Source organism: Coregonus clupeaformis, chromosome 9 (assembly GCF_020615455.1).
Source record: "Coregonus clupeaformis isolate EN_2021a chromosome 9, ASM2061545v1, whole genome shotgun sequence".
NCBI classification, from domain to species: Eukaryota; Metazoa; Chordata; class Actinopteri; order Salmoniformes; family Salmonidae; genus Coregonus; species Coregonus clupeaformis.
In genome coordinates this window covers 9,648,149-10,189,685 of record NC_059200.1, presented here as the reverse complement: position 1 = coordinate 10,189,685, position 541,537 = coordinate 9,648,149, and the positions used below count along the sequence as shown (strand labels likewise).

Sequence of the window (541,537 nt, the reverse complement as noted above, 5' to 3'; positions counted from 1 at the left end):
TTCCAGGTGAGTAGGCGCCCCACTTACCCAGAGCTCTCTGTTGTGCACCTAACCATACCTGTTTGCTTCCCACAGGTTGCACCTCGTTCCCAGCATAAGGCGCTAGTAGATTCAGGCGCAGCTGGGAATTTTATAGATCGGAGATTTTGTGCAGAGTTAGGGATTCCCCTCCTTCCTGTCAACAATCCTTTCCCTGTACATGCTCTAGATAGCCGTCCGTTGGGATCGGGGTTGATTAGGGAGGTCACAGCTCCACTTAGGATGGGGACGCAGGAGGGTCATGAGGAGACTATACAGCTATATCTTATTGACTCTCCTGTGTATCCGGTGGTGCTGGGGCTTCCCTGGTTGATTATCCATAATCCCTCTATTTCGTGGCAACAGAGGGCTCTTAAGGAGTGGTCTGCCCAGTGTGTAGGGCGATGTCTGGGCGTTTCCATAGGGGCGACCTCGGTGGAGAGTCCAAACCAAGTGCCCGCATTGCACATTCCCCCCGAGTATGAGGATTTAGCACTTGTGTTTAGTAAGGCGAGGGCGACGCAGTTGCCACCACATAGACAGGGGGATTGTGCGATAGACCTCCAGGTAGGAGCTGCGCTTCCGCGGAGCCATGTGTATCCTTTGTCTCAAGAGGAGAAGAGAGCTATGGAGACTTACATAGCCGAGTCTCTGAGACAGGGATACATACGGCCCTCCACTTCCCCTGCGTCCTCGAGTTTCTTTTTTGTGAAGAAAAAGGATGGAGGTTTGCGCCCGTGTATTGATTACCGCAGTCTCAATCAGATTACTGTGAAATACAGTTATCCACTCCCTCTGATTGCGACTATGACGGAGTCTTTACACGGGGCGCGGTTCTTCACAAAATTGGACCTCAGGAGCGCATACAACTTGGTGCGTATTAGGGAGGGAGACGAATGGAAGACAGCATTTAGTACCACCTCGGGTCATTACGAGTATCTCGTCATGCCATACGGGTTAATCAATCCTTCGTAGATGAGATCTTCCGGGATATGCAGGGGCAAGGAGTGGTCGTGTACATTGACGACATTCTGGTGTATTCTTCTACCCGAGCCGAGCATGTAGCCCTGGTGCGCCGAGTGTTGAGGAGATTGTTGGAGCATGACCTATATGTCAAGGCAGAGAAATGTCTGTTTTTCCAGGAGTCTGTCTCCTTTTTGGGTTATCAGTTGTCTGCGTCAGGGGTAAAGATGGAGGTTGACCGTGTGTCGGCCGTGCGTAATTGGCAAACTCCAACCACTGTTAAAGAGGTGCAGCGGTTCTTGGGCTTTGCGAATTACTACAGGAGGTTTATCCGGGGTTTTGGACAGGTGGCAGCTCCCATAACGTCTCTTCTAAAGGGAGGTCCGGTGCGCCTGCAGTGGTCTGCTGAGGCTGATAGGGGTTTTGGGAGACTGAAGGACCTGTTTACCTCGGCGCCGGTGCTGGCTCATCCGGATCCCGCGCTACCATTCCAGGTCGAGGTAGACGCGTCTGAAGCCGGTATAGGGGCCGTGCTCTCGCAACGGTCTGGCACGCCCCTGAAACTCCGCCCCTGTGCCTTTTACTCTAAAAAGCTCAGTCCGGCGGAGCGAAATTATGACGTGGGGGACAGGGAGCTGCTAGCCGTGGTCCAGGCCCTAAAGGTGTGGAGGCATTGGCTTGAGGGGGCTCAACACCCTTTCCTCATTTTGACTGACCACCGAAACCTGGAGTACATCCGGGCAGCTAGGAGACTGAACCCTCGCCAGGCTAGGTGGAACATGTTTCTGGCCCGGTTCGTTTTTAAGATCACGTACATCCCTGGGTCCCAGAACGGTAAGGCAGATGCCCTGTCCCGGCGGTATGACACGGAGGAGAGGTCCGTTGAGCCCACGCCCATACTCCCGCCGTCTTGCCTGGTGGCACCGGTGGTGTGGGAGGTCGATTCCGAAATCGAGCGGGCTTTGCGTACCGATCCTAGCCCTCCACAGTGTCCTGTGGGTCGGACGTACGTTCCGCTCGAGGTTCGGGATCGACTTATATATTGGGCTCACACGTCACCCTCCTCTGGACATCCAGGGATTGGCCGGACGGTGCACTGCCTTAGCACTAAGTACTGGTGGCCAACGTTAGCCAGGGATGTGAGGGTTTATGTTTCCTCCTGCTCGGTGTGTGCCCAGTGTAAGGCACCCAGACACCTGCCCCGGGGTAAGTTACAACCCCTGCCCGTTCCACAACGACCCTGGTCTCACCTCTCGGTGGATTTCGTTACTGACCTTCCCCCCTCCCAGGGAAATACCACCATCCTGGTCGTTGTGGATCGGTTCTCGAAGGCCTGTCGTCTCCTTCCCATGCCGGGTCTCCCCACTGCCCTACAGACCGCTGAGGCCCTATTCACTCACGTCTTCCGGCATTACGGGGTACCCGAGGATATAGTGTCTGATCGAGGCCCCCAGTTTACCTCTCGAGTCTGGAGAGCGTTCATGGAGCGCTTGGGGGTCTCAGTGAGCCTTACCTCGGGCTACCACCCGGAGAGCAATGGGCAGGTTGAACGGGTAAACCAGGATGTGGGTAGGTTTCTGAGGTCGTATTGCCAGGGCCGGCCGGAGGAGTGGGCGAGGTATGTTCCCTGGGCCGAGATGGCCCAGAACTCCCTTCGCCACTCCTCCACCAGACTCACTCCTTTCCAATATGTACTAGGGTACCAGCCGGTTCTGGCACCTTGGCATCAGAGCCAGATCGAGGCTCCTGCGGTGGATGAGTGGGTGCGGCGCTCGGAGGAGACATGGAACGCTGCTCACGTACATCTGCAGCGGGCCATCCGTCGACACAAGGCGAGCGCCGATCTCCACCGCAGTGAGGGACCGGTGTACGCACCGGGAGATCGAGTCTGGCTCTCGACCAGAAACCTGCCCCTCCGCCTGCCCTGCCGGAAGCTGGGTCGGCGGTTTGTGGGGCCTTTTAAAGTCCTGAGGAGGTTGAACGAGGTGTGTTACAGATTACAACTTCCTATTGATTATAAGAATATTAACCCCTCATTCCATGTGTCTCTCCTCAGGCCGGTGGTAGCTGGTCCACTCCAGGACTGTGAGATAGCAGAGACTCCTCCGCCCCCGCTGGACATCGAGGGGGCACCGGCGTACACAGTTCGGTCCATCCTGGATTCGAGATGCCGGATGGGGGGTCTCCAATATCTCGTGGAGTGGGAGGGGTACGGTCCGGAGGAGCGGTGCTGGGTGCCGAGGAGAGATATCTTAGACCCGTCTCTTCTGACTGAGTTCCATCGTGGTCATCCCACGCGCCCCTGCTCCGCGTCCTCCTGGTCGTCCCCGAGGCCGGGGGTCGGCGCACGGCTGGAGCCGCGCGTCAAGGGGGGGTACTGTCACGGTTTCTGCCGAGGCTGCTCCTTCTCCTTGTTCGGGCAGGCTTCGCGGTCGTCGTCCCCGGAGTACTAGCTGCCACCGTTCGTTGTTTCTGTGTTCGTTTGGTTTGGTCTGTTTTGGTACACCTGTTTCTCATTTTGTCTTGATTATGTGTCCTTTAAGTTCTCGTTGTTTCTGTCGTGTGGTTGTGTGTAGTTGTTCCATGTCAGCAGGTGTTGCCAGTCAGTTTGTGCTCTATTTTTATAGAGAGTCCGCACTGTTGTGCGTTTGTTGTATTTTTACGCTGAGTGCGTTATTTTCCTTGTGCCTCCGGCTCTGTTTGTAGCCGTTCATTCTGTGGACTTTATTAAAGTATTTTGGACTTGCATCTGCATCCTGCATTTGATTCCACACCACACCTACGCCCGTCTCTGACACATGCAAGTAAAAATATACATAATTGACATTACACTGATGGTGTAGCTGAAGTTCCAATAGCCTACTAACGATGCAATTTCCACTACAGACTCCCTGGTTCGATTCCAGGCTGGATCACAACCGGCCGTGATTGGGAGTCCCATAGGGCGGTGCACAATTGGCCCAGTGTCGTCCGGGTTTGGCCGGTGTAGGCCGTCATTGTAAATAAGACCCGTCATTCATGGCAGGTGGGGCTGAGCCCTAAATCTTTAGCCAAAAAGAATTATATATATTTTTTAATTGCCTGTTTTGCATGTTATTTTGGCATCAATACGTGTCACATATCAGTTTGCAAACAATGTAAAAAAAATAGATATATATAATTGAGGTAATAAAGCCGCATACAAACATGGTCTCTTTTTTGTTTTCTTGAGTAAGGCAGCTCCAAAATGCAGGTGTTTCAACCTAGCTCAGTGCTTTCTGTGGTGGTGGGGCCAGCCAGCAGAAAATACGGAGCGTTGCGCCGTGATTGGCTCAGTGTTCTGTCAGTCATGGGGACACTATGTCACTGCCAAGTCTAAGGGTAGAGCTAGAAAATTCAAGCCCCTTGGGTGCTGCCATAGAGTTACATTAGAAGTGCCCATCCAAGAAGTCTCAAGGTCATTGGCCACAGATAAAATGACGTCAAATCACATATCGACAGTAGCTTTGATTGGACTGATCATGTCAACATCATACTTTCAAAATCTTAGCAAGAAGTCATCATCATGAATTAAGTCAACAATCTACTGGCAAATCCTTTTTAATCCTTGTCATATGAAGAGAAATAATGAAGAGAAATTATAGATAAAACGTATCGGTGCTCATCGACCATTGGACATAAACATTACACAACAAGTTGGAAATTGCAAATTCAACAATGAGTGGTTTGGAAGGAATCAGTGGCCAACTGCAAGTATTGCAAAGCAATCATTAGCCTGCTATTCAGTGGAGTGGCTGTGTGGTCCCAAGTCTAAGATTAAGGGTCTCTTTTCCTAGTTTAGAATTATAAACATTCAACATTGGCCATGCTGTCAATGAAGCATGATTTGTGCCGCGCTCAAAACAACTGTTAACTCGTAACTGCAAAATTGGACTTTAGTGAGTTCAAGACAACTGGGAACTCGGGAAAAACAAGCTACAACCAGGAAAATACGTTTTGAACTTTCATCCAACTCGGAATTGTAAATTCGGAACTCGTGTCTCTTTCTAGAGCTACGACCTGAAGGTCACTGACGTCATCATGATTCAACCTTTTTTTTTCAGAGTTCCCAGTTGTCTTGAAAGCACCATAAATCCAGAGAATGCCAGACTTTGATGACAAAGTTTGATGACAAAATTTGCCCACGAAGGACCGCCGCGCCACCTTCCTGTTCAAATGAGCACAGCACAACAAGGTGAGTCCAAAAATGTATTGTATGCTGCTGCATAAATGATGTAATATGCCAGGGAGATATGTATACTGTAGCTAAGAAAGTAATACTACGTGTATGTTGTGTAGTAAGCTGTTAGTAGCCCATGTGCCTCACCCTAATAATTTGGTATATTTTCAGCTCTTAATTTCAAATCAAATCAAATCAATGTACCAAGTCAATGTGCGGGGCACCGGTTAGTCAAGGTAATTGAGGTAATAGATACATGTAGGTAGAGTTATTAAAGTGACTATGCATGGATAATAACCAGAGAGTAGCAGCGGGGGGGGCAATGGAGTCTTTGACTATTTTTAGGGCCTTCCTCTGACACTGCCTGGTATAGAGGTCCTGGATGGCAGGAAGCTTGGCCCCAGTGATGTACTGGGCTGTACGCACTACCCTCTGTAGTGCCTTGCGGTCGGAGGCCGAGCAGTTGCCATACCAGGCAGTGATGCAACCAGTCAGAATGCTCTCGATGGTGCAGCTGTAGAACCTTTTGAGGATCTGAGGACCCATGCCAAATCTTTTCAGTCTCCTTAGGGGGAATAGGTTTTGTCGTGCCCTCTTCACGACTGTCTTGGTGTGCTTGGACCATGATAGTTTGTTGGTGATGTGGACACCAAGGAACTTGAAGCTCTCAACCTGCTCCACTACAGCCCCGTCGACGAGAATGGGGGCGTGCTCGGTCCTCTTCTTTTTCCTGTAGTCCACAATCATCTCCTTTGTCTTGATCACGTTGAGGGAGAGATTGTTGTCCTGGCACAACATGGCCAGGTCTCTGACATCCTCCCTATAGGCTGTCTCGTCATTGTCGGTGATCAGGCCTACCACTGTTGTGTCATCGGCAAACTTAATTATGGTGTTGGAGTCGTGCCTGGCCATGCAGTCATGAGTGAACAGGGAGTACAGGAGGGGACTGAGCACGCACCCCTGAGGGGCCCCCGTGTTGAGGATCAGCGTGGCAGATGTGTTGTTACCTACCCTTACCACCTGTAGTCCAGGATCCAGTTGCAGAGGGAGGTGTTTAGTCCCAGGGTCCTTAGCTTAGTGATGAGCTTTGAGGGCACTATGGTGTTGAACGCTGAGCTGTAGACAATGAATAGCATTCTCACTTAGGTGTTCGTTTTGTCCAGGTGTGAACGAGCAGTGTGGAGCACAATAGAGATTGCATCATCTGTGTATCTGTTGGGGCGGTATGCAAATTGGAGTGGGTCTAGGGTTTCTGGGATAATGGTGTTGATGTGAGCCATGACCAGCCTTTCAAAGAACTTCATGGCTACAGACGTGAGTACTATGGGTCAGTAGTCATTTAGGCAGGTTACCTTAGTGTTCTTGGGCACAGGGACTATGGTGGTCTGCTTGAAACATGTTGGCATTACAGACTCAGACAGGGAGAGGTTGAAAATGTCAGTGAAGACACTTGCCAGTTGGTCAGCGCATGCTCGGAGTACATGTCCTGGTAATCCGTCTGGCCCTGAGTTCTTGTGAATGTAGACCTATTCTAAGGTCTTACTCACATCGGCTACGGAGAGCGTGATCACACAGTCGTCCGCAACAGCTGATGCTCTCATGCATGTTTCAGTGTTACTTGCCTCGAAGCGAGCATATAAGTTATTTAGCTCGTCTGGTAGGCTCGTGTCACTGGGCAGCTTGCGGCTGTGCTTCCCTTTGTAGTCTGTATTAGTTCTGGGCATCTGCTACATCTGACCACTTTGTTATTGACCGAGTCACTGGTGCTTCCTGCTTTAGTTTTTGCTTGTACAGTGAGGGGGAAAAGTATTTGATCCCCTGCTGATTCTGTACGTTTGCCCACTGACAAATAAATGATCAGTCTATAATTTTAATGGTAGGTTTATTTGAACAGTGAGAGACAGAATACCAACAACAAAATCCAGAAAAACGCATGTAAAAAATGTTATAAATTGATTAGCATTTTAATGAGGGAAATAAGTATTTTACCCCCTCTCAATCAGAAAGATTTCTGGCTCCCAGGTGTCTTTTATACAGATAACGAGCTGAGATTAGGAGCACACTCTTAATGGGAGTGCTCCTAATCTCAGCTTGTTACCTGTATAAAAGACACCTGTCCACAGAAGCAATCAATCAATCAGATTCCAAACGCTCCACCATGGCCAAGACCAAAGAGCTCTCCAAGGATGTCAGGGACAAGATTGTAGACCTACACAAGGCTGGAATGGGCTACAAGACCATCGCCAAGCAGCTTGGTGAGAAGGTGACAACAGTTGGTGCGATTATTCGCAAATGGAAGAAACACAAAATAACTGTCAATCTCCCTTGGCCTGGGGCTCCATGCAAGATCTTACCTCGTGGAGGAATCAGCCCAGAACTACACGGGAGGATCTTGTCAATGATCTCAAGGCAGCTGGGTCCATAGTCACCAAGAAAACAATTGGTAACACACTACGCCGTGAAGGACTGAAATCCTGCAGCGCCCGCAAGGTCCCCCTGCTCAAGAAAGCACATACAGTGGGGATAAAAAGTATTTAGTCAGCCACCAATTGTGCAAGTTCTCCCACTTAAAAAGATGAGAGAGGCCTGTAATTTTCATCATAGGTACACGTCAACTATGACAGACAAAATGAGAAAAAAAATCCAGAAAATCACATTGTAGGATTTTTAATGAATTTATTTGCAAATTATGGTGGAAAATAAGTATTTGGTCAATAACAAAAGTTTCTCAATACTTTGTTATATACCCTTTGCTGGCAATGACACAGGTCAAACATTTTCTGTAAGTCTTCACAAGGTTTTCACACACTGTTGCTGGTATTTTGGCCCATTCATCCATGCAGATCTCCTCTAGAGCAGTGATGTTTTGGGGCTGTCGCTGGGCAACACGGACTTTCAACTCCCTCCAAAGATTTTTTATGGGGTTGAGATCTGGAGACTGGCTAGGCCACTCCAGGACCTTGAAATGCTTCTTACGAAGCCACTCCTTCGTTGCCCGGGCGGTGTGTTTGGGATCATTGTCATGCTGAAAGACCCAGCCACGTTTCATCTTCAATGCCCTTGCTGATGGAAGGAGGTTTTCACTCAAAATCTCACGATACATGGCCCCATTCATTCTTTCCTTTACATGGATCAGTCGTCCTGGTCCCTTTGCAGAAAAACCGCCCCAAAGAATGATGTTTCCACCCCCATGCTTCACAGTAGGTATGGTGTTCTTTGGATGCAACTCAGCATTCTTTGTCCTCCAAACACGACGAGTTGAGTTTTTACCAAAAAGTTATATTTTGGTTTCATCTGACCATATGACATTCTCCCAATCCTCTTCTGGATCATCCAAATGCACTCTAGCAAACTTCAGACGGGCCTGGACATGTACTGGCTTAAGCAGGGGGACATGTCTGCACTGCAGGATTTGAGTCCCTGGCGGCGTAGTGTGTTACTGATGGTAGGCTTTGTTACTTTGGTCCCAGCTCTCTGCAGGTCATTCACTAGGTCCCCCCGTGTGGTTCTGGGATTTTTGCTCACCGTTCTTGTGATCATTTTGACCCCACGGGGTGAGATCTTGCGTGGAGCCCCAGATCGAGGGATATTATCAGTGGTCTTGTATGTCTTCCATTTCCTAATAATTGCTCCCACAGTTGATTTCTTCAAACCAAGCTGCTTACCTATTGCAGATGCAGTCTTCCCAGCCTGGTGCAGGTCTACAATTGTGTTTCCGGTGTCCTTTGACAGCTCTTTGGTCTTGGCCAAAGTGGAGTTTGGAGTGTGACTGTTTGAGGTTGTGGACAGGTGTCTTTTATACTGATAACAAGTTCAAACAGGTGCCATTAATACAGGTAATGAGTGGAGGACAGAGGAGCCTCTTAAAGAAGAAGTTACAGGTCTGTGAGAGCCAGAAATCTTGCTTGTTTGTAGGTGACCAAATACTTATTTTCCACCATAATTTGCAAATAATTCATTAAAAATCCTACAATGTGATTTTCTGGATATTTTTTTCTCAATTTGTCTGTCATAGTTGACGTGTACCTATGGTGAAAATTTAAGGCCTCTCTCATCTTTTTAAGTGGGAGAACTTGCACAATTGGTGGCTGACTAAATACTTTTTTCCCCCACTGTATACAGGGCCGTCTGACGTTTGCCAATGAACATCTGAATGATTCAGAGGAGAACTGGGTGAAAGTGTTGTGGTCAGATGAGACCAAAATTGAGCTCTTTGGCATCAACTCAACTCGCTGTGTTTGGAGGAGGAGGAATGCTGCCTATGAACCCAAGAACACCATCCCCACGGTCAAACATGGAGGTGAAAACATTATGCTTTGGGGGAGTTGCCAAACGTCAGCCTCGAAACCGTAATGACTTGGAGAAGGTCTGCAAAGAGGAGTGGAACAAAATCCCTCCTGAGATGTGTGCAAACCTGGTGGCCAACTACAAGAAACATCTGACCTCTGTGATTGCCAACAAGGGTTTTGCCACCAAGTACTAAATCATGTTTTGCAGAGGGGTCAAATACTTATTTCCCTCATTAAAATGCAAATCAATTTATAACATTTTTGACATGCGTTTTTCTGGATTTTGTTGTTGTTATTCTGTCTCTCACTGTTCAAATAAACCTACCATTAAAATTATAGACTGATCATGTCTTTGTCAGTGGGCAAACATACAAAATCAGCAGGGGATCAAATACTATTTTCCCTCACTGTAAGTAGGAATCAGGAGGATAGAATTATGGTCAGATTTGGATGAGCGTTTTCCTGTTTGCTTATGGCCGTATACAGCTCATTGAGTGCGGTCTTAGTGCCAGCATCGGTGTGTGGTGGTAAATAGACAGCTACGAAGAATATAGATGAAAACTCTCTCGGTAGATAGTGTGGTCTACAGCTTATCATGAGATACTCTACCTCAGGCGAACAAAACCTCGAGACTTCCTTAGATATCGTACACCAGCTGTTGTTTACAAATATACATAGACCGCCACCCCTTGTCTTACCAGAGGCTGCTGTTCTATCCTGCCGATACAGTGTATGACCCGCCAACTGTATGTTATTCATGTCGTCGTTCAGCCACGACTTGGTGAAACATAAGATATTTCAGTTTTTAATGTCCCGTTGGTAGGATATATGTCCTTGTAGTTCGTCTACTTTATTATCAAGCGATTGTACGTTAGCCAATAGTACCGATGGCAAAGGCAGATTAGCCACTCGTTGCCGGCTCCTTACCAGGCACCCCGATCTCCTTCCACGATATCTCTGTCTCTTTCTACTGCGAATGACAGGGATGAGGGCCCTGTCGGGTGTCTGGAGCAAATCCCTATCGTCCGACTCATTAAAGAAAAATTATTAATCCAGTTCAAGGTGTGTAATCGCAGTTCTGATGTCCAGAAGCTCTTTTCGGTCATAAGAGACCGTAGCAGCAACATTATGTACAAAATAAGTTACAAACAATGTGACAAAACAAACAAAATAGCACGGTTGGTTAAGAGCCCATAAAACGGCAGCCATCCCCTCCGGCGGCTACTGTTCTGACTTGGTGGTGCACATGTAGCCTATAACCTGTTTTTGAGAAACGTAATCATCTAATATTGTAAGAGCTTTCATTGTCTGCTTTATTTATCCTATGGTTCTGACTTGATGTACAGGGAGAACACTGTAAGAACGGCTCATGTTCTGAATTCTGTCTCTGTACATTTCAAAAGTGCTGAACAAATAGTTATATTGACTACGTCCGTCCTAGCTCGCTCCTTAATGTCTTAATCGAAATTACGGATTGCCTCTTATCCGCTTGTCGTCCCCTTATGCCATAGTTTGTATATCTCAATTGTCAGTAGAAACCTCATTTGTTTAAACAAGTCAGCCATATAAGCTATGTTTTTTAAAAAGCCAGCAAATGAGGCTGAATTAACTGTTTTGCTGCCAGACAAGGCTCCGCTGATAGCCAGGTGTAGCAGTAGTAAGGTTTTGGGACTGCTGTTGGGACAGCTTTATGTAGGCCCTAACAGTTTGTGGGCACCGTTAGTCACCGTTATAGTGCAATTCATGTATAGTTTAGTGTTGTGTTGTGTAGTGGCTTTGCTGGCATGCATCCCACGTTTGTTTTTTTTGCCCCACCAAGATTTACATGCTAAAATCGCTGACTGCAAATGTACAATATGCAGGGATACTGGAGTATTTGAGGTAGATACTATGTAACTAGGAAATGAAAGATAAATTGTCCATCAACTTATTGAATGAATGTCTTGTAGGCTAAATGATCCTAGCTTGAGAATCCTGAGGCCAAGAAGATGGCGCCCTACTGGATGACCACTGTTTTGCAAGCTCCGACCCAACTTTTCTATTTTGTGATTATTTACTCTTTTTTTTTTCACGAAATGCATCTGCTATTATTTCTTACAACTGACAAGCTTCTTTATTTCTCGTGTTTTTTTCTTCTTCTAGTATTACATTGTTTTTTGATTATTGCATTGTTGGGTTTTGAGTTTGCAAGAAAGGCATTTGACTGTACTTGTGCATGTGACATTAAAACTTGAAACGTATTATTATTGTATTTTTTTATATAGACGAGAACTAAATTGAAAGACACACATCGCCCTCACTACAACTACCAGAATTCAATGCGCACATGAACAAGAGGCTCGAGATTTAGCTAGTTGCACTGGTTACGCGATTGAACAAAGTTAATCGGATTTATTGTGTATATTGTCGTGGCGTGTAGCCGCCCAACAACAAGGTTGGTTAATTGATATATCTCCCCATCGCCTAAATTTATTGGAAATGTGGTTTGAAAATGGCGAACGTTTCACTCATCATCCAATTATTGTCTTCTAGGCTAGCTAGTTAGCTAACGTAGCTTATCAACTCTGCTGCCTCTGTGTGTATATTTTCCAACAATGGTTGTTACTGTAGCAAGAAAGTAAAATTGTATTTATTGGAAGCAGCTAGCTAGATTAATACAATCACCTCCCTTTCTGAATATTAGCTTGGTAGATGATAACTTGCAGGTAGTTTACGTCCTTCAGCTTTGCAGGCCACACACAAGCTAACGTTAGGCATTAGCTACACATAGCTAGCTTGCTAGCTAAGCTTTGTTGTGGTCCTAACCGGACGACTGTTTGGGTGACAAACGTCACGCTTCTCTGTTTTCTCGCGTAGTGTGTAGCATAGCTTAATTTAGGCCTACATAGCTAATGATTTTGCTTCCAAAACAGGTTGTGATGATAGCTATGCCAAGTTAAAACAGTTTTGGCATGTCCTGTTGTTTATTTATCTGTGCCTACTGTTGCACCTAGATAATGGATAACTTGCTTTACACTTTTTATACAGATAGCATGACACTGCTGTTGTGAAAGGTTTGCCAGATAGATAATTAACTATAAGCGTGTTATTTCCTCTAATGTAAAGAAAGCCAACATGCTTGATGTAGGCCCACCAGTGTATAAAACATAATCTAATCCTTCTATGCTTAATCCTTTATTTGTCCTACATTTCAGAAAAAATGGCAGCAAATGGTTTTGGAGGATGGCTTGGCAGCAGTCTTCTTTGCACCTGATGGTGATGACTGTCATGCTCTCTGTTAATTTCACCTTCCTATAGATTGTGTTGCCATGGAGCCCTGCGGAGGAAATGAGCCAGCAAGTTATACAAAGCATTTGTATGCTGGCTGTGAGCAGACGGCCATAGGTGGCCAGGATTCACAGACTGAGGTAAAGCCTCCATCTGACACATTTGATGCTGGATCCCCAGAGCCTCCGCCATCAGGGAAACTTAAGAGGACTGCCTTAAGATTCTTTGGAGGACGTAAAAGCATTTGTGTTTTGCCCAACTTCTTTGGAGGGAGGAACAAAAATCAGAACAAGTGTTCCTCTAAAAAGGTAGTAAGCAAGAGTAAAACTCATGATGGACTTAGCAAGGCAGGCTGGGAGGACAGTCCGGGTAGTGGATATGTTCCAGCAGGAGATTTTGAGTACCACAGCCAGACTCCTAGCACTTGTTGTAGTGAATCTGGCCACTCTACTGGTGATCATAAATCCTTCTCCCTCCCCCGGCAGAAAAAGGGTTTGAGGGGACTTTTTAACAGCATCAGGCGTCATAGAAAGAATAGAAATTGTGATTTAGAAAAAAATGAAATGGTTGCAATGTCTCATGTCTGCAACAAAGAGGTGCCTATTGCCCAGACGAACATTGACCAAAATGACACTGAGTGCCTGAGCAGTTTTTCTGAATCCAATGTGCCTGTTTCTGCAAATGTCGACGATTGTTTGACTATTGCTCCTGAATGTATTAATGTTGATGTCATAGTGTCTGGGAACGACATGGTGAAACAAGAGAGTGTGGATTCTCTGGTAGGGGAACTGATGAAAGGCGAGGACATGGTAGCAAAGAATGATAACCCAAATAAACACGAAGAGACACTCCATGAAACTACTGAACCTGCTTCTCTCCTGAACACAAACATAGAGTCTACAGTGAACGTCCAGCTGCCAACTGGCTCATCTCAGATGAGCTTGATTTTTGGTGATGTTGCGTCTCTGAAGAGTTTTGACTCACTCACTGGCTGTGGTGACATAATAGCTGATCAAGATGACGACAGTATTGCAGAGAGCACAGTCTCTGGTGAAAGGAGTCGAAATGCAGGCAAACGGAGTTCCTGTTATGTTACCTACCAGGGTGGAGGAGAAGAAATGGCCACCCCTGATGAGGTGGCCGGAGACTATCTCCACGACCTCTGGGAAAATGATGCTGCAGAGGACGTTTGCTATACAGACAGCCAGGAACAAGATTTTTTAGAGCACAGTGAAAGTCCTAGGATGACACCTGAAGAGCCATCTAGCTCCTATAATATGGACATCAGCAGCAACAGCAATGGTGATCTTGAAGTTACAGAGACCACCCTTACATCTGCGGATGTCATGACCCCTCAGAGCGACCATCAAGAGTCAGTTCCTAACAGCGATGAGGGTTACTATGACTCTACCACCCCAGGACAAGATGAAGACGGACGTGACAAAGTTGACAAGATCAGGACGGATAGACTACCAAGGGACAGTTACAGTGGCGATGCTCTGTATGAGCTTTTTGAGCCTGATGACATTCTTATCAGTCCACCTCTTGAAAAATCTAAGCTGCCCGTTCCTGATCCACTTGAGTTTTTAGAAATACCAGCTCAGTGTAGTGATGTAAATGCTATGTTCACTCCTGAAACAGGTCTAATGGAAGAGGACAGGCTAACTTTGATCCAGCAGGACCTTCTCTGTGCGGAGCTGCAAGGCATGTGTAAACCTTCCAAACATCAGGCTCTGTTCACCAAAGGGAGGATCCACCAAGATAATAGCTTTCAGGAAAGCATTTCTAAAGTGAACGCAAAAACTCAAGCCTCTATGAAAGAGGACCAGGTCAACCCAGAGGCTTTGAATAAAAAAGAAAACATCATGCCACATGGATCGCATGCCTTAGAGCAGAGATGTTTCAAAGCCTGTAATGGTGGGAATAGTGAGAAAATGTCAGATGCAGCTTTTAGCTCCCTTGCCTCAAAAACATGTCAATCACAAGAAATGTACCCTGAGCAAAACAAGCCACAGTCACCCCACTTAAGAGGAAATCATGATATTTCTAAAGAAAAAAAGAATGACTTGGAGGATGACCAGACAATTTGCTTCTCCCAAGCCCTAGTGGACTTTACAAAACAGTCACAATTTTATAGTAATTCAACTGAAAGTAAGGGAGGCTCTGAGTCAGGCTCTCCCTTTGCCCAAAACATGCAAGCCCTCCCTGCCATTGTCACATTTGATGTCGTGGACATGGATAACGAGGGGGAATATGACCAGCAGATGGATATGGTAATGGAGGAGGAAGACATCACGTCGCCTTACGAAGTGTTTGAAGAAAGCTACCTGCAAAAGGATGCGTTTGCTGAATGTGACTTACAAATGTTTGACCTCTATGAACAGAGTGTCCTCAGTAATACTTGGGGAATCGCCAGCCTGCCACGTCACCTTAGCCTTACACGAGTCAATCAGTCGAGTCCACTGGCTCCTCTGCCAAGTCCTCTGGCCTTAAATAGGAGGAGTAGATCCCTGGACACAGAGAACTTGGAGTTAGAGATGACTGACATGTATTTAGGGAGTGGGGCAGCACTAGCGTCTTGCCCTAGAACTGAAAGAGACTCAAAGAGGGCGTCCTCACTTCACCGCAAAAAGAACGGACACATTTCCACTTCAGAGAACCGGGACAATAGAAACATGTTGCAGTCATGGCAACCAAAGACTGAGGGGACTGTAACCCACCCAGGAGCAGATGGGAAAATAACAGAGCAGATGCACAGTCTCTATCAAACCCAAGACGGACGCATTGTATCATTCAGTCAGCCTGTCAGTCGAATCCCAAACTGTAAACCTCAACAGATCTCAGCTAGCAAAATGACTGACAGAGTATCCTGTAATTCTATACCTGAGAATACAGGACCGTTGCATAGGCCATCTCATCTTCCTTTGCAGTCAGAATCCTGTCGGCATCAGGCCCCTGGTCGCCCTCATGCCCGCTATGGGAGATCAGATAAGGCATCAGATGGTGGGGGTGAGGCCCTTTTTTACACATCGACCGTTGGCTCTCATCCTTACAATCAACACAGTAAGATGAGGCCAGTGGGGATCACCCATGGAATGCCTCATCTTTACTCTGAGTCTGGGAGTCCTGTAAGCCCAGTGGACTATGAGCAGCAGCCAGACTTCACCAGCAAAGGAAGAAAAGCAGTGGAAATGATGCGCCCTGTTGGATGTAGCAAACACACATCTGGAGCAAATCCCTAAAAATGGGATGAAACCTCTTCTACAGTTAGCATATAGGCCTGTATCCCACGTTTTCATACTATGTGCCACCAAAGACACACCATCTAGTACGTTTACATCACCGAAAATTTAATGATTGTCTGTTACCGTTATCACACATTGCAAATATGCTGTTTTGATTGATAAGCTATTGTATTTCAATGTGATGTACAAGCCTTAGAATTTGTGTTGCAATGGATAAGGAAGCCTGTGCTGTTCTATCATGCTGCGTTATCTTGTGAACAGTCATCACAATACAGACTCTCCCATGCAATCTTTCATGTTCAGGCCTGAGTATACCTTGCATTTGCTCAGCCCAGCATTAGGCTACACAAATCACATTTATTACACATTGGTAGCTAAACTACATGGTCTTTTCACTCTGTCAAAAGTTGTATGTAGCCTTTAGTATTTTTTAATGACTTTCTTTACAGAAAGCTGTTTACTGCAGTCTCTGTGCTAGTACACTATTATGATGGTATTAGATTGTAATTGTGATGCATTTATAAGATGCAGCCTCAACATGCAGTTTTGGATAGCAGGTCAATTAACCTTTTTTAGATATCAAATGTAGGGGGAACTGCATCGATAATGTCTTACATTTTTGTAAAACTGATTTTGTTGGTAGGCTATAAACTGTATGTTACAATGTGTTTTGCATTTAGAATTTATTTCATCTTGCATCAGTTAACAGAAAGAGAATGGTTAGGCTATATGTTACTTTTATTTTTGGTTGACAGAATCTGATATCTGAAAATAATGCTTTGTTCTTTAGATTTGTATTCTGTAGTACCTCTGTAAGTATTCTAAAAAGTGATGTTGAATTTGTATTCACAACCGATCCATCTGCTGAGAACTGGTATAGATAGATTTTACTCAGATAATCGTAACTCAACTGTCTGCTGGCAAAGTCTGTGAAATTGTAAATGACGTTCGTCATCATGCTGGTTGGCATTTTGGGATATTGCCCCAGTCACCATTTTGTCTAGTGCTATGAAGAGTAAAATGCTGCCTTGCACTTAAATCATTGATACATTTGTTTTGTTTGTAGATAAAAAGACAAAAAACAAGGGGATGGTTGGTATATTTTTTTTATTGCCGATTTTAGAAGATTCTTTAATGTTCCATATTTCTGTGATTATCATACTATTGTCCGACCTTTTCAATATATTATACTCATTGACCAACTCTCTGCATTTGTTTCTACATCTCAGCACTTTCTTTTCTACACCACATTGTCTGTTTCGTCTGTAAGACCTGTCCTGACTACAGTTAGTTTTATTTATTTGCTGAGCACATGGCTACATGTTTAACTTTGTATTTTGAGCATTAATACATCTTATCATAATTCTTGTCTTTAAAGTGGCAATCTGCAGTTCCAACAATAACAAAGTGGCAACCCCGCCACTGATCTGGTAAACAGCTGAGGGATGAGGCAGAAGAAATGTAACCACTTTCAAACTCATGGACAGACCTAATATGTATATAAGGACTGGCCATCCATGATATCAAAATTATAGTTTTAACCATGTTTTTAGGCTATACAGTGTTCGTTTACTTTTAGCTACATTAATTACAAACAAAGGAGTAAAACATTTTATTTTGGGTTCTGATTTGGTATGGCAGTTGAAGTAAGCTCATGGGGCATCTTTAAGTTTTATTCTTCAAGAATATAAATTAATTTAAAGTCTACAAATGTATGTAACTGCTGCAGATTGCCCCTTGTTAAGTTTGATTTTCTCTACATTATTGTTATTTGTCAGCTGTTACAACGGAATTTGTTGTGGTAAGCCATCTGTGACAATTTCATGCCCAAAGATTAGTTTCCCCATGTTGACAAAACAATTATGGGAGTTTTAGTCTGTGTTTTTGCTCTCTCTGGCTTTGACAGAGGGCACATCTGTAATCGTATCAGTTCACTTTTTGAACTATAAGGAATAGGCTATATACCTATGTATCAGTCACAATTTCTTGATTTGTCACGTACACTCCAAAGCAGCTGGTATGAATGAAAGCAAATATGGTCAAGTTGCTATGCCTACATGTAGCATATACAGTGGGGTCTGAAATTATTGACACCCTTGATAAAGTTGAGCAAAAATTACTATAAAAGAAATAATTCAAATACTGTGTTATATTGTATGTTAACATTGGGAAAATATGTGATTTTATACTAATACAATCGCTCAGAGAAAGAGATTTTGTTTAACAAGGTAGGGGTCAAATTATTGATACCCCTGTTTTTAATACCTTTCAATACCTCACCGGCACTGAGCCTTTTTGTCAAATGTTTTATGAGTTGGAGAACACATTGGGAGGGATCTTAGACCACCATACAGAATACTTCCAAATCCTTGATATATATTGTCTGCGCCTATGGACTGCCCTCTTCAATTCAAACCACAGGTTTTCAATGGCTTTCAAGTCCGGAGACAGTGACGGCCATTGCAAAATGTTGATTTTGGGGCCAACAAACATTTTTTTTTTTTTTTTTATGTGTTCTTGGGGTTATTGTCTAGTTGGAAGATCTACGTGCGGCCAAGTTTCAGCCTCCTGGCAGAAGCAACCAGGTTTTGGGCTAAAATATCCAGGTACTGGGTAAAGTTTGATGCTGTGTTGACCTTAACAAGTGCCCCAGGACCAGTGGAAGCAAAATAGTCCCGTAACATCAAAGATCCACCACCATATTTGACAGTAGGTATGTTTTTTCTTTCTGCTCATGCATTCTCATTTCGACGCCAACCCCACCACTGGTGTACATTTACATTTTAGTCATTTAGCAGACGCTCTTATCCAGAGCGACTTACGGTTAGTGAGTGCATACATTTTCATACTGGCCCCCCGTGGGAAACGAACCCACAACCCTGGCTTTGCAAGCACCATGCTCTACCAACTGAGCTACAGGGGACATGGCCAAAGAGCTCTATTTTCATATCATCCAACAAATGTAAGTGCCTGGAGTTTGCTAAATGGCATTGGCACTTGGATTGGAATTGATGCTTTGGTCAGATTACATGAAAATATAGCTCTTTGGCCACGCACACAAGTGATGGGTTTGGCGTCAGTGAGAATGTAGGCCTACATATCTGTAGAACAAGAGACACTACCCTCTGCTGGACAAAAAACGTTACAACAGCAAATGAGACCTCAACAATCCAGGAGTATACAATCCTGGACCTATTGATGGCGCTAACAGCCAATAGCTGATGTTTGGGTTGGAGCTGGCCAATGCTGAAATAGAAGAACATTGAGGTCGGTTTGAAGTTTAATCTGTTGTGAGCAAGCCTCCAAATTCCTCCCCATTTGCTGTACAACCATAGACTCTAGGCTACCCACTGAGCACACCACATCATTTCAACATGGACATTTTTTTTAAATATTTGGTTGAGATGTTGATCAGTGAGATTTCAACCTTTATTCATCCACTCAAAAAGACAGCCAGAAGTTTTTTGAATTCCCAATGTTATCACTATGCTCGCAACCAAATTCCAATGGGAAAACAATGTCTCATTTTTGGCTCAATTATCTAAATGTGTTATCACTGCACTTTCAACCATTTAAAAGCACAACAAAGTTCAAATGGGAATTCAATGTCAGATATTTTGTATTTATTATACAACAACTTAATGTGTTATCACAGTGCTTCATCTAATAGCACAACCCAATGACCTGGATTGCAGTTGAGATTACATTAAAGTACAAAGTGCAAGTGATCAATGGTTTTGAGATTCTGTACAGATTATTATAGCAGTTGTGAAGATCTCTACAAACCTGCGACCTTTGCATGCTGTCTTGAACATGCACGCTTTCTATGATTACATAAGAAGACGTAGTTACAATAACCTTAAAATGTGGCCATGGATGTATTACTCATTTTAAGGTTGAATGAATACTGTTACATTAGTTTGTAAGATAGCCTTAACTTTATTGCAAAAGTGATATTGAATTTTGTTTGGTTGTCGATGCAACCAAATATCAACATTTGAAGGAGCAAAGTTAAAGAAATAGGATTAAATCAAATAATGTTTATTTAACGTTTGATTTGATCTAGTCCTATTCTTTAACTTAGATTTTTGGTTGAGATGGAGATGGGAATCCAACATATCATTATTAATTTGTAGACAGTGGCACGAATGGAACTATCCAAGAAGAAGATATACATCTTCAAATGTTGATATTTGGTTGTGTTGACAACTAAACACAATTCGATATCCAGTTTGTCTATGTTGGATTCACGTCTCCATCTTAACCAAAGATCAAAGTTAAAGAATACGACTAAATAAAATGCACTTTAAATACAGTTTGACTTGATTTAGTCCTATTGTTTAACTTTTATTTTTGTTTGAGATGGAGATGTGAATCCAACATATTAATTATTAACTTGAAGATTAAATGTGAAATCAAATCAAAGAAAATGTTATTTGTCACATGCGCCGAATACAACAGGTGTAGACCTTACAGTGAAATGCTTACTTACAAGCCCTTAACCAACAATGCAGTTTTAAGAAAAATAAGTGATGAGTAAAAAAAATAATAATAATGAAAGAGCAGCAGTAAAATAACAGTAGCGAGGCTATATACAGGGGGTACCGGTACAGAGTCAATGTGCGGGGGCGCAGGTTAGTCGAGGTAATTCAAGTAATATGTACATGTAGGTAGAGTTAAAGTGACTATACATAGATAATAAACAGAGAGTAGCAGCAGCGTAAAAGAGGGAGCGGGGGAACAATGCAAATAGTCCGAGTAGCCATTTGATTAGCTGTTCAGGAGTCTTATCGCTTGGGGGTAGAAGCTGTTAAGAAGCCTTTCAGACCTAGACTTGGCGCTCCGGTACCGCTTGCCGTGTGGTAGCAGAGAGAACAGTCTATGACTTGGGTGGCTGGAGTCTTTGACAATTTTTAGGGCCTTCCTCTGACACAGCCTGGTATAGAGGTCCTGGATGGCAGGAAGCTTGGCCCCAGTGATGTATTGGGCCGTATGCACTACCCTCTGTAATCAACCAAAGCTTGAAACCCTAGGCCTATATGTATTGTCTATTTTTAGTTGAACCCTAGGTTGAATTGGAACAATACAGTAGCTGTTGATGACTTCGCAAATGTTATATATGGGCCTAAATAGTATCATTGATGATTTGACAAAGTATGGTTACATTTTATTTTATTTGCTCTCTTAAACCTAGTTAACCTACCCTTTGGAATTACTTCAATAGCAACAATTAATCTATTTAGTTATTAAGAGATCTCTCAATGAATATTCTCAAGATAGTAGTTAGTGACAAAAACCAAAGCTAAGCAGGGCTGGGCATGGATAAAACCCTGGATGGGAGGCTGAATGGATAGCTGTAGATGGATCTACTTTCCAGTAGGCAGTGCTGACTATAGTTTTTTTTTCTGATGGTGGCTATAACGTTGAAGATCTGACGTTGTCTCGAAGGTACAAATTCCGTGGTTGTCATTTTCAAATCCAATGTATTTTCCACATAGATTCCACGTCACAATACATTGACAAATTATGTTGAAACAGCGATTCAACCAGTCTGTGCCCAGTAGGTTTTGTGTTAACTGGATTTGCAGTGAGAGGGAGCAGATTGAGTACCATGGCATAATAGTTTGAAGCCTACTTCACAAATAATATGTAAGAGTCAGTGTGGTAGTGTTGACAAAACACCTGGAACTACAAGATAAAGGATAAAATGTGTCGCCACTGGAAAAATACTTGGAAATGCATCAAATGAAATGTCACACCCTGACCAGAATTCAGTAGGCTACACCATAAAGCTTGAGTATGATTACAATACAGTTATTAATCTTTGCGTATTTACACTACCAGTCAAAAGTTTGGACACACCTACTCATTCAAGGGTTTTTCTTTATTTGTACTATTTTTTACATTGTAGAATAATAGTGAAGACATCAAACTATGAAGTAACACATATGGAATCATGTAGTAACCAAAAAAGTGTTAAACAAATCAAAATATATTTTATATTTGAGATTCTTCAAATACCCACCCTTTGCCTTGATGACAGCTTTGCACACTCTTGGCATTCTCTCAACCAGCTTCATGAGGTAGTCACCTGGAATGCATTTAAATTAACAGGTGTGCCTTCTTAAAAGTTAATTTGTGGAATTGATTTCCTTCTTAATGTGTTTGAGCCAATCAGTTGTGTTGTGACAAGGTAGTGGGGGTATACAGAAGATAGCCCTATTTGGTAAAATACCAAGTCTATATCATGGCAAGAACAGCTCAAATAAGCAAAGAGAAATTACAGTCCATCATTACTTTAAGACATGAAGGTCAGTCAATATGGAACATTTCAAGAACTTTTAAAGTTTCTTCAAGTGCAGTCGCAAAAACCATCAAGCGCTATAATGAAACTGGCTCTCATGTGGACCGCCACAGGAATGGAAGACCCAGAGCTACCTCTGCTGCAGAGGACAAGTTCATTAGACTTAACAGCCTCAGAAATTGGAGCCCAAACAAATGCTTCACAGAGTTCAAGTCACAGACACATCTCAACATCAACTGTTCAGAGGGGACTGTGAATCAGGCCTTCGTGGTCGAATTACTACAAAGAAACCACTACTAAAGGACACCAGTAAGAAGAAGAGACCTGCTTGGCCCAAGAAACACGACCAATGGACATTAGACTAGTGTAAATTTGTCCTTTGATCTGGAGTCCAAATTTGAGATTTTTGGTTCCAACCGTTGTGTCTTAGTGAAACGCGGTGTGGGTGAACAGATGATCTCCGCATGTGTAGTTCCCACCGTAAAGCATGGAGGAGGAGGTGTTATGGTGTGGGGGTGCTTTGCTGGTGACACTGTCTGTGAATTATTTCGAATTCAAGGCACACTTAACCAGCATGGCTACCACAGCATTCTGCAGCGATACGCCATCCCATCTGGTTTGGGTTTAGTGGGACTATCATTTGTTTTTCAACAGGACAATGACCCAACACACCTCCAGGCTGTGTAAGGGCTATTTGACCAAGAAGGAGAGTGATGGAGTGCTGCATCAGATGACCTGGCCTCCACAATCCCCCGACCTCAACCCAATTGAGATAGTTCGGGATGAGTCGGACGGCAGAGTGAAGGAAAAGCAGCCAACAAGTGCTCAGCATATGTGGGAACTCCTTCAAGACTGGAAAAGCATTCCAGGTGAAGCTGGTTGAGATAATGCCAAGAGTGTGCAAAGCTGTCATAAAGGCAAAGGGTGGCTATTTGAAGAATCTCAAATATAAAATATATTTTGATTTGTTTAACACTTTTCTGGTTACTACATGATTCCATATGTGTTATTTCATAGTTTTGATGTCTTCACTATTATTCTACAATGTAGAAAATAGTCAAAATAAAGAAAAAACCTTGAATGAGTAGGTGTGTCCAAACTTTTGACTGGTACTGTATGTGCGACTGTCTTTTGTGTCCAAACCATGAGAGAATTGCTATTTTCCTGAGTTATGTAATTCCTTGTGCTCCCTGAACTGTAAACACATTGAGATGATGGGAAATGCTACTCTTAAGGTTGCCTGGCTGTCATCCAAGACCTTTTGCGGCCAACTACTGTGCTCAACCACGCTGTCTCCAGAGGAGTTGCGACACAGGAAACTGGAATTATTATTGTTTTTGCTCCTGATTTAGATAAGTGTGTATAGGCCTATGTGGATATATAGAGAGAAACTGAAAGCTCTATGTGATGTTAATTTAATAGAACACATTTGAACATTAACAATTGAACAAAATAAAAATGTGAACTGGACTGTGACACTATTTGAGGTATACGTGGGCCAAGGCTGGGTCACTGCAGCGTAGTGCATCCACTACAAAAGCTGTAGTAGAAGTATGTAGATTTCCCACTGCAGTGGTTTAGCCCCATTCTAATGCTGCAGTATCCCTGGTTTTAGATTTCACTGGATTTCTACAGTACCCCTCCGCCCCACCCCCTACCCCCACCTCCTCTTTCCGTTGCACAGTATCTTGTGAAAGCTTATTCTTAAAGCATATTCTATCATCATGGGAGAGTAAAAATAGCAAGTTCTCACTAATGATGTTTGTTTCCTTTTTTTAACAGTGACATTTTTTAAAAACTTCTGTGCTGTCATTGTCACTGAGCCTCAGTGAAGTGAATGTATCTGGTTCCAGATAATGAGCTTATCTCATTTGAAAGGTACAGGCACATTGTCATCTGAGGGCAGCGGAGACTCCTCTGATTCTAATATAAAACGTTTCCTATCCTCAGATGAGTCGCAAAGACAGACAGCAGCCTAGCATTGAGGTCAAAACAACATGATGTGTTCCCCTTGCTTTCAAATAGCTGCCAACAAAGAGCTGTTGACTGCCAGTGTCAGAGAGGTCTTGTCTGTGGACTTAACTTTGTTTGTGTGGACTAAATACTTGTATATCTGAGCTTCTAAAAGCCATACCATGTCACCCCTTTCCTCATCTCTCCACACAAGCTCACAGTTATTGTTGGCTTCAGATTCAAAGCCATTGTGCTGGTCTTTGAGGCAGTGAGGGTTACCAGTCCTCTCTACCTGCTGGCAATGATAAGACCACACAACCGGCCAGGCTCTGTTACCTCTGGTCTCCTGGAATCTCCCCCATGAGGACTCAGTGTATGGTCCACCTGGTTCTGTTATGACCCCTCAGAATCAACTGTACATGTGTTGGAACAGCAGAGCTGCTGCTTATCCTCATCCACTTGTGCTATTAGCCTAAAGCATGTTTTCTCTTCATCCTGTGTTGTGTTGCTTTAATTTTTCTTATTTACTTTATTGAATTATTGTTCAATTCAATTATTCTTCTTGATCCTTATTAGACTTCTGTGAGTTTCCCCCCTGAAGTTTGTGTTGGTAGAAGTCTTGAGACACCCAAGGCTGATAGTGCAACTATGCACTTCTCTCATCATGCTTGTGAGAGAGAGCTACAGGAGTGACAGCGATGGGGCCAGTGAACAATCGAGCTCAGAGTGCATGGGGATTTGGATTGACAGGTGCACAGGAGCCAAGAGGAGAGACTAGTCTCTACTGAGATACATTACAAAGTAGTTATCATACTGTTAAGACCTCTCTTACTTAATGATTTGTGTTTTTTTTTACTATTATCAATGATTACAGTAGCCTAGGCCTATAATGAAATTAAGACATTTTAATTGCAAACTGGCACAGGCCAATAGAACCACCATATAGTGTCTATGATCCTCATGTTAATATTTCTGGTCCGTGATTGTAACTATATTTTGATGAGCAAGCATCACGAGGTTAGGACACCCAGTTTAAAGCTAGGAACCATAAATGATGAGCCCCCAATGAGTGCCTGTGGTATGTAACTCTATGCACGAAGCACCGCCCAGGTTTTTGCTCCCCACTACGCAGGGAGAGTTGCAGCAGTAGCATTCTACAGTGGCTACGTTACCATCACAATTTTTAGTGCATGCAAAGACCCCCTACCTGCTAATGCAAAACGGCATTCAAGTCGGCAAATCGGGAAACTAGCAGACGACGGGTGTCAGAGTGGAAGGGGAACTAACGGTGCAGACTCTGATGATGATGAGGATGATGATGGTGAGGATGATGATTCTGTAAGAGAGTTATAAGCATGAATACAATATTATGTGAAAGAGGAGGTAGCTAGAGATAATACCTGAAATGTTTCCTTGCGTTATGAACAGTCACAAAATGTTGGTGTACAACAATATGCTACTTAACCGATTTAATTTTGCAGAGCTCATGCTCTGCATTATGACCTTGGATATGAAAGTGAACATTTGCATGGTCGTAATCATCGTTATGTGATGCTTATGTTTGTGTGGTTGGTGGTTGCTGATACACTCAGTGCGCGTTTGGATAATCACAGCCCGCACTCAAGTACGCACGGCGTGCAGTTGAGGCGAGGAAGTGGGAGCGAATGCGTGTTCTTATGGAGGGACACACTGGGCTTCAACATGGCCTCATCACGATATGAATGGCGCTGGTATTTTCTATATTACCATATCTTGTTTGTGGTTTACATTTTCTTTAACATGTCGGCCATCAGTGGCATATGGCAGTCGCGGGCGCCAGATAGATTGTTAGGAACGGTTCCTTGCTTCGGGGTTCTCGTGGTAAATTAATTTTATTGGCATGTTGTGTGGGAGAGGCAATGTTTTTCAGTAAAAGCCTGTTCTGTTGATTACTTGGCGTTGGGGATATGGTGGTCGTTTGAAATAAATGTGGCCTTTTCACAGAATCTTCTTGATCTGGTAGGATTGAAAGGATGCAACTCTACCTGCGCTAGAATGATATAATTAAATAGAATAACGGTATTCTTCAGGCTGTAGATTGCATTTTGTAGGCTACTGACCATGTCATTTGTGTCTCAGCGCTAACGTTAGTGGGCGCAATGCAAAAAAACAGCATTATCTAGCCTACTGTAAACGAGCTATACAGTAGCCTAATAATATAATGTATTATCGAATGTAGAGTTATTTTGTTTTTAAATATTGACCTATGTTGTAATGGTTTAACATTGATATTAAAGTAGTTTTTTATGTATATACTTCCATGCTTCCACTGTAGGCCTATCTCACTGTAGGCCCCGTGGTGCCACATAATGTTGTATTTTATGACGTAGCCTATAGGATATCTCGAAACATTGCTTTTAGTGTATGCGAATTGGTAGGCCTAAATAGTATGACGAATGGTTATATGGATATAATATTTTTATGTAGACCTAATATAATGCAGTTTGCGTTTTCATAGTGACAATTCTACAGATGCTATGAATGTAACAGCATGTTTTTGTTTTTTGTGTGTGTGTGTTTGCAACTTAATGCATAGACCTACTGTTTCCCTGTTGTATTGAATGCTTCAGTGCTGTTCATATCACATGGTCCCAGTTAAATAAATGGTGATGCATTGAGTCTCACAGGAGATAAAATAGCTGTATTGCAAAGGGGAATGCTCTGCTCTAGTGTAATAACAGTATTACTGTCAGTAGGCCTATGCAGACATTATTTAAAAAAGACAGGGTTATTCATTAGTTGTATTATGAGGAAGCCAAATACAGGTTGTCATATCAAAACAGGGGTGTGCATATTTAATGCAGGCAGGGGTGCATTCACATGGAGATGCATGTGGAGCTAAAAATACCCCTTTCTGTTCTTGAGCATGTGAGTTATAGTGGAGAGTGAGCTCTCTTGCCACATTTATCAGGGGACATGTTGACTTGTTAATTAGTATATTACTGTGAGGGATTACTATCTGTTTTCATCCTGTTGTATCTCTCATCGTTTGAGCTATCACCTTTTTTCGTTTCACTCATGATGTTATTAGGATATCAGGTGGAGCTCAGGCAGGGCACCTGTGGTCTATTGCATAAATCTTTGTTTAAATAAATGTTAATTATGTTAATACATAAAGTCAGTTGGCCCTCTGTAACCTGGAATAGGTAATGACATTAAAGTGTGAATGGAGGGTAGGTCAATTAGAATTTTTCTCTACGTAATATATTGGAGAAACGCTGTTGAGTAAAACATCAATTATGCCAAAGTTTGTTATTTTCTTTTGGATTATGAGAAAAACAGTCACTCCAAGCAGAGCAACTACAGCTATGTTTTAGGGATTTATCGGCCAGTCGATAGTGCAGCTCAGCTGTGTAATCTGGGTCACGGCACCAATGTAGCATCTACCAGTCTGCACCCTGTTTCAGTATGGTGCTCCTGCTCCCTACAGCCTGCATCACACTCCAGCCAACTACACAAAGCACTAGCCAACTACACAAAGCTCTAGCCAACTACACAATGCTCTCTAGAGCAATAGGCTAGCAATAGTTTATGTTCATATTCAGGTTTTTACACTTTAATGTTGAGACAAGAAGATATTTGGTTGACTGACTCCTTTTGGGCTTATTTAACTGCTTTTTGTAGTAGTGTGACTGACCCATATACTACTGATCATCTTATGTAACATTGATATTTTACACAGGGGAGAAGTGTCTTATGTACAGTAACTCTGTCTTAGACAGAATAAGGCCAATTACAGATTTTGCCCACAAATCCAGGGCCATTTTATGAGAGGGAGGGGCTAGACAAAAAGTGGCACAGGTGTAATGAAATATTTAAGTCCCTGTGGGTGATGCAATTAATAGGGTTGTCAAACTGTGAACTTGTTTTGTTTGACCTGGCTTTTACAATGGCAATACAGATGGGGAAATATAAACGCAATCATTCCTCTTCAAGATACTTTTTTGGAACAGTTTTAGATTTCCCCACTTTAATGCCTAAACCCAGATTGAGATTGATAATATGTAGAAGGAGGTATTCCCTGAGGGTGGACAGACATAGGCATGTGTCTGTTAGGGTATCATCCTTGAGTCATCTCTACCCACTACTGGATGTTATACTTAATCATAATTTAGAGACCAGTGTCTATCTGTGGTATGAGGTCTTTGGGGGATCGACATTTGGGTGTCTTTTAGTTAGTGTTGGAATGGATAGGGATGGGGACAGTTGGTTGTGTTTGTCTGGACATACAGTATATGGGTGGATTTAATATTGGAGAAGATTAGAGCAAATCTGAACAAATGGGAAAGATCAAGTCATCCACCATTGCCTATCACTTTGGCATTGATTATAACGCCTCATGTGTTAGGTTAATTTCACTGAATCAAAGATGTTTAACTCTTTATAATGCTGGTCATTTGTCAAATAAAAGTGAATAGGTAGATAAATTGGTTAGAAACTCAGATATTGTCACCAAGACTTCATAGTGCCCTCCTGCCCTTGTAAAAGTAATAATGAGCCCTTACCCTCATCTCTCCCCTCACCCCTCATCCCCATTTCCCCTCTCCTCTCTTCTCTCTCACTTCCCTTCCCTTCTCTCCCCTACCCCAACCCCTCTCTCTCCTCACCCCTCACCCCTCACCCCTCACCCCTCACCCCTCACCCCTCTCCCCTCTCCCCTCTCCCACAGTTGATCAGTGGGGGATCCATCGTCAGCGCTGAGGCAGTATGGGATCATGTCACCATGGCCGACAGGGAGTTGGCATTTAAGGCAGGGGATGTCATCAAGGTCCTCGATGCATCAAATAAGGACTGGTGGTGGGGACAGATTGATGATGAAGAAGGATGGTTCCCAGCCAGCTTTGTGAGGGTGAGTGGAGCCATCAACGATTTTCTCATTCCCTGCTGCACCGTGTCTTGCCCCTCAACAAGTACACTAGGGTTTACCACCTATTCTCAATGCTGCGATGGATTATCCTTTGCCATTGCGTTATCATTGATAATTATCATTGATTGACTGCCCTGTTTTGAGGGCAGATATTTTAGGCTTGGATGATGATGATGATATTTTGATATTGATCAAAATATGATTATGCCATGCTAATCTCACAGGAACTAAAAATATTTACTAGTCTCCAATTTAAATACTGTGAAAAGAAGAAGACTTCAGAAAAGTGAGGAGTTAATACTTTGCTGGGTTATCACTACTAGCCTTCTCCATCTGCCAACTGTAAAAATGAGTCTGAACGAGGTATGTCATGTTTTTCTCTCCAAAGGTTGAACCCCATCCACCACAACCTCAAACAAAACAGGTTTTCTATATCAACCCTATAGCAGCTCCAAGGTTCCAAAACACAACTACCAAGGTGCGTTTAATAGTTTCAGCAAGTATTTCAAAGCAGCTGTTTTAACTAGCATCTCACTGCACATTGGACCACCCCATATCTAACATCCTGTCGCTTTATACTACTGCTTCCATTTGCAGACATCACCATGCTTCGAGTGTCAAGCTTGTAATAGCATTACGGTCAAACTATGGTATCTCAAACAACACTCTCTTTCTCACTCTCACTCCCTCTCACTTACTCTCTTTTTCTCAGTATCTGCTCTCTCACTCAACTGAAAAGCGAGCACTGAGGCACTGATTCATCTCAGATCTGAATGATGAAACATGTATGACCAACCTTTTAGCAGAGTACAGAGCATATCAAACAGGTGGATAAAACGAACAAGGCTTGATGAGTGACTCAAATAAAAGCTATTTAATGGTTATTTTATGTAACCGGATTTGTTGTCATGTTGGAAGTTATTTTCAGGAACATACATTTTCTAAAATCTTAAGAGCATTTCTGGATTATTGCACCTATCCTATGAATTGACCATACAGCTTTTGTCCACTGGTCCAAGGAAACAGAGAGAGTGGGCTCTAAATAGACACCCGTGGACAATGTACTCAGACTGCAATATACCGTGTACACATAATACCATCAAGCACTGAGACCTGATGTCTGGAAAATATGACTTACAGCACAGGTCATATGTGACTTCTGCATGGCCACATGCATATTTAAAATCAATCTCAGAAGGGTCCCATGACTCTATGTCCAGGATGTTATGGTGGGGTCTAGTGTTTCTAACATAGATTGGCACATGTCAGAGGTGCTTTATACCCATCTTCTCTATGTGCAGTCTCTCAAAGTGTGGTTCGTTACCCAAGTAGTGATGAAGGACAAAGGGTTAGGCCTAAAACAGCACAACCAATATCTGACTTAAACAGTAGCTGTTCTCATAGGTTTAATGACCACAACTACTTCATATTTGCAAACAAACAGTCAGATACAGTGGGGTCCGAAATTATTGATACCCTTGATAAAGATGAGCAATAATGACTATGAAATAAATAATTAAAATACTGAGCTAAAAATTATATTATTTTATACTAATGCAATTGCTCAGAGAAATAGATATTGTTTAAGAAGTAGTATTGTTTTTTCTCAAAAAGGTAGGGGTAATAATTATTGACACACCGTAAAGATTCTTATAAATAAAGTAGTCAAAAGTTTAGTATTTGGTCCCATATTCCTAGCACGCAATGACTTCATTAAGCCTCCACTCTTCTGGGAAGGCTTTCCACTAGATGTTGGAACATTGCTGCGGGGACTTGCTTCCATTCAGCCACAAGAGCATTAGTGAGGTCGGGCACTGATGTTGGGCGATTAGGCCTGGCTCGCAGTCGGCGTTCCAATTCATCCCAAAGGTGTTCGATGGGGTTGAGGTCAGGGCTCGGTGCAGGCCAGTCAAGTTCTTCCACACCGATCTCGACAAACCATTTCTGTATGGACCTCGCTTTGTGCACAGGGGCATTGTCATGCCTAAACAGGAAAGGGCCTTCCCCAAACTGTTGCCACAAAGTTGGAAGCACCACTCCAGCCGACGCTTGGCATTGCACATGGTGATCTTAGGCTTGTGTGCGGCTGCTTGGCCATGGAAACCCATTTCATTAAGCTCCCGACTAACAGTTATTGTGCTGACGTTGCTTCCAGAGGCAGTTTGGAACTCGGTAGTGAGTGTTGCAACTAAGGACAGACGATTTTTACGCGCTACTCTCTTCAGCACTTGGTGGTCCTGTTCTGTGAGCTTGTGTGGCCTACCACTTCGCGGCTGAGACATTGTTGCTCCTAGATGTTTCCACTTCACAATAACAGCACTTACAGTTGACCGTGGGCAGCTCTAGCAGCGCAGAAATTTGACGAACTGACTTTTTGGAAAGGTGACATTCTATGACGGTGCCACGTTGAAAGTCACTGAGCTCATTAGTAAGGCCATTTTTATTTTATTTTTTATTTATTATTTAACATTCTACTGCCAATGTTTGTCTATGGAGATTGCATGGCTGTGTGCTCGATTTTATACACCTGTCAGCAACAGGTGTGGCTGAAATAGCCTAATCCACTAATTTAAAGGGGTTTCCACGTACTTTTGTATATATAGTGTACCTCCAAGACATGCTAACTTCTCACCATTACCAATAACAGGGGAGGTTACAATGTCTTGGGGGTATGATCTTTCTCTGAGCAATTGTATTAGTATAAAATAATATAATTTCCCAATTTTTTTGAACATACAATATAGCTCAGTATTTGAGTTATTTATTTTATACAGTCATTATTGCTCATCTTTATCAAGGGTGTCAATAATTTCGGACCCCACTATCTGTCGTTACGATTGAGCAAAACTCTGGAGTAAATGCTTCAGCCTCATCTTTTTTTTATTTGACTGAATCTACCAACTGATCTCATCATCTCATCTTACTCAGTGATTACTAGAGTTTATCTGTTTGATTTTCTTTATGTGACAAGAAATTATAAGCTAATTCTATGGGAAAATAGTACCTATATATCCTAGAGGGAAATGTGCCCATTAACAATACAGTTGCATCATGGCTGGCTTTGTAATGTTTATTTTTCCTGAAAAACATAATGATTGTGTAGATGTGTATTAGGAGTCAGCTACCTACCCCGTGTCCTCTGGCAAGGTTGCTAAAATTAGTTCCCTTTGAGGATTACACAAAGTGACAGTTCATTCCTTGAGATGCCTTCAAGCAACCGATGCACTAATGCACACAACTCCTGCAACTCCCTCAACTAGGAGGTATCAGATTTTAATAAAACAATGAATACTGCATAGATGGACATCCTATTCATTGTTTCATGGTTTTATCCCTTTTGTAATACAATGTTATTTCTTGACCGTGTGTATGAGCCTTCCAATTATAATGTGGGGAGGTCAAAATAATGAAAAACTATCAACCAAATCTATTCATTTTAAAATGTTGATTACTTCTCCTTTCCATTATCATTCACCTGATGATAAGACAAGACGTGAACAAAAGACGTATGATGGGGGTCCCAGGGTCGCCGTTTTTTTAAAGCTAAATCAATGTCTCGCAAGATCACTGAATGATTAATTAGTATTCTACATAGGCCTAACATACCAAATATAATAGCATAGTATAACGTCACAATTAGACCAAAAATACCACTTAATTTCTTATGTAGACTACACTTGCATGTTTTATATGCATTATGATAATCATCCACTTCGTCACATATGTGTTATTTGAATCGAGCATCAAGGACCAGCAGTGAACAGTTTTTTCCTTAACAAAAAAGCTTGACACAAGGGGGCCTCAAACCCACTGTTACTGTATCCTGCAGATTCACAGTTCACTGGTAAATGCTACCTGGCAGCGATAATAATGGAGGTACATGGCACCTATTTGACAAGACCATTTTTAAAAATGATGTATGATACACTTAAATGTTGTATAGACCTCCTTTTTCCCGTAAAAGCACATGGATATGTGTGAAAAACGTGGGATTTTGTCATATATGCGAAAAATCTGCATCATGCAATATTTGCACACTACAATTGTGACAGACTAAGTGGAACAAAAGTAAACCTTGAATTTGGAGGTTTAAAATATCCCTCTGGTGGCCAGGGTTGACCTATTTAAAGAAATGCCATTGGTTGGTGGATATAAAGTATAAGATCTTTGATAGGCTGATGCGGAATTTGTTACAGGAAATAATCACCAGCCAGCTGGTCAGGTTAGCATAGGGCTAAATGTGGCAGGTTATCTTATGGGAACTGCTATACATTTAGCGTTGTATCAAGTGCAACTATGTAGATTATTTTAATTGGCTAATGCACATTTTGAGACTGAGAAAGGTTTATGCTTGTGTGGACCCATATTGTTCATTAGATTAAGTTATAACATGTTATATCCCTATCAATTTGCAGTGTTGGGGAAGCTACTCGGAAAATATAGTTTACCAAGCTACCAATTAAACACAAAAGCTCTGTTTCAAGTGAGAATTTGGCAGGTCTGATGCTAAAAAATAAAGGAAATTATTGTCTACTTCACCCTTTCTTTTTTTGCAGAAAAAAATGTGTGTAGTTCCCGTAGTTTTCTACACCGCGACATGGCAAAAAAGTAATGAAGTACTGAAAAGACTACCAATATTTGAATTGAGCAACTACCACTAAGCTACTGCAAAATGTAGTTAAATTACTAGTTGAACTACATGTAGTTCACTACTCCCCAACACTGGAAACAGCCACTGTTGAAACACAGGGATTGTGCAGTGCAGTCTATCAACTGTCCCATTTATCAGGAGCAAAGCGCTGTTTTAAATTCCCTGTGTCACTGCCTTACATATTGTGAGCGCTCATGCTTAAAGCTCTATTGTGCAGTCACAGTGATGTACTCAGCCTAACCTGCAATTTCATGCTTGTTTCTTTTTCTAGTTTCGATACATACTGTTGCTTAAGTTCAACCTATTCAATAGTGATGGGAGAAAAAATCGATACAGTTACATATCGCAATATTATTTTTGATAATATATCATATCGTATCGTTTTGACAATATTACAATATAATTTTTGCGCTAGTTGGCTGTACCTGCACCAAAACTTTCCTTCATAGCTTGTTCTCCATCTTCTTTTAAAATATGGAGCCAATTTGTTTTCAGCACTTTTATTTCCATAACTGATCAAAACCCGTTCTCATGGCTCTCTTTTGTCCCTCTGCAGCAGACCTATGGTGAGCAATATGTTTGGAACATCGAATCGCAGTAAAATCCCAGTATCAAATCTCAATACATATAGAATCGTGAGAATTGCAATACATATCGTATCAGCACTTAAGTATCGTGATAATATCGTATCGTGAGGTTCCTGGCAATTCCCAACCCTACTATTCAATGTAAAGGCTTTTTCCCACTGCAATGTGTTCGTTAGAATTCAAGATAAATGACTATCTTTTTTGGACAGGTACCTCTTTTACAGGTGCATCAGAGGAATGAAGGCCTGATATGGATATTTCTATACTTTTTTAACAGGTTTTGTGTCAAATCTAATTATGATACACATTGTTCAATTTAAACTGAAGGAGTGGCATTGAAAATGAATTTGAATAGAGAGAAAAAAGTCCCATGGCTTTGGAATTAGTATGGTGTTGTTTTTTGTATTTTAATAATATTTTAGATCACATACAACCCGAACCCTGATTGTTGATGCTACTGTTTATTTGTCCAGGCTGACATGTTGTGTTCTGCTGTCCTCAGCTGTGGGTGAACCAGGAGGAGAGCACGGCGGTAGAGACAGTTGAGGGGGCTAGCCCCAGCCCCAGTGAGGTCCAGAACGGCCATGCGGAGGCCAGCCCCAGCAGCAGCGACTGTCTCTGCCTGGGCCAGCCCATCCAGAATAGAGACCAGATGAGGGCCAACGTAATCAACGAGATCATGAGCACAGAGCGTCACTACATCAAACACCTGAAGGACATATGTGAGGTAGGCTTGGTTGGCTAGAGGAGATCTTCCAGAGACTGAAGGGCATATGTGAAGCAGAGGTTATAGACCATGGATGGGCAACTTTGATTGGGGTGGGGGCCACAAAAAATCTGAACATATCATGAGGGGCCGCAGTGGCTCACGGGTCTGCGTATCCATATAACCTGGTGGCAGGTAGCCTAGTGGTTAGAGCGTTGGGCCAGTAACTGAAAAGTCGCTCGCTGGTTAGAATACCTGAGCCGACAAGGTGAAAAAGCTGTCGATGTTCCCTTGATTAAGGCACGTAACCCTAATTTGCTCCAGGGGTGCCGTACTACTATATCTGACCCTGTAAAACCACACACTTCACTGCACCTCTCCGGTATATGTGACAATAAAACATCTTACATGCAGTCAGAGCCGGCCCTAGCCTTTTGGGGGCCCTAAGTTACATTTTGTTGGGGGCAAAACATTTTAGGCGTTTTGTTAGTTTTGGTCTTCTGCAAGGTTTTTTTCGGCTGTTTGTGCACATTAAATTTTTTACTGAGACAAGCCGAAGTTCGGTATCCAAAGTTTACGCCCCTTCATCGGTGATTGGTCAACAGTAGGGATTCTTCAATGAAGTGTTTGTTGTCATTCAATGAGAGACGACTCGTTTTCATGCACATTTTTTAACTTGAGAAATACTGCACCAAACATTTTAGTTAGATGTAAAAAGTCCTCCTCGGCAAAAACTTCAAAATTAATTACAGATTTCTTGAGTTATCTTAGATTAATTCAGACTATTTTGAGGAAATGTATACTGGCTATGGCGTCTCAAGAGGGACAAACAGTACTATTGCTGTTTTTTTCTTGTTTTTCAAGAGGTCTTTTAAGGGAGTATGCGAGGCACGGACGTTCAGTTCGCCTAGCCGAGTTCTGCTAGGAGCAAACCGAACCTAGTATGCAGACACCTTCATGTACTATGCTTTTTCTCACGCTTACTATACCACAGGACAATATAGTCTACCAGTCAACTGTCTATCCTGCCGTCTATCCATAGTGACAATAGTGGTAGTTGGATCGTTTGTGCAGATCTGCAATAGGTTAACTAGCAATCATACCACACATAAAATCATTTAAATCTGCACCAATTTTCAATATAAATCCACAAGATAGAGGAATAGCTGATAGGCAGTGGGGAGGCCAGGTGCGTCACTAGGCATTAAAGAACAGTGAAGACACGCAGCTTAAAAAGCTCCCCTATTGATCTTGTTTAGGGACAATAAAATGATCCTACCTAGACTATCCTACAACACCACAATCCAATAAAGAAATTGCATTATTGTTTTCAAGTGAGTACAATTGAGTACAATTCTACTCTAGGCTGTAAACTGCAGTGAAAATGTAATTTGAATAATGGCGTAAAGTCCCTGTTTCATTCCATTTGGATCAGCTGTGGGTCTACTCTCGACAGATTATAGAAAGACACAGTAGCATACCAGTCTGGCTGTATTTTTACTTCCAATACTGATACGTTGTCTGTTGCCAGTCATCATTCTCCCAAGTCATCCTATATATGCTCCCAGCAGGCCCAGTTATTCAGGAAAGCTTAACAGGGTTCTGCCTCCTTTCCGATCCGAGCGGTTATGACTCGACCTATAATATAACGCTACAATCTATCCTAAATATTTGTCATTTAACTTTTAAAATGCATTACCTTTTATGTGTGGCATAAACACAACTAGTCACAATGCTTTAATCTGATAAGGCTACTTCAAAAGTCTCCTGTAGGCTGCCTGCCCATGTTCATCCACTCCACTCTAATATAATTCCAGCATCCAAACTGTGCAGCAGCCATTCGATTAATGGAAAGAGACATCTGTTACAAAACACCAAAAAGTTTAATTACAATTGAGATTGTCAAACCAAGCCTTCGATGCTGAGTAGGGAGGGATGTATTTTCAAGATTGACATACTCTACTTCAGTGGTCTCCAACCTTTTCTATTATGAGAGCTTTTAAAAAAGGAAACATGTCGCGAGCTACAATTTTATTTCTAGCTTTCAAATAGGAACATTCTTCTCTTCTCTCCCCTGCAACTCTTCCCCAGGTCCTTAGTGTACAAGAGAAAATAATGCACTATGTTTTCTGTTAATATACCTGGTAAAATAATAGTTAATAAACAACTCTAAAGGGGGCCATATAAAATCTGAGATTTTTTCCCCCAAATGCTGTTTTATATTTTCACAAATTCTGTTTTCTCAGTTTTATTGTTCCTGGTTTTTGATTTTTTGATGTATTTATTTTTCACTCTCAAAACTACAATTGTTCATAGATTAACAACGAAATTGGATGTTCTGAGTCCATGTCAATGCTTACATCACATCAGAAGACCATTTATTTTAGGTCTGTAAGGAAACTAGCAAATAGATTGTTGAGTATAATTCCCCTTTAATTGTGCATCTGGCCCTTTAATTGCGCATATCCTGAGCCAGGAATGTGCCGTCTAATGTGCAGGTCTAGTGATGGTTCTGTGCTGCTGCTGGGCATTTCATGGCAAAGTTTGCAAATAACAAATATTAGGTACAGTTGAAGTCGGAAGTTTACATACACCTTAGCCAAAGAAATGTAAACTCAGTTTTACACAATTCCTGACATTTAATCCTAGTAAAAATTCCCTGTCTTAGGTCAGTTAGGATCACCACTTTATTTTAAGAATGTGAAATGTCAGAATAATAGTAGAGAGATGGATTTATTTAAGCTTTTATTTCTTTCATCACATTCCCAGTGGGTCAGAAGTTTAAATACACTCAATTAGTATTTGGTAGCATTGCCTATAAATTATTTAACTTGGGTCAAACGTTTTGGGTAGCCTTCCACAAGCTTCCCACAATAAGTTGGGTGAATTTTGGCCCATTCCTCCAGACAGAGCTGTTGTAACGGAGTCAGGTTTGTAGGCCTCCTTGCTCACACACGCTTTTTCAGTTCTGCCCACACATTTTCTATAGGATTGAGGTCAGGGCTTTGTGATGGCCACTCCAATACCTTGACTTTGTTGTCCTTAAGCCATTTTGCCACAACTTTGGAAGTATGCTTGGGGTCATTGTCCATTTGGAAGACCCATTTGCGACCAAGCTTTAACTTCCTGACTAATGTCTTGAGATGTTGCTTCAATCTATCAACATAATTTTCCTTCCTCATGATGCCATTTATTTTGTGAAGTGCACCAGTCCCTCTTGCAGCAAAGCACCCCCACAGCATGATGCTGCCACCCCCATGCTTCACGGTTGGGATGGTGTTCTTCAGCTTGCAAGCAACCCCCTTTTTCCTCCAAACATAACGATGGTCATTATGGCCAAACAGTTCTATTTTTGTTTCATCAGACCAGAGGACATTTCTCCAAAAAGTACGATCTTTGTCCCCATGTGCAGTTGTAAACCGTAGTCTGGCTTTTTTATGGCGGTTTTGGAGCAGTGGCTTCTTCCTTTCTGAGCGGCCTTTCAGGTTATGTCGATATAGGACTCGTTTTACTGTGGATATAGATACTTTTGTATGCTGTTGTTCTGGGATTGATTTGCACTTTTCGCACCAAAGTACGTTCATCTCTAGGAGACAGAAGTCTCCTTCCTGAGCGGTATGATGGCTGCGTGGTCCCATGGTGTTTATAGTTGCGTACTATTGTTTGTACAGATGAACGTGGTACCTTCAGGCGTTTGGAAATTGCTCCCAAGGATGAACCAGACTAGAGGTCTACAATTTTTTTCTGAGGTCTTGGCTGATTTCCTTTGATTTTCCCATGATGTCAAGCAAAGAGGCACTGAGTTTGAAGGTAGGCCTTGAAATACATCCACAGGTACACCTCCAATTGACTCAAATGATGTCAAGCAGCCTATCAGAAGCTTCTAAAGCCATGACATAATTTCCTGGAATTTTCCAAGCTGTTTAAAGGCACAGTCAACTTAGTGTTTGTAAACTTCTGACCCACTGGAATTGTGATACAGTGAATTATATGTGAAATAATCTGTCTAAACAATTGTTGGAAAAATTACTTGTGTCATGCACAAAGTAGATGTCCTAACCGACTTGCCAAAACTATAGTTTGTTAACAAGACATTTGTGGAGTGGTTGAAAAACGAGTTTTAATGAAGGTTTTGGTGAAAGTATTTCTGTCAAACCACAAGAAGGTTATCACATCAACTGGCTACACACGGAGTGATACACATAAGAGCACCCCACACAGACAGACTGGCAATATTGCTGGAAATTCATTGGCAGATATTGTGTTAGGTTTTGCTTTTTAATTAAGCCATTAGTAGCTAACCAGTGGTGGGATAATGGCAATGTTGTGTTGATAAGATAGTAGCTGGGAGCTTGTAGTGTCTGATACTTGTGAGATTTGTTTATGACAGTTTGCGGTGGAATACGTGAAAATTGCATGTACTTTCAGAATTGTTTGGCGAGCTACTCATAGGTTGCCTGCGAGCTACTGGTAGTTTGTGATCGACTTGTTGGAGACCCCTGCTCTACTTGATTGTGGTGTTGAACGCTAACCATGATGATAAGCGTTCCAAGTCGGAAGTCGGTATGCAGTTATGCGTTGCTTATTGGTTATTGTGGTGCATTGGCACAGAAACCTGTTGGTGGAAAATCTGTTGCATGTATTTTATATAATTATAAATATTATCAAATGTTAAATGGATTTCCGCCTAGTTGATCATTGTCTGCAGCCGGCTCTGATCGTAGTGTAACGAGACAGGCAGGGAGTACATTCTTTTTGTACATTTTTCCATGGTGGTCTGCGAACCCTCAACCTTCTGGCCCGTTAGAGCTGTGTGGCATTGACTGTGCCACAAAACAATGCTAAAGTCATTTATAAACATGAAGGTTGAAAAAGTGTATTTGTATTTATCTAAGTACCCAATAAACTGTATATCTAATATTTCCACAGTGCTATAACAGCTCTTGTGCACTACAGTGATTAGATTATGCAGTACAGTGCTTTCCACGGACTAGGAACAAAATGTGTCTAAAGGCAAACTTCAGTCAATGATGTTCTAAAGAGTAGTGACATGCTACAGTGTTTTAGTGAGAGATTAGAAGCGATGGCTGACCCGTAAATGCTGGTTGTGGGCTCAGAAATAGCATCCCTCCCATCCCACTGCACTCTTCCCCAGCATATATAGAAACAAGCACTCCATCTCTTCACGCACAACCTGTCTCCGTCAAACAACACACCCAGGAGAGTACACGAAAAAGTACTCAAGAAACTGTTACCCAATCTATGACATTTTTCATCAGTTTTCCCTCTGTTCCCACAGAAATATTACATAATCACAATGTGCTTCGGAACCCCCAAAATGACGCAGAGCTCAGTTGGTAGAGCATGGCGCTTGCAACGCCAGGGTTGTGGGTTCGATTCCCACGGGGGACCAGTATGAAAAAATGTATGCACTCACTAACTGTAAGTTGCTCTGGAGAAGAGCGTCTGCTAAAGGACTAAAATGTAAAAAAAATGTGTAAGCAACATCAAATGGCAAATCGTAATGTCTAGGTGACTAGGAATGGGTATTGAAGCGTGATGGGTCACTTAAGTGTGAAACTATATGATTTTTCAGGAATGACTTGAAATGTTATTGGAGAAATGAGCTCCCACAGAGGGGATGAGTTACATAACTGAGACTCTTGCTTATAGAGCTGTAGCCATCTTTCCTGCCTTTATTTCTCCCTAGGTCTAATCTGGGAAAAATGTGGTTAGAAAAATAAATTCGATGGGAAAGTAACAGTGAATAAATTATGATTATGATGCAGTTATTGGCACTGATGCCTTTTTGAAGCTCAGACAAAACTGTTTGAATGCCCTGTGTCATGTAAAAATATTTCCAGCGTTAAATAGTTCACAGTCGTTCTGATTGTGTTCTGATTGTGACGTCATGCTGTAAAATTTCTCCCAGTGTGAAAATGTTCCCAGTTCAATAATTGCACGCGCATATCTTTATGTGGATGGTTGAGCTCGTGCGGATGTTTCTCTCACATCCTCCTTCGACCTCGAAAAACTGTTCTGTGGGCACGCGCATTTGCTTCACACATCTGCCAATCAATGGTGGCCAGGAGTATTGACACTGACCAATCAGAAGCTTGTTGAGGCGTGAGGTCAGCATATATACACCCGGACTCACGCGTCAAAGTGCAGAGGGTTGATGTGAGGAGAGATATGTTGCAAAGATTTGGGAGCTATGTAGGATGCGAGAGAAACATCCGACGAGCACAGCCATCCATATAAAGAGACGCACATGCAATTATTAAACTGGGAATATTTTCACGTGAGACATTTTCGAACATGACGTCACAATCACAACACAATCAGAACGATTGGGAAGTATTTCAGGCCGGGAAGATTTTTACATGACACCCTGCAGTAAAAAAAAACACATCCGAGATGCAATGCAACATCAATGAAATACTATCCTTTGAAATGCATAATATTGGAACATAACTTTTTTTTTCTTTGTTGCCTCAGGGTTACTTCCGGCAATGTAAAAAAAGAAGAGACATGTTCAACGATGACCAGTTGAGGGTCATATTTGGGAACATTGAAGATATCTACAGGTTTCAAATGGGCTTTGTCAGAGACCTGGAGAAGCAGTACAATACAGAAGAACCTCATCTCAGTGAAATAGGTCCCTGCTTCCTAGAGCATGTAAGCATTTTTGTATCTCTCAGGATTTCAAGTGTTTTTTAAATGTAATCCCTCAATAGATTTGAGCAAACCTTGTGTATCATACGTACATGTCCATTGGATTCTCATCCTTTGTCATACATCTGAGAACCTTGATGATGGGGCATTTCAGAGTTCCCTTTGGTTATTAATTTCAATGGTAACTTAAGGCAGTAATGCACGCTCACTATTTTGTGAACTCCAAAAAAAGAAAAACATTCACAGCTTGTTTCAGCATTTCAGACATACTGTGTACACGTTTATCTGTTGCAGCAAGATGGCTTTTGGATCTACTCAGAGTACTGCAACAACCACGTGGATGCCTGCATGGAGCTCTCTCGGCTGATGAAGGATGGCCGCTATCAGCACTTCTTCGAAGCGTGTCGCCTGGTGCAGCAGATGATTGACATCGCCATTGATGGCTTCCTGCTCACGCCCGTCCAGAAGATCTGCAAGTACCCTCTGCAGCTGGCAGAGCTGCTCAAGTACACTGTCCAGGAGCACAGGTACCTGTCCCTCAGTCTCAATTTCACATCAAAGATTTACATTCATCTCTGTGTCATGATGAAGCATGTTTCTACTGATAAAGATCCTGCTGGAATGAATGGTCTTTTTTGTTCAGTGTAATTGGCCAGTATGAGACATGAGGGTCTTTCATTAATATGTGAGGATCCTAGACATGGATGCTAAACTAAAAGTATTGTTGCTTTGTGCAGTGACGCTATGATAGAGATGTGGCACAGTATGCATGCCTGACTATCTACAGTACTATTGTTGACCTATTCCTCCTTCTTAGTCACCTCCACTATAACATTGTGTCTCCTCCCCTCCTCTCGTAGTGACTACCGTTACGTCGCTGCAGCACTGGCTGTCATGCGGAACGTCACTCAGCAAATTAACGAGCGGAAGCGTCGCCTGGAAAACATTGACAAGATAGCACAGTGGCAGGCGTCTGTGCTGGACTGGGAGGTAGGACTGAGACAGGGTGACAGGACTGAGGAACTAACAAGTACTATGGGACAAACATACAACAATCTGTTTTACTTCAATGTTTTTCTCTGTCAACTCACTCCTTTGCTACTAGTTTGTTTTGGTCAGAGTTTGAAACATAATGTATTTTACAACGGAAATAGTTTGATAAGCTGTCACGTAGAGCTTCTATGAAGGTTTAGAGGCAAGAAGTTGTTGTTTCTTCTAAAGGAAAATGTATCAATCGCTCCTTTTGGAGTACCTACTCTTTTGAAAACATAGATTGTCAAATGCAGTGCATTTTGAAGCACTCCGTTTCATCAGGATGAAGTTAATCAGGAGTGAGAAAAGGAAGTGAAAGGATCTGTGTTGCTTGACTAGAGCCTGTATTTGATGTGAGCGTGAGAGAGCTAGCGATATCAGGCCACTCTGACCTAGTTGAAGAGAGTTTTTCCAGAGTTGCACAATCACTGAGGTACTGTAATTATATCAAGTAATTTTTTTTTCAAACCCACCAGAGTTCTACTTTGTCACCATCTATGTATTTGATTCTTCTGTCATTATCTAATGAGTCAATGTAACATGAGAGGAAGCCTGTTTTACCAGTCAGTATCTTATCAGTCAATTTTCTAATGTCATAAGCATAAAAGGATTCTGTTTTGTTGACTATGTATCACAGACTGTTATTGATCCTGTTTAAAGATCTGACCTTCTTGTATTTCTCTGTGCAGGGGGATGATATTCTAGACAGGAGTACAGAGCTGGTGTACACTGGGGAGATGTCATGGATCTACCAGCCATATGGGCGGAGTCAGACCAGGGTCTTCTTCCTGTTCGACCATCAGATGGTTCTGTGTAAAAAGGTAAGGTGGCCACATCTGGGTAACAAATGCTATTGAATTGATCGGAACCAGTCTTGGCACATCCATCTGTACATATTGCCAATGTAACCACTCTCTTTTGTAGACAGAGTTGGCATGAATTTGTTTAGAATGTGATCAACTGGTCAATTTGTTTGTGAATAAAACATGGCAGCAAAATCAGTATGTGTGTTTGTACATTTAGTTACACTCCCAGGTTCAAGGCAAGTGAAGGTCGCTGCTTGAAAAAGAGAGGTATGTCACCAGCTTAATGTGCCTAAGGGGTAATGATTTATTGTGCAAAACAGAAAGTCACAGGGTTGTATGAGAAAATGCTTAGCCTCAGACAGAGCTTTAGGACATTATGACTACAGTTTGTATAGTAGTTTATATGACAATAATTCCTCTTTACTCCCCAATTCCGACAAGATATTTGAGTCATATACACAAAACTTAAACTGTTAAAATAAGAAGCATCTCAAGTAAAAAATAATTTAAGAAGTTCTGAAATGCATCCAATAGCTCAAAATGTGTTGAGAGATTCTCAAATGTCATGTTAAGAAATTCTCAATTAATGTTTAGCTCTTAAACCCTCAATCAATCCCATTAATTGGCCTATTAGTACGAGTCTTTGTAAAAGCTTAGTCATTCAAATGTGATGGTAGCTCTCAGAAACTTCACAGTGAGGGAAATTCTGCAACCTATATCAGTGTGATATATTGTCACCATGCAATTTGCAGTTTGAAATTAAAATGGTCAGGAACACATCTTTAATTCAGCTCTTGAAATGGAATGGATCCTGTGGTACTTGATGTAACAGAACTGGATGGAGATTCATCCCTGCTTGTCTGTGAGGTCTTATCTTTGATCTCCATCCCCTCAGCACTGTGATTGATTCCTGCTCCTGAGGTGGATGACAACAGTGTTGTAACATAAGGCCATCCAAAGGGGAGCTGACAGGCTTACAGGACAGTACACAGGGCTGTTGTGTCTCTCAGAGTTTACCGCTACCACTGGCAGCTGGGACAAGTGTGACGCAAGCTCTCCGAGGGGACAGGAATACATAGTACGCAGCAGAAACATCACTAATGGGGATGGGACACCTGGAATCTGGAGCAGCTGTTTACAGCAAAGTGCATTATTCATCAGGGTGATTGTCTGGAACCCTGTCTATCACAGGGAAATTGATAGGCTGCAATTAGTAAAAATTCACTTATTTCTTCCTGGCTGCCAGGAATTCAAGCCTTTTCATTTCCTGTCTGTCTGTCACCTGGGTTTCGCAGTACCTCGCTAGTGTTCAAAGCACTGGCGTAGATAATTAGAATCCACTCTACTTTATTTTTCCTTTCCCTTCCGCTCCTCCCTCCCTTCCTTTTCCCTCAGGACTTGATAAGACGAGACATCCTGTACTACAAGGGCCGCATGGATATGGACAGGTACAATGTAGTTGATGCCGTCGATGGGCGGGATGATGACTTCAACGTGAGTGTGAAGAACGCGTTCAAGCTGAGTAATAAGGAATCCGACGAGATCCACATCTTCCTGGCCAAGAAGCTGGAGGAGAAACTTCGCTGGCTAAAAGCTTTCCACGAGGAACGCAAGATGGTGCAAGAGGATGAAAAAATAGGTGTGAATGTGAAAGAAATGTTAATTTGTACAACATAAATGAAAATGATGAATGAAAATAACAATTATTTATATTTTTCAGGGTTTGAGATATCAGAGTATCAGAAGCGACAAGCGGCAATGACGGTGCGAAGAATGACCAAACAAAAAGGTAAATGCACACTTTACCAAGTTAGTTAACTAACAGCTTCTGTTTTTAGTCCATATATAGTGCATCTCTCTCCTCCTTAATATCTCTCTCCTCCCATGTGTAGGCCATAGGTCTGTGCCCCCCGGATACCCCCCTCCTATGGACCCCATGAATCCAGGACAGTACTTGGTAGGAGACGGCATGGAACAATCAGAATTTGAATTCCCTGAACCTGAAAGGTGCAAGTCTCCCTTCTGGCAGAGCTTCAGCAGGTTAACCCCCTTTAGGAAATAGAGAAGAGATATTTTAGAAAGACCACCTTATTTTTTTGAGAAGCACCATTGTATTTCAATTGTGACTCTTTTTAGGGAAAGCTGAACACAATAGTATTTGGACCCAAGAGTATTTGGATTGTCAAACATTTAGCTTGTGAGCATCTCAATGATGACTGTACTGTTATAATCACTTTACCTGTATGACTGCAATGACAACTACCAACACAACTACCACAGCGAATGACCACACCTTTGGAACCTGAGAGAAACCAAAACACCTTCCTATCTCAAGATCTGTGAGAATATTTTTGTGACTTCTACTAATCCTTGGACAATGGAAAATGGAACCGTGAGTTTCAAGGAAGAACTAACAGAACATTTGTGTCCACATTTAACAATGAGGAAGCACTAGTCATACATTGATCTTTATGCCAAATCTGGTTGTGTCCTACAGTTCACTGTGACCTTAATGGGCATTTTATGAGTTTCTCTCTTTTTTTAAATTCTTTTTTTTTTGTTAATGTAAAATGCTGGCCAAATTCATCAGTCTTGTATTGTTTTTGTGAGTATTTATTTCAATTTTATTTTTGTTAATTTATAATGCATGATCAAGTCCATTGTAGGTATTCATTGTGCAATTATATTCTTACGGGTCAAAGGAAAAAGAGAATCAGCATCATCAACTTCAGTGTGACTCATTCAAATACATCTTATATTGTTGACAGGGTATATATGTTGTATATATTTTTATTACATGTAGGTACTTAAGTCTGATAGGAATATCATCTTGTGGTGTTCTCTTAAATAGTAATTCACACTGATTTTACATAACCAGGATGGTAGTTTGAGACCTGATATTACAGTATATTCAGCTAACATACAGTACATTGTATAGTGCTTTCTTTACCACCGGGCACCTCACAGTCATTGTAGAATAATATGTGGTTATAGTTGCACTTACCTAAGATCCACCTGTGATTTCGTCAGGTAGAAGAGTCTGCTAGAATGCCTTTCAACCGCCCAAGTCATTTAACAAGGATTGTGATCGCATAACCTTCGGACATAAAAAGGCCTACCATAAAACTATTTGACGATAGTTCCATAAATGACCATGGTTAAACCCCTATCCATTGGCTATATTTTCATGTGATATTCATTCTTGATAGTGAAAGCTTTATTGGTTAGGACCAAAAAATTATACCACTTTGTTTAAGGTAGCCAAACTACAGTAAAAACATCTTGGTAGTCTTTTTCTTGTGGTGGCTTTCATAGTGCCAGCACAATGTTATGACATGACTGATTTTACGCCTGTCATTGCAGGTTAAAGCCTTCACTTGGTCTGCCATCAGGCTTAGATGAAGCAGATGAGGAACGTTTCAGGGGGATTCCAGTGTGTTTTTTTTTAGGCATTATGATGGCTACTTCAACAACAAAGTTTTACAAGAATTTCACATGAAAAATGCAAAGGAAATGCTGGTGGTCAAGCTTGTTATCTATATTTGTATTCAAAGGGTAAAAACAATTTTTAAAAGGATATTTATTTATATGCCAAAAAAATTAACTAGGATTTAATACATTGCATTAGATACAGTATAAAAGCGCAATATGAAAGTGTGCAGTAATATTGAAAGAAAAAACACTTTAAATATTAAGGCATTTTCTCTTGATTAACTGATATGGAACATTCATTAATTTATTTTAAAAAGTGCATTATAATGAAAACAAATGCTTAAATGTCTGAATTGATAAGTTGTTTTATTTCATTTTTGGTTTTATTGATAATTATGGATGATTTATCATTAATTCTGTGACTATGGCTTGGAATAAATCAAAATGCGTCAACATGATTGTTTCCTTCTTAATAACTTAAGTTGTGCAGTACCCTGTTAGGTATAAACAGATGTGCATTAACATAAACTGTAATGCGATGGATAAACACCAAGATTATCTAAATTAATTTCTCAGAATGCCAAGTGTTTATATTGACTTTTTCTCCCAAGAATCACCATCTCTCCTTATATTTCCCTCTTAACGTACCAAAAGACAGTTTAATGAAGCACACCAACCTGTAAGCGAAACCATGCATAAGATCTACTATTAAAGAATGACCATTAATGTGTAAAGAAATCAATTTATTGTTTATTGCAGATATGTATGTTGAAGGACTATATGAAGACTTTAAACGAGTCAAATTATGTTTGAAACTGAGAAATTCAAGGATAAGCTACAGTATAATTGCACTATGGCCCCCAACTGGCTAGTTAGGGAAGTGGTAGACCTGGTAGCCTGCTGGTTGTGTGTAACAACCTTTCAGTTGTTTACACTAATCAATGATGTAGTATAGCCTACTACTGTAGCTGTGAATGACTTAATAAAGACAACTAATGTATTTCAGGTAATAGTGATTTATTAAAGCATGAAAACATTCTTAGATGTGCATCTGCATACATTACACGGACACGTTAAAGCATACATTTAAACAGTAAAACTCACAACCTGAAGATGGTACCGCTTATGCTAAAATCATGGGTTCAATGGGTTCATCTGTAGAAACATCTAGTTAAGACTGTATGGCTTTTCCAACATTTGTGAGCAGACCGTTCATTGTAAGGTAGTTAGTTACCCTCACCAAGTTTAGGATAGGCACACTGAGTGATTTGTGCTTTCTGCTGTAGATTGACCTATCGAGATGGTGTGGATATTGTGGTTTGAGTCATCGGTACCATCTAGCTTTGTTTATACCTGGCGCTAACATGCGTCCTTTGTCCTGATCTTGTCCACATTCTGATTGTGCCCACATTTTCTGTCTCATATCCATCCACTGTGTCTGCCTTGTGACCAGATTTCCTGGTCCCTCCCTGTATGCACATTTTCTGACAGGCATTCTTTCAAAATATTATTTATTTTAAGACATGTTGATGACAGCAGCATACCACCCTGCATCCCAATGCTGGCTTGCCTTTGAAGCTAAGAAGGCGGGATAATGATGATTTAAATGGTTTCACTGTCCAGATCCTTCTACACTTGTAAGATATCCAGACACAATGGGTCCCTGAATACTTCCAGAGGTGGTCAAGAAGATCTGATCTCAATCAGATCACAATGCGTCTTTTAATAATTTACACCTGTCTGAAAATGAGGGCACAATCAGAATGTGGACAAGGTCAGGACAAAGGATGTATGTTAGAAGCAGATATAAACAGGTCTTCTGTTAAACAGTAATAACACAGTACTGTTAGGCCTACACAGTATCAGGTCTGAGATGTTCATCCTGTTGATACTGTATGAGTTCTCTGAATGATAGATACCACTCCATTCACTCTCTATGTGCATGACTACAGATTGCATGGCTCTATTCCTGCTGGCTGCCAATCCAAGGCATCAGAACTTTAAAAACAACAACAAATACAATGCGCTGGGCAGAAGCATTAATGCATATCTTTGTCTTTAGGATTCCAGGGCTAACACTTAGACACGTGTTCATTTGGTTTAAGATGATCTCAAACTCAGACCATTGTTCATATAAAAACATAATCCCTGAATTCCTGTGAATTAAGAATCCATACAATCTGTTTCAGCGAAAGAATGAGCAATGAGCAATGTCCTTTTCATTGCATAACATTTTATACAAAAACAGCATTGTGACCCAGTGCATGGTAAGGTGACATTCACAGTGTAACTTTGATGTGATATTTTTATAGTGAATTTTGATGCCCCCAAACTACAAACCAGTAATTTAAACCTTCTTTGACAACACGTCTACTTTCTTCTCTCATAGATGTTTATATCTGATGCATTTCAAAGTGCTTTTATTTTGTACATGAAAGAACCTGATGTTGCATTTGCTCCGCTTGTTTTGTGAAATGGAAAGTATTTGTGTTTTATCCCATCTTACTTTTTCTCCATCTGATTTACACTTTAGACTGCCGGACATCCTTCCACTCCATCTTAGTGTTCTGCAGGGCCTGAGTCTTTTTCTCATCCACCTGCACATAGTCCACCCTGTGTTCATCAGCAAGGAAGGGCTTCTGGAAGACATCACAGCAGAGTTGGTGTACAGTAAACTAAGGTAAGGACATTATTCAATCAAAACCTGTATCCAGACTAGAATTACCAGTCTTACATAGACAACCCTTCCCACCTTTCCATAAAGTGAAAAACAAATGTAAATGGATGCTGTTTTGTCAGTTATTCAGTGGCTATAATAAATGTCATTTGTCCTCTCTATGGTGCAGCCTGTATTCCATCCATTAGTATTCCTTTCGCTAAGTCTTTTTTCTGTGAATGACTTGTCCCCAAAACAATGAGTCACTGATTCATTACCATGGAAATGGACACAACTACACCTTGCAAGTGCTATTTGAGCCAATTCCACAATGTACTGTATTGTTTACATCTGGGCTATTGAATCCAGATGGAAGGTGGAGCAATAAAACCAAACCAATGAGATGATACATGCAGTATGTGTACAGTGCATTCTGAAAATATTGGCTAATTCCACATTTTGTTACGTTACAGCCTTATTCTAAAATTGATTAAATTGTTGTTTTTTTCTTCTCATCAATCTACACACAATACCCCCATAATGACAAAGCAAAAACAGGTTTTTATAATTTTTTGCAAAAAAACAAAAAACACAACTGAAATATAATATTTACATAAGTATTCAGACTATTTACTCAGCACTTGATTACAGCCTCGGGTCTTCTTGGGTATGACGCTACAAGCTTGGCACACCTGTATTTGGGGAGTTTCTCCCTTTCTTCTCTGCACATCCTCTCAAGCTCTGTCAGGTTGGATGGTGAGCGTCACAGCACAGCTATTTTCAGGTCTCTCCGGAGATGTTAGATCGGGTTCAAGTCTGGGCTCTGGCTGGGCCACTCAAGGACATTCAGAGACTTGTCCCGAAGCCACTCCTGCGTTGTCCTGGCTGTGTGCTTAGGGTCGTTGTCCTGTTGGAAGGTGAACCTTCACCCCAGTCTGAGGTCCTGAGCACTCTGGAGCAGGTTTTCATCAAGGATCTCTCTGTACTTTGCTTAATCTTTCCCTCGAACCTGACTAGTCTCCCAGTCCCTGCCACTGAAAAAGAATCCCCTTAGGCCAAAGAGTTCAATCTTGGTTTCATCAGACCAGGGAATCTTGTTTCTCATGGTCTGAGAGTCTTTACGTGCCTTTTGGCAAACTCCAAGCGGGCTGTCATGTGCCTTTTACTGAGGAGTGGCTTCCGTCTGGCCACTCTACCATAAAGGCCTGATTGGTGGAGTGCTGCAGAGATGGTTGTCCTTCTGGAAGGTTCTCCCATCTCCACAGAGGAACTTTGGAGCTCTGTTAGAGTGACCATCGGGTTCTTGGTCACCTCCCTGACCAAGGCCCTTCTCCCCCGATTGCTCAGTTTGGCCGGGCGGCCAGCTCTAGGAAGAGTCTTGGTGGTTCCAAACTTCTTCCATTTAAGAATGATGGAGGCCACTGTGTTCTTGGGGACCTTCAATGCTGCAGAAATGTTTCGGTACCCTTCCCCAGATCTGTGCCTCGACAAAATCCTGTCTCGGAGCTCTACGGACAATCCCTTCAACCTCATGGCTTGGTTTTTGCTCTGACATGCACTGTCAACTGTGGAATGTTATATAGACAGGTGTGTGCCTTTCCAAATCATGTCCAATCAATTGAATTTACCACAGGTGGACTCCAATCAAGTTGTAGAAACATCTCAAGGATGTTCAATGGAAACAGGATGCACCTGAGCTCAATTTCGAGTCTAATAGCAAAGGGTCTGAATACTTATGTAAATAAGGTATTTCTGTTTTTTATCTTTAATACATTTGCAAAAATGTCTAAAAACCTGTTTTCGCTTTGTCATTATGGGGTATTGTGTGTAGATTGATGAGGAACATTTTTTATTTGATCTATTTTCGAATAAGGCTGTAATGTAACAAAATGTGGAAAAAGTCAAGGGGTCTGAATACTTTCCGAATGCACTGTATGGTGTTCACTGTTTTAAGGTCTGACCAGTACATGTGGTTTTAAGTACTATTGAAATGAAAACCTATTCTGCACCACTGCTCAGATGGTGACACAGACCAATATTTTGGCTTGATTTCTAACATAAGAGTCAATGCAAAAGTGGCACTTCAAGAAAATGTCACATACAGAATACAATAATTTGGTGGGTGCTTATTTGTCCTATTTCACATGTATTAATATTCATGTGTGACCCTGGAGCAATTAGGGTTAAGTGCCTTGCTCAAGGACACATCAACCACGTTTTTACCTTGTCAGCTCGGGATTCGAACTAGCAACCTTTCGGTTACCTGCTCAACACTCTAACCACTAGGCTACCTGCCACCCTATGCATTCTATATATGGAGTCCCTAAAGGACCTGTTTCCTAGATACAGGCGCATTGCACATTCAATTGCAGATTAAACGCTAAGAGTGAGCATAGCAACAAATGTCAGATTCTTCCCCTAGATTGGTTATAGTAGCAATAATTAAAATGTATGACACCAATCTGTTAACTGTCATGTGTATCAATTAAGCAGGCAGAGACAAAGTGATATTACTGTAGATTAATAAATTCTTGATATGCCCACACACACTAGAATGAACAGAGGGAATTGCAGTGGATGATGACGGTAAATGTAGGTCCTTTAAAGCTGCCAGTGGCAGCTCAAAGTGAAAGACAGGCACTTCTAATGCTGTTAAATGGTTGAATTGATTCAGTGAGAGGACCATAATGAGAGAACCACAATGGAAACAAGTATTTTGACTTTTTTGTGTATATAATCCTAAACAATTTTGGTATATGTATCTGTTGCCTGGTGTAACATTCTTATGTTTTTTAAATTGTCAAATCAAATCAAATCAATGTCTTGCTTTGGAAACAAAACCCATTCCTACCATTTGACCTCTGTCTATTCAATCAAGCTTACCTTTTGCACAGGAGAGGGGGATGCAGAATTGAAATCCAGTGAAAGGTAGTCGAGGTTTGATCTCCTAAGCCACGGCTGGGAGGCTCCCTCGTTTGTAGAGAAGAGCTGTTGCCTTGACTCCTGAAATTAAAGGAATCTCAGTTACAATGAGTCTCACCTCACATTCATCCATATTTTTGATCTCTGAATATGTTATGTCATATGGTTCACCAATACTGAACATTTTCCATTTTGTATTGCTAGTTTCAGGTGAATATCAATTGTAATATTTTAATCCTTTCTTGGTACCCCAAACATGAATAAATAATCATGATGCTCAAAGCTTTATTCCCCTGCTTTAGGCAGTTTGGAACTCAGAGTTTAGACACAACAGCTGAATTATTCATGGTAGGGGAGGGAAGCAGTCTACCTATGAAGTGACTTGGGTACTTTATTTCTCGCTGAAGATTGCGGAAATGAAAGTGTATGTATAAATATTTGTGATGTCAATATAGAAGGTAACTTTACTATTGGAATGCTGGCTTCTTGGTCTCCTTTAAATCCCAGTTTTCCTTGCAGTGAATTGCTGGGAACAACACAAACAAACACACAAATAAATCCAGCTTTTTTTTCATTTTAGAATTTGGACAGAAAGAGAGCTGAGAGTTCAGGATGAAGAGAGTTATATTTCTGACTCACCCTGGCTCTGTCATGGTTCTGATCAAAGGCATATGAGTCGGACATTCTCTGATAGTGGACAGGCCCCTCAGGTCCAGTGGTGGAGGCCGTGCTGCGAACCAGAGAAACAACATGGTGAGGTGAGGCAAATTCTCTATCGGACAATAATGATCAGCTGTACTTTTCCCCCAACAAAGGACATTTGTGTTGAAACAGCAATATTTCAAAAAGAGTCATGCTGCAAATGTTGACTCAGGAAATACTGTCCCGAAAGGACACTTTCACAGGGAGTCACAAGATTCAATAGAATGTGAAAACCTTATTCATTTTGCTTTTCAGCAAAATACATGCTTATGAAAGCATTTTTTATGCTTCCTCTACTTAGTACCCACTGCTAGAATGAGGATTAAATACATTATGTAGCCCTTTTAGACATGTTTTTTTACTTCCTTTTTGCTCATTACCTCTCCTGCGTGGTTTGAGATCCCTGTTGATTGGAGGTGGTTCTTGATCCTCATGTAGATCTGCAGTGGAAAGGGGGGTGGGAGTGAGAGGGGCCTCTGTTTTGCCATTAGCCTTGAGGAAGCTGATTGGAGTGGGGCTCATAGGGACGTAGCCGTCCGATACATCTTCACCAACAAAGACAGGCGGAGAGGCCATGGACACGTATGAGTCCTCATGGCAGTATGGACTTTGTGTGTCAATGACATGTGGCTACAAGACAAGAAGACCAGACCAACTTAGTAATTTGAAGTACACCAGTGCCTAGAATGTTGTAATAAGTCACTTGTAAATCCTATATTGTTGTTTGACATTCAAGAAGGAAAGAATGACAGTTAAGAATTATTCCCTGCTATGAACTATTCAACAACATTATGTGCAAAACATTCAGTTCCCCTCCGTTGTAAGTACATGTTTTCTCACCAAATTGAGACTGAGCCTTTTGTTCCTGCTCCTCAATGCATTCCCCTCAATGTCTCCTAGATAAGACAGAAATATCACTAATGAAGGTGGTTGTCATGTTATATAACAGAAACAATGACACCAGGCATACTGTGTGGTTGGAAACATGTTAGGTCAGAATCAATACATGTGCTGACTATATTTATTACATATACCTCATTGATGAGCATACAGTATATGGAGCCAGGTATGAAGGGCTTAGATCAGGAATCATCAACTAGATTCAGCCGCGGCCTATTTTTTATTGAGTGGATGGTCGGGGGGCCGGAACAGTATGTGGACACCCCCTCAAATGAGTAGATTCGGCTATTTCAGCCACACCCTTTGCTGACAGGTATATAAAATCAAGCAAATAGCCATGCAATCTCCATAGACAAACATTGGCAGTAGAATGGCCCATACTGAAGAGCTCAGTGACTTTCAACGTGGCACCGTCATAGGATGCCACCTTTCCAACAAGTCAGTTCGTCACATTTCTGCCCTGCTAGTGCTGCCCCGGTCAACTGTAAGTGCTGTTATTGTGGAAATGTCTAGGAGCAACAACGGTTCAGCCCGCGAAGTGGTAGGCCACACAATCTCACAGAACGGGACCGCCGAGTGCTGAAGCGCATAGCGCATAAAAATCGTCTGTCCGCGGATGCAACACTCACAACCAAGTTCCAAACTGCCTCTGGAAGCAACGTCAGCACAATAATTGTTCGTCGGGAGCATTATGAAATGGGTTTCCATGGCCGAGCAGCCGCACACAAGCCTAAGATCACAATGCGCAATGCCAAGCATCGGCTGGAGTGGTGTAAAGCTCACCGCCATTGGACTCTGGAGCAGTGGAAACGAGTTCTCTAGAGCGATGAATCACGCTTCACCATCTGGCAGTCAGACGGACAAATCTGGGTTTGGTGGATGCCAGGAGAACGCTACCTGCCCCAATGCATAGTGCCAACTGTAAAGTTTGGTGGAGGAGGAATAATGGTCTGGGGCTGTTTTTCATGGTTAGGGCTAGGCCCCTTAGTTCCAGTGAAGGGAAATCTTAACGGTATAGCATACAATGACATTCTAGACGATTCTATGCTTCCAACTTTGTGGCAACAGTTTGGGGAAGGCCCTTTCCTGTTTCACCATGACAATGAACCCGTGCACAAAGCGAAGTCCATATAGAAAAGGTTGGTTGAGATCGGTGTGGAAGAACTTGACTGGCCTGCACAGAGCCCTGACCTCAACCCCATCGAACACCTTTGGGATGAATTGGAACGCCGACTGCGAGCCAGGCCTAATCACCCAACATCAAGCCCCCGCAGCAATGTTCCAACATATAGTGGAAAGCCTTCTCAGAAGAGTGGAGGCTGTTATAGCAACAAAGGGGGGACCAACTCCATATTAATGCCCATGATTTTGGAATGAGATGTTCGACGAGCCAAAGTCCACATACTTTTGGCCATGTAGTGTAATTAGAAATTTGGAGACTACAAATTGACCGCAAGAAGCCCGAACAGATATCATATTTGACTAAAAGATAATCATTTCAAACCTTGCTCAGATTTTTATACAATCACATATATATCTCTATTATGTGTGGGAATACTTTGGATCAGATTTCCAAAATTAAAATCACTTGGAGCTGATTTCCTTGTGTTTTTAGAGTCTGATGTCCAACAATATATATATATTTTTTAATTGTCAGAAAACTTGGGGGTCGAAATAAAATCACAGTTGGGGAACCCTGGCCTAGACTGAAGGACTCTGCTGGTTATATACTGTACCTCTTCTGAAGTGGTCTGGCAGGCCTGACAATGAGATCCTCCGGGGGATGAGTGCAGGTTGGCCTGTGAGCCGCTGCCTAATTCCTGCCAGAGGCCCGTGGGAGCCGTCATCACTGAGGTGCTCTAAGAGGTGGACAGGCTTGGGGGGCAGAGGAGGGGGAGTTAGTCCATCACTAGTTGCCTCCAATATGGCAGAAGAGTATGGCTTGTCAAACTGGAAGACATTTGGTGTACGATGGAGAGTTCGAGGAGAGGAAGAGGTTGACGTGGGGCCACATGGTGCGCTGAAGGGGGTGTCATGCGTCCTTATGTGGGGGAAGGGGGACGGAGATGATCCAGTGTGGGGGAAGGGGAACGGAGATGGTCCAGTGTGGGGGAAGGGGGACGGAGATGGTCCAGTGTGGGGGAAGGGGGACAGAGATGGTCCAGTGTGGGGGAAGGGGGACGGAGATGGTGCAGTGTGGGGGAAAGGGGACGGAGATGGTCCAGTGTGGGGGAAGGGGGACAGAGATGGTCCAGTGTGGGGGAAGGGGGACAGAGATGGTCCAGTGTGGGGGAAAGGGGACGGAGATGGTCCAGTGTGGGGGAAGGGGGACGGAGATGGTGCAGTGTGGGCAAAGGGAGACAGAGAAGGATCAGTGCCGAGGGGTGAAGAGAAGACATCTTCAGTAGTAGCGTCTGATGAATTTTGTTCCAGAGATCTCTCAGAGTTTGAAAAGCTGTCGCATCTATAAAAGAAAGTCAAAGAAAAATACAGTGTTTATCGTTTATCATCATTTAACCTAAACATCACAATATGTTATGACAATCCAATGAGGTGCAAAAGTTGGTATGATGTATCAATTGGGGGAGGGACCGTCTTCAGGAAGCAGAGCGACGTGAGGGCATGGTGTGAGCGAAGGGTAAGATACATTTAATTATTTTGTATGTTTAAATAGAGATAACTTGACAACCCTCTAAAGAAGCATATTTGATAGGTTTTTAACATATTTTGTTGCCTCAGGGCAACATTGAGCAGTTAGGCTACTTATCAGGGCAATATCATACTCAATGGAAGACATGTAATTTGATTAAAATGATGGCCTTGGTCAATGTTTTTTCCAACATATCCACTGACATTCACAGGCAATGGACACAGGGAAACTCTAGGGCACAAGGAGCCTAATTGAGCAGTTAGGATCATACCCTCTGATAGTGAGGACAGTGAGCTTGAGGACAGTGAGGAAGAATGGACCCCAGAATCAGGTTTGAGAGGCAATGAAATACTAGTTTATGCCCAACTTGTATTTTCTTATGAAAATAGTCTTGTTTCTACTGTATTTCACTTAATAAATGTTCTGAAAATATCAGATTTTCCTTGGTGTTTTAGTACCCTTATGGCATAGAGTTGCCCTGAGGCAAAACAAATATCTGGGTGTGGGGGTTAAAAGTAATTTTTTGTTGTTGAAATTATTGATACATTACCAGAAAGCCTACATCTTCAAAAAATACGATGTATTATTTTTTGTTTGCTGCAATATGTAACTTTTTGGGTGACCTGACCAAATTCACATAGAAATGTGAGTTATAGATATGTCATTCTCATTGAAAGCAAGTCTAAGAAGTGGTAGATCTGTTCTATGTGCACTATTTCTATGCTTTCTGTTCTTAAATTTCGTTTTTGCGTCTTGTACTTTCGGTTTTGTACACCAGCTTCAAACAGCTGAAAATGAAATATTTTTGGTTATTGAAAATATATTTTACAGCGGTTTAGATGGTACAATGATTCTTTACACTCTACTTGCTTGTTTTGTCACATAAACTGAAAGTAGGCTAACTATTATAATTTTATTATTAACCTTTTTTCCAATGAAAAAACTAAATGTGTGTAGTAGAGGGTTAAACAACGTGTGGTGTTGATATTGTGTCCAGCTTGATGTTTGAGAGGCTACATACCTAGAGATGCTGAACCTCCCTGTCTCACACTGTGAGAGGACGAGGTAGTCCAGTGGATGGTTGGGTTCCATCTGGCTAGGCATCTCCACTCTGCTGTTGCCATTGGCCATAAAGTCATGGTTGGAAATGAATGACATATTTCGGGAGAGCACTGGTGAAGGCTGCTGGGGGGTTGGGGTGTGAGAGAAACCTTCCTCTGATTCTGAGAGACAGAGAGATGTGGAGAGAGCGAGGGAGAATAGTGAGAATAGAGAGAAGAAATCCATCGTTTCTACATTAGTTCTGGGCTGGCTCAGGATAATGTTACACAGACATTGGGCGAGAGTCAGACAGGAATCCTGATCTCTCTTGATAAATGTGATCTCTGAAACGTAGTTGTCAGTACTCTCCAGCAGGTGGCAGTGGAATGAATTTGTACAGTGCTTTTAATGCTTTGCCCTTGTCCATGTCCCCCTTACTGTAAACGAAGCCCACACCATGTAACTATTCAGACTGAGTAACCCCTTTGCTAATAAAAAGTCCACTATGGTACAGTATAACCACAACACATGTGTATGTATAAACATGTTATACACTGAGTATACCAAACATTAGGAACACCTTCCTAATATTGAGTTGCACCCCTGCACCTGGTCAATGCCTGAGAAGGTGTTCTTAATGTTTTGTATACTCAGTCCATGTTGTGTAAATATGTGACATGTGTAGAGTAACCATTATTTGACCAGCACCATAAAACATAAGAATGAGAAAAGAAAGACCATGCAGTGTAAATATGGAAAAAGTAAGTATTTCTTTACTTTTCCAAACCATATACAGTACATACTGTAGTTTGTGACTGTGTGCTGTGCATTCATGTGTTTGAATTTTCTATTGACAATATTTGAGGCGAGGTGCTGACTAGTAGAACATAGCTATAACTATTAGTTTTCTGTTAAAATGGTTTAGTTGAGCGGTGAGAACATGCAGACAGGAGCCTGAGATCTATATACGAGGAAACATCAATGTTCTCATCATTCACACATTGCTTAACTAATAGATTGCCGTTACTTCATTACTGGCAATCATCTCTGTTGGGCTTTCAGTAACTGAGGTAATTATACACTGAACAAAAATATAAATGCAACATATAAAGTGTTGGTCCCATTTTTCATGAGCTGAAATATAATATCCTAGAAATTTTCCATATGTACAAAAAGTTTTTTTCTCTAAAATGTTGTGCACAAATTTGTTTACATTCCTGTTAGTGAGCATTTCTCCTTTGCCAAGATAATCCATCCACCTGACAGGTGTGGCATATCAAGAAGCTGATTTAACATTATGATCATTACACAGGTGCACCTTGTGGGGTAATGGTATTGGCAGGCATAAACTACAGACAATAAACACTATTGCATTTTATTGATGGGAATTTTAATAAACAGAGCTACCGTGATGAGATCCTGAGGCCCATTGTCGTGCCATTCATCCGCCGCCATCACCTCATGTTTCAGCATGATAATGCACGGCCCCATGTTGCAAGGATCTGTACACAATTTCTGGAAGCTGAAAATGTCCCAGTTCTTCCATGGCCTGCATACTCACCAGACATGTCACCCATTGAGCATGTTTGGGATGCTCTGGATCGACGTGTAAGACAGCGTGTTCCCGTTCAACAACTTTGCACAGCCATTGAAGAGGAGTGGCACAACATGCCATAGAACACAATCAACAGCCTGATCAACTCTATGTGAAGGAGATGTGTCGCGCTGCATGAGGCAAATGGTGGTCACACCAGATACTGACTGGCTTGCTGATCCACGCCCCTACTTTTCTTTTAAGGTATCTGTGACCAAGAGATGCATACCTGTATTCCCAGTCATGTGAAATCCATAGATTAGGGCCCAATGAATTTATTTACAGTGGGGAAAAAAAGTATTTAGTCAGCCACCAATTGTGCAAGTTCTCCCACTTAAAAAGATGAGAGAGGCCTGTAATTTTCATCATAGGTACACGTCAACTATGACAGACAAAATGAGGAAAAAAAATCAAGAAAATCACATTGTAGGATTTCTAATGAATTTATTTGCAAATTATGGTGGAAAATAAGTATTTGGTCAATAACAAAAGTTTCTCAATACTTTGTTATATACCCTTTGTTGGCAATGACACAGGTCAAACGTTTTCTGTAAGTCTTCACAAGGTTTTCACACACTGTTGCTGGTATTTTGGCCCATTCCTCCATGCAGATCTCCTCTAGAGCAGTAGAGCAGTGATGTTTTGGGGCTGTCGCTGGGCAACACGGACTTTCAACTCCCTCCAAAGATTTTCTATGGGGTTGAGATCTGGAGACTGGCTAGGCCACTCCAGGACCTTGAAATGCTTCTTACGAAGCCACTCCTTCGTTGCCCGGGCGGTGTGTTTGGGATCATTGTCATGCTGAAAGACCCAGCCACATTTCATCTTCAATACCCTTGCTGATGGAAGGAGGTTTTCACTCAAAATCTCACGATACATGGCTCCATTCATTCTTTCCTTTACACGGATCAGTCGTCCTGGTCCCTTTGCAGAAAAACAGTGTCACACCCTGGCTCTGGGACTCATTATGTTGAGCCAGGGTGTGTTCATTCTATGTGTTCTGTTTCTATGTTTGACTGAGTGACTCCCAATCAGAGGCAACGAGTGTCAGCCGTTTGCTGGTTGTCTCTGATTGGGAGCCATATTTAACTGTCTGTGTTTCACTTTGGGTTTGTGGGTTTTTGTTCCGTGTTCGGTCAGTGTCACCGTGGACTTCACGAGTCGTGTTTTGTTTAGAAACTTTAACTAATTAAAGTCATGTTTGTTTCTCACGCTGCGCCTTGGTCTACTCATTACTACGACGATCGTGACAGAAAAACCCACCATACCAAGACCAAGCAGCGTGTCCAGGAGCAGGCAGCCTGGACGTGGGAGCAGATCTTGGACGGGCAGGGGTCCTGGACCTGGGAGGAAATCCTGGCCGGGATGGATCGCCCGGCCATGGAGTGAGACGGTGGAGGCGCGCCCGTAGAGAGGAGCTACGGCGTGATCAGGGTCGTCGTCGGACGGTCGTGAGGCAACCCCAGAAAATTTTTAGGGGGGGCACACGGCATGGACGACGGGGCTGACGGAGGAGAAAAGGGGGCGGATCCAGAAGGCCACCAGGCCAGGGGTACACCGCCCTGTACGTCCTGTGCGGATGCCTCACACAGAGTGTGTGAGGGTAGGCATTCAGCCAGGACGGGTGGTGGCCGCTATTCACTCCAGGCCTCCTATCCGTCTCCACAGCCCGGTTCGGCCTGTCCCTGCTCCACGCACCAAGCCTACGGTGTGCGTCGACAGCCCAGCCCGGCCTGTCCCTGCCACCCGCACCAAGCCTACGGTGTGCGTCGACAGCCCAGCCCGGCCTGTCCCTGCTCCACGCACCAAGCCTACGGTGTGCGTCGACAGCCCAGCCCGGCCTGTCCCTGCTCCACGCACCAAGCCTACGGTGTGCGTCGACACCCCAGCCCGGCCTGTCCCTGCTCCACGCACCAAGCCTACGGTGTGCGTCGACAGCCCAGCCCGGCCTGTCCCTGCTCCACGCACCAAGCCTACGGTGTGCGTCGACAGCCCAGCCCGGCCTGTCCCTGCTCCACGCACCAAGCCTACGGTGTGCGTCGACAGCCCAGCCCGGCCTGTCCCTGCTCCACGCACCAAGCCTACGGTGTGCGTCGACAGCCCAGCCCGGCCTGTCCCTGCTCCACGCACTAAACCTACGGTGCGCGTCGCCAGCCCGACCCGGCCTGTTCCTGCCACCCGCACCAAGTCTACGGTGCGCGTCGCCAGCCCGACCCGGCCTGTTCCTGCCACCCGCACCAAGTCTACGGTGCGCGTCGCCAGCCCGACCCGGCCTGTTCCTGCCACTCGCACCAAACCTACGGTGCGCGTCGCCAGCCCGGTCCGGCCTGTTCCTGCCACTCGCACTAAGCCAGGGGGTGCGAGAAGTCAGCCTGGTAAGGCCCGTTCCTCCTCCACGCACCAAGCCAGGGGTGCAAGTCGACAGACTGGACCAGGGGGCACTATGGGGGGTGTATTGGAGGGTGGTGGTCAAGGCCGGAGCCAGAACCGCCGCCGAGGAGGTATGCCCGCCCAGCCCTCCCCTGTTTTGTTTAGTTGAGGCGCGGTCGCAGTCCGCGCCTTTAGGGGTACTGTCACACCCTGGCTCTGGGACTCATTATGTTGAGCCAGGGTGTGTTCATTCTATGTGTTCTGTTTCTATGTTTGACTGAGTGACTCCCAATCAGAGGCAACGAGTGTCAGCTGTTTGCTGGTTGTCTCTGATTGGGAGCCATATTTAACTGTCTGTGTTTCACTTTGGGTTTGTGGGTTTTTGTTCCGTGTTCGGTCAGTGTCACCGTGGACTTCACGAGTCGTGTTTTGTTTAGAAACTTTAACTAATTAAAGTCATGTTTGTTTCTCACGCTGCGCCTTGGTCTACTCATTACTACGACGATCGTGACAAACAGCCCCAAAGCATGATGTTTCCACCCCCATGCTTCACAGTAGGTATGGTGTTCTTTGGATGCAACTCAGCATTCTTTGTCCTCCAAACATGACGAGTTGAGTTTTTACCAAAAAGTTATATTTTGGTTTAATCTGACCATATGACATTCTCCCAATCCTCTTCTGGGTCATCCAAATGCACTCTAGCAAACTTCAGACGGGCCTGGACATGTACTGGCTTAAGCAGGGGGACACATCTGGCACTGCAGGATTTGAGTCCCTGGCGGCGTAGTGTGTTACTGATGGTAGGCTTTGTTACTTTGGTCCCAGCTCTCTGCAGGTCATTCACTAGATCCCCCCGTGTGGTTCTGGGATTTTTGCTCACCGTTCTTGTGATAATTTTGACCCCACGGGGTGAGATCTTGCGTGGAGCCCCAGATCGAGGGAGATTATCAGTGGTCTTGTATGTCTTCCATTTCCTAATAATTGCTCCCACAGTTGATTTCTTCAAACCAAGCTGCTTACCTATTGCAGATTCAGTCTTCCCAGCCTGGTGCAGGTCTACAATTTAGTTTCTGGTGTCCTTTGACAGCTCTTTGGTCTTGGCCATAGTGGAGTTTGGAGTGTGACTGTTTGAGGTTGTGGACAGGTGTCTTTTATACTGATAACAAGTTCAAACAGGTGCCATTAATACAGGTAACGAGTGGAGGACAGAGGAGCCTCTTAAAGAAGAAGTTACAGGTCTGTGAGAGCCAGAAATCTTGCTTGTTTGTAGGTGACCAAATACTTATTTTCCACCATAATTTGCAAATAAATTCATTAAAAATCCTACAATGTGATTTTCTGGAATTTTTAGTTGACGTGTACCTATGATGAAAATTACAGGCCTCTCTCATCCTTTTAAGTGTGAGAACTGGTGGCTGACTAAATACACTGTAAATCGACTGATTTCCTTATATGAACTGTAACTCAGTAAAATCTTTGAAATTGTTTCATGTTGCGTTTATATTTTTGTTCAGTATAGTTATAAAGACCAAAGTATGAGTGTGAGTATCACCATGTGGTAGAATATAACGGTTTGGTCTATCATAGCTTTGTGTATTCATATTTCTGGAGACAATGAGATACACTGTAACTGCTATTTTAAAATTATTTTCATCTTTGAATACTGAATGCTGTAAGTACTTTATAGTATCTATAAGAGGCATATTGTAACATCATGGCAGAGCCTAAATCTGTTATTTTTTCAGCACATGAAACTGCAGAAAATAATACAATTGTGGCAGTATCTGCTGTGTTTTTTTACACAATGGAAGTTTTTTTTGTGTGTGTACTGAATAGTAAACTAGTTCAGGATTTCATTGACTGAATGTCTGACATTGTGTTATCATTCCCAGTAATGTGTAAGCCTGGGGTTTGCCACTGTTCCTCTGGGCTATAATCTCTTCTCTTTGTCTGGAGATCATGTAGTTGGCCCTATCTGCTCCACACAGAACAATGTTTAACTAAATGTTCCAACTGACAGCTCTTATCCACAGCTCTCCCCCTGGTTTGGAGTTAATAGGACATGAAGGCAAGAGAGCTTGGTGTCTAACTGTTCAAGCATCACCCTAGCTGAACTTGCATGCTTGTGGAGAGTTGTAATATCTATGGCACTATGAGTTTCACAGAGAAAGATAGCTTGTAACTGAATTGGGTAAAATAAATCACATTTTACTGCAGCACTGTCCACTGCTTTACTTTATGTTTGTAATCAGAAGCTCTCTGCAAAATGCTTCTGATTTGATTATTGCTACAACATTGAGGTAGATGTGTGCATGCGTGCGTGTGTGTGTGTGTGTGTGTGTGTGTGTGTGTGTGCATACGTGTGTGTCTATCATTTAGTGTGCACTTTTCTGATTGTACGTCAGGGCCCTTTTGCGAAACAGGTATCTAACCTCAACCTAATACTCTTAAAATAGTTACCATCAATAAATCATATATTACAATATGTCCTTGAGGGACATCAGTACATTTCTTGAGCCCAGGGACTTTAACAGCCAAGAACTTTAGAGTCAGCATCATACTTGGCCTGGAGCATTAATGAGAATAAACACTAATTCAAACTTCTCCTTTAAATGCAATGAAAAACTGCACATGACAAATTAATATTGTCCACTCATTGATTTACCAGTCATGTCTCAAGACATTTTTACGATGCTCATGACAATTTCTAACACAGAGAAATCATCAGACTCACCTAAATGGTTTGTTATCTCAGTCTTGAATATAGACAACCTTCCCTAAACATGCCTACTCTACACACACACATGCACACACATACTTACTGTATGTCACAGGACGAAATCCTCCAACAAGAGTTGAATACCAAACAGTGTTTCTCTATATTCTTTGTAGAAATTGAACACATTAATGTGATTTTGTAACTAATTATAATAATTCATTTAATTTGTAAAGCGCATTTCTGACACCCAAGGCGTTTAAACTGTGACCGTATTGAACTGTGTCAGCTCCTTACCTGTCCCATCATCAAGAGGTCCAAAGTGACAGATCTCCCTGATCTGACTGACCCAACTGTTCATCTCTTCCTCAGTCTTGGCCACCAGGTAGAAAATGCGAGACGACGTCTTGACAACAAAGATGTGCTGGTTCTGGAACTCCCTCTTGACCAGGCGTTGCTCCATCTGCATCTGAACCTCACACTCTCTCAGGTCGATGGTGCGGATGGGCTTCTTTGAGGTCGTGTTTCGGTAGTACTCCAACACATCTGCGTTCCCACTCATACGTCCTCTTCGAAGAACAAACCATCGCCTCCTCCATGCCTAGGATACAGGGAGCCAGACAGATCAACATACTGTACTGTTGCATGTATTAATAGACTTAAGTAATAAGGCCCGAGGGTGTGTGGTATATTTTATTTAACCAGGCAAGTCAGTTAAGAACAAATTCTTATTTACAATGACGGCCTACACCGGCCAAACCCGGACGACGCTGGGCCAATTGTGCGCCGCTCTATGGGACTCCCAATCACGGCCGGTTGTGATACAGCCTGGAATCAAACCAGGGGGTCTGTAGTGACGCCTCAAGCACTGAGATGCAGTGCCTTAGACCGCTGTGCCACTCGGGAGCGCTATATGGCCAATATAACACGGCTAAGGGCTGTTTTATGCACGACGCAACACGGAGTGCCTGGACACAGCCCTTAGCCATGGTATATTGGCCATACAGTGGCTTATGAAAGTATTCACCCCCCTTGGCATTTTTCCTATATTTGTATCATTTGATTTACACAACATGCCTACCACTTTGAAGATGCAAAATATTTTTTATTGTGAAACAAACAGAAGTAAGAAAAAAAAACAGAAAACTTGAGCGTAAATCAATACTTTGTAGAGCCACCTTTTGCAGCAATTACAGCTGCAAGTCTCTTGGGGTATGTCTCTATAAGCTTGGCACATCTAGTCATCGACCCCCCGTGTAGCTCAGTTGGTAGAGCATGGCACTTGCAACGCAAGGGTTGTGGGTTCGATTCCCACGGGGGGCCAGTATGAAAATGTATGCACTCACTGAACTGTAAGTCGCTCTGGATAAGAGCGTCTGTTAAATCACTAAAATGTAAAAATGTAGCCACTGGGATTTTTGCCCATTCTTCAAGGCAAAACTGCTCCAGCTCCTTCAAGTTGGATGGGTTCCGCTGGGGTACAGCAATCTTTAAGTCATACCACAGATTCTCAATTGGATTGCGGTCTGGGCTTTGACTAGGCCATTCCAAGACATTTAAATGTTTTTCCCTTAAACCACTCAAGTGTTGCTTTAGCAGTATGCTTAGGGTCATTGTCCTGCTGGAAGGTGAACCTCCGTCCCAGTCTAAAATCTCTGGAAGACTGAAACAGGTTTCCCTCAAGAATGTCCCTGTATTTAGCGCCATCCATCATTCCTTCAATTCTGACCAGTTTCCCAGTCCCTGCTGATGAAAAACATCCCCACAGCATGATACTGCCACCACCATGCTTCACTGGATGGTGTTCTCGGGGTGATGAGAGGTGTTGGGTTTGCGCCAGACATAGCGTTTTCCTTGATGGCCAAAAAGCTCAATTTTAGTCTCATCTGACCAGAGTACCTTCTCTTTTGGTGAACACCAAACGTGTTTGCTTATTTTTTTCTTTAAGCAATGGCTTTTTTCTGGCCACTCTTCCGTAAAGGCCAGCTCTGTGGAGTGTATGGCTTAAAGTGGTCCTATGGACAGATACACCAATCTCCTCTGTGGAGCTTTGCAGCTCCTTCAGGGTTATCTTTGGTGTCTTTGTTGCCTCTCTGATTAATGCCCTCCTTGCCTGGTCTGTGAGTTTTGGTGGGCGGCCCGCTCTTGGCAGGTTTGTTGTGGTGCCATATTCTTTCCATTTTTTAATAATGGATTTAATAGTGCTCCGTTGGATGTTCAAAGTTTCGGATATTTTTTTATAACCCAATCCTGATCTGTACTTCTCCATAACTTTGTCCCTGACCTGTTTGGAGAGCTCCTTGGTCTTGCTTGGTGGTGCCCCTTGCTTAGTGGTGTTGCAGACTCTGGGGCCTTTCAGAACAGGTGTATATATACAGAGATCATGTGACAGATCATGCGACACTTAGGTGGACTTTATTTAACTAATTATGTGACTTCTGAAGGTAATTGGTTGCACCAGATCTTATTTAGGGGCTTCATAGCAAAGGGTGTGAATACATATGCACGCACCACTTTTCCGTTGTTTATTTTGTATAATTTTTTGAAACAAGTTATTTTTTTCATTTCACCTCACCAATTTGGACTATTTTGTGTTTGTCCATTACATGAAATCCAAATAAAAATCAATTTAAATTACAGGTTGTAATGCAACAAAATAGGAAAAAAACGCCAACGGGGGTGAATACTTTTGCAAGGCACTGTACAGTAGAATAGTTTAGAATACAGTATATACAGATGAGATGAGTAATGCAAGATATGTAAACGTTATTAAAGTGGCCAGTGATTTCTTTGTCAGTGGGCAAACGTACAAAATCAGCAGGGGATCAAATACTTTTTTCCCTCACTGTACATATATGGACGAGCGATGTCAGAGTGGCATGGACTAAGATACAGTAGAATAGTAGAGAATACAGTACATACATATGAGATGAGTAATGCAAGATATGTAAACATTATTAAAAGTTGCTAGTGTTCCATTTCTTAAAGTGGCCAGTGATTTCTAGTCTATGTCTATAGGCAGCAGCCTCTAATGTGCTAGTGAAGGCTATTTAACAGTCTGATGGCCTTGAGATAGAAGCAGTTTTTCAGTCTCTCAGTCCCAGCTTTGATGCACCTGTACTGACCTCGCCTTCTGGATGATAGCGGGGTGAAGAGGCAGTGGCTCGGGTGGTTGTTGTCCTTGATGATCTTTTTGGCCTTCCTGTGACATCGGGTGCTGTAGGTGTCCTGGAGGGCTGGTATGCCCCTGGTGATGCGTTGGGCAGACCGCACCACCCTCTGGAGAGCCCTGCAGTTGCGGGCGGTGCAGTTGTCGTACCAGGCGGTGATATAGCGCGACAGGATGCTCGCAATTGTGCATCTGTAGAGATATTTATTCCTGTCTGTGTGATGAACTGAGAACCCAACTGGCTGGACCGACTCGGACAGTATATCCCGAGAGAGCCATGTTTCCATGAAACAGAGTATGTTACAATCCCTGATGTCTCTCTGGAAAGAAACCCTCACCCTGAGCTCGTCAACTTTATTATCCAGAGACTGAACATTAGCGAGTAATATACTCGGAAGCAGTGGGTGGTTTGCATGCCTCCTAAATCGGACTAGAAGAGCGCTCCGAGTACCTCTCCTCGGCCGGCGTTGTTTTGGGTCGGCCTCTGGAATCAGTTCAATTGCCCTGGGGGGTGCGAACAAAGGATCCGCTTCGGGAAAGTCGTATTCCTGGTCGTAATGCTGGTAGTGCTGGTGAGTTACCGCCGCTCTGATATCCAATAGTTCATACCGGCTGTATGTAATAACAAAACAAAAATTCTGGGCTAATAACGTAAGAAATAATACATAAAAAACAAAATACTGCAAAGTTTCCTAAGAGCTAGAAGCAAGGCGCCATTATCAGTGAACAATCTGAGCATGGTAGCTCAATACAGATTTTTTTTTACTATTTTTATGTCCCCTGACCGTGACTAAAGATGATTTGTACAAAGCACTGTCTTATATCCTCATGTAGTCTCCAGCATTGTGACCTGTGTCAATCAGTTTGTCACACACAATTAATCGTGGAACATACAAGGAAAATGTATGACTGCTCTTCTGAACATGTTCAGTGGCAAGTTTAGCTACAAAACCTTAATTTACCTCAACTATTGACAACACCCTTTTTCTTGCTTTTGGTACTGGAACTGACAACAATATTACCCAGAAGTGCTGAGAAGAGTAAGTTAATTCTATGTCAAAAAGAATGTCTGACACGAACAAAAACCTATTTGTATTGCAGTGGGTCACTAACTTATTGGGGACTTATTGGGGAAGATTAAAAAGGCAACCTCTTTTTCTGCTGATATGGGTTTTTCATGCCAGTATGGATACTGATTGGTATAGGAGGGGTTTTGTTTTCTGTAATGCTATGGGAATTTGATGCTTAGCTGGCACTCTTCATTTTGATACTGAATAAGTAGGCCTAAATGAAGTATTGTTAATGTTTTGGTCTTGATCGTGATGACCTCATGGTCACTCACATGGGCTATGAGTCATAGGTCCATCTATATTCTAACTGTCAAATATTCATGACTGACCTCAATACTATGTCTGTTTCAAACTTCACCCATGTATTATTTAAAGCCATTTCCAATTCCACCTTTTTAGCAGGAGTTGTACATTTTTGTACCGTTGCCTCATAAATTCAGCATTCAGGTGATTCATATGCATTATTCAATTAGTCAGAAGTCTTTTGGCATGGAACACTAGATGACCTAAAATGAAACAGCAGTTTTTGAGCTTTGAGAGTACATTTGGTGAAACAACCTACCATAAAGAATACGTGATTTGTTTTGAAGAGGCAGAGGTATTAGCAATTTTTCCTATCTCAGTTGACAAAGTAAATGTGTGCTATAACCCACCAGCCACCAATTCGGGAATACATTATATCTCTTTGTGATGATCTTTCTAGAGAGTTATGAACATGCTCAGACTGTTTGTTTGTTTGTTTGTTTAAAACCAAAACTCTGGCTTGGTGTGCCTATACTATTCAAATCAACCATAAACAGTGGACGAGTTGCAAATCCTAATTTGCATCACACAGTGCTAGTAGAGAGCAGAGAGACAGAAAGCAGGGAAGCTCATGTCCCTCATCAGTGGTACATTTTCAGAGTGTCAAATCACATTTAAAATGCATAATGTGAGAATAATTAACCCGCTAACGGGAAATATACTCACGCTCTAGAAACCTCTATAGAATCATGCATGAAAACACTTCCTTGTTGTGGGTGATAACTACCTTATTGAGCGTGAGCTCAACTCTGCTGTAAAATAAACTAGGCCTATTCTATTGAGAATGATGTTTCAATTTCTAAATCATAATATTTTTGTTTGGATCATGTTCCCCCATGATATTCTGTATAACACTATTATTATGTTATATAGAAAATGTGAACATATTACTATTTTACCTTACATTATTTTTTTTACCCTTGTTTACAACAGCATGGGCCACTAGCAATGGTAGCTGTGACCTCTGTGTTGGATAATTTAAACTGTCTGTGACTTACACTCTGATTATCTGAGTCTGATCATCAATGTTTCTAAGAGCTACCTGCTCTGGGCCGTCACTTGGTGTGTGTAAGGAGTCCAACGTATGCCCACACACTTTGCTGTTGAGTTTGGCTAGTCTGGTCCTTGCAATGGAAAACCATGTCCTTCCTGTTTGTCTGTGTCCTCCACAAAGCCCTTGAACTATTTCCCACCAAATTGTGTCTCTTAAGTGACTCTCCCTCCAGTGAATTATCACTGCCCCCCTTTCTCTGTGCTAGTTTTCAGAAAAGCCCTCCTCCTCTCTCCTCTGTAGAGAGGAAGTGCAAACAGCCATCATAAAGCCTGGTCATTTCATACTGCTAGGCAGTGACAGTACTTCCCATGTTTTGCAATACCTCCCCAATTTTCACAGAATGAGAGACCAACAGTCACAATACACATCCCAGAATGGGTAGCCTCCCCCTTTCCTCCATACACAACAACACTCTCACATGACCCCTACAGAAACACTGCAGATTGCCATGCAAGGCACTTGTCTCAGTTCACTTCTGGTCAAACACGCTAATCCAGACATGTTAGCATTAGAGTATACTGCACTTGAATTATTAATAAGAGGCAACCCCATTTGCAAATTATGAAATTCTAAACAAAGTTCAAAATTGTAAACATAATGGTTTATAAGCAGTTTCTATGTTTCAAATACATTTGCATTTGCTGAAGGGCATCAACATTTTATTTTCAGCATGACCAGCATGTCATACAGTATGTAATTAATGGTCACTACTATAAAAATGAGGAGGAAAACACAGGTGAGGTTGCATGAAAACACTGTTTACAAAAAGGCATGTAATGGTCATGTTCTACATGCCTCTGCAAGCTTCATTTCGGAAAATAAACCAACAGTATCTTGTGAACTAACGGCATTGCAGTGCAGTTGTGTTGATGGCTGAGAATCCCACACATACACACTGCTCTGCAGCAGGAACTGGTACTACTACTGCTTGGGTAAAATGCATCAGAATAGCACAGAAGCCAGCCACCCGCCCAGCCTGTTCCCCTACTCACATATCTCTTTAGTTTCTTCTCAGGGGGAGATTTGATGAGCCAGCCGGTGCAGACCACATCCCCTGCACTCATCTTGACTGCAGAGGGAATCCGGCGTGTTTTCTAGATATAATTGTCTTCAAGCACTGCTGGCTGCTGCTGCTGCTGTGAAACTGAGAGCAGCACCAGGCGAATCCTGTGTTCTTGTATACAGCCTACAGCCTTAGCAAAAAGAGGAAGTCAAGCCATTGATCACACTGACAGACAAGGGTAAGAGGGAGAGAGAGAAAGAGAGAGAGAGAGAGAGAGAGAGAGAGAGAGAGAGAGAGAGAGAGAGAGAGAGAGAGAGAGAGAGAGAGAGAGAGGGGGGGGGGAAGAGAGAGGAAAAGAAAGAGAGAGGAAGGGAGAGAGGGGGTGGTGTGTGTATGCTTGAGTCTGTAGATGTGTGTGGGTCTGACAGAGTGAGTGAGTGAGTGAGAGAGAGATAGGGAGAGAGAGAGAGCAAGAGAGAGCAAGAGAGAGCAAGAGAGAGCAAGAGAGAGAGAGAGAGAGAGAGAGAGAGAGAGAGAGAGAGAGAGAGAGAGAGAGAGAGAGAGAGAGAGAGAGAGAGAGAGAGAGAGAGAGAGAGGAACATGTATGTGAACTTGTATATGTGTGTGCATCATTAAAACCCAGTGTACTTGTAGGTCCAGCACATGAGCAAGATATTTTCTAAACAGAGCAGCACGCATGTGGATGATCTGTAGATGAAATGTGTCTGGCTGAAAAGTGCTGTGGAGGGAGCCAGCTGTCACATAAAACCATCCCAATGTTCTCTGTCTTAGTCAGAATAACGGTATGCACCAAAAGAACATCCTTGGTCGTAGAACAATAACCAAATCAATAAGAGGTTACCATTTACTTATGTTATTTTGTTTGTGCAAGTTAAATACACTAATAGAGAAAACAAATAACACACTTTGGGGATGCATTTAAATTCTACAAAAACCTTTGAAACCTAAAACGCCTTGTACAATAGGCTAGTTGTAGGGGGAAATGAAGAAACTAGAGCATAACTGTATTGATTAAGGTTAATTTAGTGAAGCGATATCTTGCTATAATTTAGAAAAAAATAAATAAAAGGCTCTGTTGGTCTAAGGCCACGTGATTTAGGGCTCAAGAAGATTGTTTTGAAAATATATCAATTAAATGGTCTAGCTTGCCTACTTCAGAACACAAGGCTGGTGAACGAGACGGTTATAAATGCTTGTCCCTGATCGCCATCTTGTGGTAGATATCCAGCAGACCTCATTTCAACAAATGAAATACACAATAACAACCCAAGAAAGAAAAGCAGGTCCTTTTACTTCATTGTTTATGTTTTTGTTACCATAGGATAGCTTATGTTATATAAAAAAAAGATGTATAGTTTAAAATGATGTTAAAAAAGTAATGTTGTTCTCATGGATTGTTATTCCCTGAGAACTAGATAGGCCTATGTCATATAAATAAAGTGCTATGCATGTGACAATGTCATGGGAGGCATTTGCTCCATTGTTTTCGTTGATGCCCAGTCTTTGAAGATATAAATATATTAAAGACAAAAACAAAATGTATTATTATAATATGATGTGTAATAATACACATTTTCTGTATGTAAGGGATAATCAACAAGAGGCTATGCGTTCTATGGAAAATAATGTCGAACGATGTGGAAGGTGTGTACCACAACCAGCTAGTTGCATTATTTTCCAGAGAATGCATAGAGAGAGACACGATTTGATTATCCCTTTTATACAATGGCTATAATGTAACACATTTGCCTCTAGAAATGTGTTCAACATCCACTGAAGTAGCTTGAAAGTTAACTAGACATCGACAGTAGTTGCCTTGGTAACCAAACAAACAGACTCGCCAGTTTAGCTAACCAAACCATCAGTCTTATGAAAATTCAATTCAACAGTGCCAATAATGTTTTCAATTCAACTTTTGCTTTAAATGGCAGCTCAAACATATAACATGTAATACTGAACTATAACCATTGAATTCTACCATGCAAATATATATTGTGTTATTTAAGCAATAAGGCCAGAGGGGGTGTGGTATATGGCCAATATACCATGGCTAAGGGCTGTATATCAAGGCACTCTGGGTTGCGTCTGCATAAGAACAGCCCTTAGCCGTGATATATTGGCCATATACCCCCTCATGCCATTTATTGCTTAAATAAAATAGGCCTACCCATATTATTTCGAACGTTCTAGTGGCATAAATGGTGTTATCGCGGTATTTCATTGCTATATACTCGCGAGATATTATGAAGGGGGCGTATGCTCACAATGTACAGTCTATCTAATAACGTAGCAAGCCTGTTTGCCATGTATAACTTACACAGTCTGGTCTAAAATAACTCATGATAAAAACCGCGTCCACAGAATGTCAGATGAAGAGATTCCTTCCACTTCCAGAGAGCCTGTACCCGAAGAAGAAGAGGTGAGCATTTAAAAGCAGACATCTTCTTTTCAGAAATATGAGATACACTGTACTGTTAGGAAGCTAGAAGTTTGCAGTTTTGTTCAATTGGGGGGCATGGCGGGAAGGAGGCTTGCACATCTGCATAGCTCTCTTACAGATGTTAGCTAGCTACCAGGTCAGACGCTAGCCTGGCCAGCAAACATAACAATGGTTTTCGTCGTGCAATTCATAGACATTTAGCCAATATTCCCGTAGACTTCTAAATGCTGCCAATTTGTAGCCAGCATGACAAGCTTCGGAGTCCCAGACTGAGCCACTGACTGTACAGTAGCTGTAGCCCAGGCAGCGCAACAGACGCAGCCTCCAACAAATCAGCTGTCTCTTTCAACACTGGCTGTTGTGCTTTGGGAATCGTCAAGTTGGCTATAGCTAGCTACAGTAGCTATGTAATATGTTTTATGAAGAGCAGGCTAACATTAGAGATGAAGCTAAATGCTTGAACTTCAGAAGGCATAACTTTTTGCACATTTTGTAATACATTTTGAGCACTCAATATGTGAACTTGCACAAAATTGATTATTAAATTGATTGCACAAGCGTCACATGAAGCCAACTTGCAACCAAAACCATAATCTATATTGATTAAATATGTAGAATAATGTTGCATTAATTCAGAGGAAATTATATACAATACACAACAAATTCCCGTAATAGGATCACTGAAATAGCCAAATGAAATTGTTTTAAATTGCACATTACATTGATTAAATGTTACCGAATCAAATGCCAAATAAATATGTACAGTACGTTGAGAATGTCATAAAGTGGTCTACTGTGTTTCAGCTGAAGCCACCTCTGAAGGCTGTGCCCAAGGCTGAGGGAGAGTTGGATCCAGAGTATGAGGAGAAAAGGGTGAGACGAATTGCTTTCTCACAAACACTCTCTATAAATATATAAATAGGATTCATTTGAGATTTTAAGATGCATTTGCAAGAAAAATATGACAATAGGGATTATCACCTCACACAGACTAGTCACATCGTTGGTTGAATTCTGTGCCAGATATTTTATATATTTATTTTTCTCCAACTTTTGCAATGGGCTCCCCACTGTGGTAAATGTGGGGAATTGCAGTGTGTAGTGAGACTGCAGTGTATAGGGAAAGTGAATGGCAAAATAACAGTTTAGCATAACATTGATCTCATATCCTTACTAGTAAAACATAATAATAATATAATATGCCATTTAGCAGACGCTTTTATCCAAAGCGACTTACAGTCATGCGTGCATACATTTTTTGTGTATGGGTGGTCCCGGGGATCGAACATAACCTGTTGGTTTAACTTAGTATTTTTCCCCTGTCTTTTTATCATAGAAAACAGATAGAGCGAACCGGTTTGAGTTTCTGCTCAAGCAAACAGAACTCTTTGCCCACTTCATCCAGCCTGCGTCTCAGAAGACTCCTACTTCACCCCTGAAAGTGAAACCTGGACGACCTCGCGTTAAACAGGACGAGAAACAAAATCTCCTCTCTGTTGGAGAGTATGTGACTGCTGACTTGTTTTAAGGGTCCTGACTTTATTTTTATATTTTCGAAACGACAGGTCTATGTTATTTTAAATAAACAAGTTATATTGGTCAATAAACCATTTTACATTTACATTTAAGTCATTTAGCAGATTGGTGCATGAATAATAAACAATACAATCTGTTTACCATTGTATCAATATTTACTATTGAAGATATCATTATTTTTACAAACTATTTGTCTGCCACCTGTGTTTTTACAGTAACCGCCACCGACGCACGGAACAAGAAGAAGATGAGGAGTTGTTATCTGAGAGCCGGAAGGCAGCTAACGTCTTGGTTCGCTTTGAAGAGTCCCCATCCTGTATGATGTTTTCATATAGCTTTTAAATGCTCTTTTTAATGCTCAGCGCTCCGTGTAAATGAACGGTAGAAGGTGTTGTATTCGATCAGGTGTATACCTTTAATCCTAATTAGCTCCCATTTGAGAACAGCTGACGATGGATACGAGTATCATTTAGTTTTTTTTCATTAACCTTTTACCACAGTGGGCTAAATCAGGGTCACACAGAGTGATTCTTGGTAGTCTTAAACAAATCTACTTTGAAACAAAAATATATACAGTGAGGGAAAAAAGTATTTGATCCCCTGCTGATTTTGTACGTTTGCCCACTGACAAAGAAATGATCAGTCTATAATTTTAATGGTAGGTTTATTTGAACAGTGAGAGACAGAATAACAACAAAAATCCAGAATAACGCATGTTAAAAAATGTTATACATTTATTTGCATTTTAATGAGGGAAATAAGTATTTGACCCCTCTGCAAAACATTACTTAGTACTTGGTGGCAAAACCCTTGTTGGCAATCACAGAGGTCAGACGTTTCTTGTAGTTGGCCACCAGGTTTGCATACATCTCAGGAGGGATTTTGTCCCACTCCTCTTTGCAGATCTTCTCCAAGTCATTAAGGTTTCGAGGCTGACGTTTGGCAACTCGAACCTTCAGCTCCCTCCACAGATTTTCTATGGGATTAAGGTCTGAGACTGGCTAGGCCACTCCAGGACCTTAATGTGCTTCTTCTTGAGCCACTCCTTTGTTGCCTTGGCCGTGTGTTTTGGGTCATTGTCATACTGGAATACCCATCCACGACCCATTTTCAATGCCCTGGCTGAGGGAAGGGGGTTCTCACCCAAGATTTGACGGTACATGGCCCCGTCCATCGTCCCTTTGATGCGGTGAAGTTGTCCTGTCCCCTTAGCAGAAAAACACCCCCAAAGCATAATGTTTCCACCTCCATGTTTGATGGTGGGGATGGTGTTCTTGGGGGTCATAGGCAGCATTCCTCCTCCTCCAAACACGGCGAGTTGAGTTGATGCCAAAGAGCTCCATTTTGGTCTCATCTGACCACAACACTTTCACCCAGTTCTCCTCTGAATCATTCAGATGTTCATTGGCCAACTTCAGACGGGCATGTATATGTGCTTTCTTGAGCAGGGGGACCTTGCGGGCGCTGCAGGATTTCAGTCCTTCACAGCGTAGTGTGTTACCAATTGTTTTCTTGGTGACTATGGTCCCAGCTGCCTTGAGATCATTGACAAGATCCTCCCGTGTAGTTCTGGGCTGATTCCTCACCGTTCTCATGATCATTGCAACTCCACGAGGTGAGATCTTGCATGGAGCCCCAGGCCGAGGGAATTGACAGTTATTTTGTGTTTCTTCCATTTGTGAATAATCGCACCATCTGTTGTCACCTTCTCACCAAGCTGCTTGGTGATGGTCTTGTAGCCCATTCCAGCCTTGTGTAGGTCTACAATCTTGTCCCTGACATCCTTGGAGAGCTCTTTGGTCTTGGCCATGGTGGAGAGTTTGGAATCTGATTGATTGATTGCTTCTGTGGACAGGTGTCTTTTATACAGGTAACAAGCTGAGATTAGGAGCACTCCCTTTAAGAGTGTGCTCCTAATCTCAGCTTGTTACCTGTATAAAATACACCTGGGAGCCAGAAACCTTCCTGACTGAGAGGGGGTCAAATACTTATTTCCCTCATTAAAATGCAAATCAATTTATAACATTTTTGACATGCGTTTTTCTGGATTTTTGTTGTTGTTATTCTGTCTGTCACTGTTCAAATAAACCTACCATTACAATTATAGACTGATCATTTCTTTGTCAGTGGGCAAACGTACAAAATCAGCAGGGGATCAAATACTTTTTTCCCTCACTGTACCTCACACACATGGATGGTTATGAGCTTAAAAAATAGAAGACACCTGAACCATGTCAGATATAGAGTTGAAATGTATCCCAATATTACACTTTATATACATCACAGAAGACTGAAATATAACAAAACAGTTTGACATAGAAACACCGGATCTTCATTGTAGTTTTAGAGGGGTGCTTTTGGTCATTGACTACAGGAAAGGGCTACTGACATAACCTATTTGATTTTCCAGATGTGAAAAATGGAGAGCTGAGAGATTACCAAGTCAGAGGTCTCAACTGGATGATCTCCCTTTATGAAAATGGCATTAATGGAATCCTGGCTGATGAAATGGTAACGACTGTACCATAAACATGCAATTAACAATAGTTTATGTTTACTTGCCTACATTAAGTGCCAGAGCCTTATATTGAGATAAATATGTATATTATATCTATATCCAAATTTAAGTCTCTGGTAAGTGCCACTGGTTGTGAGTCAAGCTGTGTATGACAGGTTGTTTATTTAAGCAATAAGGCCCGAGGAGGTGTGGTATATGGCCAATATACCACAACTAATATGAGACGCAACGTGAAGTGCCTGGATATAGCCCTTAGCCGTGGTATATTGGCCATATATCACAAACCCAAAGGTGCCTTATTGCTATTATAAACTGGTTACCAACGTAATTAGAATAGTAAAAATAACTGTTTTGTCATACCCGTGGTATACGGTTTGATATACCACGGCTGTCAGCCAATCAGCATTCAGGGCTCGAACCACCCAGTTTATAATTGTGTATTGACAACAGGGCTTGGGGAAGACCCTCCAAACCATTGCGTTGCTGGGATACCTGAAGCACTACAGGAACATTCCAGGCCCCCACATGGTTCTGGTTCCCAAATCAACGCTACACAACTGGATGAATGAGTTCAAACGCTGGGTACCAACCCTTAAGGCAGTCTGTCTCATCGGGGACAGGGATGCAAGAGTATGTCCTGTTTTTTCTCTTGATTGACACTGATTGAAAATGTGCCCTCTTATAAAGCATTATCAGGTGGGTAGGTAACCAAGACCACAGATGATTCCTTTGACAAATGTTCTCCTTATTGGCCAGGCGGCGTTCATCCGTGATGTCATGATGCCAGGGGAATGGGATGTTTGTGTCACATCCTATGAGATGGTCATCAGAGAGAAATCGGTCTTCAAGAAGTTCAACTGGAGATACCTTGTCATCGACGAAGCTCACAGGATCAAAAATGAGAAGTCCAAGGTATGAACACGAATGAAAATAATTGAGGGTTGAACCAAGTTTTTCTTTCTACTTTTCAGTAAAAATGTATTTTTTATGATATTTATGTAATCTTAACATATGTCCGGTGTTGTCAGCTCTCAGAGATTGTCCGTGAGTTCAAAACCACCAACCGTCTCCTCCTGACTGGGACGCCTCTGCAGAACAACCTCCATGAGCTGTGGTCACTCCTCAACTTCCTGCTACCTGATGTCTTCAACTCTGCCAACGTGAGTGCTGCCTCTGTCTGTTCTCTCCATTTATTTCTCTAGTAGTGATATTCCTCTCCTTTAGATGAATGTGACTGGAATACTAAATCGAGGAAGAAAATAAAATCATATCGCTCCAGGCAAAATGAACTGCATTATTTTGTTGTTTTGTATCAAAAGACCCTCCAGCAGTAACTTAATGTTTTTTGTTGTTCCATTTTACACCACCTAGTTTCAATGAGCATCAGTCAATCACTGAAGTCCTCAGCCCCACCTGACTTGCTTCTTGTCTTTCCATGATGTGTCAGAGAGGGAAAGGTAGCCCCGAGCACAGGCCTCCCCCTCAGGCACTACTCTGTTCTGTTGTCAGTTCCTCCCAGTTTGTCTGGGATCCCTCGAACCCACAGGCTGTAGCTTATCATTTGTATCCTGTCCTTTCTCTAACACATTCCCCTCTGCAAATGAAGCCAAAGCAGAATCATCTTTACTCTCTTTTTTTTCTGCAAAATAAACTTTTGCACTTTCATGGAAAATCTTTACTCGTTGAAAACAAAAGGAACATGTTCTTATATTCTCAGGACTTTGATTCTTGGTTTGACACCAACAACTGTCTGGGGGACCAGAAGCTGGTGGAGCGTCTGCATGCGGTAAGCTGTGTTTCACATTTCCATTACGCTCAGAGAGTTCACTGCAGAATTCCCCTTATCTATTATTCTGTTGAGTTAATACATGGATAAAAAATATATATATTTAGTTAGAAAAGCATTTGCCTTGGTAATGTGCTGTTTGTTCTAGAGCCCGACTGATATATCAGTTCACTGATATTATCATCCGATATTGGCCTTTTAAACGCGACCCATGGGGCGGCGCACAATTGGCCCAGCGTCGACCAGGGTAGGGGAGGGAATGGCCGGCAGGGATGTAGCTCAGTTGGAAGAGCATGGCGTTTGCAACGCCAGGGTTGTGGGTTCGATTCCCATGGGGGGCCAGTATGAAAAATAAAACAATAATGTATGCACTCACTAACTGTAAGTCGCTCTGGATAAGAGCATCTGCTAAATGACTTAAATGTAAATGTAAATATCACTATCTGCTGATAATTCCACAGATAACCGATATTCAATAAATAGGATGAAAAAAGGGAATCACATGCTTATCTGAACACTTGTGGCCATTCTCATGATGTCATTATTGTCACTATGTAAGAAATCAACATTTGAAGCATATTTATTGGACAATTGGTCTTTTGGATGGCAATTTATGAGAAATCAGTGTGGGAAAATTTCCCCGCTGTAAAACAGTATATCGGCAGATATATCGGTATCGGTAAGTTTTTCCCCCAAAAAAATCGGAATCGGTATCGGACCCAATTAAACATATCTGCCAGGCTCTAGTTTCTTCAGGTGCTGAGGCCTTTCCTTCTTGTGTAATGTGCTGTTTGTTCAGGTGCTGAGGCCTTTCCTTCTTGTGTAACGTGCTGTTTGTTCAGGTGCTGAGGCCTTTCCTTCTGCGTCGGATAAAAGCTGAAGTGGAGAAAAACCTGCCTCCCAAAAAAGAGGTGAAGATTTACCTTGGACTGAGTAAGATGCAGCGAGAGTGGTATGTTTTTGGTTCAAATACTTTGTCCTTCCTTGTGTTGCCCATAGCTTGTGTTGGTTCAACATTTCTACCAATGAAATTCTTAACAAAATCATTTAAAATGAAACAATGTTTCATTGTTCTATTTTTGTTAGGTACACACGGATTCTGATGAAAGACATTGACATCCTCAATTCTTCTGGAAAAACGGACAAGATGCGTCTGTTGAATATCTTGATGCAGCTGCGGAAGTGCTGCAACCACCCATACCTGTTTGATGGGGCCGAGCCCGGGCCCCCCTACACCACCGACACTCACCTGGTCACCAACAGTGGCAAGATGGTGGCCCTGGACAAACTGCTGCCCAAAGTCCAGGAGCAAGGTGCTACACCCATCATTCAATGATTTTACTGTAGTTTATCCCATCAAAAAAGAAGGGGTGAAAAAAAATAAAAAAAATACATTCTACATGTATATTTGATGTGTTTATCTCAAAGAGCTTTGATCTGTGGTTGTTACTGTACATGTGCAGTTGTAATAGACTATGCAATAGGTTGTCTATACAAACTCTTGATAGATGGAAGTACATAATGGTCCTTTAAAAGGCAAGGACAACCTCAGAGGATGCAGGCTCAAACGGTTGCTTACTGTTGAAGGATATCAGGATTCACATGTAGAATTTATCATTTTCTTGTGAAGCTTTCTTGATGAGAAAAGTTCATTTGACTCTCAAATCAGCCATGCTCATTTAGAATTACATTAATCAAACCTTCCTCCCATGCAAGAAACCCTATGAATAATTGTCTCTCTTTGGAGATTGCATTTGAGCTATGTGACCTGATAGTGTATGTAGGCTGTTCTGCTCTTTAATGGAATGACTGTATTTTGTCTCATTGGTTGCTAGGGTCTAGAGTCCTCATCTTCAGCCAGATGACCAGGGTCCTTGACATCCTTGAGGACTACTGCATGTGGAGAGGTTATGAGTACTGCCGTCTAGATGGAAACACTCCACACGAAGCCAGACAGGTACAGGGCATGACTTCAGCTGATGAGGTCTCTTTGACCACAACACAGGCTCCCATGGAAACCATAAGGAGCTATAGTGGAACAGTTCAATCACAGTTCAATCAAACCAACCATGGTCTTTAGTTTAAGCCACTACTTTGTCTACTGTGCTCGTACTGAGCCTGCTTGTAAAATGTAGAAATGTTTGCTCTAATGTGTAAAGTGTCTTTACTTCAACTACATAAAAACTACTGATATTTTAGACATTATCTAACTAATGCTTTATGGCACAGGTGTCAAACTCGTTCCACGGAGGGCAGAGTGTCTGCAGTTATTCGCTCCTCCCTTGTTCTTGATTGATGAAATAAGGTCACTAATTAGTAAGGAACTCCCCTCACCTGGTTGTCTAGGACTTTTGAAAGGAAAAAAACAAAACCTGCAGACACTAGGCCCCCCATGGAATGAGTTTGACACCCCTGCTTTATGGCCATGTTTCTAGGAAGCCATAGAGGCTTACAATGCTGAAAACAGCAGCAAGTTCATTTTCATGTTGAGCACCAGAGCTGGAGGTCTGGGCATTAACCTGGCAACTGCAGATGTTGTCATCCTGTATGACTCTGACTGGAACCCTCAAGTGGACCTGCAAGCAATGGTGAGAAACATTTCATTTGTGGATTCCTTGGAAACTTACTTCTATATATTAAGACTTTGGAAAAGTAATTATTGGTCATTTAGTGTGAAATTCTGTCATGCATACAAAAATACTTGTAATGTTAATTTATAACACTGGCTTGTATCTTGTCTTGTACTTATAAAAAGTGTATTTCTTGTTTCAAAGAAATAGATACCTCATCAACTGAGCCAATCGGTGTGTTTGTTTTTGCCTCTCTAGGACAGGGCTCATAGAATTGGTCAGAAGAAACCTGTGCGAGTGTTCCGCCTCATCACTGATAATACAGTCGAAGAGAGGATTGTAGAGAGAGCTGAGATGAAGTTGAGGCTAGACTCCATAGTTATACAACAAGGTATTCAGCATGGTTTTGATTCCAACTTCATGGTTTGTCATTACATAGCCTTCAAATCCCTTAAATGTGGCCGTATCTTTGTTATTTGGACTCGTAGCAAACAGAAAATCAGACTTGAATTTGTTCTGTGGCCCCTATCACTAAAGTGTTGTTAAGCAATGGTCTTTGGGACAGGTAAGACAGACAGACCTTGGTTAGGCTTGGGACAAAATGAAACCACATGCATGTATGTATACAGATCACACAAGGTTGGTGGCATCTTAACTGGAGAGGACAGGCTTGTGGTAATGGCTGAAGCGGAATGAGTGAAATGGTATCAAATACATCAAACACATGGTTTCCATGGTTTCCATGTGTTTGATTCCATGTGTTTGATTCCATTCCAGCCATTATTATGAACCGTCCTCCCCTCAGCAGCCTGCTGTGATACAGATACTAGTATCAGTTTACAGAAGGATCTAGACCCTGAGACATGAATGTAAGAGGCTGCTGCAGGGTACATTCAGTCCCACACCCCAACTACTTCTCACATCTTTCAACTTTCCAGGGAGGCTGATGGAGCAGTCCAACAAACTAGGGAAAGATGAGATGCTGCAGATGATCAGGCATGGGGCCACTCACGTCTTCGCCTCCAAAGACAATGAGCTCACGGACGAAGACATCAACACTATCTTAGAGAGGGGGGCAAAGAAGGTGAGTGAGGGATCAGCACATAGTGTTTGGTTGACAGACTGGCTCTGTGCTGTGCTGACCTGCCCTTTTGACCTGTCCTAGACGGCTGAGATGAACGAGCGCATGGAGTCTCTGGGAGAGAGCTCGCTCAGGAACTTCTCTGTGGACACCGGAGGAGCAGAGACCAGCCTCTACAACTTTGAAGGGGAGGACTACAGAGAGAAGCAAAAGGTATCAAATTACTACATGCTTTGTCATGACTCATGACCTGTTAATAGCATCAAAGAGAAGCTTGAGATAATACAGTGCTTTGATTAGCTAGTTCCCTTGTGCCTCAGGTTGATTTTCATCTCAATTATTGAACTTTGTGAATACTGTGTGATAGAGGTAGGGATGACGTGCAGAGTATGCTATTCATAGATGCTTATGACATAAACTTTATGAAACCACAGTAACCATGAAATGAGGCATGGCCTTGTTTTGTAGCTGAGTATGATGGAATGGATCGAGCCTCCTAAAAGAGAGAGGAAAGCCAACTATGCGGTGGATGCCTACTTCAGAGAAGCCCTGCGTGTCAGTGAACCTCGAGCCCCCAAGGTAACGCCCACTCACAGATTAAGCACACAGAAACTTCAGGGGCTGCCCCCATGTTCATGGGTGAGTTGCTAGTCTGTAGCCAATCATTTGTCTTATTTCCCCCTTCTTCCAAATTATGATGGCCAGTCAAGTCAGGAAGACAGAATTGATGTCCATGGAAGTGGTGCACATGTTAATCTTGCTCACCAGAACATGATTGATAATGATGAATGTATTTCAGGCCCCACGTCCCCCCAAACAGCCCAACATCCAGGACTTCCAGTTCTTTCCCCCTCGCCTGTTTGAGCTGCTGGAGATGGAGATCCTTTACTACAGGAAGACTATAGGCTACAAGGTAAGACAGCTGTAGTTAAGTTCATTGTCTGATGGATAAAGAAAGTGTGCCCATGTTGACTTATGTACAGTAGCTTTTAACATGGCCATTTATAGTAATGTATTTTGGTTTCCTGCACATGGTATTGTGACTGGAATGTCACATCTTGCTGGTTCTATTTTACTGAAACAATTTACAAAGTTGAATATTTAAAAACAACATTTTGAAATCTATTGGCTTGGGCTTTCACAGAACCAACATGTTACTCATGGGAGTGGTGGATAGAGTCCATAGAAGTGTGTCTCAACTCTGACATTTGTGAGCAGCATCCCAAGTGCTTAGCTGTGCCGAGGCACTCGCTGCCAAGGCAGACTGCTGAACTGAGACAGATTGGAGCTTGTGCTCCTCTATGGTGCCAGAACCACAGAACACACACACATACATTCCCCCTATGCCACCTGATCCCAGGGTACATCTGCTCAGTTAGTCTGCTTCCCCAACAGGCCTGTCTATCGCTTCACCCAGCCTTAGCGGTCTCTCGCCTAGCCTCGTAGCGAGAGACGGAGCTGTTCAGTGTTATGTCTCATCGGAGCTGTCTCTAATAGGAGCTGTGTCTGTTCTCTCTCCTGTGCTGCTGCAGGTCCCCAGGAGCCCTGACATTCCCAACTCTGCCCAGGTGCAGAAGGAGGAGCAGAGGAAGATTGACGAGGCGGGGCCCCTCAGTCCTGGGGAGACTGAGGAGAAGGAGAAACTACTCACACAGGTACTGCAGGGCGCTAGGCGAGACACAACTTTCTAGATTCCTGCGTTCATTATTTTAGTAAGATCCCTATTTGTTTGTCACAAAAAGTGCCACATTATTGGACATTCTAAAGCTTGTATCTAACAAGTGCTGTGTTTGTGGTGAATATTGTTTCGCAGGGGTTCACAAGTTGGAACAAGCGAGATTTCAATCAGTTCATTAAAGCCAATGAGAAATATGGCCGTGATGACATCGACAACATCGCTCGGGAAGTCGAGGGGAAAAACCCAGAGGAAGTCATTGAATATTCTGGTAAGATACCGGTCCTCATCATAATTATTCCATTATAATTGTGTTTCCTATAGACCCATTCTTGTATCTGTTTCAAATAACCATGGTTATTACGGCTTATAACTTTTTCTATGCTCCACACTAGCTCTTTCAAACATGTTCTTGATTTATTTTCAAGCCATTTTCTGGGAGCGGTGCAATGAACTCCAGGATATTGAAAAAATCATGGCCCAGATCGAGCGTGGCGAGGCCCGTATCCAAAGGAGGATCAGCATTAAGAAGGCGCTGGATGCTAAGGTGAACTACTGTACTTCATTCATTTCTATTGGGCACAAAATCATCTGAAACACAACCAAAACAAACAGCAAATGCATCCAAAATGTGTAGAAACACAAGCTTGAAGTAGTCATTGCGTGCTATGAATATGGGAACAAATACTGAACTTTTTACTACTTTAATACACATGTAAGTGAATTTGTCCCAATACTTTTACTCCCCTAAAATGGGGGGACTATGTACAAACAGTGCTGTAATTTCTAAACGTTTTACCCGATATGGATGGAAATACCCTCAAATTAAAGCTGACAGTCTGCACTTTAACCTCATAGTCATTGTTTGATTTCAAATCCAACCCTATAGAGCCAAAATAAGTAAAAATGCTTCACTGTCCCAATAATTATGGAGGGCACTGTATTTTCCATGGTAGATACTCTGGAAATTACATATTTGAATTTGCTACTAGCAACCTTTATTTGAGAATGCTCCAAGATTACTTTTTTTTTTTTCAAATTTAAATGGAAATGTTGTTTTGATCGTTTCAGATTGCGAGATACAAGGCCCCATTCCACCAGTTGAGGATTCAGTATGGCACCAACAAAGGGAAGAACTACACGGAGGAGGAGGACAGGTTCCTGATCTGTATGCTCCACAAGATGGGCTTTGACAAGGAGAATGTTTATGAGGAACTGCGACAGTGTGTCCGGAATGCCCCCCAGTTCAGATTCGACTGGTTCATCAAGTCCCGAACTGCCATGGTACAGTATGTCCTAAACAGTTTGACTATCTATGTTACAGCTGTTGGAAGGCTTGGGTGAGCAAACATTGGGACACTTAAAGTATTTGATATGACACCTGGGCTGCCATTGGGATAGTTAATGAACCCAGTTACAGTGTCTTAAGCCCTGTTTATACATGGTGCTAACATGCACCCTTTGTCCTGTTGTTGTCCACATTCTGATTGTGCCACATTTTTTAGACAGGTGTAGACGATTAAAAGGCACATTAAGATTAGGGCTGTGGCGGTCACAAAATGTTGTCAGCCGGTGATTGTCAATCAAATAACTGTCGGTCTCACGGTAATTGACCGTTAATTAACATAAACACATTTAGCATCTCCTGGCTTCCACACATAGCCTACAAGCCTATAGTCTCCCGAGTGCATTGCAGTGCTAGCTGTGCCACTAGAGATCCTGGTTCGAATCCAGGCTCTGTCGTAGCCGGCCGTGACCGGGAGACCCATGGGGCGGCGCACAATTGGCCCAGGGTGGGGTAGGGAATGGCCGGCAGGGATGTAGCTCAGTTGGTAGAGCATGGGTTGTGGGTTTGATTCCCACGGGGGGCCAGTATGAAAAAACAAACAACAAAAAAATAACATGTAAGTCGCTCTGGATAAGAGCGTCTGCTAAATGACAAATGTAACAAGTCTAATACAAAATAAATGTAATATAGCCTACACCTTCACAATAAATCCATTATTTATTTTAGACAGGTCTAAAGAAGCATGATTTGAAGAAAATGTAGTCTATTTCAGAAGAACAGAATAGCATACTCTGTTGTCCTTATGTTAGGTCCTGATCTGGCTATGCCAAATGGCTGTGGGCTACACTAGTTCATTTAGCAGACAAAATTTGCTTAGAATTCAGTGGCATTATTTTATATTATTTTATAGTATGAAGAATACAATTGAACAAAGCTGAATAAAATAGAAAGGATATTTTCTCCAAACGATTTGAGGGAGTGCGCACATGCGGCTATTCTGTGTTGAGCGGTTAACAAAGAAATAGGTACTCCTATATGCTTAATTTAGAGTTATTAATGTAACTTTAGTTGTTCTACAAACGTTGGGCTATATGTTTAGATTTTTTATACATTGTAAGGCTGCATGATGCGACTAATGATGATTTGAAAAAAGTTGCTTGAAAGGCATGAGCTCTGCTTTGTTTTTTGCGCAGGCTCTACACACTTCATCACTCTCTCATTCACAATTTGGCAAGCACTTGATAATGCCTCGAATTTCACGCCGGCATCCTCTTTGTGTGGACGTAATGCACCCTAAAAAAATCAATGCCTTTTGCGGCCAGTGGCCGTTGTGCCCCTTGGCCTGGAGTGCTGCGTGCTCCGAAGCACCTCTCACTCACATGGCACTCCATCACGTGATCGGGTCTTTCTCAAAGGGTACAAGTGAAGACAGACACATCGGGGGTGCAATGGCGCGCGTCCTTATCCAATTCCAAGGTGCATATTGAAGATATTGGAAGAACTGTCCACATTTACTTTTCATCAGCCAACAAGATGAGTAAGCCTAACGAACAGCAAAAGCACTAGCCTATGTCAATCTTCTATCCCCTATAGTACAAAAGTCGACCTATTCTGTGCGAGAAATAAATATTCCAAACATAGTCTGGGACAGTTGTGGGATGCGATAGATCCCAAATTAATATAACCACTAGCATCAAAAAACTTTTTTGCGCAATGTGGCTGACACAACAGATCAGAACGTTTAGCTTAAAATGTTGATAAACTATTAGGCTATTTCTTCACATTATAAGCGCAGCAATGTGCACGTGGCAGTAGGCTATAAGCGCGAGTGTTCCGTTAGCGGAAAAACACCATTATCAAAAGTGACCGCAAATGCAATTATGCATGTAATGCTTTTATTATAAAAGTGCATTTTTAAGGTGAAAATTATCTTCCCCCAAACTTGAAACTCGCACACTACTTATGTATGCCAGTTAGGCTCTACACCTCTTGTAAAGTGGATTAATGTGCTTAATGTGGTCCTCTGTAGCTCAACTGGTAGAGCACGGCGCTTGTAACGCCAAGGTAGTGGGTTCGATCCCCGGGACCACCCATACACAAAAAAATATGTATGCACGCATGACTGTAAGTCGCTTTGGATAAAAGCGTCTGCTAAATGGCATATTATTATTATTATTATTAATTTTAAGAAGTTATTTGGCCGCTTTAGTTGTGATACAAACCTTATCAAAACATATTAGCCTATGGGCTAGGCTACATGAGGTGTGCGACTATGGTTAGAAAAAGTCACACAAAAAAGGCATTGTTTCTTATGCTGAGCATCATTCACAAGTGATAATATATAATTCACAAGTTATAGGCTAATATTGTCACCCATCAGACTATTCTTGATTTAATCTTGTCTTTACATATAAGAAATAATATGTGTGAAACTTAAATAGCGAATGGAGGACCCTTTTCCCGTGGTTCATTTTCATGCCAGCCAGGTAGGCTATACTCCTGTTGTAAAGATAAGCAATGTGCTTAATATTAGGAAAGTTTAGAAATAAATATAGTAGGCCTAGCCTATAGAAAGCTGATGGGATCCTCCTCTTTTTAGTAGAGGCCATCACTCTGTTTTCTCACGCAATTGCATAGCCTATAGAAATGTTGCGCATCATGAGCTCATGGACTCTCATGAAGTGTTTGATTAGATTTTTGATTACATTTGCATTGATGTCAGAGTGATTAGAGGGATAATGGAGTGCTGAGTACCAGGCAGTTAGCAAGTTTGATAGGCTACTAATGACCATCAACAGCATCAGAGCTTGTAGAAGCCTAATTACCGTGACTAAACGGTCACATGGAATTTGACTGCCTTCATGACTGGCCGGTGTGGCGGTAATACGGTCACCACAAAAGCCCTAATTGTGATCTTCCTGACCACCTCCGGAGGTAGTCAGGCACGCATTGTGTCTGGATATCAATCAAGTATAAACAGATCTGGCTGGTCAAACCATTTAAATCATCATTATACCAGCTTCTAAACTCATTTGACAAGTAGCACCATTGACTTATGGCATCAGTAAAAAATAAATAAAACATAAATTCATATTATTTCAAAATAGTATGTCAAATTATTTGCATACAAGGAGGCTCTAGCTAATCTGGTCACAATGCGGCTACAGTGGACGGATAAGAGGCGACAAACCTTGATCAGATAGTGATTGGATCATATTGATCAGACCATGAAACGTACATGTTAGCGCAAGGTGTAAACGAGGCTTTGGTGTCCTACTCCTTCCCATCATAAAAACTGGTTTTATTACTTTTATTATAGACTTTGCAGTGAGTTCAGAGACAATCTTGTTTGGTTTCTTCTCACATTATTTATATTAGGTATGGCTGAATATAGAATTGTATTTGTTTCAATGTGTCCCTCTTTTACAAGTTGAGATGAATGGGAATTCATGGGAAGAAAGACGATTGTTCAGGTTCATACATCACCTGCATACATAGACACTTCCCTGCAAACAATAATGAGTCGTTAGGACGTCCCCAGGACATCACGAAATGGTCGCCTGAAGTCATCAGGACGTTGTGTCATGGTCCCCTGGAGGTTTTGTCTAGTTCCTGGTTTGTCCCGGTGACGTCCCCAAAGAGGTTTTTAGGACTTTCATGGGCTGTTGGGTCATGGTCCCACGAATGCCCCCTGAACGTTCTTGGGACGTTGTGTCATGGTCACCTGGAGGTTTTTGTGTAGTTCCCGGTTTGTCCCGGGGACGTCACCTGATGGTCGCAAATAAACATTCTCCCCCCAAAAAAAGTTATACCCAGGGCACACGCACCCCAGTTACTGTTGCCAAGCCCATCAAGGCCCTGATTGGTGAACCACTGATCCAGTCACAGCTCTTTGTCTTTTAGCAGTGCTAGGGACACCCACACAGTGGTTTTAACATAGTGTTTTCAATGTACATATTTTACATACATGATTACATTGTGTATGTTCATTCATACAGTAATTATTATTTAACATGTCCTCACGTGGAATTTGAACTCACAACCTCTTGGTTCACGGCATTCCGCTCTTCCTGCTACGCCACCATGTCTGTATCAATGACTGGTTTTACCTGTAGGCCTTTTCCTACACTTTAACTTCAAAGTAAGTCTCAGCTCTGTTAAAAATACACTGAAGAAAACTATTATTCTTATCATAGTGATTCAGAAGTAACATTAAAACAATAATATGCCCCACCAACATCAGACAACTATACTGAAAACCCAAACTGAAATTGCTGAAATAAGTAAATGAAATCAATGAGCGAATAGTCAGGTTAACTGATAACTAAAATAGCAGTGCAGATAGCACTGTTTTGCTAAGTGCAGAGATGTGTTATAGGTAATGAATGTGTATGGGACTTCTGAAATTCTACAGACTTTGCGGCGCAGCAGAGCGAGCGATCAGCATACTCCAAATCCGGAGGTTGTGAGATCAAATCCCAGGTGTGGTCATATTGAAAAGTTAGTAGTGATCATGTCAAATGTAATCATATTGTAGTTGATTTAAGATTTTTACACTATTTTAGCTGAACAGCGTCCCACTTACCTTAAAACCCCCATACCATTTAATGGCTTTACTTAAAATGGTTTGGGACACCTGGGACCATCACGTGACAAAAACCTGCAGGGGCCAGGACACAACGTCCCACAAATGTTCAGGGATCCTTAAGGGGACCATGACACAACGTCCCAAGAACATCCTAAAAATGTCCCCAGGTCAAACCGGGAACTATAAAAAGGTCCCCCAGAGAACGGTCCCTTGGGACCATCACGTAACGTTCTTAGAACATTCTCGGAACGTAAGTGGGATAACGTCACGCCAAAACCCTTAAGGGACCTAATGGGAACATCGCCAAATGTCCTCAGGACGTCCAATGTTTGCTGGGTTACCTCTCTGGGGTTATTTATCATTACTTTGTGTTTTTGACAAAGTGGTATGTTACATGAACTGTTTTGGTTATTAAAATGTCAATATTATGAACAAAAGCTGTAATAACCACACAAGAGGAGAATAATGAATAAATATAAAAATGGTTTGCTTCAAACAGACTGGCTAACAGAGAGGAACAGCAGACATCCATTGTACTATCGTTTTGTTTTCTCTACAAACAGCTTCCTTTTCTTCCCCCAGGAACTTCAGCGACGCTGTAACACTCTCATCTCCCTCATCGAAAAAGAAAATATGGAGATTGAGGAAAAGGAACGTGCTGAAAAGAAGAAAAGGACCACAAAAAGCCAGATGGTAATTGATTTTACCATTTCAAAGCAATTGTATACAGATTTTACGATTTTAAGGTACAAAATGGGTTTAACCAAAAACACACAACCAATGGTTTTGTTTTTGGGGTAAACATTTTGTGGGAAGAAAAAGGCATATTGGCTAACCATCTTGAGGATTCCGAACCATGTTACCATGAAACATTTATCAATACTCATGTGTTAGAATATTAATATATCAGTGTTTACGTACATTGTAACATTTACATGTAGACATGTCATTGATTTGATTCTCATGTCATTTGTATTCTAAGGCGCACAAAAGGAAGGCAGATGCGTCATCAGAAGCAACAGGACGCAAAGAGAAGAAAGCCAGAGCCTGAAGACGTCATTGAACTAATGTAGCTTCCACCAGGCCCAATCCTAACTTGAAAGATAAATAATTTGATAATTAGATTTATGACACAGATCTCAAGTTAGGATTCGGCCCATCATGAACAAACAGCATTAATCACCCACAAAATACAAACACAACATTCAATAACTGTAGTATTTTTTGTGGAAGTGAGTAGTTTCTAATTTTTAAGACATTTTGTATTACTCTTTTTGCAAGTGTTTGATGCACTTTTGAACTCAAAATGCTATATATGTATGTACGGATTTGTTTTGATTGTTGTCTCATGTCTTGTGTAATTGGCATGGTGGTGAAATAACAATTTTTCATATTTTTGCGTATGGCTGTTTTTGAAGCTATGTGTATGCACCTTACATAACCTATTGCTTTGCACATATCCTAAGCTCTTTTTTTACTGATTTTAATTGAATCTATCCTTTTAAGCTGTGTTGGTATTTGAACAAAAAGTGGTTGTTGTATTTCGCTTTTCTTGTTGTATTTTCTTATGTATGAGTTCAGTGTTATTAAACAAAATCCAACCTTAGTTATATAGTAGTTTACATTTTTTGGAAGTAATAATTTGATATGTCTCACAAAATCCTCCTACATTATATTAAAATCACTAAACTAATGTAAAGGAAGCTGTGAACCCAACAGTAGCATATAGTATTACAAAAGGACCATGAGTATTAGGCACTACCTAGTACCAAAACTGTATGTTGTATTTGGCACTGACTGTGATAGCATGTGGGACCCACATTTTTGTAGGCATAAAATGTGTTTGGTTCCCCTTTTAACAAATTCTACAGCAATAATAATCTTCACTGAGCAATGAGGTTGAATTTAAACTGCTCATGTGTTTTTGAGAGTGAACTCTTCGTGTCTCCATGGCCCAATTGTTAATAAGGATGAAGTTACACTGTATGTCCACATGGGGGCATTTTAACGCTGTCCTAGAATAAAAGGTGGCATTGAAGCAGGGGACTAGTCTGAGAATAAGCTATATTCATCGTGTCATATAAATAACCTGTTAAGAAACCCAATATATTGCAAACCACCCTGCAGTAATGTTGATCAACTCGTTTTTTATTTATTTATTATTGTTTTCAAAAGAACACGCATACCGTTAATCCAATTTAAATAGAATTGCTGCTTCAGAGAGTGTGTAAGCTCTGAGACTGTGTTAACATGATCTGATGGAGACTGCGATATTAGCCCCTGCAATTTAACTAACAAACTCACAAACAACTGTAGGAAAACTGAACGTGAATCTCTGTAGCTTGCAGATCTGTAAGGTGTCTTCTGCCAGAGCTTCAAAAAGTATGTTGTGGAGCTACGTGTAGTCTAGTTATAATTAACACATTAACTGTGATGATCACTCAGGTGTGATAAATGTTAATAATGTTACTTCCTTCCTAATGCATGAATTATCTAATTATCAGTTAACAGTGATGTTCTCATTTGTCGTTTCAAATATTCTTTTTTTTTATCCTGCACCAATTAGGAGCTTTAGTTTGTGTCACTTAGTTGTTATACACAATTTAAATTGTGACTGGTGACAACAGTAAGCCTATTTTAGCAGACTAAACGACATACAATGCATTAATGCTGAATACGAATATTGTAGTTGCATGTATTATGTTTGGGTGCATTGTCAATCAATAAAATATTATACTGTGGGCTACTGCATCATCTGAAAGAAAGACAACCATTGTGTGATACACTGGCAATGTGTCAAAAGTAGCTTCTTTGTGCTGATGCATCTGATTCACTTACTTAAAGAGTGAGAGTCATTCTATTGTCCTCCTAGAGAATAGCCCAAGGTGAACTGTTGTCTTATAAATGCTTGTTGAGAAGAGGGGAGCCATGATGCATGACAGCCCTCATAAAACTCTGTCCCAAATCGTAGAGCCAGTCTATCTATAATTAAGAAATAATAAGGCCCTCTGAGATCAATTGATTAGAGGAAATAAAGGAGGCAAAACTGTATAAGAAAGGAAAGCAAAAACAACCTCTCGATTTCCCGGCTCTTTGACTGTGTTTCCCAGGTGAGACTGGGCTGATGAAACACAACCCAGGACAGGTTACAAAGGTGATGTTTTGTCCCTGTAGATTGGTACTCGGAGATCATTCTCAGTCACAAAGATAATTTGTGTGTTGACATTAAGACAATTATATTATTGAATTGACTTCTCCAAAGATAGTCTTCATCTGCATTTTTCACAATAGGTGTATCAAAGTGTGAACATTCATCTGAAACTACACATTTCATACCAATTTAGCACTATTCAATAGAAAAATAGATTGTGTGAAATGGCCAAATTTGAATTAGAGTTGCCTTGTGGTAGTTTTGGAACGATTTACATTATAGGTGAAGAGATAACGTCTTTCATTTTACCTGGACCGATTGTCAATATTCATACAAAATAGACAGATATATATTTATTGATTGTTTGATCCACAACACTGATGTGAAAAATGTATATGTTTGTAGAAAATGCTTAACACAATTTTCTCCGTTTATTTATATGTTGGCCAGTCAAAATGGCATCAGCTCTGTGAGGAGCTGTGAGGAGGACACAATGTTGCCCCTCAGACTCTATTTGGCCAACTAAACACCCTGTGAACAGTACATGATAATAGCTTCTGTTCTCGCTGTTGGGTCCAGTAATAGAGGGGCCCAAAATTACTTGGCATGTCTCCAAGTCATTTTCCATCACCTGACGGCTGCCAGTCAGGTAATGAGAGATGACACCCTTTACAGCGCTAACTGCTGTCTGGTGAGAGAGCAATGTTCTACATATGGAAAGATTACTTTATTCTGTTTTACAACCCAATTAGCAATGCTAATGTTAGGTGTTTCATGAATTGTTTTCTCTTCCAGTGTTTTCTGCAGAACCTGTTCAGGACTAGAGTGACCTACTTGGACCAAATCACCTCACCAATCACTAAATGAACAACAGGATGGAAATCATCACCATTCCCACCCAGTTTTGATGAATATTGTTTATATTTGTAATTATGCACCTCATTAGGTTGCTCTAAGAAGAGCTTTATGCTGTCCACGCTATCGGTATGACCTCTAATATCACTTCAGCATATCGTTTTGATGCATGATAGGTGCCAAATCCCTGGGTAGTGGTTGACAGATTTACAGATTTACATTCACACATGACCCTATCACAATGCCCCAAGGCGACAGGCTATTTATTCCTTGTAGGGAAAAGGAAACCATTGTGCCCAGCTCTGTGTAGGCCTACTCTATCCAAGGTGCTGGTTGTGGAAAGAACACTAGGATGTATGGCATGTGCAGTGCTAACAAGGGTTGCAAAATTCCAGGAACGTTCAATAAATAGCCTGGTTTTCCAGAAATCCTGGTTGGAGGATTACGGATTTCCTGCTTATTCCTTCCTGATTCCGGGAACCTTCCAACTGGGATTTCGGAAAAAACTGAATTTATTGAAAGTTCCCGAAATTTTGCAACCCTAGTGCTAAGATAATCACTTGATTTCCAAGTAGTTAAATATGTTTTTTAACCGTATGTTGTTTCTATGTATATCACTTTGCCTATCATATCATTCATATAATTGCCACAGACGACATCAGCATGACAGCCAGCCAGCTGAGCGACAATGAAATAGAGAGTCTCTTTAAAGCCTGTAATTAATTCAGTTTACCATTCCTCCTACTCTTAACACTTGACACCCAGTCCTAATATCCTGTGGCCTTCTCTGCTGCTAGCTTGTCTCCCAGTGCCTTGCCACTATGCCTTAGTATAACTGTTAGTTCTGCTGTCAGAACTGCCTGCTGCTGCCTTTCTATTGTATTGTTCAGCCAATGCCAAGTACTTTTTCATCATCTCCATCTGCTTTCCCACCTACCCATGCGCTATTCTTCCAAACCCTCCTGCATCTTGTGATTCATTTCTTCCCCCGAATTGAAATACCACATACACCCCGTGGTACAGCCATACTATATTTTATCTAGCACAGCAAGTCTAACAGTACACCTGTTGACCAGCTCCCAAAGACCTTCAATAAGCCCCCCGCTGTTCTACTGTGTCCAAGCACATCTGGCCACCGCTGCTGATTGGAAATCGATCTGGCTTTATGAGAGCTGTGGATGTTTCACCTCTCATACGCTGTTAAAAAGTTTGACATGCTCTGCTGGACCTCCAGTTTTTAGATGGGCACAGCGACATGGTAAACAACTGGGTCACCTATCACTTTATTTAAAAGAGAGAGCCCTGCATCCAATCTCACAGCAGATGTGTTCTAAGCTGAGGAAAGGGACTACTGTATTAAAGAGTGGCAGCGGAGCTCTGATTTTCTCCAACACCTGTAGAGGTGCTTGAATTAACCTCTGTATTCAGTCACACAGTGATTCCACTTCCCGGGGCAGGACATGGCCTAGATTACTCATTACAATCTAAATTACTCCCAGTCCAAGAGCCAGAATGGCATTCCCACTTTTTCTGCCTGTTAAATGAGCTGGAAATCCAATCTCACAATGTATTTTTGAGGTGGGAGGAAGAATGTATCATAACTCACTGTTCATTTCCTCAGATTTATTCTACAAAGAGACCGACAGAGACAGTGTCAGACAGAAATGAAATGTATATCAAAATACGGTAGAAAGAAAATTCTCTTTGATTTTCAGTTTTATGTAGATATACAAACCCATGGGCAGTAATTTCCAGTCTATTATGAATAATGTTTTTCAAGTGAAATGTACTTTTCTTACTTTTATCTCTACTTTTACAATAACAGAATAATTAAAACATAAGTTAACATATTGAGGTTTCTAAATACCTAATGTAGAATATTCAATTTAAGATCTTTCCTATTCCTAACTTCCAATTGATTGTGGACATGCAGTATAGTAGCCCAGATCCTGTATATATCCCAAAATGGCTGGCAGGTTGACTTCACCATGTAACATGTAGGCTACTGCTCACACAGAGCAAATCTGCTGTGACCATCAATGGGTGAGGTCATAGGGGACAGAACAGATAAATCCATTGCAGAATCCATTTAGCTGAAAACTGAAGAGACCTGCCTGGTCACTGGCCACAGATCGATCAAGACCTAAGTGGACACTGGTGACTTTGAAACAGTATTTGCGCTGTTTGCTTGTAATTATCAGTATTTTGAAGTACAGGATTCAAAATGTTTATTTATGGGCTCTAAAGTGGTTTGTCTCAGAGTAAGACATACTGGGTGAGTGTGCAACTTTCCTCCTCTCTAAATTAAAGTGGTTGATCTGCCCATGTCCCAAAAAACCCTGGGGAGGTATAGTCATTCTTTTGTAGTCCCACTTTAATATCATGCAAATTCCCAGAAATGGATTCCAATTTGATATTCATGTGAAAATGCTTTCTATAGAATTTTATTTTCAACTCCTATAATGTTGCTATAATGTAGCCTAATACAAGGTTTATAATAATGTTTAATCAAAATGTCACTTTGGATTTTAGTTTTCCGATTCTCGGCAGATCAGACCCACATCATTGTCTAGCTGTCTTGGTTCTAACAGAAACGTCTAGACTAGTTCTTGAAATTGTTCAGTGGTCCTATTCTTTTAGATTAAAAATAAATATAAATCTTGTTTTTTTCTCAATTGTATTTTCTTTCATCTATTTGGACACACCATTCATATTTTGTTTTAAATGTGACATCCACAATAATCATTGTCATATAAATCAAGATCTCTATGTGGGCTGGTTTCTCTCTGTCAGTCTAGTGTATGCCGCATTGGATTTGACAGCAGTAAGTATTCTGGCATGCACTGCTGCAAATTTGTTTCTTAGCAACAGGCCTCCAAATAATACTGTACAAGAGTGATTTGTGATGGCTAGTGTCAGGCAAAGTGATTGAAATAATATTTGCTTAGGGATAATAATGACTATATTTTCTTATACAAAAACACTAGAATGTTATTTCACTAAAACAATCTCACCGTTTCAACTAAAAAAGATGAGTTACACGTCTGACTTAAAATTGTAAGTATCAACTAACGTTACATGTAGCCCTTTCCTGCAGTCAATTACCAAAAGCATCCTCTTTGGCTTAATGGGTGGAATGTTATTAATATTTTTCATAATTTCATAACTAATAAATAATTATGTTTTTACGCAGAAAATCCGGTGTTTCTATGTCAAACGGTTTTGGTATATTTCAGTCTTCTGTGATGTACAGTGGGGAAAAATAGTATTTAGTCAGCCACCAATTGTGCAAGTTCTCCCACTTAAAAAGATGAGAGAGGCCTGAAATTTTCATCATATGTACACGTCAACTATGACAGACAAAATGAGATTTTTTTTCTCCAGAAAATCACATTGTAGGATTTTTAATGAATTTATTTGCTAATTATGGTGGAAAATAAGTATTTGGTCAATAACAAAAGTTTCTCAATACTTTGTTATATACCCTTTGTTGGCAATGACACAGGTCAAACGTTTTCTGTAAGTCTTCACAAGGTTTTCACACACTGTTGCTGGTATTTTGGCCCATTCCTCCATGCAGATCTCCTCTAGAGCAGTGATGATTTGGGGCTGTCGCTGGGCAACACAGACTTTCAACTCCCTCCAAACATTTTCTATGGGGTTGAGATCTGGAGACTGGCTAGGCCACTCCAGGACCTTGAAATGCTTCTTACGAAGCCACTCCTTCGTTGCCCGGGCGGTGTGTTTGGGATCATTGTCATGCTGAAAGACCCAGCCACGTTTCATCTTCAATGCCCTTGCTGATGGAAGGAGGTTTTCACTCAGAATCTCACGATACATGGCCCCATTCATACTTTCCTTTACACGGATCAGTCGTCCTGGTCCCTTTGCAGAAAAACAGCCCCAAAGCATGATGTTTCCACCCCCATGCTTCACAGTAGGTATGGTGTTCTTTGGATGCAACTCAGCATTCTTTGTCCTCCAAACACGACGAGTTGAGTTTTTACCAAAAAGTTATATTTTGGTTTCATCTGACCATATGACATTCTCCCAATCCTCTTCTGGATCATCCAAATGCACTCTAGCAAACTTCAGACGGGTCTGGACGTACTGGCTTAAGCAGGGGGACACGTCTGGCACTGCAGGATTTGAGTCCCTGGCGGCGTAGTGTGTTACTGATGGTAGGCTTTGTTACTTTGGTCCCAGCTCTCTGCAGGTCATTCACTAGGTCCCCCCGTGTGGTTCTGGGATTTTTGCTCACCGTTCTTGTGATCATTTTGACCCCACGGGGTGAGATCTTGCGTGGAGCCCCAGATCGAGGGAGATTATCAGTGATCTTGTATGTCTTCCATTTCCTAATAATTGCTCCCACAGTTGATTTCTTCAAACCAAGCTGCTTACCTATTGCAGATTCAGTCTTCCCAGCCTGGTGCAGGTCTACAATTTTGTTTCTGGTGTCCTTTGACAGCTCTTTGGTCTTGGCCATAGTGGAGTTTGGAGTGTGACTGTTTGAGGTTGTGGACAGGTGTCATTTATACTGATAACAAGTTCAAACAGGTGCCATTAATACAGGTAACGAGTGGAGGACAGAGGAGCCTCTTAAAGAAGAAGTTACAGGTCTGTGAGAGCCAGAAATCTTGCTTGTTTGTAGGTGACCAAATACTTATTTTCCACCATAATTTGCAAATAAATTCATTAAAAATCCCACAATGTGATTTTCTGGAAAAAAAAATCTCAATTTGTCTGTCATAGTTGACGTGTACCTATGATGAAAATTACAGGCCTCTCTCATCTTTTTAAGTGGGAGAACTTGCACAATTGGTGGCTGACTAAATACTTTTTCCCCCCCACTGTATATAAAGTGTAATATTGGGATGCAAACTCAAAATGTAACACATTTCAACTCTATATCTGACATAGTACAGGTGTCTTCTTTTTTTCAAGCCCATACCCATGTGTGTGAGGTGTATACTTTTGTTTCAAAGTAGATTTGTTTAAGACTACCATCAATCACTCTGTGTGACCCTGATTTAGCCCACTGCAGTAAAAGGTTAAATCACAGGGGTATCAGAAGAAAGTGAAGGACAGTAGCTAGTTGGGATACATTACTTTTGAGCAGTGGAAATCTACAGTGCATTTGGAAAGTATTCAGACCCCCTTGACTTTTTCCACATTTTGTTACATTACAGCCTTATTCTAAAATGGATTAAAAATAATAATAATCATCATGAACCTACACACAATACCCCATAATGACAAAGCAAAAATAATGTTTCTAGAAATTTTAGCAAATGTATTACAAATAAAAAACAGAAATACTTTATTTACATAAGTATTCAGACCCTTTGCTATGAGACTCGAAATTTTGCTCAGGTGCATCCTTGAGATGTTTCTACAACTTGATTGGACATGATTTGGAAAGGCACACACCTGTCTATATAAGATCCCACAGTTGACAGTGCATGTCAGAGCAAAAACCAAGCCATGGGGTTGAAGGAAATGTCCGTAGAGCTCCGAGACACAGTGGCCTCCATCATTCTTAAATGGAAGAAGTTTGGAACCACCAAGACTCTTCCTAGAGCTGGCCGCCCGGCCAAACTGAGCAATCGGGGGAGAAGGGCCTTGGTCAGAGAGGTGACCAAGAACCCGATGGTCACTCTGACAGAGCTCCAGAGTTCCTCTGTGGAGATGGGAGAACCTTCCAGAAGGACAACCATCTCTGCAGCACTCCACCAATCAGGCCTTTATGGTAGAGTGGCCAGACGGAAGCCACTCAGTAAAAGGCACATGACAGCCCGCTTGGAGTTTGCCAAAAGGCACCTAAAGGACTCTCAGACCATGAGAAACAAGACAATTTCTTGTTATTTTCTTGTTACTTTTTGAAACTTGAGTTTATTTAGTAAATATTTTCTTAACTCTATTTTCTTAAAACTGCATTGTTGGGTAAGGGCTTGTAAGCATTTCACGGTAAGTTCTACACCTGTTGTATTTGGCGCATGTGACAAATACAATTTGATTTGATTTGATTTGAGGAAACCAAGATTGAACTCTTTAGCCTGAATGCCAAGCGTCACGTCTGGAGGAAACCTGGCACCATACCTACGGTGAAGCATGGTGGTGGCAGCATCATGCTGTGGGATGTTTTTCAGTGGCAGGGACTGGGAGACTAGTCAGGATTGAGGGAAAGATGAACGGAGCAAAGTACAGAGAGATCCTTGATGAGAACCTGCTCTAGAGCGCTCAGGACCTCAGACTGGGGCAATGGTTTACGTTCCAACAGGACAACAACCCTAAGCACACAGCCAAGACAATGCAAGAGTAGCTTCAGGACAAGTCTCTGAATGTCCTTGAGTGGCCCAGCCAGAGCCCGGACTTGAACCCGATCAAACATCTCTGGGGAGACCTGAAAATAGCTGTGCAGCGACGCTCCCCATCCAACCTGACAGAGCTTGAGAGGATGTACAGAGAAGAATGGGAGAAACTCCCCAAATACAGGTGTGCCAAGCTTGTAGCGTCATACCCAAGAAGACTCGAGGCTGTAATCACTGCCAAAGGTGCTTCAACAAAGTACTGAGTAAAGGGTCTGAATACTTATGTAAATAGTTATTTCAGGTTTTTATTTTTAATAAGCGTGCAAAACAATTTTTTTACCTGTTTTTGCTTTGTCATTATGGGGTATTGTGTGTAGATTGATGAGGGAAAAAACAAATGTAATCAATTTAAGAATAAGGCTGTAACGTTACAAAATGTGGAAAACGTCAAGGGGTCTGAATACTTTCCGAATGCACTGTATATGTCTAGACCCTTTTTTCCTTCAGATTATTGCAAAATTCAAATCGCCGTGGAGAGGAAGTGCTGTGTCTCATTCTATTAGATCACCACACTGGTATCTCTGTAGCATACAGGCTGGTCTGGCCTGAAGTACAGTCAAACTGAACATTTGTGAAGAAAAGATCCCAGCTCAACTACTCCAGAACCATTAGTGAGATGTAACTACTGCAAGCAGGAAATACAAGGTATTAAAGCTAGAATCCTTAGTTGCTACATCCATTTTTGGACTTATAAATTAATTATATACACTGAGTGTACAGAACATTAGGAACACCTGCTCTTTCCATGACATAGACTGACCAGGTGAATGCAGGTGAAAACTATGATCCCCCATTGATGTCACTTGTTAAATCCACTTCAATCAGTGTAGATGAAAGGGAGGAGACAGGTTAAATAATTATTTTTAAGTCTTGAGGCAATTGAGACTGTGTATGTGGATGTGGATTGTGTATGTGTGCCATTCATAGGGTGAATGGGCAAGACAAAATATGTAAGTGCCTTTGAACGGGGTATGGTAGTAGGTGCCAGGCGCACCGGTTTGAGTGTGTCAAGAACTGCAACGCTGCTGGGTTTTTCCACGCTTAACAGTTTCCCGTGTGTATCAAGAATGTTCCACCACCCAAAGGACATTCAGCCAACTTGACACAACTGTGGGAAGCATTGGAGTCAACATGGGCCAGCATCCCTGTGGAACGCTTTTGACACCCTGTGGAGTCTATGCCCAGACGAATTGAGGCTTTTCTGAGGGCAAAAGGGGGTGCAACTCAATAGTAGGAAGGTGTTCCTAATGTTTTGTCCACTCAGTGTACAAGAAGAATATAATTTATGTCTCATGAGCTTAGTTCAACTATCATATCTCATCAGAACCCAAATGATATGCTTGTTTTACTCCAATGTTTGTAAATAATGTAAATATAAACAAACACTGTATAGCCTCAAAACATGGTTAACACTATAATTTTGATATCATGGATGGTCAATCCATGCATCCATAGTTCTGTCTATGAATTTGAGAGTGGTTACATTTCTTCAGGCTCATCCCTCAGCTTTTTACCAAAACAGAGGTGGGGTGATGCTTTGTTACTGTTTCAATTAAGGACTCTAGCTTTAAGAAATATGAAGGCAGTGTCCTTTCAGGCTCATGGGTACTACCCAAAGTAGCACTTTGTCTGCCTCATGGGAGCTTTATGTCTTCTCTGGGTCAATATTTGTCATGGTAGACCTTCAAAATGATACAATGGAATTCATTTAACTATTTATGTCCATCCAGGGATGGGAATACTTTGACGCCTTCTAGGCTTCTATGTACAGACTGGAAGCAGCCCAAACCAACCACACTTGAGGAGAAATTATTGACATGGTCTGGTAATAAAAGGATGGCCTGTTGTAAATATCAACAGCAATACTTCAGACATGATAAACGGTGGCCATTGAGGTCTCACGGCAATAGATCATGCTACAATGCACAGTGCTTATTTGGGGAGAAACTCGGTAGTAAGAAGGTCCATATTTTCTCCACTGACAATGGTCCTCTACCAAGGCACAATCAGTCACGACAGACACCCTTTAATGCTGTTAAGGGCACTTTCTTTAAAGCATACTTTATTTTAAGCCATATTTTGCATGAGATTTTTAAGGGAACTCTCAATGAAAGACGACCATGCCCCAATCCGTACTGAGGATTCCCTATCTGTGGGGTTATGAAATCTATCTATTTTTGCAAAGTTGTGTATATACAGTATGTAATGTATAGATATACTGCATATGGGAAACCATACAACAATTTATATTAATGCAATAGCTTTAATAATTCATGCTGGAAACCTGTTTCAGAGAATGATACAAATTGTACAAGTAAATTCTATGTATTTCTTTGTGCAAAAGTGTCACTGTCAAAGTCACCCTGGGGTGAATAGTGTTGAGTGAACATTGATGTAACATGGGAGATGAAATTCATGTATTCTTTTTATTTTGGGGCTATTGTACTTCATCTACTATCTGACACGGTATTGTGTATCACCATGATACAGTATATGATCTTGGGAGGTTACTTTGGGAGATATTGTTTTTATTTTACCCCAATCATGGTGAGCAGCAGGAATGGTAACACTTCATGTGGGTAAATAAAACAATTGAAGGCATATTGCTGTCACTGTGTACTTTTTACTTCATCCTCAGAGCTTCATGCCCCATAAAATATGAAATATGTCCCTGTCAACTTTTATATGCAAATTAAACCCTGATTCCTTACATTTTCCACATGTAGACAGGGTTGGTGGCTGTAGATACTAATTGGCAGTAACCTGGCTTGGGGTGTGTTTAAAGATCTTTCTTCAGCTCTCTCTCCCAAAAGTGAAGGCCTTTGAATTTGTCTTTATTAGGATTCTGCCCAGATGATGGATTCAGGGTGTCAGGTCTCTACCTGCCAGTCGAAAATGAATGTCTTTAGGATTGATTTGCTAACTTCCCTTTTTTCTCAGCGTATGAACTTGACAGAGGGTCAGCGAAGACCCTGGCAGAAGAGAGAATTATCCGTCCATACAAGATGGAAATGGAGATACAAATCTTTAGAGAGCCATGGAGACTTTCAGTGTGTCCCTAACTCTGCTTTTCAGCATTGCGTGGTTGTTGATTTGTGGTTGGCTGACTATGAGCTAGTACATAGAACTGACATGGACAGTAGATTCTAACCATCTATTGTGGACACACAATTATAAAAAAGATTACATAGAATACTTTTTTTTTTGTTTCCTTACACGTAATAATGAAGGTAAGATGTGATTTTAATGAAGTTAAGATGGGATTTTAATGAAGTTAAGATGGGATTTTAATGAAGTTAAGATGGGATTTTAATTCCGTCCTCAGAAAAATTGTGCCGGTATACAAGGTTAAAGGTTGACTATATTATACAAATATGGATATCACCATATGCAAGAACACTATTATTGCATTTGAAAGATAATTATTAGGCTATGTTGCCAGTTTGAGCCCAAATGACAACAAATATGGCACAATCTTTTTTCTATTCATTTGTTGAAGACTTCATCAGGATAGTGATGCTGAGAATCATTGAGACGCTTAAACCCCTTACCTGAATTCAAAAGTGAATTTCTGAATAAATATGAGATCATTTCAACTGTCTAGCACCTCAACAAGAAGATCTGACATCTCTCAAATGAGCTTCAGACTTCTCAGGCTTTGCCTTTAAAGGAACAGCTCATCAAGGTTACCTTTATGTATACTTTACAAGGCATCAGGAAAGTAAATCTCTTTCATCCCTTGTGAACATAGGTTAGAAATCAACTACAAAGAGATCCACACTTTGAATTAAAAAAAACATATGAAAGGTAAAGGCCTGGAGTTGAAAGGAAATTGGACTTGTTTTCAAGTGTCATATGTTTTTAAGAAATTAAACAAGAATTTCTGCAAGAATGTGACTAAAGCATGCAATACAGTTATATTTAATTCCCCACACATACATTCTTCTTCCTGTTCAGTCTCCTACCTCCCCGTAGTTTGTGTAGCTAAAGTAAAGGGTATAATAATATGGTTAATAAAGTTGAAGCAGGGAGGAGTCACTGACTAAGCTTCTAGGAAATAAGATGCATACATCAATAAAATGGAGGGTCTTTGAAAACGAATTACACCAATACCACTTCAAGTTTTATGCAAAATCCACTTTTCCCAGCCAACCATGCTCATGTTAAAATAGCTCATTAGAAATGGGCAATGTCTAATCTAGTTATTTGTGTGCCTATCTTTTCAATTTAAAAGGGATTGAGGCATATAGCTGGATATACACAATAGATACCACAGGACATGGAATCATCTCGACATAAGAACACTTTTGAGGTCTAAAAACATCTGACAAACATTGATTTTAGAGTGAACTATCACTTTAAATGGCAACTGCACCAGAGATTTAGAACTTACTTAGTCAGAATCACTTTAAATTCGTCAAGTACATTTACACATACCCGGAATTTGACTTAGTGAATAGTCATTATAAATAATTTAAAATGAGGTGCTCATGTCAGTTGTCACGCCCTGGCTCTGGGGAGACTGTTATGTTGAGCCAGGGTGTGTATTCTATGTTTGTATTTCATGTTGGGAGTTCTAGTTTGCTCAATTCTATGTTGGCCTGAGTGACTCCCAATCAGAGGCAACGAGTGTCAGCTGGTTGTCTCTGATTGGGAGCCATATTTACCTGTCTGTCTTTCACTTTGTGTTTGTGGTTTCTTGTTCCGTGTTGGTTCGTGTTTATGTAACCAGAGACGTCACGTTTTCGTTTGTTATTTTGATCGTGTGTTTTCTAATAAAATATGTTCGCATTCAACGCTGCGCATTGGACTCTGTTAGACGATCGTGACAGAAGAAACCACCAAGACCAGACCAAGCAGCGTGGCCAGGAGTTATCGCTAGCAGATCTCCGTGGCAGTCTCGACCTGGTCAAGCCGAGTGAGGAGCAGAAAGAGTGGACTTGGGAACAATGGAGGAAGAGCCTCGACTGGGTCAAGCCCATTGAGGAGCTGAATAGCGGGAGTTGGAAGCAGAGGAGTGAGAGTTGGGCGAGAATTATAGAGGCCTGGCCCACGGGGAGGAGAGAACCCCAGAACATTTTTAGGGGGGGGCTCACGACGTGGACGACGGGGCAGCAGGAGGCCGCGATGGAGCGGTCCAGCGGGTATGCAGAGGAGGCCGCCAGGTTAAGGGGGCCACTGGTCACAGAGGAGAGGGAAAGTGTGGAGGCACGGCGAGAGGTACTGGGGTGTGTTACCAGTCCGGTCCGGCCCGTTCCTGATCCCTGCGTAGGGCCAGTGGTGTGTGTCCCCAGTACGGTCCGGCCTGTTCCTGTTCCTCGCATCGAGCCTGTGGTGCGTGTCGTCAGCCCGGCCCGGTCTGTTCCTGCTCCCCGCACCGAGCCTGTGGTGCGCGTCGCCAGCCCGGCCCGGCCTGTTCCTGCTCCCCGCACCAAGTCTGTGGTGCGTTTCGTCAGCCCTGTCCGGCCCGTTCCTGCTCTCCGCACCAAGTCTGTGGTGAGGGTCGCCAGCCCAGTCCGGCCCATTCCTGCTCCCCGCACCAAGTCTGTGGTGCGCTTCGTCAGCCCTGTCCGGCCCGTTCCTGCTCTCCGCACCAAGTCTGTGGTGCGTCTCGTCAGCCCGGCTCGGCCCGTTCCTGCTCCCCGCACCAAGTCTGTGGTGCGTCTCGTCAGCCCGGCTCGGCCCATTCCTGCTCCCCGCACCAAGTCTGTGGTGCGTTTCGTCAGCCCGGCTCGGCCCATTCCTGCTCCCCGCACCAAGTCTGTGGTGCGTTTCGTCAGCCCTGTCCGGCCCGTTCCTGCTCTCCGCACCAAGTATGTGGTGCGCGTCGCCAGCCCAGTCCGGCCCATTCCTGCTCCCCGCACCAAGTCTGTGGTGCGTTTCGTCAGCCCTGTCCGGCCCGCTCCTGCTCCCCACACCAAGCCAGTGGTGTGTGCGTCGTCAGTCCAGCACGGCCCGTGCCTGTTCCCCACACCAAGCCAGTGGTGTGCGTCGTCGGTCCGGCATGGCCCGTGCCTGTTCCACTGGTGCCTGGTCCGGCACCGGTCAGATGCGTTACGTCGGAGCTAGAGCAATCCGCTCCACCAGTGTGCAGTCCAGCTCCGGTCAGCAGGGCCAGACCGGATCAGGGGTACTTTGGGGGGTTAGAGAGCGAGTGGGGATCATGCCCGGAGCCGGATCCGCCGCCTAGGCGGAGTGCCCACCCGGTCCCTCCTCTGTTGTGTTTGGTTGGCGCGGTCGGAGTCCGCGCCTTTAGGGGGGGGTACTGTCACGCCCTGGCTCTGGGGAGACTGTTATGTTGAGCCAGGGTGTGTATTCTATGTTTGTATTTCATGTTGGGAGTTCTAGTTTGCTCAATTCTATGTAGGCCTGAGTGACTCCCAATCAGAGGCAACGAGTGTCAGCTGGTTGTCTCTGATTGGGAGCCATATTTACCTGTCTGTCTTTCACTTTGTGTTTGTGGTTTCTTGTTCCGTGTTGGTTCGTGTTTATGTAACCAGAGAGGTCACGTTTTCGTTTGTTATTTTGATCGTGTGTTTTCTAATAAAATATGTTCGCATTCAACGCTGCGCATTGGACTCTGTTAGACGATCGTGACATCAGTAGCTGAGTCTTGATAATCATTTAAGTAGAGATAGTTAATTATATAGTATTTCTACATAGTATACCTAATTATTACATGGTGAAAAAGCACAGTAAAAAGAAGCGTGACTTGGAAGAGGCAGAGTGTCTTGTGATTTATATTTTATTATTGGAAATAAACAGGAGACAGCTTGTTTAGATATTGGTGATTCCAAAGGCCAACTACAGTTCTCAGTTCAGTGGCTGTGGGCAGCTGTGTTATACAGCCTTTATCTGGCCCAGCAGGCCTGTAGATCGAACTATTACGGGTCTCTATATATCAGATCAGACTTGTAGCACTAACTGACCCAATTGCAATTAAAAGTCCCTGGGTTTAACAGGGTTCACCCCGGCAGTTTACCCACTCACTTACAGCTCCCTCAGGGTAACATGTTTTATTTTCTAACATCAAAATGTTTGTGAGGATAAAAGCCAGTGACAGGTTTGCATTAGGGACTGAAATATAGTAGCTGGGGTGATGATTCATACTGAAATGTCAAGATAAACCAATAGCAATGATGTCCAATTAAATGGGGGAATTGCTCAGATTGACATCGAGATATAAATTTCCTTTGATACTTTAGCAGGAAAACCATTTATATTGTACGGGACATGCCGGCTTAAACAACCTCAATATTCATGGTGTTGTATAAAGAATGCCATCAGGAGCCCAAGGATAGACCCAGCAAGCACACAGTGACCTTAAAAGAGCAATAGAAAAGCAACAGTGTGAGGCTGCCAGAGAAATGCCAGGCCAAAAACACACTACTGTCCCTGTCCTTCTGTGACCCATTCTTCCACAAATCCACTTTTATATCATAGGGTCAGATGCAGGTCATCCGTTTTTGGAATCAGCAGATAACGGAATCCAAAATTGAATGAAATATTATCGGTACAAATGTGACAGAAACATTCCAGGAAATTCTCTGGGGGAATGAGTTAAAAAAAAGCTTTATATAGCTACAAAATGTGTTCTGTACTTGCACTGTAACCTCATGAGTCAACTGGAATCTTGAGACTTGCGCTCAGTATAAACAACCTTTACCTATAGACTCTTCTCAGGTAGACCATTCATTAATCATTATAGCATTGTGGTCCACCCCTTTAAGGCACTTATAAAGGTATACATTTTTGCATTACCAACAGAAATAGCACCAAATATGCAAAGAAGGAAATCCAAAAGCCCTGCCTCTTTTTAATTCTTACTTTAATGCAGGAGTTTCCTAACAGGATGCGGTATTGGTTTTCTTAATCTATTTAAGCATTCGATGTGGTTCAAGAATAAGCTTTCTAAGCCTTGGACGTGAAATGGCAGAATATCAGCCTCATTTGTATTGGGGGATTAGGGCATGCATTTCCTGAATGCATGACAGTGAATATGCCACTGACTTGGCTGTTTGGGCACAAGGCTTGGCAACACGTTCACCCTCTAAACGAAAAGTCAAATTATCCTTTAATTTATTTTTTTCTCAACAATTCCATTAAATATACATTTGTTGTGAGGTCAAGACTATTACTATTTTCCTCTGAATAAAACATAACAGTCTTCTATACCACCCTTCATCCTTCTGATTTCCTCTGTTTGAAGCTAAGCAGGCGGAGCCTTTTCTATACCTGGATGGGACACCATATGATTCTGGAAGGGGTGTTGGAAGGACATTAGGGGACATGCCTCCCTCTGAGACCCCAATGTCAGGACAGTGTTTGGGGAGACTGCTCTTTGAAGGGTGCGAATAGGAAGCTAAACGGACGTCGTGACTCTCAATGGTCATTCGAAGATCCCATAGCACTTGTCGTAAGACAATGGCTTCTAACCCCAGTGTCCTGTATAGATTCCTAACCTGACTGCCCATGCTACCATAGCCACCTGAACACCCCAGCCTCATATTGGCTCATTCAACCCTTGACCTCTCCTCTGCAACTCTTCCCTTGGTCATTGCTGAAAAAGAGAATGTGCTCTCAACTTCTCCTTCAATTTACCTGGTCAAATAAAGGTAACTAAATAATGTTCATTTTAAATTCAATTTATGTATAAGATCAACAAATATTTATAACTGTGACAAAAGGACCTTACTAAACATGTTTTATCCTATGCAAAGAGGCGGACTGGCCATCCATCAGCCACCTGTCCATAGAAATGTTTAGATTAGCCTTAAGTGCTAATCTAAGTGTTGGAATAATTATTGGTTGGTGGTAATTCTGAAGGGATTCATAAAGATCCTTTGTTTGTCTTCTTGAGGGCAGAGAGGTCTTTGGAGACAAACTGTGGAAAGCGTGGATTACTGTGGCAGTAAGGTCTGCATACAGATATATGTCAAGGAGACTCTTTTAATAGCAAGAGCAAACCTACAATGCATATGAGTTAACTTTGAACGTCATACTCATCAAAAGCTGTAAACACTTGTAAAGAGAAAATCTGTATAAATTCAGCCAAAATTCAAACCTAGCATATTTTCATGTTATATCAACTTTGTATGGAAGAACAAGGCTTGTTCTCACATTTTTTATCTATATTACTCAGCAATGATTTTAAACATAAACAACAAGACATTACATTTTTTATTTGGGTCGTGAAAAACACCCTCCAGGTTTTTAGTTATGAGCACTGTGACAACAACCAACCAGTGTGAGAAACAGCTGCATTCTCCTCTAGCGCTAGGTGGTGGCTCGCTCTTCAAGGCTCTGTATAAATTATTTTTCATTTTATTATTGCCACATCATCTTACAATGTAGTGCCATTTTCAGTTCTGTGACTGAAACTGACTGATGACCAGAGCTGCAGGTAAATGTCAACCAAATACAATTCTTGCAGTGCAACTTTCCCTGGTAACGCTCTACGACTGTATGTTGAGGGTAGCCTACAGTCACAAAGTGACAGAATATCACCCTACCTTTTAAAACACCTCCACTCATTTGACACTCCTAATTAGAAGTTTCCAGAGTGAATTTACCTCCAGCTGGGGTGACATGGCTTAGTAAGAGTTTTACAACCACCTTCATTGATTTGCAGATTATCTCACACTGGAGCCTGTCCTCCCTTCGGGACAATTAGGGTATTGAAACAAATGTGGGAAAGAGGCTGGAAATATCCCTGCCCTCTCCAGGGTGTGAGAGATCAAGAAGGAGAAGTAAGTAGAATGGAGCCAGCCCCTGACTTTTCTCTTTGTTACTCTCTTAACCCTTTGCTGTTCTGTCTTCCACAGTGATTCAGTACTCACTATGATAGCTTATGGAAATCCACTGGAGCAAGTCTGCAGTCATAATAGAACCACACCCTATCATGTTTTGACCCGGCTATAAAATAATTCAATAGAGGTAGTATGTAATAGGATTATTGGACTATTGCAAGTTTGCAAGGGGGATGAATTCCTCTTGGATTTTGGTCTTCCCTTAAAACATTGATGCAGCTGTTCCAGTCTTTCATACTAATGGATTCTGAGTCTGAACCTGTGTGTTCAGTCATACATTGGGACAGAGATCTTTATCTTCATTTACTTTTTTGACACAACTGGGTAACACTTTATTTTTGTTTTCACCGTTCAAGGGATTTCTGTCAACAGAGGAAATCTTGAATCTGGGAACAATGTGAGACAGAGGTAAAAATCTATTTGCCGATAGCTAATCTTTATCATTCACATGCCTCACCACTTTCTGCCTGGTCTTTAGGGGCTGATCCATCCCCTGCCTGCTACTGAGCTGGTCAGAAAATCCAATAAACCTGGGATTCGTTTTTAAGTTCAACCCCGTCCTGCCCTCCCCTCCCTCCTCTGCACAGGCTTCTCTGGGCTGCTGTATTGGTAATGCGTCCCCTTTAGGATCCCATTTAAGCTTAGTTCTTATTTTCATCTCAAATCCCACATAAACTTTGCCCATTGGGCAATCTATCCTGGAGCATCTCCACAGTTATATTCTTGTATTCACAGCAGGACAGTTGTTATCTGTAGTGTAGGGATCCGCAGCCCATCAAAGATTTGTTACATCATGCCAACTCTATTTTCCAATTGGACTCTCAAAGAACTGCTTCAACATGAGGTTAGTCACATTAGAATGGTTTGAAAACTACTGTATTTACCAAGTGTCGACTGTGAATTGAATTCTAAAGAGTAGGTATGGAAAATGTTATTTTTAGCATGCTTTACCAAGCACTCTCTTTCTCTCCCTCTCTTTCTTTCTCATGCCAATAAAACTAACAATGATTTGACAGAGCGCAGCAGAGAGTATCCCCAGTTGAAATTCAAGAGATAGATGCTAACGACTAATGTGCTTGACTGTGTGCCCCTTGATTAGCTCTCCTTTAGACAAGCCAGCTTTGATTGTGTCAAGATAGTCTTTCTGGGAGGATTACTTTGAGTACACTCCTGAACCACATTGACATGCGGAGGATTTCAAGTATGTCAGGAAGAAAAGCATTAATTGGCATAGAAGTACAGATAGAAGGGATCTAGAGTTACTTTTGCAGGTGCACTGGAAACTTTCAGGATGATGTAAATAAACGACACAAGGCGAGTGAATATAGCTATACTGTATCTGACATTAAAAACTCCTTGTTATGGGAGTTTGATTATGTTTTCTCATGTCAAACATTTTACATCAGAGATAGCTCTCTTGCTATACATGGATGTATTCACATATAGATTTTGGTTTGTATTTGGTTTGTATTTACATTGTCTTCACTTCACCACACCAATATAAAATCCTTGACATTTTGATTCAGCACTAAGGTCAAAATAAGGATTTGCCTGAAAATTCTAGTTATGGGTGCAAATTGAATTTGACCCTTTGGGACAAGAAATGTAAGCCATTGTATATTTTCATTGTCTACACACTACTACACTGTCAACTTTGGTATCCAGGCTATTTAGATACTTTTCAGATTACAGTAGGTCCAATAAAAAGTATGATTGAAATGCGAAAAGTGTCCAACATTTCATTTGTCAATCAGATTAGTAAAGCTTCACTGTGATTAATAATTCATAATATTTTTCATAGGAAGCACATGCTCTGAAAGTGTAAAAACATTTTGTTAATTAGACACAGAATATCTGGTCCTGCTTTATTTGTCTGTAGCTTTTTGACCGGTGGTGGACATACAAACATGACAGCCATCCTGCATGGGTTGATCGTCTGCTGGGAGTGAATTTGATAATAAGCTTAGATGGACACAATAAAACTGCAAATAAGCTGCAACCAGTGAGCAGACCACTGAGGAGCAACCACATACTGCATCTGCTCCAGGTTTATAAATATAGATTTCACCCTGGAGGGTGTAACTGATGAATGTGACCTTGAATGAGTCATTAATTAGATTAATTTCTCTCCAATCATGTCCTTTTGCAGGCAGGACTGGCACATGCAGCCTGGGAGTCAGGCCTCTCCGCTCCGCTCGGCTGCTACAATACTTTCCTGTGGGGACAGGATAGGGGAGTAAGAAAACACTACACAGCTCATTTCAGAGAGCAATCCTAAGCCTTGGAGGAATGCCAAATTGTTTTAGTACAAACTAACAGTAATAATGTGATCTAATGTGCTGAGACAGATGAGATCACCACCAATCTGCTGAGATTTCCTAATAGATCTTGAAGCAGAGTATGTTTACATGCACAGTAATAATTTGCTATTAAACTGATTATGGCAGTAGGCAGATTATACAATAGTCATGTAAACACCTTACTCTGCTTATCTTCATTGGCGTAAGGTCAAAATCGAAATGTAAGCATACACAGATTAAACAACCTGGTTTTCTGAGCAATCTTTCGAATTATTAGGACATGTAAACACCTTAATTGGCATACCAGCAGTGTATTTGATCTGCGCATGTGCTAGCACCAGCCGAGGGAGCCTCCCTCTTTTAGCATGAGTGAAGTGGGTTCGGAACAACTGAATGTATGCGTCTTTAGAAGTAGTTTTCACATACAAACTGATTTCAGATGTGTCCATGTAAACAGGATTATTAGTGAAATCGTTCTTATTGCAAAGCATGTAAATGTTTTAATCAAACGATTATATTTATCTGGCTATCCACAATAGTCGCATTATTGTGTGCATGTAACCGTATGAGATATGACAATGGTTAAGACATGCATGAATACACAACTTGACAATGGATCTCCAAATATTGTGTTTTCTAAGTAATTTTTTATGTCAATATCATCCTATTGGTATTGTATAAATATAACCTTGTGTAACAATACCCATGGTAACAGGTTCCTGGTACATTATGTATCCTGTTTGCAGAAAAGCCCCCGGCCTTATATCACTTACTGGGTGCCTCAAACACATCTTACCTTTTTGTAGTTAATAAATCCAATGTGAAACTTGATAACTGTAGTATCATTAACTAGCCTACAAAACTAGCTGGCAGGCAGACACTGGAAGGAGAAGATTCTGAGTGACAGAGTGAGTGCTTTGCTGCCATACAGTGGGGAAAAAAAGTATTTAGTCAGCCACCAATTGTGCAAGTTCTCCCACTTAAAGAGATGAGAGAGGCCTGTAATTTTCATCATAGGTACACGTCAACTATGACAGACAAAATGAGAAAAAAATTCCAGAAAATCACATTGTAGGAATTTTTAATGAATTTATTTGCAAATTATGGTGGAAAATAAGTATTTGGTCAATAACAAAAGTTTCTCAATACTTTGTTATATACCCTTTGTTGGCAATGACACAGGTCAAACGTTTTCTGTAAGTCTTCACAAGGTTTTCACACACTGTTGCTGGTATTTTGGCCCATTCCTCCATGCAGATCTCCTCTAGAGCAATGATGTTTTGGGGCTGTCGCTAGGGCAACACGGACTTTCAACCCCTCCAAAGATTTTCTATGGGGTTGAGATCTGGAGACTGGCAAGGCCACTACAGGACCTTGAAATGCTTCTTACGAAGCCACCCTTCGTTCGGGCGGGTGTTTGGGATCATTGTCATGCTGAAAGACCCAGCCACGTTTCATCTTCAATGCCCTTGCTGATGGAAGGAGGTTTTCACTAAAAATCTCACGAACATGGCCCCATTCATTCTTTCCTTTACACGGATCAGTCGTCCTGGTCCCTTTTGCAGAAAAACAGCCCCAAAGCATGATGTTTCCACCCCCATGCTTCACAGTAGGTATGGTGTTCTTTGGATGCAACTCAGCATTCTTTGTCCTCCAAACACGACGAGTTGAGTTTTTACCAAAAAGTTCTATTTTGGTTTCATCTGACCATATGACATTCTCCCAATCCTCTTCTGGATCATCCAAATGCACTCTAGCAAACTTCAGACGGGCCTGGACATGTACTGGCAAGCAGGGGGACACGTCTGGCACTGCAGGATTTGAGTCCCTGGCGGCGTAGGTGTTACTGATGGTAGGCTTTGTTACTTTGGTCCCAGCTCTCTGCAGGTCATTCACTATGTCCCCCCGTGTGGTTCTGGGATTTTTGCTCACCGTTCTTGTGATCATTTTGACCCCCACGGGGTGAGATCTTACGTGGAGCCCCAGATCGAGGGAGATTATCAGTGGTCTTGTATGTCTTCCATTTCCTAATAATTGCTCCCACAGTTGATTTCTTCAAACCAAGCTGCTTACCTATTGCAGATTCAGTCTTCCCAGCCTGGTGCAGGTCTACAATTTTGTTTCTGGTGTCCTTTGACAGCTCTTTGGTCTTGACCATAGTGGAGTTTGGAGTGTGACTGTTTGAGGTTGTGGACAGGTGTCTTTTATACTGATAACAAGTTCAAACAGGTGCCATTAATACAGGTAACGAGTGGAGGACAGAGGAGCCTCTTAAAGAAGAAGTTACAGGTCTGTGAGAGCCAGAAATCTTGCTTGTTTGTAGGTGACCAAATACTTATTTTCCACCATAATTTGCAAATAAATTCATTAAAAATCCTACAATGTGATTTTCTGGATTTTTTTCTCTCAATTTGTCTGTCATAGTTGACGTGTACCTATGATGAAAATTACAGGCCTCTCTCATCTTTTTAAGTGGGAGAACTTGCACAATTGGTGGCTGACTAAATACTTTTTTTCCCCACTGTAGATGCCATGATGGCATTTTTTGTGGGACTGAAAAAACTGCACAGAACGTAAAATAACGTTATTAACCAGTTCCCATGCTTTTAAAATAATGGTTCTGTTCCACAACACTGTTCTGTTTCCGTTCCTTGAAAAATTGAGTTTAATTTCAAATCTGTTCTCTGAACAGGTTCCAACCAATGACTGTATATATGTGTTACGAATACTGGTATCCTGTATGTGTTGTTGTGTTTTTCCTCTCCTTCTGCCCTAATCACAGGTGTCCTTTATGTTCCTGATTGGTGGTCGTTGGGGTGTCCCACCTGTCCGACATCCGTTTGTCTGCTGATTGCTGAGGTGGACCAATCAGTAGACATTCCTCTGCATTGCACCACCTGTTTCTGGTTTTTCACTTACACCTCCCATTGTTTTAAAAGCCAGTCAGTTGTGTTTGTTGGGAGAATACTATTTTCATATGTGAGTATGGATACTGTGGTGTCCTGTTTTTTTGTGTACTCACTCATTTGCTGGTTACTCTGTATGGTAACTATGTTGTGTGTTTCTGGGAAAAGGGGGATTTAGCAAGTTGCCCTTGGGCATACATTTTCCGTAGAAAGAACATTGTCTAAAAACATTAGTTAGACCTGAGCGGACCACCCACTGTAATTTTTGTATGGTTAGCAGTAGCTTAGCGGTTCTTGAGGCAGGCAAGATCAGTTGAGTTTTTTTTTTATTGTTTCATTCCTTGCTCAGCCCTTTTTCCCAAACCTTTATTGTGTGTTCAAAATAAACATTTTGTGTTTGACGGTAGCTTATGGTTGTCGGTGTATTTTTTGTTCTCACTGTTTCCATGTAACGATTCTAATTTGCATGAATTATGTTACGGGTCTCTTTTCCATCCACCCTAGACTTTTAAAGCCACAGGGTTCGTAACATAACGTGGGGGCTCGTCCGGGATATATCTCAATGATACCCATGCTACTCATGCAAATTGGTTTAGTGTCTGGTTCAGTGTTGAGCTTGGCAGCTGTGTTCAGTATTCGTCGGCTCGTGTTGCTAGCTTAAGATGTCTACTTTTGAGTTGGATGCCTTTTTGGAAAACCCTATGTGGGAGGTTTTTGATAATTGCCGTAGAGTGGATCTACAGGCTTTGGCTGACCACTTTTCTGTACCCATACCAAGGGTTTTAGTGAAAGCAGAAGTTAGGAAAGTGGTGTTAGAGATATTATTGAACGAGCGAGTGCTTGAATTACCGCCGCCTGAGCCTGCTGCTCCTGTAGGGGATGTGGCTGCTGCTCCTGTAAGCCCGTCTGTGTCTGAGGACGAGGCTAAGGCTCCAGCCACATTGCCCCATTTTGACCCACTCTCCCCACTGTCCGACAGTGATGCCAGGATGGATGTCCACTTGACACGGCTCCGAAGAGAGGGCACAAATCAGGCAAGAGCTGGAGATGCGTAAGCTAGAGGCAGAACAGGAGACGCGTAAGCTAGAGGCAGAACAGGAGACGCGTAAGCTAGAGGCAGAACAGGAGACGCGTAAGATGGAACTAGAGACGCGTAGACTTGATCAAGAACTGGAGATGCGTAGACTTGATCAGGAACTGGAGATGCGTAAACTGGAACTGGAGGCAGAAACAGTGAGGTTAGTCTCTGCTCATACTATGCCTGCTAGTGAGCCGTCCTCACCAGTTGTGTCATCTGCTACTTTTGATATTAGTAGACAGATCACCTTGGTACCTGTGTTTAGGGAGTCAGAGGTTGATTCCTATTTCAGTGTTTTTGAGCGTATAGCAGTAGCATTGAAATGGCCCAAAGAGGTATGGTGCCTATTACTTCAGTGTAAATTAACAGGTAAAGCCCAATAGGTTCTGTCAGCGCTACCTCTTGAAGACAGCTTGAATTATGACGTGGTCAAAGCTACTGTTCTTCGTGCCTATGAGCTGGCTCCTGAGGCATATCGACAGAGATTTAGGTCTCATAAAAAGTATTCTACTCAGGCTTATGTGGAGTTTGCTAGAGTCAAAGGAAATCTGTTTGACAAATGGCACACTGCTGGTAAGGTAACTGATTTTAACTCTCTACGGGAGTTAATCTTGTTAGAAGAGTTCAAAAATTGCTTACCCCAAAGCATTGTAGGTTATCTGAACGAACAGAAAGTATCCTCACTGTCGGAAGCGTCTGTATTGGCAGACGAGTTTGTGTTGACGCGTAAGAGCGTGTTTTCGGCTCGTACGGAGAGCAGGGCCGCAGAGTTGCTAACTTTTAGTCCTAGTCGACCAGCAGTACATCCAGCATGCCCAAAAGATGTTCGTCACTGTCTCTATTGTCATAAGGTGGGACATATGGTTAATGATTGCTTTCTGCTAAAAAGCAAACAGGGGATGCCTCAGCACGCCAGGCTGCCAACGGGTGTTGGGCTGATTCGTATGGTTGTAAGGCCGGAATCAAAACAGATGCCTCATAGTGAATGTGGTTTGAAAGTCCCAGTCCCAGATCACAATTATGAACCGTTCATTTTTTAGGGGTTTGTTTCCATATCAGATGACGAAGCGTCTCAGCGTCCGGTTAAAATCCTCAGAGATACTGGTGCGGCGCAGTCGTTCATACTATCTGATGTGTTGCCCTTGTCTGATAATACATATTGTGGTTCCAGTGTGTTAGTACAAGGAATTGAAATGGGATTCGTCCCAGTGCCATTGCACTTTGTGAACTTACACTCTGAGTTAGTCAGTGGATTGTTCAGAGTTGGAGTACGTCCTAAAAGGTGTGACATTTATAATGGGCAACGATATTGCCGGAGGAAAGGTGCTACCCGTATTGGATAAAAGGTACCAGTCTCTCTCCGAGGAGCTGGCACAGGGTTATCAAGATGTGTTCCCCGCTTGTGCTGTCACACGTGCTCAAGCACGACAAGTGGGTGACGTGATAGATTTGTCGAACACGATTCTATTCAGAGAGTGTGACCCAGAGGATAGCTTGGGTGCTACCTCTGGTAAGCTGGTGCAGTCTGACCAACAGCCCAGGGAAAGAAAGAAGTATGTAGAACTTGTTGCTGAGGCAATACAGTTGCCAGTCACTCGTGAGCAGCTGATCGCTAACCAGAAGGTTGACATTAGCCTGGCTAAATGTTTTTCTAGTGTTGTCTCAGAGGAGGAGCTAAAGAAGAAAAACATGGCATACTTCATTGATGGTAATCTCCTCATGCGTAAATGGACATCCCATGTTGACGCTGGCGGAGATTGGAATGCTGTTTACCAAATAGTGATTCCTACAGCCTTTCGACAAAATGTTTTAGCCCTCGCTCATGATCACCAGTGGTCCGGACATCTGGGAGTCACCAAGACTTATGATCGGGTTTTGCGACATTTCTTTTGGCCTGGTTTAAAACAAGATGTGGCTCAGTTCTGTCGGACTTGCCACACCTGTCAAGTAACTGGGAAACTGAACCAGGTTATTCCTCCTGCGCCTCTTTGTCCCATACCTGCCATAGGTGAACCATTCGAACATGTGATGGTTGATTGTGTTGGACCATTACCAAAGACTAAATCTGGTAACCAGTTTCTGTTGACGATTATGTGTGTGGCCACCAGGTACCCAGAGGCCATTCCTCTGCGAAGTATTACTGCTCCGGTGGGGAGTAAAGCTTTGATCAAATTCTTCTCAACTTTTGGGTTACCTAAGGTGGTACAAACTGATCAGGGTACGAATTTCCTTTCTAAGCTTTTCAAACAAGTGTGAAAATCCTTGTCAGTTACACACCGTGTGTCAAGCGCATATCACCCAGAGTCTCAGGGTGCGCTTGAACGTTGGCGTCAGACACTGAAGTCTATGGTCTGCAAATATTGCTTGGAATCTGAGAAGGATTGGGATGAGGGAGTTCCTCTAGTTTTGTTTGCTGTCCGTGAGACAGTACAGGAATCCCTAGGGTTCAGCCCAGCTGAACTGGTGTTTGGACACACCATGAGAGGACCTATGAAAGTCCTTAAGGATCTGTTTTTATCACAAGAGTTGTGTGTGAAAGAAAATGTGTTGGACTACGTTAGTCGCTTTCGTGAGCGCCTACATGGTGCCTGTGCTCTAGCAAAGGAAGCGCTGTCTTCCTCACAGAGACGTATGAAACGGCACTATGACAACCAGGGTGTTTCTCGTTCACTGCAGCCAGGTGACCAAGTTCTTGTATTGTTGCCTGTGCCAGGAGAGTCATTGTCAGCACGTTTCTCTGGTCCTTATGTAATTGAAAAGAAACTAAGCGAAACTGACTACGTGATACAGACTCCTGATAGAAAACGCCAATCTCGTGTGTGCCACGTTAACATGTTGAAGACATACCACACCAGACCCGTCACTCAGATAGACAGTCCAGAGAAACTGGCCGAGTCGGCTGTCTCTATTGCTGCTGCGGCTGTAGTGGGAGGTCATGTTATTGATGTGGACAGAGATGGTTTGGAGTTCCGAAATACTCAGCAGCAGTGTGCTAGATTGCCCAATTCAGAGATGCTGCTGTCTCTCCCGTCAAGCCTGATTCATTTAACGGACGGACAGTCAGATGATATTGTGAGGCTATTACACAGCTTTCCATGTCTTTTTAATGATGTTCCTACATGCACAAATGTGTTAGAACATGACATTAATGTTGGAAACGCTGCACCTATCAAGTGACATGCTTATCGTGTCAACGTCTCTAAAATAAAGATAATGAGGGATGAGGTTGGTTATTTGCTGGAGAATAACCTGGCTATGCCAAGTTCAAGTCCTTGGAGTTCTCCGTGCATTCTGGTTCCCAAACCTGATGGGACATACAGGTTATGTACGGACTATCGAAAGGTCAATGCTGTCACAATGCCCGACTCGTTCCCGTTACCTAGACTGGATGACTGTAAACTGTAAACTAGATCTTCTAAAAGGTTACTGGCAGGTGCCGTTAACCTCACGTGCCTCCGACATCTCTGCCTTTGTGACCCCAGACCACTTCCTACAATATGCTGTCATGGCATTTGGGATGCGGAACGCACCAGCCACTTTCCAACGCCTGGTTAACACAGTATTGGCTGGAGTTCCTAATTGTAGTGCTTACCTTGATGATCTGGTAATTTATTCAACTGAGTGGTCAGATCATATTAACACTCTAAGGGTAGTGTGTGAACATCTAGCAGCCGCTTCTCTAACCCTGAACTTAGCAAAGTGCGAGTTTGGGAAGGCCACTGTTACTTATCTCGGTAACCAGGTCGGCCGTGGACAGGTGCGCCCTGTAGATGCCAAGGTCTCAGCTATAAATGCATTTCCCGCACCTACCACCAGAAGAGAGCTATGCCGCTTTTTTGGGATGGTTGGCTACTACCGTAGTTTCTGTAAAAATGTATCTGCGGTAGTTGCTCCATTAACGGATTTGCTCAGTCCAGCGAGAAAATGTGTATGGTCTGAAGATTGTCGTAGTGCTTTCAACACTGCTAAAGCACTCTTATGTAGTACCCCTGTTCTTGCTGCGCCAGATTTTGAACGACCGTTTAAACTGGAGGTAGATGCAAGTGCCAGAGGTGCTGGTGCTTTTCTAATGCAGCCGACCCAGAGTGGAGGGGACCATCCTGTCTGTTATTTTTAGCGGAAATTTAACAAATGTCAGACAAACTATTCCACCATTGAACAAGAAGCTCTAGCTTTGTTGTTAGCTCTGCAGTACTTTGAAGTTTATGTTGGTTCCAGTGCATTACCAGTGATAGTGTATACTGACCATAACCCCTTAGTTTTTCTCCACCGGATGTACAACCAGAACCAACGCCTTATGCGTTGGATAATGTGTTGGCAGATGCTTTGTCTCGTGTTTAGAGATCTAGGTTTTTTTGTTATCTCGTCAGGATGCTGTTGATCTTTGAATTTTGGGTGTTGTGATGGTACGTGTGTCGCAAACCATTGTGGTTTGCTCTTTTAAGGGTGGGAGTGTTACGGATACAGGTATCTTGTATGTGTTATGTTTTTCCTCTCCTTCTGCCCTAATCACAGGTGTCCTTTATGTTCCTGATTAGTGGTCGTTGGGGTGTCCCACCTGTCCGACATCCGTTTGTCTGCTGATTGCTGAGGTGGACCAATCAGTGGACATTCCTCTGCATTGCACCACCTGTTTCTGGTTTTTCACTCACACCTCCCAGTTGTGTTTGTTGGGAGAATACTATTTTCATATGTGAGTATGGATACTGTGGTGTCCTGTTTTTTTGTGTACTCACTCATTTGCTGGTTACTCTGTATGGTAACTATGTTGTGTGTTTCTGGGAAAAGGGGGATTTAGCAAGTTGCCCTTGGGCATACATTACCCGTAGAAAGAACATTGTCTAAAAACATTAGTTAGACCTGAGCGGACCACCCACTGTAATTTTTTTATGGTTAGCAGTAGCTTAGCGGTTCTTGAGGCAGGCAAAATCAGTTTAGTTATTTTTTTTAATTGTTTCATTCCTTGGGTCCTGCACAGCCCTTTTCCCCAAACCTTTACCGTGTGTTCAAAATAAACATTTTGTGTTTGACGGTAGCTTATGGTTGTCTGTGTATTTTTTGTTCTCACTGTTTCCATGTCACGATTCTAATTTGCATGAATTATGTTACGGGTCTCTTTTCCATCCACCCTAGACTTTTAAAGCCACGGGGTTCGTAACAATATCGATGGGTAAAGCCATTGATCCCGTGACACCATTCATTCCAATGTGAAGACTCAATAGCGCATTGAAGCCAAATGAAGTCAGTTAAGATGGCATCTCATGGAGACATAACATGCGCCGTTTGAGCTACTCCAGGAAGTGACGTTGCAGGCTAGCTCAGTGCTGCCTCCTCTCGTTGAGTAACTCAAGTTGAAGGCTGACCGGGGTACTGCAGGCTGCTATTAGCAACTAAATTATTCTTATAACTTCTTCTGTGTGAGATTTAAAAAATAATTGGTTCAAGAACATACATCTGGTGTATTAGAAGCAAGTATTGGTACCATGATTGTCTTCAAAATATTTTTTTATTTACATGAAGATTGACCACGAAGATTGTAATTTTTCATTCACTATAATGGGGGATCCTGTTTTCTGCTAACAATGCCTGCAGTACTGCGGTCAGCCTTGAACTTCCATGGTTTCAATGAGAGGGAGCAGTCATTCTCCCCTTGTTCCAACCTTGCTACATCATGCTAGTTTGCATTCCTTTCCCTCGTGGACCCAGTATGGTTGTGCACGCAGCCATTTAACTCTACTATGCTGTGTCTATTGTAGCTGTTATTTCCTGTAACTGCACCCTGTTATTATTTCACTAATCAGTCATCATCATTGTAGTGCACGGATTGTGTTTTAGTATATGTAGATACGTAAGCCAGTGTATTTGTAATACAGGCCATACTGTATTTGTATGTCATTATCCACTATACTATGAGTGCACTATACTATGAGTTACTCATTACTTTATATATTTTATTTATCCTGCAGAACCCCACCATTTACATAATTTCCATTAAACATCATAAACTTGATCCCTGTATTGCAGACATCTTTTTAATAGAAAATTAAGGCCAGCATTGTACAACCATCAAAATAGTTTAAAGTCCAGGTAGCAGATAATGGATCCTAACAGATATTTATGTAGTTGGGTTCTAACTTGAAAAATGATTTGTTAGTTTACAATTGTACAGTTTATGCTCCCTGCATATAAAAAGCATGAAGACTGCCAGAAAGCCCCGAACGCAAGATCGTGATGTTCCCCAATGCTGGAAGGGGGGTCTGAGTGAAAAAGTTTGGAAACCCCTGCGTTCATATGCGTTCTGGCATTGAGAAATAAGTGCTACAATGCCTTTAATAATTCACACTGTTACATGATAGCCCTGTGAATTACATGACATGTCATTACATAAGAAATAAGTGCTGTCTTGGGGTAGACATTGGGGTGACACTTGGAGAATATAATGGGAGGTTATGATGGTAAAACTTTGAAAAGATTTTAATGAAAAATAATAAATCTGCACTATGCTGTCAGATACAGTAATATAAAGCATTGCCCACAACAGGGTAGCAACAGTGCCAAAAATCATGTTTTATTTAGGTGAAGCACAAACTATTGTCTGTTGATTGACAGCTGTCATCTGTGCTGAATATTCAAAAGTGATAAGTCTCCTGAAGACCAAATGTCTTTGGTCTCCTTGGAGACGGTGTTGAAAAGTGCTGTCTCCTTGAAGGCAATTAAACATTTGTGCTTGATTTCCCATGTCACTTTACAATCTGTGGATACAGATGTTGGGCAGAGTCTCTATTGCAAAGTCAGACACTAAATAAATATTTGCCATGTCTAAACCAGTGCAGATGATGCCACATGTTAAAATGACTGCAGGCTGGTGCAAAGTATGGGGGTGTGGTATAATATGCTGTGTAGAACTTGTCTTGACCTCGTCTGTGGATTCACCTTACTTACGACATGGTAGATCATATTGTTTACATTGACGTTTACAAGATCTGTCCATTGCTCAAGCAATCGTTCCAACAATGCAAGATTGCATAAGTTGTCTCAGCTCTGTTTATCACGCTCTCCCTCCTCCGTGTCAGCCTTCTTTTATCCTTGGCTTGGATCTTTTTATCCTCAGCCTCTGTACCTCCCATCAGAGGTAAATCGACCATCATACTGCATGCACAGGTATAGGTTATTCCATTCATCATAATGTCACTGCTGATGGTATGTTAAATTAGCCATGCATTTTCTTCTCTGGACCTTTTGCTAACAAAGCTACCTCAGGGGGAAGCCAAAGTTTCTGAGGTTGACTCGATGCAGCCACCCTAGGGAGCTCATGTTGTAAGGCCTCGTGTTGAGTTGTTATTGTATCACATGACATAACTAAATCTGACATGTGAAAGAAATCATATATACCAGAGGCTTTGTTGGGTACACATAGAATGTTAGCTAAGTATGTGTTACAACACATTATAGGGGCTATAAATTGGCTAGATGAATTGATGATTAAATTAGAGCTTGAAGCATTGTAAAAATGAAACACAAAATGGTAACCTTATATGCAAAATAAATGCTTGGAACCAGTTTTGTTGTTGCAAATTGTTTTACTTGAAATTTAAGTGGTGGAGGGTCAAAAGAAACAGTTATTTTGTTTAATTAAGTCAGTTCCCACAACAAATTGACTGGATGACTGACAGGCTGGTGCTACTTGGCTACAGGCAAAAGTAGAGGTGAGCGGTAGAAAGAAATGCATTTTAAACTGTGTCATTATAAATTCCCTTCAAACACAGCAACTGGATATGCACATATTTATTAGCAGATGTTGACTGTGCACTCCTAATTCAATGAATTTACACATTTGTGTACAATTTACCCTATCACAACTTGCAGTACAGTAACACCTGCAGGCAATATACAACATTGTACTATAGCAGCTGCTTTAATAGAAATGATATGTTATCCAATGTTATCACCATGCTCATTGACAACACTACTTCACATCATAATTTATTTAAATGCAAGTGCTATACAAGTCACTGCGTGGTGAAGGTAGGAAACAACATCTCCACTTCGCTGATCCTAAACACTGGGGCCCCACAAGGGTGCGTGCTCAGCCCACTCCTGCACTCCCTGTTCACCCATGACTGCGTGGCCAAGCACGCCTCCAATTCAATCATCAAGTTTGCAGATGACACAACAGTAGTAGGCTTGATTACCAACAACCTACAGGGAGGAGGTGAGGGCTCTGGGAGTGTGGTGCCAGGAATATAACCTCTCACTCAACGTCAACAAAACAAAGGAGATGATCGTGGACTTCAGGAAACTGCAGAGGGTGCACCCCCCTATCCACATCGACGGGACCGCAGTGGAGAAGGTGGAAAGCTTCAAGTTCCTTGGCGTACACATCACTGACCAACTGAAATGGACCACCCACACAGACAGTGTGGTGAAGAAGGCGCAACAGAGCCTCTTCAACCTCAGGAGGCTAAAGAAATTTGGCTTGGCACCTAAAACCCTCACAAACTTTTACAGATGCACAATTGAGAGCATGGTACGGCAACTGCACCGCCCGCAACCGCAAGGCTCTCCAGAGGGTAGTGCGGTCTGCCCAACGCATTACCGGTGTCAAACTACCCTCCCTCCAGGACACCTACAACACCCGATGTCACAGGAAGGACAAAAATATCATCAAGGATATCAATCACCTGAGCCACTGCCTGTTCACCCTGCTATCATCCAGAAGGCAAGGTCAGTACAGGTGCATCAATGCTGGGACCAAGAGACTGAAAAACAGTTTATATCTCAAGGCCATCAGACTGTTAAACAGCCATCACTAGCACATTAGAGGCTGCTGCCTATAGACATAGACTAGAAATCACTGGCCACTTTAAGGAATGGAACACTAGTCACTTTTAATAATGTTTACATATCTTGCATTACTCATCTCATATGTATGTACTGTATTCTATACTATTCTACTGTATCTTAGTCCATGCCACTCTGACATCGCTCGTCCATATACAGTGGGGAGAACAAGTATTTGATACACTGCCGATTTTGCAGGTTTTCCTACTTACAAAGCATGTAGAGGTCTGTACTTTTTATCATATGTACAATTAAACAGCGAGAGACGGAATCTAAAACAAAAATCCAGAAAATCACATTGTATGATTTTTAAGTAATTAATTTGCATTTTATTGCATGACATAAGTATTTGATCACCTACCAACCAGTAAGAATTCCGGCTCTCACAGACCTGTTCGTTTTTCTTTAAGAAGCCCTCCTGTTCTCCACTCATTACCTGTATTAACTGCACCTGTTTGAACTCGTTACCTGTATAAAAGACACCTGTCCACACACTCAATCAAACAGACTCCAACCTCTCCACAATGGCCAAGACCAGAGAGCTGTGTAAGGACATCAGGGATAAAATTGTAGACCTGCACAAGGCTGGGATGGGCTACAGGACAAAAGGCAAGCAGCTTGGTGAGAAGGCAACAACTGTTGGCGCAATTATTAGAAAACGGAAGAAGTTCAAGATGACGGTCAATCACCCTCGGTCTGGGGCTCCATGCAAGATCTCACCTCGTGGGGCATCAATGATCATGAGGAAGGTGAGGGATCAGCCCAGAACTACACGTCAGGACCTGGTCAATGACCTGAAGAGAGCTGGGACCACAGTCTCAAAGAAAACCATTAGTAACACACTACGCCGTCATGGATTAAAATCCTGCAACGCACGCAAGGTCCCCCTGCTCAAGCCAGTGCATGTCCAGGCCCGTCTGAAGTTTGCCAATGTCCATCTGGATGATCCAGAGGAGGAATGGGAGAAGGTCATGTGGTCTGATGAGACAGAAATAGAGCTTTTTGGTCTAAACTCCACTCACCGTGTTTGGAGGAAGAAGAAGGATGAGTACAACCCCAAGAACACCATCCCAACTGTGAAGCATGGAGGTGGAAACATCCTTCATTGGGGATGCTTTTCTGCAAAGGGGACAGGACGACTGCACCGTATTGAGGGGAGGATGGATGGGGCCATGTATCGCGAGATCTTGGCCCACAACCTCCTTCCCTCAGTAAGAGCATTGAAGATGGGTCGTGGCTGGGTCTTCCAGCATGACAACGACCCGAAACACACAGCCAGGGCAACTAAGGAGTGGCTCCGTAAGAAGCATCTCAAGGTCCTGGAGTGGCCTAGCCAGTCTCCAGACCTGAACCCAATAGAAAATATTTGGAGGGAGCTGAAAGTCCGTATTGCCCAGCGACAGCCCCGAAACCTGAAGGATCTGGAGGAGTTCTGTATGGAGGAGTGGGCCAAAATCCCTGCTGCAGTGTGTGCAAACCTGGTCAAGACCTACAGGAAACGTATGATCTCTATAATTGCAAACAAAGGTTTCTGTACCAAATATTAAGTTCTGCTTTTCTGATGTATCAAATACTTATGTCATGCAATAAAATGCAAATTAATTACTTAAAAATCATACAATGTGTTTCTGGATTTTTGTTTTAGATTCCGTCTCTCACAGTTGAAGTGTACCTATGATAAAAATTACAGACCTCTACATGCTTTGTAAGTAGGAAAACCTGCAAAATCGACAGTGTATCAAATACTTGTTCTCCCCACTGTATGTACAGTGAGGGAAAAAAAGTATTTGATCCCCTGCTGATTTTTGATCAGTCTATAATTTTAATGGTAGGTTTATTTGAACAGTGACAGACAGAATAACAACAACAAAAATCCAGAAAAACGCATGTCAAAAATGTTATAAATTGATTTGCATTTTAATGAGGGAAATAAGTATTTGACCCCCTCTCAATCAGAAAGATTTCTGGCTCCCAGGTGTCTTTTATACAGGTAACGAGCTGAGATTAGGAGCACACTCTTAAAAGGAGTGCTCCTAATCTCAACTTGTTACCTGTATAAAAGACACCTGTCCACAGAAGCAATCAATCAATCAGATTCCAAACTCTCCACCATGGCCAAGACCAAAGAGCTCTCCAAGGATGTCAGGGACAAGATTGTAGACCTACACAAGGCTGGAATGGGCTACAAGACCATTGCCAAGCAGCTTGGTGAGAAGGTGACAACAGTTGGTGCGATTATTCGCAATTGGAAGAAACACAAAAGAACTGTCAATCTCCCTCGGCCTGGGGCTCCATGCAAGATCTTGAATCAGCCCAGAACTACACGGGAGGATCTTGTCAATGATCTCAAGGCAGCTGGGACCATAGTCACCAAGAAAACAATTGGTAACACACTACGCCGTGAAGGACTGAAGTACTGCAGCGCCCGCAAGGTCCCCCTGCTCAAGAAAGCACATATACAGGCCCGTCTGAAGTTTGCCAATGAACATCTGAATGATTCAGAGGAGAACTGAGTGAAAGTGTTGTGGTCAAAATCGAGCTCTTTGTCATCAACTCAACTTGCCGTGTTTGGAGGAGGAGGAATGCTGCCTATGACCCCAAGAACACCATCCCCACCGTCAAACATGGAGGTGGAAACATTATGCTTTGGGGGTGCTTTTCTGCTAAGGGGAAAGGACAACTTCACCGCATCAAAGGGACGATGGACGGGGCCATGTACCGTCAAATCTTGGATGAGAACCTCCTTCCCTCAGCCAGGGCATTGAAAATGGGTCCTGGATGGGTATTCCAGCATGACAATGACCCAAAACACACGGCCAAGGCAACAAAGGAGTGGCTCAAGAAGAAGCACATTAAGGTCCTGGAGTGGCCTAGCCAGTCTCCAGACCTTAATCCCATAGAAAATCTGTGGAGGGAGCTGAAGGTTCGAGTTGCCAAACGTCAGCCTCGAAACCTTAATGACTTGGAGAAGATCTGCAAAGAGGAGTGGTACAAAATCCCTCCTGAGATGTGTGCAAACCTGGTGGCCAACTACAAGAAACGTCTGACCTCTGTGATTGCCAACAAGGGTATTGCCACCAAGTACTAAGTCATGTTTTGCAGAGGGGTCAAAGTACTTATTTCCCTCATTAAAATGCAAATCAATTTATAACATTTTTGACATGTGTTTTTCTGGATTTTCTTGTTGTTATTCTGTCTCTCACTGTTCAAATAAACCTACCATTAAAATTATAGACTGATCATGTCTTTGTCAGTGGGCAAACGTACAAAATCAGCAGGGGATCAAATACTTTTTTCCCTCACTGTATATAAGTTTAATTCATTCCTTACTGAGATTTGTGTGTTTCGGGTATATGTTGTGAAATTGTTAGATATTACTTGTTAGATATTACTGCACTGTCGGAGCTAGAAGCACAAGCATTTCGCTACACCCGCAATAACATCTGCTAAACACGTGTATGTGACAAATACAATTTGATTTGATTTGATTTGAAGACAAACTACAGACCATTTATAAACTTTTTTCATCCAAGAATATTCATGCCTTTTGTATTTTAGGACAGAGATTATTTAGAATAATTTAGAACAAAAGTAATATAACATCAATATATCCAAAGATCTAAAAGATGCAAAATGCCAAAAAAATCTTGCGAGCTGGATGATTTTATCAATAATTGAAGTACAGTATGTTTCTAATATTCATGGTCATTCAACCCCAGAGACAGATAATAGTGATTGTGCTATTCACAACATTTCACATTACAATCATAATATTACAGGGTAAATGCATGGTAGTAACATATGTAATTACCTTATATCAGGTAAATAAAAGTAGTTATGTCATATTACCCACAATATTTCCCACTTAAATACTTACAAATGGCAGCATGACCGTACACAACCGTATGTGTACGTACTAGTTTGTTACATTGTAATTACTCTGTTATAAGCGCCGTGTAATGTAGTGTGTGGTCATGTTCTTGATTCGGGTCATACATGATAATTCTTCATCTGTCTGCTCCAGCAGTGCTGTGAGCCAGCTGGAAGTGGCCAGGGACTTGGCTGAGTGCTGTGGCCACATGGAGGACTGGAGTGGATTGGACTTGCCCACCTGTGTCTCTGAGGCAGCCATGTCATTTTCACTGTACAGCCAGCTGATGCGGCATATCGTTTAAGGCCTTCAAACCCTCTCATACCTCAGCCTTTTATGATTGCATCGCTGCAAGATTTCAATCTTTTAGCACTCTCTCTTCAAATGCAGCGATACCTTTTTGTCTACATATCATCGTGAGAGGCTGGATCTCAGCATGGTAGTGGTGGACTGGAGTTGAGTGTTGTATGTTCACAGCTCTAAATTGGGACTGTGTGTAAGCAGTAGCCCACTATTAAACCAGCTCATGCTGTCCTTATTCTGTTACTCATTAGAGATGTAGTCCAATAGTCCAGGTCTCAGGTTTGAAAAGGTATTTTAGGATCAATCAATCACATTTTTAAAACGCAAGAAGTAGTAGTATCAAAAGTGTATGTTTTGCCAGATTTTTTCAAAACTTGGACACAATCATTTATTCTTCTTTAAACCTAAACCGTGTGGATACTCAATCTCATTATGAAATACTATTAGGTGCAGCATGTTTTACTATTAGGTGCCACATTGAGTATTTAAGTAATATGGCAGGTTTGACAACAGCATAACATATTTTTTTGTGCAAAGATGACTACATGCCACCCATTTAACATTTAAATGACTCATCAATGGCTTAATTGAAGGACTAATGATTACTATAATTGGCACAACAAGGTGCACATCACAGTGCCATCCATCTACTAGGAGGAGACGGCAACAGTAGAACTCATTCTATGTTGTCAAAAGAACCACTCAGTTGTCCACAAAAACATAATTGAAAGTGAATTGCTGCTTGTAATATAGTACCATAGCAGCAACTGTGCAACACACAGACTGTAAAAAGTGGTTGGTTTTGTATCAAGTAAAAAAAAAAAACATGTATATATTTGATTCACACCAAGTATTGATGTAGAGGAGTCCACTATGTCAGTTCTTTACTAGTCACAAAACATTGATAGCATAGATTTCTGAGAGCAGAGCTACTTTATGCCCTAATGTGAAGCAAATAACTCAGCTCACCTGTTAAATTTGTTTGGACGCACATTGACTATTGAGAGACTACTCTACTAAGAGGTCATCACAAATACATTTGTCCCCAAACACCTGATCTATACCAGTGCCTCTCTCAGCGTATCCCTCTGCTTGTTAGCCAATAAGAAGCACATAATCATGATATCATAACCCTCCCTTGCCCTGAGACAATAACCTGTATAACAAAAATGTTATTAATGGCTGAAAAGATCTACTGAGAGAATTGTTCAGAGTTGTCCTCTGGTCCTCTGTAGAGTTGTCCTCTGGTCCTCTGTAGCTCAGCTGGTAGAGCACGGCGCTTGTAACACCAAGGTAGTGGGTTCGATCCCCAGGACCACCCATACACAAAAATGTATGCACGCACGACTGTAAGTCGCTTTGGATAAAAGCGTCTGCTAAATGGCATATTATTGTTAGTATTTAATTGTCTTCTGAATGTTCCAGCCGGTGTCTAGCATAGGCATTTTGACCAGGCTGGCATCCTGATGGTGGGAGGAAATGAAAAGTTACTTCAAAGTTTCCATGGAGCCACATACTGTACCATCCATCTGCCAGTTTTGTGTAAAGCTTTTCCAAAATACCCTAATTGCCACATTTCAAAATGAAAGTCTGTTGATCTTAACTGTCTCCAATCTGGTAGGGTACATCACCCTGAGAATGTATGTAAGAGAGCATGCTACTTCTCTCTTTTGAGAAATAAATTGTATACAAGCAATGATTTAGATCTACAGTCAGCAGGATAAATATGTTCTAATAATTCCACCTTTTTGACAGAATATTTCTGTCAGTTTCAGTTTGCATAAATGAGAAAACAATAAAATAGTTAATTTACAGTTCCTCTTATTCCTTCAACAGTTGTCTTTGGAAGAGCCTTGTTTGCTTCATTAAATAAACTCCAACCCTTCCTAATCTATCAAAAAGCTCATGCTGTTACAAGTGCTCTGTTTCTATGACAACTGTCCTTGCACAAACACCATCCACACATGCACCAATGTCAAAGCTCAACTCCAACTGTATCATCCCTGCTCTCTGTCAGTGTGATGTCTCACCAAAGGTCTGAACACACTCAAATGGTTATCTCACACATGTTGACTGTTATCCCATGGTGTGATTCACAAAATTCTAGAAACAAAGCTACTTCTTTATCACTACTTTTCCATCAAATGGCACAGCTGGCAACTGCAAAGCACTGGGACTGTCGAAGAAGAGGATTTGGAATTTGCTTCATGTTGAAACTGTTAGAAGAATCATAAACTTAAGATGTGTCAGGAGATAAAATATTAAAGACAAACACATACCAATGCAGGGATTCCCAATAGTTACAGAGATTGATATTTCCTACAGTTTTTTTACACATAAAAATGGCCTGATTCTTACCATCATTATCAAGGGATTACTTAGCCTGATGATGCCAACTGTATTACCCCTGTGACTGAGTAACAGAACCTCCGCACTGAAGCAGAGCCATTATAATTATACAGCGCTTGTTAAATTGTAATTAAGGTATTTAGTTTCATTGTGTGATATACAAGAGATGAAGATTGGATGATGCAGCCAAGTATACGATGGCTAAGAATTGAACACTAAAAAATTATTATATTAATTGTCACGATTAAAGTATATTTTCCTTAACACTTTCCAGGTGTTTACAGCAGCGGCGCACTGGTTTCTCTCCCAATTGTATTCATGGGTTGCACATTGTGTAACAATATTGTTATGAAAATTATCTTGAGCACTGCACTGACTGAACATTCTACTTAAAGGTAGACTCAAGGAATATGACGTAGATGCACAAAGTAAACAGCATAGTGGGTAAACACCTAACAGCATTGAAGGCATAACTTCTCCACTGTTTTGGTCCCGTGGCTACCACGTTGTAATAGCGTGAAGTGAACCCGTGCACATGCTCTGATACTCTGTGAGTGTGTGAGCAAAGTCTTACATTTAGCTCATCGCAATATCTGCGGTTCCACTTGTGGCAACGTCATTTCGCAGAGTCTACCTTTAATGCATTCTCAATTGGCACTGATGAAAATGTAGTAGAACGTGCATAATAGTGGCTTGGAAAGACAGTTACTTTTCAAAAGAAGGCAAATAATTAGTAGGAAAACCTTTTGTCATCATTGTGATGTTGCCAGATTGACTTTAGATGTAGTATAACCTTAGCTAGCTAAGACTGAGGGGACAGTACCGGATTTTAGCTAGCTAACGTTAGCATTGATATCTATTTTTGACAAACTTTGCAAGCTAATGGCAACATTGCCATTTCTCTGATGTAAATTTGACGACATCATAATGATAGCAAAGTTGTTTCTTACTAATTATTTGCCTGTGAAACATAATGACTGTGTTGCCATTTGAGATGGCCATGAATACAAATTAAATGATCTCCTCACAAAATGGGAGAAAATCTCCCTAAAATTATAAATAGTTTTCACTTACTTTCTCCATGTATAGTGTACTGTAGGTACAAATAAATGTGTTTCCTCTGAACCTGGTGACCACCTCTAATGACATTCTGTTAGTTCTTCTCCAAAATAATTTAAATTCATTATTTGTTATCCTTCAAAGGCAAATCATGAGTCTAATTATCTTATTTGCTTGTTAGTTTGTTTATCTTACTATTCCTCTATCACACAGGTTAGGTAAGCTTCAGAGGAAACATTTAACCAGGGATTTACAGTAAAGGTTTCACAATCCCATTTCACAGTCAGAATCCAGGAGCAGAATATCTCCTCTTTGATTTGACATTTCACGATCACTATATGGGAAAATGACAGGAAATTGTGGTGTTTGAAATCAAATATAGACATTCTGACAGTGCCAGCGAACAGGTATGTGAATATGTGTTCTGATGCTGAGTAAAAACGAGTGCTCCTCAAGGGAAGATTAGCCTCCTCCAAAACGGAGGCAGCGTCAGGTGTGAGGGCGTCTTTGAAGACAGAGTCTATTCCCCTGACATTTATCAACAGTGAAACCCCCAGGGTGTCACCAAAAATGATCTGAGTCTATACACACCACCTCTGAATCTTATGGGAGGAATGCAGAGGAAACGCGTGGGCCGGTGATGAAACGGCATCCTGACTAACTGTAACACAAAGATGGGAGATCTAAAACAGAGATGTATATAGGCCTACAATAACACGAAAATACCTGAATGGTTTGTTAACATACAGTAGCTCTCTTCTAAAGGTTGTCTCCAAAATATAAATGAGGTTCTTTCTTAACTCTAATAACTTAAAGACTTCTGACCCTCATCAGCACCCAACTGAACCAAGGCTGAAGTGTAAAGAAAATCATATATTTATTTATTTATTTAACCTCTATTTTAACAGGGAAGACATATTGAGACCTAGGCCTCTATTCCAAATGTGTCCTGTATAATGCAATATAAATATACACATTATACACAAACAAAAAATATATACATACACACATTAAAATACAAAAACACAGTCATGGTAAGCACAAATAAAACATCACAAATCACCCAGAAAAACAGTTACATTCCTCCACAAATAAATCCCCAATCAATACTTTAAATTGCCCGAACGGCACCAGAACATCAAGATTAAATGTATTTTGAATTTTGTTCCAGCAATATGGTGCATTAAAACTAAAAGCAGATTTTACCTAGCTCGGTGGAGACCCTAGGAACCTCAAGAGTTAACCAATCCTGTGAACGGGTTAGGCAACTCAGGTGTCTATACTTCAACAGCAAAGTTAGATAAGACAGAAGTTTATGAAGTAGGGCCTTGTAAACAAAATGGGAGTAATATAGAGATCTACAGGTCTTTAGCAAAGTCCAGCCAACCTTTTGATACAGGATGCAGTGATGAGTATCATATCGCCTATAACAAAACGAAGGGCACTATGGTAGTTGGCATCCAAAGGTTCAAGAGTAGAAGCAGCTGCACTTCGATAAATAATATCACCATGAACAAGAACAGATAAAAAGGTTGACTGAATAATCTGCTTCCTACTGCTTAGAGAAAGGTACAGTCTGTTTCTGTAGAAAAAGCCAACTTTAAATCTTAGCTTCTTAACCAGCTCATCTATGTTTTTTAAACATCAAATCCATATCAATCCAAATGCCTAAGTATTTATATGCAGAACACGTTCGATTGAAGAACCATCTAATGAGTGAACATGTAGTTCATCTGAAACATTCTTATGAGAGTTTAAAAACAACCTGTATTTCATTTTTGCCCATATTAAACACAAGTTTTAAATCAGCAAGGGATTCCTGCATAGCTATAAAATCTGACTGTAATTTTGACACAGCCAGATCAACAGTCGGGGCAATAGCATACATAATATTATCATCCGCATATAGATGAAGTTTACAATTTTTAACAGATTGACCAATGTTGTTTCTATAAATAATGAAGAGAATAGGCCCCAACATTGACCACTGTGGTACACCTTTATGTACTTCATGAAATTCAGACTTAACCCCATCAATCACGATGGCCTGAGTTCTGTCACTAAGATAATCATGAAACCATGAACAGGCGTCAGAGCTCAGGCCTATCGAGGACAACTTATTCAATACAATAGCATGATCAACAGTATCAAAAGCTTTTGACAGGTCCACAAACAAAGCAGCACATTTCATTTTAGTGTCTAAAGCATTGACAAGATCATTAACAACTAAAGTGGTTGCTGTAATAGTGCTATGCCCAGGCCTAAACCCTGATTGGTTTACATTCTAAATACATTTCTCAAATAAAAAAGAGCAAAGTTGTACATTTACCAAGGATTAAAAAATCTTAGCTTGACAAGGAAGCCTTGAAATGGGGTGATAATGATTAAGATCACTACTATCCCTGCCCTTATGGAGTGGCAGCACAAGAGCTGATTTCCATATTTTTGGAAAGTTTCCTGATAACAATGTTAAACAAAAAATGTGGGTTATTGAGCCAACAATGATGGGCGCTGCACACTTAAGCTAACCAGGATCCAATTGGTTGGCCCCTTTGGATTTCTTGTTGTCTATTGCTAGCAAAGCATCCAGGACTTATTTTTCTGTAAATAGCCTAAAATAAATGCTTTGACTATCATTTCTCTGATCATTCAGCAGGTTTCCCCTATCAGCATCCAGCCCAATATCATTGTGAATAGGCTTAGAAGTTAATTCAAAGAGATAGCCAGCTGAAATAAAATGGTGATTAAATGCATCAATGATGGCATTTTTTTCCGTAATGAAGCCAGTGTCTGAATTTATTTGTTGTGGCAGAGAGTAGGAAGTAGAACCATTTGGGGATTTGACCATTTTCCAGAATTTAGCCGGGTTCCCATTACAATCCCAAAGAGTGGTTCCATAATAATCAGATTTAGCCTTTCAGATTTTTCTAACACAATGATTCCTCAGTTTCTTAAAAGCTTGCCAGTCTGGACCTAAGCCTTTGTTCCTGGACTTGACACAAGCATCATCTCTTTTATGAATGACTTCTGATAATTCCAGAGTGTACTAGGCATTTGTGGTCCTCTGTAGCTCAGCTGGTAGACGCTTGTAACACCAAGGTAGTGGGTTCGATCCCCGGGACCACCCATACGCAAAAATGTATGCACGCATGACTGTAAGTCGCTTTGGATAAAAGCGTCTGCTAAATGGCATATTATATTCGATCTACCTTTAACCCTTAATTTTTTGAAGGGCGCATGATTATCCACAATAGTATTGAAGACATCTGCAGAAAGGCTCAAATCTAAATCAGGTTCATGGATAGCTAAAATACAATCAATGTCACTAAAATAAAGATCATGTAATAAAGCCTGTTCACTGAAGTTCCTCTTTGTGATGACACAAGGCTTAGATTTGTGTATTCTCAAATCTCTAACACAAACAACTGGGTAATGGTCACTAATGTCTTTGGGCGAAGACACCAGTAGAAACATACAGTGGGGGAAAAAAGTATTTAGTCAGCCACCAATTGTGCAAGTTCTCCCACTTAAAAAGATGAGAGAGGCCTGTAATTTTCATCATAGGTACACGTCAACTATGACAGACAAATTGAGAAAAAAAAATCCAGAAAATCCCATTGTAGGATTTTTAATGAATTTATTTGCAAATTATGGTGGAAAATAAGTATTTGGTCACCTACAAACAAGCAAGATTTCTGGCTCTCACAGACCTGTAACTTCTTCTTTAAGAGGCTCCTCTGTCCTCCACTCGTTACCTGTATTAATGGCACCTGTTTGAACTTGTTATCAGTATAAAAGACACCTGTCCACAACCTCAAACAGTCACACTCCAAACTCCACAATGGCCAAGACCAAAGAGCTGTCAAAGGACACCAAAAACAAAATTGTAGACCTGCACCAGGCTGGGAAGCCTGAATCTGCAATAGGTAAGCAGCTTGGTTTGAAGAAATCAACTGTGGGAGCAATTATTAGGAAATGGAAGACATACAAGACCACTGATAATCTCCCTCGATCTGGGGCTCCACGCAAGATCTCACCCCGTGGGGTCAAAATGATCACAAGAACGGTGAGCAAAAATCCCAGAACCACACGGGGGGACCTAGTGAATGACCTGCAGAGAGCTGGGACCAAAGTAACAAAGCCTACCATCAGTAACACACTACGCCGCCAGGGACTCAAATCCTGCAGTGCCAGACGTGTCCCCCTGCTTAAGCCAGTACATGTCCAGGCCCGTCTGAAGTGCATTTGGATGATCCAGAAGAGGATTGGGAGAATGTCATATGGTCAGATGAAACCAAAATAGCACTTTTTGGTAAAAACTCAACTCGTCGTGTTTGGAGGACAAAGAATGCTGAGTTGCATCCAAAGAACACCATACCTACTGTGAAGCATGGGGGTGGAAACATCATGCTTTGGGGCTGTTTTTCTGCAAAGGGACCAGGACGACTGATCCGTGTAAAGGAAAGAATGAATGGGGCCATGTATCGTGAGATTTTGAGTGAAAACCTCCTTCCATCAGCAAGGGCATTGAAGATGAAACATGGCTGGGTCTTTCAGCATGACAATGATCCCAAACACACCGCCCGGGCAACGAAGGAGTGGCTTCGTAAGAAGCATTTCAAGGTCCTGGAGTGGCCTAGCCAGTCTCCAGATCTCAACCCCATAGAAAATCTTTGGAGGGAGTTGAAAGTCTGTGTTGCCCAGCGACAGCCCCAAAACATCACTGCTCTAGAGGAGATCTGCATGGAGGAATGGGCCAAAATACCAGCAACAGTGTGTGAAAACCTTGTGAAGACTTACAGAAAACGTTTGACCTGTGTCATTGCCAACAAAGGGTATATAACAAAGTATTGAGAAACTTTTGTTATTGACCAAATACTTATTTTCCACCATCATTTGCCAATAAATTCATTAAAAATCCTACAATGTGATTTTCTGGATTTTTTTTTCTCATTTTGTCTGTCATAGTTGACGTGTACCTATGATGAAAATTACAGGCCTCTCTCATCTTTTTAAGTGGGAGAACTTGCACAATTGGTGGCTGACTAAATATTTTTTTCCCCCACTGTATGTCTCTGCTGTATTCGTTTTAGTAAGATCAATCAAAGTTGACTTTGAAGGATCTTTAGGGTTGGGCCGTGTAGGCTTAGTCACCAGCTGGGTTAGGTTTAGATCATCACACATGTCTTTTAGATTTTCTGAAGCCTGCATTTCCCAATTATAATTTAGGTCACCCAGGATAATAACTTCTGATTTCTATAGTAAAAGAAGACAACAAACTAGTTAACTCCTCAAGTGCACAAAGATTAGCCGAGGGAGGACGGTAGACCCCTATAACAGTTATGGATACATTTTCCCCCAGACAAAGGCTTTCAGTAATTCAGTAAAAATGACCACTCCACCGTCTCTACCCTGTCTGCCAGCTCTGAACACATTATAACCCTCAATATTAATATCAGAGTCCAGAATGTCTCCAGAGATCTAAGTTTCAGTCAATACCAGAATGTCCGGATTCGTCTGCCTAGCCCAGATCTTGATGTAATCCAGTTTAAGACTCAAGCTCCTAATGTTCAGATGCATCAACCCAAGTCCTTTGCGATTTTTTAAGTCACATGGAAACTCAAACTCAAACAAGCTATGTTCAATAGGCGGTTGTAGGCCCTGTCTGACGGTTGATATTGATATAGTTGGTATGGCTATAATATTGCATAGAACTGCACCATTCTATCCCTATTGGTAATTGAGGAAGGAGTAGAAATTGGAATTCATTTTCCAAGGTTAGCACCATAGGGCCTGAAGCTGCAGCTAATGGCAATATGAGGAACTCTCAGAGTAACCAATGATGGAATGTTATAAACGGACTTACATGGGCTTTGGTTGCTATTGTGCAACAGCCCAAGCCTTCTACATGTGAACAAATCAGTGTAACCACAGTTTATATTAGTACATTGGGTCCTCTCAATATTGTGGGTCTGTATTACAGTCAATAAACAGTTTATTGTCCTCTGTACTAGCAGGACAATGTAGTCTAAACCTTTTCATCACCTGTCTGGTCAACAAAGTCCACCTTTCACTCTTTCTTTCTCTATACACACATCCCAGTCGGTCTACATAACACTTATTTATAAATTAGGGTCAGAGCACTTGTGGCTCAAATACTTCAATCAGTAAACAACAGCAATGCAATAGCTGCTGACAAATTTGTCAGGAAAAGTCTGACAAAATGCATTCACAGTTTGAAAGGCCCTCAGAACAAATTGTGTCACCTTGTTCTTCATACTGCGAAAATTCTTTAACTATTTTCACTGACTTGTATCATACAGCTATCCAAAGAAAAACCTATATCCATAATTCAAAAGCAATACTTTTCAGCAGTAGGCTATTAGTAGGCAGTGGGCTGAAGCATCGTATCTGCTTTAGTTTTTGAGATGATCGGTCTCTGGAGAGGGAGGAGATGTTTTTTACATATCGTGTATATTTATTTATTCTGAACATAATTCAGTTTGTTGGCGATGTCAATTCTTGCTATTTTTTTCTAAATACTTACTTTTATGTTCGCTAGCTGGACAGGCAAATGCTGCCAAGTACTAAACAGTAAACCAATCAAAACTCATGTACTATCAAGGTACCATCTCTGCTGATCAAGTCTGCCAATCACGTTCTCCGTACCTAAGGTACTAAACACAACTTGTGACAGCTCGAGAAAGATCGCCACATGACAAACTGTATCAGATAAAGTATTTTTTTAATATTTAGAATCTATTTAGTTATAGAAGCGTGATACCATCAATACAACCTGCAAAATAACTCCCAACCTTACTTAGAATGCAGCAACCTTAGCAATGTAGCTAGCTAGCTACAACATGTAGACCTGTTGCTAACTAGCAGGAGCAGATAGCTGAATCACTACTAGCATGTCATTCCAAGACAGGGAGCTTTAGCTATCATTATTCCAAGTAATAATTTAAGACTGCAAAAATCTATAGGACAAGTATTGTAAAGCTAATACAGTCATGAAGGCAGGACTCACAAATGTCATTCATGCTGACAAATAAGAAATGCCCATGTCAACAGGCCTAGTTGGAGTAGGATGCAGAGCACCCTGCTGCCTCTATCCTTATCCTTGTAGCCTAGTTGTTGTAATTTTTTTTGACTGTCAGGATGTTCATTTCTAGCTCATAAACTACAATCCTTTGCTGTGATGATTTCTTTGATTTACGTTTGTCTCCCAGAGATAAATCAAGTGTTATTCACATAGCATGGGCTCAGCTGATTAACTCCCCTGTGAGGAGAACCATCCTACTGCAGTTTGAACTATCCCTGCCGTCACTATTAGACATTGAGACCCCAAATGCATTTGCCTCTTTGTGGGTTTTGTCTTACACAGTCTACACAGTCTAGTGCTTGTTAGAGCCTCTCGAAGACAAAAGATTGACGAGGTGAAAAACAGATTGTGTTTTACTATTGTAACATGCAGTGATGAGAATTATATTGTCCCCGTCAGGAGCCCAGGCTTTTGCCGTACATGGTAAAGTTCTCATCTCTGGACCATACGATCTTAAGATTGCGTTCCGCTAAGGTAGCGTTTCTACAGCTGCATATGCGTATTAGCCAACATGGCTTATCCTACACATATAGTATACCCTGCAATACTATTTTCTCTAAAAACAGCTGGGGAAAATGTATACAATGTGCTCTGCAATAAGATGACCAGAGTTTGATTTCTAAACCAGATGAGTTCTCAAATGTCAGCAGCTGCCCAATACCATGGTGGGCATGCATAACGTTGGATGCATTGGAATATCATGAATGTAGAATGATATAGAGTCTGCAGGATTATAGAAAAAGCAGTTGGAAAATAAATGTTGGTTCCATACAATTACATTCTAGATTCTGTGCTTCCAAATTTGTGGCAAGAGTTTGAAGAAGGCCCTTTCCTGTTTCAGCATGACAATGCCCCTGTGCACAAAGCGAAGTCCATACAGAAATGGTTTGTCGTGATTGGTGTGGAAGAACTTGACTGGTCTGCACAGAGCCCTGACCTCAACCCCATCTAACACATTTGGGATGAATTAGAACGCAGACTGCGAGCCCAACATCAGTGCCCGACCTCAATAATGCTCTTGTGGCTGAATGAAAGCAAGTCCCTGCAGCAATGTTCCAACATCTAGTGGAAAGCCTTCCAAGAAGAGTGAAGGCTGTTATAGCATCAAAGGGGGGACCAACTCCATATTAATGCCCAGAATTTTGGAATGAGATGTTAGATGAGCAGGTGTCCACATACTTTTGGTCATGTAGTGTATCTTTCTATTTACATGCTTTTATTTGGGTATATATGCAAATGATATGATAACAATTTTATTTATGCCTGCAGCTAGTTACTTGTAATGAGACATTTAACCATGTCAAAACATGATTTAAAATTTGAATTCACCGACAGAGAGACAGCTAATGAAACACTAGCTTCCTGAGCAGGCAAATTGACATTTACAGTAGCTGGCTAGACTAGTCAAACTGTAACATTGGCTAGCTTTCAATAAATTGGCTAAATGGTCAACAAAGTTACCTCTTCATGCGATCAAGACAATTCACACATTATGCTGCATATTTCAAGTGCACTCTAAAACAGATATTTATCTTATAATTTATTTAGATATTTATCATAAAAGTATATGTGTGTGTTGGGGTGTGTATGTGTGTGTTGGGTGTCAGTGTAAGTATGTGTGAGTGTCTGGGTGGTGTTCAGTGTGTGTGCTGCATAGAGTTAGTGCAAAAATGGCAGTCCGGTTAGCCATTTCATTAGCTATTTAGCTGTCTTTTTTAACAGTCTTATGGCTTGGGGGTATAAACTGTTCAGGGTCCTGTTGGTTCTAGACTTGGTGCACTGGTACCGCTTGGCTTGCGGTACCAGAGAAAACAGTCTATGGCTTGGGTGGCTGGAGTCTTTACAAATCTTTTGGGCCTTCCTCTGAACCTGAAAGGTATAGAGGTCATGGATAGCAGGGAGCTCGGCCCCAGTGATGTACTGGGCCATACGCACCACTCTCTGTAGCGCGTTGCAGTCAGATGCCAAGCAGTTGCCATACCAAGCGGTGATGCAGCCAGTCAAGATGTTCTCAGTGGTGTAGCTGTAGAACCTTTTGACGATCTGAGGGCACATGCCAAATCTTTTGAGCCTCCTGATGGGGAAGAGGCACTGTCGTGCCCTCTTCACAACGGTGTGGGTGTGTGTGGACCATGTTAATTCCTTAGTGATGTAGACACCGAGGAACTTGAAGCTCTTGACCCGCTCCATTACAGCCCCATCGATGTGGATGGGTGCGTGCTCGCCCCTCTGTTTCCTGTAGTCCACGATCTGCAACTTTGTCTTGCTGACGTTGAGGGACAGGTTGTTGTCCTGGCACACACTCCCTATAGGCTGATTAGTCCTACCACCGTTGTGTCGTTAGCAAACTTGATGATGGTGTTGGAGTCATGCGCAGCCATGCAGTCGTGGGTGAACAGGGAGTTCAGGAGGGGACTAAGCACACACCCCAGAGCGGTCCCCGTGTTGATGATCAGTATGGCAGATGTGTTACTGCCTACCCTTACCACCTGGTGGTGTCCCGACAGAAAGTCCAGGAATCAGTTGCAGAGGGAGGTGTTCAATCCCAGGGTCCGAGCTTGGCAATGAGCTTGGAGGGGACTATGGTGTTGAATGCTGAGCTGAATTCAATGAACCGCATTCTTACATACTGTGCCTTGCAAAAGTACTCACCCCCCTTAGCGTTTTTTCCTCTTTTGTTGCATTTCAACCTGTAATTTAAATTGATTTTTATTTGGATTTCATGTAATAGTCCAAAATAGTCCAAATTGGTGAAGTGAAATGAAAAAAATTACTTGTTTCAAAAAATTCTAAAATAATAAATAACAGAAAAGTGGTGCGGGCATATGTATACACCCCCTTTGCTATGAAGCCCCTAAATAAGATCTGGTGCAACGAATTACCTTCAGAAGTCACATAATTAGTTAAATAAAGCCCACCTGTGTGCAATGTAAGTGTCACATGATCTCAGTATATATACACCTGTTTTGAAAGGCCCCAGAGTCTGCAACAACACTAAGCAAGCGGCACCATGAAGACCAAGGAGCTCTCCAAACAGGTCAGGGACAAAGTTGTGGAGAAGTACAGATCAGGGTTGGGTTATAAAAAAATATCCGAAACTTTGAACATCCCACGGAGCACCATTAAATCCATTATTAAAAAATGGAAAGAATATGGCACCACATCAAACCTGCCAAGAGAGGGCCGCCCACCAAAACTCATGGACCAGCCAAGGAGGGCATTAATCAGAGAGGCAAAAGCCATTGCTTAAAGAAAAAAATAAGCAAACACATTTGGTGTTCACCAAAAGGCATGTGGGAGACTCCCCAAACATATGGAAGAAGGTACTCTGGTCAGATGAGACTAAAATTGAGCTGTTTGGCCATCAAGGAAAACGCTATGTCTGGCGCAAACCCAACACCTCTCATCACCCCGAGAACATCATCCCCACAGTGAAGCATGGTGGTGGCAGCATCATGCTGTGGGGATGTTTTTCATCAGCAGGGACTGGGAAACTGGTCAGAATTAAAGGAATGATGGATGGCACTAAATACAGGGAAATTATTGAGGGAAACCTGTTTCAGGGATTTGAGACTGGGACGGAGGTTCACCTTCCAGCAGGACAATGACCCTAAGCATACTGCTAAAGCAACACTCGAGTGGTTTAAGGGGAAACATTTAAATGTCTTGGAATGGCCTAGTCAAAGGCCAGACCTCAATCCAATTGAGAATCTGTGGTATTACTTAAAGATTGCTGTACACCAGTGGAACCCATCCAACTTGAAGGAGCTGGAGCGGTTTTGCCTTCAAGAATGGGCAAAAATCCCAGTGGCTAGATGTGCCAAGCTTATAGAGACATACACCAAGAGACTTGCAGCTGTAATTGCTGCAAATGGTGGCTCTACATAGTATTGACTTAGGGGGGGGTGAATAGTTATGCACACCCAAGTTTTCTGTTTTTTTGTCTTATTTCTTGTTTGTTTCAGAATAAAAAATATATTGCATCTTCAAAGTGGTACGTATGTTGTTTAAATCAAATGATACAAACCCACAAAAAAAATATATTTTAATTCCACGTTGTAAGGCAACAAAATAGGAAAAATGCCAAGGGGAATGAATACTTTCGCAAGCCACTGTAGGTATTCCTTTTGTCCAGGTATTATTTCAGTCTTTGGGAGCTAGCTATTATGTTCCTCTTTATCACACACAGACAGCAGCTCGAGTTTTCACGTGAGGCTATGTTTACATCTTAGATAGAAGCAGGCCATTGGCTGCCTTCATCACGAGGGGTTCTGATTGGTTCCAAGTTTAGCAGATCGGCAAATTTGCCTGAGCAGACAGTGTTGAAATATACTTTTTATGTGAAAATGTGCAAGAATTGAAGGTGTCAACAAATGTTATAGTCATCTTAATAATATTTGACTGTAATATCGAAAATATCAGCTCCTCCCACGACGGGGATCGATCAACTTCACGTTTTTCTGCTTCGGCCCACCACCTCACCCCTTGATGATTCAATTTTGCTAGCAAACAATTATTGACTTAACACAGTGAAAATACTTCAGATTACGCCGATTTGCCTACTTTTAGCAGAGTAATTATCTTTGTAGAGGTGCCATGCTGGCGCAATAATGAATTATCCTGCAGCTTCATCTGATTTGAGAGGCAAGCCAATTAGGCAATCACAGTGACAGGTTGGAACAGTATTTCTGCAGGCTGTATACACTGTTAGGACACCAACTAGGCATTTTGATTTACAGTGGGGAGAACAAGTATTTGATACACTGCTGATTTTGCAGGTTTTCCTACTTACAAAGCATGTAGAGGTCTGTCATTTTTATCATAGGTACACTTCAACTGTGAGAGACGGAATCTAAAACAAAAATCCAGAAAATCACATTGTATGATTTTTAAGTAATTAATTTGCATTTTATTGCATGACATAAGTATTTGATACATCAGAAACGCAGAACTTAATATTTGGTACAGAAACCTTTGTTTGCAATTACAGAGATCATACGTTTCCTGTAGGTCTTGACCAGGTTTGCACACACTGCAGCAGGGATTTTGGCCCACTCCTCCATACAGACCTTCTCCAGATCCTTCAGGTTTTGGGGCTGTCGCTGGGCAATACGGACTTTCAGCTCCCTCCAAAGATTTTCTATTGGGTTCAGGTCTGGAGACTGGCTAGGCCACTCCAGGACCTTGAGATGCTTCTTACGGAGCCACTCCTTAGTTGCCCGGGCTGTGTGTTTCGGGTCGATGTCATGCTGGAAGACCCAGCCATGACCCATCTTCAATGCTTTTACTGAGGGAAGGAGGTTGTTGGCCAAGATCTCGCGATACATGGCCCCATCCATCCTCCCCTCAATACGGTGCAGTCGTCCTGTCCCCTTTGCAGAAAAGCATCCCCAAAGAATGATGTTTCCACCTCCATGCTTCACGGTTAGGATGGTGTTCTTGGGGTTGTACTCATCCTTCTTCTTCCTCCAAACACGGCGAGTGGAGTTTAGACCAAAAGCTCTATTTTTGTCTCATCAGACCACATGACCTTCTCCCATTCCTCCTCTGGATCATCCAGATGGTCATTGGCAAACTTCAGACGGGCCTGGACATGCGCTGGCTTGAGCAGGGGGACCTTGCGTGCGCTGCAGGATTTTAATCCATGACGGCGTAGTGTGTTACTAATGGTTTTCTTTGAGACTGTGGTCCCAGCTCTCTTCAGGTCATTGACCAGGTCCTGCTGTGTAGTTCTGGGCTGATCCCTCACCTTCCTCATGATCATTGATGCCCCACGAGGTGAGATCTTGCATGGAGCCCCAGACCGAGGGTGATTGACCATCATCTTGAACTTCTTCCATTTTCTAGTAATTGCGCCAACAGTTGTTGCCTTCTCACCAAGCTGCTTGCCTATTGTCCTGTAGCCCATCCCAGCCTTGTGCAGGTCTACAATTTTATCCCTGATGTCCTTACACAGCTCTCTGGTCTTGGCCATTGTGGAGAGGTTGGAGTCTGTTTGATTGAGTGTGTGGACAGGTGTCTTTTATACAGGTAACGAGTTCAAACAGGTGCAGTTAATACAGGTAATGAGTGGAGAACAGGAGGGCTTCTTAAAGAAAAACTAACAGGTCTGTGAGAGCCGGAATTCTTACTGGTTGGTAGGTGATCAAATACTTATGTCATGCAATAAAATGCAAATGAATTACTTAAAAATCATGCAATGTGATTTTCTGGATTTTTGTTTTAGATTCCGTCTCTCACAGTTGAAGTGTACCTATGATAAAAATTACAGACCTCTACATGCTTTGTAAGTAGGAAAACCTGCAAAATCGGCAGTGTATCAAATGCTTGTTCTCCCCACTGTATCTCCTACGCTATCAACTTGCATTGCATTATGATTTCTAATGGTAGTGTACTGTTTCATTTAGATTTGTTTTAATCTTTATTGCAGTAAGACAACCAAGAACATGTAAAGTGTACTAAAATAGTGCCAAAGACTTAAAGCTGCAATATGTAACTTTTTGGGTGACCTGACCCGACCAAATTCACATTGAAATGTGAGTTATCGATCTGTCATTCTCATTGAAAGCAAGTCTAAGAAGTGGTAGATCTGTTCTATGTGCGCAATTTCTATTCTTCCCATTCTTCAGTTTAGTTTTTGCGTCTTTTACTTTTGGTTTTGTACACCAGCTCCAAACAGCTGAAAACACAATAGTTTTGGTTATGGAAAATATATTTCACAGCGGTTTAGATCATACAATAATTCTCTACACTATACATGTTTGTTTTGTCACATAAACTGAAATTAGGCAAACTATTAGAATTTTTGAAACAAGGAAATGGAGGAGCAATTTCTGCATTAAGTATCTTAAAAAATATATATATATATTCCTGTCCCTACTGGTAACTGTCTAATATCACCCTCATGTCACACTGTGATGAAGAAATCAACCATGTTCAACAAGTCCACTTTTGTTCAACAAACGTTCAGTAATTTGTTTCAGTTATCATTCTCTTTGCATTATAGTAAAGGTATGCACTCATCCATGCTCTAATGTTTACTGAACCAGCAGTATGACGTTTACATTAGTTTATTGCATCAATTCAATTGTAGGTTTCACGTGGGAACATTTAGCCTGCAATTTAGCATTTAGTCCAGGGTTTGTCTCTCTGAGAGACCTCAAAAGCCTTTTAAGCAGTGTTAAAAGTATACATTATGAAGTGAGCTGCAGGGGCATTCTATGTAATTGGCCTATGCTCTCCTTAGCCAAGTCAGCAAGCCACAAAGAACACTGAAATGTTAAGGGAGGTGGGAGGGTACCTGCTTACAAGCCCACTTAAGATTATGGAAATAATGACTTCACCCATCTCATATTCCTGATGACATTACAGTCATTAAATTCATGCATTTAATAGTGAGATATTTCAGAGAGTTACTAGAGCAAAACTGCAATTATTCAGGTGAAATAATCTCCCCATAATCAGACTTGATTAATGGGATTGTCATGCTGAGAAATCTGACAAACAACTCAAAGGCAAGCAGACAGGAACCACGCCTACGCAATCTCAAAAAAATTATGTAAGTAATGAAAATCCTATACATTCTCTAAACCGGAGAGAAGGTTAGAACTATTACTATGAGTTGTCACATGATCACTCTGCCTTTAGAAAATATTGGTTAGAGACATTGGCCAGCAATTGAAGTGGCAAAACCTTAATATCCCCAGAGCTTCTCTAACAAGTGGTCATGTGTTCCTCTGGTCATCGAGCAGTAATTATAGGCTGACTGCAAAGTCTGTAATCATTAGCGATGATGGTCAGAGGAGTCAAACCTCACATGGATTAGAAGATGAAGGCTTAGCATAGTGTTGTCAGCACTTCTAAAAGTCCCCAACTGGTAAAATCGCTCACCGTGCATGGCCCTACCAGTGAGATCAGTGTGAGGAAGGGAAAATTATGTCAATGAAGTGTACATCCCTACATCATATGTGCACACTTCTGAGTACCTATCCATTTCAGGGATGAGACCTGAAGGGGATGAAGTAGTGATATCTCCCGGACCCTTAAAAAAGTCAAGATAAATAAAGAAAACATGTTAATAAAGAAGTACAGCAAGGATCAATGCATGACATAGCTTCCACACACATTGATTGAACTCTTTACAACAGGGGTAAGCAACTAGATTCAGCCTCTGGACAATTTATGTCAGAGCGGATGGTCGCGGGGCCTGAACATAATTATAATCATTTGTACACTGCAAATGACCACAATTAAGCCCAAAAAGAGATTGTATTTGAAAATAACAATCATTTCATACCTTGATTACATTGAGACATGATCACATACAATATGTTTCTTTTTTTATTTGTGTAAAGAATTCGATCCTGTGCCTCCACAAGATGAGAAACTCCCACACCGCTGCTCTACAGGCTGAGCCGCCTGTGAGGTGAAAATTAGAGAAGAAAGTTTACAATCTTCAGCTCACCGTATAATATTGGTCATATTAGCTTAAAGGGGCAATCTGCAGTTGCTACATCAATTTTTGGACTTATAAATTAATGATATGTACACATTGATTCTTGAAGAATATTAATTATTAATGCCTCATGAGATTAGTTCAACTGTCGTACACCATCAGAACCCTAAATGTACACCTTTTTTACTCCAATGCTTGTAAACACATAAATGTAAAGAAACACTATATAGCCTCAATGTCACACCCTGGCTCTGGGGACTCTATATGTTGAGCCAGGGTGTGTAGATTCATTGTGTTTGTGTGCTGTGTTTGAGTGTCTAGTTGTTCTATGTCTATGTTGGCCAGAGTGGTTCCCAATCAGAGGCAACGAGTGTCAGCTGTTGCTGGTTGTCTCTGATTGGGAGCCATATTTAGACAGGCTGTGTTCCCACAGGTGTTGTGGGATCTTGTTCCTAGTTAGGTTTGTCCTTTGGATGTCACGTATCGTTTGTTGTTTTGGTTCGCTGTTCGTGTTATCATTCGATTAATAAACATGTTCGTTCATCACGCTGCGCCTTGCTCTACTCCGTCTAACGATCGTGACAGAAGATCCCACCATACCAGGACCAAGCAGCGTGTCCAGGAGCAGGCGGCCTGGACATGGGAGGAAGCGCCGGGAAAGGAGCTGGAGAGGTTGGCGATGGCCCAGGTGGGCAAATCGTGGTCCTGGGAGGACATGCTCGGGGGCAAAGGGCCATGGGCTAAGATTAAGGCCCTGGCGAGAGAGGAGCAACGGCGTCAACAGTGTCGTCGTCGGACGGACGGGAGGCAACCCCAGAAATTTTTTAGGGGGGGGGCACACGGCATGGGCGACTGGGCAGCAGGAGGCTGCCACAGGGCGAAATGGGAGACGAGGAGAGAAGGCCACCGGGTTATGGGAGCCATTGGTGAGAGGAGGGAAGGAAGTTGTAGAGGCACGGCGAGAGGTACTGAGGTGTATTGCCAGTCCGGTCCGGTCCGATCCTGATCCCCGTTTAAGGCCAGTGGTGTGTGTTCCCAGTACGGTCCGGCCTGTTCCTGTTCCTCGCACCAAGCCTACGGTTCGCGTCGCCAGCCCGGCCCGGCCTGTTCCTGTCCTTCGCACCAAGCCTACGGTGCGCGTCGCTAGCCCGGCCCGGCCTGTTCCTGCCCTCGCACCAAGCCTACGGTGCGCGTCGCCAGCCCGGCCCGGCCTGTTCCTGCCACTCGCACCAAGCCTACGGTGCGCGTCGCCAGCCCGGCCCGGCCTGTTCCTGCTCCTCGCACCAAGCCTACGGTGCGCGTCGCCAGCCCGGCCCGGCCTGTTCCTGCCACTCGCACCAAGCCTACGGTGCGCGTCGCCAGCCCGGCCCGGCCTGTTCCTGCCCCTCGCACCAAGCCTACGGTGCGCGTCGCCAGCCCGGCCCGGCCTGTTCCTGCTCCACGCACCAAGCCTACGGTGCGCGTCGCCAGCCCGGCCCGGCCCGTTCCTGCTCCACGCACCAAGCCAGGGGTGCGCATCGTCAGCCCGGTCCGGCCCGTTCCTGCTCCACGCACCAAGCCAGGGGTGCGCATCGTCAGCCCGGTCCGGCCCGTTCCTGCTCCACGCACCAAGCCAGGGGTGCGCAGCGTCAGCCCGGTACGGCCCGTTCCGGCTCCACGCACCGAGCCAGGGGTGCGCATCGTCAGCCCGGTCCGGCCCGTAGCTGCTCCACGCACCAGGCCAGGGGTGTGCGTCGTCAGTCCGGCACAACCCGTGCCTGGGTCACCGGTGCCTTGTCAGGTACCGGTCAGCGGCTCCACACCGGAGCCTAAGCAATCCGCTTCTACGATGTCCAGTCCAGCTCCAGCCAGCGGGGCCAGACCGGACCAGGGGTGCCACGGGGGGATGGTTGTAGGGTGGTGGTCAAGCCCGGAGCCGGAACCGCCTCCGAGGAGGAATGCCCTCCCAGCCCTCCCCTGTTTGGTTCAGGTTAAGGCGCGGTCGCAGTCCGCGCCTTTGGGGGGGGGTACTGTCACACCCTGGCTCTGGGGACTCTATATGTTGAGCTAGGGTGTGTAGATTCATTGTGTTTGTGTGCTGTGTTTGAGTGTCTAGTTGTTCTATGTCTATGTTGGCCAGAGTGGTTCCCAATCAGAGGCAACGAGTGTCAGCTGTTGCTGGTTGTCTCTGATTGGGAGCCATATTTAGACAGGCTGTGTTCCCACAGGTGTTGTGGGATCTTGTTCCTAGTTAGGTTTGTCCTTTGGATGTCACGTATCGTTTGTTGTTTTGGTTCGCTGTTCGTGTTATCATTCGATTAATAAACATGTTCGTTCATCACGCTGCGCCTTGGTCTACTCCGTCTAACGATCGTGACACTCAAAACATGGTTCAAACTATAGTTGTGATATCATGGATGGTCAGTCCTTGCATCCATAGCTTTGTCTATGAATTTGAGAGTAGTTAAATTTCTCCAGCCCCATCCCTCAGTTTTTTACCGAAACAGGGGCGGGGAAAACACTTTGTTTTTGCTTCAACTGCGGATTGCCTCTTTAAGAAGCTACATGTATAGTATTGAAGTAAAATAGAAACATAATAGAACACTCCAATCGATGGTTCCTGTATTGTTGAAAGGGAATATATGTGGTAAACTCGCAAACACCATGTACAGTATATCATTAATGAGAGCGAGAAGGAGAGAGCGAAAAGAGAGAGAGGAAAGAAAGAGAGAGAAAGAGAGAGCGAGAGAGAGAGTGAGAGAGAGTAAGAGAGAAAAAGAGAGCGAGAGAGAGAAAAAGAGCGAGAGAGAGAAAGAAAGAGTGAGAGAGAGCGAGAGAGACAGGGGAGTGAGAAGAGACAATTCTCACAGGCTAGACAGGGAGAGAGCTATACACAATAGCCTGAGCGGCAGAGAGGTGGTCACCATGGAAACAGCACTGAGAGTTTCAACAGCGAAGGTTGCAATATCAAAACTAATGGCACTGCCAATAATGGCACTGCAGCGGTTCGTTAAGGCCATTGCTGAATATCTCACAATTGGGAAGTTAACCATTACAGTAGATAATAGAGGCAATGTGAACAAAGTAAAATAAAAAAGTGCAGAATTCTCAGTAGATAAGGAGATATGGCGCATAAGTGTGAATATCAGTATGTGGTTTTGATGTATAGGCAGGGCTCCAGACTGCAACCAATTAGTCACATTTTGCGACCCTTGACTTGGCTGTGTGAGTTAAATGTTTTATTGGTCGCATCCTACAAGGTCACCTCACTCAAAACGTCCTATTTTTTTAGGAGGCTAAAACATGATTTGGTCAAACAGTGAGGTGCATTATCCTCATGATTCCTTTAATTAAAGTGTTTGCCCAGACACTGTGCCTGTTTCGCTGGTGCCTGCTGCTGTGATGAGCAAGCCACTCTCAATGCCTCTCCCACTGCGCTCCGGGTGAAAAAAATGTGTCCTGATTGTATAACATTTCAAAATCCAATTGCGGGAAAAACACAGCTATCCTGTGTAATACTTGTTGTTATCGTTGGAAAGAGGAGGTTCTCAGCTTTCTGTAGGTATACTTTTTATTTTTCTACTCTAAATGTTTTTTACATTTGACATTTTAGTCATTTAGTAGACACTCTTATCCAGAGCGACTTACAGGAGCAATTAGGGTTAAGTGCCTTGCTCAGGGGTTTTGTTCTATAGCAGCTATTTTACAAACAAGATATTTGATATGGCTTTGAGATACGGAGCGAGCAAAATGCATATTGGCCAGTGTGAGTGCATGGGCCTCATTTGGTAGTAGGCTACTTTTAGGACATAAAATGTACTGTTAGATTAATACATGGCTACTACCAGTGGTTATTATATTTAGAATTAGAGTTTAGTTTTGAGTTTCCACTTACTCAGGTGGTGAATTAGCACCAAATAAATGTGCCTATGACATTAGTGCACATAATGATGTAGGCAAATTCATCTCTATTGATTTTTGTTTTGTTTAAAATTCCTATTTTAACAGTAAAATATAACACAATAGCCTAATTGTCAACCCAAAATTCATGACAATCACTGGATTAGGTTGCACTACTGGTCAACCCAAAATTCATGACAATCACTGGATTAGGTTGCACATCAAAATATCTTGCATTCCTGCTTAAATATGTTCGATGAACTCAACGTATTTCTTGAATACCATATCAGTAGTCTATAACATTTTTTAATAAAGCACTGTGAATTACATGATAGGATGATTAAAATCATGGGCTGGTGCCACCAATTTAAAAAGTTAGTGGCACCAGTGCCACCAGGGGAAAATGTTAGTTTGGAGCCCTGTGTATAGTCTACAGTACAGTACATTTCTGACTCATTACACTAATAAGTTAGTGTATTATTTTTCTCAAGGTTGTCAGGTTCCTACATTGCTTAGCAGTTGCACCGATCATTATATTTCTAGCTTGTTAGGTAACATCTGGCCACAGGTTCCCAAACGGAGGTCTGTTGACCACAGGAGGCTTTGAATTTACAGTAATGAAAATTGTATTAGCCTACAAAACAAAATCATATTTTTTTATGATCTACAGTGATAGCATTATCACAAAGGCTGTCATAAAAGTACAAAGGTAGTGAGACAACTGACAGCTGTTTAATATCAAATAAAGGGAATTGAGGAATGAGGATTCTAATAAAACAGCACAACAGGTGTTCCCCAACATATCTGTTATCAAACAACAACATTTATAATGCCGGGATCACTTTTAAACAGGGAGGAAATCGCCCTTACACCATTGGTTCCTGGGTCTCCGTCTGTTTCTAAACAAAAACCTCTCAAATGACACAATCACTTGTATCCCTGTTTCACAAGCCTATCAACGCTCACTGTGATGTCAACTTGGAGTCTTGTTGACTATTTTTTAAGTTGTCGCTCTCACAGACAAATTTACTATCTAGGCCACATCATGTCTAACTCCTCATGAATCTCTCACAATGTTATTGAATGTCAAGATTTTTTTGCTGTTTCAGATTTTAAAAAGTGGGATATGTATTGCAGGGTTAGTTCATGAAGCATGTGTGACATTAAATGTGTAACTGTTCTGATATTGATGAAAACAAACCAATTGAAAGAGTTAAAGAGAGTTCTCTCTCTCCTGGATTTTGATAAGCTACAGTCTTTTCTACTCTCTTTGACACATGCTGAGTGCTTTGAGCTGCAAAGCCAATATGATTACACCCACTGTGCTCTGTAGAAAAAGCAATTGTGCGCTAGTAAAGTATTTGCTCAATGAAAGAGGAGGCATACATACCAAGAGCCTGTCTATTTAAAATAAAAAGTGTCTGTCTCCTGGGCTTCGGAGTGGGACCTATAGGATTTTAGTATGCATTGGGGAGCACAGCCGATCCTCACACATCTTGTTTGATAGTGTGTGTTCCAGACACAAGGTGTCAGCTCATGTTAAAGCAAGAAGGACACCAAGCGCATGGGAGAGCCGCCTCTCTATCTCTCTGTCCACGTTATGCTTACCTCTAAAAACATCACTGGGGTTACTGAGTGACACGGCATTTCCTCTGTGGTGACAGACATAATTCTTTGGTAAAACGGCCTCCTTTTTATCTGTAATTCAGTAGTCTGTCTAAGTTATGAGATGCCTGGGTTTCTGTATAAGCACTTTGTGACATCTGCTGATGTAAAAAGGGCTTTATAAATACATTTGATTTGATTTAATTGGACCTTGTCACGGTTAGCCCCAGGTAGCCGCTGAAAAATACAAACAAATCAAGGATTCCTCCGACGCTAAGGTAGGTAACTGTTAATAATTAGATTTTACAGGAAGTACACCCTGATGCAACAGAATGCAAAGAGTAAGATCAAAGTTGACTCAGGTCTTTATTTAAGTATGATGCGAGGTTCTGAATGTGTAATCCTTAACACTCTCAATGCTTAAAAACTCAGATACTTTTGCCAAGACTTTGCAATGATTATTACATGACTTACGACTCATTGGAAGTCTATGGGAGTGGACAGCAAGATCCAAAATAATACCACTGTTATTCCTGTGAGTGAAACATGTAATATCTACAAAATGTAACCTATTACTATTTTAAAAAGAGGAGTTTACCATTAGAGAATGTTCTCATCCACTCAACTACAAATTATCTTATGTAGTTTCTTGCAATAGCCCTCTGTGACTTTAAATAATATTTATCTCAAAACTGTGATTCCTAAAAGATGTGTCCGAAGATTTGGTCAACTCCGTCAGATTTGTCTAAAATCCTAAATTAATCAGGAATGAGCAGGGTCAGCTATACTATAAGGACCCCTAATTCATGTCCTCATTACATGTAGTGCAACAAGACCACTCATGGTATGTAAAGTTTTCTACCTTTGATAGATTTAAACAAACAATATTGGAATCACCATGTTCACAACCATAAACTCCATCTGCCTGATAGATTAAGATAGAATATTAATTTTGGTTAAAATATGTTATATTTAATTAGTTTTCAGAGTCATAAAGCAACTGTATTTTTGTCAACTCCGTAAAAAAAAGCAACTCTGGCAGGTTTTTGTCTAACGTCAACTCAGTGCTGAAAGATCTGATAGAATAGTTATGTTTTTATTGGGGATTTTCAAATGAATCATTTCCCATACTTTGCAAATGTTTGTATTTAACTTTTATTTTAAGAGGCAAAAATATGTTTGTTTTGAGCATCTGTTGTCAACTCTGTCAGTGGCTTGTCAAATCCATCACTGATGGCCAACCCGCTTAGGATATATATTTTTTTCAATATTCAGAAAAATAATTTTAATCACTGTTCTTCAACATATGGTTTGCAACGCCAGGGTTGTGGGTTCGATAAAATAATGTATGCACTAACTGTAAGTCGCTCTGGATAAGAGCGTCTGCTAAATGACTAAAATGTAAATGTAAATGTAAATGTATATGCTTAAACAATTAAAGTATTTGCTGTACAAGACCTAAGGCATAATGTTTGCTTTATAAATGTTGTTTTATGTTCTAAATCTAGAAAAACTTGCCAAAATGCTAACAAAATTAGACCTGGAGCATTTAATAGGGCTACGGTAATAAACAAAACAAAAATAAATTAAGATATTTGTATTAGATATTTGAATATTCTAATGTTAGAATAAACAATCAAGGTCTTTGTACAATTATTGTCCAACAAGTGTTTAAATGAAATGCCTTTTATGGTGTCGGAGTTTACATAAATCCAGTTAGTTGCATTTTATGAAAACATATTTTTTTAAATAGGAGATTGTTCATTTACATGGCTGATACTTTGGTCTATCAAAATATATATTAAAAATGTTGTTAATATTAAGACAAATATTTTTGGAAAATAAAGTTGAGATTGTCCCATCTTTCAAGAATCCCTGAGCTCTAAAACAGCAACATTTTCTCTCAGCCTATTGGCAAAATGCGTAAAGTAGCATGGGCATCATATCAACTAAATGGGATCTTCTGGTCTGTGGTGTCCATGTTTCTGTCAGAGTGCCAGCTAGCTGCCCACATATTGTCTCTTCGTCAATAAGCCTGTGTCCCCTGTGATAGCACACTGATTGAATTGTTGCCTGGACTTGGCATGTGTCAGACATTCAGTGTTTAGAGAACGCTCAGGTTCTTGCACCAAAGTTGACACTGCTGATCAAGCAGGGATGCCTTTATCGTGGGATAACTATGACGATTAGAACAGATAGATGCTGGCTAGGATTTCTAGTTCCTTGTGCGAGGGCAAACTGGGCAAACAAAGAGTATGCCTGGAGCTTACAGCTGATAATGCAAACAAAGGTATTGCCATTGCAGTTGATCCCGTATTGATATCAATGGCAAAGGTATTGCCATTGATCCCGTATTGATATCACTTGTTAAATCCACTTCAATCAGTGTAAATTAAAGGGAGGAGACAGGTTAAATAATGTTTTTTAAGCCTTGAGACAATTGAGACATGGATTGTGTATGTGTGCCATTCAGAGGGTGAATGGGCAAGACAAAATATGTAATTGCCTTTGAACGGGGTATGGTAGTAGGTGCCAGGCGCACCGGTTTGAGTGTGTCAAGAACTGCAATGCTGCTAGGTGTTTCATGCTCAACAGTTTCCTGTGTGTATCATATGACAAATACAATTTGGTTTGATTTTATCCTGGTGGCAGCTTCAGGGGTACAGTCAGAGAAACAGCCACCAGGAATGTTCATGTTGTGGATGTGATTATTTTTATTTGGTGCAAATGAAATCCCTCATCTAATAAAGAGGCTCAAAGCAGATGAGCAGGGTTTAACATAATTACTGTAGCAATCGTTAAACAAAACAACTCTCCGTTTCCTGGTCAGATGGCAGTGGCGAATGGGGAGTTAATTATTTGCCAACATATATCCCTGACCTCCCAACCTTTTGAAATGCACCATTTATCTTACATGCATTTTAAACTGTACTTTTACGAATAATTTACATTCCCAAATCTCCAAATATTTTGACTTCTGCCATGTTACAGTTTGGAGAATCAATCAAGGAAACTCCACCAGGTGAGATGGGTGGAGTTCTCTCATCCCTGGTTAATCTATACAGACACGATGAGCCCTGCCTGCCTCTCTCTCTGCACAGCCTCCATAGCCTGCCAATAAATAAATAAGATAGAATGAAAGACAGGGGAATAGGAAGCTGTAATGAAGTTTTTGAAGCTGCACAACAGGGATGATACATTTTTGTAGCTCACATCTTTAATTAGTTTTATGGTATAAAGCACTGGGAATTGTTACCCCAGCAGAAAATCAAGTTTTCCACTCCACTGCTTAGCCCTGTAACAGTGGCAAACAAACCTGCTGAGTCAGCAGTGTTTCAACTTTTACATGAAGACATGGAGGGATCAGCTTTGGATGATTTCTCCTCTAAAATAGTATGCAAGAGGTGGGCCCACACACAAAATACTACATTGTTGTAGTGAAGTGAGTCTTTGTGAAGGGAAAGACTAGAAGAACACAGGAAACATTCACTGACGTACGATACGTATGCCTCTTGGTAATAGGACACATCCTTTATTTGGACGTTTTTGGTGATATGCATGCATAGGGATATCAACAGAGTTGTTTGAGAGCTGGTATGGCTACTAAGCAATCCAAAAGTTGCCATTCAGAAAAAAGACCCTTTAGAAAACGAATTGACATGTCATTGTCCAGGAAGATCTGATTATGTTCACCCACAGCAGGACAAAAGTGACTTAACATGACTTTGTGGAGGAGAAAACATTTTGGCTCCTCAATATTTCCTCAAAAGATTTTTGTTTTGCTCTTGTCCTGTACTTTAAATAATCCCTGTGTGGAACCCTGCTGGAGAAATGTGAAATCAATCTAGTGAATATTTAAACCATTTACAGTGAGGGAAAAAAGTATTTGATCCCCTGCTGATTTTGTACGTTTGCCCACTGACAAAGACATGACCAGTCTATAATTTTAATGGTAGGTTTATTTGAACAGTGAGAGACAGAATAAAAACAACAAAAATCCAGAAAAATGCATGTCAAAAATGTTATGAATTGATTTGCATTTTAATGAGGGAAATAAGTATTTGACCCCTCTGCAAAACATTACTTAGTACTTGGTGGCAAAACCCTTGTTGGCAATCACAGAGGTCAGACGTTTCTTGTAGTTGGCCACCAGGTTTGCACACATCTCAGGAGGGATTTTGTCCCACTCCTCTTTGCAGATCTTCTCCAAGTCATTAAGGTTTCGAGGCTGACGTTTGGCAACTCAAACCTTCAGCTCCCTCCACAGATTTTCTATGGGATTAAGGTCTGGATACTGGCTAAGCCACTCCAGGACCTTAATGTGCTTCTTCTTGAGCCACTCCTTTGTTGCCTTGGCTGTGTGTTTTGGGTCATTGTCATGCTGGAATACCCATCCACGACCCATTTTCAATGCCCTGGCTGAGGGAAGGAGGTTCTCACCCAAGATTTGACGGTACATGGCCCCGTCCATCATCCCTTTGATGAAGTGAAGTTGTCCTGTCCCCTTAGCAGAAAAACACTCCCAAAGCATAATGTTTCCACCTCCATGTTTGATGGTAGGGCTGGTGTTCTTGGGGTCATAGGCAGCATTCCTCCTCCTCCAAACATGGCGAGTTGAGTTGATGGCAAAGAGCTCGATTTTGGTCTCATCTGACCACAACACTTTCACCCAGTTCTCCTCTGAATCATTCAGATGTTAATTGGCAAACTTCAGACGGACCTGTATATGTGCTTTCTTGAGAAGGGGGACCTTGCGGGCGCTGCAGGATTTCAGTCCTTCACGGCATAGTGTATTATCAATTGTTTTCTTGGTGACTATGGTCCCAGCTCGTTACCTGTATAAAAGACACCTGGGAGCCAGAAATCTTTCTGATTGAGAGGGGGTCAAATACTTATTTCCCTCATTAAAATGCAAATCAATTTATAACATTTTTGACATGCGTTTTTCTGGATTTTTTTGTTGTTATTCTGTCTCTCACTGTTCAAATAAACCTACCATTAAAATTATAGACTGATCATGTCTTTGTCAGTGGGCAAACATACAAAATCAGCAGGGGATCAAATACTTTTTTCCCTCACTGTACATGTAGGCTACTGTGAATTTCAGCAGGTTTGTCAACAGTAGGCCGATTTATGTAAACAGCGGGACCAGAATGTATTATGGGAAATAATCCACAGAGAAACACATATATTTGAAACCCAATGGCATTCTGGCACTTGAGAAAGGACCCTTTACGTCCAGAAACCTACACTGTTAGAAAAAAAGGTTCTATGTAGAACCAAAAAGGGTTCTATCACTTGCTTCATATGTGGAACCCCTAAAAGTTCTATATAGAACCCTTTTATAGAGTTTTTTGATCAGAACCCTAGAGGTTGTTCTTCACTGAACCAAAATTGTTTCCATATAGAACCCTGTATTGTGCCATTTATGAATTATGGCTACAGCTAATAAATAGTTATATTTCTAGCTAAGAATATAATATAATAAACAATTAAATAATGGACAAAAGAATACCAGCATGTATTATTTTATTTTTTGTCATTATATGCAAGCATAGTTTGGAAAAATGCACTGGTGGCAAGGGAGGTATCTCTTTGGTTGAATGATGGCCCATGTCAATCTTGGTACCAACTCTGGCTGACTTCTTTAAGGAACAGTACAGTATGGGTTGTTGCCTGGCTGGTTCCTGAGAAGAAGAAAAAAAGGAACAAAGTCATTAGTTAATCTTCAGAAATTAACATCAGTTAATCTGCTAAAATTAAGACAAAATGCTATACAGACATACAATTATTATGGTGTAGAAGAACAACTTACAGTGCCTTCAGAAACATTTTGTTGTGTTACAGCCTGAATTTAAAATAGATTAAATTGAGATGTTTTGTCACTGGCCTACACACAATACCCCCTTTGTTAGGGAAAGCCTAGATAAGTTCAGAAGTAAAAATGTAGTGTTTAACATGATTGTTTAATGACTACCTCATCTCTGTACCCCACACATACAATTATCTGTAAGATCCCTCAGTCGAGCAGTGAATTTCAAATACACAAATACACAGAGAGGTTTTCCAATGCCACGCAAAGAAGGTCACTTATTGGTAGATGGGTAAAACATTTAAAAGCAGACATTGAATATCCCTTTCAGCATGGGGAAGTTATTAATTACACTTTGGATGGTGTATCAATACACCCGGTCACTACAAAGATACAGGCATCATTCCTAACTCAGTTACCGGAGAGGAAGGTAACCACACCAGGGATTTCACCATGAGGCCAATGGTGACTTTAAAACAGTTACAGAGTTGAATGACTGTGATATGAGAAAACTGAAGATGGATCAACAACATTGTAGTTATTCCATAATACTAACCTAATTGACAGAGTGAAAAGAAGGAAGCCTGTACAGAATAAAATATATTCCAAAACATGCATCCTGTTTGCAACAAGGCACTAAAGTGCAAGCTCTAAACTGCAAATAAATGTGGCAAAGCAATTAACTTTTTGTCCTGAATACAATGTGTAATGTTTGGGGAAAATCCAATACAACACATTACCGAGTCCCACTCTCCATATTTTCAAGCATAGTGGTGGCTGGATCATGTTATGGATATGCTTGTAACTGTTAAGGACTGGGGAGTTTTTCAGGATAAAAAAGAAACAGAATAGAGCTAAGCAAAGGCAAATCCTAGAGAAAGAAAACCTGGTTCAGTCTGCTTTCTACCAGACACTGGGAGATGAATTCTCCTTTCAGCAGGACAATAACCTAAAACATAAGGCCAAATATACACTGGAGTTGCTTACCAAGAAGAGAGTGAATGTTCCTGATTGGCCGAGTTACAGTGTTGACTTAAATCTACTTGAAAATCTATGGCAAGACTTGAAAATGGTTGCCTAGCAATGATCAACAACCAACTGGACAGAGCTTGAAGAATTTTGAAAATAATAATGGGAAAATGTTGTATAATCCAGGTGTGGAAAGCGCTTAGAGACTTACCCAGAAAGACTCAAAGCTGTAATTGCTGTCAAAGGTGCTTCTACAAAGTATCGATTCAGAGGTTTGAATACTTATGTAAATGAGAAAAAAAACATGTTTTCACTTTGTCATTATGGGGTATTGTGTGTAGATGGGTCAGGGGAAAAAATCGATGTAATTCATTTTGAATTCAGGCTTTAACACAATAAAATGTGTAATAAGTCAGGGGGTATGAATACTTTCTGAAGGCACTGTACATGCAGTTGTTGTTGTCATCAGCAGCGGCTGAAAGAATAGATCCTCTGCCTCTGATAGTTGGGTTACAGCCAGACCCTGAGCAAAACATAGATAGTGTGTTAAAAGTCATGTAATGATTAACTATTGAATCACCAAGACATATTATAAATCATGTATTATAAATAATTTAGATAAATCCCTCATCTCAGTCAGCCCACTGCCCTTCACAGGAGTTCAACAGAGGTCAGCCACAATCTTCTAATGGCTTCATGAAACATAGTCCCCTCATCTGACTCCGCACTGAAATACTGAAACAAAAGTAACAATTAGCTAATTGCCAATGTCAGGCTGGGTCTTTAGCTCAATTTGACATAGGGTATTTGCAAGTTCCACCCTTTCTTTCGTCGCATGTTGCGTCGCTGTCGCATGTTGCTTCGCTGTCGCATGTTGTGTCGCTGTCGCATGTTGTGTCAAATGTTGGAATGGCAGTTGATTTTTTAATTGGAAATGGCAGTTGACATTTCTATTGACCAAAAGGTTCTATATAAAATGCCTTTTTTAAATCTAAGAATGTATGCTTTCATTAAACACATTATTTCCTCTTGCTTCTAGCTAGCATTTAGTTTGCAACATCACAGGTTTGTATGAACCTTGCTGGTTGCCACTCCGACCTCAGCAACAATGTTGCAAAATATGAATTAGATCTCCCTGCCATAGTGAGTGAACAGTGTCGGACGAGACAGCTAGCCATTTTTCTGACTAGGCGGAATCATGCACCAGGATCATAATATGGATATAATTGTTAATGCAAAACAGCTAAAACAAAAGAAAAGTCAGCTAGTTAGTTGTCATTTCAGAGTTTGACATGACTGTAAGCTTTTGTTGTTGGCTGTTGTTGGCTAAATTCCACAATACACTTTGGGGTAGGGATAGAACCCTCAAGGTTCAAGGCCTGCATTGGGTTTTTATATACAGTACCAGTCAAAAGTATGGACACACCTACTCATTCAAGGGTTTTTCTTAATTTTTAATATTTCATAGTTTTGATAGTGAAGACATCAAAACTATGAAATAACACACATGGAAACATGTAGTAACCCAAAAATGTTAGGCCTACTGCTGCTAGGTAGCTCTCTCTCTGCTCTCTCCCTCCGTCTGTCCTTGATTGCAGGAGTGAAGTCTGGTGTGCGGGAGTCAGGGTTCCAGCTGCAGCTCATTCACCATAATCACCTCAGCCTTTAAGACCCGGTCAAACTTACCACTCATCGTCAGATCATAGTCAAGACGACCATGTTAGTCTCGCTGCCGACTCAACCTGTTTATTTTTGCTCTTTGTGTTTTGGCCTGTTCTATTTACTTTTTCTCCTGTGCCACAGATATTTGGAACCTGACTCCTGCCTCCACTTCACTCCTGCCACCACCATCCTGCTCTCCACTACCGGACCTCTCTTTTGGACTCACCACGGACACTAGGACATTACGGTACCACACCTGCCCTGACCTGGATCTGTTACCCTCCCTGTAACCTGGACTTGCTCTTCCCCTATTATTGGAAACCTGGACTATTGAACATTTTAAATAAACCTGTTAAACCTTCTCTGGCTTGGTGTACTTGTCTGCATTTGGGTTCTAATACTGGTAAATCATAACAGTATGATCTGAACAAACGATGAACCCAGCAGACAGTAGCTTGGATACCACCCCAGAGTGCACTCAAATTTGGACTGCCATAGCCAATCAGGGCATTTTACTTGGCCAACATGATACCCTGTTTAAGACGATTGCTGAGGACAGTCAGGTGCTGCTTAATCAGGTTCAATTACTCACCAATCAAGTGTCTGCCCTTACTACCCCTTCAGCCCAGATCAGAGAGCCTTTTGTTCCTGCTCCAGAGCGCTATGACGGGAACATGGGAACCTGTGGCGATTTTTGACTCAATGCTCGTTAGTGTTTGAACAACAGCCCCTCACCTACGCCTCAGAAAGAGCCCGTATTGCCTACCTTATCAACTCTACTAGCGGTTCCGCTCGTGCCTGGGGATCCGCGGTCTGGGAGAGTCAGTCGGACATTTGCAACGCTTTACGTTGCCTTCACCACTGAGATGAGGAAGGTTTTTGACCACCCCGTACGAGGCAGGGAGGCTGCGAAACGGTTGTTTTCTCTTCGGCAGGGGGCTCGCAGTGTGGCGGAGATGGCAGTGGAGTTTCGGACTTTAGCAGCAGTGAGTGGTTGGAATGACGAGGCATTACAAGGAGTGTTCATCAATGCTTTGTCTGAGACTTTAAAAGATGAATTGGTGTCATATGATGAATCGCCTACGCTGGATAATCTTATTTCACTCACCATCAGGTTGGATAATCGGATTCGGGAGCGCCGCCGGGAGAGGAGTGTTAGTTCCAAGCAACCTGTCTGTCATCAACAAACTCCTCCCCGCATCTTCCCTACGGAGAAAGCCGTGTCTTCCCGAGTCGATACGAGGAGCACTGAACCCGAAGCCATGGAGGTGGGTGCGTGCACGGTTGTCCTCAGAGGAGCGTGCACGTCGCATTCAGGCTCGGGTCTGCCTGTATTGTGGAGAAGCTGGTCATTTCGTTCCTTCCTGCCCAGTTCGTCCGGGAAAAGGGCCGGCTCATCATTAATGGGAGAAGTTTTGGTGAGCCGAGCAGCGGATTCTTCCTCTTCTCCCCGCATTCTGCTCCAGGCATCCCTCCAGTGGCAGTTCCAGAATCTCTCTGTTAGTGCGCTGATTGACTCTGGTGCAGACGAAAGCTTTTTGGATAGAGAGTGGGCTAGTCGGCTCCGGAGGAAGGAGAGGCTGAGGCAGGCAGGCAGGCAGGCAGGCAGGCAGACCGACAGGCAGGAAGGCAGGCAGGTTGGGAGGTATGTCCGAAACGCTCTCACCTCCATCTCACGACCGTTCGCTTGGAATGAAGGGGCCGAATCAGCGTTCGAAGAACTGAAACATCGCTTCGCCTCGGCTCCCATTCTGATGCAGCCGGACCCCGACCGCCAGTTTGTCGTGGAGGTGGATGCATCCGACACTGGGGTAGGTGCGGTGTTGTCACAGCGTTCTCCTGAAGATAAGAAACTGCATCCCTGTGCTTTTCTCTCAAGGAAACTTTCTCAGGCAGAGAGGAATTATGATGTTGGCAATCGTGAACTGCTCGCCGTTAAGCTGGCTCTTGAGGAGTGGCGACATTGGTTGGAGGGGGCGGAACAACCCTTCATCGTTTGGACGGATCATAAGAATCTGGCTTACCTCCAGTCAGCGAAGCAGCTCAACCCCCGTCAAGCCAGGTGGGCACTATTTTTTGGGAGATTCAATTTTTCTCTGTCTTACCGTCCTGGGTCACGCAACGTCAAGCCTGACGCCCTGTCTCGTGTTCATTCGGCTGTTGATACTGGTAGTAACCCTGAACCCATTTTGCCTCCTACCTGCAGTATTGCGGTCGTCACATGTGACATCGAGGGGATTGTTAGACAGGCTCAACATCATCAAGCTGACCCTGGGAGGGGTCCTCCTAACCGGATGTTTGTCCCTGAGTCTGCTCGCTCCCAGGTACTTCAGTGGGCTCACTCGTCTCCCCTTACCTGTCACCCTGGAGTTTCGCGGACCCTTGACTTTGTGCGACGGAAGTTCTGGTGGGCCACGATGGAGGCGGACACTCGAGCCTTCATTGCTGCTTGTACGGTATGTGCACGAAGTAAGAACTCCACCCAGGCCAGCGCTGGTCATCTACGACCTCTACCTATACCCAGCCGGCCCTGGTCGCATATCGCTATGGATTTTGTCACTGGACTTCCCCCCTCGTCTGGAAAGACTGTAATTCTTACGGTGATTGATCGTTTTTCTAAGTTCGCTCATTTTTTGGCCCTACCTAAACTGCCCACTGCCAGAGAGACGGCTGATATTTTGGTTGAACATGTGTTCCGCTCTCATGGTCTACCCACGGATATTGTCTCTGACAGGGGTCCCCCAGTTTGTCTCCCAGGTGTGGAAAGCTTTCTGTAAAGCTTTGGGCATTACATCCAGCCTGTCCTCTGGATATCACCCCCAGACCAACGGGCAAGCCGAGAGAGCGAACCAGGAGATGGAGACCGCTCTTCGCTGTGTCACAGGGTCTAACCCTGGGTCATGGAGCTCCATGCTCCCCTGGGTGGAATATGCTCATAACACCTTGACTAACGCTTCCTCTGGTTTGTCTCCTTTTTTGTGTGCTCTGGGTTATCAACCTCCCCTGTTCCCTTCTCAAGAGAGGGAACTGGCGGTACCCTCGGTGCAGTCCCACATGCGCCGCTGCTTCAAGGTCTGGAGGAAGGCCAGGGTAGCTCTGTCCCGAGCTTCGGCGTACATGCAGAGGCAAGCCAACCGTCACCGGTCCCAGGCTCCCGGTTACTCTCCTGGTATGGCTGAAGTCACGGGACCTTCCATTGAAGGTGGAGTCTAAGAAGATGGCGCCTCGTTTTATAGGACCGTTCAAGATACTGTCTATTGTTAACCCCTGCGCGGTTAAGCTACAGCTTCCTGCCTCCCTACGGGTTCATTCCACCTTTCATGTTTCCCAGATTAAGCCTGTGTCGGTTAGCCCTCTGTGCCCGCCCTCTCGTCCCCCTCCTCCGCCCAGGATCGTGGGTGGGGGTCCGGTCTACACTGTCCGGCGACTTCTGGATGTTCGCCGCCGGGGTCGTGGTTTCCAGTACCTGGTGGATTGGGAGGGTTATGGTCCTGAGGAACGTTCCTGGGTGCCCAGGAGCTTCATTGTGGATCCTGCTCTGGTCCGAGAGTTTCATAGGTTACATCCCGATAAACCCCGTCGGCCGCCAGGTGGCGTCCGTAGAGGGGGGTACTGTTAGGCCTACTGCTGCTAGGTAGCTCTCTCTCTGCTCTCTCCCTCCCTCTGTCTGTCCTTGATTGCAGGAGTGAAGTCTGGTGTGCGGGAGTCAGGGTTCCAGCTGCAGCTCATTCACCATAATCACCTCAGCCTTTAAGACCCGGTCAAACTTACCACTCATCGTCAGATCATAGTCAAGACGACCATGTTAGTCTCGCTGCCGACTCAACCTGTTTATTTTTGCTCTTTGTGTTTTGGCCTGTTCTATTTACTTTTTCTCCTGTGCCACAGATATTTGGAACCTGACTCCTGCCTCCGCTTCACTCCTGCCACCACCATCCTGCTCTCCACTACCGGACCTCTCTTTTGGACTCACCACGGACACTAGGACATTACGGTACCACACCTGCCCTGACCTGGATCTGTTACCCTCCCTGTAACCTGGACTTGCTCTTCCCCTATTATTGGAAACCTGGACTATTGAACATTTTAAATAAACCTGTTAAACCTTCTCTGGCTTGGTGTACTTGTCTGCATTTGGGTTCTAATACTGGTAAATCATAACAAAAAAGTGTTAAACGAATAAAAAAATATTTTAGATTTTAGATTCTTCAAAGTAGCTACCCTTTGCCTTGATGACAGCTTTGCACACTCTTGGCATTCTCTCAACCAACTTCATGAGGAATGCTTTTCCAACAGTCTTGAAGGAGTTCCCACATATGTTGAGAACTTGTTGGCTGCTTTTCCTTCACTCTGCAGTCCAACTCATCCCAAACCATCTCAACTGGCTTGAGGTCGGGTGATTGTGGAGGCCAGGCCTTACACAGCCTGGAGGTGTGTTTTGGGTCAATGTCCTGTTGAAAAACAAATGATAGTCCCACTAAGCGCAAACCAGATGGGATGGCGCATCGCTGCAGAATGCTTTGGTAGCCATGCTGGTTAAGTGTGCCTTGAATTCTAAATAAATCACAGACAGTGTCACCAGCAAACACCCCCACACCATCACGCCTCCATGCTTCATGGTAGGAACCACACATGCGGAGATAATCTGTTCACCTACTCTGCGTCTCACAAAGACACAGCGGTTGGAACCAAAAATCTCAAATTTGGACTCATCAGACCAAAGGACAGATTTCCACCGGTCTAATGTCCATTGCTCGTGTTTCTTGGCCCAAGCAAGTCTCTTCTTCTTATTGGTGCCCTTTAGTAGTGGTTTCTTTGCAGCAATTCGACCATGAAGGCCTGATTCACGCAGTCTCCTCTGAACATGTTGAGATGTTTCTGTTACTTGAACTCTGTGAAGCATTTATTTGGGCTGCAATCTGAGTGCAGTTAACTCTAATGAACTTATCCTCTGCATCAGAGGTAACTCTGGGTCTTCCTTTCCTGTGGAGGTCCTCATGAGAGCCAGTTTCATCATAGCGTTTGATGGTTTTTGCGACTGCACTTGAAGAAACGTTCAAAGTTCTTGAAATGTTCCGTATTGACTGACCTTCATGTCTTAAAGTAATGATGGACTGTCGTTTCTCTTTGCTTATTTGAGCTGTTCTTGCTATAATATGGACTTGGTCTTTTACCAAATAGGGCTATCTTCTGTATACCACCCCTACCTTGTCACAACACAACTGATTGGCTCAAACGCATTAAGAAGGAAAGAAATTCCACAAATTAACCTTTAACAAGGCACACCTGTTAATTGAAATGCATTCCAGGTGACTACCTCATGAAGCTGGTTAAGAGAATACCAAGAGTGTGCAAAGCTGTCATCAAGGCAAAGGGTGGCTACTTTGAAGAATCTCAAATATAAAATATATTTTGATTTGTTTAACACTTTTTTGGTTACTACATGATTCCTTGTGTTATTTCATAGTTTTGATGTCTTCACTATTATTCTACAATGTAGAAAATAGTAAAAATAAAGGAAAACCCTGGAATGTCCAAACTTTTGACTGGTACTGTATATATAATATGTATAACATTTTTTAGTAAAGGGTTGTTTAATCTTGTTCAAAGAACCAAGAGGTTCTATATAGAATTCCAAAGAACCCTTTTTTATAAGTGTGTGCAGTGGGTAGAGAGCTGACATTTCTGACTATTTTATTTAACATTTGGTTATAGACAGGATGCTTTTAAATGTACATCTGGCATGAATAAAGAATACAGTTCTATAAAACTCATCAATTATGTAGTGGAGTGAGATATTCAACTATTCCCTGAATCCCCTATCAACCAGAGAAACTCACGAAAGTGTGATTTATTTTCATGTTCAGCCAGTGTGGCAAAAGTACATCACAGAATAACAGAGCATTAATAACTAAACTCATTCCAATATTTAGGCCACTGTCACTGCTGTTGATAAATAACTTAGCAATGAAAATGTAACCTATGTTCAAGTAAATGTAACTATAAGTGAAGGGTTTGATTGATTCCAAAACGCAATAAACGGCAATTTTTCACATTAGCATTTTTTTTTTACACCTACTTGTTTCATACCAAAACACGATATATCCAGAGCCATGTGTTTAAAGAGTTGGGACATTGAGGTTTCTGCATTATGGTGCATTTACATGACACTTCTATGGCAGCCATGATAGCACCCCAATAACCAGGGCTGGCTACAGGCATAAGAGACATAAGCAAACACTAGTCCCGTGTAGCTCAGTTGGTAGAGCATGGCGCTTGCAACTCCAGGGTTGTGGGTTCGATTCCCACGTGGGACCAATATGAAGAGAAAAAAAATATGTATGAACTGACTGTAAGTCGCTCTGGATAAGAGCATCTGCTAATTGACTAAAATGTAAGGGCCCCTGGCCTCTAGGGGGCCCTAACCCACATTATTATTTTTGTTTTAAAAAATTGGAACTCAGTCGGGGTCTCAACTTACTGTTGAGAGTTAAAGTAGTAGTTGCAAGTTCGAAACTTGGTTGTGCATCAGCAGTTTCACTAAATTAGTCATGTAATCTAACAATTTTTAAATTGCTAAGTTAGTCTAGCCAGTTATCTAAACTTGTAGTAATCATGGCCTAATGCCGACCAGGTACGCAGGGCACGTGTCCAGGGGCCCTGACCTCCAGGGGGCCCCTATTGATTGTGTTAGTCACTGTCACTCAGATATAATTTAGTATGGCATAAGTCATGGCAAAATGTGTAGAATTGCAGGAAATTAGCTTTAAAACTTTAAAAAATGTATCCACCCCATGGCGAAGTGGGTAGAATTGCAGGAAATTAACTTTACAACTGCAAACATTTATCTCTGCCTGATGGCAAAATGAATAGAATTGCACGAAATGTATTATAAAATTCCTACATTTTCTCTCCTCCCCATGGCAAAATGTGTAGAACTGCAGACAATTTGCTTTAAAGTGCAACATGTTCCCTACGCCACCTGGCAAAATGTGTAGAATTGCAGGAAATTAACTTTAAAACGTACATTTTTCTTTTTTGCAGTCAAGACGGGACCACAATTATTTTTGCCCACTTGGTGGGGGGGGGCCCTCAACCAAGTATTGCTTAGGGCCCCCAAAAGGCTAGAGCCGGCCCTGACAATAACATTACATGAGGAATATTTAAAAAATGCTATGTAACTGACTATCTAGAATTATACAATGGGTGGGTCTAATCCTGAATGCTGATTGGTTAAAACCTCATTTCAGCCGGTGTCTATTCCACAAATTACAACCAGCTAAGTCTTTAAAATGCCTATTTACTCTGTTCCATCTGACTGCACAATCCACTGTCTCATCAGCCCAGCTAGGCAATGTATAAACTTGATCTCCACTATAAAAAGCATCTAACATTATCTCACATTTCTTTTAGACTAACATTTAGTTTTCAACAGCGGAGATTTGTATATACCTTGCTGTCTGTCTCTCCGACATTTGCAAAATTGTTTCAATATTCAAATTCGATCTCCAGCTGTCCCATAGTAATGAACGTGTCGGGAGTCGGGACGAGACAGAAAGGCAGGCAGCGTTTCTCAACCAGTCGAAATCATGAATCAGCTGGCATCATTTTTATGGATATAAAGAAATGTCAATTGAAAAAAAGGTAAAACGAAACGAAGTGCAGCTAGTTTGTAGTCTTTCCAGCTTCAGTTTGAAGTTATTGTGTTAGCTGTGTTGTTGGCTAGTTCCTCTGAACAACAGTGTCCTGACGAGTGAGCACATTTTCTATGCCAGGCGAAATCGCGCCTCATTAGCTCATTGTTATGGAGGTAACCAAATAAATGTCACTAGAAAACAGTTTAAACAAATGCAAATGCAGCTACTTTGCTGTTATTCTGGCTGCACCTTTTGACGTGACTGTAAGTTAGCCGTAGTTGGCTAGCTAGCAAGCAAGGGATAAGAACGTTGCAAGCCAGTATGGCTTGGAACATTTAGAACGAACGACTGCGTCGCGTCCATAGATACAGAACAAAAAGACTGAACGACTGGGTCGCGTCTCTGGCAACCGAACCGATAGAACGAACAACCAGGCGGCTTGGGTAGCAACCCTATATCTTGTGGAAGGATGAAATAGTATGAATAAATTCATAAAAATAACATTTTCAATGAAAATATGTCAATCATTGTTTGAATATGTTGGTAACCCATGATAAAGGTGATGACAACACCCATACCAATATATCCTCCAAACACCTTTGAGGGCATTATCACTTCATTAGAAAAAAAATTATAAAGTTGGCCTAACTCTCTAAATCAGTCAATTTAAATAAATGAATTAGGCCCTAATTTATGGATTTAACATGACTGGGCAGGCGCAGACATGGGTGGGCCTGGGAGGTTATAGGCCCACCCACTTTGGAGCCAGGCCCACCCACTGGGGAGCCTGTCCCAGCCTGGAGGTCCTGGGCTGGTGTGGTTACACGTGGTCTGTGGTTGTGAGGTCAGTTGGACAAACTGCCAAATTCTCTAAAACGACGTTGTAAGTGGCTTATGGTAGACAAATGAACATTCAGTTCTCTGGCAACAACTCTTTTGGACATTCCTGCAGTCAGCATGCCAATTGCAATCTCCCTCAAAACTTAAGACATCTGTTGCATTGTGTTGTGTGACAAAACTGCACATTTTAGAGTGGCCTTTTATTGTCCCCAGCACAAGGTGCACCTGTGTAATGATCATGCTGTTTAATCAGCTTCTTGATATGCCACACCTGTCAGGTGGATGAATTATCTTGGCAATGGAGAAATGCTCACTAACAGGGATGTAAACAACTTTGTTTAAGATTTGAGAGAAATAAGCTTTTGTGCGTATATGGATGTTTTGTTTTTTCAGCTCATAAAACATGGGACCAACACTTTACATGTTGGGTTTATATTTTTGTTCAGTATATATGGCTCTGGCTCTGGCTATTTCCACTGTCCAGATGGATGGAACGTTGTGCAAAAGTGGGTCATTTAGCAAATAATTTCCATTATATTTGTCTGTTCAGTTGTAAGTTAGATTCCTACAGTGGGGAGAACAAGTATTTGATACACTGCCGACTAAAATCCAGAAAATCACATTGTATGATTTTTAAGTAATTAATTTGCATTTTATTGCATGACATAAGTATTTGATACATCAGAAACGCAGAACTTAATATTTGGTACAGAAACCTTTGTTTGCAATTACAGAGATCATAAGTTTCCTGTAGGTCTTGACCAGGTTTGCACACACAGCAGCAGGGATTTTGGCCCACTCCTCCATACAGACCTTCTCCAGATCCTTCAGGTTTCGGGGCTGTCGCTGGGCAATACGGACTTTCAGCTCCCTCCAAAGATGTTCTATTGGGTTCAGGTCTGGAGACTGGCTAGGCCACTCCAGGACCTTGAGATGCTTCTTACAGAGCCACTCCTTAGTTGCCCTGGCTGTGTGTTTCGGGTCGTTGTCATGCTGGAAGACCCAGCCACGACCCATCTTCAATGCTCTTACTGAGGGAAGGAGGTTGGTGGCCAAGATCTCGCGATACATGGCCCCATCCATCCTCCCCTCAATACGGTGCAGTCGTCCTGTCCCCTTTGCAGAAAAGCATCCCCAATGAATGATGTTTCCACCTCCATGCTTCACAGTTGGGATGGTGTTCTTGGGGTTGTACTCATCCTTCTTCTTCCTCCAAACACGGCGAGTGGAGTTTAGACCAAAAAGCTCTATTTTTGTCTCATCAGACCACATGACCTTCTCCCATTCCTCCTCTGGATCATCTAGATGGTCATTGGCAAACTTCAGACGGGCCTGGACGTGCGCTGGCTTGAGCAGGGGGACCTTGCGTGCGCTGCAGGATTTTAATCCATGACGGCGTAGTGTGTTACTAATGGTTTTCTTTGAGACTGTGGTCCCAGCTCTCTTCAGGTCATTGACCAGGTCCTGCCGTGTAGTTCTGGGCTGATCCCTCACCTTCCTCATGATCATTGATGCCCCACGAGGTGAGATCTTGCATGGAGCCCCAGACCGAGGGTGATTGATCGTCATCTTGAACTTCTTCCATTTTTTAATAATTACGCCAACAGTTGTTGCCTTCTCACCAAGCTGCTTGCCTATTGTCCTGTAGCCCATCCCAGCCTTGTGCAGGTCTACAATTTTATCCCTGATGTCCTTACACAGCTCTCTGGTCTTGGCCATTGTGGAGAGGTTGGAGTCTGTTTGATTGAGTGTGTGGACAGGTGTCTTTTATACAGGTAACGAGTTCAAACAGGTGCAGTTAATACAGGTAATGAGTGGAGAACAGGAGGGCTTCTTAAAGAAAAACTAACGGGTCTGTGAGAGCCGGAATTCTTACTGGTTGGAAGGTGATCAAATACTTATGTCATGCAATAAAATGCAAATTAATTACTTAAAAATCATACAATGTGATTTTCTGGATTTTAGTTTTAGATTCCGTCTCTCACAGTTGAAGTGTACCTATGATAAAAATTACAGACCTCTACATGCTTTGTAAGTAGGAAAACCTGCAAAATCGGCAGTGTATCAAATGCTTGTTCTCCCCACTGTATATATATTTTCCCACATTTTTCCCCAAACCTAATAAACATTATCTTATTCATTTCTGCTAACCCCTGGCTTATAAGGCCAGATAAGGTGATAGACAGCTGTCACTTCCAGCTGTTTGCGTACTGGCTACCGTGCTACGTTAGCTTTGAGCTCTTGAGTGTGGTGGACATTTTGGTTATGGATTCCTTTGACAGTTTGGAGCCTGTGATATCTGTTCCTGTTGGCCAAAAGAAGAAACTTTCTAAACAACTCATGAAAAGGAGAGAGACAAAATCCAGTGACAGGAAACAATTATAGGCTACTGGCTGCAAACATACAGAGGTTGTAAACAGCAGGCAGCGTCACTCTAACAATAAGAATCAAGCCATCCTTGACCGGGAAAATTAATTGTGACAGACTTTCAATGTCCTTATTATTACTTAAATCCTTCCCTGCAGTATGTATAGTCAAACTCAAAAAGCTTCCCTTTATATATCCTAGTGAAAAAACCTTCAAAACCCCCATAAAATTGTTCCAAAGGTTGCTTAAATGTCCAAAAAGAAAACCCCAAAACGACCTATAACTTCCGTATTACTGGATGTAGAGACATAAAAATGGTATCCACGAGTTCATCTGACTCTGGGGAAGTAGATAAAGGGCTTCATTGCCAAAATCCTGAAGTATCTCTTTAACTTAACCATTCGGAATTAATGCCTAAACATAATGTTTTAACCATATCCAAAACTTCAAAATTTGACATTTGGAGAAACGTGGATAAACTTCTTCATTGCCAAAATCCCGAAGTATCCCTTTAAGGCTTAAGGTTTGGGATAGGGTTCAAATAAAATAAAATAAAAACAATTGTCTACCACTGGGATTGAACACTCGACTTTCGGATCCGGAGTTAAGCCTACTTGATGGTAATAGCGCTCAATGTTGCCCCTAGTGGCCAGTTTTTAAGGCATTTTCCGACGTCCTCAGCACATGGACAGAAGTCCAATTTCGAAGTCAATCTTGAGCCTGTAACTGTTTAAAACCCAATCGGGATACTTTTTCTATTGGTGTTCTGTTGTTTGGGGTGGAATATATATAGCGTTTTGGCACAAAACATGATTATTTGTCTCTCTAGAATACAATTACCTTGCAATATATTTCAAACAAAATCATGTCTGTCTTTTCACTAGCCCATAACATGGTAAGCTGAAAAAATAACAGCTCTAACCTATCTCTTTCACAAGATATACATTTACCAAAATGTGACGACTGTCTCGATTCGGTCTTGATACTGTGTTTTTTACATTGGATAAAAGTATAGACTCAGAGCTAGAAAATGGTATATCATACACTACAGTTGAGAAACAATGGGAAAGTAATTCTGCTTTGAAAGTTGATTAACTTATAAGACCACTTTTGAGAAAATGACCCTTGAATGTTTTGGTACACTTACTGGAGAGCTCTTCTTTGTCTACACACATTCAGCATCGTTCACACCCTCTTCAGCTTTAGCCCCACCCATCTCTTTAAGGATTCACATATGAGGCCATGTGCTAAACAGTGAATACGGTAGTGTACAACCAAAGATTTCAAGACTAAAGGCTGGTTTATACTATGTCTATCGACATGTCTGCATACAAGTTTGTTATTAAGGCACATGAAAGTTCACGTTCCAGAAGGTATTTCTGGAAAAAACGCATTTTGATGTTAAAAAATGTAAGTTCAAGTGCCTCCCCTGTGAAGTAGTGACGCGCGACATACGCCTAATTTCCTGAAATGAGTCACAAATATCTGAAAATTGATATATCGTGTTTTGGAATTAAACTCTTCAAGTGTTCGTGAGACAGGGGATACAGGGTCCAAAATGTATTTCAGAATCAGTTGGTTGTTTGGTTTGGAGAAAGTTTGCCATCTCATTACAATACACTAGTGTGTTCCTTTCTCTTCAGGTATTTAGCTACCGGTATTCACAAAGCACCTATACCATGGCCTGTATAAGTATGGCCCTAGTATAAACAGCAGACCAATATAAATTAATGTATTTGTAAGCACACATGCTGCATTCTTACCAGTTTCAATTATTGCCCACATGCTAATCGTGCCACACATCATCATAAAAGGTGTACAAATATTATGAATCCACCCATCACTGTTAGAAGAACGTATTTATTTTTCATGTGTATTTTAAATACAGCAAATGCATGGGGTTATGAAAAGTCACAGGGTCCAAAGCTCTGTATGCAATGGGGGGTGGGGGGTATCATGTTACACAATGCGTGACTAATGAATCACTGCATGAAAAGGCACATTTACAGGTGAACATCAGTGCAGGCACGTGTCCAGCAGTGTTCGGCCTTGCACATGTCCCGTAAATCTCTGATAACGGACCACTTTTGTGCGTGGACGTGCACGGACGTGTATACGTCTGGAAACTGTTCAGTAAATCCCCAGAAACGACCACACACGTCCACCCACTTACCAGGACACATTTTGAAATTCCAGTGCACACCTTTGACGTCAGTTTTTTTTTTTTATGCATGCCAGCAAAGCCACTACACAACACAACCCAACACTAAACAATACAGTAACTGCACTATAACAGTGACAAACGGTGCCCACAAACTGTTAGGGCCTACATAAAGCTGTCCCAACAGCAGAGCTTTCTTTTCAGCACCATGGAGTGAATCCTTACCAACGCTACACCTGGCTATCAGCGGAGCCTTGTATGGCAGCGAAACAGTTCATTCAGCATCATTTACTGCCTTTTTAAAAAACATAGCTGATGACTTGCTTAAACAAATGTGGTTTCTACTGACAATTGAGATGTACAAACTATGGCATAAGGGAATGACGAGCGGATAAGAGGCAATCCGTCATTTCGATTAAGACATTAATGAGCAAGCTAGGACAGAAGTAGTCAATATAACTATTTGTTAAGCACTTTTGAAATGTACAGCGACATAATTCAGAATATAGGCCGTTCTTACAGTATTCTCCCTGTATACCAAGTCAGAACCGTAGGATAAATAAAGGGAGCATATAAGCAGACAATGAGCAGACAATGAAAGACAATGATTACATTTCTCTAAAACAGGCTATAGGCTACATGTGCACCATCAAGTCAGAACAGTAGGCTAAGTTATGAGGAAGGAAAGGGACCTAATTATTAGGGTGAGGCACATGGGCTACTAACAACTTACTATTACTTTCTTGGCTACAGTATACATATCTCCCTGGCATATTACATCATTTATGCAGCAGCATACAATAAATTTTCGGATTCACCTTGTTGTGCTGTGCTCACTTGAACAGGAATGTGGCACGCCGCTCCTTTTTTTGGGGCTCTAGAAAGAGGCCTGAAATACCGACATGGAATTCCGAGTTGGATGACCATTCAAAATCATTTTCTGTCTTTTCCCAGTTTTTATCCGAGTTCCCTATTGTCTTGAACTCACTGAAGTCTGAGATTTCCCAGTTCCGAGTTACCAGTTGTTTTGAACGCGGCAGAAGTCATGCTGGATTGACAGCATGGCCAATGTATTCAAACTTTTCTGGCCCATGGCGTTACCCCCTTTTTCGTGATATCCAATTGGTAGTTACACTCATCTCATCGCTGCAACACCCCTACGTACAAGGCGAAGGTCGAGGCTCTGTCGTAGCTCTGTCGTAGCCGGCCGCGACCGGGAGACCCACGGGGCGGCGCACAATTGGCCCAGCGTCGTCCAGGGTAGGGGAGGGAATGGCTGGCAGGAATGTAACTCAGTTGGTAGAGCATGGCGTTTGCAACGCCAGGGTTGTGGGTTCGTTTCCCATGGGGGGCCAGTATGAAAAATATTTTTTTTTGTATGCACTCACTAACTGTAAGTCGCTCTGGATAAGAGCGTCTGCTAAATGACTTAAATGTAAATGTAAATGAGAGCCAAGCCGCACTGCTTCTTGACACACTGCTCACTTAACCCGGAAGCCAGGAAGCCAGCCACACCAATGTGTTGGAGGAAACACTGTCGAACTGATGACCGGAAGTCAGCTTGCAGGCGCCCAGCCTGCCACAAGGAGTCGCTAGAGCACGATGAGACAAGGACATCTCGGCCAACCAAACCCTCCCCTAACCCGGACGATGCTTGGCCAATTGTGCGCCGCCTCATGGGTCTCCTGGTCACAGCCGGCTGTGACACAGCCTGGGATCGAACCCGGGGCTACAGTGGCGCCTTAGCACTCATTGTTAAATTTGCGATTTCCAACTTGTTGTGTAATGTTTATGTCCAATGGCCAATGAGTACCGATACGTTTTATCTACAATTTCTCTTCATTTGAAAAGGATTTGCCAGTAGATTGCCAACTTGATGCATGATGGTGACTGCTTGTCCAACTTGCTAGCTAAGATTTTTGAAAATATGATGTTGACATGATCAGTCCAATCAAAGCTATGGTAGATATAACGTGATTTGACGTCATTTTAACTGTGGCCAATGACCTTGAGCCTTCTTGGATGGGCACTTCTAATGTAACTCTATGGCAGCACCCAAGGGGCTTGAATTTTCGAGCTGTACCTGTAGATTTTGTGGTGACGTAGTGTCCCCATGAGTGACAGAACACTGAGCCAATCACGGCGCAACTAGAGAACATTACCAACCCCTACGCTCCGTATTTTCCGCTGGCTGATCTAGGCTCAAACACCTGCAATTAGGAGCTGCCTTACTCAAGAAAGCAAAAAAGAGACATTGTTTGCAAACTGATATGAGACATGTATTAATGCCAAAATAACATGCAAAACAGGTGGGGCTCTCCCCGCTGTTCCATAAGGTGTATTTTTACCTGTTTTCTAAATCTGATTCTACTGCTTGCATCAGTTACGTGATGTGTAATAGCGTTCCGTGTAGTCATGGCTCTATGTAGTCCTGTGCGCCTCCCAGAGTCTGTTCTGGACTTGGGGATTGTGAAGAGACCTCTGGTGGCATGTCTTGTGGGGTATGCGTGGGTGTCCGAGCTGTGTGCTAGTAGTTTAAACAGACAGCTCGGTACATTCAGCTTGTCAACACCTCTTACAAAAACAAGTAGTGATGAAGTCAATCTCTCCTCCACTTTGAGCCGTGAGAGATTGACATACATATCATTAATGTTAGCTCCCCATGTACTTTTAAGGGCCAGCCGTGCTGCCCTGTTCTGAGCCAAGTGTAATTTTCCTAAGTCCCTCTTTGTGGCACCTGACCACAAAGAGCGACAAAACTAGGGCCTGTAGGACCTGCCTTGTTGATAGTGTTGTTAAGAAGGCAGAGCTGCGATTTATTATGGACAGACTTCTCCCCATCTTAGCTACTGTTGTATCAATATGTTTTGACCATGACAGTTTACAATCCAGGGTTACTCCAAGCAGTTTAGTCACCTCAATTTGCTCAATTTCCACATTATTCATTACAATATTTAGTTGAGGTTTGGGGTTTAGTGAATGATTTCTCCCAAATACAATGCTTTTAGTTTTTGAAATATTTAGGACTAACTTATTCCTTGCCACCCATTCTGAAACTAACCGCAGCTCTTTGTTTGGTGTTGCAGTCATTTCAGTCGCTGTAGTAGCTGACGTGTATAGTGTTGAGTCATCCGCATACATAGATACACTGGCTTTACTCAAAGCCAGTGGCATGTCGTTAGTAAAGATTGAAAAAAGTAAGGGGCCTGAACAGCTGCCCTGGGGAATTCCTGATTCTACCTTGATCAGGTTGGAGAGGCGTCCATTAAAGAACACCCTCTGTGTTCTGTTAGACAGGTAACTCTTATCCACAATATAGCAGGGGGTGTAAAGCCATAACACATACGTTTTTCCAGCAGCAGACTATGATCAATAATGTCAAAAGCCGCCCTGAAGTCTAACAAAACAACCCCCACAATATTTTGATCATCCATTTCTCTCAGCCAATCCTCAGTAATTTGTGTAAATGCTATGCTTGTTGAATGTCCTTCCCTTTAAGCGTGCTGAAAGTCTGCTGTCAATTTGTTTATTGTAGAAAATAGCATTGTGGGCCTCCCAAGTGGCGCAGCGGTCTAAGGCACTGCATCGCAGTGTTGCAGTGTCACTACAGCCTGGGGTTCGATCCCAGAATGTGTCACAACCGGCCGTGACCGGGAGTCAAATAGGGCGGCTCACAATTGGCCCAGCGTCGTCCAGGTTAGGGGAGGGTTTGGCCGGGGGGGCTGTACTTAGCTCATCGTGCTCTAGCGATTCCTTCTGGTGGGCCAGGCGCCTGCAGGCTGACTTCGGTCGTCAGTTGAACAGTGTTTCCTCCGACACATTGGTGCAGCTGGCTTCCGGGTTAAGCGAGTGGGTGTTAAGAAGCGTGGCTTGGCGGGTCATGTTTCGGAAGACGCATGACTCGACCTTCACCTCTCCCGAGACCACGAAAATGGGATTGTATCTGGTCAAACACCATTTTTTTTCCAAAAGTTAACTAAGGGTTAATAACAGGCTGATTGGTCGGCTATTCAAGCCAGTAAAGGGGGCTTTACTATTCTTGGGAAGCGGAATGACTTTTGCTTCCCTCCAGGCCTGAGGGCACACACTTTCTAGTAGGCTTAAATTGAACATATGGCAAATACGAGTGGCAATATCGTCCACTATTATCCTCAGTAATTTTCCATCCAAATTGTCAGACCCCGGTGGCTTGTCATTGTTGATAGACAACAATAACTTCCACACTCACTTTACGGAATTCAAAAGTACATGCTTATTCACCCCACTGAATGCTAATGCTAGTCATTGCCAGCTTGCCTTAGTGGCTGTCACTGATATATTAAAAACACAATTAATTATTAAATAAATGAATGAATTACAGTGAATTAGGAATGAATTAATGAACAAATGGCTTTCAATGACTGCTGCACCACTATCAAGGTTTTTCCAGCACACAAATACACTTCTTGAAGGATGACAATTAATTTCAGTAGAGCAGGAGAAAGCGGGTAATAGCATATGCATTTAGGCTAAGCGGGGCTGGAACTAAAGTAACCAGTGTCGTGAGAGGGTGCACCAGAGACGAATGATGCAAGGCGCACCTCCGCGTCCCCCTATCAGCCCGGAGGCTTTCCGCCGATTCAGGGAGGAGATGCCTCAGGAGGAGGCTATGCAGCTGGGTGCGGCGCACTTGTCCAGGATGGAGAGGCAGAGGCGTCTGCACCAGGGACGTTGCCTTTACTGCGGCCAGGCAGGTCACCACTGCGACTCATGCCCGGAGAAGCCGGGAAACAGGAGGGCTCGCTAGTATCGGGAGGGGTGCTAGCGAGCCAGAACCGAAACCCCAACTCCAGAGACTCCCAGATTTTCTCCCCGTCAGAGTTCAGTGGGCCCGTGCTGCGCATCGGGCGCATTTTTATTTTTATTTTATTTTTTATTTCACCTTTATTTAACCAGGTAAGCCAGTTGAGAACAAGTTCTCATTTACAACTGCGACCTGGCCAAGATAAAGCAAAGCAGTGCGATAAAAACAACAACACAGAGTTACATATGGGGTAAAAAAACATAAAGTCAAAAAAATACTACAGAAAATATACAGTGTGTGCAAATGTAGCAAGTTATGGAGGTAAGGCAATAAATAGGCTATAGTGCAAAATAATTTCAATTAGTATTAACACTGGAATGCTAGATGAGCAAGAGATTATGTGCAAATAGAGATACTGGGGTGCAAAAGAGCAAAATAAATAACAATATAGGGATGAGGTAGTTGGGTGGGCTAATTTCAGATGGGCTGTGTACAGGTGCAGTGATCGGTAAGGTGCTCTGACAACTGATGCTTAAAGTTAGTGAGGGAGATAAGAGTCTCCAGCTTCAGAGATTTTTGCAATTCGTTCCAGTCATTGGCAGCAGAGAACTGGAAGGAATGGCGGCCAAAGGAGGTGTTGGCTTTGGGAATGACCAGTGAGATATACCTGCTGGAGCGCAGACTACGGGTGGGTGCTGCTATGGTGACCAATGAGCTAAGATAAGGCGGGGATTTGCCTAGCAGTGATTTATAGATGGCCTGGAGCCAGTGGGTTTGACGACGAACATGTAGTGAGGACCAGTCAACAAGAGCGTACAGGTCACAGTGGTGGGTATTATATGGGGCTTTGGAGACAAAACGGATGGCACTGTGATAGACTACATCCAATTTGCTGAGTAGAGTGTTGGAGGCTATTTTGTAAATGACATCGCCGAAGTCAAGGATCGGTAGGATAGTCAGTTTTACGAGGGCATGTTTGGCAGCATGAGTGAAGGAGGCTTTGTTGCGAAATATGAAGCCGATTCTAGATTTAACTTTGGATTGGAGATTCTTAATGTGTGTCTGGAAGGAGAGTTTACAGTCTAACCAGACACCTAGGTATTTGTAGTTGTCCACATACTCTAGGTCAGACCCGTCGAGAGTGGTGATTCTAGTCGGGTGGGCGGGTGCCAGCAGCGTTCGATTGAAGAGCATGCATTTAGTTTTACTAGTGTTTAAGAGCAGTTGGAGGCTACTGAAGGAGTGTTGTATGGCATTGAAGCTCGTTTGGAGGTTTGTTAACACAGTGTCCAATGAAGGGCCAGATGTATACAAAATGGTGTCGTCTGCGTAGAGGTGGATCTGAGAGTCACCAGCAGCAAGAGCGACATCATTGATATACACAGAGAAAAGAGTCGGCCCAAGAATTGAACCCTGTGGCACCCCCATAGAGACTGCCATAGGTCCAGACAACAGGCCCTCCGATTTGACACATTGAACTCTATCTGAGAAGTAGTTGGTGAACCAGGCGAGGCAGTCATTTGAGAAACCAAGGCTATTTAGTCTGCCAATAAGAATGCGGTGGTTGACAGAGTCGAAAGCCTTGGCCAGGTCGATGAAGACGGCTGCACAGTACTGTCTATTATCGATCGCGGTTATAATATCGTTTAGGACCTTGAGCGTGGCTGAAGTGCACCCATGACCAGCTCGGAAACCGGATTGCATAGAGGAGAAGGTACGGTGGGATTCGAAATGGTCGGTGATCTGTTTGTTAACTTGGCTTTCAAATACTTTCGAAAGGCAGGGCAGGATGGATATAGGTCTGTAACAGTTTGGATCTAGAGTGTCACCCCCTTTGAAGAGGGGGATGACCGCGGCAGCTTTCCAATCTCTGGGGATCTCAGACGTTACGAAAGAGAGATTGAACAGGCTAGTAATAGGGGTTGCGACAATTTCGGCAGCTAGTTTTAGAAAGAAAGGGTCCAGATTGTCTAGCCCAGCTGATTTGTAGGGGTCCAGATTTTACAGCTCTTTCAGAACATCAGCTGTCTGAATTTGTGTGAAGGAGAAGCGGGGGGGGCATGGGCAAGTTGCAGCGGAGGGTGCAGAGTTGGTGGCCGGGGTAGTGGTAGCCAGGTGGAAAGCATGGCCAGCCGTAACAAAATGCTTGTTGAAATTCTCGATTATTGTAGATTTATCGGTGGTGATAGTGTTTCCTAGCCTCAGTGCAGTGGGCAGCTGGGAGGAAGTGCTCTTATTCTCCATGGACTTTACAGTGTCCCAAAACTTTTTGGAGTTAGTGCTACAGGATGCAAATTTCTGTTTGAAAAAGTTAGCCTTTGCTATCCTGACTGCTTGTGTATATTGGTTCCTAACTTCCCTGAAAAGTTGCATATCGCGGGGGCTATTTGATGCTAATGCAGTACACCACAGGATGTTTTTGTGCTGGTCAAGAGAAGTCAAGTCTGAGGAGAACCAGGGGCTATATCTGTTCTTAGTTCTGTATTTTTTGAATGGGGCATGTTTATTTAAGATTGAGAGGAAATTACTTTTAAAGAACAACCAGGCATCCTCTACTGACGGAATGAGATCTATATCCATCCAGGATACCTGGGCCAGGTCAATTAGGAAGGCCTGCTCGCTAAAGTGTTTTAGGGAGCGTTTGACAGTGATGAGGGGTGGTCGTTTGACCGCGGACCCGTTACGGACGCAGGCAATAAGGCAGTGATCGCTGAGATCCTGGTTGAAGACAGCTGAGGTGTATTTAGAGGGTAAGTTAGTCAGGATGATATCTATGAGAGTACCCATGTTTACGGATTTAGGGTTGTACCTGGTAGGTTCGTTGATAATTTGTGTGAGATTGAGGGCATCTAGTTTGGATTGTAGGATGGCCGGGGTGTTAAGCATATCCCAATTTAGGTCACCAAGCAGTACGAACTCTGAGGATAAATGGGGGGCAATCAATTCACATATGGTGTCCAGGGCACAGCTGGGGGCTGAGGGGGGTCTGTAGCAAGCGGCAACAGTGAGAGACTTATTTCTGGAAAGGTGGATTTTTAGAAGTAGAAGCTCAAACTGTTTGGGCACAGACCTGGATAGTATGATAGAGCTCTGCAGGCTATCTCTACAGTAGATTGCAACTCCACCCCCTTTGGCAGTTCTATCTAGATGGAAAATGTTGTAGTTGGGGATGGAAGTTTCAGAATTTTTGGTGGCCTTCCTAAGCCAGGATTCAGACACTGCTAGAACATCAGGGTTGGCGGAGTGTGCCAACGCAGTGAATAACTCAAACTTAGGAAGTAGACTTCTGATATTTACATGCAAGAAACCAATACTTTTGCGATTACAGAAGTCAGCAAATGATAGCGCCTGGGGAGTAGGAGTGATACTGAGGGCTGCAGGGCCTGGGTTAGCCTCTACATCACTGGAGGAACAGAGGAGGACTAGAATAAGGATACGGCTAAAGGCTTTAAGAACTGGTCTTCTAGTGCGTTGGGTACAGAGAATAAAAGGGGCAGATTTCCGGGCGTTGTAGAAAAGATTCAGGGCATTATGTACAGACAAGGATATGGAAGGATATGAGTAAAGTGGAGGTAAACCTAAGCGTTGGGTAACAATGAAAGAGATAGCATCACTGGAGGCACCAATTGAGTCGGTCTCCGCGTGTATGGGGGGTGGGACAAAGGAGCTATCTAAGGCAGGTTTAGCTGGGCTGGGGGATCTACAGTGAAATAGTACAAGTAGAAATAACCGAAACAACAATAAGCTAACCATATTGACAAGGGAGAGAGGCATAAAGCAATCACAGGTGTAATTTGAGAGAGCTAAGACAACAGCTGGTAATGACGACACAGTTTGGGCTGAGGCTAAACATAAACAGGATGCAGTACCGTAAAAAGGAACAGTCCAGCAGACATCAGCTGTATAGCTGAGTTATCATAAGGTCCGGTGAACAGCAATAGGATAGTTCAGAGGTAGTTCGGGGGCTGCTAAAGCACTAGCGAGCAAGAGGCCACGGCTAGCGTGTGCTAGCGGGCCGGGGCTAGCAGATGGAATCTTCGTGGTCGACGTCGTAACGGGAAACCTGTTGTAACCACATCAGACGATTTCGTCGGCAGACCAGTCGTGTAGGATCGGCGGGGCTCCGTGTCAACACTAGGTGGTCCCGTCCGGTTGACAGAGAGGTAGATAGCCGGGAGATGGGAGATGGGCCTAGCTCAGGATGATTAGCTAGACCACAACGTCCATTTTGTTGCAGCTAGCTGGTAGCGATGAATCCGGAGTTAAAGGTCCAGTGATTCAGTGATTCCGGCAGAAAAACTGAAATGTTCTGGGTCGATAACGCGCTGTGCAGACAGTGCAGACTGGCCGAATAATATTCCAGACTAGAGCTGGCTGGTAGGTGGTGCAGGCCACGGACAATGGTGAAAAACCGCTAACGGTAGCTGATAGCAAGTAGCTAGTTAGCTGGCTACTCCCGTCCGGTAGACCTAGAGGTAGATAGCCAGGATATGAGCCTGGCTCTAGGCTAGCTCGAGGCTAACTGGTGCTTGCATCGGGGGCAGTGGTGATTAGCCAAACAGCAACATCCATTCGGTTGCGGCTAGCTAGTTGCAATCCGGTGATTAATGTCCAGTGATTAAATTATTCCGGCAGAAAAATCCAATGTTCTGGGTGAAATACCGCTAACTGTGGCTAATAGCAAGTAGCTAGTTAGCTGGCTAGCTAGTTTCAACTGGAGATTCTAGATAAAAGGTAAGTCAATAATAGAATCCGTTCCACATTGAGTGAGGCGGGTTGCAGGAAAGTATATTTTGTAGAAGGATGAAAAGTCTGATAGGAAAAATATGTACGAAAAATACAAAAAAACAGGGTATTTACAGGCTATTTACAGACATACGACAAAAACAGGACTGCACTACTACGCATCAGCATGTGCTGGTGGATTCTGGGGACGCGGGAAACCTGATGGACACGGGGCTGGCCCAAGGGTGGAGCGTTCCGTTACTCTCCCTCTCCGAGCCGGTTCCGGTCATGGGCCTGGACAGCCGGCCGTTGGGGTCAGGCTTCATCACCCGGCGCACTGTCCCCGTGCGTGTCCAGGTGGCACGGGGGCTATGGGAGGATATCCAGTTTTTAATTGTGGACTCTCCGGAATGTCCTCTTGTCCTCGGACACCCCTGGCTGGTCGCCCACAATCCCCAGATAGACTGGTCCATGGGGCAGCTCATCCTGGAGGGAGGATCCGCCCCCGTCCTGTTCCGGTCTCCACCGACCACTCATCAGCCCATACCACCGTCCCAGACCAGCTACCAGTCCTCACCTCTTCCCCAGGTCCCGCATTACCGCCCTAGCGGCAATTGCCATTGGGAGGATGGCGGCTACAGACTCCTTCACTGGCCCAGACCTGGCAGGCGTTCCCTGGGAGTATTGGGATCTGGGGGAGGTGTTTAGTAAGAGGCGTGCCAAGGGTCTACCTCCTCACAGGCCATACGACTGTGCTATCGATCTCCCGCCGGGTGCCATGCCTACATGAGGGCGATTGTTTTCCTTGTCCCGGCTGGAGACGCTGGCCACGAGGGAGTATATCGACGAGGCACGGTTTAAGAACCGCTACCCACTCCCCCTGATGACGACGGCATTCAAGTCGTTGCAGGGAGCCTGGATCTTCACCAAGCTGGACTTACGAAATGCCTACAACCTGGTGAGGATTCGGGAGGGCGACGAGTGGAAGACGGCTTTTAACACACCCAGTGGGCATTACGAGTACCAAGTCATGCCGTTCGGTCTAGCCAACGCGCCTGCGGTGTTCCAGGTGTAGGTCAATGACGTGCTCCGGGACCTCCTCGACCACAGCGTCTTCGTGTATTTGGATGACATCCTAATATTTTCAAAGGACATGAGTGAACACCAGCAGCACGTTCGGCAGGTCCTCCAACGCCTTCTCCGTCACCAGCTCTACGTCAAGGCGGAGACGAGCGTATTCCACACGGAGACAGTCTCCTTCCTGGGGTTCATCGTCACCCAGGGGGACCTACGGATGGACCCAGCCAAGGTCAGCGCGGTACTGGATTGGCCCCAAACCTCCTCCCTCAAGCAACTACAACGTTTTTTAGGGTTCGCAAATTTTTATAGCCGATTTATTCACAATTTTAGATCCCTAGCTGCTCCCCTGACAGTCCTCACCCAGACGAGCGTGCGCTCCTTCACCTGGACCCCGGAAGCGGGGAACGCATTCAATGCGCTTAAGCGGTGCTTTACATCGGCCCCGGTCCTAGGGGATCCTGATCCGTCCCTACCGTTCATTGTGGAGGTGGATGCTTCAGACGTTGCGGTGGGGAGGGGTCTCCGATTTCTGGTGGACTGGGAGAGTTATGGGCCGGAGTGCCCAGGAGGGACATTCTGGACCCAGGGCTGATAACAACATTCTGTCGCCTCCACCCAGATGCGCCGAGGTGAAAGGCTGGAGCCGTTCGTCGGGGGGGCACTGTTACAGGAGGGGGTCGCAGTTCCGGAGCGACCCACTAGGTGTCATCCTCCAACAACCTTAGGCACCTCCTTACTCACAGTCTGGACTAATCATCATCCTATTCATGTCACCTGTGTTTACCTGTTCACCTGTGTATTTATGCCCTCACTTCCCTGTGTTCCCTTGTTCAGTTTTCTCTGCTAGTTTCTCTATGCTCAGCAGTACTAATCAGTGTCTGATCGGAGAAGTATGTACAGGAAAACAATAGTTGAATTCCATCCACCTGGTTGAAAGGTGGTCCACATGCCTTTGGCTACATGCACTCGATGTATCACCCACAAACACCTACCGAAAGGTCATTATAATCAAATGAGCTACAAGTTTTGCATGTGATACTGTCAGTGCACAGAGCTAGAGGCATGTGGGCTAGAGTAGGAAACAGAATTTTTGCCAAAACGTGTACCAAGCTCATGTTTACTGTTATTTTCAATAAAACAGTCAATGCAGTTCTGATACAGAGGCAATTAGTGTTCTAACAAAGTACAGCAATCAGTCATTAATGGGACTACGGGGGCTATAGCAGCCACTCTAGACCAGGCGGTGGAATTCAACATCTGTTTTTATTCTACCCTTCTAGACTCAAATATATAACATGAAACATGTAATAGGGCCATGCATGCACTTTGTATTCCAAGGACCAGGATTAATACAGCAGTAATAATTTATTTTATTTATTTTTATTTAACCTTTATTTAACTAGGCAGGTCAGTTAAGAACAAATTCTTATTTACAATGACGGCCTAATAAACCTAGTGTTACACAGAAACTACTTCTACAAAGAGGCTTACCCGCTTTCTCCTCTGGCGACCCTATATTGCATGGTTCTCCAAGATTTTGTCCAATATGTTCTCAGGTAAACCTGAGAAATACGCCCACCTCACAGTTTCGTTGTAGGTCGCACAAGAACCTGCAATGGATATAAGCTCAATGGTAATTTTATGTTGTTTGGTGGCCAGGCCACCGGTGCAGAGCCTTGCTTTGGTATATAAAAGAGCATTAAGCATACCTTTGAGATTATCACTCTTTTTCAGTGTTTGAATGAACAGAGAACATTTAGTACAACATTAACATCCGGTGACGTGTTCGTGCTCTTTGAAATCGCACAGACACATTGTGCTGGGTGGTAAATCTGTGTGTCAGAGAGAATGCAAAAGTGTTACATTTGTGTAAATGTTAGAACTCAATTCAACAATATCTAGAATAAATCTACTTTATAGCTGATTGCCTTTGCAAAAATGTATGTCTTACTAGGTGTGTATGTATGACATATCAGGGTTTGAACCGGGTTAGTTAGCTAGCTAGTTAACTAGCTAGTGTTAGCTAGTATATTACTAAAGATGGTGGTGTGCAAAACCACTAAATATACACCCATGCATTGTTTGGGCAACAACAGTTTGCATAACAGTACAAACAAATTATAGAAGAGGCCTGTGTATTAAATGTAACAAAAACCCATGAACAGCTAGCCAACAACAACATAAGCTAGAAGTAGCTAGCTAGTAGGGAGAAATGGTAGGCTAGCTAGCGCAAGGGACAAATGGTTGTAGTATCAGCAAGGCAATATGATATCCATACACATGCTCCAATATTCAGTGCAGAGCAGAATATTGCAGAATTGCACACCTGTACACAAAAGCAAGTCCTAGAACAAGACCCTGAAGCAAAAAAGCGAGACCTAAAGGAACATATTTGGAGACCAGTATTCAGCCTCAACAGAATAGATCTCTTGGTGAGATCTTTAACATAACTATAGATGCGGTAAAGAGGTCAATCGAATTTGCCCCCAAAACAATGGAATTGCAATGGAAATGCATGGGGGAAAAGATTGCGAGTCTCCTTACTGTCCCCCAGTAAAATTAGCCTACATTTAGGCTATTGTTTATATGTGTATTTCACACTATGTTGAGGTAAAATACTGAGTATAATGCTTGTATGGATGTCAACCCCAACACATGTTCATGTCATTGTTACCAATCATCTGCATTACTGCATTACGACTTTGACTACCACCACCGATTTCTGTATGCTAGTGATGCTAATCAGCTTATACGAACGGGAGAGTCACTTCTTCTAAACCTGAAAAGGGACAACTTCTACATGTTATGCAGCGAAAACAGCTAAATATATCCAAATCGGACTTAAGTAAACACATTGTGGGCCTGTTACAATACATAAATTATGACAGATATTACGAATATCCACTTTGTTAGATCAGATTTGTTGAATGTGCGCCAATCTGGTCAATGGACTGTCTTGCATTTCATTGAGTCCTTTACCGCATTCATTTGTTCACAAACATTTGTAGAAATAAGTACATTTGTTCTTATGGAAAACGCCTAGGCCTACACAAAACCCACTTGAGATTTGTGCATGTGAGCGCACGTGCTTGCACGTGTGTGTGTGCATGAAGAGTCGCTAACTTGTCACTTTTTTCTCCTGGAATTGCATAATATGTGGATAAGCAGAGCAGCCACCCCTTCACACTGTCTGTCAGTTACCTTTCATTAAAGGTGACTCTGGACTCATTGAATGTTGACAACCTGTCTGTCTGACTGGGCTTGTCACTCTCATCTGCTCTATGCATAGTGAAAGGCTCTGACAATTTTGACCCTGTAAGAGACCCCTTCTGTAGGTCAATTCCTCTTAGCAATGATGCTAATAACATCTGAAATCTCCTCAGCCTCTGTGCCGGTGGATTGGTGTTCCACTCAGTCAGGGATAACATACAGTCAACCGTTTTACCCTATACACACACACACACACACACACACACACACACACATACAGTGGCATCATGCACCTGTTATTTTAGAGGTGGCACAAAGTACATGAGGGTGGGAGGGAGCGGGGGCAGAGAACTTTGCATTTTTCAAATACAGTGGGGAAAAAAAGTATTTAGTCAGCCACCAATTGTGCAAGTTCTCCCACTTAAAAAGATGAGAGAGGCCTGTAATTTTCATCATAGGTACACGTCAACTATGACAGACAAAATGAGAAAAAAAAATCCAGAAAATCACATTGTAGGATTTCTAATGAATTTATTTGCAAATTATGGTGGAAAATAAGTATTTGGTCAATAACAAAAGTTTCTCAATACTTTGTTATATACCCTTTGTTGGCAATGACACAGGTCAAACGTTTTCTGTAAATCTTCACAAGGTTTTCACACAATGTTGCTGGTATTTTGGCCCATTCCTCCTTGCAGATCTCCTCTAGAGCAGTGATGTTTTGGGGCTGTCGCTGGGCAACACGGACTTTCAACTCCCTCCAAAGATTTTCTATGGGGTTGAGATCTGGAGACTGGCTAGGCCACTCCAGGGCCTTGAAATGCTTCTTACGAAGCCACTCCTTCGTTGCCCGGGCGGTGTGTTTGGGATCATTGTCATACTGAAAGACCCAGCCACGTTTAATCTTCAATGCCCTTGCTGATGGAAGGAGGTTTTCACTCAAAATCTCACGATACATGGCCCTATTCATTCTTTCCTTTACACGGATCAGTTGTCCTGGTCCCTTTGCAGAAAAAACAGCCCCAAAGCATGATGTTTCCACCCCCATGCTTCACAGTAGGTATGGTGTTCGTTGGATGCAACTCAGCATTCTTTGTCCTCCAAACACGACGAGTTGAGTTTTTACCAAAAAGTTATATTTTGGTTTCATCTGACCATATGACATTCTCCCAATCCTCTTCTGGATCATCCAAATGCACTCTAGCAAACTTCAGATGGGCCTGGACATGTACTGGCTTAAGCAGGGGGACACGTCTGGCACTGCAGGATTAGAGTCCATGGCGGCGTAGTGTGTTACTGATGGTAGGCTTTGTTACTTTGGTCCCAGCTCTCTGCAGGTCATTGACTAGGTCCCCCCGTGTGGTTCTGGGATTTTTGCTCACCGTTCTTGTGATCATTTTGACCCCACGGGGTGAGATCTTGCGTGGAGCCCCAGATCGAGGGAGATTATCAGTGGTCTTGTATGTCTTCCATTTCCTAATAATTGCTCCCACAGTTGATTTCTTCAAACCAAGCTGCTTACCTATTGCAGATTCAGTCTTCCCAGCCTGGTGCAGGTCTACAATTTTGTTTCTGGTGTCCTTTGACAGCTCTTTGGTCTTGGCCATAGTGGAGTTTGGAGTGTGACTGTTTCAGGTTGTGGACAGGTGTCTTTTATACTGATAACAAGTTCAAACAGGTGCCATTAATACAGGTAACGAGTGGAGGACAGATTAGCCTCTTAAAGAAGAAGTTACAGGTCTGTGAGAGCCAGAAATCTTGCTTGTTTGTAGGTGACCAAATACTTATTTTCCACCATAATTTGCAAATAAATTCATTAAAAATCCTACAATGTGATTTTCTGGATATTTTTTTCTCAATTTGTCTGTCATAGTTGACGTGTACCTATGATGAAAATTACAGGCCTCTCTCATCTTTTTAAGTGGGAGAACTTGCACAATTGTTGGCTGACTAAATACTTTTTTCCCCCACTGTACCTGAAACAGCTTTTTCCTGCAATCTAGAGCCATATTCATTATGCCTAATTCTATGTACAATATATGTATATTTTTCTACATAGATAATCTAAGCATACCGTGTTACCTGTTCAATTGTCATTTGAATGATATACAATATATGTATATTTTTCTGCATAGATAATCTAAGCATACCGTGTTACCTGTTCAATTGTCATTTGAATGAATTATGCACATTGATTCTTTAAGAACTTTTATGCCCTAGGAGTTTAGTCAACTGCCACACTGGTATAGTATCATAACTCTAAAGTTTCTAAAGTCTAGCAACCTTGCCAGTAGGCATGCCAGCTAAGATAGTTAGACAAGCTACTCTGACTTGATTGATACCCTGAAATGGCTTGGAAGCTAGTTATGAGGTTGGGAAATTGGGAACCTATCTAGCTAGCTGGCTAGCTGAAGCCAACTTCAAAATTGCTAGGTAGCTAGTATTACAGAGAAACAATGAAACATTTTCATTTGATTTATTCATCAAGAAGGAATAGACTACATAGCTTGATCAAATTCATTTACAAACATACCTCCTGCGAGTCCTGCCCATCACCGGCAGCTAAAATCAACACTGTGTGTGTCACTTGACACTCTCTTTCCTCCTCCACTGATGATACTGTCTGCACACACTAGAGTATCCAGCGTTCTGCCTAGCATATCCTTGCACCATGGTGCACCTTGGAATGAACCACTTACTGACAGATCTTTTTATAAATAAGAAAAAAAAGATATATATATATATATATATATATATATATATATATATATATATATATATATATATATATATATATATATATATATATATTTTTTAAATAAAACGTGGGCTTAAAAAATAAGTTTAGTAATTGATTTAACATCAGAAAAATACAAAAACAGGACAAATCTGAGGGGGCACACACGGACACGCACACACACACACACACACACACACACACATATAATGATGAATGAACGTCACTCTAGTTTTGCTCATTGCTGATGCAGCTCCATTGGAGTGGAGGTTTGGAGTGGTGAGCAGGGCACTCCTGGAGGTCTTCCAGCCCTTCTCTTTGAGTCCACAGCCCTCAAACCTGCTAGTTAATAAGGGCTGCACTGCAGTTAGCCCACACCATTCACAGCTCTGCCTTGGGGAGAGATATGTGCCAATACAAACCAACAACATAAATGCCCTTGGATTCCAGCATTGGGGATCATCTCAAGGAAATTATAAGGCGTGACTGTTCCTGTTAAGGCCACGGTGGCTGAGGCGGCCGTGGTTTCAGCCCATGCTTTCACTGATGAATGAGGGACCATAGGGACCGTCTCAAAGGAAATAATTTCCCTGTGCAGGAGCAGGTGCACATCACACGTGGAGATCTAAGCCCTGTTCACCTCAGCTTTAAAGCTTTGTGATAGGTGGGCTTGGTGACCCTCGTTGATAAGGAGACGGCACAATCCTTTGGTGCACATCTTCTGTCTCAGAGGACGGTGCGACTGTTGTTTGCATCTAAGTGATTGGTTTGGTTGGAGAGACTTTGTTCATCTGAGTCATGTGCATCCAGCTCGGTAGAATACATTTTGTTTGTATTCTATTCACTGGGAATATTTTTATTTTTTTAATGCTAACACAACTTGTTTTGTTGAGAAACAAATACCAAACCAAAGAGTATCCTGATATATTTCAGTTGCTAATTTGGGATTAGAAATTACATTATTATTACATTCAAATGATTACACGGGCAGTGTTAAATGGATTATAACTCATTTGAGAACTTAAATGGGTTTTTCATAAAATAGGAATAAGTTAACTTTCTGCAAATGCCTGGATGATGACAGAGAATAAAATCAGTCATGCATAACATTATAAGGGAGATAAGTTATAAAAGTATAAGCTTCAGTTATGCATGTGTAACTGGGTTGGTTGTGTTTTCACTTGACACTGCAGAAATATGTATTCAATGTTTATGTATTTCTATTGGTTGGTTGAATTTAAATATCAATGAGGTGGTATGCCATTTGTTACGCTTGCAGATAGGGGGAGATCGCGAATGTCAATTCTTCCCAGTCTGATATTGACATGCAAGCGGTAGGTCACGTTCTAGAATACTGTATTCCATTTTCATATTTACAGTATGTATGAGTTCCCTATGTACATGTCTTGATGTACACTACCGGTCAAAAGTTTTAGAACACCTACTCATTCAAGGATTTTTCTTTATTTTTACTATTTTCTACATTGTATAATAATAGTGAATACATCCAAACTATGAAATAACACATATGGAATCATATAGTAACCAAAAAAGTGTTTAAAACTCAAATATACGTTATATTTGCCATTCCTCAAATAGCCACCCTTTGCCTTGATGACAGCTTTGCACACTCTTGGCATTCTCTCAACCAGCTTCACCTGGAATGCTTTTCCAACAGTCTTGAAGGAGTTCCCACATATGCTGAGCACTTGTTGGCTGCTTTTCCTTCACTTTGCGGTCCAACTCATTCCAAACCATCTCAATTTGGTTGAGGTCGGGGGATTGTGGAGACCAGGTCATCTGATGCAGCACTCCATCACTCTCCTTCTTGGTAAAATAGCCCTTACACAGCCTGGAGGTGTGTTGGGTCATTGTCCTGTTGAAAAACAAATGATAGTCCCACTAAGCCCAAACCAGATGGGATGGCGTGTTGCTGCAGAATGCTGTGGTAGCCATGCTGGTTGAGTGTGCCTTGAATTCTAAATAGATCACAGAGCACCCCCACACCATAACACAAAACACCCCCACACCATAACACCTCCTCCTCCATGTTTTACGGTGGGAAATGCACATGCAGAGATCATCCGTTCACACAAAGACACAGAGGTTGGAACCAAAAATCTCCAATTTGGACTCCAGACCAAAGGACAAATTTCCACCTGTCTAATGTCCATTGCTCGTGTTTCTTGGCCCAAGCAGGTCTCTTCTTCTTATTGGTGTCCTTTAGTAGTGGTTTCTCTGCAGCAACTCGACCATGAAGGCCTGATTCACACAGTCTCCTCTGAACAGTTGATGTTGAAATGTGTCTGTTACTTGAACTCTGTGAAGCATTTATTTGGGCTGCAATTTCTGAGGCTGGTAACTCTAATGAACTTATCCTCTGCAGCAGAGGTAACTATGGGTCTTCCATTCCTGTGGCTGTCCTCATGAGAGCTAGTTTCATCATAGCATTTGATGGTTTTTGCGACTGCACTTTCTTGAAATTTTCCGGATTGACTGACCTTCATGTCTTAAAGTAATGATGGACTATTGTTTCTCTTTGCTTATTTGAGCTGTTCTTGCCATAATATGGACTTGGTCTTTTACCAAATAGGGCTATCTTCTGTATACCCCCCTACCTTGTCACAACACAACTGATTGGCTCAAACGCATTAAGAAGGAAAGAAATTACACAAATCAACTTTTAAGAAGGCACACCTGCTAATTGAAATGCATTCCAGGTGACTACCTCATGAAGCTGGTTGAGAGAATGCCAAGAGTGTGCAAAGCTTTCATCAAGGTAAAGGGTGGCTATTTGAAGAATCTCAAAAATAACATATATTTTGATTTGTTTAACACTTTTTTGATTACTACATGATTCCATATGTGTTATTTCATAGTTTTGATGTCTTCACTATTATTCTCCTATGTAGAAAATAGTAAAACAATTAAGAAAAACCCTTGAATGAGTAGGTGTTCTAAAACTTTTGACCGGTAGTGTATATATATGTGTACGGTACCTGTTAGATATTGGGGGCATCCTGTGATGTGCTTTTGTATGTTATTGCTGTAAGAGTTAGCTAGCATGCGCTAATTGTAATGGTCGCTTTAGCTCCCTGCTAATTCACAGTTATTTCTATGCTAACAGCAAATTCCGAATCTACAGCCATCAACATACTGTTGTCCTGCACATCTAATGTGCTTCCTTGTGTCTATCATCAGAATAAACACCAATCAACTGGGATTGCTGGTGTACAAGTCTCACTTTCAAGTAAAAAAAAAAGAAGAATAAATATATATACATGTGCACACATTCATGTGTTCACACGTACACACGTTCACGCGTTCAATGGTTCATTTGTGCCATTTATCACCCCTCATACACACACAGACACACACACACACACAAACACAGAAGACAACACACACTTGTGTTGCATTGCACTTATACTCATATTTCTCTGAAAATGCAATTTCACTCTTTAATTAACTATGGTTTCTATTAGTCTGCCACCAAAAAGGAGCTCATAAAGCTCAATCCTCCAAAAAGAACTGTGTGTAAGTATGTGAAGATACCAAGAAGGAGAAAGATTCAAACATGTTGCTATATGTTCTCGCTTTATAGCTTATGTAATAGACTAACATGAAATAATTGACAGGTCAATTACTTTTTTACATTTAACATAATTAATGTAGACCCAATGAACAATGTTATAATGTGGTTAAAGTGTTTATACTGTATACAGGCATTACAGCCCCCACCTTGACAGATGGTAAACAGTGCTGGGGTCCTGTTAGTACAGTGGTTATTATATTGTGGAGTGAATTCCATTAAAGCAACTGTTTAGAACTGAATTAATCAGACTTTCACACATTGTATTGTTATAAATAAACTTGGTTGAATGGTAAAATAAAATTATACAGTGCATTCGGGAAAGTATTCAGACCTCTTGACCTTTTCCACATTTTGTTACGTTACAGCCTTATTCTAAAATGGATTAAATCATTTTTCCCCCTCATCAATCTACACACAATACCCCATAATGACAAAGCGAAAACAGGTTTTTTGAAATGTTTGCAAATGTATAAAACATAAAAAACTGAAATACCTTATTTGCATAAGTATATATTGCTATGAGACTCGAAATTGAGCTCAGGTGCATCCTGTTTCCATTGATCATCCTTGAGATGTTTTTACAACTTGACTGGAGTCCACCTGTGGTAAATTCTATTGATTGGACATGATTTGGAAAGGCACACACCTGTTTATATAAGGTCCCACAGTTGACAGTGCATGTCAGAACAAAAACCAAGCCATGAGGTCGAAGGAATTGTCCGTAGAGCTCCGAGACAGGATTGTGTCGAGGCAGAGATCTGGGGAAGGGTACCAAAACACTTCTGCAGAATTTGAAGGTCCCCAAGAAGACAGTGGCCTCCATCATTCTTAAATGGAAGAAGTTTGGAACCACCAAGACTCTTCCTAGAGCTGGCCGCCTGGCCAAACTGAGCAATCGGGGGAGAAGGGCCTTGGTCAGGGAGGTGACCAAGAACCCGATGGTCACTCTGATAGAGCTCCAGAGTTCCTCTGTGGAGATGTGAGAAACTTCCAGAAGGACTACCATCTCTGCAGCACTCCACCAATCAGGCCTTTATGGTAGAGTGGCCAGACGGAAGCCATTCCTCAGTAAAAGGCACATGACAGCCTGCTTGGAGTTTGCCAAAAGGCACCTAAAGACTATCAGACCATGAGAAACAAGATTCTCTGGTCTGATGAAACCCAGACTGAACTCTTTGGCCTGAATGCCAAGCGTCACGTCTGGAGGAAACCTGGCACCATCCCTACGGTGAAGCATGTTGGTGGCAGCATCTTGCTGTGGGAATGTTTTTCAGCAGCAGGGACTGGGAGACTAGTGAGGATCAATTGAAAGATGAACGAAGCAAAGTACAGAGAGATCCTTGATGAAAACCTGCTCCAGAGCACTCAGGACCTCAGACTGGGGTGAAGGTTCACCTTCCAACAGAACAATCACCCTAAGCACATAGCCAAGAGAACGCAGGAGTGGCTTCAGGACAAGTCTCTGAATGTCCTTGAGTGGCCCAGCCAGAGCCCGGACTTGAACCCGATCGAAAGAAAGACCTGAAAATAGCTGTGCAGCGATGCTCCCCATCCAACCTGACAGAGCTTGAGAGGATCTCCAGAGAAGAATGGGAGAAACTTGCCAAATACAGGTGTGCCAAGCTTGTAGCGTCATACCCAAGAAGACTCTAAGATGTATTTGCTGCCAAAGGTGCTTCAACAAAGTACTGTGTAAAAGGTGTGAATATTTACGTAAATGTGAAATTTCAGTATTAATCTAAAATACGGATTTCTAAAAACCTATTTTTGCTTTGTCATTATGGGGTATTGTGTGTAGATTTATGAGAAAACAACAACAATTTATCCATTTTAGAATAAGGCTGTAATGTAACAAAATGTGGAAAATGTCAATGGGTCTGAATACTTTCTGAATGCACTGTATATATATATATACATTTAAACTCAGTTTTTCACAATCCCTGACATTTAATCCTAATAAAAATTTCCTGACTTAGGTCAGTTAGGATCACCACTTTATTTTAAGAATGTGAAATGTCAGAATAATTGTAGAGAGAATGATTTATTTCAGCTTTTATTTATTTCATCACATTCCCAGTGGGTCAGAAGTGTACATACACTCAATTAGTATTTGGTAGCGTTGCCTTTAAATTGTTTAACTTGGGTCAAACGTTTCGGGTAGCCTTCCACAAGCTTCCCACAATAAGTTGGGTGAATTTTGGCCCATTCCTCCTGACAGAGCTGGTGTAACTGAATCAGATTTGTAGGCCTCCTTGCTCGCACATGCTTTTTCAGTTCTGCCCACAAATGTTCTATAGGATTGAGGTCAGGGCTTTGTGATGGCCACTCTAATACCTTGACTTTGTTGTCTTTAAGCCATTTTGCCACAACTTTGGAAGTATGCTTGGGGTCATTGTCCATTTGGAAGACCCATTTGCGACCAAGCTTTAACTTCCTGACTGATGTCTTGAGATGTTGCTTCAATATATCCACATAATTTTCCTTCCTCATGATGCCATCTATTTTGTGAAGTGCACCAGTCCCTCCTGCAGCAAAGCACCCCCACAGCATGATGCTGCCACCCCCATGCTTCACGGTTGGGATGGTGTTCTTCGGCTTGCAAGCAACCCCCTTTTGCCTCCAAACATAACGATGGTCATTATGGGCAAACAGTTCTATTGTTGTTTCATCAGACCAGAGGACATTTCTCCAAAAAGTACGATCTTTGTCTCCACGTGCAGTTGCAAACCGTAGTCTGGCTTTTTTATGGTGGTTTTGGAGCAGCGGCTTTTTCCTTGCTGAGCGGTCTTTCAGGTTATGTCGATATAGGACTTGTTTTACTGTGGATATAGATACTTTTGTACCTGTTTCCTCCAGCATCTTCACAAGGTCCTTTGCTGTTGTTCTGGGATTGATTTGCACTTTTCGCACCAAAGTATGTTCATCTCTAGGAGACAGAACACGTCTCCTTCCTGAGTGGTATGACGGCTGCGTGGTCCCATGGTGTTTATACTTGCGTACTATTGTTTGTACAGATGAACGTGGTACCTTCAGGCGTTTAGAAATTGCTCCCAAGGATGAACCAGACTTGTGGAGGTCTACTTTTTTTTTTCTGAGGTCTTGGCTGATTTGTTTTGATTTTCCCATGATGTCAAGCAAAGAGGCACTGAGTTTGAAGGTAGGCCTTGAAATACATCCACAGGTACACCTCCAATTGACTCAAATGATGTCAATTAGCCAATCAGAAGCTTCTAAAGCCATTACATCATTTTCTGGAATTTTCCAAGCTGTTTAAATGCACAGTCAACTTAGTGTATGTAAACTTCTGACCCACTGGAATTGTGAACAGTGAATTATAAGTGAAATAATCTATCTGTAAACAATTGTTGGAAAAATTACTTGTGTCATGCACAAAGTAGATGTCCTAACCGACTTGCCAAAACCATAGTTTGTTAACAAGAAATTTGTGGAGGTGTTGACTAGTTTTAATGACTCCAACCTAAGTGTATGTAAACTTCCGACTTCAACTGTATATATAAAAATACACATTCACACATAGAAGTCACACCTTCAACAAAATTGTTTTATAATAATAATAATAATTCCAAATAAATAAATATAAAACACAGGTTCACACATTCACGTGTTCACTCATACACACGTTTACATGTTCAACGGTTCATTTATGGCATTTATCACCCCTCATACACTCACACACACACACAAGACAACACACACTCATGTGTACATTGTACTTATACTCACATTTCTCTGAAAATGTCATTCCACTCTTTAATCGACTATGTTTTTTTATTGGAGCTCATAAAACTAATTCCTCCAAAAATAAGAGTTCTGAGACAAAGCCCAGGGTTTTCCGTTATATATCTCTCTATTACTGACCTTATAGCATTTATCACCCCTCATACACTCACACACACACACACACACACACACACACACACACACACACACACACACACACACACACACACACACATAGAGACAACACACACTCATGTGTGCATTGTACTTATACTCACGTTTCTCTGAAAATGTCATTCCACTCTTTAATTAACTATGGTTTCTATTGATCTGCCACCAAAAAGGAGCTCATAAAACTCATTCCTCCAAAGATACCTACCGGTAGTTTTTGTGTGAGTGTGTGTGTGTGTGTGTGCATAAAGACATCTTTGCCATTGCACTATGCCTATTCAAGTGAGAAATTATCACTTTAAGAGTCCTCTGAATGCTGAGTGACATTTTTACTGCTGTCCCATCACCATTGGAATTAGATTCCTTTGCAAAAGCAAAGTGCACCTTGTAATTATCCAATTCAGATGTCTCCATTCTAGTTTGAAGCGTGACCAGACATCTCCTCTACTGCAGCTAAAGGAGTCAAATTGAAGGTCAGAACTATTGTTATGCAGAAAATGACCATGAGAAAATAACAGGCAGAGATATTTTGTGTTATGTGCGGTTATGTGATTCTTTACCACTGGAACGCTCTTATAAAATACAGATTCATAATCAGATGGTGTTTACCCTAGATTAGAAAAGTATGTGGTAACATATGCAGCTGTTTTTTTTGTAGAAGAATCCTCACGTGAGCAGTCTTCTTTCAGCATTTCTTGATGGATAACCTCATTATAGTAGTGAAATATTGGGCAGACAATTCACAAAAACAATACTGTTTTATTAATGTAACAGCGGGTATTCTTAAATTTGCCTTGTTATCAATTATTCCATGGAGAATCCTAATTTGGAACAACTGAATACCTGCTGTTGCCTCTAGAGAGGGCTACACTGTCATGGCCAAGTGTCACTGTCATGTTTAGGCCTGTGTTGTTGAGGTATTTGGTTTTGGTTTTGCCAAAAACAGCTACAGTAGATGGCATTGGGAATACTACACACTTAGATTGTGTCATTTTTTACAGTTAGATCATTCCTTTGAGTGATGCTGTCTTTCATAAACCTCCTGCTTTCTTCTTATTAAATATCAAATGTCTTTTATGACCAATATATTCCTGGTATACGTTGCTTCGGTAGTGCTTACAAGATCCAAAGCATGCTTTTGATGTTGGATTTTAAATGCCTGGATGGATGAGAGTAAAAGCTGTATACTGAGCTGATACTGAGCTAGTATCTGTACAAATTGTTCTCACGAGGAAGGGAGAGAGAAAGGAAGACATTGTTCTTATAATTACTTGATGAATCTTCTTAAATATATATATGTGGATGAGTAAGAAATAGCCAATGTTTTCATGGTAGCCACAGCTGTGGATCTGCTTCAGGGAACCCTAATGGGAAGACTTTGAGAACAATTAGTTTAGAGAAGGGGAGAGGGGGAGAGAACAGAGATATATATATATATAGAGAGAGAGAGAGAGAGAGAGAGAGAGAGAGAGAGAGAGAGAGAGAGAGAGAGAGAGAGAGAGAGAGAGAGAGAGAGAGAGAGAGAGAGAGAGGCAAAGAGAGAGGGAGGCAGAGAGCAGGTCTGTATTTCGCCTACAGTTTTTTTGTCCTCTCTAAGGACCCTTGAACATATTGAGAAGTCCCAGTTCAACATCCTAAAAAAGGCACATACTGTATGATCAAAATGCAAATTGGAGACGAGAGAGCAGTGCTTCATTGTTCCACACTGAAAATATAAAAAGATATTGATTGGGATAAATCCAAGCAGATATTATCTACAAACAAATGTATTGATACTTGTCTGAGGGTTGGTGCATACCATACCATTATGTCAAAACAGTAACACGAGGTAAAACCTACAGTACAAACATCAAATTAATATGTTTTCAGTGGTTGATATATGCCATTTCTACCTTGTGCTACATCAGATATGCAAAGGGCCCTTTTTTTTCGTCCACAAAATTCAGTTTCAAGCTATTTTCCATTCTATTGCATTTTTATCATCTGCCTGAAATTAGTGCAATGAATGCCCTTCCCCAGCCCCCTCCATCATCCTACCTGCCAGTCAACTAGGATCAAACACTGTGGCTGCATATTTTGTTGTGCGCAATCAACTGCCTGAGGCTTGTTGTACAGTGAGTCCATGCACAATACTGTACAGTGTGATCGATAAATCAATTATTTTTTAAAGGTCCATGATTGTCCTGTTTTTTATATACAGTGAGCTCCAAAAGTATTGGGACAGTGACACTTTTGTTTTGGCTCTGTACTCCAGCACTTTGTATTTGAAATGTGCAGACTGTCAGCTTTATTTGTGCGTCTGTAACTTTCTCAATCATCATTATTCATGGTTCATTCAGGACTATCCATAATCATGGTAGCATCCACATTAATGTAGAAGTGTTTAGAAACATATTATATTCTTATTTACAATAAAAGTGACTCCAAAATGACACAATACATTATTTACAAACAGCAAATGCATCCAACAAGTTTCTAGAGTCACAGGCTTGATGTAATCATTGCGTGCTAGGAATATGGGACCAAATATTTAACTTTGACTACTTTAATACACATATACAGTGGGGAAAAAAAGTATTTAGTCAGCCACCAATTGTGCAAGTTCTCCCACTTAAAAAGATGAGAGAGGCCTGTAATTTTCATCATAGGTACACGTCAACTATGACCAGACAAAATGAGAAAAGAAATTCCAGAAAATCACATTGTAAGATTTTTTATGAATTTATTTGCAAATTATGGTGGAAAATAAGTATTTGGTCACCTACAAACAAGCAAGATTTCTGGCTCTCACAGACCTGTAACTTCTTTGTTAAGAGGCTCCTCTGTCCTCCACTCGTTACCTGTATTAATGGCACCTGTTTGAACTTGTTATCAGTATAAAAGACACCTGTCCACAACTTCAAACAGTCACACTCCAAACTCCACTATGGCCAAGACCAAAGAGCTGTCAAAGGACACCAGAAACAAAATTGTAGTCCTGCACCAGGCTGGGAAGACTGAATCTGCAATAGGTAAGCAGCTTGGTTTGAAGAAATCAACTGTGGGAGCAATTATTAGGAAATGGAAGACATACAAGACCACTGATAATCTCCCTCGATCTGGGGCTCCACGCAAGATCTCACCCCATGGGGTCAAAATGATCACAAGAACGGTGAGCAAAAATCCCAGAACCACACGGGGGGACCTAGTGAATGACCTGCAGAGAGCTGGGACCAAAGTAACAAAGCCTTCCATCAGTAACACACTACGCCGCCAGGGACTCAAATCCTGCAGTGCGAGACGTGTCCCCCTGCTTAAGCCAGTACATGTCCAGGCCCGTCTGAAGTTGGCTAGAGTGCATTTGGATGATCCAGAAGAGGATTGGGAGAATGTCATATGGTCAGATGAAACCAAAATAGAACTTTTTGGTAAAAACTCAACTTGTCGTGTTTGGAGGACAAAGAATGCTGAGTTGCATCCAAAGAACACCATACCTACTGTGAAGCATGGGGGTGGAAACATCATGCTTTGGGGATGTTTTTCTGCAAAGGGACCAGGACGACTAATCCGTGTAAAGGAAAGAATGAATGGGGCCATGTATAGTGAGATTTTGAGTGAAAACCTCCTTCCATCAGCAAGGGCATTGAAGATGAAACGTGGCTGGGTCTTTCAGCATTACAATGATCCCAAACACACCGCCCGGGCAACGAAGGAGTGGCTTCGTAAGAAGCATTTCAAGGTCCTGGAGTGGCCTAGCCAGTCTCCAGATCTCAACCCAATAGAAAATCTTTGGAGGGAGTTGAAAGTCCATGTTGCCCAGCGACAGCCCTAAAACATCACTGCTCTAGAGGAGATCTGCATGGAGGAATGGGCCAAAATACCAGCAACAGTGTGTGAAAACCTTGTGGAGACTTACAGAAAACGTTTGACCTGTGTCATTGCCAACAAAGGGTATATAACAAAGTATTGAGAAACTTTTGTTATTGACCAAATACTTATTTTCCACCATAATTTGCAAATAAATTCATTAAAAATCCTACAATGTGATTTTCTGGATTTTTTTTGTCATTTTGTCTGTCATAGTTGACGTGTACCTATGATGAAAATTACAGGCCTCTCTCATCTTTTTAAGTGGGAGAACTTGCACAATTGGTGGCTGACTAAATACTTTTTTTCCCCACTGTAAGTGAATTGCCCCAATACCTTTGGTCCCCTAAAATGGGGGGACAATGTACAAAAAGTGCTGTAATTTCTAAACAGTTCACCTGATATGAATGTAAATACCCTCAAATGAAAGCTGACAGTCTGCACTATTTTAACCTCACAGTCATTGTATCATTTCAAATCCAAAGTGCTGGAGTACAGAGCCAAAACAACAAAAACATGTGTCACTGTCCCAATACTTTTGGATCTCGCTGTATATTTCCACACTATGAGGTTGGAATAATACTGTGAAATTGTGGAAATTATGATAATGCCCTTTTAGTGTAAGAGCTGTTTGAAAAGACTGCCTGAAATTGCAGTCTGTTTTGGTGGGATGGAGTTTTGGCCTGCATGGTGACATCACCAGGCGGAAACTAGTTAAGAGACCAATAAGATAGAGAGTTCCAAACCTCTCTGCCAATAACAGCTAGTTTTCAGTTTTCCCCTCCCCACTCAGACCACTCCAAGACAGTCCTAGCAAAGTTCTTGCTTGAGAAATTGCTCTTTGCTAAGAAGCTATTTTTGTTTATTTTTGACCATTTTAATTGAAAACGATCAGAAGTTTCAAGTTTTAATGTCATGAGCACAAGTACAGAGAGATGCTTTTCTTGCAAGCTCTAAACCCAACAATGACATGATACGTTACCCAGAAATTATATGATATTGAGCTAAAAACGGCTGCATTGGACCTTTAAAGTCTCAATTTACAACAGTTTCAGACACATGCTTCGCTTTTCCTCTTGTTGATGAGTGCAGGCTTTCAGTCCATGGTCCACCAGCTACAAGCCTGATTGATCAAACAACAAACAAGCTAGTGTCAGACCTTTCCCCTCTCCCTGGTATCAACATGCACTTCTACAAGTCAACTGCTATATTGCTCTCAGTTCAAAACTAATTACCACAGAATGTGTCAGTGGAAACCCATCATTGGTTATATATCTAGATCTGCCCTTCATCCAGCAGGTAACTATATGCTGAAATGAATGCAATGTAACCGTCTCATTTGGATTCAGGTCCTGCGGCAGTGGTGACCTCTCTAGGCGAACTTGGCTTGGAAATCTTGGTGTATTTGGAAAGCAAATGATCTGTGCTCAGTGTTCAACAAGCCTATTTCCCTTTCTATCTCTGAGAATTATACTATTTGTTTAATCCATTCGAACAGAAAGTGGATTTAGCTGTTGTTGGAAAAGGGTAGCCTTTACAATGTTTGACATTTTGTGGCTGAAGTGAACAACATCACTCCGTTAATGAACACTAGCATGCAATTCACTAGTTGGGGTAAATAAACTGTAGGTGTTTTTAAGCATGGGCATTTCCATGTACAGTAAAAAGACCCATGAGCACCAACATGTGAAGTCACAGAAGCATGTCAAATTGGGTGTCAAATGAAATGTAGTCCCGTGTAGCTCAGTTGGTAGAGCATTGCACTTGCAATGCCAGCGTTGCGGGTTTGATTCCCACAGGGGACCAGTACAAAAAAAGTCAGAAAATGTATGCAGTCGCTCTGGATAAGAGCATCTGCTAAAATGTGAAAAAATATATATACACTACCAGTCAAAGGTTTTAGAACACCTACATTTACGTCATTTAGCAGACGCTCTTATCCAGAGCGACTTACAAATTGGTGCATTCACCTTATAGCCAGTGGGATAACCATTTTACAATTATTATTATTATTTTTAATTTTTAATTTTGGGGGGGGTGAGGTGGGGTAAGGGGGGGATTAGAAGGATTACTTTATCCTATCCCAGGTGTTCCTTAAAGAGGTGGGGTTTCAAATGTCTCCGGAAGGTGGTGAGTGACTCCGCTGTCCTGGCGTCGTGAGGGAGCTTGTTCCACCATTGGGGTGCCAGAGCAGCGAACAGTTTTGACTGGGCTGAGCGGGAACTGTGCTTCAGCAGAGGTAGGGGAGCCAGCAGGCCAGAGGTGGATGAACGCAATGCCCTCGTTTGGGTGTAGGGACTGATCAGAGCCTGAAGGTACGGAGGTGCCGTTCCCCTCACAGCTCCGTAGGCAAGCACCATGGTCTTGTAGCAGATGCGAGCTTCAACTGGAAGCCAGTGTAGTGTGCGGAGGAGCGGGGGTGACGTGAGAGAACTTGGGAAGGTTGAACACCAGACGGGCTGCGGCATTCTGGATGAGTTGTAGGGGTTTAATGGCACAGGCAGGGAGCCCAGCCAACAGCAAGTTGCAGTAATCCAGACGGGAGATGACAAGTGCCTGGATTAGGACCTGTGCCGCTTCCTGTGTAAGGCAGGGTCGTACTCTCCGAATGTTGTAGAGCATGAACCTACAGGATCGGGTCACCGCCTTGATGTTAGCGGAGAATGACAGGGTGTTGTCCAGGGTCACGCCAAGGCTCTTCGCACTCTGGGAGGAGGACACAACGGAGTTGTCAACCGTGATGGCGAGATCATGGAACGGGCAGTCCTTCCCCGGGAGGAAGAGCAGCTCCGTCTTGCCAAGGTTCAGCTTGAGGTGGTGATCCGTCATCCATACTGATATGTCTGCCAGACATGCAGAGATGCGATTCGCCACCTGGTTATCAGAAGGGGGAAAGGAGAAGATTAGTTGTGTGTCGTCTGCGTAGCAATGATAGGAGAGGCCATGTGAGGATATGACAGAGCCAAGTGACTTGGTGTATAGCGAGAATAGGAGAGGGCCTAGAACTGAGCCCTGGGGGACACCAGTGGTGAGAGCATGTAGTGCGGAGACAGCTTCTCGCCACGCCACTTGGTAGGAGCGACCAGTCAGGTAGGACGCAATCCAAGAGTGAGCCGCGCCGGAGATGCCCAGCTCGGAGAGGGTGGAGAGGAGGATCTGATGGTTCACAGTATCAAAGGCAGCAGATAGGTGTAGAAGGACTAGAGCAGAGGAGAGAGAGTTAGCTTTAGCAGTGCGGAGAGCCTCCGTGACACAGAGAAAAGCAGTCTCAGTTGAATGACCAGTCTTGAAACCTGACTGGTTTGGATCAAGAAGGTCATTCTGAGAGAGATAGCAAGAGAGTTGGCTAAAGACGGCACGCTCAACAGTTTTGGAAAGAAAATAAAGAAGGGATACTGGTCTGTAGTTGTTGACATCAGAGGGATCGAGTGTTGGTTTTTTGAGAAGGGGTGCAACTCTCGCTCTCTTGAAGACGGAAGGGACATAGCCAGCGGTCAAGGATGAGTTGATCAGCGAGGTGAGGTAAGGGAGAAGGTCACCGGAGATGGTCTGGAGAAGAGAGGAGGGGATAGGGTCAAGCGGGCAGGTTGTTGGGCGGCCGGCCGTCACAAGTCGCAAGATTTTATCTGGAGAGAGAGAGGAGAAAGAAGTCAAAGCATAGGGTAGGGCAGTGTGAGCAGGACCAGCAGTGTCATTTGACTTAACAAACGAGGATCGGATGTCGTCAACCTTCTTTTCAAAATGGTTGACGAAGTCATCCACAGAGAGGGAGGGTTGGGGGGGTGGGGTGGGGGGGGAGGATTCAGCAGGGAGGAGAAGGTGGCAAAAGAGCTTCCCTAGGGTTAGAGGCAGATGCTTGGAATTTAGAGTGGTAGAAAGTGGCCTTAGCAGCAGAAACAGATGAAGAAAATGTAGAGAGGAGGGAGTGAAAAGATGCCAGGTCCGCAGGGAGTCTAGTTTTCCTCCATTTCCGCTCGGCTGCCCGTAGCCCTGTTCTGTGAGCTCGCAATGAGTCATCAAGCCACGGAGCTGGAGGGGAGGACCGAGCCGGCCGGGAGGATAGGGGACATAGAGAGTCAAAGGATGCAGAAAGGGAGGAGAGGAGATGTGAGGAGGCAGAATCAGGAGATTGGAGGGAGAAGGATTGAGCAGAGGGAAGAGATGATAGGATGGAAGAGGAGAGAGTAGCGGGAGAGAGAGAGCGAAGGTTGCGACGGAGCATTACCATCTGAGTAGGGGCAGAGTGAGTAGTGTTGGAGGAGAGCGAGAGAGAAAAGGATACAAAGTAGTGGTCAGAGACATGGAGGGGAGTTGCAGTGAGATTAGTAGAAGAACAGCATCTAGTAAAGATGAGGTCAAGCGTATTGCCTGCCTTGTGAGTAGGGGGGGATGGTGAGAGGGTGAGGTCAAAAGAGGAGATGAGTGGAAAGAAGGAGGCAGAGAGAAATGAGTCAAAGGTAGACGTAGGGAGGTTGAAGTCCCCCAGAACTGTGAGGGGTGAGCCATCTTCAGGAAAGGAACTTATCAAGGCGTCAAGCTCATTGATGAACTCTCCAAGGGAACCTGGAGGGCGATCGATGACAAGGATATTAAGCTTAAATGGGCTAGTGGCTGTGACAGCATGGAATTCAAATGAGGAGATAGACAGATGGGTCAGGGGAAAAATAGAGAATGTCCATTTGGGAGAGATGAGGATTCCTGTGCCACCACCCCGCTGACCAGATGCTCTCGGGGTATGCGAGAACACATGGTCAGACGAGGAGAGAGCAGTAGAAGTAGCAGTGTTTTCAGTGGTAATCCATGTTTCCGTCAGTGCCAAGAAGTCGAGGGACTGGAGTTTAGCATAGGCTGAGATAAACTCTGCCTTGTTGGCAGCAGAACAGCAGTTCCAGAGGCTGCCTGAGACCTGGAACTCCACGTGGGTGGTGCGTGTAGGGACCACCAGGTTAGAGAGGCAGCAGCCACGCGGTGTGAGGCGTTTGTATAGCCTGTGCGGAGAGGAGAGAACAGGGATAGGCAGAGGCATAGTTGACAGGCTGCAGAAAATGGCTACAATAATGCAAAGGAGATCGGAATGAAATGAACTAAACATCTGGGAAAGGAGAGAGCGGGGCCTCCCTCACCACAACACCCAAATATAACTCTCCCAACTTCCACCTCAGAAACTATAATTGTTGTAAACTACAGCGGTTCAATATTTTCTAGGAATAGACTAACTTAGTTTATTCAGCTAGCTAACTAGGTACAGTATTCTTCCGTGAAAATCGTCCAGGGCACCTAGTCATAAGACGCCACAGCCAGCTAGCATGCCGGACTCCAACAACACGGTTTAGCACCAATACTCGGCCACAACAAACCACAAGTGTGTCAACACGCCAAGCAGATCGTTCGTGTCCGTGTCTAACGTTGTGTGTTAGTCCCGACAGCTTGAGCGAGTCCGTCGTCAACTTATTCAGCCAGTTAGTTAGCTAGAATAGTTAGCATACTAGCTAGCCATTGCTTTCAGACAAAGAAGAAACCCCTCCTTTTACGGCACGAACACACAGAGAGAGCAAAACTAACGTTAACTAGTCACCCATGTCCCGAATTCCTTGAACGACTCTAGCTACCAATATGTAAAAATAAAACACAAATGTAGGTTATGACTTACCCCTAGCAGCTACTGTTAGCTAGCCAAGTGCAAAGCTAGCCACTGAATTGACTCAGCTAGTTCGCGTCTGTTCGCCAGGTCGTTCCAGCTATTGTTTACTAGTTGCTATCCAGGTAGCAACAAGCTAGCTAAATTTCAAGCACAGTAGCCACTTACTACCTAACGTTAACGGTTCAGACAATGAGGTTAGAAAACAGCTGAATGGTAGGCAAATATTGTATGTAATTATTGTAGGCAGCCAGCTGGCGTAATTACAGGCACTCTCAGGCGTGAAACAACTATACCGTTGCTAATAGTTGCCAGTAGCTACCCGCTAGGTAGTGGGTTAGCCAGCTAGCTTCGTGCTACACCGGGCTCAGCCGAATACAATACTTACCTACAATAATTACATACAACAACCCACGATAACTACCTACAATACCTAACTACAATCTAAATACATCGTTTAAGCCTTACTCGACAAAGCCCAAACTATGTATAAAGCCAAGCTTAACCGACGACCTCACCCGACAACCTCCTCCTACACCTTCAAGGATGTTTCTTTATGTTTACTATTTTCTACATTGTAGAATAATAGTGAATACATCAAAACTATGAAATAACTCATATGGAATCATGTGGTAACCAAAGAAGTGTTAAACAAATCAAAATATATTTTTTATTTGAGATTCTTCAAATAGCCACCCTTTGCCTTGATGACAGCTTTGCACACTCTTGGCATCGATTTTGATTTGTTTAACACTTTTTTGGTTACTACATGATTCCATATGTGTTATTTCATAGTCTTGATGACTTCGCTATTATTCTACAATGTAGAAAATAGTAGAAATAAAGAAAAACCCTTGAATGAGTAGGTGTTCTAAAACTTTTTACCGGTAGTGTATATTTCTGAGAAATTAAGGCATATATATATTTCCAACCATTTTCCAACCTAAAAATCAGGAATAAGCAAAGGCTTTGATTTCTGGCCAAACAGATGGAAAAGGGGTCTTAGACAACATCTACCAGAAAAGTCTTAAAAGATATTAGAAATACATCAAAACACAATAATGTTGAAGTAAAGACCACTGCCAACTACACTGAACAAAAATATAAATGCAACATGCAGCAATTTCAAAGATTTTACTGAGTTACTATTTGTCACGCTCGTTGAGAGACGGATTGGACCAAGGTGCAGCGTGGAATGCATACATGTTTATTTATAAAGTAAACACACGACAAAACAACAAACGCAACGTAACGTAACGTGACGCTCACAATGGCTACACACACACAAGCCAAACAAGAGTCAAGATCCCACAACTAAGGTAGGCAAAATGGCTGCCTAAGTATGATCCCCAATCAGAGACAACGATCGACAGCTGACTCTGATTGGGAACCACACCCGGCCAACATAGAAATACAACATCTAGATCTACACATAGAATGAACACATAGAAATTCACACCCTGACCAAACCAACGAGAAACAACAGGCATTTAAAGGTCAGGGGGCGTGACACTATTCACATAAGGAAATCAGTCAATTGAAATAAATAAATTAGGCCCTAATCTATGGATTTCACATTTACATTTACATTTTAGTCATTTAGCAGACGCTCTTATCCAGAGCGACATACAGTTAGTGAGTGCATACATTATTCTTTTTTTATTTTTCATACTGGCCCCCCGTGGGAATCGAACGCACAACCCTGGCGTTGCAAACGCCATGCTCCACCAACTGAGCTACATCCCATCACATGCCTGGGAAAAGGTAGGGGCGAGGATCAGAAAACCAGTCCGTATCTGGGTTGACCACCATTTGCCTCATGCAGTGCGACACATCTCCGTCGCATTGAGTTGATCAGGCTATTGATTGTGGCCTGTGGAATGTTGTCCCACTCCTCTTCAATGGCTGTGCGAAGTTACTGGATATTGGCAGGAACTGGAACACGCTGTTGTACATGTCGATCCAGAGCATCCCAAACATGCTCAATGGGTGACATGTCTGGTGAGTATGCAGACCATGGAAGAACTGGGACATTTACAGCTTCCAGGAATTATGTACATATCCTTGCGACATGGGTCCGTGTATTATCATGCTAAAACATGAGGTGATGGTGGCGGACAAATGGCCTCAGGATCTCGTCACAGTATTTATGTGCATTGAAATTGCCATTGATAAAATGCAATTGTGTTCATTGTCCATAGCTTATGCCTGCCCGTACCATAACCCCACTGCCACCATGGGGCACTCTGTTCACAACGTTGACATCAGCAAACCGTTCGCGATGCCATACACTCTGTCTGCCATCTGCCCGGTACAGTTGAAACCAGGATTCATCCGTGAAGAGCACACTTCTCCAGCGTGCCAGTGGCCATCGAAGGTAAGCATTTGTACACTCAAGTCGGTTGTGGCACAGAACTGCAGTCAGGTCAAGACCCTGGTGAGGACGATGAGCACACTGATGAGCTTCCTTGAGACGGTTTCTGACAGTTTGTGTAATAATTATTCAGTTGTGCAAACCCACAGCTTCATCAGCTGTCCAGGTGGCTAGTGTCAGATGATCCCGCAGGTGAAGAAGCCGGATGTGGAGGTCCTGGGCTGGTGTTGTTACACGTGGTCTGCTGTTGTGAGGCCGGTTGGACATACTGCCAAATTCTCTAAAACGACGTTGGAGGCAGCTTATGGTAGAGAAATTAACATTCAATTATCTGGCAACAGCTCTGGTGGACATTCCTGCAGTCAGCATGCCAATTGCACGCTCCCGCAAAACTTGAGACATCTTGTGACAAAACTGCACATTTTAGAGTGGCCTTTTATTGTCCCCAGCACAAGGGGCACCAGTGTAATGATCATGCTGTTTAATCAGCTTCTTGAAGTGCCACACCAGTCAGGTGGATGGTTTATCTTGGCAAAGGAGAAATGGTCACTAACAGGAATTTAAACAAATTTGTGCACAAAATTTGAGAGAAATAAGCTTTTGTGCTTACGGAAAATGTCCGGGATCTTTTATTTCAGCTCATGAAACATGGGACCAACACTTAACATGTTGCGTTTATATTTTTGTTCAGTGTAATATCAAAACATATTTAGTTTTGGATAAATTATTTGCCTTTTGTAAGTTTAAGAAACATAGCCCTGTGCCTTGTAGTTCCGTTAACAAAAAGCCACATCTGTAAGATATTTTCTAATTTCTCTCCCTCATGAGAAGTGAGGATAATGAAAGTTCACAGAAGTAACAAGTAAAGGTAGACCTATCAATTAGTTAGAGTGTTTTTACTGATATCAGTTTTGTTTATTAATTACTCACTCTCTCTCTCTCTCTCTCTCTCTCTCTCTCTCTCTCTCTCTCTCTCTCTCTCTCTCTCTCTCTCTCTCTATTTCTTCTCTCTCTCTTTCTTCTCTCCCTCTCCCTCTCTCTCTTTCTTCTCTCCCTCTCTCTCTCTCTTTCTTCTCTCTATCTCTCCCTCTCTCTCTCTTTCTTATCTCCCTCTCTCTCTCTTTCTTCTCTCTCTCTCCCTCTCTCTCTCTTTCTTCTCTCTCTCTCTTTCTTCTCTCTCTTCTCTCCCTCTCTCTCTTCTCTGCCTCTCTCTCTCTCTTTCTTCTCTATCTCTCTCCCTCTCTCTTTCTTCTCTCTCTCTCCCTCTCTCTCTTCTCTCCCTCTCTCTCTTTATTCTCTCTCTCTCTCTTCTCTTCCTCTCTCTCTCTCTTTCTTCTCTCTCTCTCTCTCTCTCTCTCTCTCTCTCTCTCTCTTTCTTCTCTCTTCTCTCCCTCTCTCTCTCTTTCTTCTCTCTCTCTCTCTCTCTCTCTCCAGTTAACGTCACCTCTCCCGGCTCTTACTGACACCTACCATGACACCTACCACCTACCCTCTTTCCATTTACTGTAACCAGAATCCACACCCACTGAGCACCAACCGACACCGGATATCCATGGACGTTGAAAAGTAGTTTACATTTTTAGGGTTTTTGGTCCGGTCCCGCCATCATTTCAACATCTACAGACTTGGCCCAAACATAGAGGTCCATGATTGGTTCTGAACCAATCATACAGTAGATATCTATGTTTCAAAAGTTTGGACAGCACAGTTCAGTACAGTACAGTACAGTACAGTAAAGTAAAGAAAACGTATTCTACAGTACAGTACAGTACATTACAGTATAGTTCAGTACAGTACAGTAGAGCACACTAGAGTAAAGTATAATGCATTACTGTATTGTACTGTACTCTACTGTACTGTACTGTACTGAACATATCTACTGTACTGTACTGAACTCTACTCTATTGTGCTGTGCTGTTCTATGAGGTACTGAACTGTACTCTACTGTGCTCTACTGTGCTGTACTGTGATGTCCAAACTTGTGAAACATAGATGTCCATGATTGGTTCAGATTTGGTCTTGCCCGGACCAACCAAATGTGGTCTTGTTTGGGGGCAGAGGTCATTAGAATAATAGTTTATAGAATAATTGCCAAATATGCAAAGGAGGATATTGCATTTCTACATTTGTGTACCTATTCAGGATACATCACCATGAACAGAATGATATTCATAACCATAATTATGCATTTCTGTATAGTACAGATCAGTGACCCATGATGAAATTCCCTTAACGTAATTTTATTACCGAATGTAAATCCACTTCACTTAATGTAGTTCAATAACCAAACTTTTTTAAAGTCAAGGTGTCATGTCATAGCTGACACCCCATTCTTTCTGCAGACATCTTTGAATCTTAATTCGGAGCAGATATTTAACAGAGTTTTTGGAAAACATGATTACAAAAAACTGGGAGATTTTACCGAAATTCTATTACAAACTTTGTATCTACACAGTTCTTCCAGTAAATTACTTTTTGAAAAAAGGTTCAGTGGACATTTAAAAAATTAGTCCTTGTGCATAGAGTTGTATGCTTTGTTAAACTTTGAAATAAATGCTTTCTGTTGGGTAACATTTTGAAGTGAAAAACTGGAGTCTGTGCGTAATTCCGTTACTGTGGAATTGCCCGCATACAATTTTGGAATTAGGCTATTGTAATGTAAATTAACAAACACCAGGAAATAAAATGTAAATCTATGGAAAGTAATGACATCACTGGTAATTCAACTGAAATGAAGAGGGACAGAATGCCATGGTGCACAGAGGCATAAATCAGCATGCTATCTTATTTGGCAGCACTGAAGAATGGCAAGACATTATTTCAAAACAAAAAAAACTTGCTAATTAGAAAACAGAGATTAAAATCATTCTCCACAAAGGTCACCTCCCTGTAATTGAAACGTGTTTTCACATTTCACATTCCATCCTGGTCCTCTGTAGCTCAGCTGGTAGAGCACGGCGCTTGTAACGCCAAGGTAGTGGGTTCGATCCCCGGGACCACCCATACACAAAAAAATGTATGCACGCATGACTGTAAGTCGCTTTGGATAAAAGCGTCTGCTAAATGGCATATTATTTATTATTATTATCCTGTGGTGTAGTGATGTTCTGTTTTTGCAACAACAAAAAAACATAAATTCCAGGACTGCAACTGTAAAAAATCTACTTAACACACGAATCAAGAGAATAATAATTAGACATGCTGCTCATTAAAAATGAAGGATGAGCATGTTGTGTTATGGTATCAAATGTATGGCATCGTAGCTCAGGGAAAAGTTTTTTTGTGATCAACATTTATGAGGAATTCTAAAGCTACAGTTGAATCAAGCCAGCCAAACAAAGCTCTATTCTTTCATGTGCACCCGATTATGTGTAAAACACATACATTTCATATAATTCAATATACTTGATGCCACTTTTGTGGGGTATTTCTTTCATCTCAAGCTTGGCAGACAATTATTTTTATACCCCAAACGACACACACACATCTATATTCCACGTCGATAGGTCTCTCCCAATGAGTTTGGTTGCCTCAAGGTACTTCTATAGCCAGCCAGTATCGCTGGATTTTCTGCCTCTGGGTTTTTGACTGGTTGCTGTCCAAGTTCCTGAAACAGCAGTGAGAGGTTTACAGGTTCACATACTGAACAAGCACATTGTCACGGATTCAGCCGAGGCTGCTCCTCCTCCTTGCTCGGGCAGGCTTCGGCGTTCGTCGTCCCCGGAGTACTAGCTGCTGCCGATCGATGTTTCGGTGTTTGTCTTGTTTGGTCTTTATTGTTTACACCTGTTTCCCATTATGTTTTATTGTGTTCCCTTTATAACCCTCTGTTTCTCATTGTGTATTGTGCGTTATTGTTTTGGTCTTTGCGGCAGTTGCCCATGTGTGCGGGTCTTGTTATTTCCTCGCTGTTTGAGGTTGCCTGTGCACTTTGTATTTTGCACTGCATCCAGTAGAGTTTCTGCCAGTAGCTCGGTGTCCTGCTCTTGACTTCGCCTACCGCATACACGTCGCTGTGACAGAATAACGCACCATTAGACATGGAGTCCGCAGGAGCGGCGGTGCCAGCTGGATCAATAGAAGAGCGCGTAGAACAACAAGTGGCTATGATCCAGGCTATCGGCACCGCCATGGAACAGGTAGTGAAAACCGTGGAGCGATGGGAAAGAAGAAGTTGGTCTACACCTCCTCCGACGATACCACCACCATCAGCTATGTCCATCGCTTCATCTCCGGAGTCCAGTGGGATTCGGCTCTCGCTCCCGAGGGCTTATGATGGCACAGCTGCCGGGTGTCAGGGTTTCCTGCTCCAGGTGGAACTCTACCTGGCAACCATCCACCCGGCGCCCTCGGGATACGAGAGCGTGTCCGCCCTCATCTCCTGTCTGTCCAGCAAGGCGCTGGAGTGGGCCAACGCCGAGTGGGGGGGAATAGACGCAGCTACAGTCAACTATGCAGAGTTCACCCGCCGCTTCAGGGCAGTATTCGATCATCCACCAGAGGGTAAGGTGGCGGGTGAACGTCTATTCCACCTTCGACAGGGGAGGAGGAGCGCGCAGGAGTTCAACCTGGACTTCCGGACACTGGCTGCCAACGCGGGATGGAATGAGAGGGCCCTCATCGACCACTACAGATTTAGCCTGAGGGAGGACGTGCGTCGGGAATTGGCCTGCAGGGACACCAACCTAAACTTCGATCAACTGGTGGACATGTCGATTCGCCTGGACACCCTGTTGGCTACCCGCGGACGTCCGGACTCGGAGCCGTCCATTCCATCCCCCAGCACTTCCGAGCCAACCCCGATGGAGCTCGGAGGTGCTGGTACTAGGAGAGAGACCAGGAGAGAGGCCGTCCCCTGCACCAACTGTGGCCACAGAGGACACACTGCTGGTCGGTGCTGGGGAGGGTCTCCTCGGAATCGAGGCAGTAGGCCGCGCACTGATGAGTCATTCCAGGTGAGTAGGCGCCCAACTCACCCAGAGCTCCCTGTTGCGCATATGTGTATTAAAGTTGTGTTTCCCGAGGTTTCTCCTCATTCCCAGCATAAGGCGCTAGTCGATTCAGGCGCAGCTGGGAATTTTATTGATCGCCATTTCACCCATAAGTTAGGGATTCTTATAGTTCCAGTGGATGTGCCCTTCCCTATCCATGCCCTAGATAGTCGCCCTTTGGGGTCTGGGTTGATTAGGGAGGTCATGGCGCCGCTCAGGATGAAAACGCAGGAGGGCCATGAGGAGATAATTCGGTTGTATTTGATTGACTCTCCTGCGTTTCCCGTGGTGTTGGGGCTTCCCTGGTTGACGTCTCATGACCCCAACATTTCATGGCAACAGAGGGCTCTCAAGGGATGGTCTGATCAGTGTGTCGGGAGGTGTGTGGGTGTTTCCGTAGGGGCCACGACGGTGGAAAGTCCGACCCAAGTTCCCACCATGCACATTCCACCTGAATATGCCGATTTGGCTCTCGCCTTCTGTAAAAAGAAGGCGACTCAATTACCACCCCATCGACAGGGGGATTGTGCGATAAACCTCCAAGTAGGCGCTGCGCTTCCACGTAGCCGTGTGTATCCTCTGTCTCAGGCGGAGACGGCGGCTATGGAAACATATGTCGCCGAATCGCTGAGACAGGGATACATACGGCCGTCCACTTCCCCTGCGTCCTCAAGTTTATTTTTAGTGAAGAAGAAAGATGGAGGTTTACGCCCGTGTATTGACCACCGTGGTCTCAATCAGATCACCATCAAATATAGCTATCCTCTCCCTCTGATTGCTAGTATGACGGAGTCATTACACGGGGCGCGATTCTTCACAAAATTGGATCTCAGGAGCGCGTACAACCTGGTGCGCATTAGGGAGGGAGATGAGTGGAAGACAGCATTCAGTACCACCTCGGGTCACTATGAGTACCTCGTCATGCCATACGGGTTAATGAATGCTCCTTCAGTCTTCCAATCGTTTGTGGATGAGATTTTCATGGACAGGGTGTAGTGGTGTATATTGATGAAATTCTAATATACTCCGCTACCCGCGCAGAGCATGTGTCCCTGGTTCGTCGGGTGCTTGGTAGACTGTTGGAGCATGACCTGTATGCAAAGGCGGATAAATGTCTGTTCTTCCAGGAGTCCATCTCCTTCCTGGGACACCGGTTGTCCGCGTCAGGGGTGGAGATGGAGATTGACCGTGTTTCAGCCGTGCGCAATTGGCCGACTCCCTCCACGGTGAAGGAGGTGCAGCGGTTCTTGGGTTTTGCCAATTACTACCGGAGGTTTATCCAGGGCTTTGGGCAGGTAGCAGCTCCCATTACCTCCCTGCTAAAGGGGGGTCCGGTGCGTCTGCAGTGGTCGGCTGTGGCGGACAGGGCTTTTAGGCATCTGAAGGACCTGTTTACCTCGGCTCCGGTGCTGGCACATCCGGATCCCTCTTTGGCGGTCCAAGTTGAGGTGGATGCGTCCGAGGCTGGAATCGGTGCTGTACTGTCTCAGCGCTCGGGTACGCCACCTAAACTCCGCCCCTGTGCTTTCTTTTCTAAGAAGCTCAGTCCGGCGGAGCGCAATTCTGATGTGCGGGACAGGGAGCTGTTAGCTGTGGTGCAAGCCCTGAAGGTGTGGAGAAATTGGCTTGAGGGGGCTAAACACGCTTTTCTCATTTTGACTGACCATCGTAACCTGGAGTGCATCCGGGCGGCGAGGAGGCTGAACCCTCGCCAGGCTAGGTGGGCTATGTTTTTCACCCGATTTGTATTTATGCTCACCTATAGACCAGGGTCACAGAACGCTAAGGCAGACGCCCTGTCCCGACTATATGACACAGAGGAGAGGTCCATTGAGCCTACTCCCATACTTCCGGAGTCTTGTCTGGTGGCACCGGTGGTATGGGAGGTTGATGCGGACATCGAGCGGGCGTTACGTACCGATCCTACTCCCCCACAGTGTCCAGAGGGTCGGAAGTACATGCCGCTCGAGGTTCGTGATCGATTAATATATTGGGCTCACATGTCACCTTCCTCTGGCCATCCTGGTATTGGACAGTGCACTGCCTTAGTGTAAAGTACTGGTGGCCCACTTTGGCTAAGGATGTGAGGGTTTATGTCTCCTCCTGCTCGGTGTGCGCTCAGTGTAAGGCACCTAGACACCTACCCAGAGGGAAATTACAACCCCTACCCGTTCCACAACGACCGTGGTCTCACCTCTCGGTGGATTTCGTCACGGACCTTCCCCCCTCCCAGGGGAATATGACGATCTTGGTCGTTGTGGATCAGTTTTCAAAGGCCTGCCGTCTCATTCCTATGCCAGGTCTCCCTACAGCCCTACAAACTGCTGACGCCCTGTTTACACACGTCTTCCGGCACTACGGGGTACCTGAGGATATAGTGTCTGATCGGGGTCCCCAGTTCACCTCTAGAGTCTGGAGGGCGTTTATGGAATGTTTGTGGGTCTCGATTAGCCTTACCTCAGGGTTTCACCCCGAGAGTAATGGGCAGGTGGAGAGAGTGAACCAGGATGTGGGTAGGTTTCTGAGGTCCTATTGCCAGGACCGGCAGGGGGAGTGGTCGGAATATATCCCCTGGGCAGAAATAGCCCAAAACACACTTCGCCACTCCTCAACTAACCTTACGCCTTTTCAGTGTGTGCTAGGTTATCAGCCGGTCCTGGCATCTTGGCATCAGAGCCAGATCGAAGCCCCTGCGGTGGACGAGTGGTTTCGGCGCTCGGAGGAAACCTGGAACGCTGCGCATGTCCATCTACAGCAAGTGATCAGGCGGCAAAAGGCGAGCGCCGATCGCCACCGCAGTGAGGCTCCGGTGTATGCACCGGGAGATCGGGTCTGGCTCTCGACCCGAAACCTGCCCCTTCGCCTGCCCTGCTGGAAGCTGGGTCGGCGGTTTGTGGGGCCAATTAAAGTCCTGAGGAGATTGAACGAGGTATGTTATAGGTTACAACTGCCCATGAATTACCGCATTAACCCCTCGTTCCATGTGTCTCTCCTCAGGCCGGTAGTAGCTGGTCCACTCCAGGAGAGTGAGGTACGAGAGGCTCCTCCGCCCCCGCTGGACATCAAGGGGGCTCCGGCGTACTCAGTCCGTTCCATCTTGGATTTGAGGCGTCGGATGGGGGGCCTGCAGTATCTCGTGGAGTGGGAGGGGTACAGTCCGGAGGAACGGTGCTGGGTCCCTAGGAGGGACATCCTAGATCCCTCCATGTTGAGGGATTTCCACCGCAGTCATCCGACTCGCCCTGCTCCGCGTCCTCCTGGCCGTCCCCGAGGCTGGGGGGGGGGTACTGTCACGGATTCAGCCGAGGCTGCTCCTCCTCCTTGCTCGGGCAGGCTTCGGCGTTCGTCGTCCCCGGAGTACTAGCTGCTGCCGATCGATGTTTCGGTGTTTGTCTTGTTTGGTCTTTATTGTTTACACCTGTTTCCCATTATGTTTTATTGTGTTCCCTTTATAACCCTCTGTTTCTCATTGTGTATTGTGCGTTATTGTTTTGGTCTTTGCGGCAGTTTCCCATGTGTGCGGGTCTTGTTATTTCCTCGCTGTTTGAGGTTGCCTGTGTACTTTGTATTTTGCACTGCATCCAGTAGAGTTTCTGCCAGTAGCTCGGTGTCCTGCTCTTGACTTCGCCTACTGCATACACGTCGCTGTGACACACATATATTCTCTCTTCTGTTCAAATATACAAACTTGCATCACTTTTTTATACTAACATTTACATTGACATTTTTGTCATTTAGCAGACGCAGTTATCCAGAGCGACTTACAATTAGAGCATTCATCTTAAGATAGCTAGGTGAGACAACCACATATCTCAGTCCTAGTAAGTACATTTTCCCTCAATAAAGTATTTATCAGCAAAGTAAGTGCTAGTAGGAAAAGACAAGTGCAGTTAATTTTATTTTATTTATTTATACATTTTTTACATAATGTATTTTCCATGCTCAATAATGCTCTCGCCTTCTTCTCTCTCTCCCTGTGTATGAGTTAGGATGAAGTCAAATACAATCCTCACTATGGCTGCAAGTACAGGCCCAGACAACTATTTCTATAGGATAAACAACCAGACACACAGCCCATGCCTAGAATCTTCTGAGAAGATTGAAACTCTAAAGTATGTATTTGTGAAAGGTGACTGAAGAACATAAGGACATTATATTTGCTATAGAGACAGAACATAGAAACATCAGCTCCCACAGAACACAAGTAACTTTGAAGTTACATTGTGGACCATAACCATGTCTGATATAAGGAGATGAAAAGAGCAGGCTATTAAAACAGAATCTTACGTAATGCTATTTTATTCACAGGCAATGGAAAAGTTACTCCAGTAATTTCATGAAGATATTATTACATGTTTGTAGCTATGTGTTAGCCAGATGGGTTTAAAAGTATCCTGCAAAGTTCCATTTGAAACCCTAATTATTTGAAACACCATTTGAATGTAGTCCATTTCACTGATAAGCATGACAACTGAAGTGGATTCAATAGTAATTTTCCCCTTTTGTTCACCAAAGGAAAACAATGAGTAATCACTCTTTTATGTTTTAAAGGACATGAGAGCTCGTGCAGACGGACTGAAATGGTCACTCACTGAGTCATGACTGACCAGAACAAGGAGTTTGCACCATTGTGCCACACCATTATGTTCATTATTAGGGTAAACAAACCAAAATGACAAAATCTTGTGCCAGGGGAGCACAGCTCTTTAAAGTAACACAACAGTGAATTGCAGGCTTCATCATAGTAGCCTACTGTGTTTTGATATTTTTGGAAAGCAGGTGTGTGGATTTGTATTCTGCCTATGCCATCTGATTGAAGCACAGCTACTTAAAAGTGATGAAGCAATTAAAAAGGTACATCCACAATCAACAGAGTCAACATTCTGTGCTAATCAGTGAATCAGGTAGTGTATACCTTCACTTGTCTGACAGACATGGTGTTTAGCTATAATTGTGAGAGTGTACTGTAGCTAGCTGTGATGTATTCTGTGGGCATGCTCTACTGTGTCAGTCTGAGCAGATGAGACGCTTATCTGTGGAGGCTTTTCTACTCTAATTGAATCTCAGCGCTTCAAGTACAATAAACTCACTATATTCCCTGGCTTTCTCTGCCTAAATCTCTAGTATGGTGCATGAGTAAATGAGCTCGGAATTGCAAATCATCTTTGTTTTCAACAAAGCTTATTGTTTAATTGTATTGTTATCATGTACTGTGTGAGTCTAATATGTTGTTACTGTCATGGTAAGACATATTGTTTAGTTATTTGTTCTTTTTTTAGAAAGGGTGTAGGTAACATACTGTACCCCATCCTTCCTCACCAAGCCCAAGGCTGGAATAAGAAAAATATAATAAGATGTTTAATTGGATCAGGCAATTTTTTAATATACCCCTCTCCTATATTCTTATAAATATACAATTTGATCTGTTGTCTCAGTATGAGGTCTCAGTGCATCCAGAACTACACAGAGAACTACCTTCAATCACTGGTATCTCAATCATGCAGTATGTTACTTCACAAGGTAATGAAAATATCTAAAAAGGTTATTGTAGAGTTATGGCAGGACTCCCTATTTTACCATAGGTTTTTACTGCTCACCGATTAGGTTTGGTCTGCCTGCTAAACTGGGCATAAATAATGCATGTAAATAGTTTAATTGTCTTCTAGCCTCAGTATTCCAATTCCAACAGCTCCCGGTAGCCTGCGGTCCTGGAGGGATTTGCTGCAAGTAGGCGTACATGTTTTGGTGGAGATGTCTCCGATTCCCTGGAGGCGTAGTTTCAGAGGAATGGTGGCGTTGGAGGATGGCCCAGGATCGTTTTTCCACTTCATTTCCGCCATGTCTCTCCTCTCAGGCTATGTCCTGCTCTGCTCTGCTCTGAGGCTGAGCAGCATGTTAGTGCAGAGATCAGAGACAGTACTGGAATGGCCCTGCTCGGTAACCACACAGAACGCCCCTCTCTCTCTCCTCCCCCTCAAACAAACACAAAAAACCTGAGCATAAATAAAAGATGCAGGCTTAGAATACGACAGACCAGAAACAGATGTAAAAGCAGGGTTATGCCCCCAGCCTAGGGACATTGTTGAAGTATCTCACATTCATGCTGTTGTGTTTATTCTAATGTACACAATGAGCTGTGTGAGTGAACAGCGAAATAATCCTAACACCTTCTGATCTCATTCTTCAGAACATATTCATCCAAATGATATTATACCGGTGCTTATTTTTGCCTGCATGGTTAATATTAGCAGCAAGAGGCCAGCACATTCATTAGTTACTGAAAGAGAACTTTCCCCATTATACTATGGAGGAGAATGTAGTGTACGTAGAGGACAGGATATGCGTTAGATATACTGTATGCTCATGGTGTGTTTTACCTATAGTGTCAGTGCTGCCATCTTATACAACATCAGCAGCAGTGCTGCTGGCCCACTGAGCATCCTTGTGAAAGTAGTTTCCTTTCAACCCTTTGTCTCAGCCACAGTATTGTTTTCACTCTACATGCTAATGTGCTGGAGCTGATGTTATTGATCACTTTAAAAGCCTTAAAAAAAAACTAATTTTCCTCAACTTTACCAAATCGTGTTAGCGGACCATTTGTGGAAGCACTGAGCAGTACAGACTCATTCTTATTATAATATAGACAGTATATACAGTAGCTCCAAACCCCTTGCAAGAAATGTGCCTTTTTCTTAACATGCCACATACAGTAAAGCAGGATCAATGGACCTCCCACAACACACTGGCATCACATGACTCTATAATCCCTACCCAAATCACCACTACCCACATTAACCTCACGAAGCACCGCAACCCACTACAATTCAATCAACTGTTATCATACTTAAAATAACTATTATGGACCATGACTCTGAGCTGACTGACCATGACCATTATGTAAACTATGAACTCTTGCCCTGCGCTTTATCTATCTATATTTATTTTCATTATCTTTATACTAAAGTAAGAGTATAGCTGGGCACATCGCCCTCATCGCCCTCGAGTTTTAGCTGAGTGAATATCATGCTCATGTGCACAAGCCAGGGGGGTGCAGTAAGTGGAGGTAGATTTACCCCCTTCACGGCTTGTTCCCTCTAGAACGGTTTGTTCCCCTAATGCCCAGCCATCCACCTAATGGCCTCTCTGTTTAATACAATTAATAGCCATTAGTGTTTTTCCAGTTTTGTTTTCACTTGAGAAACTTTGTACAAATAAAACTGCTCAGGGGTAACTAACAGCCTTGAGTGGATTTTTTAAAATGTTACTAGCGGTGGGAATAGTACCTCAGCACACAATTATATACATGCACTTGCACCCAAATTAATGACCTGTTTTATGATCTGGCACATCGTTATTTTGTGAAGAGAAAAAGAAGACCTCAGATATGTAGAAGACATCGAGACATGACCACACAACAAATTAGCATATTATTTCTGGTTGAGATACTGTATGCAGTGTGGATTGCAGATTCGCAGCATGCACAGCTATTTATTTTACGCTACTGGGGGTGTGCTGTATAATTATGGAACAATAAAGTATGATATCTACAGTTATATGGCCTTATGAAAACAGTGCAATAGTTATGATACACATTAAATAAACAGCCTTAAGTATGGGTGCCCCAGTGAACAATGGAAACAGAAGGGGAATAAATAATGTATGTGTTTTTCCACAAATGCCCCATAATAGATTGCCCTGACCATGGTTATTTTTACATAATAGATTTGTGAGAGAGAGAGAGAGAGAGAGAGAGAGAGAGAGAGAGAGAGAGAGAGAGAGAGAGAGAGAGAGAGAGAGAGAGAGAGAGAGTGTGTATTTCTTTATTAGAATTGATCTCAAGGAGTCGTGAACAAAAGCTTTGGAAAACATGAGTGATGATCATACAAGTAAATAATGATTGACGTTTCAATTGAAAATAGATATGTCCTATACACCCCAAAATATGCTGGATTAAAAACCACCCAATTTGGGTTATTTGGTAATCCAGCGCTGGGTAATTATTGGACAGAACACACGCTGGGTTATTTTGACCCAGCCAGTTGGATTGCATAAATAACCCAGCATGTTACCAAACATGGGTTAATTTAACCATCAGTTGGGTTTTTATTCACTTTCATGCTGGGTTGACCCAGCAGCTGGGTCTTTTTTAATGTAATCCATAGGTTATTTTCAGGAGTTGTGGCCTATTAGGGGCGTGGCTTTCATATAGTCATTTTTGGCCACCCATGAGAGTAAATGTCATTCCTGTTCATGTTAAGTTTGTACACTGCAAATTATGTTGATTTTCCTAGAATATTTATAATATGAATAACATTATTATTTACATTATTGTAACAAAGTGGTAACGATCCCAACATTGGGATGTGCACAGGCACTTGAGGAACTCATACACTTGTGTAAGGCTCATTAAAGCTACAAAAGTGTCAGTCTTCAACCTTAACATGTGATAAAAATACAACAGAACAGATTAACCTGCATGACATTTACGCTCACTGGTGGCCAAAAATAACTATCTGAAAGCCACACGCCCCTACTAAGCCACACCTCCAGTCTTCTGATCTGACCTGCTGGGTCATGTCTCAATAACCCAGCATCGATAACCCAGCATCAACAACACAACCTTGCTCTTTTTAAAGAAAACAACCCAACTAAGTGACCCAATGCCTGCAACCTACAGTGAGGGAAAAAAGTATTTGATCCCCTGCTGATTTTGTAAGTTTGCCCACTGACAAAGAAATGATCAGTCTATAATTTTAATGGTAGGTTTATTTGAACAGTGAGAGACAGAATAACAACAACAAAAATCCAGAAAAACGCATGTCAAAAATGTTATACATTGATTTGCATTTTAATGAGGGAAATAAGTATTTGACCCCCTCTCAATCAGAAAGATTTCTGGCTCCCAGGTGTCTTTTATACAGATAACGAGCTGAGATTAGGAGCACACTCTTAAAGGGACTGCTCCTAATCTCAGTTTGTTACCTGTATAAAAAGACACCTGTCCACAGAAGCAATCAATCAATCAGATTCCAATCTCTCCACCATGGCCAAGACCAAAGAGCTCTCCAAGGATGTCAGGGACAAGATTGTAGACCTACACAAGGCTGGAATGGGCTACAAGACCATCGCCAAGCAGCTTGGTGAGAAGGTGACAACAGTTGGTGCGATTATTCGCAAATGGAAGAAACCCAAAAGAACTGTCAAACTCCCTCGGCCTGGGGCTCCATGCAAGATCTCACCTCGTGGAGTTGCAATGATCATGAGAACCGTGAGGAATCAGCCCAGAACTACACGGGAGGATCTTGTCAATGATCTCACGGCAGCTGGGACCATAGTCACCAAGAAAACAATTGGTAACACACTACGCCGTGAAAGACTGAAATCCTGCAGCGCCCGCAAGGTCCCTCTGCTCAAGAAAGGACATATACAGGGCCGTCTGAAGTTTGCCAATGAACATCTGAATGATTCAGAGGAGAACTGGGTGAAAGTGTTGTGGTCAGATGAGACCAAAATGGAGCTCTTTGGCATCAACTCAACTCGCCGTGTTTGAAGAAGGAATGCTGCCTATGACCCCAAGAACACCATCCCCACCGTCAAACATGGAGGTGGAAACATTATGCTTTGGGGGTGCTTTTCTGCTAAGGGGACAGGACAACTTCACCGCATCAAAGGGACAATGGATGGGGCCATGTACCGTCAAATCTTGGGTGAGAACCTCCTTCCCTCAGCCAGGGCATTGAAAATGGGTCGTGGATGGGGATTCCAGCATGACAATGACCCAAAACACACGGCCAAGGCAACAAAGGAGTAGCTCAAGAAGAAGCATATTAAGGTCCTGGTGTGGCCTAGCCAGTCTCCAGACCTTAATCCCATAGAAAATCTATGGAGGGAGCTGTAGGTTCGAGTTGCCAAACGTCAGGCTCGAAACCTTAATGACTTGGAGAAGATCTGCAAAGAGGAGTGGGACAAAATCCCTCCTGAGATGTGTGCAAACCTGGTGGCCAACTACAAGAAACGTCTGACCTCTGTGATTGCCAACAAGGGTTTTGCCACCAAGTACTAAGTCATGTTTTGCAGAGGGGTCAAATACTTATTTCCCTCATTAAAATGCAAATCAATTTATAACATTTTTGACATGCGTTTTTCTGGATTTTTTTGTTGTTATTCTGTCTCTCACTGTTCAAATAAACCTACCATTAAAATTATAGACTGATCATGTCTTTGTCAGTGGGCAAACGTACAAAATCAGCAGGGGATCAAATACTTTTTTCCCTCACTGTAGCAGCTGTATCATCCAAACAACCTAGCATTTTTTAGAGTGTACATCACCCTTTCTGAGAATGTATGTAGAAATGCAATGTGAAACATAAGTATGATATTCTTTTTAAGTGGTGCCATTACAAACCAGCCCTTATGGCAAGAAAGGTCAAATACAAGTTTGGCATCAGTGATACCAGTGTTTACACATTTAGGAATGCACGTAATGTGCTTCCCCGATGCTGCTGTTAGAGAAAATTGAAATTGTAAAAGCAATGTGTCCCCCAGCATGTACACAATGCCTCTCTCCCTACCAGTGTTTACTACTGTGGCACAGATGTATTGTTCTCATCAAACATTGTTGTGTGTGATCTTGACAATGTGCTCAAATCTATAATGTTGTCTACCCAGTGGCGGCTCCTGAAAAAATTCTCAGGGGGGGCAATTTTTCTGATGATTTAGGTGACCTACACACATTTTAAAAAAGACATGTCCAGCAACAACATGAAGACAGGGGCAGCATATAAGTCAATACCAGAAGCATTTATTGACTGATCTCAAAAGTGTTGGCTTACAAAAGCAAAATAAGTTATCACAGTAAAAATAATCAAGGGTATTCTTTCACATTCCTCAACACTGCATAAACAATATGCATTTCCATAAAACACCTCATCTAATTGTGCCACAAAGTTGACAAGTCCAAGAAAAATACCAGGGTTGGTGGAGCCCTCAGTTTCATCTTTGCCTCGCAAAGCTAACTCAAACACTCCGCAAAACTTCACACACTGGATTAGCCGGCTGAGGATGTGGCGGTTCTTGCTAACCTCATCGTTGTGGCGGCGGACAGCTAGCCTGTATCCCTCATCCAGTTGAGTGGCAATGTTCACTCTCCCCAAAGCAGACAATCTCAAACAGCTATCCATGTGGGTCTTTGACAGCTCATGTTTCTTAATCTTTTCTGAAAGATGGTGCATGTCCGTTACACCAGTCGCTGTCCAAGCGGTGCTGTCTGCCGTGCCGCCTTCAGGGTGAAAGAGTAAGCAGGGGTAGCAGAAGACTGCATTAGCTACATCGCAGCCTGCTAGCCAGGTTTTTCGTTCGTACCAATTTTTGGAAAATCCTCGGGTGTAGGACTTTCCCCCTTTAGTAGAAACCTGTTGAATTATAAAATTTGGTCTGGGAGGTCCTAATTGTTTCGTTGCCAATTTATCTTGATTTGTTCGCCGACAAAAAGGAACTTCTTTCAAAGAGACAATCGAGTTGCACTGAACGCTAGCCATCTTGACAGTAGTACGTGAATTGATTGACGCTGCTACCCGCTCTTTTCTTAGTTACGTTCATGGTTATGTTACGTATGACGAAAGCGCGTAAGTGCAAGCCCTCCCGGAACCCATAGAGATTGTATTGAAAGCTCTGATATTTGAAAAAAAAAGATTTTACATGAGAGTCTATGAGAGACTTCTGGGGCGATTTTCAACCTGACTGAAATCGCCCCAAAAGGGGCGGGCCATTTGAAGCACGACTTTAGCCTGATTGGACATTTAGTGGCAGATCAGACGTCTAGATTAGAACACTGATAACTACTGTTGCCGTGATATAATTGATTAGAAAAAAAATCCCTTCCTTTTCCCGTTTGGCAGTGCGTCGCCCATATCGCCCTAATGAACACACCACCCCTGTGTCTACCCATCTCCAGGAAAGCAGGAGTCTCTACTCTGAATGGCATTAATGCAAGGTGCAAGAAACCGAGGCCAGGGAGGACAATGTGATGTCGAATAAGGCTCTTGTTTTCCATCCAGTTGCATTTCCATACCCCCAGGGAGAGAGAGGAGCATGTATTTAAGCATGATCCAACCCCAGCCTGAGGAAAACGCATGGTGTTTCAGTGGGAGACAGGGAGAGTCAAGTTAATGTGACACAGACCACAGCACATCCAATTGAGACAATGACCTCACTCTGAAGCAGTGTAAGACTAGCACCAGTAGTAGTGTGAATGTTATCACTCTGAGGCAGCGTAAGACTAGTCTAGTAGGCCTACATTTACATTTACGTCATTTAGCAGACGCTCTTATCCAGAGCGACTTACAAATTGGTGCATTCACCTTATAGCCAGTGGGATAACCACTTTACAATATGTTAATTTTTTTTGGGGGGTGGGGTAAGGGGGGTAGAAGGATTACTTTATCCTATCCCAGGTATTCCTTAAAGAGGTGGGGTTTCAAGTGTCTCCGGAAGGTGGTGAGTGACTCCGCTGTCCTGGCGTCGTGAGGGAGCTTGTTCCACCATTGGGGTGCCAGAGCAGCGAACAGTTTTGACTGGGCTGAGCGGGAACTGTGCTTCCGCAGAGGTAGGGGGGCCAGCAGGCCAGAGGTGGATGAACGCAATGCCCTCGTTTGGGTGTAGGGACTGATCAGAGCCTGAAGGTACGGAGGTGCCGTTCCCCTCACAGCTCCGTAGGCAAGCACCATGGTCTTGTAGCAGATGCGAGCTTCAACTGGAAGCCAGTGGAGTGTGCGGAGGAGCGGGGTGACGCGAGAGAACTTGGGAAGGTTGTACACCAGACGGGCTGCGGCATTCTGGATGAGTTGTAGGAGTTTAATGGCACAGGCAGGGAGCCCAGCCAACAGCGAGTTGCAGTAATCCAGACGGGAGATGACAAGTGCCTGGATTAGGACCTGTGCCGCTTCCTGTGTAAGGCAGGGTCGTACTCTCAGAATGTTGTAGAGCATGAACCTAGAGGATCGGGTCACCGCCTTGATGTTAGCGGAGAACGACAGGGTGTTGTCCAGTGTCACGCCAAGGATCTTTGCACTCTGGGAGGAGGACACAACGGAGTTGTCAACCGTGATGGCGAGATCATGGAACGGGCAGTCCTTCCCCGGGAGGAAGAGCAGCTCTGTCTTGCCGAGGCTCAGCTTGAGGTGGTGATCCGTCATCCACACTGATATGTCTGCCAGACATGTAGAGATGCGATTCGCCACCTGGTTATCAGAAGGGGGAAAGGAGAAGATTAGTTGTGTGTCGTCTGCGTAGCAATGATAGGAGAGGCCATGTGAGGATATGACAGAGCCAAGTGACTTGGTGTATAGCGAGAATAGGAGAGGGCCTAGAACTGAGCCCTGGGGGACACCAGTGGTGAGAGCACGTGGTGCGGAGACAGATTCTCGCCACGCCACCTGGCAGGAGCGACCTGTCAGGTAGGACGCAATCCAAGAGTGAGCCGCGCCGGAGATGCCCAACTCGGAGAGGGTGGAGAGGAGGATCTGATGGTTCACAGTATCAAAGGCAGCAGATAGGTGTAGAAGGACGAGAGCAGAGGAGAGAGAGTTAGCTTTAGCAGTGCGGAGAGCCTCCGTGACACAGAGAAGAGCAGTCTCAGTTGAATGACCAGTCTTGAGACCTGACTGGTTTGGATCAAGAAGGTCATTCTGAGAGAGATAGCAAGAGAGTTGGCTAAAGACGGCACGCTCAAGAGTTTTGGAGAGAAAAGAAAGAAGGGATACTGGTCTGTAGGTGTTGACATCGGAGGTATCGAGTGTAGGTTTTTTGAGAAGGGGTGCAACTCTCGCTCTCTTGAAGACGGAAGGGACATAGCCAGCGGTCAAGGATGAGTTGATGAGCGAGGTGAGGTAAGGGAGAAGGTCTCCGGAAATGGTCTGGAGAAGAGAGGAGGGGATAGGGTCAAGCGGGCAGGTTGTTGGGCGGCCGGCCATCACAAGTCGCAAGATTTCATCTGGAGAGAGAGGGGAGAAAGAAGTCAACGCATAGGGTAGGGCAGTGTGAGCAGGACCAGCGGTGTCATTTGACTTAACAAACGAGGATCGGATGTCGTCAACCTTCTTTTCAAAATGGTTGACGAAGTCATCCACAGAAAGGGAGGGGGGAGGGGGAGGAAGATTCAGCAGGGAGGAGAAGGTGGCATAGAGCTTCCTAGGGTTAGAGGCAGATGCTTGGAATTTAGAGTGGTAGAAAGTGGCTTTAGCAGCAGAAACAGAGGAAGAAAATGTAGCGAGGAGGGAGTGAAAAGATGCCAGGTCCGCAGGGAGTCTAGTATTCCTCCATTTCCGCTCGGCTGTCCAGAGCCCTGTTCTGTGAGCTCGCAATGAGTCGTCAAGCCACGGAGCAGGAGGGGAGGACCGAGCCGGCCGGGAGGATAGGGGACATAGAGAGTCAAAGGATGCAGAAAGGGAGGAGAGGAGGGTTGACGAGGCAGAATCAGGAGATTGGAGGGAGAAGGATTGAGCAGAGGGAAGAGATGATAGGATGGAAGAGGAGAGAGTAGTGGGAGAGAGAGAGCGAAGGTTGCTACGGAGCATTACCATCTGAGAAGGGGCAGAGTGAGTAGTGTTGGAGGAGAGTGAGAGAGAAAAGGATACAAAGTAGTGGTCAGAGACATGGAGGGGAGTTGCAGTGAGATTAGTAGAAGAACAGCATCTAGTAAAGATGAGGTCAAGCATATTGCCTGCCTTGTGAGTAGGGGGGGACGGTGAGAGGGTGAGGTCAAAAGAGGAGAGGAATGGAAAGAAGGAGGCAGAGAGAAATTAGTCAAAGGTAGACGTAGGGAGGTTAAAGTCACCCATAACTGTGAGGGGTGAGCCATCCTCAGGAAAGGAACTTATCAAGGCGTCAAGCTCATTGATGAACTCTCCAAGGGAACCTGGAGGGAGATAAATGATAAGGATGTTAAGCTTGAATGGGCTAGTGACTGTGACAGCATGGAATTCAAATGAAGAGATAGACAGATGGGTCAGGGGAGAAAGAGAGAATGTCCACTTGGGAGAGATGAGGATTCCTGTGCCACCACCCCGCTGACCAGATGCTCTCGGGGTATGCGAGAACACATGGTCAGACGAGGAGAGAGCAGTAGGAGTAGCAGTGTTTTCAGTGGTAATCCATGTTTCCGTCAGCGCCAAGAAGTCGAGGGACTGGAGGGTAGCATAGGCTGAGATGAACTCTGCCTTGTTGGCCGCAGAACGGCAGTTCCAGAGGCTGCCGGAGACCTGGAACTCCACGTGGGCCGTGCATGCAGGGACTACCTGGTTAGAGTGGCAGCAGCCACGCGGTGTGAGGCGTTTGTATAGCCTGTGCGGAGAGGAGAGAACAGGGATAGACAGATGCATAGTTGACAGGCTACAGAAAATGGCTACAATAATGCAAAGGAGATCGGAATGAAATGAACTAAACATCTGGGAAAGCGAGAGAGCAGGCCTCCCTCACTTACGTTTCACTGAAACACCCAAATATAACCCAACTTCCACCTCAGAAACGATAATTGTTGTAAACTACAGCGGTTCAATGTTTTCTAGGAATATACTAACTTAGTTTCTTCAGCTAGCTAACTTGGTACAGTATTCTTGTGTGAAAACTGTCCAGGGCATCGAATCCTATGGCGCCACAGCCAACTAGCATGCCATCCTCCAACAACACGGTTTAGCACCAATACTCAGCCACAACAAACCACCAGTGTGTCAACACGCCAAGCAGATCATTCGTGTCCGTGTGTAACGTTGTGTAAAGTTCTGGGTTAGTCCCGACAGCTTGAGCGAGTCCGTCGTCAACTTATTCAGCCAGTTAGTTAGCTAGAATAGTTAGCATACTAGCTAGCCATTGCTTTCTGCCAACGAAAAAAACCCTCCTCCCACGGCACGAACACACAGAGTGAGCCAAGCTAACGTTAACTAGTCACCCATGTCCCGAATTCCCTTGAACGACTCTGGTTACCAGTATGTAAAAACAAAACACAAATGTAGGTTATAACTTACCCCTAGCAGCTACTGTTAGCCAGCCAAGTGCAAAGCTAGCCACTGAATCGACTCAGCCAGTTCGCGTCTGTTCGCTAGGTCGTTCCAGCTATTGTCTAGTTAGCTATCCAGGTAGCAACAAGCTAGCTACATTTCGAGCACAGTAGCTACTAACTACCTAACGCCAACGCTTCAGAAAATGAGGTTAGAAAAACAGCTGAATGGTAGGCAGCTAGCTGGCGTAATTACAGGTACTCTCAAGCGTGAAACAACTATCCACAGTTGCTAATAGTTACCAGTAGCTACCCGCTAGCTAGTCCAGGTAGTGGGTTAGCTAGCCTCGTGCTTCACCGGGCTCAGCCGAATACAATACTTACCTACAATAATTACATACAATAACCTACGATAACTACAATAACCTACGATAACTACCTACAATACCTAACTACAATCAAAATACATGGTTTAAGCTTTACTCAACACCATATAAACCATATAAGCCAAGCTTACCTCCCGTCAGAGAGAGACACAACCTCACCCGACGACGTTACAGATAGCCTACCACTAGTGATGCTATATGAATGCTATCACTCTGAGACAGTGTACCACTACTACCACTAATGATACTATGAATACAGTACTATGAGGGCTCTGGGAGTGTGGTGCCAGGAAAATAACCTCTCACTCAACGTCAACAAAACAAAGGAGATGATCGTGGACTTCAGGAAACAGCAGAGGTTGCACCCCCCTATCCACATCGACGGTACCACAGTGGAGAAGGTGGAAAGCTTCAAGTTCCTTGGCGTACACATCACTGACAAACTGAAATGGTCCACCCATGCAGACAGTGTGGTGAAGAAGGCGTAACAGAGCCTCTTCAACCTCAGGAGGCTGAAGAAATTTGGCTTGGCACCTAAAACCCTCACACACTTTTACAGATGCACAATTGAGAGCCTCCTGTCAGGCTGTATCACCGCCTGGTACGGCAACTGCACCGCCCGCAACCGCAGGGCTCTCCAGAGGGTGATGCGGTCTGCCGAACGCATTACCGGGGGCAAACTACCCGCCCTCCAGACACCTACAGCACCCGATGTCACAGGAAGGCCAGAAAGATCATCAAGGACATCAACCACCCGAGCCACTGCCTGTTCACCCCGGTATCATCCAGAAGGCGAGGTCAGTACAGGTGCATCAAAGCTGGGACAGAGAGAATGAAAAACAGCTTCTATCTCAAGGCCATCAGACTGTTAAATAGTCATCACTAGCACATTAGAGGTTGCTGCTGCCTATTGAAATCACTGGCCACTTTAAGAAACCGAACACTAGTCACTTTAATAATGTTTACATATCTTGCACTACTCATCTCATATGTATATACTGTATTCTATTCTGTAATATTCCATGCCGCTCTGTCATTGCTTGTCCATATATGTATATATTCTTAAATTCCATTCCTTACTAGATTTGTGTGTATTGGGTATATGTTGTGAAATTGTTAGATATTACTTGTTAGATATTACTGCACTGTCGGAGCTAGAAGCACAAGCATTTCGCTACACCCGCAATAACATCTGCTAAACACGTGTATGTGACAAATAAAATTTGATTTGATTTGATTTTTATAATAAGTATTACTGTGGGGAGGCATGTGAATCTCTTGTGTCTCTTTGTGGTAAGCTGTCATGCCATCAAAGATGCCAAGTAGTCCTTATCTGTAATTTCTTCATCTAGTTGACAGACAGTCATAATGCTATACTGTATTCTGTAAGTCTGATGTATAGACTTTGCATTCAAATAAGACCAATGTCCATAAGAGGCCATTATTAACAGTTTTCTCACTTAACTCCTAAATCTTGCCTTGATCTTACAGAAGCTGACAAGTGACCTTTTTTTTCAATCAAGATATATTCAATTTTTTCCCTTAGGAGAACAGAATGTCCCAGTAGAAAAGTACTGTAAAACGTATTGGTGCTCTACCTCATATTTATAGCTTTGAATAAAGGGATCATGGCTATGATGTGCATGCAGACAGCTGTTGGTTGGAGCATGGTGATATCATGTAGCCTTAAGCTCTTAGGTCCCACGTGTATCAGAGCATGTCATAAGGATGACATACTGTTGATTTCCTGTAACACAGTTCATCATAACAACTTCATTTAGCATAGAGTATTTCATCAGATCACCAGGGATGATGCCTACCTCTTGTAACAGAGTTGATCGTATTGCAGCCACACACTTTATATTACCCCACCGGCTCCAGACATTGTTTTTGGCTTGATTTACAACGGGTGTAGACTGTTAATTACCGGGTGACATTGAAAAGCACAGAGGATTTATGATATTCAGCGACCTCCCTTGTGGCAGCTACAGGAGATGGGCATCACAATGGTGAACATCAATGTGTGAGAGGGACAAAACAACATTTCCCTGCTTCTCACAGCAAGGCTTTAAAAGCCACAGGCCTAAACATATTTAGCCTTGTTCCAGGCATCAGCGAGGCAAAGACCATTTCCCCCTCATATACTTAATAGCCCCAACGTTTGTCCCTCTTAACCACAGTTTTACCCTTGCACTGAATATCCACAGATACTTTAGACACTATAAATCACACATTTACTTCGATGCGGTATTAATGCATTTTCTCATTTGGGGGCTAGCTAGTGGTTTCTCATCACAATCCTGTCATGGGAAGAAGCCAGGATGTAATCCAAGGAAATATTCTCCCCGCTTGCTATTGGGGGTGTATTCCTACATCATTATGTTTCAGTGGTCTTGAACCTCCATCTGAAAGACATATGAACATGAAGTATGCTTAAGTTTATTTTACTCATGAGTTGCCATGGTGAAAATTTTACTTAATAATGTCGTCCGTTGGTTCATAGTTTTCTCTGTGACTCACAATGACTGACAGATCTTTTGGCAAGGTGGGTCTGTATTTTCCTTCTCCAGATGTCAGGCTTTCACAATGATACTAATTTGCCGGAAGCTGTAAAGCATGCTTTTAGCTCTATTGCCTCTCATTATAACATATAAGAACAAGATGTCCAGACTGCCTAATTGCTTTAGAGCATATTCATTATTCACTTACCCATTCAAATGAGTGCTTCTGCAGGGTACTATGACATCCTCTTTGACAATACTTAAATGCTACAGCACGGGTGGATGACATAGAACCGAATTACATGATTCAGACATGCTATGACCGGATTAATGTAAAGAAAAGGAGCCCAACAGTATTTAAGAATCCCAAAGCATCTATACGAGGTGCTGCAAAGATCTGCCCCAGAAATAGCTGCTTAAGCGTGAAAAAGGATTAGATCTGCGTGGATAGGAAGAAAAGTGTGTGAGAGTGGAGCACTGTTTTCAATAATGATATGTTTATGTTTGCCGTTCAACAAAACAAATTGTTATGGAAGCATAAAACATAAAAATACCCATAGCATAAAAGTCTGGAAGTATTTTAACACAAATTGGTCATAACTGTGTCATAACTCAAGTATTTGGTACTATACTGAAAGGGTTAATCATGTACACAATTCAGTAACCTCACATTGTCTGTTCCTGTAGATGGGGAAGGATGGAGTCCATGGACAGGCATCAGATATTAGATTTCTCAGTCAGGCACAGATGGAATGGTTGGTATTGAGCACTGATTTAAAATCAGGTACGTTCTGTAATTTGTACCATATATCTGCTCACTGTTTACAGACCTCCAACAACAATGGCCATATTGCTCCATTCTTTTCAAATTCAATGAGATGTGGTTCATGAAAGGAGCCAGGGCTGCAAAAGGAGAACAGGAAGAGAAAGCGCTGAGAGTAAACAATGATGAGCCATGAAAGGGTCAGGGTTGGGATGCCTACACAGCCTAGATGACATTTAAGACTTTTTCTCCGGTTTTTGCATTGGTAAAAAAGGGACTGCGACGTGGAGTATAAACCCTTTCATCTGAAGTTTGATCTTTCCTCGAATACAGTCATCTTTCAAGTAGAAAGGCTGGCCAAAAGGTTTTCTTGATCGCTGAGAAAGTCCGATGCTACAGATAAGGAAGTGGATTATACTTCCGAACATAAAGGAAAAGAGGCAAAAAAACACCTTTATTTTCTACCAAGCCGTTATAGGCTTTGATCAGAGGATGAACCCTCCCTTTGAAGCACAAATACATTCTTACAAAGCTCTATCTATTAGATACACAAGCTAGCTGCTAGTCCAAATTTTTGTTTTAATCTAAACCAACAAATGTTCAACATACCCTAGTAGTTCCCTTTGTAGATCGAAACTTATTGTACCACTGGAAATGTACTGACCAAAGGCAGACTAAAAACTACAAAAGTACTCAGGCACACCAAGGGATGAGACAAATAAATCACCCCTGCACTATAGATGTAGAATAAAGCAGTATAACTGCTATCTTTACATGTTGTTTGGGTTGTTTGTTGGATGTTGTAGGATGGAGTAAAGAGAGTATATGGCCCCACAATGTCATATGAAAATGCACTTTTTTTTACTGTCCTTATCTCCTATTGAATTAATATATGTCTATAAAGCCTTACTACATAATTGATAAGGCTCCCTGTGTTAAAGATGACAGAAAGATAAGAGAATCAGATTAAGAAGACAGAGGTCACTTTCCAAGGACACTGATACTAATGCAGAGGCCAGCTGAATGTACTGGGAACTCACTGTGACAGTTATTAAAGACAAATACAGTACAGTATCAAGGGATACGTTGGAAAATAATCTTGCCAGCTTTCAGAACAGTTGTAATTTTAATAAAGGTATTTTAGATACAGGAACAGTAAAGCAATTCAAAACAAACACCAGGAATTAACAATTAACCCACTGTCCTTTGGCACTCATAGCTGGCGGGAATATGCTGATTTTAAATGAATGATGAAAAAACTATCTGTGGCCCTCTGTCATGGTCTTTTTGAAGTTCTATTGTATAATTTGTGCATTTTATTAGTAAATTGTGCTTTAAATTGATGGTCCAAGATTTTTCTGTACTTCTATGTGAGAATATTGTTCTGCACCCATTTGCTAGTAGGACCTCTATGCTCGTTAAGTAACTCAGACTCTCCTTGTCATAAACTTTAATTTTAATCATAGGCTTCAATGATTTAGAAAATGTCACCCTCCCTTTACCCTCGCAATTGAGCAAGGTATCATTTGTGCCTTAACAAGGGAGCAAGTAATGCTCTATACTATGCCGGAATTAACTCCCTTTCAACTCCATTCCTTTTCCTGTCCTACCAATGAAAATAGCATGTACTGTAGAGTAGGTTACTATGCATGCTAGAACAGCATCCGAACAAAGGGACTTTCAAAAAATTAGTGTTGAATGGTCAGATATGTAAATAAAACTAATGGTCAGATATGTAAGTTAAAAAATATAGATTTTTTTTTTTTGTGAAGTTTATTTGAGATCACGGAATCAAGGAATAAGGAATATTGGTGATGCTGAAATATTCTGTCATTGGTGCTTAAATTCTGAGAGTGCACCATGGAATAGCAGGGCACTTAAAAATCTTGGAAGTCTAGACTTAGATGAGCTAAGAGCTGTCCTAGCAGAGCTATCAAGAGTTATCAACCTATTGAGCAAAAGTGAGCACTCTGTTAAATTACATATTGCAGTGGTCAAAGAAATAGCACTTTTAAGGCTGTGAAGAGTGCCCTCAACATGTGAAGATATGCTGGAGAGACACGTTTGAGACGTTTGAAGATTGCGCAACATGATTGCGCTCCGTTCATGTCTGCATCCAATGATAAAGGCAACACAGTGTTTTGGTGTGCTCCATCTATGATTCCCTAAACAGCACCTTTCCCATCTTACCCAGAACCCACTGTGCTCTCCTCGGCCTGAGGAAAGGTGAGGAATAAACAGAGTGATATTATTACAGAACAAACAGAGTACTAACAGAGGATCTGTACTTTCATTTAGGGACAGTTTGAAATTTGCTGGGGGGGTGGGGTCCAACTCAAAGTGTCATTTTAAAAAATGCACCCCTCTCCCCAACGTAAAAAATCATTTCACATGACCCTCCCCTTGTACTGTCAAAAGCAAATCTAAATAACGTTTACAACCACAAATAACAATAACTGTAGCGACCCTGTGTTTCTAAATGTGGATATCGACTTTGCCACTTCAGCATGCTTTTGTGACACAGTCGATGCCACGCAGGGCTACAGGCCAGAAGGTTGAGGGTTCGCCAACCATCACAGACGAGCTCACTCTCCCTGCCTGTTTCATTAGGCCTACACTACGATCAGAGCAGGCTGCAGACAATGATCAGCTAGGGGGAAATCAGATGTTCCACATTTTGACGCAGTATTTATAATTATATAAATACTGTATATGCAACAAAAAATCCACCAACAGGTTTCTGTGCCAATGAACCACACAACCAATAAACAAAGCATACCAACTTTGGGTGCTTCATTGTCATGGTTTGCGTTATGAACACCACAATAAATAGACAGAAAATACATCCCTCCCTACCTTGTAGGCAGTATCGAAGGCTTGGCTTGACAATCTCCGAATGTCATTAAACTTTTTAGTGTTTTGTAACAGATGTCTCTTTCCATTCATCAAATGGCCGATGCACAGTTTGGATTGATTAATAGATTTTATTTGTCAGTAAAAAAAATACATAAACAGTACACACAGTACAAAGATTTTAAGAAGTGACCAGGATTGCACAATAATGTCAGGGACGCGTTTCCATTGTGGTTCCTATTTTTTACATAAATACTTATAGAATTACATAGATACAGACAAATTACATAGATACAGACAAATTACATAGATACAGACAAATTACATAGATACAGACAAATTACAGAGATACAGACAAAAGAAGGTTATACTGTTCACACATTAGCCAGCTTTTGACATTCTCTTTAAAGGTGGTTATGGTTGGTATGGCTTTGAGTTGCTGTGGTAGTTTGTTCCACTCAACAGCGCCGGTATATACAAATGTGTTCTTACCAGATAGACTCTTATATTCAAAACAGTGAATATTAGAATCTCTGGCTCTGGTATTATGCTGGTGGACATCTCTAACAAATGAGTTTAAGTACAATTCTTACAAGCTTGTTTTGGCTAGTATGTAGTTTATTCTTTAGATGTATGGGGCTGCTGGTGAACCATGATGTGCAGGAATAATCAAAGTGACACTGGACTAGCGCACTTGCCAGAGTCTTAAGGGTGTCTATAGCTAGGTTTCCATCCAATTGGCGACAGATTTTCATGCAATAAATACGTAGTGCACATAAAAATAACTTTTGCGGTTAAATTCCCATGTACCTAATAAAAAATACAAGTTAAATGGGTTTCCATCGCATTTTCAACTCTAGGCATACTGATGGTTTTGTCACAAAAAAATGGTGCGTAGGTATGTGCCCACTCTGGTATTGGCACGTGTGCTCTAGCCAACAGCTCACAGATATAGTGCGGGTATAGCCTACATGATGAGATTATTATGCATGATAAGATTATTATGGACAAAAGTGCGAGATAACTTTTATTTGTCAAACGGCAGCCAAGCATCGATCATCATGCCACATATAAAAGGTAATACATTTTAGAAGTTAAATTACAAATATTTAGGCTATATTGAAGCATTAGGTTCTAGGTGAGCTAAGAATAGCCTCTCGGATTGGAGAGCGTGTTAAGCTTTCCTGAATAACTGGGCATGTGTGGCCACATTATTATAGGACGACTTGGCTGAATGATGATCCACAACAGACAGCACATCTCAGTATCAGAAGTAAAAATACAGCCAGACTGGCCTGCTACTGTGCCTTTCTAGACCTTATCAACTGTAGAGAGTAGACCCACAACTGATCCAAATGGAATGAAACGTTCAAATCACAGGGATTTTGTGCCGTTATTCAAATGACATTTTCACTGCAACCTAGAGTGGAACTTTTTGCTCAGTTTAAAACAATAATGCAATTATTGCAATTATGCATTGTGGTGTTGTAGGCTAGTCTAGGTAGGATAATTGTATTGTCCCTAAACAAGATCAATAGGGGACCTTTTTGAGCTGCGTGTCTCATGTCTTCAATGTTCTTTCATGCGCAATGATGCACCTGGCCACTCCACTGCCTATCAGCTATTGCTATTTGTTCTTGTGGATTCATATTGAAAATTGATGCAGCTTTAAATGCTTTTAATGTGTGGTATGATTGCTAATAGCCTATTGTGGACCTGGACAAACGATCCACCTACCACTATTGTCACTATGAATGGTGGATAGAGGGCAGGATAGACAGTTAGACTGGTAGACTATATTGACCTGTGGTATAATAAAAGTTAGCGTAGTGCTTAAGGGAAGTATCAAAACACCTTGATATAGGGGAGGCGCATGCAGGCAGATGAGGATATTTGGCTAGGATGGAATAAATTATATAGTAAAACCTGCAAAAGAGTGACTGTAAACTAGGGAAAAAACACACTACCCTCCCCTGTGCCAAATAAAAAACCACACAGCCCTCCCCAAAGCAAAACAAAAAAAGTTAGACAGCCCTCCCCTATTTTCTCTGACAGAAATAAATCAAGCTAGCTAGCGTGAGATTTGGTTATGGTATGGCTATATATAAGAATAATTTGATATGAGGGAACCATATGTGAGGGGGGTTGTCTGGGAAACATGCATGGTTACAGTACTTTGCCCTTGTGTGATCCCCTCAGTACTAGCAAGACTGTCCCAAACTGACCAGGACAAGATGTGGGCGGTTGTGATTTTGAACTATAAGATATAGGGCTATCATTTGACCTTGTTTCTATTTTCTGGAGGAGTGAGCTAAAGGCTGTCTGAGCACCATCGGATCAATCTGACATTGTCCAGTCTGATCCATTGAAATGTAATTACTTTCTGTAATGTAGTCACACCACCCTAAGATAGCTGTAGCTCTTTAAATGAAGAGATCTTTATGTATTCCACATGTAATGCTAGTGTTATAAGATTAACATTATCAATATACTTTTTGATTTGACATCAGTCTTTACTTTTGGCATGGAGACATGGGCTGTAGTTAAAATGTCATCTAGTGCTGTCAGTGTGACCCAGCACTGTGTTTGTAGAATGATAGATAGGCTGATCCATTCCTCTGTGAGATGAATGAACAGGCTGCTATGCATCGGGATTAGTACTCCTTCCACAGACTCACAGATCAAAGACTGCGAAAGTGCAGTCTCTTGGCTGGAACTGCAACAAAAGTGTTGAAAGCTGTCCGAGAAAAAGAGATGCAGCAAAAAATTACATCATCCTTGTCTTAAATAAGTATGTAAAGATTTCAGTCTCAGTGGCTGGATGCTGGTTTCTTTTTAATCTACCAAGCCACTGTATGTCGGATGCAATTGTGATATGTCCTCTGACACAAGGACAAATAAAATGTCATCTAAAAGTACTTCTTTGTCTGCGTGTTCCATACAAAGGCCTTGGCATTTATAACCACAGAGTAGGCCTACTCCCCACTGGGCAAAGACGTCAGATCAACATCCAATTTTGATTGGATTGTCAAGAAACATGAATTCAGTTTGGGATTAACCAAACCCTTGAAACACTGTTGTCGATGTTTGTTTGAAGATTTGGTTCAGTTAAGATGAAAACTATGTACAATGATGTATTTTTGTTCATTCTTTAAAAAAAATAACATTTATCCACTAATATCATATGGTATGGTGAATATTAATTGATGGATGGGTTGATTGCTACTTCAATGAGCCATTGGCCAGACCAATTCAATCCCACTTATTTTCCTATTTTCCATTAGTCTATTTTTGTGTTGAAGCAGTAACTGTGAGTGTCTAGTATACACAAAATTATATTTCCCATCAAAACCATGTTAAAAATGCTCTCACTGAGAGATTATTTATCATGTTCCCCGGGGACTGTTGTATGAAAGCTGTAATGTATTTTTCTCACTCTGATGTTCTAGATGTTGCCTGTTACCCTGCAACATGATAATAAGACAAGATCAGAAAAACAAACAAAAATGAAAACAAAATATGATCATTACCTGGGACCCTCACAATGTGAAAGCCTTGAACAATATTTCATGTTAAGAAAGGTTTTGTTTTCATTTATATTTCACACAGAAAATCCTTGAATGATTCTGAAACCTACTGTGTCTGTACCACTGTACAACTCATTAGGCTGCAGTAGATTAATCAGAATAGTCACTCACTGCAAGTTCAGCCTGCTACATGATGTCATCTCACCCCTCTTCCAAAACCTAGTGAAAGTAATCTATCATTTATCATTATACTGTGGCAAGACTGGCCAATCACCTCTACCTCTACTGTAGGACCTCATAATAGCACCAAGTCATTTCCAGGGGCTAATGGCAATGTATGGTGTTAGGGAATTGTTCAGTGATTTTACAGTAACTATACATTATATACAGTAAAATTATGCTTAAACAGCATGAAACCTAAAGATGCCACATGCTCTCAGTTGTAATGGAAGTAATCCTATGCTCATGTGCCCTGTCTGTATGTTTGCTTTAGTCTATATTTATTGCTTTAATGGCATAACACAGGAACTCTTTCTTGCACCATTGAAATTAGTCCTTGATAAAGCTCAATGGTGCGGTGAGGCTGTAGGTATTTAAATCTGCTGTATTGATTAATCTTGTTGCCTTGGTGCACAGCAGAGGCAGAGCTGTGGCCTCCCAGAGTTTATAAGACTCAGTCCTTGGTTCCCTCTGGCAGGACCCTTGCGCAAACAGATTGCAATTCAAATTAGCAATGATAAACTAGCAGCCTTGAATACTAACGGGAGAAAGCAGCCAGTTCACAGGCAGGGATTGCGTTCAACTCACCTCCCTATTTGGATCTGTCTACATCCATTATTGGATGTAGACAGATCGTAATGGTTGTCTACCGTAACAATCTGTTGAAGAAAATGGCTTGACAATAGCCTACTTATAATAACAAGAACAAACACAATAATAATAATAATAATAACAATAATGCCATTATCATCATCATTATCATCATAATCATTATTTGGATAATTTTGCAACATTTTAAAGCGTATTTTTGTATAATACTACACAAGAATACCATTTAAGGTAGTGAGAACTACCTTTGCAATGTTCAGCAATATCTCTTCACCCTGAAATTGTCTAATTCCAATTTAACGCTCTTTACGTGTCGGCAGGCATAGACTGCGTTGGATGGTGAAATTATTGGTCACCGGTGCCACACCCCCTTCCTCTCTGTAGCATATGGTATATTCCAGTGATGCTGAGTTGGTGATTGTGTCCAACAGGGAAGATTTTGTTGAAGATGAGCAGTTGAATCATAACCCTTAGAAAAAAGCAAATAACTTTTAATACACGCGTTGAGGCTTTACATTTCAAAAGCTGTCTTGCAATTCTCTTCGAGACATTCACCGGAGCATCATAGCCTATTCAGCTGAAGCGAGCGTAGCTCAACCATCATCATTGCGTTATTTTCCAAGGATACACGAGGATACAACGTATAAAAATATCAACAGTCGTATTATTTCTCTGAAGTGAAGCTATGACATGGGAATAATCCTCCGGAATGGTCACATCACGCAAAGGTGAGCCATTTGTGTAGTAGGCTAGCTACTGCTATCAGATTATGTGTATCGCAGAATTTCTACGTGGCGCGCAATAGCTTTATCGCTCGTGAATCGTGGTATCCTCAGGTGCACAAACATTGTGTATCGAGAAACGGGAATGTGGAGTGCAGTGATAGCCGCGTATCAACACACAAGGTGCCGGCTAGGCTGTGGATATTCCCATTCCGTGGGCCCGTGATGCTAATGTACATTATCTTTATGTTCTTAGCTGGTGATACCTACTCTTGAGGAAAGGGACATTCTGTGGTAACCTACCTAAACATGACCATTTTGATAAAGGCTATACACCTGACCCGTAAACTTTACAGACAGATGGGTCATTGAGTTGCCATGTCGGTCACTCACTGGGCACAGACGTCATTTCAACGTCTAGTTTTGATTTACATTTGGTTGTGAATTCAACATGAAATCAACAAAACATGTCACCATGTCATTGGATTTAGATTAAAAATTGGGTGAAAAAAAGACGAAACTCCCTAACGTTGATGACGTGGAGTCAGTTTTCCACGTTGATTCAACGTCATCATATTGAATTGTTTTGTTGAAATAACGTGGAAACAACGTTGATTCAACCAGTTTTTCCCAGTGGGCAGTGAGCCAGTGCATTACCATGTATTTGGCTACTTGTATACAGTAAGGTTAGGTTATAATGTAGCTCTATTTCTAAATGTAGGCTATCATGGTAAACGTGTGTGTCATATGTATTATCAATGGTAGTAGTATTAGACATTCAGTAGGCTATGTAATGTCTGCTGTTATGAGAACATATCCTTGAGATCCCGCTATCAGTTGATCAGCCCCTCAGGTAAAGATGTAAACAAGTAGGCTATGTAAAATGTTATGCCAATGCTCTTGGCTTGATGGCATCACCAGAAACGGAATATACAGTATGTTCCAAATGTCAAGGATGAAACAAAAATATGTTATAATAATAATAGCTCAATTCTGCTATCTGTTGACAACCTTGTGCAATGTGCAAGACAGACCCGTCTTAAACTGGCAACTCAAATATTTGTTACTCAGAGGTGTCCAGTAATAGCTTTAATAACATGGAACATATGTTTCATTGAAAACAACTATTACATATTATTACATATTTGTTACCTGTAATCATGATATTAGATACGATATCATAAGGCCACTGAGTATGATCAACACACAGCTTTCATTTACTCCCAGGAGCAACCTGAAACACACAGGCTAATATAGTCAGAGCAGAGGCAATGTAGTGCTTCCATTACTGCATTTTTGGAAAATGTTAATTATATTAATCTGCATTGAGTAGGCTAGATGAAACTACTGCAGACTCCAGATGTGTAATGTAAAAGTCATATTCATGTACCGTTATGTAGACCTACCTCATGTCCCGTGTAGCTCAGTTGATAGAGCATGGTGTTTGCAACGGCAGGGTTGTGGGTTCGATTCCTACGGGGGGCCAGTATGAAAATGTATGCACTCACTAACTGTAAGTCGCTCTGGATAAGAGCGTCTGCTAAATGACTAAAATGGACTGTAATGGATATATGATGATATTCTTATCAATTGCTATGAACCTCTCCGATAGATCAATACGAATATATAATCAGAATAAAACACTGCTCAAAAATCAAAATACCAGTATTGGATTGAGAAACAGTGTGACAACAGTTACTTTTGTAGATAAAAGGACACAGTCATTTTTGAGAGCCATTGATTAAAAAATCTATACAAGCAAATCTCAGGGTTATATTTTGGGCTGGCACTAAGGAGGTGCAAGTGTCAAATGCGCGTTAGATTGCAATTTTGTCATGTAAAAACTGGCATTTTCCAGCCCTAATGCCAGGTTTGGCAATTTACCTGTCTAACATGAGCTCGCTTGCGCTGAGGTGGGAGGGATGCCAATATTTGAGGTGTCTCCTTAAAAACAAGCACAAAAGTGAGTTTCATGCAGTGCTAATGGGAAGTTTTAAGACCCACAAAAAGCAGGTCTTTAACCGTAATGGAATGGATTTTGAGAGCGGAAGTGCAGCCTATCCAGCCATGACGCACAGTGCCCATGGAAGAGAGATTCCTTGTGCCGGTGAATCTCGTATTTAGAAACATAAAAAAAACGATTGGTTTCCCCTCATTTCGTTTAATTTGAGCAAAAACCAAGCATAGCCTACCCGCAAGGCTGTTTTAGCAGCATCGTATAGGTGCGTCTTTTCATCCTGGCCATTAGCCCAGTAGCCAAGTGAATAAAGGGGTTTTAAATGGTCTACTGAGAGTGCTTTTAAATATTTTTTCCCTCATGCTTTTTAATTATTCACAATTCACTGCATACTTCATTTCGCTTGTTCAAGTAGGCTATCCATCCCCATTTTCAAAGAGTGCCCCTCATCCGCTTACCAAACACACGCTCCTCCAAACTATTCAGACCTCTTATAATGCCATATCAACTGCAGATTTTTTTTTGAATCTGCCTCGCACAACGATACAATTGATAGGAGCCTAGTATTTTGTATAGATGTGCAAATGTGATGCGTAAAGACATTTAGGCCAACATGTGCATACAGTGAGTGCCATGGCCCCATCCTATTTAGAAATAGTGTTGTTGTTTTAAAAAACAGATTGCTTGTTTTCCGTTTCATATCAAGCCCTACATTTGTATTTGTATGGTCCAAACACATTAAGGAACTTACAGTACACATAAAACAAAAGATAAAACAGTACATCATATAACATTATTACACCACTACATATCTACAACACAAAATGTATGATACCACCATACAACAATATTACAATGTACGTGTGTGTAGAGTGTGTGTGCTTGCGCCCATGTGTGTATGCGTGTGTCTGTACCTGTGTGTGTGTCTCTTCACAGTCCCCGCTGTTCCATAAGGTGTATTTCTATCTGTTTTCTTTATCTGATTCTACTGCTTGCATCAGTTACCCGATGTGGAGTAGAGTTCCATGTTGGACTGTGCGCCTCCCATAGTCTGTTCTGGACTTGGGGATTGTGAAGATTGTGGGGTATGCATGGGTGTCCAAGCTGTGTGCTAGTGATGGGAGAAAAAATCCATACAGTTACATATTGGGATATTATTTTTGACAATATATCATATTGTATCATTTTGACTATATTGCAATATTGTTCTTGCACTAGTTGGCTGTACCTGTAGTAAAACTCCAGGATTTTTCCTTCATAGCTTGTTCTCCATCTTCTTTTTAAATGACTTGATTGGAGTTGATAACAATGCAAAGACCCTCAATAACCTACAGAACTTGAGACAAACACATGCAGTATTAAACCATGGAACGCGTTGATTGGCCACCCACATGAAAAAATACTATAGTATACTATGGTATAAATACTATAGTATTCAATGTAGTGTTTTTGCAGACTTTACTGTAGTATTCACAGTAGTATTTACTGTAGTATACTGTAGTATTTACAGTTAACTATAATATAAATACTGTAATATAAGAAAACTGTTGTATATACTATAGTAATTAATGTAGTGTTTTTGCGGATTGTAATATACTGTAGTATTTACTGTAGTGTTTTTGCAGACTGTTAGTGTAGTGTTTTTGCGGACATTACTGTAGTATTTACCATTGTTTTTTTGTTTTATTATCTTTGACTTAGAGGTGCAGGCTTTCTCCTTGAGGAAACCTACTGGAGAAATACTAAAAGAGCAAATTGTCCATAACCTGTAGGTAAGTAGGACTGGGGTCTGAATGGATAGTTCTGAACTTCTGCTCTTTTCTATAACCTGTAGGGAACACAATATATGGTTTATACTTGGCATGTATGTTTCTCACTTATGGGTGGCACAAATTGAGACATGGGGTAGGGGAATGGGCAGGGTATATGGAAATTAAATACTGTAGTATTTACTATAGTTTAAAAAGTGTAGTGTTTTTGTGGACTGTAGTGTTTTTGAAAAGATTACTGTAGTATTTACTACAGTGTTCTTTTGTTGCTTATAATACTGTAGTATTTATTATAGTATTCTACAGTATACTACAACATTCTATAGTAAGTACTACACATTATTGAGGGATACTACAGTGAGTAGTATAGTATTCTACAGTATACTACATAATTCTATAGTAAGTACTGTACTATTCTATAGTCAACTGTAGTATTTTTTTCATATGGGCAGTGAGTGGCCAAGCCCTCGCCACACCTACAACTTGTTTATTCATCAAAACCCAGCCCTTTCATGCCACCGCCAGCTATTGCGCTCATAATTCTGGCTGTGAAAATAGCAAAAATATTTCTGACACACCCCAGGACCTATAGCACTACTGCCAGCGCTTAGATTTACCATTGCATTAGGTTTGTTAAAATAGAGCCCTCAGTGTGTTTTGAGAAGTCAAGAACACTGAATTCAACTGGTTTAGATGGTACACCATCAAGCAGCCAATCCCTATGCCTTATCTCTCACTCAATTCAAATTAAACCACTTGGATTAGTGGTAGAAAAAAACACAAATGCAAGTTTCTAAATGATTAAGACATCTAAATAGCTTGCTTATGATATTCTGCATTTATGGCCGAGGACATTAGCTAGGATCCAGAATATATCTTACAGATTGTACAGAAGCACAGTTGGATTTGTATGATGCTAAACCAAGACCTGGCCTGTCCATCATTGTCACGATCGTTACAGGAAGACTCGTGGAACCAAGGCGCAGCGTGATAAGCGTACATTTTATTTCGTACACAACACACGAACAAAACAACAAAAACGATACGTGAAGTCCTGAGGTTACACAACACATACCTTTACGGAACAAGATCCCACCAACTAACTGGTGCCAACAGGCTGCCTAAGTATGGTCCCCAATCAGAGACAACGAGCTACAGCTGCCTCTGATTGGGAACCACCCTGGCCAACATAGATCTAAACGATCTAGAACAAAAAACATAGAAAACTAAACATAGAAAAATCCACACCCTGGCTCAACATTTAAGAGTCCCCAGAGCCAGGGCGTGACAGTACCCCCAAAGGCGCGGACTGCGACCGCGCCACACAAACACAAGAGGGTAGGGGCCGGGTGGGCATTCCGCCTCGGAGGCGGATCCGGCTCCGGGCGTGACCACCACCTTTTCTCCACCTCCCCGTTGCGCCCCTGGTCTGGTCCCGCTGACTGGAGCTGGACCCGACGACGGTGGACCAAACCTTATCGGCTCCGGACTGGAGCCGCTGGCCGGAGCTGGACTGGACACCGGTGGAGCGGATTGCTCTGGCTCCGGAGTGGATCCGCTGACTGGAGTTGGACCAGACCCCGGTGGAGCGGATTGCTTTGACTCCGGAGTGGAGCAGCACCGGTGGAACAGGCACGGGCCGTGCCGGACTGGACACACGCACCACTGGCTTGGCGCGGGGAGCAGGAACGGGCCGGACCGGGCTGACGACGCGCACCACTGGCTTGGCGCGAGGAGCAGGAACGGGCCAGACCGGGCTGACGACGCGCACCACAGGCTTGGTGCGGGGAGCAGGAACAGGCCGGACCGGGCTGGCGACGCGCACCACTGGCTTGGTGCGGGGAGCAGGAACGGGCCAGACCGGGCTGACGACACGCACCACTGGCTTGGCGCGGGGAGCAGGAACGGGCCGGACCGGGCTGACGACGCGCACCACTGACTTGGTGCGAGGGACAGGAACAGGCCGGACCGGGCTGGCGACGCGCACCACTGTCTTGGTGCGAGGGACAGGAACAGGCCGGACCGGGCTGGCGACGCACACCACTGGCTTGGTGCGAGGGACAGGAACAGGCCGGGCTGGACTGGGAACACGCACCACTGGCTTGGTGCGGGGAGCAGGAACAGGAACAGGCCGGGCTGGACTGGGAACACGCACCACTGGCTTGGTGCGGGGAAAAGGAACAGGCCGGACTGGACTGGGAACACGCACCACTGGCTTGGTGCGGGGAGCCGGAATGGGCCGGGCCGGACTGTGGAGGCGGACTGGAGGTCTGGAGAGGAGAGCTGACACAACCCGTCCTGGCTGAATGCCTATTTCCACACAATATGTGTGAGGCATCAGCACAGGACGTACAGGGCTGTGCACTCGTACTGGCGCTACAGCACGTGGCACTGGCGCAGGATATACGGGACCGAGGAGGCGTACTGGAGGCCACGAGCGTTGAGCCGGCACACCCCGTCCTGGCTGCATGCCCAACTTAGCACGACACGTGTGTGGTGCTAGCACCGGACGTACAGGACTGTGCCGGAACACTCGCGGCACAGTACGTGGCTCCGCATAACACGGAGCCTGCCCAGTCTCACGCTTCCTAGCCTGAGTACGGGGAGTTGGCTCTGCTCTAACTCTAGGCTCCGCCAACCACCCTTTTAGCCCCCCCCAAAATGTTTTATTGGGGCTGTCTATCGGGCTTCCTCCTCGGCCGGTACCCTCTGCGTTGCCGCTGCTCCTCTCTGTAGCGCGCCTCCACAGTCTCCTCCCAAGGACGGCGATCCATTCCGGCCTGAATCTCTTCCCAAGTCCAGGATCCCTTTCCGTCCAGGATCTCCTCCCAAGTCCAGGCTGTCTGTTCCTGGACACGCTGCTTGGTCCTCTTTAGGTGGGATCTTCTGTCACGACCGTTGACTGATGACTCGTGGAACCAAGGCGCAGCGTGATAAGCGTACATTTTATTTCGTACACAACACACGGACAAAACAACAAAAACGATACGTGAAGTCCTGAGGTTACACAACACAAACCTTTACGGAACAAGATCCCACCAACTAACTGGTGCCAACAGGCTGCCTAAGTATGGTCCCCAATCAGAGACAATGAGCTACAGCTGCCTCTGATTGGGAACCACCCTGGCCAACATAGATCTAAACGATCTAGAACAAAAAACATAGAAAACTAAACATAGAAAAATCCACACCCTGGCTCAACATTTAAGAGTCCCCAGAGCCAGGGCGTGACAATCATACATATCATAACAATTAATTGCAGTTGGTTACTCTTCTGCATAGTCTATCTTTAAACCAGATGGTGCGCTAGACCTTCTAGAAACCTTCTGTTATTATATTATTCCATTACTTTTATTTCAGTATATCTTTTTACAGTTCAAGGCCTATAACCTTATGCAAGGGCATTTGCCTGGAAATGCTGCTGACTTGATTGCCTTTGGTACAGTTGTTAGTGACTATCAATGCATTGTAAGATACAATAAATTATGTATTTTATAGGTTAGGTCACAGCTTTGAAGACTGGAGGATAGTTTGAATCAAATTTTAAATCAGTAAATCAGTTATGCAAATATATTCCATTCCACATCCCACACATGAACTAATAGGAGATGCAGTTTGGTTATTCTTTCATTTAATGTCCAAGGAAATATGGAAACATATTGTTGGGACATTTGATGTCTGAAGGTGGTGAAAACAAGAGTATTAGCATGCATATCTTTCCATTCCTAGATGAATGTTGGCCTGCTCAATGACCATCCCTAGGCATACCTACTAAATGTATGAGACACAAAACTACTGTATGTGTCATTGTCGAGTATGCCCTGCTGTTTTTGCAGAAAAGTACAAGGTGACACTTCATTTAAAGGTCTGGTTATGAATTCCTAATGCATTATCACATAGTTTTATAACCATTAAATAAAGTAAATACATATGGCCTGTTGTTCACTGGCCCTTCTAATATATGGTTTATACGTAGACATGTATTTCCTAATGTCCATATACATGGGCAAATGACATACAATCATAAGCCGTTTATAAGAGGAGATGTACCAGGACAAGGAGCAAAGCATTGAGGAATGGTGGTCCCTGGCTGCTAGCTGATCTAAGGGCACTGTTGGAGGTGCCACAGGTAAATATTCCCAGTAAATGAATACTCACCTGTAGCGAGTTGAGGTAGTGGGTAATGGTAGTGGTAGTGGCGGTGGCCATGGTGGTGGTGGTGGCAGTAGTGGCAGTGTTGGTAGTGGCGGTGGTTGTGGTGACAGTGGTACTGGTGGTGGCACTGGTATTGGTAGTGACAATAGTGGTACTATTGGGGGTGGTAATGGTAGTGGTGAATGTTGTGGTGGTGGTGGCAGTAGTGGTGGTGGTGGTGGTGGCAGTGATAGTGCTGATGCTAGTGAGTTATTCTAGGGAGGGATAACCTTTTAATGAATAACCTTTTCATTATTTCCTTGTTGTGTTAGATGAGACATGCAGCTGTCTGTTTTTCTGCATTATTGGGGATTATGTGTATATATTTTCAAAATCTTAAGTTAATTACATTTTTGTTTGGCCATGTGCCTGTTTTGGTATCTAGGTCATCCTTTATTGTCAATTTATTTTGTATCATTTATGAGCATGTGACAATTATGGAGCCAAAAAAAACACCTATAGGCCTAAGCGTTTTCAGTTTTTTTTCTTCTTCTTCTTCTTCTTCTTCTTCATCAAACAATTATGTCCATTTAACAATCATTACATCCCTACTTTCTAGTTGTATTAAGTGTGAACTCTGCCTCACTCCCATTGGCATTGAAACAACCAATTGTTTTCATGTCTGCCTAACCTTATTGTGTTATTGATGTTTACTTTGTATTCAACTGGTGATAAAAAAAAAAGAATTTGAAGTTATGTTTTTGAGTAACATTTCCCATAGCTCATAGTGTATATTATTTAGGTTTCTCCCCATATCATGTGGTTGTATGAGCAGGCATTTTCCCATACACTATGAGCCCATTCTGCCAAACATCAACTGCCTATTTTCTATTAAATGATTTGTCTCCACCTCTTCTACCCATGCTCGTCTGTTGATCGCTGTACATTTTTCTTCTCAAATTATGCCGTTGGCATACCCTGTAGTCAAATGGATTGTAGTCTTTACAACAAAGGCAATAATTTCCCCGACCCCCCATCCTCTCCATAGCCTCCCACTTCAGCAGTGGCTTTCTCTACCTACAGTACCTTTCCGTACAGTGACCATCCACCCATCCACTACTGTATTATGCCTCTCATCTTTCCTAATATTTACTTGATGGATGAAAATATTTTTATTGAAAGCTATATTGTACATGGTATTTGGTCCCGATCTTACCTTATAGAATTTCAGTCTTGTTAGTCATGCGTCTCTCTCCATTTTGTTTTATCAGGAAAGTACTGGTCATATAGTAGTTGAGACTATACACTGAGTGTACAAAACATTAAGGACACCTTCTTAATATTGAGATGCACCCCATTTTTGCCCTCAGAACAGCCTCAGTTCGTCAGGCATGGACTCTACAAGGTGTCGAAAGCGTTCCACAGGGATGCTGACCCATGTTGACTCCAATGCTTCCCACAGTTGTGTCAAGTTGGCTGAATGTCCTTTGGGTGGTGGACCATTCTTGATACACATGGGAATCTGTTGAGCATGAAAAATCCAGCAGCATTGCAGTTCTTGACACACTCAAACAGGTGTGCCTGGCACCTACTACCATATCCCTTTCAAAGGCACTTAAATATTTTGTCTTGCCTATTCACCCTCTGAATGGCATACATACACAATCCATGTCTCAATTGTCTCAAGGCTTAAAAAAAGTATCCTCCACTTCATCTACACTGATTGAAGTGGATTTAACAAGTGACATCTATAAGGGATCATAGCTTTCACCTGGATTCACCTGGTCAGTCTATGTCATGGAAAAATCAGGTGTTCCTAATATTTTGTACTTCCATGATCTATTAGTTGAGTCTCTAAATTGTATTGATATAAATGATCCAGTTAAAAATAAATATTTTAGAATTTCAGTACACAAGCCCATTGAAATGTCCAGAACCTATAGGCGCAATACCTGAGCACATTCACTTAGCCTCTCACTATCATGGAGAGGTGTATTGCGGGAGTGAGTTGGAAAGGAGGGGAGGAACATTTGGGAGTGAAGATGAAATTCTCTCTTGACTGGAGATGATACAGCCATAAAATGGATATTAGTACTGCACCATAACTCGTATCAAGTTGTACAGTAGTGACACTAAATCTTTGTGGATATACAGTACCTGGCTAGGGCCTGAGCAAGAGCTCTTTCTTCATTCAATGAGTTTCCCATTGAACCATGATTTACCATGGGTTAAATCTATACTGTACTAAAAAAGCACCTGTGTTGAATACAGCATTGTCAACATGTAGGCTAGAGGTTAAAAGAAAGATATTGAAGCCAGAGATATCTTTGAGTTATGTGTATGGAATATTTGTTTGCGCTTGTATAACTTATCCAGAATGTGTCTGCTCAAATATATTAAGTGGACTCTAGGGAGAAACTTGATCAGCTTTTGTAGTTGTCTTGAAATGCTAATAGGGAGGAATTCAACTTTTCCTTTGAAGAATTTTGCTTGGTGGATATGTGAGTCATTGTTGTTGTCTTCTTCTGCATACCTTTCTCTTCACCATAGAATCTACATTATGTATAAACTGAGACTAACGACGCTAGAATTGAATAAAGCAGAGCTGAAAGGTTTGTTTTGAACAACTGAAGATTTTCAAAGTTTACCTCATGCCACTAGAGACTAACGATCAAAAGTAGTGCATCTGCTCTACTGGAGTCTTACAACAGAAGAGCTACAGTAACAACATCTACAAATATTTGACTGACAAACCAACTCAGTGGTATCTATTAGGATCTATGTTCCTCATCAGAGAGGGGTCAGAATGATGGACAAGACAGGATGCTTTCAGATGATTAGATGGTTCAGAAGAAAATGCAAGGACAAGGAAGCTCTGCTGTGGAGATTACTCCATTTAACTACAGTAACACAGTACCAAGGTGAAATAAACAAATGAATGGATGGCGAGGACAAAATAAAATAGTCTTATGTAGAATAAAGAGCTTCAATTGGAATTGGAAGAGCAGTGGATCTGAATGAACTGCATATATTCAACTACAATAGTTTGCACACTTTGCATGTCAGTGTTATTAGTTTTCGAGCTAAGCAATTATGTTTTTTCAAATGAGTTTTGACTGGTATGTGATTTAGTGTGTTCAGTACATGGCACATACATTCCATGTCTAGCACGGATGATTGGTTTGAAGGACAGGCTTTGGAAGGGCCGGCCCAGCAGAGTGGATGGGAGGCTGGGAGCAGCCAGCTGTGATGCATGGTGGAGACGCACAGTGGAGAGAGAGGCTTGACAGACGTGCCGGTAGGGATAGTGAATAATGTGTTGCATCTAAGGGCTTGTCCATGCGGGAAGGACGGAGCCAAAGTTGAATGTCAAACGGTATACTGTTGAGGGATGACAAAAGCGTGAGTGTCATACAGACATTTGACATTGGAAGAGTCTGAGTGACACCTTCTTACACTCAAAATGGATGATTTGCAGCTGCAGCACAATGCAATGAGGACCATGAAAGTGGAAGCTGTGTCTCATACAATAAATTGTTCCCTGGTGCCTGTCAAAAGCGCACGTGTCTGAGTATAATGCCTCTATTTGATACATGGCTTGGGAATAAAGTGGATGCATGCCTTTATGGGAGTGGTCTATTCATCCTTACAATAAGATGCCATTCTCTTAAGAAATCCTTCTACTTTACTGATAACCCTGGTGCCCCAAACTAGGCTCGTAATGTGGCGAGCATCAATAAAAACATTAGTGCTTCTGTTGTAATCCATCTTGAGATCCATGTTGCCTGCGTTGGTCAATTCATCGAAAAGCTTTTATGTGCAAATGCACATGCACATTACTCATTTCAGTGGTACCATGCAACCATGTTTTCTTTCATGTTTTAATATATAGCGTAACATGGGACTGTTTTACGTATTTCCATAGGGGTTTTTGATAGGTCAATGATTTTTATTTAAATATTCAAACAGTGTAGTCTAGATTGATCATCTCCTCTGATATAAACAGCAGTACCACCCACAGACTCTGAACTCTCCAGCTTTCAAATCATAGTTCCAGTGCTTTTAGTTCAAGTCCATTATGTTTCAATGTCTACTGGCAGTTCGGACCATAAGAACAGAGATTACTTGTTGTGTAATTTCCTTGGAACTTCAGGACCAGAAATGGTGGGAAGAACCCTTAAAACCAAGTGGTACAATTCGTCAAACTGGGAATTAAACCAGCCTATAAAAGGCTTGTACTAGTTCCCATAAACTACCAAGCATTTCTGCGTAGCTAACCATGCATGCCAGGCTTAGAAGCCTAGTAAACTCTGAATTTCATCTTGAGCTAGAACTGCCCACACTCTGGGTGGGTTGCAGCATGCTAAAAAGGTTACAGTCTGGTTGCTTAAAGGGCCAATCTGCAGTTGAAACAATAACAAAGCCGACACCCCACCACTGTTGGTGAAAAGCTGAGGGATGGGGCTGGAGGAATGTACAAGGACTGACCATCTATTATATCAAAATTATAATGTTAACCATGTTTTGAGGCTATACAGTGTTTGTTTACATTTATGTTGTTTACAAACATTGGAGTAAAACAAGCTTATATTTGGGGTTCTGATGGGGTTCCACAGTTGAACTAAGCTCATGAGGCATTTCTAAGTTATATTCTTCAAGAATCAATGGGTATATATCATAAATGTATACTTCAAAAAATGTATGTAGCAACTGCAGATTTCCATTTTAACAAATCATACCATTGGATATTTGTATAAGGGAGGAGATCCCCTGACTTAGAGGCTGCCTACAATAGCTCACAAGGAGCAGCGGAAATCAATTGCTGCTACTCAGATTCCAGGAAATATTAGGGTGAAATCTCATTCATAACAGATAAATGTAACAGAAAATTGAGCACGATTACATGCACACAATAATACTATTATATTATATATTAATATAATAGTTAGTTTAAAACATTTATATGCTTTGCAAGATGAACGATTTCCCTAATAAGCCTGTTTACATGGACACATCTGAAATCAGGCTTCTGATGGGCCTTTCGATAAATGCAGAAAATCACCAATCAAAATAAACGTTGTACCACAGTGACCATGCTATTTCTGCGAATACTATTTGATTCTGAGTTCGGACATATAAAGTTTGTATGTGAAAACTATTTCTAAGCTGCATACTTTCAGTTTTTCTGAACTCACTTCACTCGCACAAAGAGTGAGGCTTGGTTACCTGGTGCTAGCACATGCGCAGATCAAATACACAGCTGGAACGCCCATTAAGCTGTTTACATGTCCTAATCATTAGAAATATTGCTCAGAAAACCAGGTGTTTTAATTGGCGTATGCTTACTTTGATTATAATCTTACGCTGATTAAGATAAGCAGAGTAAGGTGTTTACATGACTAAAGCCATACTCGGCCATAATCAGTTTAATATCGAATTATTAGTGTGCATGTAAACGTACTTGTTCGGTAAATAGCTACGGTAGACAGCCGGTGGACGAGACTGTTGTATCGTCCTTGGTTATCCCCTGTAATATTGAATTATCATTGAATTATGTATACTCACCATCAAGCATACCATAGGCTTTCATTTGTGTTGTTGTAGTATTTGTCTAATACACTGTATGCTATATACTGTAGTTACTACCAATACATCTTTGGAGATAATTTGGATTCCCTAAAACTACAAAACTATCTTCTATGAACAGCCTCTTTTGAGCCCCAGAAACAAACATGTCTCTCTAAAGCAGAGAAATCAATGCCTCCAGCACTTCATTTGATAGCCTCATGTTGCTAACAGTGCATTAGGCGCCGTGACAACCAAGAGCACCCTTTGAATGTTTACGATCCGTAGGTGTCAAAGCACAACGGGAAAGTCACAGTGAAACATGCTGCCTATCAGGTCGTCACCTAAAATATTCTGCAAAGCTGCGAAAGTTGAACCTGCGTTTATGGATTACTTTTTCAGGAGATGCTGCTTGTACTAGATTCTGGAAAGGGTTGTAGCATTAGGAGGAATCACCTTTAATCTGCACATAACAGGGAAAGAGAGGACTTCAGTGCGTTCCTCTCCTCCTCCATCTCTGGACCCGCTTCATTAGCACTGGTGGTGGGGTGGGGAGAGAGAGTGATCTCTTCACAGTCCACAGGCCTGCCTTGCAGGGCCATGCTTGCCCTGTGACAAGTTGAAAGATGATGATTGAATACAAGACCCCAGAGTTGTACACGAAAAAAGGAGGAGGCTACAGTCAAGTGCAATGGGTACCAGCATTCAAAACAGTGCTGTGGGTGTTAGTGTGTCCCTTGTTGTAGACTTCCTTAGGCTACCATTAGATGTAGGCTGTGATTACTTGGGAGACCAGTGCTACAATTGATGCAAGAGAGTAACAGTGACTACATCATGTTTATAGTCAAAACAAGAACCGACTGTTGACCATTCAGCAACAAGCTTGTAAAAGTTATTTCCCGAGGTGTGGGTCCTGTTCATCACTTTGAAGGCCATACTATACAATTCAATTTAACCTATTCACCTACTGTATACAACAGCAATCAAAGAGGAGAGGATAATAATCATATATTTGTATGCCATGAATGTACAAGAGTGGGATGTATAGTTTAGTGAGATGTATAGAAGCTATCGAGCAAGAGACACTGAGAGTGAAAGAGAGGTCTACACGTTATTGAGCTGTAATCTGATTTTGTTATAGTACATCCAGTCCCCCACTCTGCTGCGCTCTGCAAGCTGTGACAGCTCCATGTGAAGAGACAGGTGTCACTCAGGGTCAAAACAATTCCAGCACTCACTTAATTGGACTCCTGGCTTCCCTGGTGGAATGGACAGAGCAGAGCTGGTCTACTGTATGTAACCTACTGTAGTAATGCACCATCTCTATAATTAACTCTTACTGGTCTTCCAGACAAAAAATGGATGGACCTCTGCATGACTATGTTCTAGAATATTGACTGTGCACTGGTAGATGGGTTTCTTACCTTACATATGACCCAGGCTAAAATAACGTCTCTGTCTCTTAATTCTGTACCTGCTGCTTGAATGAAGCCACATCCACATGCAGAGCTACGTTGGTGAGAAATTGTTTTAGATGTACTGTAGGCCAAAAGAGCCCTGCCGGCATCCATAAATATATTAGAATGAGCTGGTGGGCCCTTACGGCTCTGCGGACATGTAAGTATGAATTGGCCTTTAGTTAGCGATGGGTCGTGGTGAGGCAGTGTTTGATTGGTGTTGTCACATGGTTGAGCTGCATTAATTGACCAAGTGGGGCTTCTGCTTGCCACTGTATCCAGACACTGCTGAAATATTAATTTGATGTTTTTGCATCCCTGTGAGCCCTGCTTTTGTTTTATAGCCTCAGAGGATTACCACTTAAAATATATATATATTTTTTGCTATTTAGATTTTCTACTATTTATTCATGAGTGCTGTTTATTCCATAATGCAAAACAGTAGAGTATGGGACTACTCTATTCACCTTAAACAAGAAGAAATCCCGCTGAATATACAATAGTCATTTCTATAAGCACAAGATAATATACAGTGAATAAAATTGCTAATATATTCATGGTTGATTATTTAAGCGTATCTATTATTTATGGGAATATGTCTTCTATTTATGTCGCACAAATTTCACATTTTTGAATAAGCTTACAGTGTATTAATGATTTATGATCATAACTCTTTTATGTTGGAAGAAAAAGAAGAAGAAAACTATTTAGACATTTAAATTAGTGGTGGGGATTTTTCCTCTGGAGAGAAAATGACGCATGGGAACCTTGGGCAGGGCTTGCCAGAATTGGGTCAACTTACGTAAACAATGCATTTGTGTGTCTGTGCACGTGGGTGTGTATGCACACGTGTGTTCTTATCCATGTAGTGTGTGTGATGCTCAATTGCTGCAATTGTTATAGTAAATGTGTAGCAGGGAATTGGGTGTACACAGTGGATCTGAGGTGTTTTCTGTCATATACCTCCAATAACTAGTTTGGCAGTAACCCTAGATAGCTGCAGGTGCTGGGGACTCCATGGTACTTAGTGGGAACAGTAAAGCCTTTTATCACTGAGTCTTGTGGATTATCTCTAGTGCTGCTGAAGCAGAATTCCTCTCTAGGAGGCAAGCGAATCCCCTTCCTACATGTTGACCCTATGTCCCTCATTGAATGTGTATACCCTAAAGGCACATTCTTGCAAGATGTGGATGCCATCCAAGGCTGGGCCACCAACAAAACAATGGAGCAAATGCATCCCATGTAGGGTTGCAAAGGGAGGGTATATTACTTAAATCTTTCGAAGTTTACCAGTAAACTGCCAGGGCTTTATGTAATCTCTCACAAGACATCTAGTGGCCCTTTTGGGTACTTCAGATTATCACAGGTGTCTGTAATTATCTATGGCCTTATCGCTTGTAAAATATATGAAATAATTAAAGAAGGTGATTTAAAAATGTAAAATAGAATGACAAAGCAGTAAAACATTATGCTAAATATAAACCATCAACTTAGTGAATATCATTGGTGAAATATCCTTTCTATTTTTTTACACACTTTTATTTATTCTACTATGTCAATATGTATTTGTTGTCTTTTGTTTTGGTGTCAAGCTGGTGGCAGCTGTGAAAAAAGTAAATAGATGGAAGAGTTGCAACTATAATAATGCCATTGTTGATTAGATGCTATTTTCATTAATTAGGCTATTTTCTCTTGAACCATATGGTCTATCTACTAGAAACTCATGGACAATATGGACACAGATATAAACAATGTATACTATATATGATAACTTTTTTTGTTTTGTAATTGAAGTATAAATTACCAAAGTTACGATAGATTGCCATATATTTTCTTTTAATTACCAGAATTACCGAAGATTCCAGTAACTTTTATAAATTACCACTAACTTTGCAACCCTAATCCCATTATATTTTCCTGCTACCTATTTTATATTATGTGTAGTGCTGAAGGAATGGCTTTCCTCCAAGAACAACATTACTTTTTCTCTTTTGAATCTATCTACACATTATTTTGTTTCTCTTATGCCAACAAATCATAAACTATGGAGTAAGGAGCTGATCGTGGACTACAGGAAAAGGAGGGCCGAACAGGCCTCCATTAACATTAACGGGGCTGTAGTGGAGCGGGTCGAGAGTTTCAAGTTCCTTGGTGTCCACATCACCAACAAACTACCATGGTCCAAACACACCAAGACAATCGTGAAGAGGGCATGACAACACCTTTCCCCCTCAGGAGACTGAAAAGATTTGGCATGGGTCCCCAGATCCTCAAAAGGTTATACAGCTGCATCATCGAGAGCATCCTGACCGGTTGCATCACCGCCTGGTATGGCAACTGCTCGGTATCCGACCGTAAGGCACTACAGAGGGTAGTGCGTACGGCCCAGTACATCACTGGGGCCAAGCTTCTTGCTATCCAGGACCTATATACTAGGCGGTGTCAGAGGAAGGCCCAAAAAATGGTCAAAGACTCCAGTCACCCAAGTCATAGACTGTTCTCTCTGCTACCGCACAGCAGGCGGTACCGGAGCGCCAAGTCTAGGTCCAAACGGCTCCTTAAAAGCTTCTACCCCCAAGCCATAAGACTGCTGAACAATTAATCAAATGGCCACCCGGACTAATTACATTGACCCACCCCCCTTTGTTTTTACACTGCTGCTACTCACTGTTTATTATCTATGCATAGTCACTTTACCCCTATCTACATGTACAAATTACCTCGACTAACCTGTACGCCCACACATTGACTAGGTACCGGTACCCCCTGTATATAGCTTCGTTATTGTTATTTTATTGTGCTACTTTTTAATTTATTTGGTATTTAGTAAATATTTTCTGAACTCTATTTCTTGAACTGCATTGTTGGTTAAGGGCTTGTAAGCATTTCACTGTAAGGTCTACACCTGTTGTATTCGGCGCATGTGACAAATAAAATGTGATTTGAAGGCAAGACAGTTGCACCAATATAATTAAGATATGTATATCACCATTAATTCAAATATACTTCATTAATTAAAATGACTGAAAATCTAACAGGCTGTGGCCTTAAGATGTCAAATAGTGTTCTGTTAAAAACTGTCATCCTATTTCTCTTTCATTTACAAAAAATTAATTGTATTGTTGAAATCTAAAAACTAGCCCAATTAATCCTCACACAAATTAATCACAACAGAAAAAAGGAATACATTTTCTGGCAGGCTACAAAAATGTATCACTCCAACATTACATTTACATTTTAGTCATTTAGCAGACGCTCTTATCCAGAGCGACTTTACAGTTAGTGAGTGCAGACATTTTCATACTGGCCCCCCGTGTGAAACAAACCCACAACCCTGGCGTTGCAAGCGTGATGCTCTACCAACTGAGCTACAGGGGACTACAAGATCTCCGAAATACTAATCTACATGTTCTATAAAAGTAGCTAGCAGACAAAACTCTCTATCTCCATACTGCTCCTCAATGAGGGAACACAGACTTCATTATGAATTACTGGGTCGTTCCAGGAAATGAGTGCCTTTTGGGTCCCTTTGGTATTTTAAATAGAAATTGTGTAGCAATATTGCATTTTAAAAGCCTGTTATGGTAAATGAAGTGCCCCACATGGAGAATTCAATCAATCAGATTTTTTATATGAATATTATGCTAAAGTTCCAAAATTCAGCATTTTGACATGTCCCTCCGTCACTGTGTCACTTCTACGAAGATTTAAACCCACTTAATCCCCACATTTTTCCAAGTTTCACCATCATTGCAAAGCCCTAGTTATTTTGTTGCTTTGACAAGGTAATTTCTGAAGATTATTATTTATTATAAACTGGGTGGTTCGAGCCCTGAATGCTGATATATCAGACGGGTATGACAAAACATGTACAGTGAGGGAAAAAAGTATTTGATCCCCTGCTGATTTTGTACGTTTGCCCACTGACAAAGAAATGATCAGTCTATAATTTGAATGGTAGGTTTATTTGAACAGTGAGAGACAGAATAACAACAACAAAAATCCAGAAAAAGGCATGTCAAAAATGTGATAAATTGATTTGCATTTTAATGAGGGAAATAAGTATTTGACCCCCTCTCAATCAGAAAGATTTCTGGCTCCCAGGTGTCTTTTATACAGGTAACGAGCTGAGATTAGGAGCACACTCTTAAAGGGAGTGCTCCTAATCTCAGTTTGTTACCTGTATAAAAGACACCTGTCCACAGAAGCAATCAATCAATCAGATTCCAAACTCTCCACCATGGCCAAGACCAAAGAGCTCTCCAAGGATGTCAGGGACAAGATTGTAGACCTACACAAGGCTGGAATGGGCTACAAGACCATCGCTAAGCAGCTTGGTGAGAAGGTGACAACAGTTGGTGCGATTATTTGCAAATGGAAGAAACACAAAATAACTGTCAATCTCCCTCGGCCTGGGGTTCCATGCAAGATCTCACCTCGTGGAGTTGCAATGATCATGAGAACGGCGAGGAATCAGCCCAGAACTACACGGGAGGATCTTGTCAATGATCTCAAGGCAGCTGGGACCATAGTCACCAAGAAAACAATTGGTAACACACTACGCCGTGAAAGACTGAAATCCTGCAGCGCCCGCAAGGTCCCCCTGCTCAAGAAAGCACATATACAGGCCCGTCTGAAGTTTGCCAATGAACATCTGAATGATTCAGAGGAGAACTGGGTGAAAGTGTTGTGGTCAGATGAGACCAAAATCGAGCTCTTTGGCATCAACTCAACTCGCTGTGTTTGGAGGAGGAGGAATGCTGCCTATGACCCCAAGAACACCATCCCCACGTCAAACATGGAGGTGGAAACATTATGCTTTGGGGGCGTTTTTCTGCTAAGGGGACAGGACAACTTCACCGCATCAAAGGGACGATGGACGGGGCCATGTACCGTCAAATCTTGGGTGAGAACCTCCTTCCCTCAGCCAGGGCATTGAAAATGGGTCGTGGATGGGTATTCCAGCATGACAATGACCAAAAACACACGGCCAAGGCAACAAAGGAGTGGCTTAAGAAGAAGCACATTAAGGTCCTGATCCCATAGACAGACCTTAATCCCATAGAAAATCTGTGGAGGGAGCTGAAGGTTTGAGTTGCCAAACGTCAGCCTCGAAACCTTAATGACTTGGAGAAGATCTGCAAAGAGGAGTGGGACAAAATCCCTCCTGAGATGTGTGCAAACCTGGTGGCCAACTACAAGAAACGTCTGACCTCTGTGATTGCCAACAAGGGTTTTGCCACCAAGTACTAAGTCATGTTTTGCAGAGGGGTCAAATACTTATTTCCCTCATTAAAATGCAAATCAATTGATAACATTTTTGACATGCGTTTTTCTGGATTTCTTTGTTGTTATTCTGTCTCTCACAGTTCAAATAAACCTACCATTAAAATTATAGACTGATCATGTCACGATCGTTACAGGAAGCGGACCAAGGCGCAGCGTGATAGGCGTACATACTTTTATTGTGTACACACACGAACCAAAACAACAAACCAAACGATACGTGAATTCCTAGGTTATACACCAAAACAAACCTTAACGGAACAAGATCCCACAAATAACTAGTGCCAACAGGCTGCCTAAGTATGGTTCCCAATCAGAGACAACGAGAATCAGCTGCCTCTGATTGGGAACCACCCTGGCCAACATAGAAAACACGAACTAGAACACAACATAGAAAATCACACATAGAGAATCCACACCCTGGCTCAACATATAAGAGTCCCCAGAGCCAGGGCGTGACAGATCATGTCTTTGTCAGTGGGCAAACGTACAAAATCAGCAGGGGATCAAATACTTTTTTCCCTCACTGTATTTCTACTGCTCTAATTACGTTGGTAACCAGTTTATAATAGCAATAAGGCACCTCGGGGGTTTGTGGTATATTGCCAATATACCACGGCTAAGGGCAGTATCCAGGCACTCCGCGTTGCGTCGCGCTTAAGAACAGCCATTAGCCGTGGTATATTGGCCATATATCACACCCCCTCGGGCCTTATTGCTTTATTTTATGTGATTAGTGATTCATTTGTATGTACTTCATTTTAAGGTTAACCCTGTTACGTGAACTGAACTCTCGTTTTAATAAGGTGAAACTATTCATTTTTAAATATATGTTTTGCCAAAGAAACATTGAACATCTAATAGTCAAATCATAGAGTACAAGCAGGTGAGCTGGTTCTACTCTTTTTGGCCATTTTCTGGTAATAAGGTATTACTAGTTATTGTTTATGGCCCTCTCATGAATATATGTTTTATACGGCCATCCACATAACATTAACATTCAACAGGTTGACACTAGCTGTTATTAGTAATTTGTAAGTCGCTCTGGATAAGAGCGTCTGCTAAATGACGTAAATGTAAATGTAATTAGCAGAGAGGTTTGGAACTCTCTTTCTTATTGGTCTATTAACCAATTTACCGCCTGTTGACGTCACCAGGCAGGCCAAAATTCCATCTCACCAAAACAGGCAGAAATATCAGGCAGTCTTTTCAAACAGCTCTTACACTAAAAGTGCATTATCATAATTTTCACAAGTTCACAGTGTTATTCCAACCTTATAGTGTGGAAGTATATATAAAAGACAGGAAAATAAAGTTTTTGATTGCACTGGGCCTTTAACAATTTCATTTTGTTTTTGTGAAGCTTGCTTTCAATTGCCACTTCCTGTTGCACACAACAAGCTTCCATTCCCCATCACAAGGGGATTTATGGCTGATTTAAGAAGAAATCGTCAACTCTGTTACATTATTTATTTTATTAAACCTCTTCAGATCGTAAAACATGTTTTTTATTTATTTGAGCTCTTTATGACAGAATGTTAAAATTGGGTGAAATCAAACGTTACACTTCTCAAAAGGCACCGAATTGGTGGACGACCCTACTGCATGACTTGAGAATAATTTCCCTTTAAATGATGCAGAGGACAGCGGCCTATTCATTATTTTAATATGCTGTTTTTGGTGGTTTTAGACGCCATTATTAGGCAGCTAGGAACCGTGTGAAGATAGTAGTAGATAGTTTGTAGTACTGTAAGAGATGGTCAGTTTTGTCAATCTGGTTCATGAGTTTGACTGAGACTGTCATCTTGTTGAGTGCATCTACTACCTTCAGGTCACTCTCTATTAATAATGGATTTCTGACTGGATCTCACATTAAAATCAATAAGAATTGCTCTCACCAAACTATCAGACCCAGTTATTTATTTCCAACCAGTACCTGGTATCAGCCGTGTATACACATAGGGACATTGACAAGATACACAACCTGTTAAAGCGTTGGAATAATTAGCTTCTTCTGAAGGGAGGCAGTGATGTGTGGCGAGCTGTGGACCTTACTGGCATCTCCTCTGGGAGACTATTGGCTGTATTTCAACTCTATTACCATTCAAGTTATTCTATCGTGTATACGTTTTCTCTAAATCATCCTTTAATGAGGTGTGGTGTTGTTTTGCTGTGCCTCATGGAGAACACCATCATTAGATGGACATATGAATACAATAATGTAGACCAGGGATGGGCAACTCCTGTCCTCGGGGGCCTGATTGGAGTCACACTTTTGCCCCAGCCCCAGCTAACACACCTGAGTCCAATAAGCAACTTCAGTTTAGAATGCAATTAGTTTAATCAGCTGTGTTTGCTAGGGATGGGGAAAAAGTGTGACACTACTCCGACCCCCGAGGACTGGAGTTGCCCCTCCCTTATGTAGACACGTTTAAGCACTGACAACATTTTTGGAAAACTATGTTGTAAGTCATGGGGCCGGAAACTACCTTTAACAGGCTAAATGTTTTGTATAACTTGTTGTTTATTAATGTTATTAAATTGTATAAAATACACTAACCACTAGTTATTGTATGTATACATCTAGAGTTCATACATTTTTTTGTATTTGTTATAACTGTGTTGTTTACATTAACAAATGGGAAACAGGAGATATGTTGATGTAATTGTGGGGTGATCACAACAGTAGTTGATGCAATGCCAGAGACACATACAGTGCTGTCTGTGGGACTTGTAGTAGGCCTATTTTCAGTAATATCAAGAGTACCAATATGAATTTAAATGTGATTTTCCTCAGGTGCATACCTCCAGTGCACTGGCAGGTTTTACATAATTGCGCTCAGTGTGGTCACCAATGAGGCGGGTAATTCTCTTTAATCATCATTGATTATTGTAGATGCCTAATTGACAGCCTATGTTATTTTGGGTCTGTAAAAAATAGACAAATAAATAGCTAAACAACAGAGTGAGTTTGAGAGTATCTGTCATATTGCTCCTTGTCATGTAGGCACTTTACTAGAGGCTGAGGCGGAATACTACTTTGATGTGCACCGTTAAGAAAATATTAAAGACTTTGAATTATGGTAATGATTCAGTGGCCTGTAGGTTCTTTACAGTGTGTCCGAAATCATTGGGAAAAAACTTTGATCATCCTGGCTAACAAGGGAAGGTTTCCCTCTTTGGAACACACTGTCAGTGAGTAGTCATTGGTTTTGTAGAAGGCAGTCATGGAGCTATAGGTATGCTATAACATTATTGGGGAGGCAGTGATGTTGCTGGTGCTGTTATCTAAAGAGGGGTATGTACTGTAAGTCAAGAACACGGACAAGCATTATGAAGGTATTTGACAGTCTCACTTTTGGGGTCCTGTGAACAGAACAGGTTTGCTTTATAATGAATAATCCAACATGTCTTCCTGAAACTCCACCTAGAACACATCATCCAATCAAACAAGGAATGAGAGCAAAACATGATTTGGAGTATATTATTAATATCACATAGTATTACTGCCTACTCACGCTCCTCAATGCAGACCATGTCAGCCAAGTGGAACTAAGCTATTTAGCATCATTGTGCTTCTGTATCACATGGCTTTTGTAATATTTGTCTTGACACATGTCAGAAATTATATGTATTCTTCAACATGCAAAAACAAACATCAAATTAAAAAAATTAAACTTGTGCTTTAAAATGTATTTATGTCAGTGCAGATAAATCACCACAGACTGATGACATAGTGCATCATAGAGAACCGAGCCAACCTGGGGCTATCTATTAAAAACGTTCAAATGTTCAAAGATTTGTCTTTCATTTTTAGTGAAGGGCAGGCTTTCAGGTCTCATATCAAAAAGAAACATCAAGCCACCAAATGGGCTTGGCGCAGAGGAGGTCTACACACCCTGGAAAACCAGAGGGAGAGCATTGTGAAAAAGAGACAGGAAAGAGAGGAACCACAACATTCCGTGTTAGGACATGGCTTGGCCAGTCTACATTTAGTAAATAACACAGCCTCTGTAGAGTGTGTAATGCTCCTAATATAATGTGATCTAATGGTTTGACCTTATAGTTGCAATTAGAGTTTTTATGAGAACACTGAAACCACTGCTGTTTATTTCATCACTTTGATTCTGAAGTGCAAAATATTGAACTAATTGGAGAAATAGATAGCTCCCAGGCAGCATTTTGGTAATGCATGCTTAGTAGTTGGCATTATAACACTGGGCCAAAGGAAATACACAATGCCTAAGGAAATACTTGCAAATATTTTGAAGCAGAGAAAAATTGATAATACAAATGTGAGTATTTGTTACAAAACCTAGATGATTTTGTGCATTATTTGAATAGTCACAAAATGTAATAACATACTATGCCTTCTTGACAGATTTGTTTAAAATGTGAGTACCACTTTCTACCTGCTTGGAAAACAATATACAGGTAGTTGACATTTCCTCTCCTCATTCCCAGAGGCTGTGTTTTGCTCTCTGGCCCCACTGTCATATCCTTTGTATGATATCACATACAAATTCTACTGCTTGTTGCAAGTTAAAAAGATGGATGTTGAGGCACTTGCTCTTCAGCACCATGGACAATTGCCAAGAGCAAAGAGGTATTCTTAGTTGACCCTGAGCTTGGCTTTTACATTTACTGGTATTTACTGCTTGGCTGTCTCAGTCACCAGATCTCAACCCAATTGAACACTTATGGGAGATTATGGAGTTGCGCCTGAGCCAGAGTTTTCCACCACAATCAACAAAACACCAAGTGATGGAATTTCTCGTGGAAGAAAGGTGTCGCATCCATCCAATAGGTCGTTTTGCCTGCTGGGGGGGGGGGGGCTATTGGTCCCCAGCTCTGCTAGAGCCATTGACAACTGCGTGCCGTTTTCAAGGGGTGGTTAAATAAATGTAAACTATTTGGTTGTAATATCATCGCCTTTGAAGAGCATAGTCAGAACCACAAATCTTGGATTATTCCATGCAAAACAATTGTGCATATTAAGCTCTATCATCAGTTATACAGCAAGTAACTGTATGCTTTTCATGATCAGTAAACATCAATTGATCATGTAATTTCAGATACGTGAGCGTAGCCTCACGATATCTCTCAAAATTGGCCACCATTAATTGGATATATGAGTGATATAAAATAATTATGAACTATACCTGACAAAGGGTAGTGGGTTCGAGCCCCGGGACCACCCATATGTAAAAATGTATGCACACATGACTGTAAATCGCTTTGGATAAAAGCATCTGCTAAATGGCATATTATTATTATTATAAGTATGAGTGGTTTAGGTTGATTTCCCATCCTTTGTGGGCTCTGCCTGTCAAGCAGTAGAAGGGCGCATTTGCCGATGTACTGTTAGCTGATAATGTTTACTTTGCAAGCTACCGGTAGAAACTTTGTACAGTTGGCTAAGCATAGTGGTACAGTTGAAGTCAGAAGTTTACATACACTTAGGTTGGAGTCATTAAAACTCATTTTTCAACACTTTTCAACAAATTTCTTGTTAACAAACTATAGTTTTGGCATGTCGGTTAGGACATCTACTTTGTGCATGACTGTGGGGGTGCTTTGCTGCAGGAGGGATTGGTGCACTTCACAAAATAGATGGCATCATGAGGAAGGAAAATTATGTGGATATATTGAAGCAACATCTCAAGACATCAGTCAGGAAGTTAAAGCTTGGTCGCAAATGGGTCTTCCAAATGGACAATGACCCCAAGCATACTTCCAAAGTTGTGGCAAATGGCTTAACGACAACAAAGTCAAGGTATTAGAGTGGCCATCACAAAGCCCTGACCTCAATCCTATAGAACATTTGTGGGCAGAACTGAAAAAGCGTGTGCGAGCAAGGAGGCCTACAAACCTGACTCAGTTACACCAGCTCTGTCAGGAGGAATGGGCCAAAATTCACCCAACTTATTGTGGGAAGCTTGTGGAAGGCTACCCGAAACGTTTGACCCAAGTTAAACAATTTAAAGGCAATGCTACCAAATACTAATTGAGTGTTTGTAAACATCTGACCCACTGGGAATGTGATGAAAGAAATAAAAGCTGAAATAAATCATTCTCTCTACTATTATTCTGACATTTCACATTCTTAAAATAAAGTGGTGATCCTAACTGACCTAAGACAGGGAATTTTTACTAGGATTAAATGTCAGGAATTGTGAAAAACTGAGTTTAAATGTATTTGGCTAAGGTGTATGTAAACTTCCGACTTCAACTGAAAGTAGACCTAATGTACTTTTTTCTCCAACCAATTTAGGCCTACCTAGCGAAGTTAGCCACTATCCCCTTTTCAGCATTGTTTTTAAGAGTAATTAATCACGATTGCTGATGACGGATTGATGGACCACATGAAATTGGCTAGTTAGCTAATAACATATCACGCCAATATGACTAATTAACCAGCTAACTTTCAGGGGATAAACTAGATGGCTAACGTTATATGAAAATATTGTTTGATTTGCTTGCCATCTATAGTAGTGACGACAGAAATCCGACTGACAACTTTACCAGTACGAAGACTTGCCGATGTCAAGCTCTTTCCAAAATGCTAATCTCTGATGAAGCAAACTAAATGACACGTTGTTTGCTTAGCTAGCTAGTTACATGCCAAATGGATAGGCTAACGTTACCCTCTAACGTACCTCTATCAGCAGAGTTATACAGCAAGTAAGTTAACTGCATGCTTTTCAATATCAGTAATTTCAGATACATGAATCTGAAATTACTGATATTGAAAAGCATGCAGTTAACTTACTTGCTGTATAACTCTGATGATAGAGGTACATGTGTAATAATTGGAAATGTGTAGTAGTTCTGATTATACTCTTCAAGAGGTGATATTAAAATCAAATAATTATAACATTTATTTAACAATCTTTTGAAAACGGTTTTAGCAGAAGTGTAAAGTACTTAAGTAAAAATACTTGAAAGTACTACTTAAGTAGTTTTTTTGGGTATCTGTACTTTACTTTGCTATTTTAATTTTTGACTATTTTTACTTCACTACATTCCTAAAGAAAATGATGTAGTTTTTACTCCATACATTTCCCTGACACCCAAAAGTACTCGTTACATTTTGAATCCCTGGTCATCCCTACTGCCTCTGATCTGGTGGACTCACTGAACACATGCTTCATTTGTAAATGATTGTCACGACCGTCTGAAGGAGGAGACCAATGCGCAGCGTTGCGAGTGAACATGATGATTTTATTAACTTAAAGCAACCACGAAGAAAACAACAAATGACGATCCGTGAAGTTCTATACTGAATACTACTAACAGCAACAAAGAAAACAATAACCCACAACACAAAGGAGAAAACACACAGAATATATATGGCTCCCAATCAGAGATAACGAGCCGACAGCTGACACTCGTTACCTCCGATTGGGAGTCATCGACCAATCACCACCTGACACAAACAAAATGAAACTCACCCATCCCCAACACCACCAAATGAAATACACCCAAACACATGAAAATGAACAACCCTGGCTCAATATAAACGTCCATAGAGCCAGAGTGTCACAGTACCCCCCCCTAAAGGTGCGAACTCCGGGCGCACCAACATCAGGACTAGGGAGGGTCTGGGTGGGCGTCTGTCCATGGTGGCGGCTCTGGCCCCGGTCGTGATCCCCACCCCACCACAGTCACAACCTGCTTCGGTAGCCTCCCAATGACCACCCTCCACCTAACCCCACCTGGACTAAGGGGCAACCCCGGACTAAGGGGCAGCATCGGCCTAAGGGGCAGCACCGGGATAAGGGGCAGCACCGGGCTAAGGGACAGCACCGGACTACGGGGCAGCACCGGACTACGGGGCAGTACCGGGCTAAGGGGCAGTACCGGGCTAAGGGGCAGCACCGGACTCAGGGGCAGCACCGGACTCAGGGGCAGCACCGGACTCAGGGGCAGCACCGGACTCAGGGGCAGCACCGACTCAGGGGCAGCACCGGACTCAGGGGCAGCACCGGACTCAGGGGCAGCACCGGACTCAGGGGCAGCACGGGCTAAAGGGCAGCACCGGGCTAAGGGGCAGCACCGGGCTAAGGGGCAGTACCTGACTAGATGGCGGATCCTGGCTGGCTGGCTCTGGCGGATCCTGGCGGGGACGGCTCTGGCTGATCCTGGCGGGACGGCTCTGGCGGATCCTGGCGGGGACGGCTCTGGCGGATCCTGGCTAGACGGCTCTGGCGGATCCTGGCTGGCTGACGGATCTGGCGGATCCTGGCGGGCTGACGGATCTGGCTGCTCATGGCTGGCTGACGGATCTGGCTGCTCATGGCTGGCTGACGGATCTGGCTGCTCATGGCTGGCTGACGGATCTGGCTGCTCGCGGCTGGCTGACGGATCTGGCTGCTCATGGCTGGCTGACGGATCTGGCTGCTCATGGCTGGCTGATGGGTCTGGCTGCTCATGGCTGGCTGACGGGTCTGGCTGCTCATGGCTGGCTGACGGTCTGGCTGCTCATGGCTGGCTGACGGATCTGGCTGCTCATGGCTGGCTGACGGATCTGGCTGCTCGCGGCTGGCTGACGGGTCTGGCTGCTCGTGGCTGGCTGACGGATCTGGCTGCTCATGGCTGGCTGACGGATCTGGCTGCTCGCGGCTGGCTGACGGATCTGGCTGCTCGTGGCTGGCTGACGGGTCTGGCTGCTCGTGGCTGGCTGACGGATCTGGCCACTCATGGCTGGCGGAAGGCTCTGGCTGATCCCGTCTGGCGGAAGGCTCTGGCTGCTCCTGTCTGACGGAAGGCTCTGGCTGCTCCTGTCTGGCGGAAGGCTCTGGCTGATCCTGTCTGGCCGGAAGGCTCTGGCTGATCCTGTCTGGCGGAAGGCTCTGGCTGATCCTGTCTGGCGGAGAGCTCTAGCGGCTCCGGTCTGGCGGACGGCTCTGAAGGCTCATGGCAGACGGGCGGCTTTGTAGGCTCAGTACAGACGGGCAGTTCAGACGGCGTTGGGCAGACGGACAGTTCAGACGGGCGTTGGGCAGACGGGCAGTTCAGACGGCGTTGGGCAGACGGGCAGTTCAGGCGCCGTTGGGCAGACGGGCAGTTCAGGCGCCGTTGGGCAGACGGGCAGTTCAGACGGCGTTGGGCAGACGGGCAGTTCAGACGGCGTTGGGCAGACGGGCAGTTCAGGCCGGCTGGCGACGCACATCGTGGACCTGGTGCGTGGAGTAGGAACAGGCCGGACCGTACCGGGAACACCCACCACTGGCCTTAACTGGGGATCAAGAACGGACCGGACCAGACTGGGAACACACTTCAGTCTCTCATGCCGTGCCACAACAACTTCCCTCCCTCTACTCGCCAATGGCTCCCGTAATCCGATAGCCCTCTCTCCTTTTCTCCCTGTGGCAGCCTCCTGCTGCCCAGGCGCCCAAGCCATGTGCCCCCCCCCAAAAATGTTTTGGGGAGTAACCACGGGCTTCCAGCCTCGACTCCGCGCTTCCTCTTCATACCACCTCCTCTCGGCTGCAGCTGCCTCCAGCTCTTCACGAGGGCGATGATGTTCCTCCGGTTGTGCCCAAGGACCCTTTCCAGCCCGAATCTCCTCCCATGTCCAACAGTCCTTAGGAGGCATCCATAACTCCTGTGTCCAGACCCCTTGCTCCTGGACGCGCTGCTTGGTCCTTTTTTGGTGGGTTATTCTGTCACGACCGTCTGAAGGAGGAGACCAATGCGCAGCGTTGCGAGTGAACATGATGATTTTATTAACTTAAAGCAACCACGAAGAAAACAACAAATGACGATCCGTGAAGTTCTATACTGAATACTACTAACAGCAACAAAGAAAACAATAACCCACAACACAAAGGAGAAAACACACAGAATATATATGGCTCCCAATCAGAGATAACGAGCCGACAGCTGACACTCGTTACCTCCGATTGGGAGTCATCGACCAATCACCACCTGACACAAACAAAATGAAACTCACCCATCCCCAACACCACCAAATGAAATACACCCAAACACATGAAAATGAACAACCCTGGCTCAATATAAACGTCCATAGAGCCAGAGTGTCACAATGATGTCTGAGTGTTGGAGTGTGCCCCTGGCTATCTGTAAATTAAAAAACAAGAAAATGGTGCCATATGGTTTGCTTAATGTAAGGAATTTGAAATTATTTATACTTTTACTTTTTTATTCTTAAGTATATTTTAGCAAGTACATTTACTTTAGATACTTAAGTATATTTAAAACCAAATACCTTTAGACTTTTACTCAAGTAGTATTGTACTGGGCAACTTTCACTTTTACTTGAGTCATTTTCTATTAAGGTATCTTTACTTTTACTCAAGTATGACAATTGGGTACTTTTTCCACCACTGGATTTTAGTGGAGCGGGGGATCTCTTTGCAGCCAAATCGAACACTCTGCACCGTATTGTGACATTTCATTGATAACGACCAATAGAGTTCCAGACACTTGTAGAATCTATGCCAAGGTGCATTGAAGCTGTTCTGGCTTGTGGTGGCCCAATGCCCTATTAAGACACTTTATATTGGTGTTTCCTTTATTTTGGCAATTACCTGTACATCTATGAGTTAAGAGGATACAGTCCCCCTGTAAGGCGTTGTTGTATATCTGAGTACTAAACCTAGAAGTCTGAGATAAGGGGTTGTGTTTGGCCAACACCTCAGCAACAGGGGGATGGTCTGGTCTGCCTTGTTCTACATTTTGTTGACCAGTAGGTTATGACTGGGGGAGGAAGCCTATCCTCGGTTGTTTGCAGAGGTTGTTCAATATGCTTTTTAAGAACCATTGTTGTCTATGGTTTGTCCTTCCATATTGTACCAAGGCTTACTAAAGGGAGCATAATGCTATTCACTGTTGTTTTACTGGCTTTGTCATCTAAACAGTATGCAGTGTATACAAAACATTTGTTCTCCCTTGGGGAGGTCAAGAAGTATAGATGATCACATTAGTCAGGATCCTTCTCTGTGGTCAATGCCAAGCTCTATAAATGTGTATGAGTCGTTAAATCAGTAATTTCTATTAAGAGGCACAGGGGAATAGAGTTTAGTCTGAACCTCATTGCCATTTCAGTCAGAGCCCTGCTTTTAAGGATTTTATCCTTTTTCCTTGTCTTCTGTTTTCTGTGCGTGAGCAGCTAGTCTTACCAAGACCCACTATTACAGTAAGTGTATTCAGTTGTCATATGACTCCAAGAAAGCTACAGGATATGACATTTCATAATATCTATGAATAATTGAAACGGTTCACATTTTAGTGGGATTACTGCCAGTAACACAGATACACTGTGGAGGACCTCTATTTGTGAATTGTCAGTCTTATATTATTAATCTTTTAAATGGAAATCATTGCTTTCTAAGTTCATTTTGCTGTCTGCCGTCACTAAGTGTCTCTGGCTTGGGGGAGGTAGATGGATGGGTGGGTCATGCCAGCTTAGTGCTTCCCCAGGAGAGTGGGTCTATGTGGGGCATGTTAAAGTTGGATGGAGGGATGGAGGTAGCTAGGCATAAAGCCTGTAGTGTAGTTCATTCTGGACCTGTCTGTCACCTGCTGGAGGTACATTCTGAAAAATTATATTACTCTGCTGATATTTCTCTCATCACTGAGCTGGGGGAGAAAATCTAACTGTTGATCTTGGATCATTACCTTGAAGTATGACGGGGGGCAATGTGTGGATATTTGGTCATCCTATAAAGATAAATAAATAACTTGCAGAGAAGTGTGTTTTTTAAAATGTACTCTATAGGGATGTAAGGATTAACTGATATGCATCGGTCCCCAAATGTTTAAGATACAAGTGCATCGGTCTGCGGACCCCAAACCGATCCAAATGTAAATTCAAACATTACGAATCGCCGGTTCACTAAAATGTTTTGCTCATATTAGATTCTTTCTACCTTCCCCCAAAAATATTTTGTGACAACTGATGCGTCCTCTCCTTCAGTGTTGAACTGCATGTAACAGTGTTGACAGTCATTGATCTACAAGTAATTTTGCATACCCTGTATATCTAAAAATGAGCATATACACTGATTTATTTAAGCAAACTACCAAAACTATCGCTGATAGTGAACCTGAACAATCAAAAATAAAATCTATTGTAAGTTTAGCAGGTATAGCCAGATGAGAATTGTGTCTCCGGTAGCGTACTTTTATTCCGGTAAGAGAAGATCACTCCATAAAAACTTCCAAACGGTCAAAACCATGTCGAAAATGGCGCCTAAGGAGATAGCTGCCGTTTCACGGGCTCCTAACCAATTGTGCTATTGGGTGTGTTTTTTTCGCGTTATTTGTAACATATTTTGTACATAATGTTTCTGCCACCGTCTCTTATGACCGAAAATAGCTTCTGGATATCAGGACAGCGATTACTCGTACTGGACTAAGATTTTTTCTATAATGAGTCGGACGCGAAGGATTTTCTTCTGACAACCGACAAGGCCCAAATCCCCATCATTCGCATGAGAAAGAGAAAGAGATATCGGGGACGTAGGTCGGGGTACCTTTTAAGGATCCGACGGCGAGTGCGTAATCTGCCTCTACCATCAGTCCTATTAGCCAACGTACAATCATTGGATAACAAAATAGACTAACTAAGATCACGGATATCCTACCAACGGGACATTAAAAACTGTAATATCTTATGTTTCACCGCTTGCGGGATATACGCTGCATCGGCAAGATAGAACAGCTGCCTCCGGTAAGACAAGTGATGGCGGTCTGTGTATATTTGTAAACAACAGCTGGTGCACGAAATCGAATATTAAGGAAGTCTCAAGGTTTTGCTCGCCTGAGGTAGAGTATCTCATGATAAGCTGTAGACCACACTATTTACCAAGAGAGTTTTCATCTATGTTTTTTGCAGCTGTCTATTTACCACCACAAACCGATGCTGGCACTAAGACTGCACTCAATGAGATGTATAAGGCCATAAGCAAACAGGAAAACGCTGATCCAGAGACGGCGCTCCTAGTGACCGGGGACTTTAATGCAGGGAAACTTAAATCCGATTTACCTAATTTCTACCAGCATGTTAAATGTGCAACCACACAGAGAAGCGTACAAAGCTCTCCCTCACCCTCCATTTGGCAAATCTGACCATAACTCTATCCTCCTGATTCCTGCTTACAAGAAACAACTAAAGCAGGAAGCACCAGTGACTCGGTCAATAAAGAAGTGTTCAGATGACGCAGATGCTAAGCTACAGGACTGTTTTGCTAGCACAGACTGGAATATGTTCCAGGATTCTTCCAATGGCATTGAGGAGTACACCACATCAGTCACTGGCTTCATCAATAAGTGCATCGATGACCATCCCCACAGTGACCGTACGTACATACCCCAACCAGAAGCCATGGATTACAGGCAACATCCGCACTGAGCTGCCGCTTTCAAGGAGCGGGACTCTAACCCGGACGCTTATAAGAAATCCCGCTATGCCCTCCGATGAACCATCAAACAGGCAAAGCGTCAATACAGGACTAAGATTGAATCTTACTACACCGGCTCCGACGCTCGTCGGATGTGGCAGGGCTTGCAAACTATTACAGACTACAAAGGGAAGCACAGCCACGAGCTGCCCAGTGACACAAGCCTACCAGACGAGCTAAATTACTTATATGCTCGCTTCGAGGAAAGCAACACTGAAGCATGCATGAGAGCGTCAGCTGTTCCGGACGACTGTGTGATCACGCTCTCCGTAGAAGATGTGAGTAAGACCTTTAAACAGGTCAACATTCACAAGGTCGCAGGTCCAGACGGATTAGCAGGATGTGTACTCCGAGGATGTGCTGACCAACTGGTAAGTGTCTTCACTGACATTTTCAACATGTCCCTGACTGAGTCTGTAATACCAAAATGTTTCAAACAGACCACCATAGTCCCTGTACCCAAGAACACTAAGGTAACCTGCCTAAATGACTACCGACCCGTAGCACTCTCGTCTGTAGCAATGAAGTGCTTTGAAAGGCTGGTCATGGCTCACATCAACACTATTATCCCAGAAACTCTAGACCCACTCCAATTTGCATGCCGCCCCAACAGATCCACAGATGATGCAATCTCTATTGCACTCCACACTGCCCTTTCCCACCTGGACAAAAGGAACACCTACGTGAGAATGCTGTTCATTGACTACAGCTCAGCGTTCAACACCATAGTGCCCTCAAGGTTCATCACTAAGCTAAGGACCCTGGGACTAAACACCTCCCTCTGCAACTGGATCCTGGACTTCCTGATGGGCCGCCCCCAGGTGGTTAGGGTAGGTAACAACACATCTGCTACGCTGATCCTCAACACGGGGGCCCCTCAGGGGTGCATGCTCAGTCCCCTCCTGTACTCTCTGTTCACCCATGACTGCATGGCCAGGCACGACTCCAAAACCATCATTAAGTTTGCAGAAGACACAACAGTGGTAGGCCTGATCACTGACAACGATGAGACAGCCTACATGGAGTAAGAGACCTGGCCGTGTGGTGCCAGGATAACAACCTTTCCCTCAACGTGATCAAGACAAAGGAGATGATTGTGGACTACAGGAAAAAGAAGAGGACCGAGCACTCCCCCTTTCTCATCGACGGGGCTGTAGTGGAGCAGATTGAGAGCTTCAAGTTCCTTGGTGTCCACATCACCAACAAACTATCATGGTCCATGTAAATGTAAATGTAAATGTAAATGGTCCAAACACACCAAAATAGTCGTGAAGAGGGCACGTCAAAGCCTATTCCCCCTCAGGAGACTGAAAAGATTTGGCATGGGTCCTCAGATCCTCAAAAAATTCTACAGCTGCACCATCGAGAGCATCCTGACTGGTTGCATCACTGCCTGGTATGGCAACTGCTCGGCCTCTGACCGCAATGCACTACAGAGGGTAGTGCGTACGGCCCAGTACATCACTGGGGCCAAGCTTCCTGCCATCCAGGACCTCTATACCAGGCGGTGTCAGAGGAAGGCCCTAAAAATTGTCAAGGACTCCAGCCACCCTAGTCATAGACTGTTCTCTCTGCTACCGCACGGCAAGCGGTACCGGAGCGCCACGTCTAGGTCCAAAAGGCTTCTTAACAGCTTCTACCCCCAAGCCATAAGACTCCTGAACAGCTAATCATGGCTACCCAGACTATTTGCATTGCCCCCCCCCCCCACCCCCTACCCCCTCTTTTACGCTGCTGCTACTCTCTGTTTATTATCTATGCATAGTCACTTAAACTCTACCTACATGTACATATTACCTCAATTACCTCGACTAACCTGTGCCCCCGCACATTGACTCTGTACCGGTACCCCCTGTATATAGTCTCGCTACTGTTATTTTACTGCTGCTCTTTAATGATTTTTAATTTACATTTTTTGATTATCAATTTTTTACTTAACACTTATTTTTCTTAAAACTGCATTGTTGGTTAAGGGCTTGTAAGTAGGCATTTCACTGTAAGGTCTACACCTGTTGTATTCGGCGCATGTGACAAATACAATTTGATTTGATTTGAACCATTCGATTTTGAGATGGGGGTGAAATCCAAAGTTATGCTATATATTCATTGGCTATGTCATAGCCAATTTGTAAACAATAAATATTAATACATTACTAGCTCTAAACACTTAATCTGCAAAAATGACAAGTTAATTAGTGGCCGATGGTGAATACAGAACCAAAGCGGGGGGCAAAGAACAGGCTACATTGCTCCCCCTCAATCTGTTAGTGGTGCGTTAGATGCCTAGTCTCCCTTATGGCTCAGATCAGGTGCCTACATAGTACATACACCATAGACATACATCATTTACACACACACACACACACACACACACACGAAGTCAGCTCAGATCCAGCTCAGAGAGGCCCAGTTCATGAGCTCCATCAGCAGCAGATTTTAGTTTAGGATGGAAAATGAATGTGTTTATGCAACAAATGTTAGTCCATCGAATTGTATTGTATCGCGTCGAACCGAATCGCATCGATTATTTCGCTAATCAAACTGAATCGCACCGAATCAAAGTAAGACGTATCGTTCCTGTATCGTATCAGAGCCCATGTATCTAGATACATATAGAATCGTCTTGAAAGGGAAAGATGCACATCCTTAGTATTCTACAGTGTTACATATTCTGGGAATGAAATGTTCAAATCAAAAACCTTATGATGCACCCCTTTTGAAATGTTTTAATTTAAAGTAGCTAATGTTTTCTCACACATGCAGGTGTTTCTACAGTTTGCAGCTGAGCTGCCTCTAGTGTGTTGGTTACTGTTCACTTCCTTCCAACAGTTTTGTAATCAAAGTTGGTAGAGATGTATTTTTATGTATGTCTATGAAGACATCTTCAGCGCACGCAAGAATCAGTTACATCACACATTCTAAGTGATAGGTTTTTGTGCTTGAGGCGCTCAAGCCAATCCCTTTGGGGACATACTAACCTTGACCTAGGAACAGTGCTTATGTGAGAATGAGCTGGGGTGAAAATACAGTAGGGTAGAAAACACTCACCACCAGATGCATACTATAGAGCAATGACAATGACAGCTCTCTCTCAGTTGGAAGAAGAGGAATAACTTCAGAGAAGTGTAGCTCTATGACAGAGATTGAGGCAGGGAGTGCCTACGGCATGCCTGTAGCACTGTAATGAAGTTTGTGGCTGGTGTGCCCATAATGGGCCGACCGGCCAGACTTTCCCAGACTCGACGGGGGACTTTAATCTGAATATTGTATCTCCCCACCTAGCTACCCAATTAACACCAAGCACTTTACCCTGCCGAGTCCCAGGATGGCGCAGTCAGCATCATGGTGCATGACAAACTGGCACCAAACAACCAAACAGCCTTTGATTAATGGACTTAATACTGTAGTGTACTACACCAAGGCAGGATATTGTATTCATACAGAAAATACCAGAAATCAAATATTTTCATTTTTTTCTCTCGTAGCAGTAGGCCTGTTCTCCTCTCTCTCTCTACAGTGGTACTGACTATTTTGTCATGGAGCTTTGGAATGTTGAGTGTTCCGGAATGGTACTGGCTTTTGCATTCTAAGGTCATGGACCACAAATAGATGTACAGCAACATTCATCCTGTTAAAGCCCATGGATAATGAGCAAATTACTGTGTGTTGTGCTGGCTGGTCTTACTCTGAATGATTTGTGTGTCCACTTGGTAGTTTATTTACACACACCATAATCATCTCATTAAAAGCTACTTGGTGCTCATCAGAAGACACTGCCTTAGCCCCAATGTGCTCCCATTAAACCTCTGCATTCAAAACATATTTTGCTAAGCACCAGAGAGGTAGAACTAAGCAGTCTTAACCAAGCAGACAAATGGTATAGTTTGCAATCATGGTACAACTATCACCCAATATCATTATGGAGCATTAGGAAGAGAAATAAGACTGATCGTCTCCCAAGTGGAACATGATTCACATTCATAAAATGCAAGGGTTGTGTAATATTAACACAATGTTATTTTAGGAATGCGTAGTTAAATTGCAAGTTGCTTGGAAGATAAAATATTACATTTTCCCGGTGCTACATTATGCACGTGCCCTTTCAGAGATGGGGAAATATATGTTTTCTATTTCTGCTGATTTGAATGACATTTACAGATTAATATTGATTTTTGAGTGGGAAAAATAAAGTTATGAATATCAACCTTTTTGATTGGATTTGTTTTCCCTTATGAACTTTGCACTGGATCAAGTCAGTCTGCTATTATTGTTCCTGTTTCACCAAGAGTAATTTAATACGTTCAGCTATGAGATGTAACATTTTTGTATTGTTGATCATATCGAGAACTCTTTCAATCTCACTATGAAGATGTTCTTGTGATTTCTGGCTCCATATTCAGCACATGTTGGTTGTAGCTATATTACTGTATCTGCTAAGTTTCTTTCGTAAGAATAAACAGATCCCTATCTAAGTTAAGAAGGTACACAAATAAATGATCGTATATGCATGCTGTAGCCACCACTTATTCGTTTTTGATCAGAGGAAGTGGTTCATAAGAGGACCTCTTGTAAGACATTGTGTACACCAGTGGTCACCAACCTTTTCTGAACCAAGATCACTTTCTGAGTCAAAATGCAAGCCGAGATCTACCTCTCAATTATATATTTTTTACGTAAGCCTATGCAACATTAACCAATTAAAAACAGTTTTGTAGCAATAAGGTTTGTGCAGTAGGTTATAGGCCTACTTGAATGGCTATGCTTGAATTTCCCTGGCAGTGTTGTTCTTCTCAGACGATTTTGAAATTATATATTTTTTTAAATAGGTACAGTATATGATCACACTGGTAATAGATAATTTGTTGTATTACTTGTGAGCATAATAATGAGTTTTTTTTTTCTGGACTGATGGCCAGTCTGAGGGGACGGAGGGAGCATCGGTGAGGCTGCCTCTCACCCGACTCCCCGTCCCTCTGTCCGCTGAGAAAGGGGGACACAATCTTCCAGCTGATGGCGAAACAAGTTGCACTGCCTCATGCACCAATTCATGTTGTTACTCCTATGACCAGAGAAAGTGAAATATTCCTCGTTATTAAAAAAGACACAAGCCGCTAATAATAACAACACAAGCTTATTGGAACACTTTGCTATTTTATGGCTTATAAAAATGTTGAACAAAGTGTTGACAGTGCTAAATAACAACTTAATAATTAAAATTACTCCTAAAAACAGCAGCTCTTTGCTGTATTCGTTGAGTCTCTCTCTAGTCATGGTTTTAGAAGTTTTGAAATCACACAGTATCAACTGTGCTGTACATTTGAGGTTTATCTTTTACAGTCTATGGCTCGAGGAAACTGTGCAGACACCGTGATCTGAGCTATCTGATTGGCCAGCGGTAGGCCTATAGGTGCACTTGATTTGCTCTCTGGGCCTGTCGGGTAGGCGGAGTTCTACCTTCAGACACATGAAATGGTTCAAAATGGGAACACTTTGCCTTCCGGGCGCTAGGCCTGCGGAATGAAGTGCACCTACCACCAACAGCGTGTTAAACGAATGTAAAAAAAAATAGGAACGCAAGGCTTTATCGTTGTTGTTTTTTACAGAAATGTTTGGTGATCGATTAGGAATGCCTTGGAAATCGACCAGTCGATCACAATTGACCGGTTGGTGACCACTGGTGTACACAATAAGTCCATTACCTGTCTCTAACCTAATGATAGAGAACAGGGTAGCCTAGTTAGTTGGTGTGGAGCTGCAACAGTGGAGTCAGAGGATCAGGTGAAAAAATAGGTGGTAGGCCTATTTATTTGGTGGTAGAACTGGTAGAAGACTGGATCCAGATATGTATTTACAAAATATAGGCCTACAAATGGTGAGAAATTATGAAAATAGTTGATGACAAAAATACTTCATTAAAAAAATAAGAACTGGCACTGCCAATAGCAATATTACCTCAACTGGCGGACAAAGGTGAAATCGCCTCAAACAGGCAAAACGCCCATAAACTCAAGCATCTAAATATTATGGCATAGCTAAAGTCACATCATGTTACCAAGACAAAGAGCTCTACCTTAATGAGGAGAAGTGAGAACGGGCATGCTAAAAGGTTTTGACTAGATGGTATACAGCTACGGATAAAAGTGACTTTTCATAGCAGGTTAGGGGAACTTACGCAGCAGGTTAGGAGAATTAACGTAGCAGGTTAGGATAATTAAGTTTAGGTTAGGAAAAGGGTTAGGGCTAGCTAAAATGCTAAAATTCTCCCTGACGAGATTAAAACATGCAACTTTTTTAACGTAGCTGTATACCATAATCTAGCCGCAAACATGCTAAAATGACATGCCCTAACCTGACATAAACCATTTACACCTTTAAACAGGTTAATTCTAATGATACACTTTTTGATTATACAATTTAATACAATACTATTGCACAAATAGACAAACAATGACCACAAATGAATATGTTTATGAAAATAAAGGCATAACTAGCTGTGCCACTAGAGATCCTGGTTCGAATCCAGGCTCTGTCGTAGCTGGCGGCAACCGGGAGACCCATGGGGCGGTGCACAATTGGCCCATGGTAGGGGAGGGACTGGCCGGCAGGGATGTTGCTCAGTTGGTAGAGCATGGCGTTTGCAACACCAGGGTTGTGGGTTCGATTCCCATGGGGGGCCAGTATAAAAAATAAATAATAATAATGTATGCACGAACTGTAAGTTGCTCTGGATAAGAGCGTCTACTAAATGTAAACATGTGCATTTCTGATAAGCAATGCATACACCCCCACAGCGGGAGAAACCAAACACTGAGAGGTTGGCAGCCTGTGTCTAAAGCCCTGAACTGAACTGCCTTATAGACTATAAAGTAACCTCACAAAAAACAGCCTTGTTTCAACTGGTGGTGTTGACTCCCCACTCATCATTTTCCAGCCACACCTACCCTGAGTAATTACCTCTACACGCACAGAAGAACAGCCTCGTCTGGCCAGGGGGCTGGCTGCAGCACAGAATACAAATGGCCCATAAAAATGCCTTCAACTGCCAATTAGTCAAGCAAGATATGTACTGAGTCTGCAATTAATAACCTTTTACCACAAGCCGGGTAAAGATGGCGCAGCCTAATGAGCATTTGATTGTCATATTTGTCTTGAATGCTGTTAAAGATTACAAATGTCAGAGGGCAAACATTGTCAGGAGCCTCTTCTGATTTCTTGCTGAAGTTTGTAGTATGGGGAGTTTTCCCCCCTCTGTTCCCAGAGGATAGAAGGACAGTGGGGTGAAGGCAATCCTCTCTGCTTCACGGGGCGAGTGTTTGGGTCAAGGCCAAGGTTTAGTGGCTGTCAGGCGGCAATGATAGAAAGGTCAGCCCAAGCAGAGCTCAGGGCAGAACAGACGGGTTCATGTCAAGGTTACTAGTGTGCTTTACACTACACAGCAAAACACTACTGTTCTCTGATGAACTGCAGCCCTACACTAGAACACAGATGCAAAATATCAGTATTCATCATTGTGCTACTGTTATATTACTACTGAATAATGCTAATGATAAATATTGATTCTAAAAATTGTGTCAGGTATCAGGATGTGATGTTAGGATGCAATTGAGAATTCAAAGCCTGCTATATTAAAGTTGCACTATGCAGAAATCGCTCCGCCATTTCCTGGTTGCTAAAACTGTAATAGTTTGGCTAATTTCAGTTTATGTGACAAAATAAGATAATATAGTGTAGAGAATCATTGTACCATCTAAACTGCTGTGAAATATATTTTGAAGCTGGTGTACAAAACCAAAAGTAAAAGATGCAAAAACTAAACTTAAGAATGAGAAGCATAGAAATAGCACACATAGAACAGATCTACCGCTTCTTAGACTTGCTTTCAAGGAGAATGATGGATCTATAACCCACATTTCTATGTAAATTTGGTCAGGTTGCTCAAAAAGTTACATATTGGCACTTTAAGTAGAGTGTATAAGAAGACATTGCTCTAGGATGCAAGAACTACATTGTTCACCACATGATTTCAGTCATTGTATTTGATTGTTATCTCTCAATCTGTTCCTACAACGGCTCCTCCGCTGTGTTTCTAAAAGCAACTCAATCTTTTACCACCACCACCCAGCAGCAACCCCTTAGAACAAGAACACGTTGATTAAGGACACTAATATCCAAATAATTACTTTTTACTTGGGTGATATATTTTTATCACAATACTGAGACACAACATTATCTCATTTTAATAACTCTACCTACATGTACCTATTACCTCAATTACCTCGACTAACCGGTGCCTCCGCACATTGACTCGGTACCGGTACCCCCTGTATATAGCCTCGCTATTGTTATTTTACTGCTGCTCTTTAATTATTTGTTACTTTTATTTCTTATAATTTTTTTATTTAATGGTTTTGTGCTATTTTATTTGGTATTCTTTCTTAAAATTGCATTGTTGGTTAAGGGCTTGTAAGTAAGCATTTCACTGTAAGATCTACACTTATTGTATTCGGCGCATGTGACAAATAAAATGTTATTTTATTTTATTTGATCCATGTGTGAGGTATATATATATGTGTCACGATCGTCGGAGGAAATGGACCAATGCGCAGCGTGATAAGTGAACATACTTATTTATTAATTCACCACACGAACAAAACAACAAACGATACGAAACGTGAAGTCCTTGGTTACAATACAAACCATACGGAACAAGATCCCACAACACACTGTGGAAAACAGGCTGCCTAAGTATGGTTCCCAATCAGAGACAACAAGCAACAGCTGATACACGTTGCCTCTGATTGAGAACCACACCGGCCAACATAGAAACAAAATACTAGATAATCACCCTAGCACACAAAACACAGAAACAACACACCCTGGCTCAACATAACAGAGTCCCAGAGCCAGGGCGTGACAGTACCCCCCCAAAGGCGCGGACTGCGACCGCGCCAAACATAAACCGAACAGGGGAGGGCCGGGTGGGCATTCCTCCTCGGAGGCGGTTCCGGCTCCGGGCTTGACCCCCACCCTCCAACAAACCCCCCAAAGCGCCCCTGGTCCGGTCTGGCCCTGCTGGCCGGAGCTGGACTGAACACTGGTGGAGCGGATTGCTCTAGCTCCGGAGTGGAGCAGCTGACCGGTGCCGGACCAGTCACCGGTGGAACAGGCACGGGCTGTGCCGGGCTGACGACGCGCACCATTGGCTTGGTGCGGGGAGCAGGAACAGGCCGGACCGGGCTGACGACGCGCACCACAGGCTTGGTGCGGGGAGCAGGAACGAGCCGGACCGGGCTGACGACGCGCACCACAGGCTTGGTGCGGGAAGCAGGGACGGGCCGAACCGGGCTGACGAAGCGCACCACAGGCTTGGTGCGGGGAGCAGGAACGGGCCGGACCAGGCTGACGACGCGCCTCCCTGGCTTGGTGCGGGGAGCAGGAACGGGCCGGACCGGGCTGACGATGCGCACCACAGGCTTGGTGCAGGGAGCAGGAATAGGCCGGGTCGGGCTGGCGACGCGCACCATTGGCTTGGTGCGGGGAGCAGGAACAGGCCGGGCCGGGCTGGCGACGCGCACCATTGGCTTGGTGCGGGGAGCAGGAACAGGCCGGGCCGGGCTGGCGACGCGCACCATAGGCTCGGTGCGAGGGACATGAACAAGCCGGACCGTACTGGGGACACACACCACTGGCCCTACGCGGGGATCAGGAACGGGCCGGACCGGACTGGCAACACACCCCAGTACCTCTCGCCGTGCCTCTACATTCTCCTTCCCCCTGGTGACCAGTGACTCCCGTAACCTGGCGGCCTCCTTTGCCAACCCGCTGAACCACTCTATCCCGGCCTCCTGCTGCCCCGTCGTCCACGGCGTGAGCCCCCCCCTAAAAAAATTCTGGGCGTCTCTCCTCCCCGTGGGCCAGGCCTCCATGGCTCTCGCCAGACTCTCGCTCCTCTGCTCCCAAGTCCAGCCTCTCTCCTCCTCCCGCGGCTTGACCCAGTCGAGGTTAATATCCTTTAGAGCCCTCTCTGGCGTTGGCTCCTGGACACGCTGCTTGGTCCAGTTATGGTGGGATCTTCTGTCTCGATCGTCGGAGGAAATGGACCAATGCGCAGCGTGATAAGTGAACATACTTATTTATTAATTCACCACACGAACAAAACAACAAACGATACGAAACGTGAAGTGAAGTCCTTGGTTACAATACAAACCATACGGAACAAGATCCCACAACACGCTGTGGAAAACAGGCTGCCTAAGTATGGTTCCGAATAAGAGACAACAAGCAACAGCTGATACACGTTGCCTCTGATTGAGAACCACACCGGCCAACATAGAAACAAAATACTAGATAATCACCCTAGCACACAAAACACATAGAAACAACACACCCTGGCTCAACATAACAGAGTCCCAGAGCCAGGGCGTGACAATATGTCTCCCGAGTGGCGCAGTGGTCTAAGGCACTGCATCGCAGTGCTAGCTGTGCCACTAGAGATCCAGGCTCTGTCGTAGCCAGCCGCACAATTGGCCCAGCGTCGTCCAGGGTTGGGGAGGGAATGGCCGGTAGGGATGTAGCTCAGTTGGTAGAGCATGGCGTTTACAACGCCAGGGTTGTGGGTTCGATTCCCACGGGGGGCCAGTATGAACATAAAAAAAAAAAATATGTATGCACTCTGGATAAGAATGTCTGCTAAATGACTAAAATGTAAATGTATATTAATTGTTCTAAGTATGTTCTCTGTCTCCACTCTCGTTCTTCCTCCAGATTGGTCTTGCATTGTGGATCCCATGACTGAATGAGTTTGGTTCAGTGTTGCCAGGCATGGAGCAGATGGATTGTAAGCCTTACCAGTCATTGTCCAAGGCCCGGAATGAGATGGAGCTTGCCTACACCAGCTCCTCAGACGAAAGTGAGGATGGCAGGAACCTTTGCAAATCCTACACATCCCGAGAGACCCTGCCCGACTACGGCCAGGAGATGAGACTCAACTACAACAGCCACAGAGCCAAGCAGAAAACAGTGGAAGAGCCCACTGGAGGTACGGCATAACACCACAAACCAATTTAACCAGTCAAAGTGAGATTGTTAAATAGTAATTGAATTGAAATAGCAATTCATTTTAATTGGTAACTGCAGTGGGGGCATTTATTATGTAAATGCCCGTTCCATTTTGGAGTTATCCCAGGTTCCAGTTTTGACATTCAGGTTAATCAGTTTTCCCTGCACACAGGTTATGGTCAGTTATGAAATCAAAATGGCAGGGAGGTTGCAGGGGGAAAAAGGTAAGGCAGTGTGACTGGATAACTGATTGTATGCATGATAAGACATTGCAGCTATCGTGACATTGCAGCTAGCAGAATGAATTTTATAATCTCATGTTCCCGTATCCACATATCCCCTGGCAAATGTATGAAAACTCTGCTCTGCTGCTGCTGCAGTGACTATGGAAGTATTGCATGCTAATGTGGAAGGTAGACTCAGTTGTATATTGCTGGGAAAATTTTGAATTAGAGGTAATTCAGTTATTCCATCAATTGTTTCCTAGTCAGTCACACATAGGAGCTTTTTAACACCTTAGGGCTGTGTTGGGGTTTGGTGGGTGGGATGGTATGGTGGGGGGGGGGTTGTATAATTATGTTTGAATTGACTTTTTCTCTGTAGAAAATAACACAATCACACCTCTATTTTATCCACCCTAAACAAATCTATCGTTAGGAAATGAGAATAGGAAATGAGTGTTGCAGGGAAAACACAATGTAATCAAGGTCAAAACTCACTTAAAGAATTATGAATGGTTTGAGTGGAGATGTTTTTACTCCGCTTTACATTGCAGTCTATATTGTTATCTACCTTATTCACTGGAGACATAGTGCAGTATGTCATCACTGTCGCTTGATGGTTACTCATGAAAAATGGTCTGCTTCAGGAAGACATGAAATAACACTATGGAGATTAAAGGAGATTGTTTATCTTTCACAATACACATTATAGGACTTGAAATTATTATAGACTAATTTCTAATTTGATAAGACATTTGATAAGGTAACAGTAATTTCATACATTTCCATATTGCTTTATTACTTGTCAAATATTCACGGTTACTAGGGATGCCCAGATAAGACAAATCTGGGACAATAACCAATATTTTATTGGCCATGATGACCGTTACTGATATCGGGGGAAAACAAGCGCTTGTGAGATTGGGGCAACAACACAAAAGTCATTGGAAAATAATGATTTATAGGAGCTACTGTAAGGTTTCCTCACCACAGTTGTATTTTATGATGTCAATTCTACATAGGACCTATACGAAATATATTTGTAAGGTTATTGGGCAAAGTATGTACAAGTGCAGAACATGGATGATAACAGAAGATTACCGTAAAACATGATTGTAATGGTGATAATACACTTGTACCGCCGTAGTTCAACTTTGATCACTGTTGCTGTTCTTATTGTTTTACATACAAGTTCTTCTAACCCTATTCTGTCTCGTCTCATGGAGTCCTGGAATAAATGCACTTGTGAAATATACAGTTTTCACATATTTATATATTTATTTATTTGGTATTATTATTATTATTATTATAAAACATTTTTGTTGAAGGTGTGACTTCTATGTGTGAATGTGTATTTTTATATATACAGTTGAAGTCGGAAGTTTACATACACTTAGGTTGGAGTCATTAAAACTTGTTTTTCAACCACTCCACAAATTTCTTGTTAACAAACTATAGTTTTGGTAAGTCGATTAGGACATCTACTTTGTGCATGACACAAGTAATTTTTCCAACAATTGTTTACAGACAGATTATTTCACTTATAATTCACTGTATCACAATTCCAATGGGTCAGAAGTTTACGTACACTAAGTTGACTGTGCCTTTAAACAGCTTGTCATGGCTTTAGAAGCTTCTGATAGGCTAATTGACATAATTTGAGTCAATTGGAGGTGTACCTGTGGATGTATTTCAAGGCCTACCTTCAAACTGGAGGTGTACGGCACCTCCTTACCTTCAGCCTCTGATCAGACCCTACACCCAAACGAGGGCACTACGTTCATCCACCTCTGGCCTGCTAGCCCCCCTACCTCTACGGAAGCACAGTTCCCGCTCAGCCCAGTAAAAGCTATTCGCTGCTCTGGCACCCCAATGGTGGAACAAGCTCCCCCACGACGCCAGGACAGTGGAGTCACTGAACACCTTCCGGAGACACTTGAAACCCTACCTCTTTAAGGAATACCTGGAATAGTCTAATAGTAATCCTTCTACACCCCCCTCCCCCAGTGGTGGTTGTCCCACTAGCTATCCTAAGTTGAATGCACCAATTTGTAAGTCGCTCTGGATAAGAGCGTCTGCTAAATGACTTAAATGTAAATGTAAATGTACCTGTGGATGTATTTCAAGGCCTACCTTCAAACTCAGTGCCTCTTTGCTTGACATCATGGGAAAATCAAAAGAAATCAGCCAAGACCTCAGAATTTTTTTTGTAGACATCCAGAAGTCTGGTTCATCCTTGGGAGCAATTTCCAAACGCCTGAAGGTACCACGTTCATCTGTACAAACAATAGTATGCAAGTATAAACACCATGGGACCACGCAGCCGTCATACCGCTCAGGAAGGAGACGCGTTCTGTCTCCTAGAGATGAACTTACTTTGGTGCGAAAAGTGCAAATCAATCCCAGAACAACAGCAAAGGACCTTGTGAAGATGCTGGAGGAAACAGGTACAAAAGTATCTATATCCACAGTAAAACGAGTCCTATATTGACATAACCTGAAAGGCCGCTCAGCATTGAAGAAGCCACTGCTCCAAAACCGCAATAAAAAAGCCAGACTACGGTTTGCAACTACTCATGGGGACAAAGATCGTACTTTTTGGAAAAATGTCCTCTGGTCTGATGAAACGAAAATAGAACTGTTTGGCCATAATGACCATCGTTATGTTTGGAGGAAAAAGGGGGTCCTTGCAAGCCGAAGAACACCATCCCAACCGTGAAGCATGGGGGTGGCAGCATCATGCTGTGGGGGTGCTTTGCTGCAGGAGGGACTGGTGCACTTCACAAAATAGATAGCATCATGAGGAAGGAAAATGATGTGGATATATTGAAGCAACATCTCAAGACATCAGTCAGGAAGTTAAAGCTTGGTCGCAAATGGGTCTTCCAAATGGACAATGACCCCAAGCATCCTTCCAAAGTTGTGGCAAAATGGCTTAAGGACAACAAAGTCAAGGTATTGGAGTGGCCATCACATTTACGTCATTTAGCAGACGCTCTTATCCAGAGCGACTTACAGTTAGTGAGTGCATACATTATTATTATATATTTTTCATACTGGCCCTCCGTGGGAATCAAACCCACAACCCTGGCGTTGCAAACACCATGCTTTACCAACTAAGCTACATCCCTGCCGGCCATTCCCTCCCCAACCCTAGACGACGCTGGGCCAATTGCGCGCCGCCCCATGGGTCTCCCGGTCACGGCCGGCTACGACAGAGCCTGGATTCTAACCAGGATCTCTAGTGGCCTTAGACCACTGCGCCACAAAGCCCTGACCTCAATCCTATAGAAAATGTGTGGGCAGAACTGAAAAAGCATGTGCGAGCAAGGAGGCCTACAAACCTGACTCAGTTACACAAGCTCTGTCAGGAGGAATGGGCCAAAATTCACCCAACTTATTGTGGGAAGCTTGTGGAAGGCTACCCGAAACGTTTGACCCAAGCTAAACAATTGAAAGGCAATGCTACCAAATACTGACCTACTGGGAATGTGATGAAAGAAATAAAAGCTGAAATAAGTCATTCTCTCTACTTTTATTCAGACATTTTCACATTCTTAAAATAAAGTGGTGATCCTAACTGACCTAAGACAGGGAATGTTTACTGGGATTAAATGTCAGGAATTGTGAAAAACTGAGTTTAAATGTATTTGGCTAAGGTGTATGTAAACTTCCGACTTCAACTGTAGTTGACATGACACACTCCTTGATCATTGTAATATCAATTGAATCATTTGAAGAGAATAATTGGAGAACAAAGTAGTCATGCTGAAACAATCAGTCTTCAGTATAATGACTATGATGTCATTATAATCTATATGAGGATCCTCTAATGATGCCTATCAATGATTGATCATCAGAAGATTAGAGTAGGTATTTCTAATTCAAATTATGATTTTACACTTTCTAGAGAACACTTAATATTTATTTCACATACAGTGTACTGTATTTGAAGGCACATTTTACATACATATGAATAACACCTGAACATCATATCCCTCACATTGATATGATTAACAGTGACATATTTCTAATCAAATGATAATCTTTATACAGTAGTATCTTATTTTCTTTAGATTTACCTTTAAACCTATGTGAATGATAGAAAATACATCTTGTCATCTATTGGTTTGTTTTAACTGCAAATGTGAGCTCAAATCGGCTTTATGCTCCCATGTATTGCGGTATTCAAATGATACACTGAACAAAACATTTTGTTCTGGTTACCTTGGAAACTGCATAAAATGAACAAATGACATTTGCTCGGAGCAGCAGCTTTTTCAACCTGAACAGATTGATAGCAAAACAGTATGCACAGGATTTCAGCCCCTTTCGTGGAGAGGAGAACATTCTCTGTGCTCATTTATGTTCCCATTTTCCGCTGGTGCCTCCATTTCGCGGCTGTGATTTTAAGGGGCAGGAGGTCGTAGAGAGATATTCACTGACAAGAAATTGGTCAAGGACATGGGTTCCTGACTGGCGTAATTAGTGTAGAGATTATTACTTGAGAGTGAGGTCAGTTAAGTCACCTTGGTGAGGGATTCTCAAGAGCAGTTTAAAGAAAAACGACACCTCTCCATATGCAAGCCGCACCACAAAGTTGAATACAGACCATGGCCACAGGCTGATATTACTGAGTCTAGTCACACAGGATTCTGATCTACGCCTGATTATTGTGCAGCCCTGTCAAATCCATTAAAACTGTTGCTAAACCAATTTACCTAAAATTTGATCAATACATTTAATTAAATCATTCATTTTTTAAATCACTATACAGTATAACAGGTCTCGGGTATTTGCAATCATTGATATCACACTCTTTAACTCGTTTTGATAAGAAAATCTAATTAGATAATGTACAGTTAATCTCTGAGTGTAAGGGTTAAGTGAAGGTACTCTGTTATATTTTATTCTGGTTTAGCTATGTGACCCAGTCTTTATCACAAATTATCTCTAAGGTGAGGTCATTTCACGCTCAGCAGTGTAAATGTTGATAAAGATTGATCCTCCTTCACAGAGAGAGGTGGATGTCCTGAAAGAGACTTGCAGCAAGATGACAATAAACTGTAAGTCCTCTCGAGATTACATCAGCACTCTCTGTGAATCATTATTAACAATGACTGGGAAAATAGTCTATCTAGAGCAGTGGTCACCAACCGGTCGATCGCGATCGACTGATCGTTCTTCAAGGCATTCCTAGTCGATCACCAAACATTTATGTAGAAAAGCCAATGATAAAGGCTTGCGCTCCTTTATTTTATTTATTTTTTGCGCTGTTGGCGGTAGGTGCACTTGATTCAGAAGCCCTGTGCACCGGGTAAGATTTTTTTTTACCCATTTCATTTGTATGAAAAGACTAACTCCACCTACCTGGCGGACTGGGAGATCTGTGGCTAAATCGAGTGCGCCTACTGCACTGGCCTATCGGATAGCTCAAATTACCGTGCCTACTGAGTTCCACAACCCCGGCCACAGCAAAGTTTGATACTAGCTTACATAAGATTGAATAACTGTTAAAACCATGACCACAGAGAGACTGTCAAAGAATACAGCAAAGAGCTGCTGTTTTTATGAGTGAGTTCATGTTTAAGTTTTTATTCAACACTATTACAAAATATAAAACGCGCATCTCCCATATTCCACTTGCGCTGCAGCTGCAATGAATGAGTAGCCAAGTTTATCAATAGCCCGGCATTTTTATTATTATTAACGTTGTGTCTATTTTAATATCAAGGAATATTTCACTTTCTCTGGTCATAGGAACAACATCAATTTGTGCATGAGGCAGATGCGGTGCGACTCGAGTTTCGCCATCAGGTGGAAGACGGTGTCCCCTCTCTCTGGTCAGTCTCACTGGAGGAAAGGAAGAGAGCAGGGACCGTGAGAGGCGTACCCTCTGCTTCTCTCTCCCTCCCTCTGCTGAGACGCGTGTTTAATACAACTGGGAACTCGGAAATCTCCACCTTCCGACTTCAGTGCGTTCTAGACAACTGGGAACAAGGAAAATAACGAGATCCGACTGAAAAATATTTTTGAATGGTCATCCAACTCTGAATTCCAAGTTGGAAACTCGGCCAACTTTCGAGATAAATGCCGCATTCAAAACAACTGGGAACTCTGAAAAATACGAGGTAAAATCATGACATCAGTGATTTTCAGGTTGGAAAGTCAGAGCTCTAGAAAGAGGCCGAGTTCCTGAGTTGGAATTCCGTTCAAACCGATTTTTCCCAGTCGGAGCTCGTTTTTCTTTTTGTTCCCATGTGTTTTGAACGTGGCAAATGCACCTACTTTCCGACCTGAAGATCACTGACGTCATGATTTTACCTAGTTTTTTCCCCGATATCCCAGTTGTCTTGAAAGCACCATGACCATCAGATGCAAGTACCATCAGTCCAGTAAAATAAAAAAGCAAATTATTTGCAAATTATTTCAATTTATCTTCAGCTGTGCCTTGCAAGTGCTACACCAATGGATCTATTTTGTTATCAAAGCTTGAGTTTTGAAATATAATTTGGTCTGAGAATAACAATATTGGCAGGCCAGGCATATAGCCAATATGCTGTGATAATGTATTAGGCCTACTGCACAAACCTCATTCCCACAGAACTGTTTATATCAGGTTAATGTAAAAAAAATGTTTAAAAAGAAATCTGAGCGATAGATCTCGGCTTGCTTTTCGACTGCAAAAGTGATCTTGACTCAGATAAGGTTGGTGACCACTGATCTAGTGGGACAATAACATCGTTGTGGATGGCATACCAGAGTTTTCACATGAGAACTGGGCCGAGACTGAGGAGAAAGTAAGACAAATTATCACTGAAAAGCTGCAGATGGATCATACGAAGATTGATGTGGAGCGCGCCCACAGGTCTGGAAAATATGTAACCAGCCTAGGTGACAGACCCAGGCCGATAGTGGTCGAGTTCCTGAGGTTTAAGGACGAGATTGCCAAGAACTTGAGAGGAACCAACATCTTCCTCAACGAGGACTTCTCTGAAGCTGTGCGCCAGAGGCGGAAATAACTTATCCTAGCAATGAAAGTTGCCAGAGAGCATGGGAACATTGCTCACATCCACTACGACAGGCTCATTGTCCACCCTCCCTCCCAAAAGCCTGGGAGGAATGAGAGAGCCTCAGGGTCAGTAGCTTCAGCCCAACATCACACACACATATTTATTTTGTCTCCATATTATGTCTATCTCCGATAAGCTACCAAGGAAAGGGCTAAAAATCGTCCATATTAATATAGCCTTAGAAATAAGGTTCATGAAATCAATAACTTGCTAACATCGGATAACATTCATATACTGTCCTATCTCTGAAACTCACTTCGATAATTCCTTTGATGATACAGCAGTAGCAATATAGGGATATAACTTCTACAGAAAAGACAGGAATGCCTATGGGGGAGGTGTTGCTGTATATGTTCAGAGCCATATTCCTGTGAAGCTTAGAGAGGATCTCATGTCAAATGTTGTTGAAGTGTTGTGGTTGCAAGTTCAACTGCCTCATCTAAAACCTCTTATTTTGGGGTGCTGCTATAGGCCACCAAATGCTAACAGTCAGTATTTGGATAATATGTGTGCAATGCTTAATAATGTGTGAGATGTTAACAGAGATGTCTATTTTCTGGGTGACCTGAACATTGACTGGTTAGCAACTAGCTGTCCTCTCAAGAGGAAGCTTCTAACTGTGACCAATGCCTGTAATATGACCCAGGTTATCACTCAACCAACTAGAGTGCATACCAATTGTGTTGGATCTATTACATCCACTTGTATTGATCATGTATCTTCACTAATGCTGCAAAGCTTTGCTCCAAAGGTTGGGCTTAAAGTAATTTATAAGAGATCATATAAAATGTTTTCTCAGAATTATGTTGTATGAGGAATTAATCCAGATACAGCACTGGAAGTATTTGTAAAATGATTCATGCCAATTGTTGACAAGCATGCACCTGTTAAGAAAGTGTGATAACTATTAGAGACCCATGGATTGATGATAAATTGAACAATTGTATGGTTCAAAGAAATTATGAAAAAGAAGTCAGGCTGCTAAGCTGATTGGTTGACGTACTGTAAATTGAGAAATGTTGTGACTAAACTTAACAAAAAGAAGCAGAAATTATATTACTAAACAAAGATAAATGACATAAAACACAATGGAAAAATACTGTGGAGTACCTTAAATGATATAATGTGCAGAAAACCCAATTCATCTCCATCGTTCATTGAAGTTGATATTGCCAATCATTTCATTGACTATTTCACTAGTAAAGTGGAAAAACTCAAAGTGAAATGACAACATTGAACAGTGAACCATCATCATTTTGTATAAAAGATCTAATAATGAAAGAGAAGGATTGCTGTTTTGAATTTGGTCAAGTTAATGTCGGAGAGGTAGAAAAATATTGTTATCCATCAATAATAAGTCACCAGGTATAGACAACCTTGATGGGAAGCTATTGAGAATGGTTGCAGACTACAATTATTGCCACCCCTATTTGCTATATCTGTAACCAAAGCCTAAAGGAGTGTGTGTCCACAGGTAAGGAAGGAAGCTAAAGTAATTCCACTGCCTAAAAATAGTAAAGCACCTTTTGCTGGCTCTAACAGCAGCCCAATCAATTTGCTGCCTGTTCTTAGAAAACTGATGGAGAGGATTGTGTTTGACCAAATACAATGCTCTTTTTCAGAGAACAAGTTAACTACTGACTCAGCATGCATATAGAAAAGGACACTCAACTTGTACTGCACTGACTCAGATTACTGATGATTGGTTAAAATAAATGGATAATAAGATGCTAGTTGGAGCTGTATTGTTAGATTTCAATGCAGCCTTTGATGTTATTGATCAGAAATTGTTGTTTAAAAAACAGACTTGCTATTGCTTTACATCACCTGCTATCACATGGTTGGATAGTTATTTATCCAATAGAACCCAGAGAGTGTTCTTCAATGGAAGCTTCTCTAACATCAGATATGTACATTGCGGTGTCCCTCACGGCAGTTGCCTTGGGCTGTTACTCTTCTCTATTTTTACAAATGATTTGCCACTGATCTTAGACAAAGCTAGAATGACTACAGTGCGTTCGGAAAGACCCCTTCCTTGATTGGAGTCCACCTATGGTAAATTCAATTGATTAGACATGATTTGGAAAGGCACATACCTGTCTATATAAGGTCCCACAGTTGACAGTGCATGTCAGGGCAAAAACCAAGCCATGAGGTTAAAGGAATTGTCCGTAGAGCTCCGAGACAGGATTGTGTCGAGGCACAGACCTGGGGAAGGACACCAAAAATTCTGCAGCATTGAAGGTCCCCAATAACACAGTGGCCTCCATCATTCTTAAATGGAATACGTTTGGAACCACCAAGATTCTTCCTAGATCTGGCCGCCCGGCCAAACTGAGCAATCAGGGGAGAAGGGCCTTGGTCAGGGAGGTGACCAAGAACCCGATGGTCACTCTGACAGAGCTCCAGAGTTCCTCTGTGGAGATGGGAGAACCTTCCAGAAGGACAACCATCTCTGCAGCACTCCACCAATCAGGCCTTTATGGTAGAGTGGCCAGACAGAAGCCACTCCTCAGTAAAAGTCACATGACAGCCCACTTGGAGTTTGCCAAATGGCACCTAAAGGACTCTCAGACCATGAGAAACAAGATTCTCTGGTCTGCTGAAACCAAGATTGAACTCTTTGGCCTGAATGCCAAGCATCACGTCCGGAGGAAACCTGGCACCATTCCTATGGTGAAGCATGGTGGTGGCAGCATCATGCTGTGGGGATGTTTTTCAGCGGCAGTGACTGGGAGACTAGTCAGGATCGAGGGAAAGATGAACGGAGCAAAGTACAGAGAGATCCTTGATGAAAACCTGCTCCAGAGCGCTCAGGACCTCAGACTGGGGCTAAGGTTCACCTTCCAACAGGACAACGACCCTAAGCGTACAGCCAAGACAACGCAGGAGTGGCTTCGGGACAAGTCTCTGAATGTCCTTGAGTGGCCCAGCCAGAGCCCGGACTTGAACCCGATCGAACATCTCTGGAGAGACCTGAAAAAGCTGTGCAGCGACGCTCCCCATCCAACCTGACAGAGCTTGAGAAGATCTGCAGAGGAGACAAATACAGGTGTGCCAAGCTTGTAGCGTCATACCCAAGAAGACTCGAGGCTGTAATCGCTGCCAAAGGTGCTTCAACAAAGTAAAGGGTCTGAATACTTATGTAAAGGTAATATTTACGTTTTTTATTTGTCATTATGGGGTATTGTGTGTAGATTGATGAGAATAAAAAACAATGTAATCCATTGCGCGCCCCATGCATTGATTCAATCACTGAAGGAATGAGGGGGAGAGGATAACTAAATCTTATCGTCTCCTTGTTCAGTGGTCGATAATCAATGCACGGGCGCAGATCTCCGTCCTTCTTCTTCACAAAGAAGAAACTTGAGGATGCGGGTGAAGTGGAGGGATGTATATACCCCTGGCGCAGGGACTCGGTGACATATGTTTCCATAGCCACCATTTCAGCCTGTGACATGGGGTATATGACTCCTGGGAGGTACAGCGTCTACCCGGAGGTTTATCGCGCAATGAGATGGGAATTTAGTCGCCTGCGTTTTAGAGAACGCTTGCGTCAGATCGAGGTATTCAGGGGGAATGCGCACGGTGGAGGTACTGTCTGGACTTTCCACCGTTGTTGCACCAACGGAAACACCTAGACACCTACCCTGACACTCTCGCGACCACCCGGTGAGAACCCTCTGCGGCCATGAGAAGGTTGGGTTGTGGAGTGCTAGCCAAGGGATACCTAATACCACAGGGAAAGCAGGAGACTCAATAATGGAAAAAGTAACATGCTCACAATGAGTCTCCTGGGTAATCATGGTGACTGGTGCAGTAACTTCCTTAACCAACCCGGACCCTAATGGTCGACTATCAAGTGCTCTGATGGGGTGTGGAATGGATAGGGGAATCAATGGAATGCCTATACGGTGTGTGAATGCCCTGTCCATAAAGTTCCCAGCTGCGCCTGAATCGACTAGCGCCTTACACTGGAGAAGTACCATGTGCTCAGGAAAGGAGATGTGTATTTTACAGTGCGCAGCAGAGGGCTCTGAACGAGTGTGGGTGTTTGATACCTGGGGTGATGCGAGAGTGCCCTGCCTGCCGCCTCTCGGCCCAAAAGAATGTTGACTACGACGTGTAGTGTATTGTCCCTTCGTGCCACCAGAGTGGCACTGTCACTGTCCTCCTCCGCTCTCTCGTCCGGTGGCTCCACCTAGCTTCATCGGCTCGGGATCCGAGTCGTCCAGGGTGGAAACGGGCAGACCCCTACCAGGACGTCCTCTGGCTGCCAGCAGGTTGTCCAAACGAATGGCCATGTCCACCAGTTTGTTGAAGGACAACATGGTGTCTCGGCAGGCTAGCTCCCGTCGGACATCCTCCCGCAGATGGCACCGGAAATGGTCGATCAGGGCCTGCTCGTTCCACCCGGACCCCGCTGCCAGCGTCCGAAACTCCAATGCGAAGTCCTGCGCAGTCCTCGTCCCCTGCCTCAGGTGGACCAGCCGCTCGCCCACCTCTCGACCCTCGGGCGGGTGATCGAAGACCACCCGGAAGAGGCGAGCAAACTCCCCGCAGTTCTCCAACGCGGCTCCTCCTTTGTTCCACACCGCGTTGGCCCACTCCAGGGCTTTCCCCGAGAGGCAGGAGACGAGGGCGGACACCTTCTCCTGCTCCGATGGAACCGGTCGGATGCTGGAGAAGTAGAGCTCCAGTTGGAGAAGGAATTCTTGGCACGGCGCCGCTGTCCCGTCGAACTCCCCTGGTCGGGATATCTGGATCCCTCCGGGTGCTGGGGTGTAGGTGGCGGGATCCGGTTGACCAGCTGGTCTCGACGGATCGGGCTCTCTCCTCTCCAGGCGTTGGATGACCTGAAGAACCCGACCCATCGCTTCACCCAAGCTGGCTAGCATAGTTGTATGCTCCTGGACCCGTTCCACGACTCCAGGCATGTGCGTCTCTCCCGCTGACTCCATATCGGGTGGGTGATTCTGTGATGAGGTGGATGAAGGAGTCAGGCGCAGGAGGGTAAATCACAGAATAACAGGCTTTAATCCGCAAAATACAGGTTTACGCAGAAATGCGTCAAACACTCTCCAGGGCACAAAACAGGCGCACTGGAAAATACAAGGCAGACGGGAAAAATACTTCAGTCGATACACAATACACGAGCTCCACCGAGCTTCACTAACCTCCACAAACAAACAATCACCCACACAGACAAGGAAGCAGAGGGAACACTTATACCATGACTAATGAGGGAATAAGGACCAGGTGTGTGTGATTGAAGACAAGACAAATGGAGTGATGATAAATGGATCGGCAGTAGCTAGTAAGCCGGTAACGCCAAACGCCGAAACCTGCCTGAACAAGGAGGGGAGGCAGCCTCGGCGGAAGTCGTGACACCATTTTAGAATAAGGTTGTAACGTAAGAAAATGTGGAAAAGTCAAGGGGTCTGAGTACTTTCCGAATGCGCTGTATGTATGCGGATGATTCCACACTCTACATGTCAGCACCCAAAGCCAGTGAGCTCACTAAAATTCTAAATAAGGAGTTACAGTCAGTATCAGAATGGGTGATTAATAATAAACTGGTTTTAAATACATCTAAAATTAAAAGCATTGTATTTGGTTGAAAACATTTTCTAAGACCTAAATCTCAACTGGAGTTTTACATATAGGTTGTGACCATTGAGCAAGTTGAGGTAGCTAAATTCCTAGGTATAACATTGGATGGTCAATTATCATGGGCAAGTCATGTTGACAAAGTTGTTGTGAAGATGGGGATGGGTATGTCTGTTTATAAAAATATGTTGTGCGTTTTCTACACAAAAAACAACTGTACTAGTTGTTCAGGCTCTGGTCTTTTCCCACCTTGATTACTGTCCGGTAATATGATCAAGTACAGCAAAGAACGATCTAGCAAAGCTGTAGCTGGTTCAAAACAGAGCAGCACACTTTGCCCTTAACTGCACATACAGAACTAACATCAACAACATGCATGCCAGTCTTTCCTGTTTGAGGGTTAACGAGAGATTAACTGCTTCCCTTCTAGTTTTTATGAGAAATATTACTGTGACAGATTCCAGATTGTCTGCATTATCAATAACATCCAGCTCAGACACCCATACATACCCTACAACGGGGTTCCCCAACTGGTGGCCAGCGGGCCAAATCTGGCCCACCAGCAATATTATTTGGCCCCCCAAAGCCCCCCAAATTAATTATGCATTTAAAAAATACAAAAATAATAATACAAAAATCTCGGACCCGTGATGCAAGAACTCCCAAATGCAATGTCCCAAGAAGGAAGTTACCCTTCCTAAATAATGCAAAAGTTACATTTGAACTTAATTCATGAGGAGAGAGAACGCAGGAGACAGTCAACTAATAAAGCAGGCAGCGGACCATTTGAAACGTAAAGCTGCAACCGCAGCGCAATCAATAGGAGGTGAACAGCGCCTGGTTCTGAAAATATAGCTAACTTGTTATGCAACCAACACCAGTCGAGTAATTCATTTCAACAATAATCTTCATTTTAATTTGACTTTACAAACAACAAGAGAGCTTAATTGGAGTCTATTTCTTCCGAGCCTAGGCCTATATAATATAACTTAACTGGCTGAGGTAGGCTATGAGGCTTAACAACATCTTTCACAATAAAAAAATATATGGCCTAATAGAAGTGGGATTTTTTTTATTAAGCCTACTTACAATTACAACTGACCAAAAATGTAGCATCCTACATAAAGCAATCATTTAAAGAAAAAAGCCAATGGCTGTGTCAATGTCTATATCGGGATAGCCTGCTCCTTTAACGACAGAACAAACAGAAAATACTGTCAGCTTGAGACCTAAATATCCCTGGATAAGCACTCACAATAATGTTAGTATTTACTAAATACAGTCATATAGGCCACTAAGTGACTTACTCAATGGGCAAAGTTGCATTTCCCCTCGGACACGATCTGATGCGCAGGCAGTCCTCGATTGAAAGCCAGTTCCTATCGTGAGTCTATATTGCGTTCATAGAGGAAAATGAGGACTTGCAGGTATATGTCGATCCAAACATTGTTTGCACATAAAATGCAAGTTTCTTTATTGTGCTGTATTCCTCTGAGAATGCCACCCAAAACGCACACAAGGATTTGGCACTCCTGAGCGCATTCCTAAATTTTGGCTCGATGTCTGGAATTCAATCAGCTCAGTTTGAATTGCAGACTCATCCAGCGAGGGTATCGTTTTCTTAGCAAGGGAGGAGAATTCTCCACCTGGGCGGACTGTGAGAGGATCACGTATAAACGCAATGATATCCTTGGGCGTGCTGTAGTCTTCAAATCTGCTGGAGAAGTTGTCCCTCAGCTGCTTGATGAAATCTTCCATCACCTCTGTGACAATGCTGTGGCCTGGTCTCTCTGCCTGTCGTTTCTTCAGTGTGCTGAAGTGCAGTAGCCTTCCAGATGACAAGTCCAAATCGAACAACTCAAGCGTCCTAGTAATGGCCTCAATTTTTTTCCACCATGTCCACGACTGTTTTCCCTCTTCCTTGTAACTGGAGATTTAACCCGTTTAAGTGACAGAATATGTCAGTCAAAAAAGCAGTGTGTGTAGCTTGCAGTTAACGCTTCAATGTTTCTGCGTCGGGCCTCTGTCTGGGGTGGGAAGGCCACTTTGAAAGTTCCATGGTTAGATTCATAATGACGTCTGAGATTGAATTATTTGTAAACAGCGACATTTTCATTGCAAATAAGACACACTGGCTTGGCATTGGGAAAATATGGTAAGATGAACGCATATCTCTCTGTACATTCTTCCCTGAAACTTTGATTTTCATTATCCACATTTCTTTTGATACTCAAGCTAATTGTTCTGAACGAATGTAGTGTAGCCTACAGTAGACTACGTATACCTGTTTTTCCCCACCAATCAACGCACAGAGAAATTGACAAAATAAGATTTGAATAGAGACATGGTGATTTTATAAGCGCAATCAGATTGAAATGAATATGTTATTGTCACTGAAATTATTATGTACTAATCTGATTTGTTAAACATGTTGTTCAATTTGTGGTGTAGGCCAATTCATTGTGCTAATATTATATACTAATTACGTTCTGGCCCACCGACTACTAGCTCAGAAAAAATTTGGCCTGAGGCCAAACCTAGTTGACGAACCCTGCCCTTCAAGACATGCCACCAGGGGTCTCTTCACAGTCCCCAAGTTCAAAATTAATTCATGGCAATGCACAGTTTTATACAGAACTATGATCGCATGGAACTCCCTTCCATCTCCAATTACTCAAGCAAACAGCAAAATTATCTTTAAAAAAATTGATAAAAAAACTACTAATAGAACAGCAGGGACTGTGAGGGGACACACAAACATATACAGTGGGGATAACAAGTATTTGATACACTGCCAATTTTGCAGGTTTTCCTACTTACAAAGCATGTAGAGTTCTGTAATTTTTATCATAGGTACACTTCAAGTGTGAGAGACGGAATCTAAAACAAAAATCCAGAAAATCACATTGTATGATTTTTAAGTAATTCATTTGCATTTTATTGCATGACATAAGTATTTGATCACCTACCAACCAGTAAGAATTCCGGCTCTCACAGACCTGTTAGTTTTTCTTTAAGAAGCCCTCCTGTTCTCCACTCATTACCTGTATTAACTGCATCTGTTTTAACTCGTTACCTGTATAAAAGACACCTGTCCACACACTCAATCAAACAGACTCCAACATCTCCACAATGGCCAAGACCAGAGAGCTGTGTAAGGACATCAGGGATAAAATTGTAGACCTGCACAAGGCTGGGATGGGCTACAGGACAATAGGCAAGCAGCTTGGTGAGAAGGCAACAAATGTTGGCGCAATTATTAGAAAATGGAAGAAGTTCAAGATGACGGTCAATCACCCTCGGTCTGGGGCTCCATGCAAGATCTCACCTCGTGGGGCATCAATGATCATGAGGAAGGTGAGGGATCAGCCCAGAACTACACGGCAGGAATTGGTCAATGACCTGAAGAGAGCTGGGACCACAGTCTCAAAGAAAACCATTAGTAACACACTACGCCGTCATGGATTAAAATCCTGCAGCGCATGCAAGGTCCCCCTGCTCAAGCCAGTGCATGTCCAGGCCCGTCTGAAGTTTGCCAATGACCATCTGGATGATCCAGAGGAGGAATGGGAGAAGGTCATGTGGTCTGATTAGACAAAAATAGAGCTTTTTGGTCTAAACTCCACTCGCCGTGTTTGGAGGAAGAAGAAGGATGAGTACAACCCCAAGAACATCATCCCAACCGTGAAGTATGGAGGTGGAAACATCATTCTTTGGGGATGCTTTTCTGCAAAGGGGACAGGACGACTGCACCGTATTGAGGGGAGGATGGATAGGGCCATGTATCGCGAGATCTTGGCCAACAACCTCCTTCCCTGATTAAGAGCATTGAAGATGGGTCGTGGCTGGGTCTTCCAGCATGACAACGACCCGAAACACACAGCCAGGGCAACTAAGGAGTGGCTCCGTAAGAAGCATCTCAAGGTCCTGGAGTGGCCTAGCCAGTCTCCAGACCTGAACCTAATAGAACATCTTTGGAGGGAGCTGAAAGTCCGTATTGCCCAGCGACAGCCCCGAAACCTGAAGGATCTGGAGTAGGTCTGTATGGAGGAGTGGGCCAAAATCCCTGCTGCAGTGTGTGCAAACCTGGTCAAGACCTACAGGAAACGTATGACCTCTGTAATTGCAAACAAAGGTTTCTGTACGAAATATTAAGTTCTGCTTTTCTGATGTATCAAATATTTATGTCATGCAATAACATGCAAATTAATTACTTAAAAATCATACAATGTGATTTTCTGGATTTTTGTTTTAGATTCCGTCTCTCACAGTTGAAGTGTACCTATCATAAAAAGTACAGACCTCTACATGTTTTGTAAGTAGGAAAACCTGCAAAATCGGCAGTGTATCAAATAATTGTTCTCCCCACTGTACACAAACTAACACACACATTATTTTTTAGTTGTATTGTTTGTATTATTTTTTTGTTGCATTGTTTGTATATCGCTGTATTTTAAATGTGTGTGACTGTCCTTGTCTATCAGTGTTTTGTTACTTGTCATGTTTTGTGTTTTTTGTGGACCCCCGGAAGAGTAGCAGCTTCTTCTGCAAAAGCTAACAGGGATCCAAATAAACAAATAAACAGATCAATCATAATGAAAGATTAAGCATTGGTCTTTCTACATGCTGGGTTTGCGGCTGAAGCTTTGGGCACTGTTCTTTTTGTTATTGTTGGAAGTTATGATTTGACCAAACAGTGCAGAACAGATTAGGGATAAAATAGGATGCATCATCCTCTCTGGAGTAAGTTAACTTATTGTTGAAAAGGATATTGTGATGCCACGAGAGGCTACACAGCTTCCAGCGGGATTGCCCAAGTAGTGCAGGGAGACCAGGTTCAACCAAAACAAGGATTTTATTAACCGTCTTCGGCAACTAACGAAATTATAACACAATTCTCTTCTTCCCAGAGCCCACCCTCCAGACCGTGTCTCTTCCCTTCAAAACAACTCCAGCCCATCAGCCCCTGATTGGTTTCAGCTGCGTGGGAAGATTGGCCACAGAGGGTTGGAGTTCCCGACCATACCAGCAGATGGAGCCATAGCTGTCGGGGTTTGCAGCCACCTCAGGGGGATGTAACGTCCCTCCAGGACACAGCCTCTCGTGACATCACACATCCCCCTCTCGGGACCGACGTCCTCGTCGGGTAAAGGCAGTGAAGAAGGCATCACGCCGGGAGAGGGCGTCCGCATTTCCGTGGTGCTTGCCAGCCCTGTGGACAACCGAAAAAGTTAAACGGTTGCAAGCTCAAAAACCATCTGGTTACTCTACTGTTTGATTCCTTGTTCTTGGCCATCCACTGCAGAGGGGCGTGATCAGATACCACCATGAAACGTCGGCCCAGGAGATAGAACCGAAGGGACTCCAGGGCCCAGACTACAGCCAGACATTCCTTCTCCACCGTTGAATAGTTCTTCTCTCTTGGAAGTAACTTCCTGCTTAGGTAGAGAATGGGATGTTCTTCCCCGTCATGTGCCTGGGTGAGGACAGCACCCAGACCCACCTCCGAAGCATCCGCTTGGACAATTAATTCCTTCTTGAAGTCTGGTGCCACCAGGATCGGACTGGAGCAGAGTGCTCGCTTCAGGTTGCGGAAAGCCGCCTCCGCCGCAGGGTTCCACTTCACCATTCGTGAGTGGCGTTTGGTCGTCAGCTCCGTCAATGGTGCCGCTATGGTAGCAAAATCTGCAATAAAGCGTCTATAGTAGCCAGCGAGGCCCAAAAATGACCTTACTTGCTTCTTGTTGATGGGCTGCGGCCAGTCCTGTATGGCCCGCAGTTTGGCTTCCTGTGGTTTGACCAACCCCCGCCCAATGGTGTACCCCAGGTAGTTTGTCTCACTGAAGGCCACCTTGCACTTCTTCGGGTTTGCCGTGAGCCCTGCTTCCCTGAGCGAATCCAGCACCGCTTGTACCCGGGGTAGGTGGCTGGCCCAATCCTGACTTTGTATAACCACATCATCCAAATAAGCCGCTGCGTGCACTCTTGTGGGGCGCAAGGACTCGATCCATCAGGCGTTGGAACGTGGCAGGTGCCCCGTGGAGACCAAACGGAAGTCGGGTATACTGGTAGAGCCCCTCCCGGGGTGGCAAAGGCTGTCTTCTCCTTAGACGCCGGGGTCAAGGGCACCTGCCAGTAGCCTTTTGTGAGATCAAGAGTGGTTATGAAACGAGCATGCCCCAAGGAGTCTATTAAATCATCGACACGAGGCATTGGGTATGCATCAAATTCAGACACTTCATTCAACTTTCGATAGTCATTACAAAATCGTACTGAACCGTCTGGCTTGGGAACTAGTACTATGGGACTTGCCCAGGCACTGTGGGACTCTTCGATTACTCCCAAATCTTCCTTACCTCCTTCTGTATAACCACTTTACGAGCCTCTGGCACGCGGTACGGGCGCTGGTTTACCGTTCGGCCAGGCATGGTGCGGATCTCATGTTGGACCACCTCTGTGTGACCGGGAAGGGAGGAGAAGACATCCTGGTTCTGCTCCACGAGTTCCAGGGCCATCTGTCGTTGATGTGGGGACAGATTTGGACCCAGCTGAACCTCTTCTCGCGCCGGTTCCTGGGTCTCTGTGGGGGGTAGAGAGCTAAACAGCGCCTCTCTGGCGTGCCACTTCTTTAAAAGGTTAACATGATAAATCTGCTCAGTTTTCCTTTTATCTGGTTGCCTCACCTTGTAGTTTACTTCTCCCATGCGTTCAATGACCTCATATGGTCCTTGCCAGGTTGCCAGGAATTTGCACTCAACGGTTGGCACCAGGACCAGCACTCTGTCCCCCGGCTTAAACTCCCTGGGCTGAGCAGATCTGTTGTAGGAGGCTTGCTGTTGCCGCTGACTGGCCTCCATGTGTTCCCGCATCATGGGATAGATGGCCTTCATTCTCTCCCCTCATAGCCCCTACATGGTCGATCAGTGTCCGCTGTTGGCATGGCTGCTCCTCCCAGGCCTCCTTGGCGATGTCGAGCAGTCCTCTGGGTCTGTAGGAAAGCAAGAGCTCAAAGGGTGAAAACCCAGTAGAAGACTGAGGTACCTCTCTCACCGCAAATAATATGTATGGTAACAGCTGATCCCAGTTGCGCCCATCTTCCCCTACCGCTTTCCGCAGCATGGATTTTAGTGTTTTGTTAAAACGTTCGACTAGGCCATCTGTCTGGGGGTGGTAGACCGAGGTTCTCAGCTGTTTGATTTTCAGTAAAGCACAGAGTTCTTTCATCACCCTGGACATGAATGGAGTCCCTTGGTCCGTCAATATCTCTTTTGGGATTCCCAGACTAGTTGAGAGACGGAACAGCTCCTTGGCGATTTGTCTGGATGTAGCCTTCCTCAGCGGAATGGCCTCCGGGTACCGGGACGCATAGTCCAGAATGACCAGAATGTATTGATGTCCCCTGGCACTTTTCGGTAAGGGCCCGACTATGTCTAATCCAATCCTCTCAAAAGGAGTTTCGATAATGGGCAAGGGAATGAGCGGGTTTCTATATGTGGGCTTTGGCGCAACCTGCTGACACTCAGGGCAACTACGGCAGTAGTTCTCTATCTCTTTGTGTACTCCTGGCCAAAAGAACCGTTGCATGATTCTTTCCTTAGTCTTCTCTACCCCCAAGTGGGCCCCTAGCGGGTGTGTGTGGGCTAGGTTGAGTACTGTGGCCCGATAGGGCTGTGGCACGAGGAGCTGTTCATGCACTTCCTCATTTTTCTTGACTATCTGATATACTAACCCCCGGTTTACTGCGAAATGGGGGTAAGTAGGGGTTGTCTTATCACCTAACACTACACCTTCTAATACCTGCACATTTCTTAAGGCATTTGCAAGAGTAGGATCTTGTAATTGAGCCGTACCATACTGGCCTGTGAGAGGGGGAAGCTCTTGGGTGCCTGGGGACGTCTTCTTCACTGGAGAACGGAGCACTTTCCTGGGCTGCGTTCTCTTCTCCCGTATCCGGACCAGTCTCGGTGTCGGTCTGGGCACCTGCCATCCCTATCAGAGCCCGGGCGGGAGTGAGTAACTCGGAGGATTGCACCGGAGCCTTCCCAGGATGAGTCTTGCCTCTCCGTTTCCGAGGTACTCGGGTTATCCTCTCCTGAGACTCTCTCCAGAGTGGGTAAAAGGCTGGGCAGTCTCGTCCAATTAGGACAGGGACGGGGAGGGAATCAACCACCCCCGCCGTCGTGTGTATGGTTCCCCGTGTGCTGGTCATTGTAAGTTCAGTAATGGGGTATTCTCTGGTGTCCCCATGGACACAGGAAACTGGGAGGACTTTCCCCGGGGTCAGACACGTTGGGCCCACCAAATCCTTACGCACCAGGGTGGCCCGGCTACCAGAATCCAGTAAGGCCTCCACATCATGGTGATTCACAGTTACCGGGCAGGTGGGGGGTCGATCTGGGCCGCCATCTACGACTCCCAAGAGCGAGGCAACACGGTGTGTGGGTGCTGAGCTGGAGGACTCCGCAGTGGGCATAGGTTCATCGGCTGGTTTCCCACACTGCCAGGAGATATGTCCCATCTCCCCACACCGGTAACACTGTCGAGTTTCCCCCTCCTGGTGTACTCTTCTTGGACCCGCCGGGTTTCTGGCTCCCCCTGGAGCCGGGATAAGTCCTGACGTGGCTGGGTTCGAGACCTTGGGGTCCTTTGGACGGGTCCTTCCCATTTGTGGTGGGGCCGCACTCCTGGGGTCTTTTCGGGAAGCATTCAGCATCTCCGCTGTGGCCTGGTACTTTTCCACAGCTTCCACGGTCAGATCAGCCGTGGTCAAGGCCTGTTGACTGATGAACCGTTTTGCCTCATAAGGCAGGGCGCGTAGGTAACGATCCACCACGACGGCCTCCACCACCGCCGCTGCTGTATTCCTCTGCGGATCCAGCCATTTCCCTTGCGATTCGGACAAGTTCATGCATCTGCGCCCGAGGAGGTTGGTCTGGTTGGAAGGTCCAACTGTGAAAGCGCTGGGCCATACCAAATTTTGTGAGTCCATATCTGCTGAGGATCTCAGACTTCAGGGCATCATAGTCAGTAACCTGGTCAGGGCCCAGGTCCCGGACAGCATTCAGCGCTTCCCCGGTTAGAAAGGGGGCTAACAGACCAACCCACTGTTGCTTGGGCCAGGCTTCCCTAGTGGCCGTGGCCTCGAATGCATGCAGGTATGCCTCAATGTCATCGGTAGCTCCCATCTTAGATATAAAGTCACTTGCCTTTATTGGGCGGGTATTTTGGACCACCCTCTGTCTCTGCAACTGCAATTCCTCTGCCTTCAGAAGGTTGGCTTTCTTTTGCTCCTCCAAGAGAGCCACGTTTGCTTGCATCTGGGCTTGCTGGCCAGCAACAAGGGCTTTCAATATGTCCTCCATTTCAGTCGGCGGGGAGCCTACGGCCAACTTGGAAAACTGGGTGATCAAACCTTCGGTATCCTCCTCTGACATGCACTATTAATGCTTGAGCGTGCCCGTATTCTCCACCATCTGTGATGCCACGAGAGGCTACACAGCTTCCAGCGGGATTGCCCAAGTAGTGCAGGGAGACCAGGTTCAACCAAAACAAGGATTTTATTAACCGTCTTCGGCAACTAACGAAATTATAACACAATTCTCTTCTTCCCAGAGCCCACCCTCCAGACCGTGTCTCTTCCCTTCAAAACAACTCCAGCCCATCAGCCCCTGATTGGTTTCAGCTGCGTGGGAAGATTGGCCACAGAGGGTTGGAGTTCCCGACCATACCAGCAGATGGAGCCATAGCTGTCGGGGTTTGCAGCCACCTCAGGGGGATGTAACGTCCCTCCAGGACACAGCCTCTCGTGACATCACAATATACAGTGGGGGAAAAAAGTATTTAGTCAGCCACCAATTGTGCAAGTTCTCCCACTTAAAAAGATGAGAGAGGCCTGTAATTTTCATCATAGGTACACGTCAACTATGACAGACAAATTGAGATTTTTTTTCTCCAGAAAATCACATTGTAGGATTTTTTATGAATTTATTTGCAAATGATGGTGGAAAATAAGTATTTGGTCACCTACAAACAAGCAAGATTTCTGGCTCTCACAGACCTGTAACTTCTTCTTTAAGAGGCTCCTCTGTCCTCCACTCGTTACCTGTATTAATGGCACCTGTTTGAACTTGTTATCAGTATAAAAGACACCTGTCCGCAACCTCAAACAGTCACACTCCAAACTCCACTATGGCCAAGATCAAAGAGCTGTCAAAGGACACCAGAAACAAAATTGTAGACCTGCACCAGGCTGGGAAGACTGAATCTGCAATAGGTAAGCAGCTTGGTTTGAAGAAATCAACTGTGGGAGCAATTATTAGGAAATGGAAGACATACAAGACCACTGATAATCTCCCTCGATCTGGGGCTCCACGCAAGATCTCACCCCGTGGGGTCAAAATGATCACAAGAACGGTGAGCAAAAATCCCAGAACCACACGGGGGGACCTAGTGAATGACCTGCAGAGAGCTGGGACCAAAGTAACAAAGCCTACCATCAGTAACACACTACGCCGCCAGGGACTCAAATCCTGCAATGCCAGACATGTCCAGGCCCGTCTGAAGTTTGCTAGAGTGCATTTGGATGATTCAGAAGAGGATTGGGAGAATGTCATATGGTCAGATGAAACCAAAATAGAACTTTTTTGGTAAAATCTCAACTCGTCGTGTTTGGAGGACAAAGAATTCTGAGTTGCATCCAAAGAACACCATACCTACTGTGAAGCATGGTGGTGGAAACATCATGCTTTGGGGCTGTTTTTCTGCAAAGGGACCAGGACGACTGATCCGTGTAAAGGAAAGAATGAATGGGGCCATGTATCTTGAGATTTTGAGTGAAAACGTCCTTCCATCAGCAAGGGCATTGAAGATGAAACGTGGCTGGGTCTTTCAGCATGACAATGATCCCAAACACACCGCCCGGGCAACGAAGGAGTGGCTTCGTAAGAAGCATCTCAAGGTCTTGGAGTGGCCTAGCCAGTCTCCAGATCTCAACCCCATAGAAAATCTTTGGAGGGAGTTGAAAGTCCGTGTTGCCCAGCGACAGCCGCAAAACATCACTGCTCTAGAGGAGATCTGCATGGAGGAATGGGCCAAAATACCAGCAACAGTGTGTGAAAACCTTGTGAAGACTTACAGAAAACGTTTGACCTGTGTCATTGCCAACAAAGGGTATATAACAAAGTATTGAGAAACTTTTGTTATTGACCAAATACTTATTTTCCACCATAATTTGCAAATAAATTCATAAAAAATCCTACAATGTGATTTTCTGGATTTTCTTTTCTCATTTTGTCTGTCATAGTTGACGTGTACCTATGATGAAAATTACAGGCCTCTCTCATCTTTTTAAGTGGGAGAACTTGCACAATTGGTGGCTGACAAAATACTTTTTTTCCCCACTGTACATAGACACTTTTCACAGCTCAAGTTAATATCGCTCAAGGTCACACATGTTATAGAGGTGCAAAGCGGACGTGGAAGAAGTGTATCTAATTTGCCCAGATTTAGTAAGTTAAGTGCTTCGTTACATAGAGTATTTCTGCTGCTTTTTCAAGTGAAAACAAACTCGCCTAATTGTGCCACTCCAACAATGACCTAGAAATCTGAAAGTGTTTTCAGTTTCCACACTTGTGAGTTAAAATTAGTATTCTTAGTCCTGAATTATTTATTTTGAAGGATATCATATTGTATTCCGTCTTGAAAGGTAACTGGGGGAATTATTGTTCACCCATCCTTAATCTGGAGGTGGTGAAAACAGATGGTGCTCCCAACGCCTCATTCTGAGGGAATTCTCACAGCATCCACAAACTTCCAGAATGCCTCTCCAATTTCTGAACTTCAAATGAAGCGAGAAAAAGAGAATGCACCACTCTACTAATGTAAATATTGTTACAGAAAATGGTAGACAGAATGTACCGGATTTAGCCTGGTCCCAGATCTGTTTGTGCTTTTGACAGCTCCATTGTCATTGTCAAGCCAAACACGATTGTTATTAGGCGAGAGACTTCTCCTTAGGACCAATGGAATGGTCGAAAATGAGCAAACCCGGGGCACTGGGCCATGCAAAATGAATTCGCCCATTGATGTGTTTTGCATGACAATTAACCCTTCGCTAAGCCCCACCCCCTTGGTTACTATTGTAATCTCTGACAACATTTTCCTGGGAAGCCCAATTCCCCATTCAAACTATTAAAGAAAACACCTAACAACAATCCCGAACTGTGTTTTTAATACACAATGAAATTAACCACAGACTACCCCTTGCTAATCAGGCGCCTCTCTGGTATGTTATGATGGACTGTCATAAGAATTGCTTCACAGGAACCTGGTAATATAGTGTGGCTTGTCACTGAATGGCTCTGCAATGTCAGCATGCAGTCAAAGCAAGCGGTACCGGAGCACCAAGTCTGGGACCAAAAGGCTCCTTAACAGCTTCTACTCCAAGCCATATGTCTGCTGAACAGTTAATCAAATGGCTACCCGGACTATTTGCATTGACACCCTTATTTTATTATCATCTATTTCAATGTTTTGCACTGACTCTCTTGCACAGGCTCGATGTACACTCACTGGACTCTAACCACAGACATACACATACTACACTGACAGTCCAACACACACACACACACATACACACACACGGACACACACACAACCACCCCCCAAAAAAAAAAAATGTTTTTTGTCATCAAGGCAAAGGGTGGCTATTTGAAGAATCTCAAATATAAAATATATTTTGATTTGTTTAACACTTTTTGGGTTACTACATGACTCCATATGTGTTATTTCATAGTTTTGATGTCTTCACTATTATTCTACAATGTAGAAAATAGTCAAAATAAAGAAAAACCCTTGAATGAGTAGGTGTTCTAAAACTTTTGACCGGTAGTGTATAACCTCATTATTGTTATTTTTATTGTGTTACTATTTTTCCTTTAGTTTATTTAGCAAATGTTTCTTACTTACTTTTTTTAAAACTCTGCATTGTTGGTTAAGGACTCGTAAGTAAGCATTTTACGGTAAGGTCTACACCTGTTGTATTTGGCGCATGTGACAAATCAAATTTGATTTGATGTGGACAGCAGATGAGAGTTAAATTCATAATATAGCTAACTTAGTTAGCTAACATGCATTTGAATAAAACAAGTTATATTGACTGGCTAGCTAGCTAACAAGCATTTTGAATTCAATTTGTTTTCCAAAAGGCTCTGCATTTCTGGAATCACAGTCGCAAGTACCCCTGGTGCACTGATAAATTATTTAGTCATTTAAACCATTTATTATTTTGATGAAAACTCTGTTTTTTCCACTACCCTCATTGGCTTCCTTGTATTTGAAATGTGAGTGTCCGAGGCAGGTCGGACTCAAGCCTGGTTAATGACAGTTGCTATCCAACGGAGCACTGCGATTGGCGGGGCTTATATCCATAAGGATATCCATAAAGAGTTGGCAAGAGAGCAGAAACACTGTCACCCAGGCTATACCAGAATGCTTATCCAGAAGTAATGGATATGAAGGCACAGTGTAGGTCAACGTACCACCCAGTATACTGATATGTATCAACGTGCAGTAGTAAAATATACGTTTTCCATTTTAAAATGGTTCTGTTTCTCCATTATAAAATGTTTCTGTTTCTTCATTATAAAATGATTCTGTTCCCCAAACACGAAATGTGGACTAAACATTGTTTCGAAATGATGTGCACTGACAAAAATATGACATGTTGCACTCTAGAACAGTCTTTGCAAATTTGCTTTCACTGCCACCAGCTACCTTTCAATAAATATAGTATGACAACATAGTGGATACTGTGATACCTATAAAGCCTATTCTCTGTAAAGAAATCTGACTATTTTCATATGTGTTGTGAGCACTTCCCCAAGGGATATGTAAGTGAGCACCAAAAATATCTCTTTCCGCTGCCTTATTTGAAAGATCTTAGAATGGAAAAAACTCAATTTACTTCACAGCATCTCGTCCCTGAAACCATATGTCACTATGAATTATCTCACGGTTTTATTAGAATAGAAACAGTCTTTGTTTCTCATTTAGTTAGAATGGTCTGTAGATGGTTGTTCAATGATTGATGTTTAAAGGTGAGCCATTTAGAGGTATTTTGTGAATTCTAATGAATAGCCAAAGTAATACATTCTAAAGTATTATCTGACAATCTCTGTCTAAAGAAGGTAACATACCATTATTGGTAGCATTCCAACAGTTCTACAAAGTACTATAGCTTTCAAAATAGTGTCCTCTTGGGTCTTGCAGTGCCTGTTTATTTAAAATATTATGAGTTTCTTCAGTGATGAACTTACTGCAGTGTACAGTATATTATTTTGTTTTGATATATGAAATAATAGAACACCATAAAACACTGGCAGAGATATGAAAATAAATACGTTCATATTGATATACATACAGTATGTGACTTGATGTGGTTATTTCCTTTCTCTCTCCTAGAGCTGGACTTCTGTGAATCCACCCAGCTAGCGCGGCCCAGCTACCAGGCAGAGCTCCGCTCTAACCCCCAGCACGGCTACCCACTGGGCATGGGCTCTGATGTGGAGACAGAGACGGAGGGTGGGCCCTCGCCCGACCACGCCCTTAGACTCTGGATGAAGGAGATCAAATCGGAGCACAGCTCCTGTCTGTCCAGCAGAGCCAACTCTGTCCTGTCTCTCACTGACACCGAGCAGGAGAGGAAGTCAGACGGTGAGAATGGTAAGACCACACGGCACGGGAAATGCAACACCATGGGGTTATACACCACTTATCTACATAGCCCACTGTCTGTGTGTTCTTATCATTTCGTCAAAATGTATAAAACAAGAATCTAGTTTTTGTTCATAACCTGTTAATAACTATGCTGTACATAGGATTGAGCTTTGTTCAATAGGTAGCTGTGAATCCCACTATTTTCCCATCATTTTGCTATGAAAATAATGAAAATGGGTCCAGCTGCGCTAAAGCTAAACACTTTTGATATGTTTTCCACCAAATCTGTGCATGATGTCAACCCAAGAACTCCATAGTGACTACTATTGCAAGATGTCCGGTAAAACCTTTTGCAAGGCGTCAAGGTCCTCAAGGCATTGGGATCAACAGTACTATACACCAATTAGAATGGCGCCGGAGAAGATGGCTGCTGTTTTACAGCCCTCTAACCAATTGTACTATATTATGTGTGTTTTTCCGCGTTATTTGTAATTTATTTTGTACATAATGTTTCTGCCATCTTCTCTTATAACCAAAAAGAGCTTCTGGATTAATCCTATTAGCCAATCTTCAATCATTTGAGAATAAATTGGATGACCTAAGATTACGGTTATCCTACCAACGGGACATAAAAAACTGTAATATCTTATGTTTCACCGAGTCGTGGCTGAACGACGATGTGGACAACATACAGCTAGCGGGCTATACGCTGCATCGGCAGGATAGAACGGCTGACTCCGGTAAGACAAGGGGTGGCGGTCTGTGTATATTTGTAAACAACAGCTGGTGCACAAAATCAAATACTAAGGAAGTCTCAAGGTTTTGCTCGCCTGAGGTAGAGTATTTATGATAAGCTGTAGACCACACTATTTACCAAGAGAGTTTTAATCTATATTTTTCATAGCTGTCTATTTACCACCACAAACCAATGCTGGCATTAAGAATGCACTGAATGAGCTGTATAAGGCCATAAGTGAACAGGAAAACGCTCATCCAGAGGCAGCGCTCCTAGTGGCCGGGGACATTAATGCAGGGAAACTTAAATCCGTTCTACCTAATTTCTACCAGCATGTTAAATGTGCAACCAGAGGGGAAAAAAACTCTAGACCACCTTTACTCCACACACAGAGACGCATACAAAGCTCTCCCTCGCCCTCCATTTGGCAAATCTGACCATAACTCTATCCTCCTGATTCCTGCTTATAATCAAAAACTAAAGCAGGAAGCACCAGTGACTCGGTTAATAAAAAAGTGGTCAGATGACGCAGATGCTAAGCTACAAGACTGTTTTGCTAGCACAGACTGGAACATGTTCCGGGATTCTTCAGATAGCATTGTCACGAGTGTCAGTGTAATGCGGTGGATCGAAGTCAGGCGCAGGACACAGAAACTTGTATGAAACGTTTCGGGTCGAGAGCCAGACCTGGTCCCCCGGTGCATACACCGGAGCCTCACTGCCGTGGCGGTCGGTGCACATGGGCAGCGTTCCAGGTCTTCTGCGAGCGCCGAAACCATTCATCCACCGCAGGTGCCTCGATCTGGCTCTGATGCCAAGGTGCCAACAGATCAAATGATCGCGGACCTCCAGCGGGACGTACTGTACACACGACCCTCTGGACACTGGGGAGGAGTGGGTTCGTTACGCAACGCCCGCTCGATGTCCGCGTCCACCTCCCACACCACCGGTGCCACCAGACACGACGCCGGAAGTATGGGAGTGGGCTCCACGGAACTCTCCTCCGTGTCATAGGGTCGGGACAGAGCATCTGCCGTAGCGTTCTGGGAACCTGGCCTGTAAGAAAGGGTGAAAACAAAACGGGTGAGAAACATGGACCACCTTGCCTGGCGAGGGTTTAATCTCCTCACCGCCCGGATGTACTCCAGATTGCGGTGGTCAGTCAAAATGAGAAAAGGGTGTTTAGCCCCTTCAAGCCAATGTCTCCACGCTTTCAGGGCTTGGACCACAGCCAACAGCTCCCGGTCCCCTACATCATAGTTGCGCTCCGCCAGGCTGAGCTTCTTCGAAAAGAACACACAGGGGCAGAGCTTGGGTGGTGTGCCCGAGCGCTGGGAAAGTACAGCACCTATCCCAGCTTCCGACGCGTCCACCTCAACCGTGAAAGCCAAGGAGGGATCCGGATGAGCCAGCACTGGAGCTGAGGTAAACAGGTTCTTCAGATGATTGAACGCCCTGTCCACCTCAGCTGACCACCGCAGACGCACCGGTCCCCCCTTCAGCACCGAGGTAATGGGAGCCGCTACCTGACCAAAGCCCCGGATGAACCTCCGGTAGTAATTGGCAAACCCCTAAAATCGCTGCACCTCCTTCACAGTGGTTGGAGTCGACCAATTACGCACGGCCGAAATGCGGTCACTCTCCATCCTCACCCCAGACGCGGACATGTGGTATACGCACCAGGTTGTACGTGCTCCTGAGATCCAATTTCGTGAAGAAGTGCGCCCCGCGCAGTGACTCCGTCATACAAGCTATCAGAGGTAAGGGATAGCTGTACTTGGCGGTGGTCTGATTAAGCCCACGGTAATCAATGCACGGGCGTAACCCACCATCCTTCTTCTTCACGAAAAAGAAACTTGAGGAAACAGGTGAAGTGGAAGGCCGAATGTATCCCTGTCTCAGAGATTCGGAGACATATGTTTCCATAGCCGCCTTCTGTGACAGAGGGTACACGTGACTCCGGGGAAGTGCAGCGCCTACCTGGAGATTTATCGCACAATCCCCCGGACGATGGGGTGGTAATTTAGTCTCCCTCTTTTTACTGAAGGCGAGAGCCAAATCGGCATACTCGGAAGGAATGTGCATTGTGGAGACCTGGTTTGGACTCTCCACCGTAGTAGCCCCTAAGGAAGCCCCTACACACCTCCCTGAGCACTGACTGGACCATCAGTTGAGAGCCCTCTGTTGCCAGGAAATAGTGGGGTCATGAGTGGTTAACCAGGGAAGTCCCAACACTACAGGATACGCAGGAGAATCAATCAGATAGAGACTAATCCTCTCCTCATGACCCCCCTGCGTCCTCATTAAGAGTGGTGCGGTAACCTCCCTGATTAGGCCTGACCCTAGCGGGCGACTATCTAATGCATGTACAGGGAAGGGCACATCAACACGAACAGTGGGAATCCCTAAACTACGTGAATATTGACGATCAATAAAATTCCCAGCTGCGCCTGAATCTACTAGCACCTTATGCTGGGAATGAGGAGAGTCCTGAACTCCAGCGCAAAATCCTGGGTGCTCCTCCTCTCCTGTCTTAGGTGGAACAGACGCTCGCCCGCCGCTCTCCCCTTCGGTGGATGATCGAATACCGCCCGGAAGCGGCGGGTGAAATCCTCATAGCGGACAGATGTAGCGTCAATTCCTCCCCACTCGGCATTGGCCCACTCGAGCGCCTTCCCCGACAGACAGGAGATGAGGGCGGACACGCTCTCGTATCCCGAGGGCGCCGGGTGAATGGTTGCCAGGTAGAGCTCTACCTGGAGAAGGAAACCCTGACACTGGTGTACCGTCATATGCCCTCGGGAGCGAGAGCCGAATCCCACTGGACCCAGGTGGCGAAGGGGTGGACAGTGGTATGGGTGGTTGAGTGGTTGGAGGAGGTGTAGGAAGGCCACCTCTCTCCCATCGGTCCATAGTATTCACAACCCTCTCCTGTCGTTGAACTCGTTCCTCCATCGATTCAGACTGACTGGCTATACCTGCTGACTCCATCTATGGTGCGTGTTTCTTTCACGAGTGTCAGTGTAATGCGGTGGATCGAAGTCAGGCGCAGGACACAGAAACTTGTATGAAACGTACTTTACTGTATAAGTAAAGAAAACAATACAAAACACCTCCGCACAGGGAGGAACAAACCCGCTCACCAACGACACACGAAATGAAAAGCAAACACGCACAAAACACATTGGGAGCCACCGGGTTAAATAGGGAAGGAGTAATCACATAATGGGCAACAGGTGTGTAACAATTAGACAACAGGTGCAACATAGAAACATAGAACATAGATCGGCAGTAGCTAGTATTCCGGTGACGACGAATGCCGAAGCCTGCCCGAGCAAGGAGGAGGGGCAGCCTCGGCAGAATCCGTGACAAGCATTCAGGAGTACACCACATCAGTCACTGGCTTCATCAATAAGTGCATCGATGATGTTGTCCCCACAGTGACCGTACGTACATACCCCAACCAGAAGCCATGGATTACAGGAAACATCCGCACTGAACTAAAGGGTAGAGCTGCCGCTTTCAAGGAGCGGGACTCTAACCCGGACACTTATAAGAAATCCCGCTATGCCCTCCGACGAACCATCAAACAGGCAAAGAGTCAATACAGGACTAAGATTGAATCGTACTACACCGGCTCTGACGCTCTTCGGATGTGGCAGGGCTTGAAAACTATTACAGACTACAAAGGGAAGCACAGCCGCGAGCTGCCAAGTGACACAAGACTTCCAGACGAGCTAAACCACTTCTATGCTCGCTTCGAGGCAAGCAACACTGAAGCATGCATGAGAGCACCAGCTGTTCCGGATGACTATGTGATCACGCTCTCCGTAGCCGATGTGAGTAAGACTTTTAAACAGGTCAACATTCACAAGACCGCAGGGCCAGACGGATTACCAGGACGTGTACTCCGAGCATGTGCTGACCAACTGGCAAGTGTCTTCACTGACATTTTCAACATGTCCCTGACTGAGTCTGTAATACCAACATGTTTCAAGCAGACCACCATAGTCCCCGTGCCCAAGGACACTAAGATAACCTGCCTAAATGACTACCGACCCGTAGCACTGACGTCTGTAGCCATGAAGTGCTTTGAAAGGCTGGTCATGGCTCACATCAACACCATTATCCCAGAAACCCTAGACCCACTCCAATTTGCATACCGCCCCAACAGATCCACAGATGATGCAATCTCTATTGGACTCCACACTGCCCTTTCCCACCTGGACAAAAGGAACACCTACGTGAGAATGCTATTCATTGACTACAGCTCAGCATTCAACACCATAGTGCCCTCAAAGCTCATCACTAAGCTAAGGATCCTGGGACTAAACACCTCCCTCTGCAACTGGATCCTGGACTTCCTGACGGGCCGCCCCCAGGTGGTAAGGGTAGGTAACAACACATCTGCCACACTGATCCTCAACATGGGGGCCCCTCAGGGGTGCGTGCTCAGTCCCCTCCTGTACTCCCTGTTCACCCATGACTGCATGGCCAGGCACGACTCCAACACCATCAGTAAGTTTGCCGACGACACAACAGTGGTAGGCCTGATCACTGACAACGATGAGACAGCCTATAGGGAGGAGGTCAGAGACCTGGCCGTGTGGTGCCAGGATAACAACCTCTCCCTCAACGTTACCAAGACAAAGGAGATTAAAGTTGGACTACAGGCAAAAAAAGAGGACTGAGCACGCCCCCATGCTCATCGACGGGGCTGTAGTGGAACAGGTTGAGAGCTTCAAGTTCCTTGGTGTCCACATCACCAACGAACTATCATGGTCCAAACACACCAAGACAGTCGTGAAGAGGGCACAACAAAGCCTATTCCAACTCAGGAGACTGAAAAGATTTGGCATGGGTCCTCAGATCCTCAAAAGATTATACAGCTGCACCATCGAGAGCATCCTGACTGCTTGCATCACCGCCTGGTATGGCAACTGTTCGGCCTCCGACCGCAAGGCACTACAGAGGGTAGTGCGTACGGCCCAGTACATCACTGGGGCCAAGCTTCCTGCCATCCAGGACCTCTATACCAGGCGGTGTCAGAGGAAGGCCCTCAAAATTGTCAAAGACTCCAGCAACCCTAGTCATAGACTGTTCTCTCTGCTACCGCATGGCAAGCGGTACCGGAGTGCCAAGTCTAGGTCCAAAAGACTTCTCAACAGCTTCTACCCCCAAGCCATAAGACTCCTGAACAGCTAATCATGGCTACCCGGACTATTTGCACTGCCCCCCCACCCCCACCCCATCTTTTTACGCTGCTGCTACTCTGTTAATTATTTATGCATAGTCACTTTAACTCTACCCACATGTACATATTACTTCAACCTCCTCAACTAGCCGATGCCCCCGCACATTGACTCTGCACCGGTACCCCCCTGTATATATAGCCTCCCTACTGTTATTTTATTTTACTTCTGCTCTTTTTTTCTCAACACTTTTTTGTTGTTGTTTTATTTTTATTTTTTATTAAAAATAAATGCACTGTTGGTTAAGGGCTGTAAGTAAGCATTTCACTGTAATGTCTGCACCTGTTGTATTTGGCGCATGTGGCCAATAAAATTTGATTTGATTTGATTTAAAGCGATAGTGTGTGTATTGCGACAATGTGTACTGAGGAATTTAATGATTTTGGGGTATTTATCTTGGAGACCCATGGATTCATTCAGCGGGTAATGAAAGCAAACAAAGAGAAGGCTCAGTCTATTGATCGTCAAGAAAAGTGATATTTGTATCAGGGATGTCACGCTCTTAATTCACTATGCACACTCTTCAGTGAGAGACATAACGTTAGTGTGAAATTAAGTTTGCTTGTGTGAGGCACCTTTTCCAGGGTCATGTCTGATGAGAGAAAGGAGTGAGTCTGTAGCAGCCTCGTTTCTCTTGTTGAGGTCCATTCAGAATACCAAATCAGACAGCAGTGTTAGTTACCCATTTCAGGGCTCCAACAGCTGTAAAAAAAAATATATATATATATATCGACATATATGGATGAGAGCATAAATCAAGGAATAATTTGATTTATATGATCTTGTTATTTTGAAGGTTTGTCTCAAAGTGCTTTTACGCGAGATTCATGCATTATGTAATTTTGTGGTAATAATGGAAGAAATAGAGCATCACCAGAGAACATTATTAATAAACAGGTGCAGATTTGTTGTTTTTGAGAGTGTAAGCTGTGGACTGGAGGGTCTGTTCCTTGTGATGCAATGTTACTGCCATTCAAATGTACTCCTTAGCCTTCACATTTACTATTTATCCTGCTAGAAATGTGCATTTGTGAATGTTATACACAGAGTGTACAAAACATTTAAGAACACCTTCCTAATATTGAGTTGTTTGAAGTGGGAATATGGTGGGCCTTGTCTTTCTTTACTGTCTCCTGCTGATCTGTTAAGACCACCTTGGTGAGCGATCACCACCTTCCGGAGACCGCTCACCACCTTCCGGAGACATGTGAAACCCCACCTCTTTAAGGAATACCTGGGATAGGATAAAGTAATCCTTCTACCCCCCCCCAAAAAATTGTAAAGTGGTTATCCCACTGGCTATAGGGTGAATGCATCAATTTGTGAGTCGCTCTGGACTAGAGCGTCTGCTAAATGACGTAAATGTGCCCTTGAGCAAGGCACTTAACCCTAATTGCTCCTGTAAGTCGCTCTGGATAAGAGCGTCTGCTAAATGACTTAAATGTAAAATGTAAATGTAAGACTGACAGACCAATGGAAAGGAAGAGCAGGATGGTGTTTTGAACTGGCATGGCACTGATGAGGTATGTGATCTGCAATTTTAATGAGCTGCAGCGCAGAGGGAGGTTCAGATGCAGTTTACCTCCCTCCCTGAGTAAATGTCTTGGCTCCTCACTATTAAAGTATCTTATGCTATTCCTCCTCATGTAGAAAAAATATTATCACTGTTTCTTAATGCAGTATTTATCAGTTTACTCTGAACGGATCTGACCTTTATACTCCCTTGGACGAAACCAATTGCTCTTGTTATATTTTGGCTACTTGCTGTCACAGTACTCTGTTCTCTCCTGGTATTTCACAGCTTATGTTGGGTAAATACAACTATTATTCTGTAAAGGATTACCATGCATGTAAAACCACTGTGGATGAGTGTAGAAATTAATGCTATGCACCATAGACAAGCATTAAGGCTAAAAATGAATGTCATTGCAACTGAATGAAAAGGTTTCTTGGTATTCTTTGATTTGGGATGGAGTGAATCATTATAGTGAGGCATTTTTCATTGTGTAGAACATCTCCAATACAGTACAGGTTGTAAATGTGTCACTCTATAACAGCATGTTCATATGATCTCACATAAAAACAGTCAGAAGTCTGGAAGTTAGATTTTTGTTTCATGAAATGTGCCACTGCTCTTTATAGGCTAGTGCTTTGCCCAGTTCTTCAAAGGTTTGGAAGTGTGATTTGGAAATCTGCTATGGTCAGGCTACACATGATATATTAGCATATTAGGTTCATACAGTTGAAGTCGGAAGTTTACATACACTTAGGTCGGAGTCATTAAAACTCGTTTTTCAACCACACCACACATTTCTTGTTAACAAACTATAGTTTTGGCAAGTCGGTTAGGACATCTACTTTGTGCATTTTTCCAACAATTGTTTACAGACATATTGTTTCACTTATAATTTACTGTATCACAATTACAGTGGGTCAGAAGTTTACATACACTAAGTTGACTGTGCCTTTAAACAGCTTGGAAAATTCCAGAAAATGATGTAATGGCTTTAGAAGCTTCTGATAGGCTAATTGACAACATTTGAGTCAATTTGAGGTGTACCTGTGGATGTATTTCAAGGCCTACCTTCACACTCAGTAAAACGAGTCCTATATCGAGATAACCTGAAAGGCCGCTCAGCAAGGAAGAAGCCACTGCTCCAAAACCGTCATAAAAAAGCCAGACTACGGTTTGCAACTGCACATGGGGACAAAGATCTTACTTTTTAGGGAAATCTCCCCTGGTCTGATGAAACAAAAATAGAACTGTTTGGCCATAATGACCATTGTTATGTTTGGAGGAAAAAGGGGGTTGCTTGCAAGCCGAAGAACACCATCCCAAACGTGAAGCACGGGGGAGGCAGCATCATGCTGTGGGGGTGCTTTGTTGCAGGAGGGACAGGTGCACTTCACAAAATAGATGGCATCATGAGGAAGGAAAATTATGTGGATATATTGAAGCAACATCTCAAGACATCAGTCAGGAAGTTAAAGCTTGGTCGCAAATGGGTCTTCCAAATGGACAATGACCCCAAGCATACTTCCAAAGTTGTGGCAAAATGGCTTAAGGACAACAAAGTCAAGGTATTGGAGTGGCCATCACAAAGCCCTGACCTCAATCGTATAGAAAATGTGTGGGCAGAACTGAAAAAGCGTGTGCGAACAAGGAGGCCTACAAACCTGACTCCGTCACGCTAGCTCTGTCAGGAGGAATGGGCCAAAATTCACCCAACTTATTGTGGGAAGCTTGTGGAAGACTAACCAAACGTTTGACCCAATTTAAAGGCAATGCTACCAAATACTAATTGAGTGTATGTAAACTTTTGACCCACTGGGAATGTGATGAAATAAATAAAAGCTGAAATAAATCATTCTCTCTACTATTATTCTGACATTTCACATTCTTAAAATAAAGTGGTGATCCTAACTGACCTAAGACAGGGAATTTTAACTAGGATTAAATATCAGGAATTGTGAAAGACTGAGTTTAAATCTATTTGGCTAAGGTGTATGTAAACTTCCGACTTCAACTGTATATCATACAGCACCTTTGGTTGATTGCCATAAACCCTCCTCTTCATTCTGTACCCCTTCAGAACAAACACAACGATATCTAACGCCAGCCATTGATGGATTATGCCCCATTGTGGCTGTCACATGCCTGTGTGAGGTTGTCCTCAAGAAAATAGTTGAGGTTATACCCTGGAGAACTTGGCCAGCAGTGTTAGAAATCATAACATACCGTAGTAGTAGTAGTAGTAGTAGTAGTAGTAGTAGTAGGACATTGACACTTTCATGTTATGAACAGTATGTCTCTCTGATGGATGGCTAACTACAGTGCATTCCAGACAGACCCTAGGAAATATTGAGAATTTGATTCTAGAATAGCTGTACGATTCAAGTTCATCTTGAGTCATATTCGCTGTGTGTATCTATTACCCTGCATAAGCCTACATTTTCACTGGTGTCAATCATAGCAGTAACATCAATCTGCATGCATCACCTCCCCCTGTGCATTGCACCACCATAGGGTTTAGTTTTTTTTTTTGTTCCTGAAAAATTCAGAGCTGAAACAGCCAAAACTCTGCAAACAAAATGATTGAAAAAAAAAGGTTCCCATCCAATCAATATCTCCTTATTTGTAAAGTGAGACTTTGTGACAGATTATACATTAGTGCATCGCCTGGATTCAGCTCCCAGTAACAAAACTACTGGAGTGCCATTAATTCAGTCATTTATGGATTGAAAAGAAAGGATTTGCCAACAACAATTTGACCCCATGTTTCAAAAGTTCAAGTTTCATACTGTAGCTTTATATACAGTGGGGGAAAAAAGTATTTAGTCAGCCACCAATTGTGCAAGTTCTCCCACTTAAAAAGATGAGAGAGGCCTGTAATTTTCAGTTGGCAATGACACGTTTGACCTGTGTGATTGCCAACAAAGGGTATATAACAAAGTATTGAGAAACTTTTGTTATTGACCAAATACATATTTTCCATCATAATTTGCAAATAAATTCATTAAAAGTCCTACAATGTGATTTTCTGGATTTCTTTTTCTCATTTTCTCTGTCATAGTTGACGTGTACCTATGATGAAAATTACAGGCCTCTCTCATCTTTTTAAGTGGGAGAACTTGCACAATTGGTGGCTGACTAAATACTTTTTTTCCCCACTGTATGTATTTGTGTACTTATCTATCAATTCATTTATTATTTATTTATCAATCCAGTTCATGCATTAGAAGTACTTCTGTTTATTCATGTTCACTGAATGTTTCGAAGTAAGGGGTTAAATAGCTGAAGGGTAATAGACGGTATAAATAATCCAAAATGGCTTCTCGTTAATGGATGATGCTCATGTATACTTCATTTTCCGGATGAGGTCTACAGTATAGATGTTGTTGATGGGTTGAACAATATTCTTGTTACACGACAAAATGTTGTAGTTGATCTACATCATACATGTCTCATGATGTTGAGGATTTTACAAACTTGGCTTTATTCCAGTCCATGTACTGCAGTATATTGTATTGATCTTACAACGCTATTGCAAATGTAGCTCAGAACTGTTTTGCCATCTAAAGTTTTACTACATTTTATATTGTATTTGTGTTTTATTTAGTGTAATACTTTATCAGAACTAGAACAATCTTTTGCTCCCTTGTTTTTTAATGATGCAAAATAAATGTGTTTATGCCGATGTGTACAGAGTATGTACAGTCGTGGTCAAAAGTTTTGAGAATGACACAAGTATTGGTCTTCACAAAGTTTGCTGCTTCAGTGTTTTTAGATATTTTTGTCAGATGTTACTATGGTATACTGAAGTATAATTACAAACATTCCATAAGTGTCAACGGCTTTTATTAACAATTACATTAAGTTTATGCAAAGAGTCAATATTTGCAGTGTTGACCCTTCTTTTTCAAGACCTCTGCAATCCGCCCTGGCATGCTGTCAATTAACTTCTGGGCCACATCCTGACTGATGGCAGCCCATTCTTGCATAATCAATGCTTGGAGTTTGTCAGAATTTGTGGGGTTTTTTTTTGTCCACCCGCCTCTTGAGGATTGACCACAAATTCTCAATGGGATTAAGGTCTGGGGAGTTTCCTGGCCATGGACCCAAAATTTCAATGTTTTGTTCCCCGAGCCACTTAGTTATCAATGTTGCCTTATGGCAAGGTGCTCCATCATGCTGGAAAAGGCATTGTTCGTCACCAAACTGTTCTTGGATGGTTGGGAGAAGTTGCTCTCGGAGGATGTGTTGGTACCATTCTTTCTTCATGGCTGTGTTCTTAGGCAAAATTGTGAGTGAGCCCACTCCCTTGGCTGAGAAGCAACCCCACACATGAATGGTCTCAGGATGCTTTACTGTTGGCATGACACAGGATTGATGGTAGCGCTCACCTTGTCTTCTCCGGACAAGCTTTTTTCCGGATGCCCCAAACAATCGGAAAGGGGATTCATCAGAGAAAATGATTTTACCCCAGTCCTCAGCAGTCTAATCCCTGTACCTTTTGCAGAATATCAGTCTGTCCTCCTGTAGCTCAGTTGGTAGAGCATGGCACTTGCAACGCCAGGGTTGTGGGTTCGATTCCCACAGGGGGCCAGTATGAAAAATTTATGCACTCACTAACTGTAAGTCGCTCTAGATAAGAGCGTCTGCTAATTTACTAAAATGTAAATGTCCCTGATGTTTTTCCTGGAGAGAAGTGGCTTCCTCGCCGCCCTTCTTGACTCCAGGCCATCCTCCAAAAGTCTTCGCTTCACTGTGCGTGCAGATGCACTCACACCTGCCTGCTGCCATTCCTGAGCAAGCTCTGCATTGGTGGTGCCCCGATCCGGCAGCTGAATCAACTTTAGGAGACGGTCCTGGCGCTTGCTGGACTTTCTTGGGCGCCCTGAAGCCTTCTTCACAACAATTGAACCTCTCTCCTTTAAGTTCTTGATGATCCGATAAATGGTTGATTTAGGTGCAATCTTACTAGCAGCAATATCCTTGCCTGTGAAGCCCTTTTTGTGCAAAGCAATGATGACGGCACGTGTTTCCTTGCAGGTAACCATGGTTAACAGAGGAAGAACAATGATTTCAAGCACCACCCTCCTTTTAAAGCTTCCAGTCTGTTATTCTAACTCAATCAGCATGACAGAGTGATCTCCAGCCTTGTCCTCGTCAACACTCTCACCTGTGTTAACGAGAGAATCACTGACATGATGTCAGCTGGTCCTTTTGTGGCAGGGCTGAAATGCAGTGGAAATGTTTTTTTGGGATTAAGTTCATTTTCATGGCAAAGAGGGACTTTGCAATTAATTGCAATTCATCTGATCACTCTTCATAACATTCTGGATCATATGCAAATTGCCATCATAAAAACTGAGACAGCAGACTTTGTGAAAATTAATATTTGTGTCATTCTCAAAACTTTTGACCACGACTGTACTACGCTGTACACAAACAACAAAGTTTGTTTCCTGTCTTGGTGGAATGCCACATTACAAACTGGCCTGGATCCGTTCCAGGAGTGGTCTTGGGGGATTTGGTGTGAGATTAGGCCATGTACAGCGGTCCCCTGGACATCTTGTGTAAATGCATTTGGCTTTTAGCTCCTGAAGCCCAGCCTCTGGTGAATTATCGACCATTCCATTTGTCACCTCAGAGGGTCTTTAGCTGATCTGGTACTACAACATGTCCCTGGGCAATTCAATAGAAATATAAGGCAACGATCCGGACCACATTTGTCTGTGTGTCTGAAGGGCTCCAGAAACAGCCATAAGTAGTCATGGGCTGATTATATTCCCTGTGCAGAAGAAAGTTAGTAGAGGGATACTTTTCAAATGTGATTTTAACTGCCTTATTCTTTACACTTGGATCAGATTTCCGGAAGACAATGACAGTATCTTGTAGAAAGTAAAAAAAAATAATAAAGAATCCACACGTCTGGGTTTCATCCCACTGCACTGTCAAAGATATCTCATTTATGTGAATTATGCTCTATATAAAATGTGTATTCAAGCTGTGGTGATAGCAAAGTTATCTCCCAAACTTTCCATCATGTAATTTAATACAAGTTTAACAGGTGACAAGCCTTAATCTAAAATTCATAGCTAAAAGGTATTATTTGTTCAATTTGTTTTCTCCACCTTCCATTTCATGCCGGAAAATTGGCAGGAGTGAAAATGAGAAAATGAGAACCTGAGCTCTGCAGTGGTTCAATAAGATGATTCTATTCATTATTAATATTTTAACGGACCCCATATGCCAGGACTGATATTGTGTGATGGATTCACATCTTTGAATTAATTTAATCAGTTTAATGTAAAGTGTCGACATCAGAGCCATCCTCCTCTCCCTCTGGCTACTCTGTGACTTGATGATTGGGGGTTGTGAGACACACAAACCCTCGGAAGACGGACATATCAAATACCCTCCTAATGACTGACTGAGACTCCGTTATGGAAACCTACGAGCCATATCAGTCTAAATAAAGCAGACGAGCTTGAACAATTTCATCAGGAAAACATCAAAGGGAAGGATTAAACCAAACTGTTAAATATGAGAGGAATTAAGAGCATTAGACAGAATACCGTGGTGTATTCCTCTTAGGATGCTAGCTTGTTGATCATTAGATATTAGCTTGTGCCCTTTTACTTTTCCTTAATGTTTTTTGGCTGTAATGATGATGGTTTTAATGATCAGTGGTACTCACTGTCACGACAGGGCTGGCTGAATATATGGTCTGATTATAGGGGTCATTATCTAAAGAGACTATGTTGTCTAGATTTCTGACAGATGTGGGCTTTGATGTTTTGGGGTGATCGTATGTCTGTATTTGGACTAGACTGTCCATCTGATTGGGCTATGCACTCTTAGAAAAAAAGGGTTCCAATAGGGTTCTTTGACTGTCCCCATAGGAGAACCCTTTTTGGTTCCAGGTAGAATGCTTTTTGGTTCCAGGTAGAACCCGTTTGGGTTCTATGTAGAACCCTCTGTAAAGGGTTCTACATGGAACCCAAAAGGGTTCTACCTGGAACCAAAATGTGTCTACCTGCAACCAAAAAGGGTTCTTCAAAGGGTTCTCCTATGGGGACAGCCGAAGAACCCTTTAAGGTTCTAGATAGCACCTTTTTTTCTAAGAGTGTGCTCAAGTCAAGACTGTCAGCCTGTCTGCATCAGAAAGTGACATATTTCTGATGCATTGTGGGCCTTATTGTCTTGGATATAGGATATTTCACGTGTCTGATTGAATTGTATTATTGCAATTTGTATAATTTTTCAGCGGGAAACGGTTATTTGACTGATTCCATCTCATTGTTTTGTCTTTGTCATCCGAAGCCTATCTGTCGTCAACCCCACAGTGCAGAAACAAAACAAATAGTTTATTATTCTGCAGAATTACCATGTCATTGTACACTGAGGAGGGTGTTGAATCAGACCTCACTTTTTTCACCCCAGATTAGAGACATCAGAGCAGGCCAAAGTCAGGTCTGATTGAATGACGATGAGCCTGATTAATGCTAAAGTTAACAACAAAGAGAGATCCCTCATATGTGTCTGCCTCTGCTGTCTGACTGCTGGAATAGCCTGCATGTCAAAGCTGAGGCTTCTACATCTGCCACTGTCGTCCGATGCTGTCTTCGAGGCCTAGAGCAGCCTCTGTCCTGGCTATGAATGATACTCTTTTGAATGCAATTAATGTGTAGTTACAGATGTAGGATCTTAATTTGAGCCAGTTTGCTACAGCATGAAACTAATCCTGCAGCAACAGGAAATGTGAATTATTGTGTGGATTATAATTAATGGACATTTTTTGTAGGGGTTGATACATTTTTCTTTAGGGCAAATCAAGTCTGACATTTTAAAGTGTAAATTACAAACTTTAGAAGCCGTTTAATCCTCGAATACACTACAAATTTGCATTTCCTAAATTCTCAGCAACCAAAGAGTGATCAAATTAAGATCCTACATCTGTAGTTTATTTCCAATTTACCCATAATATACTCCGTAGGGCAATAGATGGATAGATACAAATAGATGATGAATAAATAAAAATGTGTAAATTTAGGGAGCCCTTTGGCTGTTTTATTATTGTAAAACATAATTTGCCTACTTATAAAATAATGCCTTTTTAATAAATTCTTAAAACCCTCCAGTATTAATATTTAATTTTCAATATCTAAAGCCTAATCAGAATAAGCCAGAGAACAGGAAATGAGGCTCCATTTTAGGATAAGTGCCGTTATTACACCACTCTGTCTTAAAATTTGAGGAAATTGTTAAAATTAAAGAATGGGTGAAATGTGCTAGCTGGTGCAGTTTCCCCACTGCAAAGGCCCCGCTCTAACACTAGCTAGTGTGTTTGTTTGGTGATAATTGACATGTGTGCTGACTGCAGCACCATCAGTGTCCTGCTGAACAAACATGAGGAGGTCATCCTCCTGCCAGTACAGGCTACCAGGCTGGGGAGAGAGGATGAAGTCCTCTACTACAGTGTTGTTCTACGTTGATCCTCCTATGTTGATCCTCCCATTTATACAGGCAACCCAATTCTGATATTTTTTCACTAATTGCATCTTTTGACCAATCAGCTATTTTGCCAATAATTGGGCAAAAGATCAGAATTGGATTGCCTGTGTAAATGCTGCCCTAGAGACACACTGTGCATGCTGGATTTACTTCCAGCTGAGTATCAATTAGACACTCATTAGTAGATCTGATTGGCTAAGGCCAACCAATTAGCTGGAAGATGACTCTGAATCGCTTATCTAAGACATATTGATAGACATTTTGCCTGTATTTGTGGATAGTTGGTTGCTTGTTTTCATTACACCACCCTGGGTTGGTCGATGTTATCCATTTGAGCAAATGACTTGGGATTGAGACTTGTGAGCCTTGAGGAAATAATGTTTATCTCCTATTTATGCATTGGTTGGTTGTCTGAAGAACATGCTGAAGCCACCATGTGTAGGAGCTGCTACGGTTTCCCTTCATTTTAGAATATACTGGAATATACTGCTTACGGTACTGTATATATAGGCTAATGATCTATATTTCGGGGTGGTTTCAACTCGAGGACCCAATCCACTGGGCACAGACGTCAGTCAGTTCAACGTCTAGTTTTGATTTACATTTGGTTGAGTTGTCAACTAACTTGAATTCAACATGAAATTAACAAAAAATGTCACTATTTTTCCCCCCTTATGTTGATGACTTTTTTGCAAATCCAATCAGTTTTCCACGTTGATTCAACGTTAAGTGACAGTCGACTTTTCCTGCTCACTTATATGGCCCTCTTCCTGCTGAAACTGCTATTTTTTTTGTATTTCACCCTGAAATCGTCTTCCTCTTCTGAACAGTCACCCATCACAACTGTGCCCATTTTACCACTTCAAATGTCTTTCTCTTCAACTTTGCTCTGAACAGCTATGTTCAGTAAGAAGGAAACAGCTTGCAGACAGACACAATGGAAGAGATCCAGACCAACATATTAAGCTCCAAGAGCTCCTAATCTTGTCCATATCATTCTCCTCCGCAGAAAGCTCCCCCATCTGCAATCTGTCACTGGATGTGCTTGTTAACAATGCCTGCCCTGCCTGTGTCTTTTCACTCATAAATTCCCCCTTGCCACTTCTTTACCATCATTACTCCTAGATGATGATTCTTGCCAACCCCCACACTCCCCACATTCCTGGCAGTCATGGACTTATTCCTATTTCTCCTTTTTCATCTGCCATCCACTGCTCCAAACACGCTCACCCTCCCCAGTAAATCTCATGTTGACCCCCCCCTCCTCCTTCTCCCGTCCTGGACCCCCCTCTCACCATTTCTACCTCCCTTCTCTGCCCTATGTTCTTTTCTCAAGAGATGTTCTCTTTGGCTTAAAGCCATCTCTATCTATATTCCTGCTCCACTCCCTCTCACACCATGAAATATGAAAAGGACTCAAAAAGAACATAAATTAGTGATGATCAGACGCAGCCAAGTTAACAGACCTCATATGGCTCTTAGAGCAGTTACAAGTCTAAGCAGGGTTTTTCATTCAGGAGTTGGAACTCAAATTGGAATGTCAGCTTAATGACCACAATAAGCAATAGCCTATTCTCTTTTTCTGGATCTTCCATACAACATTAAAATGGCAGTTCTAAATTTGACCCTCATTAAATATAGACGGTTGGCATCTTCTGACTCCCTGGCTTGCACAGTGCTTTTCAAAATGTAATTATGAAATGCATAAGCTTTCTCATCTCAATCCGACACCACCAAGACCTAACTTTATGAGCTGCACCGACTTTATATTCATAGATCTCTCCAGAGGTGACAGCCCCACCAAATCATGATCATTGTTTTGATTCTCTTACATTACTCAGGAAATAAAGTGAGCCAAATAAAGTGGCTATTGGAGTTTTTAAACTATGTTTTGGGATGAAAATGAACCTTTCACAAAAATCCATGCCCTCTTCAGTTGCATTGTTAGTGAAGAAGAATTGCTATAATTGTATGTCTCTTCCAGCTTCTCTCTGCGCATTCATTGGACTAAGGTCTTCTCCTGGGTTCTTTTAGAAGAGATAGAAAACGGTCTTGTTTCAGTTATAATCAGACAAACTTTTGCTGTGGTTTTCATCAGAATGACTTTTTGTTCTGTGCATGGCTGCATCTGTGGCAGTAGTTTATCTTCAGCGTGGTTGACAGGCTTTATGCCTTCCTCCCTCCTACTCATAAGGCTAGACGATGATGCTGCTGCCGCACATAGCCACAGCACAACTCTCCCAGTGAGTGTCGGTGAGAGCAGGCGATAATGTGGCTCGCTTTAGGAAGAAAGCATAAGGCTTCAGTCACATCGTAAATGGAGGCATCACTCTGGGGAACGGACATATTTTCTAAAGGACTGACACATCTGGCTCTCCTGGCTCCACAGGAGAGTTTCATTTGCTGCTTGTTTGTGTAATTAAGGAGGTTAACATTCAACACTTTAACAGTCTCAAGCGCAGCAAAAATTTCCTCAAAAAACACAGAAAAGGGATTCAACATATTTAATGTTTAAATGGTTTATTTCAATTGCATATTACATACATGTAAGTCTCCTCTTCTGGTTACATTGCGGTCGTTGCTTTCATTTGCTGCCACTTAGAACTAGGTCTGTCTAGGAGATTTATTTGTACTTCAATGGGAACCTGTATAACAATGCTAGAAAATCTACATTATACACTGTACAAGGGGTGTGAGAGAGAGAGCACTCTCCCACTTGGCCCAAATGCTAATAATGTTCCCCTCCCCTGCAGATGCTCATTGCTATGGTCTGTCCTGGAAAACACAGAACAACACCTGTTTCATTTGTTTGGTCAACAGCCCTTTGATAACGTTTTCTTATGGAGCTTTCTGCCTTAATCCGCCAAAGTCAAACATCTATTTGCAATGTCCCCAAATTCCATTATGATTTCGGTAATAGAATGGCAGCGGTGGGCTCTTATCTGTTTGAAATGTCAGGAATGATAATGGATTGACCTCCGACAGAATGCGTAATGCTGGCAAACTGGGGCTGGCTCTTGCTGTTGCCACACCCCACACACACACATGCTTGCACGCGTACACAAACACACACACACAACACTTTTATGCCTGCATTGTGTCTCATTCTCTAGGGTTCTGCAAAGCATGGGATGTTTCATCTTCTTGGTCTCTCTAAATGCAAATTCAGACATTTGTTCAAAGTGATTATGTTTTATATGTGCCATGTGATAAAGATATACTGTTATAGAAAATGATAATAACAGGTTTGGTAGAACTGGAACGTTTCAGACAATGTTAATTATCAGTAATTTGTAGTTGTGGAATTTAATTGAAGAATGAATAGATTGAATCACCTCTATTCCTCTGATGAAATGAATACACTCAATTATTTGTTTGTGCTCGCTGTTGTTATGTGTCCGTTGGTGCACATATTCAGTGTTATGGTGTAATGACTGCATGAATGGAATGGTGGTATAAAACAGCATCTGATTCAGGCAGGAACATCTGTACTGGCCCCCTGGGATGCAGAGACAGATGGATGGAATACTAAGACCACAGAAAGCTAATATAGTTGAAACTGGATCCCTTTGGTATTCAACCTGCGTATGTAAATTCAGTGTCCAGGTCCATGTTAATGTTTGTTTTATGGAAACGTAAAACCAATAAAGATCCTGCACACTGTGCTATAAGCCTAGGCCAATATTTTCTATGAAAATGCCTCAAATAAAACAGAGGAAGTAAGTGTGTTTAGTCCCTGTCCATGGATTTGTATGGCTTCATACTGTAGCAAGTTTGAAACTTCAAATTGAATTCAACATTACAGTAACTAAATCTACATGAACATACCACTTACCATGCAAGTGGGATACAGTGGAAATAATATGCATGGGAAATTACTTCCAACAGAAGAATAAAAAGTAATTAATCTCATTCAACAACTTAAAGCATAATAGTCCAGGCTAATGACGATAGTCATAACATACAGAAGCAAAATGGTCATCTTCGATCATGGGGTTTTAAACAGACAAATCAATGTTTCCAGTCCTCCCCCATTAGATTCCAATGTCAGTATTCATAATTATTTGACATGATGAGAAACGTTTACATATGCTTATTACACTGATAAGCTGATATCCTCTTTGATGCGCCATCATGAAATGACAATGTCAAAATGTTTGATATGCGCATGTCTGAAAAAGGTAGAGAGGAAAAGGGAAGGGGAAAAACATGTAGCTCCATATTCATGTTATTTGACATAAACCCTTACAGTAGGCCTACTAATTCCCTTTGTCTTAATTGATTGAACTAATGATTAATTGATCATGTTAAGGATTTTCTGTCAGAACGAGCCCTCTGGCTAACATCGCTTTCTCCTCTTGATGGCGGTAGATATTCAGCGTTCCTCTCGAGACCCAGGAAAATGGATGCATCATTGGCAAAATCGTTAGGCTGGTAGAGCTCTCTAGTTTGGAGATGCTGAACGCAAAACTTCAATATTTCCCTAAGGCATTGTCCAAACACATTTGTCAAAAAATACATTTGCAATATCTGAGATAGCAGGGGTGGTGAGCACTGCTGTGATTACTCAAAAGCCCTCGCTGACCTGAAAGATCATTCCAAGTAGTAGAAGATTTCAAGAGTGTCCTCACTCAGCCAATGCAGTCCATTCCACTGTGCGTCTGTGACGTGAAATAAAACATTGGCACGGCACAGGATCAGCATCTGAAATATTGACACTAGCAGAGACCTTTCCACCCTTCATGCAGGCCCCCAGAAAGTGATATGTATCGCTGTTCTGAGCAAACACATGGCTGTGTCACAGGCAGCAGGCAGTTCTGAGGAGTTGAATTGAAAATCCACATAATAGGTGCTTTTCCCTTTGCCACGAGTCAAGCTTATCGCAGAGTGCACACTAACCACCCTGAGAATTAGCCTTCCTCACCCACTATTGTGCTGTCAGGAATACGAATGATGACCCATCTAAATAAAGATTGGCTCCATCGCCATGATGTATGAAATGCTTATGGCTAAATGTACTGCTCTTGAAGAGATAAGATTGTGCACAGGTGTGTCTAAAAAGTCAGAGTGCCCTTTTTGGGTGGGAGTGTGTGTGGTCATAACTAGACCCTTGAACAAAATCAGACTTAGTTTTTTCTTATCTCTATTTATTTTAACCATTTCCACAAGTATTTTGTTTAAAATTCTGTATACATGCTATTACTTTAAACCTTAGTCATTTGCATGTGTTTTTCTTTGAATTTTCCTGTCAAGCACCTATGAATTGCCAATTATTTTGTATATAGCATTTTTTTATTGCCTACTACTATAGACCAGATATTAAGCTTGTTCAAAAACAACTACGATTAGGGCATCCACTCTGATTAGAGCCAGAGCTGCTTGGTAAACTGTGAAGAGAGATTGCATGATGTGGATAATCTTGTAATAGAGCCCTTAATGAGAGTGGGAGTCAAGGCAGCAGGTGTTATAATAATCAGGGCTCTGAGCTGAGCCCCAAACCTGCTGCGGATTTACACACCATGTTGTGTGACCTCCCAAAATCCAGCCAGTGCACACCAGTCACAACATATACCAGGATCTGAGTTGACTGTGAGATTCAAGTGTGCTGTTTTATATTTACCTTTCATAATAAAGGAATTAAAGCACAAATGCCTTTAGTGCCCTCTCTCAATAGAAGCTTCTAGTAGTAGAAGAAGGATACATTCAATCTTGATCTATGGGCCAGTTGGGACTACAAGCTCCATGTTTCTACTGTCCTGATAAATTTAGCTGCTGTATTTTAATTATGCTGTCTGTCATTGCAAACATCTAGCAGTACTAATGCAGATTGTGTGGTTGATTGTATTCCTTGTCTGGTTTTGACATCTCTCTCCTTATATTCTCGTCTCCCTTCCAAAGACTGGATCAACATCCAGTTTTGTTAGATTTTTTATTGAGCTGTCAACAAACATGAATTAGATTCCAAATCTGACAACCATGAAACCTTGTATATATTTGGATTGAATTGAGACAGAAATTGTGAACATTGAGGATTTTTTGAAAATGCTATCAAAAAGCCATGATGATGCAGTTATGAAAAAGTATGGAGAAATAACAATGAGACAATGTTGACTGACTCAAACCATTATTACCCTTTGGGTATTTCATGAGATTACTATTTACATAAGCAGTACAACCTCCTATACTCAAGAATAATTACTTTCTAATTAACTTGATTAGATATTTTGTGTCAATCCATTTCCAGTGTGAAGTCATAGTAAACAGATTATTATTTTTCAAGAAAAACACTTGTTATGCTTACCATGTCTACCTTAATCAGTGGTGTAAAGTACTTAAGTAAAAATACTTTAAAGTACTACTTAAGTAGATTTTTTGGGTATCTGTACGTTACTATTTTTTTACTTTTACTTCACTACATTCCTAAAGAAAATAATGTACTTTTTACTTCATACATTTTCCCTGACACCCAAAAGTACTCGTTACATTTAGAATTCTTTGCAGGACAGGAAAATTGTCAAATTCACGCACTTACCAAGAGAACATCCCTGGTCATCCCTACTGCCTCTGATTTGTTGGACTCACTAAACAGACATGCTTCATTTGTAAATGATGTCTGAGTGTTGGAGTGTGCCCCTGGCTATTGTGCCCCTGGCTATCCGTAAATAAATAAAACAAGAAAATGGTGTCGTCTGGTTTGCTTAATATAAGGAATTTGAAATGATTTATACTTTTACTTTTGATACTTAAGTATATTTGAGCAATTGTGACTCATTTCAGGAAACTAGGCGTATGTCGTGCGTCACTACTTCACAGGAGCGCCATTTGAACGTAAACTTGTATTTTTTTATCAAAATGCGTTTTTTGGCAGACGTGCCTTCTGGAACATGTGAACTTTCATGTGCCTTTATAACAAACGTGTATGCCATCTGTAAATACGAATAAAATTGTTAAATTACGAGCCTAGTTGGTTTAGCCATGGAAAAACACAGCAACCTTCCCGCTAGCCATGATTCGCTGAGATGAGTGGGCTGGACATGCCGAGAGATGAGTTCGGATTGGTCTGCCTTGTAGCACGCTTCTGTCTATAACGTGAGCTGGTCAGTATGTGTAGGTAATCCTTTCTAACATGGCTTTTTTTTTTTTTTTTTTACATATCATAGATATAGTAGAACTGCATAAGTGTTGCTCTCCACTTTCTGGAGGACCGAGTTTTGAAATCAGTGGAATTAGAGTATGATAGCTAAGGAGATGGAAAAAAATTTGGCGTTTGATTGCAAATGTGCAGATGGAGTCGAAAAGAGAACACACAGAAGGCTGTTGTAAAAAACACCTGTCTCTGGATTACATCTTCAAACTAAGGGCAACCATGGCATCCGTGTCAGAGAGGGAGAAGCATCCATCCATGTATATGGGTAAGAGAGTCTAGCTAGCTACATTTTCAGAGATAACACGTTTCTAAATTTGTCAGAAAGTCATTTTCATTTCAAGTTAATGTGTACTGTTAGCTAGCTAGCTAACGTTAGCTGGCTGGCTAGCTAGCTAACATTACGTGTATGATCTGTGTAGTAATATTATTCGTATCTCAGAGCCATTTGCATTGCTAGTTATAGCCTAATGTTAGCTAGCTAACATTGAACCTGGTTGGTTAGCTACCTGCAGATCCATGCAGGGTAATAATGTTATGAGTTGGGATTATGGTTATTTGTTTAGCTAGCTAGCTACATGTCTAAACAAAAGACTAAACAAGTAACTATTTCAATAGAATGTTTATGATGTCACTGCGACAACTGTCAATAGATGTAGCTGGTCAATTCGCTCTGGCTATCTACATCCGATTTCAGAGCACTCTCGTCTGAGTATGCCAGAGCGCAGAATAACTGACAAATTTACAAATGCTCAACACCCGTTGAATATGGCCAGTGTCAGTAAACGTTGACAAAAAAACATAATTAAATTGTTGCCAGCAGCACATTTGCAGTCACCAATGCTCTGGATAACATAAAAACAGCCTAACCAGCTCTGCTAGGGTGAGTAAAATGGTCAGAGTGAGCTGTTCTCTCATTTGTGTCTGGAAGTAGCTAGCAAGCTAGCCGACGTTAGCCAGTTAGCTTGGGTGCTTGACTGCTGTTGTTAAGTCAGAACGCACAGATCAACCCTACTTTTCGGCCAGAGCGTCCAGTGTGCGCTCTGAATGCTTCGAGAGCGAAACGCTCTGAGTTTACGAACGCCCAGAGCACACTCTGGCACTCCATATAACATTTCTGAACACACCCGTAGTATAAGCCAGCCTTTAGTTTTGAAATCTTTGGTTGTTTAATACATAGCCTCACATGTGAATCCTTAAAGAGATGGGTGGGGCTAAAGCTTTTTTAAAGGGTGTGAACGATGTTGAATGGGTGTAGACAAAGAAGAGCTCTCCAGTAGGTACCAAAACATTCAAAGGCCTTTTTCTCAAAAGTGAGGTTACAAATGTATCAACTTTCAAAGCAGAATTACTTTCCCATTGTTCCTCAACTGTAGTGTATGATATACCATTTTCTAGCTCTGAGTTTCTACTTTTATCCAATGAAAAACACACCATTTCAAATGTTGCTACATACGATCGAATCGAGCCGGTCGGTCACAATTACATTTACTTTTGATACTTAAGTATATTTAAAACCTAATACTTTTAGACTTTTATTTGAGTAGTATTTTACTGGGTGACTTTCACTTTTACTTGAGTCATTTTCTATGAAGGTACAGTGCCTTGCAAAAGTATTCATCCTCCTTGGCGTTTTTTCTATTTTGTTGCATTACAACATGTAATTTAAATTGATTTTTATTTGGATTTCATGAAATGGACATACACAAAATGAAATGAAAAAAATAACTTGTTTCAAAAAATTCTAAAAAATAAATAACTGAAAAGTGGTGCGTGCATATGTATTCACCCCCTTTGCTATGAAGCCCCTAAATAAGATCTGGTGCAACCAATTACCTTCAGAAGTCACATAATTAGTTAAATAAATTCCACCTGTGTGCAATCTAAGTGTCACTTGATCTGTCACATGATCTCAGTATATATACACCTGTTCTGAAAGGCCCCAGAGTCTGCAACACCACTAAGCAAGGGGCACCACCAAGCAAGCGCCACCATGAAGACCAAGGAGCTCTCCAAACAGGTCAGCGACAAAGTTGTGGAGAAGTACAGATCAGGGTTGGGTTATAAAAAAATATCTGAAACATTGAACATCCCACGGAGCACCATTAAATCCATTATCAAAAAATGGAAAGAATATGGCACCACAACAAACCTGCCAAGAGAGGGCCGCCCACCAAAACTCACGGACCAGGCAAGGAAGGCATTAATCAGAGAGGCAACAAAGAGACCAAAGATAACCCTGAAGGAGCTGCAAAGCTCCACAGCGGAGATTGGAGTATCTGTCCATAGGACCACTTTAAGCCGTACACTCCACAGAGCTGGGCTTAACAGAAGAGTGGCCAGAAAAAAGCCATTGCTTAAAGAAAAAAATAAGCAATAAAATAAGCACATTTGGTGTTCGCTAAAAGGCATGTGGGAGACTCCCCAAACATATGGAAGAATGTACTCTGGTCAGATGAGACTAAAATTGAGCTGTTTGGCCATCAAGGAAAATGCTATGTCTGGCGCAAACCCAACACCTCTCATCACCCCGAGAACCCCATGTTTTTCATCGGCAGGGACCGGGAAACTGGTCAGAATGGAAGGAATGATGGATGGCGCTAAATACAGGGAAATTCTTGAGGGAAACCTGTTTCAGTCTTCCAGAGATTTGAGACTGGGACGGAGGTTCACCTTCCAGCAGGACAATGATCCTAAGCATACTGCTAAAGCAACACTTGAGTGGTTTAAGGGGAAACATTTAAATGTCTTGGAATGGCTTAGTCAAAGCCCAGACCTCAATCCAATTGAGAATCTGTGGTATGACTTAAAGCGGAACCCATCCAACTTGAAGGAGCTGAATGCAGTTTTGCCTTGAAGAATGGGCAAAGATCCCAGTGGCTAGATGTGCCAAGCTTATAGAGACATACCCCAAGAGACTTGCAGCTGTAATTGCTGCAAAAGGTGGCTCTACAAACTATTGACTTTGGGGGGGTGAATAGTTATGCACGCTCAAGTTTTCTGTTTTTTTGTCTTATTTCTTGCTTGTTTGACAACAACAAAAATATTTTGCATCTTCAAAGTGGTAGGCATGTTGTGTTAATCAAATTATACAACCCCCCAAAAAATCAATTTTAATTCCAGGTTGTAAGGCAACAAAATAGGGAAAATGCCAAGGGGGGTGAATACTTTCGCAAGCCACTGTATCTTTACTTTTACTCAAGTATGACAATGGGGTACTTTTTCCACCACTGTCCTTAATGCACTTTTAGATTTTAGGTGATGGTGCTACAGTAGTTTAATTGGCATATTGTCTGCATCTAAAAATCAAATCAAAGTTTATTGGTCGTGTACACAATTTAGCAGATGTTATAGTGAGTGCAGCGAAATGCTTTTGTTACTTGCTCCTAACAATGCATAAAAAATGTCAAACAAGTACACAAATAATAATTAAAAACTAAAAATGTAAGAAATCACAATGTCAGAACAAATTCAGTTAACAACCCAAATAACACTGTATCAGTAATCCAATTTCATTCTATGTGTATGTTCACCAAAAATATATAGTCAGGATATGTACAGCAGTAGATATATTACAGTGAGCTATGTTAAGAATCCAGTATATAAATACAGGCGGTGTGTATAAACAGTGCAACAAAAATGTACAGTAGTAGATATATTAGAATGAGCTATGTTAGGAATACAGTATATGAAGAAGAATTCGGTATATAATCCACTATATACAGTAAATAAGAATCCAGTGTATACATACACGGTGTGTATAAACAGTGTAACAAAAATGTAATGTACAGTAGTAGATATATTAGAATGAGCTATATGAAGAATACAGCAAATGAATCCACAGTGTGAAAAACAGTAAACAGTATAAAAGAAACGATCCAGTGTTTAATGTCTCTATATACATGGGACAGCATGGTGTTTGCTGAGAGGGATGCTGTCATAGTTGGTGTAATAGTTGATGTCTCGTTCTGCATTCTGATTCTAAAACTGCAGTCACTGAGACAAACTGCAGTCACAGAGACGACTGGTTTCACACAATGATAAGAGCAATGCTTTTCATCCTCAGACAGTCTAGATTACCATAACCCATTCTCCCATGTAGAAATGGATGTTACCATCAACTGACTTAAAACTTTAAAATCACAGTAAACATTTGGGGGACTTGAGCACGAGCACGGTCATCTCATGAAAATCCAATCGACTGCTGTGAGGAGTGTGACTTTGAGGCGAGTACGCATTAATGGTTTTTCGCCCCAGCCCAAGGACTCCTAGGAGCTTTGTAAAAGCTTAGCACAGCGGGGCTCGGGGACTGGGGGGCTCCCTTGACTGACGGATGTGAGATTTGCTTATTACCCTGCGCTGTGACGAAGCCCTGACTCCCAGTCCATTAATCCTGCCCCAGCATGCTGCTCCCTGACCACGGGGACAGCCCAGCCTTCCTCACCGCAAAGAGGAATTGCTCCCAGCAATTAAGCCTGATGGGTAGGGGGCTCCGGATGACCTCCTGTAGGGGGCATGATAGATCTCTTCTTTTAGACTTGATCTATGAACCTGTTCCTCCCCGTCATCTGCTTCCAAAGGGTGTTGTCTCCTGTCTCCACTCAAAGTTGTGTCCACTTACATGGATTCTGTGTTATAACCAGGAACTTAATTTTCATTCTGTTTCTTAAGTCGTTCTAAAGGTCAGTGGCCGCTCCTCTCATTTGATGTATTGGATGTTAGAGATTGGAGGTCACAGCAGAATCCACACATACACTGAACAAAAATGTAAACGCAACATCTAAAGTGCTGGTCCCATGTTTCATGAGCTGAAATAAAAGATCCCAGAAATTCTCCATACAGACAAAAAGCATTTTTTCTCTCAAATTTTGTTCACACATTTGTTTACATCCCTGTTAGTGAGCATTTTATCCTGACAGGTGTGGCATATCAAGAAGCTGATTAAACAGCATGATCATTACACAGGTGCACCTTGTGCTGGGGACAATAAAAGGCCAATCTAAAATGTGCAGTTTTGTCACGCAACACAATGTCATTGATCAACACAATGCCCCTGCCCAGTCATGTGAAATCCATAAATTAGGGCCTAATGGATTTATTTCAATTGACTGATTTCATTATATGAACTGTAGCTCAGCAAAATCTTTTAAATTGTTGCATGTTGCGTTTATATTTTTGTTCACTATATATACCATGTATTGAGTCTGAATGCAATCCATTGAGTCTTGGTGTTGTGTCCTCATGGTGTACCGTGTTTCACGCGATGACTACAAATGATTCTTTTTGCTATTCTGTCACTTTCAGACATTCTTTTACCTAGTGAAATTATGCTTATATTAAATATAATCTTGTATACAGATGTCGGGTCTTAACTTGATCACTCTTTTGTCGCTGAGAATTTTCCGGATGCATCAGGAAATTCAAATGAGCCTTGTGAGTGGCTGAAAATGAGCAGTTCCCTTACGAAAAAAGATTGCAGTCAGATTGCAGTATAACTGCAGTACACTGTAGCATAACTGTAGTTAGAGTGGAAAATGACCGTTTTTTTTTTTCAAATTACCATTACACTTTATCTCCTTGATTAGATGTACAAATTGATTTGACAGAAAGGAATGGAAAGCCAGAATTGTAATTTAACACTAATGACAAAACGGCAGCACAAGCATTATTTGAATAAATATATTCAAATTATTCAAATTCATTAAGCTATCATTTATGTTGATTAATAATGGTAAGAGGTTCACTAACTTTGTAGATTACATTTTGGTAAAGAAAAATGAAGTCAATAAAAAAACATTTGAAGTTGGAATGACACCTCAATTCAAGAACGATCAACACAAGTGTCAAATTGTTGTTTGTAAAACCCCTTCAACCAATCTTACTCCCATTTTTATTCTAATGTCATTCCAATTTGGACAACTTACTTAGAAGTAGATTGGTAACAATTACTTGTTACTCTTGTAATGAACTAATAAATGGTGCACACCCAGAGCAAATTATTTTGTGTAGAGGTGCTGACTAATGACAAATAAACTGTAAGCTTTAAAAATAAATAAATAGAGCCGCACACTCTATATACAGTGGCTTGCGAGAGTATTCAACTCCCTTGGCATTTTTCCTATTTTGTTGCCTTACAACCTGGAATTAAAATGGATTTTTGGGGGGTTTGTATCATTTGATTTACACAACATGCCTACCACTTTGAAGATCCAAAATATTTTTTTGGGTGAAACAAACAAGAAATAAGACAAAAAAAAACAGAAAACTTGAGCGTGAATAACTATTCACCCCCCAAAGTCAATACTTTGTAGAGACACCTTTTGCTGCAATTACAGCTGCAAGTCTCTTAGGTTATGTCTCTATAAGCTTGGCACATCAAGCCAATGGGATTTTTGCCCGTTCTTCAAGGCAAAACTGCATCCAGCTCCTTCAAATTGGATGGGTTCCGCTGGTGTACAGCAATCTTTAAGTCATACCACAGATTCTCAATTGGATTGAGGTCCGGGCTTTGGCCATTCCAAATCAAATCAAATCAAATCAAATCAAATTTTATTGGTCACATGCGCCGAATACAACAGGTGCAGACATTACAGTGAAATGCTTACTTACAGCCCTTAACCAACAGTACATTTATTTTAAACAAAAAAGTAAGAATAAAACAACAACAAAAAAGTGTTGAGAAAAAAAGAGCAGAAGTAAAATAAAGTGACAGTAGGGAGGCTATATATACAATAAAATAAAGTGACAGTAGGGAGGCTATATATACAGGGGGTACCGTTGCATAGTCAATGTGCGGGGGCACCGGCTAGTTGAGGTAGTTGAGGTAATATGTACATGTGGGTAGAGTTAAAGTGACTATGCATAAATACTTAACAGAGTAGCAGCAGCGTAAAAAGGATGGGGTGGGGGGCAGTGCAAATAGTCCGGGTAGCCATGATTAGCTGTTCAGAGTCTTATGGCTTGGGGGTAGAAGCTGTTGAGAAGTCTTTTGGACCTAGACTTGGCACTCCGGTACCGCTTGCCGTGCGGTAGCAGAGAGAACAGTCTATGACTAGGGTGACTGGAGTCTTTGACAATTTTGAGGGCCTTCCTCTGACACCGCCTGGTATAGAGGTCCTGGATGGCAGGGAGCTTTGCCCCAGTGATGTACTGGGCCGTACGCACTACCCTCTGTAGTGCCTTGCGGTCAGAGGCCAAGCAGTTGCCATACCAGGCGGTGATGCAACCAGTCAGGATGCTCTCGATGGTGCAGCTGTAGAATTTTTGAGGATCTGAGGACCCATGCCAAATCTTTTTAGTCTCCTGAGGGGGAATAGGCTTTGTCGTGCCCTCTTCACGACTGTCTTGGTGTGTTTGGACCATGATAGTTCGTTGGTGATGTGGACACCAAGGAACTTGAAGCTCTCAACCTGTTCCACTACAGCCCCGTCGATGAGAATGGGGGCGTGCTCAGTCCTCTTTTTTTTCCTGTAGTCCACAATCATCTCCTTTGTCTTGGTCACGTTGAGGGAGAGGTTGTTGTCCTGGCACCACACGGCCAGATCTCTGACCTCCTCCCTATAGGCTGTCTCATCGTTGTCGGTGATCAGGCCTACCACTGTTGTGTCGTCGGCAAACTTAATGATGGTGTTGGAGTCGTGTCTGGCCATGCAGTCATGGGTGAACAGAGAGTACAGGAGGGGACTGAGCACGCACCCCTGAGGGGGCCCCCGTGTTGAGGATCAGTGTGGCAGATGTGTTGTTACCTACCCTTACCACCTGGGGGCGGCCCGTCAGGAAGTCCAGGATCCAGTTGCAGAGGGAGGTGTTTAGTCCCAGGATCCTTAGCTTAGTGATGAGCTTTGAGGGCACTATGGTGTTGAATGCTGAGCTGTAGTCAATGAATAGCATTCTCACGTAGGTGTTCCTCTTGTCCAGGTGGGAAAGGGCAGTGTGGAGTGCGATAGAGATTGCATCATCTGTGGATCTGTTGGGGCGGTATGCAAATTGGAGTGGGTCTAGGGTTTCTGGGATTATGCTGTTGATGTGAGCCATGACCAGTCTTTCAAAGCACTTCATTGCTACAGACGTCAGTGCTACGGGTCGGTAGTCATTTAGGCAGGTTATCTTAGAGTTCTTGGGCACGGGGACTATGGTGGTCTGCTTGAAACATGTTGGTATTACAGACTCAGTCAGGGACATGTTGAAAATGTCAGTGAAGACACTTGCCAGTTGGTCAGCACATGCTCGGAGTACACGTCCTGGTAATCCGTCTGGCCCTGCGGCCTTGTGAATGTTGACCTGCTTAAAAGTCTTACTCACATCGGCTACGGAGAGCGTGATCACATAGTCGTCCGGAACAGCTGGTGCTCTCATGCATGCTTCAGTGTTGCTTGCCTCGAGCGAGCATAGAAGTGGTTTAGCTCGTCTGGTAGGCTTGTGTCACTGGGCAGCTCGCGGCTGTGCTTCCCTTTGTAGTCTGTAATAGTTTTCAAGCCCTGCCACATCCGACGAGCGTCAGAGCCAGTGTAGTATGATTCAATCTTAGACCTGTATTGACTCTTTGCCTGTTTGATGGTTCGTCGGAGGTCATAGCGGGATTTCTTATAAGCGTCCGGGTTAGAGTCCCGTTCCTTGAAAGCGGCAGCTCTACCCTTTAGCTCAGTGCGGATGTTTCCTGTAATCCATGGCTTCTGGTTGGGGTATGTACGTATGGTCACTGTGGGGACGACATCATCGATGCACTTATTGATGAAGCCAGTGACTGATGTGGTGTACTCCTCAATGCTGTCTGAAGAATCCCGAACATGTTCCAGTCTGTGCTAGCAAAACAGTCCTGTAGCTTAGCATCTGCGTCATCTGACCACTTTTTTATTAGCTGAATCACTGGTGCTTCCTGCTTCAGTTTTTGCTTATAAGCAGGAATCAGGAGGATAGAGTTATGGTCAGATTTGCCAAATGGAGGGCGAGGGAGAGCTTTGTATGCGTCTCTGTGTGTGGAGTAAAGGTGGTCTAGAGTTTTTTCCCCTCTGGTTGCACATTTAACATGCTGGTAGAAATGAGGTAGAACGGATTTAAGTTTCCCTGCATTAAAGTCCCGGCTACTAGGAGCGCTGCATCTGGATGAGCGTTTTCCTGTTGATTAATGGCCTTGTACAACTCATTCAGTGCAATCTTAATGCCAGCATTGGTTTGTGGTGGTAAATAGACAGCTATGAAAAATATAGATGAAAACTCTCTTGGTAAATAGTGTGGTCTACAGCTTATCATAAGATACTCTACCTCAGGCGAGCAAAACCTTGAGACTTCCTTAGTATTTGATTTTGTGCACCAGCTGTTGTTTACAAATATACACAGACCGCCGCCCCTCGTCTTACCGGAGTCTGCCGTTCTGTCCTGCCGATGTAGCGTATAGCCTGCTAGCTGAATGTTGTCATTGTTGTCGTTCAGCCACGACTCCGTGAAACATAAGATATTACAGTTTTTAATGTCCCGTTGGTAGGATAACCGTAATCTTAAATCGTCCATTTTATTCTCAAAAGCTTGAACGTTGGCTAATAGGATTGATGGGAGAGGCAGTTTACTCGTTCGCCGTCGGATCCTTACAAGGCACCCGGATCTGCGTCCACGATATCTCCGTCTCTTCCTCACGCGAATGACGGGGATCTGGGCCTTGTCGGGAGTCATTCCAAGACATTTAAATGTTTCTCCTTAAACCACTCGAGTGTTGCTATAGCAGAATGCTTAGGGTCATTGTCCTGCTGGAAGGTGAACCTCCGTCCCAGTCTCAAATCTCTGGAAGACTGAAACAGGTTTCCCTCAAGAATTTCCCTGTATTTAGCGCCATCCATCATTCCTTTAATCCTGACCAGTTTCCCAGTCCCTGCCGATGAAACACATCCCCACAGCATGATGCTGCCACCACCATGCTTCACTGTGGGGATGGTGTTCTCGGGGTGATGAGAGGTGTTGGGTTTGCGCCAGACATAGCGTTTTCCTTGATGGCCAATAAGCTCAATTTTAGTCTCATCTGACCAGAGTACCTTCTTCCATATGTTTTGGGAGTCTCCCACATGCCTTTTGGTGAACACCAAACGTGTTTGCTTATTTTTTTCTTTAAGCAATGGATTTTTTCTGCCCACTCTCTGGAGTGTACGGCTTAAAGTGGTCCTATGGACAGATACTCCAATCTCCGCTGTGGAGCTTTGCAGCTCTTTCAGGGTTATCTTTGGTCTCTTTGTTGCCTCTCTGATTAAAGCCCTCCTTGCCTGGTCCGTGAGTTTTGGTGGGCGGCCCTCTCTTGGCAGGTTTGTTGTGGTGCCATATTCTTTCAATTTTTTAATAATGGATTTAATGGTGCTCCGTGGCATGTTCAAAGTTTCTGCTATTTTTATATAACCCAACCCTGATCTGTATGTCACGATCGTTGAACGGAGTAGACCAAGGCGCAGCGTGATGAGCAAACATATTTTATTATCTTTAGTGATAATAATAACAAAACAACAAACGATAACGACACGTGAAGTCCTAGGTTTAACACAACCAACACGGAACAAACCAAACGGAACAAGATCCCACAACTATTGTGGGAAAACAGCCTGTTTAAATGTGGTTCCCAATCAGAGACAACCAGCCACAGCTGACACTCGTTGCCTCTGATTGAGAACCACACTGGCCAACATAGAACTAGAACACATAGAATATACAACACAGAACAAGAACACATAGAATCTACACACCCTGGCTCAACATATAGAGTCCCCAGAGCCAGGGTGTGACAGTACCCCCCCCCCCAAAGGCGCGGACTGCGACCGCGCCTTAACATAAACCAAACAGGGGAGGGCTGGGTGGGCATTCCTCCTCGGAGGCGGTTCCGGCTCGGGCTTGCCCACCACCCTCCAATAATCCCCCGTAGCGCCCCTGGTCGGTCTGGCCCGCTGGCTGGAGCTGGACTGGACATCGTAGAGGCCGGATTGCTTAAGCTCGGTGTGGAGCAACTGACCGGTACCTGACCAGGCACCGGTGACCCAGGCGCGGGTTGTGCCGGACTGACGACGCGCACCCCAGGCTTGGTGCGTGGAGCAGGAACGGGCGGACCGGGCTGGCGATGCGCACCCTGGCTTGGTGCGTGGGCAGCAACGGGCGGACCGGGCTGGCGATGCGCACCCCTGGCTTGGTGCGTGGAGCAGGAACGGGCCGTACCAGGCTGACGATGCGCACCCCTGGCTTAGTGCGTGGAGCAGGAACGGGCCGTGCCGGGCTGACGACTCGCACCCCTGGCGGGTGCGGGTGGCAGGAACAGGCCGGGCCGGGCTGGCGACGCGCACCATAGGCTTGAGTGCGAGTGGCAGGAACAGGCCGGGCCGGGCTGGCGACGCACACCGTAGGCTTGGTGCGAGTGGCAGGAACAGGCCGGGCCGAGCTGGCGACGCGCACCGTAGGCTTGGTGCGAGTGGCAGGAACAGGCCGGGCCGGGCTGGCGACGCACACCGTAGGCTTGGTGCGAGTGGCAGGAACAGGCCGGGCCGGGCTGGCAACGCGCACCATTAGCTTGGTGCGGGGAGCAGGAACAGGCCGGGCCGGGCTGGCGACGCGCACCATTAGCTTGGTGCGGGGAGCAGGAACAGGCCGGGCCGGGCTGGCGACGCACCATTAGCTTGGTGCGGGGGAGCAGGAACAGGCCGGGCCGGGCTGACGCGCGCGCATCATTAGCTTGGTGCGGGGAGCAGGAACAGGCCGGGCCGGGCTGGCGACGCGCACCGTAGGCTTGGTGCGAGGGGCAGGAACAGGCCGGGCCGGCGACGCACACCGTAGGCTTGGTGCGAGTGGCAGGAACAGGTCGGGCCGGGCTGGCGACGCGCACCGTAGGCTTGGTGCGAGTGGCAGGAACAGGCCGGGCCAGGCTGGCGACGCGCACTATCAACTTAGTGCGGGGAGCAGGAACGGGCCGGACCGGACTGGTGACGCACACCACTTGCTTGGTGTGAGGAGCGGGACTGGGTTTCGTCATAACCCTCCGCTCCCTCAGCTGCCTACACAGTTCCTCTCGCCGTGCCTCTATTCTCACCTTCTCCCTTATCGCCTCCAGTAGCTCCACCCTCTGCACCACTAACTCCTGCTCCCTCTGCACCAATAGCCCCCTTAACCTGGTGGCCTCCTCACCTAACCTCCTAATACGCCCTGTAGCTGCCTCCTGCTGCCCCGTCGCCTATGCCGTGTGCCCCCCCCTAAACATTTTTTGGGGTTGCCTCTCGTCCGTCCGACGACGACACTGTTGACGCCGTTGCTCCTCTCTCCGTCGCGCCTCTACCGTCTCCTTCCATGGACGGCGATCCATCCCGTCCTGGATCTCCTCCCAGGTCCAGGACCCCTGCCCGTCCATTATCTGCTCCCACGTCCAGGCTGCCTGCTCCTGGACACGCTGCTTGGTCCTGGTATGGTGGGATCTTCTGTCACGATCGTTGAACGGAGTAGACCAAGGCGCAGCGTGATGAGCAAACATATTTTATTATCTTTAGTGATAATAATAACAAAGACACGTGAAGTCCTAGGTTTAACACAACCAACACGGAACAAGATCCCACAACTATTGTGGGAAAACAGCCTGTTTAAATGTGGTTCCCAATCAGAGACAACCAGCCACAGCTGACACTCGTTGCCTCTGATTGAGAACCACACTGGCCAACATACATTTTAGTCATTTAGCAGACGCTCTTATCCAGAGCGACTTACATCAGCAATTAGGGTTAAGTGCCTTGCTTAAGGGCACATCGACAGATTTTTCACCTAGTCGGCTCAGGGATTAGAACCAGCGACCTTTCGGTTTCTGGCACAACGCTCTTACCCACTAAGCTACCTGTGGGTACACAGAACACTAGAACACATAGAACACATAGAATATACAACACAGAACAAGAACACATAGAATCTACACACCCTGGCTCAACATATAGAGTCCCCAGAGCCAGGGTGTGACACTGTACTTCTCCACAACTTTGTCCCTGACCTGTTTGGAGAGCTCCTTGGTCTTCATGGTGGCACTTGCTTTGTGGTGCCCCTTGCTTAGTGGTGTTGTAGAATATGGGGCCTTTCAGAACAGGTGTATATATACTGAGATCATGTGACAGATCATGTGACACTTAGATTGCACACAGGTGGACTTTATTTAACTAATTATGTGACTTCTGAAGGTAATTGGTTGCACCAGATCTTATTTAGGGGCTTCATAGCAAAGGAGGTGAATACATACGCACGCACCACTTTTCCGTTATTTATTTTTTTGAAATTTCTGAAACAAGTTATTTTTTTCATTTCACTTCACCAATTTGGACAATTTTGTTTATGTCCATTACATGAAATCCAAATAAAAATCAATTTAAATTACAGGTTGGAATGCAACAAAATAGGAAAAATGCCAAGGGGGATGAAAACTTTTGCAAGGCACTGTATAAACTCCCAGTAATTTATTGGGTAAAACACCAACGTTTCAGCATCACTGTGCCTTCTAAGAAGTGTGCAACTCTATTTCTTTTTTACTCTTGTAATGAAAATATTACCGAAACAAAACTATCTGAAAAAAATTGTTGATCATCAATTGTTATACAAAAGTATACAGTGCATTCGAAAAGTATTCAGACCCCTTTACTTTTTCCACATTGTGTTACGTTACAGCCTTATTCTAAAATTGATTAAAAGCAAAAACATGTTTTTAGAAAATTTTGCAAATGTATTAAAAATAAAAACGGAAAAATCACATTTACATAAGTTTTCAGACCCAGTACTTTGTTGAAGCACCTTTGGCAGCGATTACAGCCTCGAGTCTTCTTGGGTACGACGCTACAAGCTTGGCACACCTGTATTTGGGGAGTTTCTCCCATTCTTCTCTGCAGATTCTCTCAAGCTCTGTCAGATGGATGGGGAGTGTCGCTGAACACCTACTTTCAGGTGTCTCCAGAGATGTTCGATAAGGTTCAAGTCCGGGCTCTGGCAGGACCACTCAAGGACATTCAGAGACTTGTCCCGAAGCCACTCCTGCATTGTCTCTGCTGTGTGCTTAGGGTCATTGTCCTGTTTGAAGGTGAAACTTCGCACCAGTCTGAGGTCCTGAGCGCTCTGGAGCAGGTTTTCATCAAGGATCTCTCTGTACTATGCTCCGTTCATCTTTCCCTCGATCCTGACTAGTCTCCCAGTCCTTGCCGCTGAAAAACATCCCCACAGCATGATGCTGCCACCACCATGCTTCACGGTTGGGATGGTGCCAGGATTCTTGCAGATGTGACACTTGGCATTAAGGCCAAAGAGTTCAATCTTGGTTTCATCAGACCAGATAATCTTGTTTCTCATGGTCTGAGAGTCCACTCTACCATAAATGCCTGATTGGTGGAGTGCTGCAGAGATGGTTGTCCTTCTGGAAGGTTCTCCCATCTCCACAGAGGAACTCTGGAGCTCTGTCAGAGTGACCATCGGGTTCTTGGTCACCTCCCGACCAAGGCCCTTCTCCCCCAATTGCTCTGTTTGGCCTGGCGGCCAGCTCCAGGAAGATTCTTGGTGGTTCCAAAATTCTTCCATTTAAGAATGATGGAAGCCACTGTGTTCTTGGGGACCTTCAATGCTGCAGAAATGTTTTGGTGTCCTTCCCCAGATCTGTGCCTCGACACAATCCTGTCTCGGAGCTCTACGGACAATTCCTTCGACCTCATGGCTTGGTTTTTGCAATGTCAACTTTGGGACCTTATATAGACAGGTGTGTGCCTTTCCAAATCATGTCCAGTCAATTGAATTTACCGCAGGTGGACTCCAATCAAGTTATAGAAACATCTCAAGGATGATCAATGGAAACAGGATGCACCTGAGCTCAATTTCGAGTCTCATAACAAAGGGTCTGAACACTTACAGTACCAGTCAAAGGTTTCTACAATGTAGAAAATAGTAAAATTAAAGAAAAACCCTTGAATGAGTAGGTGTTTCCAAACTTTTGACTGGTACTGTAAGTGTTGACAGTGCATGTCAGAGCAAAAACCAAACCATGGGGTCGAAGGAATTGTCCGTACATTTTTAATTGAATCAATTTTAGAATTAAGGCTACAATGTAACATAATGTGGAAAAAGTCGTCAAGGGGTCTGAATACTTTCCGAATGCACTGTATATCATTTTCTCTCCAGGTTCAACTCTCAATTTACAGTTAGAGATTGGACAGTGCAATTGGCCCTGCCATATCTGAATATAAAGCATCAAACAATAAACAAAATACAGTAAACAAACATCTCAATTGTAGAAACAATTTTCTGAAGCGTTCAGTGTGCCTTTTTTGAAAATGCTTGCAGATAGAATATCAAACCTATCTCTGGTTTACATACTTCCTTTTTACCTGCTGCTTTCTAGTGTTGCTGAGCTACATTTCCTGTCTACCCAAATCCGTCTTATCTGAAATGATGTCTCCATGGGGCCGCATATTAGCAACTGTGTTGGTATCCCATTGAAGAAGGCATCAAGTTGTGCAGAACTTATTTTCTCTTCAATATCAAATGTGTCACATGGGATAGGGAAGTTATCGGAACAAGCACTGAGCCATTCCACAGAATGTGCTAAATTCATATTTTTGACATGACACAAGGGAGTTGTTCTGCTGATACCTTCAGAGACCAGCAACACCTTTTCATGTCATGTAGAAGATGGATTCTGGAACCAGATTTGTCCAGATCGTACTGTGCGGGCACATTCTGAGCAGTAAACGATGCAAACCTTTTGTGATTCTAAATGCAGCAATTTATTAAAGATAGTTAATGTGGCGCGTGGTTGGGAGTAGAACATAGGCAGCCAGAGGACAATGGTATGAACAGTAATGTTACTCGGCTAACCATTTTTGTGCAGTAGCTTTACACCAGTCAAAAGAACATGTGGGTGTGAGCATTATCCATTTACTGAAAAGGGGAATTGGTCAAATGAACAATTACAGGTAATTTGTGGACTAATGACCATGCCAGTGTATTCTAAACAAGGTGTGTTGTATGCTCTACTGAATGAAATGCATGTAGGCTTTCCTGACACTTCTTTGGTTGATTCTGAACAACCCAACAGCATTTTTGTTTTCAAAGTCAGGGTATTTCTGACAGTATTTCTGATTTATTAAAGAAATGCTTGACATAGTGTTCCAGTCCTAACTGGATACCAGTCCTCTACCAGCATTCTAGGTGGGAACAGCTCGGAGCGACGGCAAGGCTGAGGGAGCAAAGCAGTTACATAATACAAGACTTAGCACTTCGATATACCTTTGTCAGAATTACCCCGCAGGGTTTGCTAAACTAAAGTTGGAGGATGGGGACTGAAAAAAGAAACACATCAAAAGTATTCCAATTTGGATAGACTTTCCAGTATGAAAGTCTCAGACATCAGTGGGAGACTGAATAGAAACAAGAGAGGAAAACATTTCTCCATATCCCATTGGGGGGGGTATTATTTTCAAAACGAGACACTGTTTTGTCTGCAGTATTCAATAAACCGCTTAGATGAAGACCTAAATGTGTCTTGTTTATACATACAGATGTTGGATCTTAATATGACCCATTTCGTCACAGGAGGAAAATAATCCTGCAGCAGGAGGATTTCAATAAATATTTAAAATGTATAATCGCTGCTAGGAGGCAGCTGGAAGCGGTGTTTGTAGGCTATACAGTAGTACCTAGGGGGCTATGGTTTGGGGAAGGCTCTGCAAACCAACCGACCTCATACCATCAAGTATCATCAAGTATTCTCACGGCTTGCTAGATAATTGTGACCGACCGCCTCGATTCGGTCTTATGTAGCAAAATTTGAAATTGTGTTTTTTACATTGGATAAAAGTAGAGACTCAGAGCTAGAAAATGGCATATCATACACTGCGGTTGTGGAACAATGGGAAAGTAATTCTGCTTTGAAAGTTGATAAACTTGTAACCCCACTTTTGAGAAAATGGCCCTTGAATGTTTTGGTACCTACTGGAGAGCTCTTCTTTGTCTACACCCATTCAGCATTGTTCACACCCTCTTAAGCCTTAGCCCCACCCATCTCTTTAAGGATTCACATGTGAGGCCATGTGGTAAACACACGCTATATCAAATAAAATCAAAAGTTTTTTTGTCACATGCACAGGATACAGAAGGTGTAAACGGTACTGTGAAGTGGTTACTTGCATAGTAGCAATATCAAAAACAGTGTCCAGATAAAAATATTTTATAAATATTTTATCATTATTGGATGACGCTTACCCGACACACTTGTCTAAATTGATGGGTCATGTGAAGGAACTCCTATAACCACCCCCCAGCCACATCTAGCTAAGTGGATGGGTCACTATTGTCTAGACATGTACACATGTTCATGAAATACAATAGATGGCCGTAATCACCCCCAGACACACCTAGCTAATTTGATGGGTCATGTAATAATCCGGCCGAAGTGGAGTCTTTTGTTTAGACATGTAGCTAGCTAGGTAGCTAGCTAGCTAGCTAAACATATGAACTGGCATAATCCCAACTCATACTACTACCAATACAAACATTGTCATAGCTGTAGTATGAATGTGGAGTCCCGAGTGGCGCAGTGGTCTAAGGCACTGCATCGCAGTGCTAGCTGTGCCACTAGAGATCCTGGTTCGAATCCAGGCTCTATCGTAGCTGGCCACGACCGGGAGACCCATGGGGCGGCGCACAATTGGCCCAGCGTCGTCCAGGGTAGGGGAGATAATGGCCGGCAGGGATGTAGAGCATGGTGTTTGCAACGCCAGGGTTGTGGGTTCGATTCCCACGGGGGGCCAGTATGAAAAATAAAAAGATAATGTAAGTTGCTCTGGATAAGAGTGTCTGCTAAATGACGTAAATGTAATGAATCTGCAGGTAGCTAAAGCTGACAAACTAGGTTCAATGTTAGCTAGCTAACATTAGGCTATAACTAGCAATGCAAATGGTTTTCTGATTAGAATAATATTACTACACAGATCATACACGTAACGTTAACGAGCGAGCAAGCTAATTTTTGCTAGCTAACTAACAGTATGCTTTAACTTGCAATAAAAACAACCTTTTGACAAAATGATAATCTTATATCTGAAAATGTAGCTAGACTCTTACCTGTATACATGGATGAATGCTTCACGGCAGATTCAAACTATTTAACTCTGTTTTGTTTGTAGCTACATATTGTTTGGCCAGCGTTGTGTCAAGTCACTCTGGTTCACACTGACCGTGGCATGTGCAGAAAGTAGCCCATCACTTTTTCCAACTGATCTGTCGACAGCGCCTGCTAAATTCAGGGCATCAATGTTGTTGAGAAAAGTAGCAAAACTTTTGTAGTTCTCGATGGCTAACGTTATATCTTTCAAAAACAGCGCGTTAGAAAGGACTGTCCACACATACTGAACAGCTAACGTTATAGACAGAAGCATGCTACATGGCAGACCAATCCAAACTCATCTCCCGGCATGTCCAGCCCATCCATTATCTCAGCCAATCATGTCTAGCGGGAAGGTTGCTGTCTTTTTCCGTGGCTAAACCAACTAGGCTTGTAATTTAACCATTTTATTCGTATTTATGGATGGAATATAAGTTTGTTATTAAGGCGTATGAAAGTTCACATGTTCCAGAAGGCATTTCTGCCAAAAAACTCATTTTGATACAAAAATAAATGTTTATATTCAAATGCCGCTCCTGTGAAGTAGTGACGTGCGACATACGCCTAGTTTCCTGAAACGAGTCACAATTGTGAACTACCATAGCACATTGGTCTGAGCGGCACGCGTCGGCTCCGAGCGTCACGAGATCGCGCCCAGTGCTGGGAAATCGTTTTGACACTTGTTTTGAATGGAAACTAATGTTGGTGTAGCATACTGTTATTATTTAACCAATCCAAAGGTTGTTGCCTACATGCCTCTAGTAGGTAGCACTTTTCCAGTAGATTTCTGCCATTTGGGATGGGATTTGAAGGCCACATCACGTGATAATGCATTTACATTCCACAGAGCGCGAGACATTTGTAGCCACATTGTAGCCACTGTAGCAGCATGAGCAACTAGGGCTAGCAATTCAGTGAACAACTATCCTAAAATGAAATTATCTGACACGAATAACAAGTAAACAAGTAACATAATTGATCTCCTCAGTACCTGTTAATGAATGGAGTTGACACCGACCAGAATAATTATCCTACGGTATTTGGATCCTCCTCTCGCATATTGCTTGGTCTGCTGACATGACAGGTAAGTTTGCATGCATGATATCATACAGGCTATGATTTTTTGAGATAGCTAAATAAGCTATTTTACTGACTGTTTAAGAATGATTAATAGCCAGAATAGTGGTGTTTCACTGTGAAGCTAATATTGCATTAGAGCTGCTGTTTTTTTCTAACGAGTATTGTGATTAATTCATACAACTATAACACCTGTGCATATTATTAAATGACACCGATGTTCAAGATAACATGGTTTTATATTAGTTCATAACTAATATTGAAAGGTGATATGATGCAATCTAACTAGATTAGAAAGGCTCCGTCATCCTAATGTAAGCTAAATGCATTGGATACAAAACAAGTACTGGAATGTGATAAAGGACAACAAGTCCAATATAATTATATAAATGCATATCAAACAGGAATATATATTAAATGAAATGAATACAGCATTGTAATATTATTGATGCCTTTCCCCCTCCTTGCAGGGGATTAGACAGATGAACTGCAGTCACCAGATGCCCAGGCCTCAAAACCAGAAACATGTGGAGACATCGATGCTTGTCATTATGAATACATATTTTTTTTTATGTATTGGTTTTCCTATATCTGTGCATGAGTCCTTAAAACACTCTCCATTGTACAAAATAAGTAATTCCCAAGTGAGGGACATCTCAAGGAGATTAACCTCCAACATTCATAAGTTTGTTTAGTTGATGAGGGGAAAACTTACATGAAATTACAAAATATACAGGCCTCCTGTAGTTCAGTTGATAGAGCATGGTGCTTGCAACGCCAGGGTTGTGGGTTCGATTCCCACAGGGGAGCAGTATGAAGAAAAAAAAAGTATGAAAAATGTATGCACTCACTAACTGTAAGTCGCTCTGGATGACTAAAATGTCAATGTAATATATGAAAAGAGTGTGCAGACTCACCATGTGCTTCCATAAATTAACCATTTGCCACAGGAAGTACTTCTCAAGGATATGTACAGTGGATACTTCTCAAGGATATTTATTGTACAGTACAATAAAATGCAAATTAATTACTTTAAAATCATACAATGTGATTTTCTGGATTTTTGTTTTAGATTCCGTCTCTCACAGTTGAAGTGTACCTATGATAAAAATTACAGACCTCTACATGCTTTGTATGTAGGAAAACCTGCAAAATCGGCAGTGTATCAAATACTTGTTCTCCCCACTGTATATGTTTTCCCCCAAAAAATGTTTTAAGCGATAACACCAATGATATGAAATTGCGGGACAGGTATTCCTTTTAAATTATTTAAACTATTTTGTAATAGGGGAGCAGCTATTTCTAGTTTGAAGAGACCCCTTATTTTCTTCCATATTTATCGCTAGTGGCTATCACTGCAACCAGCCCTGCTGGAATTCTAAGGGAAGCTGTGGTCAGTAGAATCAAAGGTATCACACATTTGATCACATATAGTTCCATGGTTGTGTGTCTCCATTCTCAACAGAGCATCACCAGAAGAAAACATTGTGTCAGTAAGATCCCTGGGTAGATCCCGCGACCATAGCTCAGTGGCTCTGATCAAATGAAATAAAAATCAAATGTTATTTGTCACATGCTTCATAAACAACAACCATGAGAAACAAGATTCTCTGGTCTGATGAAACCAAGATTGAACTCTTTGGCCTGAATGCCAAGCGTCACGTCTGGAGGAAACCTGGCACAATCCCTACGGTGAAGCATAGTGGTGGCAGCATCATGCTGTGGGGATATTTTTCAGCGGCAGTGACTGGGAGACTAGTCAGGATCGAGGGAAAGATGAACGGAGCAAAGTACAGAGAGATCCTTGAGCGCTCAGGACCTCAGACTGGGGCGAAGGTTCACCTTCCAACAGGACAACGACCCTAAGCACACAGCCAAGACAACGCAGGAGTGGCTTCGGGACAGGTCTCTGAATGTCCTTGAGTGGCCCAGCCAGAGCCCGGACTGTAACTTTATCGAACATCTCTGGAGAGACCTGAAAATAGATGTGCAGCGACGCTCCCCATCCAACCTGACAGAGCTTGGGAGGATCTGCAGAGAAGAATGGGAGAAACTCTCCAAATACAGGTGTGCCAAGCTTGTAGCATCATACCCAAGAAGACTTGAGGCTGTAATCGCTGCCAAAGGTGCTTCAACAAAGTACTGAGTAAATGGTCTGAATAATTATGTAAATGTGATATTTCAGTTTTTTATTTTTAATAAATGTGCAACATTTTCTAAAAACAAGTTTTTGCTTCGTCATTATGGGATATTGTGTGTAGATTTATGTTTTTTTTTATTTTTTAGAACAGTAACAAAATGTGGAAAAGGTCAAGGGGTCTAATACTTTACGAATGCACTGTACACACGGTACCAGTACCGAGTCGATGTGCAGGGGTACAAGGTAATTGAGGTAGATATGTATAGGTACATATAATGTAAGTAGGGATAAAGTGACTAGGCAACAGGCAACAGGATAGATAATAAACAGTAGCAGCAGCGTATGTGATTCAAAAGAGTTTGTGCAAAAAGGGTCAATGCAGATAACTATTTAGCAGTCTTATGGTTTGGGAGTAGAAGCTGTTCAGGGTCCTGTTGGTTCCAGACTTGGTGCATTAGTCCGCTTGCTTTGCAGTAGCAGAGAGAACAGTCTATGACTTGGGTGGCTGGAGTCTTTGACAATTTTTAGGGCCTTCCTTTGACACCACCTAATCCAGAATGTCTTAAAACGGACAACACAGTGCCATGTTTCAATCAATCAAACAACCTTTCACATTTGTGTTGTCCGTTACACTTCTTACTGTTTGATTGTCACCAAGCACTTTAATCTAAGACTTTCTGTCATGAAAAATGTTCTGAGACATGTTCCCAGCAGGGGACTTATAAGAGGAAAGCTTTCTATTAAAGATGACAACAGGCGGAATGCAATTCAGCCGCAAATTGTTTTGAAATGCACTTTCAGATAATTGCTCACTATGAAAATGTCTTGTTTTTTTATTGTGTTTTTCACAATTATATTGCATAAGGCTCTTAAAGAATTGTACATATTGCATAATGATCATCAGTCTCTTTCATTTGAATGCTGATGTACATTATTGGCAAACAGACTTATTAAAAAAAGTTTATGCAACAACCATCTCCTGGCAACACACTATTTTAATCAGCAAATCACAGGAGATGTGGGTAGACTGAGTATATAAATGTACCAGCTGAACTGTGTTGTCCTTTTGTTAGCATCTTGATAATGAATGCATGCTGGCACATGCTGATTCTCAATCTTGCAACATCGCCATTGTTATGTCACCACATTTTGATGAAACTGAAATTGAACCCCACCATAAGGCTTATACAATGCCCTAGACCCATATATTGGGACCTAGATCATGTGTATCCAGTCTAGCAGCTGTTCTACGATCCCCATGCACCTTTAAACTTTGCTTACACTGGGTATGGCCTCCCTGTCTCATGGTATCGTTCCAGGAAGCGTGTGTCCATTGGGAGTCTGATGCATTATCCTCTGCTACATATCTGTCCTGCTGTCTGTTCCCCTTTAAAAAGCATGCATGATCCCTACTATATAGCCTGTCTGTTCTGCTGTCCACTCCCCTTTCAGAAGCATGGAGGGCCATTAGCCCTCAGAGAGATGTGGCGTAGTCTCAGCCGATGACAGCTCTGCCCTTTAACAGCAAGGTTGTCATCTCTCCATGGATGGCTGTCACTTCTGTAGGGGCCTCATGGGAAGTCAGTTAAGTTATCTCTTTTAATGGAGGGTGAATAATGGTTTGATAAAGTAATATATGGTGTCAATTTCTGTCAGGCATGCCGTGAGGCCTGCCAATCCCATCGGACAGAGAGGAGACCAATTGAGTCTGCCCTGTCAGGCACACTGGGTACACGCACAGTTAATCACGGTCTCTTGTTTTTTTCTTGCTCTCTCTCCTTTTTTTAGAGATACATCAAGGATGTGACTAAGAAGAAGGGGTTCTATTTTTGTCCTACTGTACACTCTACCTGATGGCCAGACCATAGCTACTGATGGACAATGGACCATGTATTTTGGTTGCTTTCTCACAAAGAAATAGAGTATTGTCCCATCCTCACAGGAGGCTTTTCAGAAACCTTCTCAAGATGAGGAGGAGAAAATGTATGAGCTGATTATTTAAAGCAAAATAAACTTGAGGAAATAAATAAATAAGTGTTGAGATTTCAGACCCGGTGGAAACAACAGCTGTGTAACAGCCATAAACTGTCAGAAGCTGTCATTTTGCTAGGGGTTTTGAAGCTCTGTTTTGCAGTGTTTCTTCTCAAATGAACGATGAGGCTATAAGGTTTGGAGAAATTTGAATTAATTACTAGGCTGTGGTATAGTGGTTTGTACAGTTTGTACAGTGCACTGTCTCTCTATTGTACACCTTCTACAAATAGAGCTGCAGCCACCCATGTGGACACAACATAACCTTCACACCCTGACATGAATTTGAGGGATGGGAGCCGTGGGTGTCTAATAAAAGTCCTGTGCGCTTCTGTCTCAAAACAGTAGCTATCTATCTTAAGTCATTCCCTCCCAAGCTAATCCTTTAATTAGGTGCCCAGCTAGCTCACTAACCTCAAAAGTAACCAAATGTAACACTGGTAATGTGTTTGTATCTTGAATATCTCATTAGGTGTAAGAACCACAGTGAAATTCTCCTGGCAAGTGCTTTGCATTTTTAACTATCGCCATTATCTACAGTAAGTGAGAAAGAGAGCGAGAGAGAGAGAGAGAGAGAGACAGAGAGAGAGGCCAACCTTGACATTTGTTGATTGCTCAATTAAGTATTTCCTGCCGTTTCTTCTCCATCCATTTTGCAAACGCTTATGTTCAGTAATGACATTGGATACAGTAGTCAAGCTTTAAACCTTTGGAAAGTTAACATGGCTTTTTCACCCAAATGCTCCTCAAAAGAGATTTATGGATCAATCTCATGAAGTTTTAATTGTTTTGAATTATTCCTGTTAATTACTCAGATTGGTCTTTGATAGGGTTTGTTAGGGTTTGTGTCATTGCAGTTGACAGATTTTATGATCCTCCCTCCTATCCTAGTCTTGCTTCTCTTTCAAGTGTGAAAAGTGCAGGGTTTGGTGTACCGCCCAGATAAGCTGGCACAATAAATAATGCATGCCAGTTCAGATAAGTATAAAGAAAGGGTTGCCCATAAAACGAGGCTATGAATCTGAGAAGGGAGAATTTACTGGCCACAGAACAACATGGTACACCCAGTCGTGTCAATTGGGCTTTCACACAATGGCCTCTGTGTCTGCCAATCTATCCATGCAGTAAAAGCATACTAAGGGTAAATGGATAGACTTACTCTGACCTTTGTATGTCGTTTTATAAAAGAGGATCGATACCCGAGCCGCAAGCGTTGACACTATCACCGACGCACCATCTGGTAGTGAACTCATTTTTCTCACCTCAATTATTACAACAATGCCTCTGTATTGTCTTTATTGCATTTAGAATAAGTCCCTAAGTAAAGAGATTATGTGAGCCACACGTTTTCTTAGTAAAATACCTGATGTTAGTTTGCTGTGAGATCTATGGGTGTATGTGCTGCGGCCCTATTATACATAATCACAGATCATCTGTGAATATCCCTGCCATAGCTACTATATGTGAAACATGTTGATTTCAGTAATTAATGTCAATTTCCCTCTGATAATATATTATTTTTTGACATGTTGCACTATAACACATTAAACAATGTCATCGTGCCCAAGCCATGAGTCAGGCATTCAGCGAACCACTACTGGTCCTCATTATTTTAGGCAAAAAAAACAGTCAGGTTTAAATTAAAGTAAATACTTATTTAATGATAATATTACTTTTCTGATTTTTCTAAGACTTTCGTAAAATATCTGTCTTTAACCGTTTACATTATAACTGCATTTCTCTATATGAATTGCATTGGACATTTTCTTTAGCTTTCAGTGATTCCATGTGATAGCCCCATATTGTTGAGCGAAGTCATGGTTCACAATGATTCAAATATGACAAAAATCATTTTTGAAGTATAACCCCAGAATGTTAAGTTGCCATATTGTCTATATAGAATGAAGTGCCCCAGATGATTCTAGAAGATGGGTCACGTGTTTAATCTCATGGATTGACGTTACCCTTGTGTAGCGTGTAAAATTGTGTAGCACTTTCTACAGTGGGATCATCTTAAAGCTCTTAAAGATTCCATTCACGCACCAGGCTACAATAAATGCATTTTCAAGCCCAGGCTAGAAGAGGCAAGGTCAAATTGGGGGAATACGAGAGTATTTGTCTCTGCTTCCTCTTGTGTATTATCCACCACGCATAACTATGCCAGAGAATAAATATATTTATGCCTGAAGAGGATAGTCATATTTTCTTGGCAGAGGTGCTTGAGAGTGACATACAGTATAAGGACCCTGCTGGCAAATACATACTGTCGACTGAGAGGTTACCCAGGTTTGTGGACCATTTCAGTTATTTTATGTCTAAAACAGACCAACAGTGCTCTTATCAAGCTGCTGCTCAGTAAACATGCAACCCTGCCTGGCCTGTCTATTAAAACAGCAGGCCTTTTCCTTCCTCATGTCTTTCTCTCACCCAGGATAGGCATGAGTCAAATTGAGTTACTTAACCTCCAATCCACAGTCAACACTCTGAGAGGTTCTGACAGAGTGGTAAGAGTCTTACTTTAATGTACCTTAATTGATCCTTTACCATATGGATACATACATAAAAGTCATCATCCACAGTGTCTATATGGTGGTTAATCAGATGTTGGAGAGGAAGTCTAGGTTTATGAGCTGTGAAGTACATCTGCTGAAAGTCAACATGTATTAATGAAGAGATTGAATAAGTCACAATGTAGCCTTCAGGTGCGTTCCGCTTGTTTTCTGAAAGGAGCCAAGCCAATGGGGAGCACTGTGCAGAAGAAAATGCTCCTCACGAGCATTACTGATTGTCATTGTGCAAGATATACTGTCGCCAAAAGCTAAAATAGTTGATGTGTGATGAATAGACTACTCCATATTCTCCACCTTTGGAAGTAATTGCGATAGTACATTATACATGGGGTTTTATTTTCGGAGTTTATTGCAGTAGCCTCTGAGGGGTAGGGGAAAGGGAGCTGCTCTTCTGGAGTGCCTGAGTGCTGTGTGTGTTTAGACTCTGCTGTGTTACTCAACACCAGGCATTTTCATTGTGGCTGGCTGATGTACCTTTCTATATGCCGAGAGCAATTTCAATAATAGAGGGTCTTGCTGTGAAAGAAATTGTGTTAAAGCCTTTGGCATTAAGAGCTTTCTAGCGTGTTTTGCAAAAGTCCCAATCTGATACTGTATATGTTTGCTGGCTGAACTCATGGATACCATTTTTACGTATCTGTGTGCAGTATGAAGGAATTCAGAGGTAGTTTTGCGAGCTATTGCTAACTAGTGTTAACGCAATGACTGGAAGTCTACATGTATGCTAGCGTGTGCTCCTGTACCTGTAGACTTCCAGTCATTGTGCTATGGCTCGCGAAACATACAAATGGTGTCCACGAGTTCATCTGACTCTGGGAAGTAGATAACGGGGTTGATTGCCAAAATCCTGAAGTATCCATTTAATTGCCAGAATCTTGCAGTATCCCTTTAATCTCCAGTGCTACACTTACGTGGCTTGTGCCTGTGGTTTATTGTGCACCATTGTTGAATTACACCAATTCACATTTGTACTTAACGTTACATTTTTAAAAAGTGGTTCTGTAGCTGAAAAAACCCCTGAAAAGATAACTGTAGTTGTGAAATGTTCAATAATGACTGTAGCTATCATAAAGCTATAACAAAAGCTTACAATGTATAAGGATGAGGAGATGGATAAAAAGGCCACATATATGTTGTTGTGCAATGAAGCTAAGTTTATTATATTGGTGGTGGATGGGTTAATACAAATAAAACGTTTATTATGTCGTATTCAACTGAATTACATTTGACTTTTCTATCATGTTTTTCTTGATACTGCTATGATCTGTTAAGGAAAGGTGCCATTTTGTCTGCTGTCACATAAACATCACATCAACATCATAATGAAAGGTGATGAATGGAATATATACAGTATTATCATCCTAGATGGTGTGTTATTATGAATTTCCAGAGGGAGTATTACAGTACTCATCTATAGCCCTGTAAGACCAGGACACACTACATTTAATCTACAAAATTACCCAAAGTTAACGACTTAAAGATGCACACTGTAGCTGGTGCTTTCTTTATGTAGGGACATGACATAAAGTACACCACGGCAATTTACACTCTCTCTCTACCTTCAGCTGGCTAGTCCAGCTTTTGCACTCAACAGAATTTTCATTTAAGGCCTCTCTCAGAGTCTCAAACTTTCTGATAGGCCACATGTTTAGAGGCATTTCTATTAAATGTCAGGTGCTGTGCCGAACCTCACACCCTACTCTCACCCGTACTCTCACACAAACACACACACACACTCAAACAGAGTGGAATGATTTGTCTGCGGAAAATGCCAGCATTACTTGCTCTTATACAGCTCCATTCCCATCTCCCTCCCTGTGCAATAGGATGGTGAGTTTTGAAGTATAAATGTCAATAGTAAGGAAGTCCATGCATAATGCACTGTGTGCAGCACTTGAAAGCAGCAGGGTGAGGGGCACTGCAGGGACAGCCCTTTTGTTCTGTACTCTCCCATGTCTAGTGAGACACTGAGACATGCTCTCTCCCCTCTCCAGGTGAAGCTAATGTGCTTCCCCTCGCAACTCGGGTTCCCTTTTAGAAATAGAATGGGTGTAACACAGTAAGAGCCCTTTGCACGTATTTCCATTTTCCACCATTTGAAATCAGAAGCATTTGTGTTGTTCAAAATTAACAGTTATCTATTAACATTGCAAGTGGACGTGGTGATGTGTTGTAGGGACAAAATTAAAGGGAAAAGAGTTCCCATTTGCTTTTTGTTTGTTTGTGCGTCTCACTGCAGTGGGCGGCATCAGGGATGCAATAACACTTGTAGACACGTGCTCTGCAGCCAAGGTCATCAAAAACTACTCTCTTGCCTGGACCAGGGTCTCAGTGGGTCAGCTTAAGACCTCAGTGTTCCTGACACAGCAGCCACAATGCATCTCCACTCAGATCTGTAGTCTGATGTCCCGCTGGCCAATTCTCATATAAAATTATACTGGGTCTGATTCAATCCACCCTGCAGCGTTCTTGTTCATGTAGCTAGATCTGTTTTATTCAGTGTGGATTTATAACGGCATATAGTTCACCTTCAATCGAAACCATATTATTTGACTAACATTTTAGTCATTTAGCAGACTCTCATATCCAAAGCGACTTACAGGAGCAATTAGGGTTAAGTGCCTTGTTCAAGGGCACATCGGCATAATTTTCATCTAGTCGGCTCAGGGATTCGAACCAGCGACGTTTCGGTTACTGGCCCAACGCTTTTAACCGCTAGGCTACCTGCCTCCCTCATGAAAGATGTTTATACTGCTGTGTAAATTCTGCAGTGCGGTTCTGATTAAATGTGGCCTCTTTTCGAGACACTGCAGCAGCTTCTCTCTAGTACCATTATGTTGTAAAGTATTAAGTTGTCCCACCTCTTCTCTGGATTGAGGAGCCTGTGATGGGGTTATTATAAAGTACTTATAAGAAAGGGTGCCTGTGAAAAGTCCAATTATGCCAACTGCCAAGCAGGCTGGCAGAGTGGAAGGAGCTGCCATGGAAATGCATTCTAATGTTCCTCTTCTTTGTTGTTTTACAGTGTATTGTCAGGCTCTGGCTGGCTGCAGTCAGGCAGCACTTAGAGGAGCTAGCTTATCTAAGACAGGATCAGTGAATGGCCTAGTCTTAATAATGCATGTGTAAGTATGACCCAGTATATTTACATTTGTCAAGGATAGAGTATGTCTGCAGCAGGTCAGGTGTACTTTTAAGACACTTTCAATCCCATGGAGGTTCTGTCTTGAAAGCACCACACGTGTGGTAACTTGAGGCCATGTTAAGGGCTCCTGGATGATTAGAGAGCAATGTCAAAATGAAAGCTTTTCTGAAGAACCTTTCAGAAGTGTACCTACACCTTGTTTTCGAAAGAAAAGCTATTTTTTTGTCCATTAAAATAACATCAAATTGATCAGAAATACAGTGTAGACATTGTTAATGTTGTAAATGGCTATTGTAGCTCGAAACGGCTGATTTTATTTATGGAATATCTACATAGGCGTACAGAGGCCCATTATCAGCAACCATCAGTCCTGTGTTCCAATGGCACGTTGTGTTTGCTAATCCAAGTTTATAATTTTAAAAGGCTAATTGATCATTAGAAAACCCTTTTGCAATTATGTTAGCACAGCTGAAAACTGTTGTGCTGATTAAAGAAGCAATAAAACTGGCCTTCTTGAGACTAGTCAAGTATCTGGAGCATCAGCAATTGTGGGATCAATTACAGGCTCAAAATGGCCAGAAACAAATAACTTTCTTCTAAAACTCGTCAGTCTATTCTTGTTCTGAGAAAGTAAGGCTATTCCATGCGAGAAATTGCCAAGAAACTGAAGATCTCGTACAACGCTGTGTACTACTCCCTTCACAGAACAGTGCAAACTGGCTCTAACCAGAACAGAAAGAGAAAAAAAAAACAGACGCCTCACAGGTCCTCAACTGGCAGCTTAATTAAATAGTACCCGCAAACACCAGTCTCAACGTCAACAGTGAAGAGGCGACTCCAGGATGCTGACCTTCTAGCCATATCTCAGACTGGCCAATAAAAAGAAAAGATTAAGATGGGTAGTCTGAGATATGGTTTTTTCTTTGCAACTCTGCCTAGAAGGTCAGCATCCCGGAGTCACCTCTTCACTGTTGACATTGAGACTGGTGTTTTGCGGGTACTATTTAATGAAGCTGCCAGTTGAGGACCTGTGAAGCGCCTGTTTCTCAAACTAGACAATCTAATGTATTTGTCCTCATGCTCAGTTGTGCACTGGGGCCTCCCACTCCTCTTTCTGTTCTGGTTAGAGCCAGTTTGCACTGTTCTGTGAAGGGAGTAGTACACAGCGTTGTACGAGATCTTCAGTTTCTTGGCAATTTCTCGCATAGAATAGCCTTCATTTCTCAGAACAAGAATAGACTGACGAGTTTCAGATGAAAGTTCTTTGTTTCTGGCAATTTTGAGCCTGTAATCGAACCCAAAATTGCTGATGCTCCAGATACTCAACTAGTCTCAAGAAGGCCAGTTGCATTGCTTCTTTAATCAGCACAACAGTTTTCAGCTGTGCTAACATAATTGCAAAAGGGTTTTCTAATGATCAATTAGCCTTTTAAAATGATAAACTTGGATTAGCAAACACAACGTGCCATTGGAACACAGGACTGATGGTTGCTGATAATGGGCCCCTGTACGCCTATGTAGATATTCCATTAAAAATCTGCCGTTTCCAGCTACAATAGCCATTTACAACATTAACAATGTCTACACTCTATTTCTGATCAATGGTCCACCACTCAAATGACATCCAGCCAACTTGACACAACTGTGAGAAGCATTGGAGTCAATGTGGGCCAGCATCCCTGTGGGATGCTACAATTAATAATTTCCTCCTGTCTGATGGAGTCCAACCTGCAGAATTATGTTATGATCATTTTCTTCAGTCTCCTTTACATTGTTACCTGGTAAATATCAATACTCTGAAAAGGGAAATTATGGAGGAATTTAACATTTAAACAGAATGAATGGCCAGTAGATCAATGGAGAGGAGTGATCTTATCAGATTACTGCAGGTACAGACTCCAATCTGCATTTATTATATAATGCCTTAGAAGTGAGCCTTGGCATCTAAACGCTGATGTATAATAAGCAGGAGTAAAACGTATCACACAGACAAACAAAATCAATACAATTCAATTCAACCTCTTAGGCCAAACGCAGGACTCAGTCATTAGTCTCTCTGTATACAACTGGGAAGGGAACACACAACTATCTAGTTTTGGAGGTAGCCCTTTACACTCAAACCCATGGTAGCCCTTTACACTCAAACCCGTAGTAGCCCTTTACACTCAAACGCGTAGTAGCCCTTTACACTCAAACCCGTAGTAGCCCTTTACACTCAAACCAGTAGTAGCCCTTTACACTCAAACCCGTAGTAGCCCTTTACACTCAAACCCGTAGTAGCCCTTTACACTCAAACCCGTAGTAGCCCTTTACAAGCAAACCCATGGTAGCCCTTTACACTCAAACCCGTAGTAGCCCTTTACACTCAAACCCGTAGTAGCCCTTTACACTCAAACCCGTAGTAGCCCTTTACACTCAAACCCGTGCTAGCCCTTTACACTCAAACCCATGGTAGCCCTTTACACTCAAACCCATGGTAGCCCTTTACACTCAAACCCATGGTAGCCCTTTACACTCAAACCCATGGTAGCCCTTTACACTCAAACCCATGGTAGCCCTTTACACTCAAACCCGTAGTAGCCCTTTACACTCAAACCCGTAGTAGCCCTTTACACTCAAACCCATATACGGGTTGAAAATGGCAGATTTGGCCACTGATAAGTGCCTAAATTGGAACGCAGTGGCTGTACATGCTATAAATGACGTCAGACCTCAGGCTCTGCGCTTCACAGCGCTGTATGGTTTTTGACTGACAGCCGTTCTCAACTTGAGCACCGCATGCGACAATAAGTTGCCCCGTCCCTCCTGCTAATCAGCAGCTGCAGGACGCAAAGTTTTGGAACGTTCAGATAGAAATATGCTATGTAGAACAAACATCTGCCTCTCTGACATGTTGAATAAGGAAGAACGTCAGCTCTATTCATGAATCTATCTGCAACGTTCAAGAATGTTTTTCAACTGAACGTGGCCCTGGTAAGTAGCCTATATGAAAACATTTGCTGGCACAGAAAGAAAGGAAAAGGGATAGCAAACAATTTGACTAAATTCCTCTTGCCACTACACTATATCTGACTGGGTATTTAACTCTATTTTGAGTTCATGTGGACCCAGGGACTCAGACTTGAGCACTTGGACCAGGACTCGAGCACTGGGACTCGGACTTCAGCCATAGGGACTGGTGACACGACTCTTGACTCCAGCACAGGGGACGTGGGACTCGATGTTTAGTGACTCGACTACATCACTGGGCGAAACAGTCAATAGCTCTTGTTCATATTCATTAGCCACCGTTCTACTTTTGGATATCAATGTGACTGTGGCGTCTGTAGAACCTTGATAACAATGGCAAGGACAAGACCGAGTGACGGAGGTGCAACCCATACTAGGCTACTTTGCGGCACCATCTGGTGATTGTGCCCCTCTCTCTCTCTGCGCTTGTGTGTCTGTTTGTTTTGTATGTAATGTGCAGTATCTATGTAGTCTGAATTAGGAATTTACATGACCAGATAATTCTTATATAATATAATATTATTTCTTATATATGTTTGTCATATTTCTGCAGTTGGGAGGAGAATATGATGTTATGCAGAGCAATATGGTGGTAGGACAAGGCTATGTATGTTTGTGCACATTGAAGTCAGTGATTTATGTTTACTATAGGTTAATGAGGCAATACTCAAATGTGAGTAAAATGAAAGGGCATTAAGTTGACAAAAATGGCCCACTATTTTCGTCATTCTGACAATAACTAGATTAAATCATTATTCAAATGACAAACATGTGACTTAATTATATTTTAGTCAAAATGACTAAGACTAGACTAAATCTAAGTAAGAGTGTCACTTACACTGACACACACAAACACACACACACACACACACATACATACACACACATCACAACTGCTGCCACCAGACTCTTATTTACTATTGCTAATACTGCACAATTTAAACACTTGCCCCCAATCCCTCCTTCCCTGATGATGTGTAAATATTGTACTATAAATTGGCCTTCCTGTATTATAGTTATGCTTAAATGTTTATTCTATTCTACTAAGACATTTTCTTTATGTTCGTATTCTTATCTTTTATTATTTCTAATTGTTGTTGCATTGTCGAGAAGGAACCTGCAAGTAAGCATTTTGTTGGACGTTGTATACCATGTGTATCCTGTACATACGACTAATAAAACTTGAAACTGAAACTTTTAATTTGATTCTGAAAGGCCCAATTGGTTGGGCCTGTGGGGTAGAATAAGAGGCTTTATAAAGGAATTAGATTATAAAGCTCCTACACTAAAGTCTGCCAGTTGCACGTTCTGTGGTGTGAAGACACTACAGGTGTGGTCAATAGACAGGGACTCACTCCTAGCTGCAGTGAATTCATGCCTCTGTGATGTTGCAGCAGGAGAAAATGTCTGGTAGACTTCAGTCTGGATGTACTTGACTAAACTCAGCTGTCACACTGCAGGGGCATGAAAGACAGCTCTCTTTGCTGAGCCACTGAACTCAAACACAGACTCATACGTTAGATTGCTCAGGGTGACTCAGGAGTTGTGTGCTCTTTATAGAGGAAAAACAACAACGTAATAATGCAGGACGAAACCAATTTGGTTTCTAGGGTTACAATCCTTATGCCCTTATGTCTAATCATCTTTATTTCATTAGCAACAGGCTTGTCATTTATCATAGCATCTGGGGTGCCTTAACACTCTCAGGAAAATGTATGTTCATCTGTCGATTTTATTGCATAACTATTTTTCAAAATGTGGATTGTACTTTTGAATGATAACCTTGTTAAGTGTGCTAATTAAACTGAAAAAATCCCCAAGGCTCTTTCCAAGTGGAGGAAAAGTGAACGTTAACAAAGTACTTACTAAATGTCACAAAACTCTCAGACACTTATCAAGCCACTCAGAAAAGACTCAACTCTTTCTCGCTTTCTCTCTTACTTTCGCTCACGTTTTCTCTCACGCTTTCTCTCTCTTTCTCTCCGCAGAGCTTCCCAGCAGTCCACCAGCCCAGTTTACCTTCAGACCCCTACCTCCGCCCCCACCCCCTCCTCACGCGTGCACATGTGCCCGCCCGGCCCCTCACACTCACGTTTCTGAGCCACTGCAGAGGAACACCCTGCCGGCTCGGAGCCAGGCGATGGATGTAGATCCCACTCAGCCGGCCGACAGAGACAGAGGCCAGCTCCACAACAGCTGGGCACTCAACAGCAACATCCCCCTGGAGACCAGGTAAGCCTTGGCACCTCCACTCTCACCTGCCTAGTAATGGGGTCAGTTCAGTGTGGCAGACACTTTAACAGCTCTGTGGCCATAGTTTCCCCAGTATGAGTCATGCAGGGCTCTTGGCCTCTTTCCCTCTGTGTTCTTAATCACTGTGACACCACCGGTAACTTGGATCCAAAAAATTGCGCTAGCTTTGAGAAAAGTAGATTGAATTAACATGTTGTTGGCATTAGTTAAGTGTTGCAGAGAGGACCCCTGTGACTTCAGTCACAGACCTCTCACACATCTTTAATGATTCACACTTGATAGAGAGATGAATAATGGTGTTAATTCATAATGAGGGGTTGGCGGTGTGTAACTAAATAATATCATTTTGAAGAGATTCAGGGCTAAGGCTTTTGAGAAGTTAAGTGGTGTACAAATCCAACATAAATAGATACATGGTTTTGAAAATACTGAAGATCAAGGCCTTTACAAAGCGAATCATCGATTTAACAGCAAAAAGACTGTTGAGTTCACAATTAGCATTTAAAGAAATGTTGTGTCAGATGTGAATAGTAAAATAGCTACTGTAGTTAGTAAAAGGAAGGTTGTCTACAACTGACTGGTGTGTGAGTCATTAATGAAAGAGGATTATTCGTTTTTAAATGGACATCCAAAGGGAAAACCATTTCAAACGGTCACCCTTTATGAATGCTCTTTTCTTTTAATAATGTAATAATTTTTGTGAATTCCAAGAGACTGAAATGTGACCTTTATCCCTTTGAGCTTATGAACTTGGAATGAATTATCTTTGTCCTGCTTGAAAACCAGCCTGCCAGATGAGATAATTAGTGTCTCTTTCATAGCTTTGTTCTGTTAGAGTATGGGAGATGAAAGTAGTTGAAACAGAACAGACTGTGACAGGTTAGTAGCTAGACTACTTATTGATAGGAAATCAAAGGAAGAAGTGATGGCCCCCAACAGCTGTGTTGGGTCGAAGGTGAAATTGAAAAGGGTTGCCAAACAATGATGTCACACTGTCTAATTCACTGTTTTTCCACAGTTGAAAATAGAGAAATGCCTAATTAAAATACTTTAGATTTAGTATAATGGAGAATGCCATTGTGGGTAGTCCAGACGTGGAAAAACTCCATTAACTTAAAATGAGCTGAGCTCTATATGCTTTATGATTAGAAAATGGCTAAATCAATTACTGTAGACCAAAAGCAACCAGGTAAATGTTCTATCCTTAATTTCTATCCTTCAATCAAATAATTTCCTGCTTGTTATTAATGATGAGTCTTGTTTATCTTTAGGTTTTAACATGCAAAGAGGGACCACTATGACAAGAAAACTATGGATAAGTAAATTAATGATGAAGTAGAGAGCCTTTGTCAAGATTGACAATTATGCTCTCTGCGTTTTGAGATTGGTTTTTGCTCAAAGGGTTGTCCATGAAATGTGAAATGTGGCAAGGGAAAGGACGAGCCGACATGTTCATCTTAGTGTATGAGTCGCTGGCATATTTGTCTGTTTCCCCATTGTTTGGTAAACCCACCAGTGCTTGGTGCTTCATAAATGTCTTTTAAATTGAAAATAAGCAATCCTATCAGAGGTAAACAACTTATTTTTGTTGACTAAAAGAAGTTGACATGTCGTCTTCAGAGAAAGACATATGAAACGTGCGTTATCAGCATCAGTAGGGAGAAGACTACATCATAGAAGAAAACAAGGGCCTACCTTAGGTATGTTTTCTCCCCCACGCATTGTATTCAAAACATCCATAATGACCAATAGGTGTACAGTGCCTTCAGAAAGTATTCATACCCCTTGACTTATTCCACACTTCGTTGTGTTACAGCCTGAATTCAAAATTGATTACATTGATTTTTCTTCTCACCCATCTACACACAATACCCCATAATGACAAAGTGAAAACATGTTTTTAGACATTTTTGCAGATTTCTTGGAAAATGAAATACATTTACATAAGTATTCACACCCATGAGTCAATACATGTTAGAATCACCTTTGACAGCGATTACAGCTGTGAGTCTTTCTGGGTAAGTCTCTAAGAGCTTTGCACAACTGGATTGTACAATATTTGCCCATTATTCTTTTCAAAATTCTTCAAGCTCTGTCAAATTGGTTGTTGAACATTGCTAGACAACTATTTCCAAGTCTTGCCATAGATTTTCAAGCAGATTTAAGACAAAACAGTAACTTGCCACTCAGGAGCATTCACTGTCTTCTTGGTAAGCAACTCCAGTGTAGATTTGGCCTTGAGTTTTAGGTTACTATCCTGCTGAAATGTGAATTCATCTCCCAGTGTCTGGTGGAAAGCAGACTGAACCAGGTTTTCCTCTAGGATTTTGCCTGTGCTTAGCTCCATTCCATTTATTTTTATCCTGAAATACTCCCCAGTCCTTAACAATTACAAGCATACCCATAACATGATGCAGCCACCACTATTCTTGCAAATATGGAGAGTGGTACTCAGTAATGTGTTGTACTGGATTTGCCCCAAACATAGCATTTTGTATTCAGGACAAAAAGTACATTTCTTTGCCAAATTTTTTGCAGTATTACTTTAGTGTCTTGTTGCAAACAGGATGCATGTTTTGGAATATTTGTATTCTGTACAGGTTTCCTTCTTTTCACTCTGACAATTAGGTTAGTATTGTGGAGTAACTACAATGTTCTTCATCCATCCTCAGTTTTTTCCTATCACAGCCATGAAACATTGGAACTATTTTAAAGTCACCATTGGCCTCACGATGAAAACCCGGAGCGGTGTCCTTCCTCTCCGGCAACTGAGTTAGGAAGGACACCTGTATTTTTGTAGTGACTGGGTGTATTGAACTCCATCCGAAGTGTAATTAATAACTTCACCATGCTCAAAGGGATATTCAATGTCTGCTTTTTTACTTTTACCCATCTACCAATAGGTGCCCTTATCGAGGCATTGGAAAACCTACCTGGTCTTTGTGGTTGAATCTGTGTTTGAAATTGACTGCTCAACTGAGGGACCTTACAGATAATTTTATGTGTGGGGTACAGATGAGGTAGTCATTCAAAAATCATGTTAAAAACTATTATTGCACACAGAGTGAGTCCATACAACTTATTATGTGACTTGTTAAGCAAATGTTTACTCCTGAACGTATTTAGGCTTGCCATAACAAAGGGGTTGAATACTTATTGACTCAAGACATTTCAGCTTTTCATTTTTCATTTGTAAACATTTTGAAAAACATCATTGTAGTTTGACATTATGGGGTATTGTGTGTAGGCCAGTGACAATAAAAATCTCAATTTATCCATTTTAAATTCAGGCTGTAACACATCAACATTTTGAAAAAGTCAAGGGGTGTGAATACTTTCTGAAGGCACTGTATATGCCTCATCACAATTCTATCTCGGAGATCTACAGACAGTTCCTTGGACTTCATAGTCACAGGTGTACTCCAATCAAGTTGTTGTGACATCTCAAGGATGATCAAAGGAAATTGGATGCACCTGAGCTCAATTTGGAGTGTCATAGCAAAGGGGTGTGAATACTTATGTAAATGATATATTTCTGTATTTCATTTTTTATAAGTTTGCAAACATTTCTTAAAACATGGTGAGAGACAAAAATCCATTTAATCCATTTTGAATTCAGGCTGTAACACAACAAAATGTGGAATAAGTCAAGGGGCATGAATACTTTCTGAAGGCACTGTATGTAATATACAACAGTGACAACAATGACAAATGAACACAATTAGGTTTGCAGGTGGGGTAGTGGTACTTGAACATCTCAATCAAATTTGATGGAGTAGGTAGATCCTCCCTATATGTAGAGGTCACCCACTCAGCATAGAGGATGAGAATGTCACCATGCCTGATGTGGCTGTGCTGACTTTCTGTTCACACCTAAATTAACCTTGTTGATTAACCTGTGGTCGATATTCAAACCTAATACAATGCCAGCATTCATGTAGATCATAAAATTGCTATCCAATACTTCCTCTGGTATTGTATATCTTATCATTGTCAATTCTAATTAAATTAAAGGTTTGACGTGATGGCCGATCAATAACATCACCACACTTGAATATTTACCAGAGATTATACATATTTTAGTTGATTTTAGATTTCTGTGTTGTCAACTCTCACTGGCAGACATTACCAATTAAACATAGCTGCCTTCCAATTAATTAGTATACTGTAGCATCAAGTGTTTTTCAGACCGCTAAAATGACTAGCAATTAGGTTCTCAGTATCACCCACCTCCACAAACACCTTCAGAGGGATATTATGAGGAGCCAACCCACTGTATCTCCACAAAATGGTGGTTTAACATAATATATGGTCTCATAAATGGGAAATAGAGGCGACAGAAGAAAGCCAATCAATGGTAAAGATCAGTGATCAATAGAGTGATCCCCAGATCATCATTACAGACATCTTGTATCTTTATGATCCAATAACTTACACTCTTAGAAAAAAGGTGCTAAATAGAACCATACAGGGTTCTTTGGTTTGTCCCCATAGGGGATCCATTTTTGGTGCTGGATCCCTCTATGGAGGGTTCTTTAAAAAAAACACTATGGTTCTACCTAGAACCCTCTATGAAGGGTTCTGCCTATAACTATTTTGTCATCTAAAGGTTCTTCCTAGAACCGTCTATGAAGGGTTCTACCGAGAACCCTTTTATCTTTGGAGGGTTCTTCCTAGAGCCCTCTATGAATGGGTATTAGCCTTTATATTTTAATTATATATGACAATACATTACATATATTGCATTCGGAAAGTATTCAGACCCCTTAACTTATTCCACATTTTGTTACGTTACAGCCTTATTCTAAAATGCTAATTTATAAAAAATAAAAAACAGAAATACCTTATTTACATAAGTATTCAGACCCTTTGCTATGAGACTCGAAATTGAGCTCATGTGCATCCTGTTTCCATTGGTCATCCTTGAGATGTTTCTACAACTTGATTGGAGTCCACCTGTGGTAAATTCAATTGATTGGACATGATTTGGAAAGGCACACACCTGTCTATATAAGGTCCCACAGTTGACAGTGCATGTCAGAGCAAAAACCAAGCCATGAGGTCAATGGAATTGTCCCTAGAGCGCTGAGACAGGGTTGTGTCAAGGCACAGATCTGGGGAACGGTACCAAAAAATGTCTGCAGCATTGAAGTTCCCCAAGAACTCAGTGGGTTCCATCATTCTTAAATGGAAGAAGTTTGGAACCACCAAGACTCTTCCTAGATCTGGCCGCCCGGTCAAACTGAGCAATCGGGGGAGAAGGGCCTTGGTCAGGGAGGTGACCAAGAACCTGATGGTCACTCTGACAGAGCTCCAGAGTTCCTCTGTGGAGATGGGAGAACCTTCCAGAAGGACAACCATCTCTGCAGCACTCCACCAATCAGGCCTTTGTGGTAGAGTGGCCAGACAGAAGCCACATCTCAGTAAAAGGCACATGACAGCCTGCTTGGAGTTTGCCGAAAGGCACCTAAAGGACTCTCGGACCATGAGAAACAAGATTATCTGGTCTGATGAAACCAAGATTGAACTCTTTGGCCTGAATGCCAAGCATCACATCTGGAGGAAACCTGGCACCATCCCTACGGTGGAGCATGGTGGTGGCAGCATCATGCTGTGGGGATGTTTTTAAGCGGCAGGGACTGGGAGACTAGTCAGGATCGAGGAAAAGATGAACGGAGCAAAGTATAGAGAGATCCTTGATGAAAACCTGCTCCAGAGTGCTCAGGACCTCAGACTGGGGCGAAGGTTCACCTTGCAACAGGACAACGACCCTAAGCACACAGCCAAGACAATGCAGGAGTGGCTTCGGCACAAGTTTCTGAATGTCCTTGAGTGGTCCAGCCAGAACCCGATCGAACATCTCTGGAGGGACCTGAAAATAGCTGTGCAGCGACGCTCCCGATCCAACCTGACAGAGCTTGAGAGGATCTGCAGAGAAGAATGGGAGAAAATCCCTAAATACAGGCGTGCCAAGCTTGTAGCCTCATACCCAAGAAGACCTGAGGCTGTAATCGCTGAGTAAAGGGTCTGAATACTTACAGTATGTAAATGTGATATTTCTGTTTTTTTGCTAAAACATCTAAAAACGTGTTTTTGCTTTGTCGTTATGGGGTATTGTGTGTAGATAATCAATTTTCGAATAAGGCTGTAACGTAAAAAAATGTGGAAAAAGTCAAAAGGTCTGAATACTTTCCGAATGCACTGTATATCATATTTGAGGGCCTGGTTATACCCTAACACAGTGGTTATAGGAATCTCCTGGTTTACAGGCCACATCAGGCCTGCAAGTCACATTATGCTGGCTTTCAAAGTTATATATAATTCCTATTGGAATCCAGACAGAGTTAGGATATCCAACAAGTGGAATTGTTAATCACCCGCAACCTACATTCAGAATGACTGCCAGGGTAGGGAAGGTTGAATACTGAGACAACCTCAATAATTTCAACTGGAACAACCATCTCAGTAACGGGTGCAATAAATCAAATTACTAGCTGCTTGGATTAGTTTAGAAAACAGTATGTTATTTATCTTTGTGTACCATACAATTAATCAACCAATCAATGTACATGCAAAAACACAGATATTACATTAAAACAAACCATTCTGAAAATCTCCCTGCAATAGAGCATGCTGGGAAATATTATATATGGTTCTATGTAGAACCCTTCTTGCCTTCCAAAGAATCCTTCTTGCCTTCCAAATAATAATCAAAGAACCCTATCTTCCAAAAACGGTTCTTAGGATGTTAAAGGTTCTAGGTAGAACCCGCATTCAACCATGGCAAGGTGACTGGGAATATGGCAAAATACAAACAGTGTAGCTACTCACTCCGCAAGGCAATTAAACTAGCAAAACATCAGTATAGAGACAAAGTGGAGTCGCAATTCAACGGCTCAGACATGAGATGTTTGTAGCAGGGTCTACAGACAATCACAGACTACAAAAGGAAAACCAGCCACATCGCCGACACCGACGTCTCGCTTCCAGACAAGCTAAACACCTTCTTCGCCCGCTTTGAGGATAACACAGTGCCACTGACGAGGCCCACTACCAAGGACTGTGGCCTCTCCTTCTCCATGGCCGACGTAATTAAGACATTTAAGCATGTTAACCCCCGCAAGGCTGCCGGCCCAGACGGCATCCCTAGCCGCGTCCTCAGAGCATGCACAGACCAGCTGGCTGGTGTGTTTATGGACATATTCAATCTCTCCCTTTCCCAGTCTGCTGTTCCCACATGCTTCAAGATTGCCACCATTGTTCCTGTACCCAAGAAAGCAAAGGTAACTGAACTAAATGACTATCGCCCTGTAGCACTCACCTCTGTCATCATGAAGTGCTTTAAGAGACTAGTCAAGGATCATATCACCTCTACCTTACCTGTCACCCTAGACCCACTTTAATTTGCTTACCGCCCCAATAGATCCACAAACGATGCAATCGCCATCACACTGCACACTGCCCTATCCCATCTGGACAAGAGGAATACCTATGTAAGAATGCTGTTCATTGACTATAGCTCAGCATTCAACACCATAGTACCCTCCAAGCTCATCATTAAGCTCGAGGCCCTGGGTTTGAACCCCGCCCTGTGCAACTGGGTCCTGGAATTCCTGACGGGCCGCCCCCAGGTGGTGAAGGTAGGAAACAACATCTCCACTTCGCTGATCCTCAACACTGGGGCCCCACAAGGGTGCGTGGTCAGCCCCCTCCTGTACCCTCTGTTCACCCATGACTGCGTGGCCAAGCACGCCTCCAACTCAATCATCAAGTTTGCAGACTACACAACAGTAGTAGGCTTGATTACCAACAATGACGAGACCGCCTACAGGGAGGAGGTGAGGGCTCTGGGAGTGTGGTGCCATGAAAATAACCTCTCACTCAACATCAACAAAACAAAGGAGATGATCGTGGACTTCAGGAAACAGCAGAGGGTGCACCCCCCTATCCACATCGACGGGACCGCAGTGGAGAAGGTGGAAAGCTTAGAGTTCCTTGGCGTACACATCACCGACAAACTGAAACGGTCCACCCACACAGACAGTGTGGTGAAGAAGGCGCAACAGAGCCTCTTCAACTTCAGGAGGCTAAAGAAATTCGGATTAGCACTTAAAACCCTCACAAACATTTACAGATGCACAATTGAGAGCATCCTGTCGGGCTGTATCACCGCCTGGTACGGCAACTGCACCGCCCGCAACCGCGGGGCTCTCCAGAGGGTGGTGCGGTCTGCCGAACGCATTACCAGGGGCAAACTACCCGCCCTCCAAGACACATACAGCACCCGATGTCACAGGAATGCCAAAAAGATCATCAAGGACATCAACCACCCAAGCCACCGCCTGTTCACCCCGCTATCATCCAGAAGGCGAGGTCAGTACAGGTGCATCAAAGCTGGGACCGAGAGAATGAAAACAGCTTCTATCTCAAGGCCATCAGACTGTTAAATAGCCATCACTAGCACATTAGAGGCTGCTGCTGCCTATTGAAATCACTGGCCTTTAAGAAATGGAACACTAGTCACTTTAATAATGTTTACATATCTTGCACTACTCATCTCATATGTATATACTGCATTCTATTCTATAATATTCTACTGTATTTTAGTCCATGCCGCTCTGTCATTGCTTGTCCATATATGTATATATACTTCAATCCCATTCCTTACTAGTTTTGTGTGTATTGGGTATATGTTGTGAAATTGTTAGATATTACTTGTTAAATATTACTGCACTGTCGGAGCTAGAAGCACAAGCATTTCGCTACACCCGCTATAATATATCTGCTAAACATGTGTATGTGACAAATACAATTTGATTTGATTTTATCAGATCAATAGGGTAGAACCCTATTGCTCCGCAAAGAACACTTTTGGAACCCTTTTTTGTTTAGGGTAGAATTCCTCCTCCTGAACGCCTTCCTCAAACCATCACGAAGTATGAGATAAAAAGCAGTTATTTTATTTTGCCTTAATGATATCAGCCAAGTCGATACACTGTTGAGAATTCAGACACTGATGATATGGCACTGACCCAACATCAATGCAATTACATATTTCTGTCACATCAGCATAATGACCATATTCAAGACCAAAAGCATATTCTTCCTAATTTCCTTAAATTACACACAGACAGGAATTGATTGGTCCTCTATTGACCTTTTTTTTGCCCTTAATAATGCATTTTTCAAGTGTCAGCAGCAGCACTACAACATAATGTTGCCTCAATATCCCAGACAGTGTTGAGCTCAGCGCTGGATGTCCACGGTCCATAACTGAACAATACAATTCAGACGTTTTCATGAATGTTGCTGCAGACCGTGAGGAGGATTACCCAATACCACAGGATGCTGCGTTTATAGTGGCTTGGACAACAAAAACAAACATGCCTCAGATAACTGTATCCCTTTGTGAACCATACATAAACTTAATTACGCTGTCTGTGAAAATTGGCCCAGCAATTAAGCCCTGTGATATAATCTTCTCTAAAACTGACCTTTGTACTCTCACATATTTAATTGAACACATTAAAGATAGCGGCTAATGGTATTAAAACCTTTTCTAATTAGGGACCTGAGCAATGAGGGTTATTTTTTCCCCTTCCTTGTGTTCTTCTGTTCCGCCGGTCGGTCTATTCCCTCCCTGCACACTGCCGCCTACAGCTTGTTAGATAAAGGCAGTGGTTGCAAGGTCAAGTTCACAGTGAGGAGGAATTGGCCACCATTCTGCATTAGCATAAATCCATGTGAGCACAGCATTCAGCGTCACTGTCAGGTGTGAGAATGTAATAATAAATGTTGGTCTTAGACACTCTCTCTCTCTCTCTCTCTCTCTGGAGTGAACTTCCAATGCATGTCTGGTGCAAACATATTAAGGCAGTTTGCCTGTTGGGAGCATTCATTAATTAGATGTAGGATTTATATCATTTGGTCATGGAGGGAAATGGGATTGCATTCTGAGATTGATTTTAATTATGTGCATTTGTAGCAGTTTACCAATAACTTAGACCGAACTACACAAGTAACTAACAGAAGTATATTATGTTCTGTATCCTATTTAAGTACTACACAGATTAGAAATGTCTTAATCTGTGCATATTTATTCATGTCATATCTACACTGTTTGTATTTGTGCGCAAATTAAAAGGTGTAAATGTTCAAACATAACTGTGTAATTGTGTTACAATGAAATGGTCATGTATGGTAATGTATGTGTATATTCTCATCAATGTCAACCTCTTGTGTTGTTGTGTTGCAGGCATTTCCTGTTCAAACATGGCTCAGGCTCCTCTGCCCTGTTCAGCGCTGCCAGTCAGAACTACCCTCTGACATCTAACACAGTGTACTCCCCACCCCCACGGCCCCTACCCAGGAGCACCTTCTCCAGACCCATGTTCACTTTCAACAAGCCCTACAAGTGCTGCAACTGGAAATGCACCGCATTAAGTGCCACCGCTATCACCATAACCCTCGCCCTCCTGCTTGCATATGTCATTGGTAAGTCGGGTATTTCTCCCTATCTATATTATCTATCTCTATATTTTACTGAACAATTCAGTACAGTACAATATCAGACAGCATAACGTTTCCACTTGTCTGTAAGATAAATGAAGCAAACATTCCTTAAGTTCTATAAGAGGCGAATCATTTTTCAAGGTTTTGAAACCCATTAAACATACCATAATTCATTGGACAGTGACATTTTTTTGTTTGTTATTTTGTTTCTGTACTCTAGCACTTTGAGTTTGAAAGGATACAATGACAATGAGGGTGAAGTGCAGACTGTCAGCTTTAATTTGAGGGTATTTTCATACATATCGGATGAACCGTTTAGAAATTATAGAAGCTTTTGTACATGGTCCCCCCCATTTTCGGGCATCAAAAAACATTGGACAGTTTAACATAATGTAGAATAAAGTAATCATTGTTCATATTTGGTCGCATATCCTTTGCATGCAATGACTGCTTGACGTCTGCGATGTATCGACATCACCAGACGCTGGGTATCTTCCCTGGTGATACTCTGCCAGGCCTGTACTGCAGCCATCTTCAGTTCCTGCTTGTTTCGGAGATAATTGCCTTCAGTCTCCTCTTCAGCATGTAAAATGCATGTTCAATTGGATTCAGATCCGGTGATTGACTCGGCCAGTCAAGGATTTTCCACTTTTTGGCCATCAAAAACCCCTTCGTTGCTCTAGCAGTGTGTTTAGGGTCATTGTCTTGTTGCATGATGAAGTGCCGTTCAATGAGTTTGGAGGCATTTGGTTTTATCTGATTAGATAAAATATTTCTGTAGACTTCAGAATTCATTGTTCTACTTCTGTCTGCAGTCACATCATCGATGAAGACAAGTGAGCCTGTTCCACTGGCAGCCATACAGGCCCAAGCCATAACACCCCCTCCACCATGTTTCACGGATGAGGTGGTATGCTTTGGATAATGGGCATTTATTTTTTTTCTCCACACTTTCCTCTTTCCATCACTCTGGTACATGTTACAATGTTGAGTACTGTTGAGTACTCCTGAGTGGCGCAGTGGTCTAAGGCACTGCATCGCAGTGCTAACTGTGTCACTAGAGATCCTGGTTCGAATCCAGGCTCTGTCGCAGCCGGCCGCGACCGGGAGACTCATGGGCGGCGCACAATTGGCCCAGCGTCGTCCAGGGTAGGGGAGGGAATGGCCGGCCGGGATGTAGCTCAGTTGATAGAGCATGGCGTTTGCAACGCCAGGGTTGTGGGTTCGATTCCCACGGGGGGCCAGTATAAAAAAATATGTATTCACTAACTGTAAGTCGCTCTGGATAAGAGCGTCTGCTAAATGACTAAAATGTAAATGTAATGTTAATCTTTGTCTCATCTGTCCACAATACTTTTTTCCAGAACTCTTGGGGCTCTTTTAGGTGCTTTTTAGCAAACTGTAATCTCGCCTTTCTGTTCTTCAGGCTTATCAGTGGTTTGCATCTTGTAGTGTTCCCTCTGTAGTCCTGCTGGTGTAGTCTTCTACGTATGGTAGACTTTGACACATCTACACCTGCATCCAGGAGAGTGTTTTTGATCTGTTGGGCTGTTGTCAGGGGGTTTTCTTCACCATAGAGAGTATTCCACTACAGGGGTCTTCCTCGGCTACCGGGTCTTTTGACATAATTGAGTTGTTTTTTTGTTGTTAATGATGAACCAAACTGTTGACTTGGGCATGGCCAGGGTTTTTGCAATGTTCCTGATTGATTGATTTTCATTTCTGAGCCTTATGACGGCCAGCTTCATTTGCATCGACACTGCTGTCTTCCTCATGTTGTCACACCCCAACAACAACCTCCAAAGGCAATAGCAAAGTCTAGAATCAATACTATTCATCAACAGCTCTCCTGCATTCACTAACGACACAAATGAATACACCTGCCTAACGACACACATCTGTGAAGCCAATTTAACAAATACTTGTAATACCTTAAAATGGGGGACCATGTACAAAAGGTGCTGTCATTTCTAAACGGTTCATCCGATATGTATGAAAATACCCTCAAATTAAAACTGACAGTCTGCACTTCACCCTCACCCTCATTGTCATTGTATCCTTTCAAACTCAAAGTGCTAGAGTACAGAACCAAAATAACAAAAGAATGGTCAATGTCCAATGAATTATGGTGCTCACTGTATAATGGTAGTTGGATTTGTATAATGATGTTGTTTTTGTACTGTAGCTGTCAAAATGGTTGTGTTCAGAGGTGTCATGCCCATAGGGGGCACTGGGGCACGTGCCCCCTCAGATTTGTCCTGTTTAAAAATATATAGATTTTTTGTTTGTTTAATTTGTTGTTGTTGTTTCTTTGTAATACTACTAGCCACCTAGCAATTTTATGAAGTTGGCTTAAGCTATACCAGATAGGTTCCCAACCTCCCAACCTCATAACTAGCTACCAAGAAGCCATTTCAGGCTATCAATCAAGTTAGAGTAGCTAGCTTGTCTAACTATCTTAGCTGGAATGCTGGCTGGCAAGGTTGGTAGACTTTAGAAAAGCAAGCAATTACTAAATGTAATAAATAAGACTCACATTCCTTTCAATATTTTACCCAGATTTTAGCAGAGATGCAGAGAAACATATTTAGTTTCTTTAAAAAAAAATAACCACCCGTCAAGAGGATACAGACGTAAAATCAAATCAAATGTTATTTGTCACATGCGCCAAATACAACAAGTGTAGACTTTACTGTGAAATTCTTACTTACGAGCCCTTTCCCAAGAATGCAGAGTTAAAAAGTAAGAAAATTAGCACACAAAAAAATGAAAAAGTAACACAATATAATCACAATAACGAGGCTATATACGAGGAGTACCGGTACTGAGTCATTTTGCTGGGAGTACGAGGTAGTTGAGGTGATTGAGGTAATATGTACAGGTAGGGGTAAAAGTGACTAGGCAATCAGCATAGATAATAAACAGAGAAGCAGCAGCATGTGTGAAGCGTGTGAAAGTGTGTCTATATGTGAGGTATTCTTAGATATGCAGAAAAATATACATATTTTTTACATAGAATTAAGCATAATGATTATGGCTTTAGATTGCAGGGAAAAGCTGTTTCAGGTGTTTAAAAAAAATTCTGAAATCTACCAACTTCCGGACGGGGGGACTATCCCTCCTCCGGACCACCCCCAGCCATCCTCATGTACTTTGTGCACCCTCAGATTTTTGGGGTGCATGATGTCCCTGGTTGTGTTCTTGCCCTTGTCCCATTGAAACTGTAAGAAGCAGTATTTGGACTAAGAGACAAGCAGAAAAGGACAGATAGACTGTTACGTAACAATACATTATGTAGCTATTGGTCTTGTTTAGCCTTTATTCCAGAGTATGACAAATACCCTGTACCAAGTAGGTACATCAGTAGTGATAGTTACATAATACTTCCCACTGTTTCCAAGAAAATACAAAACAGTGCAGTGCCAAAGTGACACTGTAAGTAACATATGCCATTTAGCAGATGCTTTTATACAAAGCAATTTAACTAATGCGTGCATACATTGTACTAATGGGTGGCCCCGGAAATCGAACCCACAACCCTGGCGGTGCAAGCGCCATGCTCTACCAACTGAGCCATACAGCACCAAGTAGGCCTACTCCATAACTGCATGGACTTACTAGTGTACAGGACAGTGTAGTTACATATATTACTACACTGGTAGTTACTCTATATGGCCTGTGTCAAGTGTAGCTGAATATTGGTATTTGATCAAGAGAAAGTGTTACTTTGTTACAACCTTGTTTCTGTCAATATGTCCATTGTAGATCCAGATATCAATCAGGTCAAATTTGCCTACTATGTTCACTGAGATTATCAATAAACCATACCATTGAAGATACTCTAGATTTTGAATAAACCTTTGATTTGGAGCCTCTCATTCATTTCTCATAAGATGATCCTTACCTAGTGATCAGAGAGCAACAAAAGATTGGTCGTTCAAGGTCTGTAGCTATGAATATAACATCGAAGGCCTTGTCTTTAAGTCTGGCGTGATATTAATATGAGAGCATTGTAACCTTCGTGTGCCATATCTATGGATGGCTCTGACCCATAGATGTCTGTGTGTTCTTCCTAATTGAGATGATGACATTAAGCTTCCAACGGTAGATCAATAAAGATATTAGGAAATGCAACACAGAGCAAGATTGAAGACTCTAGACCTCCAATTTCGATCCTCAGACTTGTAATTTACTAAATTGCATGACCATGCATTAACAGCCCTTTAATAAGGCCGTTTCAAAGGCAGCCATCAGCCTATAGCGTGCATGCGAGGGATCGGGATTGTAAATCCCCCGCTGTCTAACAAATGTTGACTGCATCTTATCAGCTCTGCCTTATTATTCATTCTTCTACTTTAAATTCTACATTACCAATTTTGATTTGACAAAATACAAATCCATATGGCTACAGTAGTAGGCTACATAAATAAAATGCTGAGTAATTTCCGGAGTTTGAAATAGTGGCAAACAGCTTTGAAATGAGCCGCTATATGTTAATTCCATCTAGTTATTAGGCAATCAGTCCAAATCGTAAACAAGCAGATGTACTGTCATCACGAATAATGTTGCTATTGTACATAAACATGTCAAAGAAATAACAAAGGTGGAAAATCTATTACCCACAAGTCTCTGCTCGGTGGTGAAACATCACAAATCTCAGTGAACATGGAAGGTGCCAGTCATCACAAATCACAGAAAACATGGCTCTCTCTGTGCCTTGACACTCTGTGCCTTTATGGCTTTGCTTGATGGTACCATTGGTGTGATCAACCATGTTATTTATTTATCTATTGTATTTATCTGTTTTGGTTAATGCTAGTCCAGACCCCAGAAGAGACATCAGCATGGTATTTGTTTGCTGTAGTCACAGCAGGACAGCAGTGGCTGGGCTGGAGCAGCCAGTTGTAACATTTGCATTTCAGCGATTTGCTTTGTTTACTGCTGAGCATACATCCATCTCTTTAAATTGACAATATTTGTCTTCATAAGACTCCATCCCAAGCACATTTATGCACATTTTGCCAAATCATATGGTGAATGTATCATAATTTGTAACTGATTTGCAAATTATTGTGATATGTTCCAATTCTAGCACAACATTAAAACAAAAGGTAACACACTGGCGCTTGGGTAGGGCACATCTCACTTTATTCTCCACTTGTGGAAGTTGTCAGTAAAATAACTAAACACACGTTTCTAAAGAGAATGCATTGCTGTTTGAACAGAAAGCTTAGAAATCTAGTAGGTGGTGGGGCCAGTAACAATCCAGGACAATCTGCATTTGACAATTTGTAGACCCCCACCATACAGCTATTTAAGCTGCAACTGAATTTTCCTTTGACTTCACACAACATAATGAGAGGAATGCCTCAAAGACAACGGTGACATGTCATTGTGTCATACTTAGAGAAGGCACACAAGCCCCAGGGCGATGAATGAATGATGAAAGGAGAGAAATAGAAGAACATGCAGGCATACTGCTGATATAGCACGGTAAGCCACACTGTCTGACTGACTGGGAGTAAATACCAACTACTTCATTCTCCTCAGAAACACTCTTAATTCACTAAGGGGACAACCTGGTGCTAATTAAAATACTCCAAAATGTCACCTACATACCCAGAGGTGATATGCGCTGAAGAGAAAGTTACCGTTGCCTGTAAGTACGCTGTCAATGCAGGAAGGAACAATGTCTCCCCTGCCACCTCAACCACCTCCATCACCCCTTTCTCTCTCCTCTTCTGTCTCCATTTATCTCTCCTCCTCTGTGTCTGTGATTGAGTTATCCCACAGCGGTTCTTCTAACTGCAACACTTAACCTGTTTATTAGTGCAATAACTTATAAGCAATAAAACTCACCTACCTTTTGAAGAGTTTTTTTGGTATTGAGTAAAGGAAAAGCCCTAATGAAGTTTAGATATCTCTCTCCAAGGTGTATTGACAGACTGCGACTCAGAAAGGGGAACACTGTTCCTGGGAGAAAATTAAACGTTTTGATTTTTTCAGTTCATTAGGGCACTGTAAAGGATAGCTGTCAGCTGTGGTATTGGTTTAACAGACTGAAAAGTGTTAGGATCAATAAGACTGAGTAATGTCACAGGGTCCGAGTCAGAGTCTCTGTGTTGAAAGGGAACTGGGCAGCCAAGGAATTTATGATTCCAGGCGACTTGCCTTGAAGGTAGCAGACCTTTCATGCCTCATTGTGATCGTATTGATCGATTCATTTTCTCTTCAGTGTCTCATTAGTATTCTGGTCGCGGCTCTATAAACCAAACAATGCCCTTTTTGAAGAGAGCGGAGGCTGGGGTGCAGGGGGTAGGCAGTGAATTATTTCACCCAGTACAGGGAAGTTTAGATCAAGTGCCAATCTACTGGAACTGACACCTCTCCTGAAGCTCAGAATTGACTTTGAGGACAGTAGGTGTAGGACTAATACTAATCACACTGGTATTAGGAAGTATCTTTTCCCCGTACTCAACCATGTTTAATGAACCACTTCCTAGTATTGGTCAACAATAGAGACCATAGGCAGAGGCTATATGTCATACTGAAACATGCTCTGGTAATAATGAACACAAAAATCAATCTGCCATGATAATGTGGTAAGAATAACCTTAATAGTGTATTTTTGCCACTATGCCCACCAGAGCTGACTGGCTCTGGTTCAGTTCCTTAGAGAACACCTTTTTAACAGTACAAAGTGTCAAACGTCTGCATACTGGCAGCTATATTGACAAAAAGAGCCAAGTATGACTTACCTTTTGGGCTCCCGAGTGGCGCAGCGGTCTAAGGCACTGCATCTCAGTACTTGAGGCGTCACTACAGACCCCCTGGTTCGATTCCAGGCTGTATCACAACCAGCCGTGATTGGGAGTCCCATAGGGCAGTGCCCAATTGGCCCAGCGTCGTCTGGGTTTGGCCGGTGTAGGCCGTCATTGTAAATAAGAATTTGTTCTTAACCGACTTGCCTAGCTAAATAAAGGTTAAATAAAATAAAAAAATAAAACCTTTCATGTTTTGTCCTCTGGTGTTACCGTGCCAATATGGGGTCTCACCTGATTAAGCAGGTCTTTACTTTCAGATGAGTTGCTGCTAATGTTACTGTAGGTGACTGTGTCCCATAGCTTTAATGCAAATCAATGCAATTCCATCCTCCTTTTGAAATTATAGTGGCATAATTCTTTGGGTTCTGGTCCTACTGTATAGAGAGCCTTCAGAAAGTATTCACACCCCTTGACCTTTTCCAAATGTTGTTGTGTTACAGCTTGAATTTAAAATTGATTAAATTAAGATTTTGTGTCACTGGCCTACACACAATACTCCATAATTTTACAAATTAATCAAAATGAAAAGCTGATATGTCTTGAGTCAATAAGTATTAAATCCCTTTCTTATGGCAAGCCTAAATAAGTTCAGGAGTAAAGGTTTGCTTAACAAGTCAAATAATAAGTTGCATGGACTCACTCTGTGTGCAATAATAGTGTTTAACATGATTTTTGAATGACTATCTCATCTGTACCCCACACATACAATTACCTGTAAGGTCTCTCAGTCGAGGAGTCAATTTCAAACACAGATTCAACCACAAAGACCAGGTAGGTTTTCCAATGCCTCGCTAAGGGCACCTATTGGTAGATGGGTAAAAGTAAAAAAGCAGACATTGAATATCCCTTTGAGCATGGTGAAGTTATTAATTACAGTGGGGAAAAAAAGTATTTAGTCAGCCACCAATTGTGCAAGTTCTCCCACTTAAAAAGATGAGAGAGGCCTGTAATTTTCATCATAGGTAAACGTCAACTATGACAGACAAAAATAGAAAAAAATCCAGAAAATCACATTGTAGGATTTTTATGAATTTATTGGCATATGATGGTGGAAAATAAGTATTTGGTCAATAACAAAAGTTTCTCAATACTTTGTTATATACCCTTTGTTGGCAATGACACAGGTCAAACGTTTTCTGTAAGTCTTCACAAGGTTTTCACACACTGTTGCTGGTATTTTGGCCCATTCCTCCATGCAGATCTCCTCTAGAGCAGTGATGTTTTGGGGCTGTCGCTGGGCAACACAGACTTTCAACTCCCTCCAAATATTTTCTATGGGGTTGAGATCTGGAGACTGGCTAGGCCACTCCAGGACCTTGAAATGCTTCTTACGAAGCCACTCCTTCGTTGCCCGGGCGGTGTGTTTGGGATCATTGTCATGCTGAAAGACCCAGCCACGTTTCATCTTCAATGCCCTTGCTGATGGAAGGAGGGTTTCACTCAAAATCTCACGATACATGGCCCCATTCATTCTTTCCTTTACACGGATCAGTCGTCCTGGTCCCTTTGCAGAAAAACAGCCCCAAAGCATGATGTTTCCAACCCCATGCTTCACAGTAGGTATGGTGTTCTTTGGATGCAACTCAGCATTCTTTGTCCTCCAAACATGACAAGTTGAGTTTTTACCAAAAAGTTATATTTTGGTTTCATCTGACCATATGACATTCTCCCAATCCTCTTCTGGATCATCCAAATGCACTTCAGACGGGCCTGGACATGTACTGGCTTAAGCAGGGGGGACACGTCTCGCACTGCAGGATTTGAGTCCCTGGCGGTGTAGTGTGTTACTGATGGTTGGCTTTGTTACTTTGGTCCCAGCTCTCAGCAGGTCATTCACTAGGTCCCCCGTGTGGTTCTGGGATTTTTACTCACCGTTCTTGTGATCTTTTTGACCCCACGGGGTGAGATCTTGCATGGAGCCCCAGATCGAGGGAGATTATCAGTGGTCTTGTATGTCTTCCATTTCCTAATAATTGCTCCCACAGTTGATTTCTTCAAACCAAGCTGCTTACCTGTTGCAGATTCAGTCTTCCCAGCCTGGTGCAGGTCTACAATTTTGTTTTTGGTGTCCTTTGACAGCTCTTTGGTCTTGGCCATTGTGAAGTTTGGAGTGTGACTGTTTGAGGTTGTGGACAGGTGTCTTTTATACTGATAACAAGTTCAAACAGGTGCCATTAATACAGGTAACGAGTGGAGGACAGAGGAGCCTCTTAAAGAAGAAGTTACAGGTCTGTGAGAGCCAGAAATCTTGCTTGTTTGTAGGTGACCAAATACTTATTTTCCACCATAATTTGCAAATAAATTCATTAAAAATCCTACAATGGGATTTTCTGGATTTTTTTTTCTCAATTTGTCTGTCATAGTTGACGTGTACCTATGATGAAAATTACAGGCCTCTCTCATCTTTTTAAGTGGGAGAACTTGCACAATTGGTGGCTGACTAAATACTTTTTTGCCCCACTGTACACCCCAGTCTAAGGTCCTGAGTGCTCTGGAGCAGGTTTTCATCAGGGATCTCTCTGTACTTTGGCCCGTTCATCTTTCCCTCGATCCTGACTACTCTCCCAGTCACTGCCGCTGAAAAACATCCCCACAGCATGATGCTGCCACCACCATGCTTCACCGTAGGGATGGTGCCAGGTTTCCTCCAGATGTGACGCTTGGCATTCAGGCCAAAGAGTTCAATCTTGGTTTCCTCAGACCAGAGAATCTCGTTTCTCATGGTCTGAGAGTCCTTTAGGTGCCTTTTGGCAAACTCCAAGCGGGCTGTCATATGCCTTTTACTGAGGAGTGGCTTCCGTCTGGCCACTCTACCATAAAGGCCTGATTGGTGGAGTGCAGCAGAGATGGTTGTCTTTCGGGAAGGTTCTCCCATCTCCACAGAGGAACTCTGGAGCTCTGTCAGAGTGACCATCAGGTTCTTGGTCACCTCTCTGACCAAGGCCCTTCTCCCCCGATTGCTCAGTTTGGCTGGGCGGCCAGCTCTAGGAAGAGTCTTGGTGGTTCCAAACTTCTTCCATTTAAGAATGATGGAGGCTACTGTGTTCCTGGGGACCTTCAATGCTGCAGAAATGTTGTGGTACCCTTCCCCAGATCTGTGCCTCGATACAATCCTGTCTCGGAGCTCTACGGACAATTCCTTCGACCTCATGGCTTGGTTTTTGCTCTGACATTGCACTGTCAACTGTGGGACCTTAGGTAGGTGTGTGCCTTTCCAAATATTGTCCAATCAATTAAATGTACCACAAGTGGACTCCAATCAAGTTGTAGAAACATGCACTGTAAGTCAGTGGAAGTAAATACTACTTTACCCAGCTTCAACTATTACTACTGCAACTGCTCAGTTGTACCACTACTAGTACTACTAATAGTAACTCGTTAGCTAATATGGTGTGGGAGGCAGCCAGTTCCATGTGATGCTTTTAGTCTGTGAACTGAACTGCGTTTAGAAAAATACTCATTGGATTCCCGGTCTGTTTGAAATAAGAGTGGTGTTGGATCCTGCACATCCAGCCCCCTGCTGAGAATCCAATCCAGCGCTTGCTTTTCATTACCCCTCGCCAAAGTCTTCCCACAGATCTCTGCAGGGCACCAATACAGAGTAATGCAAACTGATGCCCCCAGTAATCTCACTATCACATGGATAAAGCCCTGATTTGTAGCTACTTTAAGACAATGGTATCGTCGTGGGGACCCAGTGTGGTGGGTCAACTGTTGAACATAACCTAATTTTGCCCTCCAAACATGCGGGTCGTGTGTTTTGCGATTTCATTCTTTCTGGGCACACTCACTGACAAGTTTACAGCGTTGCCTGTCAAAGGATAACAGCTATTGATAAAACATAATTGGGCAGTGTGATGCTTTAGGCATTTAGCACTGGGTTTGCTCTACTTTATGCCTCTAAATTGGAATAAGACTCATCATAAATGTGCGGTGGAAAGACCTGAAGGTGCAAGTAGCTATTTAGGTCTATGGTCCTTTAAAAGTCACATCTCATACTATCATGTGTTTATGGGAAACACTGGGTAGAGTTCTAAAATGTATATGTTGTACTTTTACACCAGACCTAATTTGTACACAGCATATTAGTTTTGGGTTGTGTTGGTGCATTGGAGAATACATTACTTTGTTGATTCATCATTTATTTTTCAATGTCCATTTATTTTCCTGTAGAGCAAAAACTATTGTAAGGGATTATTATTTCTGTTTATTAGCAACAAGAGGATCATAATGTGATTATACGGTTTGGCCTGAATCAATTAACAAGTTACAAGACAATAGTTCAAATGTCACGATCGTCGACAGATGAAGCGGACCAAGGCGCAGCGTGATAAGCGTACATTCTTTATTTGTGTACACACACAAACCAAAACAATAAACCAAACGATACGTGAAGTCCTAGGTTATACACAAAACCCTACGGAACAAGATCCCACACCAAACTAGTGAAAACAGGCTGCCTAAGTATGGTCCCCAATCAGAGACAACGAGCTACAGCTGTCTCTGATTGGGAACCACCCTGGCCAACATAGATCAACACGATCTAGAACCAAAAACATAGAAAACAAAACATAGAAAATCCACACCCTGGCTCAACATATAAGAGTCCCCAGAGCAAGGGCGTGACAGTACCCCCGGACTGCGACCGCGCCACACAAACACAAGGGGGTAGGGGTCGGGTGGGCATTCCGCCTCGGAGGCGGATCCGGCTCCGGGCGTGACCACCACTCTCTCTCTACCCCCCCGTAGCGCCCCTGGTCTGGTCCCGCTGGCCGGAGCTGGACTGGACACCGGTGGAGCGGATTGCTCTGGCTCCGGTGTGGAGCTGCTGACCAGGCACCGGTGGAACAGGCACGGACCGTGCCGGACTGACGACACGCACCACTGGCTTGGTGCGGGGAGCAGGAACGGGCCAGACCGGGCTGGCGACGCGCACCACAGCCTTGGTGCGGGGAGCAGGAACAGGCCGGACCGGGCTGGCGACGCGCACCACAGGCTTGGTGCGGGGAGCAGGAACAGGCCGGACCGGGCTGGCGACGTGCACCACAGGCTTGGTGCGGGGAGCAGGAACAGGCGGACCGGGCTGGCGACGCGCACCACTGGTTTGGTGCGAGGGACATGAACAGGCCGGGCTGGACTGTGGAGACGGACTGGTGGTCTGGAGCGGAGAGCTGACACAACCCGTCCTGGCTGAATACCTATTTCCACATAATCTGTGTGAGGCATCAGCACAGGACGTACAGGGCTGTGCACTCGTACTGGCACTACAGCACGTGGCACTGGCGCAGGATATCCGGGACCGAGGAGGGGTACCGGAGGCCACGAGCGTTGAGCCGGCACACTCCGTCCTGGCTGCATGCCCACCTTAGCACGACACGTGCGTGGTGCTAGCACAGGACGTACAGGACTGTGCCGGAACACTCGCGGCACAGTACGTGGCTCCGCATAACACGGAACCTGCCCAGTCTCACGCTGCCTAGCCTGAGTACAGGGAGTTGGCTCTGCTCTACCTCTAGGCTCCGCCAACCACCCTTCCAGCCCCCCAAACCTGGTGGCCTCCTCTCCTAGTCCGCCGATTCGTCCTGTAGCTGCCTCCAGCAGCCCCGTCGTCCACGCCGTGTGCCCCCCCCAAAAAAATTACTTGGGGTTGCCTCTCGCGTGTCCGTCGTCGGCACGGTTAGCGCCGTTTCTCCTCTCCTGCCTGGGCATTTACTTTTGCCCATGGCCCTCTGCCCGCGAATATGTCCTCCCAAGACCACCATTCGCCCACCTGGGACATCGCCAACTTCTCCTCCTGGGCACGCTGCTTGGTCCTCTGGTGGTGGGATCTTCTGTCACGATCGTCGACAGATGAAGCAGACCAAGGCGCAGCGTGATAAGCGTACATTCTTTATTTGTGTACACACACGAACCAAAACAATAAACCAAACGATACGTGAAGTCCTAGGTTATACACAAAACCCTACGGAACAAGATCCCACACCAAACTAGTGAAAACAGGCTGCCTAAGTATGGTCCCCAATCAGAGACAACGAGCTACAGCTGTCTCTGATTGGGAACCACCATGGCCAACATAGATCAACACGATCTAGAACCAAAAACATAGAAAACAAAACATAGAAAATCCACACCCTGGCTCAACATATAAGAGTCCCCAGAGCCAGGGCGTGACATCAAAGCAGCTTAATAAGGAGGACACTGTAGTTGACTCCTGAGCCAAACATTCCCTCTCTTTCTTATTTACAGAGAATATCTAATCAAATCATCTCTGCCTCATTATTGGCAGACCCCAAACAAAACTCTTATCTATTATTGTGGCGATATGTTTCTCTCTCAATGTCATGACAACTATACAGCTGTCTGTTTCTCTGGGTCTACCCAAGTAGAGGACAAGAGTTTAATCTAATTCTTCCCTCTAAACTGCATAATCATTATATGCATTATACATTTTAAAAGCAGGTACAATCAATTATTCTTCCACTGAATATGTAAAACAGATGCAAATTGGTGTGAACTACTTTCACTCTAATTAGGCATTCCCTCTCAGCTGGCTGCTTAAAAAAAACTATATTTTTCAACAGGCATTCTTTAAGACCTTCCCCCAATATGACTGGCCTAGCTGCGTTTTAAAAACAGATGAAAAGGAAAATGCTTTGAAGCAGTCTGGGGTGAATTATATTGATCTGCGTATCTAAATGCTGCACTAGTGAGTGAATGGCTGTTATACAGAGCAGCACCTTTCTGAAAAACACACTCTCTCTCCACCATGGCTAATCAGTGCAGAGGAGTCATGCTGGGTTAGTGGTTTGTTAAGGCTTATGAAACGGGTGGTATAGTAGTTAGCTGCTAATTATCCTGCTCTCCTCTCTCCCTTTGGTAGTTAGGTGTTTCTGTTTTGTTTTGAATTTATACTGAACAAAAATATACACGCAACATGTAAAGTGTTGGTCCCATGTTTCATAAGCTGAAATGAAAGATCGTAGAAATGTTCCATACGCACAAAAAGCTTATTTCTCTAAAATGTTGTGCACAAATTTGTTTACATCCCTGTTAGTGAGCATTTCTCCTTTGCCAAGATAATCCATCCACCTGACAGGTGTGGCATATCAAGAAGCTGATTAAACAGCATGATCACAAGGTACACAGGTGCACCTTGTGCTGGGGGCAATAAAAGGCCACACAACACAATGTCACAGATCTTGTTTAGAATGGGGCCGGAGCAGATGGCTGCCGTTTTATGGGCTCCTAATCAATTGTGGTATTGTGTGTGTTTTTTCGTGTTATTTGTAACTTATTTTGTACATAATGTTTCTGCCACCGTCTCTTATGACCTAAAAGTGCTTCTGGATATCAGGACAGCGATTACTCACCTCGTGCTGGACAACAATTTTTTCTTAAACGAGTCGGACGCAAAGGATTTTCTTCAGACACCCGACAAGGCCCAAATCCCCTCATTCGCATGAGAAAGAGACAGAGATATCGGGGACGTAGGTCCGGGTGCTTTGTAAGGATCCGACGGCGAGTGGGTAATCTGCCTCTACCATCAGTCCTATTAGCCAACGTACAATCATTGGATAACAAAATAGACGAACTACGATCACAGATATCCTACCAATGGGACATTAAAAGCTGTAATATCTTATGTTTCACCGAGTCGTGGCTGAACGACGACATGGATAACATACAGCTGGCGGGATATACGCTGCATTGGCAAGATAGAACAGCTGCCTCCGGTAAGACAAGGGGTGGCGGTCTGTGTATATTTGTAAACAACATCTGGTGCACGAAATTTGATTTAAGGAAGTCTCGAGGTTTTGCTCACCTGAGGTTGAGTATCTCATGATAAGCTGTAGACCACACTATTTACCAAGAGAGTTTTCATCTATATTTTTCATAGCTGTCTATTTACCACCACAAACCGATGCTGGCACTAAGACTGCACTCAATGAGCTGTATAAGGCCATAAGCAAACAGGAAAACGCTCACCCAGAGCTGGCACTCCTAGTGGCCGGGGACTTTAATGCAGGGAAACTTGAATCCGTTTTACCTCATTTCTACCAGCATGTTAAATGTGCAACCAGAGGGAAAAAAACTCTAGACCACCTTTACTCCACACACAGAGATGCATACAAAGCTCTTCCTCGCCCTCCATTAGGCAAATCTCACCATAACTCTATCCTCCTGATTCCTGCTTACAAGCAAAAACTAAAGCAGGAAGCACCAGTGACTCGGTCAATAAAGAAGTGGTCAGATGACGCAGATGCTAAGCTACAGGACTGTTTTGCTAGCACAGACTGGGATATGTTCCGGGATTCTTCCGATGGCATTGAGGAGTACACCACATCAGTCGCTGGCTTCATCTATAAGTGCATCGATGACGTCGTCCCCAAAGTGACCGTACGTACCCCAACCAGAAGCCATGGATTACAGGAAACCTCCGCACTGAGCTAAAAGGTAGAGCTGCCACTTTCAAGGAGCGGGACTCTAACCCGGATGCTTAGAAGAAATCCCACTATGCCCTCCGACGAACCATCAAACAAGCTAAGCGTCAATACAGGACTAAGATTGAATCGTACTACACCGGCTCCGACGCTCGTCGGATGTGGCAGGACTTGCAATCTATTACAGACTATGAAGGGAAGCACAGCCGCGAGCTGCCCGGTGACACGAGCCTACCAGATGAGCTAAATTACTTCTATGCTCGCTTCGAGGCAAGCAACACTGAAGCATGCATGAGAGCATCAGCTGTTCCGGACGACTGTTTGATCACGCTCTCCGTAGCCGATGTGAGTAAGACCTTTAAACTGGTCAACATTCACAAGGCCGCAGGGCCAGATGGATTACCAGGATGTGTACTCCGAGCATGTGCTGACCAACTGGCAAGTGTCTTCACTGACATTTTCAACCTGTCCCTGACTGAGTCTGTAATGCCAACATGTTTCAAGCAGACCACCGTAGTCCCTTTGCCCAAGAACACTAAGGTAACCTGCCTAAATGACTACCGACCCGTAGCACTCACGTCTGTAGCCATGAAGTGCTATGAAAAGCTGGTCATGGCTCACATCAACACCATTATCCCAGAAACCCTAGACCCACTCCAATTTGCATACCGCCCCAACAGATCCACAGATGATGCAATCTCTATTGCACTCCACACTGCCCTTTCCCACCTGGACAAAAGGAACACCTATGTGAGAATGCTATTCATTGACTACAGCTCAGCATTCAACACCATGCCCTCAAAGCTCATCACTAAGCTAAGGACCCTGGGTCTAAACACCTCCCTCTACAACTGGATCCTGGACTTCCTGATGGGCCGCCCCCAGGTGGTAAGGGTAGGTAACAACACATCTGCCACGCTGAACCTCAATACGGGGGCCCCTCAGGGGTGCGTGCTCAGTCCCCTGCTGTACTCCCTGTACACCCATGACTGCATGGCCAGGCACGACTCCAACACCATCATTACGTTTGCCGATGACACAATTGTGATTGTGGTAATGTGGCACTAAGGAACTTGAAGCTCTCAACCGGCTCCGCTACAGCCCCCATTCTCATCGACGGAGCTTTAGTGGAGCAGGTTGAGAGCTTCAAGTTCCTTGGTGTCCACATCATCAACAAACTATCATGGTCCAAACACACCAAGACAGTCGTGAAGAGTGCACGACAAAGACTATTCCCCCTCAGGAGACTGAAAAGATTCGGCATGGGTCCTCAGATCCTCAAAAAGTTGTACAGCTGCACGATCGAGAGCATCCTGACTGGTTGCGTCACTGCCTGGTATGGCAACTGCTTGGCCTCCGACCGCAGAGGGTAGTGCGTACGGTCTAGTACATCACTGGGGCCAAGCTTCCTGCCATCCAGGACCTCTATACCAGGCGGTGTCAGAGGAAGGCCCTAAAAATTGTCAAAGACTCCAGACACCCTAGTCATAGACTGTTCTTTCTGCTACCGCACGACAAGAGATACCGGAGCACCAAGTCTAGGTCCAAAATGGCTTCTTAACAGCTTCTACCCCAAAGCCATAAGACTCCTGAACAGCTAATCAAATGCATACCCGGACTATTTGCATTGTGACAAATACAATTTGATTTGATTTGATCGCTCAAATTTTGAGGGAGTGTGCAATTGGCATGCTGACTGCAGGAATGTCCACCAGAGCTGTTGCCAGAGAATTTAATATTAATTTCTCTACCATATGCCCCCTCCAACATCGTTGTAGAGAATTTGGCCGTAAGTCCCAACCAGCCTCACAACCGCAGACCGCGTGTAACTACGCCAGCCCAGGACCTCCACATCTGTCTTCTTCACCTGCGGGATTGTCTGAGACCAGCCACCTGGACAGCTGATGAAACTGTGGGTTTGCACAACCACAGAATTTCTGCACAAACCGTCAAAAAACGTCTCGGGAAGCTAATCTGCGTGCTCGTCGTCCTCACCAGGGTCTTGACCTGACTGAAGTTTGGTGTTGTAACCGACTTCAGTGGGCAAATGCTCACCTTCGAATGGCCACTGGAACGCTGGAGAAGTGTGCTCTTCACGGATGAATCCCGGTTTCAACTGTACCGGGCAGATAGCGTGCGTGTATGGCGTCGTGTGGGTGAGCGGTTTGCTGATGTCAACGTTGTGAACAGAGTGCCCCATGGTGGTGGTGGGGATATGGTATGGGCAGGCATAAGCTACGGACAACGAACACAATTGCATTTTATCGATGGCAATTTGAATGCACAAAGATACCATGACGAGATCCTGAGGCCCATTGTCGTGCCATTCATCTGCCGCCATCACCTCATGTTTCAGCATGATAATGCACAGCCCCATGTCACAAGGATCTGCACACAATTCCTGGAAGCTGAAAATGTCCCAGTTCTTCCACGGCCTGCATACTCACCAGACATGTCACCCATTGAGCATATTTGGGATGCTCTGGATCGACGTGTACGACAGCGTGTTCCTGTTCCCACCAATATCCAGCAAGTTCGCACAGCCATTGAAGAGCAGTGGGACAACATTCCACAGGCCACAATCAACAGCCTGATCAACTCTATGCGAAGGAGATGTGTCGTGCTGCATGAGGAAAATGGGGGTCACACCAGATACTGACTGGTTTTCTGATCCATACCCCTACCTTTTTCTTAAAGGTATCTGTGACCAACAGATGAATATCTGTATTCCCAGTCATGTGATTTCCTTATATGAACTGTAACTCAGTAAAATCTTTGAAATTATTGCATGTTGCATTTATATATTTGTTCAGTGTAGTTATTGCATGTCTCTGTGTGTGTTATGCCTTTGTTTGGTTTGATTTTGATTTGATTAGGATACCCATTAGCTGACGCCATGACGACAGCTAGTCTTTCTGGGGTCCGGCACATTGTTCACCTTTGTTTAACCACTCCTACGTTATTATAGCGCCTAGTGTTGTGGTGCATCCTAATGCAAAGATTTGCCTATTGTAGATTGGGAAACCATTAGAGGTGTGATGTGTTTAAATTACTGAACTTTCTTGAATTCTTTTAACTATTTAAATTACTTCCAAATTATCCCAGTGGGGAACTGGCTCTGCCATTCTTAGAAATGCTCCCTGGATTACTGGGAATGGAACTACATAAGGGATCTCTATTTTGACGCATTGGAAATGATGAGCCAAACATTGTGGTGGGGGAATTTAATTTTTGAATCTTTCTCAATTCATTCCATTCCGTAGCCGCACATGAAATACATTTTTAATTTTGACCATATTGGTTTTCTTTAATCCATTACTTAGAGAGGCACATAGTTTATCCCCCTTTCTTTGGAGATTAGATGGCTACTTATCAATATTCCATTAAATAGATTTCATGAACCTCATACTGTAAGCTACCAGTCTTATATCTAGTAAAAAATTAAGCTTTTTTGGTTTGTTTCATCACATTTGGATGTAGTAGATGAAAAGTCAGTGAAGTTGACATGAATCAAAGGTGAAAAATGGCATGATAATGATGTACAATTGCTTTATGGTGTTGTAATAAGCATAGGAGCAGCAGGATGTCTTAGAAACACTATGTTACTGTGTCTCGCTCCCAGCCCTAATGACTAGTCCTCTGTCAAATAATTACAATTGTAATGTACAGCCAAAGTGCAGGAACCAGTAGCACATCCATACTGTAGTTAGTTACTGTGTCTGCTGCAGCCAGGTTTAATCAGATGTCTTACTCTTAGGTTTTGAATGATTAATGCCCTGAGTTTCTCTTTCTAGCACTAATCCTCCCGCCCCATGCTAAACCATGGCTCTCCCCTACAGCAGTGCACTTGTTTGGGCTGACCTGGCACCTGCAGCCAGTGGATGGGCAGCTCTATGAGAATGGACTCAGCAAACTGGACAGAAACTCAGAGAGCATAGACATAACCTTCACTCCCTTCGGTTTGCCCGGCCTCAACAACACCAACAAAGGTAAGCGGTGGTGGGCAAAGATGTATATTATGAAGCCTCTAGGTTTTGATTCTCACTGTTAGACCACGCAACAAAAACTAGAGCAAGGGTTTTACCTCAGAAGGTTTTTGATGGGCTCTCTCATCCTAGTTGTCTTTCTCTGTGTTTACATGATAAACCTGTTGTTTCATAACCAGCATGTTGGGTGCAATATGTTTCGACAGGGATCATTATTTTCCTCTTGTGCGATGCTGAATTGCGTTTCAGATAAAGGAGTGCGGTACTGTAGGTGGGTGGGTGATGCACAGGTCATCCCCGAGTTAAAACGCCTCGTGTTCGCAGGGCATTGCCTCCATTAGCACGATAAAGATCTGATTATAGAAATTTCCCACTTCCGAAAAATAAACTCATAGAATCATTGAGATAGAGAAATATAATTATTCCAATAACACCAGACCAACCCTGGGGTCCCAAACACCGCAGACAATTCCATATTGGCAATGAGTGAAATAATTCAGTTCCATTCCACATAATTCAATTCCATTTCTATAAGTGTGTGAACCAGAAAATGTTCTCTGCAACTAGGGCAATGTTGAAGAGTAGATTAAAATCAAATCAGTTATGAAAATATTGGATTGCCCCTGCATAAGCACATAATGAATCTCAGTAAAAGCTTGGTGTCTGAGTTTCAGTATTTCCATATCATAGCCCTCTGACAGCGGAGGAATAGGAAACACTGCAGGTAGTACTGCTAGATTGACACAGTGTATAAGGCTATGTGCACTATGTGGCTGGTACAATGTAGCATAGCTGTGCTGGGTCACATTAGCATGCATTGACTATGAAGTAATCAGGAGGAGCTTCATGGGCAGTTAATTAAAGTAAGAGAGCGTGGCTTAATCCCCTAGCAGGCTACAGCCCACAGCATCATCGTTAACTCTTTCAGAACATAGATCCTTCAGCCAGCACCCCTTCACAACCTCCCTATTCTACAAAACAAACACAAAGGATTAGTATCTAGCGGTGCTTGGAATGCTCAATGACATGACAGTATATCTACTTTAGGCCTTTACCTTAGTGAAGGCTGAAACAAGGAATTATAACCCCTTAGATAAGTATTATGTATTTTTCTCTTTCTTCTCTTTCATTGGTATTTCTAAGTTCTGGGAATTTTCTTAGAACATTGGCACATTCTTTATTTTATTTATTTATTTAACATTTATTTAACCATTAAAGTAAATTAAGAACAAATTATTATTTACAATGACGGCAAGAGGCAAAAGGCTCCTGTGGGGACAGGTGCTAAGAAAATAATAAAAATAAACGACAACATGCACAGAAGAAACTGGCAACAGCAGAAATACAACAGCAAACAAACAGTGAGTGTGTGTGTGTGTGAAGTAAAACAACATGCTTCCTTACAACAGGAGGCTGTTGAGGGGAGGACAGCTCATAATGGCATCAAACACATGGAAACTATGTGTTTGATGTGTTTGATAGCATTCTACTCATTCCTCTCCCGCCATTACCACGAGCCCGTCCTCCCCAATTAAGGTGCCATTAACCTCCTGTTTTCCTTACACAAGGCAACGCAAACTAGTGACATCGGGTGACAACTAGAAACAACTACATGTCTCAACAACCTGTTAATCTATTTCTCATTTGAACTCTTCCAGGGACACCAGGTCCAAGACCAGGGGGCTGAGTAATGAAAGGACCTTTTTCCATACTCGGTTCTAATTTTCGGGACTGTTAGCATAAAACAAGATTGAGATCTGAGCTTGTATGTGTTTTCATTTCAAGCTACAAGAGAGGATAGATAAAATGGCAGTTTTCCTAAAATGGCCTTATATACTGAACAAAAATATAAACGCAACATGTAAAGTGTTAGTTCCATGTTTCATGAGCTGAAATAAAAGATCCCAGAAATTTTCCATACGCACAAAAAGCTTATTTCTCTCAGATTTTGTGCACAAATGTGTTTACCTCCCTGTTAGTGAGCATTTGTCCTTTGCCAAGATAATCCATCCACCTAACAAGTGTGGCATATCAAGAAGCTGATTAAACAGCATGATCATTACACAGGTGCACTTTGTGCTACGGACAATAAAAGGCCTCTCTAAAATGTGCAGTTTTCTTACACAACACGATGTCACAAATGTTTCAAGTTTTGAGGGAGTGTGCAATTGGCATACTGACTGCAGGAATGTCCACCAGAGCTGTTGCCAGAGAATGTAATGTTAATTTCTCTACCATAAGCCACCTCCAACGTTGTTTTAGAGAATTTGGCAGTACGTCCAACTGGCCTCAGAACCGTAGACCACGTGTATGGCGTCGTGTGGGCGAGCGGTTTGCTGATGTCAACGTTGTGAACAGAATGGCCCATGGTGGCGGTAGGGTTATGATATCGGCAGGCATAAGCTACTGACAACGAACAAAATTGCATTTTAGAGATGGCAATTTGAATGCACAGAGATACCGTGATAAGATCCTGAGGCCCATTATCGTGCAATTCATCCACCGCCATCACCTCATGTTTCAACATGATAATGCACGGCCTCATGTCACAATGATCTGTACACAATTCTTGGAAGCTGAAAATGTCCCAGTTCTTCCATGGCCTGCATACTCACCAGACATGTCACCCATTGAGCATGTTTTGGATGCTCTGGGTCGACGTGTACGACAGCGTGTTCCATTTCCCACCAATATCCAGCAACTTCGCAAAGCCATTGAAGAGGAGTGGGACAACATTCCTCAGGCCACAATCAACAGCCTGATTAACTCCATGCGATGAAGATGTGTTGCGCTGCATGAGGCAAATTGTGGTCACACCAGATACTGACTAGTTTTCTGATCCACACCCCTACCTTTTTTTAAGGTATCTGTGACCAACATATGCATATCTGTAATCCCAGTCATGTGAAATCCATAGATTAGGGCCTAATGAATTTATTTCAATTGACTGATTTCCTTATATGAACTGTAACTCAGTAAAATCATTGAAATTGTTGCATGTTGAGTTTATATTTTTGTTCAGTATAAATAAGAATGTACCAGTGTTTGAGCCTGCGTGTTGCTAGGGATGTCCACCCGACAGCACTGTAGAGATCACAATGGTGAGTTAGACGTCTCTGATTGGTGACAAAATGAAGGGCTGCATGATACACAGAGTCAAGAGCCTTCAGTTTAGAGCTTGAGGCTTGCACATAAATACACAGAGAGAAAAGTACAACGAATCAACTATTTTCTGGCAGCAAAAGAAAAACAAGCTTTGTGCCGGTAATAAAACCCAATATGCAGCAGCTTGAGTTTCGTGACAATGTTCTCTACATGGGTGGTGAATCTCAACTTCTCATCCGCCCAAACTCCCAGATATTTGTACATTTTGACTTGCTCTATAGAATGTCCTTCCAAGGTAGTAATTACATGGTTTTCAGGGTGATTAGTATTGGAAAATACCATTCATTTTGTTTTAGAGGAATTCAGAACAAGCTTAAAATCGTACAGATTCTGTTGAATGATGTTAAAAGCTGTCTGCTGTCAAAGTCAAACTGCTGCCACTTGACTAGAGAAAAGGGTCATCTGCATAAAAATTTACATCAGCTGTCTCAATTATGTCTCCCAATGTTGTTGATATAGAAAATAAACAACAGGGGACCTAAAATGTATCTTTGAGGCACACCCGAGCACAACTCTACGGTGTCCGACAACCGTCTGCCTTAACACACTGGGTTCGATTTGACATGTAGTTCACAAACCACTCCAGAGTATGACCAGTAATCCCAATACGCTTAAATCTCTGCACCAAGACAGTGGGGTCCACTGTCACAAATGCCTTTGACAAGTCTATGAATAGAGATACACAATGCAGCTTCTTATCCAGGGCACAATGAATATCATTCAAAACATTAAAAGTTGCTGTAACAGTGCTGTGGCTAGACCTGAAACCTGATTGCATACCACTCAAAATATTGTTTTCCTGGAGGTAGGCCTTAAGCTGCTTGTTGACTAGGGACTCCAATACCTTTGTCAGAACAGACTATTTAGATATGGGCCGATAGTTATTCAGTAGAGTGGGATCACCTTCTTTCAAAAGAGGTAGGACAAATAATTTCCACAACTTGGGGATTTCATTACATTTTATGGGGAGGTTAAAGATGTATGTTAAAGGGGGAGCAATGATATCTTCAGCCAGTTGTAGTAGGCGGAGGTCTAGATCATCAGGGCCAGGGGATTTTTTTTTACATCAATTGCTTTCAGGGCTCTACACACCTCTGAGACAGATAAGGGCGAGAAGGAGAAACTGGAGATGGAGTGCTCGGGAGTGTCAGGTAATTTCACAGGGGGCTCATGTTGACTTTTAACCCTATCAAATAATCTGCCTGCATCAAGGAAATGTTGATTAAAAGAGTTCAGAATAGAGGTTCTCTCAGTTACCACCTGTGAGTCAACCAGCAATTGTTTAGGGAGTTGTTCACTACTTGCCAATATTTGAAAGGATTATTCAGATTATCAGCAGTAGATTTGAGGTAGTGGTCTGCTTTCAGCTTTAAGGTCATAGCCACACCCTGATTCCGAGGTGTTTAAAAGCCATCCAATCATCAGCTGAATCAGACCTTCTTGCTTTAACCCACAAAGCATTCAATTTCCTCTATTCCAGGCAATGTTAAAAACCATGTGTCTCAAACTGCTTCCAGTTTCATTTCATGATGATACGTGTAGGTACTTTAGGAATTTTACCAACCTTTTTAGGTTAAAAGTTGGTTGAAAAAAAGACAAAATTCCAATCAGTTTTCCACGTTGATTCAACATCATCACATATATATTTTTTGTTGTTGAAATGACATGGAAACCATGTTGATTCAACCAGTTTTTGCCCAGTGGGTTATATCATTTGCAGAAACACGAGAAGCATTAAAACGAGGTGGGATGTTGGTTGAAATATTTTAGAGGGCACTTCCCATAGCATGTTGTGTTGGCCCATTCCTCTATATATAATTGGTCCTGTAATTGGTTTGCAGATGTTCTTTAGAATAGCAATTAGATTATTCTCAGCATATATCTGAGGGATTACAGCAAATAGAATAACCATATTATTTTGCATTGGCTCAATTATAACTGTAATTGAAAAGACGGTTTCATTGAAAATGGATTACTGGAATAATTGTTTTATCAGGATAGCCCTTAGGCTATGAGAATTAATTTGCTTGTATGTCAGACTATTTTGAAGCACTTTTCTAATTTATTTTCGGCCCCCTCCTCTGAACCCAGTGTAAATGACAGGTGAGGTGGCCTGCAGGAGAGGCATGAGCTAGATATGCCTTCATTACCCTGTGATGGGTTCTGTGGTGGCAGTGGCACAGACCAAACACCACCTCTCCAGAACAGCATCACACAGCTATACAGTGATTGAGCTAGTAAAACCATTCTGGTAGCAACACAGTAACACTACCATTACCTTGTTCACCTGCTCCAGTCTGGTGGGGGGTTTTCTACTAAAAGAGCCCAGTTTCTATGATTACTGAACCAGTCTTTTTCAAAAGGTTGTTGCCGAGGCTAACGTGTGATCAATCCATGTCATTCGATAACTAGACTCTAGACATGTATGTGATTTAGATGCTTTTTAATGTTCCATACATACAATAAAAGCACATTTAAAAACATGTGGTTTCCAGAGCTCTGTACAGTGAGTAATGTGAAGGTAAGAAGACACAAAACAGATAGAATATAGCTTAACGTGTACAGTAGAACTGATCTCATGTTACCCACCATGAGAGCGGGAATCAATAATGTGACACCCTGATGGGTTGGCGTACCTGCCAGAGAGCTCACGCCAGAGGTTATCAGCACAGAATAATTAGTTCATGCCTGGATGTGGGAGGTGTTTGTACAAGCATCCGGTAGCTTGCTGGTCTTCTCCTGGATTCACCATAGTATTACACCATATTAGATGTGGTTCGTTTCTGTGTCTGTTCACAGTTGTTTAGCTCAAGTTTGAGCAGATGCAAGGCTTCATCTGACAATGAGGATAAAATGTTTCCCAAAGGACAGAGGAGGATTTATTAGTTGAGGCAATGAAATGAAACAGATTAAAGTCTGCCTGATAGAGGTAAAGGGGGATAGCCAATATCTACATGCAGCAACAGCCGCTGTTCTCATTTGTGTGTTTTTTCCCCACACCATATAGATAAGGAGCTATTCCAGAGGGGGAAAGCGATAGACCGAGGGGAGGTGGACATTGGTACCGAGGTGATCCAGGCCATTCCCCCAGGTCTGTTCTGGCGTTTCCATATCACCATCCACCACCCTAAGTATGTCAAGTTCAACGTCTCCCTGGCACGGGATGCCCTCTTGGGGATCTATGGGCGGAGGAACATCCCCCCTACACACACACAGGTACTGTACACCCTACCTACCTCATACACACAAGAGCATTACATCCACTCCCATGTAAACGATCATACCAACCTATACAATGACTGAAACACCCCAACACACATAAGTAACTATATGCACACCTAGGTATATGCACAGATCCACACATGCACAGATCCACACCCCCCCATGCTAATGAGTGTACCCCAGCCCCTACGCACAACTACCTTTCCTCCTCCATCCATCTGTCATCCTTCAGTCTCACTCTTCACCCACATTGAAACCCACAATAGAAAATTGGACCAAGCAGGTGTGGTGCCTTTATGTTATGTTTGATCACTTCACCAATCAGTGAATTAGCTACAGTACTGTTGGCTACCTACCAGTACTTTTGTCAAATGCATAATGAGTTTCAATGTATGTAGTTTATTGTTATGGAATGAATGCAGTTAATGAAATATCTAGGGGAACTAATGTGATGTCAGTAAAATGCCTGAACTGCATAATCACTGCTTCTTAGCATAGATATTATCTAAGATTAACAGTTCAAATCATTCTAGAAATGAAGACCTGTCAATTCAATTAAATCCTTCTTATTTCTGCCTCTATTGCATACTATTTTGCATATGTAGGTACATGGATACAGACAAACAATGAATTAATGCTAATTGAAAGGTGCCTTTTTAAACACAGACGTCCTTTTTGTTCCGTAAGGATGCTCATAATCATTATAGTAATCACACTTGGCATATAGCCTGCTAACTGTATGTTGGACCATATTCAAGTCCTGTCTGAATGGGGCTGACTAATCTCACACCATCATTAGATGTCTCTGTCAGCCAGGTCGGCTGATTCGGTTGATCCCAGTTCTGTTTTTGGCCCCTGCATGCAGTCACACATATGTTCCCCCGGACCGGCCCTCATTACATCTGCTGATAGAATACCCAGCAGGTCATGGGGCTGAGCACTCAGGGTCACGGTGAGACCTGCACACAAGTGACTCATCTGTCACAAAGCTGTTTCACCGGCCCCAGTAAACCCAGCAGGCTTCCGCATGATGAATCCTAATAGGATGTTTTAGTCATTAATCTGAGTCAGTCCCCTGGGCGGCACGCACAGTTCAGACTTTTTTTTCTTCCAATGAGATTTTGTCACTATTGGCGCCGAGGGGATTGTAGCGGGAACGACAGTGGCCATTTCCGCTTCAGTGTGTCATCATGTGCTGATCCCCGGCTGAAAGTGAATTATGGAGGGAGTGGGATCCCTCCTCTGTCTCCTCCTCTGCTGCTTTGCATTGCTGATGATTTGAAATGCAGGGGCCGATGGCTACGGTGCCCCAGCGATTCTACTGAATTACAAACATCGTTTTCCTGTTGTTCCGTAGGGGAGCATTTGTTTCTCATAAGAATAATTCTGAGGCCTGGGGGCATGTCATTGGAGTTAGGGACCTGGCCTCACCCAGCCCTGGGTTTATTATTTAGGACGGGTGGAGGGGTGAAGACAGACGTCCCTCTGAATCCGGCAGGCGGAGAGGCTTTGCTGCATGCAGTCACCAGCCGACAGCAGCGTAATACCAGCCCTGGTCTCGGCTTATCTCCAAGAGCACACACAAACATGAGTGACACTGGCGCAGCTAAGGCACTGCATCCCGCCCAGGGCTACTGTCATATCCTACTCATCTGGTAATCCAGCAATGCAGCATGGGGGCCTGTCTCCTTATTAAGCTCATCAAGGGCAAAGTCAAAAGGTGGCTCGGGAGCTTTGCATATGGTTAAGTTCAAGTTATTTTAAGATGGATGACAGGATATGATACAGCACATGATGATTTCATATTTTGGCCTGTTCCCAGAGATAGTTATCCATGCTGTGACGTTGGAGGAACCCTGATACACCCTGTCAGTCAGGGCATGTCAGTACACCCAACCAGAAGCTTGTGATGTCTCAGCTTTTGACTTCCAAATCGTTGCCTCATATTTAATCAGATGTTTTCTCATCCTCCTGCAGTTTGACTTTGTCAAGCTCCTGGACGGGAAGCAGCTGATCAGACAGGAGGTTCAGACGGTGGCGGAGGATTCCAACGCCTCTCCCAGGAACCTGATCCTGGCCTCCCTCCAGGAGACTGGCTTCATAGAGTACATGGATGCTGGAACCTGGTACCTGGCATTCTACAACGATGGAAAGAAAATGGAACAAGTGCTTGTTCTCAGCACTGCCATCGGTAATTGGCTCCTCATTGTGTAAAAAGTAGAATAGGTGCTCTACAGTGTCAGTTACTAATGAAAATTGCAGCACCATGCAATCATATTTGGGAGCAGTAATGAAGTCTTATAAGAAAAAGACAGTACATGTGACATTATTTCCAGGATGTAGTCTGTGGTTACAAAAGCACTCAAAAAGCAAAGCAATTATAACATTTATACAATAGCTGCAAATAGACAGAAAAACATGTTTTATAACGTTTTTTCTCTGCACCACAAAACATTTGTGAAACAGGCTGCCATTTTAACATCAAAACGGTTGAGTTCTGTTGCTCGTTGCAAGGTGCTGCAAAGTCTGTCATCCCTAATTGACTGACCTTTTGTCACCCGTCTGTAAGCCTCTGCTGAGAGATGAGCCAATGTATTTTTCTAATGCTCTTTCTTTCCAGCCTCCCCTGGAAATGCTTTTGCTCTGTCTTTTAAAACGAATTGTTGTCTTTAAAGGCAGTGTAGTTCTGTACATGTCAGTTTCCTCTTTGTCTTTATGACCATGTATCTGTTACCTTATTGTAACCCATGCAACATGTTAGATTATTATATGTCTCAATGGATGCACAAAGTAAAAGTGTTCATTATACTCTGAGTTTGGCACAATATTTTTTCTATGTGTTTCTGTCTAGCCCATGGACGGTTGTGTTGTTTAAAACTTTCTCTGTCTGTAGAAACCATGGACGGCTGCTCCACCAATTGTAAGGGGAACGGGGAATGTGTAGCAGGTCACTGCCACTGCTTCACTGGTTTCCTGGGACCAGACTGCTCAAAAGGTATATTAAGTAAGGCACCTCTGAGATATGTGGGATATTCCAATGAATTCATACACATTTAAATTACATTTTTGTGCATAATGAAAGCTCACATAATATTGGGTTGAAATTGAGTTATACATTTTATATTCTGTAAATCTACCAGTATCTAATTATTCTGCAGAGTAAAGTCCAGTCCAATCAGTCAAATAACAATGGCTACTTTTTTATTAAACCCGGTGCTTCGTAATGGATACTACCAATATTATCAATGCCAAAGCCATTCTGAATGGGATTATTTTGATTGTCTTTGAGGATTATTTACAGTCTTTGAATTAAATGAGGATAGCAAGAGGCAGTGGTGATTTCAGATCCACTTTGTGGTCAGTGAGGTCTCTCTCTGCCCAGGCCGACCCGCTCTGGACGAATGCCTTAATCTGTCTCTGCCTAGATCTGAGGTCAGGGAGCCACTGTAGCGAGCATAATGTGTCTATTACTGTTCCCAGTGTGGAACTGGGACATATTATGGAGACTAATGGACAGGCCAGGGTCTGTAAGGCAGCTTCCACACTGCAACTGTCCATAAACAGACTGACAGACTGGAGGGATGAGAGATCCTGGCAGAAGAGAGAAAGGGAGAATGGGAGAATGGAGCCATGTTCTCTCACGTAGCTCTGCAGGTTTCAAAGACATTCTGGAAAACGGTTCACTATGACTGAGTGCCTATACATGTAGACTAGGAATATAGCATAGGAATGCAAGGCAATGTACAAATGCAGCATGTTAGTGATATGAGTAGTGTTTAGGCTACACACCATAGGGTTAATGGCATGTGAACAAAGATCTCTATTGAATCTATACAGCACAGTGCGTTCTGCTCTGATGTTTACCATGCGTCTCCATGCTGCAGCCTCTGAGACTCTGAGGCTCCATTCTTCCTCATTTTGTAAATCTCAATTTTCATGGCGCTGAGTTCCCACATGAAGAAATACTATAGTATACTATGGTATAAATACTATACTATTCACTGTAGTGTTTTTGCAGACTTTACAATAGTATTCATTGTAGTTTTTTTGCGGACTAAAGTGAATTCTGTAATATTTACTGTAGAATTATGTAGTATACTGTGGTATTTACAGTTAACAATAGTATAAATACTGTAGTAAAATAAAATATATACTATAGTAATTAATGTAGTGTTTTTGCGAATTGTAGTATACTGTAGTATTTACTGTAGTGTTTTTGCGTACCGTAGCATACTGTAATATTTACTGTAGTGTGTTTGTTTTATTATCTTTGACATGGAAGTGGAGGCTTCTTCTTGAGGAAACCTACTGGAGAAATAATACAATAGCACATTTTCCATAACCTGTAGGTAGATAGAACTGGGTTCTGAACTGATAGTTCAGAGCTTCTGCTCTTTTCTATAATCTGTAGGGAACACAACATATGGTTTATACTTGGCATGTAGGTTTCTCCCTTATGGGTGGCACAAATTGGGATATGGAGAGGGGAATGGGCAGGGTATATGCAAATTAAATACTGTAGTGTTTTTACGGACATTACTGTAGTGTTTACTACAGTGTTTTTTGGTGGGATAATACTGTAGTATTTACTATTGTATTCTACAGTATACTACTGTACAACATTCTATTGTAAGTACTACACGTGATCGAGGGGTACTACATTGTGTAGTATAGTATTCTACAGTATACTAGAGTATACTACATAATTCGATAGTAAGTACTGTGGTATTCTATAGTAAACTGTAGTATTTTTTAATGTGGGTGGTGTACAGAGGGGCCTTGGGGAATAGAGGGGGGTGTTGTAGGGAGATGCCGATGCTGCAGCACCATGCCGCAGCTACTGGAGTTTAAATCAGGTGCCACTTAAGGAAAATTGAAATGATTGAGAGATTAGGTGGATTTCACAGGAAGAGGGTCTGAGTAGGGGTGCGTGGCCTGCGCCCAGCAGAGGGGAGAGTACTTAAAGAACTACCATCAGGGGAGAGGATTAGGTTACTTCAGCTGCATGCTTATTAGTGAGATATTGGTGATGGGTGAAACCTGGTTAAAACTGGTATAAGGCTCATGGGGAGATCACCACTGGGGTCTCAGGGTGAGAGCTGACTAGTACCTTCCAGTGCTGGAATGACATAAACAGCTTCATAATTCATATATTGGATATCAACCAGTTTTAGTTATGGTTTTGAATGATAACACGCCAAAGTATTTTATTTCCACCACAGTATTTCTTAAGGGCTACTGTCTTCATGGACTTTCTGCCCCAGTATTTGTAAAGGGCTACTGTCTTCATGGACTTTCTGACCCAATATTTGTAAAGGGCTGCTGTCTTCATGGACTTTCTGACCCAGTATTTGTAAAGGTCTGCTGTACTGTCTTTTTTCTTCCAGACTCCTGTCCTGTCCTGTGCAGTGGCAATGGAGACTATGAGAAAGGTTACTGCCAGTGTCACCCGGGCTGGAAGGGCCCAGAGTGTGACATCCAGGAGGACCAGTGCATCGATCCCACCTGCTCCAACCATGGCACCTGTGTCAACGGCATCTGCATGTGCAGCCCGGCCTATAAGGGCAACAACTGTGAACAAGGCAAGGGTCCTATCCTAATAATAATCTTTATCACTATTTACACAGGCATAGGGATAGGCATAGGGCACATCTGCATTTAGCCTAGCCGAAGGGGTTTGGCTTGGTGCATCCCTTATCCCAAAGTGCAACAACAGAAGCATGCCACGTCAGTTTGTTGAACCAGAAAAGCCACTCGTTGTTAGTTCAGGGCTCTTAGCCACTAGCCAAACCAGTATTCTGTTTGTTGTGGGGTTTTGCACACAGACACACACCAAACTGTCTGATAGATTGTCTGATTACTATTTAACCACAGCAACAATACATCCAGTGTCCTCCTCTCACATCATTTTAATTATGGGGAGAGTTTTTGTGTGCAAAAACAGATTGATCCAATAGATTATCCTCTACACACACACACACAGCCGCTCTCCGCTGTTCACTTACGTCATGAGGAATGCTTATACATGAAGCAGCCAAATCAATTGATTGTCCTAAGGTAGTTGTACCCAGTGGTAATTATTGGCTTTGTCTGAGATATCCATGCTAGAGAATGACCTTGAGTCAATGAGCCTGTGACTAGGATCTAGCCTACAAGCATTGTGGTAATTACTGTGGTTAACACTGCATAGATTTTTCTTTTTTGTAGTGTGCATTAGTTGGGGGTTGGGGTTGTTCTGAAGTGTATCACAACTAAATGTGATCAATTAGCTCCAGACATGGATTGAAGCTGTTTGTTGTTCATTCTTTATGAGAATCGTGTGTAAAAGCTGCAGAGGTTTCAATGTGTAAAAGCTGCAGATGGACATGTTTTCCTCACGGTGCGATGGGTTCTCAGTAATAAACCATTCACTGCTAGGAAACGCTGTTCTCACAAGGTTACAGTGACACTGTTAGAATACACACCACTGAAGTACACAGACAATGTGTTAAATCAGCTAGATGTGATGGGGAGTTTTGTGTCAGTATCTACCCATAGAGGTGAGGTGTGATGGGGATGTTCTGTGTCAGTACCTAGACAAACAAAAGGTGTGATGTGGATGTTCTGTGTCAGTACCTAGACAAACAAAAGGTGTGATGTGGATGTTCTGTGTCAGTACCTAGACAAACAAAAGGTGTGATGTGGATGTTCTGTGTCAGTACCTAGACAAACAAAAGGTGTGATGGGGATGTTCTGTGTCAGTACCTAGACAAACAAAAGGTGTGATGGGTCCGCATAAAGCTTACTTCATTTTTCAAATGTTTTATTATTTTCACTGCATCAGGGAAAGCGTACACAGAGGTTTCGGCTTTGCAGCCTTCTTCAGTGTATAGCACCTACCCATAGGGGAAAGGTGTGATGGGGATATTTTGTGTCAGTACCTACCCATAGGGGAAAGGTGTGATGGGGATATTTTGTGTCAGTACCTACCCATAGGGGAAAGGTGTGATGGGGATGTTTTGTGTCAGTACCTACCCATAGAGGAAAGGTGTGATGGGGATGTTTTGTGTCAGTACCTACCCATAGAGGAAAGGTGTGATGTGGATGTTTTGTGTCAGTACCTACCCATAGAGGAAAGGTGTGATGTGAATGTTTTGTGTCAGTACCTACCCATAGAGGAAAGGTGTGACGGGGATGTTTTGTGTCAGTACCTACCCATAAAGGAAAGGTGTGAAGGGGATGTTTTGTGTCAATACCTACCCATAGAGGAAAGGTGTGACGGGGATGTTTTGTGTCAGTACCTACCCATAGAGGAAATGTGTGATGGGGATGTTTTGTGTCAGTACCTACCCATAGAGGAAAGGTGTGAGGTGGATGTTTTGTGTCAGTACCTACCCATAGAGGAAATGTGTGATGGGGATGTTTTGTGTCAGTACCTACCTATATAGGAAAGGTGTGATGTGGATGTTTTGTGTCAGTACCTACCCATAGAGGAAATGTGTGATGGGGATGTTTTGTGTCAGTACCTACCCATAGAGGAAAGGGGTGAGGTGGATGTTTTGTGTCAGTACCTACCCATAGAGGAAAGGTGTGATGGGGATGTTTTGTGTCAGTACCTACCCATAGAGTAAAGGTGTGATGTGGATGTTTTGTGTCAGTACCTACCCATAGAGGAAAGGTGTGATGGGGATGTTTTGTGTCAGTACCTACCCATAGAGGAAAGGGGTGATGGGGATGTTTTGTGTCAGTACCTACCCTTAGAGGAAAGGAAATAATGATTCAAACAATATACAGATGGTCAGGGAGGGACATGAAATATTTACTCTAACGCTTTCTCTCTCACTTCTCTCTCGCGCTCTCTTTCTCACTTTCTCTCTCACGCTCCCTCCATCCACCCCCTCTCTCTCTCACCTCCCTGGTTCTGCATGGCCAGTGGACTGCCTGGACCCTCAGTGTTCTGGCCATGGTGTTTGTGTGAAGGGGGAGTGCCTGTGTTCACCGGGGTGGGGAGGCCCAGACTGCGAGAATACCCTTCCAGCGTGCCAGGAGCAGTGTTCAGGCCATGGGAACTACCTGCCAGACTCTGGCACCTGTACCTGTGATTCCAGCTGGACAGGCTCCGACTGCTCCACCGGTGAGTACAAGAACCATGACGTGCATACAACTTACGTACATGCAGAGCCATATATAGAGATAGAAATGTCTCTATCGCTATACTGTGTGGTTCTTCCTACATACAGATACACACACTTGAATACAGTGCTTTCAGACTGTTACCACACATAAACAATTCACATCCTTAGAAAGGGCTGTAGTGACTGTAGTGACGGAGTCGGAAAGTCCACTCCCAGACACTTAATGGGGAGCCTTTGGAGTTTAATCACATCCTTAACCTCCCATAAAAGGTTTAAATGTAGTCAAGCCGCTACTGTTGTTTTCTGTCTTGCTGTGATTTAGATTACTAGATTGCGTTTGCTGTACATGACTCTAACTTTTGGTCTTACCTTTGACTGAGTAACACAGACCCTGGCCAATGTGTTTTTCTGCTTGTAATGATCTGCCAGTTCCTAGCAGAAGCAGAACTTCACACACCCAGCAGCCTATCAGACAACTGAGCAATCATTTCTCCGACATGCTGTGTGTAAATTGGACTACGCACCATGGCTGCCATCTAAGCCTTTTGGTGGGAGACATGACATTATTACATACTAATGCTCGTTTTTTATTCTTCCTTTTTTAATATGCCTCCTCCAGGGAACAATAATGCCATGGTTAGGATTCGTCCCGAGATATGCTCCTTTGTACAATTTAAATCTGTTATTTTTAGTATACTGTAGGTGTTATCTGTTCATCAGCTTTTCGTATTTGAATTTAGGTCACATTTCTGGCTGTTTATACAGAATAAATTAAAGTTATCTTCACTGCACTCACTTGTTAGTACACTGCGACACTTGAAAAAGTAGAAAATGTCTATGCATTTAATTTCAGTCTGTCTCCTGTTGAATTCATGGCGAACAGCTGTCTCTTACTGAAATGTTTAATGAATTAGTTTGAGTCAGAGGACATTGATAATGAGGGTTGCCACCAATGGCTATGGTTCCTACTGATAACAAACAGCGTTGACACGGTGGTTGTAGGAACATCTCAGAGAAGCTGTGTGAGCCCTTGAAGAAAATCACATGATTTCACATGAAATTTCACATGTGAAAACATGTGTTTTTGGAATACTTCACATGATCACATGTTTTCACATGTGTAGTTTCATCTTATCACATGTTATCACATTCACTTCACATAAGATCACATGTGATCACATGAAAACGTGTTTTTGGAACACTTCACGTGTTCACATGTGAAATTCATGCGTTTTTTCCGTAAGGGAGAAGATGCTGGATATTCCTCTGTGTAGTTTGTCATCTTTGTCTGAAAGTTGTTGTTTTTGTTTTGTTCAGCCAGTGATACAGATGTAGATTACATGTAGCAGCCAGATCACAAAGGAGATCAGGTTCTTCAGTAGCCCAGGGCCAGGTTTATAGATTAGCTGCCTGCTGCTTTAGCTGCCACACAACACAACAACACACTAACACACACCCTGCTGGTGTCACTGCTTATGGAGAGGGATGGAAACCGTGACAACAATATTATGGAAGCCTCCATCCTTTAGAATATAGGGTCCCTGTCATATGAATTTTTGCTCATCTTCATATTATTAATGGTTCTCTTCCTTGAGTCAAGTAGTGCTACATGCCAAGCCTTTATTAAAGTTGGGTGAAAAACCTGAAAGGTGGGCTGCATATTAAGACATTCCTCAAAAGGCAAAGTAATCACTCATTCTTCATTATTTTTCCTATCAATTGTGTTTTCAGTGATGGCCAAAGGGAAAAACAGCTCATGTGGAGGCTATTTCACTTTCCAATGAATTGAATCTTGGAGCAGTGTGGTGCCTCGGTTTCCTTAACCATGAAAGAATTGTGCATTCACTCAACCCACACTTTTTTCCAGCCTTCCAAAGCAAAGTTCAGGTTTTCTATCCAAAAGTGAAAATTGATTTTATGTTCACTCAAGTATATGTAGAATTACTTGTAATGTTGACTGTGTGTGACTGCACTGACAATGTCATTACTATGGAGTAGACATACTGTAACCTCACTGTAAGACAGTGAATTATATGTATCAATGTGCAGTATTTGGTTTTTAAAACAGAAATATAAAGGCATTGAAGATAATGCCAACATTCAACTGTTATTATAAAATTGTTTTAGATGGCAAACATGTTGAATTCTATTGCGAGCAGATGCATAGAGGAAATGGATTAAATGTCATATGCTTAATGGTAGAAAAATCGAGATTAATAAAATGCAAATTGAGTTGTTATGGCATGATTAAATATGATGTATATTTTAATGGGAATGCCTTTTCCATGTGTGGGGATAAGTGGCCTTTCTGCGCCAGCAGCTCTTTCTTCTCCCTGCTGATTGGCTACTTGCTGATAGGATGTACTCTCCATATTCTGCTGAAATTATTCATTGAATACCATTAAACTTCTAAAACTTTAAGCATTGAATGTATTATAACTGCACCTGCAGCACTCAACATAGAAAGTATTGCCTGTTCTGTATTATAACAAACATTTTCCTATTCCTATTCAAAATTAAAGTTTCAAATCATGAGTATGTAGAGTAGAGATACCATTAGAATAAAAATGGTAATGGGTTTTCATTATATTCCTTTTAAATATATTCATTTTTTTGTTCTATTAGATGAACTTGCAAGACAAGATGAGTGCAGAAATGAGTCTAGGATCCTGAATTAATTCATAGGAAATGATCACGTGTATTTTGGGAGCAATGATGCAGCTGACCTTTGACATGTCCATCTGGCCTGTGTAGAGGTGTACTGTCTGTTGCCCAGTGCAGTAAGACCCCTGCCGGTCTCTCTCTGTGTCTGTGTGCAGAGGTGTGTCCGGTGCCCTGCAGTGCCCACAGTGTGTGTGTGGGAGGGAAGTGCCAGTGTGAGGAGGGCTGGGAGGGGCCAGGCTGTGACCTGCAGGCCTGCCACCCCCGCTGCCAGGAGCATGGCCAGTGTAAGAACGGACAGTGTGAGTGCCACCCCGGCTGGGAGGGAGAACACTGCAGCATCGGTGAGTCTCGCCCCCACCCCCCGAGGACTAACACTACCACAGGAGGTTAATACACAGAGCGTGTAACGTGACTCTAGTGGCTATTGTTCTGTTTAGAGGCATAGGGGCTGATTTACTGTACCCAGGCTTGATGGTGTTTTAGCATGTTGTGACCTTGGGACTATAAGGTTCTATCTGTGCAAAGCATAGTTTTGAGATATTGAGAATACAAGTTTTCACATCCTAGATCTCAGAACAGTTTTGTAGTGAATTCTTCTTGCATAACCCATTAAGGTCCTCACTGTAAAGGTAACTAAAGTGCAGAATATCAAAATCCTGAGACATTTGTAAATCTGTTTTTTTAGGGGGTGCCATCACAGATAGAACCTTATGGCTGAACCCAGATTGACATTTCAGAGCTATAAGGTTCTATCTGACACTTCTGAAATAGACATGTTCAGTTTTTAAGAAAACTGTACGGTAGCTATTTGAATACATAAATGATAGAATAACACTAATTTACCAAGATAGAGTCAGAACACATCAACAAATACATTAAGAAATGTATTATGTCATCACTGATTTCTGACAGTTGTTTTTTTGCTTGCGTAAAATTATTGCTGGCTAGACTAGCCTAGACCAGGGAGATGGCAAAGACATTTGTTCTGATTGGTCCATCTGTATTTGTTCAGTCTTGTGATTGGATTGCAGACAGAACCTAATAGCGTCAAGTTCAAATGGGTTTATGGAGATAGAACTTTCTAGTTTTTCATTTTCTTCACTCAAAATTAACTTTTTCAAAAATCTAACTTCGCAGACATATGAAGAACCATCTAAAGGTCAATTATATGTGACTAACAAATGTTTGACAAAAATGTCAGATAGAACCTTATAGTCCCGAGGTCTTGATGTCTTAAACTGTGACCACGCTTTACTAATGTACTAATGAAAGATGTGTGAACCACAGATTTTTGCAGATACAAATCAACGAATATGTAATCCATGTGCGTGCATATTTTCTATCACCACATATTTTAAATACTGTAGCAGTTTAGCAGACCATTCCCAGCCAATCATCCGTCTGCTGTATAATATAGATGAGCAGTTGTCAGATGGAACCCATGAGTCATTCTTGCCCGGTCCTTCACTCAATCTGCTAGAAGAGTACAGGTGAAACACTGGTACCAAACCTTGCTAGACATTTAGAGGGAGGGAAGCGGGGTGTTTAGGAGGGTAACATGTTACCATGTGTCTTAGAGCCACTGGCTGGGGTTCAATGATGTCAGTGACCTGCCTGTCAGTTATACAATTTATCCACTTCATTGGCGTTATTTGAGAATGAAAACTCTGAGTCACAATTAAACTGTTGGTTGCCGCCAGGCAAATTTTCCATCAGCCATGCCCTCCTCCCTAGAGTGGAGGCATTTTTATTTTTCTTGCAACTGAATAATTTGCTACCCAAGTTCGAACACACTCAATTAATGTGGATACACCTTGATAGAACACTGCAGTTTGTCATCTGGGACTAATGGAATTGGGTATTGCCAAGTGACTGAAAAGCACATTTTGTAAAAGAACCAGAAGATCTTTTTAAACTTCAAAAATGCAAGAAAACACTCCTTTGAAAAAATCCTTCTACTTGCCTTTAAAGATAGGGAATTGGAGATGGGCTTTGTGTCTCTGTGGATGTGTGAATCAAACCATAAAGCTTAGCTCCTGGCACATTAATAGGCTGTAATTATCTCTTCATGTGCCCTGGTGCTAGCATATATCTTTGAGGCTCAGTAATCTAATCTCAGACACTTTTTTCTTTCTTCCTTTTATCTTCATGTGGTATATAGCATATTACCTGGATCTCGTTGTTAAAGGTAAGATGCACACTCATTCTTTAGGATTTAATTGTTTCATAGCAGCAGGGGTTTTGAATGGTATGCCTACCACCAAAGCACATTTATTGAGATGTTAATTAATTCTGAGGAGAAAGTATTATGCCCAAAGCAATGGCAGAACATTCACTATATTCAATTTATGTGAGATGGAATATAACAAAATACACCCCCCTATGTATTTATTTGGACATTGAATCTAAAACTTTTAATTTGTCTCTATACTACAGAATTTTGTATTTGAGATCAAAAGTTTTATATGAGGCAACAGTACAGAATGCCACCATTTATTTGAGGGTATTTTGAGGATATCTGGTTTACCGTTTAGAAATGAAAGCACTTTATGTATCTAGTCCCCACATTAAAAGGTGTTATAAGTATTGGGACAAATTCACTTATAGTGTATACATTTAGTAAAAGGTTTAGTATTTGGTCCCATATTCCACGCAAGGACTACATCAAACTTGTGACTCTACAAACTTCTTTAATGCATTTGCAGTTTGTTTTGGTTGTGTTTCAGATTATGTTGTGCCCAATAGAAATGAATAGCACATAATGTGTGGTGCCATTTTAGAGTAACTTTTATTGTAAATAAGAATGGAATATGTTTCTAAAAACTTCATTAATGTGGATGCTACCATGATTACGGATAATCATGAATGAATCTGGAATAATGATGAGTGAGAAAGTTAGAGGCATAAATATCATACCCCTCCAAAATGCTAACCTCCCCTGTTATTGGTAATGTTGAGAGGTTAGCATGTTTTGGGGGCATGATATTTAACCCTAGTAGTCCCAAGACCCCAGCAAAAATTGTATTTTCATTTATTTGACTTTCATTTATGTTTATGTCCAGCCCTTATATTTAGCCTCACAATGAAGTGCTTTACCATTTTCTTTTCAGGACAACCAGGGCTACAAGTAGAACACAAAACAATTTGACATAAACAGTTGCTTTCATTACATTTACATTTTACATTTTAGTCATTTAGCAGACGCTCTTATCCAGAGCGACTTACAGTTAGTGAGTGCATACATTTTCATACTGATGTATACTGACGTATGTGACATAGGTACAGTGAGGGAAAAAAGTATTTGATCCCCTGCTGATTTTGTACGTTTGCCCACTGACAAATAAATAATCAGTCTATAATTTTAATGGTAGGTTTATTTGAACAGTGAGAGACAACAACAAAATCCAGAAAAACGCCAGAAAAATCCAGGAAAACGCATGTCAAAAATTTGATAAATTGATTTGCATTTTAATGAGTTGAAGTCAGAAGTTTACAGACACTTAGGTTGGAGTCATTAAAACTTGTTTTTCAACCACTCCACACATTTCTTGTTAACAAACTATAGTTTTGGCAAGTCGGTTAGGACATCTACTTTGTGCATGACACAAGTAATCTTCCAACAATTGTTTAAAGACAGATTATTTCAATTCTAATTCACTGTATCACAATTCCAGTGGGTCAGAAGTTTACATACACTAAGTTGACTGCCTTTAAACAGCTTGGAAAATTCCAGAAAATGATGTCATGGCATTAGAAGCTTCTGATAGGCTAATTTACATAATTTGAGTCAATTGGAGGTGTACCAGTGGATGTATTTCAAGGCCTACCTTCAAACTCAAAATAAATCAGCCAAGACCTCAGAAAAACAATTGTAGACCTCCACAAGTCTGTTTCATCCTTGGGAGCAATTTCCAAATGCCTGAAGGTACCACGTTCATCTGTACAAACAATAGTACGCAAGTATAAACACCATGGGACCACGCAGCCGTCATACTGCTCAGGAAGGAGACGTGTTCTGTCTCCTAGAGATGAAAGTACTTTGGTGCGAAAAATGCAAATCAATCCCAGAACAACAGCGAAGGACCTTGTGAAGATGCTGGAGGAAACAGGTACAAAAGTATCTATATCCACAGTAAAACGAGTCCTATATCGACATAACCTGAAAGGTCACGCAGCAAGGAAGAAGCCACTGCTCCAAAACCGCCATAAAAAGCCAGACTACGGTTTGCAACTGCACATGGGGACAAAGATCGTACTTTTAGGAGAAATGTCCCCTGGTCTAATGAAACAAAAATACAACTGTTTGGCCATAATGACCATCGTCATATTTGGAGGAAAATGGGGGATCTTGCAAGCCGAAGAAGACCATCCCAACCGTGAAGCACAGGGGTGGCAGCATCATGTTGTGGGGGTCATGCTGCTACAGGAGGGACTGGTGCACATCACAAAATAGATGGCATCATGAGGAAAGAAAATGATGTGGCTATATTGAAGCAACATCTCAAGACATCAGTCAGGAAGTTAAAGCTTGGTCGTAAATGGATCTTCCAAATGGACAATGACCCCAAGCATACTTCCAAAGTTGTGGCAAAATGGCTGAAGGACAACAAAGTCAAGGTATTGGAGTGGCCATCACAAAGCCCTGACCTCAATCCTATAGAACATTTGTGGGCAGAACTGAAAAAGCGTGTGCGAGCAAGGAGGCCTACAATCCTGATTCAGTTTTATTGTGGGAAGCTTTTGGAAGGCTACCCAAAACGTTTGACCCAAGTTAACCAATTTAAAGGCAATGCTACCAAATACTAATTGAGTGTATGTAAACTTCTGACCCACTGGGAATGTGATGAAAGAAATGAAAGCTGAAATAAATCATTCTCTCTACTATTATAATAATAACATGCCATTTAGCAGACGCTTTTATCCAAAGCGACTTACAGTCATGCGTGCATACATTTTTTTTTTGTGTAAGGGTGGTCCCGGGGATCGAACCCACTACCTTGGCGTTACAAGCGCCGTGCTCTACCAGCTGAGCTACAGAGGACCACAATTATTCTGACATTTCACATTCTTAAAATAAAGTGGTGATCCTAACTGACCTAAGACAGTTTTTACTAGGATTAAATGTCAGGAATTGTGAAAAACTGAGTTTAAATATATTTGGCTAAGGTGTATGTAAACTTCCGACTTCAACTGTAAGTATTTGACCCCCTCTCAATCAGAAAGATGTCTGGCTCCAAGGTGTCTTTTATACAGGTAACAAGCTGATATTAGGAGCACACTCTTAAAGGGAGTGCTCCTAATCTCAGCTTGTTACCTGTATAAAAGACACCTGTCCACAGAAGCAATCAATCAATCAGATTCCAAACTCTCCACCATGGCCAAGACCAAAGAGCTCTCCAAGGATGTCAGGGACAAGACTGTAGACCTACACAAGGTCTCCCTCGGCCTGTGGCTCCATCCAAGATCTCACCTCGTGGAGTTGCAATGATCATGAGAACGGTGAGGAATCAGCCCAGAACTACACGGGAGGATCTTGTCAATGTTCTCAAGGCAGCTGGGACCATAGTCACCAAGAAAACAATTGGTAACACACTATGCCGTGAAGGACTGAAATCCTGCAGCGCCCGCAAGGTCCCCCTGCTCAAGAAAGCACATATACAGGGCCGTCTGAAGTTTGCCAATGAACAACTGAATGATTCAGAGGAGAACTGGGTGAAAGTGTTTTGGTCAGATGAGACCAAAATCGAGCTCTTTGGCATCAACTCAACTCGCCGTGTTTGGAGGAGGAGGAATGCTGCCTATGACCCCAAGAACACCATCCCCACCGTCAAACATGGAGGTGGAAACATTATGCTTTGGGGGTGTTTTTCTGCTAAGGGGACAGGACAACTTCACCGCATCAAAGGGACGATGGACGGGGCCATGTACCATCAAATCTTGGGTGAGAACCTCCTTCCCTCAGCCAGGGCATTGAAAATGGGTCGTGGATGGGTATTCCAGCATGACAATGACCCAAAACACAGGGCCAAGGCAACAAAGGAGTGGCTCAAGAAGAAGCACATTAAGGTCCTGGAGTGGCCTAGCCAGTCTCCAGACCTTAATTCCATAGAAAATCTGTGGAGGGAGCTGAAGGTTCGAGTTGCCAAACGTCAGCCTCGAAACCTTAATGACTTGGAGAAGATCTACAAAGAGGAGTGGAACAAAATCCCTCCTGAGATGTGTGCAAACCTGGTGGCCAACTACAAGAAACGTCTGACCTCTGTGATTGCCAACAAGGTTTTTGCCACCAAGTACTAAGTCATGTTTTGCAGAGGGGTCAAATACTTATTTCCCTCATTAAAATGCAAATCAATTTATAACATTTTTGACATGCGTTTTTCAGGATTTTTTTGTTGTTATTCTGTCTCTCACAGTTCAAATAAACCTACCATTAAAATTATAGACTGATCATGTCTTTGTCAGTGGGCAAACGTACAAAATCAGCAGGGGATCAAATACTTTTTTCCCTCACTGTATTCTTACTAGGCTTAATACCCTGATTCAAACACCCATTAAGAGAACTCATCTCAGTAGAAGTGATGATACCTTCTCCACTCCCCTGAGGAACTTGTCTGTTCCTGTGTAGTTCCTCTTAGGCTCAGTCAGTAACTCACACAGACATGAGTTTTATTGACGAAAAAAAGTCTGCCAAAGCAAAAACCTGATGAAAATGAATTGATATGAATTCTGTAAAAACTGAAATAATTTGCTCAGTGGGAAATGAATATCCAACTAGTCAATGACAACTGTGTGGAGTTTGGAGTTTGTGACAGCAACTATGTGATCTTATTACAGTATTATAGACACTATGTCCTGGGATTTCCTATGGTCTTCTACGTAGATGAACCCCTTACCTTCTAACAACTCTTGTGTAGCTTGTGAGGGTCATAGAGCGTGCATGCTTGTGAGAGTCTCAGCTTTTCATAGATATATTCTTATAGTTTGAATCTCAAACCATTCTGACTACAGACGTTTTTGTAAGAAAAGACACAGCCTGGGCCCCTTCGGGATCTGCCCACACACCACTCTGGCTCAGCCCCTGTTAATCACACAGACTAATGGTTGGTACCAGCGTATGCAGAGAAATAGTCAAATCTGATGGTATAACCAGAAGTCTGTAGCTCAAACACACAATGTTTAAAAGGGGTTAGAAGTTCTAAATTGGTGGGACTCATTGGGTTAAGGATCTAATAACTTTCTCACTCATCATTATTCACGATTCATTCATGATTATCCATAATCATGGTAGCAGCCACATTAATGTAGAAGTGTTCAGAAACACTTATATTCTTATTTACAATAAAAGTGACTCCAAAATGGCACCACACGTTATTTACTATTGATTTCTATTGGGCACAACATAATCTGAAACACAACCAAAACAAACTGCAAATGCATGCAAAATGTTTGTAGAGTCACAAGCTTGATGTAATCATTGCATGCTAGGAATATGGGACGAAATACTACACTATAAGTTAATTTGTCCAAATACTTGAGACCTTGAAATGAGGTGACTGAATACGTAAAGTGCATTTATTTTTAAATGGTAAAACAGATATTCATGAAAATACCCTCAAATAAAAGGTGACATTCTGTACTGTCGCCTCATATAAAACATTTGATCTCAAATCCAAAATCCCGAAGAATAATTAAAAGTTTTAGCTTCACTGTCAAAATAAATACGTAGGATAGTGTATGTAGCAAATGTTTTCGAATGGCCAGACATCTGGATTTTATGTAAATTAAAAAGGTAGCAGCATCTGTCCCCATCTCCTTAATCATGAGGAATGACCCGTTGTTTCTGGCAGTGTTCTGATACACAGACTGTCTGTCTTCTCTCCCTCTCTCCATCCAGACGGCTGTCCAGGCCTGTGCAATGGCCGCGGTCGCTGCACCCTAGAACAGAGCGGGTGGCACTGTGTGTGCCAGGCGGGCTGGAGCGGCATAGGATGCAACATCGTCATGGAGACAGAGTGTGATGACAACACCGACAATGACAGAGGTAAGGTCCCTGTGGATGGTGGCCTGTCTGTGACTCAATAATGATTAATAACTTGACCTCCAGCGTCGTTGAAGGTCAGGATGAGGAAATATTTAGGACCACTTCTCCTTCCCGACATCTGAACAAACGAGCCTTTTCATTTTCATTTCCATTTTCCTTTTCCTTTTGTTAGATTATCACTACAGTAGTTGCCATGGCTCTCAGACCAAGGGGACCTCTAGGTTTTCTCTCAGTAATTTACTGATGGTGTGCTGCCTGCTGCTTGGCTCCTCTGAGGATTAATGCTTGAGCGTAGCCCCTGGTGTTCCAGTGAACAGGGAGCCAGAAATGAGGCTTTGGAGCTCGGGTTCAATGCCCATGTCTTTGAGGGAAACGTAAAAGAGGGAGAAAAAGGCAATTTGTTAAAGCAAGGGTAACCTAGTTGTTCCCTGACTTACATCACATGTTATTGTTGTTTCAAAGTAAAACAAGAGAAAGTCAAGTTTACAATTATGTAATATGAAATGTAAAACATGTTTGTGTAATGTAGTAATTACTGTAGTCTGGTATAATTCAAATTGTGATTGACAGGTTAGAAAACATATTGCTTCTGTTTAGGCACCATGTCTCATCGAGAGCCAGCTTCTTCATGTATATGTCCCTCTGTATATGAGGTGTACATTGGCTACATTAGACTGCATCTAGTTCCTTTGTATGTGGCAAAGGAGATAAAAGCATAATACAGTTACCATCAGTCAAGCTACCATCTGGAAACAGGGATGTGGTTGGAGTGTGAACTCCTTTACCTAAAAAAAGTAAAGTTTATAATAATACAATATTAGGTGTAATATGTAGAAATGAAGAGTCATTATGAATTAATTTAAAGTGACAGGCTACAAGATATACTGATTCTGTTTGAGCACTATGTCTCATCCAATTCCACTACATGAGTCAGATGTTTAATTAAAATGTACCTCTTTATATAAGGTGCAAAATTGGCTACATTAGACTGCATCTAGTTCCTTTAAATGTGCAGACAGAAGGCTGCGTTTACACAGGCAGCCCAATTCAGATCTTTTTTCAACTAATTGGTCTTTTGACCAATCAGATTTGAAAAAGATCTGATGTGAAAAGAGCTGATGTGATTGGTCAAAAGACCAATTCGTTGAAAAAAGATCTGAATTGGGCTGAAGTGTCAGAAGGTAAGAGCATAATATTGTGTACAGCCTCTACAGTCTAGCTAGTGTCTGAAAAACAGGGAGATGTGGATTTGAGCGTGAACTCTTTTACCTAACCCACTCCTCATGGTTTCCCAGCTCTGGCTGCTTGTACAATTACCTCTTACCTTGACAGTGTTAAGTCAGATTATTTATCCCAGGAAGCTTCTAGATTGAAGCAAGACAGCTTCTTCACTTTAACAATTCTTCATTCTTTGCTAATTTTCACAGTTTCTCTAGCCGTGTTAGTGTGCATTCCCCTGTGTGTGCCTGTGCATGTGATAAGGCAGGCATGTGCAGCGTGATGTTAGTGTATCTTTGTTTTGTTTGTGTTGATCATAAATCATGCACTGTATTTTCTTTCCTCACCCACTACAATAGAAAACAAAATCACGTTCAGTTCAGTGATGTGCGGCAACTTGGGCAGTAAACGTTCACTCTGTCATTCTACAACCTAAATGAGTGCTATTCACGGCAGCTATGACTCTCCCTTCAAAGATGATACCTCAGCATTGTGTGTGAGTTCTTATGACTGATGGGAATCTTGGATGATGTACATTCATTTTGGCCCTCCTTTGATGGAGAGGGAAACTGTAGGAGGCTCAAATTGGCAGACACTCCAACAAAGGAGAGGAGGAAATAATCACCCCATGCCAATTACTTCCCCAAGCCAATATATATATGTCAAAATCCCAGAACATATTCCTATTTTCATCTCATCTCAACTCCATTAGAAATGCCATTTATATTCCAAATGAGGCCTCATCAGAGGCATTGGTTGAAAAAACTAAATGGCAAATGATCACCTGAAAAAGAGCAGTGATTAAGAGAAAAGATAATGACTTTTCCAACCAGCTGTAAATGAGTTGCTATAACTACAAATTACAATCCAGTCTTCATTATGAACATGGTGGCTGTGCATTGCTGATGCACAATGCTTTGTTTTACTTTTGCAGCTGTGGAGTGCATTCATTATACAACAATAGATCCAGAACATGGATAGCAATTGTCACCCAAAGAAATGTTTTCTTCATTATTTTATTGCATTGTTTATTTGTTGATTATGTAAGTATGGTGGCAATGGCAGGTACAGTACAGGTGCCATTGTTCTTAGATACATTATTGTTGTGAGATGTTCTAGTATTGTAACCACCAAAATGAATGCATTTTGGTCATGACCAGTGTAGTTACGGCCAACCCTGCCAACCAGCTAATGGCTGGGCACCAGGCCTCTAATTTCCCGGCGGCCATGGCCGTCGTTGCCCCCTTGTGTGGCCGTAATGCCCCTAAACATATTCATGCCTTGTGGCCGTTGTGCCCTTGGGCTGAATATAATAATTATAATTCCCTTCCCCCTGCTGCCAATCGCTCCGAAGCACCTCTCACTCACATGGCTCTCTCAGATATCTAAATTCTTATTAGCCAATGCCCGTCACGTGATCGGGTCCTTCTCACAGGCATCGCAGCTCTGAAGTAGGCTACAAGTGAAGCCAGACACAACGGGGATGCTGCGGCGTGCATATTGAAGATGTTAGAAGAACTGTCCACATTTACTTTTCATCAGCCAACAAGATGAGTAAGCCTAACGAACAGCAAAAGCACTAGCCTATGTCAATCTACTAATTATTTATGTACATTTACATACACAATTTAATTGACTATTTTGGTTAATAGTCTTGGTGCCCTAGCAGATGGCCTTGGTGCCCTGGCAGATTCGGCACCTCTTGAAGGCCAAATGGACTTGCCCCTAAAATCATGACATTTTAGGCCTGCTGGGCACGGTGCCGCCCTTACTTTGGCAATCCAGCTCTGAATGGGGATATTATGGCTCTCGGCCCAGTAGTTATGCTGCTGTGTTAGCCAGTTGTTTACTGAATTTAAGCTTGTCACTTTTATTTGGCACATACTGTATCATTACACCTTGTTACATTATGTTAACATAGTTACTATCTTATTACATTACCTTAGTATAGTTCCTATCTTATTATATTCTGTAAACAGACTTAACATTTTATTCTGAATTAATTCCGCATTGCACTTATATTTGCCATACTTTTAAAATAAAGCATATTTACATATCGCGGAAGGTGTGTACAAAAGAACAAGAGACATTATTCTGCTTTTAATTACCAATGCAATTTTGCTGTGATGAATGTCAGCATTCACTTAAGCACAATTTAAACTGGCTGTGTGAGAGGAGTCTATGGATTTAATGGACCCGATGCGCTGCCCTTGCTCAGACCCACATTATATTAGACATTAAAGAGAACATAATTAGGAAGGCACTATACTGCAATTATAGAGCGGCAAGTAAGTGCAGTATACTGTATTGAGACTGTATAAATCAGAAGTGCATTTTGCTCCTTGTCAGAAATCATCTAGACCAGGGGTCTCCAACCTTTTCTAGCATGAGAGCTACTTTTAAATTATGAAACATGTCGCGAGCTACTCATAATTTTTTTCCTAGCTTTCGAATAGGCACTCTTTGTATTTTCCCGAATACTGTTTTCTCAGTTGTATTTTTCCTGGTTTGGGATATTTTCAGTTTTTCACTCTCAATATTACAATTATTCATAGACGTGGAGATGCTGATGAATAACAATATATCTAGCTGCTAGATACAGTATATTGTTATTCATCAGTATCTCCACGTTTTTCATGTTTAAATCATCACAGCAAAGCCATGTCTAACTGATCTTGATTACTGTGTGTTAAAGGCTCAATAGGGTGGAGTGGATGTACTCCCACTTTGGAGAAACATTATCGATTTATTCTATATAATTTGGAAATTTGATTTACAGTTTCAAACCACTTGAGAGATTTTATCTCAATTTCGCATGGTCCTCTGTGCTTTGAATGTTATGTAGTCCTCCCACTTGTATTACATTGTGAGCCTGAGATACTGTACAGTGTAGACTTAGCTGTGATGATGTTGTGTTATTGTGTTGGTGTAGATGGCCTGACAGACTGTGTGGACCCAGACTGCTGCCAGCAGCCTAGCTGCCACAGTGGGCCTCTGTGCCAGGGCTCCCCGGACCCCCTGGACCTAATCCAGCAGAGCCAGACACCCTTCGCCTCGCTCCTCTCACGCCTCTTCTATGACCGTGTCCACTTCCTGGTTGGGAAGGACAGCACCCATGTCTTCCCTGGAGACATCCCATTCGACAGCAGGTAGAGTAGATAATAGATAGTTTGCATGGATGAACAGAAATAGCTTGTTATACTGTAGAATCACACTGAACAAACATATGCAACATGTAAAGTGTTGGTCCCACGTTTTATCAGCTGAAATAAAAGATCCCAGAAATTTTCCATACGCACAAAAAGCTTCTTTCTCTCAAATGTTTTGCACTAATTTCTTTACATCCCTGTTAGTGAGCATTTCTCCTTTGCTAAGATAATCCATCCACGTGACAGGTGTGGCATATCAAGAAGCTGAAAAAGGCCACTCTAAAATGTACAGTTTTGTCACACAACACAATGTCACAGATGTCTCAAGTTTTGAGGAAGCGTGCAATTGGCATGCTAACTGCAGGAAGGTCCACTAGAGCTGTTGCCAGATAATTTCATGTTAATTTCTCTACCAAAAGCTGCCTCCAACGTAGTTTTAGAGAATTTGGCAGTACATCCAATCGGCCTCACAACCGCAGACCACGTGTAACTACGCCAGCCCAGGACCTCCACATCCAGCTTCTTCAACTGCTGGATGGTCTGAGACCAGCCACCCGTACAGCTGATGAAACTGTGGGTTTGCACAATCGAAGAATTTCTGCACAAACTGTCAGAAACCGTCTCAGGGAAGCTCATCTGCTTGCTTGTCTTCATCACCAGGGTCTTGACCTGACTGCAGTTCGGTGTCGTAACTGACTTTAGTGGGCAAATGCTCACCTTCGATGGCCACTGGCACGCTGGAAAAGTGTGCTCTTTAGGATGAATCCCGGTTTCAACTGTACCGGGCAGATGGCAGACAACATATATGGCGTCGTGTGGGCGAGCGGTTTGCTGATGTCAACATTGTGACAGTGCCCCAAGGTAGCGGTGGGGTTATGGTATGGGCAGACATAAGCTACGGACAGCGAACACAATAGCATTTTATCGATGGCAATTTGAATGCACAGAGATACCGTGATGAGATCCTGAGGCCCATTATCGTGCCATTCATCCGCCGCCATCACCTTTCAGCATGATAATGCACGGCCCCATGTCGCAAGGATCTATACACAATTCCTGGAAACTGAAAATGTCCCAGTTCTGCCATGGCCTACATACTTACCAGACATGTCACCCATTGAGCATGTTTGGGATGCTCTGGATCGACGTGTACAACAGCGTGTTCCAGTTCTCGCCAATATCCAGCAACTTCGCACACCCATTGAAGAGGAGTGGGACAACATTCCACAGGCCACAATCAACAGCCTGATCAACTCTATGCGAAGCAAATGATGGTCACACCAGATATTGACTGGTTTTCAGATCCACGCCCCCACTTTTTTTAAAGGTATCTGTGACCAACAGATGCATGTCTGTATTCCCAGTCATGTGAAATCCATAGATTAAGGCCTAATGAATTTATTTCATTTGACTGATTTCCTTTTATGAACTGTAACTCAGTAAAATCTTTGAAATTGTTGCATGTAGCGTTTATATTTTTGTTCAGTGTATCATTGCCACTGAAGTACAGATCCCGTTCTACATAGCTATTTGTAGGCTACCACAGTGAATGGATATAGCACATTTGCCTTTGTCAACTGAACTGGAAAACACTGCAACTTGTTATAGTAGAATGTATTTACCCAGTGAAATAAAACCTGCTCTCTCCTAGCCGAGCCTCAGTGATCCGGGGGCAGGTGGTAGCAGTAGACGGGACCCCACTGGTGGGGGTAAACATCAGCTTCCAGCAGTACCCCGAATTCGGCTTCTCTGTCAGTCGCCAGGATGGCAGGTAGGTAGACAGTGGTCAAGTATTGTATGTGGATACTATAGTAAACTGGCTTATGATGCTGAGATAGTCTTGCTCTTATTTGTGTTGATTCTGTTCCTGTAGTTTTGACCTAGTGGCTGCAGGGGGCATCTCAGTCTCCCTGATCTTCCAGAGGGCTCCCTTCCTCATGCAGAAACGCACCGTCTGGTTACCATGGAACCAGTTTGTGGTTGTAGAGAAGGTCACCATGTCGAGGGTGGAGTCTCGCCCCCTTGTGTGTGACCTGAAGAACCTGGTCAGTCCCTACCCAATCGTCCTCCCCTCCCCTCTCACCCGTTTCGCCAGCACCTGTGAGGAGCGAGGCCCAGCCATCCCTGAGCTGCAGGTACAGTAGACTGCCCACTCACCAGCCAGTAATAAACATAATATATACAGTAATATACAGTCCCAGTGGTGCTCATTCAGCTTACAACCTATACTCTACTCGCAATATCATGTTATGTTGACTTCCAGGTGTAAGTGATAAATGGTTGTTTTTATTCCAATTGCTGCATTTTTCTTTAGTAGGAGATTGAAATGTTAGTTTTTTTCGTTCTTCTGCATCCTGTCAAATTTTCACCAGGTTCATATTGTACCTGTGAAATCATCTTAGAATCTCACACTAATCAGTTGCCGGGGCGCTTTATTCACAGAGCTGCCATCTGCTTGCTATTTTCTCCCCCGATCCCCCGATCCCCCTGATATTCCTATCTCTTTGGAACTGTGTTTTGCAGCGTGTAGACGACTAGACGTCCTAGTTTGTTGTGGGAGATAATGGAACTGATAGTGATTTTAATGAGGAGCCAGTTCAGAATGATTGAAGCTGTGAGCAGTGAAGGGTGGGAGTGGGGGTTAGATCATCAGCAGTAATTAAAATGTCCTCCTGTACATTGCTAATGATATAGGATATATAGTTGTTATTTAGTATTCTAGGGGCAACGTGTTACAAAGAATGTTCAAAGTTAGAAAAGTGTCAAGTATCGTTATTTTGATTTGGTTTCAAGAAAGTGATATACACTACGTGCAAGTATATCTTGGAGCGAGTACAAACACCAAGTGATCAAAGATTCTTTACTGAAAAAGTTTTTAAATGTTTCTATACATACAGTCTGTATCCTTGGGGCTTGTGAAGCTTTTCCAACCCCTGGTTACCAATAGCACGTAATAACAGCAGGCGAAATATTTTATCCTCCTCCTCAGGCTGTCCAAGAGGAGATCACCATCCCTGGCAGTTTCTTAAAGCTCAGCTACCTGAGCACCCGCTCCCCTGGCTACAAGTCTCTGTTACGCATCATCTTAACCCACTCCATCATCCCCACTGGCCTGGCTAAGGTGCACGTATCCTCCGCCATCGAGGGACGCCTCTTCCAGAAGTGGTTCCCTGCCGCCCCCAACCTGGTCTATGTCCTGGCCTGGAACAAGACTGATGTCTATGGGCAGAAAGTGTTGGGCCTGGCCCAAGCTCTGGGTAAGATAGTATGGAGCACTTGAATCATATACATTCAGATTCCCTATAGGGCAAATATAATGTGCTGTATTTCACTCCCTTGACAGTTTACACCCAAGGGATGAAAGCAAGCAAGAATTCTCCATTGGGTAACTGCGAGAGACAATCTGTAGATAATGGCAGATAAATATCTATTAAGACAGTATAATGTTCAACAGTGTAACAGCAGAACAGCATGTTACTTTTGTTATACTTTATCTTTAGATAATACACTGCTCAAAAAAATAAAGGGAACACTAAAATAACACATCCTAGATCTGAATGAATGAAATAATCTTATTAAATACTTTTTTGACAACAAAATCACACAAAAATGATCAATGGAAATCAAATTCATCAACCCATGGAGGTCTGGATTTGGAGTCACCCTCAAAATTAAAGTGGAAAACCACACTACAGGCTGATCCAACTTTTATGTAATGTCATTAAAACAAGTAAAAATGAGGCTCAGTAGTGTGTGTGGTCTCCACGTGCCTGTATGACCTCCCTACAACGCCTGGGCATGCTCCTGATGAGGTGGCGGATGGTCTCCTGAGGGATCTCCTCCCAGACCTGGACTAAAGCATCCGCCAACTCCTGGACAGTCTGTGGTGCAACGTGGCGTTGGTGGATGGAGCGAGACATGATGTCCCAGATGTGCTCAATTGGATTCAGGTCTGGGGAACAGACGGGCCAGTCCATAGCATCAATGCCTTCCTCTTGCAGGAACTGCTGACACACTCCAGCCACATGAGGTCTAGCATTGTCTTACATTAGGAGGAACCCAGGGCCAACCGCACCAGCATATGTTCTCACAAGGGGTCTGAGGATCTCATCTCGGTACCTAATGGCAGTCAGGCTACCTCTGGCGAGCACATGGAGGGCTGTGCAGCCCCCCAAAGAAATGCCACCCCACACCATGACTGTTCCACCGCCAAACCGGTCATGCTGGAGGATGTTGCAGGCAGCAGAACATTCTCCACGGCGTCTCCAGACTCTGTCACGTCTGTCACATGTGCTCAGTGTGAACCTGCTTTCATCTGTGAAGAGCACAGGGCGCCAGTGGCGAATTTGCCAATCTTGGTGTTCTCTGGCAAATGCCAAACGTCCTGCACGGTGTTGGGCTGTAAGCACAAACCCCACCTGTGGATGTCGGGCCCTCATACCACCCTCATGGAGTCTGTTTCTGACCATTTGAGCAGACACATGCACATTTGTGGCCTGCTGGAGGTCATTTTGCAGGGCTCTGGCAGTGCTCCTCCTGCTCCTCCTTGCACAAAGGCGGAGGTAGCAGTCCTGCTGCTGGGTTGTTGCCCTCCTACGGCCTCCTCCACGTCTCCTGATGTACTGGCCTGTCTCCTGGTAGCGCCTCCATGCTCTGGACACTACGCTGACAGACACAGCAAACCTTCTTGCCACAGCTCGCATTGATGTGCCATCCTGGATGAGCTGCACTACCTGAGCCACTTGTGTGGGTTGTAGACTCCGTCTCATGCTACCACTAGAGTGAAAGCACCGCCAGCATTCAAAAGTGACCAAAACATCAGCCAGGAAACATAGGAACTGAGAAGTGGTCTGTGGTCACCACCTGCAAAACCAGTGCTTTATTGGGGGTGTCTTGCTAATTGCCTATAATTTCCACCTGTTGTCTATTCCATTTGCACAACAGCATGTGAAATGTATTGTCAATCAGTGTTGCTTCTTAAGTGGACAGTTTGATTTCACAGAAGTGTGATTGACTTGGAGTTACATTGTGTTGTTTAAGTGTTCCCTTTATTTTTTTGAGCAGTGTACAATCACACAGAGCTCGTCCCCTGTAGCTCAGTTGGTAGAGCATGGCGCTTGCAACGCCAGGGTTGTGGGTTCGTTTCCCATGGGGGGCCAGTATGAACATGTATGCACTCACTGACTGTAAGTCGCTCTGGATAAGAGCGTCTGCTAAATGATGCAAATGTAAAGAGATTGTCAGTGTGTTAATGGTCAGTAGTATGAAAGCCTGAGAGATTTTTCAAGGGCCACATATAAACTCTATATCAGTGGTTGATTTAGTGTGCCGTCTGCCTATTGGGAGCTACAGCTCTGATGCATTGTTGCAATTTGTCTTAATGGAGAGAGTGTTACAAATCTAAATGGAATAGAAAGCAGGAGACACCCAGCTAGCACATTTGGTTCCTTGGAAGTTGTGGGAACGTATGTTTTTGGTTTCCCATTGGTTCTGGGAACGAAGCCATACGTTTTCTGACCGGTAAAACTGAAAGTAGTTTAAATGTTCTGAGAACAGAAGTGAACATTTCGCCTGTTCTGGGAACTAAAATGTTTAGTTGCAAGGAGGTTCTGAGAACGTTTTACTATGGTTCCCTGAAAGTTTTCCTGGGAGGTTTTATTACCGTTTTGAGATCGGAAATTATAGGTTATTTTGAGGTTTTTGAATAACTTACTTAAAATGTTCACTGAATGTTTCAATAATACGTTTAATAATACTGCTAGCTTAGTTTGGGTTAACTGTTTTGAACTCCAAGCACAGGTAGGACATATAGAAATTAATTTGCTTGGCATTAATCATGCAAACACATTTATTTTTTATTGTGGCATGGCGTCAGGGAGATTTTAACATACAGTGCCTTGCAAAAGTATTCATCCCCCTTGGCATTCTTCCTATTTTGTTGTATTACAACCTGTAATTTAAATGGATTTTTATTTGGATTTCATGTAATGGACATACAGAAAATAGTCCAAATTGGTGAAATGAAATGAACAAAATAACTTGTTTAAAAAAATAAATAACGGAAAAGTGGTGCGTGCATATGTATTCACCCCTTTTGCTGTGAAGCTCCTAAATAAGATTTGGTGCAACTAATTACCTTCAGAAGTCACATAATTAGTTAAATAAAGTATAAAGTGTCACATGATCTGTCACATGATCTCAGTATATATACACCTGTTCTGAAAGGTCCCAGAGTCTGCAACACCACTACGCAAGTGGTATCACCAAGCAAGCGGCACCATGAAGACCAAGGAGCTCTCCAAACAGGTCAGGGACAGAGTTGTGGAGAAGTACAGATCAGGGTTGGGTTATAAAAAAAATCAGAAACTTTGAACATCCCACGGAGCACCATTAAATCCATTATTAAAAAATTTAAAGAATATGGCACCACAACAAACCTGCCAAGAGAGGGCCGCCCACCAAAACTCACGGACCAGGCAAGGAAGGCATTAATCAGAGAGGCAACAAAGAGACCAAAGATAACCCTGTAGGAGCTGCAAAGCTCCACAGCGAAGATTGGAGTATCTGTCCATAGGACCACTTTAAGTTGTACATTCCACAGAGCTGGGCTTTACGGAAGAGTGGCAAAGAAAAAAGCCATTGCTTGAAGAAAGAAATAAGCAAACATGTTTGGTGTTCGCCAAAAGGCATGTGGGAGACTCCCCAAACATATGGAAGAAGGTACTCTGGTCAGATGAGACTAAAATTGAGCTTTTTGGCCATCAAGGAAAACGGTATGTCTGGCGCAAACCCAACACCTCTCATCACCATGAGAACACAATCCCCACAGTGAAGCATGGTAGTGGCAGCATCATGCTGTGGGGATGTTTTTCATCGGCAGGGACTGGGAAACTGGTCAGAATTGAAGGAATGATGGATGGCACTAAATACAGGGAAATTCTTGAGGGAAACCTGTTTCAGTCTTCCAGATTTTGAGAGTGGGATGGAGGTTCACCTTCCAGCCGGACAATGACCCTAAGCATACTGCTAAAGCAACACTCGAGTGGTTTAAGGGGAAACATTTAAATGTCTTGGAATGGCCTAGTCAAAGCCCAGACCTCAATCCAATTGAGAATCTGTGGTATGACTTAAAGATTGCTGTACACCAGCGGAACCCATCCAACTTGAAGGAGCTGGAGCAGTTTTGCCTTGAAGAATGGGCAAAAATCCCAGTGGCTAGATGTGCCAAGCTTATAGAGACATACCCCAAGAGACTTGCAGCTGTAATTGCTGCAAAAGGTGGCTCTACAAAGTATTGACTTTTGGTGGGGTGAATAGTTATGCACACTCAAGTTCTCTTTTTTTGTCTTATTTCTTGTTTGTTTCACAATAAAAAATATGTTGCATCTTCAAAGTGGTAGGCATGTTGTGTAAATCAAATGATGTAAACCCCCCAAAAATCCATTTTAATTCCAGGTTGTAAGGCAACAAAATAGGAAAAATGCCAAGCGGGGTGAATACTTTCGCAAGCCACTGTATGATCTTCTGTTGTCTATCTATGGAATTATTCCACTGCGCCACCAGGATGGAGCTAGCATGCCATGTTTTTTTAAATCATACAAAGCTGTTAATTTTTGTCTATTCAAACAGACCCCATTTAAAAGGAAACAAGCACACATTAAGAGCAGGTGTGGCCAATTAGTGGGTGCAGCCAACACACCTGAACACACTTAACAAGATAGAGTTTTGTAGACGCTGAGAACGGAATGTATATGTTTTTCAATAACATTCTTTGAACCTTACTAATGTTTTCTTGTGGTTTTTATGGAAAGTTTTCTTAATGTTCTGAGAACGAACATGACTTTAAATAGAACCATGAGGAAACCTGCAGAAAACGTTATGCTGAAGTACTGAGAACGTTGTTTCTTAACGTTCTCTGAACTACTTGAGTACATTCCCAATGTCAAACAAGTTGGAGAATGTTCCTAGAACATTACTAAACAATTTAATTAAATGTAACCATGTTTGAACTTTTAGGAAATTAAAGTATTGAAATACCAAGAAAATTACGTTATTCTGTCAATTTCCTTAAATGTGCTGAGAATGTTCCCAAGCCAAGCAACTATCCTGCACCATTCCCAGAACGTTGTGGGAAGGTTGTATGCAAAATAACCATAGGATAACCACGCGCTCACCAAGCTCTAAGAAACGTATACAGTGGGGAGAACAAGTATTTGATACACTGCCGATTTTGCAGGTTTTCCTACTTACAAAGCATGTAGAGGTCTGTACTTTTTATCATAGGTACACTTCAACTGTGAGAGACGGAATCTAAAACAAAAAAAATCCAGAAAATTACATAGTATGATTTTTAAGTAATTAATTTTCATTTTCTTGCATGACATAAGTATTTGATACATCAGAAAAGCAGAACTTAATATTTGGTACAGAAACCTTTGTTTGCAATTACAGAGATCATACGTTTCCTGTAGGTCTTGACCAGCTTTGCACACACTGCAGCAGGGATTTTGGCCCACTCCTCCATACAGACCTTCTCCAGATCCTTCAGGTTTCGGCTGTCGCTGGGCAATACAGACTTTCAGCTCCCTCCAAAGATTTTCTATTAGGTTCAGGTCTGGAGACTGGCTAGGCCACTCCAGGACCTTGAGATGCTTCTTACGGAGCCACTCCTTAGTTGCCCTGGCTGTGTGTTTCGGGTCGTTGTCATGCTGGAAGACCCAGCCACGACCCATCTTCAATGCTCTTACTGAGGGAAGGAGGTTGTTGGCCAAGATCTCGCGATACATGGCCCCATCCATACTCCCCTCAATACGGTGCAGTCGTCCTGTCCCCTTTGCAGAAAAGCATCCCCAAAGAATGATGTTTCCACCTCCATGCTTCACGGTTGGGATGGTGTTCTTGGGGTTGTACTCATCCTTCTTCTTCCTCCAAACACGGTGAGAGGCGTTTAGACCAAAAAGCTCTATTTTTGTCTCATCAGACCACATGACCTTCTCCCATTCCTCCTCTGGATCATCCAGATGGTCATTGGCAAACTTCAGACGGGCCTGGACATGCGCTGGCTTGAGCAGGGGGACCTTTCGTGCGCTGCAGGATTTTAATCCATGACGGCGTAGTGTGTTACTAATGGTTTTCTTTGAGACTGTGGTCCCAGCTCTCTTCAGGTCATTGACCAGGTCCTGCCGTGTAGTTCTGGGCTGATCCCTCTCCTTCCTCATGATCATTGATGCCCCACGAGGTAAGATCTTGCATGGAGCCCCAGACCGAGGGTGATTGACCGTCATCTTGAACTTCTTCCATTTTCTAATAATTGCGCCAACAGTTGTTGCCTTCTCACCAAGCTGCTTGCCTATTGTCCTGTAGCCCATCCCAGCCTTGTGTAGGTCTACAATTTTATCCCTGATGTCCTTACACAGCTCTCTGGTCTTGGCCATTATGGAGAGGTTGGAGTCTGTTTGATTGAGTGTGTGGACAGGTGTCTTTTATACAGGTAACGAGTTCAAACAGGTGCAGTTAATACAGGTAATGAGTGGAGAACAGGAGGGCTTCTTAAAGAAAAACTAACAGGTCTGTGAGAGCCGGAATTCTTACTGGTTGGTAGGTGATCAAATACTTATGTCATGCAATAAAATGCAAATTAATTACTTAAAAATCATACAATGTGATTTTCTGGATTTTTTTTAGATTCCGTCTCTCACAGTTGAAGTGTACCTATGATAAAAATTACAGACCTCTAAATGCTTTGTAAGTAGGAAAACCTGCAAAATCGGCAGTGTATCAAATACTTGTTCTCCCCACTGTAGTTCTTAGAACATTATGTGCTAGCTGGGCACTCTTATCTCTTTCACACACTATGAGCATGTCTCTCTTGATTGCTCCATGTATTACTATCAGATACCAGAGAGTTTCTTGATTGCCTGGCTGGTGTGCATGCATTGGAATCCTTTCTCACTGAATGCACGGTTAATTTGTGTGTATTCAGCTCCTTGATGGTGGATATGATGCATTGTGGTTAATAGTCTGTGATACGTTACAGACCGAACACATGGCACAATTAGAAACAACATCCAAACTAAATTGAAATTCAAAACACATATTTTGTTATGGGGCAAACATATTTTCATCCACACGAAACCAGAAGAAGAGATAAGGAAATGAGACAGGCTCTAATTTATTCATTTATCTTTATGTACCAGTGGGAATTGAGCTCAACCTCAAACCTCATACTTTCTATCTCTCGCTCACGCTTTCTCTCCCTCCTTCCTCCTCACCATCCCTCTCTCCGTTGCCAATAGTAACAGGCTGATCTATCATGGTGAGACAGGCAGGAGCCTGTAGCTACTCTGTGTAACTGACTATGTCCTGCTTGTTGTGTGTGTGTGTTTGTGTGTGCTTCCTTCGCATGTGTTTGTGTGGGTGAGAGAGGAAGAGAGAGAGAGCAAGACAGCAAGACAGAGCGACAAAAATTGTGTGAGCGTGCACACATACTGGGTGGATGCAGCAGAGCATGATGGTATCAGTGATGCATTAAAAAGGCTCCGGAGACTCGCAGACTGTTAGCACATCCAGGCTCCGCTATAATCACTGTGCTGCATCGTTCCAGCCTCTGCCTTGACCACAGCAACTCTAGATTCAAGCAATTGTACACTGTGCAGAAGCTAGCCGCACCATCATAAAAGTATTAGGGGTTGTTGTTTTCCAGGTATGTCTCATTGTAAATGCAATAACAACAGTGTAGTACATGCAATAACAACAGTGTAATGAATGCATTGGCGGCGTCACATTAACGGCCAAGTGGTCTATTGTGTTCCAGTCTCTGTAGGCTATGAGTATGAGTCATGTGCTGACTACATTGTGTGGGAGAGAAGGATGGCTCAGCTGCAGGGCTTTGAGATGATTGCCTCCAACCTAGGGGGCTGGTCCCTGGACAAGCACCACATCCTTAACCTCCAAAGCGGTGAGGGCTCTGCCTGTTCCTCTGTATCACAATTCCATTCAACAGTACTTTACCCTAAGCCTACCTGACCTGACACTATTTCATACCTGGTTATCCAGTAGGAATATTGTGAAGACATTCTTGCCAAACTATCATTGTTTTAACTTCCATTTAAAATGACTTGATATAGACTAGTACAATGCATTATTCTTGGTCTTGTTGAACTTTGAAGATTCTAGGAAGGACTGGATTGGATTATAATTGCTAGTTGTCCTTAAACTCCAGGTGTCCTACACAAAGGGAATGGAGAGAACATCTTCATCTCCCAGCAACCGCCAGTCATCCACACAGTGATGGGGACGGGGTATGTGCGCACCATCCCCTGCCCCAACTGTAACGGCCTTGCCCTGGGCAGCAAGCTCTACGCTCCTGTCGCTATCACTTGTGGCTCCGACGGCAGCATCTACATTGGCGACTTCAACTTCATCAGAAGGATTCTACCCAATGGATTTGCTATTAGCATTCTAGAACTGAGGTGACACTTTAAGACTAACAGTTAAAGCAGCAATATGTAACTTTTTGGGCAACTCGACCAAATTCACATAGAAATATGTGTTCTAGATATGTCATTCTCATTGAAAGCAAGTCTAAGAAGTGGTAGATATGTTCTATGTGCGCTATTTCTATTCTTTATATTTCACAGCGGTTTAGATGGTAAAGTTATTCTCTACACTATACTTCCTTGTTTTGTCACATAAACTGAAATTAGGTGAACTATTAGAATTTCAGTGTTTTTCTGTGATTATGTACAGTTGAAGTCGGAAGTTTACATACACTTAGGTTGGAGTCATTAAAACTCGTTTTTCAACCACTCCACACATTTCTTGTTAACAAACTATACTTTTGGCAAGTTGGTTAGGACATCTACTTTGTGCATGACACAAGTAATTTTTCCAACAATTGTTTACAGACAGATTATTTCACTTATAATTCACTGTATCACAATTCCAGTGGGTCAGAAGTTTACATACACTAAGTTGACTGTGCCTTTAAACAGCTTGGAGAATTCCAGAAAATGAGTCAATTGGGGGCGTACCTGTGGATGTATTTCAAGGCCTACCTTCAAACTCAGTGCCTCTTTGCTTGACATCATGGGAAAAAAAACAAAAGACATCAGCCAAGACCTCAGAAAAAAAATTGTAGACCTCCACAAGTCTGGTTCATCCTTGGGAGCAATTTCCAAACGCCTGAAGGTACCACGTTCATCTGTACAAACAATAGTACGCAAGTATATACACCATGGGACCACGCAGCTTTCATACCGCTCAGGAAGGAGACGCGTTCTGTCTCCTAGAGATGAACGTACTTTGGTGTAAAAAGTGCAAATCAATCCCAGAACAACAGCAAAGGACCTTGTGAAGATGCTGGAGGAAACAGGTGCAAAAGTATCTATATCCACAGTAAAACGAGTCCTATATCGACATAACCTGAAAGGCCGCTAAGCAAGGAAGAAGCCACTGCTCCAAAACCGGTTTGCAACTGCACATGGGGACAAAGATCGTACTTTTTGGAGAAATGTCCCCTGGTCTAATGAAACAAAAATACAACTGTTTGGCCAGAATGACCATCGTTATGTTTGGAGGGAAAAGGGGGTTGCTTGCAAGCCGAAGAACACCATCCCAACCGTGAAGCAGGTGGTGGCAGCATCATGCTGTGGGGGTGCTTTGCTGCAGGAGGGACTGGTGCACTTCACAAAATAGATGGCATCATGAGGAAGGAAAATTATATGGATATATTGAAGAGACATCTCAAGACATCAGTCAGGAAGTTAAAGCTTGGTTGCAAATGGGTCTTCCAAATGGACAATGACCCCAAGCATACTTCCAAAGTTGTGGCAAAATGGCTTAAGGACAACAAAGTCAAGGCATTGGAGTGGCCATCACAAAGCGTGAACTGAAAAAGCGTGTGCGAGCAAGGAGGCCTACAAACCTGACTCAGTTACACCTGCTCTGTCAAGAGGAATGAGCCAAAATTCACCCAACTTATTGTGGGAAGCTTGTGGAAGGCTACCCGAAACGTTTGACCCAAGTTAAACAATTTAAAGGCAACGCTACCAAATACTAATTGAGTGTATGTAAACTTCTGACCCACTGGGTATGTGATGAAAGAAGTTATTCTGACATAAGACAGGGAATTTTTACTAGGATTAAATGTCAGGAATTGTGAAAAACTGAGTTTAAATGTATTTGGCTAAGGTGTATGTGAACTTCCGACTTCAACTGTATTTGTACATTATGTCAAGCACTATTTGAGGTTGAAGCATTCGACATATACAGTATAATAAAAGTTGATGTAGTGCTAGTTGCCAAAATATTTTGCTATTGTTGTTATGATTGTTCCATTTTCAAGATGAAATGGAAAAATATTAGAAAATAAGTAATCTGTTGTGCACACAAATTGAACAGAGAAGTTTCATTGAAATGCTTTCATAATTGTAATCATGGATCGAAGAGCAGACACTTCTCCAAGGATCAGAACTAATACTGTCTTTCTATCTCATTAATACAACGCTGCTAGGAATCGAGATATCAGGCACAGGTACGTTTTCAATACCGTATTCAGTCAGACTCAGAACATAATGTATTTTCCTCAAAACTGTTTTTTATGACACTGCTGCATGAAGAGAGCGGTGCTTCAGTTGCAAACTGCCAGCCTCCCTTTCATGGATGAAAGAAGATGCTCTCATTTGGTTACAGAATACAGGATAAGAAGCGAGGAGAGTCAGTCAATATGGAAGTATATTGACCTGGATTTAAAAGTAGCAGGGATCAGAAATGGGGCTATCTTTGGAGAGAAATACAAACGAGGCGAGGTCTTTAAAGGGTGCCTCTTATCATAGACAAGCCCCAGCCTTTCATGTGTGTTTAGATGGTTGAGCGCCCCGCTGAAGGCCAGTGTAACACTGTTGTGTTGGGATAGGCTTCTCATTCTCTCTCCCCCGAACGAACAGGCTCTCATCTCTCCCAGAGATATGATTCATCGTTTCAAGCAGCTGTCATGTTCGCAATTGATTCTTTCTCAATCAAAGCCTGTAAAAAAAATCACTGAACTAGCTGTGCTTTTTTTCTTCACTGCTTCTATGGGATGGCACATTCAGCTAAAGCCTGAGATGAGTAATGTTCCTCTCCGAATCAGCATCTATAATCATAGCTTAATATTTACAGGCTCACATTACACAGGCACTTAGGTTGCCTCCATCATTTTGTCATTATTTCAGTCCCCTTTCAGTTGCAGTGAATCAACTGTAAAGGTGATACAGCTGTCAGAATTAGCGCTGTAAGGATTTTAATAATAACTTCTGATGAAAAGATTGAGTCTGTCTGTGGTTGGCAGATGTTTGTTTCACGTCAGCAAGATGTTAATGTCTGAGCTGATGACGTGGTTCCTCTTGAGCAACCATTTAATATGAAAGACTGTCGGAGGCAACTGAACTGGTGTTTAGTGATAAAAGCCAGCTCTTTGAAGATTGCTCAGTACTGTATATGTGTACGTCATACAAACAGTACATTGTTCATGTTTTTGGTACTGTAGACCTAAGTGACTGGGTAATGTTTTGCTCACAAGTCTTTTCCTTTCAGCACCAGCCCAGCCCATAAGTACTACTTGGCCATGGACCCAGTAAGGGAGATCCTTTACCTGTCTGACACCAGCAGCAGGAGGGTCTACAGACTCAGGACCCTCACGGAGCCAAAGGACCTGGCCAAGAACATGGAGGTGGTGGCAGGGACTGGGGACCAGTGCACCCCCTTCGACCAGGGCCACTGTGGAGATGGGGGCAAAGCCACTGAGGCCTCCCTCAACAACCCCAGAGGTACAGCATCATCATTACCTTAATATGGCAATGAGTCTATAATCCTCAAAAAAGTCGAGGGCTACCTTATTGCTTTCAATCTGAAATTTAGCTGAATACATTTTATTTTGTGAAGTGAGAGATTTAAAAGGACACAGCTATTTACAGTGCCTTCAGAAAGTATTCACACCCCTTGACTTTTTCCAGCCTAAAATAGATTAAATTGAAATTTTGTGTCACTGGCCTACACACAATATCCCATCATGTAAAAGTGGAAATATGTTTTTTAATTTTTTTAAAAATTATTACAAATGAAAAGCTGAAATGTCTTCAGTCAATAAGTATTCAACCCCTTTGTTGCATGGACTCACTCTGTGTACAATAATAGTGCATCTCTGTATCCTACACATAAAATTATCTGTAAGGTCCCTCAGTCGAGCAGTGAATTTCAAACACAGATTCAACCACAAAGACCCGGGAGGTTTTCCAATTCCTCGCAAAGAAGGGCACCGATTGGTAGAAGGGTAAAAGTTTAAAAAAGCAGACATTGAATATCCCTTTGAGCATCGTGAAGTTATTAATTACACTTTGTCACTACAAAGATACCGGCGTCCTTCCTAACTCAGTTGCCGGAGATGAAGGAAAGCGCTCAGGGGATTTCACCATGAGGCCAATGGTGACTTTAAAACAGTTATAGAGTTTAATGGCTGTGATAGGAGAAAACTAAGGATGGATCAACAACGTTGTAGTTACTCCACAACACTAACCTAAATGACAGAGTTAAAAGAAGAAACCCTGTACCAGAATACAAATATTCCAAAACATGCATCCTGTTTGCAATAAGGCACTAAAGTAAAACTGCAAAGAATGTGGCAAAGAAATGAACTTTATGTCCTGAATACAAAGCGTTATGTTTGGGTCAAATCCAACACAACACATCACTGAGTACCATTATTCATATTTTCAAGCATGGTGGTTGCTGCATCACGTTATGGGTATACTTGTCATCGGCAAGGACTAGGGAGTTTTTTAGGATAAAAATAAATGGAATAGAGCTAAGCACAGGCAAAATCCTAGAAGAAAACCTGGTTCAGTCCAACAGACACTGGGAGACAAATTCACCTTTCAACAGGACAATAACCTAAAACACAAGGCCAAGTATACAGTGGAGGAAAAAAGTATTTAGTCAGCCACCAATTGTGCAAGTTCTACCACTTAAAAAGATGAGAGAGGCCTGTAATTTTCCTCATAGGTACACGTCAACTATGACAGACAAAATGAGAAAAATAAATCCAGAAAATCACATTGTAGGATTATCAATGAATTTATTTGCAAATTATGGTGGAAAATAAGTATTTGGTCAATAACAAAAGTTTCTCAATACTTTGTTATATACCCTTTGTTGGCAATGACACAGGTCAAACGTTTTCTGTAAGTCTTCACAAGGTTTTCACACACTGTTGCTGGTATTTTGGCCCATTCCTCCATGCAGATCTCCTCTAGAGCAGTGATGTTTTGGGGCTGTCGCTGGGCAACACAGACTTTCAACTCCCTCCAAAGATTTTCTATGGGGTTGAGATCTGGAGACTGGCTAGGCCACTCCAGGACCTTGAAATGCTTCTTACGAAGCCCCTCCTTCGTTGCCCGGGCGGTGTGTTTGGGATCATTGTCATGCTGAAAGACCCAGCCACGTTTCATCTTCAATGCCCTTGCTGATGGAAGGAGGTTTTCACTCAAAATCTCACGATACATGGCCCCATTCATTCTTTCCTTTACATGGATCAGTCGTCCTGGTCCCTTTGCAGAAAAACAGCCCCAAAGCATGATGTTTCCACCCCCATGCTTCACAGTAGGTATGGTGTTCTTTGGATGCAACTCAGCATTCATTGTCCTCCAAACACGACGAGTTGAGTTTTTACCAAAAAGTTATATTTTGGTTTCATCTGACCATATGACATTCTCCCAGTCCTCTTCTGGATGATCCAAATGCACTCTTGCAAACTTCAGACGGGCCTGGACATGTACTGGCTTAAGCAGGGGGACACGTCTGGCACTGCAGGATTTGAGTCCCTGGCGGCGTAGTGTGTTACTGATGGTAGGCTTTGTTACTTTGGTCCCAGCTCTCTGCAGGTCATTCACTAGGTCCCCCTGTGTGGTTCTGGGATTTTTGCTCACCGTTCTTGTGATAATTTTGACCCCACGGGGTGAGATCTTGCGTGGAGCCCCAGATCGAGGGAGATTATCAGTGGTCTTGTATGTCTTCCATTTCCTAATAATTGCTCCCACAGTTGATTTCTTCAAACCAAGCTGCTTACCTATTGCAGATTCAGTCTTCCCAGCCTGGTGCAGGTCTACAATTTAGTTTCTGGTGTCCTTTGACAGCTCTTTGGTCTTGGCCATAGTGGAGTTTGGAGTGTGACTGTTTGAGGTTGTGGACAGGTGTCTTTTATACTGATAACAAGTTCAAACAGGTGCCATTAATACAGGTAACGAGTGGAGGACAGAGGAGCCTCTTAAAGAAGAAGTTACAGGTCTGTGAGAGCCAGAAATCTTGCTTGTTTGTAGGTGACCAAATACTTATTTTCCACCATAATTTGCAAATAAATTCATAAAAAATCCTACAATGTGATTTTCTGGATTTTCTTTTCTCAATTTGTCTGTCATAGTTGACGTGTACCTATGATGAAAATTACAGGCCTCTCTCATCTTTTTAAGTGGGAGAACTTGCACAATTGGTGGCTGACTAAATACTTTTTTCCCCCACTGTACACTAGTTTACCAAGACGACATTGAATGTTCCTGAGTGGCCTAGTTACAGTTTTGACTTAAATCGGCGTGAAAATCTATGGCAAGACTTAAAAATGGCTGTCTAGCAATGATCAACAACCAACTTGACAGAGCTTGAAGAATAAAAAAAATTATAATGTGTAAATATTGTACAATCCAGGTGTGCAAAGCTCTTAGAGACTTACCCAGAAAGACTCACAGCTGTAATCACTGCCGAAGGTGATTCTAACATGATTGGACTCAGGGGTGTGACTACTTACGTAAATGAGATATTTCTGTATTTCATTTTCAATCAATTTGTTAACATTTCTAAAAACATGTTTTCACTTTCTCATTAAGGGGTATTGTGTAATGGGTGAATTGAAATTGAAATCCATTTTGAATTCAGGCTGTAACACAACAAAATGTGGAATAAGTCTAGGGCTATGAATACTTTCTGAAGGCACTGTATATGCATCCAGTGACCAGACCATTTTTTGAACCTGAGAAGTAATATGATTCAGGGTCTGAATATTGACAGATATTATTAGCAGAGGTTCAATGTGCTTCTGTCTTGTCAATAGAAAGTCCTTGAAATTGGTTGAGGTTGAGGCTTTGTCCACCAGTGATGATCCCATTCATTTTCTGTTCTCAAACAGCGGCAGCTTTGAAGTTCAAACAGAGTGTCTCTCCTTTTTGTCAGGGTTGAAATTCCTGTCTGCAGTCTCCTCTCTACAGTGAATATGTGTAAGAGCCAAATTAGGCTCAGAGCAGTGTGGGCACGTCATTTAGACTGGCTTCAGCCCGGGCATAATTTTTTGGCTCCAGTGCTGAGATGCTATTAATTCCAGCTATGTGCCCGCCCCTCTCTCCCCCTCCCCTTCTCCCTCAACCTCTCCCTCAGCCTTATCGTCTGGGCTGGGTGCAGCTAAGTTAGACCACACAGCACAGTATGGCAGCAATGGAAATGAATTTTGCTGCTCCTCCAATACACAATACCAGGGATCCCATGGCCCCGTAGGCGCCAGAGTAATGGCCTTATCACAGGGGTGGGCAACATACGGCCCGTGGGCCAGATTGAATGAGTTTGCAGTCTGGATCCGGGGGAGGTTTGAGTAAATGGGGGGGATTATTATTTTGGGTTAGAAAAAACACTCCAGGCCACTCTTGAACATCTAAAACTAGATAAAAAGTATGTAGAAATTATAATGGACATATACGTTTTCAAATAACTGCCCTTTTTCTGGCCCGCAAATTGCTTTTGACGAACAAATCGGCCCCCATAAAATCTGTGCGGCCCTTTGCTGAATTTTGAAATCTGTGCGGCCCTTCGCTGAATTTTGAAATCCTGATGTGGACCTCGAGACTAGTTTATTTCCCACCCCTGCATTATCAGGTGATACACACAGTCACTGCATCAGAGTCCATCACACACAGTCCCAATAACTGACTCACCCTTGTGTTGTTCAATGTAATTTCAGCAAGCCATGACACCCACCATCTCAGATTGTTCTGAAATCATTTCTGAAGTTAGAAACAGATAAGATTAGCATTCCTCCAACATTATTTTGATGAAATATAATTTGATCTCTGAGAAATTAAGCTAATTGATTGCACCCAAATTGGCCATTTTAATTTATAGGATTCATATAATATTCAAAAAATATAGTACCTAATATCCGATTTGGACTAAGCTTTTTTCTAACAATGAGTAAGATGAGGAATCCAGAGAAATTGTCAAAAGCCACCCACGGACCTCCCACACCCCACGCCAATCCCACCCTAACAACGAGTATGCAGTATCACCCACGGAGTCCCCACACCCCATGCTAATCCCACCCTAGCAACGAGTATACAGTATCAGTTCTCTATGTCTGACAAGTAGTATGGAGCTGTGGCTCAGAGTATTTTTTCTTCATCCTATGTAATGTATTCTCAGTGAATTGAGTGTTTTTTTCTCCCTGTTCAGAGAAATTAGTCATTGAAGTTGTTAGGCTTATGTCCCATCCTACTTAAGTGATAATGCTTGATAAGCCGGTGTTTGGAGGATATATTGGCACGGGTGTTGTTAGGCCCGAGACGAGGACACGAATGTGCTCACTCGTCAGGACACTGTTGTTCAGAGAAGCTAGCCAACAACATAGCTAACGCAATCACTTCAAACTGAAGCTGGAAAGACTGCAAACTAGCTGCACTTTGTTTCGTTTGACCTTTTTTCAATTTACATTTCTTTGTATATATCCATAAAAATGATGCCAGCTGATTCAGGATTTCGACTTGCTGAGAAACGCTGCCTGCCTGTCTGTCTGTCTCGTCCCGAGTCCCGACATGTCCATTCCTATGGAACAGCAGGAGATCGAATTTGAATATTGAAACTATGTTGCAAATGTCGGAGAGACAGACGGCAAGGTTTATACAAATCTCCGCTGATGAAAACTAAATCTTAGTCTAAAAGAAATGTGAGATAATGTCTAGATGCTTTTTATAGTGGAGATCAAGTTTATAGATTGCTTGGCTGGGCTGATGAGACTGTGGACTGCGCAGTCAGAAGGAACAGAGTAAATAGGCATTTTAACGTCATAGATTTAGCTGGTGGTAACTTGTGGAATAGACACTGGCTGGAATGCGGTTTTAACCAATCAGCATTCAGGATTAGACCCACCCGTTGTATAAATCCTAATATTACAAGGTTCTGACCACTAGATGGTGCTGTTCCTACTATTAGGTGATGTATTTTTAATGTTACATTTTTTACATTTTTGTCATTTAGCAGACGCTCTTATCCAGAGCGACTTACAGTTAGTGAGTGCATACATTATTTAAAAAATAATAATAATCATACTGGCCCCCCGTGGGAATCGAACCCACAACCCTGGCATTGCAAACGCCATGCTCTACCAACTGAGCTACATCCCTGCCGGCCATTCCCTCCCCTACCCTGGACGACGCTGGGCCAATTGTGCGCCGCCCTATGGGTCTCCCGGTCACGGCCGGCTACGACAGAGCCTGGATTCGAACCAGGATCTCTAGTGACACAGCTAGCACTGCAATGCAGTGCCTTAGACCACTGCGCCACTCGGGAGATAAATGGATAGTTCACCCAAATTACAAAATTATATATTGGTTTCCTTACCCTGTAAGCAGTTTATGGACAACGCATGACAGAAACCCATGCTTTGGTTTTGTTTACTTGGCCACTGTTTCAAATGGGAGGTGGGGGGATCTTTAAAAAAAGAAATCACCTGGAACAGCACCATCTAGTGGTCAGAACCTGGTAATATCAGGATGTAGGATGGGACATAAATCTAACAACTTAAATGACAAATGTCTCTGAACAGGGGGGAAAAAACCATCACCAAATTCACTGAGAATACATTACATAGGATGAAGAAACAATACTCTGAGCCGCAGCTCCATACTACTTGTCAGACATAGAGAACTATATACTCGTTGTTGGGGTGGGATTGGTGTGGGGTGTGGAGGGTCCATTGGTGGCTTTTGACCAATGTCTAACTAATTGTTATACATTTTTTGGGTGCAAATATTTATTGAGTATTATATGAATCCTATAAATGAAAATGACTAATTTGGGTGTAATCAATTACATTAATTCTCAGCGATCAAATTATATTTCAACAAAATAATGTTGCAGGAATGCTAATTTTATTTGTTTCTAAACAACAAAAACAATTTCAGAGCAATCTGAGATGGTGGGTGTTGAAATCCTCTTTCTTGTGCTTTTGAACGTGGAATGACCCCTCTTCAACATACAGGCCTTTACAGGGCTTTTACAGCATCATGTGACACGGTCCCCGGTCCCATGCAGCCAGTTTATTTATTTTTTGTGTGTGTTTTATTGTCACATGGGAGTAAATGATGGCAGCCAAATCAAAATAAAGATGTTACTGTAAAACCATGACGAGTGATGAAACTGTTCCTAAATCAGGGCACCCAGGTTGGGAGGGAGCAGGATAGTGTATTGCTAACAGGATTTAAGTGTGTCATGGCTGACAGATCTGCAAAGGGAGGCGAGAGGAGGAGAGGCTGCAGTACTCCACAGCGTGGCATTAACCTTCAGGAATAATGAGTATTACTGGCTCTCACAGATACAGATGCAGTCATTCTGAAGTGGCTGCAGTCCATACATGCACTACTGTTTGGGCCTTCATTGATATTGATGTTGTATTGACACTCTCCTCAGTCCCACGGTTTTTGCAGTGTCCCCAGAAGCACATAAAACATTAGAACTATTAATTATAATAGCTCCCTGAACCATGAAACCACAACAACAGTTCATCACTGTCACCTCAGTCAGCCTTGGATTTATCCTCATTTTGTGCATCCTGCTGCATTATGTTGTGTTGCATAAATAGGCCTTTGGATTATGCGTTTTTATGCCAACTATACTCTTAACTAGTCTGGCTATAGTATTAACAGGCAGTATTACATTTAGTAAATTGTGTTAGGTTGTTATTTTGGGTTCTACAATCATCTTCACATCCCCAATGTGTCATAATCAAAGTAGTCTTGTTTTATTGATCTGTCTTTGAGGACATGTAAGGGTTTGATTAAATCAGTGAAAACAATTTGTACAGGCGCGATCAAAATCAAGGAAAGTAAATTGCAATGTGCAAAAATAGGGGTAGTAATAGCACCAGATGTTTAATATATGTCTGATAAAGAGATGTTTTACCACACACAGTAATGAGGCTGATGCAACAGATCAGAGCGTTTAGTTTAAAATGTTGATTAAGTTGTATTTCTTCATATTATAAGCGCACAATGCGCACTGCACGCGTGAGAGGTTTCATGTGACAAATATATGTTAGAAATTAAGAAAGAGGGGAGATCTAAAGATACATCGACTAGCATGGGTTGCTAATATGACTAAGATTATGCCTTTGGCTGCTGGACAATAAAATAATGTTGATTTGAAAAACAATAGAATATGAGAAAAATGCTGGTTTCAATGGCGTGTTTATAAAATAATGTCCTCAACATTTCTATGGTCATATTTTGGGCTTGGCTACTTTGAAACAAGTTAAGACATGACTCATAAAATGACAATTAAGTTTATGGTTAAATAGTTTCAAGATTTATGTTGGGTGATAAGTGGTGCGCAGCACTGTCCTTCACTCAGGTCTTTTGACCATTTGATCTAAATGAACCGTGCCTCCAGTATGTCGACAGAATCAAGCCTTTATCCTTCATTATATTTGTCAAACATGACTGGCGTTTAGCCTATATTTATGTAATTAAAAGTCTCATTAAAGTTTGGCTACATTTTCTGATGCCTTCCTCATGTCAGCATCTGTTTGGACATGAGGCTGTAGCCAATATGCATATCACTTACACTTTGACATGTAGGCTTTTTTATTTATGTAGTTGAGAAATAGATTTTAATATTATTGAAATGTTGGCCTCTCTGATCCAATTCTGATTGGAGTAATTGTTTGATATTGTGATTTTTGTGTGATTTATTCTTCTTGTCCGACAATTTTTTTTGACTTGTCCCGGACAAGAGGACAAGCATTAATGTGGAGCCATGGGTTTGTTTTAATATAGTCATGTGAGGCTGATAAATGGCTCAGACATGATGAAATGACACTCCAGATGGGGGTGGATTAGTTGGTCTGTCGCTCATAACGACAACGAAATTGAGATCAATCCATTCCCCCTGGTGAATAGATTCCCATGTTGTTACGGTAACTGCAAATACTACATTGTTCCACCTGCAAGCGACTGTGTACTGTACCAGCTAATGTTCCTCTTGGCCTGAATAGAAATACATTGTATTAATGTGTGGATTTTGTGATTAGTCATTTGTATGCATTTGGTGATGATGGTTGGCAGGCTTGTTGTGACTAGGACTAGATGCTGTTAGATCTGTCATACAGATGAAAGGTTCTGTCTGTTTGCAGTTTGATATAAGAAACACACTTTACCAGAACACCTCACACAGTAATGCTGTATTATTATTCTTTAGAACAATGCTTTCAAATAACCCTGATCTTTAGCCCAGCACTTGTGAAGGGCTAGTTTTTTTTAGCTCCTTAAGACAGCCTGAGGGAGAAGCTAGATTATGAAAGATGACATTGGCACACTTTTTGCTAAATCAAGCAGTGAATCAATTAGGTGTGTTGGTGGGTCTTTAGCTGATGCTCTGTCACTGTCACACAGATTGTGAGTCTTCCTTCAGCTTGTCAGCCTTTCTGATTGACAGGAGAGGGTGTGAATAATGTAGGCAGATGCTTTTAATTTTATTTCTGAATGGTAAAGAGGCCTTGTCTTGCCAAGTTAATGTAACACACAGATACTTTTTCTAATTAGTATATGGGTTCATGTTATTTCCTTATGCATGCATTAGTAATATGCATGGCCTGGTGGTCTTGTGTATATCATATGTTTTTGCTATTAGTTGAAGTAAGGAGATTGGAATATGGTTGAAATATGTGCATGTTCCATTACATCTAAAGGCCAAATCTCCCTTCAGGGTTTTAAAAACATTGTGATCGTGAAGCAACTTTTATGAGTTTATGTTTCTAATGGAACCAGACTGATCCCAGGTGTAAAAGTAGAGGGAAGAAATGAAGTACAAAAAGCTCTTCTAACCAAGAGAACATCTGATATGCTGTTTTTGGACAAAACCCAGAGTCCATGAACAGCAACAGGTTAGGAGTTGTTGTTGAACCGAGTTCAAATCTATCCATTAGATAATGCATATCCAATGATCACTGGCGTAACACACACACCCGCAAGGTAGGGAGGCCCACAGGCAGAAAATTATCTTTAAAAATTCAAAATTCTCTCAGCCTCATTGCAAAATGTATAGAATAGCAAGAGATTAGTTATAGAAATGCAAATGTTTCTCTCTGCCCCATGGCAATATGTGTAGTATTGCAGGAAATTAGCTTTAAAACAGCAACATTTTCTCTCAGCCTAATGGCAAAATGTGTAGAATAGCATGATATTAGCTATAAAACTGCACATTTTTCTATTTGCCCCATGGCAAAATGTGTAGAATTGCTCAGACCTTGCGGGGGGCCCCAAGAAACAGTGGTATGCCACTGCCAATGATTTCATGTCTTGGTAAGCAAGCTGTTGCTTGATACATCTTAGCAAGAAGAGGGCAGAACAAGTGGATTTTTCCACTGACTTGTGAGTGACTAGGGCTCTTAAGGATGAAAATATGCTTTTAAAGAAAGATAAGATCATTGGCAGACTGATTCAAATGTCTGATAACATGATACCAGGTCCACATGATTCAATTGTCTACTAAGAACAAAAAAGTGCTTTTAGAAAGTTTTGCACAACAAAATTAAGTTGCACACTTAAAAAATATATTTTCAATCAATACACTCTTGACCTAAGAGCAGTCGATAGTCCTCACCCCACGGAAATCTGAGAGTTGTTGTTTTCTCACTCTAAATTCTTGCCACAAAACAACAAAGGACTCAATACCATCATATCCAGAGATGTACTGTATATTTGATATAAATGCATTTAACTGACTGTTACAGGAGGATTTCACCCATGTTAAAGATAATTGTTGAAATCCCAGGTTTACTGGTTTGTTTACTTACTGTAATGTCATTTAGATGCAGTGTAGAGGGTCTGTAATGTCTGCTAGAAATGTATCTGATTCTAACAGTAGATCAAGCAGCAGCTATGATGTGGTTAAACAAACATTGGGTTTACTTCACTTTCAGTGGATTCATATTGACTGGAAATATGGTGACGAACCGATTATAAACAAAAAATAATCCAACACATTGCGCATTGATTAAGTATTTTCATGATTTAGCTGGAGAGAGTGCTTGGCCATGAAATAGATGTAGAAGTGTTTTGCTTCTTGATTAACCATAAAAAGGTCTCCCAGAAGTAGGTCAACCACTAGGTTCCATATCTGGCAACACGTTGCCGCAAGTGGGCCACAATGTACTGTAAGAAAATTAGTATCAATAATACACCCTCTTTGTCTTCCATGGTACAATAGCAGTAGTGGTAGTAGTAGTGTTTCAGGTGATATACTGTACCAATGTACAGTAACTCCCCTCCCAATCTCAGAACACCCCTCACTTTAGCCCCCAGCCTTATTCACCCAAAAATAATGCCAAACCCTTTGAAAGCCCACACTGGATTTCAATGTTTTTCAATAACAAAGGTGGACGCTAGCTATACCAGATACACAGATCCCATGGTTTAGTTTCAATGTGGCAGTGTTTCAAAGAAAATCAAAGGCATTTTCCGGCACGTTTGTGGCAGTTCTCAACTCAAACATATATGGCCAATTATCGACCTCCCGTGTGGTGCAGGAATCAAGCTGCCACACACGAAAGCCCTCTCTAGAGAGAACAAGAGCTGTCCGTGCAATCATCGCATAGGCCGTGTACACTCTGCGTTATCAGTGCGAGACGGAATGGAGGCTACCAGTGCTGTTTTAATGAGGAAATGTACGTGAAAGTGGCAGGAGCAGTCATCTGTGAACACACGTATGCTCAAGCAGGGCCCACAGATCAGTCTCTCTGATGTGGAGCAACTGGCGGTGGAAGCCAGGGAGCAGCACCAGGCACCCAGTCATCCAGGCATCCCAGGCAGGCACACTGCAGCTTCCCCCAACCAGCACTGGCCAGGCTAGGCTGCCCTGGATATGCTGCATCTCACCCCAGCAGCAGGGACCAGAGATAGATCAGGGTCAAGAGCTTCTCCTCAAAATTAATGTTTTCCCTTCTTTATTTTATTAAATACATTGGCCAAGGTATTAACGCTGGGTCAGACCTGGTGACTGGTCAATTTATCATCTTATTTCCCATCTTTTCCCCAGGGTATCCACCTAAGCTTGTGCTGTGAAATGTTACATGATACCCAGGGTAATAGCTTTGGACTCCTGGCATCTGAAGTAGCATTCTTTTTGTCTGTGCCATAAATTATTTGGTCTCTCTCGTTCAGCAGTGAATGTAACTCACCAGGCCAATGTTTGGGGGTCGGGGATTCAATGAGGTAACCTAGACATTATTAATTTACAGAGGGCTTAATCAATCATATCTGGATGATTAATCTATTTAGTGCTACTTTTAGACCTCTCATATGCATAGGTATCATGTAACAGTGTCAGTGTTCCCTTTATATTTTCTACCATAGAAAAATATATTTGCATTTCAAATTATGCTTTGAATATATTTCACTATGACTATATAAAAAAAATATTATGCAAACACTACAGCAATGCAACTACCACATACACTATGCCAACAGTATAGGAGAGCTTGAAATATTGGACACCGTAAAAATCCTCCCCCTACTGTTATCCTGAAGTTGCTCTCAATATGTGGAAACTGGAGAAGACCTGAGGTAGTAGTGGTCAATACTTCCATCAACAGCATCACTCAAATCAAAAGATGTGGTTAGATTTGCTCCATCCCAGCGTTCCTAGCATTCCTGCCTCTGTGACTGGAACTAATTCTCATATCCAACAAGTGAGGGTAGGCAACCACCTCCGCCACGCTGACCCTCAACACGGGGGCCCCTCAGAGGTATGTGCTTAGTCACCTCCTGTACTCCCTGTTCACCCACGACTGCGTGGCCACGCACGACTCCAACATCATCAAGTTTACTGACTACACGACGGTGGAAGGCCTGATCACTGACGGCGATGAGACAGCCTACAGGGAGGATGTCAGAGACTTGGCAGTGTGGTTCCAGGACAACAATCTCCCCCTCAATATCAGTAAGACCAAGGAGCTGATCGTGGACTACAGGAGAAAGAGGGGTGAGCATGCCCCCATCCACGTCGATGGAGCTGTAGTCGACATGGCCTCAAAAAGTTCTACAGCTGCACCACCAAGAGCATCTTGACTGGCTGCATCACCGCTTGCTATGGCAAATGCACCGCCCTCGACCGCAAAGTGCTACAGAACATCACTGGGGCTGAGCTCCCTGCCATCCAGGATCTCTATATCAGGCGGTGTCAGAGGAAGGCCCGAAAAATTGCAGAAGACTGGAGCCACCAAAGCCATAGACTGTTCACTCTGCTACCGTCCGGCAAACGGTAACGGAACATCGGCTCTCGGACCAACAGGCTCCGAGACAGCTTCTGCCCCCAAGCCATAAGACTGCTAAATAGCCATAAGACTGCTAAATCGTTAATTAAATGGTTACCCGATCTATCTGCACTGACCCTATCTTGCACTGACTCTATGCACACTCACAAGGCTATATAGTGCCTTCTGAAATTATTCATACCCCTTGACTTATTCCACATTTTGTTGTGTTACAGCCTGAATTCAAAATTGATTAAATATATTTTTTTTTCCACCCATCTACACACAATACCCCATAATGACAAAGTTAAATATGTTTTTAGACCTTTTTACCAATTTATTGAAAATGAAATACAGAAATATCTCATTTACATAAGTATTCACACCCCTGAGTCAATACTTTGTAGAAGCACTTTTGGCAGCGATTACAGCTGTGAGTCTTTCTGGGTAAGTCTCTAAGAGCTTTCCATACCTGGATTGTGCAAAATTTGCCCATTATTATTTTCAAAATTCTTCAAGCTCTGTCAAATTGGTTGTTGATCATTGCTTGACCCCCATTTTCAGGTCTTGCCATAGATTGTCAAGTAGATTTAAGTCAGAACTGTAACTCGGTCACTCAGGAACATTCAATGTCTTCTTGATAAGCAACTCCAGTGTAGATTTGGCCTTGTGTTTTAGGTTACTGTCCTGCTGAAATGTGAATTAATTTCCCAGTGTCTGGTGGAAAGCAGACTGAACCAGGTTTTACTCTAGGATGTTGCCTGTACTTAGCTCCATTCTGTTTATTTTCTATCCTGAAAAACTCCCCATTCTGTAACGATTACAAGCATACCCATAACATGATGCAGCCACCACTATGCTTGAAAATTTGGAGAGTGGTACTCAGTGATGTGTTGTATTAGATTTGCCCCAGACATAACACTTTGTATTTAGGACAAAAAGGTATTTGCTTTTCTGCAGTTTTACTTTAGTGCCTTGTTACAAACAGGGTGCATGTTTTAGAATATTTGTATTCTGGGGTATGTGTAGGCCAGTGACAAAAACATCTCAATTTAATCCATTTTAACTTCAGGCTGTAACACAACAAAATGTGGAAAAAGTCAAGGGTTGTGAATACTTTCTGATGGCACTGTACGTACACACTCACGCTACACTGACACTCTCACACAACACCCACACACATTCACATGCATAACATACGCACACACATACATAACACACATACACGCATACCGACACAACACAAACACACATACACTCACGCACACATACACACTTTTACGCTCATCATATGCTGCTGCTACTCTGTTCTTTATTCTACTCTTATTGTTATCTATCCTGATGCCTAGTCACTTTACCCTGCCTTCATGTAAATATCTACCGCAGCTATCTTGTACCCCTGCACATTGATCTGGTACTGGTACTCCCTGTATATAGCTCCATTCTTGTGTATTTTATTCCTCTTGTGTTACTATTTTTCTTTTTTAACTCTGCATCTTTGGGAAGAGCTCGTAAGCAAGCGTTTCACGGTAAAGACTACACCCGTTGTATTCAGCGCATGTGACAAATAAACATTTATTTGAAGTGAACATGTTGCCCAGCGTATTAACAGCTTCACCCCCAAGGTCACAGATACTTGCATTTACATGAAGCTGTTTTGTATTTTGGAATATTAATTAGATCAAACTAAGATGAGTTGAAACATGATTTCCATCTTAATGATTTATGGGTGTTTTATGTAACATGGGGGTTTCTGCTCTGCTCTCTATTTTTGTACGCTCTCTGTTATTTGGGTTAGGCATAAGGTTAGCAGTGGGGTTTGGGTTAGGGTTAAGGTTAGGGTTAGGTTTCAAATCAAATGTTAAAAAGAGAAATTGTAGAAATGGGCAGGGTTTAGCCATAATTGTGACTTTGTGGCTGTGTTAACTAGTGACAACGTGTTATTTTGTACACTATGAAGGGTATGACGGGACCACTTATCATCCCACATCATGCATAATTAACTAGATGATGAGGGTGATATGTCATGCAATTAAGCTCAATGATGAGGTACAGTATGTCTCTATACAAGCAGTATTGACATTAATGTTGTTCAAACTTGTGAGTATTTCGGTTGAAATATATGGATTTTTTAATTATGCATTTTGAGTTCTATTATTCATGGGAACATGTCTGGCAATCAGTTAAAAATATCCTCTGCAGTATCTCTGTGTCTTAAACGAAATTAACCTAGCACCCATTGCATAACTTATTTGAGGATATAATGTTGTCAACTGTAGAGTTTGTTCAGACTGCTGAAATAGATTGTGAAAATTTTCCAGGAAAACATACACAGCATCTGTAGGATTTCAGTTTCATCTTATTTACAATAACTTTTAATTTATTGGTTTCATCATTGATTGGTCAGAGGAGTGAGTCCACTCACCTGGCTTCTCGGGCCCTGACCATTGGCTAAATGAGAGATAACTGGCAGCAGACAGACAGCGCCCCTGGAGGATTTGGCTGGCCAGCCCTGATATAAACACTGTGTGGACCTGGACACAAAGCCAATAGGTTCAAGGCTAGTCCCAGTCCCAGAGAAGCAGCCAACATGATGCCCTTCGGCCCACCAGGCTTACTAACTGCCTGACTCAAACAGGATATCTCAACCTGACCTTGAGTGGTACAAGGATTGATGGCAGAATTGTGTTGTCTGATTGTTCACACGGACATAGTAAAGAAATCCATTCTATAGGCTTTCCAAGGCCTCTCCATGCCAAGGCAATCCATTTACTGCGCTGTACCTCAGAATTGTGCATTCCTGATACACATTAAATGCACAACCATTGTGCTGGAGTGTAATTCCGCTGTTGTATGTCACACAGCTGTTCTTTTCGGCTCCCAAGCCTACATCGACGGTCTTAGTTGAAAACCTACACATACACTACCAGTCAAAAGTTTGGACACACCTACTCATTCAAGGGTTTTTCTTTATTTTTACTATTTTTTACATTGTAGAATAATAGTGAAGACATCAAAACTATGAAATAGCACATATGGAATCATGTAGTAAACAAGAAAGTGGTAAACAAATCAAAGCATATTTTATATTTGAGAATCTTCAAATAGCCACCCTTTGTCTTGATGACAGCTTTGCACACTCTTGGCATTCTCTCAACCAGCTTCACCTGGAATGCTTTTCCAACAGTCTTAAAGGAGTTCCCACATATGCTGAGCACTTGTTGGCGGTTTTTCCTTTACTCTGCTGTCCAACTAATCCCAAACCATCTCAATTGGGTTGAGTCGGGGGATTGTGGAGGTCAGGTCATCTGATGCAGCACTCCATCACTCTCCTTCTTGGTAAAATAGCCTTTACACTGCCTGGAGGTGTGTTGGGTCATTGTCCTGTTGAAAAACAAATGATAGTCCCACTAGGCCCAAACCAGATGGGATGGCGTATTGCTGTAGAATGCTGTGGTAGCCATGCTGGTTAAGTGTGCCTTGAATTCTAAATAAATCACAGACAGTGTCACCAGCAAAGCACTTCCACACCATAACACCTCCTCCTCCTCCTCCACCATGCTTTACGGTGGGAAATACACATGCGGAGATCATCTCTCACGATGACGCGGCGGTTGGAACCAAAAATCTCCAATTTGGACTCCAGACCAAATGATACATTTCCACCGGTCTAATGTCCATTGCTCATGTTTCTTGGCCCAAGCAGGTCTCTTCTTCTTATTGGTGTCCTTTAGTAGTGGTTTCTTTGCAGCAATTCAACCATGAAGGCCTGATTCACACAGTCCCCTCTGAACAGTTGATGTTGAGATGTGTCTGTTACTTGAACTCTGTGAAGCATATATTTGGGCTGCAATTTCTGAGGCTGGTAACTCTAATGAACTTATCCTCTGCAGCAGAGTTAACTCTGGGTCTTCCATTCCTGTCGTGGTCCTCATGAGAGCCAGTTTCATCATAGAGCTTGATGGTTTTTGCGACTGCACTTGAAGAAACTTTCAAAGTTCTTGACATTTTCCGTATTGACTGACCTTCATGTCTTGGTATTTTACCAAATAAGGCTATCTTCTGTATACCCCCCCTACCTTGTCACAACACAACTGATTGGCTCAAATGCATTAAGAGGGAAAGAAATTTCACAAATTAACTTTTAACATGGCACACCTGTTAATTAAATGCATTCCAGGTGACTACCTCATGAAGCTGGTTGAGAGACTGCCAAGAGTGTGCAAAGCTGTCATCAAGGCAAAGGGTGGCTATTTGAAGAATCTGAAATATAAATATATTTTGATTTGTTTAACACTTTTTTGCTTACTACATGATTCCATATGTGTTATTTCATTGTTGTGATGTCTGCACTGTTATTCTACAATGTAGAAAATAGTACAAATATAGAAAAAACCTGGAATGAGTAGGTGTGTCCAAACTTTTGACTGGTAGTGTGTGTATTATATATATATATATATATATATATATATATATATCCTTAAGTTACTGCTTTTCCCCTTGTCAACTTAATCAAACCTATCTGAATTAGTCTATCGGCTAACACAAATATTTTGCGGTCCATTATTGAACCAGGTAGTCAAATATTAATTACTGGTTGCTCTAAACACTGGTCATCAATATATTAATAAAGTGCCTCAATCTGTTTATATTTAATGAGGCCTGAACGGGCCGCTAATGAACTGGTCTACTAGTGCGCCCTACACAATATAATTAAGTCTATGAGTGGAACCACAATGTCAGAAGTGCACTTTAATTGCTTTAACAGCCTCCGAGAGAGGAGATGAGGGGAAAGTTCTGGAACAGTGTCATTTCTAGAGCTCAGGGAGGAAAAGAGGGGTGGGAGGGAGAAAGCGAGAGAGGGAGGGGGGCAAAAGATGGGCAGTACTAATGGCAAAGAATGAAAGAAAATAGGAAAACATACTGTATTATTTATTACGTAATTATTAAAACATTGTTTCAATGGTCAGTGTGTTAAAAACGTTCAATTCATAACACCCTTTGAAACCTCAAAAGTCTACTTTTTTTATTAACATTTTACTCTGACCACAACTTTTTATTCGCAGAGAAGGGACTCTGTAGGCTATCATCCACTGTTGTTGTGTTGACTATTTTGTCATATTTTTCAATTAACACAATTACAGAGGATGCTGCTCAATGCATGCTGCAACTAGCCAAATCGTAGCCTTGAACCTTTTTCAAACTTAAATGTCAGAATTGGTTTTAAGGATGTAAGCTCCTCTAAGACAATTAAAGCTGCCTCATTCATTGGGATCAGAGACTGTTGGAGGAATAGGACAGCCAGCAGCATGTGATCTGGAATCTGCATTGCTTTGTGAGCTCTAAAGACTCCCAACTTGCAGTGCAAATCTCATCAGATAATACCCAGACACTTGATTAAATTAATTGGCTATTATTATCATGCAGCACACATCTCTGTGGGGAGAAGGGGGCTGATGACAGGGATAAAAGTAGTCACTCACTCCACCATGGAGCCAGGCTGTTAACCATAACAATGTGATGAGAGAGCGAATAGACTGCTGTTGCAATCTGTTACTCCTTAATGGGGGCTCTGTTTCAATACCATCTTGGTCCCGCTGCTCTTTGAAGGATTTTAGTACATAATTCACTCTTTTTGAACAAACATGCTTCAGACTCACTGTTGTCTACTGTAGGTTACGGTATAGGCATATTGTCCAAAAAGGAATGAATGGGTATATAAAGATGACATACTTATTGCTGTTCACTGGACCTTATGATCACTCAACTACACAGCTGATGCCTGCTGGACTGTTCCTTTATACGGTACCCCATCCTGTTGATCTGTTTAGCCTCAGCTCAAACTTTCGTCGCCATTACCAGCTGTTGTCTTAGCACTCTCGAATAACACCTGTGACTGCTTTATGCCTATCTCCCATGTCAATATGCCTTGCCTATTGCTGTTTCGGTTAGTTCTAACTGTACTTTTTCAATGTAGAGCCCCCAGTCCTGCTCAACCTGTCTCAGATAGATCCTTTGTCCCACCCCCACACACACGCGGAGACCGGCTCAATCGGTGCCTCCAGTGATGCTATCTCTTTCATCTTTACCCAACGCTTAGGTTTACCTCCACTGTACTCATATCCTTCCATATCCTTGTCTGTACATAATGCCCTGAATCTATTCTACAATGCCTGGAAATCGGCCCCTTTTTTTCTCTGTACCCAACGCACTAGAAGACCAGTTCTTAAAGCCTTTAGCCGTATCCTTATTCTACTCCTCCTCTGTTCCTCTGGTGATGTAGAGGTTAACCCAGGCCCTGTAGCCCCCAGTATCACTCCTGCGCCCCAGGCGCTATCATTTGTTGACTTCTGTAATCGCAAAAGCCTTGGTTTCTTGCATGTTAACATCAGAAGCCTCCTCCCTAAGTTTGAGGTATTCACTGCGTTAGCACACTCAGCCAACCCTGATGTGTCTGAATCCTGGCTTAGGAAGGCCACCAAAGATTCTGAAATGTCCATTCCCAACTACAAAATTTTCCGTCTAGATAGAACTGCCAAAGGGGGCGGAGTTGCAATCTACTATAGAGCTCTATCATACTATCCAGGTCTGTGCCCAAACAGTTTGAGCTTCTACTTCTAAAAATCCACCTTTCCAAAAATAAATCTCTCACTGTTGCCGCTTGCTACAGACCCCCCTCAGCCCCCAGCTGTGCCCTGAACACCATATGTGAATTGATTGCCCCCCATCTATCCTCAGAGTTCGTATTGCTTGGTGACCTAAACTGGGATATGCTTAACACCCCGGCCGTCCTACAATCTAAACTAGATGCCCTCAATCTCACACAAATTATCAAGGAACCTACCAGGTACAATCCTAAATCCGTTAACATGGGCACTCTCATAGATATCATCCTGACTAATTTACCCTCTAAATACACCTCCGCTGTCTTCAACCAGGATCTCAGCGATCACTGCCTCATTGCATGCGTCCGTAATTGGTCCGCGGTCAAAACGACCACCCCTCATCACTGTCAAACGCTCCCTAAAACACTTCAGCGAGCAGGCCTTTCTAATTGACCTGGCCCAGGTATCTTGGATGGATATTGACCTCATTCCGTCAGTAGAGGATGCCTGGTTGTTCTTTAAAAGTGCTTTCCTCTCCATCTTATAAGCATGCCCCATTCAAAAAATGCAGAACTAAGAACAGATATAGCCCCTGGTTCACCCCAGACTTGACTGCCCTTGACCAGCACAAAAACATCCTGTGGCGTATGGCATTAGCATCGAACAGCCCTCGCGATATGCAACTTTTCAGGGAAGTCAGGAACCAATATACACAATCAGTTAGGAAAGCAAAGGCTAACTTTTTCAAACAGAAATGTGCATCCTGTAGCACTAACTCCAAAAAGTTTTGGGACACTGTAAAGTCCATGGAGAATAAGAGCACCTCCTCCCAGCTGCCCACTGCACTGAGGCTAGGAAACACTGTCACTACCGATAAATCTACGATAATCGAAGATTTCAACAAGCATTTTGCTACGGCTGGCCATGCTTTCCACCTGGCTACCCCTACCCCGGCCACCAGCTCTGCAACTTGCCCATGCCCCCCCCCGCTTCTCCTTCACCCAAATTCAGATAGCTGATGTTCTGAAAGAGCTGCAAAATCTGGACCACTACAAATCAGCTGGGCTAGACAATCTGGACCCTTTCTTTCTAAAATTAGCAGCCGAAATTGTCGCAACCCCTATCACCAGCCTGTTCAACCTCTCTTTCGTATCGTCTGAGATCCCCAGAGATTGGAAAGCTGCCGCGGTCATCCTCTTCAAAGGGGGTGACACTCTAGATCCAAACTGTTACAGACCTATATCCATCCTGCCCTGCTTTTCGAAAGGTTTTGAAAGCAATGTTAACAAACAGATCACCGACCATTTCGAATCCCACCGTACCTTCTCCGCTATGCAATCTCGTTTCCGAGCTGGTCATGGGTGTACCTCAGCCACGCTCAAGGTCCTAAATGATATAATAACCGCGATCGATAAAAGACAGTACTGTGCAGCCGTCTTCATTGACCTGGCCAAGGCTTTTGACTCTGTCAATCACCGCATTCTTATTGGCAGACTAAATAGGTTTCTCAAATGACTGCCTCGCCTGGTTCACCAACTACTTCTAAGATAGAGTTCAATGTGTCAAATTGGAGGGCCTGTTGTGTGGACCTCTGGCAGTCTCTATGGGGGTGCCACAGGGTTCATTTCTCGGGCCGACTCTATTCTCTGTGTATATCAATGATGTCGCTCTTGCTGCTGGTGACTCTCAGATCCACCTCTACGCAGACGACACCATTTTGTATACATCTGCCCCTTCATTGGACACTGTGTTAACAAACCTCCAAACGAGCTTCAGTGCCATACAACACTCCTTCCGTGGCCTCCAACTGCTCTTAAACACTAGTAAAACTAAATGCATGCTCTTCAATCGAACGCTGCTTTCACCCGCCTGCCCGACTAGAATCACTACTATCGGCGGCTCTGACTTAGAATATGTGGACAACTACAAATACCTAGGTGTCTGGTTAGACTGTAAACTCTCCTTCCAGACTCACATTAAGCATCTCTAATCCAAAGTTAAATCTAGAATCGGCTTCCTATTTCACAACAAAGCCTCCTTCACTCATGCTGCCAAACATGCCCTCGTAAAACTGACTATCCTACCGATCCTTGACTTCGACGATGTAATTTACAAAATACCTTCCAACACTCTACTCAGCAAATTGGATGTGGTCTATCACAGTGCCATCCGTTTTGTCACCAAAGCCCCATATACTACCCACCATTGTGACCTGTACGCTCTCGTTGGCTGGCCCTCACTACATATTCGTCGCCAAACCCACTGGCTCCAGGTCATCTATAAATCCCTTCTAGGCAAATCCCTGCCTTATCTTAGCTCATTGGTCACCATAGCAACACCCACCCGTAGTATGCGTTCCAGCAGGTATATCTCACTGCTCATTCCCAAAGCCAACACCTCCTTTGGTCGCCATTCCTTCCAGTTCTCTGCTGCAAATGACTGGAACGAACTGCAAAAATCTCTGAAGCTGGAGACACTTATCTCCCTCACTATCTTTAAGCATCAGTTATCAGAGCAGCTTACCGATCACTGCACCTGTACACAGCCCATCTAGAATTAGCCTACCCAACTACCTCATTCCCATATTGTTATTTACATTGTTATTTAGTTTGCTAATTTGCACCCCAGTATCTCTATTTGCACATCATCTTCTGCACATCTATCACTCCAGTGTTAATACTAAATTACAATTGTAATTATTTTGCACTATGGCCTATTTATTGCCTTACCTCCATAACTTACTACATTTGCACACACTGTATATAGATTTTCTATTGTGTTATTGACTGTACGTTTTGTTTACCCCATATGTAACTTACCCCATATGTAACTCTGTGTTGTTGTTGTTTTTTCCGCACTGCTTTGCTTTATCTTGGCCAGGTCGCAGTTGTAAATGAGAACTTGTTCTCAACTGGCTTACCTGGTTAAATAAAGGTTAAATAAAAAAATATATTAAAAAAGATACTGCATTTCATTCTCTCCCTTTGAAGGTAGTTCAGTAATAATATGCCTATTTGATTGTTATAAACAGCCTGTATCACAAGACTGGTCTCTTCCATAATGAGTTTGGTGAATGTTGTCATAAAGTGTCATCACATGTAATATCAAGCTTATAATATTGTCAGAATAATCACATCTATGACAACAAAGTGTTACTGCTGTTTCGTTGATACCGAGCTGTGCGCTAATGAATTGTCTCTCCTTCCCCTTCAACAGGGATTGCGGTGGACAAGCAAGGATTCGTCTACTTTGTTGATGGAACCATGATTCGCAAGATCAATGGGAAAGGAATGATATCAACTGTCATTGGTTCCAATGGCCTGACGTCCACTCAGCCGTTAAGCTGTGACGCCCGCATGGATATTTCACAGGTGAGATGACTAGACGGCCCACACACACATACATTTACATTTTAGTCATTTAGCAGACGCTCTTATCCAGAGCGACTTACACTTAGTTAGTGCATACATTATATTTTTTCTTTTTCATACCCCCTGTGGGAATCGAACCCACAACCCTGGCGTTGCAAACGCCATGCTCTATCAACTGAGCTACATCCCTGCCGGCCATTCCCTCCCCTACCCTGGACGACGCTGGGCCAATTGCGCGCCGCCCCATGGGTCTCCCGGTCGCGGCCGGCTACGACAGAGCCTGGCCACATACACACACCCACACACAGCTAGGAATATCTGGTAGGCCAAGCCCTACATTTACATAGAGCAGTACTGGTAGACTGAACGGACAGAATGGTATTTCAAAAGCAATTCTTTACACCTTATCTATGATTGATATCATCCTCTGGTTCCAAGGATCTTATCATGCAACAATTCCCTTTTAATCTATACGCAGTCATCTATAAGTAGCACAGTTAAGTCATCAATAAGTAATGTAGCAAAGCATTAAAACTGATATTAATGATTAGCAAATAGACAATGATGTCCAAGAGAAAAAAAATAAACAAGTAAAGACAGATCTTATATCTATCTGACCTATAAAAATAGAGAGGCCTGATATAACTTCCTTTGAGACGTTCCCGCCATGATTAACTGGCCTTAGCGGCTGAATGCTCCCTCTCAATGGATAATTTTATTCTTGCTCATGTCCCTGCTCTCACGAGCAGCTGAGGCCCAGATAGGGCACAGGATGCAGCCTAACTCAGAGAGCAATTATTCTCAGCCCCTGGACCTTGCCATAGGAAATCACCTTTATCAGAGTGCGAATTAGACTATACCATGGCATTTATATCTCCTGAGTGGCGCAGTGGTCTAAGGCACTGCATCGCAGTGCTAACTGTGCCACTAGAGATCCTGGTTCGAATCCAGGCTCTGTCGCAGCCGGCCGCGACCGGGAGACTCATGGGCGGCGCACAATTGGCCCAGCGTCGTCCAGGGTAGGGGAGGGAATGGCCGGCAGGGATGTAGCTCAGTTGATAGAGCATGGCATTTGCAACGCCAGGGTTGTGGGTTTGATTCCCACGGGTGGCCAGTATAAAAAAAAAAATGTATTCACTAACTGTAAGTCGCTCTGGATAAGAGCGTCTGCTAAATGACTAAAATGTAAATTTAGGGGGTCAGCACATCATTTCTTTATGGGCCTATAATAAAGATGTCATTTAAACTGTAAAAATGAATTACCTTTTAATGTGGCATGAACACAACCAGTCATGATATTTTCATCTGATTGTCAAACAAATCACTTCAAAAAGTAGGCTACCTGTGCATGTTTGTCCACTCCAAAATAAATTGAGCATCCAAACTGCATGTGCAGTGCATTCGGAAAATATTCAGACCCCTTGACTTTTTCCACATTTTGTTACGTTACAGTCTTATTGTAAAATTGATTAAATAAAAACATTTCCTCATCAATCTACACACAATACCCCATAATGACAAAGCGAAAACAGGTTTTTATGCAAATGTATTAAAAATAAAAAACTGAAATACCTTATTTACATAAGTATTCAGACTCTTTGCTATGAGACTCGAAATTTAGCTCAGGTACATCCTGTTTCCATTGATCATCCTTGAGCTGTTTCTACAGCTTGATTGGAGTCCACCTGTGGTAAATTCAATTGACTGGACATGATTTGGAAAGGCACACACCTGTTTATATAAGGTCCCACAGTTAACAGTGCATGTCAGAGCAAAAACCAAGCCATGAGGTCGAAGGAATTGTCTGTAGAGCTCCGAGACAGGATTGTGTCGAGGCACAGATCTGGGGGAAGGGTACCAACAAATTTCTGCAGCATTGAAGGTCCCCAAGAACACAGTAGCCTCCATCATTCTTAAATGGAAGAAGTTTGGAACCACCAAGACTCTTCCTAGAGCTGGCCGCCCGGCCAAACTGAGCAATCGGCGGAGAAGGGCCTTGGTCAGGGAGGTGACCAAGAACACGATGGTCACTCTGACAGAGCTTAGAGAAGAATGGGAGAAACTCCCCAAATACAGGTGTGCCAAGCTTGTAGCATCATACCCAAGAAGACTCGAGGCTGTAATCGCTGCCAAAGGTGCTTTAACAAAGTACTGAGTTAAGGATCTGAATACTTATGTAAATGTGATATTTCCGGGGGGGTTTTGTAATAAATTTGCAAACATTTCTAAAAACCTGTTTTTGCTTTTGTCATTATGGGGTATTGTGTGTAGATTGACAAGGGGGGGCGATTTTATCAATTTTAGAATAAGGCTGTAACGTAACAACATGTGGGAAAGGTCAAGGGGTCTGAATACTTTACGAATGCACTTGCGCCATTTGATAAATGGAAATATACATCTGTTACAAAACACCAAAAGGTGTGCCTAATGACACGTATACTTGTTGGATGGATTGGATGCGCATTGGTGTCTAGCTGTAAGCTAGTTGTCTAGTGATATTGTCGGACATCATCAGCTGATCCAGGAAATAAAATAAACATTGATAGAAAATAATAAAGCTAAATAAATAATCTACTACTTCTGGCCACAGATGGCTCGGAGAACACCAGTACCCTCGTGCACCTTGAAAACAAAGCTATGAGCGCTCTAAACAGCTGATTGACAAAAGTAAAAATTATAAATCACCAGATACATCTAATTCATTGGAATAAAGGCAATTTTTTTATCAAATGGCAAAAATTAGGAAGTACAAAGTAAATTCTATGCGTAAAGGAGCTCAGCTGAGGCCGAAATTCAGCACTACTGAGTGGACCAACCAGCTCTCACAGTCTCACGTCAGAATTAGACGTTCATCCATGTTTCTAAAACGTCAAAGTGTTTAAGGATAATTTAAGGCATTCATTCCGAATTCTTAAGGTTAGGCATTAACTCCGAATGGTTCAGGTTTGGGATAGGCTTAAAACATCAATATCAAAAACAACTTTCTATCGCTGGATTCGAACATGCATCCTTTGGAACCAGATGCTTACGCCCATCCACAACTCTGTAGAAAAAAACGAAACCTACTTGAAGGTAACAACTCTCACTGTTCCCCCTAGTGGCCGGTTTCCACGTCATCTCCCGATGTCCTCGGACATGGATGGACGTCAAATACTGACTTGTATCACGGGTGATCTGCCTGGAGTGGACAGCACTACCACATATAAATACATTGTTTAAACCATGACAGAGAGGTGGGGGTGTTTGTTTCATTTGGAAGCTTTATTTTCATATTTACCACTGTAAAACATATTTACCACTACATTTTAAACAAATAGGAGAATGGTTAAATTAGCATTATTTAGAGACTCCCCCCAAAGTCTCATTCAGGGAAGCTGAGCCCCCCGTCTCCCCCGTAATTCACACCCTGACCTTTATTAAGTTCTCACCAAAAGTTATAAAAATGCTGAAGCTGGCTAACCTTCAGAGAGGGCTGCAGAGATATGCCCTACAGCAATGGTCACCAAAGGGACTGGTGGTCAATCTCCAGGGCATTCCTAGTCGATCGCAAAACATTTCTATAAAAAAACCAATGATAAAGCCTTGCACTGTTTTCCCGCAGTTCTGTTAACGACGGTGAGGGCAGGTGTTCGGCAGGCGGAAGTGAAGGACACTGTCTCCCGCTAGCTAGCAAGGAGGACTCCGGTACGCGGGGGCGAAATAACTCAGATAATACTTTTATTTCCCTTTTGACCCACATTCAAAAGTGTCACAAGCATGAAGATGTAGTGCTCGAGGCGGGAGCATTCATTCAGGAACCAATGAGATGCTCGAGGGAATGCCCAGAATTGCAGGCTGCAGTTGCACACTATTATCTGAAGGTACAAACTCCACCTACTCGGCGTGCCCGGAGAACAAATCAAGTGTATCTATAGGCCTACCGCTAGCCAATCGGATTGCTCAGATCACCGTGTCTGTCTGCAGCTTCCTCGAGCGCACAGCAAAGTAAATTGATACTGTGATTTCAAAACATCTAAAAGAGACTAGAGAGAGACTGTCAACGAATACAGCAAAGAGCTGCTGTTTTAACGACTGAGTTCATATAAAGGTTTTTATTCAGCACTTTTATAAGCCATGAAATGCACTTCTCCACTCGCACTGCAACCAGCACTGCAACCAGCACTGCAACCAGCACTGCAGCTTCAATGAATGAGTAGCAAAGTGTATTGATAGGCTTGCATTGCTATTATTAGTGGCTGTGTTTTTTAATATCGAGGAATATTTCACTTTCTCTGGTCATAGGAGTAACAACATGAATTTGTGCATAAGGCAGAAATAATGCGGTGTGACTCGAGTTTCGCCATCAGCTCGAAGACGGTGTCCCCTTTTAGGTCAATCTTAGCTGAGGGATGGTCCGACGGTGGAGGCTGAGACTGACCATCAGATGCAGGACAATCAGTCCAGTTAAAGAAAGAAAAAACGTTATTTATATTTATGCTCACTCAGCTGTGCCTCACAAGTAATACAACTGATGATCTATTACCAGTGTGATAATATACCTCAAGTTTTTAAATATAATTTTTAAATGGTCTGAGAAGAACAACATTAGCAAGACAATTCAAGCAGAGCCAATATTCAGTGTATTGGGCATATAGCCTACTACAAACCTCATTGCTACAGAACTGTTTTGCATAGGCTTACGTTTTTTAAGTCATGTTTAAACTTAAAAAAACCTGAGCGGTAAATCTCGGCCCTTCATTTTGACTTAGAATGTGATCTTGGCTCAGAAAAGTTTGGAGACCACTGCCTTACAGTCTCTCTCTCTACAGACTCTCACGCTTTACCTCTCTCTTTCTACCCCTCTCTCTCCCTCTCTGTCCCCCTTCTATCTCTCTCTCTCTCTCTCTCTCTCTCTCTCTCTCTCTCTCTCTCTCTCTCTCTCTCAGTCCCCTCTCTCTTCTTCACAGCAACACAGCACATTGACCCGCATCTGAGTGGGTCTCACAGCTCTGAATAGGCAACAGGAAACTAACTGCTGTGCCCCCATAAGGGCTTATCACATAAGAAGCGTGCAATTCTCCTCTTATGCACAGATTTGCTTCTGTAGAAAGATTATCCATGCGCATCACTGGACTGGATCACGTGCTGATGAACCCATCAAAGTGCTCATGAAAAGAGTCATAACTATATAACATCATTATGGGTGTGGGTTTTCTCCAGAGCATTTACATTTTCTGAGGCTGAGATTGTGGACTTTGCATACTGTATATACTGTCTCAATTAAATCTTCATATAGGAGGATACTGTATCCCCTATTTTGCATCACAATAAGCCAGTCATTGACACTGCCTATTATTCCCATAGACATTTGTCAACTGCTCAGTCGTATGAGAAGCAGCAGGATGAAGCATGTAATATTTTTTTTTACTGTCCATATTTCAGACTTTGTGTTCCTGGCTTTCATTTTGTTAGTTTTCTGAATGCCTTTTACACTGATGTATTATGCAGTGAAATTATTCCAAGCAACTTCATCCTCAAGATGCTCATTTGCGAGCTGGCTGTCTCCCTCTCCTCCTCGCGTATCTTACATGCAAAGTGTGATGTTCTACTGTGATATAATCAAATGTCCAAACTATCAGGCCACGGCCTCTAATCACAGTAATGTGTGTTGGCCATTTTGAAATTGATATGTGGTTGATAGTTTACATATATGTTTGGCATTGGTATTTCACTTTCTCCAGAATTCTCCTTGCATGTTGTTGGTGTATGTAAGGCCTAAGGCCTCAAAGCATGCACAGCCCCACAAACAGCTTCTTATTGCATTTGACTATCAATTTAAACTGTGTCCCCAGCTTGAACCAAAGCTGTGCAGGAGGAAAATTAGAGTTATTTCGTTGTTGCATCACACTGGAAGAGAAACATTGTTTCATTCTCCAGAGCAATGTGTTTCTCCCCCAAGCCATTCTGAAAACAATAGAAGGATGGAGAGATCTAAGAAACAAAGAGAGTCCAATACTCCATCCAATCCACCACTCCAGGCTTTACAGTGCAATAAGGCATACCATTCTGGTGCCCACCACCTAGCAAATGAGACCCCTTCAAGTGAATAATAGGGCACTGTATTACAAAGGTTAGGAGAGAGTTGTATTGAGTCACTGCAAGCAGATTAGCAATGTGTGGGTATAAATTGAATTTAAAGAATGGAATAGTTCAGTGATAACGTATTATCATAAATGTGACAGATCTCACCATTCCAGATTTTCAGGCAAACAAAATGTCAGCGCATCACAGTTAGTTTTTATGGAGCACATTGCATTGATTTTGCTTTTTCAAATGCAGAAAAAAAAAGTGTGTTGTCAATTAGCGTTCTTTTTGTGGTAACTGTTTTCAGACACTGAGCTGCCAGACTTCTCTCACAACTCAGATGTGCTTTACAACAATGGCTGCAGTGGGAAAACGTACCTCCAATTTCAATGTGCGGACACTATGCTGTCAGTATATTTTGTTACCTGTGTAGAGAAGTATCAAATTATTCCTGAACGGATTCCTTTCATTCACGGACAATTGACTTGCATACAGCCCCTTTCATCAGATCATCTCAGAGTGCTTGAAGGTGAGATGGCAACTAATTTTATCCTCCACCAATCTGAATCATTCACCCCTATTGTGCAGGAACACTTACCACCCATTATTTGTGGTGGAAGAATGGTTTTTCATGATCCAATTAAACACAGGGGTGATTATATTGGCAGATTTCTTTATTAGGACTTTGTCCAGCACCCTTAAGGATCCCACTCACACTTAGTGAACTGTACCATGGAGCTTTTTATTCCTTAGCTGAGTCTCAGGGGAACACAGTGTGAGCACGTCCAAAAATGACCTTACAGTGACATTACCACTTGTACAGAACAAACACAACGAACAGCTTTTTTCACAAAAGTCACATGCACATAAGGCTTTCACAAAATGTCCTCTATTACGAATTGCCCACTTGACATTGCTGAATGTATGACACAGACAGACAATGTCCAAGCAGTCTACACAGTATATGTGCTATTCTTACTACTTCATTTAGATAACATTGCAATATAATGCATAATCAAAGACAGTGGGACAACTGGAAAGGAAATGTTTCAGGAGAAACGTTGTGGCATCCATCTATGTGACAAGTACACTGAGTGTGCAAACCATTGCTCTTTCCATGACATAGACTGGCCAGGTGAATCCAGGTGAAAGCTATGATCACTTATTGATGTCACCTGTTAAATCCACTTCAATCAGTGTAGATGAAGGGGAGGAGACCAGTTAAAGAAGGATTTGTAAGCCTTGAGACAATTGAGACATGGATTGTGTGTGTGCCATTCAAAGGGTGAATGGGCAAGACAAAATATTTAAGTGCCTTTGAATGGGATATTGTAGTAGGTGCCAGGCGCACCGGTTTGAGTGTGTCAAGAACTGCAACGCTTCTGGGTTTTTCATGCTCAACAGTTTCCCGTGTGTATCAAGAATGGTCCACCACCCAAAGGACATCCAGCCAACTTGACACAACTGTGGGAAGCATTGGAGTCAAAATGGGCCAGCATCCCTGTGGAACACTTTCTACACCTTGTAGTCTATGCCTCGACGAATTGAGGCTGTTCTTAAGGCAAAACGTGGTGCAACTCAATATTAGGAAGGTGTTCCTAACGTTTTGTACACTCAGTGTATATGCTTGTTAAACTGTGTTTTCCCTGCTCTAGGTTCGTCTAGAATGGCCCACCTACCTGACTGTCAACCCCATGGACAACTCCCTGTACATCCTGGACAACAACATAGTGATCCAGGTGTCAGAGAGCAGCCAGGTGAGGATTGTGGCGGGCCGGCCCATCCACTGCCAGGTCCCTGGGATCGACCACTACCTGGTCAGCAAGGCAGCCGTCCACTCCACCCTGGAGGCAGCCAAGGCTATCGCCGTGTCCCACCAGGGCACGCTCTACATCGCCGAGACGGACGAGAGGAAGATCAACCGCATCCAGCAGGTCACCACCAACGGGGAGATCTCTGTGGTGGCTGGGGCTCCCACTGAGTGTGACTGCAAAATCGACCCCAACTGTGACTGCTTTTCCGGTGGGTCCCCTGCTGAGAACGCCATTATGCCTCAGACTCAATTCAGCAGTCTATCAGAGGCCTGCGGAGAGGCTCTCTGGATGGACATGCTCTGAAGCAATGATTTGGAACTATTATAACCCGCCCAATGTTTATGGTTGCATCAGTCTAGCTTGACAAAACAAACAAGCTTTAACGTGTGAAATAGCTCAGTGGAGTGGTGGGATGAACAGCGAGTTTATTTCCCTTTCACTCAACACTCCTCACTTTATTGTCTAGGATGTATTATTCATATCAACTTTATGTGACATTGCAACTTGTCAAACACCACATTATTATTCAGTAAAGTATGAATACATAAATATAGTTATTTATGATTGACTCTCATTTGATTCAATGTATTCTACCTTAGCTAGTTAAGTGCTCAATCTCTTCATTGTCCTGTTCCCACAGGAGATGGTGGATATGCCCGTGATGCCAAGCTGAAGGCTCCGTCCTCCCTGGCTGTTTCCCCTAACGGGACTCTGTACATCTCTGACCTGGGGAACATCCGTATCAGGGCCCTGTCCCCCAACAGGCCCCAGCTCAACCAGAACAGGATGTATGAGATCACCTCTGTGGTGGACCAGGAGCTCTATCTGTTCAGTGTGAACGGCACCCACCTCCACACCCGCAGCCTGGTCACCGGGGACTACGTCTATAACTTCACCTACTCAGGAGAGGGAGATGTGAGCGCTGTGGTCACCAGCGACGGCACCATGGTCCACGTGCGCCGCGATGCCAACGGCGTCCCCCTCTGGCTGCTGGTGCCCGGGGGTCAGGTCTATTGGCTCACGATCAGCAATGGGGGCGTCCTCAAGAAAGTCTCCGCCCTGGCGCATGACCTGGCACAGATCAGCTACCATGGCAACTCGGGTCTCCTGGCAACCATGAGCAATGAGAACGCCTGGACAACAGTATATGAGTGAGTTTTCCACCAATCTCCTTCCTCTCTATTCATGTCAATTTCATTCTGCTTGATAATATCCTCTATTAGCACCCTTCAAATCATAGCCATATTTTTGTTCCTGTCTGCCTGTGTGAAGCTGTAAGAGCTTCACCACCTACACTCCCATTTTTGCTGCAGTATTGCAGTTTTTTCAGTGTTGGGAATGTGTGAAATTTGAAAGGTGTATATAAATTACATTGTCCGAAAAAATGAAATATAAATGTATTTTCTAATAGAAGATTATTTCCAAAATCATGTTTTTCTGTAATTGGGGCAATTCCATACGCTGGCCTGCAGAAATGGTCTTCTTTTTGTTGCCGATTCAAAGAGAAGTGGGAATAGTGTGATTATATAAAATGTTTGCGTAGGCATTTTTAGGGATTTGTTCAGTGGCGCTTTGGGTTTAAAATCCATTCGTATGTCAGGGGCAAAGAATCCTTTTCACTGCCTCTTAATTTTGTTTGATCGGCAATACAACCTCTCCTCTATTGTGTCTCTGCGAAAAAGCCTAAATCCACCCAAACCCCATTCTAAGACTGTCCTCAGTGTCCTGCGGTAAGACTGCCTTTGGAGGTCATACCTAATTGGCTCCTTTGTTCCAGCAGCATCATTATACTGCCTCCCAGTGGTGACGCTGGGGAACTACAGGATGGCGCTCACCTCCTTTCAGAATGGGAATATTCTGGAATCCACTAAAATATAACCATTTTATTACACAAGGTTGTCACAATTTCAGATGTTGGTAGGATGTTATTTGACTGGGTGTTTCCTTGACCAGGTATAATTATGACGGTCATCTCATCAATGTCACCTTGCCAACGGGAGAGGTCAGCAGTTTCCACGGCAATATGGAGAAATCAGTGCGGGTGGAAGCAGACACGTCAAATCGGGAGAAATTCATCACAGCCACAAACTTCTCCGCTGCCAGCACTATCTATACATTACGCCAAGGTAGTAGTAAGGTTTCGTGTCATTTTCTCATCTCGTTTTTTTTTCATTATCATGCCGTAGCTTTTTATGTTGTGTACTCACTAGCAATGATGAAGCAAATATATTCCTCCCTGTATCTGTTATTTCGGTGTCCTCAACACATTGTTCACATGCATGTCTTATGAGGTGAACAATTTTAATGACGGCCCAACAGCTATTTTATAGAGCATTAAAATAACAATGAGATGGCAGGCCTGACAAAGGTGTAAAGAGTTGGTGAGGAAGTAAACAGGAAAGAAGCGAGAGCTGCTGACAGTAGTCTCCTTTCACACAGTCACACCTCTGTTCTCACATAGACACACATAGAGCCAGTGTCTCATCAAGTTTGGTTTTTAGAAATACAGTTACTCAAGGGGATACCAAAGAAATGGCACGTGCAATAATATACCATTCTGTTATCTCTTCAATAAAAGCTGTGAATAATATCATTCATGCATTTTATTGAAGAGATGACAATGGTATTACTGGATGTCCTGACTGCTATAACTGCCATGTACGGTATGGAGCCTACAGTTGAACCAGTGTTCTGTCGCAGTATGAGTTGACTGTCCATGTTGTAATACTGAATTAGTTTAATCTCGCTCTCTTTCTCTCTCTCTCGTTCCTTCACACACACACACACACACACAAACACTCACACACACTCATTCTCTCTGTTACGCTCTCTCTCTTTGTCCCATGGCCCCACACAGAGCATGCTCAGAACACGTACCGTGTGAGTTCGGACGGCTCTCTGTGGGTGACGTTCGCCAGCGGCATGGAGGTGACCCTGAACACAGAACCCCACATCTCGGCAGGCGTGGTCAACCCCACAGTGGGCAAGTGTAACATCACCCTGCCGGGTGAGCATGCTCACAGCGTCATCGAGTGGAGACAGAGAAGAGACCAGGCTAAAGGGAACTACACGGCCTACGAACGCAGGCTCAGGGTAAGGAAGAGACAGAACAGACAGCATGAACACAATACCCTTCACCATATGTTGTGCAATATGGCAGGTACAATATGGCAGCATACTTACAACAGACCTAAAGTCTCCCTATGGGAGTTTGATAACTCTTCCATAACACTGTAGGTCATGAAAAAAATGTATGCACTCACTAACTGTAAGTCGCTCTGGATAAGAGCTCTGCTAAATGTCGTAAATGTAATGTTAAATAGAAGGTATGTGACTGACCGGCTCGATTCGGTCTTATGTAGCAAAATTTGAAATTGTGTGTTTTTTACATTGGATAAAAGTAGCGACTCAGAGCTAGAAAATTGTATACCATACACTACAGTTGAAGAACTATGGGGAAAGTAATTCTGCTTTGAACGTTTATAAACTTGTAACCCCACTTTTGAGAAAATGACCCTTGAACGTTTTGGTACACCTACTGGAGAGCTCTTCTTTGTCTACACCCATTCAACATTGTTCACACCCTCTTAAGCCTTAGCCCCACCCATCTCTTTAAGGATTCACATGTGAGGCCATGTGCTAAACAGAGTAAGTATGGTAGTGTACTAAACAACTAAAGATTTCAAGACTAAAGGCTGGTTTATACTATGTCTGTAGACAGTTGTTGCAGTGACATCATGAACATTCCATTGTCATCCAACATCAAACTTGTCGTTGTCGTTATGAAAAAGTATAAACACAAAAACTACAGACTGCATGACATCAGCAGCCTGGGGGTCCAAAATAGCATACCTGGTGTATTTTAACACCAATAAACCCATCCGTTTAAAAATGAATTTAGTATATGTAAATCGAGCAAACCAGGCAACTAAAAGCAACTTTCTAAACAATGTTTTGGTTCGTTTCTAGCTTGTTCGCTAGCTAGCTAATGTTAAGTTAGCTGGCTAGCCAGTTCAAATAATGACCATATCATATAGCTGACAACGTCTTAACTTGAGCTAATTTGTATTCATTATTACAGGAAAATAAACTCACAACAAGATCATTATTTACAAGTTAATGGCGAGCTAATTACACAAAATACCTTATGGCTGTGAGTGTGACAAAAAAAGCAGGTCATTCTACTGGAGAATTTTAGAACTTGGACACTGTCTCGTTGGCCTAACGTTATGGCGCAGGTCATGTTCTTCACATTACCGTCTCTGGTAAACACACACTATAACAAATAAAATCAATGTTTATTTGTCACATGCACAGGGTACAGAAGATGTAAACAGTACAGTGAAATGGTTACTTGCATAGTGGAGTCTTTTGTTTAGACATGTAGCTAGCTAAACAATGAACCATAATCCCAACTCATAACGTTACTACCCTGCATGAATTTATTGGTAGCTAAAACTAACCAACTAGGTACAATATTAGCTAGCTAGCTAACATTAGGCTATAACTAGCAATGCAAATGGCTCTGAGATACAAATAATATTACTACACAGATCATACACGTAACATTAGCTAGCGAGCCAGCCAGCTAACGTTAGCTAGCTAACAGTACGCTTTAACTTGCAATGAAAACAACTTTCTGACACAATTAGAAATTTATAATATCTGAAAATGTAGCTAGCTAGACTCTCTTACCCTTATACATGGATGAACGCTTCTCCCTCTCTGTCATGGATGCCACGGTTGCCCTTTGAAGATGTATAAAACACCCATCTCCAGATTACAACAGCCTTCTGTATGTTCTCTTTGAGACTCTGCATATTTGCAATCAAACGCCAGAATCTCCTTAGTTATCATACTTTGCTTCCACCGGACATTCCACTGATTTCAAAACTCAGTCCTCCAGAAAGTGGAGAGCGTTAGCAACACTTTTGCAGTTCTTTGTGATATATATTTTTTAGTCACATTAGAAAGGATTACCTACACATACTGAGCCGCTCATGTTAAAGACAGAAGCGTGCTACATGGCAAACCAATCCAAACTCATCTCTTGGCATGTCCAGCTATCCATTATCTCAGCCACTCATGGCTAGTGGGAAGGTTCCTGTCTTTTTCTGTGGCTAAACCAACTACGCTTGTAATTTAACAATTGTATTCATATTTACAGATGGCATACAAGTTTGTTATTAAGGCACATGAATGTTCACATGTTCCAGAAGGCATTTCTGCCAAAAAACACATTTTGATAAAAAAAATGTTTTCATTCAAATGCCTCTCCTGTGAAGTAGTGTTGCGCAACATACGCCTAGTTTCCTGAAATGAGTCCCATATACATTTACACATGACTTGATCAAATATGATGGATCCCTAGAACTTTTGTGGAATATTTTTAGATTCAGACAGTGAAAATGGGAAATCAATTGTAATCCAGACTTCATTGAACATGCACATAGAGGGAGATACGATGATGACTCTGTCAGAGAGAGGAGGATAATGAGGGAAAGTGGGTGCAGAATGTTTGACTTATTCCTCCTACCAATTAGGATGAAGTCAAATAAAAGCATTTAGGGCCCATTTCTAGTTGAGCTGAGGCAGAGAGGGAACATTCAGCTCCGTTACTGCCTGTCTGAATTGCTATTAATAGTGATGGTGAAATACTCATTTACCATCACAATGAAGTCTTTAAAAGCCTCCATTTCAAATCGGCACAGTGGATTTGTTTTTGAATGTTTTTTATAATTGTTATCTAGATAAAACGGCTAACTTTTGGGAGAAATAGTCAATAGCTCTAGTATTACTCAGAGGAATGACTGTACCACTCACTCACGTGTCATTCTTGTCTCTCACCAACCCCAGGCTCACAACAGAAACGTGCTGTCCATAGACTTTAACCAAGCCACACGAGTGGGCAAGATCTATGACGACCACCGCAAGTTCACCCTGCGGATCCTCTATGACCAGATGGGTCGTCCTATCATCTGGTCTCCCAGCAGCAAGTACAATGAGGTGAATGTGACCTATTCTCCAACAGGCCTGGTGACCAGCATCCAGAGGGGTAACTGGTCAGAGAAATTGGAGTATGAGAACGGGAAGGTGGTTTCCAGAACATGGACCAATGGGAAGATATGGAGCTACACTTTCCTGGAGAAGGTATTTAGTTATTTGCTAGACATGTTGTGATGGATCCAAAAAGAGTCCAATGCCATAAGGATTTTAGTTTGTTCTGTATATGGATCTGAATTAGGTGGCAGTCTGTCGCTCAGAATATTAATCTACTTTTGTTTGTGTGTTCTGCAGTCGGTCATGCTGCTGTTGCATAGCCAGCGGCGGTACACCTTTGAGTATGACCACACAGACTACCTGATATCTGTGACAATGCCCAGTATGGTGCGTCACAGTCTGCAGTCCATGCTGTCAGTGGGTTACTACAGGAACACCTACAGCCCTCCAGACAGCAGCGGAGCCTCTGTGATCCAGGACTACAGCCATGATGGCCGCCTGCTCCAGACTCTGTACCTGGGCACGGGCCGCCGTATCCTCTACCGCTACACCCGCCAGTCCCGCCTGGCAGAGATCCTGTACGACACCACCCTGGTCACCTACACCTACGAAGAGGCCTCCGGGGGGGTGAAGACCATCCACCTCATGAACCAGGGCTTCATGTGCACCATCCGCTACAGACAGACAGGTACTGCAATACAGACCAACCTTCTAGCTAACAGTATGGGGAATAGCATTGAATAACTTTACAAACGAAGACAAGCCAGTTAAACTTCAGTAATGACGTATGATCCTCACATAATGACAAGACGATAAGATAGATTCAAAATGAATGGCATGCCATAAAGGAGCTTATTGATTTTTATAATGGAATGTATTATGACAGGTTAATGTAAGAAATAAAACCACAAATGGCTGTGCCTCTGCAGGAGTATAATACAATAAGCTATATTAGATGAAGAGGCCTTTAGGCATAGCTGAGGATTATCGTTTATTGTGGGTTCTTATCACTATAAGCAATTCTGATAATGCTTTATGTCAGACAAGTCTTAAAGTTTGACATATAAGTCTGCTTTGAGAGATTGAGTATACCATCATGAAATACACTATTAGCACCTCTTGAAATATATCCTCAGGCATATGGCCCCAATAATTCACCCATGAGAATTATATATCCTATATATTCTATTCATCCTGCTAAGTTTAAATCTATTTTTGGAACCTAAATCCATGGATAACTCCAGAACTCTGTAGGGATTTGAAATCCCTATAAAGCCAATATGGAATGGCATGCTGATTATATAGGGCACCAAATCAGAACCCATTCTGAAGAGTTGGAGATTGGGAGTGCTGCAGTGCACTGATGAGCAATTTCCTCAGCTTCACAGACTTTTATTCTGTCCTTTTGAGACATTCATGCCTCGCTGTTGGGGGTCCCCACACTCTGCCGGTCTCTCCTGGTCTCCATGCACAGATACACCTAGATTTCCTCCTAACAAATTGACATGAACCTGTACTTAAAGCGTCCCAGGTCCTACACTGGCTGGGCAACAATAAGTCTGATTTGAAGCAAATAAGCAATCAGGGACAGCAGAGCGAGGGATGATGGTAGGCGAGAGCATGGATGAGAATACTTAAGAATGTATTATATAGCCTGGCTGGTGGATTTGGCTGGCTCAATGATAAGCCTGGATATATTACTAGAAAGGGTAGCTGGGTCATTCCACGAAATGAGTGCCTTTTGCGTCCCTTTTATATTTTAAGTAGAAATTGTGCACCAATATTGAATTTTAAAAGCCTGTTCCATTAAATAATAATATGCCATTTAGCAGACGCTTTTATCCAAAGCGACTTAGTCATTTGTGCATAAATTTTTACGTATGGGTGGTCCCAGGGATCGAACCCACTACCCTGGCGTTACAAGCGCCATGCTCTACCAATTGAGCTACAGTGCCCTTTAATATAGACCACATGGAGAATTAAATAATTCAATATGAATAAAGGCTTGCTAAAGGGACAACATTTAGCATTTTGACATCTCCCTCTGTCAACACTGTCACTTCTAGGAAGACATCAACCAACTTAATCCCAAAATTTCACCATCATTGTAAAGCCCTAGTTATTTTAATATGCCATTTAGCAGACGCTTTTATCCAAAGCAACTTACTTGCTTTTGAAGATGATTTATTTTATGTGATTTGTGATTCATTTACATCTGTCCCTCATTTTAAGGTCAACCCTGTTACGTGAACTGAACTCTCGTTTTAATATGGTGAAACTATTCCTTTAATATTTTTTTTCAAAAGAAACATTGAACATCTAATAGTCAAATCATAGAGGTGAGCTGGTTCTACTCTTTTTGACCATTTTCTTGTGTTTTGTGGTGGAAAACTGAGCGTGTCGAGCATAACTGTGATGAGGTGGTGTTGAAGGAGTCAGGTGCAGGAGTGTAAATCACAGAATAACAGGCTTTAATCCCCAAAATACAGGTTTACGCAGAACTGCGTCAAACACACTCCAGGGCACAAAACAGGTGCACTGGAAAATACAAGGCACACAGGAATATACTCCCGTCTAACAAAATACACGAGCTTCACTATCCTTCACAATAAACAATCACCCACAAGGACAAGGGGGCAGAGGGAACACTTATACACAGACTAATTAGGGGATTAGAACCAGGTGTGTGTGATAACAATTAGGGCGGGAGGTAGCTTAGTGGTTAAGAGCGTTGTGCCAGTAACCGAAAGGTCGCTGACGACGAACGCCGAAGCATGCCCGAACAAGGAGGGGAGGGAGCCTCGGTCGAAGTCATGACAGTACCCCCCCCCCACCTCAGACGCGGAACTCCAGCAGCGCGCCGACCCCGGCCTCGGATGGCAACGGTGGAAATCCCGCAACAGGGAGGGATCTAGGATATCCCTCACCGGGACCCAGCACCGTTCCTCCGGACCGTACCCCTCCCACTCCACGAGGTACTGAAGGCCCCCCACCCGACACCTCAAATCCAGGATGGCACGGACAGAGTACACCGGGGCCCCCTCGATGTCCAGAGGAGGTGGAGGAACCTCCCGCACCTCAGACTCCTGGAGCGGACCAACCACCACCGGCCTGAGGAGAGACACATGAAACGAGGGGTTAATACCTGCGGGCTCCGCTTCCGGCAGGGCAGGCGGAGGGGCAGATTCCGGGTCGAGAGCCAGACCCGATCCCCCGGTATGAAAACTGGGGCCTCACTGTGGTGATGGTCAGCGTTGGCCTTCTGACGACGCACGGCGCGCTGGAGGTGAACGTGGGCAGCGTCCCACATCTCCTCTGCGCGCCGAAACCAGTCATCCACTGCAGGAGCCTCGGTCTGGCTCTGGTGCCACGGTGCCAGAACCGGTTGGTAACCTAAAACACATTGGAATGGTGTTAGGTTAGTAGAGGAGTGGCGGAGAGAGTTCTGGGCATATTCTGCCCACGGCAAGAACACCGACCACTCTCCCGGCCGGTCCTGGCAGTAGGACCGCAGGAACCTACCCACATCCTGATTTACTCATTCCACCTGCCCATTTGACTCGGGGTGGAACCCAGTGGTCAGGCTGACCGAGACCCCCAGACGTTCAATGAACGCCTTCCAAACCTTGGACGTGAACTGGGGACCTCGTCGGACACGATATCCTCAGGCACCCCGTAGTGCCGGAAGACGTGAGTAAACAGGGCCTCTGCAGTCTGCAGGGCAGTGGGGAGACCGGGCAGAGGAAGGAGGCGACAGGACTTGGAGAAGCGGTCCACAACGACCAGGATGGTGGTGTTACCTTGGGAGAGGGGAAGATCAGTCAGAAAGTCAATATTAAGATGAGACCATGGTCATTGTGGAACTGGTAATGGTTGTAGCTTACCCGTTGGGAGGTGCCTAGGTGCCTTACCCTGGGCGCACACCGAGCAGGAGGAGACGTACACTCTCACGTCCTTAGCCAAGGTAGGCCACCAGTACTTTCCGCTCAAGCAGCGCACTGTACGGCCGATACCTTGGTGACCAGAGGAGGGTGACGTGTGTGCCCAGAAGATCACGGATAAGAGCAGGCACGTACCGCAGCCCAGCTGGACACTGCGGTGGAGATGGATCTATGCGTAATGCCTGCTCTATAGCCGCGTCCATCTCCCATACTACTGGCGCCACAATGCTGGAGGCCGGGAGTATGGGGGTGTTGTCTCTGGGCCTCTCCTCTGTGTCATACAGCCGGGACAGTGCGTCTGCCTTCACGTTCTTCGTACCCGGAATGTATGATAGTGTAAAATGAAACCGGGTGAAGAATAGGCCCCACCTGGCCTGGCGAGGATTCAGCCTCCTCGCTACCCGGATGTACTCCAGGTTACGGTGGTCCGTCCAGACGAGGAAAGGGTGTTTCGAGCCAATGCCTCCACACGATCACCAACGTCGTAGTTCTGCTCCGCCGGGCAGAGCTTCTTCGAGAAGAAGGCACAGGGGCGTAGCTTGGGTGGCGTGCCCGAGCGTTGAGACAGGACAGCTCCTATCCCAACCTCGGACGCATCCACCTCCACTACGAACGGTAGTGATGAATCGGGGTGGGCCAGTACTGGGGCTGAGGTGAACCGACCCCGCAGTTTGCTGAAGGTCAGCCTCAGCAGACCAGCGGAGCCGGAACGGCCCACCCTTCAACAGGGAGGTAATGGGAGCTGCGACCTTGCCAAAGCCCCGGATAAACCTCTGATAGTAGTTGGCAAAGCCAAGGAAGCGCTGCACCTCCTTAACCGTGGTTGGAGTCGGCCAATTACGCACGGCTGAAATGCGATCTCCCTCCATCTCCACACCTGAGGTGGAAATGCGATATCCAAGGAAGGAGACGGATTGCTGAGAAAAAACATACACTTCTCTGCCTTAGCATAAAGGTCATTTTCCAACAGTCGGGCCAGCACCTTGCGAACCAGGGACACATGCTCGGCGCGCGTAGCGGAATACACCAGGATGTCATCTATGTAGACCACTACACCTCGACCAAGCATGTCCCGAAACAACACCTCGTTCACAAAAGACTGGAAAACTGAGGGAGCATTCATCAAACCATAGGGCATTACCAGGTATTCATAATGCCCCGTGGTTGTGCTGAATGCTGTCTTCCACTCATCTCCCTCTCGGATACGTATCAAGTTGTACACACTCCTGAGATCTAATTTGGTGAAGAAGCGCACTCCATGCATTGATTAAATCACCGAAGGAATGAGGGGGAGGGGATAACTAAATCTTATCGTCTCCCTGTTCAGTGGTCGATAATCAATGCACGGGCGCAGACCTCCATCCTTCTTCTTCACAAAGAAGAAACTCGAGGAGGCGGGTGAAGTGTAGGGACGTATATACCCCTGGCGCAGGGACTCGGTGACATAGGTTTCCATAGCCACCGTTTCAGCCAGTGACAGGGGGTATATATGACTCCTGGGAGGTACAGCGTCTACCCGGAGGTTTATCGCGCAATCCCCCGCCCGATGAGGTGGTAATTTAGTCGCCTGCGTTTTAGAGAACGCTTGCGCCAGATCGAGGTATTCAGGGGGAATGCGCACGGTGGAGGTACTGTCTGGACTTTCCACTGTGGTTGCACCAACGGAAACATCTAGAGACCTACCCTGACACTCTCGCGACCACCCCATGAGAGCCCTCTGCGGCCATGAGAAGGTGGGGTTGTGGAGTGCTAGCCAAGGGATACCTAATACCACAGGGAAAGCAGGAGATTCAATAACCGAAAAAATAACCTGCTCAAAATGAGTCTCCTGGGTGATCCTGGTGACTGGTATCGTGACTTCCGTAACCAACCCGGACCCTATTGGTCGACTATTGAGTGCTCTGATGGGGAATGGAATGGATAGGGGAACCAATGTTATGCCTTGACAGCGTGCGAATGCCCTGTCCATAAAGTTCCCAGCTGCGCCTGAATCGACTAGCGCCTTACACTGGGGAACTACCATGAGATCGGGAAAGTGGATAGGTAGGGTACAGTGCGCAGCAGAGGGCTCTGAACAAGTGTGGGTGTTCGATACCTGGGGTGATGCGAGAGTGCCCTGCCTGCCGCCTCCCGGCCCAAAAGAACGTTGACTACGATGTGTAGTGTATTGTCCCTTCGTGCCACCAGAGTGGCACTGTCACTGTCCTCCTCCGCTCTCTCGTCCGGTGGCTCCACCTAGCTTCATCGGCTCGGGATCCGAGTCGTCCGGTGTGGAAATGGGCAGACCCCTACCAGGACGTCCTCTGGCTGCCAGCAGGTTGTACAAACGAATGGCCATGTCCACCAGTTTGTTGAAGGACAACATGGTGTCTCGGCATGCTCCCGTCGGACGTCCTCCCGCAGATGGCACCGGAAATGGTCGATCAGGGCCCGCTCGTTCCACCCGGACCCCGCTGCCAGCATCCGAAACTCCAATGCGAAGTCCTGCGCTGTCCTCGTCCCCTGCCTCAGATGGACCAGTCGCTCACCCGCCTCTCTACCCTCGGGCGGGTGATCGAAGAACGCCCGAAAGAGGCGAGCAAACTCCCTGTAGTCCTCCAACGCGGCTCCTCCTCTGTTCCACACCGCGTTGGCCCACTCCAGGGCTTTCCCACAGAGGCAGGAAATGAGGACGGACACCTTCTCCCGCTCAGATGGTTCCGGCCTGATGCTGGAAAAATAAGTAAAGCTCCAATTGGAGGAGGAATCCCTGGCACAGCGCCGTCGTCCCATCAAACGCCCGTGGTCGGGATATCTGGATCCCTCTGGGTGCTGGGGTGTAGGTGGCTGGATCCGGTTGGCCAGCTGGTCTCGACAGATCGGGTTCTCTCCTCTCCAGGCGTTGGATGACCTGAAGAACCCGATCCATCGCTTCCCCCAAGCTGGCCAGCATCGTGGAATGCTCCTGGACCCGTGCCACGACTCCAGGCATGCGCTCTTCTCCCGCTGACTCCATATGGTCTCCTGAGTGGCGCAGTGGTCTAAGGCGCCGCATCGCAGTGCTAACTGTGCCACTAGAGATCCTGGTTCGAATCCAGGCTCTGTCGCAGCCGGCCACGACCGGGAGACTCATGGGCGGCGCACAATTGGCCCAGCGTCGTCCAGGGTAGGGGAGGGAATGGCCGGCAGGGATGTAGCTCAGTTGATAGAGCATGGCGTTTGCAACGCCAGGGTTGTGGGTTCGATTCCCACGGGGGGCCAGTATAAAAAATAAATAAAAAAATGTATTCACTAACTGTAAGTCGCTCTGGATAAGAGCGTCTGCTAAATGACTCAAATGTAAATGTAAAATATTCAGGGTGGGTGATTCTGTGATGAGGTGGTGTTGAAGGAGACAGGCGCAGGAGGGTAAATCACAGAATAACAGGCTTTAATCCGCTAAATACAGGTTTACGCATAACTGCGTCAAACATACTCCAGGGCACAAAACAGGTGCACTGGAAAATACTCCCGTCTAACAAAATACACGAGCTTCACTAACCTTCACAATAAACAATCACCTACAAGGAGAAGGGGGCAGAGGGAACACTTATACACTGACTAATTAGGGGATTAGAACCAGGTGTGTGTGATAACGAGACAAGACAATTGTGATGATGATTGGGGCGGCAGTGGTTAGTACTCCGGTGACGACGAACACCGAAGCATGCCCGAACAAGGAGGGGAGGCAGCCTCGGCCGAAGTCGTGACAATAACACGTCAACCCTGTTTCCCATAGATAGACAGGCTACAGGATACTTGTGTAAAAGTAAATGCTATACATCAAAATCCTTATTTTAAAAATTATGGACGGCCAGGGGCACACTCCAACACTCAGACATAATTTACAAACACAGTATTTATGTGTTTAGTGAGGCTGCCAGATCAGAGGCAGTAGGGATTACAACGCGTTATATTGATAGAGGTGCGTGAATTCGACTATATTGCTGTCCTGCCTGAGCATTCAAAATGTAATGAGTACTTTTGGTTGTCAGGGGAAATGAATGGGAGTAAAGAGTACATAATTTATTTAGGAATGAAGTGGAGTAAAAGTAAAACATATAAATAGTAGAGTACAGATACTACTAAATTAGTACTTCTAAGTATTTTACTTAGTTACTTTACACCACTGTCTATTACACACTTTATCACTTCAGTAGTGTAGATGACAAATGTACCTTTTCGCACACCTACACTAAGTATCATACTGTTGGCTAGGCAGTCTTTTTAGTGAGGTCTCAGCCTTTTTGCTCTGTGAGTTCCTCAGCAGGTTTGAGCCCAAATGAAGGTATTGAACATGTTAGAGGCCTTTACAGAGCTGAATGGGAGAGTGAATAAGCCCACATGAATTAACTGCCATTCAATTTCTTTGAATGTATCACACCCCTGCAATTTCAAGCATCACAGGTCAGCAGCCTCCAACTTCATTTGCAGTCACATGATACCACGCAACCATCTCAATGCAATATTAATCTCCTAAGGACAGAAGTGATTAAAATTCTTTAATTCTGCTTTAGTTCGTTTAGTTTAGTCTAGGCAGACATACAAATAATTTGCTTCTGTTTTATAATGTGCAATCCATATGGGTGTGAACAAGACCGTTTGAGGCACTGGATTAGTATTAGTCTTCTGGGCATCTCTGCTCTGCTATTGATGATACTTTGAAGAGCTGCTAGAGTCATGCAAATGTACTTTATAATAACAGATATTATGTTTAATTTATGCCAGAGTTTTAAAAAATATAATTGTGATTAATCTTATAAATGTTGAGAAATCTAACTTTCATATCTCATCCTTCTTCCCACAGGTCCTCTGGTTGGGAGACAGATCTATAGGTTTAGTGTGGAGGGCCTGGTGAATGCCAGATTTGACTACAGCTATAATAACTTCCGGGTCACCAGCATGCAGGCCATGATCAATGAAACTCCTCTTCCCATTGACCTTTACCGTTATGTTGACGTGTCTGGAAGGATTGAACAGTTTGGGAAATTCAGTGTCATAAACTATGACCTCAATCAAGTGATCACTACACACATCATGAAGCACACTAAGATATTTAATGCGAATGGACAAGTGATCGAGGTCCAGTATGAGATCCTGAAGTCTATTGCCTACTGGATGACAGTGCAGTATGACAACATGGGCCGCATCACTATCTGTGACATCAGAATTGGTGTGGATAACAACATCACACGCTACGCATACGAGTATGATGCTGATAGTCAGCTTCAGGCTGTGTCGGTGAATGATAGGCCACAGTGGCGCTATAGTTATGACCTCAATGGCAACATTAATTTACTGAGTCATGGCAACAGTGCTAGACTCACGCCGCTGCGCTACGACTTACGAGACCGTATAACAAGACTCGGAGAAATTCAGTACAAAATGGATGAAGATGGCTTTCTTCACCTGCGGGGCAATGTCGTGTTTGATTACAACTCCAACGGACTGCTTGCTAAAGCGTTTGACAAAGTGTCAGAGAGGAGTGTTCACTACCGCTATGATGGCCTGGGCAGGCGGGTGGCCAGCAGGACCAGTGACGGCCAGCAGCTGCAGTTCTTCTATGCTGACCTGACTAAACCCACCAGGGTGACCCACATGTACAACCACTCCAGCTCTGAGATCACCTCCCTGTATTATGACCTGCAGGGACACCTCATCGCCATGGAGCTGAGCAGCGGGGAAGAGTACTACGTAGCCTGTGATAACTCTGGCACGCCACTGGCCATCTTCAGTAGCCGAGGACACATCGTCAAGGAGATGCTTTACACCCCTTACGGAGACATCTACCAAGACTCAAACCCCTCCTTTCAGCTGATCATCGGGTTCCAGGGCGGTCTCTATGACCCACTGACCAAGCTGGTCCACCTGGGGAGGAGGGACTATGATGTGGTGGCTGGGAGGTGGACCACTCCCAACCATAACCTGTGGATGGAGCTCAGCATCAACCCGAAGCCTTTCAACCTCTACTCCTTCAAAAACAACTACCCGGTTGGAGAGTTACAGGATGTCACCAAGTTCACTACAGGTACACTATACAGTGAGGAAAAAAAGTATTTAGTCAGCCACCAATTGTGCAAGTTCTCCCACTTAAAAAGATGAGAGAGGCCTGTAATTTTCATCATAGGTACACGTCAACTATGACAGACAAATTGAGAAAAAAAAATCCAGAAAATCACATTGTAGGATTTTTTATGAATTTATTTGCAAATGATGGTGGAAAATAAGTATTTGGTCAATAACAAAAGTTTCTCAATACTTTGTTATATACCCTTTGTTGGCAATGACACAGGTCAAACGTTTTCTGTAAGTCTTCACAAGGTTTTCACACACTGTTGCTGGTATTTTGGCCCATTCCTCCATGCAGATCTCCTCTAGAGCAGTGATGTTTTGGGGCTGTCGCTGGGCAACACGGACTTTCAACTCCCTCCAAAGATTTTCTATGGGGTTGAGATCTGGAGACTGGCTAGGCCACTCCAGGACCTTGAAATGCTTCTTACGAAGCCACTCCTTCGTTGCCCGGGCGGTGTGTTTGGGATCATTGTCATGCTGAAAGACCCAGCCACGTTTCATCTTCAATGCCCTTGCTGATGGAAGGAGGTTTTCACTCAAAATCTCACGATACATGGCCCCATTCATTCTTTCCTTTACACGGATCAGTCGTCCTGGTCCCTTTGCAGAAAAACAGCCCCAAAGCATGATGTTTCCACCCCCATGCTTCACAGTAGGTATGGTGTTCTTTGGATGCAACTCAGCATTCTTTGTCCTCCAAACACGACGAGTTGAGTTTTTACCAAAAAGTTCTATTTTGGTTTCATCTGACCATATGACATTCTCCCAATCCTCTTCTGGATCATCCAAATGCACTCTAGCAAACTTCAGACGGGCCTGGACATGTACTGGCTTAAGCAGGGGGACACGTCTTGCACTGCAGGATTTGAGTCCCTGGCGGCGTAGTGTGTTACTGATGGTAGGCTTTGTTACTTTGGTCCCAGCTCTCTGCAGGTCATTCACTAGGTCCCCCGTGTGGTTCTGGGATTTTTGCTCACCGTTCTTGTGATCATTTTGACCCCACGGGGTGAGATCTTGCGTGGAGCCCCAGATCGAGGGAGATTATCAGTGGTCTTGTATGTCTTCCATTTCCTAATAATTGCTCCCACAGTTGATTTCTTCAAACCAAGCTGCTTACCTATTGCAGATTCATTCTTCCCAGCCTAGTGCAGGTCTATAATTTTGTTTCTGGTGTCCTTTGACAGCTCTTTGGTCTTGGCCATAGTGGAGTTTGGAGTGTGACTGTTTGAGGTTGTGGACAAGTGTATTTTATACTGATAACAAGTTCAAACAGGTGTCATTAATACAGGTAACGAGTGGAGGACAGAGGAGCCTCTTAAAGAAGAAGTTACAGGTCTGTGAGAGCCAGAAATCTTGCTTGTTTTTAGGTGACCAAATACTTATTTTCCACCATAATTTGCAAATAAATTCATTAAAAATCCTACAATGTGATGTTCTGGATTTTCTTTCCTCAATTTGTCTGACATAGTTGTCGTGTACCTATGATGAAAATTACAGGCCTCTCTCATCTTTTTAAGTGGGAGAACTTGCACAATTGGTGGCTGACTAAATACTTTTTTTCCCCACTGTATGTCTACTTCCTAAAGACAGACATTTAAACTATAGAAAATAGGACTCTCTATTGTGTTGCATGACAAAAGCTAAAATCCTATGCCCTGTCATTGACTCCTCAATACCTTCTGTCTCCAGACATTAGCAGTTGGTTGCAACTGTTTGGGTTCCAGCTCCACAACGTTGTCCCTGGTTACCCCAAGCCGGAGGTGGAGAGCATGGAGCAAACCTATGAAATGATGAGGACTCAAACCAAGACACAAGACTGGGACCCTAGTAAGGTGAGCTAAACCTAGACTAGGCCTAGACAGAGCCTAATCTCCAGCCATGTATGATCCTTAGATATTACATAACCTCCTCATAATCCTTATTATCATTAGATAACCATCCCATGTGTGTTTGTCTGCCAGGTTCTGTTGGGTATCCAGTGTGAGTTGCAGAAACACCTGAAGAACTTCATCTCTCTGGACCGGCTGCCTATGAGTAAGGTGAGTGGTCAGCTAGGGGCGTGGCATGGCCTGAGGCCCCGCTTCTCTGCCATCTCCTCCATATTTGGTAAGGGCGTCAAGTTCGCCATCAGAGATAATGTCGTCACCACTGAAATCATTGGGGTGGCGAGCGACGACAGCCGGCGTGTGGCAGCAGTCTTAAACCACGCGGTCTACCTCTCCGGCCTGCACTTCACAGTGGGCGGTCTGGACACTCACTACTTTGTCAAGCCTGGCCTGCTGGAGGGGGACCTGGGAGTGGTCGGCCACACCGGAGTGGGTCGTGTCCTGGAAAATGGCGTCAACATGACCGTGTCCCAGATGACGACGGTGGTGGGTGGGAGGACTAGGCGCTTCGCTGACATCCAGATGCAGCACGGGACTCTGTGCTTCAACATCCGTTACGGTGCCACAGAGGAAGAGGAGAGGGAGCATGTGCTGGAGGTGGCCCGGCAGAGGGCGGTGGAGCAGGCCTGGGTCATCGAGCAGAGGAGGCTGGAGGAAGGAGAGGAGGGCTCCAGGCTCTGGACAGAGGGGGAGAGGCAGCAGCTGCTCTCCACTGGACAGGTGCCCGGCTACGACGGCTACTTCGTGCTCTCCGTGGAGCAGTACCTGGAGCTCTCTGACAGTGCCAACAACATTCACTTCATGAGGCAAAGTGAAATAGGGAGGAGGTAACAGCGGCATCGTGCTTCACTACTGCCGTGGGTTCCCCTTCACCAAAGACAGTCTGTTTTTAGACATACAATGATTTGTTGTACCGTTTTTTCTAGAATGATGACAATAAATATTTAAAAAAAGACAACTGCCTTTAAAAGTGACAAATGATGGTATTTTGTTTCACCTGTGTTTTTGATTGTTTTGTTTCTTCTGAGAATGAGTTGATCATTTGAAACTCTTGACTGTCTTTTATTTTGGAGTGACTTAGCTAGCTTCTGTAATTTGACCTACTTTGTAAACTGTTAGATATGCTGAATCTGAGATGAGAGACGCTGTATCAAGTTCATTACCATATAATTCATCTTTATACATACTGTATGTATAACAGTGTTGTGAATTGCTCTCATTTCAGTTTATACAGTACATATCTCTGATCTTTTGAGAAATGGTAGTGACAGCTACAGTCTTCTTTTGACTACGAGACTCACTGGAATCGGGGATTTTGCTGCTTCCTGTGTATTTGAAGTTCTGGTGGTACAATGGAGTAGATTGTGTGGGTTTAGACACATTAAATTGTATATAGCAAGTGCTTTAGCGAGATACAAGTGCTTAACTTGATAATGTGTTGTTACTGATTATTAATCGTTAAGCCGATCAATAGAATTGATCACTGGAGTTACACAGAGCAACGGGAAAAAGTATTCATGCTGAAAACCTGTATAGTATAGTTTCCTTTTATTTTAATTTATTTTTACAAATTGCTTATTGTAAAATATAATGTATTATCTGGGTAGAGCTTGTGCCTTTCTGCTCTTAAACTTTGAAGGATGACAATTAAAAAAAAAAAACATCTTTCAATACCATGAAAAGTGTTATTATTTGTATCATTTATGTACTGGACTAGAATCCTTATGGAGTGGAGCTTGCAGGGCAGACTATAGTGGCCTATACGAAGTGCTAAATCATAGTGTAAATGCTGCAAATACCTCATCATATTGTAATTCACAGGTATTACATTCATTGTACCTTAATTATCCTGATGCCATTACAAGGCAATCCTTACCATACCCTGTTCAGTTAGACAGAAGTGTCCCAGTAATACAAATACCCGAGCTAGCAAGTCAATTGGCAGACAGTACAGAAGATAAGTCTGCCGTCACTGAGAAATCTAAACGTCAGGAATTATTTGTAAGAATCAATGGTTTGCATGGTAAAAAAAAAAGTGATAAGCTTGTAAAAAAATGTCCATACATGTAGGACAAGGCACACTTAAAGTTTATCAAGTGGGTAGAAATATAGACTACATATCAGGAGAAGGAAATCATAATAGGCTGAAAAGCAGAAAGAGAAGAGGACAAATTCAGTGGGTAGCTTACAAGTGTGTTCCAGTTACGGGTCAAATATAGTGGATGTGGAGGAGGATTTTTCAAAAGGAAATGCACACAGAGAGTAGCTGTTTCCCACAGATAAAAACGAATTGGAAACAATCTTTCAATATTTACACTTTTTTTCTGTGCTTAATTTACTACAACCTTCACATTGTGTTACAGCATTAGTCATTCCTATTCTGTGAAAAAAGTGTAAGTAGTGCTGTATGCCTCTGTCTAGTATTCCACAAATTATCTGAGGAATTTCGATGTGCATAAGATTACCCCATCTTCACAACAACTAAAATATTTTCAATGCAGCCCCAATTAAACAAGCCTTAGTAAAGCAATAGTTTACTCAGTCCTTTGAAACATCTAAGAATCCTCCTTATTTCTTAAGACAGAATTTCAAGTATGTGAATGAATTGTAATTATTTATTATTTAATTTATTTTGATCAGAGTATGACATGTTTGGAACTGAAAAAGAGGAGTTTAAAAAGTAAAATGTTGTCCAGTCATCCACCCTCACGCATTACCCACACGCACAATTTGGTTTTATTGTTGTCAAGTATTTTTGTAATTATTGATGTGTATGGTTTGTGTGCTGACATTGGTTTTGTTAAGCTTCTCATACGGAAATGAAACATTTAGCACTGTGGAAAAGTCTGAACCAAAGGCATGAAGTGCTGTTGGATGAAGCCGAACACCCTATATTCTGATATTCACTTTAATACTGTCAAGTTAATCAAAAATATAATTCTGTGCAACCTTATCTGTTGTTTTTTACTTTAATTCTCATTGGGTTGTATTGCAAAAAATGAATTGTATAAAACATAGGCTATATGGTATACTATATAACATATTTTGGGTAAATGAATTGATAGTACTCCCTATAATTTATAATGCTCTGCTCATTGGTGGTCATATTGATGATACTGTCTTAGTCGGGTAACTGAGTCTGAGAGCGAAGAGGGTGTGATTGCCAAGATACATTTGTGTTGTACGGGATACTGTGTAGACTGATGGTATGAAAACACTATTGCTTGAATGCATTTTCTACTCTGGGCTTTGACCAAGAGGCATGTATTTTCTGCGAGTGCTCCAGGAAGTGGGTGTAAATAATGAGAAATTAATATATTGGGTGTGGAAAGTTCATGTTCAAAACAAGGTACTTTGAAGGTTTGACTTTTAATAAATAAATGTGCAAATTCTTTGTCCGTATGTTTTGATGTTTATTTCATTGTATCATGAAATAATGAGTATCAGTGGTTTAAATTGAACTGGACATAATGCAAAAAATAGTTAATCAAACAACGCGATTTAAACAAAATACAAAAACAAAAAACAGATACCCAGAAATTATTTAATTTGAATCATTTCACAGTTTTTCAAAAATATTGTTGTCAAAGTGTGTATCTTTGAAGAGGAGCCATCATCTCATGGCTACTGCAGGTCAGTGTGTTGGTATTCAACTGGATAGAGGAGGTGCACCGCCAGGCCCTAGTTTGGCTTACCAAAGGCAGCTATCAGATTACATGCTGTCATCCATGCTAGATCAAACAATAATGGGGTGATACACATAGTTAGGCCGGATAATGCATTACGTATTATAATACTTTTTTTAGGCAATTTTGGGTATAATGGAATTAGTAATAGATTTATGTTCAGTATATTTGGTCAGAATCTATCCTATTTGGCTGCTTAAAAATTACATTTCAGTTTCAATATCTCTGGCCCAGAAAGTCCGATTCTTACAAGGTAAAGATCTCCTGGTTCAGTGGGTTCTCCCATAGTTTTCTCAGCGGGTCTACGTCATCTGAGAAGGGTCCTTGGTGGTGCTACAGGCCACAACTGCATAATAACTATGTAAAATAACTATTAATGCATCCATTCCATAGTCTTAAGTGTTTATGTTTGATAATCCACTCATTTTTTGTTGAGAAGGTCAGGATATTTGACCTACTATTTCCATTATGCCCATTTTCACCAGATTTCACCTTTAAGCCATTGAAAAATGACTTAAAAATCAAAATGTAACGTGTTATCCAGCCAAACTTTTTTTTTAGGGGGTGTATCAGCTTTAATATTGCAAATAGATTGTGGCTTCTATCAATGCAATTGTCTGCATAATTTCCAATACCCCATATATTTTCTTTGTCGAGGCACAGATCTGGGGAAGGGTACCAAAAAATGTCTGCAGCATTGAAGCTCCCCAAGAACACTGTGACCTCCATCATTCTTAAATGGAATAAGTTTGGAACCACCAAGACTCTTCCTAGAGCTGGCCGCCCGGCCAAACTGAGCAATTGGAGGAGAAGGGCCTTGGTCAGGGAGGTGACCAAGAACCCGATGGTCACTCTGACGGAGTTCCTCTGTGGAGATGGGAGAACCTTCCAGAAGGACAGCCATTTCTGCAGCACTCGACCAATCAGGCCTTTATGATAGACTGCCCAGACGGAAGCCACTCCTCAGTAAAAGGTACATGACAGCCCGCTTGAAGTTTGCCAAAAGGCACCTAAAGGACTCTCAGACCATGTGAAACAAGATTCTCTGGTCTGATAAAACCAAGAATGAACTCTTTGACCTGAATGCCAAGCGTCACGTCTGGAGGAAACCTGGCACCATCCCTACGGAGAAGCATGGTGGTGGCAGCATCATGTGGTCCTCTGTAGCTCAATTGGTAGAGTATGGCGCTTGTAACGCCAGGGTAGTGGGTTCGATCCCCGGGACCACCCATACGTAAAAATGTATGCACACATGACTGTAAGTCGCCTTGGATAAAAGCGTCTGCTAAATGGCATATTATTATTATTATTATTATTATGTCTTTCAAGGACTGGGTGACTAGTCAGGATCGAGTGAAAGATAAATGGAGCAAAGTACAGAGAGATCCTTGATGAAAACCTGCTCCAGAGTGCTCTGGGCCGAAGGTTCACCTTCCAACAGGACAACGACCCTAAGCACACAGCCAAGACAAAGCAGCAGTGGCTTCGGGACAAGTCTCTGAATGTCCTTGAGTGGCCCAGCCAGAGCCCGGACTTGAACCCGATCGAATATCTCTGGAGAGACCTGAAAATAGCTGTGCAGCGACGCTCCCCATCCAACCTGACAGAGCTTGAGAGGATCTGCAGAGAAGAATGGGAGAAACTCCCCAAATACAGGTGTGCCAAGCTTGTAGTGTCATACCAAAGAAGACTCAAGGCTGTAATCGCTGCCAAAGGTGCTTCAACAAAGTACTGAGTAAATACTTCTAAATGTGATATAACCTTATTTATTTATTTTGCAAGAAAATCTAAAAACCTGTTTTTGCTTTGTCATTATGGGGTATTGTGATGAGGGGAAAAAAACAATTTAATACATTTTAGAATAAGGCTGTAACGTAACAAAATGTGGGAAAGGTCAAGGGGTCTGAATACTTTCCGAACGCACTGTATATACATTTTACGGACACAGTATATTTTACATTATCTTGTTTTTTTGTTATTTCTTTTAAATGTACCGATATTTACGTATAGTTGCATGTTTTCATAAGCTTGGGTCCGAGGAAAACACATAATTTCTAATTTCTTTAACAAATAATGCAGGGCCGACAGACAAGTTCCTTTCTCCCCCTTCCACTGCCTCTTCCATTTATGCAGTAATGCTGCAATTAGTTGGTTGTAATTTTGGATAGAGCAGACATTTCCATAATTTATTTTTGTTAGCTGCATGTGTGACATAACTCCACCAGTCCTATTCATGATATCATTTACAAAGATTATACCTTCTTTTTTTTTCTGTTTCCAAAAATAATGTTTTTTTTAATCAATTAGTATATTTGAGTTTTACCATAATATTTGTTGTAATATTTGTTCTGTCTTTTCTGGTGGATTAAACTGAAATTGCAACCAACTTTCTATGGCATGTTTTAAAAAATAGCAATATTATGGAGATTATTTCATTTTCAAATAACCAAAAGTGAGAGGTTGTAATCTGAATAAAGTGCAAAGGGCCATTCTTGAACACAGGGTGAGCCATTCTTACTAATCTGCTAGAGAACCAGTTCGGATTTCAGTATAGCTTTTGTATGACTGAAGCCTTTAGAGAGAGGTCTAATGCTTTAATATTTAATCATTTCTGCCCTCCGAATTCATATTCATTATATAAATAGGCCCGTTTAATTTTGTCTGGCTTTCCATTCCAAATAAAATGGAATATCTTTTGCTCATATAATTTAAAAAACAAGTCGTTAGGTGTAGGCAGGGCCATAAGCATCCGGCCTAACTTTGTTTATCACCCCATCATTGTTTGATCTAGGATAGATGAGAGCCTGTAACAAGTAACACAAAAAAAGGATAGCACTTTTTCCTGGTTGGCTGGTCTACTAAATACCAGTAATACAATACCTTTTTATAATTTTGTATCTAGTGTTTTGAGGCCATACCTCTTAAGGGATATGCTTTCTATAATTGGAATGTAAGAAAATGTGCGTGAATGTACAGTATATTGTAGCAATTCATGTGTGTCCATGTGGTAATCTACTACTAACCAATGGATATTGATAACGTGACTGTTGTGAATGTCTTTACTCACCTCAACTGTCCAGGACCCATCATTGATTTGGAACACTCTGTAGGTGTAGACAACACCTTTGCATCTTTCAGTGAAAATAGCAGAAAAATATGATAACAGCATTTCAATGCAGAGTTATTTTGAGTTTAATCGTACTGTAAAGTACATTACAGTCCAGTATTTATGTTATTCTGTAGTCTGTGTAAATTGGACTCAAATTAAATGGAACAACCAGTCTGTATGAGCATGAATCAGAAAGATGGAAACACAGGTGTGTATTTGTCATACAAATATGCATGTCATATCATCCATCTGATGATTCATTCTGTAACATTGTTATCCACCACCTTGCTGAGAAATTATTCTTCTATGCATTGAAGCAAATGTGAATTCATAGTGGAAGTCAATCAAAATGGCAATAACTAAACCTACGTTTCAAATATTATTGGTTTATGGACACATGGTATTAGGTCAAAAACATACTATGGATCAACAATTACATTTTACATTTACATTTTAGTCATTTAGCAGACGCTCTTATCCAGAGCGACTTACAGGAGCAATTAGGGTTAAGTGCCTTGCTCAAGGGCACATTAACGTCATTTAGCAGACGCTCTTAGCCAGAGCGACTCACAAATTGGTGCGTTCACCCTATAGCCAGTGGGATAACCACTTTACAATTTGGGGGGGTTAGAAGGAATACTTTATCCTATCCCAGGTATTCCTTAAAGAGGTGGGGTTTCAAATGTCTCCGGAAGGTGGTGAGTGACTCCGCTGTCCTGGCGTCGTGAGGGAGCTTGTTCCACCATTGGGGTGCCAGAGCAGCGAACAGTTTTGACTGGGCTGAGCGGGAGCTATGCTTCCGCAGAGGAAGGGAGCCAGCAGGCCAGAGGTGGATGAACGCAATGCCCTCGTTTGGGTGTAGGGACTGATCAGAGCCTGAAGGTACAGAGGTGCCGTTCCCCTCACTGCTCCATAGGCAAGCACCATGGTCTTGTAGCGGATGCGAGCTTCAACTGGAAGCCAGTGGAGTGTGCGGAGGAGGGGGGTGACGTGAGAGAACTTGGGAAGGTTGAACACCAGACGGGCTGCGGCATTCTGGATGAGTTGTAGGGGTTTAATGGCACAGGCAGGGAGGCCAGCCAACAGCGAGTTGCAGTAGTCCAGACGGGAGATGACAAGTGCCTGGACCAGGACCTGCGCCGCTTCCTGTGTAAGGCAGGGTCGCACTCTCCGAATGTTGTAGTAAAACAGAGCCAACAACAATATTGTTGAGGTACTCACAGAACACATAGGCAGTAGGTGTTGGCCAAACTCTCACTGTCTCATTTACGTCATTTAGCAGACGCTCTTATCTAGAGCAACTTACAGTTAGTGAATACATTTTATTTTATTTTATACTGGCCCCCCGTGGGAATCGAACCCACAACCCTGGCATTGCAAACGCCATGCTCTATCAACTGAGCTACATCCCTGCCGGCCATTCCCTCCCCTACCCTGGACGACGCTGGGCCAATTGTGCGCCGCCCATGAGTCTCCCGGTCGCGGCCGGCTGCGACAGAGCCTGGATTCGAACCAGGATCTCTAGTGGCACAGTTAGCACTGCGATGCAGTGCCTTAGACCACTGCGCCACTCAGGAGACGTGTCTCGGAGTAGATAACTCCCATCTTTCCCCACTGCACCCAGGATCCTCTCAGTAGTGGCCTTGCTGATAGCCCCCTGGTAAACAGAAACATGCTCTATGATACAGAAGCCTGCCATCTATGACTAGCACTGACACACATTCAGTATGGTAGTATTTATGGTACGGTAGCATCTACAGGAAATCATATCATATCCTGAGAGGAAAGAAAAGATCACACAGGCTGTGGTCATATTAAAAAGGTTAGTTCACCCAAATTACATATTGGTTTCCTTACCCTGTAAGCAGTCAATGGACAAAGTATGACAGCAATCCATGCTTTGGTTTAGTTTCCCTGGCAATTTTTAGCATTTGTGGCACAAATCCCATTCAAGTCATTGGACCGATATTAGCATTTTTTGCACATCATGTTCAAATCATCTACTGTGACTTTGAGCTTTACAATCAATTTTAGATACTTTCAGATGATTTGGACATGATTCACGAAAAATGCTAATATCTGTCCCTTGACTTGAATGGGATGAGTGCCACAAATGATAAAACATTAGCATGTGGAAACACTGCCAGGGAAACTAAAGCAAAGCATGGATCGTTGTCATACCAATGTGTCATTTTGTAATTTGGGTGAACTATCCCTTTAAGGTGAGGCCACTGCAGGAAACAGTATTGAAGTACGAGTATTTAGGCCTACGTGTCACCTTAATTTGCCTTGAGGTTTTCACTTTTCTGTTCATTGTAATGTTCATATAATGTTCATATGAGTTTTAATAACTAAAATAACAATTTGAAGCAAAAACGATGCAATTATCATCAAAGAGAATTCCTTTGCATCTGCGCTTCTCAAACCCAGCCACAGAGTGTCAGTAAAACAGAGCCTATAACAATGCTTGTTACTCAGTGTACGTCTTCGTTGTCTCTATGATGGCTGCAAAAACAAATGTCAGGATAAAAAAGCGGTTAGTTTTGATTGTATGAAAAACTATGAAATGCATGTTAAAATTGCTACATTGTGACGCAAACTCGAGCCCCTGGCTTTCCCATATTTGTTCAACTTGAGCATGGCCTTAAATAATTGAACGGGTGTTTTGTTTTCACACCAAGAAGACAGCCAGACAGTTATATCATTATGAATAATTGTATTCTTATTAGGGCTGGCACAATCACTGTATATTCATGTAACTGACATTTATGGACAATAACTGTGAAAGAAAAAAAGATACATCTCCATAATCATCTTCATACATTCATTTTAAGAGGGGGAGGGCGATTCAAATTCATTTTCAAGTAGATGTAGTTTACATAATAGCAGTTTTTCATTTTTACATGAAGAGGGTAAGGTTGGGAATTATTTTACAAGCAGAACGGCACAGTCAGGAGGAAAAGCTTCATACCCAAAAGTTTAGAGTGGTCAAAACCATTCGTTTTTTGAGACGGGGGTCACCAAAGCTGTGTTATAATATATATGAAATATTTTTTCAAAGATGCGTTATGATACATAAGGTCCAAAAAAAAAAATTATGACAAGAACCCTGATAATTTGCATGATAATTAATTGTTACACAAAATTATATAATCGTCACAGCCCTATGATATTGAAATGAAGAGTGACTGGAAGACATAACTCATAACGTATCCAGATAAGGGTTATACATTTGACACAATACAATGTTAATTATGGTTCAAGATAGACAAATTATACAGTTTACAGTAGATGTTTGCATGTACCTTTTCTTTCCCTCTGTGTTGATTGACATATATAGTTTTGTTATGGATATACAATAAAAACAACATACACATCACATTATTGTAACTAGGACAAAAGCACATAGTTGTATATTTCACACACACTTAATATCACACTGGCCTGTGGATCTTAGAAAACATGGCAGGTTTAAACAGCACATATCCTGTAGATTGTAATGAAATATCCCTTCACCCTAACATGAGCTTCATGGTCACATGGGATGTGAAACTGACATTCAAATATATGTTTAGATGCCCTCTGTCCAGCCTACAGGGTGTCCCTGATTAGGAGTAGACCGGGGGGTCAACATCCCCTGGAGACTAGGCCTGGCCTGGGGGTGATCCAGGATGTCTGGGGTTAACTGTTACACATCTGACAGACAGAGTCCTCTCATAGTCCTGCCAGGTGACCTCCATCCACTAGGGGCCCCTACTGTGTTGGCCCAGTCTCCAGTGGCCCTGTATCTTTTATGTTCCTGGAGAAAAGCTAAGCCTGGTCCTGATGGAGTCTCTCTTCTGGCACAGCCTGGGAGCCTTCTCCTCGTACAGCCGCCACAGCTGCTCCCGAAAGTGGTTCCCCACAAAGCAGTAAAGTACAGGGTTGATGGCGCTGTTGGAGAAGCCCAGGCAGAGGGTGAAGGGCATCAGGGTGACGATGGCCTGGCGCACCCAACAGCTGTGCATCACCCCCAGGGTGCTCAGGACATCCAGGAAGGTCAGCACGTGGAAGGGGAACCAGCAGACGAAGAAGGCCAGCACCACATCCACTACCATCTTCATCACACGGTCCAGGTTGCTGGAGCTCTTTTCCAGGCTGGGCTGTCCCCCCAGGAGGTGCTTCCTGATGCAGCAGTAGCAGCTGGCGATGACTGTGAAGGGCACCAGGAAGGCCAGGATGTTCATTGTCAGGGCCAGGCTAGGGAACCAGTTTGTCTGGGTAGGTGGGTATATGAGGGCACATGCCGTGACCCCCAACTCCTCCAGGTGGTAGGTGACTCTGAAGGCCATGGTGGGGATGGTCATGAGGCCAGCGATGGTCCAGATCACACAGCTGACCACTCGCGCCCGACACAGGTTCCTGCTGCACTGAGACTGGAGGGGATTAACAATGGCTCTGTAGCGGTCCACACTCATACAGGTGATGAAGTAGATGCTGGCGTAGACATTCAGAGAGAGGAGGCTGCCACACAGCTTACACATCAGCCCACCAAACACCCAGTTGTAGTCAAAGGAGTAGTAGACTGCCCAGAAAGGCAGGCTGATCAGGAACAACAGATCTGAGAGAGCCAAGTTTACCATGTAGGTGTCGGCCACTGTTTTACGGTTGGACTTTTGACATAACACGAACACCACCAAGACATTGCCCACGAAACCAAAGACAAAGATGACACTGAAGATGGTGGGGATCAGCTTGTTCTGATGCAGAGAGGGGGAGATGGAATCACAGGAATAATACTTGTAAATTGGCTCTTCTGATGAGTTGGTGGCCATTGAGAGGTTAGAGAGTGTCATTGCCAGGGGACTTTGTGTCCGTGATTGCTTTTACACTAAGGCCTGTAAGAAGATAATATAAAATCAGCAACATTTTAAATGAGAGAGTTGCAATAAGTCCGTAACTGTAAAACACAATGAGACAGTTGTTTTGGAAAGCATGGTAAGAAATTAATTGCTCAATGTTAGTAGACACATGCAGGATGGGCCAACTGAAGAATGAGGTGTTCTCAGTCCACTAAATCTTTTGCCTACTGAATATATTACTTTCTGATGATCTTTTAGTGATAACAGCTGTGTGTGAAACAGCTCAGTCTTCCTTCTGTATGTAATTTTTTTTTACTGAATTATCTTTTTCCAGACCCTCTACAGCAGATGTAAGAATCACTTTCATTATGTCGTTTTGTCCTGGAGCATGAACACCGGGCTAACCTAATGTAAAAAAAGAAATACATTTGTATGGCCCATTTGGGACTTCCTATTTGGACTGTGTTGTTTTGAGAATTTGTATTGGATAGTCCTCCTCTGTTGAGGCTCCAGGCATGAGTCCATCTGGATAGTGTTATATAGGGGGAGACAGAGGGGAACATGTGTTTGGTGGTTTTAGAGGGCTCTGGGGTTGGCCATATTCCCCTCTCCAGGGTCCCTGTGCATGATAAACTCCCCTACAGGGGATGGCCTATACAATCAGCAGCACATGCAGTATAGCAAAGTAATGAGCATTACATAACATAGCATTGTGAACAGCTGGCTGCTGCAATCCCTCAGGAGATATTTTAAGGTCTTCCTTATTGCAAAAAAAAACTATTTTGTGTTTGAAAATGTATAAATAGTAGAGAAACAGTGGATTGGATTGATTTTCATTACCTTGATTCAATCTGAAAGTATTGTACAGGAATGTAATATATTTATACTGAACAAAAATATAAACGCAACATGCAATAATTTCAAAGATTTACTGAGTTACAGTTCACATAAGGAAATAAATCAATTGAAATAAATTCATTAGGCCCTAATCTATGGATTTCACATGACTGGGCAGGGGTGTAGCCATAGGTGGGCCAGGGAGGGGAGCCATCAGAATGAGTTTTTCGCCACAAAGGGGCTTTAGCATCCCCCCCCCAGACGATCCCGCATGTGAAGAAGCCGGGTGTGGAGGTCCTGGGCTGGCGTGGTCTGCAGTTGTGAGGCCGGTTGGACGTACTGCCAAATTCTCTAAAGCGACGTTGGGGGCGGATTATGGTAGAGAAATTAACATTAAATTCTCTGGCAACAGCCTGGTAGGCATTCCTGCAGTCAGCATGCCAATTGCACGCTCCCTCAAAACGTGAGACATCTGTGGCATTGTGTGACAAAACTGCACATTTTAAAGTGGCCTTTTACTGTCCCCAGCACAAGGTTCATCTGTGTAATAATCATGCTGTTTAATCAGCTTCTTGATATGCCACACCTAATCAGGTGGATGGTTTATCGTGGCAAAGGAGAATGTTCACTAACAGGGATGTAAACAAATTTGTGCACAAAATTAGAGAGAAATAAGCTTTTTGTGCGTATGGAAAATGTATGGGATTATTTTTATTTCAGCTCATGAAACATGGGATCAACATGTTGCATTTATATTTTTGTTCAGTGTATATTTATTACATTTTATATATTGATATTTATTACATATCAAATACACTGAGTGTACAAAATATTAGGAACACCTTCCTAATATTGAGTTGCACCCCCTTTTGCCCTCAGAACAGCCTCAATTCGTTGGGGCATGGACTCTACAAGGTGTCAAAAGCGTGCCACAGGGATGCTGGCCCATGTTGATTCCAATGCTTTTCACAGTTGTGTTAAATTGGCTGGATGTCCTTTGGGTGGTGGACCATTCTTGATACACACGGGAAACTGTTGAGTGTGAAACACCCAGCAGCGTTGTGGTTCTTGACACACTCAAACCTGCTACCATACCCCATTCAAAGGCACTTAATTATTTTGTCTTGCCCATTCCATGTCTGAATTGTCTCAAGGCATACAAATCCTTCTTTAACCTGTCTCCTCCCCTTCATCTACACTGATTGAAGTGGATTTAACAAGTGACATCAATAAGGGATCAAAGCTTTCACCTGGTCAGTCATGGAAAGAAAAGTTGTTCCTAATGTTTTGTACACTCAGTGTATTTATTATTTAATTTTTATTAACTAGGCAAGTCGATTAAGAACAAATTCTTATTTACAATGACGGCCTGCCCCGGCCAAACCCGGACGACACTAGGCCAATTGTGCGCCGTCTTATGGGACTCCCAATCACTGCCGGATTGTGATACTGCCTGGAATCAAACCAGGGTCTGTAGTGACGCCTCTAGCACTGAGATACAGTGCCTTAGACCGCTGCGCCACTCAGGAGCCCAACGCATTTCAAATGAAAGCTTCATAAGTGTATGTTGAAACTATAGCAATACAATTGGCGGAGATTTTAATAATATATATATATTTTTTTTTAAGAGGTTAATCATTTTCCCAGAGTCCAGAGAGCATCATTTTTAGAATGAATACAGGCATTTGAATATAGCGCGGGAAAAGGGAATCCGGACACACTGTGGACATGGTAGACACATGTAAATGTAGGTGTGACTTGAACTGTCAAGTCAAGACAACGCCATAGAGTTCTGATCATGGAATTCCGAACGCGTCATGCATCTACACCTACATTTAAATGTGTCTACCGTGTCCACAGTGTATCCGGATTCCCTTTTCCTGCGCTATATTTAAATGCCGGTATGCATTCTACAAACGGTGGAATAAGCAAAATATGATAAAAACACAAAAATAACTGATGGCAGTAGCTAACTACTATAGCTAACTAGCCAGCTAAACTCTGTAGCTAGCCAGCAAGCTAGCAGTCAAAGCTAAAGGGATTGAAAATGAGTTAGCATAACTCTAGCCAGAGGTGGGACCAAGTAACTATTATTTGAGTCACAAGCAAGTCTCAAGTCACAAGGTCCGATTCTCAAATCAGTCCCAAGTAGAACGGGTCAAGACTCGAGTCAAGTCCAAGTCGTGCATCTAAGAGCAAGTCAAGTCGAGTCACAGGTTTTCAAGTCAAGTCTCGTCTAAAGTCAAGTAAAAAAAAAAAAAACTCTATACATGCAACGACTTGTTCAACTACAAATCTCTGTCTATTTATTGAGGCTACCAGACAACTCTTTTCATTATTTTGTCTACAACATATTTTTATTAGCCTATGTAATTGTAAAATAGGGATCTTGTAGCAGTCATGAGGGAATGAAATCGGCAGATATGTGTAGATTTATTTACGGGTCTTGTCGATCCAATAGTGAAAGCACCATATCATACAAAATACACCAGTAGATTTACCAAATATATATCTGGCCCTACCATCGGTGCCATTTAGAGGCAGGCGGACAGATTATTTTTCTGTGTTCCTGGTTACGTTTTTTCATAAACACAGTCACAGTAGTAACCCCTCTGTAGCAGTATACTATGTACCTAGCTCACAGAGCTCTCCCTTGTGTGCAATAGAAGCCTCATGACTCTCTCTGAGCTTTTCAGCATGACGAAGCCCCAGGGGTTCCCAGGAACTAAAGTCAGTGGATGGTTCAGTGTTTACAGTCAACACTATGCACCCTGACTCCTACCTCTCAGTCATATACTGTAGCTGTTTCCCTGAACCACTGATACAGGGTCAGATATTTTGTCATCCCTAAATGGTTAAGGTTATGATTGGTAGTTGTGGTTAAGGTCCATTTCACCTTGAAATAGACCTTAACCAATAAAAAGCTCAAGGTGAAATGGACCTTAACCACAGCTACCAACCATAACCTTAACCATTTAGGGATGACAAAATATCTGACCCTGTATCAGTCTTAATCAGACTTAATGATTATTCATGATATTTCAACACCATGCATACATGGAACAATCATTTTATTTTATTCAACATTCTGACTCCAAAGTGTTGAGCAGGCCACATAAATATGAAACAATAAATTGAATTAAATAAACAGAACTTCTACCTCATGAGTCTTGCGAACGTTCATGTGCACTATTAACATCACACCCACTCAGAGCAGGGTAAGAAATGGTTGGCTAAATTAAAATGTATCGTAGACCAATCAAACATGAAACAGAAATGTCTACGGTACGGGGATGGAATGATGAAACGCTAGCAATTATTCTGGTATTAGATATTTACACATAGGGCCTATGCATTTAAACATGTGAAAGCAACAGCAAACATTTCAACAACAGAAAAAAAGCACTCTCCACTGGTGGGAGTTTGGAGAGTGCAAGTGAAGAGCAGCGTCTGCAACACAGTAATAATTCATTTTAACAACACATTCCAAATGAAAGCTTCATAAGTAAATTATACATTTCAAGCAATTGTTACATACCAAAAGACCAGTAGGCCTACACTATATATACAAAGTATGTGGACACCCCATCAAATAGTGGCTAAATTAGGCTATTTCAGCTACCCCCTGTTGCTGACAGGTGTATAAAATCTAGCACACCGCCATGCAATCTCCATAGACAAACATTGGCAGTAGAATTGCCCATACTGAAGAGCACAGTGACTTTCAACGTGGCACCGTCATAGGGTGCCACCTTTCCAACAAGTCAGTTTGTCAAATTTCTGCCCTGCTAGAACTGCCCCGGTCAACTGTAAACGTCTCAGCCACGAAGTGGTAGGTCACACAAGCTCACAGAACGGGACCGCCAAGTGCTGAAGCGCGTCTGTCCTCAGTTGCAACACTCACTATCGAGTTCCAAACTGCCTCTGGAAGCAATGTCAGCACAAGAACTGTTCGTCGGGAGCTTCATGAAATGGGTTTCCATTGCCGAGCAGCCACACACAAGCCTAAGATCACCATGCGCAATGCCAAGCGTTGGCTGGAGTGGTGTAAAGCTCGCCGCCATTGGACTCTGGAGCAATGGAAACGCGTTCTCTGGAGTGATGAATCATGCTTCACTATATGGCAGTCCGACGGACTAATCTGGGTTTGGCGGATGCCAGGAGAACGCTCCCTGCCCGAATGCATAGTGCCAACTGTAAAGTTTGGTGGAGAAGGAATAATGGTCTGGGGGCTGATTTTCATGGTTTGGGCTAGGCCCCTTAGTTCCAGTGAAGGGAAATCTTAACGCAACAGCATACAATGACATTCTAGACGATTCTGTGCTTCCAACTTTGTGGTAACAGTTTGGGGATGGCCCTTTTCTGTTTCAGCATGACAATGCCCCCGTGCACAAAGCGAGATCCATTCAGAAATAGTTTGTTGAGATCGGTGTGGAAGAACATGACTGGCCTGCACAGAGCCCTGACCTCAACCCTGTCAAACACCTTTGGGATGAATTAGAACACTGAATGCAAGCCAGGCCTAATCGCCCAACATCAGTGCCAGATGTCACTAATGATCGTGGCTGAATGGAAGCAAGTCCCCGCAGCAATGCTCCAACATCTAGTGGAAAGCCTTCCCAGAAGAGTGGAGGCTGTTATAGCAGGAAAGTGGGGACCAACTCCATATTAATGCCCATGATTTTGGAATGAGATGTTCGACGAGCAGGTGTCCACATACTTTTGGTCATGTAGTGTATGCTAGTAATTGTTGCAAAGTAAACTGTTAATATTCTTGATCAACTATTTTTTGGGGGAGTTGCATATTTATTTATTATGGCAATCCTCTCTCCCTACAATGTGATGTTTGAGCTGCACCCGATCCTATAGCTGTACAGCAAATCAGCAATCAGTTTACTAGCTCACCCGACCTGTGTTGATTGAAAGTTTGCTGGTCCAATCAGGGTGCCGAGTGTGCATTTCACTAGCCAATCTGTTGCATTTCACTAGGCAATCTGTTGCAGTTTTTTTTGCAAGGGCGGTGCTATGGCTATTGTCTCAGGCTGCGTGTAGAGTAATCAGCGTAGACTGTGCCACAAAATGAGAGACAAAAGTCAAAGTCGTGTCCCGAGTCAAGTTATTTTATTTTCTATCAAGTCATCAAATGTGTGACTCGAGACAGACTCAAGTCACGTGACTCGAGTCCACAACTCTGACTCTAGCCAAACGAAATATTAGCTAGCTGGCTAGCATTCATGAGTCCAACAAACACGTTCCTCACACGCATTTCCTCCAACGTTATTATGAAAAAGTACCTCTCAATCCCAAAACACACGTTTTCTGGAGACTTGTGGGAGGAGTGCTGATGACGTCGCCCACTGTATGCGCTTTCGGTAGCCTGATTGCGTCCAGACTGAGGAGAAATCCGCACACAATGCGCATCCCTGTCCACCTCTTGAAGTGGTCAGCCAGATCTAAACACAATCAGACCACAAAGCAACTTTTGTGCGTCTAAACCTGTCTTTTCAATGCGATCTTCGTATTCTGATAGCAGAACTCTCATGTAAGTGTCAAGTGTAGACACGACCTCGGTCTTGTCTCGGTGACAGATACATTTTTACTCGTTCTTGATTCGGTCTCAGACATTTCTTCCAGAGACCAGTAGAGTACAAAACTCATACAGTAATTATCAGCTACAGTAGCTTCAATTCAGTCATCGCATAACTGAACTGCTTCGCCAGGCCAAATATATAAACTCCTTTCATGAAACATTAATATCTTATCGCCTATTGAAACCTGGGCTTCCTACTTTACTCAACATTACTGTTCTTTACTTTCGTAGAAACATTTCCTCAAACTTTGTTGCTCTCGTCAGAATGTCCTTGATTCGCTGGTAGGCAAGAGTGGGGGGAAGTGTTTGAAAGTTGAGCGCTCATAGTAAAGGGGAGACCGTTTGCGCAGTGGCGAACCGTGGCTATTGGACCCAGTGGAGAAAAAAAATCTTCCACACTTTGTACCAAACTCAAAAATCAAGAAAAATAACAAACATAGCACCACTTAATGCGCCCAACTGAATCAAAACAGGCCTGAGGCCAGGGCCGGCGTTATAGGCGGGCCTTAGGTGGCCTGGCCCACCTTACCGTACCTCCTTGCCCGTCCAAATAAAATATTGAAATATTGATAATTTATTCTATCAAGACATGCGCCGACAGAAAGACGCTTTAATCTCAGATAAAGCATCCGATCGAGTAAAACAGCGCCCCCCTGTCTCAGTATGTGTAGACTATGTTTCTGATGCTGTCTGGACAAAAAGAGTATGACATGTCATACTATTTCTGGCCAGACAGGATCAGATACATGTGGTACGTATAGTAAGACAGAGGGGTGATGTTAATAGTTTCAGCAGAGAGGAAGAGGCGAAGCGAGAGAGCTCGCTATCGTCAAAATCTCTCCAGAATACACCAAATGCGTTTTTTTATGGGCATATTATGCAGACCTAAGCTTGTTGCCTGCCTTCCCGCCTTTGAGACAATGACTCCCATTGTAGGGCGGAGACATGAGCATCTCCTCATTATATACAGATCTTTGGTTTCAGTCTCTTGTGAATTGGAAAGGAAAGGCGATTGCACAACGCACTGTTTTGATGCTGGCTTCCCCTAAAGTAAATGGATGTTTTGCCAAAATTGTATAATTACTTGTCTAAATAAAATTTCAAATTACAAGTGCGTAGGCCTATGCCTATTCGGGAAGCCCGTAATTTGGGCAGCGCATGTGGCAATAGGCCTAGCTGATTGAGTTGCGGCTGTCAGTGAAAAGCATCTAAAATATGTGTGATGATAATGTGTCTTCAGTATAATTTAAAATGTTGCAACAAGAAGGGGATTCTTGATGCATTCATTGTATGAATTGTTTGCCCTTTGATTGTATATATTTTTTATCAATTCCTCATTACATACACTACCAGTCAAAGGTTTTAGAACACCTACTCATTCAAGGGTTTTTCTTTATTTTTTACTATTTTCTACATTGTAGAATAATAGTGAAGACATCAAAACTATTAACATTTTACATTTAAGTCATTTAGCAGACGCTCTTATCCAGAGCGACTTACAGTTAGTGAATACATATATATATTTTTTTCATACTGGTCCCCCGTGGGAAACGAACCCACAACCCTGGCGTTGCAAACGCAATGCTCTATCAACTGAGCTACATCCCTGCCGGCCATTCCCTCCCCTACCCTGGACAACTGTGCGCTGCCCATGAGTCTCCCGGTCGCGGCCGGCTGCGACAGAGCCTGGATTCGAACCAGGATCTCTAGTGACACAGCTAGCACTGCGATGCAGTGCCTTAGACCACTGCGCCACTCAGGAGACTAAATTAAATAACACATATGGAATCATGTAGTAACCAAAAAAAGTGTTAAACAAATCAAAATATATTTTATATTTGAGATTCTTCAAATAGCCACCCTTAGCCTTGATGACAGCTTTGCACACTCTTGGCATTCTCTCAACCAGCTTCATGAGGTAGTCTCCTGGAATGCATTTCAATGAACAGGTGTGCCTTCTTAAAAGTTAATTTGTGGAATTTCTTTCCTTCTTAATGCATTTGAGCCAATCAGTTATGTTGTGACAAGGTAGGGGGGTATACAGAAGATAGCCCTATTTGGTAAAAGACCAAGTCCATATTATGGCAAGAACAGCTCAAATAAGCAAAGAGAAACAACAGTCCATCATTACTTTAAGACATGAAGGTCAGTCAATATGGAAAATGTCAAGAACTTTGAAAGTTTCTTCAAGTGCAGTCACAAAAACAATCAAGCACTATGATGAAACTGGCTCTCATGAGGACCGCCACAGGAATGGAAGACCCAGAGTTACCTCTGCTGCAGAGGACAAGTTCATTGGAGTTACCAGCCTCAGAACTTGCAGCCCAAAGAAATGCTTCACAGAGTTCAAGTAACAGACACATCTCAACATCAACTGTTCAGAGGAGACTGTGTGAATCAGGCCTCCATGGTCGAATTGCTGCAAAGAAACCACTACTAAAGGACACCAATAAGAAGAAGAGACTTGCTTGGGTCAAGAAACACGCGCAATGGACATTAGACCGGTCCTTTGGTCTGGAGTTCAAATTGGAAATTTGTGGTTCCAACCGCCGTGTCTTTGTGAGATGCAGTGTGGGTGAACGGATGATCTCCACATGTGTATTTCCCACCGTAAAGCATGGAGGAAGAGGTGTTATGGTGTGGGGGTGCTTTTCTGGTGACACTGTCTGTGATTTATTTAGAATTCAAGGCACACTTAACCAGCATGGCTACCACAGCATTCTGCAGCGATACGCCATCCCATCTGTTTTGGGCTTAGTGGGACTATCATTTGTTTTTCAACAGGACAATGACCCAACACAACTTCAGGCTGTGTAAGGGCTATTTTACCAAGAAGGCGAGTGATGAGTGCTGCATCAGATGACCTGGCCTCCACAATCCCCGACCTCAACCAAATTGAGATGGTTTGGGATGAGTCTGACCGCAGAGTGAAGGAAAAGCAGCCAACAAGTGCTCAGCATATGTGGGAACAAGACAAAGGGTGGCTATTTGAAGAATCTCAAATATAAAATAAACTACATGATTCCATATGTGCTATTTCATAGTTTTGATGTCTTCACTATTATTCTACAATGTAGAAAATAGTAAAAAATAAAGAAAACCCCTTGAATGAGTAGGTGTTCTAAAACTTTTGACCGGTAGTGTATGTCATCAGTAGGTCTAGTAAATGTACAGTGCATTAGGACATTTTTGCAAATGTCTTAAAAATAACAGACCCTTTGTTATGAGACTCGAAATTGAGCTCAGGTGCATCCTGTTTCCATTGATCATCCTTGAGATGTTTCTGCAACTTGATTGGAGTCCACCTGTGGTAAAAAAATAAATAAATGTATTTGTATTTATTATGGATCCCCATTAGCTGCTGCCAAGGCACAAGTCTTCGGGACAAGTCTCTGAATGTCCTTGAGTGGCCCAGCCAGAGCCCGGACTTGAACCTGATCGAACATCTCTGGAGAGACCTGAAAATAGCTGTGCAGCGACGCTTCCCATCCAACCTCTCAGAGCTCGAGAGGATCTGCAGAGAAGAATTGGACAAAGTCCCTGAATACAGGTGTGCCAAGCTTGTAGCGTCATACCCAAGAAGACTCGAGGCTGTAATCGCTGCCAAAGGCACTTCAATAAAGTACTGAGGTAAATACTTATATAAATGTGATATTAATGTAAGTTTTTTTTTTTTTTGCAAAAAATTCTAAAAAACAGTTTTTGCTTCGTCATTATGGGGTATTGTGTGTAGATTGATGAGGGGGAAAACTATTCAATCCATTTTAGAATAAGGCTGTAAAGTAACAAAATGTGGAAAAAGTCAAGGGGTCTGAATACTTTACGAATGCAGTGTATTAGTCATTTAGCCCACTGTTCTCATTATCGGAGTGGAAACTTTGTTTGCAGAGTTCACAACCTGCTACACTTGTGAGAAACATTTTTTTAAATTGTCTTTTGTTTGGAGTGCTCCATGTGAGAAATGAGCATGTGTCTCGTTTCTCAGAGAGCACGCATAGAGGTAGGCCTACCTTGCCTGCTGTGTGCATATGTAGGAAAGTGCCCATTTTGGATGTCTAATTTCTGATAGTCTTAACTCACCACGTCCAGCTGAGCTTCTCATAAAAAAAAATATTCACCTCAACAAAGTATTTTTTAAATGTATATTTAATTAATTGAGATCCATTGCGAATAATAATAGTTCTTTACAGTATTTGAAAAATCTTTCCAACACTCTCCCGGCTTCGATAATCACAGCTGTCTGTTCCGAGCTCACTGGTGTAGGAAACTCTAGGCAGACAGGCAGAGTAGAGAGATTAATGTTATTTGAAAGAACCAGAATTTGTCAGGATATTTTCTTCTGTTTTTATTTGTCGGCTTTTGGCCTATGTATTTTACTTAGCTGATGATGGAAGTTATAGGCCTACAGCGGCCTATAGGCTATCTCTGAGTTCCATGCGCTCATTTCTTTAATGGACCACAGTGTAGGCCCCTCAAACTCAACTCTGGACCTAGGAGGTCTCTTGAAAAAAAACGTGCCCATCTATGGAAATCAAAGGCCATTCAACTGCCGGAGGCTGAGTGGAGCTGCCACTCACACAGAGATAGCACCCACACGGATAATGTCAACAACAACCCCACTGCTTACACAACCTATGGTAGCCTAACGCCATCACACTATCATCAAAAGCGACAACAGTAACACGTCAAAGGATGTATTTGACAGGCTCAATGCTGAAAGGACAACGACCGTAATACCAGCGCCCTCCATATAAGAGAGCAACCTAGGTGAATGCACTTTTTGTAAAACACATAAGGCCGATAGAAAGACAGCAGTCACACACAGCATGGTGTTAAAGGGTAAGGAGCCCATTCACTCGGCCATAAAAGGCCAGTAGGTCCCAATCATAAGAATACAAAAACACAACCATTAGTATTTCCCAATCGAAATGTACAACTATTACTTCGCATTGCAACAAAAAAAATCACATTCAGCACATAAGTAACCAGTGTTATAAAGTTTAAATGCAACAATGTTTCACACACATAAGTTATTTTCAAAGAGATAGCTAACAACAGCAAGTGAGCTGCAATAAAAAACACAGTTCCACTCACCAGATGATGATAATTTAAAACGTAACTTCTTGTTGAAAGTTCATCTTGAAAAGGGCGAAGCTAACAAATTAGCAATAACATCTTCTTCGATAACACCTGCTGCAGCCGCTGTAAACTAGCCCAAAACAAAAGAAGCTAGTGTGGTGTCGAGACAACGATGCTGATATGCTGTGATGACAAGAAATCCGCTGACACTGTCCTTGATTATAATGGTTTATTACATCAAAGATTACAGTATCAATTTACAGACTCCTGCAGAAATATGGAGAACAACTGACCCAATCTCTAATATGTTATTCTCTCCGTCCTTTGTTCAAAAACATGGTATTTATATCCTATGTAACATAATATGGGTGGTTTTAATAGACCAATCCCTGGCCTCTACATAGCAGACTCCTCTGTTTTAGGGGGCCCCTATAGTAATGTTTTCCAGATGTTTCCGCAAACAGAGCCAAGTTCCTCTAACACACAATTTGCAAACGTCAGCAAAATCATAAACTGTTTAGATACTACATATTTCCCCCCTTCGAGACTAATTATGTCTCGAAAACAAAAAGAATAGGATTATGACAAATCTTGTGTAACTTTAACAATAAAACAAAATGTATGTAGTGTGAACAAATTTTTATGAAGTGTAAACAAATCGTTATGGAGTGTAAGAGCGAAAAACCTGTCTGGCAGCTTTCTTTCCAAATATCCATCAATCAATCAAGACAGTAAAATTATCTCACGGCCCCTCTGCCCCAGGCGACCACCTAAGTACTCCAGATCAATTTATAAATCTTTATCAATGTATGTTAAGCTATGATGCAATTGAATACACATGAAAACCTCAGAAAACAAAATACAATCAAAAATGTCCACATTCAGGCTGGTCGACCCATCGGACCCTCCTGTGGATTCTCTCTGTCCCTGCCTAGACCCAATATCCCTAAGCTTCAACGAAATAAACAAAAACATCTGAGGTCCCCACATGCATCCAGCAACAGAAAACATCATTCTTCAATAATTAATACAGAAAGAATATAACACTGGAATGTAGTCCACTACACTGCAGCTCCTCCACAGTATCGACTTTCAATGCAACGTCGATGATGGAATCTGAACATTTCCACACCGTCCTTGTTCTGCTTCCTCCAATCCATTCATATTGTCCATGTTTGAGTATTTGAATCCCACTCTACACATCCCCATATATTTCTGGAAGAAAATAGAACACCAACCAGTATCTTTTGCAAAACAACACATGCAAATTAAAACATAAATATCAACAATAATATAAGAATGATATATATATGAATCACATTCCATTTCCCCCCTTTGATTCATAACAAAACACTAAATATCACAATAATATAATTATCCCACAATCAGATATTCAACATTTCCTAGAGTTATTTCAACCCTAGTTTTCATAACTTTTTTTTCTTTTCTTTTTTTTCGGACTTTTCCCCAATTTTTTCAAAATCCATTTCACTGATTTATCCACAAAACTCTCTCCCACTATCTGAGGATATTTCGATCGGGAAATCCCCACCTGCTTATGACTTCTTTACACAAGAACTTTGCAACCGACTGAGCATATTTTCGCTTAGTATGCACCTCTTGGTGTAGGAATGTAACCAGGAATAACAGTCACACCCCTGCGAACATTATTTTTCAGACAGATTGTGCACCTGCCTATGACATAGTCAACCTGTTCAAGCAAATATGGTTCCCAAAAACCATACTCCTTTGTGATCTTTCTCCTAACCTCCCCCCTTGCAAAATGAGCTAACCCATGTGCTTCCTGAATCATCAGACCTAATAGGTCTAGAGGCGCTACTATCAACCCCTTATGGTTTCTCCAGAGACAACACAGGATTGTTACTCTGAGGATTTTTTATTGTCTTCAAAACACCTGCTTTGAAAGTCCTTCAATTTGTGGTTCGATCCCTTGGATTGCTTCATCTTTCAATGGATACTGATTCTTCCAATGAGGTCTGGCTCCTGGTCGAAGTTCAACTTTCAATTCAATTGGGCTGATTTCACAAATCCAATATCAGTACTGTGTTGAGACCACAAACATTCTGGAACTTGTTGCAACATCTCCTCTTTCATAGGGTCTGAATCCATCTTCACACTGCAAATAGATTAATGTGTCATCCGTACAGCTTGTGGCTCTCCTTGTCCTTGAGCCGAAATCATGATTTTGAGAAATCGCTGATCTTCACTCCTCCAAATCGCCAAATTCTCTTTAATCGGTACGAAAACAGCTTTCTCTGCTTCTGTCATCATTTCTCCTATTTGCTTCTGCTCATAGCCTTCAGAAACCAACAAGGTCACATGTGGCACACTCTTCTCAATCTCAAATTCTTTATCCAGATAATCGTCTGTGTTTATCTTCATAACTGCTCCTTGTGGTCCTAAAATTATGCAACATGAGCTGAGTTGAAATTTCTTTGGTTGATGACTCAACCATTCCTCTGAGTTCGATTGGGCAGCATTCTTGAAATACTTGAGCGTACAATGAAATGGATATTCCGGAAGCCTCGCATCTGGCATAGTTGCCACAATGAATTTCTCCCATATCTTAGCCTGCTTCAAAAAATCTTCACTGAGATTTCCAATCCAGAATACTGAAGAAGAATCCATCTCTGTCGTCATCAACAATTGGTAAACCTTTTCCTTTGGCACTTCTACCAGACAGCCGTCTGGTGTACATTTTATTGTACAGTTCAATTTACACAATGCATCTCTTCCCAACAATGCGATAGGTGTATGTTCTGATACCAGTATGGGTATTGTAATTTTCTGATTTTCATAGCAGAGCTCAATTGGTTCCGTAAGAGGAATCAGCTGTTTCACTCCCTCAAATCCGATTGTCCTAATTAGTTGATTGGACATAGGGAGATGTGTAGCATCTTCAGGCCGAACACAGGTAAAAGCAGCTCCGCTATCCGCCATCACTTCCAATGGTCGTTTGTTTACTTTCACCTCAATTGTTGGATATTTTTCCGGTCCTGATGCTACCAGCTGACACCCCCCTTTCGGATCTTCTGGGCACCTCTAGAATCCTTGCTCCGGGCCCCTATAAGGGTTCACCGGTCCTCCAGATGATCTTAACATTGCCCCTGTATCTTCCTCTGAAATTCCCGCTGGTGTTTCCTCCTGGCCCATTACACTCACGGGCAAAGTGACCAACCTGTCCACAATTATAACACACTTCTAAAGATTGCTGGAAGTATGGCTTAAATCTTCCTCCTCTTCCTCTTCCTCTTCCTCTTCCTCTTCCTAAGCCTTCTCGTCCTCTTCAATTATGTGTCTGTCCAGAAACTGGCTGTGGATATGAAACAACTGGTACCGCTATTGGTGGCTGGTACAATTGCGGTTGGAACTGGTTCGGTTGAAGCTGTGGCAGTGATTGTTGATTTGGTGCACACTGATTCTGCATAACCAAAGCTTGTTTCTTCTCCTTCTTATTCTCCACCAGTTGTATTTGATTGAGTTTTCTGAGAGTTTCTTGGTCCTGTTCTTTCTGGTTGTGTTCCTTTTTCCGGTACAGATCCACTTGATGGGCTATATGATCTGTATAGACACCTTTTGTCATGCTTCCAAGTCCAACCACCTCTGCCAGTTTGCTCCTTACTGGTGAGGGCAGTCCCATCTGCAGTTCAGCTCTCAAAATTGACTGCTCAATTTGACTCACATCTGGATCATTTCCGGTAATATTTCTCCACACTTGATGAACTCTTGACACATAGGCTCTCTGGTTTTCTTGTTGTCCTAGTGGGTCAATCAGAATGTTGTCAGGATGCACATTGTTGGAAACGTATCTTTCAGTGCTCTCCACAGCCGATGTCTACTTGCAGCCAACAATTCAGGATAATTCACCGCAGTCCCCACATATCGATGAAGTCCAGCTCTCTGAAAAATTTCTTCCATACCTGGAATCCCAAGGAGATTAGCCAAAAGTCTCTTAATGTCTCCTATGGCAGACTGTGTTCCCACCGTAATTTCTTCCAACTTAGAAATCCAAGGATATGCTCCATCTTGAAGAGTAGGCAGCTTCTCAAGTATATCTGACATATCGGTATTCTGCAAAGGCTTATACTCCAGGTTCTGTCCTCGAGTTATCACTGGCATGATCTTCTTACTTGTGCTCCCTTGTCTTGGCCTCAATGTATACCTCTTCTCCAATTCTTGGGATCCTTTTTTCAGCAGTTTTTTCTTCTGTATCTTCAGCTTCATGAGTTGTTCTTCCAGTTCTCTTACTTCTTCTAAATTATTGGCCTTATCCAAGCATGATATGCATCGGTCTATATCTCTTTCTATTTCTTCTGTGCTAGTCATTGTAGGATACAATCCTCTGGAATATGAAGCACCCAACTTCCATCACCCCTTCTTTCCGCTCTGGCCAACCTCCGTCTGATCACAGGGTCATATCCACCCATGATCTCTTCTGAATCACTCTGATCATCATCATCATCATCATCTTCAAGTTCCATCCTCCTGAACCTCACTCCACCCTTAGTTTCCAGACATCTCGTTTGGATTCATCTTTATGGTTGTTTCTGCTTGTCCTCTCTCTATTATTTGTTCATCTTCATCTCTGATGCAATAATCACCCTCCTGAATGATCACTGGAAGCTGAGGATAGACATCCTTAAACTCTACTTCTTCCTCGTAAGGTGGGGGCCTCTTTGCTGAATCCTTATGTGAGAAAGGTGTATTGACTTCTGCCATTAGTTTTTCTGTTACCTTCACCTCTTTTGCCATTTTCTCTATACCTCTGTCTCTTTTATCTTTTGTATCTTTTATCCGTTTTTGTCCTTCATTTTCAAACAGCTTAAGAACACCCAGCTCTCTGTCTCTTTTCTTTACGTTGTTCCCCTTTTTTCCCCTTCTTTTTCTTCTGCCTTATATGTGGCCACAAGCACCTTCATTATCTTGATGATGTCTGGGTTAAGAGTCCCTTCCACTGGCCATGGTTGTTCAATGTCAGGCCAACGTTTTTCAATTTTCCAGATAACCTTGCAATACCATTAACTAGAGGATTACTATTTTGTACTACATCAACAGGAGTAATTACTTTCGTAGTTTTGATGTCCTTTTTCCCCATTGTAACAACTCTTTTATATTCCTTTATTGTGAATTATTTTATTATTATTATTATTTTAAATAATAAATTTGTAAACCCAAAAAACTTTTAGCTATGTTGTTTATCAATCCCTCCTATTTTTTATTTTATTTAAATAAATACATTAATTAATTTATCAATATATGTATTTATTTTTATTAATTTATTAATTAATTTTTATTTTATTTTATTTTACCAAATTATTGATTAGTGGCAATCTTACCACATCCGATCAGGAAAAGTAAAGGAAAGTAGTCAACTTCAGAGCAATCCAAAAAATAAAGACCTATAATCCAGCAACACTACAGCACTCACAAACCAATTGCTTAATAAGCACCCAATTACCTTAATTTTACAGAATAATGTCAGTGCTGGATTTCCAACACAACTCTAATCAAACCAACCCATGCACAAAAAACTCCAATGTGCAATTCTTAATTACATCAAATTGATCAGTCTGTTGCCAAGTCCCTGTTAAATTGTCACAACATGAAATATGCTAGGCACACACAATATCCTGTATGGGAAAGTAAGTTTGTGAACAGAACAGTACTGGCCTTGATTGGACTGGATCCGGTAAAGCACACACTGTCGCGTGACGCACTGGTCAGCACTTCCTCTCTCTCTCTGTCTCCTCCTTCTCGTCTCTCACATGACAGGAGAACAAAGGAAACAGACAACAATTTAGTATTTTATGCATACCTATGTTCACATTCGCGCTAAGAAATAAGCAAACAGCTTAACTCAGGAATATTATAAATAGCGCAATAACATTTTTTTTATTTTATTTTTTTTTTTATCCGTCAACATATCTCTCATTTATAAATTCAATAGATCTCAATCAAATAGTTTCATAGTTAAGCAACAGCCACTTATCAAACAGAATACTTTATCCGTGTGTATTCAAAATCTCCCCCTTTCTTCTCTGTCTGCAGCACTAAGTCTGCGTGTCACAGCAGCTCAGTGCAGGCAGGGGAGTGGCATATTTGCTGTACCTAACTCTAAACTCATAAAATCCCACGCATGCGCAGCTCATTCACCAGTGCAATTTCAGGGTGAGAGGAGCTCTCCCAAGCAGCTCTCTCCAAGCTAAACAACAGAAAGCAGACAGACCAGCTGTCCCTCCATTATTTCCAACACAGACAAACAGTAACACTTAACAAAACTCACAAACCAACACAGAACATAGAACACAAATCCTACTTAGAAGTTTCTTAACTTTACCACAATCTATTTTCTCTCTCCTCTATCTTCACATCTTTTACTCTAATCTGTAGACTTATTTTCTTATCCATTACATCTAACGTCCTCCCAGGGGCTCATAGTTTTTTAACAATTATTAAACGTTCTCTTTTATAGAGACTCATATAAGGTTTTAACCTTAATGTCCTCCCAGGGGCTCATAGTTTTTTAACAATTATTAAACGTTCTCTTTTATAGAGACTCATATAAGGTTTTAACCTGAACTAACATATTTCCTTACAAAAAACTAAAACCCCTGTTGTCATAGCCTTAGTCGACACACAGCAGAGACCTCCCCTTTTACACACACGCATAGGCCCTCTTCCTCTCACACACACACAATTCAAGAGGAATGCATCCGTTCATACAATACACTAAGCATGCTACCGTCGCTCCTTATTTCTCATTGTTCCTTCCTAAATTTCTGCTACCTCGAGTTGCAGATATTCAATGAGAGGTTACTTCGAACACATACCTCATCAACTATATGTCGAGAGGTAATTTACAATGGAATGTATCTTCCACAAACTCCAGTTCCCAGAACTGACCTTAAAAATCAACCTAGTGAGTTTTAAGGATTTTCGGCCCATCCTAATGATCGCCTCGTTTGAGGGCTTCCTTAAATCAGCGACGTCCTAAAAGTATAATTTGTCCTTATTTCCTGGCCTTATTCCTTCATGCTATCCCTGGACACTCCTTTTAATTTTATTCAAGCCAAATATCCGTATGCCCAGTGTTAACAATTCCTATAGACACTCCCCCCTGTTTGCGTTGTTCCCAACGCAAACAAATTTTGAAATTTAGAACGGATTCTCATCACACAGCAAATAAGAGCAAGGTGCACACACAAGTCCTTTGATGGTACATCTCCTCAACGCACACACACAGCACACGAACCGACCAGCGCCAAAAGTTTGTGAGAAAGCTCACCGTATCTGCATGCCTCTTGAGCGGGAGTCAGCTCGGCGCCCATGAATGGAACGCTGAGAAAAGACTCAACACATCCCAAATCCTCGTCGCCATTCTGTGGTGTCGAGACAACAATGCTGATATGCTGTGATGACAAGAAATCCACTGACACTGTCCTTGATTATAATGGTTTATTACATCAAAGATTACAGTATCAATTTACAGACTCCTGCAGAAATCTGGAGAACAACTGACCCAATCTCTAATATGTTATTCTCTCCGTCCTTTGTTCAAAAACATGGTATTTATATCCTATGTAACATAATATGGGTGGTTTTAATAGACCAATCCCTGGCCTCTACATAGCAGACTCTCCTCTGTTTTAGGGGGGCCCTATAGTAATGTTTTCCAGATGTTTCAGCAAGCAGAGCCAAGTTCCTCTAACACACCATTTGCAAACGTCAGCAAAATCATAAACTGTTTAGATACTACACTAGTCATAGTGGGCAGAACAAGCTTGGAGGTGGGCAGAGCTAGCGAGATCCTTTTGGCGCGTTCTAGCATGCATGTGCATATTTCCGTTAGGGAACGCCTACACTGTGAAGTGCGCATGTGCAATAACTCAATTTGCCTTTGCACTCCTTCTAAACAATGCCATTAAAAAAAAAAACGTAGTCAACTCTGTTCGTAACATATTTTAGTTTTGGGAACAGAAAATTGTATTGAGATCAAATCTTTAATCAATGAGAAAATTAGCAGAATGTCGGCCACAATCCATCTCGTTCCATCTTCTCCCACTGCCGGCAACTGGGCTTCCTCTCACTACCACTTTCTGTCAAAATTAGAAACGTGTAATATCTGAAAATGTAGCTAGCTAGACTATCTTACCCGTATACATTATGCATGGATGGACGCGTCTCCCTGTCACAGATGCCATGGTTGCCCTTAGTTTGAAGATGTAATCCAGAGACAGGTGTTTTCTCCATCTCCTTAGCTATCATACTCTAATTCCACTGATTTCTAAACTCAGTCCTCCAGAAAGTGGAGAGCAACACTTATGCAGCTCTACTACACGATAAAAAAATGTAAAAGCCGCGTTAGACAGGATTACCTACACATACTGACCAGCTCAAATAGACAGAAGCGTGCTATATACAGTGGGGAAAAAAAGTATTTAGTCAGCCACCAATTGTGCAAGTTCTCCCACTTAAAAAGATGAGAGAGGCCTGTAATTTTCATCATAGGTACACGTCAACTATGACAGACAAAATGAGAAAAGAAATTCCAGAAAATCACATTGTAGGATTTTTAATGAATTTATTTGCAAATAATGGTGGAAAACAAGTATTTGGTCAATAACAAAAGTTTCTCAATACTTTGTTATATACCCTTTGTTGGCAATGACACAGGTCAAACGTTTTCTGTAAGTCTTCACAAGGTTTTCACACACTGTTCAAATCAAATCAAATCAAATTTTATTGGTCACATGCGCCAAATACAACAGGTGCAGACATTACAGTGAAATGCTTACTTACAGCCCTTAACCAATAGTGCATTTATTTTTAAAAATAAAACAACAACAAAAAAAGTGTTGAGAAAAAAAAGAGCAGAAGTAAAATAAAGTAACAGTAGGGAGGCTATATATACAGGGGGGTACCGTTGCAGAGTCAATGTGCGGGGGCACCGGCTAGTTGAAGTAGTTGAGGTAATATGTACATGTGGGTAGAGTTAAAGTGACTATGCATAAATAATTAACAGAGTAGCAGCAGTGTAAAAAGGATGGGGTGGGGGGGAAGTGCAAATAGTCCGGGTAGCCATGATTAGCTGGTCAGGAGTCTTATGGCTTGGGGGTAGAAGCTGTTGAGAAGTCTTTTGGACCTAGACTTGGCACTCCGGTACCGCTTGCCGTGCTGGTATTTTGGCCCATTCCTCCATGCAGATCTCCTCTAGAGCAGTGATGTTTTGGGGCTGTCGCTGGGCAACAGGGACTTTCAACTCCCTCCAAAGATTTTCTATGGGGTTGAGATCTGGAGACTGGCTAGGCCACTCCAGGACCTTGAAATGCTTCTTACGAAGCCACTCCTTCGTTGCCCGGGCGGTGTGTTTGGGATCATTGTCATGCTGAAAGACCCAGCCATGTTTCATCTTCAATGCCCTTGCTGATGGAAGGAGGTTTTCACTCAAAATCTCACGATACATGGCCCCATTCATTCTTTCCTTTACACGGATCAGTCGTCCTGGTCCCTTTGCAGAAAAACAGCCCCAAAGCATGATGTTTCCACCCCCATGCTTCACAGTAGGTATGGTGTTCTTTGGATGCAACTCAGCATTCTTTGTCCTCCAAACACGACGAGTTGAGTTTTTACCCAAAAGTTCTATTTTGGTTTCATCTGACCATATGACATTCTCCCAATCCTCTTCTGGATCATCCAAATGCACTCTAGCAATCTTCAGACGGGCCTGGACATGTACTGGCTTAAGCAGGGGGGACACGTCTGGCACTGCAGGATTTGAGTCCCTGGCGGCGTAGTGTGTTACTGATGGTAGGCTTTGTTACTTTGGTCCCAGCTCTCTGCAGGTCATTCACTAGGTCCCCCGTGTGGTTCTGGGATTTCTGCTCACCGTTCTTGTGATCATTTTGACCCCACGGGGTGAGATCTTGCGTGGAGCCCCAGATCGAGGGAGATTATCAGTGGTCTTGTATGTCTTCCATTTCCTAATAATTGCTCCCACAGTTGATTTCTTCAAACCAAGCTGCTTACCTATTGCAGATTCAGTCTTCCCAGCCTGGTGCAGGTCTACAATTTTGTTTCTGGTGTCCTTTGACAGCTCTTTGGTCTTGGCCATAGTGGAGTTTGGAGTGTGACTGTTTGAGGTTGTGGACAGGTGTCTTTTATACTGAAAACAAGTTCAAACAGGTGCCATTAATACAGGTAACGAGTGGAGGACAGAGGAGCCTCTTAAAGATGAAGTTACAGGTCTGTGAGAGCCAGAAATCTTGCTTGTTTGTAGGTGACCAAATACTTATTTTCCACCATAATTTGCAAATAATTCATTAAAAATCCTACAATGTGATTTTCTGGATTTTTTTTGTCATAGTTGACGTGTACCTATGATGAAAATTACAGGCCTCTCTCATCTTTTTAAGTGGGAGAACTTGCACAATTGGTGGCTGACTAAATACTATTTTTCCCCACTGTAGCAGACCAATCCGAACTCCTCTCTCGGCATGCCCAGCCTACTCATTATCTCAGCCAATCATGGCTAGTGGGAAGGTTACTGTCTTTTTCTGTGGCTAAACCAACTAGGCTCGTAATTTAACAATTGTATTCGTATTTACAGATGGTATACAAGTTTGTTATTAAGGCATATGAAAGTTCACATGTTCCAGAGGCATTTCTGCCCAAAAACGAATTTTGATTTTTTAAAAAAGTTTACGATTCAAATGGCTCTCCTGTGAAGTAATGACCCTAGTTTCCTGAACGAGTCACATATTTGGTAGTGAGTGGAAACGCCAAGCGGATGCTTCACATTTATACAGCCGGTGAAATATCTGTTTCATTGTTCTATCCGTGGCAATGCCTTCGATCTAGCTTTTGATGTCCTAGCCAATGGCTGATTTAGCTAGCTAGATTTATCCCCCCCAGAGACCACCAAAGAAAAATCCTGATTGGATATTTTTTACATAATTGAAAAGAATAATATAATTCAACTTTTATATATATATACAGTGGGGAAAAAAAGTATTTAGTCAGACACCAATTGTGCAAGTTCTCCCACTTAAAAAGATGAGAGAGGCCTGTAATTTTCATCATAGGTACACGTCAACCATGACAGACAAATTGAGAAAAGAAAATCCAGAAAATCACATTGTAGGATTTTTTATGAATTTATTTGCAGATTATGCTGGAAAATAAGTATTTGGTCACCTACAAACAAGCAAGATTTCTGGCTCTCACAGACCTGTAACTTCTTCTTTAAGAGGCTCCTCTGTCCTCCACTCGTTACCTGTATTAATGGCACCTGTTTGAACTTGTTATCAGTATAAAAGACACCTGTCCACAACCTCAAACAGTCACACTCCAAACTCCACTATGGCCAAGATCAAAGAGCTGTCAAAGGACACCAGAAACAAAATTGTAGACCTGCACCAGGCTGGGAAGACTGAATCTGCAATAGGTAAGCAGCTTGGTTTGAAGAAATCAACTGTGGGAGCAATTATTAGGAAATGGAAGACATACAAGACCACTGATAATCTCCCTCGATCTGGGGCTCCACGCAAGATCTCACCCCGTGGGGTCAAAATGATCACAAGAACGGTGAGCAAAAATCCCAGAACCACATGGGGGGACCTAGTGAATGACATGCAGAGAGCTGGGACCAAAGTAACAAAGCCTACCATCAGTAACACACTACGCCGCCAGGGACTCAAATCCTGCAGTGCTAGACGTGTCCCCCTGCTTAAGCCAGTACATGTCCAGGCCCGTCTGAAGTTTGCTAGAGTGCATCCAGAAGAGGATTGGGAGAATGTCATATGGTCAGATGAAACCAAAATAGAACTTTTTGGTAAAAACTCAACTCGTCGTGTTTGGAGGACAAAGAATGCTGAGTTGCATCCAAAGAACACCATACCTACTGTGAAGCATGGGAGTGAAAACATCATACTTTGGGGCTGTTTTTCTGCAAAGGGACCAGGACAACTGATCCATGTAAAGGAAAGAATGAATGGGGCCATGTATCGTGAGATTTTGAGTGAAAACCTCCTTCCATCAGCAAGGGCATTGAAGATGAAACGTGGCTGGGTCTTTCAGCATGACAATGATCCCAAACACACCGCCCGGGCAACGAAGGAGTGGCTTCGTAAGAAGCATTTCAAGGTCCTGGAGTCTCCAGATCTCAACCCCATAGAAATTCTTTGGAGGGGAGTTGAAAGTCCGTGTTGCCCAGCGACAGCCCCAAAACATCACTGCTCTAGAGGAGATCTGCATGGAGGAATGGGCCAAAATACCAGCAACAGTGTGTGAAAACATTGTGAAGACTTACAGAAAACATTTGACCTGTGTCATTGCCAACAAAGGGTATATAACAAAGTATTGAGAAACTTTTGTTATTGACCAAATACTTATTTTCCACCATAATCTGCAAATAAATTCATTAAAAATCCTACAATGTGATTTTCTGGATTTTCTTTTCTCATTTTGTCTGTCATAGTTGACGTGTACCTATGATGAAAATTACAGGCCTCTCTCATCTTTTTAAGTGGGAGAACTTGCACAATTGGTGGCTGACTAAATACTTTTTTCCCCCACTGTATATATATATTTTTTATAAATCCTTAGCCCTTCTCTGTAGGCGTAGAAGACCCTCATTGTTCTCAACTGTGTTTGGGTTAGTAACAACTTGTTGAGTGGCTCTATTTGCCCTCAGCATGCATTTTCTTCACCATTCTGAAATATGAACACATAAATACTGGACATTTTGAACTCTTATTATGGTGGTCTTGAATTGGACTCACATTTTTCTGGTCTCGGACCCCTCGTCCCCCTTCCAGTCTCTGTCTTTTTATTTTGGGTATTTATTTTAACCTTTATTTAACTAGTCAAGTCAGTTAAGAACACATTCTTATTTACAATGACGGCCTACCAGTCTTGACTTGGTCTCGCCCCCCTCTGGTCTTGGCCTTGACTAGGACTCGATTCGGTCTTGATCTTGGTCTTGAATCGATCTCTCTTTAGGTGGTCTCGAACACAACATTGCCTGCCGTGTCTACAGACATCACATCCCCCAAACAAACAAAAAACGACTCTCGGAGAATGCGTGCACATCTGGTAAATAGTCTTACCTTGCCAACTAGAAGGATGAAGTAAGAAGCTAACGTTAAACGGAGCCTACCTCAGCAGGAGCAAAACATACGTTACTAAGTTCTCATAATAATTGCAGCCTTACCGCAAAAGTGGAAGAGGAAAGTGGAAGGGGGAGAAAGTAAGGAACTTATCTGTCGGCCTTGCATTAAAGAACATAATTGGTTAAGGAAAACTGTGATAAATAAAAAAGTATATCAGTTTCACTTAAGGATTGACAGCCGTCCCATATAGATTGCAAAATAGTTGGGAAGAGATCTTTGACGTACCGATCCCATGGCATAGTGTTTATGAACTGACACGCAAAACAACACCGGATTCAAAAATTAGAATCTTTCAATTTAAATTATTATATAAAATTCTTGCTACCAATAGAATGTTATTTATATGGGGGATACAATCTTCCCAGCTCTACAGATTTTGCTGTGAAGAGACAGAATCATTAGATCATTTGTTTTGGTTCTGTCCATTTGTAGCTTGTTTTTGGACACAGGTCCAGGAATGGCTAAAGGATTGCAATATTTACCTGGAACTAACCTTGCAGATAGCATTACTGGGTGATCTGAAAAGTCATAGTCAATCAATCAATAATATAATAATACTTTTAGCAAAAATGTTTATTTTTAATTCACAATCTGTAGAAGCAATGAGAATAGAAAGGTTCAGAACTTTTGTAAAACATCACAGTACGGTTGAAATATATATGGCAAATAGAAATCCTATATGGATGGTGTTAAGAGATAGATGGGAGGTATTGAATAGAGTTGAAGGATGGGACTAATAACAAATAACAACAAATAATAACAAAGATATCTAATAATGTAAGCATACTGTGTCCATAATAAGTATATAGGTTGTATGTTGGGAGCTTTTGGGAAAGAGCACAGTTAGAAAGATATGGCACATAGAAGCAAACCGGATGGACATCATGAAAATGATCGGAGAGGTTGAGAGTAGAAGAAGTTCAGGAGCAAAAAAAAATATATATATATATATAATAGAATTATTGTAAAATTAACTCTGTCCATAAGGTGTAGATAGTAATTATAGACCGGAAGTAGAGGCCTGGGCATTGTTGTTCACTAATTTACTCCAAGTAGGGAAAGGATGGTGGGGTTGAAAAGTAATAAAGGGGAGTATATATATAAAAAATAAAAATGAAAACATGGGGGATTGGAAGTGATGCAGACAATTACATTGATAGAAGATACAATCTATCTGCAATATTAAGCTGATCCATTCCCCCCGGGAAAAAAAAACAAACAAAATAAAAAAAATAAAAAATAAAAAAATTTAAAAAAAATAATAATAAAAAAACAATAAAATTAAAGTTCTCATAATAACTTTGCTTTACAGAGAGCAGGCTACTGAGACAGATGGTGATATGGCGCTCAGTGGTGAGGCTGAGGCAGGCTGCAATGCATGCAGGAGGAAGTAGAGGAGACAGAGAGAGAGAGTTTGGTACAGTGGTTCTCAAACTTGGGGTCTGGTCCCCATGTGGGGTCCCCTGAGAAAATCTGTACTGATTTTATCAAACAAGTTAGGAACTTAAAATAAAGAAGATATATTTCAATTTGAACATATTGGTCCTCTGTAGCTCAATTGGTAGAGCATGGCGCTTGTAACGCCAGGGTAGTGGGTTCGATCCCCGTGACCACCCATACGTAAAAATGTATGCACACATGACTGTAAGTCGCTTTGTATAAAAGCGTCTGCTAAATGGCATATTATTATTATGTCCACATGGCCTATCTTAAAATGCAATAAAACTGCAAACAATACAGTTCTAAACATTTCATACATTTTTTGTTTCATCGCTGATGCTACGTGTCAGTGTGAATCATTTCTCATATTTCCCCCCTTTAAGGAGTATAACATTACAATTGTTTAGCTAATAGGCTATGTGTTTTTTGTAGATCGACTGAGGTAAATTAACCTTCAGCAGCTAGTCATGACTCACATCAACACCATTATCCCAGAAACCCTAGACCCACTCCAATTTGCATACCGCCCCAACAGATCTACAGATGATGCAATCTTTATTGCGCTCCACACTGCCCTTTCACACCTGGACAAAAGGAACACCTATGTGAGAATGCTATTCATTGACTACAGCTTAGCGTTCAACACCATAGTGCCCTCAAAGCTCATCACTAAGCTAAGGACCCTGGGACTAAACACCTCCCTCTGCAACTGGATCCTGGACTTCCTGACGGGCCGCCCCCAGGTGGTAAGGGTAGGTAACAACATATCCGCCACGCTGATCCTCAACACAGGGGCCCCTCAGGGGTGCATGCTCAGTCCCCTCCTGTACTTCCTGTGATCAAGATAAAGGAGATGATTGTGGACTGCAGGAAATAGAAGAGGACCAAGCACAGCCCCATTCTCATCGATGGAGCTGTAGTGGAGCAGGTTGAGAGCTTCAAGTTCCTTGGTGTCCACATCACCAACAAATTAACATGGTCCAAGCACACCAAGACAGTCATGAAGAGGGCACGACAAAACCTATTCCCCCTAAGGAGACTGAAAAGATTTGGCATGGGTCCTCAGATCCTCAAAAGGTTCTACAGCTGCACCATCGAGAGCATCCTGACTGGTTGCATCACTGCCTGGTATGGCAACTGCTCGGCCTCTGACCGCAAGGCACTACAGAGGGTAGTGCGTATGGCCCAGTACATCACTGGGACCAAGCTTCCTGCCATCCAGGACCTCTATACCAGGCAGTGTCAGAGGAAGGCCCTAAAAATTGTCAAAGACTCCAGCCACCCTAGTCATAGACTGTTCACTCTGCTACCGCACGGCAAGCGGTACTGGAGCGCCAAGTCTAGGTCCAAAAGGCTTCTAAACAGCTTCTACCCCCATGCCATAAGACTCCTCAACATCTAATCAAATGGCTACCCAGACTATTTGCATTGCCTGCCCCCCTCTTTTACGCTGCTGCTACTCTCTGTTTATTATCTATGCATAGTCACTTTAATAACTCTACCTACATGTACATATTACTTCAATTACCTCGACTAACCGGTGCCCCCGCACATTGACTCGGTACCGGTACCCCATGTATATAGCCTCGCTATTGTTATTTTACTGCTGCTCTTCAATGATTTGTTACTTTTTTTTTTTTTTTTAAGTATTCTTTCTTAAAACTGCATTGTTGGTTAAGGTCTTGTAAGTAAGCATTTCACTGTAAGGTCTACATCTCTTGTATTCGGCGCATGTGACAAATACAATTGTATTTTATTTTATTTGATATTGTCAGGGGTCATTATTGCTTGTTTTTGCTGTTCTCCAAATAGCATTTTAAAGTTTTTTAATTGTATAGAAATGCAGTAAATGAGCTTTCCAAACATTTCCTAGTTATGGCCCTGCATCCTAGCCAAATTTCCTCATCTGTTGCATGCGCTTCCCTTAAGGTGTTTTGGTACTTCCCTTATGTTACGCTTTTCCACACGCTAACTATACAACAGGTCAATATAGTCAGACTGGCCTCATAGACTAGATGTAACATAGTAAACGTAAATCCGGCATACTCAAATTAGTATGATATGTTACGTTTGGTGTTACATAAGACAGAAGGTTACTTACGGCAAAAACCAAAGTAGGGTGGTTGGTTGGGGTGGATTGGTAAGCATATAACGCGAATGTCTAGCAACCCAAAGGTTGCGTGTTCGAATCTCATCACGGACAACTTTAGCTTTTTAGCTACTTTGCATGTTAGCTAATTCTTCCCCTAACCTTAACCATTTTAGATAACCCTTCTTCAAACCCTAACCTTAACCCTAACCTTAACCCCTAACCCCTAGAGTTAGCGTTAGCCCCTCTGCTAACATTAGTAACAACAAATTGGAACTCGTAACATATCATACGTTTTGCACATTCATAACATATTGTACATTTTGCTCATTCGTAACATTGTACGAATTGCAATTCATAACATATTGTATGAATTGCAATTTGTAATATATCAAACGATTTGTAATTCGTAACATATCATACAAAATGGATGATGGAGAGCCACAAATTAGTACATACCATACAAACGTAGCATATCATACTAAATGGAGTTTCTCAGATGTACATACAGAACAATACGAAATGCTCTGAGACCATATTGATATTGTCTACCAGTCTAACTGTCTATCATGCCCTCTATCCACCATTCATAGTGACAACAGTGGTAGGTGGATCGTTTGTCCAGATCTTCAGTAGGCTAACTAGCAATCATACCACACAAAAAATCATTCAAAGCTGCACCAATTTTCATTCCCCCCTTTCGGACCTCACTAAATCTTAAACCCTAGTTACGGCCCTGACATTGTGTGATCAGTGAGGAGATGAATCATCCAGGTCTAATGTTGAGCGGTGGCTGAGGGAGGGAGAGTAGTGACCTGGCGTCAGGGCAACAGGGAGGATATCTGTCCTGTTGATCTCATTACAGCCATCTCTCATTAGGAGAAGGGAGGATGGAGACATGACTTACCTCCCTCTATCCCTCTCGAGCTTCCTCCCCCTCTCAGCCAGCCAAGAGTCAACAAGTTAATGTTGCACTTCAAAAGGGATGGAATTCAAAACCTCCTAGTATGCCTGAGCAACAAGCAGAACCTGGTTGTTACTCACGTTTAGGGACAGCAGCAGTTTTGACCCCCTTCATCTGTAGGGGCCCCATTCAATGGAGTATGCTGAAGTTAATGGGGCAATCTGGGCCAGGGTTCAATGTCCAATGAGGAGCTGGGTGAGAATCAATGTTTCTTCTAAAAACACAGTGATGTTCCTGGGTCAAACTCTCTTCTCTTACCCTTTAGCGAAGAGCAACACAGTTCCACAAATAACCCACAAGAACATGTCTGTTTGGACTCCTCATCTCACCAGAGTTGAGAATATGTACCACTGATCGTGAAAGCTGGTAAATGATGTGTCCTCTATGCCCCATTCAATCATGTCATAGGCCTGCTAACCAATGTGAAGGTATTTGAGTGTTTGTTTGTTTTTATATGACATAGTCTGTATGTTTTTACATTATCGTAATGGAAATGTTTTAGCTGTGTGACATATACAGATTATGTAATTCAATACTTGTTTACTAACGCTGAATAGGGTATTGACAGAGCATTCTGTGGTAAAGCCTACATAGTAGTCTGTCTATAATAGTCTGTATCAGCTTTAGTTTGACTATAATCAAGTATATAATAAGGATAAAGAGTGAAATACACTACATGGCCAAAAGTATGTGGACACCTACTCATCGAACATCACATTCCAAAATCATGGGCATTAATATGGAGTTGGTCCGCGCTTTGCTGCTATAACAGCCTCCACTCTTCTGTGAAGGATTTCCACTAGATGTTGGTACATTGCTGTGGGGACTTGCTTTCATTCAGCCACAAGAGCATTAGTGAGGTTGGGCACTGATGTTGGGCGATTAGGCCTGGCTCACAGTCGGCATTCCAATTCATTTTAAAGATGTTCGATGGGGTTGAGGTATGTGACACACTACAGTCGATGATGTATGACAGCATGAATGCAGAGAGATTGCCACTTGCACTCACTTATGCCAAACAAAATCATTTTAGTGACGGTATGTCCACATCAATAGCCTACAGTCAAAGACCCTTGTGTCATGTAAGTACATTTTGGATGTGCGTTTTTCAATATGGTGATGATGTGGAAAATGGCCATGAGAATCTGCCTGTTGCCGGGGGAAAAAAAGAGTAAGCGACAGTGGGACCAGAAAAGGCACAGGATGCAAATATGGGGGAGCAAGAACCTGGGGAGCGATAAAACTGTGACACAATGTCAAAGAGGAGAAAAATGATTTTGCTCCAAGTACTGTGACTGCAGCAGTGGCTCAGAGAGAGAAGGAGGAATGTCCTGTAACTACAGCAATGGCATTGTCCAATCTGAGGCTACAGTGCATTTGGAAAGTATACAGACCCCTTGACTTTTTCCACATTTTGTTAAGTTATAGCCTTATTCTAAAATGGATTGAATAAATAAAAATCCTCAGCAATCTACACACAATACCCCATAATGACAAAGCGAAAACAGGTTTTTAGACATTTTTGCAAATGTATTAAAAATGTAAACAGAAATACCTTATTTACATAATTATTCAGACCCTTTGCTATGAGACTCGAAATTGAGCTCAGGTGTATCCTGTTTCCATTGATCATCCTTGAGATGTTTCTACAACTTGGAGTCCACCTGGGGTAAATTCAATTGATTGGACATGATTTGGAAAGGCACACACCTGTCCATATAAGGTCCCACAGTTGACAGTGCATGTCAGAGCAAAAATCAAGCCATGAGGTCGAAGGAATTGTCCGTAGAGCTCCGAGACAGAATTGTGTAGAGGCACAGATCTGGGGAAGGGTACCAAAACATTTCTGCAGCATTGAAGGTCCCCAAGACCACAGTGGCCCCCATCATTCTTAAATGGAAGACTCTTCCTAGAGCTGGCCGCCCGGCCAAACCGAGCAATCGGGGGAGAAGGGCCTTGGTGAGGGAGGTGACCAAGAACCCGACGGTCACTCTGATAGAGGTCTAGAGTTCCTCTGTGGAGATGGAAGAACCTTCCAGAAGGACAACCATCTCTGCAGCACTCCACCAATCAGGCCTTTATGGTAGAGGCCACTCTCAGTAAAAGACACATGACAGCCCGCTTGGAGTTTGCCAAAAGGCACCTAAAGACTCTCAGACCATGAGAAACAAGATTCTCTGGTCTGATGAGACCAAGATTGAACTCTTTGGCCTGAATGCCAAGTGTCACGTCTGGAGGAAACCTGGCACCATCCCTACGGTGAAGCATGATGGTGGCAGCATCATGCTGTGGGGATGTTTTTCAGCGGCAGGGACTGGGAGACTAGTCAGAATCGAGGCAAAGATGAACGGAGAGAGCCTTGATGAAAACCTGTTCCAGAGCGCTCAGGACCTCAGACTGGGTCGAAGGTTCACCTTCCAACAGGACAATGGCCCCAAGCACACAACCAAGACAACGCAGGAGTGGCTTTGGGACAAGTCTCTGAATGTCCTTGAGTGGCCCATCCAGAGCCCGGACTTCAACCCAATCAAACATCTCTGGAGAGATCTGAAAATAGCTGTGCAGCGACGCTCCCCATCCAACCTGACAGAGCTTGAGAGGATCTGCAGAGAGGAATGGGAGAAACTCCCCAAATACAGGTGTGCCAAGCTTGTAATGTTGAAGACTCAAGGCTGTAATCGCTGCCAAAAGTGCTTCAACAAAGTACTGAGTAAACGGTCTGAATACTTACGTAAATGTGATATTTCCGTTTTTATTTTTTATAAAAACCTGATTTTGCTTTGTCATTATGGGGTATTGTGTGTAAGGGGGAAAAAGAAGGATACATGCATCTCCATCAGTTCTCACATGTTAATGTCCATTGGGAGCATCAGGCAATGACTAAGGCCTAAGAGGCTTTGCATCAAGTGAGGGGTGTGCTTGGGCTGTGCTGTTATTCTACTGATGTCCCTCGTCAGTTCCACATTGCCACTTGCTGTAGATTTACCGTCCAAGAACTCCATTTTGTCATACAGAAATCCACATTTGAGCAACACAGAGAACATAAGATACACTGGCACATTTCCCATGTAGTGTTTGTAAAGACCCCTGGACAGAGTGTTCTTTGAGTGAATGAGTCAGCAAGAGGACAACCTGCTGTCCTTCTCAAACTATCCCCATCTGACAGCTACTCCCCGGAGGAAACATGTTTTCATGTAATGTCAGACTAGGCAATTATAGAGGCAAGAATAGACCTTTAAATACTTCACAGTAAATTCATGTAAAATCTTCACACCTGCGTGTATCCACGAGAAACAGAAATGTCTCCCCTGTGAGTATAAACCCAGATGGATGGAAGAACTTGGGAATGTTGAAACAACCTTAAATCATGGTATTTTACTGGCTTTATCAACATTAAAACAATTGCACCCCCCTCCCCAACGTAAAAAATATTTTCACATGACCCACACATTTTTTCACATTTGTGATTTTTCTTTTTAAATTATTGCTTACGGGTACCTTCATGTGTGTGTAAAATATTACTGTTCTCAGAATTTTAATTCAGAGATTTTACATGTGTTTGTTTTTTGCAAACCGCTATATATCCATTGTTTAGCTGGAATGGAATGTTTGTATCCTGTATATTTGACTGTGATATGTGGTTGTCTCACCTAGCTATCTTAAGATGAATGCACTTACTGTAAATCACTCTGGATAAAAGCATCT

General features: G+C 42.7%; 6 protein-coding genes and 1 non-coding gene across 12 annotated transcripts; 4 read left to right on the top strand and 3 right to left on the bottom strand.

Annotated features, from left to right (window-relative positions):
* Nucleotides 1-11,797: 11,797 nt before the first annotated feature.
* amer1 (APC membrane recruitment protein 1) lies at nt 11,798-17,178 on the top strand. 2 transcript variants are annotated; one of them, XM_041885904.1, is made up of 2 exons: nt 11,798-11,902; nt 12,766-17,178. In XM_041885904.1, the coding sequence occupies exon 2, from the start codon at nt 12,777-12,779 to the stop codon at nt 15,975-15,977; it is 3,201 nt and encodes a 1,066-aa protein (XP_041741838.1). In that variant the 5' UTR covers nt 11,798-11,902; nt 12,766-12,776; the 3' UTR covers nt 15,978-17,178. The 2 variants fall into 2 exon arrangements, with proteins under 2 accessions (XP_041741838.1, XP_041741837.1); XM_041885903.1 differs by having other exon boundaries at nt 12,663-17,178.
* An 8,172-nt stretch (nt 17,179-25,350) lies between these two features.
* arhgef9a (Cdc42 guanine nucleotide exchange factor (GEF) 9a) lies at nt 25,351-47,064 on the top strand. Of its 4 annotated transcripts, none has more exons than XM_041885899.1 (11): nt 25,351-25,558; nt 28,946-29,125; nt 29,532-29,621; nt 34,884-35,108; nt 41,586-41,765; nt 42,057-42,289; nt 42,623-42,752; nt 43,484-43,615; nt 44,996-45,239; nt 45,321-45,389; nt 45,493-47,064. In XM_041885899.1, the coding sequence occupies exons 1-11, from the start codon at nt 25,538-25,540 to the stop codon at nt 45,660-45,662; spliced, it is 1,674 nt and encodes a 557-aa protein (XP_041741833.1). In that variant the 5' UTR covers nt 25,351-25,537; the 3' UTR covers nt 45,663-47,064. The 4 variants fall into 4 exon arrangements, with proteins under 4 accessions (XP_041741833.1, XP_041741835.1, XP_041741836.1 ...); XM_041885901.1 differs by having other exon boundaries at nt 25,351-25,575; XM_041885900.1 differs by lacking the exon at nt 25,351-25,558 and adding an exon at nt 25,867-25,967.
* A 968-nt stretch (nt 47,065-48,032) lies between these two features.
* LOC121573715 (GRB2-associated-binding protein 3) lies at nt 48,033-71,434 on the bottom strand. Of its 2 annotated transcripts, XM_041885895.1 has the most exons (10): nt 71,172-71,434; nt 64,881-65,184; nt 57,884-58,085; nt 55,949-56,676; nt 54,153-54,208; nt 53,693-53,942; nt 53,250-53,340; nt 53,079-53,136; nt 52,572-52,691; nt 48,033-49,671 (listed from the first exon to the last, which is right to left on the bottom strand). In XM_041885895.1, the coding sequence occupies exons 1-10, from the start codon at nt 71,241-71,243 to the stop codon at nt 49,555-49,557; spliced, it is 1,998 nt and encodes a 665-aa protein (XP_041741829.1). In that variant the 5' UTR covers nt 71,244-71,434; the 3' UTR covers nt 48,033-49,554. The 2 variants fall into 2 exon arrangements, with proteins under 2 accessions (XP_041741829.1, XP_041741832.1); XM_041885898.1 differs by lacking the exon at nt 54,153-54,208 and having other exon boundaries at nt 53,693-53,752.
* Nucleotides 71,435-73,460: 2,026 nt separating this feature from the next.
* LOC121573714 (SWI/SNF-related matrix-associated actin-dependent regulator of chromatin subfamily A member 5) lies at nt 73,461-92,291 on the top strand. The gene is made up of 24 exons (XM_041885894.2): nt 73,461-73,622; nt 74,448-74,516; nt 74,980-75,146; nt 75,395-75,495; nt 77,590-77,690; nt 78,148-78,327; nt 78,454-78,609; nt 78,726-78,857; nt 79,415-79,483; nt 80,326-80,435; nt 80,570-80,796; nt 81,319-81,440; nt 81,919-82,071; nt 82,312-82,444; nt 82,992-83,137; nt 83,219-83,347; nt 83,603-83,713; nt 83,934-84,047; nt 84,667-84,789; nt 84,948-85,080; nt 85,238-85,356; nt 85,881-86,093; nt 91,268-91,378; nt 91,668-92,291. The coding sequence occupies exons 1-24, from the start codon at nt 73,566-73,568 to the stop codon at nt 91,734-91,736; spliced, it is 3,045 nt and encodes a 1,014-aa protein (XP_041741828.1). The 5' UTR covers nt 73,461-73,565; the 3' UTR covers nt 91,737-92,291.
* Nucleotides 92,292-244,233: 151,942 nt separating this feature from the next.
* Nucleotides 244,234-500,405, top strand: LOC121573713 (teneurin-1). Its single transcript, XM_041885893.2, has 32 exons — nt 244,234-244,538; nt 288,895-289,168; nt 316,553-316,813; nt 374,045-374,288; nt 384,565-384,803; nt 403,926-404,075; nt 410,245-410,453; nt 412,437-412,650; nt 413,353-413,454; nt 415,847-416,041; nt 418,372-418,572; nt 421,393-421,578; nt 423,399-423,425; nt 429,132-429,278; nt 433,429-433,645; nt 435,297-435,416; nt 435,519-435,780; nt 436,635-436,902; nt 444,459-444,602; nt 444,867-445,116; nt 447,159-447,179; nt 448,220-448,452; nt 471,059-471,213; nt 478,932-479,298; nt 479,731-480,241; nt 481,044-481,216; nt 481,948-482,183; nt 484,947-485,240; nt 485,388-485,778; nt 493,857-495,077; nt 496,811-496,953; nt 497,083-500,405. The coding sequence occupies exons 2-32, from the start codon at nt 288,952-288,954 to the stop codon at nt 497,836-497,838; spliced, it is 8,154 nt and encodes a 2,717-aa protein (XP_041741827.2). The 5' UTR covers nt 244,234-244,538; nt 288,895-288,951; the 3' UTR covers nt 497,839-500,405.
* LOC121574561 lies at nt 248,195-248,249 on the bottom strand. Its single transcript, XR_006002228.1, has one exon. It is a non-coding gene; the product is annotated as a U7 small nuclear RNA (small nuclear RNA).
* A 6,141-nt stretch (nt 500,406-506,546) lies between the features above and the next one.
* LOC121574362 (type-2 angiotensin II receptor-like) lies at nt 506,547-508,637 on the bottom strand. The gene has a single exon (XM_041886982.1). It carries the CDS (start codon nt 508,635-508,637, stop codon nt 507,594-507,596), a length of 1,044 nt encoding a protein of 347 aa, XP_041742916.1. The 3' UTR covers nt 506,547-507,593.
* Nucleotides 508,638-541,537: the final 32,900 nt, after the last annotated feature.

Excerpts from the sequence above, each read along its gene's own strand:
- amer1 (XM_041885904.1), top strand. The coding sequence starts at position 12,777 with ATGGAGCCCTGCGGAGGAAATGAGCCAGCAAGTTATACAAAGCATTTG.
- arhgef9a (XM_041885899.1), top strand. The coding sequence starts at position 25,538 with ATGATGATGAGGATGATGATG. Across the intron at positions 29,622-34,883 it reads TCCAAAACACAACTACCAAG|CTGTGGGTGAACCAGGAGGA; the intron begins GTGCGTTTAATA and ends TGCTGTCCTCAG. Across the intron at positions 41,766-42,056 it reads GTCCCTGCTTCCTAGAGCAT|CAAGATGGCTTTTGGATCTA; the intron begins GTAAGCATTTTT and ends TATCTGTTGCAG.
- LOC121573715 (XM_041885895.1), bottom strand. The coding sequence starts at position 71,243 with ATGAGTGCAGGGGATGTGGTCTGCACCGGCTGGCTCATCAAATCTCCC. Across the intron at positions 53,341-53,692 it reads TCTCAAACCACGCAGGAGAG|CACGGCCTCCACCACTGGAC; the intron begins GTAATGAGCAAA and ends TCTGGTTCGCAG. Across the intron at positions 49,672-52,571 it reads CCCCCTCTCCTGTGCAAAAG|AAGCCCTTCCTTGCTGATGA; the intron begins GTAAGCTTGATT and ends GATGTCTTCCAG.
- LOC121573714 (XM_041885894.2), top strand. The coding sequence starts at position 73,566 with ATGTCAGATGAAGAGATTCCTTCCACTTCCAGAGAGCCTGTACCCGAA. Across the intron at positions 80,797-81,318 it reads GCCCAAAGTCCAGGAGCAAG|GGTCTAGAGTCCTCATCTTC; the intron begins GTGCTACACCCA and ends ATTGGTTGCTAG. Across the intron at positions 86,094-91,267 it reads TCAAGTCCCGAACTGCCATG|GAACTTCAGCGACGCTGTAA; the intron begins GTACAGTATGTC and ends TTCTTCCCCCAG.
- LOC121573713 (XM_041885893.2), top strand. The coding sequence starts at position 288,952 with ATGGAGCAGATGGATTGTAAGCCTTACCAGTCATTGTCCAAGGCCCGG. Across the intron at positions 423,426-429,131 it reads CCTGGATCTCGTTGTTAAAG|ACGGCTGTCCAGGCCTGTGC; the intron begins GTAAGATGCACA and ends CTCTCCATCCAG. Across the intron at positions 448,453-471,058 it reads CTCCCTCAACAACCCCAGAG|GGATTGCGGTGGACAAGCAA; the intron begins GTACAGCATCAT and ends CCCCTTCAACAG.
- LOC121574362 (XM_041886982.1), bottom strand. The coding sequence starts at position 508,637 with ATGACACTCTCTAACCTCTCAATGGCCACCAACTCATCAGAAGAGCCA.